The sequence below is a fragment of the Typopeltis vanoorti genome, chromosome 5, assembly GCF_054136105.1.
Source record: "Typopeltis vanoorti isolate ZY-2024b chromosome 5, IOZ_Tvanoo_1.0, whole genome shotgun sequence".
Classification (NCBI taxonomy): Eukaryota; Metazoa; Arthropoda; class Arachnida; order Uropygi; family Thelyphonidae; genus Typopeltis; species Typopeltis vanoorti.
The window spans coordinates 69,826,687-70,324,221 of record NC_143553.1 but is presented as its reverse complement, the minus strand read 5'-3'; the positions used below and the strand labels follow the sequence as shown (position 1 = coordinate 70,324,221).

Below are 497,535 nucleotides of genomic sequence, written 5' to 3'. Positions count from 1 at the left end.
CAAAATTTTACTTCAGTGTTAAAACTCTTAAATTGGAAATACTAATTTCTATAAATTTCCAAAAAAAAAAAAAATTAATTATAGACTTTATATCTATAATGCTTTATTAATTGATATTTGTTAAAATGGATGCAAGTTATTAGAGCTTTGAAGTGTCTTGAAAACGTTCCATGTTTTCTAGAGCAGAGTTTTCGGATTATCTGAATAAATAAATTAAAAAAAAAAAAAAAATCCTAGCCAACCCACGGTACCAATGTACCATAGGTTTATAATCTGTCGTAGGTGGGAGTCACTTAAAAAGTTGTTGTCACTATTTGTTACCAAGCTCTGAACAGTTCAGCATGGAAACTCTAATTTGATTAATCGAGTTTAGAGTTATTATTTAGGCATCAATGGTTGTAAAGACCTCATTGTGTTTTCTGTCAGTTGTGTGTGCGTGCGTGCGGGCTCAAGCTGGTTCAATGTTTTGTGTAGAGCCCGTAGAAGAAGGTTCTGAGTAGAAATTAAAATTAGTTCTAATTTGAAAGAAGAAGATAAATTCTTCTTTACCTTTTTTTAGAAAGGATAGAAAATTCCGCACTTCACAGACAGGATTTTAGCCCGGATCTCTCTCCAGATAAGTTTTAAACTAAGTGAGTTTAAGTGGGATCAGGAAATTAGAAAAATAACTCTATTTTAACCTAAATACTAAACCCATAGGCGTATGCTATACCTCTTCATTTAGAATTGAAAAATAGTACTAGGGGGAAATAACAAGACAGATAAAAAGAAACATTAATCTGGATTATACGGAGGAATTGCCGTGTCACTATCCGTAGCCACTAAATTAGGCTGGAAGAATTAATCGGAAAAGTATGATGTCACAGCCTTATTATATCACCAGGTCTACGTAATAAACGAAAAGATATCGAAAGATTAATTCAGACGTTGTCTCTGACTGCAGCTTTTCCTCGTAGACACGAAGAGTCCTTACGGGAATTGTTATGATAGAGAAATAGCTTATTGCCTCTTGAGCACTTTCTCTGAGGATTTCTTTCATTAACCAAGCAACGTTATGAAAGCACTTGCTCTGTCGCTGTTTTCTCCGACTCCTAATTAGGATTCGAATAACAGCTGCTGCTCATCCATCGTACTACAGGACACTCATTTATGATTTCGGTCTCGTGTCCACTACAACTTTTCCAACTTTGTTAGCAGTTAAGTTTGCCGTGAAGTCACCCTTATGGAATTACTTTTATGTTAGCTTAGTTCCTGTTAATCATGACATACGCATTAGTTCAGTAAATTATTTTAGTTTAGATTATTTCAGCTTACTCTAGATATTGTGCATTATGACCTTTGTTGTCAGTGCTCGATAACTACCCTGAGCTAAATGTTCTTCTAAAGTTATTACATAAGTCTTATCAACTGAAAATCCTCTAGGTTTAACAAGATTCAAGACTTCTTTCTGTGCATTTGTTTATATATATATACAGGGTGTTCGGGATAAATTTGACAGTTTCGTAAGGAAAAAGAAAATCTTCTTTGTATCTATTAAATTTAATGAATTGACAAAAAAACATTACAGGCAGAGTTAATTACAATACTATCAACAAGATTTACTCAAAATAACCACCATTAGCATCGATCACAGCTTCAATTCTGCTTCGGAACCTCGAACAAGCTGATGCTACAGTCTCCCTGGGAAGGGCCGCAAAAATTGTTTTAATTTTATCCATTAACTGGGCTTTTGTATTACTGGAAGTGCGATTGGTGTCTTTTTCAACTGCGCCCCATACAAAATAATCCATGGGGTTAAGGTCTGGGGAGTTTGGAGGCCAAACATTTGGACTGGTGAAGTCGTAGAAATTTTCAGACAACCATTTTTGACTTTTCCCAGAGGTGTGGCAAGGGGCCGAATCCTGCTGCCATACATACGGCCTACCATTGGCTACCCTTGTTATCCAGGGCTTGACTACAGTTAACAACTCCACGAACAAAGCCCGAATTCCAATGCCAGGGTTCTTCAACACCTGTTCCTGCAGATTTGCGAGGAATTCTGCTGTACGAACGCAATCAGATCGTCTGCTAGGGATCTTTCTTCTTGCTACATCCTCGTAGTCACCATTGTAAGTCTCTAGTTCATGCCTGATTGTTTTTACTGTATTCAGGGAGCATTGGGCAGCAGTCGTAATATCCTTATTTTGATGGCGGGCACGAATCATCATGATACAAGTTATTCTCTTCCATGATTCAGGTGGGTTCCAGCTATCCATCCTTTTTGACATCTTGTATATGAATGAAGAAGGGTCCAAAGTTTTAAATGAAGAGAAGTGTGTGTTAATACATGTAACTTACGGAAAAATATAATTAATTATAAATATGTCAAATTTATCCCGAACACCCTGTATATATATATATTACAGCTTTAAAAAATTGTAACTTATATTGATATTTTAGGGAGGAAAGAAAAATAAGGTATTTTGTTGACAGATTTCACTTCTGTCTTGTTAGTTTCTTGTCATGAATTTTATAACTTTTTTCTTTCTATCTGTAATCGCTTTAATGACTTCGTTTGCATTCTATAACTTGCGTTTGATTCTTTTTGAACTCGGCGCTAGAAGCAGATTCATTTATTATTGCCAAACTTTCATGGTGAAGTAGGGAAATATTTCGTAATCTCAAATCTTTGCTTCATATAAACTAAGAAATTCCAAACGCTTTCAATCTCCCCTCAATTTAATAATTGTAAAAAAGCATTTCTAATTCAGTTTTATATTTAATTTTACTATTAAATAAAAGTTTAAGCATAAACATTATGCTTAAATTTCTGATTACAATTTAAAGTTTTGTATGTTATTCAATTATGAACAAAATTATGCGTACAATTAAAAGATGTAAAAATTATAAACCGTCCTCGTAATTGAAACTTACGATTATATACAAGTAGAATAACTATTGATGAAACTGTTTTAGTTTTCAAACGAACATTCTGCTGAGCACAACTAGAATTGAACTGTTTTTCCAAAAACTCCTGTCTTTAAATTTCAGAATGTTTAATATAATGGTAACTCTGTAGCTTGTAAGATCTAATGCTGTCAATTACTGTGCTACTCAAAGCATATCATACACCGGGATAGCTCTTCTTTCAATTACTAAAATGATGAAACTAAGCGGTTCATCGTATTTGTTTTTATTTTTATTTACACTTTTCTCTCTCTCTCTCTCCTCTAGTGTGTGCTGCACTAAACTAAAACACCTATCCAGTAATGTGCGATTAAAAATCTACCAAGAAAAGAAAAGATGGCAGATAATAAAATAAATATATTAAAATTTATACATCTTATAAATATTTATAAAAATTTATAAACCGTAAGGAAGCAGATCTAGGTGCACGCATATAGAAATATAGACGAAAGCGTCAATTATATTTATATTCCGCCCTTCACTTCACCCACAGTCACAAATCGAGAGCACGAGATAACCTGTGGAGCTTGGATTTTTTTTTTTTTTTTTTAATCGAACGTGGTTTTGTAGCCATTTGTTTTTCCTCTAATGGAAAGGCATCGCGCAATTCCGTAGCGCAATTCAAATAATGTAAAACGTGAGATATTTATAAAGGTATTTGCTGAGAGCGAGAATCCCGGTGAGTGGAATTATTTTCTTCCAGAAAGTACATTTTTGACATCGTATCTGGAAGGCGGGGAATCTTTAAGTGTTTTTCGACTGAAGATAAGTTAACTGGTATCATACGGAGATGGCAGGGTTTTCCCTTCTGGAAATTCTGAATTTTCAGTCCCTAAAATAGATAAAACAGCAGTAAGAACACACGCAGCTAATAGATATGGCACACTGGCCTCAGAGCTCCTTCGTTGCTTCGGGGATAATTCCAAACAACTATAGAATCTTTCATGACAATGGAGAAAAACAGTATCCGATCGCGATGCCTTTCATTATGTGATTTTTGCCATTAGCATCTTATGAATATTTACTGAGTTTTGAGAAATGCTAAAAATTTCCATAAATTATTAGTACATTTCTGAATTGCTTCATATTGCAACACTTATTTCTCTTCGCCATCATTTTATTTTCAAGAATAGGAAAAACGTGCTGTCAGGTCCAAGCTACTGTTCACTAAATTGCTCAGGAACTGGATTAAAATATTTTCTTATGATTTCGATGAAATACCTTATAAAGTATCCTCATTTCACATATGCTGTAAAAACCCAGATTTCTTTTTTTTTCCCTTCAAATTTTCTGTTTTGCATTCGTGTGTATTTTGCAAAAGGCATGTGCAGACCTTCTTTTTGTGTGTGTGTGTGTGTGTGTGTGTGTGTGTGTGTGTGTGTGTGTACACACGTAAAGAGAATTTTTTTAGAACAAACAATGTGTTTCAACTAGATAACAATGATTTTTTTATTTATAAATCTGACTGAACATACTATCTGGGATGAGCAACATCTTAAATCATAGATATCAAGACACTGCCGCCATCTAGTTTGCACTTTAAGAACTATATCATGTATTTTAGTATTTAGTTAATGGCCTACTAGTTTCAGTACTGGATGCTTTTTGCTGCATATCAAATAATATACGTTCTTTCTTTAGAAACATGTGTGATGATGGCAGTAGACTATATTTTAAAAATTAGTTAAATACTAGAAATATTGATAATCTACAATTAGTCCTTAATATACATTCCAGAAGCTAGCAACTCTTAAAGCTGAATTAGAATGTTGTTCATTTTTTTTTTTAAATAATATTCTAAAATTGTTTTACGATAATGCTGTGATACTGGAGTTTGTCTTCACTAGTTAAAATACCGTTTCCTTTTAAGTTAAATATTTAAAATGTCACATAAACAAGAATCACAAACTGTATTGTTTGTGATGCTTGTTTAACCTTATTTTAGGACCAAGCATCATATATGCAATGCATCATGCTTGTTTAACCTTATTTTAGGACCAAGCATCATATATGCAATGCATCATGCTCGTTATAATCCTTCTTTCTAGTAGCAGGCCTAGCGACCTGTTGTTGCCAGTAGAGAAAGATAACAACCTTTCACTTCCGTATAAATTAACAAACTAGACTAGAACCTTTCTTCTACCATTTGAATGGTGAATTCTTGAAATGGTAAATGAGTTGTAGCGAAATCACTCAGTCACAGGGGGAAAAAAGGGATTTACGCTTAAAAGGCAAAACTTGGAGCATATAGTTGTCTATTGCATTATATTAAAAAACCTGAAAGTGGGTTAAAATAGTCATATAAGATGTGTCATTTGGATTTGATGCCTGCAGATGGCAGTAGATAACGTCATTACGATTACATCACAAGTTCACTGGCACAACGATGTAATCATATGGACCTTTACAGATCTTACCGAGCACGTTTCCAACTTGCATAATGCGAATTCCTTTCAGGAAACTCAAAACGAAATAATTAGTTTCGTAGTTAGAGGAAGAACAAGAGAAAATCAATAACTCGAAAATATAACTCGAAAAGTGAATAAGAATGGACGTTAACAGGGACATTTGATTTCAGAAATTATTTGGAAATATATTTGGAATTATAAGGAAAAGGATGTCGAAAATAAACATGTTACAAGTCGTTTATTGTTTATGTCTGTTTCAGATAGTAAGAGAAACGAGTTTATGGATTTAATTTTAATACCAATATTTCCAATGGTTGCAACAGCTTTTCGAAACCGTTGTATCTATTATAACTTCATGATAACATGCAACCTAATCTGAAGGGATCGCGTTTGTAATTGTTGTCATCTACTATCCGCAGTCCCTAAACGGATTAGACTTGGTTACCGAGGAGATTAGTCAGATGTGCGGCAATTTCTTTAGCAGCTATCGATTCGTTAATGGAATCTCATCAAATGCATTATCTTATTTTTTTTAAAAAAATAATGAAATGAGCAAACGGCAGATTATTTGCACTTCTGAACATCTACTTTACTGATATCATTTTATTAAATATTAAAACATTTATTTATTATTAGTTTTAATAACTAATTATCGTGGTGCTTGCAAGGAAGCTACCCTACCTCCTCCTCCCTCTCTCCATTAGCAGTGCCCTTCATTTTTGTCCGATTCGGTCGAAATTCTCAGGGATGCGACAACAGAAGAAACAGTATATTCTAAATTTGAAACCGACTGAACAATACGACCTGTAGGAAAAAATATATATATTGATTTGACGCTTCGTATTTCGCAAGCTGTGTCCTATTGAACAGTTGTCGAATAGAAATGACGGACCAATGATATTCAACTTAGAACTGAATTACAATAAAGCGAATTTTGATCGTAATGGCTCTTGTGATTAAAAAAAAAAGTCATTGGATTCCCTACAATAATCGACTTAGAATCACTGCCGTCGTGATTAACATCTGAAAGTGTTGCGTTAAATATTTGTTGTAGACACATCTGCGTTTTGCTTGTTCTAACATCTAGAATCAGTCCCGACAGAAATCCGAAAAAAACACATCTACCAAACAATATGATCACATTGAATTATTTCGGCTCAATTTCATTATTTTATTTTCGATTATTTTCGAATCAGCAATTAAAAGGAAATGAAACATAAGTAGATTAACAGCCATTATTTTATCATTATTAGAATTCAGATGGAATATGTTTAGCTGCAAATTGCGTGGATTCCTTGACTGGTTTATATTGTATCTTTTTCGGAGACGAAATCCGAATTTTGCGAACAAAAGTCCTTATAATTATACGTCCCTCTCAAATGAAAAGACTTTACTTTGAATTCATATAAAAAATATTGTTTCTCATATTGACTGAACAACTTAAAATGCTACGAAAAGCAAACTTAAACTTGATAACCGTAAGTGAATTTGCAGAGCTATTTATCTAAATTTCAACCATCGCCTACTCGCCGATTACCTTTCAATAATTATCCTTCTTCCCAGGCAAACAAACACACTCGCAGTGCTTTGGTACCATCCACCGGTGAAGTTAAAATATTAATGAGTGATACTCAAACTATATATCATAACATTCCTTAGTTATATACTACGTATAATATATACGTATGTCTATCAAAAATTATTTTATATATATTTTTAGTTATGCGTGCTGCATATAACTCGGAAAATGGGAAAATAAATAATGTTTTATAGAAAACAGTTTTACATAATCATTTCTATCTTCAGTGAATTAAAAGGTCAGGTTAGATTTTCAAGTGATTGCTGGTCATAAGTTGCAAGAAGCTAAAGAGCTTGGTACTGTGTCTTGTCAACAGAAGAGTATGAGTTGGAATATTGATGTATGTCAGTAATTAATCTACATAATAGAATCGGTAGTTTATTTATACTACTGGCTCAACATAACTTTCTTTTTCATTTTTTGTGATAGGAACCACTCCTCGGTATTTAATGGTTAAGATGTCGTGACATTTATCCACTGGTTGGAATGATCTGCGTTTGAATCCCATCTATGACGTCGAGGAACATTTTCAAGAGCTTTTCAATGTGAGTTAACCAGCCTCATATAGATGTGTAAAGTTTTCCCTCCCAGAAATTTGGTGTTTCATCTTGCATATGAAGCAAACCAGCCGAGGAACCCAAGTAACTAACAGACATAAAATACTCGCTTTATATGCCTTATGAAGATGTTCACTTCATCCTTGTAATTCAAACCAATGCGAGTTGGTGTGACTGTTTCGTTCTGTTGCTGGAAAATGGTGTGGTGTTTGCATTGACCGCAAACTGTGCTTTCCAAAACTTCGATAAAATTGTTTCTCTTTTACCTGTGGATTATCTGTTATTCACACATAAAAATTATCACATAATTTTGATAAAATCTTAATACTGTTAAAACGGACATTAACAGGGACATATGAATTCGGAAATTATTTGGAATTATAAGGAAAAAGATGTCGAAAATAAACATGTTACAGTTCGTTTATTGTTTACTATCTGTTTCAGATAGTAAGAGAAACGAGTTTATGTATTTAATTTTAATACCAATATTTCCAATGACTGCAACAGCTTTTCGAAACCGTTGTATCTATTATAACTTCATGATAACATGCAACCTAATCTGAAGGGATCGCGTTTGTAATTGTTGTCATCTACCATCCGCAGTCCCTAAACGGACTTGGTTACCGAGGAGATTAGTCAGATGTGCGACAATTTCTTTAGCAGTTATCGATCCGTTAATGGAATCCAGAATCTTTTGTGACTAAATTGAATATGAATTCTATTCTTCATGACATTGGTTGTGAATTACTTTCTTATCGCATAGGTCCAGAAGGAGCCTATTTAAAAAATAAAAAAAAAAAAACACTGTATGAGAAGTTTTAAATAAAATCACATAAGATTTTATATAGTGCCAGTAACGGTCGAAACTGTGTTGTCACAGCAGTGTCACAATTTGAATAAATGAGGCGTGTCATGTTTCGATTGCTGGGCGTGGTCAAAATGTGTAATCTGAGTCACATTTCATGTCTGTACCAGAAATTTGGGATATTTGAGAGCTCTCATAACTCTTAAGTTTTGCCAAGGAAGGGATTCTCTATTTTAAGCAGAAAACCTTAATGAAGATTATGTGGGATCTGAACGAGTATAAAATTATTGTCTATCGGCCATGTTCATGATGTTCCCATTCTCCAAGCCAGAATCGATGTGAATAAGATCACAGATCTGATCTGATCCTGTGGCTTCCTCTCTTGAGAGGGTTGCAGCTGATTACTAGGGAGATAGTGACGCAAGGTGATTCACCGTTGCCTTCCTTGCCGTATTTATGACTGTAACCTGTGTGTGCAACGGTCCGGTTTGCTTGCTTGCGGGATGATGTCATGATTCTTCATGACATTGGTTGTGAATTACTTTCTTATCGCATAGGTCCAGAAAGAGCCTATTAAAAAAAAAAAAAAAAAAAAACTATATGAAAAGTTTTAAATAAAATTACATAAGATTTTATATAGTGCCAGTATGGTCGAATCTGTTTTGCCTGCTTGCGGGATGAAAAACCCCAGATAAACTGGCGGAAAAAACCCTGCTGTCCACGCCAAGACCGGGTATGGCTGAGGAAGATCCTTAAGCTCCTCACGTCGTCGACGGGAATCGAACCTAGGACACTCCTTGGTTGTGATCACTTGGTTGATCACAGAATCAAGCGCAAATCTTGTCCGAGCACCGACAAGATCACAGAATGCTAATAAAAGCGAAAACGTTTTGTTAGAAATTCCACCTTTGTTGAATGTTAGAGTTCTACCCCCCCCCGTTGGAAACGACTCGAAAATGTGCAAAGAAAATGAAGGCGACAGGAAAAAACATGGTGATGACAGGAAATAAACAAAATACAATCGAATGTTAATCACTTGCTGGGTATTTCCATTGTAGTCGCTAGGGTAGGAATAATAATATTGATTCTAAAGTTAATATTTATGAGCATCCAGCGCCCTCTATATCTGATTAAAATAATACCTTTGAAAATCTGTTTACATTATGAGATTTGAATAATTCAACTGTGGAAGATGTTAATGCTGTGCCATTGACTTCTACTAATAATGGTCAGTGAAAATTAGTTCAAGATAAAGTCCAGGTATTCAGCTGCCAATTTGCATTGATAATACCAAAAGTTATCATGCTAAAAGTTGTGAAGAGATTTATTCTCAATGAGTTTGTAGTTGTGTGTTACATATGCGATCGTCTTTCAAAATAGTTCAAAATCTTTCATTTAAATTTACGACTGAAGTCAACTTTAGTTCCTACTCTTACGTAAGCCTATTATCTTATTTGCTTCTATTCTATTAATGATCAAATTTCATACTAGACGGAATTTCCGCAAGTCTGAGGTTCGTCTACGATCCGGACTAATTCATTTTTTAACAGTTATATCTGATTAGAAACGGCTAAGCAATTAAGTGATGCTGTTATAAGCAATTTTGATCATAATTACACTTGAATGTCCCAGTTATTGCAATTCGACAATTAAGTTTTTAATACAAAATAATACATATCCGTCTGGCTACGATGAATTAAAACTCTGTGTGTGTGGGGGGGGGGGGGGGGAGGAATGCTAAACGCAAGCAATACGAGGCATTCCTTGTACTTATGACAACCAGATAAGTTAATGTATGTGGCGGACTCGCAAGCTTAGGGTCTCTAGATGGTCCATGTCTGTTTATGTAAGTCAGACAACCTTTCCTCATGAAAAACAGGTTAAGAAAATTGTGAGGTCATAATGGGTAGTTGCTGGTCTTATTTATTGCTCCTTTCCTCGATAGTTTACAGTGTCTTCTTCCCCCCCCCCCCATCTCTTTCATTTTCCAAAATTATCTGAGTTTATCATATTGGTTGGTTTGGTAGTTTAGATTTAATACATTGAAAGTTATTAGTCCAGAGAGTAGAGTCCTGAATGAAAAACCTAAGATCCTGTTATCTTCATGTGAGAGCAACCAACTCCTTAAGTTGCAAATTCATGTAAATATTTCCATCTTGTTCCGATGAAAATTGAATCCTGATTGTTCCAGGAAAAAGAGAGAAGTCTATGTTCCAGAAGTGAAGCGTATTCACATTATAGTAAGTTCATTTCTTTTTAATAATAAAAAGTTAATATTAGTACGACTTTCATTGCAATATTTTAAACAATACAATAAAAATACCTATTCGAATAGATGATGAAATACATTATTGTCGAATTAATCAAAATATTATCCTTCTAGAAAAGCATTCAAGTGTCATAGCTGTGTTTTGAACAATGAACATGCTTAAAAAATGTCGGCGCAGAACGCTTTTAAAATGAAATGCAATTTTGTTTTATTTTTTTGTTCGGTTTTGGAAATGTAAAATAAAAATACTTTCATGGGACTATGGCATTACCAAACACACGGTGATTCTAATTGTAGTTTTAAAATTTTAATTACATGCACTGACATAATCATCCTAGGTTCAATCATGGTAAACAGGTAGAACGTGTTTATCAAGCGGCGAAGAAAGTTATTACGGTAACTTACAAGGACAGAAACAAGTGATTATATGGAGCACAAAGTAGCTCGGCCTTCACATCTTTCTGCACTGCGATGCATTCTAAATGAAGTTAATCTTGTACTGGGACTAAATAATAAAAATGCAAAGTAAGCTCTAGTGCTTCTCCGGCTTACAAGTTCCTGTAGTCTTTAGTTATCTCAGTTTTATTTGATTTTACTAGCAGGTGTTTTGTCCGTTTAGAATAAGATTAGTCAGCAACCGCTTCTAATTATTTTTAGCCATAATTTGGCCTTGACTGATCAGCCAATAAACTATCTCTATCATGCCATAATGTACAATACTAGTGGAGGGATATTCCAGAATGATTTACTCCACTGGGTAACATACCCGCCCAAAAAATAATGCCCAATTGATATGCATCCACTATCAGCAGTACTTAGAATATGTGCACATTTATTTTTTTCGAGTAGGTCGGTTGACTTTATGAACCTGTCGCCATCTGTTGATGATAGTTGTAATTTAAAAAAAAAAACGAGAGATCAATATTTTATCCATTAATTACTCACGTGTGTCTTACAGACTGTCTACATGCTTGCTAAATGGCATTTATTACTGTAAAGAATAAACAGGCGTGAAGCAGATCCGAAGGCGTTAAGAAACTAGGTCACTGTATTTCAGGATCGATATTTCAATTCTCTGAAACCGTTGGAGTCAAAGCGTGTTATAAATTGCTGCTGACCTCCAAAAAACTCTAGAGTAGACTTCCTAGTGTCGGTGACCTGTCGTCCGCTCTTATACAGATAACGGAACAGTGCAAGATGTATCACTTGCACTGGCTCGAGGCCAAATTTCTCCTTCATGACTCGGCAACTTGTTGGAAGTTAAGGAAGACTTTACTAATCCGTTCAGATATCTATGCCTTTCAAGAAAATTGCATTCTTAAAAGTACCAGTAGGCTATTAATCCCAGAGTTCCATCTTTGTTTAAAGTTATGCATACTGTAACTCGTAATTTTGTTTTACTAGTTTATTTGATGACATTAATAACACTATGCATCCCCATACAACCAATAAAAAAGACCACATTTGGTTTGTGTAATGGAAAGCTTTCGCAGTATTCAATTTCTACAAACTAATTACAATAAATAAGTCTGTACCATATTGGAATTTCCAGAAAAAAAAAAAAATGATGCCTTATTTTATATAAATAAGACATTGTAATAGTCAATTCTGGGAAAGTATTTATGTCGACAAAACCAATAATTTTAATTATCTTTGTTAATTATCCTGAAATGGGTTTGATGCGTGTGTGACGTTGGACAGATAAAAATTGTATTAAAACACAATCAAGTGAAATCATGGTAATGCCATTTAAAAACAAATCTTTCTCTGATAAAATGTCTGACTCATCGTTCCCGTACATGAAACCGCTAGTTGCATTACGGCAAGTGTTGGTAAATTTGCTGCTTTTACAAAACTACTTATACATGAGGTAGAAAATCCTGTCTCTCCAGGAAAGAATAAACGATAAATGTAAAATAGTTATCACCCAACCGCGATAAATTTGTCACGCTCTATTTCTATTTCCCCAGTCCATTCGTTCATGCATTTTTTATTTTTTTTTTATTTTTATTATCACACATTGATCGTCTGTTTTTTTTTCCCCCCCTTGTTTAACTCTTTCCTCTTTTATGATTGGCTTTTCTATGACCTTTCCGAAAGTGTTATTTTGTTTAGTATTTTATTATGATACGCATTTTTCCCTATGCGAGCATACTACTTGATATTTATTTCAAACTTTTTCAAGAATTTTAATATATATATATTAAAAAAAATTTGGCAAAATTTAATTGGAACTTGATGACAGTCGACGATCTTATTTCGCAAAATTGGAAAATAAATTATCTATCAATTTATTTCATACCTAAATATGAATAAAATGGCCTTGATTTGTAAATTTTTGAGGCCGTTTGGCTATCACTATTCAATGCTCTTGCTGTGTATTTTTCAAAAAATCAGATCGTTTTATTTTTCACACAAACGTATGTAATTATTTAAGCCAACCTAGAATGATGCCATTCTGTAGTTTTGTACGGTATTTATACGCAATGTCTATTTGTCTGGTGGATCAGACTGTCATCTAATTGAGTATTTGTTACGGGACTAGGATCAGTAATTTACGATCAAAGATCAAACACATCAACAATAGGGACACCTTCAAGTTATAGTGTTTTGATTATAGACGTTTATTAAAATATTTGCTGAGAACTGACTAAAATTTCTCAGAGAGAACTACTAAAATACAGCAAGTTTTCGGTGAAATATGAAAAGTTTTTTGGAAGTGAAAGACAAACACACATAAGAACACACTGCATTTAAAACAAAGTAGTAAGATATGTATACATTAAAAAAAGGAAAGAACTTGTGCTGGTAACATTGCAAGATTGTCGTACTTTGATTTTGTCTTGATTAGATTTGGATGATAACTGCAGTAATAATCGTGTGTGTGTGTGTTCATTTTATAGATAATAGACGTTATCTTTAGGTCGTGCTTGACTCATTTTTGTCCCATAAATAACATTTTACACTTAAAAATCAAACTTTTGTAGTATTTGAAATATATGTACATGTTCAATGGTAATAAACAATGATATACAAAAACACATCTTAGAAGACTATTCTAAAATAATTATGTCATCTAATTCATCGACATTATCAAAACCATGTCTTAATTTTTTGTTTAATTATAAGTCAAATACTACGAATTAAGACATATCGTTGAAATTTGCCAGCGTAATTTTCCTGATTCATGTAAATAAAAAAAAAATCATAAAATGAAAACGCTAATGGTCTGTTGGTGACAGATAGGTCCCTCATATTGCTTTATGGATTTTTCAAAAACTTATTAAAGTGGATGAAACAAAAGATCAGCAGCATAGAACTAAAGAAAATCTAGCATCAGGTCTGTGAAGTTTGGTTACTTAGGTTCATAGTACGTTCATATATTATCATTTTGGTGGCAAGCAACCTATCGATATGTTTCTGCAATAGATTTCTTAAGATGCCTTTTAATTATTATAATATACATTTCTTAATTTTAATTTCTTATTCTATTCATGCAATTTGGATTAAATTTAAACATTGGCATAGTTTTATGTATTAGTTTTGTAACATTTAAATATGTTAAATTTCATAGTCCTTGTTGGTGCGGTAGTAGATTAATTAGGAGTATGAAATGTAAATATTCAAATATATCTTTAAAAAACAACTTGTTATTGAATGAGTACCATAATATTTAATGAACAGTGCATTCATAGTTAATCACATATTAAACTTGACTTGGTTAACCAGAATCGCATGTTAATATCATACATGCAGACACGTTTAAGTAATTAATGTTTTAGATTTGCATAATGTGCATAAATCGCACTTGCTTAATTTGCATAAATAATGTTATTTCTATTGCATAATGTCAACGGAATATCGACAAGCAAAAAATAAATCACTTACCAATATATCCAATTAAACATTAAAGTACATAAAACGTAGTGTACACATTTTAAGCATATACTCATAATTTTTTATTTATTATTCACAAAACCCCTTTGATCGATAATAGTGATTTTAAATTTCATTTATTTTCGTACTCTTAAATTAATTTTGTTATTACTGCGAACATTTTATTTTTAAGCAGATAATGTATAGATTACAGTTAGTGATAATGAAATAAACATAAAAAAGAGGGGGGGAATAAGTAACTACACACGCTTCTCTCAGGGCGTCTAACAGATAATAATTAATCATTCAGATAAAAGTAAGAAACATCCTTGTGAAAACCGAAACGAACATACTTTCTAGGTAGTATCAAATACGAAAACGGGAGTAAAATTCCGTTATCATAGTCATGAAGTATTACTTGACAAGCTCCTCTTCAGAATGTCCTGTTCATTAATTACGACAACTTCAGTCACTGAACTCAAGAATGATGGTCTCGTGCAGGAACAACTGTAGACCAGAAACACTAACAGATGAAGAAATGATCCTATCCGTCAAACAAGCCTATTATTTCTACGTCTCTGGCCTGGTTACGGTATAATTAGATCTGAACACGCGCCAACCTTCATTCTTGGCGACGTCACGAGGTATAGCCCTGTGGAAGCAAGAAAATGTGTTCAAGGAGTAAATAGTGAGGCATATTGTGTCGTTTCTCCCCGACCTTCTGCTACTGACACTCACTTGAAGCAGCTGCCTGCTGCTGCTACCGTCTTACAAGCAAAGCACATCGAGCTACTTCGGTCGTGAATATAGAACTCGTTCTTGCTTGTGCAATCCTGACACCTATGATCACCATAATGTTTTAATTCATTTCACTAGTGTGCATTGAATCAATATTTCCGATATTTGTCAGTTAAATGTCGATATTAGTTTGGATAATTGCTGATCCAAACTGCATTATAAATTGCTTAGGAATCGATGTTGTCCTATTTTTCATCTCCTTTTCCCTAACCCAATGGAAGAATGCCCTGCAGAATAAAAATCCGTTATCTTGCGAAGCTGGGATTTCTATTTTGAGTTCCAATAAACAATGGATACTATGCATGGTCCTTATATTTCAGAGTTTGATCCTGTCATCTGTGCATCGTACAATCACGAATACCACCCGAATTGTAAGAAGACAGACTCGAGCCCTAAGTTGGGTTCAAAAAAATGGTTTTCTCTTATACATCGTAGAAGTTCCCGTAAGCCATCGTACGCTGGTATGTCTATAAAAAGTTCTTCCCTTTTTTTTTTTTTTAAGTAAAAATGATTTTTTCCAGTACTTCCCTATTATCTGCAACTTTTCCTAAACTGCCCTCTTATCCTTAAAAAAAATTGAATATCACATGTATTCAAAATTATATTACAATAGGCGGCGTATTGATTGAGAATTTTTGATATTTACTGTTTTTTATATATACACCTACTGAATTGGTTCTCCAGATTCCATCGTAGGTCACGTGGTTTAAACAAATTATTTTTATTATTATTTTTTTATTTATATTTATTTAGCCATAAGTAATTGATATTTTCCATTGATTCTTAATATATTATTCTCTTTTTAATGATCATTGCAAACAAAAGTTTGTCATTTCTGTAGTTGTCATAACGACTGAAAAGTCAGAGGAAATAAGGAACTTGGTAGCATTGGGGTATGAATTACGAACTGATGCTTATTTCGGCAATTTTAAAATCATAAACGTCTCTTATAGAGATCATTTGAAGAGAAGGAATCATTGATTAATTATATTCATTTCATGTTCTATTCTAAATAGAGTTCCGCCGTTAATAACAATAACCAAGCTTTAAAAAGAATTCTCTAAATGACCAATTTAAGATATTTGTGAAGACTATAATTATTCAGAAATTGCTTGGAGCAAAATAGTTAACTGTATTTCTTAGTGCTAAGAAAAAAATACGTGTCATGTCTTTTAGCTAAAACATAAGAGTTCAAATTTAAAATTGGTTTAGTAGAGGAAAAAGAAAGGGCAAACGAGAAATAAAACAGCGCCTGAGCTGGAACACGGAAGTTAACTAGGCTGTCTGTGTGAATGGTAATGATGCCGTTCACCATCACTTCACAGAAAACACTGCGGAGATCGTCATATAAAGATCAGTACATAGATATTCTTAGTTTTTTATTTTATTTTATTTCTTTGCAGCGTAGTGTTCAAACATCTGAGAAAGAGGGATTTTTTTGATAATTGTCATGGCGGAATGCATGTTTATATTAAATGTTTTGTAGTTGCAGCATCTATTATTTACAGGGAAAGTACAAGATTTAATTTTCAATAAACTAGTGGACTTTTAAGTAATTGATAAATGAAAGAATTAATTTGATTTATGAATTAAAATCTCAGTTTATATTTATTCCTTATAATCAAATATATCACAAATATTGATGCTTAGAAAAGGATGTTTTGTATTTAAACAAAACCAGGGGTCTCACTAACTTGTTTCTTAAATTAAAAACATTAAAAAATTTAAAGAGTTTAGGAAAAGGAATTATTGTAACCGGGAATTAAGGATGACATTGGATCATAATGATTATTCCTACCCATTTAATAAAACAGTTTGTTTACTTTTGTGACGACCCATTTCTCAAGTTAATATCGACTCTGGAGGTATTTCGGTACTTCTTCGCAGTGACTTAGCATATATTGAACCCCTAGGAACTGTCCATGAGTGTTATAAGAATGCAATGTTTGCATCTGCGAGGCATACTTGGCCAGTTCAAAGTTTTGATAGAGTTGCAAAACAACCCAAGATATGCCCAAAGAAAAAGATGGATGGTAGCATTAAAGAAGATCTGAACATAATTGGAATGTCATCCTAAGCAAGATCGATTATATTTATGTCTTACCGCGTGTAACCCCCTCTGCCGATCTGCCAGCTGAATATCTGCTGGCCTTTGCTTCGATTGGTGCGTCCTCTTTAGTTTTAAAAGTAGAATTCAAAAACTAGCTTCTGTATTCTTTAAAATGTTTGCATTATGTATTTAACTTTATCGATTATAATTTACCTTACCTTTTTAGGTTTAGAGAGGGGGAAAATGTCTGCCACACCCACAAACACACGCACAATTTTTTCAGATACGATGTCAAGATTGTAACGGAATCTGATTGGTTGGCAGGTAAGGGAATGTATTCGAATAAAACTAACAATAAAGACAGGAAATACTACACATTGAATTCATTAAAAGTTTTATTACGACTAAAAATTAGCACTATAGTAATACTCTAATCGTATTTAGAAAAATGCACATATAAATAAGATGTTTGGGGTTGTGTCTGTAATATAATATATATCATTTTTTTTACTGAGATCTCAAAAATGATATGCTAATACGCAATCAACAGTGAAAAAGGTCTGTTGATATCCTATTTATAGGTGCAATAACTATGGTCCCTCTATAGAGAGGCTTTTTTTCTCCCGTCTCTTAAGAGCATTCTATTTAGAATATTTAGAATGAGGTCTCTTTGAAAAGCTTTAATTTGCCTCCCAGTATTTGAGTTTTGCGGTATATTTACGCCGCTGTTGCGAACATTTGGCAGAGGAAAAATCTGGCTACTCGGGTTTATTCTGGGGGTTAGTAGATTCGCAGCAAAGAAAGTAAAAACTCAGCATCAACATCATATAGCACTGTACAAAGAAGGGGAGACGAAGAAAAAAGAGTGTCCTTTACGAAATCTAACCAATAATGTAACGGCGGTGATTTTTTTTTCTTTGAGTCATTCACCTTGGGGTATCTAAACAGGGGAACTCAGTCCTTCACCAAATAGGAGAGGATGGAGATTCTGGTGTGAATTTTTGAGAGTATCTACTACATTTGAGCCAAACCCCTTTGTAAGCTTTTGACTAGATATCAGTTAGTATAAAATGTTTCGGTTCTCAATAAGTCACGCATTTAGGAGCAATGCTTATGGTACAATAGTATTTCCTTAAGCTCATAAAAAATAAACGTATAAAGAAAATTATTGATATATCTCTATTCACTGTTATTGGAGAGATGCAGAAATGAAGGAAAAATCTGCTTGTTTTCATTCTAAGACTATTTTTAGTTTATTTATCGTTAAAATAGTAATGTTCCAGTAATGATATCCTAATAATAAAAGTATCCGTAACTTACAGGTATGCAACCATTTAACAGAATACTATTATTGATCTTTGGTATGACCCTTCTGTGGCAGCATTCTTGAAACAAATAATACCCTTGTAAACAACATCATTCATTTTGCTGCTGTGCTACTAAATACTGGAACTGTCAAATGGCACTGGTCCATGAAGAACGAGAATTCAGAAAATAGTAACTCGGCATTTTGTTGCATGTTGCGGATATAAATAGCATCCATAGAATAGCAAAATTAGCTATAAGTGAATCAGTGTTGGTGATCTCAGTTGAAAGTAGTGAACTTCAAAGCTTACGAAGAAATGGAGTTCCTATAGGAACTCGAGTGAGTAATAGAAACAATACTTGATTGACTAACTGGAAACATGTTTGAATCTGCTTTGCGAAACCGAAACACTTCGTTTCCTAGATAACGCGCTGTCGTCTGTTTAATAGTGTCTCTTGTGACAAGTCTGACAACAGATAATTATTTTAAAAAACGCTCTTACATCACAACATTAATTGCAAAATGTTTACGAGTCCGAAATAACGGAGAGGTAGGACCTCACAACTCTTCACTTAAAAAGATCAAACAGTAGCGTATTATTTCGTAAAAAGTTAATGAGTAAAGACACCTCCCAGCTATACTCCAGTGCAGTGACCAAATGAAATGAATTTTTCTTTTCTAATTCAGTAAAAGAATCCAGATTGCGAAAGGGATATTATACCTATTTTGCAATCTGGTAATAATTTGTATATGTTATGCTGATGACGAATCCCTCTTTCACTATACTATGTGGATCGTCATAAAGCTTTTCTGTTTTGATTATTAGTTATTTGTTTTAAGTGTCGTTCCGATGAAAGCGTTGTGGACAACATCATAGACCTCTTAAATCCATGTTTCGGCCATCTGGAATCACAGACTGGAAGAAACCCATCAGTTATCTACTCAGGTATTGTTTGTAGTTCAGTGTTTCAAACTATTAGTACTGTTAACTCAGTGTTAATATTGTTATGAACTGTACTACAGAGGTGCCTCTTCTATCATGAAAATAAACGGAGATACACTCGGGTTAAATGAGAGAATTAGCCAACAGACGTTCATGTTTGCTTTTAACTTATGTGGATTGCGAATGATTTTTATTTAGCAAGTTGTAGTATATTAAGAATACTGTTAAGCACGCTGATTAACTTCACAATGGGCCGTCCATTCCAAAACCTACCTAAGAATTCTCGATTGTATACAAAAGAGGGCACTCCACCTAATACGATACATCTCACAGATCCAATCACGTTCTGATTAGACATGGGCATTGCTTGCTCCACTTAACTGGCCACTAACATATCTCTTCTTTCCTGCAATCAAGTAAGAACACAAAACAGCTGTTGGTCGACATTCATACACAATTCAGCTCAATTAAACTCAACTTTTCATCTTCTTTCATCCCATCTTCTGCTCTTGATATTCTACATTGTTTTGTGGAGTTCTTTTTTTTTTCAGCGCTGCACTGTGATAAGTGGCCTCCCATGTGTGAGGTTGATATTAAAAAAAAAAAAAAAAACTTTTTTCACTCCGCTTCAGACTTCCAATAAGTAAGACGATGGTGGTATCTCATCGGACACTAAAATTACATGCCACCTTAGACATTCAAAAATATCCATGCCACAGTGGGATTTGAACCTTCCGCTTATACATTGGAAAGCAAATATTCTATCTACATAACCTATCAAACCAGAATGCAATTTTTTAAAATCGTATTATAACTCTAAATTACGCATGTTTTCAGACCGATCTGACTAACGATCTTTTTGTATGGGAAATTTTCAGTTTTGGGGAGACAAGAAAAATATGTAACAACTCAGAATCACTTTCAGAATGATCTAAAATCGTTCAGCGCTGTTCACAGAACTGAACTTTCTCTGAATAATATCTAGTTGACAATGTTCTATATCATAACGAATAGGAAATTACCACCATTAAATTTCGTGTGCTACCTTTTTACTACTAGTAATTACAGTTAAAGAGATAAACGAAACAGGAAAAAAAAATTGGAAAATCTCCTGCCTACAAATTACTGTCAACAGCGGGAGAGACTCACGAAATTGTCAGTTATCACTGTATGCAGAGTCGTAATGATAAAATTGTATTTACAATGTATGGACTGTTGGCAGGAGTTTGTTTTTCTTAAAGAAACAAATCGTATTTATATGCGCCATATTGCTCTCTCTTTACTGAGTTAACCCATACCCTTTTCGACCAATTATGTCACAGCATATACAAAGGTAATGTGCGCACCATTTATTAAATACACAACTGCCAATCAAAGAAACCTGAATGTCTGCCCCGATCGCATTCTTATCACGAACGGACACTCTTTATACAACCCTATCTGCTATTAAGGCGGTTTCAATGGGTGAGGACAACCGCAAGTAAGTTTTACATGTTCATTATAGTGACAAACTGTTTACCCAGAGAATCAAACCAAATGACAGTTTATAAAACGTATCGAGGCTAATCTGGTGACCCAGATATTCGACTATATATCTTCCGTTTGTACGTGAATTAACCTAATAAATATTCGGTTCGCGAAAATAGCTGCCAGTTATTCGGCCACGAGATATCGTAGACTACGGTGCAGCAGTTGGTTTTTATCTTCGCTGTTTTTTTTATCTTACCATTTCGCGAGTTGGGTGATATCAGTAATGAAAAGGAGAAATGTGATCCTAACATCACTTAGCCAGGAGGTCTACAGGACCAGTTCCTTCCTCCCTAAAATCTATACTACCATTTGTACTAATCAATTATTTATTAAAGTATAGTAAACGTATCTCTTTTTTTACTAGCGATAACATCTATGTAAATAAATAAATATGGCTTCCACACTATCTTCGAGAATGGTTTCATTAACCGCAGTAAATGTAATTGCATTAATCCTTCTAGTTCCCCCTCCTCCTCTCTTTATTATCAGATAAACGGATTACAGCGGGAATCTGATCGGAACTTGGGAAAATATTATATTCTTGTTTTGAAGAATAAGCCGACAGGCGATGATTATTTTTAAATTATAATACAAGGTGTGGTGTACAGTACATTCCATGGAGAGTTTGGCTCTCAAATTTTAACGTCTCTGATTTAAAAGAAAAAAATCACGCGATACTTATTGCTCCATTTTCAAGTTTAAAATCCAAATAAATAAATGAATAAACATTCCTATCCAAATAATGGCTGCATATTGTAAATAAGGCTAATGTTACATTTAATTTAATATAATATATTAAATATAAAATAAAATAGTGGTGAGTTCTATAGCTAGACAAGTCGCTTGTGCTGTTACTTTCGAAGTTAAAACTAGGAAACATTTGGATTAGTTCATTATAATCTACTCATTGCTGATGTTTTCTACATTTTTTAGCAACTACTCGGTTTAAACAGTTAAATAATAATATTAATAAAACTACTTTACAGAAATGCTTATGGTGAAAATTCCATGTAAGTTGAAAATCAGAATATAGTAGCACTATTTTGGCATTAATTTCCACAATCAGTTTAATAAACTGCTTACTACCAAACTAGTGTACAGAAAGCCATCTTGTTGAGAAAACAATGTATTCCAATTGCCAGTTTACTGATCTGAAGTTGCAATATTATGTTTCAATGTTTTTAGAAGTAGATCTTAATGACATTGCATTTTAATGTAGTGCACTGATTATAAGCCAATTTTTGATGTTAGATACAGGGTTGCCAGATTGGCCATTTCATGGCCAAATTTCAAACATTTGGCACTTTTTTTTGAACTCTAGGGCCATGAAAAAATCAGTTTGGCCATTTATGCAAATGTGGCCACTAATTTGGCCATTTTTACAAAGATTTCAATAACACTAAGCATGCTTGAGCTTAATTCTGTACTTGTATAAAACAAGTACACAAAGCTTCCGCTCGCTATTGTTGCTATAAACTTGATCCAGTTCTGTTGATAAATACCACTAAACACGATGCAGCTTCGTTTTGTACTCGTATAAAACACGTATGCAACAGCCATACCAGCTTGAGTCCATGTCTGTTTTGATCGTCTCTAGTTAGTTACGGCGTAGACTTTGTGTTTGCAAGTGTTGTTCCGTTGCGTGATATCAGACATTTGGTGCTCTTTGGTGATAGTTCTATCTCATAAGCTTTCATACTGGAATATTTTGCATAAACTTTACCCGCATTGTGACAATATGCAAGTAATATGTTCAATTTCGTAAGAATGATAATTAAGTGATTTTAGTATAATTAATGAATTTTTTATATCGTTTATAAACTCGATCTTTATCTTGCTTATATTTTTGTTATTTTCCCTTTACCAGATTGGTGTTTGCTGTGCCAGATTAGTATTTGTACTACAAATTTTTTAGTACTATTATCCATAATTTGTTTTTTGTTTCTTCATTTTCTGAATTGAGATTTTTTTTCAAGCCCTTTAAAATGCCTAAGTACAAAAGTAATAATAGAGGTGGAAGAAAATATAAAAAAGAGTGGGAAGTAAAATATTTGTGGCTGAAATCTTCTGATGATGGACAACATGTATATTGCACGTATTGCAAAACTAACGTGCTGCCAAAACTTTATAATATATGTGTTCACAAAAAATCAAAGGAACACCAATATAAATCTCCCAGTACATCACAAACAACTCTAGATAAAGTTATCAAATCGTCTATGAATGACCAGGAAAAACAAGCAGAAATAGAACTTAGCTATTGTCATTCCACGAATTGAGGAATGACAATAGCATGTCATTCCTCAATTCGTGCTGTAGATCATATAGGTGAAGTAGTTAAGAAACATTGCCAAAATAGTGTTCTTGGTGGCATTAAACTGCACAGAACCAAATGTATTACGATTATAGAAAATGTAATTGCTGCTTCATTGAAAGAGCAACTGAAGCATGATTTAGAAGGTAAAAAGTATGTATTATTAGTAGATGAATCTACAGATATTGCAATACAACAGCATTTGTGCATAGTTCTTAGATTTTTTTTTTGCAATGAAACAAATAAAATTCACTCGGCTTTCTTGGGTCTTATACCTGTTGTAGAGACAACAGCGGAAGTTTTATTTAATAAAAGTTTAGAAGTGTTAGCTTCATATAATCAAACTGTTAAGAACTGTATTGGGTTTGCTGGTGATGGTGCTGCTGCTATGGTTGGAAGTAACAATTCCCCGTGGACTAGGATTAGAAATGAAAATCCGAAACTGTATTCAAATGAAGTGCATTTGCCACTCTCTGGCAATTTGTATACAGCATGCATTTTCAAAGCTGCCATCCAACGTTGGATTCATTTTGACTGAAATTCCTTCGTGGTTTTCAAATAGCAATATGAGAAGAGAGGATTTAAGGCTCTTTTTAAAGTGATGAATTCAGCAGTTGAAGATGACCAAGAACGAGATGCACCCCCTTCCATTTATGAAATTGTCCAAGACAAGGTGGTTAGTAAGGGGTAAAGTCTTCAATAATATACTGCTAAATGTATCCTGCCTGGAGGTCAGGATACAAGGTATAAGGCATGGTTGATAAACGAGATGTTACAAGATAGGATGAATTATTTTTACTTTGTATTTGCTACTCCCATTGTTAAAGAGTTCGAAAGGCTTAATGTTTTGTTCCAGCAAACCGATGCTGATCCTTACGATCTTGCCAAAGAACTGCGCACACACAGAGATAGTCTTTATCAAAGGCTGTACAACGAAGATGGAACATGCAAAATAGTAGAAAATGTAGACTTTGGAATTAAATTTGATCAAGAAATTAGGACGTACTTGATCAGCTTTAGTCTAATATGGACAGTAGGATTCTAAGCCAAACAGAAAAGGGAAAATTTTCTGATCTGCCATCTTTCCACCTAATAAACGATGTTGATGTAGTCGAAGATCAATACAGAAAAATTAGCCTTGTTGCGTGGAATGAAGAAAAAAACTTCAAACAAGATGGAATACCTAAGGAAGCTTTAGAATTTTGGCAAGCAGTATCCAAACACAATAATTTTAAAGAACTGTCGAATTATGCCTTATCGTGCCAGCAAGTAACGCAATAGTTGAACGAATTTTTTCTTATGTAACATCTATCATAACTAAACCCAGAAAGATGCAAATTGAACTTCTGGATTCAATTGTAAGAATCCGTTCATTCTTAAGTGATATTAATATATGCTGCCAAAACTTGAAATGTACTCCCGAAATGTTACAAATGAACAACAGTGAAACCCTTTACGACCCGATTGCAGAAAAAGAAGAACAAGATATTCAATATCTTGAGGAAGTGCTGTCAAATTAACAGCTGAGTGTCACTGTAAGTATTTTAAGTTTAATTAAAAGTATTTTTGATGATATGTAATCGAATATATAGGGATAATTTATGCACACTTAATTGTTGGTATGTTAATTCATACAATTCAATCATTTTATATCTTTGGCCATATTTTTGGCCTAATACTTTTCCAAAGTGGACATTTTTGGCCATATTTTCTTTAACTTTTGGCCAGAAGCTGTTGTGTTCATCTGGAACCTTGGTTAGATAGACTCATCACTGGATAAGTTTCATACTCTCTTATGAAAAATATTTTTGTATAAGAATTTTATTGCAGAGCATGTAGATGATTTGTTATATATACTCATCTATTGTAGTCTGTTGTTGCTTTGCAGCATTTATTTATTCCGTTTAAGTGAAATCCAGTTTGGAATTAGGTTTCAGGCAGCGGTTGTAAGGATTTTAATTCTTACTAGCAGGTTTAAACTTCTACCTAACCAAGCAACAAAACCCACCTTTAAAATATATGCAAATTGTACACAAACACACACGTATCATACTCGAGTGTCTTTGCGCTATCTAAAATGTGTTCGTAAACATCTTTTTATTTTTATTTTTTAGTTCTTTGAATTTCTATTTCAATGTGTTCTCTTCCTCGGTAACGGTTGTGTAAAATTTAATAAACCCGTTTTGCACGTAAATATCATGCAAGGACATACTTGTTTATTTTTGTATTCAAAAATCTCTCCTTCGTCTCCTCTTGAGATTCTTCGCTTCAACTATGAAAGGAATATAATCTTATTCCACTACCTATGTGCATTTAAAACGCTATATTTCCATTAATAAATTTAATACATAGTATATTTTCCTTTCATTCATTTGTCCAACTTTATTTCCCTCTTCCATAAGATTAAACGACGTCAAGATTGTGGAACTGAAAAGAATGTTTTTAGCATGCTTATATCATTACTGCCTGCAAACCGCACACATTTGCTTTGGAGAATTAAGAATTTCATTTTATGTTGTTTTGTTTGCAAATAGGCGCAACTAATAGCTAAAATCGATTTTTTTTTCTTCTGAGGAGCTAAATCCCCAAAGTGCTTGTGATATTTTAATTAATTTAAAAACACTACCGTTACGCACAAGCCCGCACTCTGCTACGTGTTCTTTCTTAACCAAAATAACAAATCTTAAAAAAATATCAAATAATATTTATTTTGATAGTATCGTAAACGCGTTCCTTTTGGAAAGAGTGAACTAACAATAGGAACTCATGAGTTTTAAAAGAAGCAATGATAAATCTAGATTTATCATCCCCCCTCCCCTCCCTGGAAACTTGTAGAACATGGCAAAAAAGGGTTCGATTAACTTTAGAATTAAAAGAAACAGTTGACTGGCAAATGATTCTGATTCCCGTTGCCCGAAGTTCCAAGATCGAATAATAAATTATTATACTCGAGCATCTTTAGCAAAAGAATAAACGGAAATTTAACCATGTTTTATTCAATTCACGAACAGAAACGATTCCATTGTTATTGAGGAACTCTAATCACTACTAATTTAGATATTTTCTAAGATATCTTCTAATTCTTCAAAGTTCCAACATTAGTTGCTAGAAAACAATCTCCAGTAGCGATCATTAATAGTAACCACCACTCGAATCACAGCAGTTTGTATTGAATTCAAAGTGCAGGTGCCATAATGCATTCTATTGGAAAGATTGGTCAGAATTAAAACATTTTACGTAAAGCCTTATATTATATATATATATAATGGGAATGTATGTTTGTTGATCCTTTTTTTCGGAATAATTTGAAGAATAGAGTGGATAAAAATTGCCATGTGCTATTGTGACTACTGAAATTAGTAGAATGTATATCAGTTGTAAAGTTGGTATAAGAACTAAAGGGAATCTGCAATTTCTGTTACTAATGCAAGAAGCATTCGAAATAAGAGGTAAGAATTTTTGGCATTAGTCAGTACAGTCTCACCAAAAGTTGTAGGCATTAGTGAAACTTGACTGTCAGCAGAAGATGTGGTTACTGGAATTGAATGTGATTGGGTACAGTAATGTCTGGGAGGATAGAGATAGAACGGGGGGTGGAGTACTGTTGATGATAGCTGATGAGTTGCAGCCAGAAAAAGTAGTGTATCAAGAGAATAGACGTGTGAGTGATAGTACATTTGAGGCGGTCTGGTGTGAAATATTGACCAACGCAACCAAATATACAGTTGGTTGCTGCTGTAGGCCGGGGGGGGGGGGGGAGTTCATGCTGATGCATGAATTCAACATTACACGGGTGATGTTGAATTCATGCATCAGCAAATTATCGCAATGAGTGAAGGGTTAGTAATTATTATGAGGGATTTTAATTATGGTGATATCAATTGGAAGAAGGAAATATCACGTGGAAAAAAGAAAATGAAATTCATACACTTTCTAAGAGATGATTACTTGAAACAGCACATAACGGAAGGGACTCGGGGTGTGAAAGTGTTGGATCTGATCATAGGTTCAGAGGACATATGCATAAGTAAGGTGTCCTCGTTACTTCCAATTGGTGAGAGTGATCATGCGGTATTGACCTGGGAGGTTGCAAAATTTGTGGATTTCTCTGTTAAGAACAGATATGGAACAATAGGTTAGGTAATTATAACAAGCTTCGGAGTGAGCTTACCGCTATCCCAAGACAGAAAATATTGCAGTGAAGATGCTAGCAGTGTATGGGATGTAGTCAGCGGGTATCTGAGGGAGGCAATATCAGAATTTATTCTCATGGTCAGGAAGATAAACAATGCAGGCGTTAGATGGGTGAGTAGTAGTATCAGGCTTGATCTGCAAAAGAAAAATGTTATGGAGAATTTACAAGGAGAAAGGTGATCAGTACGCTCATGAACAGTACAAAGCTCAGGCTAGAAGGGTTACCAGCATATAAGAAAAGCTAAATCAGATTATGAGAAGACCTTAGCCAAGGGGATCATGGGTAATCCCAAAAAGTTCTTCCGCTACGTGGCAAGTAAAAGGAAGAATGGCGTTGGAAGGATAACCTTAGTGGGTCCTGATGGTATGGATGTAACCAAATCAGATGTAATAGTAGAGTTACTGAGTGATCAAAATCAAGCTGATGTTGAGAGTTTGCAGGATGATTTAAATAAGCTGGCAAAATGAGCAATAACTGATGTGAGAATGGAAGTTAATCAATCAGAGGTACTTAGTATATTGCAGAATTTAAATACAAACACTGCCGCAGGTTTAGATGGAATATCAGCTCGGGTGTTATGTGAAAGGAATTGTCAACGCCTCTTACTTGGTTATTTAACTTAAGTTTGAACTCTGGTATATAGTCCCTAGGGAGTGGAAGGAAGGCAAAATAGTTCCTTTGCATAAAGCTGATTCTAAGACTGCGGTAGTAAATTACAGACCAATCACCATCTCGGGGTGGTGGTAAAAGTATTGGAAAAGTTTGTTAAGGTCAGAATTCAAGAATGGGTGGATCAGAATACGATACTCCATAGGGGCCAACATGGTTTTGTTAAAGGTCGGTCCTACCTTAGCAACTTATTAACTTTTTATAATAGGGTGACATCTAAGTTGGAAAAGGGGAATGGCTACACAGTGATACTAATGATTTTTCTAAGGCTTTTAACAGGATATCCCATGGAATACTGTTGTGCCAATTAGAACAAATGGGGATGATACTAAACTAGTGATATGGATAAGAGCATGGCTCATGGAGAGATACCATAAGGTGATATACGGAGGGGCAGAGTCCAGGATGAAACAAGTGACCCGTGGTGTGCCTCAGGACTCTGTGCTTGGGCTGTTATTGTTGAATTTGTGCATAAATGATATAGAAAATGACTTGAAGGGAGATATTCAGTTGTTTGTTGATGATGCAAAGTTGGGTAGCGCAATAAAAAATTAAGCTGATGTTGAGAGTTTGCAGGATTATTTAAATAAGCTGGAAAAATGGGCAAAAGGTAATGGATGTCAGTTCAATGTCGAAAAGTGTTAAAGTCATGCATTTTGGGATTAAAAGATTACCAACTGTGTACCACATTGATGGAACGGTACTCCAAGAGATTGATGAGGCTGCGGACTTGGGGGTGTTGGTGGATAGGGAGTTGAAATTCAGAGAGCACATTGCTAAAGTGTCCAAGGTTATTGAAGAACACGCTAACATCCAGAGATAAGGTTATTATTCCTCTTTATAAGGCGTTGATACTTCCTCGCCTGGATTCCTTGGAGATGAGGAATTAGTGGAGAGGGTTCAGAGGAGAGCGACTAAGTAAAAAAATTTTACTAAGTTGTAAAAAAATGCTCCCTACATTGAGAGTTTGTGGATTGCAGAGGTTGGTTGATAGGCGGAGAAGAGGGGATATGAGAGAAACATTTAAATTACTGAAAGTATTTATAAGATTGATGCAGGGGAAATATTTCAGCTATCTGATAGTGATGGAAGAACAAGAGATCCTCCCTGGAAATTAAGGAAGAGTGTGGTTAATACGGATGTGAGAACTAGATTTTTTGCTTAGAGAGTGGTAAATGAAAGGAATGCATTGTCTGGGTTAGTTGTGAGTGCTTCGTCTGTTAATGAATTCAAGTAGAGGTATGATAGATATTGTTTTGATAGTTTAGGTCTCCCACGAAGAGTCTTCTGACTCCATGGAGATATCCGTATAATAATAATCAGGCTTCTGCGATGATCTGACCTGGTATATTTTTAGCTTCTAGAAGTTTCACATAATTATTTACAAAAAGGCATATTTTGATTAAATGATTTTATCGCCTGGTATGAAACCACTAGCCTACTTAGGACTGAACTAGTTTGAAAAAGTGCCATGTTTGGTGTTTAAAATAGAATCCCCGGATTATTTATTCTTAGTCTATATATTACTAATGTGGTGGTTGTTTACAGATTTTCATAAACGAGTTTATAAGGGGGATCCATAGTCTGAAGTAGTGATATAAAAACTCGAACCTCGTCCGAGTAGTTCCATCGATACCCTGTGCGGAAAACCTCATTATGCTCACGAAAGTTCTCATCGTGTAAAATTTAGGCATAATCTGCTATTTCAGTTTCTTTTACGTTCTTTCATTTCCATCTTTCTCGTGATTAATATCAAATGTAAATGTTAAATATAGTATTTTTCCCTCTGTTTTTAGTGCGTTTGTTGGAAATTCTTAAGTACATATAAGTCATTTTGTTCGTCCATAATGCAAGTCATTCCCGGACTCTGGACGGGAAGTTTATACTCAAATTTGATATTTTGAATCAAAAATATGTCGAGAAATTCGAGTTTTCTGTTTAAGTAAGGACATGAAGGAAAAATGTATAGAAATAATATATTCAATAATTTCTCTCGCTCAAAGTTTTTTGGATGGACGGACACGCAATATACTCGTATGCATTTCGATTTTGGCTTCAATCAGCGCATTTTTACTGTTAGAAATTGAGAGTCGGATTCAAACTTATATAAGTCCGTAAATCGGTGGATGGAATTTAATGAAATTTAGTTTCAATGAACCATTTGTAGTGACACAGTTAGACAAAGTAAATTTATTTGTTTAGGGCACAAAAACGGGTCATATGTGATAAGTATCCTGCAACTATTGCCGAATTCGTCATAATTTTTACAAAAATGTGCCATTACCATAGAATCTTTCATAATGTAACTTTGTCACGGATATTACGATAGTTCTTACCAATACAACGATAAAATCGACAATCGAATATTTAGCTCAGAAAACAGTGATATTGCATTGTATGTAAAAGGTTCAAGACTCCCTAATTTTTTTTATAATGACGTTTTTATTGGCAAAAAGATTTAACATGATCATTGATCTTTTTTATTCATTTTTCGGTATAATTAAACATATTTTAATCACAGAATTAGATAAAATTACAGCACATAAAACCAAAGGGAAAAAAAAGTAAGACCGCTTTTGGTTCAAATGTTAGGAAATGAATTACACTATACAAATTTTTACTGTTTGTATAAGATGTTACTTTACTTATTTTAACAGGTGCGTTGCTTGATTATAAAACTTCCAACAGCATTTTGATTACTAATATAAATATACATGTATGAAATTCTATACGTCTCGCCATGAGATCCAAGAAGAGTTAGCTGGTCACACACGAAGACTGTAGGATCACCTAGAAATCTCAGTTTTTACAATTGCAAAACAGAACGCCTTTGCACTTTAGAAATCTATGCCAATAGATAACAGAAACCTATTCAGTACCCCATGGCTGTTTATTGTTCGCCATGGAATTGAGTGGGACAACTTCATTAGACATGGAGTTCAAATATCAAGCATCTTGTCAGGCGCCGTGCTAACTGCCGATAGCACTCGCAGCGACTTGCTTGCGTCTTCTATGGATCACCCTTCTGCAGATTGAAAACTTTTGTTGAACTGCACATATTTTCATAGTGTACAGTTATGCACAACAAAACAGATGTGCATGTTTTTACGCAGACTCGTTGGGTTATTTAAAAAAAAAGAGTAAAATACTTTGCATAATTTAAACATAATTTCCTAGCTCGCACTTTGTTGCTATAGGAATACTTCATTCGATCTTTATCAAGGTCACATTTATCCCATAAATATAGGAGTAAATGGTCTTCGAGCTCTTTAAGAAGAACTTTATACGATGTGAAGCAGGTAACCACAACAATCATACCTTTAGGGTGCATTTAAGTGCTTTTGGATCATTAAATCATAAGCATATGACGTAACGGCTATTAATTCACCTGCCACTTCTTTAGCAATACGATAGCGTAATTATAAGAAAAGACGTATATTAGAATATGAATAATCGAATGTTCATTTTCCCAATATGCAAGTATTTCACATTTGGTCATTATTGCAGAATACGTGACCTTTTGCCTGGAAATATCCTAAAACGAAACGTTTAAATGGCAATGGTTTGTTTTTCTATTGGCTGGTATTTGTCAAAAATATATGAGAATGGTGTCGCCGTTGATGACATCAGCCTGAAGGACGGAGCTGAAACCTATAATTATGGTAAACAAGAGCCATTTATTCCGATGCCTAGAGGACTACTATTAACCCAAGTTTTAACACGCCATATTTCATTAATTCCGTTCATAAAATATTTGACATGAATATTAATTGTAAATGTGTTTTTCTCACTTCCACTAGTAACGAAACTGGATACTTTAAATAAACAAAATAAGTTTTTAATAGTGATTCCAAACATGATAATTATTCGGCTTGTGATACTTCTGTTAATGGTTAGAAGGTTAAGGTAAAAGAAGAATATATTAATCTTAGATTTGAATACATTTTTAAGAATGGCAAGAGAAGGCGAAGAAAGAAGACGGAGAAACGTCGAGTCATTAAGTTTTAATTTCAGTTTTAAATAAATAGTGGCTGGCTGTATTTAGCCAAAGTAGTGAATGGCGATTATACCACTTCTGATGAGCAGTAACTATTTAAATAGCTGTGGAATGTGCAACAGGCAAACCATTTAATCTACATATGATAAGAAGTAGAGCTAGTCATGGGGAAAAGAGAGGATAGAGGCATCAATTATCTAATCGCACTCGACTTCATTTATTAAGAATTTTATGGAGATCCAAATACTGTTTTGACTGTCCAGATGCGAGAAGAGGATTAGAAGGATTTCAGATTTGTACTTGGTTAATAGTTGTTCACGAAGTGCGTCTGTAGCACAGTCTAGTGGATGATGGAATTGGAAAAGACCTCTTCGTCTCTGATTTTTTAACATAAGGTAAGTTTGCCGTTCTTATATGAAAGTGCCAGGGTTTCCTCTGGAATAAGTAGAAGGTTTCATCCTGCAAAGACAAAGCGATCTTAAAACATGCACCGAAACAACAGTTTCAAGAAATATTATGATATTATTTAATTTGAAGACTGAGCGTGCTTTCAAATATGTGAATTAAATTAAATCTTTTCGTAATTCTTAGAGTGGAGCTATAATACTGACATAAGAATTAAGATATCAGTGTCGTCTCTCGTGTAATAACTAACTCCTCTTTGCTTTGGCGAGAACATGAAAGAGATGTTTTTTTGTCTTTTTAACTATTTTACATAAACTTGAAAGGAGTGAAATAATAAATTTTAGTAAATCATAGCATGTGTTACCTCTAAACACGGTAATGGTGTAGCCATCACTAAGTCCAGTGCAGTAATTTGGAGTTGTTGTTTTTTTTTTCCTCTATTTTATATGTACGATCACGTATAGGGCCTTCGGATAAGGCAGAATGTTTCCCATCCATCTACAATGCAGACTATTGATCATCCACCTGTTCTCGTGCAGTTCTGACCATATCGAATATCATGGTTATCCGATATTAATTGGAATGTCATATAACACTGAAATAGGAACTGGGTGGCAGTGCATCCTGCGCGTAATGCCAATGTCGTGTTCCACACCTCACAGTTGAAGGGGTTGAGGACCGTTGGCTCTGAAGCTTCTTACTTCGAGCACACTAAAGTCGGCTATCATTTTATAGCCTGAGTTTATTTGTTTTTTAAGATGGAGGAGGATCAAATATTTGCTCTTAAGTATTGACTAAGATGGATTTTTATAATATTGACTGTATTATAAAAAATAGTTTTAATGTTTTGCTTCGTTAAAATAATAATAAAACTAGAAATTAAAAAAAAAATAAACGTGATTATTATCCCATTTCACTTTGTGAAGTTATCCAGGGTAAAGGAAGAGAAAAATTACCATAAAAACCGATTTTAATAAATCTTGCTATGGTGGATTTCACTGTTCTCAGAAATATACTAATCTTTATGCACGTGACCTGTTGGTGGTATATATACGAGTGCAAGTTGCCAATCAGTTCTCGGGAGTGTTAATTAAACAAAAGCCTTGTCGAAGTTTTTTTTTTTTTTTTTTTTTTTTTTTGAAAACACCTGAGCATTCTCGTGCGAACGATATGCATTTTATCCGATGTTTAATAATGCGTTATTAATTCGCTGTATTGAAGGTATACTTAACGATAACATTTGGGTGGCTAAAAGGAACATCTAAACATTGCCACATTTCGTAGTGGATATCAGTTTATCATACAAAATTTGAGTTCAATGGTTGGTGGCATCCGAAGATATAACGTAGAAACTAAACTTATTTTAAAACAACTGTACTATTGTTATGAATCGTGGTGGAACTATTTGGATCAGGTGTGTGTATGTTGTATGTGAGAGAGAGATTTGAGAAGATAATCTGAAACCTAAGATGTAGATTCGTGTAGATGAGAGTTTCTTAATTCAGCCACCAACAATCGTGTTTTTCGATTTTTAGAGCACCCAGCAACCTCAATCCCAACATGAGATTCACTTGTGAACTACTGCAGTTTGTTCTTTCCCATGCCTCTTCACTGAATTACAAACCCCAGAAATTAGGCATTATCTCGACACAGGGAGTGAGAGCTCGCCGTTATGGTAAAACGATAGGTAGAGTTAACCAGAGAATTCAATTTCTAACAAATATTTTCTTACAAAATGGAAGAGACTTCTTGCCTACCAACGAATTCAACGTACTCCCAGTGGCAAGGAAGGTAAAGATTTTATTTATTTTCCCTTTACTGGCTCTATTTCATTCAGACTAATACAAATACTTAGCCTAAAATAGAGACACTCTTTACCTTTTTCACCAGAATACAATCGTTACTTCGAGCCATAAAATATAGAATTCCGAAAATACCCGGAAGTCTATCGCCTATGATGTAACTACAAGACTTGAGGCATTATTGCAACACAGGGAAATAACTTAACTTATACTACGGAAAGACAGAGAAACCTTCAGCTCATTAAGGAGCATGTCAGACACGTAGAATTCTAGAGCCGTGAAATCACAGTTTTATTAACATTATTTATGTTATCTTCAGCTAATCCGTATGATGCTTCAACGGAAAGATAACTTCCTATGGAATGAATCGGAAAACCTACACTGTTGTCAAGATGGAAATAAACATCTTGGAGTATGTGTAAATCTTATAAGACACTGTATATTTGAATCTAAACACCCGCATTAATCTGTCTGGATTCCTCGCAATGGCTCACCACATACTCGGACAGGAGCACACGAGCGTGCATAACAGTAGGCGCGCACACAACCAATTTGAATTCTTGGAATCCTACATAATACCGTATTTGTTGTTGCCATGCAAACATTTTACTATGTGTAAGTGTGTCTCTTGATATTTTCTATCTCTTTTACACCTGAAGAAGTCCCATCTAATTTAGACGAATCCAATGTAACAATTTCATGCCCACCCCGTTTGCTTTATTGGCTACATCACTCACAAACTAACAAGACAAAGAACAACAAAATATTGGCATATTGCCAAATAACTGAAATAATATAATACTAGAATAAGAATAGGGTATTAGCGCACTGAGGTGGTGGTCTAGTGTCCTGGCATTTATTTTTGCAGGAAGCTCAAGGCATGAACAACGTGTGTGAAAATTTCCCTGTGCATAACATGGATTTATCCCGAAACATGTTGATAGAACTTCTACAGTCTAAATATATTGTAATAGTTTCCCATGATTATTGCTTGCTGTAAATTTTCTCGTTATACTAATTGTGGTTAGACACTCTCACATACGTTTCTTTTAATGATCTAAATGATTGCTTATTTACCGTTTACCTCCTCTCTGTTGGTGACTTGTGTCGAGCTTAACAGCGATCTACCTGCGTAGCAGCACAAAGATTTCGCATAATGATTATTCGTTGAAAGGTCGTTCACATCTTGACCTGGCAAACATTAAAAAAAAAAATAGTATTACCAGAACGCCAGAGGTAAATGTCCTATATCAAATTTGTTTCCACTTCGGCTGGCACATCCGTTATTTGCTTGTCTTACTTTGCTTGGCTCGCGCGCGTTCGTTCGTTTGTGTGTGTGTGTGTTTTACGTACCTCAGCTGGCCTAATCTGACACCGTTGTCATGTGCCAATTTGTTATTAAAGAAGAAGATAACTGTCCCCATCCTTTCGTTTCCCCTTTCTTTCCTCCCCACTCTCCTAGTAAATTTGTCTGATAGGCTGCGAAATAGCTGTCAGGCTCGTTCGCACGTGGCAGACGGCATAAATGTCGAGTAGCGCTAATTTGATGGACAGTGTCACGTGGTCATAGGGTTGTAGTAAAAGGATACGTTGGGATAGAAATGTCGGCATTGCAGCGGAGATCAGACAACAGTCACCAACCGCTAGTCTGGTATATCTTACAAGTAGATGCACAGCTTATTATTGCTTCCTGTCAACACAACTGTGTACCACTGACGCATCCAATGCTTAAACATACTGTGGTAATCATATGTCAAATACGACATGGAGCTACAGATCTAACTTCGTGTGCATACGACGAAAATAGCATCGAAGAGTGGATAAAGAAAAAGACAGTGGGAAGAGAAAATTCACACAAAAAAGCTTTAAAAAAACTTTACATCACCATGAATTCAACTAGTTCAGATTCACTGAAGTGGATTATTGTTCACTGAACAATTTTTGACATAAAGTACTGTCAAACTTTGAAAAATAGTTCATATCACTATGATGAAATTTAAGGTCCTTTTTATATTGGAATCATATTGGTAAAAATTATTCGTCTGTTGAACAATGTTTTAATCATTGTTTTTCAGCGATCAGCAATTAAAAGATCAATTATCTTTTAATTACTGTAGTCGTCCGCATTAACACCCCGAGTTAAGAAATGGTATTCAAATACGATAAGCAGACAAGACCACGCCACGCAAACTGATTTACGTAAACTACATTGAAAACAAACACACTATCACAATGACGAGAGGAATTCTAAATAAAATGTGGATGTTATTTTAAGTCGCTTATTTCTCTCTCTGACTGTTTGTCTGCACGATGTGTATAATACATTAAAATACATTATTTCTGTTATTTTCAGGTTTAGTCCCGGAAAAGGGTAAAGGAGAAACATATTTGAGTCTACCGTCCCCGAGTGTTCATGTGCAAAATGAGGTAAAATTCTTTTTTATTGTGAAACGGTATATTACTAGAGAATGTAGTCTTAAACAACTTTCTGTCTAATTAACATAATTAATCATTTCTGTGTAGAAAACTTGAGACTTTTCTGCAGAGAACTCCATCACTCATTCTCTAAAAACGTTTTGCATATACGAAACCAGAGTTTCAATACTCGTACTACGTGATCTTAATTCAAAACAAGTTGCTAAGTATATTGCACTGTCAAGATCAAAACACGTCTCTCTCCAGTGATAGTTTTAACTTTCCCATCAGAAGGTTCACGCCAAGATGTCCTCGATGGTCACAATAACCATCTCCTTGGAACGGAGGAGGAGGAGTTTCTGTATATTATGTTAAATGTGACTTTTATCTTTTATTTTATGTTCGCTTCCAATCCGAGACAGTTGTCAGAAACGAGCCCGTCAGGATACTGGACTCTTCTTACGTGGATTGGCAAAAAAAAAAAAAAAAAAAAAAAAAAATCCTGTCATGTTCTGAGTTCACAGTGCAACAATGAACAATTCACTGTGAAGCTGAACTAAGTGTCAGATAGCAAGAAATACTTTTGCTCAAGTGCCAACTTTCATTTGCTTTACTAGGAAGTATAAAGGAGTTTTTATCCAGTTTAATTAAGCTATACAGTTTTCTTCCTTGTAAAATTGCATTACAACGTATACCATTAGGTACCAAGTATATTAAATATACTTGGTACCTAATATAGTAATGTATATCGCTGTCAAGTTCATGCGACGAAATTTGTTCAAATGTTTCTACTACAGTTAATTAATATTTTTGTATTTCTGAAGCGCAGGGGCAATTTGGAGGAATTCACACAGGTGTGCTCATTTATGGAATTTACTGTTGCGGACACTTGTTTTTGGCATTTTCAATCGTTGTGTGCGGTATGCCCCTTTCTTTTATGAAACATTGTTTACAAATATTGTCTTAAGCAGTATTTTATTTATTTAAAATATGTTTAGTAAATGAACACATTTATGGCTACATATTTAGCTACACCAAACAAAATTAATGTATAAGCATTTTTACGTCACGTATGTGTTATAAAACGACTAATCACTTTGTCATTTTATTCATTTAATATTTTGTGTGCTTCCAACTCTTAATTTATGGCAAGTAGTTTAAAATTCGTTTTGTTTGAGAATTACGGTATAGATATATTTTCTGGAAAACGAATTTTAACATCTGTTTTATTTTAAATGATATTCATGATTAAATTAAATTTCAGAGAGGCACCATATATGTGATTTATATATATATATATATATATAGCCTGTGTAGCTCAGTGGATGTGGCGTTTGCACCATCGCGCTAGGCCGCACGAAGGAAGTCTTGGTTTCGAGTCTAGTCGGCGACTAGAGGAAGCAGGTTTTTCCTCCCGGAAACTCGGGTTTTTCGTCCTGTAAACTCAAGAAAATCGACCGTAGAACCCACATTATTTCAGACATTAAATATATTGTGTTAGGGTTAGAGACCACGAGATGGCGGCACATTTGAGCCGCCTCTCTTCACTGCGTACCGCTTAATTAGTGATAGCCTTGGGCCATCTGTCTCTGATTGGGTACCAGTGGAGATTGAACTGCCCACTCAGTCTCCAAAAGTTAGATAGGGCTAAATGGCCTCGCCTACTCCTGTATATACGGGAATAAAAAGGCGTTAGCTGATTTTTATATATATATTACCTCTGTACAAGAAAACTTGCAAAATCCCCTAGCACACAGTGTTAGGGGATTTTGCAAATTCTAACACTATGTGCTAGATTTTGCCTAATTTATTATTTTGCAGAATAATAGATTAGGCAAACCAACCAGAATTTTTTTCAACTTACTTTATAGAGTAAGTAGTGGGGAAGTGAGGAATCTATAATGCTCATTCTTGAACGGCGAAGGCTATAGTTCTTTGGATAAAACAGTGTGCAGAGCACCGTTTCAAGGACCGAGGTAGATGGAATAAAAAGAACGATGAGAAGTTGATTTAGTAAGTGTGAAGCTGGACTGTGAATGGATATTGACCAGAATCATGCTAATGTTTTTATAAGGTTTAGAGGAAAGTGAGGAATTATGGTAGCCAGACCAGTAGAGCATGATTATGCAAATTTCCACAGAAAAGAGTTAAGAAAGAAACGGAGCGTTTATGAGAAAGTGATATGGAGTAATTTTGTGAGGAAGGGACTGGTGATAAACTGTTAATCCAGTCGACCTTCTCTGGATAGCTATGAAAATATTTTAGCTAATCTTTTGGTGCACTATTCCAAATGTAAGAACCGTACTCTAAGATTGCGCAGATATGAAATTCATATTAGTTAGCAGCGAGGTGAGAAGTGATGTCTTGAGTCGAAAAGGAATCCATGTGGTTTGGAGACTGAGGAAGCTATGGACGTATCTGTTTGTGGCTTGAACGTTAGAGATGTCGTTCAGCCCAAGAAGAATTTTGCTTGGTGATTTGGGTATTTATAAAAGGAAACAAAAGGAGATGTAAGATCTTTCTTTCGACATATAAGCCAGGACTGTTTTTGTGCCATTTAAGTTTTCCTCTTCCTGCTGAAGAATGTCAAGATCAGTGTTTTTAAGGCCTTGTTACGAAACCTTTTGAAATATGAATCGTTTGAGTACGACAAGATTCATCAAACGAAGAAAATAAATGGAGCGCATCATCAAAAAATCTATGTAAGATTTGAGTTCAGCAGCGAAAGTCATTTACTTATCGGAAACAGAACGTCGGATATGCGGTACGAAGCTGTGGAATATTTGGCATTGGTGCGGGAAATTGGAAGAACGAAACTGGAAATTATTTGCAACGAATTAGTTAGGCAATTATTGAGGGACTTTATTGAGGGAAGATTAGAGGAAACTCCTCTCTTTTGAAATGAAAACTGCCAGAAGACTTTTGAGAATGCCCTATACCGCTCACAAACCAATGAAAATGTCCGAAAACTGATTGATTCAATAGACGGGAGAAAAAGGGAAAATATTCTGACAGTCATGAGAAGAAGACAGATCAAATGGTTCGGACATGTGGAGAGGGTTAATGGCATTCCAAAGTAAGCACTAGAAGGAATCGTTCCCAGACCAAGAGTTAGGGGCCGATCTCGATTAAAATGGACTGATAATATCAAAAATGGACAAATTCCTCCCTTTCTCAACTAACATCAAGAACAAGAGACCGAGATGATTGGAGAAGGCTAACAAAGAATATCACCTACCAGCCATGGACCTAACGGTCCATTTAGGACTACGGGAGAGAAGAGAGTTAGACAATAAGATGATAGTTTGCTAAGTATGCTTCTCCAGACTAATTAAATGTCCTATAAATGTCTGTCTTAAGCGACCACATGAATTTCTTCAAACCTGTGCATGAATGTTTCCAAAGGCTAATAATTTGTTGGTCATCGAGAGTTGTGGAATCCATGTTAGTGGTTACTGAGTAATTAGTTTGCCACCAAGCGGAGAAATCGACTGTTGATAACCTTCTCCATTTGAGAATTGGTTGAAAATGTGAATGGTTTATCTTTCTTTGCCAAATATAGCATTGTTCCATGTTGTAGAATGGAAAGTGTTCACATTCAAGCTTGTCGGGATCTTCTAACATCTTTCTACAAATCTTGCAAAGGTAGATTATCAAGGAGGTAACGATTTTCCTTGATCATCGATCTATATGTATAGAAGTTAACGCGTAAGGTTAACTTCTATACATATACATCCAGGAATAATGCTGGAAGATTACCTTTATTTTGGGGTGATGTTACGAGTACTGTGTGTGTGTGTGTGTGTGTGTGTGAGAGAGAGATACGGATGGAAGAGTTGTAATTGTGCCCAGGTGGCATAACACGAGACAAGTTTCTGCATTTTTTTTCTCTCTTAAAGCTGGAGATTTGTTTGTTTTGGTTTCTCTGCAGTCATGAGCTCTAGTGCATGATTGAGTATGAAGGGGTTTTTGTCTCGAGTCACATGTGATATACTGAATTTTCTTGGACTGCCTTTGCAAACTAATTAAAGAACGTAAAGATATTTAAAGTTATTTGGACATCATTGCGTTCCCTATTGGGCATTGGTGCCTTGCAGTTTGGAAAATAGTGTCATAAGGTTTGATTACCAAAATATTACTGCTTGATGTCAGAAATATTTTCTGTGACTTCAGAAATTGGGAATTCTCAAAAAGATTGTTTTCTCATAAATATAATAAAAAATTTATTTTTTTGAAATCTGAGTTTCAAACATTTCTCGAAACCGCTGCTGATCCACATAATCACTGTTAAACTGTTTTGGAATTAAAAAATATTGTTGGAACAGCAAGAACATTAAGGATGACAAAATTTCCTTGAATTTACTTAAGAAGTGCAGTCTGCTAGTAATGTTTTGGATAGTCTGGAATTCTTGGCAGGCTTTCAATTACAGGAAAATGATCTCAAGGGCTAGGTTAACGTCGACGTACAAACTACAACAACAACTAGTATGTAAGTGACGAAAATATGGCAGCAGTCGACGCGACAAAAATATAACGAGAAGTGATACTAGAAGTGAAGATGAACAATATTGGAAAAGTTTCCAACGTAAATCAAGTTTTAGATAACTTTGACAAAGGCTGTGGTGATGAAGTGGCTGAAGCAATATAGAAATTGTGATTATCTTCCTCGAGCAAGCGTCGAGAACATGTACAGAAAAATGCTGTTTTCAATTACACACACACACCAGCAGATAATAATCGGATTCCTTCAAACTTCTATAATAAAAAAAAAAAAAAAAAGCCGGACTGTGTGTGTGGGGGGGGGAGGGTGCTTTCCTTCGCTCGCTAACAGTTTCGTTTATTTTCATTCACTTTAGCAGCCAATACTCGAAAGACATTTCACTTTGTACACCGCAATACGCATTTATAATCAATTCAAAAAGTGTAGTCATCGATTTTTATACATTTTTATGTAAATATCGCTATATTAATTCATAAGCTGACATTTTTTTTCTTGATTAAATCTTAGCTCAACCAATTAAACTCAGGTCAGTCTGGTTGGCTACCCTCTGAATCTCCCTGGAGGCATGGACGTTTGTGAACGTCTTTGGATGGAAGACGGTTTTTGTCTTCTGTTATGAGATAAGATGAAATACATAGCCTGAAGTGGATTGAAAAAAGTACTAGGTTTGGTCTTTAGAGCTGGAGAATTAGGATTATCTAACTTTAGCTTACCACGGTATTGAAATATACAATCTTTTTGATATTTAAGATTTTAAGTTTATTTCATTGTAATTTTTATACTATATTGTAGGCTTTGACTATGTATCTCATCTTATTTTATGATTATGTAATGCTCTGGATAGGAAAATATCTTTCCCCTCTCCTTCAGAATTCAAATCAGATACTATCATTTAAACTATTGATTGTTATAAGGTGATCATTGTGCTTCTATGTATGATTTGACATTTTAGGCTTAGTTGATTGCTTATATTTACATCTCAGAGTGCGATCTCAAGAATGTGTAATAGCATTATTGTTTTGTATGCTTGTGTTTGTAAGAAAGTTAGGACGTAACTAGTAAAACGCTTCACCTTGCGAGAAATGATTTTTTTCAATAACGTGTACGAAAATTTACTTTTTTTTTATCGTATTTGGCTTTATGTCGCGTCTACCGAATACAGAATTTTTCAAGGAGAAGGAATTCGACTTAAAAATCATGACATACCCTAATGCTTTTAAACAGGGTTTAGTCTTTGGGTATTTTCCATTTTGAAACTCATTAAGAAACGTTTCTTATTTCGTCTTCGTCAAATATGTCTGTGGCTCCGTCTCTCACGTCCTCTCAGTATTGCACCGAAGCCTTGCTTAGTTGCTTACCACCTAAAGCCGGTCCTAGCTTGCATAAAATGATTTAGATCGGCAAATCGAAAGAAAAATCAGTGTGCCGAAGATAAAGTATAATTTCTAATCCCCAAATATGTGTTTATATGCTTCTGATAGTACAGCAATCTTCACTTTGTATTTATTTTGATAACTTTGACAAAGGCTGTGGTGATGAAGCAATATAGAAACTGATGAAATATTGATTTCATATATTTCACTTTTTCACGGGGAAATATTCATACTTTCTAAAGTACTGTTCCTTCTAGAAAAAATGCGAAAATTAGAGAGGAATTTAGAAGTATATTCATATAAAAAAAAACATAATTAAATTTGATTGCGTGTTGACATATTTGCATACCTAGATTTTCTTGCTTTGGAGGGGTAGGGGAGGAGGAAAAGTCGGTGTATCTGAAACTAAAAAGTAAGCAAGACCACCATTACGAATTGAAGAAGTGCACCACCTCCTAGGTGGATACTACTGCACCCGAGAAACAAACGACTGTGATGTGACATCGTTAGATGAACGTGGAAAAATCGTCTTACTCCAGGCCATATTCGCATGCTCCTACCTCAGAAGACGTCACGCGTCTGTTTTTCCCTCTCCTAAAACGACTTTAATACTTAATTCTTTATTTAATCATTTTACATCGAGTAGAGTAGTGTTTACAAATTATGCATCTTCTTTGGACATAGCATGATATTCATGTGCAGGAAGAAAGGAAGTGAAAATCGAACCCTTTCTTCTGCGTACGATTAACGGGTGAGGAAAAATTAATTTTCGATGGTGAGCTACTATCACAAAAATGGGCGCCTCAGCAACTCCGTCTAAGGATTAGCATGCCCTGTCTTAGAAAGTTTAAATGCCATCCCCCCCCCTTCTGCAGTCCAGAATGCGGGGAACATTTTACGAAAAAATATTTCCTTAAAATTCCTTTCGTGTTAATAGTATTTATCTTAACTGGAAGCATTGGTTCATAAAGTGCTTAACCACAACATATTGGGATTATCGTACTCTGACCTTGTATTCTCACACTTAACTAGATCACTTAATTTCCATTTGATATTATCGAATTCTGTCATTTTCTTTTCCTCGTTGCGATGCAACTTTACTAGGGAATAATATTAGAACAGAGTAGTTTCGCGTAACCTTCCCTGCTCAATTATTATTTATTTTATTTATTTATTCATTCATTCATTCATTTTTGTCTGTAGATATGTGTTTACGGGCCGTTTTACCTTTTTGAGGGACGAAAACCTCCAAATGACACTGGCTAACTCGCCTTTAATTGAAAAGTACAGATAAATTTTTTTTCGCATCGCAGAGAGGATTCAAACTAAAGTCTTTCAGCCAAAGGGCCTCATCGAAACTAGTTAAGCTACGGAAGATCTAAGTTGAACCCTGCTGATAAATAAATAAATGATAAAATAAAACCATGCTACCAGTGTCCTTTCTCTGTGTTCCTTTCTTGACTCCTCAGCAAATGAGATCCACAATACTCGCAGGATACTTGGAAGAGTGGGGGGGGGGGATCACCATCATTCTTCTAATTAAAACGCCTACCAGTCTGCATGTGTGTGTGTTTTCTTTGAGATCATTTTCTATTCTGCGAAAGACAGAAAAAAACCTGCAAAAAACACATCGAATTGAGTCACCTTAATTAATTAAATTAAACACCACTGGTGTTTAAAAAATATTAAAAAAAAGACCTGGAGGATTCCTCCGCGTCGTGATTGAATTCACAATTTTCCAGCTATGTGATTAGTTAAATCACTGCGAAAAATTGTAGTAACTATATCCAAGGATTCGCCTTCTTTAAGCGATGTTTCTTTATATCGAACTATGTACCTTACTTAAATTTTAAAAAGTATTTAAAAGTAATTACTTCTTTCGTTTTATTTTTATGATATCACGAAAAAAAAAGTCTAGATGAACAAATCAGTTGAGGATCTCTAGTGCTGCCACATTATTACAGCTACTACAAATTCATCTCGAAAGTGCACTTTTTGTACATGCTAGACGATGAGTACATTCAGTCGTGTGATTGTCTCGAGACCCGATGAACTCGTCACTGAAACATATCGAGTCCACTTCATAGATAATAACTAAAGAATGGTGTATGGAGTATGCATTCATGTGAAGATGTACGAGAAAACACGGACACCATATGAGTAGAAAAACTGAATTGTACAACAAATGTTTTAAAATTATTTCAGTCTTTTTCTGCGGTCGCTGCTTGCCCTCTTATCTCATTCAGAGACATTGCAAGGCTGTATATTGTACTAGTGTTACTTTGACAGATTTACACCAAGTCCACCTGTCGTTTTACGTACCTGTAGCATCATACCTGCCCTTAACTTTGTCGTTAAATTACGGCGTTGCATATACGCCTTCTCAAACCTTCCTCTGTATCATTTTCCCCCTTTCAATTTGTTGCCGTCTGTTTCTTTTTTTTTTACCTTTTGTTCGGCGTCAAAGCTATGTCACTTCTGTTATAATGGTTTCCTGTACAAATAATTCTAGCAAAAGCTACTGATATCACCACCAGCATTCTTACAAATTTATGTCTGCATTATCTTTTTTAGAATTACTTAACAAATGAGCACTTAGGCCTAAATGTAGAGTGAGGCTTATATACTTGCATTGATTGCTAGGGAGCTGAACAGTTCATATTCATTTTGAAGATGTGATACAAAATATCCTTGCTCTTAGTGTAAAGAGAATTTATCAGAAATCTTAGAATCTGTAGTAATCAGTTATGAAGATGATACAAAGCAATAAACATTGCATAAAAATTTTATATCACGCAGTAGAGTACTTCAACGTCCCAGAAGACCATAAAATGGAAAATATGTGACAAGCAACGGATGCTTATGACTGATACCGCCGGACACATCGTCAGTTACTCGTTACAGTTGTCACAAAGTACATAAGCAGCAATCATGGTATATTTTACAACGCCAGTACATCAGAGAGATAGTATTGTCAAAGCATATGCATATATTCAAGCTTCTTGCACTGTATTTCATTTGATTCATATATACAGAATTGAGAGAAAATAATATTGCATATTATTTTCTTTAAAATGATACTCAAGTTTGAAATGCTTAATTTTTTTTCACGTCTTCCATTTAACGATTAATTTGTCAAGTTGTGATTGAGTTATTACTATATATACAGTATATATGAATTGCTGTGTAAAACTTCAATGGCTAAAATTGCAATTGTTTGTCATCGCTTAATGAAAATTGAGTTCCTGGAAGTGTTTTGACAAGGATTTTCGTTTTTTATGTGATCCTCTCCATGAAAGGTTGCATACCTATAGTATATATTTTATTTTTAAAAATCGCGGAACTTTTTCAAGCCTTCTATTAACTAGCAGTGATCTCTACACCGAGAAATGAACTTCATCTTCTCCCTTAAAGGCTGTTCAAAAAACATTCATGCGCACAGCGGAATTCGAACCCACAGCCTGTTGGTTGGAGTTTACTCTCTCCATGCTGCCAATTAAAGACAAGTCGTCACAACAAATCTTTCGATATTACATAATATAATTTACATTTTTTATACATTTTACATAAATGGAAGTGAAAAACGGCTGATGATTATAATAAATGATAAGCACAACAGTCGTGTGTTAATAATTATGAGCGAGAATAATAATAATAATAAAGATCACTAAGATTTAGAATCCAATCATTTTAACGGTCTTGTAAAGAAGTTAATTGAAATCCCCTATGCTTCATTTTCCAGAGAGAACAGACAGCACTTCTTAGCATTACTTTTTTTTTGAAACGTGGTGGTGGAGACGGAGAGTTGTACAGTAGGTGTCCTCCCGATGAGCCTTCAGACTCCTTGGAGGTGTCACTAATAATAATAAATATCCTCGACCGTTTTACACGTTTAGATTTCCGTAGTGTATATGCTATTAGTACCATTTCAGTCTTTGTTCAAGCGTCTTAGAGTTTCTGCCACAATCAACAAACCAGACGGAAAACATACGCAGTTAGCAGAATATTATACACTCGCCCAATTCCCTTTACTTGCCTCAACGAAATTCTAATCAATTTCATTTATAATTTATCGTTTATAAACTAGAACCACTCCAAATATTTTAATTTATCTAGGTTAAATTACCAAACCAGTTTCACAAATTGGATGCCACGTGTCACTTCTTAAAGTGCCATAAATAAACTTTAGAAGACTGCCGTTTTCCTCCTTGTGTATATTATATATTTTTGTATGCTTTTAAGTAAACACTTAAATTTAAAATATAATTACTTATCCCAACCAGTATATACATGTGTATCTAGAATATTAGCATGTATATTATTATATATTAAAAAAGGTATGGGAAATTATAGTGGACTGATTTAGGTCACTTCTGCTTAAAAACTTCGAGAACCACTAATTAAACTTATGATGTTCATAAAATAAATTAAGGTCCAAACTAATGAAGTACTGGTGATTATTAATTAAATTTCAAATTGTAGAACTACGATGAATATTTTTTTATCGAGGGCAATCGGATACACAATATTTGTTTTATTGTTGTTGTGTTTTTTTTCTAAATTTAAACCTCGTGAATTATACGTATGTGGCAGTGTGATAAAATTCGTTTGGATATCTTTCGCGTACTTCGCCAATTTACGACATTAAGGAAGCATCCCGTACTGATAATAAGTCCTAAGACTCATCGTGGAAGGGCACTCGATACCACCAACTGACCTTGTGTATTTAGTTGCTTCTGTCGTAAGACAAGACTCTGAATCTAAAGTCACTCGCTACGCATTCAATCGCTTACCAATGTATTACATAACACGCTGTCCACACACTACGCCCAGGGCCGGCGAAAGCGATCATGCGCGCGCCTCCGCCGGGGCACGGTTCATAAGTTCATTTTTAAGAAACAAAATTTTTATCATAAAAACACAATTTAATATTGATCATTCTTAGAATGATCAATATAAATAAGGCCGGATACACCGAATAAAAATTTTAAAAAATGTATATTGCCGCCTCTTTGATCAGCCGGCTGTTTACAATTTTGCAGCGAGAGCAGGCTAAATGCTTGCCTGCAGAATGTTGTGTCTACTGCAGTCTATCTAAAGTGAAACGCTGAATAGTTTTTATGCACAGAAACGAATTTTCGTACAAAACATTTGTTGCTAGTTAACCAGTCATATGGTACGCACCTCAGTAGGCTACTGACAGTAGCGCAGTGTGGACTATTATTTCGTCTCTGTGTCGTATTGTGTAATAATTTCTTGTGGGTATAAAATGGAATCAAAAATTAAAAAAATTATCCAATGCACAAAATCGTAAGCGTTATGCTGCGAATGAAGCAGATGTTAAGAAACAAACTGGGGCTCTTAATAAATTTATTAAAATATTCTGATGCAGATTGTAACCAACTTGATATATCAGAAATCAGGGTTGAAGAACCGTGCACTTCATCCAATTTGCATGAAAGTACTATTGCAACAATTGAACAAGATAACAAGACGCATGATTTAAGTGAAAAACAGTTAGGAGAAGATTTAGTTGTAGTTGACCATGGAACTAACACATTGTTAGTCTCTGTAAATTTAGAAGATCCAGGTGCATGGGGAAATATTGATGAAAAATTACGAGTTGTTTTAATTGAAATGGGGCCTGTTCAAAAGAAAAATATAATATATCTCAGAGATACATATGGTCGTAAATTTGGCGACACGTATTATAATGGGAAAATGGCTCGTGCCAAGAACATGGCTCATTTATTCCGAAACTTTAAATTCTTTTTAGCGTTTGTTACAAACTTTTCGCACCTACTGAATCAAGTAGTCTTGTAGAAGGTTATAACGATTGGAGAAATGTAAGTACAACTTTGCATAGACATGAGACTAGTTTAACTCACATGAAAAATTTCTTAAAATGGAAGGAACTTGATAAAAATTAAAAAAACAAAACCACTATTGATTGCCAGACTCAAAGCATGTATGAAATGGAAAAGAAACATTGGACGAGTGTTTTAGAATGCTTGCTTGAAATTATAAAATTCGTTGGTAGCCGAAATTTAGCTTTTCGCGGATCTGATAAATTATATGAAAGAAATAACGGCAATTTTTTAAAATTAGTCGAACTGTTTGCGAAGTTTGATCCCGTTATGGAAAATCATGTTGAAAGGGCCCTACAACGAAACAACAGAGTACACCATTTGAGTAAAGACAGTCAAAATGAAATAGTGGAAACTTTACGTAACGCCAATCAAGGATACAATTTTATTATCAAGTAGAAAATATAAATATTATTCCACAATTTTAAACTGCACACCTGATGCAAGTAAAGCAGAACAAATGACCATTATTATTCGCTTTATTTCCTGTGACAATGGAATTGTCAAGATCAGGGAAAACTTTTTTTTAGGTTTTGCAGATATATCAGATTCCACAGGACGTGGTTTATGTGCAACAATAATGGAACAACTGGAAAAACGGAACATTCCCATTGAAGACATGCGAGGTCAAGGGTATGACAATGGGGCAAATATGAAAGGGAAAAAATATAGGCTCCAAAATTTCCTTTTGAACAAAAATCCTCGAGCTTTTTACGTGCCATGTGCTGCTCATACTCTAAATTTAATCATTAACGATGCAGTCAAAGTGAATGCAGATACAATTAGTTTCTTTACAATTATTCAAGAAATATACAATTTCTTTTCATTCTCTTATAAACGTTGGCAATCCTTTTAGAGTTCGTAAAAAATTAACATTGAAACAGCCATCAGAATCGCAATGGGAAAGTAAAATTAATGCAATCCGCATTCTACGATATCAGTTAGGAGAAATTTACGATGCACGTTTTGAAATTTTAAATAATGAAAATTTTAATAAAGAAATTCAGCATGAAGCACAAACAATATGTGCTAAAATAAAGGACTACAAATTTATTTGCTCTCTTATAACTTGGCATGATTACTTAACAGAATAAACCATGTGAGTAAAATGCTTCAAGACAAAAATATGAACATTACACTTGCTTTAAAATCTGTCGAAAACTTAAAAATATTCTTACAAGAGTATCGATCAGATACAAATTTTAAAGAAGTTCTAAAAACGACAAAAGAACTGAGTGAAGAGGTGGATGGAGAGCAATAATTTAAAACTGGTACGGAAGTCCGACGACGAAAGAAGACATGGCAATTTGACCACAAGCATCATGACGAAACGCCACAATCGCCAGAAGATAAATTCAGAGTGAATGTGTTTTATACACTTCTAGACCTTGCAATGACGTTGCAGATGTTCGTTAATAGAACATTTTGAACAACTAAAAACATATTATGATAATTTCAATTTCTTGTATAGATTACTACAAATTAATAACGAAGATTTACGAAAAAATTGTGACGATTTAGAGATTCTCTTGAAGGACCCGACAATAAAGACGTAAATGCAATACGTCTTTATTGTCGAGTTATGTGCTTTCCGGGATATTTTTCGGAAGGATAATTTAAATATTCAAAACGCTTTCGATATTCTTAATTTTATTGTGTCCAATAATTTATCTTTCCCTAACTTTTCAATTGCTTTAAGAATACTATTAACCTTACCTATAGTGTAGCGAGCGGTGAACGTTCCTTTTCCAAGTTGAAATTGATTAAAACCTACTTAAGAACAAGTATGCCAATAAAAACTTGTTAGTTTGTATTGAAAAAGATATATGTGCGGAATTAGACGTTAAGACCATTATTTCTAATTTTGTAAATATATGAAATCAAAAATCCTAAAATTTTATTTTAAAAATTTCAAGTATATTTATGTAATTTAATTTAATTTTCTTTTATTTATATGTAAAGATGTTATTTTTTTGAATACTTATATTAAATGTTCTAATTATTTCTGAATTCTTTTCTTATTTTCTCATCTATCTTGAGTTTCTTTTATTTTCCAAAAAGATAGTTCCACTTATAAAAATTATTAAAAATTTTTTACAAGTTACTAAGAATTTAGTAACTTGTGAAATGCAAGAATTTTTAAACTTTAGTTCAAATAAATTTTAACTTTAATTAAAATTCATCTTAATTTTGTTAGCGATTCGGGTCGGTGAGAAGGCTACAATCCTTGTATCATTATATTCAACGATTAAAGTGAAGTGGCTTTATGAAAATTTGCTTTAACTTTTGAGAATTTTTTGAATCTTCGGGTTTTTAACGATTATCCTGCCAAGTCAACACCCCTGGTTCGTTACATTTAGCGAACCAACGTGTGGCTGTTCTGTCAAAATTTATTTAAGAAATTTCAAATAATTTAAATGTTTATTTTCGTAAAAGAACTACACACACGCCCGAGTCGTTACAGGGGCGCTTAGATAGAAATTGCATGCGGGCGGCAAAGACCCTAGCCGGTTCTGACTACGCCATCTACCTGCCACCCGCTAACAGTATTTTTATATATTAACTGCGTTTTGTTCTCTGACCAATTGCATGTAGGCGGAGTTAAAGACCGTCGTTTCTGGGAGAAAACACGTTGCTGCCTCCGTATGAGATCGGCTAACTCACTTTCAGTTGAAAAGTCCCAGTTACTAAATTCCTGTCAATCTTCTAACTGCGCTATGAAGGCGCTTAAAAATATCTTCGCCGCCGCAAACATGTGACGAACATTCGCATTGAAAATTCGACAGTAAGTACCATTAGTATCATTGTACATGTTACTAACGCCTCCGCCCCATCTATTCAGATAATGTGCTATGGCTCTAACATCTTTCTAGAGCGAGTAATGAGCATCTCATAATGGCCATATCGTTTAGCCTGAAGAGATAATGAAGATCGATATCATAAAAATCGCCATGATTACTTGGTTCAACAGTGATTGCTGAATGTAAATTAATACACTAATGGTAGGGGGTAGAATTTCTACAACATTTTGGTAAATTTTTGGTTGAGATATTACCGATGAATATTCTCTATCAAGTGTCTTGTGGTTAATATCGAAAGCCAAAACACACGCACACATTGCATAAATATTTTTCTTAATAATCGCAATCTGACATAACTCTGATTCTAATTCTTCGTCTTTGTAAAGATTTATATTCCAAGCTGTACATCAGGATTAGGTGTATAAGGCTTCAAAAAGAGAAGCAAAAAATCTTTCGTGTCCATTTGCTGAGAAAAAATTTATTCATTCCCAAGTGAGTGCTCGCAGTAGGAAAAAGCTCCCAGTGAAAATCTTACTTTTCACTTTGTAGACTGAATGCGATTTTTTTTTTTTAAAAAAAAAAACCTTCTTCGCTTTAACTCCAAAAAGGAACTTTTAAAAAATGGATTTCTTTGCGTTCATGCACGAGCCAGTTTCGATAGGAAGTCCAATGTTGGTTTGATTGCTCGAACGATGTCGAAGTGGTCATGACAGGAACTTCAATCTTTTGAATAAAAGTTCTAGTAAGGCGAGTATTGTATAGTACAAGGTACATCCCCTTAGTCTCGTGAAATTTTGATTTCTATTTCTATAAAATTTTCACTGTCCATTTTAGAAGCAGATCTCTCAAATGCTGTCTGAGAAGCATTTCTCTGGACTGCGTATTTGAATTTCTGATATATAGTTATATCTACACCGTGAAACTGTAATGTATAGGACTCTGAAAACTGTAAAAGGGGAACTCATTAAAATCTTGTAACAGTAATACCGAAATAGCGGTTACGCAGCGACACTGTTCATTGCGTTTTATTAAGACAGCGAAAATCGGACAAATTGTAACATATGTCTTTACCCGAATGGAGACAAAGGTAGCAAATCAAATTTAGACTAGATTCATTTGTAATCTAGTCTAAATTTGCTACCTTTTGAACCCTGGTACATTAGTGTAGGGTAATAGTGTAGTAATCAGATGATGTTGCATCTCAAAGAATATCCACTAGTCAGTTCATCTAACCTACTATTGCTGTTCAGAGATTCATATTCAACAGGAATTTATAAAATTACATTATTAGAAAGGGATAAAATAGATCCTCTTATACATTTATTTGTGCTGTAGGTGATTTTATATTCAGATGTATTTCTGTACTGACTCACGTCAACCTGCCGAAAACAGGTGTGCCTACAGTTCTCACAGATTAAAGTACTTTGCATGCTATCCAAACTTTAAGACTCATTATAAGGTGCGAAAGGCAACGTGATTTATTAGTACCAGGAGAAAATAGGACGTAACACACTCACACTATACACATAGTTGGGCCTCGTTGACCTGCATATTGCAACCACAATAGATATCTTAGGGTGCGTTCTTTTCAACATACAATAACGTCATCCCAGTTCCATTTTTTCTTCTTTTTTTTTTCACTATCTTACGAAATATATTCCACATTTTCATCATGTAGTAACACCTTTTAACTATTACATCAAAAAAAGAAATGTTTGTCTAATAATTATTAAATGATAAAACTGGAATAACGAATGTTGAAGTCATTCAAAAAAAAAAAAAAAAAAAGCTGCAAGTTTTGTATTCAAAGAAGATAGCACTACACCGCATTGTTTATCTGTACATCGCGTGAACCTCAAGTGCCCCGAGGTCTTCTCTGCCGCCTCTGATTGTCAGATTATTTGCTTAGATGGAGCTGAACCTTCAGAGAATTGTAAAATAGTTCTATTCTGTTGCTACATAATCCGTCATCTGTCTTACTGATAACTTCACTAAACAGGGATTATGACGTTAACAAATATGAAATGCCTATCTTCGGTATCTTAATAAGCAGATTATTTTGCTGCATTAGATAAATCATTTATTGATCCTCATCTTATGACAGGTCTGGTTATCATATTACAGTAAATCCTTAAATGAGAACTGCTTTAGTAGTCAAAGAAGTTGGACGTGCTTCGTATTTACAATTAAACTAAGTACTAATTTAATAATAAATTAATAAAATTCACTTCCTGAATATTTTATTTAGTGATTTTATCATTAAGAATGATGACTACATATGTGCCAATATACTGTAATTTTTCATTTAGTTTATATTTGTTGTTGTGAAAATCGTTTATAACTTCACTTAGTAACGTGTCCAAGCAGATCAATCAGATACAACTAAAATTGTGGTTTTGATTTAATCTATCAACAAACAATATCAATATTATTTATTTAATTCAAAATTATGAATACTTCTCAATTCAAACTTTTGATTTTCAATAAAATTTAGGCCGATTTATTTAAAAATGTATGGTGTCAGTCCTTTCAGTTTTGATTTCAGTAGGAACATTTTAGTGTCAAAAATGTTTTCCAGTGATGCAAAATAACTCCTGTCTGTTAGTGGAATTAAATGAAGTTTGGAATTTACACTTTCAATAAAAACTGCATTAACTCAGCTTTGATTTCTGTCACATTATTGACTTTTAATTGACAAAATTTCACAAAATGATTCGTAATTATCATAATTTGATTTTAACAAAATCTGGGACTAGGATCTATACTACAATTTATCCAGTCATCCCAAATCCTATAGAGACGATCACGATGCTTATTGGACTCATATACAATAGGTTTGCACCTGTATTGGGTAGGATTTACATAACAAATTCCATCTTCACTGCACTTTTTGTTTTTTACAGTTGCATTCTTCATTTTCCATCGTGTTCTTTTTTTTTGATAATAAAGTAACTTTATTCCAAAGTTAATCATTAGAGTAATAATTAGCACATCATGACGCTTATATCCGTCTTTGTTTTATCGAAAGGTAGGGAGAAGAATAATTTTGTAAATGAAGGTTATTCATGTGAATTCAGTTGCACTGTGGAAAAAATATTAAATCCAGGTATCCTACAGAAACCATTTAAATATTCAAGAATCACGACAGCACACTCTTAAGCCAAATACTGTGGAGAGGTCACTGGTTATTCTTCTTCTTACAGTGATTAGGATTGAAATTTGGCTACTGTATCCAGGTTGAATATTAATTCATTTGACACATTTTTGACAGAAGTGAATGTTAAATCCAGAATTAATGTAAGTACTAAAGTATCTTGAAAATCGCAACGAAAAGAAACCAAAATAGATTTTCCTCAACCTCATCCTCAACAAAACATCTTGAGCACATAATTTAACCAATTTGATACATTTGGAATGCAGTTGTTTCTTAAATCGTTGCTTAGGATTCTCTAAGAATTTCAGCTCAGTCTGGCTTCGTTGACCAAGATAAAATCTTGACACTTATCAAGCCATCAGACTATGGGTTAAAATTTCATTGTAGTGGCATGGATGTTTGCGAATATCTTTCAGAGTAGACTTTTTGATGTGTGTGTGAAACCACTTCCTTGATAGGATGTTTTTAGGAGATATGTTTTTGAAAATCCATAGTGTTTTCACAGTTCTAGAAATCACGCCTCAGTCAACAGTCCTAATACATTACTCTGTCGTTGCCTGGTGCTAACTAACCACATCCAATCAAAGCTTTTGCATGCTATATATAATATATATTCAATTGCTTTCGTATAGCATTCGATATGCATGTAAATACATTTATTTTCCTTTGTTTGATAAAAGGGTAAGAAAATATCTTCGATTTTTTTATACATAATTTTAATTTAATAATATTTTTTCATTTTAAATTAATGTCGCCTCTATGTATATTTTAATGTCGGTCTTGTAACTCCAACGTCACATAAACTGTTCACATTAATTGGGGAATGGGGACAGTCACTAATAGGATAAAAATTTACATTCTTCGGAGCTAAAAGGAAACATCGGGGTCAACACGGAAACCAAACGCCCACTGAGTGCACGAGCACCTTATATGTTTTTTTGAAGGCTGCTTGAACAGAACGCTTGCTTTCGTTCTACGCGAGCAGTAAGAAGTGCAACACCCGAACTTACGACTGTGATTTAATCAACCTTTATCTTAGCAACAGAGAAGTGTAAGGAAGGAGAAACCAACAGTGTGGCTAACGACGATCGACTGTCTTAGTGCGCGAGTCTGCTGGATAACACAAAATTTTTGCATAATTACGCGGGCAGATGTCGACCCGTCGGATGGATAGCAGCGTTGGATCAGCGCTCGACAGCCTTCTCTACATGCTATGGATTTTGAAGACATTCGCAAGTTAAAACTCATATCGGAAGGATCATGTACATTTCATAGGCCTATATCGCCAATCCTAGTCACCGTACCGGTGTGCGATGCTTTCGCCGATTATGTGTATGAACTGTACAGCGACTTCAGACGGTGTTCGGCTGTGTCTGAAGCTGGATATTGTGTAGGTATCTTGAAACGTAAGGATGTGTATGTGTACTTTACAATTCTTTTTTAAAAAATTAAATGGGTTTTACAGTTCTAAAAATATTCATTGCAAGACGATTTTTTTTTCATTGTAGATTATAGTTGATTTAGTTTGTAAAATTAAGAATTTTCATATAAGGTTATAGTGATTACGAACGTAATATTTGTGAAAATCCCGTTTTTAAATATTCTACAATTAATGTATAAGAGTTGAAACACTTTCGTGATATAAGTTGTTTTAATAGTTTTAACATTACCCGTGTTCATGTTAATCGCAATAAAATCTCATATATATATATATATATATATATATATATATATATATATATATATATATATATATATATTCTTATTTATTTATTTATTTCGTATGGTGATACAATACAACGGCCGTGCGCCCCTTTTACGGAGAGGTACGGTACCATCTCAATCCAACCCTATTTTATCCGGGCTCGGGACCAGCATAGCTGACGAATCAGGCCTATGGCTGAGAGGGATCGCTAAAATATTCCTAACTGTAATCCGTGTGTGTGTTTACAGGGACGGTTTGCCTGTTCTGGGGAACGAAAAACCCGAGTTTCCGGATGAAAAAATAAAATAAAATAAAATATAAAATTTTGTGAATATCACAGACGAAGGCGTGTAAAACTATCGGAGATTAGTACAATTAGTGTAAGATAACCCAGGAATCTGTTCTTTAGCGCTGAAGCGAGGACAATGCGACATTTTGCTCTTCGATTTGAAAGACCCAGGTTCTAATCTTCTAGGGCATCGGGAAACTTTTTATAAGGACTTTTCAACTACAGATGAGTTAGGGTCACGTACGGAAGTGGTAGGATTCGCGTGTTTTGCTGATGAAAAATCCTCAGGATAAGAAAACTGATCGGAGACCACATGCAATTATCCGACAATATACTGTCCTTATAGCCTTGGTTACGTTGGCAGTAATTTTAACTACCTACTCTTCTCAAGAGACCAAACATTGTACGTATTTCGACTCCATTCTGTCCTCCAATAAAGATGCTTTGATGGTCCCACACTGGGCGATTAAAATCACGTCCGATTTAAAGACATGTACAAACACCCATACCCAGGAGTTCGAGTTACATGGTGTGACTCGAACCTTTGTCAGGTCGGAGAGGAAGTACAATCAACAAACCGGGCCGACGTGGAATATGCTTAAATACATTTTCTTGAATAAAAATGTTGAGTATTCTATTCTGGCAATTGCATCGAGCGCGCGCGCACACACACACACACACACACGTGATGCAATGCGATGATATATGTGTTGTGTGCGTGTGTATGTATATACATCGAAAAATGAAAAAATCTGTGGGAAAAAAAATTCATTTATTACAAAATAATACATCTTTATATTCGCAAAAGTAACATTTTTGAGTAACATAAAATTCATGATGTTCGAAGGTTTCCCTCAGGAATACCACATGTTATTTGTTTTTAAAACTGTAATCTCTGAAGTTCTTTGCAATTTGATCCAGTCGTTTGCATTGCATAAGAAAATACGGTATTATGATATTCCTTGGATAGGATAATTTAGAGGAAGTAAGGTTTTAATTTTTATATCGAAATGGTTAGCTCGACAGCCTCGAGTGTATACAGCGTTATGTTTTAAACAAGAGGTTATTGATTATACCTGTTTAAGATTGCAAGGAAGATACGTTAGAAAAACTGGAACACACCTCCAAATTATCTTGGCTTCCCCTACTGATTTTCTTTTAAAAAAACTACGAGAAATAACGCCAATTTTTTTTTATATTTCGTAAGTCAAACATGACTGTGATAAATAGAACTATCCATCACACAGATTGAAAGGTCAAAATTAAGTTTACGAAGGGAAAAAGTACAAAAAAAAAAGTTGATTTAGAATATATATATATATATATTTACTATGCGTGTATGTTTTGAGTATGAAAGTTTAGAATTTAAGTCATTTAGACTAAATATGACTTCTTTAGAAAGGGAATTATTGATATAAACCAGGTTGAGTTTTTTTTTTATCACTTTGATTTATTTTATATAATATTAACATTTAGCGCCACATAGAGTAGTTCAGGAAGAATATATTTAGAACAAATACGGTAAATTTTAGAGAAAATATCGGTTCTAAATGAACCGATTTAGAATGCCTATTTGTTTATTATGCCTGCAACAATATGCTGAGAACGTCCGGGAATCTCAAACTCGGATTGGTTTCGAGTTGCATTTCATGTTCAGATACTACTTCATTACCTTTACATGATGTCTGTGGATAGTATCATCCACATTCCTTGATATGTATAGACTTTCGATGAATGATGGTATTTAACTGATCATTTGAAATGAACATTCACTCATAGTAACTGTTAAAGAGTTGCGATCGGTTTTCGGATTACACCCACTTGAATTCTCAAGGTCTGTTTTCAAAACAGAATGCCTGTGAACTAGCAGCAACGTTCACAGGTTTTGCTTTGCGTTGCTTTTGGAGACTGCTTGCAGCCTGCAAAAGCAAAGTTTTGGTGGAAAGGGATCTAGGGAAGCATTAAAAATTAAACCAGCATACCCAATCACTGGCTTACTGTAGGAAGCGACGATGTTATTTGATCGGAAAGTCCTTGGTTTGATTCTTGTCTAAGGTTTAAAGAAACCTTTATAAGCCTGTCAGCTGAAAATAAGTTATTCAGTCCCATACGAAATGGCAAACTTTTTTTTTTACTACTGGTGAATACAGACTAAAGAACGCCGTCGAAAACAATGTAGTTAATGCCGTCATCAGTGTTTGAATTCGGTGCATAAGTCCCAAATGATGGATTTCATTTTTTTTTTTTAATTTGATCCTTTTTCTGATGTTGATTACAATCATCAATTATCTTTTCGACCTATGCAGCGTAAAGTAAATTGTAGTTTTATTTGTAATGTGAGCACTAACCGTTCCGAAGTATAAACCGTGAATGTTCATTTTTCAGAAGACTACGCCTCTAATCCATTCTGAAAAATGTAATGGCATTTCAATGTTAAATGAGAATACGAGAAAGGTAAACGTGACATTTAAATTTGAAAAGTTTAAGACATTTCCACTCGGTAACATTTGGATAAACAGGCTTATTTTCTTTTGTACACTCGAGATTTTTTTCTTAGTTTCGTTACATTTGTAGTAAAAATTAACAAAGCCTTCAGTTTTAAAATATGCAATTTCTTTCAAAGTTAATCTTTGAAATAAACATTTAATAATGGATTAGAAATTAAATAAAAATTACTTGCGCACAAATTAGATGAGAGATGGTGAACTTTTTCAAATGATAATGGTCCAGTTTCCATCCCATTATATATTATTGGGACACACAGTGATAAAAATCTCTTCATTGTGTGTGTGTACAAACATAAATATATATATTTTACATCCAGTCCAAAGTTTCGTTTGAGCAAACAGATGAATGATGTAGTGTTTTCATGACAACGGTTAAGTTTCCCTTTTGTTTGTTGAATGATAAGATGCTTACCCTTCGAATGTCCTGCATTCAAATCTTCCTACTTCGTCGCAGAAATTCTTTTGAGTTGGAAAACAATAATCATTAGCACGATACCTGCGATAAATAAAAATAAATATATTTTTTAATTATTAAAACTGTGTATTAATTTAAATATATATTTTTATATATATTTAAATTAATACAACTGCTAAAAAATTAATATATAAAGGCATTTGGACAGGACAAAAATTTGTCCTTCTGTGGAATAATAAATGGGCGAATTTGACTATCCGAAAACTAACAATGCAAGAATTTGAGATTTCTTGCATTGCTAGTTTTGAATTTATTCTACTTGAGAGATATTTATTGCAAGACAATTGAAGTAAGACGATGACAGAAATTTTTCATGCTAAGCAATTAAAAAAATGGCTCATATAAGAGGAAGGACAGGACTCAAATTTTCGACAGAAAATGTATTAAAAATCATCTAAAAAGGCTTCGGCTTGGTAAATTGTTATATCAACAATAAAAATAATAAAATCAGTTTCTGTGTAAAGATGCTTGTGCCTAGTTTCATCCAAGAAATTTGTACTTTTATCCTTTTTGACCAATACACCAGTGAAATTGCCAAGCTAAAGTATTTTAAGTTTTCTTTTATGATTCCGGTATTATTATACTTGTAAAGAACATTCGCTGAATGTTCGAAACTGTTTGTAATTAAAATAAAAAACTCAGTAATTCCTTTCAATTATAATGATTTGAAATACATATGGAGACACACACACACAGAGTAGTAGCAACGCTAGCAAGTATACGGTCAGAAATCGTATACTTGCTACGACTTCTTGAACTAAACGTTCATTCCTATAGTTTAGGCGCCTCTGTAGATGGGTGGCGACGACGACGACCTTTGGTTGAAAAATAGCTAAGCACTTATCAGGACTTTTAACCTGAAGGGAGTGCAACGGTCTCATGCGATGGGGTGACAGGTTTCATTCCAGAATCTCAGGTTTTTCATCCCATAGGATATCAAAAATGTTCATATACGGTTGCTTTTGTGTTATCTAATTTAATCATCCAGTCTGTAGTTTTTTTTTACAGAAATGTATTTTTTTTACACTTGCTTAAAAATATATACATAATATATACTTAGTAGTTAGTTGAAAGACTTGGGAGCAAAACAGAAGATAATTTTGTTTATAAAACATTTGGCTGGAGGCTGCAAACAAAGAATGACTTTGTTTGCATATTTTGTTGAATGAAATTAACAAATTATTATAGCAAACGTTTGACTTAATTAACCCTGTTTTTCAAATTATGCCAAGTTTCACCTGAGGAAACGTGACTCCCTGTCGTAGAGAACGCGAATCGCTGGTAACTTCAACTCCGATTATGTGAAATATTGCACATCTTCCCTGTTGCGGCGTCTTCCTGACGCTCATAGCTAAGCACAAAGTGTACTTGCAAAATTTCCATTTACTGCAGACAATATTAGTAAAAAAAAGTCCTAAAATGAAACTGGGTTTCTGTAGTTGCTGCTGTGAAAGAGATGGAAATTCTCCTATAACTGAAGATGGTAGTTAATATTGTGTTCAGTTATACCGGATTGTATGGTCTTAAAAAATCCATTATACGCGAAATATTGTTATCCTTGGTGGTACACTCAAATTATGATAAACAATGTTAAATGACAATTTCCCTGTTATTACATATATACCTGATGCATTAGTACAAAAGCACATTGATTTTTGCTCAGTTTCGTTACATCAAAAAAAAATCTTTTTTTTTTTTTTTAATGCAGAACTGCTTTCTTGTTTGGAAGAAGTTCTATGACATCTGATGACAATTAAATCGAATTGTCATCAGATGTTTGTTTTCAGGACGTTTGTTTTCTTGTTCACATTCAATAATTTCAGCTTCTTCGATAAAAAATGTAAAAACGCTAGAGGATATATAAAAGTAATTAACGCTGTGCATAGTGTGATTAATATGTGCAAAAATTTCCCCTCCTATTTTCTTTCAGCTGATAAATAAACTTTATTGTGCATCACCTGTAATCTGATGCAATAAAAGCTGAATAAATGTCAACATCATTTATAACTCCTATTATCTTATCCCAATATTCTCAATATTATATTACTTGAACAATGCCAAGCAAGTGACTCATAAGTAGCAGTTAGTTTTGAAACCCTGAAAACACACATAAATAGTTGTGCGTTTACACAATTTTGACTGTAGCTTAGAAATTCGTTATAACCAAAATGCTTATTACTGAGCGACAACAAAACACTGGAGAAATTTGTTAAAACAGAAAAAGATTCACGACTAGCAAGATATATGAATAGACTCTTAAAAAAAACCATTCCGTCCCAAATTTTTAAATAATATAAATTATAAATATGATTAATGATATATTCTTAATTATTTTAAATATATGATCGTCGTCTGCTCATTACTATAGTTATTTATAAAAAAACGTTTTTACATATTTGCATACAATAAACACAGAAATAATTTTTCATTTTGAATATGTAAAGAAAAATAAAGTGTATTATTTAGTTTTTTCCCTTCAAAGATCTGTTGAAAAAGCGTTAGTTCATGAAAGAAAAAACTTACAGCGAGAATAATTAAAGAAATACTATTTTATGTAGGTTTATTTTATTTTTATTGTTGTTGTGACGACAAACCCAAGTTACCTCAATTAATACGTTAAGCCTGAAAACATTAAAAAAAACGTTTTCAAGCTTAACATGAACCCTTTTAAAAACTTCTAATCCGGGATAAGAGATGAATTGCTGCACCAATCCAATTCAGTATTTTTCTTCCTCGTTCCCTAAACAGCTCTCCTTAACTAAGCCTAATTCTTCGCATGGATGGTTGGATCTGCTAGTAATGTTGCACTACACTTGAAGAAGACTGATTTAAATCTACTATCCAAAGGTGACTTTTTTGTTGTTATTTTTGTTACAGTAGAGTGATTGACCGTGTTATGTGTTGCTTATCGTTTGTGCAGAGCAATGTAAAGTCACTTCTATGGTCAACAAGACAGTTTATTAGCAACGTAAACTATTGCATTATTTAACGAATTAACAGAGCAAAACACGTTTCTTTTCCTACCTGTTATGCTATAATTACCTTATGAAAGCTCATAATTATATATTACCCCTTGTGCTTTTTAAAATTCATGCCACAGTTCTTACTGGTAGCTTTAATTTCAAATATTACTAATTATTGTTAAATTAAGTCCTGTACAGTTAATAAATATTAATATCACTACTTGTTTTCACAGATTAAATGTTGATTAAATATCAGTCCTTTGCTACATCTTATCAACTAGATATGGGATAAAGTAATTTATTATGAAGCATATTGGATAGCTCAAGAGCCTCCGTAGCTCAGCCGGTTTCGACAATGCCCTTTAGTTGGAAAGACCTAGGTTCGAATCCCGTTTAGAACACGAAGAACCTTTATCAGGACTTTTCAGCTGGAGGTGAGTTAACCGGTCTTATAGAGAGAGGTGAAGAATTTTCGCCCCACAGCAGGCAAACCGCCCATAGAACTCACGTAATTTACAAACAAAAGAATGCTTATAGGATTAGCGCTAATCACCTTATCCTGGCTTATTCTCGAATTACGGCTACGAAATCTAAGGATACTTGGAAGGTCGTGAGCGCTTAAGTGCCTGTTAGAACTACTGATGATGATGATGATTGTATGTCTCATCACGGAAAACTGCTGAGTTATCCATTATATATTTTGAGATAATAGTGTATCACAAGTATTATAAAGAACGAGAACTAGTTTAACGATTGCTTTTACTCTGGTGTTTATTGTAACAACCCCAAATATGACAAAATTATTCGAGATTTCTATTTAAAATTTAAATAATGGAATTGCAACTGTTATTCTTCGTTTTATGTGATATTCATAATAAAACATGTTTATTTATTTAGCATATGATGATGCAAGGATGGTGGGACGCATACGGAAGATATAGGAACATCATATTACCGTTGGTTGTAATGTAGTTTTTTCTGTAAATTCTCTGGCCAGTTTGTTTTGAGGGCTGAAAAATCTCGGATTTCAGGGAGAAAAAAAAAACATTATTTTTTGCTAACGCATGCGCTTATGGTTATATTTTCATAAAACGTGCAGCTTTTTGTGATGTGTATCGAAACGTTTTTTTTCTGTTATTCATCCTTTGTAGTCTTCGTTGTGGATAGATGCAGCAGATGAGTGGAGATAATTGCCCGACATCGCCAAGTGGACTGAAGAGGAGGTATATATGGTGTAGTTAATAGCTGCAAGAAGCAGATGGAGGAGGAGGAAAGGCTTGTCATCATACATCTGAAGTATTATGCACATATTTGATTACCTGGATTTCGAGGGGGGGGGATAATCAAAAAACATTAGAGAGCCTTTTTGGATGCTCTTAGATATTTCTTTATTGTCCTTTAAATAATTAAGGTAGCATAGGCATCATATACAGCAGGAGAATAAATTGAAGGAATGTGAATTATAGGAAGGACAATAGATGGCTTGATTTTGGCAAATTATTCAGATGAAGTTACCGAATGGATGGGATAAAATGAATTTCATGAAATTTGGTATTTAGAATCTTAAGTTAAAATTTGGAGTTGTTTCAGTTTTGATTTCAGTTGGACAGTTTGGATTTTAATGGCAAAATGGCTAATTTTGCCATTTTGCTGTTAAAATTGTGGCTACTTTACAGTTTTTGCGATAATGATGTCCAAATACTAGAACACTCTTACGAAATACGTCATTTCATTATAGTCTAGGATTATTTCCTTATTCGTTGGCTTGTTTATTTATTGTCATCCGTAACATATCGTTTCGAATTATTTTGCCATTAAAATAATTGAATTTACACCAAATTCAGATGCATCGCTCGAAAAAAAATTAGCGAGTTGTTGAATACCAAATTTTATTTTATTTTATGCAATCAGAGGAGAAGAATTGCTTTGCAACATTTTGAAAATGTGCTTGCCATGCAAATAGTCAAAATCAAGCTTAAAATAGAAATAGTAGAAAGATATAGTAAATATTCTTAGTACTAAACATCAGTGGATTATGTTCTGCCGGAGAGGAATTATATCTTTGTACCATTTGGAAACGTTTTTTTTTCCCTATCTTTTGCCGTCCTGAAAATGCCTGAGTGAAACCTAACTTGAGTATGCACGACAGTTTTTGTAAAGATATAAACTACATTTCATTAAAGTCTGTTCAAAGTGGAACTATTTTATACATTTATATATATATATATAAAACTAATTTATTCAAAATATATAAAACTAATATATTCAAAACTAATTTCAATACGCATGGTGGTGGTGGTAGTTTCACACCAGGCGGTGAAATTCATCTACTATGCACACACATTCACAAACATCCGTAAAACGGTGAATTTGAACCCACGACATGAATGGCGGAAAGTTGACACACTATCAACTGGGTTAAACGGGCCTATTTATAAGAGTAATAAGAGATCACCAAAAAAAAAATAAGAAAAGTAAATAAACTGCACACGCGGAACAGGTTGCTTCACCACGGCAGTGCATTCTGTGCGAAGTTTTTAGCCAAGAACAATAAGATTGTCGTCCGTGCTTCTCAGACCTGGTTCCCAGTGTCTTATTTTTTTTTTTTTTTGATCCGCAAGTTGTAACTCAAAAAACAGAAGTTTGGAGGAGTCAGTTCAAAGATCTAAAAATATTCGCAGGTAAGGCTGATCCCTCTCAAAAGAATATCAGCCGAAAGGAAACCCTGAACTCGGTGAATAAATTCGCAAGGAGAAAGGCAGCAACGAGCTGTAGCTGAGTTAAGCTTCTGCTTTGTTTTCCTTCGTATTCTACCAGTATGGAACGTTGAAATAGAATTACCTCATGTATCATAAAAATGTTAGGTATTTTTATTTATAACACATGAATATATGTGTGTAAAAAAATGAATAAAAGTAGACAACAGCAATAACACTGATGTTTTGTTGCAAGCAGATATGAATTACAAGCTAATATCAGTTTGTGATATGGATATTGTGAACTATTGGCATCTCAAAGGGTATGGACAGTATGTCTTTTAAACTTATAAGTTTTTAGATGCAGTTTTTTTATATATATACAATTTTTTGTATATAACAGCTTTGCTCCCAATATAGTTAATGCTTGCCGATGAGATCTTTGTTTTCTGCAAAGAGTTGCGCGTCTACTATGTTATGATTCTTCGAGTTAACAGAATTAAAAATTAACCTGCCCAAACCAATTCTTACGCGCTCCGCATGTCTTCAAGTCCATAACTGCGTTATAACTACTACCAACTCATCTTTCAGCAAAATGCACCTTAAGTAATTAATTTCAGTAATTTTTTAACTAACGGTGTTTTAGGCTGCAAAGATCATCTTTTGTGAGCAGAAGCTGAATATTGCTAAAAATTAATGTAGTTTGTCTTTAGAAGAAGAACAATCATCGCAATAACATATCTAGATATATTGCAGCATTAATGAAAAGATCTTTAACCAGATGACAGTATTTTTTCATATTTCTCCCTACGGAGTCATTCTAGATGACTCAGATGAAAATAATGCTAATTCATATGCAGGAAGAGAGCAAGCAATGACCATCTCTCTCTCTCTGATATATTAATTACAGATAGAGAGTGTGTGTGTATTAGATTATATATATTCATGTATAATCTTTAGATAATTATTTAGTTATTATTCACGAATGATTTTAATTCTCAATTTCGTTCTATACTAATATTAGTATGCATACTTCTCCATAACTAAAGGAAATGTAGTACTCATGGTGATATTAAAGTGCCCAACAGTTCCAGCATTCAGTCGAGGCAGAATATTGAATCTATGGAGACTGACTTCAGTTCAGCGTTACTTTTGTTTTTTATTTTTTTTTAAATAATAATTATATAATGTCTTATCAGTTATATGCGTTGAACACTTGTTCAATGCAATTTGTAATCGAGACGAGTTCGGTTCAGCTTTTAATATTTTCTGGTCAAAACTTCCATTATTATGATATATAGCGCGCCATTTTTATCCACAAATCATGAAAATACAATCCTAGATTTCTGTGTTAATCCAAACGATAAGATAACCACTAATTAGTTAGCTTTTTAAGTTCGTTTTTCCTCTTAAAAAAAGAAACTTCAAACCTACCGTTTTAAGAGTATCAATCGTAATTTGAACTGTTTTCTGGCCTTTACATTTTTTCTTTTTTTTAAGGCCGCACATTGTTAAAATAAAAATAGTAACACTGTTAACCGACGTTTTTTTTATATATTATGTCTTATTTTTCACTTGTTTCAATAAGTTATTTCTGCATCTTTTAGAAGAACGTAATTTGTATTTTTGTGTTTCATTTCCTTGAATTTGCACACATGGCATTAGTAACTATTAATGAATGAGAATTAATAGTTACTAATTAGTATATTTCCTGTATGTCATACAAACATCATTACCATCTAACTTACATAATTAATTTAAAAATCATTAACGAAATTTAACGTAATTAATTTAAAAAACATAAACAATCAAGTTGTCAGTAATGTGATAAATTATCAATAATTGGATATTTATGTAGTCTAATGAGTACGTTGGTGTATTAGTTGATCCCAGACTGTTCCTTCCTCGTTCGTCTTTTATCTGTCATTTGAAAATAGTCGATCTTCCTAACCACACGAGGAATTACTGTTGAGATAATTGTGCCAATTGCAGTCCAAAGCTTTCACACGGCATAAGTGATAATTTATTTTTTTATGCAAATCTGTCAATTAATATACTTTAAAGAGCGAAAAAATAGTCAAATCTTATCATTAGACGCTTCGTAATGAGGTTCTCAACTGTTGCTGTATGCAAAAGAGAATGAAGGTTGATGCTATCCATCTCAAGCTTCACTCTGTTGTTATGCCTGGCTTCTTGATACAGTATTTTTAAAAATAGAAAAACGCTCTCATTATATAATGTTTAATAATAATGAGAAAAAAATGGCAAATACTCAATCTTATGCTATGTTTTTTTTATCTATTTATAAATGTCAGAATAACGTTTACCATTAGATTTAAAGTATTTGTTCTATAGCTCTAAATTTCTTTTAACCTGTTTATTTAATGATATCATTGAATCATCTTGTTTTCAGGAGCAAGAAGGTCCAAACGTTTTCAAAAAATTGTCATTTGAAGATGAAGAGAGCGAACCTGAAGAAGTGGAACACGCACCTCCTGCATCAGCACTTCACCGGCGGCGTGCTCTTGTCCCTCCAAAGGTAAGATACCATCGACTCTGAACTATATTAAAGTTAGCCCGAAATTATATATATATATATATATTAAAAAAAGGTGAATGACCTTTTTCTAGTATTTTATCATCCTGTTGACTCTTAAGCTTGGGGCCCCCTCTGAAAGAGTATTCAACGTTATTATAGCAGATTATTATTATTATTATCAATAAGTCCAAATTAAATGTATAAACTATTTGTTACGCACACAAGGTATGAACACATGCATAAATATATGCAGCTACATAATATGTATAATGAAAATTTAGATAAAATTATAAACGTTGTTACGTATTCTATACTAAAGAGCAATAAATATAATTTAAAAAATATAGGGACTAATAATATTTGTGCTGGCTCAGGCGTAACACAGATGAAGATGCATCTTCGTATCTTATCTCAGGACGATACCGGATAGTTTGTTTGGTAATTCTATCTATGCGTCGACAATATATCAAATACGTCTCCTCATTGCATGCCAGGACACAAAGCAAAATACCTGAGAATGTGATGATTCGTTACTGAAATGCAAAGCTTGAGCTCTGTTTAAGAAATCTAATGTTCTTAATGTTGGATAAAGTATATCTTTCTTTTTTGTGGTGATATGTCATCAAGATCATTTCTGGTGCATATTACTGTTTACAAATGGTACTTTGTTTATTCCACTTTGTTTATTCCGTATATTCAAAAGCTTCAGATAGCGTTCCCCGAGTGTGAAATGCTCACCAAAATTTCATGTCAGCATTTTTAGTTATATATCATTTCACAATCGAAATGCAGGCTTTCGAAACCAGGTCCGAGAATAGGATGACTAATTTTATACCCGTAGTGTCATATGCCTGTATATTGCATGTTTCTTCTACTCAGTTACCTGTTTTGGGAAAGAAAAAACCTTGCGACCAATAACTCGCCTTTAAATGAAAAGCCCTTATAAAAGATCCTCTGTCCTAAATAGAATTCAAACCCAGGCCTTGCCAACTAACGAGCATTGCCTAAGCCGCCTGAGCTACGGAAGTTCTCTTCCCTAATATAAATGGGTATCTTAAACTGCGAACTTCGGTTTAACTGGTCTTGGATTAGTGAAATTATTGCTGGAATAAAGTTCTTAATTTTAAAAAACAACTCCTTATTTAAGGAGCAATTTAAGTTTAGAAGGTTCGACTTTTTTGTAGAATATTATTCCTTGGCACGCTGAAATATTGCATTTTTTTAATTGAAAAAATTTTGGATTTTTTACAAGATCATCATTATTCTGTAGTTATCATGGAATACATTGCTTTACTTCCGTCTTTGCAATCAAACGAAAATTGTTTCTTATGATGTATTGTTTGTTATTAGTATAGATATCAGGATCATGCATCTTACGTATAAATATGCATGTATGATACTCCCCTTTTCTTTCTCGAGGGCGTGTACATGAAAATTGTTTCAAATATACAAAGTATTTTCTCAAAAAAAAAAAAAAAATGAATATAAAGAGACGGAGCCAGAAAATCTGAAAAATGCACCGTATGAAATACATAGTTACGTTACTTATATTGCAGTATAATATTATTCCCTATGTTTATTAATAAAAACTGACTAAACATATTTGCAATCGCAATAGGAAATTTTATATAGCGTAGCACTTAAATGAAGACGAGTATAAAAATCTGTTGCTTTTGCTACTCACAACATTCTCTGCAGTTTGCTGTGCAATTCTGCTAGCTCTGTATGATACAGAATCAATATCGTCATTATCCTCATCCGCCTAAGGCGGGTTGAGGCTTCCTTGAACAACAGCCTTTCTGCATAAAACACGATTTTAGTAACAGGCAGCTTTTATGTTAGAAGCGTAGATTGAATGCAGAACAAAGATGGGATCAACGATCTGCATTGAACTGTTATACATCTTTACGAAGGTATTGGAATAATACGTAAAAGTTGATAATATACGTGGCGACTGCTTCGAGTAGTTTCATAATGTATAGACTGACTGTCCAGAGAAGATATGGGGGGGGGGGATTTCAGGGGAAGAGTATAAATTGAACAGCCGCTGATCTTTGGAATGACTAGCAGCGAGATATGTTTGTTAAACTGTTTACTATTCGCTTAATTTTATTCCCACCAATGCTTCAGTTATAGTTCTATCTTATATCACATTAAAAACCAACGGGGATTGATGATAATCATCAAGGAGAATGTAAAATATAAAAGCTTAACAATTCCTGGAATGAATTAACTGTAAAGAAGCTTTCAATACTACTCTGATGTGAAAAGGTGGAACTGTAGGTGAAAAATTAAAACGCGTTTACCTCCTGTGTGGGTGGTCTGCTATGGCATTAGCTTCGTATTTCGATTGCACGTTCGTTGCACGATAGAGCTTAATTGTATAAGAAGTTTGAGAAGTGGACTTTCTGTTAACAAGAAAAAGCTGACATTTATTTTAATTGTATCCGTATGAAATTAAATGCGGTCGACTTCACTAGCTATTTGATGGATATCAAGACTTGACACTGCTTTCTTGTTCTCTACTTGTAACAGATGGTATTATACATCATGAAATATAGAATTCGTCACAGTACGCAGTGTTAAGATTTTTAATAATAATCAGAACTAAAACTGAGTCGCAACTTTATGTAAAAGAAAAAGAAGAGTTTAATTAGTATAGTTAATAGCCTTTCCATCCTTCTTGATTTACTCTCACGCGTAGACCTACACTTTTTTACCGTGTAGGCATTCGGGACCGAATCCTACGGAATAGGTTGGTCACTCCTTATTCCTATGTCTGTAGAAGCGTGTGTTCACGGGGTCGGTTTGCCTGCTTGCAGGAGGAAAAACCCCCAGATAAACCCTGCGGTCCACGCCCAAGACTGGCTATCTTGGCTATGGCTGAGAAAGATCCTAAGCTCCTCACGTCAGCGACGGGAATCGAACGCAGGACACTCCTTTCCCAGGCATATGGTTCCGAAGCGCATAATTACTAATTCAACAATCAAATTTCATTGCACGTTTAGAGATCACCGCCTCACTTACTAGAAACTTGAAGTGGCTTGAAAAGATCCATGTTTGATCTGTAGAGTAGGATTTTCAGATCAGACAAAAGTTATTTAAAAACATATTTTTTTTCCTTACTTCCTATTTTACGCCGATGCGTAGACCATTCGACGGAGTCATAGACCATTCGGGGTATTTTCTCCAGGAAATACTCCGAATTTCCTGGAGGAAGAACCCTGCCACCTTCTTATGAAACTGGCTAACTCACCTTCACTTGAAAAGCAGTGATAAAAATTCTTCATGCCTTGGACGAGGTTCGAACCCATTTTTTTTAACCAAAGAGCATCCTCAAATCCGAGTGAGCTAATAAGGCTCGCGGGTGGGGGGGGGGGTCATAGAAAATATATCCGAATGATACAATACGAGGAAAATTAGATCATTTTAAGCATGGAATGATGAAATATATATCTTCATCTTTTTTTTTTTTTTTTACAATTTATTCCAGCCACATTTTGGAAGTGGGCAGCGCATCTAAATTCATTGTGCAATAAATGCAGTGTATTTTTACCTAGGAAATAGTTATTAGAATAACGAAATATGTCAAACAAGGGTAGTGATACCAGAGAGAGATTCTTTCTAAGAATGTAACTGCTTGAATCCTCCGCCTTCTACATACGACTAATTACTACACATTCCATTTTATCTACTAAGGATTGAAAACTATACTGAACTGACACCATGGATATAAATGAGCATGAGATACAGTGAAACGCCTATTTTTTCAGCATTGAAGCGATCATATTAAATTATTAAAATCGGAAAATTTCAGGTATATAATGTAAAGAAAATGGAAAAATAAAAATGAATTTATACTAGATTATACAGATTTGAACGCGACTTTGTTCACAGTAAGCCTTAGTGTTTACGTTGTTTCAAATAAACAGATGGACTGCTGTGCATGTCAGAAACATGAACAGTAGGACATTAATGTGGTCACATGATGAATGCACAATCATGGGCAACTATGCATTAGCCAATTGAAAGTGGGCATTTTTTAGATCGAAGCACTTGTGATTACTGAGATGGGGAAAGAAGTCCGTTGCTGAATTCGCAGAATTGAACTGCAAAACATAAAATTGGGTAAGTTTTCGTAGCCAGGTTTTAAAAAAAGAAATTGAAAATTCGGAGAAAGCTAAGCGTTCTCCAAATATCCATCTTTTTTTTTTTTTTTGTTTTTAATCCCTTTAAATTTTCTTCCGGCTATTTCACTGGGACCATACAAAAAAAAAGTGCTTAATTAGAGGGAAACGTAAAATTAGATTAAAATCGAAGTTTCACGGTATTTGTTTTAAATGACTGGAAACATTGGAGTCCAATGCGTTAATAATTGGAAAATGGAGTGATGATAACAGTTAGTGAAATAAGACGTAAATTGATCTACAATTTGGCCTTGAATTAATACTTAGGTTGTTTTGAGAATTACCAACCAAGATTTGATTTCCAGATTTTATGAGAAAAATCACATCCATCTAGGAGTGTAACTTAGCTTTGATTACAGTCAATTTCCTTTCTACCTAAAAAAAATGACATTAAAAAAATACCATTCTACATAAAAAAAAAAAAAAGATTATAAAAGAAATATCTGAAAATAACAAAAAACGTCTCCTTCAGCAAGAACCTTCCCGCCCACACAAAGTTTGATCAAGCATGTCAACACCTCATGGTTACATTTGAGTTTTCCAGTTTCTATAGTTAGTTACTACATGTCATATTTTTGATGTTGTTATTATGAGAAATTGGAGTTGCCGCTTCGACACCTGAATTACATTCTTTTATTTTTCATTTTCAGTCAGAATCCGATGTTGTAAAAAAATATCCCAGAAAGGCTAAATGGTATCCTAACAAAAAAAGGCATGCATTGCAAGAGAACATAATCATAATTTTAGTGTAAGTTCACTCCTTCATGCAAAACTAAAGTCAGCAAACTGATACTAGTTAACTATGAATCTGTGTTATCAATCTTTGAATACGAAATAGCTTATTGTGAATGAAATGTAGTTACCGTATTATATTCTTCCACGGTAGTTCTTGTTATTTAGTAGAGTAGACTTTGGTGGGTGGGGTAACATCACCCAGTCTGCATCAAAATAAAAATATTGCTTAAGAAAGTTAAGGTGATTTTCTTCTTCTTTCCAGAAGCAAGTTCAAATATAAGGTTACTGCAGTTGCAAAATTAGTTGGAGGATCCAACTAATTTTGGATCCTCCAACTTTAAGCTATTAACTTGAAAAGTGCAAGTTAATAGCTTAAAGCTATTAACTTGCACTTTAGACAATTATTTGTCTAAAGAAAAATAGAATAGATTCTTCGGAATTTTAAAACATTCCTAACAATATGGTAATTCCTCTTCGAGTAAATTATGAGTAGGATTGTGATTCAAATATATCTTCCTTGGATATTGTTAGAATCAGGATTTATAAAAATATAATATTTTCAAAGTAAATAATTCCCAATTTTTTAAATCCCTGGCCTAAACTATTGGTAAAGAGAAAAAAAAATTAAATCCACACAGTAATAATGCGACCGCCACGAATGCGAACAGATACTAGACAAATATCGAGCTGTAATTTTTTTTAAAAAAAAAACGAATTATTAGTTGAAAACATTTATTAAAAAAGAAAAGTCAATGCTTTCTTGCTGATGTCAGATTCACAGCTCAATGAAATGTTTAACATTACTCTGTCGAACCACAATCAAATAAGAACAACAACTGAGAAATAAAAACTCGAAAATTCCATCATTCTAATTGATGCAATCACGCCATCGTGAAAATTAAGTTTATTTTCACGTACCTTATTTCAGAAATAGGGTTTGCTTCGCTGACATCTATTTCGAACTGTAGCATTAATGGTAACACATCAAGTTGTATTTGTTAGCTTATTCCGATCGAAAAATTATTTCTTTATTCTTTTCTTATCTCCGAGCAAAAAAAGCAATTTAATAACAGAATGTCATGGCGCATTATTTTCCTGCTTTCTTAATATTTTGTTTCGGGGTTTGGACATTTCTCCTAGCATTAAAATTTTGATGCAAAGTTGCGTATTAGCTACAACTACATTTCCTCTATATTGTGTGTTTTAAACTTTTGTTATGAAATGCCTCTAGAAAAGCTACAGAGATACAAATGAAGTAGCTTTCATTGCAGCTCTAGTGATACATGACAGATGGTTTAACTATAACATAAGAAATAAGAATGCTTTGGCTTCTGACATTTATATAGCGTCCTTGAAAAGACACGTAAAACAGAGGATGTTGCCAGCGTTGTAAGAATCCTTGAAACTGCCGGCCTAGTTGGCCGAGTGCTTAGCGTATTCGCTCTCCAACAAACAGAATCGCGGGTTCGAATCTCGCTATGTTTGTGATTGTCTTTAGGTGGGAGATGAATTTCATCGCCTGGTGTGAGACCACCACCTGCTTATTGGAGTCCTGAAGTGTCTTGAAAAAGTTCCATGTTTGATCTCTAGAGCAGGGTTTCTAGCCTATGTAAAAATAAAAAAATAAATATATAATTGATAAAATGGGGGAAAAAATATTCTTAGCCGGTACAAATGTATTATAGCTTTACTAATGATCAGAGCTAGCAGGTCCCATACGAAGGTACAAGATTTTTCTGTCCGAAACTATGGTTGTTTATCCCTCCAGTAAGCGGTGCTATGTTTTCGCACCATACGATGAAAGGGTGACACAACCAGGCTGGGTGAAGAAGGCTTGGTTACCCAGGTGTCCAATATACTCGCTCTACAACTAACAAGCTGCGGATTCTAATCCCACTGTAGATGTGGTGTGAAACCACCACCATTCGCTTATTTGGAGGCCTGAAGTGGCATAAATATGCCATGTTTGGTCTCTAGAGCAGAATATTCGGTATTTGTAAAAATAATAAATAAATAAATAATTTTAAATATCTTTAGCTACCCACTGTACCAATGTGCACTGTAAGTTTACAGTCTTTCGTATGAGTTGCATACTCGTAATAGATATAATACACTGATCTCGTATCCATAATTGTTTTGGTCGTAGTTCCACCCAACCAAACCTACCCGTAATATGGAATATCGTTAAAGTAGACTAAAATCGTAACTGATATCGCTAGTTTTATATTTAGGTCTCTGCTCCAGATATCTGGTGTATTTCATACTGCAACCTTCTGCTGTTTTCTTCCAAACAGCGTGCTATTTTTGAATGATATGACTTGCTTTATTAATACTGTTTGCGGTCAGTTAATATATATCTCTGTGGAGTAATTAGCTTGTTTCAGTAACATAAATGCCATACTGCAATACTCAACAGTGCTGGTACTTTGAGGTTCAATAAACTTGCTAAGGATCTATACCATGCGTTTCAAACTAACTTTTACTGAGCAGGACATAGACTTCGAAAAAATAATAATCGTTGTATTGTGCAAGCAAATACAGATCCATATATTAATATTAAACTCAGAATCTTTCTAGATGAAATTCTAGAGATTGGCTGAACCAGTTTTAATTTGGAAGTGGCCTTACATTAAAGTATTAATCTCATTTCATTGGGTTCACTATTTGATCGCATCCTCTCCCCTATGAACAATGGGATTCCTTTTCCCAGTTATTTTTCTTGTTGGAAACTTCAGGCAAGTACTCTCTATATCTCACAGTCCTCGTAAATTAATTATCAGGAACTGCATAAAACATTAAAGCATTTTTGTTTCAACTAAGGCTAATGTTTCCCTATTTAGTAATTTGAAAACAGTAAATTCCTTGTATAGACATGCGTAAATATAACTGGTAATCAAGAAGCTTTAAATCTCTTTTTGATCACGTAAAAGAAAATGGAAAATACCAAACCTAATGTTAGATGCTTGAAATTATAAAATTGTAAAATAAATAGAAACAGAATTATAGTGAATGCGTTCAACATATAAAATCGTAAACAATCTGAATAAAGAAATTGAATAACAAAGTATTAGAGGTATCAAGTATAAAACATGGAATAATTTTCTGGTAAAAATAATAAAAAAAAAAAAATCAACTAACGCCTTTTTATTCCCGTATACGGGAGTAGGCGAGGCCATTTAGCCCTATCTAACTTTTGGAGACTGAGTGGGCAGTTCAATCTCCACTGGTACCAATCAGAGACAGATGGCCCAAGGCTATCACTAATTAAGCGGTACGCAGTGAAGAGAGACGGCTCAAATGTGCCGCCATCTCGTGGTTTCTAACCCTAACACAATATTTAATGTCTGAAATAATGTGGGTTCTACGGTCGATTTTCTTGAGTTTACAGGACGAAAAACCCGAGTTTCCGGGAGGAAAAACCTGCTTGCCCGTGCCAAAGATCGACTAACTCAGGAACCGGTCGAAAAAAGGCTTAGAAAAATTTCCTCTAGTCGCCGACTAGACTCGAAACCAAGCCTTCCTTCGTGCGGCCAAGCGCGGTGGTGTGCAAACGCCACATCCACTGAGCTACACAGGCTCGGTAAAAATAATAATTATGAATATTTTGTAAAGGTAATAAATACCTAACATACCAACATAAAGAATAACGCTAACGAGGTCGATATTATCACACTAGCTGAAAGCCTTTGAAGCTAAGTGGAAGTGGCTCTTTCATCCTCTGTGCTAGGCCGCCTGCAGATAGACTTAAGTTCAAGTCTAGTCGTCGACTAGAGGAACTTTTTCTTAGCCTCTCTTCGACCGTTTCTCAAGTTAGTCGATCTCTGGCACGGGCGCTTTTACGTGGTTCAAGCTGGTTTTTTCGTCCCGTCAAGGAAATCGACCGTATAACCCATGTTATTTCAGACAGTAACATATCCTGTTAGGTATCAAGAGATGCAGCACTTGTCTGCCGGTCTCCTCATCAGTTACCACTTATAATTAGTGATAGGCAAGGGCCAGATATCTCTGATTGGCAACCGGTGGAGACTGAGCTACCTACTCAGTCTTCAAAAGCTAGATAAGGTTAAAAAGGACTCGTATACTCCCTTATAGGGAGACGAGTCCTTTTTAACTCTGCAACAACTATTAAGTAGATCCTTAGCAAAGTTTATTGAATCCAAAAATATCTATAAGTGAATAAAAGGCGTTAGCTGATTTATATTATTTATTATGAAATAACTGAAATTAAAAAAAAAAAAAGCTGGAAGAAATTATGTGAACTTTTAAAATTATTATTAAAATATTACTTTCTTTTTTATTATTATAATTTTACCAAATTTTATTTTAAAATTTAAATATCAGGAACGTCTCTCAACAATTAGGGAAAAGTCTATTATTGTCTAGGAATTTTGTCTATTTTCAAGAAAGATAAATTGAAATGTTAAGTAAAAGTCTGCTGTAGACCAGGATACAAAATATACGCAACAGGTATAAGCATAAACATTTTAAAAAGACACTTAAACTGTTTAGAATGGATTTGAAAAGGGAAAAAATGGCTGATATCTATTGATTAAGTCTTCACGTTAAAAACAATCGTTGGGGGGGGGGGGTGAAGAAAGAAAATAACTTCAAATTACTCGTGTCGTATTGACTTTGAGAAAGTCTTTAGTGAAATGAAATAAAAATTTGGGACCTTAGTTAAAATTGAATTACTTTCACAATTCCTAAAAGTATTTGATGATGGTTGTGTTGTGGGGGGGGGGGGGTAAAAATAGATGCGTATACGGCACCTCCGTAGTGCAAACGGAGGAATTATAGAACATTGCGCTCTTCAGTTTGAAAAGACCTCAGTTTCATTCTCGTGACGAGAGGATTCTTTATATGGACCTTTTCAGTCGAATGTGAGTTAGCCGATCTCAAACAGAGGTAGGTTTTAATCCCGCATACAGCCAAATCGACCGGATAACACACGCAATTTACGAACAAAAATCCTGTTTGTTAGCGGTATATGATGTGTGCAGATGAAAGATTAGCTATTGGAGGTGGTAGGTTGTGTAGAGTGGAGTGTCCTCCCGGGTAGGTCCTATAATAATAGTATATTCTCGGTAATCAAATATTAAAAAAATAGCAGAGTGTAAATAAAATACAGTTAATCAAATTACGCTGCATACATTGTATGCAGTTGATCAAATATTAATTTCTAATACAGTTGTGAACTACAGTTTATACGTTACAACCTTGACACGATTGTTGCTAAATATGGCAGAAGGGCAACCAACTTCTGAGAAAACGAAAATGATAGTATTTAAAGGAAGAGAGGAGCAAATGTAAAGCCAAATGGTTTTAAATGGCACACTAATAAAACAGATTAATAATTCGCAATATGAGTTACTTTGAAGAAACGGAACTTGCAAAACCTAAAAGTAATAAATTTACAAAAATTATTGGAGTGACTAATGATATTATCAAACTTAATATGGTGCGATGTAACTTTAAAACTTTTCAATGATTTCCTTTCTGTTAGAAAAACACAATACCCCCAACATTAAAGTCGATGACTTTAATATTGGGATGTTGTATTTCTTTCGAATAACTTAAATGTAACAATTAAGTTCTTGGTAAATGAACAAAGTTTATTTACCAAATCTCTGCATTTACTGCATCACCAACTTTAAACCGTTAAACTGAACACCGGCTTCCGTTATCACCATCGCCTAACATCTATTATCTGCCATATTGTCCAAATATTGATATAGTGCGATGTTATTAAGCGGATGATGTATCTCCATGAAGGTTATTTTCAAGCAGTTGATGGTGCCGATCAAATGATTAGTTTAACTAATTCATTACATAGTAGGGGAGATTTAATGAACGAAATACTAGGAGTGAGAAAAAGAAACAAAACTTACTGAGAAATTGACTCAGTTGGTTGCGATGTCCTTCTGTGGGAAAGGCTTGAATTTCGTCTACAAACATTTACAATCTTTTCAAGCGAGGGTGAGTTAGACAAAACCAGAACTTATGTAGGTGGCAGATTATGCAGATAGAATTAATCGCTCTTTGCTTTGATTGTTTAATAAGAGATAACTGACAGTATTCTAACGGCCAGTGTTTCCAAAGAAATGTAATGTATTTCTTACTGCCTATAATAAATAAAAACAACCCGCCTTAGCATTTTGTGCTTTGATGTAAGAATGAGAAAAACGAGATTTCATGTGTAAAATTATGCAATTTTTTGCGTGCTTTCTAGAAACATATAACCGTCTAGAATTCTGTCGTTTATTTCATATTAAGATATCCTCAAACCTGAATAATAATTTAATTTTTAAACAGAAATGTTAGCATGTTGTCATCCCAATAATATTATTTTGTAATTAATTATTTCAAATAGTTCTTTATTTAGTATGAAAGAAGCATAATTGAATACTGAATAATCGAACAGCTTTTTCGAAAGAACATGGAATACGTAATCAGTTCTTCATACTCAAATTCGTGCTTCTGTGATCTGCTATTTTTTTTTAGTAATTTATTCATTAATATCGTTGTCTCTGGCACTTATCCTTCGATTTATTTGTTCTGAATAATAAATTATTCATTACTAATAAATGGCAAATATTAAATAATAAATTAAATAAATGGTAAAATAGCAACATTTGAGTGTTTCTAAGTAAGGTGTAAATTGTTATATTTGGGCAAAGAAATACGAAAATAGTGTAGTATGTATGTTCCAAAAATTTTAGTCCAGCACCACTAAATCTAGTGTAATGTGTATGTTTCTCTTTATTATTAATGGGCAGTTGCTGCATGCTTGGAGGGGTCTTAGATTTCTGTGAAATCATTTCATAAAATTTCAGCGAATGAAATTCATTAATTTTATGCAAGTCTGTGAATTTCTGATGAAATAAAGGAATTGTATTTGTATTGCTGAGTCACTATTATTCCCTCTGTTCGTATATACCGTAAACGCCGCGTACTGATAGTTACGTATACATACTGAAAATAAGTGTTTTGTAACCGTTCCATCCGGCAGTGAATTTGTCTAATAAACGAGAAATTTGAAATGGGGAGGGACTGTCTTGGGTATTACCCTGGAATTGGCATACAGTTATTTCAACAGTACAGTACACTATAGTTTTTGACTAGAACTCTTAAATATCCAGTAAGCACAAATTTCATTTGTCGACAATGTTTTCATGTATGTAGTATCGGACGTTACAAACATGCCATTTTCTAATTTTTTTTTTTTTTAAATCTCCACTATTCGATCATTTTGAAAACAAACATAGAATCCTTGAACGTATGATGTACAGCCTATCCCTTGATCCGTTTTGTTCTAATAATGTAAACTTTTATAACTTCTTTTCAAGTGCTTTATCAGAGTGTTTTTGTTATAAACGTATTGCAACATTAAATACTGCACGACATTTAGAACTTTTTTGTATTTTTAAGGCACGAAATCACGACAGATTTTTGTCGAAAACAACAACAAGCTTGCATATTAAATAACGTGTTTTTGCACTTTAGAAGAATACTATTGGAACGTGTTTTTTTTTAATTTAAAGGGCGGGTAGGGTGGGGAATGGCTGTCCGACACCTATGTAAGTCTGTAAAACTATTCCAGACCACACAAACACTGTGGGAATGGTTCTGTTACACGTATCCGCCGATCAGAAGGCAGTTTCCTGTATAGAACCACACACCTGTTTGGTTCGCTAAGTTCCTGACACAGTGCCATAAAATGCCTCTCATAACGTGCCGTATCCCGACACGCATCGGTCTTATGTGCATGCTGGTTACAAGGCTGCTTTTGCACTCCCCTACTCCCCAGAACAGCTGTTCATGCAGGTACCTGCTGTTTTCTTCCACCCACGTGATCAGTAATAGCACGTGTCGCTTACTGTATTTTCATGTGACGTTGCAATTAAAGTCTGCATACGGAGCTGCTGTTAGATTTGCAATGTAGAGGCTCCTATCTAATTTTAACAGTGCAGAAAAAAACAATATTTATCATTAAAAAGTTTTGTGCTTCTATTCTGAATCCTAACTGGAATATAAGAAAAATGGATAAGTTGTTCATCTTGATTTCGAGCAAAAGATGATTGTAAACCTCAATTTAGAAAAAAAAAGTGAATACGAAAATTGTTACGCTACTGTTCGGAGCTGGTGGAACCATCTCATTGCTCTTCTCTTTTTCTACTATTACAAATGACGGAATATTCAGCGGATATTTTAGATCTGTGGGGTAGCATGGCAAGTATCCATTTACTTCTAAAAATAACCATGTTTAAAGGCAGTGTACTGTAGTGTAGCATTGTAGGACCGTTATACTTATTTGAATATATTAATTACAGTATATGCATTAACTTCACCTTCATGTATCGAATCCATGCATTTCTCACCATAAGGATTTGTTGAGTTTGTATGTGTGTGTGTTATTTTTTATCGTCTTAATACACAGATTTTACACTTAAATGCATTAATCTATCTGAGATTAATCCCAGTATACCCTCCACTTCCAATATTTCTGATTGTTTTATAAATCCATTATAAAAGAAATCATGTCATTTAATGTGTTACTAATGTAACCTCCTGTCAAACGCTGTTACAAGCACCTAAACCTGTACCTTCTCTATCTGACCTGACGCCACCCTGTATAAGAAAATATATATTCTTGTCACGAGTTTTAGCACAGTGCAGCCCAGGTCTTTGTTCTGGTTCTGGAGGCGCCAGTCAAATATCACACATACACAAATAAACATAAGTAACCTATATAATCTGCTCCCATCACTACATAGGTCATCGTATCGAAAAGATGGCGAACATGTGTATCTATTAATGCACTCTTTTTAAAAAACAAATCATGGTGAAGACTCTGGATTTAAATATTAACGTGCCTGTGGCATATTTGAACTTCTGGTAAGAATGAGTTCGTTTCTTTTAAAGTTCGCTATCACACAAGTCTAAGAAAGTCGGAAACTATTAGCTTGATTGGCTGTCACCTCAGGGTGAAAGACTTGGTGGTTATGCAACTCCTGAGAAAGCTATAATTTTGACAACAGCAAAATTAATAACGCGTTTTGTTGAGTTAAGTGTTAACTACTGGGGAAGTTTGACTTAAATTAAGTATAGAGGTCGCTGCGACATCTAGAACAGGATAAGTTTGCCCGAAGGAAGTGATTACTGGATTTCGTGCTTAGCCAGCAAAGCATCATTAGTTTTTAATTTTGTAAAGAGATAAGCAGTGCCGATTTATAGCCATGCTATAATTATGAACATCTATTAAATATATGAACACGCCCAATGAAAGCACTTACATGCAGAGTTTATGGAGAAAAGACAAAGTTCAGGCAAAAATGTCTTATTTACGGATAATGCCTTGTAATAAGTTTTTAGGATTTTATTTGAAATTAAAAACGATCAAAAGTATACTCTTGTCGTATAGAGAGCAATGAGTTGGAGATTGTTTTCTGATATTTACTGAAACAATGTACTCTTTCCGAAACGGTACAACTTGTTTTCATTTTATGGTCACTCGTCAGTGGATGATGACTAGAATCATCAAACGGCCACTTTTATCTTCCTTTTTATTTACGTATTCTTATGTAACTCTCTGATTTTACCTTTCTTCTTCGATACAATAAACTGAATCATCCATTCTTAATGTCTCCTTTTCATAAAGCTTCGCTTGGTTTATTTTGGCGTGCTTAAGATAATGATTAGAATTCTATATGCATGCTGGTAGCAAAGAATTTGACAGAAAGTTCGTCGCACGAAATAAATCATAAAAAGCGATTCCAGAAAAATAAAATATTAATATTCTAACTTCCTTTCTGGAGGAAAAGTGAAGAGAAATTCTTTTGAATCTTCGCCATTTAAAAAAAAAAAAATGTTTTCAAACTGTGGCCTTTAAAATAATGCTGTACAATTATAAAGAAGTTCCACCGCACACTGAACGTTATCCCAAAATTGCAATAACAACACGGTCTTCCATTTTCAAGACAAATACTACGAGCAGAAAGGCCTCGCAATGGACTCGTCACTAGCTCCTCTTTTAACCAATCTGTTTTGTGGAATCGTTTTGAAGACAAGCCTTGTGATACAACCTAAACTTTGACTGTGCTATGTGCTAATCATCTTAGCAACATGACCCCCCCCCCCTCATAAACTTCACTATCCTTTTAGTGCTTTCTCTTGGATCCCTCTTTTTAGACACTCCCTTGGAGGTTCCTGAACAGAATAAACTTAGCTGTTCGGTCTACAGTAAACCATCTCATACAGATACTTCTTGTATGCAACGTCCCACGAACCATCAATCACAAAAAATTGGATTGTGATGTGATTGTCTTTACGTGAGAGACCTAAAGACAATCACATTTCATCGCCCAGTGTGAGACTACCGTCCCGTTGATTGAAGGGGCTTGAAAGTTCCATGTTTGTTCTCCAGAGGAGGAGGATTTCTGAACCACAAAAAAAAAAAAAAAAGAAAGAATAAATAGAAATAATGATAAATTTCTTATCCCGATTAAAAGCAGTTCATGTCTTGCTCTGGTAAGTTTAGGGAGAAGTTATTGTAATAAATAATTATTCATGTGCAGTATGAATTACGTTGAAGTTGAATAGGATGTTCAACTGAAGCAGAGTAAACCCAAGCGACTGTCTCGATTTGCTTGGAAACACTTGAAATGAAACATTCCGTTTCATATCATAGTGATAGCACAGAATTTAAAAATAAAAAATTTAAAAAAACGCAAGTTTAATTTATAAAATGATTCATTGTTAAGCATGTAATGAAATAAAAGAACGATCTACCACCTTCAGAAGCTCATCAGTATATTAGTCGATAAAGATGCACCATTTTGAAATTCTTTAAGGCATGTACTGTCACAATATTCTGAACAGGAAAGTGTTCCAGGATATTATGATGGATAACTTTCCTTAATGACACATTGACAAACTGTCATATGATGCACGCTGTGCGTCATGTCATAAAGGTTCTATTATTGGAATAGCAATCATCTAAGTCTGAACGAGGTAGCATTCGTTGAGAAATAGTTTAATGCAAAACTTGTGTGTGTGTGTGTGTGTGTGTGTGTGTTGATTCAGGTGTTTTGTATTTTCTGTTTTTAAATTTATACACCGTATGATCAGAAATAGCGAAGTTGTAGTATATTATAAGTGGCAGCTAGACGATGTTTATTGTGAAAGCTCCACGTAGAAAAAACTTAATTCTGCATCTGAAATGAATATATGTTCTGAAAGAGGATATGATTGGTTAGTGTTTATAAACAATCTCTTGACATTAGACACCACATGCGGTCAACTGTTGTTTTGTACAATACAATGTGCGCCATACAATTCTTGTTCCTTAAATACAAACACACGTCAGTCTGATGTGTTTTATTTTACATGATCTATTAAGATCATGTCTTTTATTATGTGAGAAAGTGTTTTCATTAACAATGCACAACGGTTTTCCTGACGAATTCGTTATAAATAAGAACTCATTTCCCCAGTGTTCATTGAATTCGCGCTTACTATCACCTTCTGTTTTTCTTTAAATGGGTAACTGAATGTAAAAACAAGGCTTAATTTTCGAAAAAGTACAAAACTGCAAATGTTCACAAAAGACGAACATAGCGCAACTCCATAGCGTACGTTTGTTTAGTGAATATAGGTGATTTTACAGTTTTAAGATTGTGAGATTTTAAATTACCGAGATATTCTGCTATTTTTTTTTTTTTTTAATTATTAGCAGCTATTACTTCAATAGTAAACTGACTGACGAAAACCTGCGACGCACCGCTGTTGCTAAGGTTTGGCTTCAGGATCAAACAAGTGAATGTGCATGAAATAATAAAATCAATAAAAATAATTACTAAGTTCTAGCTTTTTTTTTTCTACAAATCGGTTTTTGGTTAATACTTTTTACATAAATGGGCCTTACTTTTTTATTGTTATCATTGAAGTCCAATGCGCCACAGGTTGGCTATCCCTGTTTTAAAGGATATTCTCTTTTCACTGGTTAGTGGTCAGATCACATTCTTTATTTCCGGGTGAGATTAGAATATTCAGTCTAAAATATATATATTTTTTTACATTTAATAATTATCTCATATACAAATGAAATCCATATACGAATAACATTTCGTTAAAAGTATCCCATGTTTGATATCTAGCTCATTATGTTGTTGCATCCGTGTATAATGCTGCTGTATTGTTACATGAACGGTAATGATGATTTATGATTTTAATGATGCGAGGACAGCAAGGGTTATAGCAGTACACAAGGTAAGATAATCACAAACATCCATGCCCGCAGCGGGATTCGAACCCGCGACTAGTATCATATCATAGTGATATGGGGGGGGGGGGGTACGCTGACCGCTCGGGCAACCAGACCGGCAGTTTCTTAAGGTATTACGATCGCGATTAAATGGTTTGCAGTGTGGTTTGAATGTGGAAAGACAGCGGAAGAAAGGAGGCTTCAAATTTTGTAAAACACGTGGCAAAAAAAAAAGTTTTACAAAAGTTGGTTGAATAAATTTACTTTCATTACTGCATTTATACGTTTTGATATTTTCGTATTTCATCTTCGAAAGAAGAAATTTAGCAAAGGAGTTACGGAAGGAAAACTTTGTACATGCAAGAGCTATACTGTACTGCGTAAATCTCCGTAGCTGTTTAGCTAATGACGATGTCCCTTGGACTGGAAAAACATTACTTCACATCTCATCTAGGACACAAAGAACCGTTATAATAAATCTTCATATGAAGGGGAGTTAGCTGCTCTCATACAGAGATGGAAGGGTGTACACTTAACTGCAGGAATATAGTGAATATGACAATAATATGTACATGTTCTTCCTGGCATATATTAGAACATTCCATTTCCGGTACACCATTGATGCAAGGGATACTTTTTTGTTTTTACTTTCCTACTATTTTGTTCATTAGAGGAGTATTTCATTGATGTTCTTGGAATGTAACAGCAAGAACGACATATATAAGTGTAAGTTGCATTCACGCCTATTCCAGATGTAATCATTGTCTCCAAGACTCCGCTTCTCTCAAACAATTTCAATCATAGCGCGTTAGTAATAAAACATATGTTCATTGTTTTGTTTTGAACGATTAGAGCTCGAATTCGGAATACGGTCGTTTCATATCCCGTATTTCTGCAAGTTTTTAATGCGGTTATTAATGTGTTATACGTTCTATACAGGAACGCTGTAGAAAGTATAGCATATTAACTCACTGTGAGAGAAGGATTACGAGAGAAAGTATCCACAGAATACCTGTAAACAGGCATATGTATGAATCTGCAGTTGTCAGCGAATGGATGTTGAGTAGCTGATGACGATGTTCTTATTTGATTAGAGCTATGTGGAATAACTAAAGGCACTATTTCATTGGAACAGCGCTCGTGATAGTACAGTGGTATCTAGCTAATCCAAACCTCTTTAGTCCGAACCCTCCAGTAATCAGAACTGTGGTTTGAAAGAAAAAAAAAGTTTTATTTATTACGTATTATTATTTTGTTTACTATTATTTTTATTTAATAATTATTATTTTAACTATTATTATTTATTTTATTATTATTACAATACAGTATAACTACGGTGATACACAAAAAGAGGAAATTCAAAACGTGCATAATTTGGTTAAAAATATAAATCCAGATGTTACGGAATGGATTACAGGTAGAACCGAAAGTGAATTTAAAATCAAATCAGATGCTGAAATTATAAATATGACGCTACAGAATGAATTAGAAGATGATGATGACGATAAATAACTCGAAGAAAAAAAAAACATGAAGAGGCAGTTGACAGTTTTAATGTGTATAGAATGAGCTAAGCAGAATGATACGCCATTCCACAAAATTTTATTGCTAATGCAGCTCCGAGAAGAAGCATTCGACAAACGTTTAGCTTCCAAGAAGCAAAAGAAAATCAGTGACTTTTTTTACAAAGAAATAAAAAAAAAACTTTTTTTGTGTTATTTTGTGAAACGTTTTTTGTGTCGTGTACAAGAAAGCGATATTTTTTACGCAAATTAAGTTATGTACTGAACTATGCAATTTTATTAAATCAGAATCCTCAATAATACATACAAACTAAATTTTTTACTAAAATAAACTTGTGTACTGCATTATTTTTTAAGTTTTACATTACAGTGCAGTAGCTTTTTTTCTATCAGTTACTTCATTTATTTACAGAATTAAATTGATGCACCATTAGAATCTGATTATTTTTGCCTTAAAAGCTAGTTATTGTTGTCTCTTTGAGGGAAATTCGCTAATCCGAACGAGCACAGTTGTTATTAGTTCGGATTAGCGAGATACCACTGCACTTGTAAAAAGTCGAGACAGAAAGTATTGTCTATGATGGTCTGATCAGAATGATGAATATGTGAGGGATGTGCCATTAATTAGCAGAATAGATTCTGGATGGCATTAAGGTTTGTGAACCACTCGAAATATAAGAATAGTTTTGGCAGCACATGGGATTTTTAGTAAGCAGGTGGACAGATGAGAAAAAATCTTGAGTGTAAAAGATTACCAAAATTATTTGGAGGCTGAGTAACAATGAATATGATTGTCTCTTACCAAGAATGGTGGTGGTAAATATGTAGCACAAAAAAGAGGAAATGTTGTGTCTGATGTTCTGGTTATTGTCAAAGGCAAAGGGTGCAGTTGAGATCTTTTTTGCTGGAAACAGTCCTTTTGATCATTGGTAGCGAATCTGAATCAATTTTTCAGTCTCTCATATGTAAGGTTGATATTTATTAGTAGTATACCTCCATGGAGTCCGAAGACTCATCGTGGGAGACCCAATCTATCCACACAATCCATCATACTCTCCTTGAACCCATTAACAGACAAAGCACTCACAACTGACTCTGGCAACCCATTCCACTCATTCACAACTCTCCAAGCAAAAAATCTAGTCCTCACACCCCTACTAATCACACCTGTATTCAACTTCCAAGGATGATCCCTTGTTCTGGTCCCTCTAGCCAAGTTCTGAAACATTTCCCCTGCATCTATCCTATAAAACCGTTTAAGCAACTTAAATGTTTCTATCATATCCCCACTTTTTCTCCTATCAACAAATGTCTGCAGTCCACACACCCTCAATCTAACCTCATATGGAGCATTCCACAAGCCACTCACCATCTTGGTCACTTGCCTCTGAATCCTCTCTACCGCTTCCTCATTCCCCGAGAAACCTAGGGGACCAGACTTGAGCACAGTAATCCAGATGTAGATATATCAAGGCCTTATAAAGAGGAATAACTTCTTTATCTCTATTTGTTAGTGTGTTCTTCAATAGCCAAACAATCTTATGAGCAACCTTAGCAATATGTCCTCTAAACTTTAACTTTGTCTACCACCATCCCTAAATCTCTAGCTTCATCTATTTCCTTGAGTACAGTTCCATCAGTGTGATAGACGGCTTGTAATCTATTTATACCAAAATGCATAACTTTATTTTTATTTAAATTATTTTATTTATTTATTTATATAATAAAAAATTATTATATTTATCAGATACGCTTTTTGTGAGGTAATAATACAATAAAAGAAACACGAAATTAATTGATAGTAAATACTAACATAATGCCAAATTACAAGCAAGAAAATAAAAACCTAACGAAAGTTGTAACTCACAGTGAGGTAACACGAAAGTAATATAAAATAAATAAAACTAATGAAATTTATTTAAAATTTGCATGATTTTGTTAAAACAAGTTTCGAATTCTTTTTTTTTTTTGTGTTCTTCGATGGAATTTTAATTCTTCTAATAAATTTTTAATACCCATCTAATTTGTGAACTAGGGCATGAGAACGACCAAATCCGATCAGGTATCTTTTGTTCTACTTCTTAACGGAAGGAGGGGGGGGGAGCTAAAATTACAACGGAATACATAAAACATATTTAGATGAGGATGTTGATATGTGAAATGAGGAAAGCGCATAGAAGCAATATATTTGCCTTCGTAGATATGCCAGATACTGTTTGAGTGAAGAAAACGTCTATGTATGGAAAGTTCCATAAATTACAAACAGCTGTAACTCCTCAATTGCTGTGAAAATAGTAAATAAAATACGTAGTTTAAATTCTTTCGCCATTTTTAATTACCTACCGTAATATTCAGCTGAAAAATACAAAACTATTTCATTTGCTCATCAAACGAAAAGCTTAAAAAACGTAAATTATATATTTTGTCTATGTAAAAAAAGTTCCTGACCTCCCCACTCCTACCACTTAAGTTCCGACCGTATCCATTTAGCTGGTCATGCGTCCCAATTTCACCATTTGGAAAGGATGTCGATAACAGAGATTCTAAAGTAATAGAATTGCAAAATCCCTAGGATATTTTTTGCAGTAACTGCTTTAGTTTAATGCTAGTAATGACTAAGTACTATTTATGTAATACTGTATAATTTGCTATGTAATTTTTACGGTTATGTAATAGTCTAATATGACTCAGTACATTTCTTAATTTGTAAAACAAATATGAAAAACAACGTAGCGATAGACTTTTTTTTTAGGGAATAAGTTTTCGAAAGAAATAAAATCTATTTGTTGACGTGTTACAAATCAAGTATAAGAGCAATTCAATGGCACGCTGTTTTTAAAACCGAACCTAAACAGGCCTGTGCTCACTTGGAAACGATCATAGCGAAATTGTACTTGTTAAGCTAGCTTAATTTTGAACCCTAAGAACTTGAAGCTTCTAAAAGATATAGCTTTTCTAAGCCAAGAAAATTTAATATAATTTACAGACAACTACCCGAGCAATTTAAACATTTTAAAGAATTCTCAGAAAGTAAGTTTTCCTAATAATGTCTGAGAGGAATAATCTGTAGGGCATACCTGTGCACTAAATCCTAAACTATTCGCGTTGGATAATTTGATACACCACTGCGAAAAACCTACCCCAAATCGTCTGGTGTTACACACACGCACATAAAAATATCGGGAGTTATTTAATAATGCCCAGTGAGCAACATCTCGGTAACCTAAATGTTTTTAAGTGCATTTCTCAAAAGTGTAGCAGTTATTACATTTTTCGTGTTTTCCATTCCTATGTATATACACTTTGTTGACAAAAGTATTTAGATACCTACTTATGGTCAAAAAAAAAAAAAATCGTTTTAATTACATTTCTAGTATCAAGTGACCAGTCTTAACTTAAATGACAGCAACTACCCTTCGCAGCATGCTTTCAACCAATTTTTGATACGTTGCAACAGGAATATTCTTCCATTCCTCGCGCAAAGCTACCCCTATTACTTGAGTCTGATGACTGCCGTTGGCCTAGAGTGAATTCGGCATTCTAATTCGTGCCAAAGACGTTCGATGGGGTTGGACACTAAACCGACCAGTCTAACACTTCAACGTTGTTTTGTGAAAACCAGTCTCGGACACGCAGTGCAGTATGGCAGGGAGCATTGTTATTCTGAAACACGTAAGGGTCACTGCCGAAGTACTTCCACAACGGCGGAAGCATTAAGTTGTCCAGGTAGCCATCAGCCGTCATAGTTTTGGGCTCGTCCACAATGGACCAAGCTCCATCTAACTGAAACAACCCCATACCATTGCCGACCCTTCACTAAACTTGACAGTGGGAATGATGTAGTCCTGTCGGAACCGTTTCCCGGGGAATCTCCAGATCCAAACACGACCATATAGTGAAACATTTGGAAACGTGATTCGTCGCTCCACAGAACCCTTTTCCAATCATATACGGTTCAGGAAAGGCATGAAAGCTACCCGATGAGGAGGGGGGGGGGTAAATGTGTGGCTTGTTCGCAGCAGCCCTGCCGTGGTACCCTAAGGTTTGCAACTCTCTGCGGACAGTTTAGTGCTGACAGATGTCCCTGCAGCATTTTCCAGATTGACTGCTAGGTCCGCCGCTGATGACGTGCTGGATGATCGAACACTCTGAGACAGAGCTCGTCGATCTTGGTGAGTGTCGGTGGCCTCCCAGAGTGTTTGCTTGCTATGGTAGTACCATCAATTTTCCACCTACGAATCACATAAGCAACGGTGGATTTCGGTATACTGAAACGAGTAGCGGTATCACGAACAGAAAGACTTCTGTGTGATACACGTTGGATATCAAGATGCCACGTTCAGCTGAATGTCGAACATCCTGACATCGAGTACAGTGTACAACATGCGGTTGTGCACTGTACTTAATGTCACCTTTTATTGCCATACGTAAGCACTCACTCCCTGAATATTTGCATGTGGTAGGATACGAAATTTGCACGGCCCGTAAGGTGTCCAAATACTTTTGTCAACATAGTGTATGTATAATAGCTTCGCCGTTGTGAAAAATTTTATTAAAATTACGATTGCAATTATACATAAAAAAAAACACAAAAATATTTTTTGTTACATATAAGGGGGTAGGTGGGCTGGAAACACCTAGAACAAAAATGATATTAAAGCAACTGATATAACCACAAGAAAGAACATGCTAGTAGCACAATTATGAAGGTAACTTATGTTCTTATATTCTTACTAGGGGGGGAATCAGCCCCCCCCCCGACGCCTACGGCTCCCAACCCCCGAGTTCCGGACTGGTAGGCCGGTTCTCCTTGAATTCTGATGACTCGACACTCAGCGTAGCCCCTGAGTTTCAGAACGTTTCAAATAACTTGACAAAAAACGTGACACAAAAACGTTTCATAAAAAGGCTTATCATTTTATATTATAGAGTAGATATATTTGTATGTTCTTTCTTGTGGTGGTTAGTATCATTTTTGTTCTAGGTGTTTATCAGAACTTTCCAGCCCCTCTTCGTATTGTCCAAAAAACGAGCCCCCCCCCCTCTCTCTCTCTCTCTCTCTTGGCGTACCACAGCGCATGGCTCTCCCTTTGAGTCCTTGGTCACACCACCATCTTTTTATTTTAGTAAAATTCATACTCCTTAGACTTCACCTATTTCTAATAGGATAATATAGACACCTGGAAATATTGCTCTTTTTTTAAAAAATAATAATAATAAGAGTTAAGTACAGAGTCTTTAAGGAACACTTCTCAGTGAAAATTACCCAATGTCATATATAGGGGAGTGACATACAATAATGACATAGGATTTAAGAGAAACAACCGTTCCCTTTGACACACGCTCGATCCAAGATAACCACATTATGCTTAGCAATTTGGTTTACAGGTCCAAACCTGATTGTTTATTTTGGTAAAAGAAAAGGAAGAAAAAAAAAATAGTAATAATGCATTCTACATTGGTATGAAAATTGATCTTACACTGTTGCCTTTTCCAAACAAATTTCAAATTCCTTCGATTAATCATTCAACGAAATATATTTGAAAGCAGACATAATAAATAAATAAAATGAAAGTAAGTATTTAATTATTGAATGTCCGTTTGTTTGGCTAAGCGGATAGCACCTCCACGCGCTTCCAACTAACTGTGTCGCTCGATTCCCACTGTAGTTCCCAAAGACTCGATTCCCAAAGACATTTAAATTATTTAATAAATAATTTAAATGTCTTTAGGTAGCAGATGAATTTTATTACCCTCCAATGGCTTACCCTGATTGCTGAAGGCCTATGGCTTGAGAAAAGTTCCATGATTGGCCTATAGAGCATTTCCTGGATTATTTTGCTCTAAGCTCGTCCAAGGTATTAAATTAATTGTACTAATCTTTCTCAGGTTGAATGCAAGTAATAATAATAAAAAGGGTATTATTTATGAACTACTAGACGGCGTAGTCAACCTATGTGATAAATACATAAGCTGACTTCGCTGCCATCTGCTACACAGAGCCTATTATTGCCATGGGTATACCGACATGTCACACCTTTTCTTAAACAAAATTAATTCATTATACAGAAAGAAATAAAATAGGCTTTATCGCGCATTATTATCACTACACAAATTACGATTTTTCGAGCTATGGGATATAATAAGCATAGTACGAAATTCCTGTCCCTTACTTAAGACGTAGCTTATGCTAATATTTTCTTCAAATATATGAAATATTGAAAGGAATCGTGATGAAAATAAAGAAGTTGAGATAAATTGTAAGTAATCTCCTTTGGTGACCTCCCTGAGTATAAATGATAAATGAACTTAATTTCAGTATCGATTTAATGCAAACAACAAAGCTTTCAGTATTCAAAGCCACCTTTTTGACTTCGTTTTTGAGAAACGATTTGAAATTATAACTTCGTTTTTGAGAAACGAAGTTATAATTTTCATCCCTTCAAAATCCAGTAACTCTTTATAAATTTAAGAATCTGGATGGCTGTTCTTTTGTAGTATGTAAAGAATATAAAGAAACAATTGTATAGGTAATATTCTTTGGAACATAACATTTTACGCAAATATACGGCGTATAAAAAGTCTGTAGATTGATTTATGTATTTCCAAGTGAGGGGAACAGGACAAATAATTCGAGATCTGCTGAGAGAGAGAGAGAGAGAGAAAGTTCTGAAAAAAGCTGAGAAAGAAGGAAGATAGCGAAGAATTTAGAATAGCAGGAGATTCTAATAGTGTGGAGACTGGGTCTTGGATCTCTTCGGATGGTAGGTAGCGTTGTGTTGTTGCCGTTGGTATAGTATGCAAAATACGTGGCAGACTCACATAACTTCAATTATATATCTTTAATTGTGTGTATCCAGAGCGAATTCGAATACTTATTCTTAATGATTATTCTTGTATATCGTTCTACAGTAAGACAGCATTGTTTGTTAACAAGGAGCCAGCTATGACTTAAATCAGAGCTGCTCATCCTAGTTTTCGCTAGCACTATAATTTTGGAAACGCTTTCATGTCTTTTTGTAGAAATGTGGTATTTTTGTGTTTTCTGTTTGTCTATATATCTATCTATGATATACGGGGGGGGGGTACTGAAAAGTTCTGATAAATACCTAGAACACAGGAGCGAATGCTGGTTTTGAAATTCACGCTTGCTCTTGTTATCATTCAGGGAGTGAGAGGTGTGATTGAGGTCTGATTTGCGAAATAATGAATTACTGACCATTTAAAACTATATATTTAGAAATTTATGTACATTTAATCATACAAATACAACATTTATTTTACAAATGATATTCTATCTTTTTCAATTTAGCTACTTGAATACAAATTCTACCCTACGGTTCTTCTTTATGAACTGGTCAATAACATCGTCATAAAAAGTTGGTTGTAACTTAATTTTTCCAAGCAATACGCACACTTGTAAAGGCTGGCTGAAGCTCATTGGCTAGAGCTACTTTGGCTGAGTATGGCCTGTGTTTAAGACGACGTGAAGGGAGCGGAAATGGCTATGCGCTCGCATGAAATCACAGTGTTGCAGCGGGAACCTGGAAGCTCCCACAACCGAGCAAGCCAGTGTAGCTTTGACTAGACGAGCAAACATCAGCCTTCGATACACAACGCAAAGCTCAATTATTATTGCGCAAGCTTAAGACGTCTTCTGTCTACAAAAATAAAACCTTAAATGGAATGCTTATAAATGCATGCATTTATTAACAAATAAATATTACTTCTTTCTCAAGTAATGAGCGCAGCAAGCATGGAAAATTCGCCCCTGCTAGAACAAAACTGATACTAAAGTAACTGATGTAACCACAAGAAAGAACATAGCTTAAAACACTTTGACCCTCATGTTTCATCAAATTGATATGATTTCTTCTTCTTTTTCTTTTAGTATATATATACGAAGACATAAAATTAATTAATTATTTTCTGGGTGTTTATCAGAACAGAACTTTTCAGTCCCCCTCCCTCGTAATGAGAGATTTTTGAACGCAACATATTCTTTATGGTTTCCGTATCCTGTGACAGTATTAGCGATATATTCAACTTATATAAAATTATTTGCAAAGCTTATTTTCTCATGATATTACTTTTATAGCAATTGCATATATTGGTTTATAAGGTAATTTTTCAGATGTTTGAGATATATCTGTAGGCATTACCCCTTGATTTTGAATGTTTTAGTTCCTATAAAATACTATATATTGTTTCTCGAATCATTTCACCAGGTAATAATTTCCCAACATTGAATTAATAATATTAGAAAAACCTTTTAATAAATGTTTATATTATGTAGTCAAATAATGTTTGTCTTTGAAACCATGAAGGTTTCGAATTGATGGAGGGAGGGAAAGATGGCTTACGAAAATCGATCAAGGACGAAAAGTAGCTGTATAAAGACTATTCAACGGAAGGTATATTAACCGATCTCATACAAAGTTGACGTAGTTTTTCATTCCGGAAAACTATCAAATTGGCCGGAAACTGCACTCAGTTAACAGATACATTTACCAGCCTTTTAGCCCTAGTTTATTCTGTTATTAATTCTAACCTCCCTCCCCCCCGTCTCTCTCTCTTTACGAAAAGAATATTTAAAAGATCAAGAATTCTGCTCAGGAGCTCATATATTTTTCTTTTATCGGTTTGATTAAGAGTTTCACTGACCTAACAGCCGTTTCCAATCTTCAGAGGATTAGACAGAAAGCCGGAATGAATGGATATTTATTATTCTTTCTTTTAATCATGTTCATTGCCAAGCTAAAACATTTTGTTTTGAATCACAACACGAGCAATAAAAACTACGAGGTCGATGTGTATTAATTATGCGTGTTCTTCTGGACGGTTTGCTTGTTTACGGAAAGAAAAACCCGAATTTCTGGAAGGAAAAAAAAAATCCAGTTACTGGCATAACAACTGAACTCATTTTCGGTTTGCTTTGTAATTTTTAAGCATTTTCTCTTTAAAAATGCTCTGTTTATACTTCTAAAAATTCACGGCTAAGCATTCTTCTCACTTCATACAATTACTTCGAATCTCTTTATCATAATAATTTAAAAAAAAAAAATTAGAAAAAATCCCTAACGCCATCTAACCAAGATGAACTGTCATAATTTTTCTACTCTTATGTGAGTAAAAAATAAAGAAAATAAAGCAGCTCTCCGGGGTGAAAGCGGGGAGGGAAATCTGTCGATACTAAAATTTGTAGTTGGATATTTATTGCTTATAAATAGCTTGACCTGAAAGCCGATTTAACATTTTTGTCTGTCTCGTGAGAAACTTATTCTTATACATATTCTAACGCAAATATATTTCAGCTCTAGTTACAGTAATGCCTTTAGATGCACATCATTAGCAAGCACTCATTATCATTAAAAAAAAGTAATATTTTAAAATCCTATAACGCTAAACGGCGTGAAAATTACGACGAAAAAGTCACGTGCCTTCCATTTTTAATACTTATGTCAATTTTTTTTAGTTGAAATTGTTACTGCCTTGTAAGTGTTTATTAAAACACCACAGTTGTAAGATTTACGAGTGATATTAATCACTTTTTATTGGTTTTTATCTCCTTACCTTTCACATCGGACATCAGGATTATTAGTGCTTATTAGCGCTTTACAAGTTGTTAATACATCATTATCATCCTTCCATGTGGATGACCGGAAATGATCATCCACATGGAATACCAATCCGGAATCCTAACGCAATTTGACGTTCATCTTGTGTGTGAGAGAGAAGAAAATTTCTGTGTAGATAGAACACTTTAAAAAAAAGAAGAAAAAAAAACAGTTTAGGTTTGCAAACATGCACTTGAAATGAAAATAATAAATTAATAAGTTTTAAAAAATACAAGATGCAATTATATAAGACAAAGATGTGCTAAGAGAGAGAATGGTGATATTAAAGAATTAGGATATCGAGTGAGTGTGCTACCTAGATGTGATAGTGGAAAATCGAGAAGAAAGGCATTGATATAGTATAGAAGGGAAGTGTTTACAAAGACGTTTAATACCAATAAAGAAGTGACATATCAGGGATACGAGGGTTATTTTGATGGGAAGAAGTGTTCTATGCGATTGGAAAACAATAAAATGTTAGAGATAAAGTTCAAAGATACTTTCTTATGCTTATTATACAAATGCAAGAAGTATAAGAAACTAGAGATGAGGTTATGAATTGGGATGTTTCAATCGACCATTTATAATCACGATAACGAAAACATTGTTAACGTATGATGATATCTTGACGAATTGATTATAGTATTTTTTAGAGGACAGGAGTCATAAAATGAGAGAGGGATGTTGCCGTTCTTGGCAAATGTGTTATATCCATTTAAGGTTTAGAAATTAGCAGGTAGTAGCGAGTGTTTTGAAAGTTTGCTGTGAGGTAGAGGCTACTAAAGAGGGATGCAGTTGGCGTTTGCTACAGTTCTAGAACGAGAGTGATGAGAGAAATGTTCAGGCAAATATTTTAGCTAGTACAAAATAGTTATGGTAATGTGAGAATTTACCGAAATCTAAACCAAAAGGAAAAAAATAAGAGAATTTCTTGAGAAATCGCTATTTTATACAGTTTATAATGAAGGGAACACGCGAATTAAGAATATTAAATTTGATAATAATGTCGGTTGATGTGATTGTGGAAGATATCGATTTTCTCATCGTTTAGTGAGAGAGTGATTTTATGAAGTTTTAACCTTAGAGGTGCGCGAGCACGCAGAGACATAAAAAGAAGTAGATTATGAAAAACTAAGAAAAAGAGCTTGAAGCAACACCATGGGAAAAATAATTAAAGAAAAAGATATTAATAATGCATTGGAGATAGTTCAGAAATATTTGATGATAGTAATAACATATTGTGTACCAAAATCTAAAAACGGTAAATAGAGTAAGTGTCAAATCGATGGAAGAGGCAATTAAGCAAGAATTACAGAAATTTATCAAGTATAAAATATGAAGAAGTAAAACGTTTTTATGAAGGGTGTAGAGTTCAAGCCAGTAGAGAGACAGTATAGTAAGATTTCTAATCTTATTATAAGAATATGTTGAAATAATATGAGAGGATGCTAGAGAAATGGGCTAAGAAAAAGCCGAAGAATATTTTCGATGTGCACTAGTTAGAGGCAAATTGACAATATGAGAATCGCAGTGTTGTATATCATTAATGTAGAGTGGCCAAGGAAGAAATTATAGTTGAACTGTCTAACGGGTTTGTTTTTTTTCCAAATAAGGTCATTTTATTCTAAATTTCATGTTACAGTGCCTTGGAGCAGAGCTACTGCAACCAAGCGGGTCCACAGGTGGCGGATAGGGGAATGGCCATCAGAAATGGTGGTTGACTGCGAATACCTAATAGGCAGTCCCGGACCAAAGCGGGCATGTCTTGGAGGCCCTAAGATGGCAACCCCCATCACCAGACTAGGCTGCGGATGGTTGGTAACCAACCCAGCTGACAAATTCTTTTACTCGGAAATTTCAAGGGAATAAAAACCGGACAGTCCAAACGGATAATGAAACGGAAGTGGAAAATAGGACTATGAACTGGATACGGATCGGAACAGTAAACATAAGAGGCATCAATCACAAGATTGAAGAAATACAAAAAAGCTCTAACAGAAATGAAAATAGAAATAGCAGTAATTTCAGAAACAAAGAAAAAATCAAAAGGCTCTACAGAATTTCAGGACTACAGTTTAATATGTAATGGAGTACCCAACGAAAAACGAGCAGCTGCAGGTATAGCCATCATGATCAGCAACAAATTAATATTATTATTATTATTATGTAACACCTCCAGGGAGTCCAAAGACTCATCGAGGGAGAGTGTGTCAACAGCATCGAACGATTGATCCCGTCCAACTACTAACCGCGCTCAAACTTGCTTAACTTTTTGCGTAAGCCATTAATAGCAGAGGCTCTACCAATAGACCAACCTTTGCTGGAAAGACAAAATTGAATCTTATAACTGGATCTCTGAAAGAATAATAACGGCTAGACTTAAATTAAACAAGAAATTTATTACAACCATATGAATATATGCACCCGAAGAAGGAAAAAAAATCTGAAACAGAAGAATTCTATAAAAAAAAAATCTCCAAAACGTATTTCGGAACACAAATAAACAAGATTATTTAATCATTGCAGGTGATTTGTGCTAGAATTGGATCAAATGCATTGAAAGATTTAATAGGTAATCAAGGAGAAAACACCATAAATAACAACGGAAAGGACTCGAGGAATTTGTGGCCTATAATAGTTTGAAAATCACCAACAGCTTCTTTAAACATAAAGATATACATAAAATACATGGAAACCAGAGGATTGACTATATAATAGTGAGTGAAAAACTAAAGAAGTTGGTAAGATATTGCAGAGTATACAGAGGATGCAATACTGACTCAGACCACGATTTATTAATCACTACATTAGGATCCCAAACCAGAGAAATAGAAACAATACAAGAGCACAAAAACAAAAGCAGGATCAATTCAAGATAGAATTGTTACAGTAAGATATTATCAGAGAACTATATCAAAGAAGACTTACAAATCATACAAAGAAAATAAATGAAGATACACATATAGAAAATGAATGGCAAAATATTAAACAAATAATAAAACAAGCAGCATATAAAGGAAAGGACTAAGAACCGAGAAATAGAATCGTTAATAAGAAAGAAAAAGGAAATTTACCTTAAATGGTTAAACGACAGAACCATAGGAAACGAATCATATAGAATATAAAAGAATCAGAGCAATAACAAGAAGAGAAACCAGGAAAATCAGAAGACAAGACTGGGAAAAATTTGTATCAAAATTAGAGCATGACATAAATGGACCTCAACTAAAAAGCTATAAAATCATTTTAAAAAAATGACTCAAGAAACAAAGCATAATCTACAATTAGAAGTCTCCTTCACAAAAAAAATGGACCAATCACTAGACCCAGCTTCTAAACAATAATCGAATTGAAATAAAACAAGTAATAAGTCAAGAAAAAAATGAAGAACCAATATAGTTAAATGATCTAAAGAAAATATTGGAAAAGCTAAAAAATAGAAAAGCTACAGGAGAAGATGGAATAAATGCAGAACCAGTGGCGGCCGGTGAAAATTTTAAGTGGGGGTGCTGCATATACAAAATAAAAAAATTCTTTTTTTCCTAATCAGTAACCAATTTATTAATAAATAAATGTACATATTAAAAAATTGCTTTATTAAAAATATTTCACCCTCACCACGAACAACCACCAATAATAAAAGTTTCGTATCTCACAGAAATAACGCGCGCATGCATACAATTTATCTGTAAGCGATACTGCCCAAACGAGCAGTGTCGAAATCACTTGTAACGTACAATGAGAAGCGCAAACGAATATCGGCGAGTCTGGCTGCAATTAGCCGAATGTGATAATTCCGACACTTGTGTCGTAATCTAAAGCGTTAATCGAGCAATTCCAATTATTAACTATTCAATCAATGTCGAAATATAAGCTGTAACCTTTAACAGGTTCTGTTTCATTTATATAATATTGTAAGCATTGTTATTATTTATAAACGCGAATAAAATTTAATTTTTTCATTTTTTTTTCTTGGGGGTGCTGCAGTGTCGCAGTGCTTATGTACGATCCGCCACTGTTCAGAACTATACAAATACAGCTCTAAACCCATTTCAATTACGAAAATACTAATAAAATTTCTAAACAGAATATGGGAAGAAGGAAACATCTTACAATCAATAGTCATAAACATATTCAAAAAAGGAAACAGTCCGCAGAAACTACAGAGGAATATCCTTATTAAATACATGCTATAAAATATATCTAGACATAATTAAAAGTAAACTAACATCATGGGCCGAGGAAATTGTCGGAGAAGAACAATGCGGCTTTAGGAAAGGAAGATCCTGCACAGATTCCACATTTACACTCGAGAAAAGAATAGAATTTAACCTGCTAATATATATGGCTTTCCTAGATTATGAGAAAGCATATGATCAAATCAACAGAAAAAAATTAATCAATATACTGTATGAATTGAAAGCTGCACCTCAAACGACAAAAGCAATAGCAAATATAATGGAAGAAAGCTAAATTAAAATTAATAATAAAACTACCGAAAAAAATCAAAACCAATAGAGGTCTCAATCAAGGAAGTCGATTCTCACCAATACTCTTCAATATATATATATATATGGAAAAAAATTTCAAGCGAATGGAGCAAAAACAAAATCATAGGAATTAAAAACAGTATGACATGAAAATCTCAATAAATAAAACGAAATCAATATCATTTCAAGGTAAAGAAATTAAAAGATGCAAACTAGTCATCCACAACAAAGTAATAGAACAAGTGAACAAATTTAAATATCTAGTAAATTACATAAGCCCCAATGGAGAAATTGGAACTCTGAATAGATACTTCAGTTAACAGATGTCTAGAACAATCCAAATAAAACTATATAAAATAATAGTCAAACCAATTCTGAAATATGGCAGTGAAACATGGACTTGGGGAGAACGAGATAAAAGACAAGTGGAAGCAGAAATGAAGTTCCCAAGACCGCTCGCATCCTATAAAAGAATAGACAAGAAATGAAGAAATAAGAAAACAGTTATCCATAATTAACATCACAGAAGACATCACAACTATAGAAAGAACTAGAAAAAGCATAGAAAAAATGAATGAGGACAGATGGCCAAATATTGCTTGGAAATATAAATCAAAGGGACACCGATCAAGAGGAAGACCCAGGAGGAGATGGGCAGAAGACTTTTTAAACCCTTGAAAATGTTACAGACAAACAATTGCCTAATACGGGAATCCAAGAAGAAGAAGATATTACAGTGTAAGCATGTGGAACCTAAATTCCACATGTTACAATAGTATGTGTAACTTAAGAGCAATACCTCATCGAGGTTTAAAAAACACGCAGTTATCATTATATACTGGCAAGAAGTGCAACATTCTAGATCTAGAAAAAAAGTTGGAATGTACTTTTCACTATTAAGTACAAGTGCTTGTACACTGTAGTGGTCATCTCTTCCTTGGTCTTCCTCTATTTCTTTTTCTCTCTGGTATCCTGTTCTTTACTTTTTTGCCCATCTGTAATCCTGCATTCTTTCTATATGATTTTTCCATTCTTCTTTCGGTTTTTGGATCCAATCATTTATTGGCTCTATTTTCTTCTTTCTTTTTCTGCATTCCCTGCCAAGTTAGTTTAGGCTTTTTCCTTCCTGGATCCATATCAAAAGTACTCTTGGAATCTGCCCTCTGTCCATTTTTCTTACACGTCTAATCCATTTCCGTCTACATCTTTTTATTTTTTCTCTATCTATATAATTCATCATTTGTTATACGTTGGGGACAAAATATTTTAAATATTTTTCGAAAACTCCATTTGAAAACCATTTAATTTAGCTTCCGGTTTCTTTGTCAATTTTCATGTCCTATCATATGATATGGCCTTTACATTGCTGTTGAAGATATTTATTTTCGTTTTATTATAATATTTGGATGATTTCCTTATATTATTCAATTTTCTGAAAGCAATGTCTGGTTTTGTCACTCTTTCTGTATCCTGTTCCATCTTAAATCAACATTAGTCTCAAGTATATAAAATTATTATTTTCTGTTGGTCAGTCTTCATTTCTTTCTAGCATTTGTTATCCTCATTCAATTTAAGAACTTTTCTTTTATTTATATTTATTTCAAGTCCAACTTTTTCAGCTGTTTTATGCTTCTGATTTAGTGTCTGTTGATGGCATCAGACTTATGTCATCTGCATAAACTAATCTTTCCAGCTGTTTATATATATATATATATATATATATATATATATATATATATATTTTGTTTTATGAAAAAAAATTTGAATGACTAGAACCGAGATTTAATTAAAAAGGTTTTAATATAAACACGCTACTAGTTTCGGCCTGTAACAGCCTTCTTCAGGTGACATTATAAAAGAAAAAACACTAAACATTGAGGGTTAAAAGACTATGAACAACATAGACAGTCTTTATACATAATTAGCATGAAAACGTTGTAGTTGTATTTGAAGCTGTTCTTTCATTTGTTGCATTGTTGGCAGAGTGCGTGCTTGCTCATCACGTGAACGCCAGTACATGATTACAGCTGAATGACTATCTGGGAGGTTGTAGCTTAAGTTGTTATTTAGATGGACAGGATTGAAGATGATTTCTCTCGATTCCACAATTTTTCTCTCTATTTCGTCACTGCAACGGAAGATGTTTGTAGATTTTTCCCAGCAGACTTTGTGACTTTGGTTATCATCATTAGGATTAGCCGAGAAAAGGATATGACTTGATAATGCACTTGCTCGCTGTCTCTTGTAAGTAATGTCTCTCATGTGTTCTTCCATATGCATTTCGACAGATTTGTCTGTCTGCCCGAAATAAGGAATATCGCAGTCACATAATATTTTATATACGCCAGGGTATTTGAGTTGATGATGACAAGGTTTTGGGTGGCTAATTAAGGAACGGATCTTTGGAAGTGGAGTGAACAAGGTTCTGATATTGTATTTTTTTAGAACTTTTGCTAATTTATGTGAAACAGTACTTATATAAGGAATAGATATATTGCTTTTGAATCTATTTGTTTCTTCTGAGTGATGTCTAGGAGGATTAAGAAGGAATTTGTTAATGATTTTCTTGGAATATCCATTAACTTCGAAAGAAGTTTTCAGATGGTTTATTTCTGTAAGCAGTTCATTTGGATCATCAAGAAGAGAACGGGCTCTATGTCCCAAGGTGGAAATTATTCCAAGCTTATGAGGAGGGAAATGATGGGACTGACTGTGCAGATATCTATTTTTTATATATCGATATTTTTAGTTTACCAGAAGAGCGAGTCAGTTTGACATCAAGAAAAGGCAAGGAATTATCCGTTTCAAGCTCAGCAGTAAACTTAATACTTTGATGTCGGCTATTGAGATGTTCGAGGAAAACCATAAGGGATTCATGTCCATGGCTCCAAACAATGAAGACATCATCCACATAACGTTTCCAAACTTTAGGTGTTAAAATAAAGGAAGAGATAGCCTTGGTTTCAAAATCTTCTAAGTAAATATTTGCAAAGATCCGTTCCTTAATTAGCCATCCAAAACCTTGTCATCATCAACTCAAATACCCTGGCGTATATAAAATATTATGTGACTGCGATATTCCTTATTTCGGGCAGACAGACAAATCTGTCGAAATGCGTATGGAAGAACACATGAGAGACATTACTTACAAGAGACAGCGAGCAAGTGCATTATCAAGTCATATCCTTTTCTCGGCTAATCCTAATGATGATAACCAAAGTCACAAAGTCTGCTGGGAAAAATCTACAAACATCTTCCGTTGCAGTGACGAAATAGAGAGAAAAATTGTGGAATCGAGAGAAATCATCTTCAATCCTGTCCATCTAAATAACAACTTAAGCTACAACCTCCCAGATAGTCATTCAGCTGTAATCATGTACTGGCGTTCACGTGATGCAGCAAGCACGCACTCTGCCAACAATGCAACAAATGAAAGAACAGCTTCAAATACAACTACAACGTTTTCATGCTAATTATGTATAAAGACTGTCTATGTTGTTCATAGTCTTTTAACCCTCAATGTTTAGTGTTTTTTCTTTTATAATGTCACCTGAAGAAGGCTGTTACAGGCCGAAACTAGTAGTGTGTTTATATTAAAACCTTTTTAATTAAATCTCGGTTCTAGTCATTCAAATTTTTTTCATAAAACTATGTATGTTAACCGAGTCAATGATCATTCTGCCATATATATATATATATATATATAGATAGATAGATAGATATAGTAGGATTCCATGTTATTCCTCTCCTTATACCTGTAACTTTTTTATAATTCAATTATTGACTGTGTTTAAAAGTTGTCCAGACATTATGCAACTCTGTACAACAGTCCATATTTAAAATTATTCTGATGTTTGCTGCGTAATAACACAACTTTTATTTTCTTTATATATTTGCTTTATTATTCTCGCGCATCTGTCAGGAATTCCATAGCTTCTAATAATTATCTATAATATATCTCTATTAATATTGGTAAAATATTAAATTTAGAGATAAGGAAGTTCCAATTCTATGTTTGTTCAGTACCTGTTGGTGTCTAATTCTTGTTTCACCATTCTTTGTCATTTTTCTGTCTATTGCCAGGTGACTCAAATCCCAAACTCTTTTCACTCCATCTATCCATTCTCTCCGTGGCTGTCCTCTTTTGTTTATACCGTACATTCTGCCAGGCATCAAGGTTTTGATGGCTTTCTACTACCATATATTCAGATATGTCCAAAAAGCTTTGGTTTCCTTCGAATTATTTTCTGCATTGAATTCTCTTTGCACTTTACTTTGCTATACAGTTCATTTGTTATCTTTTGCACCCATCCAATTCGTAGAATATTTCCATAGTATGTTCTTTCGAAAGCTGATATTCTTCTCACAAAGACTTTGACCATTACCCATGTCTCAGAACCATAAAGAACGCATTTAAATATACATGTTGCCAACAGTCTCAGTTTTATAGTTTACTTTTGCTTTTGTTATCCGAGATCTTATCTCTTTTTAGTCTATTATGTCGTGTGTCATATTGCATCCTAGGTACGTGAAGTTCCTAACCTCTTCCAGCTCACGTCCGTTGATCTTTATTTGCCTTTTCATCCTCTTTTCTCCGAGTATGATTTGTTTTAGTTTTTTCAATGTTCATTATCAACACCCATATCTTTCTTCACTTAACTTCTCTACTGTGTTTTCTGGTTCCTCTTCATCTTCTTCAATAACGAAGAAGAGGAAGAAGTCAAAAACTTAAATTGAAATGAATTGAAATTCTCTTTATGTTATTCCTTGATGACATCCACTGTTCTTTTCAAAAGCATGATAAAGATGCTTGAGGATATTGGGTTACTTTGCCTCGTGCCTCTTGTGGTCCAGAACCATCTTTACAAAGCCTCTGCATTGCCATTGATGTTCTACAATAGACATAGCAGGTTCCTGTCCGCGCCATAAAATTCTAGTACAAGTCCTGCCACGTTTTGATCTATATGCTAATGCTTGCTGAACGTCAACAAAACAGGTATAAACATTTTTATTTTTATGTAGAGCTTTCTCCACAGTTAATCTTAATATTAATATTTGGTGCACAGTACTTCTGTCCCTTCTAAATCCTGTTTCTTCATCTTCCAGATTTTCTTCCATTAGTTTCCTTATTCTTTCTATTAATATCATCATAAGCACTTTTTTCACATGACCCGTTAGAGCAATTCTGTAGTTTTTGCAGTTTATTTTGCGTCCTCTTTTTGTGAATGTGTATTAGGATAAGTCTTGTCCATTATTTTAGTGCTTTTCCTTCGTCCCATGCAATGTTACACAACCGGTATAGTTCGTCTATGAGATCATTGCTTAAGCATCCTTCCCGTGATCTCATCATCCCCGGGACTTTTAAGGTTTTTCAGATGTTTTATAACCTGATACCTCAGTATATCTGTTTCTCCCTCTGTGCTTGGTTTCCCTCAGTTCATCAATTAACCTCTTTTGGATCTTAACATCTCCCTGTATGTTATATAATGCTGAGCACTATCTTGTCTTTTTTCTTCTTTGTACACCAGAATTTCACCACCTTTTATGGTCCTCTGCTTTGGGCTCTTTTTCTTGTTGATGTTTCTGATCATGTGTACTTCTATTATTCTGTATTCACCATAGTATTTCATATCATGTCATCGCACTTTTCCTCTAGCCATTTTGATTTGCCTCGTCTAACTGCCTTCACTTCATTATATTTTGCTCTGTACTGTTCTTCCATTTCCATAGCAGTTTCTCTCATCTAAAGAGCACTTCTTTAATGCTTTTTTCTTGAATTATCTTTAATGTCTCCTATGAGATCCACTTCTTCATTGGCTTCTCTGTCTCTGGGACTGTTTATTTCACAGTGCTCTTGATTGCAGACACCACTTTGTTTCTATCCTCAGTTCTTTTTTTTTTCGTAATGTATTCCAGTTCTTCCTCAAGCACTTTCCCTGTGATTTCCTCTCTCAGTGCCCTTATATCTGTGACTCTGAAACTATGCCTTCAATTGTCGCTTGAGTTTCAACTTGACAAATATGATCCGGTTTCATGTCCTTTCCTTGAGATGTTCGACACTACTGAAATGATCTGGCCCATTTCTTGCTTATAAGTATCATGCCTAGCATGTTGTTCGTTCTTCCATCAGGCGACCGCCATGTCCACTTCCTGCTGCCTTTTTGCTGGGATTTCGTGTCGCGAATTCATTCTTTCTGAAGTTAGATAAAGAAGAAAGTATATCTTTCTTCTTACTTTCTGAAGAGAGTTAATAGAACTGGACTACTCTGATGTTAAAAGTGGTCTTGCTGAAAATATTCCTATTATTAGTATTTCATATACTGGTCTGTATTCCCAAAATGCTTCTCTACCTCTTTTACTTGGAAGAAATTCAACTCCTGCCGCATGTTTTATACTGTTGTCATACCAGGTGATTCTTCTACCTCTCCTCTCTCTCTCTCTCTAGAACTCAAATACGAACATTCCACGTATCTACTTATAGCATGTCTTTTACATGTTATAATCTTATTGTACGAGGTACTTCTTTCAGCAGCAGACTTGTCGATCCAACCCAACTTATCCGTTGAGTACGCGGACCTTGTTTATCCAGGAGACCTCCGAGCTGAGCATGTTGTACTTTTCCATTGCACTTCCATATTGCACCAGATTTCAATCATGTTTGTTTTTACAGTCGACGTATCAACACTCATTTGACCAACCTTAATGGTTCTTTCAGCCACCCTAACGTAGGGAACTGGCGCTGTTTGCAGCCGCTTAGTATGAATTAATTACGGTTGTTGCCTGTTGGTCCTTGAAGTATTTCATTTCCCTCCTTCCATTCATATCTGAGAGATGTGCTCCTATCCGCCACCCGGTGACGTGTAGGGGGTTTCAGGCTCCCGGAGAGGTTCAGTGAAACATACTTCCACCTTTGCTAAAACTAACTTGCTCATCCCTTAACATCTGTGCTTTCATTTTTAATCAAATATATCAAAATTTTACAAAACTTTTTTGTGGTTATTGACAATAGAAAAACCTCCCATCAGATTTTCACATTTAGCGAGTTCTTTCTATGGAATTATGGTTACCATTGCTTCTTTCCATTGTCTTAGGTACTTTTCTAGTCTTTATCACATTACTAAGGATTACTTATAATTTATCAACAGATTGTTTTGTCTTAAGCATTTCTATTTTTCTATATTACCATTATCATTTTTTGTCTTCTCTATTACGTTCGTTAGATATTGATTCTAATGTAATATTTAAATATACACTTACAGGAGGTTCCTCTATTATTCATCTTGTACATCATTTATAGTTTTTATACTTAAAATCTCATCAAAATGCTCTTTCCATCTTTTAACAAACTTATAGCAACGTTTAGCAACACACAATTCTTATCCCTTATAACATTTACCATACTTATTTCCTTCTTTCAGAGCACATTTTCCTTGTCTGATATTGCAATCTTCTGTGCTTCTTTTCTTGATCTTTTAACCATCTTGCTCAAATGAATTTCTTTAATTCTCCAAGTCAGCATTTTCAAACAACATTTTAATTTTATGCCTTTCTTCGAGTTTCCAGATCTTGTTGGATAACCAGTTTTTGCGCTCTTTTTTTTCCCTTTCTTAGTATCCAAATATTCTCTGCCAAAAAAATTTCCATCTCTTTTGTATCGTGTTCTCTGGGCGGGCTTCTTTCCTGCTTTCAAGTTTCTTTCTCCAAAATATGAAATCTATTGTTTATCATGAGAGAAAATTTTTCCTTCATCATCATTTTGATTTTTATCATCCTCATCATTTTTAATTTTCTTATTTCTACACACCTTTAACTCCTTAACATACAAAGACGTCTGTGACACGTCTTTTGTTTATTGCACCAAAATTGATTTTGAATTTTGGTTATAAATACAACCGAATATAGACGCTAGACAATCTTGTGCCTATTTCCTTTCAGCCGAGAAAAGTTGCCAACTGCGTGTATCGGCTATTTCGTTTGCGTTTGCACAAATTCATCATTATTTTTCAAATAATGATGAATTTGATCCAGCAAATCATCCTCGCCCAAAAAATTGGCAGAAAAACGACAGCTTTCTGATTTTTAATTGGTATGTTAAGGGGTTAAGTTTAGCTGTCACAAAGTAATGATCAGATCCTACATCAACTCTTCACCTTGCTTTTAACATCTAAGAGCGAGCTTTAAAACTACCCTTAATTACAGTGTGATCATTTGTTCATCTGGTGATATGTAACGTCTTTGTTTAAATAAGCCATCACAAAATTATTCAGTTCGCAAACGCTATCAGTAAATCACCATTCTCATTTCTTTGACCATATGTTTCACTACCCTACCGCTCTCTCATCTTCATTATTTCTTTCTCCAACTTTGGCATTAAGATCACCCATAAGTATGATTTGTCATGCTTTGACAGTTGTTCTAGACATATCTGTAATTTATCATTAAGAAAAAATATTTTCTTCAAGATCCTTAGTTTTCGATTGATAAATATGTATGATAGTTAATTTAATATATCTCGAATATATAATCTAGCCATTACTATTCGATTACTTTACAGATTTCCTGATCACCAAGCTTTTACTTGTATCTTCAAAAAAAAAAAAATCAGCTAACGCCTTTTTATTCCCGTATACGGGAGTAGGCGAGGCCATTTAGCCCTATCTAACTTTTGGAGACTGAGTGGGCAGTTCAATCTCCACTGGTACCCAATCAGAGACAGATGGCCCAAGGCTATCACTAATTAAGCGGTACGCAGTGAAGAGAGACGGCTCAAATGTGCCGCCATCTCGTGGTCCCTAATCCTACCACAATATATTTAATGTCTGAAATAATGTGGGTTCTAAGGTCGATTTTCTTGAGTTTACAGGACGAAAAACCCGAGTTTCCGGGAGGAAATACCTGCTTGCCCGTGCCAGAGATCGACTAACTCGGGAACCGGTCGAAAAAAGGCTTAGAAAAATTTCCTTTAGTCGCCGACTAGACTCGAAACCAAGCCTTCCTTCGTGCGGCCAAGCGCGGTGGTGTGCAAACGCCACATCCACTGAGCTACACAGGCTCCTTGTATCTTCATTGAATGTAAATAAGTGCTACTCTTTCATATTTTTCATCAGATCCTGAATGCAATATTTGACCATCTACAGTTCTCGCTTTTCTAAAGTCTGTCCGTTTTAGTTCATATCCTCATCATCCATTCAAGGATTTAGGCCCAGTGGCCTATTCCTGTCTCATTCCATCTTTTCCTGAGTCGTCACTGACTTCTATGTCCTCCAACTGGGTGGTATTGAAGTATCTTTTTTGAGTACTCTTGAACTTTTTTTCAATATGTTCAATTCACTTCTTTCGATGAACGTCATCTTCTTTTGTATATATGATGTAGTGCATCCGAAGTATTTGAAGCAATTAATTTGTTCTGAAATTTTATTTTCATTCATGATTTTACTTCTGACAAGAAATGGTCCTTTAAAAGCCATGATTTCTGTTTTGTCTGTTAATATTTGGATTCCATTTTAGTTATGTTTAAGAATACAGTACATTAAACTCTGGGGTTCATCTTCACTAATTCGCAAACAAAAGAGTATTAAGTATAATTCCACGATCTAGTTTAAATGGTGGTTTGATAATTTTCTTCCATTTCTTTACTATTTCATCTATATAGTTATTATATAAGAGTGGAGCATCCTTTACGAACACCTATGTTTATTGATTTCCATTCTATGACTCTTTCGTTGATTCATACTGCTCTTTGGTCTTTCTGATACGTGTTAATTATTATACGTGCTATATGTTTCAACAATGATTTTCTATTAGGATTCTTAATGTAGTTGGATAAAAACCTCGTACGTGATCGTCCTTGGATGCGACCATGAATGGAAGCTCCTTGGAAGAAAAAGGCGAATGATCGAAAGGAGAGAGAAGATTCGAGTGTGTTTTGAGTGTTGATTGCGGTCTCGCGATAGTCCTTTAGTGTGATGTATTTTGTGTTTATACGCTATACGGAAGTCCTTGAGATCCAGCTCAGGTAAGCATATATTTGAATATTTTAAATATGAACAGTTTAAGTCCCGATGACTTTATCCAATCATTGGATAAGAAGCTGTCGCTCGACGTCCTCAAAAAACTGTTGATGAAATTTGAGGTAGAGTGGCCAGGGTTTCTAAACCTATATTCAGCGACAGACGACTCCACAGAAGGGGACAACTCAACACCAGGGGAAGAAGGGAAGACGAACCTGATAATCTCTGCTCCCACTCCAAAACATGATACAGAAACCCATGCTCGGAAAAAACGTAAAACAGCGGAGACTCAGATAAACGAGGGGATGGAAGAAGATACCCCCAACACTGACCTCCCCACACCCAACAATGAAAAAGTTCCTCCAATTGTTCTATGGGAAAAAGAACGTTGGATGGCCCTTAGGCCTATTATGCAAAACCATCAAAATTGCCTATTCATGGGCAAAAAACGTAGACGACGGAGTTAAAATCCAGCCTGCCACAGTAGGTGACCACAGACTCCTCATAAAAACCATGGATGAGTCAAATATTAAATATCATACTTACTCATTGAAGTCGGAGAAAAACCTAAAAGTGGTACTCAGGGGAGTAACAGAAAACACCTGCACAGATGAAATTATTGAAGACCTCTGCCTCCATGATCTCCCACCTGTCAAGGTTAGCAGAATGCTATGGGCTGACAAGAGTTCAATGCCCCTAGTACTCATTGAGATACCCAACACACACAAGAATATATACAACATAACAACGATCTGTGGTCTGAAAATCACAACAGAACCACAGTTCTGTTTTGTACTGTCTTATTTCACTAATAGCTTTTGTCTTTCCAGTTTGAAACATAGTTCCAACATTCCATGTTGTAATTAGTGTTTTCTGTATAAGTGACCTTATCTCTTTCAACGGTTCTGGTAGGCTTTTCTCTTGAAAATTCATCCATGCATTATTCTCTTGCTAACTTAAACAGCGGTCCTATGGAACCTTGTGGGTCATTGCACCCGATACTCAGTATATCATGGGTTACTTGATTGGTTTTCATAACCAGAAAAATTTTAATCAGGGAAGGATTACTAGCCCTTCCTCCAACCCTCCCCTTTTTCCAGGCTTGGGATAGTCTACCATGAGATGGAGCTGCTGACTTTTATCAGTGGACTGATAAAATTAACGTTAAACGTAGCAGTATTCCAAAATCAATCGAAATTGTTGCAACCATCTCCAAAGGATGCGGTCCTACCTTGTTTTTGTCTTGTTGGACTGAATTTCTCGTGCGTCTTGTACCAACGTAGGAAATAATTATTCTAAATTAGGTCAATATCGGTTGAACTCTGTGAGAAATTAAATTTAATGGTTCAAATTTGGTATACTGTTGCCATGTTGAATAAAAATGGCAGACTGTTAATATGAAACTTCGAACCTGACTTACCGAAAGTCGAAATTTGGTCCTATTTATTCTTGTAATAACTCTTATTATAAACACTGCCGTGACTTGACAGGGACTACGAACCAAGAAATTTTTCTGACCCAGAGTAATCTTACTTTAGTTCTTGAAGTCATATCGGTTCATACTTTGTATGGGTTGTACATTTAAACAAGCAAACCAAAAATTTTAGCCTTAAATTTCCTGATACTGCTTTTTAAAATTTAACTCTGTATTATATTTCAAACTTACATATTACAACATGACACATTTTCTGCACCCTAATCAGAATAAATTCTACTTAACATATCATGGCATGAGATTAAAAAGCAATATTTGTTCACGCAAATACGAAATTAACAATGATAATAATGTCAAAAGAAATTACATATCACCATATGGTGTGCAATTTACTGGTGAGGATAAGATTTAATGCTAGTCTCTGTAAAACGCTGTAAAGAGTCCCAGAGAATGATGAGTTGTAAGCAAGAGCCATGATAATCAACTTTTGTACTACAGAAATGTCAACCCTCCCCTCAAAAAAAAATAAAAAAAATCAGATTAGCGGAGTTGTCGAGGCTCTTGCATTTGCACGAATATTGCTGTTCAAAGTAGTGTGCGACTCATGAACAAAAATCTTGACATGGCTTAAATAACAAATACCGCTTATCTACGAGAAGGGACTATTATACTGTCATGCATTGATAGATGTAGTTGTAATTGCTACAAATATTGCGTGAGACTTGTGACATCACTTTTCAAAATTCTGTGCGTTTGTGTAACGTGCTTAGGTTAACTCTTAAGTGCATTACTTAGGTTAACTCTTAACAATTTTCATGCAGTATGTGTGCATATAATGTATGGGTACATTTTTCAAAAGTATAATATGATTCTTCGTAATTTCACACGTTTCATGTGAGTGCGCTCTCTCTCTCTGAAAATCGGGTGATGATTATTTACATTAACGAAACTAAGGAAATTGGTTCACATTAACAAAACCAAGTAACATTTTTTTAAAATGTTTCTTGTTATTAATAATCAATTTTTTTAAATTATTATTAAAACATTTTTATTTTATAAATGAAAAAAAACCAATTAAACTCTTATAACTAGAATACAAATATGTATGAATGTAACTATATTCAGGCTTATATATAGGGTGGGTCAAAATTCCATGTGCAAACTTTGAGGGGGAGGTAGAGAACATCAAAATCAACCATATTCACATAGGAAAGCATGACTGGAAAAGCCGTGTGAGAGGTGGCGCTGTTCGCCAGTGCTCCAGGTGAGCAATTGTTGCTTCCTCATTCAAGCTTTCGACATCGTATGAAGAACAAACATGCGTCATTTTACGAACGCTGAGATGCAGACATGCACCTCGTTTACCATATTATGTATCCAACTACTATTGAACTGTTCAGTTACGCCTAATAAAGTTTTTTACGCTACTTACTCCTTGTGTTATTTCTGTATCTTTGTGTCCCTGTTAGTACCTTCCGGTGACGTTTCTGGTCATGCTTTCCTATGTGAATATGGTTGATTTTGATGTTCTCTACCTCCCCTCAAAGTTTGTACATGGAATTTTGAACTGCCCTGTATATATATATATATATATATATATATATATATATATAAAGATAAGCTGAAATTTGAAACGTTTTTTGTCGTACCAGCCCAGATGTGAATTTGAGAAGAACTGCGAGAAGGAGAATGGATCTTGTAATCTTACAAGAGGGCTTGAACAAACTGGATAAATGGGAAAATTAATGGGAATACCAGTTCAATGTTGCAAAGTGTTAAGGTTTCAAAATTCAGGAAGCAAAGATGGAATGTGGAATATAAGATTGATGAGGATATCTTAAATCAGGTGGAGAAGATGAGAAAGGATCTGGGGATGATGGTGAATAGGAACCTGAAATTTTTGGAGCATTTTGCTAAAATTGTGAGGAGAGCACAGTGAATTATGGGATAGAAATAAGGATATTTTGATTCCATAGTAACAGGCTTTGATATTATTATAACGGTGTCTCCATGGAATCAAAAGACTCATCACGGGAGACCCCACGTTGACACACTAACCATTATTACACAATACCTATCTTACTTCTCCTTAAATTCATTCACAGACGAAGCATTCACAACCACCTCTGGCAATGCATTCCACCCCTTCACAACGCCCCAAGTAAAAAATCTAGTCCTAACACCCTTGTTAACCACACTCTTACATAATCTCCAGGGATGGCCCCTCGTTCTCTCCCTTCCTCCACTGGTCTTAAAAATGCCATCAGTATCAATCCTGTAAAATCACTTTAATAATTTTGCCTCAATCATAATCTCCTCTCCTGTGTCTATCAGCTAGTTTTTGGATCCCACAGATCTTCAATCTATCCTTGTAGGGAACATCCCACAGACTTGCAACAATCTTTGTAATTCACCTCTGAATTTCCTCCACCATTTCTTCATCACCAAGAAATCCATAATCCGTAATAGTCCAAATGCGGTCTTATTAATGCCTTATAAAGTGGAACAATAACTTCCTTATCCCTGCTTGTTAATGTGTTCTTCAACAACCATGTAATTTGATGTGATGTTTTGGCAATCTTTGCAATATACCCTTTAAACTTAAGTTCTCTGTCCGCAATAACTCTCAAGTCCCTTGCTTCATCAACTTCTTGCAGTTCAGTTCGGTTAATACAGTAAACAGCATGTGATCTCATCCTCCCGAAGTGCATCACCTTACACTTAGCCACGTTAAACTGACAGCCATTTACCTTAGTTCATACCATCAGCCTATTTAAGTCATCCTGCAAGATATCTACATGATCTGAATTGACTATCGCTCTTCCTAATTTTGCATCATCAACAAACAAGTGGATATTTCCTTTCAAAGTATTCCCAATATCATTGATGTACAAATTAAACAATAGAGGACCAAGCACTGAACCCTGAGGTACACCACTAGTCACTTGCCTTCTCCTGGACTCAGCTCCTCCGTAAACCACTCTCTGATGTCTATCCACCAGTGATTCTCTAATCCAAATCACCAGCTGCGTCCATACCCATTTGCTCTAATTTATGCAACAGAGTTCCATGTGGACTCCTGTCAAATGCCTTTGCAAAGTCCAGCAGTATCACTGAGTAAGGATTTCCTTTATCCAACTCCACTGTTACTTTATTATAGAAAGTAAGCAAGTTACTGAGGCAAGACCTACCCTTCACAAGACCATGTTGCCCCTTATAAAGTATCATATTGCTGTCCACCCAGTCCTGAATTCTAATTTTTACCAATTTCTCCAAAACCTTATCTCCACTCCAGATATATTGATTGGTCTATAATTTGCAACCTCAGTCTTGGAACCTCCCTTGTGCAGTGGAATTATTTTCTACTCTATTGGTACTTTACCAGAACTCAGGCTTAAATTAAACACCCTGGGATTAGAGGAGGTGCTAATTCTCTTGCACATTCTCGTAACACATGGGCCGATATGCCATCTAACCCAATGGCAGTGTTAGCATTAAGGTTCTGTAATATGTTAAGCACCTCTATTTTGTCTATCTCTAGACTCTCATCAGTCAATGACACATTTGACACTGCACTATCACCACTAAGCAACTAAACTATTTGATTTGCTTCTGTAATTTCCCTACAATCAACACTTTTTAAAGTAATCTTTCCATGGTTATTCTTCCTTTTACTTGCCACATAGCAAAAGAACTCTTAGGGTTTCTTTTAGATTCATCAGCTAGCTTCCTCTCATAATTAGCTTTGGCTTTCCTTACCATACAGGTTACTCTCATTGCTGCACCGTGTACTGCTCATGGGAACGCTCATCACCTTTTTCTTTATACTTCCTCCACAACCTCTTCTTTATCTGCAACTTCTACTTAATAATATTCTTCATCCATCTTACTCCTACTTGATTTCTCCTTCTGACTCTGGGAATACAGTCTGATACAGCTTTCTTTAAATACTCCTTGACAATCTCCCACGCACCATCAACATCTCTCCCCTTCAAATTCTCATGCCATAGCACTGCTGAAAGCTGACTTCTCAGCTTGTCATAATCACCAGCCTTGTAATTCCACATATATCCCTTCTTAATAAAATATTCAGCACAGCTTACAATCTCCCAGGTCAAGACCACATGATCACTTTCCCCAAGTGGAGACAGTGTAACTAAATTACTTATTGATATGTTCTCCGATGTTATGACCGGATCTAACACTCTAGAATCTCTTGTTTCTTCCATTACATGCTGTCTCAAGTAGTTATCTCTTAACAACTGTATAAACTCCATTTCCTTTGTTCCTTCTCCCAATCTATGTCCCCAAAGTTAAAATCCCCCATAATAATTACTTGACCTTCACTCATCGTGCTAATTTGCATTGCACTATCTACATTCTCCCTTATACCCCTTGGACAACCGATTACATATTTCGCCTTGTTGATCTCTATCTCACACTAAACAGCCTCGAATGAACTGCCCTCTACACACCTGTCACCTTGAGGCACTTCTACCTTTTTTGCCATTAACGCTTCGTCTATCATTAGTAAAACCCCTCCCCCATTCTGTCCTGCCTGAATATACTACCCCTTACATTCAATCACTATAACTATATCATTCTTAGTTAACCAAGTCTCACTAATTCCTATAATTTTTGGCCAAGTTGTACTAAGTAATGACAAAAATTCTTTGCACTTATTCCGAATACTTCGAGCATTAGTATACATAAACTGCAATACTCCCTTCCTCCCATAATCTTCCTGTGTGTGAATTAGTCCACTCTGTATACTGTTAATTTTCTGTGTACAATTAATCCCAAATTCACAGCGATTAATGACCTTAGTGCTATTTACAGCTGACTCTATCACCTGCCTCCCTAGCAAATTCCATTTCCCTATTTTTGACCATATATTCTATCCTTTATCAATAAATGTTCTAAATGCCAAGCGCCCAATCCATTTAAGTACAAACCATCTCTTAAAATACTCCTTCCCTTTATCAAACTCATCCCAGACATTTATAAAATGAATATTCAGTTTCATTTCTCTGCAAAAGCTTTTACACAATCTTGACATCATTCCATTTACTATAATTGCTCTTCTGTTTAATTCATCACTATCAAATCTTGGTAACACACTCATGATCTTTCCACTCTCGCTCTTTGCATTCATTGCTATCATTAAATCCTTCAAATCCTGTCTCACAGAAAATCATTCGCTACCTAGATCATTCATCCCTATAACTGCAATAATCTCACTTGCTCTATCTTTCTGTAATTTCACAGCCTCAGTTATACCCTTAATCTTTGACCCTGGATAACACTCTTTAATTATTCTACCATCCTTCACACCCTTAATTATAGAATCCACATACAGCACAATATCTTTTTTTGTTTAACTTGACATCCTTTACCCCCACGGATACTTGTTTTTGTCCCTGATCTTCTCTCACATTCATTTGTATATCGCTCAGCAATCTCTGTGTAGGTATTTCTGCACTATTTATTCCATGCACACACTCACTTAATCCGTTACTAAATAATCTGTCATTCTCATTTTGGAAGTTTATTTTCCACTTGGTTAGACTATAATAAATTTAGTTTAATCCTTTACCCAAGTGTAGTTCACCTTAAGTAGTTCAGGACTGAGGCAACTTGTAGCAAAGGTGGACCAAGCTCTCATCACTCCTTGTCTCAGTATCTCCCATAATGCAAAGCACATCTCCTTGCAGACATGTATAGTACTATGCATTAAGGGAAGGGCCACTACCCAGATCGGTTTCGACCTTTATTGAGGTCTCATCAGTCAGAGGCAGACACAGTAGTGATGATACTAAGGCAGAAGCAATGGAGAGGTCATATTTACTTATACGAGTTGCCAAAAGGTGCACCACCTTATTATTAATTTACTCTGGATTTAGAGAAAGATGTTGGAAGTTTATTTTCCACTTGGTTAGACTATTATAAATTTAGTTTAATTCTTTACCCAAGTGTAGGCAAACAAAGTTTGCACCAGAAGTAGTTCAGGACTGAGGCAATTCGTAGCAAAGGTGGACCAAGATCTCATCACTCCTTGTCTCAGTATCTCCCATAATGCAAAGCACATCTCCTTGCAGACACGTATAATGCTATGCATTAGGGAAGGGCCACTACCCAGACCGGTTTCGACCTTTATTGCGGTCTCGTCAGTGGGAGACAGACCCAGAAGTGGTGATACTAAGGCAGAAGCAATGGAGAGGTCATATTTACTTATACGAGTTGCCAAAAGGTGTGTTTGCCTACACTTTGGTAAAGGATTAAACTAAATTTATTATAGTCTAACCAAGTGGAAAATAAACTTCCAACATCTTTCTCTAAATCAAGAGTAAATTAATAATAAGGTGGTACACCTTTTGGCAACTCGTATTAGTAAATATGACCTTTCCATTGCTTCTGCCTTAGTATCACCACTTCTGGGTCTGCCTCCCACTGATGAGACCTCAATAAAGGTCGAAACCAGTCTGGGTAGTGGCTACTCAGACTGGCTTCCCTTAATGCATAGCATTATACATGTCTGCAAGAAGATGTGCTTTGCATTATAGGAGGTACTGAGACAAGGAGTGATGAGAGCTTGGTCCACCTTTGCTACGAGTTGCCTCAGTCCTGAACTACTTCAGGTGCAAACTTTGTTTACCTACACTTGAGTAAAGGATTAAACTAAATTTATTATGTGTTATTCTTAATCCCCCCATACTTTCTGTTCCATAAAAAAACATTATGCACAGATGGTCACCTGATTTTTGAAAGAATGAAGTGTAGGGATTCAGAGACAAGTGAATTAGGTGATTTCTGGTTTCTGGCATGCAATGAATGATTGAAGACATGAATTAATGAATGAGCATGAAGACAGATTAAGGGAATGAAATTTATAGAGTGTGGTAGATAGGAAAAGGGACACATAATTGAGACACAAGTTGATAAGGAGTTATTACCAAATTAATATGGATGAAATTCTTCATAAAATGGATGGAGATGGGGGGGGGGAAACCCATATTCCATTCCTAGAAGCTGTATAAGAAGCAATGGGATGAGGAGTAGGTTTTTTGCATGGAAAGTGTGGGTGAATGCATTGCCTGAATATGTAGTGGATGCAGAGACAGTGAGAACGTTTAAGTCACAGTATGGTGAGCTGCACATGGGTTTCAGACTAAGGCTTCGAATTATAGGCTAATCTATGTCTGCAGTTGTGGTTTAAAAGTCATTGGTGATGTTTCCAAGGGTGATTTGTCATGTTTAATTTGTATATAAATGATATTGGTAAAGGCTTAAATGGTGATATGCAGTTCAAGTAGTGCAAGGATATTATGAAGAGGAGCCATGGAGGAAGAACTATGACGAGGAGAGCAGATGTAACCTTGCAAGATGACTTGAACAGACTGAGTGAATGAGAAAATGAGTGAGATAGGCCCTTCAGTGCTGCAAAGTGTAAGATTTTAAAATTTTGGGAAACAAAAATGGAATGCAGAGTATAAGGTTGGTGAAGATATCTTAATAGGAGGTGGAGGAAATGGTGGATATTGACCTAAAATTTAGGGGATACATTGCTGAAATTGTGAGGACAGCACCATGGATTAACAATGATGTTAATCCATGGTGCTGTTTACTTACTTCTACACTGTTATATAGAAATAGATTATGATTCCACTGTTTAAGGCCTTGATCATGCTGCATATGGATTACTATATATACACAGATTTTGTTTCTTGGTGTTCAAGAATGTCTCAAAAGATATTGGAAAGGATTCAGAGAAAATTTACTAAGGTGGCTTCTGGTCTCTGGAATGTTAGATATGAAGAAAGATTGAGGAAATGCAGTTTACAGAATTTAGTAGAAGGAAGAGAAGAAGGGAATCATTGAGACATACAAGTTGATAAGAGGTTGTACAAAACAATGTGGATGATGTAATAGGTGGGGACAGGGATGAACAGGAGTGTGAGTGGAAGAATGGTAAGTTTTTGCATGGTGTATTACCAGAATACATTACCTGAGAATGTAGTGAATGCAGAGATGGTGAATTTAAGATACAGTAAGATGAGCTATGTGCATGACAATAGGACTTCTCACACAAGTCTTTTGATTCAGTGGAGTGTAATAATGAATAGTAATATTATTCATTAATTCCTTTATCTGCATTCATTAAAGTTATCCTTACATGCTCATTCTTTTACTGGTGGCATAGCAGAAGAACTCTGAGATTTTGTTTTGTTTGACCAGTTTCTCTTATAATCTGATTTTTCTCTTCTTACCATGCCTTTTTTGTTAGCCAGCGTGTCATATATTTCTTTATATTTACTCCACTTTTTTCCCTCCAGTTCCTACTTAATGAGGGTTCTCATCTGTTTAACATTCACCTGATGTGTCTTCCAGACTTGTTCAATAGTCTGATACTGCTTCCATCAAACACAACACTCATGGTTCATTTCCTCATGCATTGCTAATGTCCTTCTGTTGCAGTTTCTAATGCCACAGTACTATTCAAAGGAAAAGCTCTGCATGTTTTTATTCTGGCATGTTTCTTATCTCATTAGAGATATAATCAACCCAGCTTGTTAGATTCTAATCCTCTCCGAGGAGTATTAGGACGTAATATATATAGGATATATTCACCATAAATATATAATACTGGTTTGCCTAATTTTTCCACAGATCATATTCTAAACTGAAACTAAAATTGAGATAAATAGAGAAATTTAGTAACAGTTCCTAATACCAAGTTTTATTAAATTCCATCCAGCCAGCCAGTGAAAAATCATGATAATTTCAAATTGTTTTGCCAATATCTGATTAAAACCAAAATTTAGTTCACCAGACAAATTTTAGTGGCCCTCCTAAATATTGAATTTCAATAAATTTCAAGATGAGCAGTTTTGTCATAGCAAAATATTTTACCCTTGCAAATTGTCTGATTGAAAAACTAAGACTTGAATGACTTGACATATTTTCATCAAGATCCAAAATACTGAATTTCTAAATTTCATCAAGCTAAAGCTGAAGAATAACATGCATGTAGAAAGACAGAAAAAAATAACTTGAACTGATGCTATACATTTTGTGAAACACCGATTTACTAAAATTTAATTTAAAAACGTCAAACTATTATTTTGGCTCCAGGTACTTACCAGAAAGCTTTGCCTATCATTGGTGACAGATGAATTTTGCAACACCTTGGAGGTCCAATTAGAGTATGATACTTTAAGAATACTTTTTCTATAAAGCGATACTTTTGTATCCTCTCAACTTTCTCTGTATATGATCTCATTGGAATGTGAAATTAACTTGAAACATTAATAAAAATTATACAGCGGCAGTCAGAGCTCATTGTATAACAGCTTGTCTCATGTTATTGGCTTTCATTCTACTACTTGTGTGTCTTATGTGATTTATTTTTTTTAGATGATGACAGATGGCTATGAGAGTTCTACTGAGGAAACAGAACATTCCCCTTCTAATCAAGATCAAAACAATTCGTAAGTAAACTTTAAAAATTAACTGTGTGTGTATTTATTTTTGTCTGGATTTCTTTTATGTATGATAAAGTAGCAGTTCGCAGTTTAGGGATTTAGTGCTTATAACAGGGATTATAATCCTCCCTTCTTAAGAACTTAGATAACCAAATCTGAGTACACAGTAGTTCAGATGTGAACAAAGTACAGGTAACCCTCATATAACGCAGTACTTATACAATGCGGTTTCAACATAACGCGGTCTACAAACTGTAGTGACCCTCCTTCAACATGTTACTTATACAACGCGGTTTCGATAAAAATACGTCTACACATTGTAATAACCCTTTATCTTTTTATATATTTTTCACCGTGCGACTTAAAAATCAAATTTTATCTTCTTTAAATTTGTGTCTGCCTGTATTGCGCATGTAATTATAAGTAGTGAATTTATATTAGCATGCATGCTGAAGGGAAATACCCTTCAGCATGCATGTACATCAATTGTTAACCGTATAAAGTGCTTATTGTTGAAAATTGTCTTCGTTTTCTGTCAGGAAAGCGCATTAAAAATCATAAGTGTGTTAATCTCAAGCTGAGCACTTTATTTTCTGGTGGGTTACATACATAATTAATATGTAATGCTTTTTTTTTTTTTTTATGTAAAAAATATTTTTATAGTAATTGCCACAAACTGCAACAAAAGGAAAAACCAACATTGAAAAGAAAATTTATTTCTCTCAAAGAAAAAATGAAAATCTTGGATTGGTTGAAAAATGGAGAAAAACCAGGAGCTGTTGCAAGGACTTTGAATTTAAACAAATCAACAATTCGAACAAACAAAATGAACATAAAATCCAAGAAAGTGTTTATTGCTGGGTCAATGGTAAGTGCAAAGCACGTTGCTTGTGTACTCAATATTCTAATGGGAAAAATAGAGAAATCTATAATGATTTGGATAGAAGATTGCACTCGAAAGAAAATTCCTTTGGATGAAAATCTTATTAACACGTTCGCTGCCAACTACGAGTATACTCGTAGTGGGTAAACCTGCTTCACAAGCCAGCTACGAGTATACTCGTAGGACGCTTACCGCCGGGAACGAGATTATTGTAGTGACCTTGAAGAAGTGAAAATGCTTGGCTTGTGGGGCTAGCTTCAAAACTGTGTATTCTCATAGACCGTATATGCTCTGTACAAGCCAACTACGAGTATACTCGTAGGTCGTTTACCTCCGGTAACGAGATTATCGTACTGACCTTGAAGAAGTAAAACTGCTCGGCGTAGGGGAACAGACCATGCCAAAGTAGCGTGGCAGCGAACGTGTTAAACAAAAAGATCTCACAGTTTATAAACATTTATGATGCAGACCAAGTGTTCAATGTGGATGAATCCGGGTTATATTGGGAGGAAAAAAATTCAAAAACGCACCTCTATTTTGAAAAATGGAAAATCAGCTCCTGGATTCAAAGTTTCCAAAGATAGAATTACTCTGCTGTTTTGTACTCATGCATCAGGTGATTACATGACAAAACCAATGTTTATTAACTGATCCTCAAATCCTTGTGCTATGAAAGATTAAAATATGCACTTTATTTTATTTTGCCTAAAACATTTATGCATTATGTGCAATGAAGTTTATGTACAATTTGTAAATTTATAATTTTATACTATGTATTTGTTTCATAATTTATATATTTTCATAACGTAGCATGAATTACTTGAATTAAATAAAAATATTTTTTTGTTAGATATGTCATTATTGTTTATATAATTTTTAAAAAAAAAATGATTTCGGAACATAACCCTACTTTTTCTATGTGATCTGAGTCTCGCATAACGCAATTTATATAACGTGCCATTTCTATGGAACCTAACATCCGCGTTATATGAGGGTTACCTGTAGGTTCATATCTGAACTATTCCTCTTGCTTAGAGGAATATCTTTGTCATCTTCATCAATTTCCTGATATATACCACAAGTGGGTTCAGTGGAATATTTTTGTTTCCTTTACTATTATTGTCTATCCATCATACTACTTTTTAAAGTCATTTAGTGTTGAGCAGTCTATCATATATTTTTCTAATTATCAAACTTTGTAGTTAAAATTCTGTAATCTGTTCTCAAAGTTAGTCCCAATTATTTTGATTATCCATCTCTTAACATTTTTGACTGTCATATAAGATCCCTCAAAGAATCTAGGCAACCAAATTTGAGTATACAGTAGTTCAGATGTGAACACAGTTGTTACCAAATAATAACATCTTATTCCTTCAAGTTATTCTCCCTTAATAGCATAGTAATCTTGCATCATCTATATAACTTTATATTAACTCTCTCTCTCTCTCTCTCCGTTATTACTTTTAGATCCTGGCCTCATCATTTTTTGTTATAAAGTCCTGTCCACTATCTCTCATCACACTCTAAATCACTACCATCTCCACTTTATCCATTGCATTTAGTAATACTGACCTCAATCATTTACTCATTGCTAATTTGAAAAGTAAGCAATGATCAGTAAACAGCTAGAATATGCTGTCTGCAATCTCATCACTTCCACCATCCTTTATCCATTTTATTTGGTAACACTGATCCCGTATCCATTATCAAGACAGCCACCAGGTGGTGAGTGTATGACAACAGTAGCTGTATGAACTGCAGCAAGGTAAGTTAATTTTATAATTATTATAAAACAATATTGTACAATTTTTCAATTAAGTGTTCATCATCATCATTGTCCATAGCTCCAATGCCTGCTGGTGTCTGATGCTTGTTTCACCATTCTTTTGCCATTTTTTTCTGTCCATTGCCCATTGACTCAAATGCTGCAAACTCTTTTCATTCCACTCTTTCAGATTGTCTATCTACTCTCACCTTGACTGTCCTCTTCTTTTATTCCATCCATTGTATCAAGCATCAAGGTTTGATCTTTCTACTGTTATCGATTCTGCAGATATGTCCAAAAAACTTGAGTTTCCTTTGAATTATTTTCTGCATTAGATTTTCATTGCAGTTTATTTTGTGATATAGTTTTTTCATTTGTTACTTTTTTGCACCCATCCAACTTGTAGAATCTTTCTGTAACATGTTTTAAATTAAGTGTTGGTGTGTGATATTCGTGATTGTAATTCAGTGTTTGGTTAAATTTTTAGACAGTATTATTTTAAATTTTAAATTTCTTGATTGGTGCTCTGGAACAAATCGCCAGTGAGAGAGAGATCATTGCATAGGTTTATGTGAAAGACAAAATGAATGGTGTGAATTTTTCTAGAATTGTACAGTGCCATGAGTATAGTATGTATGCATGGAGAGATGTTGCAGATGTTTATGTGGAGAGGTTGAATAAGAGAGAGGAGTGAGTGTGGGTATGCAAGAAGAGTAATGTGTCGATACCACTAGACTTGTTTGAATCAGAGTAGAGAACATGGCATTATAAGTGAAACATGTTGAGGAAGATTGTCTGAGTGTAAAGAAAGTGTGAAACTGATGGCAAAAATAGTGCAACTAACAGCAAAAAAAAGCATATGAGAATGACAGTGAAAAAATGGAGTGCAATTAAGATGGTGAGCAGGGATGATGGCAGAAAAGCATATGCAACTGATGGTAAGGTAGCTAGAGTGAATGAAAGGAAAAAAATTATGCAAGTTTTGAAAGCCAAGTTGGTGAAGATGATGCAAGTGATAAAGCAGATGCAGAGTGAAATAAAGAGAATTGTAAATGTGTATGGAAGAGTGAGAAAGACTGAAATGAATGATGGCTGTATGGAAGAGATAACAAAAAACTTGCAAGCAGCATTGTATAAGGATGTGATTATAAAAGTGTGGTGAATGAGAAGATGCACAAAGTTTGTTTTCAGGGGTAGAATGAGTAGAGTAATTGAGCCATTGGATATAAGGAGTAAGCAAGCAAAAGAGTTGGTAGTAGTGGCAGTAGGAACAAATTTGTTGTTTTAAGGATATTTGTGACAAAAGACTGAATGATATATGCACGTAAACACAAGAGAGATATTTAATTAACCAAATATTTTGGTCTGGAAATAGCAGACCATCCTCAGTAGTATTACAGAACAGTTTTAAAAACTAATACAAGGCTAGAATACTAACAATAGAAGAAAAAACATAAAAGAATTCTAGCTTGTATTATTTTTTAAAACTGTTCTTGTAATGCCACTGAGGATGGTCTGCTATTTCCAGACCAAAATATTTGGTTAATTAAATATCTTTCTTGTGTTTACGTGCATATATCATTCAGTAGGAACAAATGATTTGAACAAATGCAAGGGAAAATGTAAGACTGGATATCAGGAGGGTGTAAAGAAAAATAAAAAATAATAGCACGAGGAAAGGTAGTCAGTGTGTTTATTATCAGGTATGCTAACGATGAATTCAGGATGAGAACAAAGATTATGAATGGTATGTTAGCAGAACTGTGTGTGAAGAAAAAGATGTGCAGTTTGTGAATGTGTCTGATGGAACTGCGTAAGAGTAATGGGTTGCATTTGAATGGTTTTGGTATTGTGAGTCATCCAAAGAGGCTGCTGGAAGGGAGAGAGTATTGAGTGCAGAGAATGGATCTGAGAAAATAATAGCAATGTGGAAGTGCAGAAGAGTAAGAAAGGAGGAATTGAAGTAGTGCTTATGGATGGGGAAATGCATATCATAATGCATAATGAGAGAATAAGTGTGCAAGAAAGACAGGAAAATGGAAGAAGTTAGGGTGGACAGAAGGACACAGCATGAGAAAGGTTGATGCTCAAAGAGGAAGTAAGTGTGTGAATAGACAAGAAAAGATTGGGATGGCCTGGGATGTGTGGAGAGTAGTTGGATTTGGTGAAGGGTCTGGGATGGGTAATGAGCTTTTCATCCACTTGGTCAAACAGCTGGCCTGGTTGACCAAGTAGTAAGCATATCCACTCTCCAACTAACAGGTCACAGGTTCAAATCCTGCTGTGGGCATGAATGTTTGCGTTTATCTTTAGGTGGAGATGAATTTCATTACCCAGTGTGAGACCACCACTTATTGGAGGTATGAAGTGGCTTGAAAAAGTTCCATGTTTGGTCTCTAGAGTAGGGTTTCTAGATTGTGTAAAAATAAAACTTATAAAAGAATATTTTAAAAAATGGATTAAAATGAAAAAAAAAAAAATCCTTAGCCTACCTATGGTACAAATGTACTATAGGTTTCACTGATATTCACTGATAAGCTTTCATGGGTGTGAACAACATTAAAAAAAAAAAAAAGAGAGAGAGAGAGGAATGGCTTAGGGGAAAGGCATGGAGAAGTCACATCTAATTAGCAGCATCAGTGAAACTTGTTATAGATCCAGAAATCAACTGTAATGTTCATATACAAATGCTAGAAGTATCAGAAACAAGAGGAACAAAATTGTTGCATGATTGAGCTCATTTGTCCAAAAATTGTTGGAATAAGTGAAATGTGGTTAGATGGTTCCTTTTTTTTAGGTTAGATGACATTCTGACAGGAATAGAGATGGAGGGGCATGCTTTTTGTGAAGATAGTAAAGGTATAAAGGGAGGTGGAGTACTTATTTATTTATTCGTATAGGGTTCCCCCCTTTCTCCCCCATCCCTTTAGGGGGAGGGCTGGTGTTTAGCCCTTCTAATGAGAGATTAGATATATGTATTTTATGACTGTAGATCAGTGTGTGTTTACAAGGCCAGTTTTTCCTGTTCTGAGGGACGAAAAAACCAGAATTTCTGGGTGAAAAAAACCGTCTACCTCCATATGAGACTGGCTAAACTCACCTTTAATTGAAAAAGACCAGATAAAAGGTTCCTCACATCATGAATGGGAATCGAACCTGGGTCTTTCCAACCAAAGAGCTTAGTCTATACTGAATGAGCTGCAGAAGCTCTGGTGGAGTACTATTGATGATAGAAAAGAAGTTCTGCCCATGCAAAGTAGAGATGCAAGTGGAAAATAGTGTCAATGATTAAAAAAATAAATTTCTCAAGTTTTTGAAGGACAACTACCTCAGGCAGTATGTAATAGAGGACATGCGAGGATTGAGGGCCTTAAATTTCATCATCTCATCAGAGGATGTCATTATAAATGAGGTGTCAAATCTCCCTCCAGTTGATGAAAGTGACCATGAACTGATTACCTGGATGGTTGTCTGCCATATGAGGACTTCTGTAAGGAAAGGATATATATATATATATATATATATATGGAACAACAAGGCATGATTATGAAAAGCTCAGGAAATAGCACAGAATGAGGAGTTAGAGCAAACGAGATCAATGCTGCTGCTTGGGTGCTATTCAAGAACTATCTAACCGAAGCAATATCTGAATGCATTACAAGTATCAGATTGTTATAGAAGGTAGGCATGAAATGGATAAATGAAGAGATTAAGTACAATACAGAAAGAAGTCATTATGGAGTCAGCATAAGATGAGCAGTAATAATCAATTCCATGAATACAAGGAGCAGGCAAGGAGAGTGAGTTGATTGGTAAGGGTAGCAAAAGTGGAGTATGAGCAGCAGTTAGCTAATAAAGTTTAAAAAAAAAAAAAACTAGGCAGTTCTTTTGATATGTAGTCAGCAGAAGAAAGAATGATAATGGAAGGATGACAGTGATTTGATAAAATGATGAAAAGATAACTGCTGTGGAGGATATACTAGAGTTATTAAATGTGCAGTTCATAAAGGTATTTCATTGTTGTCAGTGTGACATCATGCATGGTTTAAGAGCAATGGAAAGGGAGTAGGACTGTGAGTGAACAAGATATATGAGGTATTAAGTAAACGTTTTTGTTAATCATGCTGTAGAACTGGATGATTTTTTTTTTTTAATTTAAACAACAAATATTTTTTAAAGAACAATTTGACTAGTGATACAGAACAATTCAGATTCTACCCAAGAATCTAAGAATAGTCTGTCAGGTAGCGTCGGAAAATATGGACTGTTTCAAGTAATGCTGTTTTTTGTAGGTCATTTGGGGTCACTTCGTTTATGTTTAATTGCTGTAAATAGTTGGATAGCGTCTTTGAAATTGGGCCAAGTGCACAGATAACTATTGGGATAACTTTAGTGTGTTTAAGCCACAGCCTGCCAACTTCAATTGCCAGATCTCGATATTTAGTAATTTTTTCCAGTACATTGTTGTTAATGTTGTTATCACTGGGTGTTGTGATATTGATAAACCAATATCGATAAAGATATCGATAATCTTTGTTTCCCAAATTTTAAAACCTTACATTTTCCAACATTGAACTTGCATTCCCATTTCCATGCCCATTCACTCAATTTATTCAAGTCTTCTTGTAAGCCACAACATCTTCTCTACTCTTCATAATTCATCCCAACTTTACATCATCTGCAAACAACTGAATATCCCCATCCAAATCTTCACCAATATCATTAATATACAAGTTAAACAGTAATGGTCCTAAAACAGACCCCCGAGGCACACCACTAGTGACTTTCCTTTTTCTGGATATCACTCCCCCATACACAACTTGTTGATGCCTATCAGATAGCTAGTCTCCAATCCAATGCACTAATCTAATATCCAACCCCATCCACTCTAATTTGACTATCACCTTATGTGGTAATCTATCAAAAGCTTTTGCAAAATCTAAGTATACTACTGTGTATCCCTCTCCTCTGTCCAAGAAGCCATTACCTGATTGTAATAAGTAAATAGATTACTAAAACATGACCTCCCTGTAGCAAATCCATGCTGTCCATCAACGATAAATAATTCCATTGTTGTAATCCACTTCTGGATCCTAGTTCTCACCAGCTTCTCCAACAACTTAACCACTACACATGACACACAGATTAGCCTATAATTTAATGCTTGACTTCTGTCACCTCCTTTTATGAAATAGTACAATCTTGCCTTCCATCCACTCCTTTGGAACTTGACCCAGTGCAATACTCATATTAAAAAAATATGTCAAGGCAGATGTCAACTCCCTGGCACATTCCTTCAGAATATGTGGTGATATATTATGAAGTTCCACAGCCTTATTAACATCAAGTTCGCTCAATTCCCCATACACCTCTTGCTCACCTACAGTCAGTCTCTCTAAAGTAGAGAGTACATATTAAGCATACATACATACATCTTCAAGGTCCACCTTTCCTAATTGGGTTGTGGGGACAACAGCTGCAAGAGGAACTTCCAATGGTCACGATCCTCTGCCACCAAGCTCAGGTGTTCTGCTGGGATTCCCAAACATGTCCACCCAAGGTTTTGGATATAATCTATCCAGCGAGTCCTTGGCCTTCCACGTGGCCTCCCACCCTCTGGCTTGGCAAAGAGGGCCTGCTGAGGGAGCCTCTCTTGTGGCATTCTGACTAGGTGCCCGTACCAACGTAACTGTGATCTCTCAACACGGAGAAGCAGTGGTTGAGTATTGAGGATTTCCCAAATTGCAGAGCTTCTGACTCTGTCGAGTCTTGTCAGCCCCACAACCCCTCGAAGGAACCTCATTTCAGCCACTTGGATTCATGTCCGCATTCTTTCGATCATTACGTAACTCTCATGACCATAGGTGAAGATGGGGACATAGACTGTATTGAAGACAGCTAGCTTTGCCTTCTGGCTTAACTCCCGCTTCAATACTACCGAACGGCCAAGCTCCCACACTTGCTAAGCCAATTCAAGTATCTAGCTCTACATCCCATTTTCCATCATTCGTGAATATGGACCCAAGGCATTTAAACTTCTCCACCTGCCTCATTGGGACTCCACTTACATTTAGAGTGCACTGGGATGGTTATCTTGAGACCACAAATGTTTCAGTTTTGGCCACACTGATCTTCATTCCGGCGTCTGCACAAACAGCTACAAACCTATCCAGGGTCCACTGGAGGTCATCTGTGGAAGAGCTAAGCAGAACTAGGTCATCTGCAAAAAGCAGATGTCCAATGCTACATCTTCCAATTCTGACACATTCACTGCCTCAGCTGTGCCTATCAATCCAGTCCATAAATATTATGAAAAGGAGGGGTGACAGAACACACCCTTGGCGGAGGCCAGTGGAGACTGTGAAAGGTTCAGACTTTGTGCTGTTTACCCTGACACAAAACTCTTGGCATTCATACAGGGACTTGATGGCAGCTAATAGTTGGCCATCCACTCCATACTCCTGTACTATTTGCCAAAGCTTATCCCGAGGAACCCGGTCATATGCCTTCTCCAAGTCCACAAAACATGTGTAGACATTCTTGGCATATTCCCAAGATTTCTCAAAGACTTGCCTTAAAGTGAAGATTTGGTCAGTTGTGCTTCTACCAGGACGAAAGCCACATTGTACTTCCTGGAACTTTGACTGAACTATGCTCCTGCACCGTCTTTCCAAGCACTTAGCATTCACTTTCCCAGGCAGGCTGAGCAGACAGATGCCACGATAGTTACTGCAATCCTTCTGGTCTCCCTTCTTAAAGACTGGTATTATTATGCCTGTCTGCCATTGCTTTGGTGCTTGCCCAGATATCCAAGCAGCCTGACACACTCGAGTCAGCCAGAGAACACCGTCTCAATTTAAGGCTTTTAGCATTTCGGGCCTAATTTCATCATCGCCAGCAGTCTTGCCCGATTTTAGCGATTTTATTGCTAAATGGACCTCTTCTGCTGTGAGACTAGTCATTGCCCCAATCTGCACCTCTTGGATGTCCACAACTGCTGGGCCACCCAGGTTAAGAAGGCTCTCAAAGTATTCCCTCCATCTGTGGAGGATATCCTTCTTGGTTGTTAAAAGTGCACCATCAGAGGCCTTAATTGCCTTTGCTGTGCACGATTTCCTCCCTCAAAGGCAGCGGATGGTCTGCCAGAATACTTTGTTTGCATTTGCATAGGATGAGTCTAATCTTTCTCCAAGGGATTCCCAAGCCTTCTGCTTTGCTGTCTTTACTGCCTCAGCAGCAGCTTTTCGTACCTCAGCATACCGTAAATGCATCTCAGGTGACCTGACTCTAAGCCATGTTAGGTAGGACTCCTTTTTTGCCCGGACAGTTTTTTGGACTTCTTGGTTCCACCAAGGTGTCCTTTTCTCACTGCCGTTGCCACGCCGAGCCACTTTCTGCCACACCATGAGAGTGCAGAGGCAGTGACAGCTGTTCTGAACAGCTTCCACTCCTCCTCAACATCTGCAGTATGCTTGGGAATCTCTTTGAACCTGGAGGAAATGTCATCTGCAAAATTCTTCCTCACAGCCTCATTTTCCAATGTCTCCCATTTCACGCAGTATAGCTGCTTAGGCCTACCAGCATTGATGGTAGCATCTGGTTTCTGAAGCTGTAGAGTGCACACAACAAGGTGGTGGTCAGTTGACAGTTCTGCCCCTCTTCTCACACGAACATCCAACACTGAGGAAAATAGGTCTACTGAGACTATAAAGAAGTCAATCAGAGACTTTTGTTCTAGTGTATCCCTGTACCAGGTATACTTATGGACTTCTCGGTGCTGGAAGAAGGTATTCATTATGGACAAGCTGTTAGTACAGCAGAAGTCCAATAATTTCAGCCTATTCGCATTAAGGTCAGGGGCACCATTCCTCCCAACCACACTCCTCCATGTCTGGTCATCTGTTCCAACATGTGCATCAAAGTCACCCATTAGCAGGACTGATTCCATGTCTACCACCCTGTCAAAAGCAGCATCCACTTCCTCTAGGAAGGCAGAGTATTCTGACTCCAGATTAGGTGCATAGGCTTGCACCACAGCTAAATCATGGTTTTTCATCTGAAGCCTTAACACACATACCCGTCCCCCCCCAATGGGATCCACTCAGCAACACAGTCTGACAGCTGGGGGCTTGTGAGTACCCCACACCTGCCTGAGCAGACATTGTCGGGCTCACACCAGAGTAGTAGAGCTTCACCCCTTATCCTGGTTGACAGTTTCAGAGCCTCTCCTCTTGGTTGAAGAAAGCCCGACTAAGTCTAGCCGGTAGCGTTTGGCTTCCTCGACCAGTTCCAACTCCTTCCCTGTCAGAGAGAAGATGTTCCAGTTGCCTAACACCATAGTCTGGTGCTGTTGTCGTTGCCATTTCCATCCTTTTGCAGAACCATTTCTTTGCGCTGCCCAGCGGGCCCATTGATGGAGTTTCCTCTAGCAGAGTGCTGAGGAGTGGTGTCTAAGGGAGACTGTAACATATATTAAGTATATTTATAAAAAAAAAATAGACATATTAAAAGCTATCCTGAGTCATTCATATCCACACACACAGAATTTATTTCATTGAAGTCAGGTATTAATAGTCATAATAATTAGCTAAATGGAAAATGTTGATAATGTAAAATTTTCAACAATAAACAGCAAATAGCACAACCTATGTATTTTATATGTATTATAATCTTTTCACAGACCAGAAGATAATGTGTGCAACAGGAATCGAAGACGAAGTTCCATTGTTGTTATCCCTCCAATGCAAATATGTCCTGGTGATCTTCTTGTTTATAGCAAGGTTCTCACTCAAAGGAATGCACTTTTAGGTGAGCAAGAACATTCTTTGGTTAAGTAATATATAGTAACATACAGTATCTAATTGCATGTCAAGGAGTTAAGATTGTCATCATGCAGATTGGCCTGTATGCTATAAATGCTTCATTGACATAGAAGCAGGACCATTGTAACCCACTAAGTAACTAAGTCAATGCTTAGGAGCAGCCAGCAAAAATTGTATCTCAACCATAAAATACTTTTTTTTTTTAATTTTATTTATTTTCTTGAATTCAGAGGCAGCGAAATAATGCTGCCGCTGAATTCAAATCTGTGCACAGTAGTCCATATGTGGCCTGATCAAAGCCTTATACATGTGAACTATAGCCTCTTTGCTTCTGCATATCAAGATCCTCCTCCTCATCATTGCCATAATCCATTGTGATGTTCTCACAATTTAAGCAGTGCAATCCCTAAACCTCAAGTCTCTGTCCACCATCACTCCCAATCTATTATCTCTTCCACCTCATTCAAAATTTCTCCATTAATTTTACACTCTGTATTCTAACCTTGCTTATCAAATTTCAATAACTTATGCTTTGCATCATTACACTGATAGATCCACTCACATAGTATATTGAGATCCTCTACAAGGTCACATCTTCTCTGCTCCTCATAGTTCTTTCTAACTTTGCATCATCTAAAAACAGCTGCATATCTTTAGTTAAGCCAGTCTCAATATCATTATTCTATAAGTTAAACATAATGGCTCCAAAACAGACTCTGGCAGGACTGCTGGTGACCTTCCTCTTCTAGGATACCCCCCCCCCATACACAATCTACTGATACCTGATGACAGCCAATCACCTGTCCAACTCACTAGTCTTTTATCCAGTCCCATCCATTTCAATTTAGTTAACAGCTTGTCATGTGGCAGTATATGACCTTTAAAAGATCCAATTCTACTATTGTATATGCATCTCCCTTATCCAGTGAATTTGTTACCTTGTTGTAGAAGATTGCTAAAACATGACTGCTCCCTTAACAATCATAGCAAATACTGCTGTTATCAATCCATTTACATAAATTGACCTTTAATTTGTATCTTCATTCTTATCCTCCCCCCCTTTATGAAGTGGAACAAGTTTTCCTACTTTCCACTCCTTCGGGACAGGTGTGTGCCAAGAGTGCCATGGAACGTTCCTTCAAGTGTGATGATGTATTTAACAGTCCTCCTGCAAGTTTAATGCCTTAATAACATCAAGTTTACTTAATTCCTCATATACCTCCAGCTGACTCGCCATCAGTCCCTCCTCCACTATACCTTCTATCCTTCAGCTTCTTATCATTTTGCCTTCATGAGAATGAAATACCCTGATAAATTATCATTGAATACTTCAACTATATCCTTTACATGAGTTGACAATCTACCCCTGTCATCAACTAACAGTATCCACCCCCCCCATAGTCATTATTTCTTCTATTTCTCTGCATTGAATGAACTTGCTAAGATTTTTCTTAGCTTCGTGATAACTAATATTTAAGGAATTGACAGCGTATACTAGAAATATAAATTAAATAAACTTTAATATATACTTTCCGATATTTCGGCAAACGTCACGTTGCCATCTTCTTGGGAACTTAATACAAAGACACGTGCACACAAGTATTACATAACAGCAAATGAGACTGAAGCTAGGAAGCTAACGTTTTCCTAAAGTCCTGATGGTGCCCCCTGGTGGGCTATATTGGTAGTTCTTGGCCTTTGGGCTGAAGTTCTTCTGATAAAAGTTTCCCAAATTTGGGGCAGTCTCATGCATCCAAATTTGTTGAGGTTTGGCATGTTCCTAAGGGCCAAGGCTGATTCCATGAATAGTCTTTCATACTTGAACTTGCTGCGGTGTATTACTGTGGCTTTCTTCCATCTTATTCTGTGGCGAGTATCCAGAGCCTGATCTGCAAGCCCAGAGTGGCTGTACTGGTGAAATTGGATGTAATCCTTGTGTTCTGAGATTCTGATATTTGCTGTCCTGCCTATTTGGCCAAAGTAGGACAATTTACAGCAGCAAGGGACCTGGTATACACCAGGTAGGTCTCGGGGAAGTGGTTGGTCTTTAGTGGAGTGGATAAGGGATGCCAGTTTTCTATGTGGTCTGTAACAAGTGGTGAGGTCATGTTTTTTTAAGATTTTATTGATTTTTTCCAAGGTGCCTCGGATGTAGGGAATGGTGATGGATTTAGAGTAATCTTTTTTGTGAAGGGGAGGGGGTGGTCGGTTGTGGATAACTGGGTTAAGTATTTTTTGGATTCTTTTGGGGGGGAGGGTAGCCATTGGCTGAGAAAGTGTCACGGATGTGATTTAGTTCAGTGGTTAGGGCTTGATCATTTGAACTATATTGGTAGTTCTTGGCCTTTGGGCTGAAGTTCTTCTGATAAAAGTGTGACGTTTGCCGAAATATCGGAAAGTATATATTAAAGTTTATTTAATTTATATTTCTAGTATACGCTGTCAATTCCTTAAATATTAGTTATCATGTTTAACCAGCGTATAAGCCTCTCAACAAGAATAATTTTCTTAGCTTCATTGACTAATTTCGTCTCATACTGCATTTTGCTGTCATTACCAACCAAGTTGTTTTCCTGGCTGTTTTTTGTACTCTTCATGCAACTGATTATCACCAACATTTATCTTTTGTTGCCTCCATAGTGCCTTCTTCCAGATTTCATGCTTAATCTCTTCATCATCAATTTTACTTTTACCTTATTTAGCCTTTTCACTTTTGGAATACACTAAGACATTGCTGCCATTAAATAGCTCTTGATCATGCCCAAAGCAGCATTTGTCTCCTTTCCACTCAACTCCTCTTTCCATGCTAAGTTGTCTCCTAAGCTTTTCATAATCATCAGCCTTGTAGTTCCATATATATATATATATATATATATATATATATATATATATATATATATATATATATATATATATATATATATATATATATATATACCTTCTTCACAGAAGTTCTCATATGATTGGCTACATCCCAGGTGATCATTTCATGGTTACCCTCACTAACTGGAGAAAGATTAGACACACTATTTACAGTCACATTCTCTGATGATATCACCAGATCAGAGACTCTTAACTTATGTACCTTCCATTACATAATGCTTAAGATTGTTGTCCCTTAAGAACTCAAGAAATTCATTCTCTCTGAATTCTATCTGAATTATAATTGAAATCACCCATAACGATCACCCTTTGCTTGCTCACTAAGCCAAGTTACCTATAAATTCCTTTGTCTCCACCCTCCACATTTCTTGGACTATAGCAACACCAAACTAAATATCTCATCCTGTCAACCTTCACCTCTTACTTACTGCTTCAAAAACCATTGCCACCATTCCCCCCCCCCCACCTCATATCTTAAGCTTGTGTCGACATAATTCCTCTACTATCATCAGCATCCCTCTCCCTTCTTGCCCTTCTTATACTCACAAAAACATATCATATCCTTCTGTTTCTGTACCCATCAGCATATCATTCTCATCCAACCATAATTCACTTATTCCAATTATTTTGGGCCACCTATCTTGGCAATATCATCAAAAACAAGGTGTTCCCCACAGCTCTTCTTAAGTGTGACACTTTTTGCTATCAAAGTTAACTAAATCACCAAACATCTTCCTCCCACTGTAGACAATGCTCTATATATTGATGACTTTACAATTTACTGTCACTGTTGTAACATGAGGATAATTGGAAGACAACTTCAGCATGCAGTTGATTGTGTTTCACCATGGACTCTTAGTAATGGGTTCAGGTTTTCAACAGAAAAAACATGTCTGTGCAAACATTTGTTGAAAATGCATTCTTCACTCAGATCCTGAATTAAGAATGAGACGAACTGTTATTCCAGTAGCAACCTTGGGACTCATTTTTGACAGAAAACTTATGAGTACATTCCTTGCACACATTCATCAACTTAGAGAAAAGTGCAAGAGAGCATTGAATTTCCTTTCCTCTAATGAATAGGGTGCAGATTGATTGATCTTCATTGCTTCGTCTTTATTGTGCACGTATATGTTCAGAGCTGGATTATGGGTTTCAAGTCTGTGATTCTGCAAGGCAGAATAACCCAAGGTGGTTGGATCCCATCCTGCATCAGGACATATGGATTGTTACTGGTGCCTTTTACACATTGCCGACTCAGTTGAAGCAAATGAACTGGCTCTATCATTGTCTCTTAATTACGCCCTAAAGATCGTAATTAAGAGACCAGATCATCCTATGTCTCTTTTTTGTAGCATTGGGATTAGTCTCTTTTTTTTCAGCATTGGGAATCTCAATATCTCACACACACACACAAAAGACTGCCATACATCCTTTTAGTATGCGAGTTAAAGAGACTATGCAAGTTGTTGTTATGTATGTTGACTACATTGCCTGCCCCGGACAACACCATCCCTCCATGGTAGGCTTACTCGCCATCCTGCAACCTCTCACTTTGTCAACTATAGAAGTGTTATACTCCATCTGTCCACCTGCAATTGTTTATGCACACAGAGTAGCCCACATTTATTTCTTGCCCATCTATACTGATGATTCAAGAACTGACACTTGTGTTTACTATGCTTCTGTTTTACTCTTGACCTGAGTGCAATAATTATACAGCAGAGTTACATGCCATTCAGCTCACATGATTTATTATTTGTAAAAAATGTATTTCTTTTTACTAAAATAAAGAGCCAAAAGGCTTCACTTTGGCGATGCAAAATTTATAAAAATTAAGTGGATATTAAATCCATCATTATCTCAAAGCTGAATACAGAAACTATAAATTTCAAATTTCATACGAAACTTTTATTGTTTCTTGAGACAGAGAGTTGTAGAGAAGGTGTCCTCCCTCGATGAGTCTTTGGACTCCCTGGAGGTGTCATGTCATAATAATAATATGAATGAAAACCATAGTCAGGAGCAGGAAAACAGGGATGGTCAGAATGAAGACAGAAGTGCACTGTAGCAGAGAGAGATAGTAAAAGTGATTGTGTTGATGGATGGCCTCAAAGAGTGGTGAATTGTTATGCTTGTATACTAATGTATGGAGTATCAGAAATAAAGGGGCTGAGTTTGTAGCATTGATTGAATCAGTATGCCCAAAGATAATTGCATAAGTGAAACTTGGTTGACTGAGGATGATATACTGTCACGACTCTTGAAATGGTAGGATATAAAATTTTCTGAAAGGATAGGAAGAGAGAAGGGGGAGTATTGTTAATGGTAGCAGAGAAATGATATCCTTCAAGAGTGGAAGTGAGAAATAGTAGTATGTGTGAAGATTTTGAAGCTGTTTGGTGTAAAGTTGAGATCAGTAGAGCAGTATCTCTAATAGGATGCTGCTATAGGCCAGGGAATGTGTAGAGTACTGATTGTGAAATGTTAAGACAAATTAGTTGGGCAAGTAAAAGGAAGATGATCCTAATGGGGGATTTTAATTATAAGAATGTGGATTGGAAAGAAGCGATAGCACATAATAACAAGGAGAGTGAATTTGTTGAGTTTTTGCAGGATAACTATCTAAAGCATCATGTGATGGAAGCAACACAAGGTTTATCAGTGTTAGATTTGGTGATATCCTCACAGGATGTGATTGTGAAAATGATCATGAGATATTGGTTTGGAAGAGTCAAACAGGAAAAATTTGTTATGAAGGAGGTCTGTATGTGCAACTATATGGTGAGTGATTATGAAAAGCTCCATAGTCAACTAGCATTGGGTTGTTGAATTGTGCAGAAACGATATTGAGAGAGTGCATTGGAAATGATAAGGCAGTTTCTAACATTTTTAATTCTTTACTCTTGATAAGCATAACTGCATATCAAAAGTTAAATGAAGTAAGAATGAGAGGAATGAACAGTGAAATCAAATCTTACAAAAGAAGTTATGAAGGAGGTAAAAGACAATTTGTAGTGAACAGATGCATGAAGAATATAAACTGCAGGTGCCAATTGTGACAAGTATGGTTAAACAAGAAAAAAGAAAGTAGAATATGAGAGGAGACTGGCCATTCAGATCAAAGCTAATTCAAGGGAATTTTTCTGCTATGTGGCAAGCAAGAGAAAACATAATTATGGCAGGTTGACACTGGTGAATAGTTATGGTAACAGAGCATCCATAGCAAATGATATAGTGGAATTATTTATTGAACACTTCATCAATGTATATCATAGTGGTGTGATGATATTGTACAACATGTAGAAGGGAGGCAAGGATTAAGAGCATTAAAGGTGAAAGAATCAGATGTATCAAGTGCTGCTTAGGTTAAATGGTAATAAGGCTGTGAGAATGGATGGCATATCATCACATAATTTTAAAAAATGTGCAAAACAGTTAGCCATGCTTTTGACCTGGTTATTTAATGAAAGTCTTATAGTGGGGAAGGTTCCTAAGGAACGGAAAGAAGGCAAAATAATCTCTCTCTCTCTTGCCACAAGACTGGTTTGAGAATAGAAGTTTCCAATTATAGACTCGTCTTGTATATATGCAGTTGTGATCAAAGTGTTGTAAAAATTGGTTAGAAATAGAATACAGGATTGGATTGATGGGCATGAGATTCTCTTATGGTCAGCATGGGTTTGTGAAGGGCAGGTCTTGTTTTAACGATCTGCTTATGTTGTTAAGGTGATGAATATGTTGGATAAGAGAGAATCATATACAGTGATATTCTTGCACTTTGCAAAAGTGTTTGATAGATTAACATGTTACACCTATTGTACAAAGGGAAGACCCTTAATTTTGATGTTCAGTTGTGCTGGAGCCATGTTGGAATTAAGAGAAATGAGACTTCAGCTGCTAAATCAGCTCATACTTTGTCCACATGCTGTTTGACAGTACCATATACAGACTGCAGACAGTTTATAAGATCAAAGCTAATTGCTCAGTGGCAGTCATCATGGCAGGAAGCACTGACAAACAAATTACATAATATTAAGTCTGAAATTAAGCATTGGCAGTATAGTTAAGATAGAAAAAGAGAGGAAGTTGTTCTTGCTAGGCTCTACATAGGTCACAGTCATCTTGCACATTCTTATTTACTGAGGGCTGATAACCCACCTATGTGTGAAGAATGCAACACGTCTTACCATTTGTCATATTCTGGTGTAGTACCAGTATTTCACACAAGAGAGGAATGAAATTTTTACCTGTCTAGCCAAGCCATGTACACTCAGGAAGATGTTATCAGACTTGGAAAAATATCATGACATTTTTAAACAACAAATTACACAACAACCTCCATAATTAACTTTAATGAAAGTTTGGATATTTTGTACTAAAAACAATAGTACATCATCAGTGTGTAGAAACAAGCAAATCAAAGAACAGGAATACAAGGTACATACAACAATTGGTTAAATGAGAATCTCCAAAACTTTTGTGTGAGAGACAAAGGGAGACATTGGCCTAACCTGAATCGGAACGATTGTCTCTCTCTCTCTCTCACAAAAGTTTGGGAGATTCTCATTTTATAAATAAATAAAATAAATTAGGTAATGCCTTTTATTCCCTTATAGGAAGGCAAGGCCTTTTTAACCCTATCTTTTGGAGACTGAGTGGGCAGTTCAATCTTCACAGGTAGCCAATCAGAGACAGCTGGCCCATGATTATCACTCATTAAAAGCTGCCACCAATGAAGAGATGGGCAAACAAGTGCTGCCATCCCTTGGTACCTAACCCTAACAGGACATGCTACTGTCTGAAAATAGTGTGGGTTTTACGGCAGATTTTCTTGAGTTTACGAGATGAAAAAACCTGAGTTTCCGAGAGAAAAACCCCACTTACTCATACCAGAGATCGACTAACTTGAGAACCAGTCCAAGATAGGCTTAGAAAAAGTTCCTCCAGTCGATGACTAGTCATGAACTTAAGTCTACCTTCAGGTGGCCTACTGCAGAGGATGCAAGCGCCATTTCCACTAAGCTACACAGGCTCCTGATTCTCATTTTATGTAAACATCAAAAATAGTTTTAACATTATTTATTAATATATTAATTTCTAGCTCACAGCAACTGTTTTTAATTGGTAAACCGATATTGTATATACCTTGTATTCCTGTTCTTTGATTTGCTTGTGTATACACATTGATGTACTGTTATTTTCAGTATGAAATATCTGAACTTTCATTAAAGTTAATTACTGTGGTTATTGCATAATTTGTTGTTTATAGTTATGCTACAGGTACCTTTCAAAGATTGATGTTTTTAATATCTTACAATGAATTAATTTATACAAACACACCTGATTATAAATTTTATTTATATGTAAATACTGCATTACTAAACTTAACTTGATTTTTGACTGTTTATTAATATATTGTGTACTGCTGTAACCTTCGCTATGCCACAGTTTCACCTTTGCTGTCCTTCCATTAAACGAACCAACCAACCATACATGTCAGTCAAAAAAGGGTGCACACACCTTGTAACTGCACACACAAAATTTTTGCTTTTAGAATTTTTAATTTACCTCTGGGTACATCACTGATTTTAGCTCCCCTTTTGCAGGTCTGATCATAACATTATTCTTATTTTCCTTTCTATAGACTGTCCTTCTCTGTCAGTCAGTCTCAGCCTCTTATCCTGTGATGCTATAATGATGCCAATTGAGATGGCTTTCAGATTCTGTGCCTCATTTCTATGATCTGATTATTACTTCTGCTCTTCTGATCCTAGCTGATTTAATACCAAAATTATTCTTGCAAGGTTGAGTACTTTTATTCCCCACCCCACTTAAAAACCTTTTATCCTTATCTAAGCCCCAATTCTCCAACAATTATGCTAAAGCAGTTTAAACAAAAAGTTAAGCATATATGCATTGGCCCATGGAAAAAACTCCAGCCTCTCACTCATCTTATGCTAGTCCATAACAATTGTAAAAAAAAATCAACAAATCCAGACAAACTGCAGACTTTGTAAGTATCAAATACACTAAGCTTACCTGTTCAAATGATAGTTGAACCTTCTGGTCCCTCATGAAGGCTGTGGGACACAACTTCTGCTCTTTTAAATTAGCACCTCTCTCACACGCAATGGTAACATCTAAAAAATAAAAGCATAATCTCCAACAGTTGTTTCAGTGGTCAAGGCATATCTCTTCCCGCTGTTCCATGAGCTACCTACAGTATGCCCATCTGATCTTTTGTCAGAAAGATATCAGAAAAAACTCAGTAGCCTTGAAACTAAGTCTCCTGGTCCTGATAGTATTCCTCAAGCTGTACTAGTTGCTGGTGCTCCAGAACTAATGCTCAATTTGCATCATCTCTGCATGCTGTCATGCTCATCTGGTTGTCCAGTGAGTTGGGGGGGGGGTAGACAAAGGTCAGCCATCTGATTGTCTCCCTGTTACTCTGGCTTCATTACCTTTGGAAATAAAATGGAAATGGTCACCAACAGCAAAGTTCTTCTTTACTTGGAGACTCACCAGTTTACAGAGTATTTGGTTGAGTCTGGCTTCACTACCTCCCTGCCAGGCTGCCATCTTATGGGTGGATCACTAGCTTCCTCTCCAGTTGTTCATTGTGGGGTATGGTGGATAGTTTTCATTCATCAGAATCTTCGATCAGTGCTGATGCTGTAGTATCCCAGAGCTCTGAGCTTTCACCTTCATTCTTTCCTCTTTCAATCAATGATCTTTCTCTTTCTCCCCATCTAATCCTATTCAGGGCATTGCATATTAATATTCTCCATTCCTCTTTTTCATTTACAAAAACCTTATAGTGCTTAAGAGGAATGGAGAACACTAATCTGCAATGACCTGAATTGCAGATTAGTAATGTTTCTCATCCTCCAAACTTTGTGATCTTACTTGTGTAATGCCTTGGGCACCAAGCTCCTTGCCATTATCAAGTAGGATGAGGATAATGTGGTGAGTTTTGGTACCACCAGGAAGTCCCATCTCCCAGATGGGGACCATGCTTCACTCCCTCACTTTTGATAATATTCTTCTTACTAATCTGACATTCATATCTTGCCTGTCCTGGCATGTGGACATCATATCCATGACCTCTTCTGCCTTTGAAAAGCTTGGTATTCTTTTGCATTCTAAACAATAATTCTGCTCAACTTCTGATGCTTTGTGAATCTTGGTTCTGCCAGACCTTGAAATATTGTTCTCTCATTTGAGATGACACACCTAAAGCCTCCCTTAGAATGCTTGATTGCATTCAGAGAACTATTCACTTGGTAGATGGTCCCCTCTTTCAATATCTCCCTTCAGTCACTTCCCACGGATGCTCTGTTGCTACATTATACCTTTTCTATAAGTATTTCCAAGGATGCTGCTTTACTGAACTGGCCACTACCATTCCTCCACTTCAAACATGAGAGCCACTAATTGACTTCACACAGGATCAGCTCCAAACTTCTCAAGCAACTTCTCAGCCTCTTCCTCTATTTCACGCACTTCTGCTCTTTGGAACAATCTTTCCCATACTATTTTCCTTGTGATTACAGTCCTTAGCTTTCCAAGAAATACAGCAACAAATTTTTGTCTTCTCTCTAACCACTTGCCAATGCATGGCACTATCATGTTATAGGTCTCAGGACCTTGTAGGCAGGGCTGATATTTAAATTAAAAAAAAAAAAAAAAGAAGTAAATTACATAATTATTGAATATGCAGAAAGGTAACGTGCTCAAGAATGGGAGTTAGCTCTAGAAGTGGTATAAAGGTGTGGCAAAAAAAAGGAATGAAAACATTTTTTACATGGAGAGTAGTGTTTTCCAGCAATGAATTCCAGCAATGAGTGGAATTCATTGCTGGAATGTACAGTAAATGCTGTGAGTTATGAGCAGAAAGTGATAAGATTCGATATGATATGTTGCTAGTTGAGCAAAACTGCTCACAATGAATTCATTTATTCTGATTGTTATCATGTGTATCAAGGATTTAGGCCTAGCATGGCCTGTTCTGGCCTTAGAAGTCATCGTTGAATCGTTTAAGAGGATGTCCTGGTTTTCTTTTTCCTAATGGCTTGTACTTTAAGGCTTGGTTTGGTAATCTTTCTGTTTTCATTCTTTAGTAATAATAATGAATCACATTTATAATAACACATATACGATATATGAATGAAAAACTTTTAGAGTAAACTGAATTTTTTCTTATTTTGAAACTACAAAGTCTGTGACACTACATTTATCTAATTTAAATACTAATAATAAATAGATAATTGTAATAATTAATTTAATTGTAATTTTATTATTATAATTTAAACTGATATTTGGTGGTCTGACTTCTCATGCATATTTTTATTGGCTTACAGATTTTGATGGTTCCACTCAATGCCTAGCTGTGTCAGAAGGTAGGTTTTCTCATTTCATATAACTATTTCTATAGTATATAGATCAGTATATTGTTGGTTAACCTGACAGTTAACATGTCTACTCTCCAACCAACAAGCTGCAGATTATAATTCCACAATGGTCATTGGATATTTGTGATTGTCTTTAGGTTGGAAATGGATCTCATCACTTGGTGCAATAAGGACACCTGGGTATGACAACTACCCTGCTTATTGGAGGCCTTGAAGCACTTGAAAAAATTCTCTAGAGCAGGGTTTTTGGATTTAGATATAAATAAATAAATAATACAAATATATTTATTTAGTTAATTTCTTATTTTGAACTACAAAGTCTATGACACTACATTTATCTAATTTAAAAAATACTAATAATAAGTAGATAAATTGTAATACTTAATTTATATATACATAATAATATAATCATATATATATATATATATGTATGATTGATTCATTGACTCGGTTGAAATACATATTGTAAAATGAGTTGAATGACTTAAACCGAGAGTTAGGTAAAAAAAAAAGGGGGTTTAATAGTAAAACACGACTAGTTTCGGCTTATAACAGCCTCCATCAGGTGACATTATAAAAGAAAAGAAAAAACACTAAACACTGAAGGTTAAAAAAACTATGAACAACATAGAGAGTCTCAATGCATAATTAGCATGAAAACGTTGTAGTTGTATTTAAAGCTGTTCTTTCATTTGTTGCATTGTTGGGAGAGTGCGTGCATGCAGCATCACATGAATGCCAGTACACGATTACAGCTGAATGACTATCTGGGAGGTTGTAGCTCAAGTTATTATTTAGATGTTCAGGGTTGAGGATGATTTCCTTAGATTCTACGATTTTTCTCTCCAATTCATCATGACAACGAAAGATGTTAGTAGATCTGTCCCAGTGGACTGTATGACTTGTTTTCATCATTAGGATCAGCCGAGAAAAGGATATGGTTTGATAAGGCACTGGCTCGCTGTCTCTTGTAAGCAATGTCCCTCATGTGTTCCTTCATATACAATTCAATAGATTTGTCCATCTGGCCAAAATAAGGAATATCACAATCACACCATATTTTGTACACACTAGGATATTTAAGATGATGACAAGGTTTTGGGTGGCTTATTAAGGAGCAGATTTTTGGAAGTGGAGTGAACAAAGTTCTGATATTGTATTTTTTTAGAACCTTGACTAATTTTTGTGAAACTGAACTTATGTAAGGAATAGATACATTGCCTTTAAATGTATTTATTTCTTCTTTGTGATGACTAGGAGGATTAAGAAGGAATATTTCAATAATTCTTTCAGAATATCCATTAAGTACAAAAGTAGTTTTGAGATAGTTGATTTCTTTTTAAAGTTCATTTGGGTCAACAAGAAGAGAGCAAGCTCTATGTCCCAAGGTAGAAATTATTCCAAGTTTTTGGGGAGGGAAGTGATGGGACTGACTATGAAGATATCTGTTGGTGTGTGTAGGCTTTTTTCATACATCGAAATTTTAAGTTTACCAGAAGAGCGGGTCAGTTTTACATCTAGAAAAGGCAGGGAACTATCAGTTTCAAGCTCTGCTGTGAACTTTATACTTGGATGTCGACTATTGAGATGTTCCAGGAAATCCATTAGGGAATCATGTCCATGGCTCCAAATGAGGAAAATGTCATCCACATAACGTTTCCAAACTTTAGGTGTTAAAGCAAAGGAAGAGATAGCCTTGGCTTCAAAATCCTCCAAGTAAATATTTGCAAGAACAGGGGATAAAGAATTACCCATCACCAGACCATGATTTTGTTTATATATAGTATCTTGGAATCTAAAGTAACTGAACTTGATGCAATGGGTAAGTAATGTGCAAACGTTATGTGGATGACATTTTCCTCATTTGGAGCCATGGACATGATTCCCTAATCGATTTCCTGGATCATCTCAATAGTCGACATTCAAGTATAAAGTTCACAGCAGAGCTTGAAACTGATAGTTCTCTGCCTTTTCTAGATGTAAAACTGACCCGCTCTTCTGTTAAACTTAAAATTTCGATGTATAGAAAGCCTACACATACCAACAGATATCTTCATAGTCAGTCCCATCATGTCCCTCCCTAAAAACTTGGAATAATTTCCACCTTGGGACATAGAGCTCGTGCTCTTCTTGATGACCCAAATGAACTTCAAAAAGAAATCAACTACCTCAAAACTACTTTTGTACTTAATGGATATTCTGAAAGAATTATTGAAAAATTCCTTCTTAATCCTCCTAGTCATCACACAGAAGAAATAAATACATTTAAAGGCAATATATCTATTCCTTACATAAGTTCAGTTTCATAAAAATTAGCCAAGGTTCTAAAAAAATACAATATCAGAACTTTGTTCACTCCACTTCCAAAAATCTGCTCCTTAATAAGCCACCCAAAACCTTGTCATCATCATCTTAAATATTCTGGTGTTTACAAAATATGGTGCGATTGTGATATTCCTTATTTTGGCCAGACGGACAAAACTATTGAATTGCATATGGAGGAACACATGAGGGACATTGCTTACAAGAGACAGCGAGCCAGTGCCTTATCAAGCCATATCCTTTTCTCGGCTGATCCTAATGATGAAAACACAAGTCATACAGTGCGCTGGGACAGATCTACTAACATCTTTCTTTGCCATGATGAATTGGAGAGAAAAATCATAGAATCTAAGGAAATCATCCTCAACCCTGAATATCTAAATAATAACTTGAGCTACAACCTCCCAGATAGTCATTTAGCTATAATCATGTACTGGCGTTCACGTGATGCTGCAAGCACGCACTCTCCCAACAATGCAACAAATGAAAGAACAGCTTTAAATACAACTACAACGTTTTCATGCTAATTATGTATTGAGACTCTCTATGTTGTTCATAGTTTTTTTAACCTTCAGTGTTTAGTGTTCTTTCTTTTCTTTTGTAATGTCATCTGATGAAGGCTGTTATAAGCCAAAACTAGTCGTGTTTTACTATTAAACTCCTTTTTTACCTAACTCTCGGTTTAAGTCATTCAACTCATTTTACAATATATATATATATATATATATATATATATATATATATATTGTAATATATTAATATATTATAGGTTTGCAATCTTTCGAGTGGGAGTCAAAACTGGCAAGGTTGATCTCTATATTTGTCCGATAAGATTCCTTCAGTAATATATATGTTTTTCTCTCATCTGCCATTCTCTGCTTATTTGCGCAACTCTGCGATCTGTATTCTCTTATCAGTTCTCATCAACATAACACAGGTCTGAAGTTATTGTAATGACTTGCCTCTCTAGTTTCTCCAGAGTTTCTTCAGCTTCTGAAACCTGGGTGACCAAATCTGTTTATTGCAGTCTGGATGTAGATAGATAAAGGCCTTACAAAGAGGAATAATGATATTCTTCTAGCCACTCAATACTATCCTCTGTTCTCAACAATGCAGTAGTCCATATTTTCTTTACTGCTTTTGCAATGTATCTCTTGATCTCCAACTTGCATTCCATCATTACTCCTGTATTTCCTTATATACTATTTAATTTTATGAAATAGCGTTCTTCTAGTATATATCACATAGACCTACACACACACACACACACACACACACACACTGAATTTTCTGACCTTCAAATAATCAAACCTTCAGTTAACTAATCCTTGAACAGGTTAGTGTGGTAAATTTCCTCAGTTAACTGATACTCCCATTATCCAACCAGAAAATTGATTTCCTACTGTCATCTCATAATTGAAGGATGATCTCATACTGATCATTCTGGCCAAGAAACTAGGCTTTTAATAAACTTAATTTTCATAACAAAATCCAAGATTTTCTATGAGGGAAAAAGCATTACCACTGCCATGAAGCAGACAACCTCATATTCACTTGTAAACAAATGAGTTGGGGGGGGGGGGTAGATGGAGATGAAGAATTGAAAGTCAATGAGAGATTTTAGGAAATATGAAAGAGTAAGCAGTCAAGGAAGATGGCTGAAGAAATGGTTTTGAATGGAGAAAAAGCAGTGCAAAGATAGACAGCACGAGGCGAGAGAACAGTATACAAGATATTGGACCAGTGAAGAGTATCAGAGGTATATCGAGGGATATAGCATTATAGAGACTGAAACCAGAGTGAATGCATATGAAAGTGGTCAATAAGAAGATGAGGTGGAGATCAGATAGTTCGATCAGAGCAGGTTTTGATGGAAAGAAGGCAACCAACATTGGGCATGGGTTAGGTTACTTACTTTGATAAGGTTTCACTGGCCTGACAGCAGTTTTGAACTGGTTGGTTCTCCTCAGAGACCAGGCACTGTATAAGTAAAGCACCTCTCTAAAAATTAGGCAATCCCCCAGACCACTCCCAACGAGTGACCAATGGATCTTCCAACTCAGCAGTGATTGCACTCAGTGACAGGCTTGCCCTACCCCTAAGCAGAACTGCTCATATTCTGGGGCAAAAGCATCACTGACATGGCCCTGATAGAGGCTATGCTAGAAAACACCTACCCCCCCCCCCCCCCAGAGACTCAACTTGCTCTCTCAAGGCACCCTCAGCGGGAGCCTCGTTCAGTACTCAGAACTTGAAATGTCAGAGAAATGTATTTTTCATAAGTGAAATTTCGGTCGCTGTGCAAAAGTATTTACTAAAATAAAGAGTCAAAAGGCTTCATTTCTGCATTGCAAAATTATATAAGTAAGGTGGACATTAAATCCAGCAATATAATCCATAGATCAACTTACTTTATGAAAGTTGACCAGAGAGCTTATGGAAATGCACTCCCAGGTAGCACGAGTTGCCTTAGCACAGACTAATAGAAGACATAGGTGCCACCCAACCATCTATATATTCGCCTTTTATTAGTCCATTTTGATAAGGTCTCACTGTCCTGACAGCTGTTTTGAACTGGTTGGTTTTCCTCAGAGACCAGGCACTGTTTAATTAAGTCACCTAATTTCTTCCTTCATGCTTCTCAACTCATTTTTCATACCTCCTACTTCTTCTCTCAGTTCCTCTCTCTCTTTCTCTCTCTCTCTTTCTTTCTAAACATCCTATGCTCACCTGATATTCACCTACCCAATGAACATCATCCTCCAAATCTGCTACACTATCCATCTCCACATCACACATGCCTTCCTTACCATTTTATGCAGACATGCAACTCCCCAGGATCTAACCTGTCCCATTTTTAATTGCTGAGATGCAAACACATGTTACAAAGTCTTGCAGGTTATACTATACAAAACATATGCCTTAAATGTTTGCAGGCTGGGTGATAGTATATCAGCTAACTGATGTACCATTGCCATCACTATTGAAATACACAGTATATAATGCACAGACAAAATATTTACTAAAAAAAAAAAAAAAAAGTGAAACTCTAAAAACCTTAAAACATAAACTCTCCACACTAAATAATGACCAGTCTAGGTGTGACTCACCCTATATACCCTAAAATTTATATCAAAACTTTTTTTTGTAGTTATACCTCCAAGCAGGGCTGCCCCTATGAATTTTGCCACCCCTTCCTCCTTATTTTTCATGTAGTTTATGCCAATTTTGCCAACCCCAAAAAAACTGCCGCCCCGTGCAAATGCACGTCTTGCACCATCGGTAGAATTGGCCCTGCCTCCAAGAGGTTGATGGGATTTGTGATTTAGGGGTGATGACCGACAGATCTTTGTAGTTTTTATAATGCATTGCAAGTGTAGTGAAGATTACACATCACACTTCTGTATAATGAGGAGAATGCTAACAATTATGGATAAGGAGGTAGTCATACATTAATAAGGCCTTGCTCAAACCATGTATGGACAATTGTCTACAAATTAAGCCATCTAGTTGATATTGTGATGAACTCTATAGAGAATCCATAGAGAGTAACATATCAGTGTCAGGATTTTGGGATGTCTATTATGGAAAGATCTTGAGGAAATGTAAACCATTAAATTAAATTAAAGGCAGAAACTTTTTTTTTTTTGCATTACTCATTTTTTTTTCTATTTTTTTTTTAATTTTTTTCTCTTTGCATTTCATTAGTATTTCTGATGGTATTCAATGGTTAATTCAATCATTTCCTTTCCATGACACACACCTATGACATACTTTAGGAATTAATATTCCTTTGACCTGAGGTTATCTAAAGTCTCCATATTCCAAGTTGTGTTTTTTTTGTTAATTTGTTTTATATTGTGCTCTGAAGAATCATCCTTCATATTTTGAAGCTCAACTTTTTATTATTTATACTTTTTATTGCTGTCTGTTTCAGTTTTAATTTCATTGTTGTTTGAGAAGAATAGAAATTCATGATCTGCATCTAGATCCAGACTTCATAAAGTTCTAATATTGATTCATGTATGTTGTTCACTTGCTCCTAATGAGTATGTAATCTGTGCAGTTTCTTGTATTACCAGGAAAGGTCAAGTCTATACTTATGGTCTGTAGTAAAACAATGTTAGTATAATTGAGATTTTTCTCTTTTAAAAAAAAAAAATAAATAAGTTTTCTCCAGCATTCTAATCTTATGTGAAATTCTCCCACTGTTTCACTCATCTTATTATATTGTCTCATTTTTGCAGTTAAGTCTCCACAATTGCAATGATTAGATCTCCTCTTGATATAGTGTTACCACTCGTAACATACCAGAATGTGATAGTTAGTATAAAGTGTCAGGACGCTGGTGGGTTTGAAGCAGTATGGTGTGAGATAGTGGTGAATAGAATGAAATACTTTGTTGGATGTTGCTATAAACCTGGTAATGTGGAGGGTAGCAACCAGGAAATGTATAAGCAAATGAGCTATGCAAATGGGAAAAGGGTAATCATTATTAATGATTTTAATTATGGCAATATAGATTGGGATGACATGATAGCAACTGGAAGTAAATTTTATTATTATTATTATTATTCCTGATACCTCCAAGGAGTCCGAAGACTCATCGCGGGAGGACATCTTCAACTGTCTCTACACCTTACCTCTACTACGAATCAACGCCATCTACCGCCCACCTCCAACACCACCACAACTAGTAATTTTTGTCTGTAAATTGCGTGTGTTCTGAAGGGCCGATTTGTATGTATGCGGGATGAAAAACCCGAGTTTCCGGGAGAAAAAACCCTGCTACCTCCGTATGAGATCGGCTAACTCACCATCGATTGAAATCGACCAGATAAAGATTCCTCCCGTCGCGACGAGAATCGAACTTAGGCCTATTCCAATCGAAGGGCGCAATGTACCGTCGTTCTTCCAATTGCGCTACGGAGGCGCTTAAAGAAAATTAGTTTAATGAGTTTTTGAGGGACAACTACCTCAAGCAGTATATAACAGAGAGAACATGAGGATTAAGGGTCTTGGATTTGATCATCTCATTAGAGGATGTAATTATAAATGAGGTGTCAAATCGCCCTCCAGTTAGTGAGAGTGACCATGAATGATTATCTGGATGGTTCCAGTAGTATGAGGACCTCTGAGAGAAAAGGGTATATGTGAAACTATAAGGCTGGTGATTATGAGGAGCTCAGAAGACAACTTGCAGGTGTAGCATGGAATGAGCAGTTGGATGGAAGGGAGATCAATGCTGCTTGAGTGATATTCAAGAACTATCTAGTAGAAGCAATGTCTAACTTTAGCCAAAGTTCAGAAGATTAAATAAGGTAGGTGTGAAATGGGTGAATGAAGAGATTAAGCATGCAATATAGAGAAAAAAAAGGCATTATGGAGGCAACATAAGAGAAGTGTTAATAATCAATTCCATGAGGAATACAAAGAATATGCAAGTTGGGTTACTCAGTTGGTATGGATAGCAAATGTTCAGTATGAGCAGCAGTTATCTAATGAAGGAAAAAAAAAATCCCAGGGAGTTCTTTCGATATGTAGCCAGCAAAAATAAGAATGATTATGGTAGGATGGCATTGAGTGGAGAAAATGGATTTAACAACAGCTGTGGAGGATATATTTGAGATATTTAATGAGCAGTTCATAAATGTCTTTCATCCTTGTGAATGTGGCATCATGGAGAGTTTGAGAGCAGTGTATGGTGAGGAGGAGGAGAGTGACTATGATATGGGGAATTAAGCAAACTTGACATTAATAAGGCTGTGGAAATTGATGATATATCACTGCATATTTTGAAGGAATGTGCCAGGGAGTTCATATCTGCCTTGACATATTTGTTTAATATGAGTCTTACACTGGCTCAAGTTCCAAAGAAGTAGAAGGAAAGCAAGATTGTACTATTTAATAAAGGAGGTGACAGAGGTCAAGCAACAAATTATAGGTCTGTGTGTCAGATGTTGTGGTTAAAGTGTTGGAAAGACTGGTGAGAATCAGGATCCAGGATTGGGTTGACAACAATGGTATTATCTTTGATGGACAGCACAGATTTGCTAAAGGGAAGACTTATTACAATAAGATGACAGAAGCGTTGGATGCAGGAGATGGATACACAGTAGTATAGACTTTGCGAAGGCTTTTGTTTATACTACTAGTTTATAAAAACTAGTCTAATACGATATTAGACTAGTGCATTGGATTGAAGATTGGCAATCTGATAGGTATCAATAAGTTATGTATAGGGGAGCAGCATTCCAAATGAGGAAAGTCACCAGTGGCATGCCTCAGGGGTCTGTTTTAGGGCCACTGCTGTTTAACCTGTATGCTAATGATATTGGGGAAGATTTGAATGGGGATATTCAGTTGTTTGTAGATGCAAAGTTGGGATGAACTATGAGGAGTAGAGCAGATCGTGTGGCTTTACATGAAGACTTGAATAGACTGAGTGAATAGGCACAGGAGTGGCAATGCTAGTTCAATGTTGCAAAATGTATGATTTTAAAATTTGGAAAACAAAAATGGAATATAGAATTTACTCTTGTTGGGGATATATTGTTGGAGGCAGAGGAAATAAGACATCTTGGGATGATGGTGGATAAGGATCTGAAGTTTAGAGGACATATTGCTGAAATTGTGAGGGCAGTGCAACTAATTCTGAGAATGATGCAGAGGACATTGACTTGTAGAAGTAATGAGGTTCTGGTTCCATTGTATAAGGCTCTGATTGGGCCACATATGGACTATTGTGCACAAATTTGGTCACCTGGTTTTCAAAAGGATGAAGAGATGTTGGAGAGGGTCTAGAAGCGATTGACCAAAATAGTTTCTGATCTCTGGAATGTTGAATATGAAGAAAAGTTGAGACAATGCAGTTTGCAGAGTCTAGTGGATAGAAGGAAGAGGGATGATATGATGGAGACATACAAGTTAGTACGGGGTTGTTATAGGATTAACACTGAAGAGGTTTTTCATAAAATGGTGGGAGACTGGGACAGAACAGGAGGTCATCCCTGGAAGTTATGTAAGGAGGGTGTGAGCAGAGGAGTGAGAAGCAGGTTTTTTTGCATGGATAGTTGTGAATGATTGGAATGCATTGCCTGAGAGTGTGGTGTCTGTAGTGAATTTGAATGTGCTTAAGGCATGGTATGATGAGTATAAGTGTATGACAAAAGGGACCTCCTAGATGAGTCTATCCATGGGGTCTTAAGATAATAATAATAATATTGCCACTTCACCTTTTTCCTCTATGAATTGGTGTTCTTTTTTCTCAATAGACTAATCTACTTTCTGTGTGATACAGTTCACCTTTCCCATCAGTTTGCCTTCAGATATGCTCCAACAGCATTCTGTATGAAACCTTTCAGGTTTCCTTGTAAAATTCTTAGTTTTCATGTTTGTAAAGTAATCCCATGTTTATAGTAATATGCTTCTCTAGTTTTGAAGACTACATAGTTGATTTCAAACTGTCTTGTGTTGATGTTAGGCTAATGTTCCAGCTTCTTTATATGATTATATGATATTATATGATACCATTTCAGTACTTGAATCTTTGTTATTGTTCCCACCAGATTACTAATTCTCGTATCACAATTTTAAGTTGCAGCAGTCCTTTGCACTTGACTGCCCTTTTCTACTGGGAGACATGCCTGGTAGGAGGTTTTCTATTGTTATAAAAAACTGTAAATTGTTTTGCACTGGAGATTTTGTATGAATCAAAAAACTTATTTCTGTATACTTATCTCTAATGTTTAATTTTTTTTTTTGTTTTAGAAAATTCTCGAAAAGGCAAAAACTCTTGGTCACTTCTCAAATTGGTAAGTGAATTTTATTGTCACATATTAATCATCCATTGAATCTTTGCTTCAGGGACATTTTCATTTAATATATAAAAGAAAATTTTAAAAGCTGAGTTTATAATATATCCACTCTTAGTATCACAAATGTTTTAGTGAACACTGTGTAATTTGTATACTTAGTGATGTCTACCAGATAGCTCTGTGGTGGTGAAGTTACCAAAAATAAATTGTTTTGGAAATAGATCCACTTTAAATTCCATTTTTTTTCTTTTCAAACACTGTTAAGCAGTCAGTCAATGTTTGAGACTAAAAAGATTTTTCTCATGATTTCTCATAGTGGAGAGAAAACTATCTACTATGACCCATATTGAGCATCTGGCGAGAAAGCTGCAATCTAGTTGCAGAAGGTGGAAGGCAGATCATAGAATGTCGGTTTTCTAAGTATGCTCCTGTGCCAAACTCAATCAAATGCTTTTATTGTTTGATTAGGATTGCCTTTTGAGGTTATGAATACAGGTAGAAATCAAGAAAAGGAATGACAGCTGGTGCAGGTAATATGTAGCCTCTCTCATTGAGTCCCTGACTCCTTGTAGGTCTCTGGTAATAATAAACAGGACATTATATCAATAGTAAATCATATGTCTTTGAATTGTAAGTTGGCAGTTGGAATTGAGAGGTACAGGAAGATGCTTTGATGTAAAATCAGGTGAGATAAGGATGCAAATTATCTTCACTATTATTTATTATCTGTCTGTATCACAATATTATGTAGGAAAGTGATAATAGACTCTGCTTCTTACTTTATATGGATGATGTTATACTCTTAAATAAATGCAGAATAACTCTACAGGATTTTAACTTAATTGAATAACTGCAGTAACAAACACAGCATGGAAAATTAGCAATGAAAAGACAAAGACTGAAAATGGGTAGCCACATCAAAAACATCAGCTGCATCCAGAATGAAATACATAGAGACCAAATAAAATATTTCAGTTATTTAGGCACAATTTTTAGTGAAGATTGAATCAATATGGAAATAGACAGAATAAGGAAAGCAGCTAAACTGAATTTGTATGGAATAACAGAAATATTCCAATCACTAACCTAGTTGTATCCATCAGTGGTAAAAACCAGTTTTAACTTATGGATCTGAGAGTTAGGTTAGAAATAAAACATTTGAATAAAGATTGGAAACAATAGATATGATTTCTGAGAAAATTTAGAGAAATATACTGTGTCATCCAGTAGCAGTATCATATTAATAATTATTATTAGGAAGGAACTTTACATTGTTAGCATTCAGGAATTTGTGAGCAGAGCTAATCTCAGGTGGTATAGCCATTTAAATAGAATGTGAAATAAATTTTAGAAAAACAAGTGTGTGATGGCAAGAAAAGGACTTGTGTGAAGACCCAGATCTTGGTAGATTGATGCAGTTAGAAGTGCATCAATCCACCTAGACCCAGATTTGAATAGACTGATGTAGTTAGAAGTGCCTTACAAGACCAAAATGTAAGATATGACAATATTGGAGTCTAACAGATAACAATTTTTCCCGAAAATTAATCAGTCAGTAGGCAGTAGTAATAATATACACTTTTCATATAGTACTATCATAATATTCTCTGCACCTTTTAAATGTACATATCAGAAATTTGATGAAGACGACTTACAATAAAGTAATAAATGAAAAGTGTGTATATATAGTGGTTTATTTAGAATTTGCAAAGTATCTCATTTAGATTTTTGAAAGGATCTTATTTGTAAAGGTGCTTGATAGATTCCTAAATGACAATTTGGTAATTAAATTGGAACAGTTGGTGTTAGATAACAGATCAATGTATTGGATAAGAGACTGGCTGCCTGATGGGTATCAGCAAGTTGTGTATGAAGCAACAGTAACCTGGAAGAGGGTAGCTATTAGTGGTGTGCATTGTAAGTCTGTTTGGGAACCGTTGCTGTTTAACTCGTATGTTAATGATATCAGAAGAGGTTTAAAAATTGATATGAAGATGATGCAAAGTTGAGAGGAACTGAGGAGAGGGCAGATGTGGCTTCAGTGGTGTGTATATGAGGGAATTTCAATAGACTTAAATGAATGGGTAAGTGAGAAGAGTTCTCAATTCAGTATTGCATAGTGTAATGTTTTAAAATTTGAAAACCAGAGTATACGTTTGGTGTGGATATCTGGTAAGAGTTTGATGGAAGTAAAGGATCTAGGTATGATGACTAACAAGGACCTGAAATTTGGTAACACCACTATAATTCTGGGTTACATCATAGTGATTATGGCAATGATGTGGGCGGACATTGGGATATATAGAAGTCAGTCAGTTATGTTTTCTTTGTATATATGGCCCTTAATCATACTGCATATGGATATGTGCTGATTGATTGCTTTTTTTGGTTTTCAGAGGGATGAGGATATACTGGGGTACATCTCTGGAACATATCCAGAGGTGATTGATTAAAGTTTCTGGAAACTTTCAGTTTCTGAAATGTTAGATGTGAAGAAAGATTGAGGAAATCTTACTGAAGTCTTGCTTTAGTAAGTTACTCAGTTTGTATAATAAAGTGACAGTTGAGTTAAAGGAAATGGAGCTACACTATAATATTGACAGACTTTCTAAAGTTATTTGATAGGATCCCACATAAATCATGTAAATTAGAGCAAATAAGAATGGTATGAAAATAATGGCATGGATGAGAGAGAGAGAGAGAAAGTGACTTATAAACAGATATTGTAGCAGACCCTGTTTGCTAATTATTATTATTATATTAATTGCCAGACTGGTTGGCCAAGTGGTTAGCATATCTGCTCTCCATCCAAAAGGCTATGGGTTCAAATCCTGCGCAGGCATGGATGTTTGTGAAAATCTGTGAAAATACTAGTGGTTGTGGTGGTCAGTAGATGGCTGGTGTAGATGAGGAGGAGGTTCGCTGTAGTTGGTGGATTTGAGGTGGAGATGGAGAGTTGTAGAGTAGGTGCCCTCCCTCGATGAGTCTTTGGACTCCCTGGAGGTGTCATGTAATAATAGTGATAATAATAATAACACCTGATCTCCATGGAATCAAAGAATTCATTGTAGAAGGTCTATACCCTCTCATGCAAAAGATTATCGAACCATGCCTTAAACCCATTCCATTTCTACACTTTCAGGCAATGCATTTCACTCACCAATCTCCATGCAAAGAACCTGCTTCTCACTCCCTTGCTTCTCACTCTCCTTATACAGAGAAGATCTCTAGTTCTACACTTGCCTCCCTCTATTCTATGAAAAATCTCCACGTTAATCTGGTAAAAACTCCTCATCAACTTATATGTTTGAATCATATCTCCTCTTCTTCTATTCACAAGGCTCTGTGTAAATTGCATTTCCTCTCTCTCATCTCATATCTGACATTCCATAGACCTGACACTGACAGTGAATGAACTTTCTCTGAACCCTTCTCCATTACATCCTTCTCGCTCTGCAAACTAAGCGACCAAATCTGTGTGCATTAGTCCATATGTAGCTTGATCAAAGCCTTATAGAAGAGGGCCATAATCTCTTTGCTTTTGCATGTCAGTATCTACTCATTATTGCCATAATCTGTTTGGATGTTCTTACAATTTTAGCAATGTGATCCCTAAACTTCAGGTTTCTGTCCACTACCACTCCCATATCTCTCATTTCCTTCACAATTTCTTTATTAATTATAGACTCTGCATTTCAGCCTTACCTACTATATTTCAAGACCTTGTACTTTCCAGCATTAAAGTGATAGCTCTACTCATTTGCCCACTCACATAGTCTATTCAGCGCCTTTAAGGCCACATCTGCTTTACTTCTCATAGCTCTTCCCAATTTTGCATCATCAACAAAAAACTGCACATCTCCAGTTAAGTTGGTCCCAATATCATTAACATACAAGTTAAACAATAATGGTCCCAAAACAGATCTTGTGGTTGTTTAATGTAATGATAAAAATCCCTGTGTAATGATGTTAAATTGGGGACAGCAATTGTTAAGAAAAGTGTTAAAAATTAATTGCTCAGCCTACACTTTGCTGATCTGCCAATGCCTGGCATCCACATTTTTCTGTGCACCCCCCTCCCCAGTCTGTAGCAACAACCAACAAGATATTATTCTGTTAACTTCACTTCCCACAGATAGCCTCAAATGAACCATCTCCTTCAGGTATGAAAATCCTAAACTTCTACTTTTCCTGGTTGCAGTTTTGCAGCTGTCATCAGTAATATCACTCCTCCAGTTCTATTATCTGTATACTATCAGAAAATGAAATACTCCTTACTTTCTATCCTTATATCATTTTGTGTCAACTAAGTCTTACTAATGCTGATAATTTTTGGCCAGGCGAGCCGACAAATAAAATAAAGATCTGCTCAGAAGTTCTATGAGTATCGAGACAAAGAAAAGAATGATAAGAACATTAGTGTGGCCAATTTTCACATTTGAAGTGAGACCTGGATATTCAAGAAGAGAGTGAGGCAACAGATAATGGCATTTGAAATGTGGTGCTATAGGAGAGCTCTGAAAATTCCATGGACAGAACATGTGACAAATACAGATATCCTACAGAGAATGAGAACACAGAGCTCTTTATTACAGGAAATGATCCAGAGAAAGATGAAATTGGCAATACATGTACTGAGAGGTTCAGCAGGACAGAGGATACTAACAATTTTAGAAGGAAAAATTATGGGAAAAGGATCAAGAGGCAAAAAACAAAGGACACGACTTGAAGATATAAGATCATGACCAGGATCACATGGCTATTTTTTATTTTTTTATTATTATTACGGGTATCTCCATGGAGTCAGTAGACTCATCGCAGGAGACCCAAACTAGCAAAACAATATCTGTCATATCTCTTCTTGAATTCATTTACAGACGAAGAGCTCACAACTAAGTCAGGCAATGAATTCCACTCATTCACCACCCTCCAGGCAAAAAACCTTGTTCTGACACCTTTGTTAACCACACTCTTCTTTAATTTCCAGAGATGACCTCTTGTTCTTCCATCACTTTCACACAGCTGAAACATTTCCCCTGCATCAATCCTATAAAAACCTTTTAGTAATTTGAATGTTTCTATCATATCCCCTCTTCTTCGCCTATCAACCAATCTCTGCAATCCACAAGCTCTCAATCTATCAATGTAGGGAGCATTTTTTATATCACTCACCAACTTGGTCACTCTTCTCTGAACCCTCTCCACAGCCTCCTCATCTCCAAGGAATCCAGGTGACCAGACCTGAGCACAGTAATCCAAATGTGGAAGTATCAATGCTTTATAAAGGGGAATAATAACCTCTTTATCTCTGGATGTCAGTGTGTTCCTCAACAACCTATGCAGAAACAAAAAAGAAAGCCACCAACAGAGAGAACTGGAAGGACATGGTGCTGGACCCTCTCATTGAGGAAGCTACATAAAGAAGAAGAAGCTGACAAACACCAAAATCTTTCCCCCTTTATTTCTGATGCTTCTGGCATTCATGTATGAGCATTTCAACATCCCCTCCTCTTGTGCCCACAATTTAACCTTTTGTAATATAATTACCAACCCATTCAAATTCAAAACCTGAGAAACTGCTCTCAGCATTGCATGATCATTTCTCTGCTCATATTCATTTGGTCCTGTCATCTCTAGTTTCCCTCATTTGTACTTCCAACTGAAAACACTTTCTCCAAACATCTCCAAAACCTTTCAGGCATATGCAAGTCATTTTTCCATCATCGTTCCAGACATGTACAAACTGCACATCATTCTTTCTGTACAGTTTTCTTTAGAAGAGGAGAGAATAGGATAACTGGAAGAAAGAGAATGAGAGAGAGAGAGAGAGATATATCGGAATGATATAAGAGGAGAGAAAAGGAACAGTGGAAGAGAGGGAATGAGAGAGAGAGTTATGGGAATGTTAGAAGAGGAGAGAATGGAAACAGTAGAAGAGAGGGAATGAGAAGAATGTGAGGGAGCACTGGAACCAGGTGAGAGAGGGATATCAGGTAAGTAGGGGAACACAGAGAGAAAGTATTAGAGGAGAGAGAGTGAAGGATGCATGTGAGCAGTCGAGGAACAGGGTGGTAAGAGGTGTAATGTATGGGGACTCAATGATCGGTGGATGAGGAGTGTTTGCCTGGAGGAACGATAGAAAGTGTGGCTATGACAATTAAGAGGGGTGGATGAGATGATTGTGATGGTAGGAACAAATGATTTGAGAGGTAATGTAAATTGGGCAGCTAGAGATATGAGATTCTTGTTTGAGGTAGTACGAAAGACAACACAGAGAGGAAAGAGAGTGTGCATGTTGCCTAGGTATGATAGTGATGAGCTGGGCAGAAGAGCAGTAATATTGAATAATATAATAGCTAGAATGTGTCTGAAGAGAGGATTGGAATATGTGGATACTTGGAAGGCGTTTGAGGACAGAGAGGAATTGTATGCGAGAGACCGATTGCATTTGAATGAGGAAGGACGTAGGCATCTGGAGAGATTGCTGTTCTGGACGACTCAGTACGTCAATGCAGGGAAACTAGAATGCCCAAGATAGATGATAGCAGGTGTGGCCTTTTGTGGGAATGGGTACTTGGGAGAAGGGGGACGACATCAGGTAACGCAGAGCCCAGTGGAGTCCACAGGAGGATATTGCTGGGTATAGAAAAAGTGGCATTTTTATGCTTTATACTAATGCCAGGAGTATCTGGAATAAAGGAGAGGAATTGGTGGCACTGATAGCATCAGCCTGGCCAAAGATTATTGGGATCACTGAGACGTCGTTGACAGAAGAGAATATAATAACAAGAATAGAAGTAGCAGGGTACAGCATTTTTTGGCATGATAGGAAGGGAAAACATGGTGGTGGAGTACTGCTTATGATAAGTGATGACTTATGTTCTCTAAGAGTGGAGGCTTATTATTGACACTGGCTTTGGAAGGCAGTGGCAATAATGAATTTGAAAGCATATGGTGTGAGGTAGAGGTGGGCAAGACAGGATATTTAGTGGGGTGTTGCTACAAATCAAGGAGCACAGAGGGGGTGGGGACCAGGAGATGTTCAGAAGTTGAGCTTGGCAAGTGCAAGAAGAATGAGTGTTATGGGAGATTTTAACTACAGCAGTATAAATTGGGGAGAGAGGAAGATGCATGTAGCAATAAGGGAATGGAATTTCTAGAATTCTTGAGGGACAAATGTCTTAGGCAACATGTAATAGAGGGAACAAGAGATTCAAGAGTTTTGGATTTGGTCATAGCATCAGAAGAGTTGATAATAACCGAGATGACATCTCTCCCACTAGTTAGAGCAAGTGACCATGTGTTTTTGACTTGGAAGATGAATAGACATGCAGGAGTATCAAAGAGACGGGAACGTATGTGGAACTATAAGGCAGGAGATTATAATAGTCTTAGACATCAACTTGGGGAAGTTTCACAGATGGAGGAATTGGAAGGCCGGGATATTATTAGTGTGTGGGAAACTATGAAAGAATATTTGTTAGCAGCAATGGTAAGTTGTATACCACAAGCGAACAAGAAGATACAATTTGGAGTAAAGTGGATGACAAACAATATTAAACAGGAATTGCATTCGAAAAAGAGGTCATGGAAGAGATATAAGGAGACAGGTGAAGAGAAGATGCATGCAGAGTATAAGACACAGGCCAGAAGAGTGACTAGTATGGTAAGGAAGACGAAACTGGAATATCAGAGGAGATTGGCCCTAAGATCCAAAGAAAATCTTAGGGAATTTTTTAGATATGTGGCCAGTAGGAGGAGAAATGACTGTGGAAGAATGATATTTTGAGATAAAAATGGGAATAGAGTGACTGATCCAGAGGACATAGTGGAATTGTTCAATGAACACTTTATTGGAGTATTTCATCCTGGAGGAGTAAATTTTAATACTAGAGGGATAGGGCAGGTTCGAGGTTTAGAGATGCAGGAGGAGCGTGTGTTCCAAATTCTGAGTACTCTGCATGTCAGTAAAGCTGTGAGACTTAATGGTATTTCACCATGAGTTTTGAGAAAATGTGCTAAAGAACTGACAGCTCCTTTGACCTGGCTTTTCAATGAAAGTCTGGCTACAGGAAAGGTGCCTATGGAATGGAAGAAAGGTAAGATAGTGCCATTGCATAAGGGCGGTAGCAGACTGGAAGTGTCTAATTATAGGCCAGTTTGTGTGTCATCAGTAGTTGTTAAGATCTTGGAGAAATTAGTGAGGGATCATATACAGCATTGGGCAGATGAAGGTAATGTTATCTGTGAGAGTCAACATAGATTTGTGAAGGGGCACTCTTTTTTTAGTAATATGCTAGCCTTTTATAATAAAGTTACAAGAGCAGTAGATGAGGGAAAGGTATATACTGCCATTTTCTTGGATTTAGCAAAGGCATCTGACAGGGTGCCACATGATAAACTGATATTTAAGTTGCAGCACATAGGTTTGGATGTCAGATTGGTCAACTGGATTCAGGATTGGCTGTCCGATAGGTATCAGAGAGTTGTGTATGGTGGGGCAGTTTCAAGGAGGCAGAGAATTACAAGTGGGGTCCCACAAGGCTCAGTACTGGGACCTATATTGTTTAACCTTTATATCAATGACATTGTCAGTGGATTGCAGGGGATGTTCAGTTGTTTGCAGATGGTGTGAAGCTGGGAAGGGTTATTAGTAATAGTGCAGATGTGGTGGCCCTACAAGAGGATTTGAATAAGCTAATCATATGGGCAAATGATTGCGTGGGGGGTGGTATCGGTTTAACAGCAAAATGTAAGGTCTTGAGGTTTGAAACACATCGATTGGATGCTGCATACTCTATTAGAGGAGCTATATTGGAGGAAGTAGGGAGGGGACAAGAGATCTGGGGGTTGATGAGTGATAGAAACCTGAAATTCAGGGGACATATTGCGAAGGTGGTGAAGGTAACACAGAGGATTGCTGGAATAATGAGAACGCTGACCCGCAGAGATAAGAGTTATCGTTCCATTGTATAAGCTGATCAGACCACACTTTGACTGTTGTTCTCAGATTTGACCCCAGGATTTGAAGGGGAGAAATTAACTGTGGAAAGGGTACAAAGGCGGATAAAAAACATTTTATTATTATTATTTTATTATTATTATTATTATTATTATTATTATTACAGATATCTCCATGGAGTAAGTAGACTCATTGCTGGAGACCTAAACTATCAAAACAATGTCTATCATATCTCTTCTTGAATTCATTTACAGACGAAGAACTCAGAACTGAGTTAAGCAATGCATTACACTCATTCACCACCCTCCAGGCAAAAAACCTCGTTCTCACAACCTTGTTAACCACACTTTTCCTTAATTTCCAGGGATGACCTCTTGTTCTTCCATCACTATCACATAGCCGAAACATTTCCCCTACATCAATCTTATAAAAACCTTTTAGTAATTTAAATGATTCTATCATATCCCCTCTTCTCTGCCTATCAACCAACCGCCACAATCCACAAGCTCTCAGTCCATCAATGTAGGGAGCATTTTTTACATCACTCACCAACTTAGTCATTCTCCTCTGAACCCTTTCTGCAACTTCCTCATCTCCAAGGAATCCAGGTGACCAGACCTGAGCACAGTAATCCAAATGTGGAAGTATCAATGCTTTATAAAGAGGAATAATAACCTCTTTATCTCTGGATGTTAGTGTGTTCCTCAATAACCAAGTAATCCTATGTGCAATCTTGGACACCTTAACAATGTGTCCCCTGAACTTCATCTCCCCTATCCACTAACACCCCCTAACTCCCTAGTCTCATCAATCTCTTGGAGTACCGTTCCATCAATGTAGTACACAGCTGGTAATCTTTTAATCCCAAAATGCATAGCTTTACACTTTTCCACATTGAACTGACATCCATTACCTTTTGCCCATTTTGTCGGCTTATTTAAATCATCCTGCAAACTCTCAACAACAGCTTGATTTTTTATTGCGCTACCCAACTTTGCATCATCGGCAAACAACTGAATATTTCCCTTTAAGCCATTTCCTATATCATTTATGTACAGATTGAACAACAATGGACCAAGCACAGAGCCCTGAGGCACACCACTGGTCACCTGCCTCATCCTGGCTCTGCTCCTCCATATACCACCTTCTGGTATCTCTCCCTGAGCCATTCTCCTATCCATATCACCAGCAGTTTAGTATCCATCCCCATCTGCTCCAATTTGCATCTATCACCCAAATTTTGCAATATACTAAGTCTTAACTTCAATTCTCACATTAGTTATTGCTACAGGCACAGAGATATCCTCACTTGGGTGATAGATTTTTGAAAAGTGATCACTCACTAACTCTACTATTACATCTAAATTTGTCACCTCAATACCATCAGCATCCACTAAAAGTATCCTTCCGAAGTCATTCTTCCTTTTACTTGCCACATAGCGGAAGAACTCTTTGGGATTTCCTTGATCTCCTTGGCTAAGGTCTTCTCATAATCTGATTTAGCTTTTCTTACTATGCTAGTAACCTTCCTAGCTTGAGCCTTGTACTGCTCATGGGTGTACTGATCACCTTTCTCCTTGTATATTCTCCATAACATTTTCTTTTTTTTGCAGATCAAGCTTGATACTACTACTCATCCATCTAACGCCTACCTTGTTTGTCTTCCTGATATCAGTTTGCCCACAATCTGATATTGCCTTCCTCAGATACCTGCCGATTTTATCCTATGCACTGCTAACATCTTTCCCCTGCAACATGTTCTGCCAATGGACTGCACTGCTGCAAGCTCACTCCAAAGCTTGTTATAATTGCCTAACCTGTAGGTCCATATATACCTCTTCTTAAGAGAGAAATCCACAAATTTTGCAACCTTCCAAGTCAATACCACATGATCACTCTCACCAATTGGAGGTAACGAGGACACCTTACTTATGCATATATCCTTTGAACAAATGACCAGGTCAACACTCTCACACCACGTGTCCCTTCAGTTATGTGCTGTTTCAAGTAATTATCTCGTAGAAGATGTATGAATTCCATTTCCTTTTTGCTACATGATATTTTCTCCTTCCAATTGATATCACCATAATTAAAATCCCCCATAATAATCACTAACCCTGCATTCATTGCACTAATTTGCTGATGCATGAATTCAATATCATCCCCTTTACCCCCCCCTGGCCTATAGCAGCAACCAACTGTATATTTGGTTGTGTTAGTCACTATTTCACACCTGACCGCCTCAAATGAACTATCATTCACATGTCTATCATCTTGATATACTACTTTCTTTGGCTGTAACTCAACAGCTATCATCAACAATACCCCCCCCCCATTCTATCTTCTCTATCCTCCTTGAAAATACTGTATCCATCACATTCAATTCCAGTGACCACATCTTCTGCTGACAGCCAAGTTTCGCTAATGCCTACAACTTTTGGCGAGTTTGCACTGACTAATGCCAAAAGTTCTTCCCTCTTATTTCGAATGCTTCTTGCATTAGTATACAAAAATTGCAGATTCCCTTCAGTTCTTGTACCAGCTTTAGAAATGATATACGTCCTAATTTCAGAAGTCACATGCCCATTTTTATCCACTCTATTCTGCGAATAAGGATCAACAAATATACAATCACTGCTTAAGTTTCTCCCTCTTACACTCAACCTTTTCAATCTTAGTTTCCTGCCCAATTACTTCAACTTGTTCAGAAAACAGTAACTTCTTCATTCGCTTATGACCTTCCATGTTCAGATGCAACCCATCTCTTGCATACAGCTGTCTTTTGCCTTCAAACACACTCCAGACGTCAACAAATTCTAGACCTTTTTTTTCACATTCTTGCAATCATATCATTCATTATCATCGCTCATCTACTTAACTCATAATTGTCAAAACGAGGCAGCACACACACAAGATGGTTTCAAGACTGTACAATGCTAGTTATGAGGATCGGCTGAGGGAATGTGGACTACAGAGTTTGGAGGATAGAAGAAGGAGTAGAGGTGATATGATTGAGATTTTTAAACTGTTGAGAGGTGGTTACAGGGTTGACACTGGAGAGTTCTTTTGCCTGGTTGAACAGCGGGAAAGAGTGATGGCAAGGGGTCATCCCTGGAAGTTATGAAAGGAAACTGTGAGCAAGAGGGTGTGGAGTGGTTTCTTTGCATGGAGGGTAGTTGAACCATGGAATGCATTGCCTGATAGAGTGGTGAGAGTGAGAATGGTCAATGAGTTTAAGGAGTGGTATGATAGACTTTGCATTTCCTAGGAGGGACCTCCCACTATGAGTTTTGATAGACTTTGTGTTTCCTAGGAAGGACCTCCCGCAATAAGTCTTTTGACTCCATTGAGGCCTGAATAATAATAATAATAATTGGCTCATTTGCAATTATGGTTCTTCTTATCAGATCGTCCATATCATACTGTAGCAATAGATTTACAATCTTTACTCTCTCTCTTTCTCCTTTTTTTGCTTCTTCCAGTAACTTTTTCATGTCTTTTCTCATTCGTATTTCTCTCCTTTCAAATGATTTGTGCCTGCCAGATCTTGATTGCTTCCTTGATCTTTGCACCCAGGAAACATGCTTTCATCATGTTTCATCAACCACACTTCTTATAATCAAAACCAAAACTCCATGTAGCTGTCTCTCTCCCCCCCCCCATTCCCTGCTTCTCTCTCTTTCCACTCACTTTTTCATTTATTCTCTTCCCTGCTGTTGTGCCGCATGCCCACATTCATTGTTAAAGTTCATTTGCTTTTCAAATGAACTTTAACTGATGTTTTTCCCTGTGAAAGACTACATAAGCTTACTCTTTCTCTCCTCACTGCCACCTCATCATCAGATTTCCAACATTCTCTCTCTCTCTCTCTCTCTCTCTCTCTACTATCACTTTCATACCATAAGCCATTCCCTCTTAGTAATGAGTACATTGAGCATGCTTGCATGCACACACACACACAACACTGCACAAAATCCCTCATGTTAGACTCTTTGAATAAGGATGCTATAACCATCATTGTTCGTACCTACATTTAGTATCATGTTTATACAATATGCATATAACAAAACTGACAGAACAATCACTACCAATTGCACTATCCTAAAAGAATCAGAATACTACCAATAACAAACAGTGATATCACGAAATATTTTCTAAAATATAATCGCTTATCTCTATGACAACATATTCCTTGTAGTGGTCCACAAAATATTTTCTCCTAATTTTGTAAAATTAAATTACCCTAATGTATTATTACAGTTGGTGTCAGAATAGTGGAGAGATGCTTGACTTATTAATACTGCATTGTTTCCAGTTTGATAGGTCAAATAGAGGTAAATCTGAATCACTGGGTGGACTGGAAGAAGTTTTAAGCAGTTTGCAGCCTTCCGAATTTGTGGATGAACATCTCTCGAAATACAAGGTATATAAATATATTTATGGATTAAGCTAATATATTCATTAAAAGTTTAGTGAATGTAACTATAAATATGAACCAAGAGAGAGAATTTTATATATATATATATATATATATATATATATATATATACACACACACACACACACCATATATTTTCAATGTTGATAGTCATTTCGGATATTATATATTATATATATATATTCGGATATTATATATCACTGGTAAGAGACACTAGTGATACAGGCCAAAAATAGAACAACAAGAAGAAAATTTCTTATCATTACAACACAGTCCTGCAAAGTTTAAGATCTGAAAAGGTTTAACTGTCTTATGATATCTTGATAATTCAGATATATGATTATGAAAATGATAACTATTTTTCTCTTTTATGCACAGATTCTTCATAAAATAGCATATACTCTTTTATATGTTTGAATATTATTGTATAAAAATTGTGTTTATTTTTATAGTGACAAAGTTAAAAACTGTATATTATGGAAATAACTAGTATGAAGACAGTTTTTTGCTAGGATAGTTGGCTGTTTGGAATTACAGCTAACGCAATTAAGACTTGAGGCCATTATATTAGATCTATTAATTGCATGATTCTTCTGCCCAGTTTGATTTGCGAGATAAAACACCATAGTTTCTGAGAGGAAAAAACTCTTTACATTCAGATTAAAAAAAACTAAAGTCTCTTCATGTCCTTCACAGGATTCAAAGCTAGGTCTTTCCAACCAAAGGGCATTGTCTGTCAATAGTGACTGAGGTATGGATGTTTCCTTTCTCTCTCTCTCTCTCTCTCAAGAGTAGTGAATGGGTAGAATGGGTTGCTGGAGGTAGTCATGAGTAGTTGATTGATGAATAAGCTTAAGGAGCGATCTGACAGGTATTGTATGAATAATGGTTAGTGTTAGCCTCTACAGAACCTTGAGCAGGATACATATGGACTACTTTACTGAGTAGTCTATGCATACAAAGCAGTGTAAAGTCTCTGAAATGTTGGTTATAAGAACAGATTGTGGGAAGGCCATCCAAAGAGCCTAGATAGGAGGAGGAAAGAGAGATAATCTGATTAAAAAATATAAGTTGGCAAGAGTTCTGAATCAGATTAATGACATAAGAGAAATAATGAGAAAGAGATCATCCCTGGAAGTTGTATAAGGAAGGTATAAGAAAGTGAGAAGTACTTCTGAACTAATACCTGTTCTTTATCATCTATATACTATATTATACTCAGCTGGTGTCCATTCTATGGCATTGAAGCAATCCTATATATATCCAATTCTAAAAAGAAATGGTGATAAATGTCTGCTATCCAGCTATCAGCCTACTGGTCTCACATCAGTTTTCTCTGAAGACATAAGAGAAATAATGAGAAAGAGATCATCCCTGGAAGTTGTATAAGGAAGGTATAAGAAAGTGAGAAGTACTTCTGAACTAATACCTGTTCTTTATCATCTATATACTATATTATACTCAGCTGGTGTCCATTCTATGGCATTGAAGCAATCCTATATATATCCAATTCTAAAAAGAAATGGTGATAAATGTCTGCTATCCAGCTATCAGCCTACTGGTCTCACATCAGTTTTCTCTGAAGACATAACTTCAACACCTGGAGAACTGTCAGCTAATTAGTGACCCCCAGTATGGATATCATCAATCTAGATCCACAAGAGATATCCTGGTATATATCACCTAACTCTGAAAAGGTTTGGAGAAACCTGTGCTGTTGCACTTGACATTTCCAAGGCATTTGATATGGCACTGAGGGTTTCTCAACAAATTATCATCATATGGACTGCCTTCCTCCCTTTGTAATTGGACTGCCAGTTTTTTCTCAGATCAATTTTTCTCAGATAATCTGATATTTAAGTTACAACACATGGGTCTGGATGTCAGATTGGTCAACTGGATTCAGGATTGGCTGTCCAATAGGTATCGGAGAGTTGTGTATGCTGGGACAGTTTCAAGTAGGCAGAGGGTTACAAGTGGGGTCCCACAGGGCTCACTACTGGGACCTATATTGTTTAACCTTTATATCAATGACATTGTCAGTGGATTGCAAGGGGATATTCAGTTGTTTGCGGATGATGCGAAGCTGGGAAGGATTATTAGTAATTGTGCAGATGTGGTAGCCCTGCAAAAAGATTTGAATAAGCTAGACAGATGGGCAAATGAATGGGGGTTTCGGTTTAATGCAGCAAAATGTGAAGTCTTGAGGTTTGGGAAACATCGATGGGATGCTGCATACTCTATGGGTGGAGTTATACTGGAGGAAGTAGGGGAGACAAGAGATCTGGGGTTGATGATTGATAGAAACCTGAAATTTAGAGGATATATTGCAAAGGTGGTGAAGGTAACACAGAGGATTGCTGCAAAAATGAGAAGGACACTGACCTGCAGAGATAAAAGGTTATCATTCCTTTGAATAAGTCTCTGATCAGACCACACTTAGACTATTGTTCTCAGATTTGGTCCCCAGGATTTGAAAGGAATAAATTAACTGTGGAAAGGGTACAAAGGCGGATAACAAAGATGGTTTCAGGACTGTACCATGTTAGTTATGAGGATCGGCTGAGGGAATGTGGACTGCAGAGTTTGGTGGATAGAAGAAGGAGAGGTGATATGATTGAGACTTTTAAACAGTTGAGAGGCAGTTACAGGGTTGACACTAGGGAGTTCTTTCGCTTGGTTGAACAGCGGGAAGTAGTGATGACAAGAGGCCATCCCTGGAAGTTACGAAAGGAAACTGTTTGCAAGAGGGTGAGGAGTGGTTTCTTTGCATGGAGGGTGGTTGAACCATGGAATGCATTGCCTGATGGACTGGTGAGAGTGAGAACGGTCAACGAGTTTAAGGAGTGGTATGATAGACTTTGTGTTTCTCAGGGGGGGGGGGCTCTCCTCGATGAGTCTTGATAGACTTTGTGTTTCTTAGGAAGGACCTCCCATGATGAGTCTTTTGACAAGTCATTCCTATAAATGACTTGCTCTCATTGACTGCAAACCTAATTCCTAGTTTTGCTAATGATAGCACTCCCCACTCATCTGGCAGGTCTTTAAGCTTCAATAGCATCTGTAATAATTTATCATTTGTAATAAATTTTTGATGCTGTGCAAAAAAGGATAATTAATGACATCTCTCTCTCTCTCTCTCTCTCTTCTGAGAGAGAGAGAGAGAGAGAGATGTCATTATGTCTGTCTCATAGAAGATCAATTTCTGCATTGTATCTCTTCTACGAGTATTTCCATGTCTGCTGTTCAGAAGAACTAGCATCTATTATGCTTCTCAGTTCTTTCAAATCTACAGGAACTCAAGCAACAGCTACCCAAGACTTTGCATCATCTGTATATAATGCATGTACCCAATTAATCTTCTCCCAATAACAGTATCATATAGGTTAAGCAATCTTCTTTTTCTACCTATCCCTTAGGACAGGTAGGGCACTTTTGATTAGGGGTCACGGTGAATTAATGCAGCTGGCACACCACTCTTCTGATGCATTCCCTGAGGGCTAGTATTTATGCCTGTAAATTTGTGTGTTCATGGGGCTGTTTGCCTGTTTTGAGAGATAAAAAAAACTCAAATATCTGGGGAAAAAAATCTACATCTCCATATGAGATTGGCTAACTCACCATTTGATTGAAAAGGCCTGATAAAGGTTTCTCATGACTCAAATGGAATTCAAACCAGGGTCTTTCCAACTAAAGGGCTTGTCTGTACTAACTCAGCTATGGATGCTTCAGATTAAACAAAAATAGACTCAGGTGGCATAAAACTAGGAACATTTCTTTTCTGGGACAAAAATTCTTTCTCACGATTTGTAGATATCACAATCAGACAGCCAGCATGCATTATTTCCAGTCATATTATATCTAATCTATTATGCAACCTCTTCAATCCAATTTAAATATACCAACTTGTCATGTGGTAGGTTTGTTCAAAGACTTTTGTATAATTTAGATATATATCAATATATATGCAATTCTCCATTCAGTACATCCATCAACATGGTGTAATATGTAAGTAAATTGCTAATTTATGATCTATTAACAAACTAACACTAACCCTGGCACCGTCCACTGTTCAGTGGAATGCCAATTTTTTTTCGTTCTTTTAATTTAACAGGAAAGTTAATTTAAGTTTCCTGTTAAATTAAACAATATGTACATAGCTTCCTTTAACATTCTCTTAAAACACACTGTGATGTGTCATCAATACCCCCCCCACACACACACACACCACACACACACACACCTTATGAATATTCAGTTTACTTAATTCCTCATATGCATTGTACTCACTTACATTTAGCCATCATTCATTTCTGGCTAGATGCGAGTGAGTACAATGATAGTTTGTACAGTATCACTCTTACTGGAATGAAATACCTTAATGGACTGTTTATAAAATACTTTAATTATATTCTTTATACTGGTTATCTGGCTACTATTACCATCAACTAATATCATTCTCCATTAATAATTTTTCTATACTCAACATCAAAAGAACTTTTGTTTTTTAATGGTATGAATGGTTTTCCTAAGTGCTGCTCATACAGTATTTCTTGTCTCCTTAGCAAGTATTATTCCATCTTCCTGACTGGCTCATCACATTCTTCATATAATTATTGTTTCCACCTTCTGTTTCCATAATGCTCTCTTCTTCTGGTTTATAGCTTAATCTCACTGGTCATCAATTATACACCTATGCACTTTAATTTTTTTGGTATACATTCATATATTTAAGATTACTAACAAATATTCCTTGATTGGCCTCTCTCCAAGCAGCATATCTTTTTCCATCCAATTCCTCATCCCATGCTGTTACTCCAGTTCTACTATTTGAGTTTTCTGTAATCACCTACCTAGTAGTGGCACATACTACCTTTCTGCACAGAAACTTCCCATAGTTATCATCCAGGTGAATGGTAACTTTCACCAACCAGAAAGCACATTTTGGATAATAACATTCTCTCATATAATAATCTAATTCGAGACTCTCAATCCTTGTATGTTCCATTACACATGAAGTGAAGTAGCTATCCCTTGAAAATTCAAGACATTCATTTCCTTGCTTCCAGATGCTATCTCTTCATTCTAACCAATAGTATTGTATTAAAAATCATCCATAATGATCATGCTCCTCATATCACCAAACCAATTTCCCTAAGCACTTCCTTACCATCAGCCTCCACAACTGCAAATCTGAAACAATGCCTCACTAAATATTGCATCCTGACTTATCCACATTGGATACACATAACTCCTGTGATCAGCAGCCCCTCCTCTTGCCCTTTCTATCCTCAGGTAAATACACCATATATTCTTTGCTATGCCTGTCGATAGATCATTTAATCTGCCTTTGTTTCACTTAAACCCATGATTTTCAGACAAGGGAACTGAATCACTGCCATAACTCCTTCTCTCAAGTATTATCATTCATAAACAAATATAGTAACTCATTTTTGTCTGTAACCAATTCAACCTATACCATCTCTTGTGATTCCTGTTCATCAGACCTTGACTTCCTTTTATAAAAACCTCTTTGCATTCTCCAGAGCCAAATGATCCTAATTTATCCTATGCTATCTGCTCTTTACATTGATCTCAACACACACATGCATGCATGTGTGCTGAGATCAATGAATATCATTGTCATCTTGAACAGATGATGATTGAAAAACTTAGTAGCTGGTTAGCATAAATACCATGGATTGATGAGCTGTGGAGAAAAGAGGTTGCCAGAGTATGGGATTAATTGATCAGAAGTCATCTGACATAAGCACTCTAAAGCTGTATATCCAACAGTTAGGCGTATATTAAAATAACTTTTACAGCTTACACATATAACAAAAATTATATAGAATTTTATTCAATAATACAGCCTTTATACTGTATATATATATATATATATATATATATATATATATATATATATATATGACTACTACTATTAACTCGGGGTTGGGATATGTTCATTTTTAATATAAACTGACTAAAAACCCGAGAATTATAACAAATTGAGATTTATTTGAAAACGCAACATGTTTCGTCGAGATTGAATTCATCAGGCATTAAGAACATAGAAAGATATTAAAAGACACTGAAATAAACATTGAGACACTCTAAAGCTATACGATTATAAAGTTATGATATTCGACTGTAAATTACAGTTATTATGAACTTAAGCTATAGTCCGTGTTAAAGTTCTATTGTTGTACACTTGTGCATGTGTGGAACCACGCGATCTCTAGTATCTGATAGTAGAGCTGAAAGAATCAGGCAAATTATAGCTGAGATTATTGTTCATATGAAGAGGGTCCAAGGTGATTTCTTTTGACTCTACACTGTGGCGTTCTACCTCATCATCGCAAATGTGTAGGTTTGAAGTTGTTGTCCAATTTACTTCATGTTGGCAGCTTTCGTTGTTCGTGTTTATTGAAAACAGGACATGACCTGACAGGGCAGTTGCTCTGGTTCTCTTATAAGCGATGTCTCTCTGGTGCTCCTTGAGACGTAGGAGAATAGATTTCTCTGTTTGGCCATAGTAAGGTTTTCCACACTCGCATGTGACTTTGTATACACCTGGAAATTTTAGAAGGTTGTGAGATTGTTTATAGTTGTTGAAACTTGATCTTATTTTTGGAAGAGTCGAGAAGCACGTTTGTATGTTGAATTTCTTATTAAACATTCTACTCAGTTTTTTGGATAGTGTGCTGATATATGGCAAGGATATATAACCTTTGGAGTCATTCTGTGTCTCTACATTTGCTACATTGACAGTGGGATAACTGTTTGTTGATACTTTTTAAAGAGTAGCCATTGCTTTTAAAGGTCCATTTAAGAAACATGTTGCATTTTCAAATAAATCTCAATTTGTTATAATTCTCAGGTTTTTAGTCAGTTTATATTAAAAATGAATATATATATATATATATATATATATATATATATATATACACACACACACACACATACATTATACTTTTAGCATAATTTCATGCTGGTGGAAATGATTCTGTACAGTACTTTAGAAGAGAAGCAAATGATAGAAAAATTAGAAAATGATAAAAGAGAATCAGATCTGTATGAAGGTTGATTGGGTTTGATGCTAATAAGGCTATGGGAATTATTCTTATTACATATGTTCATCATAGCTAACCACTCGGCCAGCCTGGCTGGCCGAGTGGTTAGCGTATCCCCTCCCCAGCCAAAAGGCTGCGGGTTCGAATCCCACTGTGGGAATGGATGTTTGTGATTGTCTGTGGAAATACTAGTGGTGGCAGTCGGCGATAGATGGCTTTGGTGTAGTTGCAGTCAGTTGGTAGATTGTGAGTGGTGGAGACAGAGCTGTAGAGTAGATGCCCTCCCTCGATGAGTCAGTGGACTCCCTGGAGGTAACAAATAATATTATGAATATGAATATGACCTTAATATGAAGGTTGAAATGTTGGGAAATTAAAATAGTTATTTATAACATGCTGTAGAGTCCATAATTTGTGTAAAATGAAAGAGAAAATAACTCTTCTTTCTGACTTCTCTTTCTTCCCTCCAAAGCTATGAGAGTAATCAAGGGCTAGGAGTGAATATTTCCTATACTGTTGAATTTATTACACTAAACAGTTGGAGTCTGCCTTCTCTACCCAGGTACTTGTCACACTTTAATTATGGACACTGTTACTGGTTCTTGGGACCCAGTTATAGTACTAGCCCCAATGTTTAATTATGGTGGGTCAGAGAGGTAACAAGAATTTGCCATCTGATCTGACTTGCCTTCAGCACTGTCCAGAGAGATCTGTCAGCCTGGAAGTGAGAAATTGATTAGTGCAGAAACCATGGAAGTTAGAAATAAAATTTCTAACTTCCATGGAAATTATTGAAATCATCATCATCATCATCATACGTATCAAGGATTTAGGCCTAGTATGGCCTGTTCCGGCCTTAGAAGTCATCGTTGAATCGTTTAAGAGGACGTCCTGGTTTTCTTTTTCCTAATGGCTTCTACTTTAAGGTACAAGCCATTAGCTGGATCTTGTCCTTTAAACGCTATAGTTTTTGATTTTTCCGTTGATATTATCATACCATAATATCAACTTTTTATCAATCAATTAGGAGAGGTGATATGATTGAGACTTTTAAACTGTTGAGAGGTGGTTACAGGGTTGACACTGGGGAGTTCTTTCGCTTGGTTGATCAGCGGGAAGGAGTGATGACAAGAGGCCATCCCTGGAAGTTACGAAAGGAAACTGTGAGCAAGAGGGTAAGGAGTGGTTTCTTTGTGTGGAGGGTGGTTGAGCCGTGGAATGCATTGCCTGATGGAGTGGTGGGAGTGAGAACGGTCAGTGAGTTTAAAGAGTGGTATGATAGACTTTGTGTTTCTCAGGGGGGGGACCTCCCCTCAGTGAGTCTTGACAGACTTTATGTCTTAGGAAGGACCTCCCTCGTTGAGTCTTTTGACTCCTTGGAGGCTTGAATAATAATAATAATAATAATAATCTTTGGATATCTCATTTAGATTTAAAATAGCTTTCTGTAAGTTATCTTCAGAATTTGTAATTATTATTTGGTCGTCTGCAAAGAGGAGAGTGTTTAAGTTAACTGTAGGTGAAAGTTTAATTCCTTGATGTAAATTTTTACTCCATTTTATTATTATTTCATTTAAGTAGATATTAAAAAGAGTTGCTGAGAGGGACATCCCTGTCGGACCCCTTGGTTTATCTCTCTTGTATATAATAGCTCATGATTTAATCTTATTTGTATTTGATTATTTTCATATATACTTGTGACAGCTTTTAGGATATTATTTGGTATTTGTCTTTCTTTTAATATGTTAAATAATATGTTTCTTTTAACTTTGTCAAATGCTTTTTCAAAGTCAATAAATGCAATATGTGTTTCTAAATTATATTCTCTTCTTTTCTCTATTATTAATTTTAGGCAGAAGGCTGGGTCTATACATGATCGTCCTTTTCTAAATCCATTTTGTACCTCTAGAATAAAGTTTTTTTGTTAGAGGTATCATAATTATTTCATCAGTGATTGAGTTTTTAAGAAAAGATATATATAGATTTTGCAATAATAGTGTAGGTCTCCTTATATTATTATCATACAGGTATCTCTGGAGAATGAAAATTCTCCAGAGATACCTGTATGATAATAATATAATGAAGTAGAATATTTGTCTCAACAGTAGTTGTGTAATTGTCATTGATTCTTTGGATGCTCAGGAGATTGTAATGATTTTGCTTCATCAATGATTGCATAGCAAGGAGCACTCCTGTTGTATGGTAGAATCATTGGTACAAATGGATGAGCTCTGATTAGTGTTTTTACATCATTATGTGATGAGCTGAGTTTTTATTATTAATATTTGGCATCATATGCCACAACTAAGGCTATGTGAAATTAGACTTCTTGTATAAGGAGCTGGCAAGGTTACTTTTCAGAATTTTGGGTAAATAGAATATCATCTCAGAAAAGTAATATTTCTTTTCTTTTTCCATAGTAAATTTAATCTGAGAGGGTAGGTTATTCGTTTTAGTTTGTAAGTGATATTTCTGATATATATCTGTCACTTTTTTCCACTTGAAAGAATTCCACCAACAATAAGGCACGTTATCTCTGGTGTGCTGTACTTGCATTGAACAGTTTCCAGGCTAGCTTATAGTTTTTTATCCCATACAGTAGAATGAGTTATTTATTTATTATGAAATATTTGATTGTTGTTTAAGTTCATCAATAAATAAATAGTTTATATTATGTGTATGTGTTAATTATATGCTGTAGCATTCATTTCACTAGTTTCCTGAAAACATTGATATATTCATTTAAATTCATTTCACTGTGATTAAAATTGCAAAATTATTTTCCTGTTCACTAAAATAAAGAGCCAAAAGGCTTCAGTTTGGTGATGCAAATTTATATAAATCAAGTGGATATTAAATCCAGCTAATTCAAAGCCAAATTTAGAAACTATGAAAGCTTCGTAAAAAAAAAAATAAAAAAAATAAATGACCAGAGAGCTTACGGGAATACACTCGGCAGTATTCATGAGTTGCCCTAGCATGGACCACTTAAAAGAGATGAGTGCTTGCCCAAGCATCCATATATTTGCCTTCTATTGATCCATTTTGATAAGGTTTCACTGGTCTGACAGGTGTTTTGAACTGTTTGGTTCTCCCCAGAGACTAGGCAGAAACCTTAAGAGAGCAAAAACTCTTGTTCAGTAATAAGGAACTTGAAATGTGAAACCTTATCAAAATGGACCAATAGACAGTGAATATATGGATGCTTGGGCGAGCGCTCATGTCTTCTGTCTGAGCTAGAACAACTCGTGAATGCTAGCAAGTGTATTCCCGTAAGCTCTCTGGTCAATTTTTAGTATCTGTTTAGACTTGATTTATATATATTTTCCTGTTCTTTTATATTTTCACAGGGAATGCAATGGACAGAATTTGTTGCCCTTTGGGAAGGAAGGAGAAGGTCCAAATGTGAGGAACAAAAACACCGTCCACAACCTGCCAGGTGGCTTTCATTTGCTGATATTACACAGAATTCAAGGACTGTTAACAACCATGAGTACGGTAATCTTATCGAATCACCTTCATCTACTTCAGGTATATCAAGTGCAGAAGTTACTCCGATCAGAAGTCATTGTGAGCTTCAAGACTTGAGAGAATTTTCTTATCAGAATCAGAGTATTGATTCTGGACAGAGCAATGATGGTTTTACAGTGACATTAGATGAAATTGAACATCAAATCCACCGTTTAGGAACACTAACCCGCTCAAGAAATGAACTGAAGAAGCGTGAAGCACTCTGGGATTTATTTCAGAGTGAATGCATGTTTCTTGATGACCATCTGATGGTTCTGAAAAATGTGAGTAGATCATATTTTAGATAAATTTTAAATAATAATTATTAACATCTGACCTCATGCAGTCAGTCAAAAGACTCAATGCAAGAGATCCACACTCTCACATAAAAATATAATCAAACCTTGCTTTAAACACATTTCCAGATTTTGCACTCACAAAAACTTTGAGGCAATTCATTCCACTCACCAACTTCTTACACACCCTTCTTATGAAACTTCCAGAGGTAACCACTTATTCTACCCTTGTCTCCCTCCTCTATGAAAAATCTCCTCCATATTAATCTGGTAACTATCCTTCAACTTATCTCAGTCATATCCTCATCTCCAAGAAATTATTCACAGGGCTCTGCAAATTGCATTCTCTCATTCTGTCTTCATATTCCACATTCCAAAGATCTGACTCCTGCAGCAATTACCATGAAAAAAACTAGATTTCACATTAGCAGCACCCTTATTCACTTCCAGATGACTTAAGTAACACTAACAAAGTTTGGAGTGTCCTTTTGGATGGACAGGATTTAATAAAGAGGACTGGGTGGCAATATGAGGCAGCAATTAGAATTAGGAATGCAATGTCAGATGGTTGTTTGGCTTATTAGTCTAGACTCTAGAGGTAAGTTACTGTATTTGATTAAAAATATCAGGGATGTTAGAAATAACAGAAAAGAGACATTCATCAGATTTTTTCATCTGAAAATTGTTGTATGATTTTGACTGAAGATGGCATGATGACTACAGCACAATGTGAAGATTATAGTATTTTTCACAGAAAAGAGCAGAGATGAAATTCATAACAGTGCTTCACAGTTAAGCATTGTGAAGTTGCTTAACAACTTCACAGTGTTGTTTTTCTTCTCTGGATAAACAACAGAGAGGAAAATAAATAATTTAGTGAACTTACTAATATTTCACTGGATTTCTAAACAGCATCTTCAGAGCCCAAATTACAAATGGTAAACACACAGCAATTACTTAGATAGCTGTAGAAACACTTCAAATCGTAACTGAAAAAGAACTAATATCCTAACAAGATACCCTCTAGGAGCTGGCTAAAAACAAAATGAATTCAGAAAAAGTTAGTCTAAATATGGTCTCTTGGATTTTTATGCAGGCATATTTATCGAGATTAGGAGGTGTGCTTCATAGTTGATACTAATTCTAAAAATAGTCTCTCAGCACAATGATGGTTTTACAGTGACATTAGATGCAACCTAAGTGCAGCACAGTTATCCTTTTTCATTCACACCTGTGAAAGAATGTCCAGAGCATGGTCTGTCAGTCCTGACTTTGCCATACAGATATAGTTTGTGTGCCAAGTCAGGGCAGAAGTTAACAGATCTTCCACTCTGTGCAAAGTCAGCTAAGTTGCAGGCACAAGGGACTTTATATACTCTGAGATGAGGATGAAGCTGATCCTTAGGAGATTGGAAGAAAGTTGCTTGTGGTGTATGTAGTTTGAAAGTGGCTTGGAGATTATATTTGAATATAAGAGATGAGAATAGTTTTGCTATGGTCTTGTATATTGATCACAGGCGAGATTGGAGGAAGGGGACTTTTTTTATTTTGGATTTATGGATGAAACTTGTCAAGTTATAAGACAAATACACAATTTGCATCTGCAAATTGTGTATTTGTCTGGCCAGTTTGCCTGTTTTGTGAAATGAAAAACCTGAGTTTTTGGGAAGGAAAAGTCCCATCACCTCCATATGAGACTGGCTAACTCACCTTCAATTGGAAAGTCCTGATATAGGCTCTTCACTTCTTAGACAGGATTCCAACCTAGGTCTTTCTGACCAAAGGGCATTGTCAATACCAGCTGAGCTATGGAGGCTCCTGTTTTTTTTTTTTTTTTTTGGGGGGGGGGGGTGGATGATGCAGTATTTTATTTATTTTATAGAGGTTTTAGCAAATGGCTAAAAAATGCTATGAAGGTACCTGAATTCAGTAGAAAATAGAAAAGCTGTGTTATTTGAAAAAAATAGCTCTGACTTTTTTGTGTAAGTGTTTTTAGGATGCCATACTGTTGGAATAGAAGTGATTGCTTATGTAACTTCCAGCATTTCCTATGTATATGTTTTTTCTGTTTATTTGGTGAGAATACTCATGTTTTGATAAAACTAGCAGATAACCATATAACACATTCACTGAGAAAAGCAGATGTGTGGTACTGTAAAGCAGGAGACCATAGCAGGGGAAGTCTTCCAGGTATGTTATTGAAGATTGTTTTGATGTCTTTCTGTGAAAAAAGGCATATGACTCAATGTAGTACATACATTGATCTTGATATGGCTGGAACTGATTTATTATTATTATTATTATATGACAATTCCAATCATGGGGGGGGGGGGGGACTTTACTCTGCTACACACAACTACCATCAACACCGTCTACCACCCATCACCACCACTACCACCAACAGTATTTTTTGCTTGTAAATTGCATGTGTTCTGAAGGCTAATTTGCCTGTACAAGGGATAAAAAACAAAACCAAGTTTCCAGGAGAAAAAAACACCTCCGTATGAGATCAGCTAACCCACCTTCAAATGAACAAAACCCATATAAAAATTTCTCTTATAATGACAAGAATTGAACTTAGACCTTTTCCAATTTAAGGGTGCAATATACTGTCATTCTTCCAATTATGCTATAGAGGTGGATCTGCCTTGGTCCAGAAGAGAAGAATGATTTTTAGCATACTTATTGTTACTATAGTGTCATCTGGATGTGTATGAGAGAGATAATAACACAAACAGAAGTTGCAACTAGTAGTTGTTGCAAGAGACCAAAAAACATGACTACCATTTGTGCAAGTGAGTTTTCTGCATTTAGTTCTTTGAAAGTCAGATTTAGAATTTGTGATGAATATTTTGCAGTTGTTGCAGCTTTCATTTTACTGTAATGTGCTGTCTTTTTTCTTTTTTTTTTTTTTTCAGCTGCCTTAGACACCTGTTGGAAAACAAGTTTTTGTATATCAGGCTGGGATCTTGATTGCAGCAAGGAACAAAGGCTTTCATTCCTGCAAAGATAATTTTTGCAAAATAATCAGAGCACATATTTAGGTTAGGAGAGTGGAAATTGTAGGATGATCATGGAAACAGAAGTTCTGAAAGGTTTTCCACTTCATGCTGTTGTAATGCCAAAAAAAAAAAAAAAAAAAAAGAGAGAGAGAGAGAAATTATAGTCTGAGTGTCTAATGAGCAGAGAAGATTGCCTAGTGTTCTGGTTGGTAGATACTTTGTATTAAGTGATCATGTGTAGCAAATAGCTCATCTTCTCTTCCAGCTTGTCAATAGAATTGAAGAAAGGGAGCCCATTATACATCTGAACATCAATCACCTAGAAAGATGAATTCACTATGTACACTGTGCAGATGATGTCTTTGACATTTGGCTGCATCAATTTCATCATGGAGGAGGGGGGGGAAATATAGTGGGCATCCTTCTACTCCTCCATCTGGCCTGCTGACAACTTCAATTTATCATAAACCTGCCTTTGCAGGCTGTTATGTACAACAAGATTCTGCACATCATCCATCTCAAAATATAGGCATAATCAAACTTATTCTTAATAGAGCATATCATCTGCTCCAACTCCTATGATCTTAACAAGAACCTGATACCATCCAGAACATAACATAGCAAGTGGCTTCATCTCAAGCAATACAGTGCATCTTTAACACAGACAAGCCTGTTCCTAAGAACTCCAACTCTGCACATAGTCCATGTCCCATACGTTGGTGGAACCGATATATCCCATACATTTGAACCAAATTCAAGGATCCTTAAAAAGTATAATTTAATGCCTACTTTTTTTTCCCCCTGACAATACTATCCTCCATATTACCTTCCATTAAGGATAAACAGTGTCCTCTTTCCCTCCAAGGCACTTACCAGATTCTTTATGGTGGTTTTCTCTCTTACTTTGGACAAGCAGAATGTTCAGCTTAGGATCTGAAAAACCTGAAAAAGTCTGATCTTGCACATCACTGAGATGATACAGATCACAGAATCATGCCCTTGTGGAATGTATGACCTGTAGGATTGTTGCAGTCCTCATAATGAAAGGAGATCCTACATCTTATTAAGGTGGGCACCATGCTGTTTGTCATACTGTGGTGTCTGTTGACGTCTTTCGAAACAGTGTATATTCATAGACCCTTTAATAATGGTTCAGTTTACAGCAAAAAAAAAAATGTCTTTGTAGACGTCTGAAATTCTGCCAAAAATGCACTCTTCACTCAGATCCAGAGTTAAAGATTGGAACAAACTTTAACAGAGTTAAAGTTTGTTCCAGTTTCTTGAAACTAATTTTTGCCAAGTTCTTGAGACTATTTTTGACAGAAACCTTACATTCCTTGTGCACATTTGTCAACTAAGAAAAAAAAGAGAGAGCACTGAATGTCCTTCACACTCTATCCTCTACAGAATGGGGTACTGATCAATCTTCCTTGCTTAACCTTTATTTTGTACTTGATCAAAACTTCAGTATCGGTCTCTAGTCTACAATTCTGCAAGGGAGAGTACCCTTTGATGGTTGGATCCTGTCCAATACAAATAGCTATAGGTGCATTTTCCACATGCCCATTCAAAGTCTTTATTATTATTATTATTATTCAGGCCTCCATGGAGTCAAAAGACTCATCGTGGGAGGTCCTTCCTAAGAAACACAAAGTCTATCAAGACTCATCGAGGGGAGGTCCCCCATAAGAAACACAAAGTCTATCATACCACTCCTTAAACTCATTGACTGTTCTAGCTCTCACCACTCCATCAGGCATTGCATTCCATGGTTCAACCATCCTCCATTCAAAGAAACCACTTCTCACCCTATTCCTCACAGTTTCCTTTCATAACTTCCAGGGATGGCCTCTTGTCATCACTCCTTCCTGCTGTTCAACCAAGCGAAAGACCTCCCCAGTGTCAACCCTGTAACCACCTCTCAACAGTTTAAAAGTCTCAATCATATCACCTCTCCTTCTATCCACCAAACTCTGCAGTCCACATTCCCTCAGTCGATCCATTTAACTATCATTGTACAGTCCTAAAACCATCTTTGTTATCCGCTTTTGTACCCTTTCCACAGTTAATTTATCCCTTTCAAATCCTGGGGACCAAATCTGTGAACAATAGTCCAAGTGTGGTCTGATCAGGGTCTTATACAACGGAATGATAACTGTTTTATCTCTGCAGGTCAGTGTCCTTCTCATTATTGCAGCAATCCTCTGTGTTACCTTCACCACCTTTGCAATATGTCCCCTGAATTTCAGGTTTCTATCAATCATCAACCCCAGATCTCTTGTCTCCCCTACTTCTCCGGCATAGCTCCTCTCATAGAGCATGCAGCATCCCATCGATGTGTCCCAGACCTCAAGACCTTACATTTTGCTGCATTAAACCGACACCCCCATTCATTTGTCCATCTATCTAGCTTATTCAAATCCTCTTGCAGGGCTGCCACATCTGCACTATTACTAATAATCCTTCCTAGCTTCGCAAACAATTGAATATCCTCTTGCAATCCACTGACAATGTTATTGCTATAAAGGTTAAACAATACAGGTCCCAGTAGTGAGCCCTGTGGGAACCCACTTGTAATCCTCTGCTTCCTTGAAACTACCCCACCATACACAACTCTCTGATACCTATCGGACAGCCAATCATGAATCCAGTTGACCAATCTGACATCCAGACCCATGTGCTGCAACTTAAATATCAGCTTATCATGTGGCACCCTGTCAAATGCCTTCGCTAAGTCTAAGAAAATTGCAGTATATGCCTTTCCCTCATCTAATGCTCTTGTAACTTTATCATAAAAGGCTAGCATATTGCTAAAACAAGAAAGAGCGCCCCTTCGCAAATCCATGTTGACTCTCACAGATAACATTACCCTCATCTGCCCAATGCTGTATACAGTCCTTCACTACTTTCTCCAAGATCTTACTAACTACTGATAACACACAAACTGGCCTATAATTAGACACTGCCAGTCTGCTACCGCCCTTATGCAATGGCTATCTTACCTTCCTTCCATTCCATGGGCACCTTTCGTGCAGCCAGACTTTCATTGAAAAGCCAGGTCAAAGGCACTGTCAGTTCCCTACAGCTTTACTATAGGAACTGATAGGGCCTTTACAGTTCCACAGCTTTACTGACATCCAGAGTACTCAGTATTAGAAACACACTCTCCTCCTGTACCTCTAAACCACGAACCTGCCCAATCCCTCTAGCATTAAAACTGACTCCTACAGGATGTAATACTTGTTCATTGAATAATTCCACTATGTCCGCTGCATCAGTCACTCTATTCCCATTTTTATCTCAAAATATCATTCTTCCACAGTCATTTCTCCTCCTACTGGCCACATATCTAAAATATTCCCTAAGATTTTCTTTGGATCTTAGGGCCAATCTCCTCTGATATTCCAGTTTCGTCTTCCTTACCATACTAGTTACTCTTCTGGCCTATGTCTTATACTCTGCATGCATCTTCTCTTCACCTGTCTCCTTATATCTCTTCCATGACCTCTTTTTCGAATGCAATTCCTGTTTAATATTGTTTGTCATCCACTTTACTCCAAATTGTATCTTCTTGTTCGCTTGTGGTATACAACTTACCATTGCTGCTAACAAATATTCTTTCATAGTTTCCCACACACTAATGATATCCCAGCCTTCCAATTCCTCCCTCCATGAAACTTCCCCAAGTTGACGTCTTAGACTATTATAATCACCTGCCTTATAATTCAACATATGTTCCCGTCTCTTTGATACTCCTGCATGTCTATTCATTTTCCAAGTAAAAACCATATTGTCACTCTCTCCAAATGGTGGGAGAGATGTCATCTCAGTTATTATCAACTCTTCTGACGCTATAACCAAATCTAAAACTCTTGAACCTCTTGTTCCCTCTATTACATGTTGCCTAAGACATTTGTCCCTCAAAAATTCTAGAAATTCCATTTCCTCATTGCTACATGCATCTTCCTCTCCCCAATTTATACTACAGTAGTTAAAATCTCCCATAACAATCATTCTTCTTGCACTTGCCAAACTCAGCTGTCTAAATATTTCCTGGTCCCCACCCTCTGTGCTCCTGGGTCTGTAGCAACACCCCACTAAATATCCTGTCTTGCCCACCTCTACCTCACACCATATGCTTTCAAAATCATTAGTGCCACTGCCTTCCAAAGTCTCCACTCATAGAGAACATAGGTTGTCACATATCATAAGCAACAATAAGATTACCAATAGACTGAAACCCTATAACTCTAGACCCCCGTGCATGTATGGGCTCCCAAAAATACATAAAGATAATGTGCCATTACGTCCTATAGCGGATGGCATTGATTCCCCCACTTACAAACTAGCCAAGCATTTAGACAAAGCGCTCTCACATTATACTGGCAACACACCATCACACATCAAAAACTCAGCCCACTTCAAAGCCAGTATAGAAAACCTTACTCTCCAACATAATGACATAATGGTCAGTTTTGACGTCTCCTCCTTATTCGTGAATAAGGAGGAGTCAGATAGTGGGGACAGCCATGGGTTCACCACTTTCCCCACCCTTGGCTAACTTCTTTATGGAGACTTTTGAAGAGAAAGCCTTAAACTCAGCCCCACAAAAACCTACCATATGGCTTCGCTACGTATGATGTGTTTGCTATTTGGCCACATGGCCCAGATTAACTCCTCTCCTTCCTAACACATTTAAACAACCAACACCCTAGAATCAAGTTCACCCTGGAAAAAGAGGCAAACAATAACCTCCCCTTCCTAGACGACACACTAGTCACCCGCCAACCTGATGGAACCTTGGTTTTCTCAGTTTATAGAAAACCCACCCATACAGGCAGATACATTCACCAACAATCCCATCACCCCCCCCCCCACAACAATATGGAGTTATTAAGACACTATTCACAGGGCAAAAATAATCTGTTCTAATGATCAAGCCCTAACCACTGAACTAAATCACATCCGTGACACTTTCTCAGCCAATGGCTACCCCCCCCCAAAAAAAAAATACTTAACCCAGTTATCCACAACAACCCACCACCCCCTCCCCTTCACAAAAAAGATTACTCTAGATCCATCACCATTTCCTACATCCGAGGCACCTCGGAAAAAATCAACAAAATCTTAAAAAAACATGACTTGACCACCTATTACAGACCACATAGAAAATTGGCATCCCTTATCCACTCCACTAAAGACCAACCACTTCCACTAGACCTACCTGGTGTATACCAGGTCCCTTGCTGCTGTAAACTGTCCTACTTTGGCCAAACAGGCAGGACAGCAAATATCAGAATCTCAGAACACAAGGATTACATCCGATTTCACAAGTACAGCCACTCTGGGCTTGCAGACCACGCTCTGGATACTCGCCACAGAATAAGATGGAAGAAAGCCACAGTAATACACCGCAGCAAGTTCAAATATGAAAGACTATTCATGGAATCAGCCTCAGCCCTTAGGAATATGCCAAACCTCAGCAAATTTGGATGCATGAGACTACCCCAAATATGGGAAACATTTATCATTAGAACTTCAGCCCAAAGGCCAAGAACTACCAATATAGCCCGCCAGGGGGACCATCAGGACTTTAAGAAAACGTTTACTTTTTAGCTTCGGTTCTCATTTGCTGTTATGTAATACTTGTGTGCACGTGTCTTTGTAATAAGTTCCCAAGAAGATGGCAACGTGATGTTTGCCGAAATATCGGAAAGTATATATTAAAGTTTATTTAATTTATATTTCTAGTGTACACTGTCAATTCCTTAATTATTAGTTATCATTATTATCATATCATAAGCACTACTCCTCCACCATGCTTTCCCTTCCTATCCTGCCAAAAAATGCTGTACTCAGCGACTTCTATTCCTGTTATTATATCCTCTTCTGTCAACCACGTCTCAGTGATCCTGATAATTTTTGGCCAGGCTGATGCTATCTGCACCACCAATTCCTTTCCCTTATTCCGGATACTCCTGGCATTAGTATAAAGCATATAAATGCCGTTGTTTCTATACCCAGCATTATCCCCTCTAGACTCAGTGTTAGCTGATGTCGTCCCCCTTCTCCTAAGTACCCATTCCCACAAGAGGCCACCCCTGCTATCATCCTCCCTGGGACACACTGACTTGTTCAGAACAGCAATCTCTCCAGATGCCTATGTCCTTCCTCATTCACATGTAAACGGTCTCTCGCATACAATTCCTCTCTGTCCTCAAATGCACTCCAAGCATCCACATATTCCAGTCCTCTCTTGTCACACATTCTAGCTATTATTATTTCATGCAATATTACTGCTCTTCTGCTCAGCTCGTCATTATCACACACACTATCTTTCCTCTCTGTGCCTTCTTTCATACCACCTCAAGCAAGAATCTCATATCTCTCGCTGCCCTATTTACACCACCACTCAAGTCATTTGTTCCCACCATCACAATCATCTCATCCACCTTAACTGCCAGAGCCACACTTTCTATCGTTCCTCCTGGCAAACGCTCCTCACACATCCTATCTTGAACACCACAGATCATTGAGTCCCCATACATTATACCTCTTACCATTCCCTCTCTCCTATTGTTTCCATTTTCTCCTCTTCTTTCATTCCCAGACTTCTCTCTCATTCCCTCTCTCCTACTGTTTCCATTTTCTCCTCTTCTGGCACTCCCAAACCTCTCTCTCATTCCGTCTCTCCTACTGTTTCCATTCTTTCCTCTTCTAGCACTCCCATCCCTCTCTCTCTCCTACTGTTTCCATTCTCTCCTCTTCAAGTACTCCCATACCTCTCTCTCATTCCCTCTCTCCTACTGTTTCCATTCTCTCTATTTCCATTTCCACATCCAATTCCATTCTCTCCTCTTCTATCATTCCCAAAACTCTCTCTCTCTCCCCTGCATTTATCTCTTTCATTCTCCTAATCTTATCTTTCATACTTCTCCCAAGACGTTCCACCTCCTCTTTCAGCTCCTTTATCTCCCTCTGCAGGTCAGTCAATCTTAATCGAAATTCACTCTCCCAAACAAAACCATCTCCTAAACTTTCACAGTCACTCACACCTACACTATCAGCTATTATTTTCTCATTCATATTTTTTTCTTCATTCTCTCCTATCACACTACTCATCTTCCAGTATTCATTTTCCTTTCCTGGAGCAACAAGGTCAGTTATTGAGATATCTACTGCATTTATTTCCTCCCACTGCCTGCACTTTACGCACACACGCACCCCCCCCTCTCACAAGCCAGATATCCAATTCCCGAGATGCATACATGCCGCAAGTACTGCATGCCACAAACTCCCTTATTATATTGCTTATAATAGAGTTCTTAAATGGTGGAGAACTTGGCGACACACCATTTGTGACTGCAGCTGAATCCGCCATCATTCGTTGCTGCCGAGGGACTACTAGCATAATTGTTAATTATTCAAAATAGTATCGCTAATTAGTGTCAAAAATAAATGCTAAATAAGTATTAGGGAGTAGTATAAATAAATAAGAAAATTACAAGCAAAACAAAACATTAAGTACACTAAATAAAATGAAATAAAACTAAATACAGTAATGAAAACTTCACTTCGTCTTGTCTTCCACCGTTATGCAACCAACTGCGTCTCACATCAAGGTTAAGTTTATGTTAAAGCAAATGAATGTGCTTTGTTATTTCAGGAAACATTTGTTGTGTCGTCCATCTTGCTAATTGATCCATTTATGTTGGTTAGTTGGATCTATTCTTATTTCTTTAAATTCCATTTTTATTTTGTTAGATGCTGATTGATACTGATCCGAATATAAGGAAATTTATATTATCCTGTGCCACCCTATATTCAGATTAGTCTATATAATGTAGAGGAATCAATCATCAACTAACTTTTGCAATCTCACTTTTCTACAGGCCAAGGTTAATATTATCATTTAAGGCTTCTGCAAGGTCCGATAAACTTTATGAGCAGTGCAATGAAAGAGAATCAGGCAAACACCAAATTGAAATCAATAAAACAAAACATTTAATGCAGGGTTATATAACATATACATTAAGTATAACTTTGAAAACAAGATAATGCAAATCAAATTAGTTCAAATATTCATAACAAACAAACATTAGGCATCAGACATCCAGCTGTCAATTCTACATTCTTCTGAATAATTAAAAATGGTTCACACAGTTCAATTTTACAGAATCTTACAGTAAATATTCTTAAAGTAGAATTCTTTAATTCTCTCGTAGTCAACAAACACTTAATTCAATTATGAGGCAGTTATCACTTCAAGGGGGAAACACTTTTAAGCTCCATACTTCGGCTCTTTTTAGTAGAACACTACAGCTAATGTTAAGATATATCAGGTGGAGCTAACTTTTATTTCTTCATGCTGAAATATAAAAAAATGGACTGCTCTTACTGGGTGGTTAAAAATTTTACACATTGGATTCACTATAGGCACACTTAAAACTAGTTAACTATCACTTTGAAGTAACACTATTCGAAAGAAATCTTCACTATAATAACTGAAATATTAAACATAGAGCTTCACAAGTCTTGACACACTCGTTTTAGGTAATCTACTTATTCCTTGTTTTCTTCTATGCATTAAATTCAGCTTTGCACTATTCTTCCTCAAAACAATTGGAATTCGTCGTAATTTTAGAATTCCGTATAAATATTCCTAATTGCCTATTAATTTCCCAGTTCCTTCTTAATAATCTATTTACAGCATTTTCCAAATCCCCTTACTGCCACCCGTTACTTTACTCCTTGCTGTCCTGAATGCTTCTCCTCTCTCTTTACTTTTGTTTTCCAATTAAAATCATTCATTCTTCCCACCAAAATCCGGTTCTAGCCAGTCCAGCTCATATCAATTCCTTCTCCCTTCGAATACCATAGCTCACACTCCACGCACGCTCTATCTAAAATTAACTCCGTTTCCTTGACAACAGCCAATTGAATCTAATCAGAAGAATTACATAAAATCACTCTTACATACAGAAACAATATAAAAAAGATATAACACAATTCATTTAGGATATATTTACAAGTTATAAAAAGAATTTATACAGAATAAATAACTAAAAAAATTAACAATTATTATATCAATAAAAATTTAACAGTAAGTGTTTAATTTATAATTTACATAGGAGCAAACTTAGCTCAGGAAATATGATACATGTTAAATCATGAATGAAGTATTAATAAATCATAAAATTCTTCATTCACAATTTAACAGAGGCTTATTTTTCCTCTGAAAAATTTTTCACTCTAGACTCATGAGTGGAGAAAATAGACTTCTTATCTCCCTTTCGAGATCTTAAATAATATCTAGTTTGAATAAAATCTAATTTATTACTACAGTTAGTATTTTTGTATCTCTATACATTTTCACTTAGATTCATTCTGCTTTCATTAATGAGAGTAGTTTGTCTCTTATTTTTGTAGTATGGGGGTGTCTCATCAGAGCAGAGTCCCTCATTTCTGTCTCTAGCATTATGTCTTGATTGTCTTATGACTGGGTTTTTCATTTCAATGGTACTTCTTCTGTGATCTGTCATTCCCTGATAATTCCTTTTCCTTCCATATACATTCTCCAAAGAATCTTCTAAGTAGGATAGTCTGTCACACTTGTCCTTTCCTCCGCTTCTTCTTGCCTTATTAGATCTTGGATGTAAACTAATTGCTTTGGCAAAGTTGATTCCAATTATCAGTTGATCTGTCTTGCTAACTTCTAATTCAGGTGTAGATATTTGTAATGTTAAGTCTGTGGTAGGTTTAGCTTGAGGTTGATTAGGTTTACCAGAATTTGAGCCACTGAAATCTTCAATTGACTCATTAGTAGTTGGCTGTACTTCACTTGTAGGTTGTATCACATTCGTCTTGCCATGCCTTTCTGTTTGTTTCTTCCATCCAATATTTGTAGGTGTATTATTTCTCCAGATTTTTCTTCTTCTATTCATTATGGATATCTCACCCTTAGAAAAGTCACATCAGAAACAATAATTTTTCATAAAGTTAGTTCCTAAAATGATGTGAGAACTCGAGTTGGGTATTGATAGAATAATTAGTAGATCTTGCCAAACAAATAACCCAAAATTTGGTAGAAAAATCCTTACACGAGCTTTCTTATACGCCATGAAAGTAGAGTCAGAGAGCGTAGTAATTCTCGCTGGTCTTTTCAATTTAATAATATTTTTCCATATTCTATGCTTGATGTGCATGAGGTAGTCTCTACTGATAGTTGAAGCATTGCAACCTGTATCTAGTAAAATATTACATTGATACCCTTGGATATTTCCTCTTATTTTCATCTTTGATTCATTCATCTTAAAAGAGTTATCAAGATTACTATGTATTTTGTGAGGAATCTGTCCAAAATTCAAATCCCATATATTGTTTGAGTATGTTCCTTTAGCATTGGAACAATTTCTAGCAATATGCCCAGTCCTGTGGCATCAAAAGCATTTTGGAGGATCCTTATAGTTGGAGAAATACTCTTTCTTTGCTTGAGGTTGAAAGGTAATAGGCATCTGTAGATTGAGTCTTTCTAATCCATGCACCACTTTGTCCAGATCTGCTAATATAGGTTGATTCTGTTTTTTTACTTCTTGTTCCACCATTTTGTTGATTCCATCAAGGTAGGGTTGTTGCTTTCATGAAAAGTTGTAGTAATAACTACCAGCTGCTTCATTACTTCATCAAGGCGATCCATTACTGGTTGTTGTAATCCTTTTACTTCATGATGAATTAAGGTTTTTATTTCTTGCATTAAACTGTTCTTATTGGATAGTTCTTCACTCTCATCTATATGATTACCATTTCCTCAATTTTTGGGAGAAGAATCAGATGATGTACTATCTTTTTTTTCCTTCTTTGAAAAGCTTAGAGAATTAGCAAACTGGAATGATTTTCAATTACTAATATTACTACGAAGTAAGTTGACTGGTAAGGCAAGGATGTTTTTATATTCATCTCCAGTGCTTAAGGAAACATTAGAATATCAGAAGTTTAAAGATATCTTAATTTCACAGTTCTCTAGATTGAGAAGTATTGGACCCAACTTGTGGAAAATACAGAGGATCACACAAAAGGATAAAGAAAGTGTTACAGAGTTTAAGGGGATACAAATCCCTTGTTGTTCAACTGCTAGTAAGCAAAACTGTAAGATCGAGAACTACGAATCTATGAGTTTCATATATACCGAAAAACTATCAGCGAATCCAAGTGTAAATGACCACTTGGTAGTAGAACACCAAGGCAACTCGAAGCAAAGGTGGAGCAAGCTCCCTCACTATCCTTGATATTTTCTCATGAGGTAAAGACACAGCCCCTAGGGGATGTAATACTATAATTACATTATGAGGAGAGGTCACTACCCAGACCAGTTTCAACCTTTTTTGAGGTCTCATCAGTGAGTAGGTAGACCTGGAAGATAACAAGGTTTAAGTGAAAAGAACTTACCTACCTTTACTATACAAATGCCATAAAGGTGTGTTTGTATAAATTTAAATTGAAAGCCAAATGGCTATTTTTCTGACATCTTTACAAGGGATTTGTATCCCCTTAATTATTATTAAGGATGCCAGAAAAATAGCCAGATGTGCCAGAAAACTCAGGTTTTTCACCTTGCAAACAGGCAAATCAATCCAGTGAACACACTCATCTACAGACATAAAATACTACTATTGTTAGGCAAAAAAAAAAAAAAAAGCAACAGGAAACCACTACAGCAAATACTATTATTATTCCATAGTCAAGTAGCATTGCTACCTACCAGCCATTAGGTTGAGGAGAAAAGAAAAAATGTATCTATTCTGTCCACAAATGTTCCTAGTGACATGTTCATATTTTACAGGAAAAATTCCACCTGTTATCACAGCCCTCTTTGCTCATGTACTATAGTCTCGATATTTTGTCTGGAAAAATAACTTTTATCTATAAAAAAGAACCTACAGCCATAGAATCACCACACTTTCCTCTTATAGCCAACATTTATATAAACACTTTTGAGCAGTGAGTTCTAGATTTCAAAACTTTAAACACCTTTTACCTCAGCTGCCTTTAAACAACATGCATGTAATTCCCCATGGAAACCAGAAACACTTGGATAAGCAGTTAAACATTAATATAATTTCTTATCAAGTATAATTTACTTTATAACCAAGTAAAAAAAAACTTCCTAGAACTCTGTATTTTCTTATTAAGTACAATATAATGAATCAGATGCAGTGAATATATATATTTTTTATTTATAGGTGTTCATGGAACCATTAAAGAAAATTCAAGTAGAAGGATTTGCTATGTTTGCTGAGCCTGAAGTTTTATTTGGGAATTTGGATGAGCTTTGTTGTGTAAGTATATTTTAATTCCAATATTAAATTTGCTCTGTTCTCACAACCAAATATCAGTTAGTAAATAATTATTCATCAATATTTAGAAAAATATTTAGTAGAGGTTTGATTATAGTTATTGACTAGAGAGACTTTTTTTGTGCTTTTTGTTTTTTCCTTGCTGGTTTCTGCTGCCCTCCAACCAACAAGCTGCAGGCTTGAATCCCAACCATGACATGAATGTTTGTGAATGTCTTTAAATGGGGGAATAAATTTCATTGCCAGTGTGAGACCACTGCCCACTTATTTAAGGCCTGAATATTCAAAGTTTCATGCTTAATTTCTAAATAGCAGGATTTATAAATTATGTAAATAAATAAATTAATAAAACCTTAGTCCATCCAGGACACTAATGTACTGTAGGTTCATAACTTTTTTAGGTGGGAATTGTGTGAAAAAAAAAATTCCAGAGTTAGTCAGTCTTTACACAGGCAAATTAGGTTTATCTAAAATACTGGGAACTAGTATTTTTAACCCAATGCATTCCATGCTCCTACCACTCTCCATGAAAAAAACTTACTTCTTGACCTTTTACTCACTACTCACTATCTTCTTTTGCAACTTCCAGGGATGGCCCCTTGTCCTACCATATGAAAAATCTCCTCAATGTTAATATGATAATAACCTTTCAGCTGCTTAAATGTCTAAATCATATCTCTCCTTTACCTTCTATCCACCAAACTCTGCAGTCTGCATGTCCTCAGTCTATCCTCATAATCAACATTGTTTATTATGTTGATTATGAGGATAGACTGATAGACTCAATGTCCTCCTCAGCATTGCAGCAATTCTCTGAAATGTCTTCACAACCTTTGCGCTTCCTTGGAACTTCAAATCTATATCCACAATCACCCCCAAGATTCCCTGCTTCCTCTTCTTGTCACATATAACTCCACCAAGTAAGTATGAAGCACCCCATCCCATCTATCCATCCCAAATTTTAAAACCTTACATTTAGTTGCATTAAACTTACATTCCCATGACTTTGCCCACCCTTCCAGCTTTGAAAATTCTCTTGAAGAGCCAAAACATTAGCACTGTTACTAATAACCCTCCCAAGCTTCACATCATCTGCAAACAACTGAGCATTTCCCTGTAGTCCTGTGACAATATCATTGCATAAAGTTTGAAGAGTAATGGTCCCAAGACTGAGTCCTGTGGAACTCCACTTGTAACCTTCCTACTCTCTGATGCTGCTCCTCCCATATACAACTCTCTGATATCTATCAGAGAGCTAATCACCAATCCAATATACTAACCTGATATCTAAATACATATGATGCAACTTAAAAATCAACTTGTCATGTGGCACACCCTGTAAATGGTCAATTGCCTTGGAAAAATCCAAAAAAATGACAGTGTATACTTTACCCTCATCCACTGCTCTTTTTACTTTATTGTAAAAGATAACCAGATTACTAAAACAAGAGTGCCCTTTAACAAATCCATGCTGGCCTGAATAAATAATATTACCCTCATCTGCCCCCTTCTGTACACAAGTTCTTACCAATTTCTCCAAAATCTTAACAGCTACAGAAGAAATACAAACAGGCCTACAGTTTGATACTTCCATTCTACCACCACCCTTATGCAGTACTGTCTTACCCTTCTGCTCTCCAGGAACCTGCCCCATTAAAATACTTTAATTACACAGCCAAATTAATGGCACAATCAGTTCTATAGCACATTCCATTAAAAAACATGTGAAATTCCATCTAGTCTCCCCCTGCCTTATTGGCATTTAGTAACAAGCAGCAAGAAATTTGAAGGATCATACTCATATAAACATTCTGATTCTGTTCATAAAGATATGCATTTTTTCTGGTTACCAGAACTTAAGACAGTTTTTCTGTATGTTTCTCACTAGTTACATTTTGGTGGCTGTAAAAATAGAGTGTGGAGATGTTGATATGGCTCTCACTAGTGGAGATGTTGATATGGCTCCCAGTCTGGAATATTTTTCTTCACTGTCCAAAGGGGCATCAACGCTATTAGATCAAACAACCAGATTAATTAATATCTATGTGAACTATGAGGGAGAATGGTCTAATCTTTTCCATGTGTGCTTGGAAACTGTTGCCATAGAGGTAACATATTATTGCTGTTGGGGATTGGAACTCAACAGAAAATACAGCTAGATAATATCGATTCCAATCGCCCTTCAATTGGAAAAGAACTGAGTTCAATTCTCGTCCTGACAAGAGGAATCTTTATATGGGTTTTTTCAACCAAAGGTGAGTTAGCTGATCTCATACAGAAGTATCAGGGGTTTTTTCTCCCAAAAACTCGGATTTTTCATCCTGCATACAGACAAATCAGCCTTAAGAACACACACAATTTACAGACAAAAAATACTAATTTTGGTGGTGGATAGTAGATGGTGTTGTTGATGATGGCAGTGGCGGTTCGCTGTAGTTAGTGGATTAAGTGGTGGAGATGGAGAGTAGTAAAGTAGATGTCCTCCCTTGATTATTCTTTGAACTCCTTGTAGAGGTATCCTGTAATAATAATAATATCAGTGTCATCCCACCCTTAAGAACCAAAAATTGAAGTGCCATGGATGTTCTGCACTGATCATCAACTGTTAGATATCTGGATCCAGGCTCATATGGCATCACAGTCCTTTCACCAAACTAGCACATGATCAAGACTGGTTTTACGTTTCATTTCATCTAAAAGATATAGTGAGTATGAAGCATCAGATATGTGTTCCAGATAAATGGCTAATGTATGATCTAGACTACTGTGTGACCACCAACTACTGCTTCTCAAAATAAACCTGGTAGATGAAACAAATGTAAAGTCACCCTGAAAGCAAAACCTAAACCACCTTCTGCTCTTTCAGAACCAAATTAAAACATCTCTGAACATCTAGAAAGTGATGAATTGGAAAAAATGTTCACTCTTCAAGACATCTTTAATGGACACCTTCAAAATATGGAGAAAGAAAGAGAGAAAAGAAGCATATCAGAGAAACAAAATTATAAAACAAGGCTGATCCAGTTTGGGAAAAACAAATGTCCCTTGGTAGTTTTTTATATGAAACACCTGAATAGTGATACAGAGAATCATCAACAAAATCATCTTAGTAGGTAATAATGTAAAGAAAACTAGAAATAATATGGAGATATGATGACCACTACAAAGAAACACTTTCACATAAATAGGGTTGGAATTTAGGAAAGTGGCACATAAAAGCCTTTCCACCATATTTCTGAAGCATGCACTAACAGCTGCAGAACTCTCACTAGCAGCAGAATAATGCAAGCTGTCAGAATTTAAATGGTCTTAACATCAGGCTGAACAAAGTATCTGGGACTTAATCTAACTCATGTTAGTGACCGTATTTAATAGCTTATTATTGCTGACTGGATTAATTCCACCTGAACTTAGTAATAAAAAAAAAAAAAAAAAGGAATCCTACCATCACAGGGAATTGGTGCACTTTAGACTACAAGCTATTTACAAGAATCATAAACAACAGAATTAAAACTAGCATTCCTCAGATAATCAGGAGTATGCACACCCTAGTAGAAAAATGATCTTCAACCTCTTTGTATTGAGGAATCCTACAGCTTTCTGAAATTGAACAGTATCCTGTTTGGCTGTTAACCAGGATCTCTCTCTCTCTCTCTCTCTCTCTCTCTCAAATTGTACATTAATAGATAGGAGCATGGCAATTTTTGCTATAATATCATGGTAATATTTTTTCAGTTGAATTCTTGTTTTACATGACAAATAAAAATAAACTTTTATATTTATATATAGGTAACTTATTCTTTTTGTAAAGAGTTTCTGAGCCTCATCCTTCAAAAAATGACTGGTGATGGGATTGATATAACAGATGTTTTGGTTCGACTCTTCCAAAAGGTAATTTTCATTTCTCTTTACTTTTCAAATCATTAAAATCAATAAATAATAATAATATTGCTTTTATATAAAGCATTTACAACTTCATTTTAAAGATGAGGAAAACAGAGATGGATAATTGAATGGAAATTTGCGGAGGGCCAGCTGATAGTTATTATCAGATTTCCACGAAGTCAAACAACTCATCATAAGTCACACATACCTCATCAAGCCATGCCTTAAATACTCATTCATCCACACACACTCTCAGTGGTCACCAATCTACCCCCCCCTTTGACACACCTTTCTTATACAGCTTCCAGAGACAGCCTCATTATCAAAGCTAAACACATTGCCTTGATTTATGATTATTATTATTATTTGACACCACCAGGGAGTCCAAGGACTCATCGAAGGAGGGCACCTGCTCTACAACTCTGTCTCCACCATTCAATCACCAACTGACTGTAACTACATTAATGCCATCTACTGCTGACCACCACTGGTATTTCCAGACAATCACAAACACCCATGTCCATCATAGCGAGATTAGAACCCATAGCCTTTTGGCTAGATAGCGTATCCGCTCTCCAGCCAAAAGGTTACGGGTTCGAATCCCACCATTGGCATGGATGTTTGCGATTTTCTGTGAAAATCTCTAGTGGTGGTAGTTGTTGGTAGATGGCATTGATGTAAATGATAATGGTAGTTGCGGTTGGCAGAGACAGAGAGTTGTAGAGTAGGTGCCCTCCTTTAATGAGTCTTTGGACTCCCTGGAGGTGTCATGTAATAATAATAATAATTGATTTAGCATTACACAACCTAGTTTTGCATCTAAGTGTAGAGGAAATGGAAAAAGACTTACTGGTGAGCCAGCAACAGGTATATGAGAAATTAATAAGCTTTATGTCAATAAGGCAATAGGACTTTATTTATTTTTATTTATTTTGTATGATGATACAAAGACCACGAGCCCCGTTTTACAGGGAGTATGACACCATCTCAATCTCCCCCTCCCTTATTTTATCCAGGCACGGGACCGCCATAGCTGATGAATTAGGCCTATGGCTGGGACTTAAGTACTCCTGAATGTAATCCTTGTGTATTTACGAGGCTGGTTTGCCTGTTCTTGGGGATGAAAAACCCGAGTTTCCGGGTTAAAAAAAATCCCCTACTTCCGAATGGATGGCTAACTCACCTTTCGTCAAAAGATAAAGGTTCCTCACATCATGGATGGGAATTGAATCCAGGTCTTTCCAACCAAAGGGCTTTGTCTATACCAACTGAGCTCCGGAAGCTCTATGCAGGACTTGATGACATATCACTCTGTGTCTTATAATAAATTTAGTTTAATCCTTTATCCAAGTGTAAGCAAACAAAGTTTGCGCCTGAAAATACCTTCAGAACTAAGGTAGGATAGTGCAACACCAGGCAACTCTGAGCAAAGGTGGAGCAAGCTACCAACACTCCTATCTCAGTATATCCCATAATGCAAAACACATCTCCTTGTGGATATGTATAATGTTATGCATTATGGGAAGGGCCACTACCCAGACTAATTTCGACCTTTATTGAGGTCTCTTCAGTGGGAGCCAGGCCCAAGTGGAGTTTATTTTTCACTTGGTTAGACTATAATAAATTTAGTTTAATCCTTTATCCAAGTGTAAGCAAACAAAGTTTGCACCTGAAAATATCTTCAGGACTGAGGAAAGGAAGTGCAACACCGAGCAAAGATGGACCAAGCTCTCATCACTCCTTGTCTCAGTATCTCCCATAATGCAAAGCACATCTCTTTGCAGACATGTATACTGCTATGCCTTAAGGGAAGGGCCACTACCCAGACCGGTAACCGGTCTGGGTAGTAGTGTGGAATTTGTGGATGTGTGGAGTGAGTTCGATGGGCAAAAGGATTTATATAAGATAGTTTACATTTGAATGGATTTGGTGTACGGAGACATGAAAAGGTGTTGTTGAATGAAGTGGATGTGCAGAATCAGAGAAACTAGAGTTACTAGGGGGGGGGGGGGGAGTAGATATGCAGACTTTCGGGTGACAGTAAAATGTGTGAATGTGTGTAATATGCCCGAGCTAGTATGAAGCATCAAAATAGGGATGGGACAAATGGGCTTCTGAAATTCATGTATACTAATGCCAGAAGTATTAGGAACAAGAAGGAAGAATTTTTGATCTTAGTTGGCATTTCCAGGCCACAGGTTATTGGCATTAGTGAAACATGGCTGACAGAAGATGATAGAGCTAGTGTGATTGAATGTGAGGGGTATGGTGTGTTCAGGAGTGACAGGGAGAATAAAATGGGGGGGGGGGAGTGTTATTGATGATAGCCGATGAGCTGCAGCCAAGGAGAATAGAAGTGGAACTGCAGGATAGAGAAAAGAGCATGTTTGAGGCTATTTGGATTAAGATTGAGACTAGCAGAATGAAATATACAGTTGGGTGCTGCTATAGACCAGGTGATGGAATAGATGGTGGAGATAGTATGTATAAGCAAATAGAAGAAATGAGTGGAAGGAGGGTAATTATTATGGGAGATTTCAACTATGATAACATTTATTGGAAGGAGGAGAGGACATATGGGAGGAAGGAATTGGATTTTATGCAGTTATTGAGGGATAACTATCTGCAACAGCATGTAATGGAAAACAGTAGGGGTCAGAAAGTGCTTGACCTAGTAACTGAATCTGAGAATTTGGCTGTAATGAATATGACCATGTTGCCATCAATTGGTGAGAGTGATCATAGGGTCTTGACTTTGGAGGTGGCTAAAGGTGTGGAATTTACAATTAAGACAGGGTACATGTGGAATTATCAGGCTGGTAAGTATGACAAGCTTAGGAGTTTGATTGGTTCAGTGCCATGGCATGTAAAACTGCAAGGGCTGGATGTTGATAGTGCATGAGAGGCATTTAAGAAGTGTTTGCAGGAGGCAATGGCTGACTGTATACCTAGAGTCCGAATAATAAATCAAGTAGAGGTTAAATGGATGAATAACACCATTAAGCTTGAGCTGCAAAAAAAAGAAACAACTGTGGAGGGAATTTAAGGAGAAAGGTGGCCGGCAGGCACATGAATGGTATAAAGCGCAGGCCAGAAGGGTAACGAGTGTGGTAAGAAAAGCAAAGGCGGATTATGAAAGAACATTAGCCATGCAGGCTAAAGAGAATCCCAAACAGCTTTTTCGATATGTTGCAAGTGAAAGAAAAAATGTATATGGCAGAATTATTTTAAACAATGTCAATGTTAGGGAGATAACCGAATCAGTTGATATAGTGGAATTACTGAGCGAGCACTTTGCAAGAGTATATCATCCAGGTGGTGACATTGCAGGAATGAATTAACCAATAGCTTATACATGAATTGTGGTGAATGAAGTGGAGGTGAATAGTCTATTACAAAACCTCAATGTCAATGCATCTGTGGGATTGGATGGTATACCAGCTCGTGTCATGCATGAAGCGGCTAAAGAATTGTCAGTGCCCTTGACCATTTTGTTTAATTTGAGTCTTGGGTCTGGGTTAGTCCCGAGGGAGTGGAAAAAGGGGAAAATAGTTCCACTGCATAAAGGAGGTTCCAAGACTGCTGTTGTAAATTACCGACCGATCAGCATATCAGGAATCATTGTCAAGGTCTTGGAGAAATAGTCAAGAGGAAAATACAGGATTGGATAGATGAAAATGAGATACGATATGGGGGACAACATAGTTTTGTGAAGGGTAGATCATGCCTCAGTAACTTGCTCACGTTTTATAACACAGTGACGGCTGAACTGGATAAGGGTAATGGGTTTACAGCGATTCTACTGGACCTTGCTAAGGCCTTTGACAGGATACCGCATGGAATTCTAATCAGTAAACTGCAGCATATGGATGGATATGGGGTTGGTGAGATGGATAGAAGGGTGGTTGATGGAGAGATATCAGAGAGTGGTTTATTCAGGAGTAGAATCCAAAAGATGGCCAGTCACTAGTGGTGTGCTGCAGGGTTCTGTTCTTGGACCACTACTGTTCAATTTGTTCATTAATGATATAGGAAAGGATCTGAGAGGAAGTGTTCATTTGTTTGCTGATGATGCAAAGTTAGGTAGAGCAATAGTGAGTGCACAGGATGTCAAAATTTTGCAGGATGATTTGAATAGTTTGGAGAAGTGGGCTAAGGAGAATGGATGTCAATTTAATGTGGCAAAGTGTCAAGTTATGCATTTTGGAGTGAAAAGATTAGCAGCAGTATATCACATTGGTGGAACCGTACTCCAGGAGATTGACGAGGCCAGGGATTTGGGAGTGTTAGTGGATAGGGAGTTGAAGTTTAGGGGGCAGATAGCAAAAGTGGCTAAATCAGCTCATCAAATCACTTGGTTGCTGAAAAATACTTTAACAAGCAGAGACAAACAGGTTATTGTTCCTCTGTATCGAGCCTTGATAAGACCCCATCTAGACTACTGTGCCCAGGTATGGGCACCAGGGTTTCTTCTTGATGGGGAGAAGGTGGAGAGGATCCAGAGACAAGTGACCAAGATGATAGCAGGTCTATGGAATGAACCTTATGAGAACAGGTTGAAGATTTGTGGGTTGCAGAAATTGGTTGATAGGCAGAAAAGGGGTGATATGATTGAGACATTCAAATTACTGAAGGGTTTCTATAAAATTAATTCAGAAGATATTTTTGAGAATAGGACTGATGGTGGGAGGACTAGGGACCATACATGGAAGCTGGACAAGAGTGTGTTTAGCAAGGGTGTTAGAGCTAGGTTTTTTACTTTTAGAGTGGTGAATGAGTGGAATAAGCTGCCAGAGTCTGTTGTGGGTGCCATGACTGTGAATGGGTTCAAGACGAGGTATGATAGATACCGTGTGAATGTCGAATAGTTGTTCTTGACATGATGTTAGGGTCTCCTTGGAGTTGCCCATAATAATAATAATAATTTTTCCACTTCTTGCAATACATCAGTCTGTCCACCATTGCTTCAAAATCTCCATCCTCGTTAATTTCTTGCAGCGCTATACTATTCAATATAAATACACCGCTTGTAATCTCTTCAATCCAAAATTCATAACCTTACATTTTAACATTAAATTGGTAACCATTACTGTAAGTTACTTAAATTGTGGAAAGATCATACAACAATTCCTTTACTTACTATTGCCTCTTGCTAGTTTTACATTATTATTACAATTAACATTAGGCCTCCACAAAGTCAAGACTCCACTTTTGGTCCCCACTGTTGTATACAAAGTGAGAGGAAAAGAGAGCATTTTTGAATTTGAGGGGTACATGGAACTGTATAAAAGAGACAGACATCATTTAAATGGTTTTGGTATGAGTCAGCTGGAGAGATTGTTGCTGGAAAAGGGGGGGGGGGGGGGGGGAAGTAATGGTTGCAGTGAATAGAAGATCTGAAAAAGTAAAAGGTGATGTGGAAATGCAGTAAAATAGGTAGTCACTAGGGTGTGCCCTAGGGATCTGTTTGGGATTGCTGCTGTTTAACTTGTTGGTTAATGATTGGGAAAGATTTAAATGTTTGCAGATGATACAATGTTGGGAAGAACTGAGTAGCAGAACAACTGCATAAACATCTTCACCTTCTGTGTTCCTTAGCTTATAGCAACAATATGCTTTACCCTTCTATTGCTGTCAGGACATTCTTTTCTGCCAACCATGTTTCAGTGATTCTATCAATCTTTTAACAGGCTGAGGCTATTAATGCCACCAATACATTCCCTTTATTCTCCAACACTCCTTGCATTTCTACAGAGAAGCATCAGTTCTCCCCCCCCCTCCAGACTCCATAAATATCAATTGATTTAAACTATATTTGATACAAATATCAAATATGATGAGGCCTGTGTAGCTCAGTGGAATATGATGCCAATTTTAGAGAATTACTGTTTGAAAATATCAAGAGATCAAAGTATACCTGCCCTACGCCAGTACAGAAGTATGCAATACCGATTATTCTTAACAAGAGAGATCTCATGGCCTGTGCTCAGACTGGTTCTGGAAAAACTGCTGCTTTTCTTCTTCCTATATTACAAACTTTATTTGATGCACCAGATCTTCCCAACATGAATTTCAGAGAGACACAAGAACCTTGGGCAGTTATTATTTCACCTACTCGTGAATTAGCAATTCAGATTTTTCAAGAGGCACGTAAATTTTCTCATGACAGTATAGTGAAGACTGAACTGGTATATGGCGGTACTTCAACTGGACACCAAGCTAGTAGACTTCAGAAAGGTTGCCATGTGCTTGTTGCAACTCCTGGAAGATTAGTGGATTTTGTAAATAAAGGGAAGATTTCGTTTTCCCAACTCAAGTACTTAGTTTTGGATGAAGCAGACAGAATGTTGGATATGGGTTTTGTTCCTGTTGTATGTGAACTAGTGCACAATCCTACTATGCCTGACAAAACTCAGCGACAAACACTTATGTTCAGTGCTACCTTTCCACAAGAAATTCAAAGACTTGCCTCAGAATTTCTGAATAATTATCTGTATCTTACTGTTGGAATTCTTGGTGCTGCTAACAGTGATGTTGAACAAGTATTTTTTCAAGTGCCACAGTTTGAAAAAAGGCAGAAGCTGGTGGATATCGTCAGTGAAACAGGTACTGATCGAACATTGGTTTTTGTTGAAAAGAAAAGAACTGCTGACTTCATAGCATCATTTATGTCACAAAATAACTTCCCAACGACAAGTATTCATGGGGATAGACTTCAGAAGGAACGAGAAGAGGCTTTAATGGATTTCAGGACAGGGCGGATGCCTGTTTTGGTTGCTACAGCAGTAGCTGCTCGTGGGCTTGATATTAAAGATGTCAGACATGTCATTAATTTTGATCTTCCACAAACTATCGATGAATATGTTCATAGAATTGGAAGGACTGGACGTGTCGGAAATGTTGGTAAAGCTACTAGCTTCTATGATTCTTCTTCTGCTACTGATCAACTTTTAGCATGGTCATTGGTTAAGATTTTGCAAGAGGCTAATCAAGTTGTTCCTGATTGGTTGGAAGAGGAAGCACGCAATGCAACAGGAACTACAGTTTCACAGCCTTTCTTTGGTTCAAGAGATATCCGTTCTGATAATTGGCAAAGTGGTGGGGACTTCGCAAGCACTGATTATGCTGCAAGAGGTTCAATTGTTGCAGATGACTCATGGGATTGAGTTTGTTTTAATCCAGAAACAGTGGTTTTTTTTCTGTGTGTGTATATACAAACTTTACAGAGTTAGTGTTTGTTTAGCAAGTAAAAAAAAATTTCTATGGAAAAAACTTGAATAGTAGAATGTAACACAAATGTGAATTTCATTGACCTGTATAGAACTTCACAAGAGGAATAACTTTAAATTAAAAAGCTTTCACACAGGGTTAAAATTTTTATTTTAACCAAAGAGAGTAAAATACGCAAAATAATTTATTTTTGTAATTTACTCTTAAAATTTTAAACTGTATTTTTCTCAGTGGAAGTGGCGCTTGGCCGAACGAAGTTAGACTTATAGTTTGAGTCTAGTCGCTGAGTGGAGGAACTTTTTTTAACACTTTCTTTGACCGCTTCCTGAGTTAGTCATTCTCTGACATGGGCAAGTGGGTTTTTCCTCCTGGAAACTCGGGTTTTTCATCCCCTAAACTCAAGAAAATCGACCGTATAACCCACATTATTTCGGACAGTAACATATCCTGTTAGGGTTAGTACCAAGAGATGGCAGCATTTGTTTGCCGGTCTCTTCATCAGTAGCTGTGTATAATTAGTAATAAACATGGGCCAGCTATCTCTGATTGGCTACTGGTAGAGATTGAACTGCCCACTCAGTCTCCAAAAGTTAGATAGAATTTAAAGGCCTCGCCTACTTTCTATACCGGTATAAAAAGGCAATATGATAATCAAATAACATTGTAAAGTTACTTTATTTTTAACATGGTGTATTTTCATTAAACCTCTCTATATGCAGACTAATGGAAGTTAGATAACAATAACATTAAGAAGACACACACACACACACACACATTTAATATTTTTTGTGGGGGAAGGGGAATTCTCTCTGTCTGTCTTAAAAAACAAATCTGAGATAGTGATGTATAATAATTAAAAACATATCTACTTTACACTTTTGTCTGTAATGAAATACTTTATATTCAAAATAAATAAGTAGATAATAAGACTATGTTATGAAAATTTACTGACTATACATAAACTTTTAGATTTATTTTAAATTCTATTTTACAGGAGAAAAAATGTTAAGCATTAAAATGATAGTGTATAATAAATATGCTTGTTGCTTTAAAATGAAGGAAAAAATTTGCATATTTAATTTAAAGAAAAATATAAATTGTAGATTGTTTCTTTGAATGATTTGTAGAATATAGATTATTCTCTACTATAATTGAATTTACATGTATTTCAGAGTCCCAAAGCTACAGCACTAACCCAGGCCTATCATAGATACACATTAAACTATATCAATGCTCTTAATTACTTGGAGACCCTCAGGAGACAAGTGGAATTTAATGAGTTTGAAAAGGTAGTGTATTTTTCTGTGTTTCATAGCATTCACTATTAATATGTAGTTAATAATAATAATAAAAGACCGAAACAGTTTTGGCACACTTGCAATTGTACCTATTATGATAATAAGATTGCTGTTGGAAAATAACAGCATGTTTTCTGTTTTATGAAATAAATTGGAGGTCCATGAGTGATCATTTGAATCTAGGAGTACTAATTGGTAAACCAGTGATTAGTATAAGTATGTGTTTTGTAGTTCTTATTAAGTGATATTTCAAATAGTATTATTGTTATTATTCAGGACCTCTCATCTTAGACAATATAAAGTCTGTCATGCCATTCTGTAAACTTGTTCACTGTCTGCTCTCTTACCACCTTCTCAGTCCATCCATTCTATGATTCAACCACCTTCCATGCAAAAAAGCCACTTCTCAACCTCTTCCTGACCACCTTCTTTTGCAACATTGGTGAATTGTGCTACATTTTTTCCTCAGTAACACAACTGTTCTTTAGTGGTCTGCCATCGGAGTTTTGTATTATTGTATTATTTTTGGATTACCGAGAAGGCAAGGTCACAGTCGACAGCATTTGCGGTGGAAGAGAAGATAAGTTTTTGCTATCTAGTATAGTTGAATATAGCATTATATTTATACATATCTTTATATTTAGCGTTTATTTATATCTATATCTATGATATAGTGTTCATATATATTTTTAGTGATTAGTTTAGTAGTTACTTGGCAGTAAGGAATGATGGCAGATGCAACTGCAATCACAAATGGCGTGTCACCAAGTCCTCCACTGCCATTTAAGAACTCTATTATAAGTAACATAATAAAGGACTTTGTGGCATGCAGTGTTTGTGGCATGTATGCTTCCCGGGAGTGGATATGTGGCGGGTGAGAGAATGGGTAGTGCGTATATGCGCAAAATGAAGGCAGTAGGAGGAAATCAATGAATTAGATATTTCGATAACTGACTTAGTTGCTTCAGGGACGGGAAATGAATGTCAGGAAATGAGTAGTGTGGTAGGAGAGAATGACGAGCAGAAGACAAGTAGTGTGATAGGAGAGAATGACGAGCAGAAGACAAGTAGTGTGATAGGAGAGAATGACAAGCGAAGTATGAATGAGAAAATAAGAGTCGGGGGTGTAGAAGGCTTGAATGACTGTGAAAGTTACGGAGATGGTTTTGATTGGGTAAATGAATGGCGAGTAGAGTGACTAACTTGCAGAGATGGATAGATGAGCTGAAAGAGGAGGTGGATGTCTTATGAATGAGATGAGAAGTATGAAAGATGAGATTAGGAGAATGGAAGAGATGTATGCAGGTGAATCAGAGTAGTAGTGAGAGAAAGTTTTGGGAATGATAGAAGACGAGAGAATAGAAGCAGTAAGAAAGAGGGATTGAGAGAGAGGTTTGGGAATGATAGAAGAGATGGAATGAGAGAGAGGTATGGGAATGATAGGAGAGAATGGGAACAGTAGAACAGAGGGAATGAGAGAGAGTGATGTGAACGATAGAAGAGGATAGAATGGGAACAGTAGAAGAGAGGGAATGAGAGAGAGATATGCAAATGATAGAAGATGAGAGAGAGTTATGGGAATGATAGAAGAGAAGAGAATAGGAACAGTGGAAGAGAGGGAATGAGAGAGAGATAATGAAATGATAGAAGATGAGAGAGAGTTATGGGAATGATAGAAGAGAAGAGAATAGGAACAGTGGAAGAGAGGGAATGAGAGAGAGTTATGTGATGATAGAAGAGGAAAGAATAGGAACAGTGGAAGAGAGGAAATCAGAGAGAGTTATGGGAATGACAGAAGAGGAGAGAATGGAAAAAGTAGGAGAGAGGGAATGAGAAGATCGCAACGGAGCACTGGAACCAGGGATTACAGTGATGTCAGGAAGGAAGGCAAGTAGGGGAACACAGAGAAAAAGGGTAAGATTAGAAAGAGTGAGAGATGCATGTGAGCAATCGAGGAACAGGGTGGTAAGAGGTGTAATGTATGGGGGACTCAGTGATCTGTGGTGTGCAAGATAGGATGCGTGAGGAGTGTTTGCCTGGAGGAACGATAGAAAGTGTGGCTATGGCAATTAAGAGTGGTGAAAGAGTAGATGAGATGATTGTGATAGTAGATACAAATGACTTGAGAGGTAATGTAAATTGGGCAGGGAGAGATATGAGATTCTTTCTTGAGGTAGTACAAAAGAAGAAGACGCAGAGAGCAAAGATAGTGTGCATGTTGCCTAAGTATGATATTGACGAGCTGAGCAGAAGAGCAGTAATATTGAATAACATAATAGCTAGAATGTGTCAGAAGAGAGGATTGGAATATGTGGATGCTTGGAGGACATTTGAGGACAGAGAGGAATTATACGTGAGAGACCACTTGCATTTGAATGAGGAAGGACATAGGCATCTGGAGAGATTGCTGTTCTGAATGGCTCAGTGTGTCAGTGCAGGGAAACTAGAATGCCCAAGGTGGATGGTAGCAGGGGTGGTCTCTTGTGGGAATGGGTACTTGGGAAAAGGGGGACAACAGGTAACGCTGAGCTCAGTGGAGTCTAGAAGGAATAATACTGGGTATAGAAACAGTGGCATTTTTGTGCTTTATACTAATGCCAGGAGTATCCAGAATAAAGGAGAGGAATTGGTGGTGCTGATAGCATCAGCCTGGCCAAAGATTATTGGGATCACTGAGACGTGGTTGACAGAAGAGGATATAATAACAGGAATAGAAGTAGCAGAGTAAAGCATTTTTCGGCAGGATAGGAAGAGAAAGCATGGTGGTGGAGTACTGCTTATGATAAGTGACGACTTATGTCCTCTAAGAGTGGAGTCTTTGGAAGGCAGTGACAATGATTTTGAAAGCATATGGTATGAAGTAGAGACAGACAAGATGGGATATTTAGTGGGGTGTTGCTACAAACCAAGAAGCACAGAGGGTTAGGACCAGGAGATGTTTAGACAGTTGAGCTTGGCAAGTGCAAGAAGAATCATTGTTAATGAAAATTTTAACTACAGCAGTATAAATTGGAGAGAGGAAGATGCATGTAGCAATAAGGGAATGGAATTTCTAGAATTCTTGAGGGACAAATGTCTTAGGAAACATGTATTAGAGAGCACAAGAGGTTCAAGAGTTTTGGATTTGGTCATAGCATCAGAAGAGTTGATAATAACTGAGATGACATCTCTCCCACCAATTGAAAAGAGAGTGACCATGTGGTTTTGACTTGGAAGATGAATAGACATGCAGGAGTATCAAAGAGATGGGAACATATGTGGAATTATAAGGCAGGTGATTATAATAATCTTAGACATTAACTTGGGGAAGTTTCATGGAGGGAGGAATTGGAAAGCTAGAATATCTGTAGTGCTTGGGAAATTGTGAAGGAATATTTGTTAGCAGCAATAGTAAGATGTATTCCACGAGTGAAGAAGAGAACACAATTTGGTGTAAAGTAAATGACAAACAATATTAAACAGGAATTGCATGTGAAAAAGAGGCTACAGAAGATTCTAGTGGTAAGACTTCTAGCTCCAAACTATGATTCAAATAGAGCGTGGAATTCGCAACCTGCCTATCCATATCGCCAACAACGTGAGACTGGATGTAGTCGGTGTTCTCACTAAAGCCAAACCTCCAAAATCCAACTTATCCAAAAACGAATACACAGCCCTACAAGAATTAAAAAACAACAAAAAAATAGTAATCACCAAAGCTGATAAGGGAAGCGCCACTGTGGTACTCAATCAAAAAGACTACAAAGGTAAGCTAAATTCCTTAATACGAGACCGTACTACTTACCTCCCCATTGAATATAATCCGACCACCTCTCAGATTAGAACTATCCACAGACTCCTTAAGAAAGTCACTTCTTGGCCTGTGGAAGTCACCAACAAGCTTAAACCTTATAACTCTAGACCCCCCCCGATTATATGGACTCCCAAAAATACATAAACAAAATGTGCCATTACGTCCCATAGTGGATGGCATTGATTCCCCCACATATAAATTAGCCAAACATTTAGCCAAAACGCTCACACACTACACTGGCAACACACCATCACACATAAAAAACTCGGCCCACTTTAAAGCCAGTATAGAAAACCTCACACTCCAACACACTGACATAATGGTCAGTTTTGACGTCTCCTCCCTGTTCACTAATGTCCCACTCAAAGAAACCCTTGAGCTCATCCAAGCCAAGTTTCCTCCCGATATCTCAGCCCTATTTCAGTTCACAATGAACTCAGGCTATTTCGTTTGGCAAGGAAAGTTCTACAAACAGATAGAGGGGACAGCCATGGGTTCACCACTTTCCCCACCCTTGGCCAATTTCTTTATGGAGACATTTGAAGAAAAAGCCTTAAACTCCGCCCCACAAAAACCCACTATTTGGCTTCGTTATGTGGATGATGTGTTTGCTATTTGGCCACATGGCTCAGACTCACTCCACTCCTTCCTAACACACTTAAACAACCAACATCCCAGAGTCCAGTTCACCTTAGAAAAAGAGGAAAACAACACCCTCCCCTTCCTAGACACTTTAATCACCCGCCAGCTTGATGGATCTTTGGTTTTCTCTGTTTACAGAAAACCCACCCACACTGGCAGATACATTCACCAGCAATCCCACCACCCCCCCTCACAACAATATGGGGTGATAAAAACACTATATAACAGGGCAAAATTAATCTGCTCAGATGACAAGGCCCTGACTATGGAACTAAACCACATCCTCAACACTTTCTTAGCCAATGGCTACAACCCCAAAAAAATCCAAAAAATACTAAAACCTGAAAACCACAACCCCCCTCCCCCCCTCAACAATAAAGACTACACCAAGTCTATCACTATCCCCTACATCCAGGGCACCTCTGAAAAAATAACTAATATCCTCAAGAAATATGACCTTACTTCCTGTTACAGACCATATAAAAAGTTGGCATCCCTTATCCGCTCTACCAAAGACCAACCACTTCCCCTAGACCTACCTGGTGTATACCAGGTCCCTTGCAGCTGCAAATTGTCCTACTTTGGCCAAACAGGCAGAACAACAAATATCAGGATTTCAGAACACCAAGACTACATCCGGTTTCACCAGTACAGCCGCTCTGGGCTGGCAGACCATGCCTTAGATACCCACCATAAAATTCGTTGGAAGAAGACAAAAATAATCCATCGCAGCAAGTTTAAATACGAAAGATTATTCAAAGAATCTTCAGCAGCTCTAAAAAACGTTCCTAACCTCAACAAATTTGGGTGCATGAAACTGCCCCAAATTTGGGAGACTTTCATTATGAGAACTTCAGCCCAACGGCCAAGACTACCAAATTAGCCCGCAAGAGGGCACCATTAGGACTTTAGGAACAAAATTAGTGTCTTAATTTCTTCCTCATTTGCTTTGTTAGTTCCTGTAGTGCACATACCATATCTTTATGTTCCTGAAGATGACAATGTGACATTGTCGAAATATAGAAGTGATTCATTAAAGTTATCTTTAATTAATTTACTTTATATGCGTTGTTAATTCCGTAAATTAATTACCAGTTAAGGCTACAGAAGAGATATAAGGAGACAGGTGATAAGCAGATGCATGAAGAATATAAGACACATCCCAGAGTGATTAGTATGGTAAGGAAGGCAAAACTGGTATATGAGAAGAGATTGGCCCTAAGATCCAAAGAAATTCTAGGGAATTTTTTAGCTATCTGGCCAGTAGGAGGAGAAATGATTGTGGAAGAATGACATTGTGGGAAAAAAATGGGAATACAGTGACTGAAGCAGAGAACATAGTGGAATTGTTCAATGAACACTTTATTCGTATAATTTTTCTTAGAGGAGTAAATTTTAATACTAGAGGGATAGGGTAGGTTCAAAGTTTAGAGGTGCAGGAGAAGAGCGTGTTCCAAGTACTGAGTACTCTGGATGTCAGTAAAGTGTCAGGATGGGACTGGATGGTATTTCACCACTAAAGAACTGACAGCTCCTTTGACCTGGCTTTTCAATGAAAGTCTGGCTATTGGAAAGATGCCCAGGGAATGGAAGGAAGGTAAGATAGTGCCATTGCATAAGGACGGTAGCAGACTGAAAGTGTAATTATAGGCCATTTTGTGTGTCATTAGTAGTTGTTAAGATCTTGGAGAAATTAGTTTGGGACTGTATACAACATTGGGCAGATGAGGGTAATGTTATCTCTGAGAGTCGACATGGATTTGTGAAGGGATGCTCTTGTTTTAGTAATATGCTAGCCTTTTATAATAAAGTTACAAGAGCAGTAGATGAGGGAAAGGCATATACTGCCATTTTCTTAGACTTAGCAAAGGCATTTGACTGGGTGCCACACAATAAGCTGATATTTAAGTTGCAGCACATGGGACTGGATGTCAGGTTGGTCAACTGGATTCAGGATTGGCTGTCTGATAGGTATTAGAGAGTTGTGTATGGTGGGGCAGTTTCAAGGAGGCAGAGGGTTACAAGTGGGGTCCCACAGGGCTCAGTACTGGGACCTATATTATTTAACCTTTATATCAGTGACATTGTGAATGGATTGAAAGGGGATATTCAGTTGTTTGCAGATGATGGGAAGATGGGAAGGGTTATTAGTAATAGTGCAGATGTGGGTAGTCCTGCAAGAGGATTTGAATTAGCTAGACGGATGGGCAAATGAATGGGGGTGTCGCTTTAATGCAGCAAAATGTAAGGTCTTGAGGTTTGGGACACATCGATGGGATGCTGCATACTTTATTGGAGGAGCTATACTGGAGGAAGGAGGGGAAACAAGAGATCTGGGGGTTGATGATTGATAGAAACCTAAAGTTCAGGGGACATATTGCAAAGGTGGTGAAGGTAACACAGAGGATTGCTGCAATAATGAGAAGGACACTGACCTGCAGAGATAAAAGGGTTTTCATTATGTTGTATAAGACTCTGATCAGACCACACTTAGACTATTGTTCTCAGATTTGGTCCCCAGGATTTGAATGGGATAAATTAACTGTGGAAAGGGTACAAAGGTCGATAAGAAAGTTGGTTTCATGACTGTATAATGTTAGTTATGAGGATCTGTTGAGGGAATGTGGACTGCAGAGTTTGGTGGATAGAAGAAGTAGAGGTGATGTGATTGAGACTTTTAAACTGCTGAGAAGTGGTGACAGGGTTGACACTGGGGAGTTCTTTCACTTGGTCGAACAGCAGGAAGGAGTGATGACAAGGGCTATCCCTGGAAGTTACGAAAAGAAACTGTGAGCAAGAGGGTGTGGAGTGGTTTCTTTGCATGGAGGGTGGTTAAACCATGGAATGCATTGCCTGATAGAGTGGTGAGAGCAAGAACGGTCAATGAGTTTAAGGAGTGGTATGATAGACTGTGTTTCCTAGGAGGGTCCTCCCACCATGAGTTTTGATAGACTTTGTGTTTCCTAGGAAGGACCTCCTGCAATGAGTCTTTTGACTCTTTGGAGGCCTAAATAATAACAACATCCAACATCCTTTGTCTTATAATACAAAAAATCTGAATCCCATTTAAATTCCGGTGACCACATGAGCATAATAATTCACATGTGGATTACAGTAATCCATATCCCAGTGAGCATAATAATCCACATGTGGTCTGATACTTTATATAATGGAATCATGACCTTTTTATCATTGTTTGTCAACATCCTTTCAATACTGTGGCAGTCCTCTGTCTCGCCTTCACCACCTTTGTAATATGTCTCCTAAACTTCGAATTTCTATCAACTCAAGATTTCTATCAACTTGCCTCCTTCACTTTCTCTAGTACGATTCTACACCAATATTATATGCATCCTCCCATCAGTGGATTCTAGTTTCAATACCTTACATTTAGTTGCATTAAAATGACGTCCCCATTCATTTGTCCATCTATTCAGTTTATTCAAATCCTCGTGATGGTCACCACATCAGCACAATTAATAATAACCTTTCCAAGCTTCACATCATCTACAACTGAACATCTCCCTGAAATCCAATGACAGTATCATTGATATAAAGGTTAAACAGCAAAGATCCCACTACCTAGCCCCATGCAAACCTCACTTCTGACTTTTCTTTTCTTTGATATTGCTTCCTCATACACAACTCTCTGAATATCTATCAGACAACCAATTTGCAATCCAATTTGCTAACCTGATGATCTAACTCCCTGTGTTGCAACTTAAATATCAATTCATTATTTGACACCCTGTCAAATGCTTTTTGCAAAAAAAAAAAAAAAAAGTATTATATGTATATATACCATTCCTCATCAACTGCTCCTGTTACTTTGTTATAAAAGGCATACAAATTACTGAAACAAGAGCTCCTTTAACAAATCCATGCTGACCTAACCAGATAATACTGTCAGGTACTTAGTTTTGAATATAATCTCTCAATTATTTCTCCTAAATCTTAAATGCAATGCAGAAAAAATACAAACTGCTGTATGGTTTGACATCTCCATTCTACCACCTCCCTTATGAAATGACATTATCTCAGTTCTTTAGCAAGAACTTTCCTAGTAGCTAGACTTTTGCATGAACAGTCAGGTCAGTGGAGCTGTTAGTTCCTTAGCATGTTTACAGCCAGGGCCAGTGGAACTGTCAGTTCCTTAGCATGTTATTTTAAAATATGGCAAAACCCCATCCAGTTCCACTGCCTTATTGACTTCCAGAGTATTTAGTGTTCAAAATACATTCTCCTCATGCACTTTCTAAACTTTCATGCTCTCCTTCCCTCCAGGAATAAAACTGCTTTTCCAAGATGAAATACCCCCAATAAAGTAATAATTAAACAGCTCCACTTTGCTCATCTGCTTTAGTCACTCACTTTCAATTCCCATCTATCAGTGATTCATCTATAATCACTTCTTCTCCTACTGGGCAAAACAAAAGAATTCCCTCAGGAATTTTCTTGGATTACTGTGCTAGTCTTTTCTCATATTTTAGTTTTCTTTTACTTATTATACAGTACTAGCTACTTTTCTAACTTGAGTCTTATATTCCTAAGCAATTGCTCTTCATCTCTCTATACTTTTTCTGTTGGCTCTTTTTTATGTAGTTGCTGGGTTTTTTTTCTTTCTTTAATCATCCACTTTATAGCATATCATGTAATCCTTTTCACCTGAGGTATTCAATTTGCCATTGCTGCTGACAGATATTTTCTTAACTAACTCTCATTAACTAGTGATATCTCTCCCTTCAATTTCTTCCATCCATGGAAGTGCTCTAAGCTGATTTCTATGATTATTATAATCACCTGCAGTATAATTCCAGATAAATTACCTTCTCCTTGATACTTCTGTATGTTTGTTCATGCAGATGCCCAAGATGATGTCAGATGATGACTGTCATCCTCCATGTCAAGACTATATGGTCACTCTTACCAGCTCAGATCAAAGATAATATCTCACTAGCAATCAGATCCTCTGATGATAGGACCAAATCCACAAATGATTAAGTCTAGTGTTCTTTCTACTACTTACTATCTACTGTGTACTGTTTGCCCTGCCAATTTTTACTGCTATAGTTAACCCCCCCCCCTTAATGATCACTCACTTTGCTCTTGCTACACTAACCTGCGAAAACATTTCCTACTCATCATTCTCTGTGTTTCCCTGACCTACAGCAATATCCTACTAAATATCCTGTCTTGTCTACCCCTTCATACCATACACCCTCAAAACCATCAGTGCCATTTTCTTTCCAATTATTTATTCTGAGGAAACTTATCACTCATCTCAAGTAACTAACTCTTCACTATCCCATTTACTCTCCCTATTCTGCCAAACTATGCTATATCTTTCTTACTTCTATTCCTGTCAGAATATCATCCTCTGTCAAACATGTTTTACAGATTCAAATATTCTCTGGACATCTAGTTTGACAGGCTTAGGTGTTGGGCATTTTTCATAACTTATTTTAATGGTATTACAAGAGCAGTCAAAAACTATATGATAAAAGGATGTTTGTTATTATTATTATTATTATCCTAAGATTCCATGGAGTCAAACACTCATCTAGGAAGTCTCTTTGTCACACACAGCTCATCATACTATGCCTTAAACACATTCAAATTCTCTGCAGACACCATGCTCTCAGGCAATGCATTCCAATCCTTAACAACTTTCCATGCAAAAAAAACTAAAAAACTACTTCTCACTCTTTTGCTCAGCTTCTAGGGATGATCGTTGTTCTCCCCTGATCTCCCACCATTTTATGAAAACCTCATCAACGTTAATCCTATAACAACTCTTTACCAACTTGTACATCTCTATCATATCACTCCCTCTTCCTCCTATTCACTAGACTCTCTAAATTGCATTTCTCAACCTTTCTTCATGTTCATCATTCCAGAGATCTGAAACCACCTTAGTCCATTGCCTCTGGACTCTTTCCAACATCTCTTTATCCTTTAAAAACCAGATGACCAAATCTGTGCAGAATAGTCCATGTGTGGCCTAATCAAGGCTTTATACAATGGAACTAGAATCTCCCTACTTCTACAAGTCGGTGTCCACATCATTATCAGAATTTGCTGTTGTCCTCACAATTTTGGCAATGTTCCTCTAAATTTTAGATCCTTCTCCATCATCATCCCAAGATCTCTTATTTCTTCTACCTCCAACAATATATCCACACCAAGAGTAAATTCTACATTCAAGGTCTTCTTGTAAGGCCATATCTGCTCTGTTCCTCATAATTCATCCCAACTTTGCATCATCTGCAGACAACTGAATATCCCCATTCAAGTCTTCTCCAATATCATTAACATACAGGTTAAACAGCAATGGCCCTAAAACAGATCCCTGAGGCACTTAACTAGTGACTTTTGTCTTCTGGGATATTGCTCCCCCATATACAACTTGTCGATACCTATCAATCTGGCTGCATTAATCTACCAAAAAAATTCACAGACAGTCATCTTAAGATCAAACTCCTACATAACTGTAATACTTCTTTAAGTAGGACAAGAGAGTGCCAAAGTGGGACTTCAGATATTTTGTTCTTTACAATTTGAACTGGTTTGCTCTGATGCTGGTATGAAATAAGCCAAAGAAATATAAGCCAGTTATTTTATAATGAATTTGTAGGGATCTTCCCTTAATAATTATATATTTTTTTTTTTTTTTTTTTTTGGTGTTGTAATAATGTTAAAATAAGTTATGAATTGTTAGACATGCTGAGGTTAGTAGTGCTATCAATTTATTCCTGATACTCCAACATCAATGCATCATCAATATTCTTATGCCTATTATTACCCCCAAACCCTACTTGATTCTTTGATATACCATACATCCTCCTATCTCTCTCAAGCAACTATACCACAAGAGGCAATTCCCTGACTGCTCTCCATCCTTGCAGCTCTAGTTTCATTGCCCAAATATTCTCACTTGCTCCAAGAACAATAATCTCTCTAAATGTCTGCATCCTTCCATGTTCAAACACAACCCATCTCTTGCGTGCAGCTCTCCTCTGTCATCAAATGTAGCTCAAGCATCTGCATGTTTTAGACCTCTCATTTGATACATTCTCACTGTCTTGTCATTCATTATTGATACTCCTATCCTGAACTCTGCATATCTGGGCAGTTCACTTACTAGTGTCCTTCCTTCCTGCACTTTTCTGCTGCACAGTCTCTAACAGTTATCTCCAAGCTCTTACCACCCAATTTACATTACCTCTCAGGTCATTCATGCCAACCATCACTATAATCTCATTTATATTCTCACCTCACTTCTTTGCCATAGTCATGCTCTCTGTTGTTCCTCTAAGGCAGGGGTGGCCAACCTTTTATAGTTCATGCATCAATTTTTTCATTTTTTAGTTAAGATGCACCATACAAACTTATACCACTTTTCAGCCCTTTTAAAATATGGTAATATGGATATATTTAACAGTTATGCATAAAATGATTTATTATATATATGGTAATAGAGACACTTTTAGCAGTTTTAAATAAAAGGATTTAATATAAAGACAAGATAAACATTAATTATTTTATTGAGACTTTTGAAATTGCTTTGCTTTTGCTAAGCTTGTAATGTTTGGAGTTAAATCAGTTACAGAAAACATCAAACAGCTTTTCAAATTTGAATCAGTCAGTCGGGACCATAGTTTGTTCTTAATCATTTTCATTGATGAAAATGCTTGTTTGCATCTGTACATAGTTCCAGAACGACAGATATAACTCTGAGCAAATTTTCTCAGTTCTGGAAAATGTTCACAGGGCAACGATCGCCAGAAATTAATTATATCAGAAGCATCTGGGAGTGATGGAAGTTCATTAAATTTCATTTTCAATAAAGAATTGGTTTTGAGATCAATAAGTTCCATTTGTATGTTACTAGGCATTGTCAAGATTTTTTGTTCAGTAAGTGAAAAGGGATTTATAAATGCAAGTATGCAGTCTTCTTCTTCTTCGGCAAAATTGCTAAAATGACTATTAAAGGACTCTTGCAATAATCTGAGTTTCTCAGTATATTCTGTAAAGTTGCCATTATCTTCAACAGATTCACTATGTTCTTTTAAATGTGGAAATTGGCTTAAATCCCTGTTTTCTAACTGGGAGATGAACAGTTTTAATTTCATTTTGAATGCACTGATGTCATTTACTAAGCTAGGAAACAATTTGTTCTTGCCCTACAGTTTCAAATTTAGATCATTGAGGTAGCTGGTAACATCAACTATAAATGCTAAATCAAATAGCCATTTCTCATCGCACAACAGGATTTTTTCCTCATGCAGCTCATCCTTCTCTTCCAGAAAATTCTTTCAGCTTTCAAAATCTACTGAGAACTTGTCCTTTAGAAAGCCAGTGCATCTCACAATGAAGGATGAGATCACCATGTTCCATATCTAGCAGTTCACAATATTCTCTGAATTGTCTTCTGTTTAACCCTCTTGCTCTAATTTTATTCACACACTTTACAACTGGTATCATAACATGCTTCAAATTTAAAGTTTTTCCACACAGAGATTCTTCATGTATAATTTAGAACACATGCAATTTACAAACAAAAATACTAGCTGTGATGGTGGTGGTTGTGGGCAGTAGATGACATTGATGTAGGTGATTGGTAGTAGAGGTTCGGTGTAGTAGTGGAGACGGAGTGTTGTATAGTAGGTGTCCTCCAACGATGAGTCTTTGGACTCCTTTGAGGTGTCACGAATAATAATAATAATACAGTGATACTTTAGTAGAGAACAATCCAAAAACCTTTCAAGTAAAGTTACAGTCCCAGAAACTCTACCTACCATTGATGGTGCTCCATCAGTGCAAACACTAATGAGCTTACTAGAATCTAGTTGTTGATTTCCTAGACATGACTTTACTTTGTCAAATATGTCTGACCCTCTGGTTTTTACATGAAGTGACTCAAGACCGATAAGTTCTTCAAAGATGTTAAAATTACCATCAATTCCTCTTATAAAAATGCTTAATTGGGCTACATCACATATGTCAGCAGATTCGTCCAAGGCTAAAGAAAAGAAAGAACAAGCATGAACATGGTCTTTCAATTGCTCAGTAACATCATGGGAAAGTTCTTTGATGCATCTTGTAATTGTTTGCTTGGACATAGCAATTTGGTTTACTTTTCTTTCAACATTCTTCTCAACAAGACATTTTGCAAATTTTTCAAGACAGGGCTTAACAACTTCCTCTTCAACAGAGAAAGGCTTGTTTTTTTTAGCCAACAGAAAGGCAATTTCATAAGATGCCTCCAGCATTGCCACACTTTCACAACTTTGTTTCACAAATATATTTTGTCTCTTTTTTATTTCTTTCTTTTTCTTAACCACATATTCTTTCCACAAATCAGATCCAGGAACTAACTTCAGTTTTTCTTCTAATTCAGCTTGATGTTTTCTATAGTATCGGTTAAGATCATGTCTTCTATTATCTGAGAGAGTGCTTTCACAAACAATGCACAACGGTTTTCCTGAAGGACCCGGAATAAATAAGAACTCATTTTCCCACAGTTCATTAAACTGGTGCTTGTTATCACCTTCTGCTTTTCTTCTGCTCATTTTCTTTTGCAAAGTAATTATTATTATGGGCAACTCCAAGGAGTCCTTTGACTCATCCATTTAACCCTACTTGATTTATTATTCGGACTCTAGGTATACATTCAGCCATTGCCTCATGCAAACACTTCTTAACCGCCTCCCATGCACTATCAACATCCAGCCCTTGCAGTTTTACATGCCATGGCACTGAACCAATCAAACTTCTAAGCTTGTCATACTTACCAGCCTGATAATTCCACATGTACCCTGTCTTAATTGTAAATTCCACACCTCTAGCCACCTCCAAAGTCAAGACCCTATGATCACTCTCACCAATTGGTGGCAACGTCATCATATTCGTTACAGCCAAATTCTCAGATGCAATTGCTAGGTCAAGCACTCTCTGACCGCTAGTATTTTCCATTACATGCTGTAGCAGTTAGTTATCCCTTAATAACCGCATAAAATCCAATTCCTTCTTCCCATGTGTCGTCTCTCCCTTCCAATCAATGTTATCATAGTTGAAATCTCCCATAATAATTACCCTCCTTCCACTCATTTCTTCTATTTGCTTATGCATACTATCTCCACCATCTATTCCATCACCTGGTCTACAGCAGCACCCAACTGTATATTTTGTTCTGCTAGCCTCACCCTCACGCCAAATAGCCTCAAATGTGCTCTTTTCTTTATCCTGCAGTTCCACTTCTATTCTCCTTGGCTGTAGCTCATCAGCTATCATCAATAACACTCCTCCCCCATTTTATTCTACCTGTAACTCCTGAACACACCATACCCCCCCCCCTCACATTCAATCCCACTAGCTATATCATCTTCTGTCAGCCATGTTTCACTAATGCCAATAACCTGTGGACTGGAAATGCCAACCAAGGTCAGAAATTCTTCCTTCTTGTTCCTAATACTTCTGGCATTAGTATACATGAATTTCAGAAGCCCATTTGTCCCATCCCTATTTTGATGCCTTGTACTAACTATCCCATTCTGATTTGTTGTCCTCTGTACTCGCTTTGGCATATTACACACATTCATACACTCAACTGTCTCCCTAAAATCTGCATATCTACTCCCCCCCCCCTTAATAACTCTAGTTTCCCTGATTCTGCACATCCACTTCCACTTCATTCAGCAATACCTTTTCAAGTCTCCGTACACCAAATCCATTCAAATGTAAACCATCTATCTTATATAAATACTTTCGCAATTTTGGCCCTCCTTCTATACTCTTCACTGTCATAACGCAGCAACAGACTCACCATCCTAACTCTCTCACTCATCTCTTTTGCTACCTCAAGTAATTCCTTCAAATCCTCTCTCATAGCCATTTTGTCTCATTTCAAATCATTCGTTCCTGAATGGGGACTGTAAAAAAAAATTATTTCAAAAAGTAAAGCTTATTATTAAATAATTTATTTAAATTATTTTATCGTTTTAAACATTATGAACATTCAAAAACAGTTCTACGAGTTTAAGATAAGATTCCTATTTTCATGAAGGCCTAATACAGTTCTATAAGTTTAAAAATAAAAATCATATATATTTTTTTTTCCATAGAGAGTTTTTGTCTCTCTCTCGTAATATATTATGTCCAATGAAATACAAGATCACTTCCTGCCATAAAACATTCGATCAGCTGGCAATCACACACACACACACACACAAACATCCTCATTACGAAAGCTTTGCTGATGATCAGTTAAATTTTAGGAATAAACCTACTATACGTAAATAAAAAGGAAAGATATTGTATAAAAAAACATAAAAACACACACATAAAAATACATCAAATAGTTTCAGTAATCAGCAAATTAGGGGAGCGGACAAGAACTTGACATATGCGTTCAAAATGAAAAAATTTATTTTTAAATTTACAGAACTATATTAAGCCTTAATGAAAACAGAAATCTTATCTTAAACTTAAAGAACTGTTAATTAAAACATATAAGTTTGAAAACACAGAATTGTTCACTCACATCGAATCAAAAGTTCATCGAACGTTATGACACGAGAGTCAGCTGTAAACTGATTGAGTAACTGGTGACGCACGTCAGCATTTGTTGGTGCCTGTTGCTTCAATATCAAACAAGTATAATTAGTGCGCACTCTAGAATTCAGTGGTAGGTTAATTGTGTGTTTATATATATATATATAAATATATATATATATATATAAATCGTATACAAAATTTTTTAAAATTTTTCTCTGGGGTTTGCTGCGCCACTTCTAATCGTGCAATGCGCCACTTTTGATATATGTGCCATAGGTTGGCCACCCCTGCTCTAAGGCAAGCACTCCTCTAACATTCAATTCCAAATGCCACAAAACTCATTTTTCATATCCTCCAGTTTGTATATCTCTATCTAATCATCCTATCCTTACTTGACATTCACCAACACAACAACACTATCCATCAGAAATTCTGAATTGTAGTCATACTACTTAATGCTAAATCTTTCACATCATGTTTGTCTTCCTCAACCTTGATTATGTTACTCATATCTCTCTCTGCTGGCACTTGCTTATTTCCAATGCACTTCTAAAACCAGAAATAATGATATCAAAATCACCCAGCTCTTCCCATTGTCTACATTCCATGCAGATATGAAACCCCCTCCCTCAATTTCTTACCTGCCATATTCTCAATCAATAACATGTGAACATGCTGCCAAGCACAGCATTCTATAGCATCTTTTGTAATACTGTAAAAAATATAATCTTCCATTGCTTGTGGGCTTAGTGACAATGTTAGTGAATCACGGTATAGTTCGCCCACCGTTTGTAGGTCTCTCCTTGGCATTTTGCCAAGAACAGTTCAATTCATGCTAAAGGAGAGAAAGAAATGAAGGATGTATGAATTGGTTGCCAACATGTGAAATCACGTGCTTTCTTGTCTGTCGCTGTACTAGTACTAGTTTGATTTTTGTTGTCACTTTTTTGCATTATTTTTTTATTATTAATTTGTATGATGGATCCAGTACAGTCAACAAGTTCTGTTGTTAAACGTTTCAGTAGCTTTTGCAAAAGAATATTGAATAATGTGCTGACATTCTGCGAAAAAGAATCGTCAGAAGGCCGTCTCCTTGTTCCCCTTTCTCAAGTCATAAAATGTGCAAGTGCAATTGCAGGCATATTGGGGTCAACTGTTAAAAGAATTCGTAGGGAATCAAAAGGTGAAGGTAAGCCAAAATTTAAATCTCCTAAAAAAAAAAAAAGCAGCAGAGAAAGAAAACCATCAAAACCATAGCTTTGATTGATTTTGATGTAGACGTTATAAGAAGAACTAGAAAGTTTTTTACCTTGGGTATAATATACGTTAAAGATACCAAGCTATTTTAAATATAAACCTGGTTTTTTTACTCCATTTCCCAAGTAAGCAAACAGAGAAGTCAGTCAAGTTTCCACCTGCAAGTGTTGCAAATCTAGCTGACCCTGCACATAGTGCAAGTCAAGGCAACTCGTGGTAAAGGTAGAATAAGCTCTGATCACTATTCTTAATATTTACCCTTAATGCAAAGCACATCTCCTGGAGGAGATGTATGATGCCATGTATTAAAGGCAAGGGGCCACTACCCAGACTGGTTTCGACCTTTATTGAGGTCTTGTCAGTGGGAGCCAGGCTAAGAAATACTAAGTTTTAAGTAATACAGAGCTTATAAATATTTTACCAAAACAAGTTATCATAAGGTGCTTTGACCTTATTAAATAAAAATCTCAGGATGAGAGATAGATGTAGAAAGTTTTTTTACCTTGGGTATAATATATGTTAAAGATACCAAGCTATTTTAAATATAAACCTGGTTTTTTTACTCCATTTACATCTATCTCTCATCCTGAGATTTTTGTTTAATAAGGTCAAAGCACCTTATGGTAACTTGTTTTGGTAAAATATTTATAACTCTGTATTACTTAAAACTTGGTATTTCTTAACCTGGCTCCCACTGACGAGACCTCAATAAAGGTTGAAACCGGTCTGGGTAGTGGCCCCTTGCCTGTAATACATAGCATCATACATCTCCTCCAGGAGATGTGCTTTGCATTATGGGTAAATATTAAGAATAGTGATCAGAGCTTAATCTACCTTTACCACGAGTTGCCTTGGACTTGCACTACGTGCAGGGTTTAGCTAGACTTGCAGGCGCAAACTTGACTGACTTGTCTGTTTGCTTACTTGGGAAATGGAGTAAAAAAACCCAGGTTTATATTTAAAATAGCTTGGTATCTTTAATATAAGAAGAACTATTCATGAATTTTACGTGGTCAAGAAAAGAGTGCCAACTGTTCCAAAATTGATTCTTGTGCTTAAGAAAAAATTAATTTTCCTTGGAAAAGAGAGACTTTAAGGAAAATACTTCATGAAATTGGATTTTTACCCAGCAAAGTGACATTGTTTTATCTAGAACGCAGTATTTGAGAGCAATAAGACTTTTCAGGGAGGGGAAAAGACCGATTGTGTATCTAGATGAAACTTGGATTGATAGTAATTTAACTTATGGAAACTGTTGGCAGTCTAAAGAAGAATGTGGAGTGCTATAAACTGGAAATGCCTCGCAGCGCATAATGATTTTGTGTGCAGGTGGAGAAATGAGTTTTTTACCGAATTCAAACTTACTATACAAAGCCAATTCTACTACTGGAGATTACCACGGACAAATGAATTCTATGATCTTCGAAAAGTGGGCAGAAGAAAAACTGATGCCAAACCTTCCTAAAAATGCTGTTGTTATAATTAATAACACTTCATATCACTATTTGATTAAACAAAGTTCCATAAGAACTTGCTTCTTATTAGACCAAATTGGTCTAATAAGAAGCAAGTTCTTATGGATTGGCTCTCTGCAAATAACATTTCTCATTCCCCAGATATGCGAAAAATTGAATTGCTTAATTTGGTCAAAAGAAACTCGCCCACAACTAAACTATTTAAATTCAACACGATGCTCAAAGAGCATGGATTTCTAGCTTTGAGACCACCATCATATCATTGCAATATTAATGCTATCGAGTAAGTTTGGGCAGAAGTGAAAAGTTTCATTCGCCATCGCAACGTAACTGGGGATATCGACGTGTCGAAACTTTTTAAGCTTTCAGAACAGGCGATTGAAAGTATTGACATGAGAGCAATATTTTCCCCAGTTCAAAACTGGGGAAAATATTGCTCTCATGTCACCTCACTGGAAAATATGTATTGAGACAGAGACGGAATTATCGAAGAATTATGCGATCCTTTGGTGATCAGTTTAAGTGAAAGTGATGGCGATTCAGACACCGATTTTAGATGACTCTGAAGATTAAAAGGATTTGATAATGGTATTTTTTTCCAACATTTTTTTTGCATGGGTTTGTTAAAAGAGTCACAACAAGTCATAAATAATTAATCGGTTTAGGACATTAAAGTGTCTCAGTTCTCTCAAATGTAAGTTTAGAATATCTAAGTTCATTTGAAAAAATTTCTGTTTTTCTGTATAATTATTTTTATTTTATAGAAAACTTTCTTAAAAATAAAGTTAGTTAAATTTTTGTTTTATGCTATACCTTTTTTAATTTTGTTAATACTCTATGTACATTTTTCCAACTGTTATACAAGCAAAATAGTTACACTTTAAAAACAGCAATGTTCATAAAAGAAAAGCTAAATTTTTCAACCTGTAATAATAAACAAACTCATCCCAGAAGACAGATTGATTATCCTATATAGGAATGGATTCTCCTTTTTCTGACATGTGCAGAAGTGTCAAGGGATCTCTAATCGGTGGGCGAACTATATGCTAGCTATATAATTGAAATAGAGAAATGGTACAACATACTGGCACAACATATCATAAAAAAATACAAGCTGTAAAAAATTTTCAAAATGCAAACTCTGCACACTCAATTACAATTTACTCTTAATTATAAATTTAGAGTAAATCTGTTCTAAGTTAGCCGAGATTGAGGGCAAATTTAAAGAGAAAGTGACGTGAAAAAAGGACAAATTTAGAGTAATTTATCTTCTCCCCCCCTTTTTATTTTGTTGTGATCAACATTGGCACTCTCTTCACCATCTTTAGCACTTGTAAATAAAAAAAAAAAAACATCATTGTAAGTAACTTGCAGCCTCAATAACTACAGTCCACCTAGAGTATCTAAGATATATGTTACGATACCTTCAGTAACTAAAGAACAAAAAAAATATTAGTTTAACACACATAATAAAACAAGATTTATTGGCTCATATTTTCTTCAGAGAGAGAGAGTACTAAGTAACAGTAGCATTTAAAATGTGACAAGCATTGTACATCTTCTTTTTCTTCTTCTCTTCCGTCTAAGATGGGTTGAGTCTTCTCTTGAGCAGGATCTTCCAGTCTTCTCTGTTCCTTGCTGTTCGAAAAAGTTCCTTATATGTTCTGCATCCCGAAATGTTCTTTATTAATTTCAGCCAGGTAATTCTTGGTCTTCTGGGTCTTCTTTTTTCAGTTGGAAAAGTATTGATTAGGATGTTAGGAAGTCTGTCTGCGTCCATGCATACAGTGTCCAAACCATCTCAGTTGTTGTTTTCTAATTTTTTCTATTATTGTCTTTTTATACAATAGTTCTTGTCTGACTGTGATGTTTGTTTTCTTTTGTATCCAACTTGTTCTATTTATGTTCTTAAGCATTTCATTTCAAATGCCAGCAGTTTTTTCTCCTCTCTTTTTTTTTTAACTGTCCACGCTTCTGCTCCATAGATGACTGTTGGTATAATTATTGCTTCATATAATTTGATTTTGGCTTGCTTAGATATCTTGTTTGTTTTCCAGATTTTTTGTAATTTTCCCATGGTGGTTCATCCTATCGTTATTCTGTGTTTGATTGTTTTGAGTTCATCTATTGTTTCTGTTAGTTTTGATCCAAGGTATATGAAGTTGTTTACTTGTTCTATTTGTTCTCCGTTTAGGGTGGCTGAGATGGTAGTTCTGTTCCTCCCTATTTTCATCACTTTTGTCTTTTGTATATTTATTGTCATGTCATATGTTTTACAGGTTTCGTTTAGCTTGTTGATCAGCTTTTGTAGTTCATTTGGGGTTCTTGCAAGAAGCACGAGATCATCTGCATATTTGATATTATTTATGTTTAAACCATTGATATTGATTCCAGGCTCATTGTCTATTGCCTTCTTTACAACTTCTTCTAGATATATGGGGATAATGGGCATCCTTGCATTACTCCTTTTTGGATCTCTATGGGTTCTGTTGAGGGTGTCCTTTTTAATTATTGCATTTGTCTTAGAAAAATAGTTTATCAGAAACTGTATTATATATTTGTCTATTGCTTTTTCTAGTAGAATTTTAAGAAGGATTTCTCTGTTGATGTTATCGAAAGCTTGTTTAAAGTCCACAAAACAACAATATAGTTCTTTATGGTCTTCCCAGCTGAGCTCTGCTAATTGGTGCAATGTGAAAATTTGGTCTATTGTTGAATAGTTTCCTCGGAAACAAGCTTGTTCTATGCCTATCATTTCTTCATAGGTGTTTTTTAATCTATTTTGTATAATTCTTATGAATATTTTATAGGTGTGAGGAAGTAAATTGATTGGTCTGTAATTTCTGCAGTCTCTTTTGTCTCCTTTCTTGTATATTGGGATGATCTTTCCAGTTCTCCAGTCATCCAGGATCTCTCCTGTTTGTAGTATTTTATTGAATAGGGTTGTTAAATATTCTATTGATATGCTGCCTCCATATGACCACAGTTCAGTAGGGATAGTATCAATGCCTGGTGCTTTATTGTTTTTCATCTGTTTTATTGCGTATCTAACTTCTTCTTGTAAAATTTTTGGGTGATCATTATTTTCTTCTATTGTTGGCATTGTAGTTTTGTTTCCTTGGTGGAAGATAGTGTTAAAATGGTTTGATCAGATTTTTCTTATATATTCAATATTCCCGGTTTCCGTCATCTTGTTGTTTATCATTGTTACTGCTTTTGCTGAGAATTCCTTTGTAATTTCTCTTACAGTATCATGGAAGACTTTTAGGTTGTTTTGTTGGTATGCTTCTTGGCATTTCTTAGCTTTTTCTTCTAACCATTTTTCTTTGGCTTTTTTGCATAGGTTATCAACTTTATTTTTTAGTGCTCTGTATTTTTCTCTATTCTCTTCATTGTTTTGTTGGTTCACAAATATCTTGGCCTCTCTTTTCTCTTCTATGGTAGCTATAATTTCTTGGGTTATCCACTGTTTGTTTATTTTGGGTTTGGAACCTAGAGTGTCTTTTGCAATTAATAACACTATTTCTTTTCCTTTTTCCCAGTATTTTCCGCTGTTCTGGAAGATGGAGGGTTTTAATTTCAAGCACATCTGTTCTAAAAATCGACTTCTGCTTGAGCTATCTTTTAGTTTTGATAGGTTGATGTTTTCTTCTTTTCTGATATTATTTTTCCTATTGATTTTTATCTTCACTTTGGCAGTTAATATTTTGTGGTCAGTGTCAAAATCAAAACTTCTTAATGTTCGTACATTATTTACTGATCTTTTCCATTGTTTATGATATATAGTCTATGCAGTTCTTTATATTACCATCTGGGGATGTCCATGTATATTTATTATTAGGGCGTTGATAGAACAATGTGTTTGTAATCATTAGATCATTTGCTTTACAGAAGTGGAGTAATTGTTCTCCTCTGTCGTTAAGCTCTCCATATCCAAATTTCCCCATCACATCTTTTTTGTCTGCTGTGAACTGTCCTATTTTAGCATTAAAATCTCCCATCACTATCATGAGTTCTCTATTTTTGGGATTATCTATTTCCTGTTGTAGTTCTTCATAGAAATTTTCTATTTCTTCCTCTGAATGGTTACTGTCTGGTGCATATATTTGGATTATTTTAATTGTTTGACCTTTTTCTTTTGCTTGAAGTTTGGCTGTGATTATTCTAGGAGACACTGGGTTTATTTCAATTACTGAGTGTGTAAGTTTCTTTTCAATTAATAATGCAACTCCTCTGTGTATGTTATCTTTTCTTCCTGAGAAGTCCAGTCTTCCTTCTGGTAAATCCATGAATCCATGAATCATTTATCAGAGACGCACCAATCTGTCTCTGATAAACCTAAAATACTCCATTTCAGTCTTTTTAAATTTTCCTTGACTAATTGCAATTTTCCAGGTCGGTATTGTGATCTTATGTTGAGGGTGGCTACATGTTTCACATCCTTGGCTGACCACATTGCTGATTTCTCACCTACTCTATGTGGTCTTCAAGTAGGCGCGTCAGTTGTCCCGTACGCATTGTCCATCATCTGTTTATAACTCAAGTCTCAGTCACAGTTGTATATGCAAGCGAACAGCCTTAAGAGTTAAAAAGAATCAATCTGATACATGGAGATTAAGTGTTATAAAAACATTAAAAAATATATATTTGTGACAATTTATAGTAATCACTTCCAAAGAGTGAATATTAACATACAGTCAAAATGATTCAAATTCAGAGAACGAAGCATTTTCTGACAGGTCTCCATAAAAGAGTCAAATTTGAATTGACTTTTATGAAGTAGCTTCATTTCCAGTGAACTTTGTAGCTGTGTTGATGGCATGGAGCATAGATTGTTATTATTACAGGCTACTCCATGGAGTCCTCAGATGCATCAGGGGTGTTAGATTTAATTGGAAATGCATCTGCAACAGTGTTGCTTTTTAGCTTGAATGAGATTGGATACTGATTTTGATCATTATTAAAGCTACCATATTATCTGTATGGAGCCCAGTGAATCATCATGGAAATACATTCTGCGCATGACTTAAAATGCTTTTACCCCTTCCCCCAACCTAGACTAATCTGCCATGCTGTCCTGGAAAAAGTATTTCATATTTCCTATCACTCATAAAGCTATTAAAAACTACCTTTCACACTGGTTTCTATGCAATTCTTATACATGATCTTTCAATATTACATGCCTTTTACAAAAAAAAAAAAAAATGCAGAGTGTCTCTCTCTCTTTCTTTCTGCAGTAGTCGTGGCTTAATCAGATATCTACTTGTATACTTTCTTGTATTAAAAATAAATGGAAAAAACTATATGCTACAGATGTTAGTCAAATAGGGAGTTCCATAATCAAGTATTATTTTAGGAACATTTCTGCACTTTCATACCTGGATACACTAATCCATAGAGAGAGAGAGAGACAGAGATGATAAGGTTGTTATCATTATGCATAATTTTTAATAATCAGTTAAGTATCTTCTAAGCCAGCTCTCTGTTTGCTACTATTCCTAGATCTTTTGCATCTTATACATGTATACAATGCTGTTCATCTGTATGACTGACCTTATTTTGTTCATTCCAAGAAAAGTACTTTGCCATTAAAAAAAAAAATTTTTTTTTTAAAAGTGCAGTCCTATTTTCCTGCATACAGAATATGAAATATTCAAATAGCATTACACATGAAAGTATAACAGACTCGCTCTTTATGTAATTTTTTAGTCATTGCATTATTTTAAATGGTAGATGATTGGAGATAATTTGAAAAGGTACCATGTTTGGTCTCTCAGCCTTGGTTTTCAGATTATCTGAATCATAGCCCATCCATTCTGCTAATGTGCTATAGATTTACATCCTTTGTGTATAAGAATGTCATTAAACAAAATATTAATGCCTGGAATATTACTATTAATATACTGGGTATTTTGTGGACTCACAAAACTCAGTAGGGGAGATTCACTCTAACCATCACAGTCTCTCACAACTTGTTAAGTTCATTAATTATCAGTATCTATTCTTTGCAGTGATTTTACTCACCCACTATGTAAAGGATTTTCCTTATTCTCTCATTCATAATTGTTTTCAGCTTCCAAGATATTTTCCTGCTTCATTATCATTTTCACTTCTAGCACTCTTTAATAGTACCCTATTAAATACCTCTCCTGTTCACTTTTGTCTCACACCAGATGCCTTTAAATCCACTAGCATTATTTTCTTCCTAGTTCTCTTATGTGAAAAGACATAATTCACTGCCCTTTTATAGTGTATTTGGAATAATGGGGCATTAAGTGCGTTTTGAGTAAAAAATATCTGGATTCAAATCTCATAACTCAATGAACAATTATAAGGGCTTAAAAAAAACACTGAAGATGAGTTGTCTCATACAGAAGCAGCAGAGTTCCTACAACAAAGCAGACAAACTATTCTGAGAGCACATGCAGTTAACAGATAAATATACATTTAAATGATGGGCTGGTGCATATAAAGTTAATAGATGGGATAAAATGACTTTGCAATGATTCTTCGAACTTCGTGGAGGTAGCAGCAAATAATAATAATTCTGCTGTCATTAGCATTGCTTTCTTCCTGTCTGACTTTCCGAGAACTTACTGTACCATTCCAATTTTGTTTATGTCACAATCTCCTTGGTCATCTGTTTGACTATCACCAATATTTTTTGGACAAACTCAATTAACCTTTCTTTGGAATTAGATTTTCTTGCCAACCTTTCATCCATTCGTAGTACTACTTCAACAAACTTTGAAATTACTAGGGGGAAAAAATTAATTCAGTTATGAATATTGGCATATAAACATTTGCTTATTTAATAAATATGTACAAATTTCTTAAGTTTGTTATTTTGAAGAGTATATAGCAGTGGCGGCTCGTACATAAGCACTGTGACACTGCAGCACCCCCAAATAAAAAATGAAAAAATTAAATTTTGTTTGTGTTTATAAATAATAACAATGCTTACAACATTATATAAATGCAATACAACATAGAAATACACTTTTATTAATACAGACCAGTATTTTACAAATAAACATTTATTAAAACCTACCAGTTTCGCCAGCAAACTGTCTGGCTTAATTAAAAGGAACATAAAAAACGTAGACAACGTTTTTTATGTTCCTTTTAATTTGCATTTACTTTCATATCTCCGTAATACCTTGAAAAAGCCAGACAGTTTGCTGGCGAAACTGGTAGGTTTTAATAAATGTTTATTTGTAAAATACTGGTCTGTATTAATAAAAGTGTATTTCTATCTATAAAAACGACCAAAAATGTATACCTTGCAATACAACATGTTAAAGGTTACAGCTTATGTTTTGACATTGACTGAATAGTTAATAATTGGAATTGTTCGATTAACGCTTTAGATTACGAAACAAATGCACTGCGATCTAACACAGTGTCGGAATTATCACATTCGGCCAATTGCAGCTCAACTCGCCGGTATTCATTTGCACTTGTGATTGCACGTTACAAGTGATTCCGACACTGCTCGTTTGGGCAGTGTCACTTACAGATAAATTGTATGCATGCACGCGTTATTTCTGTGAGATACGAAACTTTTATTATTGGTGTTTGTTCGTGGTGACGGTGAAATATTTTTAATAAAGCAATTTTTAATATGTAAATTTATTTATTAATAAATTGGTTACTGATTAGGAAAAAAAGAATTTTTTTTTATATGCAGCATCCCCACTTAAACTTTTCACCGGCCGCCACTGGTATATAGGAAACAATACAAATAGAAAGAATGAAATATAAGAATTATGTCAACAGATATAGGCATTTTTCTTTGTATACAGTGGTGTTCCCGAGATCCCCGCTGCAAAAAATTACAGTTAACTGACCTCTTGGTGTCACCAGTCCAGCATGTAATGAGAGTCCCACTCATTTTAAAGGATATTGAAATGAGAACAGAAATCACACAGGAAAGGCAGGTGATAGCATCAATCTTGGAGTCAGAAGAGGCTTCTCTGAGTGAGTAGCTTTCAGATATTATTGTCTTTATTCAACACCTCCAGGGGTCTAAGACTTACTTTAAGGGATCTCGCATTAACCCATATAAATCTCATCACACTGAATGCATTTACTGGTGGCATCTTCCGCCACTATTTTAGATAACCCATTCCACTCATTCACTATTCTTCAAGCAAAAAATTTAATCCTAGCATCAGAAAAGGCCCTTATTTTCTCATTTCTTGGCATGTAATGAAAAATTTTTCTTGCATTTATTTTATAAAAATCCCTTTAATAAAATATGTTTCTATCATATCCTCTGTTTTTCTGCTTACTTAATAAACTTTATAAGTTACCAATCCTTAATGTAATCCTTAGAGAACATTCCACAGATATGATAACATCTTGGTTACAATCCTATGAAACCTCTCGCCAATTTTGTAAAAAAAACCAGGTGATCAAATATGAATGTGGTAGTACCAATGTGGTACTACCATGTTCATATTGCAATATTTAACTGGTATCCATTATCAATTGCCCTTGGCATCAGTCTGTTCAAATCAAGACATTATGAGAGAAAATTATTTCCTTATTTATGCTTGTTCTTCCTTTCTCAGTGTCCAGTAATCCTTTGTATTGTTTTAACCACTTTCACAAATATGTCCCTGGACTTTATTCTCTGATCACATCATTCTCAGATTCCTAGCATCATTGGTTTCTTTGAACACAGTCTCATCGGTGTAGTGCATAGCTTGTAATCTCTCTCTGATCCAAAATGAATAATTTATGCCACTTTGCAATATTTAACTGGTATCCATTATCAATTGCCCTTGGCATCAGTCTGTTCAAATCATCTATGTCAGTTTCATTTACTGTTACTTTCCCAACTTTGCATCATCAGTAAACAAATGAATATTCAGATTACCCACTGTTCATTTTAGTTTACCTTTTAGATTATTGTCTTGAGTATCATTGACATGCAAACTAAAGATCAATGATTCAAGCATATACATCTGTTTCACACTACCAGTCTTTTTCTAGCATTCTTCTAGACTCTACTCCCCACATTACTCTAATATTCATTCCCAATTGCTCCAATTTATGAAATAATATTCCATATGAAGAACATTGTAAGGACATGCTGTCCCCCATTGAGCACTATTTACCATTATGTCAATGGGGACTAGTTGAGTATTTACTAGTATGTCAATGGGGCCATACTAGTCCCCATCTCACCCAGAATTTTCTATATAAAAAAATATTTCCTCCTCAGCCTGTTGTTCACCACACCCTCATACTACTTCCTCTACTAAGTATATAATCCTGTCAAATTCCCTTAACTAATTTAAACAGCTTTTTTTTTTTTTTCTTTCCACTAAACTCTGCAATTTATATTTTCCCCAACTGCACCCATTAACAAAACATTTCCAGAATCATGATATTGCCTTAGTTACTAGTCTCTTAACCTTTTCCATAGTTTACTTAATCATAGCATTGGATATGTATAATTATTATTATATTATTGTGCAGGCACCTCCATAGTCTTCAGACTCATCATGAGAGATCCAAATTATCCACACAATATCTCTCATACCTTTCTTTGAATTCACTGACAGACAAAATACTCTCAACTGACTTGGCAACCCATTCCATTATTCACCACCCTCCAAGTAAAAAATTAGTCCTCACACCCCTCATAGCAATACTTCTACCCAACTTTCATGGATGAGCTCTTGTCCTGTCCCATCTAGCTAAGTGCTGAAATATTATTATTATTATTATCACGGGCCACTCCAAGGAGTCCTTAGACTCATCAAAGGAGGCCGTAAACAAGCACCATACAACATTTGCACAGTATCTATCATACTTTACTTTTAACTCATTCACAGTCATAGCACCCACAACATAATCTGGAAACCTTTTCCACTCATTCACAACTCACCAAGCAAAAAAAACCTAGTTCTGTTTTATAATACAGCTATGGGGGGGACAAAATGTTGTCCCCCTTACAACTGCCCTCTTTCCCTCCCTTGGTACTAATCCAGAGTACTGACAATTCCGTAGCAGCTCCACGTAAAACTCAAGCTGGTATATCATGCAGTCCCAGAGCTGTATTCACATTATGGTTTTGTAATATGCTATGTACCTCAGTTCCCATATAAGCCTTTGCCTGATTTAGTTACTTCTCTACCATCGGCATTCATTAAAATCATTCTGCTGTAAACATTCTTTCTTTTACTTTCAGCATATTGAAAGAACTGTTTGGAATTATCTTTAGCCTGCATTGCTAATTTCCTTTCATGCTCTGCTTTTGCCTTTCTTACCACACTGGTTATCCTTCTAGCATGTGCTTTGCACTGTTTATGTGCCTGCTGATCACCTTTCTTCTTGAATTCCCTCTACAGTTTTTACTTTTTTTATAGCTCAAGCTTAATGATATTCATCCATTTAACTCCCACTTGATTTACTCTCCTGACTCTAGGTATGCACTTTGCCATTACTTCCCACAGATTACTTCACTCCATTACCACTTTTCATGCACTGTCAATATCCAGACCTTGCAGTTTCACATGCCATGGCACTGATCCAAGCAATCTCCTAAGCTTGTCATACTTACCAGCCCTGTAATTCCACATATACTTCTTAACTGGAAATTCCACACATTTAGCCACCTTGCAGGCCAAGACCATGTGATCACTCTCACTAAGTGGCAGCAACATGGTCATATTCATTATAGACAAATTTTCAGATGCAGTTACTAGATCAAGAAGTCAAACTCCTAGTATATTCACATGTTCTCTTAGGTAATTATCCCTTAGTAGCTGCATAAATTCGACTTTCTTCCTCCCATATGTCCTCTCCTCCTTCCAATCTATGTTTCCATAGTTGAAATTCCCCATAATAATTCCCCCCCCTCCACTCATTGAGCCTATTTGTTGATGCTTAATATCCCTATCATCTTTTCCGCTCTCTGGTCTACAGTAGCATCCAACTGTATATTTCATTCTACTGGCCTCTATCTCACACCAGATAGCCTCAGATGTGCTATTTTCACTGGCTGCAGTTGAATGTCTACTCTCTTTTGTTGCAGTTCATTGGCTATCATCAATAACACTCCCCCGCCCATTCTTGAACACACTATACTCTTCATGACTAAATACAATTAATATGAAGTCACTAGCCTCTATATAAAAGTAGCTTGGTCATGAAGATGTGTTGCTTGCAAATTTTGTTTGCTTACACTTGGATAAAGGATTAAACAGGAATATAGTTTCTTGGCATCTTTAATTTATTTGAATGATAACACCCTTATCTCTGCTTGTTAATATGTTCTTCAGTAATCAAGTAATCCTCTGAGCTACTTAGCAATATGGCCTCCAAACTTCAACTCTCTACTTACTACTACTACTATTACTACTACCCCCCAAATCTCTCACTTCATCAATTTCATGGAGTATAGTTGCTTCAAAATGGTACACGGCTTTCAATGTTTTTATCCCAAAATGCACAAATTCACACTTTTCCACATTAAATTGACATCCACTATGTTTTGCTTGTACTGTTGGCTTATTTTAATCATCCTGCAAATTCTCTACATCACCTTGATTAACTATCACCCTACCCAACTTTGCATCATCAGCAAACAACTAAAGCTGACCTAGTTGGCCGAGTGGTTAGCGTATCCGCTCTCCAGCCAAAAGGCTGTGGGTTCGAATGAACCACAACTACACCAATGACATCTACCGCGGTAGATGTCGTTGGTGTAGTTGCGGTTCATTGGTGGATTGAGTGGTGGAAACAGAGAGATGTAAAGTAGGTGCCCTCCCTCAATGAGTCTTCAGACTCCCTGGAGGTGTCAGTTAATAATAATAATAATATCTCCCTTCAATTTATTTCCTATATCATTTATGTACAAATTAAATTAAACAGGAGTGGTCCAAGCACAGAGCTTTTAGATGGACTACAGTCACTTGCTTTCTCCTGAATTCTTCTTCTCCATATACTATTTTTTTTGGTATCTATTCATCAGCCACTCTTGTATCCATATTACCAGTTTCATATCCTTCCTATTCCAGTTTGCATAACAGAGGTCCATGTGGTATCCTGTCAAATGCCTTTTCAAAATCCAGTACTATTATTGTTTATCCAACTCAGCTGTCACTCTATTATAAAAAGTTAGTAGATTACTAAGACATGACCAACCCTTCACAAAGCTTTGCTGTCCTCATAGAGTACAGGTAACCTTTGTATAACATGGATGTTAGGTTCCATAGAAATGCCGTGTTATATAAATCGTGTTATGCGAGACTTAGATCACATAGAAAAAGTAGGGTTATGTTCCGAAATCATTTTTTTTTTTAAATTATATAAACAGCAATGACATATCCAACAAAAAAATATTTTTAGTTAATTCAGGTAATTCATGTAAGTTAAGAAAACATATAAACTATGAAACAAATACTTAGTATTAGCTTATAAAAATTACAAATTCTACGCAAACTTCATTCTACATAATGCATAAATGTTTTAGGCAAAATTAAATAAAGTGCATATTTTAATCTTCATCACTATCTTCAAAAATAACATTTCGTAGATGTTCTTTATTTACAAGTGTCCAGACGAAGTCATCACTTGAAATCTCTTGGACATCATTTGTATAATTCTCATTGCTTATTCGGCTGGTTTAGTTATCAAGAAGTCAGTAATAAGACCTTGCTTGCTACTATGCTGCAATTTTTTATTAAGTTCATAATATGGAGCTAAAAAATATCCAATTGTCTCGTGAATTTTCCGGAGCGCTTCATTGAGGAATCATTATCCGTAAAATAACTTCCTAACTTTCTTGCCAAGTCCAATCTCTCTGCTAATTTCTTCAAACTGAATTCTTTCAGGGATTCATCACAATCAGAATCTTTAGCAAAACTTTCCCTGCCATTTGGTTCGACATCATCTATTAATTGTACCAGTTCCTCCTCATTTAAATCTATTTTCTAATCAATTAATTCACTAATTTTGTTTTCAACCATATTGCAAAAGCCCTCTAAGTGGCCATTACTATAAAAATAAATTTTTTACATAAAAAAAATCATTACATATTGTATGCAACTCACCAGAAAATAAAGTGCTCAGCTTGAGATTAGCACACTTATGATTTTTAATGCTCTTTCCTGGTAGAAAACAAAGACAACTTTCGACAATAAATGCTTTATAGGTAAATAATTGATGTACATGCATGATAAAGGGTATTTCCCCTAATATAAATTTGCTGCTTATAACTATATGTGCGATATGGGCAGAACAAATTTAATGAAGAAAAAATTTGATTTTTAAGTCACGCCGTGAAAAATATATGAAAAGATAAAGGATAAAGTTACTACAGTTTGTAGACTGTGTTATATTGGAACCGCGTTGTATAAGTACCGCTTTAAACAAGGGTTACTGCAATTTGTAGAGCGCATTATATCCAAACCATGTTGTATAAATACAGCATTGTATGAGGTTACCTGAATTATATTCTTATCCACCCATTCCTCAATTCTCTTTTTGACTTATTTTTCCAGTACTTTTATCATCCCTGCTAAGATACTTATTGGTCTGTAATTTGCTACCACATACTTTAATCCTCCTTTATGCACAGGAATTGTTTTGCCTCCTTCCACTCCCTTGGGACTTTTCCAGAGCTGAGAATTAAATTAAACTGCCTAGTCAAAAGCATCACCATATCCCTTGATTGAGGTAATGTAAACTGCAAAGTCTTGTGAATAAGAGGAGGAAGGGGGGGGGGGGGTATGATTGAGACATATAAGCTAGTTGGGTTGTTATCAGGTTGACATGGAAGAGATTTTTCATAGAACAGGAAAGTGGGGGTAGAACAAGAGGCCATCACTGGAAACTGTATAAGGAGGGTGTGAGCAGAGGAGTGAGGAGAAGGTTCTTCACATATAGAGTGGTTGGTGAGTGGAATGCATTGCCTGAGTGTGTTGTCAATGTAGACACATTGAATCAGTTTAAAGCATGGTTGGATGCGCATTGTGTGCAATAGTGTGTACCTCCCACAATGAGTCTCTGACTCCATGGAGGTCAGATGTTAATAATAATAATAATAATATATGAAGAGCCTTTGAAGTAAACCAGTGTTTTAATTTAACACAGTTCGAGATTATGTTATCCCAGAAGCATTTTAAAAAATGCTAATTTATTCAGCTTCAGCTTACATTATTCACGACCTTGTGTGTGATGGAATCTCTGTGGATAATGGTAATTCTGGTAGAAATGCTTATATGTTGGCTACTCAAAATATTATATATTGTGAGTGAATTAGCTTTAAAGGAAGGAATTTAGAACTAACTTTAAATTAGGAAGAACTGAGAATTCTAATGAAATTGTATATATATGTTAATGTGAATCATACTGTAAATATTCCTTTTTGATAATGTGAACAACACATTAGACTAATTCTGTCAATGCACTATCTTAACAATTTCAAACCTGCTTAAAGTAGAAGTTTGTGATCAATAATTATGCCACGACTACTCATAGCTACTCATAACCATTATTTTTCAGGAAATTACAACGTATTACTCCCCCTAAATATTAATTATAATAATGCTAATTAATCCTTCTGATATTTCAGCAACATTACATTGCCATCATGAAGGATCACAGAACAATGATATTTGCATGCAGGCACTAACACTGGACAAATGAGGCTGAAGAAAGGCCTAAATAGCACTCCCTAATGGGCTAAATTGGTGATCTTGGCCATTGGGCTGAAGATCTGAGGATGAGTGCTTTCCAAATTTGGTGCAGTTTCATGCACCCAAATTTGTTGAGGTTTGGAAAACTTCTAAGTGCTGATGCAGATTCGAGGAATAGCCAAACTCTGGCTCTGGCATTTGGAAAATTCTACAAATAGATAGAGGGGGACAGCCATGGATTCTCCATTTCTTTTTTATCTTTTTACTTCTGACATGCATTAGAGTAAGTAGGATGATCTCCTTGACAGCTGACACATTTAGCTTTTTATTTTCCCCACAAAACAAGATTTGTTATAATGCTGTTTACCACCACGTAAGGCACAGGCAGTTTGGGCATGTCCATATTATCAGATGGTGGAATATACGTCTTTGAGATGCTGTTGACATTTTCTTTGCTGCCACCTTCTCAGCATAAGAGGATCTCAGAATAGTGGTTAACTTCCTTTTTGCATCCTGATATATTTTTTGTATTTCTTTTTCATCTTTCCACTTTTGACATGCATGAGAGTAAGCTGGATGATATCCCCCACAGTTAACACATTTAGCTTTCTTTGCACAACAAGATTTGTTATCATGATCTTTACTACCACATCAGGCACAGGTAGTAGAACAATGACCAGGCAGTTTGGGCATGCCCATATTTCTGACATTTAAAGCTTCTTAGGGGATTAGAAATGTATATTCTAACAGGATAGTTGAGATACCCTGCTTTTACAGTTGTTGGAGGCTCAGGTTATCAAAAGTAAGGATGATGTTGCTGGTTGGAACCAGGTGACCATTCATACATATCAGGATGTGCCTCACATCTGTTACTCCCTGATCTAATCTCTGAACATATCTCCTCATCAGGAACAAGGGAGATCCCATTCTGATATCGCTCCTCTAGAGTTGAGTGTTTTATGAGATGTAATTGATATTCCACACAATGATATCACCAGAATGTAATTTATTAACAATTTTTGGATATCCTGCCAGTCCTTCTAAACCCTTTTGAATAAAGAAGGGTGCCATTTTTCTTACAGGCTTTTCACCTGTTGCATGGATGATCAAAAACACGGGTACATTTATATTAGTATCATATATCTTTTGTTTCTTTACTTCTGTAAGCAGACTCTGTATCTACAATATCAGTACTTGTTTGGGACTTTGTTAGGGCCTCTGAAATGTTTGAGGATGAAGAATTCATGCTCAAGTGGTTTTTGTTTTGGTGCCAGAGTACCCTACCCAATGACTAGCAAGCAATGGTACACTAGGGAGTGGAACGCCAGGACTACCCTGGATGCTATACCAATATCAACACCAATGCAAGCCTTAGATCCTGGGCCATGGGGGCGAGAGATTTACTGCAACACTGTTGACCCTTACAGGCAAGCCCACTAGCCAATCATTCCTGGCCAGACAATCCAGGACTGCCTGTTTTACCGAAGCAGAGATCAAAGTACTGCAAGACTATCAGGATCTCCCTTTTGTGAGATATCCACAGGTCGCATCACACAGCTGCACGGTGTTCTTGGGTCCCAGCGATGGTGGTCTGGAAGAAAGGACAGTAAAAAAGACTTAGGAGAAGTAGAGCAAAGGAATATAGGAAGAAAAGTAAAGAAAAAAACGGAAGAATGAAAAAGGGTCAGTACCATCACTGGAAGAAGTCACTCTATTGCATTGTACCAAATACAATTATGAGAGGCTATTCCTTGAATCTGCTTCAGCCCTAAGAAACTTTCTAAATTTCAACAAATTTGGATGCATGAAACTGCTCCAAATTTGGGAGGTAAAGGCCTAGACCAGTGGTTCCCAAACTTTTTCGGGCCTGCCGCCCCCTCGTATCCATAAACTTATTGTCAGTGCCCCCGTGTCTTACCTGAACCCACCCTAGATTCAGAAAAGCGATTCACACAACTCACAAGGAACGGTAATAACATTTTAAAAACAAATATTAATTTATAATTTAAATTTATTTTAAATAAAAAAAAAAACATTTAACTTTAATAGCAACTTTACATTAAAATCTAATAAAACATTGTATTATAAGGCTATTCAATCAACTATTGACTTGAATGCTTTGAAAATCTTTAATGTGATGGATGGGCTTCTTGGAGTGATGGACTTCATGGAGACATAGTTTTCCTATGTCTGGTTTAATATAACTTAGCAGTAGTCTTAAATCTCCACGTTGAGTTATCTGGAGTCTTATTCAAATTAAGTGGATATTGAATCCAACATCATTTCAAAGCCGAATAGAGAAACTACAAGAGTTTCATACTGAATATAGAAACTATAAAAGTTTCCGCGGATCAAAGCGTAAGCAAACCTTTCATGACAGGAGCAACTCGTAGTAAAAGTGGAGTAATACTGATCACTATCCTTAGTATTTCCCATAATGTAAAAGGATCTCCTAGTGGACATGCATAACATCATATATGTCCACTAGGAGATGTGTTTTATATTATCGGAAATACTAAGGATAGTGATCAGAGCTTAATCCGTCTTTACTACGAGTTGCTCTTGTTATGCAAAGGTTTGCTTACCCTTTGATCTGCCGAAACGTTTATAGTTTCCATATTCGGCATGAAACTCTTGTAGTTTCTCTATTCTGAAATCTCTTTGCAGAAAGAGCAGAGATCTCTTTCTACAACCAAAACTCTTCATAAGATTTCTAAAAATTTTGGCATCAGCTCAAAGTCATTTTGCAGCTCAATTAGTTCTTCCTCCATGGCCCCCACTACCTCAGTTTCGGAAAATGGATTTATTATCTAATCTGGAACTTCCAACGAAAGTAAATCCTTGATCTACTTGCCTTGTCAGGATCTACCTTCTTCAAATGTTCAATTATTCTGGAAGGCTTCATGGCCTCATTTGAAAAGACCCTTTCACAAATTGGCACATTAGCAGCTGCTGGTTTGTTGGTGCTGGTATGCATCCATATTTTAGGTATTCAAAGCTATACTGCCTACATTTTTTCTTTGATGTATCTGCATCTGCCATTTCTATTCTGGAACATGCAGAAATAAGCATACATACATATTTGAAAGCAGTTTTTATAAATAATAATCTTTATTATTTAAATTAAGGGGATATTAAATCCCACATTGTTTTAAAACCGAATAAGAAACTCAAAGATTGGAATCAGAGAGTTTCATGCCGAATATAGTAAACTATAAAGTATCGGCGACCACTAGCGTGAGCTAATGCAAGTGACCCTAGTATGTAGTACAATATCGGAGAACGTACTAGGGTCACTTGCATTAGCTCACGCTAGTGGTCGCCGATACTTTATAGTTTACTATATTCGGCATGAAACTCTCTGATTCCAATCTTTGAGTTTCTTATTCAGTTTTAAAACAATGTGGGATTTAATATCCCCTTAATTTAAATAATGTTTATATCGCCGAAATGAAGCTTATTAGCTCTTTATATTTAAGTAATAATCTTTATCTTTATAGCCTCACAATATAACAGAACCTATAATTTGCCAAGCTGATACACAACACTTACATAGCTAAACGCTTCACATTTTTGTTCAGTAAATAAGAATATGGCAAAATACATTATAACACACTCAATACTATTAAGGTAAAAAAAGGACCACTTCAGAAATTACCAACAAAAAACTCGAAAAATGTCTTGGAAACAGTATATGTCTTGGAAAACAACAAAAAATGTTTTGAAAACAACAATAATAATAATAATCAAACAGCCGCAATTAATTATTGCACATTTCAGCATTTTGCAGCACACCTTCAGCGCCCCCTTAAGTAATCAAACCGCCCATCAGTTGGCGGTACCGCACACTTTGGAAACCACTGGCCTAGACCATCCAATTTAGTCCACTGGGGGGTGCCATTTAAGACTCTAGGCCTGATTTTGGTTGCTTTCCTTCAGCCTCATTGTCCCAGTGTTAGTGCCTCCATGCACATATCATTGTTCTGTGATTCCTGATAATGGCAACGTAACAGTGACGAAATATCTAAAGTATTAATTAAAGTTATTGTAATTAATGTTTAGTACAGAAGACCTCCCTTATCTGTGGGAGATATGTTCCAAGACCCCTAGTGGATACCTGAAATCACAGATAGTTCCAAACTCTATATATACAGGGTGTCCCATAATTCTTAGTGCAGTTTTGATCTTTAACTGCTTCAACAGTATCACAGTTACAGAGCTGCAATAAATATCATTTGAAAGTACAACTATTAGAATTTTTGATGATGCACAAATATTATTATTTCATTACATTTTCCTTATTTTTTTTTCTGGTGTGATTGAAGATGGCAAATGTTGAAGAAAAAATCAATTGCATCCTGTGGCTTGCTAAACTCAAGTCCATAACAGTAAGAAGAAAATTCTCTACCCATTATAACAAGGAGGCTCCCCACAGAAATTTAATAACTGGATCAATTCATGACAAACTCAAATCAGGGAGGCATTCATCAAGGGAAGCGAATGTGGTCGAAATCAAAAGGGAATTTGATAAGTCCCAAGAAATCAGTGTGATGTGCTGCTGCTCAGTTAAATGTACCAAAAACCACAGTGCACAGAATTCTAACCAGACAACTCCATAAACATGCTTACAAAATTATGACTGTTCAAATGCTACAAGAAGAGGATTATCATGCCAGGTTGGATTTCTGTCAACTGACAAAGACACAAATGGAAAATGACACAGATGTTATAGATATGTTGACTTTTTCAGATGAACCAACATTCCACATAAGTGGGAAAGTTAACCATCACAATTGCTGCATTTGGAGTACAGAAAAGCCCCAGGAAATATGGCAACACGAAAAAAAATCACCAAAAGTTAATGTGTGGTGCACGGTTAGGAGGCGTTGCATTATCAGGCCATTCTTTTTTGATGAGCCCACTGTCATGGGTGAATCTTATTTAGCAATGCTTCAGAATTTTTTTATTCCCAAATTAAAGAGATTAAATCTTATGAATAAAACCATTTTTCAACAGGATGGGGCACCCTGTCACTATGCAACACAGGTATGAAAGTTTCTGGATGACACTTTCGCAGACAGGTGGATTGGTAGAGGAGGTGCTCTTGTATGGCCACCTCGGTCACTTGACCTGACTCCGTTAAACTTTATCTTATAGGATCACACCAAAACAGTCGTGTATGCTTCAAAACCTGCTTCTCTTGATGACCTTAAGACTAAAATTACAAATGCAATCAATGCAGTCACTGCTCAGCAACTACTAAACGTTTTCCGGAACTTTGAAAATCACTTAGTTACATGCATTGCACAAGATGGCAGTCATGTTGCACTAATAAGAAGCAAATCATTGTGGATAAAACTTAATTACATACTATTTAAGCTATTATATACTATAAATCTGTAACTTTTATAATGTTGAACCCATTAAAGTTTAAAACTCCATTAAGAATTATAGGACACTGTGTACTATGTTTTTTTTCCCCCTAAATACGTATATATTTATGATTATAAATAGTTCATATATTTGTTCATTTATAATATATACAGTTATAAATAGCGCATACAGTACAGCGTGGATACACTGGACAAAGGAACAATTCATGTCCCAGGTAGGACAGAGCAGGATGGCACGAAAGTTCATCACTGTACTCAGAATGGTGCAAAATTTAAAACTTATGAATTTTTATTTCTGAAATTTTTCATTTTATATTTTTAGACCAGGTAATAATAGTAGTTAATAATTGAAGACTCAGATAAGTGAAATACAAGTGCATGGTGCTTTATCAGAAGTCAGTTAATGTGTGGACATATATGAGTTGCTTAATTTAGGATTCATTGTGTTGAAGGTTGGATGAATAGTAGATGACTGTATTTTGTCTTCTTTTTGCTACTTCAAGCTCTTCATATAGCAGGTCTTCTAACTGCAAGACCGTATGACATCTCATCTACTCAACACCTTTTTTACATCTCTGGTTCATTCGCTTCTATTGCATTATACTGTATCCTTTAATGGTGCAGTATGAACTTTAATAACCAACAAAATACTCATTAAATAATTCAACTGCATCCTCATCAATGGTCACTTTGTCACCATTCATCAGTGTCAGCATCCCATAATTTTGTTGAACAATAGGATATCAAACTATTAAGATATCCTGTTGCCTCTAACATTGTACTTTTCCCTTCCTTGCCATTCTAGTCACATTTCTAGCCTGCATTTTATACTTTTCATACAGCTGATTATTATTTGCCATCATATATCTCCTCCACAATGTTTTCCATACAGCATGCCTAATTTCACCATTCATCCATGTCACTCCTACCTTATTCATTTGCCTGATGCTTGGTATGTGTGTGTGTATGTATGTATATGTGTGTGTGTGTGTGTATATATATATATATATATATATATATATCTCATTGCTTATGCCAAATGTGTTCTATCAACTGCATTTTATATCAAATAAGGATTACCTTCTTTTTAACTTGTCTAAGCATTTTGTGAATCAGACAGGCTGTTAGATTTCCCATTTTATTTAGCTCAACCTTGCACAAAATAGCTTTTAATTATGCGCATTGCCATATTTCACATTCACCCTTACTAGAAAATAAGGATTTCTTATGTTATCTTTAATTGAGAGTAAAAACATGTTGGCCCTAGTACTTAACTTTATTACAATTATCAAAAATATTTTGCGTTGATATTAACACTACATCATCAGCATGATGTGTTGATTAATACCAAGGCCAAGTGCCTCCATAGCATAATGGAAAAATGATGGGACATTGTATCCTTTAACCCGCAGAAACCTCAGTTCGATTCACATTGTGATGAGAGGAATCTGTATATGGACTTTTTCAGTTGAAAGTAGGTTATATGTGGAGCTACAAGAGCAGGTGGCATCTTGGAGTTACAACATGAAACGAGAAGCTAAGTAGAAAGGAGATAATGCTGTTTGGGCACTTATCATTTTTGTCTGTCACACTAATATTCTCTCCATTCATAAGCATTTCAGTTTCACCTGTTCCCCTCTCTCACATCACTCATAACACCTTGTTCTAGCAACAAATAAATAAAATATTTTAATGGTTTCATTCAAATAAAATATTGTGTGAATAATTTTATGTGATAGGAAAAATAAATACTATATTTGCTGCTCAGTATACTTGAATTATTGAATGATAGCTAAACCTTTCTAGACCCTAAACTGTATAGACCTGTACGTTCTTTCTTCCACTTCCTCTGATTTCTTTCTTCTTACAATATTTATCACACTTCAGGCTTGCTCTATATATATAATCTTGTAATTTTTTATTTATAACCTCCATCTCTTTATATTTCTTCCAAAACCTCTTTTCTTGTTCTTGCTTAATTTCATTCATTAATTTCATTCCTGCCCCATTTACTTTGTGGCTTTAAGATAAAAGTTTTTATACACACTATTAATTTATTTCCAGGAGAGCTTGATGACAAGATGAAATGGCTGAAAAATTTTGAACGTCTCTTAGAAATTCAGAGAAATATAGTATGGCCTTCAGTAAGTGAATTAGACCCCAAAGCTTTTGTTCCTGAGGTAAGTATGAAATGAAAAGAATTTTATCATCATTAATGATAATACTATTATTATTATTATTACGAGATTCATTGAGGAAAACTGAATATCACCCACTTTCTTTTACTTCACTGCTCTTGAATTCATTCACACTACCTGCACATTCCAACTCCAAAGAGCCATCCCAGTCACACACTGCTCTATGAGAGAAAAGTCTAGCTCTCACCACTTTCTTGACTGCATTCATTCATTCATTCTAACTTTTCATGAATGTCCTCTCTTCCTCTCCCCACCATCCATAAAATGAAAAATTTCATCCACTGCTGTCCTATATGACCTTTTCAGAAGTTTGTAGGCCACTATCAATAATCTAAATTCTACAGTCTCAATATCATCCTTAACACTCCCTCTGCACTCTGTCTGCTATATCTGCACCACCTTGGATACCAGATCTGCACACAGTAGTCCAGGTGAGGTTGTAGACAAAAATGACTTCCTTGTCATTTAAACTATATTAATAAAACTTTTGTATTAAAGCAATTTATATGATATCCAGTAAGCTTTGGAAAGTAGTCTTGAAGTTACCTGACAAGCTATCTGATATTCACATTTTTTTTAATGGTAATTCCAACAATGATTTATTAAAAATCTAATTGCACCAATTGTACTAATATGCTATTAGTACAGTGAATACAATTAGCTTTTCTGCTCAAGAGACCATATGTGGTACTTTTTTCCCCAGCCATTCAGGCTTCTATTGAGCAGAGTGGGGTTCTCATAACAGGTATTGCATTATTACCCAAAGATTGGCCTAAACATCCATGCCATTGTGAGATTTAGATATTTGGAAAGTGGGTATGCTATCCACTTAATCAACCAGGTTCAGCTTCTAGAATTCCTCACCCCCCATGTCTTGGGACACATTTCACTTCCACCCTTACCAAATAATTCTTTTGCTGTTATCTTTAGCAGCACTTCTCCTTCACTGTTGTCCCCAGAAGTTCGGTATCATTTCATTTCTATTCCCGCATATATATACACATTTAACATAATTTTTCATATGTGAATAATCTCTTAGGCAAACCAACTAAGGTAATGCCCAAACTCATAACCCACAATTACTAGTATCCCTTTATTAGTATAAAATTTAATAGTGTAAGTGTAGACTCCTAAATTTACTCATTTGTGCTTCCACCAGTCCATGATTTCATGATTTTACAATCTTTCCATTCTGTTGGAAGCCATTCCACTTACTCTCTCTTTCTTCACTCTGGTTGTTGCATTATGTGTGCCACACCTCTTGTTCCACTGTAAGCACTCATTCTCTTTCTCCTTTTGTTCATTCACTTACTCATTCTCATGTATTATTTCACTATGATTTCTCATGTATCTCAGCTTGTCATTCACTCTTATTTTTCTGTCTATCCTTCCACTGCATCACTCTCATCCTGCCCTCTCTCTCTCTCTCTCTCTCCCCACACACATGCACTCAACAACACTCATTCTAAATGTGCAACATCATATTTAGCAAAATGTATCCCATCTCTCTCTTAAATCACTCCATATCACTTCATACATCCAAGAATGGCGGTGCTTTTTGAGTCACAGCCAACCAATCTTGTCATTCATAATCTCCCTCCCTCACTTATTATTATAACCTCCCTTTTTCTTAGACTAAGCACTTCCATATACCATTTCTGATAATACCAGTAAATCATTCCCCTTTCTTTTTATCTATGTCATAAGCCTGTTTTTCATACCAATTTTCTTGAGTTTTTGTATAATAACCTTTTATGTGGAATCCTGTCAGTGCCTTGGCAAAGTCTAGCAGTATTGTGGTATAGCCATTCCTTTTTTTATTATTGTTATTATTATTACTATTATTAATAACAAGTCCATAAAGAGAGACTCATTGTGGGAGGTACACTATCGCACATAATTCTCATCCAACTGTGCCTTAAATTGATTTAATGTGTCTACATTTATAACACACTCAGGCAATGCATTTCACTCATCAACCACTTTCCATGCAAAGAACCTGCTCCTCACTTCTCTATTCACACCCTCCTTATACAGTTTCCAGTAAGAGCCTTTGTTCTATCCCCCCCCCTCTCCCATTCTATGAAAAATATCTTCCATGTCAACCTGATGACAACCCCCTGACTATGTGTGTAGAGGCTTAAGTGCTGTGAGGACATCATGTTGGAGGCTTAATGGATTTTTTACAACACTCAAAAAGAATTAAAATAGAATTTAATACTTCCTATATTTCGCCCTAGTCACTAGGACATCTACAGGGATTACAAAAACAATTAATGTAACATATACACAAATAACAAACAATACTAAGCCCAACCACGCGGGTGACACCAAAGTCCTATCTAGGTAGAGCGCCCTCTAAGGGCAGTAGTAGGTGGCCTGGAATGTAAGGTGGGAACTCTGGTGATGAGTGTTTCCCAAATCTTCGGAAGCTTAATGTAACCGTATTTATTGAGATTTGGTTGGTTTTTGAGAGCTGCTGCTGCTTCTAAGAAAAGTCTCTCTTTCTTGAATTTGCTGTGGTGGGGCATAGTGGTTTTCTTCCATGATATCCTATGGGTGGTGTCCAGAACATGGTCAGCAAAGCCTGAATGGCCATAGTTGTGTTTGAAGATGTAAGACTTGTGTTCCCTCTAGACGAATGGATGCTGATCTGCCTGTCTGTCCAAAGTACGCCAGCTTACAGGAACAGGGTACTTTGTAAACTCCAGGCAGAAAGAGAGGAGGGAGCTGATCTTTCGTAGAACGGATAAGGGTAGCAAGTTTGCGGTGGGGCTTATATGCTGTGTGTAGGTTGTACTGTTTTAGTATCTTGGCTATTTTTTCGGATGTGCCACGGATGTAGGGTATGGTGATGGCATTTTTAAAATCTTGTTGATGAGAAGGACAGGGAATGGGGGGGGGGGGAGTTGATTATTTTTTTGATACTGTGATCGCTGTAGCCATTGGAGAGGAAGGTGCTGTGTATGTGGTTAAGCTCAGTAGTGAGGGCGGTTCCACTGGAACAAAGATTGTGGGCTCTCTTGGTAAGAGTTTTAATAATGCCATATTGTTGAGAGGGGTGGTGATGGGAGAGTTTGTGAATGCATCTGCCTGTGTGTGTGGGTTTTCTGTATACGGTGAAGGTAAGTGTATCATTAGGCAGGCGTGTGACTAAGGTGTCTAGGAAGGGTAAACAATTGTTCTTTTCCTTTTCCATAGTGAACTGGATTCTTGGATGTAGACTATTGAGATGACTGAGGAAGGAGTCTAACGTGTCTGGGCCATGAGGCCAAATAGAGAACACATCATCTACATATCTTAGCCAGATAGAAGGTTTGAGTGGGGCTGAGTCTATGGCTCGTTTTTCGAAATCTTCCATATAGAAATTGGCAAGGGGGGTGAGAGGGGGGAACCCATGGTAGTTCCCTCTATCTGCTTGTAGATTTTGTTGTTCCAAGAGAAATACACAGAGTTAATGGCAAAGGAAAAGAGATCTAAGATGTCAGAGGGAAAAACGTTTTCTAAGAGAGATAAGGTGTCAATTAAGGGAATATTGGTAAACAAAGAGGAGATATCAAAGCTTACCAATATGTCTGTCTTATTCAAGGTTAAATTTTCTGTGAGGGCTTTAAAGTGGATCGAGTTTTTTATATAGGAAGGGGACCTTCTGGTGAGGGGGATCAGAGAGTTGGCCAGCTGTTTAGATAGTCTATAGCAAGGTGCATTGGTGGCATCTACTATAGGCCTCAGTGGGGAATTGGATTTGTGGATTTTTGGTAAACCGTATATTAGGGGGGGGACGGGAGCAGAAAGGTTTAAGTTTTTCCGTGACGTCAGGGGGGCCAGGAAGATACTTTTTTGAGTAAGATTTTTAGTTTCTTAGCTTGTGTTTTTGTGGGGTCGTGTTCTAGCAGGATGTAGGTAGCGCAATCGCGGAGGTTAATGTTCGTTTTACGATTGTATTCACTGGTATTAAGAACGACTGTGGCATTACCCTTATCCGCTCTGGTGATGACGATACTTTTTTCTTTACGTAGTTTCAGGAGAGCCGTGCGTTGGGCATATGATAAATTACTTTTTGGCAGTGAAGAATGCACGAGGATGTTGGCTACGTCAAGTCTGATGTTGTTAGCTATCTCCGACAGTAAGCGACCGATTCCCCGTTCGATGTTCACCATTACGTCAAGTACCGGCACTTCCTTCGGAGCGACGGCAAAATTACGGCTGAGGCAAAGGGCGCTGACGGCATCGTCATTGAGCCTTTTGGAAGAGAGGTTTATTACTGTCTGGAGCGGTTGAATTTGTGGTTGTGGTTTGTTTTTCACAAGGTTGCTATATTTCTTGATGTGTTTATTTTTTATTTTTTGGAATTCTCTCTGTGCGGAAGTTTCCGAAATGCCAGAGAGAATCGACCAAAGTTCAGGGTTAAGAACGGTGGAGAGCTCTGAATGTAAGGAGCCAATGGCGGCGTTCGTCACTGCGAGGGTAGCACGTGTAGAGGCGATTTGCTCGCGGAGTAATGCCCGGCTGGCACGGTTATATATACGAAGTGCTTTTTTGGAATGGAAATTGATCTTCATTTTAACACAGTTTGGTATCACTCTTGTATCCCGACATCTTTTTAAAAAGGCCAGCCTATTTAGTTGCCTAGATAGTCGTAGTTTTGATTTACCATATTGCTTGGATTTGCATGCTAATTCTTCTCCATGGATGATTAGAATACATGTGTAGAGGCTTAAGTGCTGTGAGGACATCATGTTGGAGGCTTAATGGATTTTTTACAACACTCAAAAAGAATTAAAATAGAATTTAATACTTCCTATATTTCGTCCTAGTCACTAGGACATCTACGGGGATTACAAAAACAATTAATGTAACATATACACAAATAACAAACAATACTAAGCCCAACCATGTGGGTGACACTAAAGTCCTATCTAGGTAGAGCGCCCTCTAAGGGCAGTAGTAGGTGGCCTGGAATGTAAGGTGGGAACTCTGGTGATGAGTGTTTCCCAAATCTTCGGAAGCTTAATGCAACCGTATTTATTGAGATTTGGTTCTTTCTGCTCTTTCTGCCTGGAGTTTACAAAGTACCCTGTTCCTGTAAGCTGGCGTACTTTGGACAGACAGGCAGATCAGCATCCATCCGTCTAGAGGAACACAAGTCTTACATCTTCAAACACAACTATGGCCATTCAGGCTTGGCTGACCATGTTCTGGACACCACCCACAGGATATCATGGAAGAAAACCACTATGCTCCACCACAGCAAATTCAAGAAAGAGAGACTTTTCTTAGAAGCAGCAGCAGCTCTCAAAAACCAACCAAATCTCAATAAATACGGTTGCATTAAGCTTCCGAAGATTTGGGAAACACTCATCACCAGAGTTCCCACCTTACATTCCAGGCCACCTACTACTGCCCTTAGAGGGCGCTCTACCTAGATAGGACTTTAGTGTCACCCACGTGGTTGGGCTTAGTATTGTTTGTTATTTGTGTATATGTTACATTAATTGTTTTTGTAATCCCCGTAGATGTCCTAGCGACTAGGACGAAATATAGGAAGTATTAAATTCTATTGTAATTCTTTTTGAGTGTTGTAAAAAATCCATTAAGCCTCCAACATGAAACCCCCTGACTAGCTGTTGTCTCAATCATATTCCCCCCACTCCTATTCATGAGGCTTTGCAGTTTACATTATCTCAATCTGTCCTTGTACTCCACATTCCAAAGACCACTGACCATCTTTCTGAATCTTCTCTGGACTCTTTCTAACATATTATTACCATGAAAACCTGGCGACCCAACTATGCACAATAATCCACATGAGGCCTGATCAAGGTCTTATACAATAGCATCATAACCTCTTTATTTCTGCATGTCAAGATCCTCTGCATCATTGCCATTATCCAATGTGATATCTTCATAACTTGTGCAATGTGGCCCCTGAATTTCAGGTCCTTGTCCACCATTCCTCCCAGATCTCTCATCTCTTCTACCTCCTTAAAGTTTCTCCACCAAGTGTATACTTTATATCCCATCACTACTTACCATATTTCAAAACCTTATACTTTGCAACATTGAACAGACAGTTCCACTTACCTGCCCATTCATGCAATCTGTTCAAGTCTTCCTATAAGGCCATAACATTTGCTTGACTCTGTATTTCTCTTCCCAATTTTGCATTATCTGCAAACACTGCTCTCAATCTATTTTAAAATATGAGCAGATTGCTAAAGCAAGACCAACTTTCAACAAAAGGCATGTTGTCCACTATAAAGGATGAGATTGTTGTCTGGAAGCAGGTTCAAACCAGCCTGTTTAGTATCTTGATGACAACCCCAGAGACACTGATTGTCTATGATTGGCATGACCTCCTTCAACTCATTAGGAATTGTGCCTGTGTTGAGACTCATGCTCAACAAGTATTTAAGGACCTTTGCTAATTCTCTTATCATACTGCTGCTGCTGTGCTTGCATCAACCTCTTGCAGTATCTTTAATATCTCTATCTCATCCACTGCTATCTTGTTTTTTTTTTATTTAGCTTCACCTTAGCTTCCAAAGAATTAATGGATCTGTCTGGAATGTGTACCTTATCAAAACAATTACTTAATAATTCAGCATTTTCTGTGCATTCTTAATTTTTCTACCATCTGTACTAATGTTATCCTTCTGTGGTCATTCTTTCTTTTATTCACCACATAGCAAAATAATTCTCTTGTATTTTCTTTAGTTCAGTAAATTATTTTCATAGTCTGATTTCACTTTCCTAACTATGACTGTCACTCTCCTTGCTTGTTCTCTATATTACTTCTGAGTCTGATCATCACATTTCTCCTGATATTATTCCATAACTGGTCCTGGCCATGGCAAAAGCAGGGCCCAATTGTGATTATTTAGGTGAAGCTCCTAAGATAATTAGGTATCAGGAATATATGCTATCAAACAATGCTAAATATTAAATAATATAATTATTGATATTATTAAATACATATATATAATATATTATAATAATATAATAATTATTATATATAAAATATATTATATATAATATATAAATATATATTATATAAATATTAAATAATACTCTTCATATAATTAATAATTTATTAGGACACCTTCTTGGTAATTCTCATAGTAGGGTATGTAAGTTCTGTTTGCTACAAACTTGGTATTACTAAGTCTACCTACTCACTGATGAGACCTCATTAAAGGTTGAAACCGGTCTGGGTAGTGACCTTCTCTCATAATGTAGAACAGTAATACAGCTCCTAGGAGCTGGGTTTCACATTATGGGTAAATACCAAGAATAGTGATCGGAGCTTGCTCCACCCTTACTATGAGTTGCCTCAGTGTCGCATTACCAAATGGGTCAGGTGTTGCACTATCCAGGTATTTGCTTACGCTTGGACTCACCGAACTTTATATAGTTTCTATATTCAGCATGAAACTGTTTGAGTTTCTTATTCGACTATGAAACAATATGGGATGTAATATCCCTTAACTTAAATAAGTTCATGTCACCGAATTGAAGCCTTTGGCTCTTCATATAATTAATAATTATTGTTTATACTTTAAAAAAAGAAATACACTAATTATAAAAAAGTTTTTCTTGCTTTTTTTCCCAGAAAAATCTTCCAAAATTTTATCATATTTTAAATTTCTTTCTTATCACAGCCTGACCAAGCCCATTTAGTCCATTTGGCTAAAGGCAGGCCCTGTTGATAACATCTTTTTATGCAGCTCTTGCTTTATAGCTTTGTTCATCCATTTAACTTCCCTGAGACTTATTCTCTAACTCTCAAGGTGCAGATGGTTATAGCTTCCTTGAGACACCCCTTGATCACTTCCAATGCACTGCTGATTCTTTTATTTTAGTGATACTTCAGTATATTATGTCACCAAAACAATAACATCACAATACTACAAATTCCATTGAGAGTTAAATGCTTCACAGTGGCCACCTACCTAATAACATGTTGGGCCTCCCTTCAGCCAAGATAGCCATGTTAATAATCATGTCAGCTTGAACAGTTCTGTTAAAAATCCTGTCAGTTGTGCCATTTATGTTATATTTCTGTAACGAGACTATTTTTACACCGAGTATTAGGTGAATATACATGAGTTCAATCAAATTGGTGACTCGAGACCAAATAAAAATATATTTAATGAAACTAAATAAAACTATATACATTGTAAATACAACTAAATTAATAACTATAAAACTATATGGGTCCAAGGCCTTTTAAATAAAAACTATACTTAAGAAATCTCCTTTATCTTTAAAGGGTAAAAAAAAAACATTATCTCACTGACTCATTCTGTTGCTGCTTTGTTTAACATGTGCTTAATCAGTTTACCAGACTGAACATTTTGTTTTTCACAACAAATTTCTATAGAACAATAAATGTTCATTAGAGTCAGTTCTTTATCAGGCCTTTTCTCAAAATATAAAACTTCTTATTCACTACGCTGGAGATATTCAGTGTTTCCTTATTTAGCACATATTGTTCCTTCCATCCTCACTGTTTCACTAAGTATAATTATTCTTACTTCAGGCAATTTTTTTTTACAAGAAACACAAATCCTTTACCAGAGAAAAATAGTTTTTTTTGCTACTTTATAAATTACACCATATCAAAGTAGAGCTCTTCATTAAAGGCACTTCACAGTTTCAGATTTCACTAATTTCGTCATTGCTCTGATAACAGAAATAATATCACTGGCATCCTTGAGACACAGATGCAACTTTCCATTTTGCATTTCACATTGAAATAGAAATTCTACTTAATTTCATTTTATTTATTGTTCACTTGTTGACAGTCTCAACTCTGTCTCGGTAAACAAAATTCTCTGGTCTGCATTCTTAAACTTCCATTCTCTCTCTTCTTGTTTTCCCTGTTACCCAGGTACTGAATGCTTTCTTTGTCAGCTGTCAATCCCCCACCAATCTCCTCGGTGAGCATGCTCACTTGTTCCACTAAGCAGCAGTTGAGAAGCTGGTAATGGCTGACACATTATCATTGTTGTCAAAAAAGAGAATGTCTCTACAATGACCGATAGATATCACAACAATTATGAATTACATTAAAGAACCATTAAAATTATTACAGTTATCTGATATCCAGTAAGTACATCAATCTGAAATACTTTACATTTCATTTTAACATACATATTAATTTCAGGCACATTTCAATTGCCAATTATAAATGGTTACATAACCAAAACTAATAAAATTCTAACATAGAGAAGCAATTGTAAAAAGATTCATAATTATAAATTATGACTATTTTTACAGCCACTTGCACTTGTCTCGGCATTGACTCCACTAGATCATGAAAGGCATCCTGAACAGTTCTGGACAAAGTAAACAGAATAAAATTTCAGAGATTAGCTATATATATATATATATATATATAAAAACTAGTGTCAACCATTAGATGCAGTCCACATAATCCCACAAATACACGATCGGATTAAAATAAAGATAATTAGATAGCTAGGGCAAACACATGGAATTCTTGGATATGCTTTTTAAACCATGCTTGCAGAGTGCAAGCCTTGTTAAAAGAAACCTTTTTAAAGTAGTGTAGTACTGTTACTAGGGAGCAAATCCAATCAAATAATACATGTTATTTACCTCACTTATACACCAAGTAAATTCGAAGTTCTTACTGACGTGCATTCAAATACTCTCCATTTCACATAAATTTTAGCATCCACAGATAACAGAAGAAAGCTTCTTCTTCCTTTTATCTTTCCTACTCTCTCTCTCTCTCTCCGAGTGCTAAAACCATTGCACTATACTACGTTCCAGCAAAAGCATCATCTGAAAACCAAATAACACTTAAAACCTATAGTTTCACCCCATCAAGTAGTAGAAACTCTCCTCTCTATTTCTAATTCTTCTTGTGTTTGTATATAGTAAATCTTATTCTGGTATTCATCCTGTTTTTCATGTGAAGATCCATCTTTCTCTTAGTTCTTCCCAAATCTATCTCTAGTTGTTTAAGATTTTTATGTGTTTTTACAAAAAAAAAAAAAAAAAATACTTGTCATGTTTAATTGTTGAAATGTATCAGTTTTAAAAGAAGTTGTCTATTTATTTATTTTTACTAGCAAATTAAATTTTAAAATTATAACAATAGCACCATAACTGATTTAATGTCATGACATAAAGTAATGCATAATCATAAAATTTAAAACAAGAAAGATTTATCTAATAAACTACTATTGTATGATTACAAAAACTATTACAGTAATCGCTGTACTAATTTTTAGTTCCTGAAAGGTCCATTGGCCAAACAACCATGTGAGCGCCTAATTGTTAGCCCTCGAAGGCAGATTATCTTGGAAGGACCACTTCACCTTTTAGGTATGTGCAACTTTGTCTTATCACGTCGTCATATCAAGAAATTACAATAAAAGCTAGTTATTATTATTTTATATGGTGTTGTTAGGCTTGATGTTGGGGAAGAATGTCAAGAACATGAATAATATTAGATGTTATTTATGTTCTTGTACTTATTATTACCGTATTTTTTGATAGATAACGTGTGCGTTATCTATACAAAAAAGTCTAAATTTGTTAAAAATGAACATGTGCGGTATACATTTGAAAGGTATGAGAGGTAAATCAAATGTAATAACAAAACTAAGGTAGAAGTATTACTTAATATTTATTGAACATTACACTATTCAAATCCAAAAAATTCTTCATCAGACTTAATGTTGAAAGAATCGATTACTTTAAAAATTTAGTTTGGTATTTTTCAGCTTCATAATCATTGTCACTGTTTTAATGAAACCATTTCTAACACAGTTTTCACTTACAGCAGCCCAACTTTCTACAATCCACATGACTATATCTTTATATGACATTCTTTTCATCTGCCCTGTTTTGTTATATTCATGGATGCCATTCATCATCCAGTCTTCCCATTTAGCCTGCAAATTGTCTTTGAGTGGTTTATTTACTGCAAGATCAAGGGGTTGGAGTTTTTTTTGTTAAACCAACTGGAATAACGGCCAATTTGGAATACTTACAATTGTTTTAACTTCTGCTGTCGCGTGTGCCCTACACTTTGTTAGTGCCCAACACTAACAAAGATTTTGGGTTGAAAAATGCCATTTTTCTGTTTCACTACACATTCTCTAACCAAAATTTCAAATTTTGTCCAACACTAGTGGAGGAGCGCACACTTAAATTGTTTCTCTTCATAAATCCAAAAACCCAAAATAGGTAGGCCTTGAAATCCTTTATATTATCGTTTTGCGCAATTCTTTGATTCCTGCAACACACAGACAGTAGATAGTCTCATACCTTTAGCTCTTTCACTAACAACCCAATCAAAGTTTTTTTTCTATGGTTGGCCACAAGCTCCTTCTAAACCTCATAGCACGTTTCCTCGTATGTAAACATTTCAGGACTGTTTCAGCCTTTCGCCATTCATGAACACTACTTTCTTCAACACTGAACAATTGACCAGCTTCACGATTCCCTTTTTCCTTTGCTACTTCCAGCACTTCAAGCTTGAACTGCGCTGTGTAGGATTTTCTCCGAGAAGTACTTCTGTCTTCCATGGGTAATTAAGATCTAATAACAAAATATAAACAAATAATGATTTACTTTATGAAATATTTTAAAACAGAATGTACAGAATAATCGACCATTGCTACTAGCAACGCACGTGCTTTTAAAGAATTCCTCTGTCTTCTGTCTGTACTTCCTAATTCTACCGCTAGTTGGCGCATGTGCGTTATCTATACATCAAAAGGAGTGATGAAAATGTTGGGGTGCACGTTATACATTAGGTGCGCATCATCTATTGAAAAATACGATATTACTTTTACCAGTCTCCATGGCGTCACGTAATTAATTGAAATGGATCACTTCACTATATTGTTATTTCAATAGCTGCTATAATGAATGATGCATCTGCAGTTAATTTTGCTAGTGTGCTGATATACCAGGTGATTATAAAATAATGTCAAGTGTTCAGAGCCCTCTAGTGAGTAATGTATTGGACGAAACACACCAATATTCGGTAGATGTACACAATGGAACATGGGAATTCGATTTAACGGGAAAAAAAATCGTACCAAAAGTCGCCAACAGGGGAAAGTTTGGTGCTGCCAAATTAATTTTAGTAGGTGTGACTAATGAATGACTAAATGGCAAATGAGAGACAGCACACATCAATTTCATGACGTTCATTGTTAATTACAAATGAGGTTCAATATGACCACCATTCTGATGTTCCAGGAACTGCATACGGCGCACAACATATTGGAATTGATTTGTCTCACGTGTAACGTTATTTGATCTTTCAAAGTTGGAATATCGGGTACATGTCCTTGATACACAATGCTTTTAAGAAATCCCCACAGCCAAAGGTCACAAGGATTGAGATCAGGTGATCTTGGTGGCCATGGCGTGGGAAATGCACGACTAATGATTCCTCTGTCAGAGAAATGTTGTCGCAAAACACGCTGTACCTGAAGTCCGATGTGAGGGTGGTGCACCATCCTGCATGAAGATGGTCGAATTGAGACATCCTCTTTGCTGCAGTTGTAGAACCACAAATTTCTGTAGCATATTGGCATACCTGTTAGCATTGACGGAACAGGTCACTAGTCCATTTTGGTGATTTTTCTCGTAAAAGTATGGACCGATGATAAAAGATGCCGCAAATCCGCACCACACTGTGACTTTGGGCGAATGGATAGGCATCTGCAGACACGTGCGGATTAGTTGCAGCCCAAATGTGACAGTTGCGTGTGTTAATATCGCCGTTCAAATAAAAGTGCGCTTCGTCACTCCATAAAATCTGCCATGGCCATGCATCATCCACTTCCATGCGTGCTAAGAATCTCAAAGATAAGTCGATTCGTGTGGTTGCATCATCAGGGTGCAATTCTTGAACATGACTGATTTTATAGGGGTAAAACTTCAACATCTGATGTAGGATTTTCTACACCGTTGTGTATACGATATCCGTTTGCCAGGATATTGCTCGTGCACTGCTGGTACCCTGCACGTTCGTCATCTCCTGTTCCACAATAGCAGTTGCAACTTGTTGGTGATTGATTGGTTTGCATCCCCTGCCTACCTGCACTGCTAGAGTTCCAGTAGTTTCAAATTGTCGAATCAATTTTCATAAGTTTGTTATGCTAATCAGTCCTTTTTGTAAATTTTTCATACGCCGAAAATCACAAAGACAGGCACTGGCATTATTCTTCTGCTGATAATAGAGATTAACAAAGCACGCTCATGTAAGGTAAGAGGCATCGAAAAGCAGTTTGTCTACGAATGATAAGAAATCTCACAGGCTTTCCTTTTATTGCATGATCGCTCACAAGAAATGCAATAATGAAATTAATGCATTTTACTCAGTAAACAGCGCTAAAATTTCCCCTGTTGGCGACTTTTGGTACTTTTTTTTTTCATTAAATCAAATCCCCATGTTCCACTGTGTATGTCTACCGAATATTGGTGTGTTTTGTCCAATACATTACTCGCTAGAGGGCTCTGAACACTTGACGTTATTTTATAATCACCCGGTATATAATTAAGCCGATGCATGAGAGGTTGCAAACCTCATAGCATAGCACAAGTGTCACATGTTAGCAAGTGGTTAGGAAGAAGGAACTTATTGATATTTTTCTTGAATGGTTGGAGGTAGTTGTCTTAGTTCTTGGGAAGACTTGTAGAATGCAGTTTGAGAGGGCACAGGTTGTAGAAGGAATGAAAGATGAGGAAAAATTGGTTTAGTAGATTCCAAATGGAGTGTGACTGGTTGGTTTATTGGCACAAGAACAGCAAAGGTCACAACTGCACCATAGTAAAGATTACAGTACACAAAGTCAAAGGTTACAGAAGTACATAAATAGTCAAAGATAAACTAGTAAATAATATGTATGTACAAAAATTAAGCTAAGCAATGCATTATCTATGTATAAATAAAATTACAGTCAAATGTATTTGTATAAATCAATTCTTTGTAAAAGGGGAAAAACATCATGCAATTCGTTTGAGTCTGATAATATTTGCCTGAGTGTAATATAGCTTGAGTAGATAGGTAAAATTTCATTCTTCTCTTGTGTAAAGTGCTGGCACTCCACCAGAATATGACAAATAGTACGATGTGTATTGAATTTTTCACACACAGGTCGAGCATCAGCTTCCAGTAAATAAGAATATGTAAGATGACTGTGACCTATGTGAGCCTAGAAAGAACAACTTCCTCATTTCTCTTTCTAAGATGACTAGAATGCCAATGCTTAATGTCATGTCATTTTTCTGTCAATACTTCCTGCCATTGAGCAATTAGCTTTGGTCTTATAAACTGTCTGTAGGTTGTATATGATACTGTCAAACAGTCATGGAAAAAGTATGGGCTGATCTAGGTACTGCATCTGCAGTCTCATTTCCCTTAATTCCAATGTGGGTGGCAATCCAGCACCACTGAACATCAAAATTAAGGGTTGTCATTTTGCACAACAGGCATAAACACCTCAGACAGCAGTGGATGTGGATTAACATAAAAGAAGAGATAGCCTGTAAAGAGCTCAAAGATACATTAAAAGTTTTTGATAGCAGTTTTCATTTATATGCACAACTGCAAGCTGAATGGCATGCAACTCTGCTGCAATCAGGTGTGATCTGGTTGGAGATAGTAATGTCAGGAAACACAGTAGCATAGCCAACACAGGTGTCAGTTCTTGAGTCATCAGTATAGATGGGCAAAAAATCAGAGTGGGCTACCCTGGATGCATTAAACAATTGCAGGTAGACAAACGATAGAGTATGAAACTTCTGTAGTTGACAAAGTGAGAGGTTGCAGGATTGAGTGCAAAAGTGAGATTTTATGTTTGGGGTAGGCAACATTGTCAACATTCGTGCCAACAGCCTGCATAGTCTCTTTAACATGCATACCAAAAGGACATATGGTAGTCTGATGTGTGTGATATTGAGCTTCCCTTCCCAATGCAGAGAAAAGAGACTAGTCCATGTAGGATGATCTGGAAGAGACTTTATCTATAGGGCATAATTAAGAGACAATTAAGTTTTTTGCCTAAGTGATAGAGCCAGTTCATTTACTTCAACATAAAGACTTTGAGTGGGTGATGTGCGAAAGATGCTAGTAACTATCCATTGATGGATGGGATCCAACCATTGCAGGTTATTCTGCCTTGCAGAACCATAGACTTGAAATTCATAATCCAGCTTTAATGTATAAGTGCACTATAATGATGAAGCAATGAAGATCTGCACCCCATTCAGTAGCAGAAAGGAGATTCAATGTTCTCTTTCACTTTTCTCTTAGTTGATGAATATGTGCAAGAAATGGAAGTTTTCTGTTAAAGATGAATTGCAGGAACTTGGTTTTTATTGCTACTGGAATAACAGTTCATCTATTCTTAATTGAAGATCTGGGTGAAAAGTGCATTTTTGACAGAAGTGTACACAGACACCTTTTGCTACTGAAAACCAGAAGCCATTACTAAAAGCCCATAGAGGGAGATGATCAATTGCTTCCTGAAGTTGTCTTTCCATTATCGTCATATTATGAGATTGACACTAAATTGTGAAAGTTAACTCAATCACTCTTCAGTGATCGAGTTAACTTTGATAGTAAAAAGTATCATACTTAAAACAGACTTGGGGAACACCCTGGATCTTGATGATATGACTGACTGACTGACTGAGATAGTATATTTCCCACTCTGACTTGGAAAGTTTGCCTAGACAGAAAGTTTTTAATAAATACAGGAAGGTGTCCTCTGAGACCAAGGTTATAGAGGTCTTTTAATATGGTACATCTCAAGGCTGGGTCATAAGCTTTATCCATGTCAAAGAAAACTGAAAGCAGATGTTCTTGCTTCAGGAATGTATCTTTTATACAAGTATCTAAACAAGTCAAATGGTCTAAAGTTGAACGATGTTTACAGAACCCACATTGTGTATTGGAGAGAATATCGTTGCTTTCTAAATACCAGAGAAGTCTGGCATTAGCCATTTTCTCTGTCTTACAAATATGGCTGGTCAGAGCAATAGGTCGATAATTATTTCTTGTGTTGGATCCTTTCCTGCTTTTGGGATAGCAATGATAACTGACTTCTGCCAAGAATCCAGAAACTTTTCCTCTGCAAGTATTCTGTTGTATATTAAGAATTATCAACACGTAGCACAAGAATATTTTAATATTTGCCAAATATTTCAGTCTGAAATTAACAGACTATCATCAGTAGCTGGATAGGAACAGTTTTTTTACATGGGGGGAATACAAACAATTGATCATTCAAAAGTGGAACGAACCGCATAATGTTACATTGCTAAGCACTAAAGAGAGGTAAATTTCATCAGTATAGGTATCAATTCACAATTTCATACAACAATCTTAATTTTATAAATTCAATTAAAGATAACATTAGATTAATGTAAGAACTAGAAGATCTCAATTGGGGGTAAAAAAGTGTATTATCTGGATTAAACTTTCCCATATTTGGATGTGCAAATTCAGGGAAACTAGATTTGTTAGGGGGGGTGGGTAGAGATACAGTCCTTATGGAGGCAGTTGAATGTAAGAATGAATATAATATGCCAGAGCAAATAAGGACAAAAAATCAGAGTGGGATAGTTAATATAAGGCATCAAGGTAGGGTTGGGGCTAATGGGGGTCTTAAATTCATGTACACTAATACTAGGAGTATTAGGAACAAGAAGGAAGAGTTTTTGGCCATGGTTGGCACTTCCAGACCACAGGTTATAGGTATTAGTGAAACATGGCTGACTGTAGATGATATAACTAGTGGGATTGAATGTGATGGGTATAGTGTGTTCAGGAATGACAGAGAGAATAAAATGGGGGGAGGAGTATTGTTGATGATAGCTGATGAGCTCCAGCCAAGGAGAATAGAAGTTGAATTGCAGGATAGAGAAAAGAGCACATTTGAGGCCATTTGGTGTGAGATTGTGGCTAGCAGAACTAAATATACAATTGGGTGCTGCTATAGACCAGGTGATGGAAAAGATGGTGGTGACAGTATGCACAAGCAAATAGAAGAAATGGGTGGAAGGAGGGTGATTATTATGGGAGATTTCAACTATGGTCGCATTGATTGGAGTGAGGAGAGGACACACGGGAGGAAGGAACTGGATTTTATGCGGTTATTAAGGGATAACTATCTGCGACAGCATGTAATGGAAAATACTAGGGGTCAGAGAGTGCTTGACCTAGTAATTACATCTGAGGATTTGGCTGTAACAAATATGACCACATTGCCACCAATCGGTGAGAGTGATCATAGGGTCTTAACTTGGGAGGTGGCTAAAGGTGTAGAATTTTCAATTAAGACAGGGTACATGTGGAATTATCGGGCGGGAAAGTACGACAAGCTTAGGAGTTTGATTGGTTCAGTGCCATGGCATGTACAACTGCAAGGACTAGAAGTTGATAGTGCATGGGAGGTAGTTAAGAAGTGCTTGCATGAAGCAATGGCTGACTGTATACCTAGAGTCCGAATAATAAATCAAGTAGGGGTTAAATGGATGAATAACACCATTAAGCTTGAGTTGCAAAAAAAGAAACAACTATGGAGGGAATTTAAGGAGAAGGGTGACCGGCAGGCACATGAACGGTATAAAGCGCAGGCCAGAAGGGTGACGAGTGTGGTAAGAAAAGCAAAAAAGGATTACGAAAGAACATTGGCCATGCAGGCTAAAGAGAATCCTAAACAGTTTTTTAGATATGTAGCAAGTAAAAGGAAAAATGTACATGGCAGATTGATTTTAAAGAATGCCGATGGTAGGGAGGTAACTGAATCAGTTGAGATAGTTGAGTTACTGAGTGAGCACTTTGCAAAAGCATATCATCCAGGTGGTGACATTGCAGAAACGAATAAACCAGTAGATTATACGGGAATTGTGGTTAATGAAGTGGAGGTGAGTAGTCTATTGCATAACCTCAATGTCAATACATCTGTGGGATTGGATGGTATACCAGCTCGTGTTGTACGAGAAGCAGCTAAAGAATTGTCAGTACCCTTGACCATTTTGTTTAATTTGAGTCTCGGGTCTGGGTTAGTCCCGAGCGGGTGGAAAGAGGGGAAAATAGTTCCACTGCATAAAGGTGGTTCCAAGACTGCTGTTGTAAATTACCGACCGATTAGCATATCAGGAATCATTGTCAAGGTCTTAGAGAAAATAGTCAAGAGGAAAATACAAGATTGGATAGAAGAAAATGGGATACTGTATCGGGGACAGCATGGTTTTGTGAAGGGTAGGTCATGCCTCAGTAACTTGCTCACGTATTATAACACAGTGACGGCTGAACTGGATAAGGGTAATGGGTTTACAGTGATTCTACTGGACCTTGTTAAGGCCTTTGACAGGATACCACATGGAATTCTAATCAGTAAATTGCAGCATATGGGGATGGATATAGGATTGGTGAGATGGATAGGAGGGTGGTTGACGGAGAGATATCAGAGAGTGGTCTGTTCAGGAGTAGAGTCCACAAGACGGCCTGTGACTAGTGGTGTGCCACAAGGATCTGTTCTTGGACCACTGCTGTTTAATTTGTTCATAAATGATATAGGAAATGATCTGAGAGGAACAGTTCATTTGTTTGCGGATGATGCGAAGTTGGGTAGGGCAATAGTGAATGCAGATGACGTCAAAATTTTGCAGGATGATTTGGATAGATTGGAGGTCTGGGCTAAGGAGAATGGATGTCAGTTTAATGTGGCAAAATGTAAGGTTATGCATTTTGGGGTGAAAAGATTGGCGGCAGTTTACTGCATTGGTGGAACCCAGCTCCAGGAAATTGATGAGGCACGAGATTTAGGAGTGTTGGTGGATAAGGAATTGAAATTTAGGGGACACATTGCAAAAGTGACCAAAACAGCTCATCAAATCACTTGGTTACTGAAGAATACGTTGACAAGCAGAGACAAGCAGGTTATTGTTCCTCTCTATCGAGCCTTGATAAGACCCCATCTAGACTACTGTGCTCAGATTTGGTCACCTAGGTTTCTTCTTGATGTGGAGGAGGTGGAGAGGATCCAGAGGGGAGTGACCAAGATGATAGCAGGTTTGTGGAATGAACCGTATGAGAACAGGTTGAGGATTTGTGGGTTGCAAAAATTGGTTGATAGGCGGAGGAGGGGAGATATGATTGAGACATTCAAATTACTGAAAGGTTTCTATAAAATTAATTCAGAAGATATTTTTGAGAACAGGGCTGGTTGTGGGAGGACTAGGGGACATCCATGGAAACTGGGCAAAAGTGTGGTTAGTAAAGGTGTTAGAGCTGGGTTCTTTACTTTTAGAGTAGTGAATGAGTGGAATGCGCTCCCTGAGTCTGTAGTGGATGCTGTGACAGTGAATGAGTTTAAGGTGAGGTATGATAGATACTGCATGAATGTCAGATAGTTGTGATGAATATGATTTGGGGCCTCCCTCGATGAGTCTAATGACTCCCTGGAGTTGCCCGTAATAATAGTAATAGTAATATTTTTGACAAGGATAAGCAATCATTTCGATACAAGTTAGGACATCGAAGTAATGCCTCAGCACTCTCTTTGAATAGGTGTTTGGAATTTATAGCGACATCTGTGTACAAGGCTAGTCCTGGACCAGAGAATGTTGTGGCTTGTCTCTATCCCATGTTGCACCAATCCAGACTTATCAGATTTGTTGTGAAGAAGAATGTACGACAGATGTTCTTGTATTCTTTTTTTCTATAGAGCATCCAGTTTGTCCAAAGTACGACAGATTGCAGTCACGCGGAACTTAATATACACACCAGGCAGCGACATAGTTGAGCATTTATCTTTAGAAGAGGGGAAATAGGTGGATATTTTATTAATAGGATATAAGTGACTCTTAAATCATATTTCTTCAGAATTATTGAAATTGGTTCTGAAATTCCTGAAATATATGGAATTGCAACTCGATGTATTGATTCTTTGTTGTTCTGGATTGGATTGTAGGAATCGAACAGATGTTGTGTAGTCTTTTCGGAGAAGCTTTTTAGTTTCATGTAATGTTTGATAGTGGAAAGCTCTTTTTGTAATTCGTGGGGTGTTGAGCAATTAGTTCTAGCTCATCAAATTAAACATTTTATGATTCCTGTTTTTTGATAAGGATGATGAGCAGATTGTTTGAGAATGTAACATCCAGTAAAAGTGGGTTTTCTGTAAACTGTTTTCATTGTCAGAATACCTGAAGGTGAGCAGATGAGAAGGATGTCCAAGAAGGATAACTTGTTGCCTTTTCAATCTCCATGGTAAACTTGATATGAGGGTGTAAAGAATTGATTTTGACTAAAAAGGAAGGTAAGGAATCTCTGTTGTGAGGCCATACTGAAAAAATCGTCTATATATCTAACCCAAAAGGAAGGTTGAGGGTATATAGATGAAATAAGGATGTCTTCTGGATGCTCCAAATAAAAGTTGGCTAGTGCAGGTGAAAGTGGACTTCCCATGGCCGTTCCTTCTACTCGGTTGTAGAATTTTTGACACAGAAATATCCAGAGTGCATCGTGAATTCGAATAATTTTGCGATATCTTGTGGGGAAGATGTCAGCAAGTAAATATAAAGTCTCTTTGAGAAGTACATTCGTGAATAGAGATTCTACATCGAAGCTCACCATAAGGTCAGTAGGTTGCAAGGAGATATTTTTTAATTTGTTTAAGAAATCTGAAGAGTTTTTCAAAAAAGAGCGTGATTTGTCTATTTGTGATTTCAATAATTTCGCTAAATATTTGGCAATGTGGTAAGTAGGTGGGGAATGTCTGTCTTGTGAATTTTTGGTAGACCATAAAACTTAGGAAGTCTTGCAAAATGAGTTTTTAATCTTTCTGTAGTGTCTGCATCTAAACTTATAACCTCATTTAGAAGGGAATTTAATTTCTTCAGTTGCCTGTTAGTGGGGTCCTGATCGATTTTTTTCTATGTTGAGCGATCTCGAAGTAAAAGAGAAATTTTTTCTTATGTAATTTGAAGAATCCATAATTACTATAGCTTTTCCCTTGTCTGCTTTAGTGATAATAAGGTGACTGTTGCTTCTTAAGGAATGTGAGTGCTTTCTTTTCAGAAGGAGATATATTGGAAGGAGGAAGCTTGGCTTTAAGTAGCAGGGAAGAAAGTGCTACATTCCTTAAGAAGCAATAGTCACCTTATTATCACTAAAGCAGACAAGGGAAAAGCGACAGTAATTATGGATTCTTCAAATTACAGAAGAAAAAATTTCTCTTTTACTTCGAGATCGCTCAACATACAAAGAACTCGATCACGACCCGACAAACAGGCAACTGAAGAAATTAAATTCCCTTCTACATGAGGTTATAAGTTTAGATGCAGACACTATAGAAAGGTTAATCGATGTAGAATCTCCATTAATGAATGTACCTCTCAGAGACTTTACATTTACTTGCTGACATCTTCCCACAAGATATCGTAAAATTATTCGAATTTGTGATGCACTCTGGATATTTCTTGTGTCAAAACAAATTCTAAAACCAAGTAGAAGGAACAGCCATGGGAAGTTCACTTTCACCTGCTCTAGCCAACTTTTATTTGGAGCATCTAGAAGACATCTTTTTTTCATCTATATACCTTCAACCTTCCTTTTGGGTTAGATATATAGGCGACATTTTTTCAGTGTGGCCTCACAACAGAGATTCCTTACCTTCCTTTTTAGCCAAAATCAATTCTTTACACCCTTGTATCAAGTTTACCATGGAGATTGAGAAAGACAACAAGTTATCCTTCTAAGACATCTTGCCTCATCCGATCACCTCCAGGTATTCTGACAACAACAACAGTTTACAGAAAACCCACTTTTACTGGACATTACATTCTCAAACAATCTGCTCATCATCCTTATCAAAAAACAGGAATCATAAAATGTTTAATTCATGAGCTAGAACTAATTGCTCAACTGCCCACGAATTGCAGAAAGAACTTTCCACTCTCAAACATTACATGAAACTAAATAGCGTCTCTGAAAAGACTACACAACATCTGTTCGATTCCTACAATCCAATCCAGAACAACAAAGAATCAATACATCGAGTTCCAATTCCATATATTTCAGGAATTTCAGAACCAATTTCAAGAATTCTGAAGAAATATGATTTAACAGTCACTTATATCCCTATTAATAAAATATCCACCTATTTCCCCTCTTCTAAAGATAAACGCTCAACTATGTCACTGCCTGGTGTGTATATTAAGTTCCGCGTGACTATAATCTGTCGTACTTTGGACAAACCGGATGCTCTATAGAAAAACGAATACAAGAACATCTATCATACATTCGTCACAACAAATCCGATTTGGTACAACACGGAATAGAGACAAGCCAAAACATTCTCTGGTCCAGGACTAACCTTGTACACAGATGTCTCTATAAATTCCAAATGCCTATTCAAAGAGAGTGCTGAGGTGTTACTTCGATGCCGTAACTTGAATCGAAATGATTACCTATCCTTCTCAAAAATATGGGAAAGTTTAATCCAGATAATACATTTTTTTTTCCCCCAATCGAGACCTTCTAGTTCTTACATTAATCTAATGTTATCTTTAATTGAATTTATAAATTAAGATTGTTGTATGAAATTGTGAATTGATACCTATAATTTATTCATCACTCTGATGAAATTTACCTCTCTCTAGTGCTTAGTAATGTAACATCATGCAGCTCGTTCTACTTTTAAATGATCAATTGTTTGTATTCCCCCCTTGTAACCTATCAAGCCACTGATGATAGTCTGTTAATTTCAGACTGAAATATTTGGCAAATATTAATATTCTTGTGCTAACGTGTTGGTTATTCTTAATTTCATGTCACAAGTGTCCCTCAAGAATAGAATTCTGTTGTATATTAACAGAAAAAGATCCATAGAAGATGATAGTAGATGTTTTATCATTTCATAATGGATGTCTTAATGACATACTGCACTAAATGAGACAGTAAAAGAGCTCTTTTCCATTCCTCCTTAACAAATGGCTGATTGTATGGCTCAAGCCTTTTGGTAGAAAAATTTAGCCCCTGTTGCTCTTTCAATATTAAAAATTCAGGAAGATATGAAGCTGTTGCTGAGATTTTGGCAAAATTTTCTCCCAAAATGTCTGAAGTAGCTTTGGGATCGACAATAACACATGCATTATGGTCTAAGATAAACAATGTGTTAAACATCTACCTTTCATTTTCTGGCTTTATCCCACACAATTTTTGCAGTGGTCATTTGATTAACTGATGAGGTAAAGTGGATCCAAGATTGTTTTTGACTCTTATGTCTCACATTGCATGCTTTATCCCGAGCACACTTAAATGCTATTAAGTTTGATGTGGTGGGGTATCTACAAAATATATCCCATGCTCTGTGTTTATCTTTTTTGGCTGCCTGCCATTCTGGGTTCTACCAAGGCTTTAGATAGACTGGAAATCAATATGATGTTCTTGGAATTGAAGCTGTTGCTGCCTGGACAATGCAGTCTGTTACATATTTTATTGCTTCGTTGATAGGTGTTTGACTGACTGTATTAGCATTAAATTTTGCAAAATAGGAAAAAAGGTTCCGGTCCACCTAATCCATTTTCCATATAAGTATCCATGTAGGAGAACATGGTTTGTATGAAGACATTGTGCAAATAACAGGTAAATGATCACCTCCATAGATGTTGTTTTCAACATCCCATGTGAGCAGTGGAAAAATGGCACGAGAGCAGACTGTAAGATCAACTGCAGAATATAAGCAGGTAGGCATATGGGAAAAAAGTACTTCATCTATTATTCAAAACAGAGAGGTCATTATTGTCAAGAATTCATTCAATGATAGAACCTCGCCATTTGTTTTGGCACTACACACAGAGTGTTGTGCCCATTAAAATCACCCATAAGAAGTATAAGTTTAGGCAGTTGCAAAATAAAGTTAATAAGATTGATTACAAATACAAACTTATTTATTAATTACTGAACCATTTATGAAAAACTAAACTACATTAGAGCCTACCAGTTTCGCCAGCAAACTGTCTGGCTTTTTCAAGGCGTTTACAGAGACATGAAAACTATTAAATGCAAATTGAAAGGAACATAAAAAACGTTGTAAACCAACTAGATATAATTCAAATACAAACTTATTTATTAATTACTGACCATTTACGAAAAACAAAACTACATTAGAGCCTACCAGTTTCGCCAGCAAACTGTCTGGCTTTTTCATTTGTGTTCCTTTTTTTTTATGTTCCTTTCAATTTGCATTTACTAGTTTTCATGTCTCCGTAAACGCCTTGAAAAAGCCAGACAGTTTGCTGGCGAAACTGGTAGGCTCTAATGTAGTTTTATTTTTCGTAAATGGTCAGTAATTAATAAATAAGTTTGTATTTGAATTATATAAATGACCAAATATGTTTAGTTTAAAGTTTAATGAAAGATTGATTACATTTAATTCAGCACTCAATCTCACAGATCAGCAAATTGCTACTGCTACCAGAACAGTATTAAGCTAAACATGATTGAAAGGAGTATGACTGCCCACTAGGATAGCTACTCCTCCATGAGTAAGACCACCTCCAGTTCTGTCCTTGCATATAACAGCAAAATTCCTTAAGGTATGGTCCTCATTGGATCTTAAGTATGCTTCCTATAGGCAGAAACAGAAAAGTTTGTGTTTCTGCAGCAAAAATCTTGATATCATCAATATTCTGAAGAAACCTACAACAGTTCCATTGTAAAAATTTCCTATTATTTGGTTTTGTGGACTTTTCCAGTTTTCAGAAGATTGAGGGCTTACCTTTGTCAATTTTATATTTATCGATTGTTTTTTGGGGAGTATCAATAGCCACTTCCATCACTTCTTCTGGTAAAATATTCAATACATCTAATTTGTCAGGATCAGTTGGCAAATTTAATTTACATTCAGCGTATAATGAAGTATCCATTTTTTCTGTGGAGGCGTCTGGTTGTTTATGTGATTACCCTGCAATATTTTTTTTTAAATAATGGGTTCTCTTTGAACGGAACCATTTTTGGAGATGTTTCTAGAGCAAGACCATAGGTCATTCAGTTAATGTGCTCAACAGAGAAGCACTCATAATCATAAAGTTCAGGTATGGTGATATTATCAGATGGTGGAATGAGAATATGCGTTTGAGATGCTCTTGACATTTTCTTTGCTGCCACCTTCTCAGCATAAAAGGATCTCAGAATAGGTGTAGGAGTGGTTAACTTCCTTTATGCATCCTGATATATTTTGTTTTAATTTTTTGTATTTCTTTTTCATCTTTCCACTTTTGACATGCACGAGATTAAGCTGGATGATCTCCCTGACAGTTGACACATTTAGCTTCTTTTTTTTTTTTAATTTGCAAAGCAAGATTTGTTATCATGCTCTTAAAATATCATGCACAGGTTGTAGAGCCACGACAAAGGCAAGTTTAAATGTCCATATTTCAGACATTTAAAACATTTTAGTGGATTATGGATGTGTGCCCTAACAGAATAGTTGAAATACCCTGCTTTTACAGTTGTTGGAAGCTAGGTTATCAAAAGTAAGGATGATGCTGCTGGTTAGAACCAGGTGACCATCCCTACATATCAGGATGCACCCCACACCTCTCATTCCCTGATCTTTAAGCTCTGAACATATCTCATCAGGAACAAGGAGCTCCCATTCTGATATCACTCCTCTAGAATTGAGTGTTTTATGAGGTGTTACTGTGATTGATATTGCACAAATTATTTTCCCTATTGGCTTTCACATGTTGTGTGGATGATCAAAAAACTGATACATTTATACTAGTATCATATATCTTTTATTTCTTACTTCTGTTACCAAATGCTGTATCTACAGTATCAGTACTTGTTTCAGACTTTGTTAGGGCCCCTTGAGTATGAATTCTTCATACTCAAGGGGCTTTTAGTTCGCTGCCAGATCTACCCACCCATCATGGAGCCATATATGGATGCCCACTGACTGACAATCAATGACTGCATTCAGGAGTGGAATTCCAGGGCTACCTCAGATGCTATACTAGCACCACAGCAATCCTTGGATCTGAATCCTGGACCATGGAGTGAAAGACTTACTGCAACTCTATTGACCCATGCAGGCAAGCCCACTAGCCTATTGATCCTCACTGAGCCATCCAGGACTGCCCATCTTGCTTAAGCAGAGGTCAAAATAGTGCAAGATTACTAGGATTCCCCTTTCCAGATGTTCATAGGTTGCACTGTGGCAGGGCATTGGATTCCAGTGATGGTGGTCTGAAAGAAATCATAGTAAAAAAAACTCAGGAGAAGTAGAGCAAAAAATATGGGAAGAAAAGCATAGAAAAAGAGCAAGAATGAAAAGGTCCAGTACCATCACTTTTGAGTTCCCCCCCCCTGCACCACAAATAAGTGCCCCACAAGAAGGAGAAAAGGGGAATGGAGTGTGAATAGATGTTTTACAGAATTAGAGAAAAAATGAAGAAATGATAGAAACTGGTTTAATGGAACAGCACCCATGGAAATACCTATAAAAAAACAGGCACGGAGACACAGAGTACAAAACATGGCTATCGGAAAGTGGTTGTGTGAATGTTCATAGAGAAGCTGGCTTCTCACCTTTTGTTTAATAGCTGCTAGCAGATGGTCAGTTGCTTCTTTCAGAGAATGTGTTATGCTGTCTACTGTTGTGTGTCAAAGATAAGTTATATATCATGTCATAGTGATAGAGGGTTCCATGAAAATTCATCGAAAACTGTTCATTGAAAGACAGTTAACTGAATGGGAATTCATCAAACTACAATTCGTCAAAAATGGGTTTGGCAGATGCTAAGAGAATGCTACCTGCTCAAACATGTTGTGCCAACTCTGGGGTTTAGTGGAGGAAGCATCATAATTCTGGGACTGTTTTTTATGGTGGTTCAGGCTGGGGAATCTTAGTTCAGTGTTTGAGAATCTTGACATAGCAGTTTTGTACTTCTAACTTTATGGCAACAGTTCAGCAAAAGCCTTTTCCTGTATCAACATTACAATCCTCATCAATAAAGTGAGGTCTGCAGGAATAGTTTGATATGAATGAGATATGGATAATATGCATTGCTTGCCAAATCAGCTTATTGAGTACAGGGTGAATAATTATTATGGGGTGACTTCGACTATGTGGACTGGAAGAGGGAAGGAAGTGGAATTTATGCATCTACTGTGAGATATTATCTGAAACAGCAAATGATGGAAGACACCAGAAATTTGAGTTTATTGAATCTCATCAGAGAATTTGTCCATAGCCACTTTGTCTCTAGCTGAGGGAGAGTGGTCATGCATTCTTGAGCTGGGAAGTGACTAAACATGTGGAATTTTTAGTTAAGAAGGGGTAAATGCAAAATTGCAAGGAAGCAGCTTGTGAAATTTTAGTATTCATTCTAAGCCTCCATAGAGTCAGAAAAATCATCTCGGGAGGTCAAACACTAACAGAGTACCTTCCTTTGAAAGCATTCAGATACTCTTGGCAAAACACTTCACCCATTCATTACCTGCCATGAAGAAAATCTCCTTTTCACTTCCTTACTATTACTATTATTACGGGCAACTCCAGGGAGTCATTAGACTCATCGAGGGAGGCCCTAAATCATATTCATCACAACTATTCGACATTCATACAGTATCTATCATATCTTGCCTTAAACTCATTCACTGTTGCAGCATCCACCACAGACTCAGGGAGCGCATTCCACTCATTCACTACTCTAAAAGTAAAGAACCCAGCTCTAACACCTTTACTAACCACACTTTTGCCCAGTTTCCATGGATGTCCCCTAGTCCTCCCACAACCAGCCCTGTTCTCAAAAATATCCTCTGAATTAATTTTATAGAAACCCTTCAGTAATTTGAATGTCTCAATCATATCTCCCCTCCTCCGCTATCAACTAATTTTTGCAACCCACAAATCCTCAACCTGTTCTCATAAGGTTCATTCCACAGACCTGCTATCTGCATGGTCACTCGCCTCTGGATCCTCTCCACCTCCTCCCGATCAAGAAGAAACCTAGGTGACCAAATCTGAGCACAGTAGTCGAGATGGGGTCTTATCAAGGCTCGATACAGAGGAACAATAACCTGCTTGTCTCTGCATGTCAACGTATTCTTCAGCAACCAAGTGATTTGATGAGCTGATTTGGCCACTTTTGCAATGTGTCCCCTAAATTTCAATTCCTTATCCACCAACACTCCTAAATCTCGTGCCTCATCAATTTCCTGGAGCTGGGTTCCACCAATGCAGTAAACTGCCGCCAATCTTTTCACCCCAAAATGCATAACCTTACATTTTGCCACATTAAATTGACATCCATTCTCCTTAGCCCAGACCTCCAATCTATCCAAATCATCCTGCAAAATTTTGACATCATCTGCATTCACTATTGCCCTACCCAACTTCGCATCATCTGCAAACAAATGAACTGTTTCTCTCAGATCCTTGTGGCACACCACTAGTCACAGGCCGTCTTGTGGACTCTACTCCTGAGTAAACCACTTTCTGATATCTCTCCGTCAACCACCCTCCTATCCATCTCACCAACCCTATGTCCATCCCCATATGCTGCAATTTACTGATTAGAATTCCATGTGGTATCCTGTCAAAGGCCTTAGCAAGGTCCAGTAGAATCACTGTAAACCCATTACCCTTATCCAGTTCAGCTGTCACTGTGTTATAATACGTGAGCAAGTTACTGAGGCATGACCTACCCTTCACAAAACCATGCTGTCCCCGATACAGTATCCCATTTTCTTCTATCCAATCTTGTATTTTCCTCTTGACTATTTTCTCTAAGACCTTGATAATGATTCCTGTTATGCTGATTGGCCGGTAATATTCAACAGCAGCCTTGGAACCACCTTTGTGCAGCGGAACTATTTTCCCCTCTTTCCACCCCCTTGGGACTGACCCAGTCCTGAGGCTTAAATTAAACAAAATGGTCAAGGGCACTGACAATTCTTTAGCCGCTTCACGTACGACACGAGCTGGTATACCATCCAATCCCACAGATGTATTGACTTTGAGGTTCTGTAATAGACTAGTTACCTCTACTTCATTCATCACAATTCCAGTATAAGCTGTTGGTTCTTCCATTCCTGCAAAGTCACCACCTGGATGATATACTCTTGCAAAATGCTCGCTCATTAATTCCACAATATCGACTGATTCGGTTACCTCCCTACCCTCAGCATTTTTTAAGATCATTCTACCATGAGCATTTTTCCTTTTACTTGCAACATATTGAAAAAACTGTTTGGGATTCTCTTTAGCCTGCGTGGCCAATTTCCTTTCGTAATCTGCTTTTGCTTTTCTTACCACCCTTGTTACCTTCCTGGCCTGAGCTTTATACTGTTCCTGCACCTACTGGTCACCTTTCTCCTTAAATACCCTCCACGATTGTTTCTTATTTTGCAGCTCAAGCTTAATAGTGTTATTCATCCATTTAACCCCTACTTGATTTATTATTCGGACTCTTGATATACAGTCAACCATTGCCTCCTACAAACACTTCTTAACCACCTCCCATGCACTATCAACATCCAGCCCTTGAAGTTTTACATGCCATGGTACTGAGCCAAGCACACTCCTAAGCCGGTCATATTTACCAGCCCGGTAATTCCACATATACCCTGTCTTAATTGTAAATTCCACTCCTTTAGCCACCTCCCAAGTCATGACCTTATGATCACTCTCACCAATTGGTGGAAACATGGTCATGTTTGTTACAGCCACATTCTCAGATGCAATTACTAGGTCAAGCACTCTCTTCCCCATAGTATTTTCCACTAGATGCTGTAGCAGTTAGTTATCCCTTAATAACCGCATAAAATCCAATTCCTTCCTCCCATGTGTCCTCTCTCCCTTCCAATCAATGTTATCATAGTTGAAATCTCCCATAATAATTACCCTCCTTCCACTCATTTCTTCTATTTGCTTATGCATACTATTCCCACCATCTATTCCATCACCTGGTCTATAGCAGTACCCAATTGTATATTTTGTTCTGTTAGATTCTATCTCACACCAAACAGCCTCAAATGTGCTTTTTTCCCCATCCTGCAGTTCAACTTCTATACTCCTTGGCTGAAGCTCATCAGCTATCATCAATAACACTCCCCCCCCCCCTTTTTATTCACCCTGTCACTCCTGAACACGCTATACCCGTCGCATTCAATCCCACTAGCTTTATCATCTTCTGTCAGCCATGTTTCACTAATACCAACAACCTGTGGCCTGGAAGTGCCAACCATGGCCAAAAACTCTTCCTTCTTGTTCCTAATACTCCTGGCATTAGTGTACATGAATCGCAGAAGCCCATTTGTCCCATCCCTACTTTGATGCCTTATACTAACTATCCCATTCTGATTTGTTGCCCGTTGTACTCGCTCGGGCATAATATACTCATTCATACACTTAACTGCCTCCCTAAAGTCTGCATATCTACTAACCCCACCCCTTAATAAATCTAGTTTCCCTGAGTCTGTACATCCACTTCCACATCATTCATCAACACTTTTTCAAGTCTCCGTACACCAACTCCATTCAAATGTAACCCATCCATCTTATATAAGTCCTTTCGCCCATCGAACTCATTCCACACATCCACAAATTCCACACCACTCTCCATGCATAACCCACGCATAAAGTCATTGGCAATTATGGCCCTCCTTCTAAACACTTCGCTGTCATACCGCAGTAAGATACTCACCATCCTAACTCTCTCACTCTTCTCTTTTGCTACCTGAAATAACTCCCTCACATCCTCTATCATTTCCATTTTGTCCTCTTTCAAATCATTCGTTCCTGCCACGATTATCATCTCTTTCACCCTCTGTTTTTGCAGTCGAATAGATTTGCTGACGTTCTTTATGTTCGCACCCGGCTGGTACGACTTCGTTAAACTCTCAATTATTACACCTCTTAATAGCGAATCCCCATACAGCACTCGCTCCTTCATTTTATTTATGTTTACAAACATTCTATTATTTGCCGTCACAGACTTCCGCCGGTTATTTGTCGGTACGTTCAACACACATTTTTCCATACGCTCCAGTTGTCTTTTAGCTCTGTGTATCGCACCGTTCAAACGGGCAATTTCGCTACTCGCATTTATCTCACCATTTTCATTATCGATCAAATCATCCATTCTTTCTGTATTTCTACATTCATTTACACTTTCAGCGACGCTCTCACACCTATCTGGCACTACCACGCAATTCTCTAGCACACCACCATTTTCTACATTCTGACTATCGTTAATGATGTCATCAACACACGAAACATGCTTGAAATCCTCATTCTCTTTACACTTTCTGCAGATATTAACTCCACTATCACTTTCTAATCAGACTCCCACCGCTCTTTGCAAGGCATACATCTCACAGACAGAACATTGCATAAATTCGTTTACATCAAAACTCTTAAACAAACATGGCGACCTGGCCGCCATTTTTTTCTTTATCGGTGCCATGTGTGCGCTATCTTATCTTAAAAATAATAATTAAAATAACAGAAAACACGCAAAAATTTCACAGACACACCAAGAAACAAAAAGCAAACAATACTACTTAAAATTCTAGTAAAATATCTAATGTTAACACAAAATACTACTAATCTTTTCAGGAGCTCTTGACAAGCCGACGATCTAATCAGTGCGACACCAAGCGACCCTATCATCAATGGGTTACATTTGAATGGAGTTGGTGTACTCATTTGATCTTTATACATTTTCTAGGGTTGATCTCTTATGCACCCATCGTGCAGTTATTCCCTTTATCTATCAGATAAGTCCCTCTAACCAAAGATCACATTCCCTTAATCTAACTTCATAGTCAACATTCCAGTCCTGAGACACCTTAGTCACTTGCCTCTGCACTCCGTCTCTTTATCACCCATATAACCAGGTTTGGATTCCAAATCTGTTCACAGAAATAAAGCCAAATGTGGCTTGATTAGTGCCTTATGCAGTGGAATGAGGATCTCCTTATCCCTACTTGTCAAGTTTCTTCACATTATAGTAACAATTTTCTGGGTAACCTTTACTTTTGCAGTGTATTCCCTGAACTTCAGTTCCCTATTTGCTAAGATCCCCAGATCTGTTGCTTCCTCCTCCTGGAGCAAAAATTCTTCTAACCTCATTCCATCTTTGCTAGCCAAAGTGCATAACTTTACACTTAGCAATCCTAAAAGTGGCATCCTATTCTCAAGTACAAAGTCCAGGTTTGTATTCTTCTCTGAGCCTACACAGCTACATATGATATATACACTTGTTTATAGTAGGGTACTACCAACTTGGCGTCTCCATTGTGCTGTGGCATTGTTTTTCCTTCTTTCTGCCTCTGGTACTGTTACTGTTGCTAGACTCCTGTTGAAAAACCAAGTCAAAGGCACTGCTAGCTGTTTTACTCATTCCCTTGATAAACATGGTGATATCCTATGCATTCCAATAGCTTTATTAATGTCAAGATTACTTAAAATTCTGAACATTCCCATTCTTTAGCTATCAATCTTCTGTTCTCATTCCTGTTGTTATTCAACACTACTTCTAACTCGCCTACCCCCACATGAAATATACTAACAAAATACTCATTGAACTTTTCTACTACATCTTCCTCTAATGCACTGTTTCCCAAAGTATGATACAAGTACCTCCAGGAGTATATGAACAATCTTTAGGTGTACAAGGTACTTTTTTTAATGTTTATATTTTTGTCACAGCTAAGTGCAGGTCTATTCTGTAATTATTTCTTCAGTAACAAAAAAAATCTAAAGGAAGTTTAAACAAAATCTCTCTTTTAGCATGTATTGACTCACCTCTGTTAGCATCATGTCTGGCTGACTGTGTGGTTCAAACTATTTGCATTAAAAGTTTAATTCAAACAGTTCGACAGCTAAGAATAACAAATATAGAACTGGATTAACTAACTTCTTCCAACAGAAAGAATTTCAATCATCTCATTAAACATTTTTTATTATTGAAAATGAAAACTTCATTTTATATATATATATATATATATATATATATATATTCTATCTAGAAAAGCTGTCACAGTAATGCAGTCACTTGTGAAGGAGTTGGAAAGACCTGGGTGGGAATTTTTTTTTTCTTTGTAGCAGAAGAGGAATATTTATAGAGGTTTTTCAAAATGTATAACATGTTTGTAATTTATTATAATGCAAATGTTAAAAAATAAATACCTTCATAAATACAAGGGATTCCGATTAATTGGCCAACATTGGGAATAAATTGGGAATACATAATTTGGCCCAATTAAACAAAGTTGATCAAGAGTTTAAAGAGGTGTATGTACATACAACAAAATACAAGTTTAGACAAGTTTTTCATTTACTGCATAGAAAAATTACACACATAAACTTAAACAATTGGTTTTAATTAAAGTAAAATATTTCCCATAAAAATAATTTAATTTATTACATATGAAAGATGCATACAGTTCTTAGTAGCAAATAACATTGTAGGAATAAATCAAGCATAGCCTTTTCTGATTGACTGCAAGTAAACAAAATCAGAGCAGGTATTTAGTGCTGATATAGCACTGCCTCCTTGCATGAAACAGTCATAATCTGGAAATAAATTTTCTAGTGTTGTGGGTAGTCGCTCATTCAAGCTCAGGAGTATCATCCACATCACTTTCTTTTTCTTCTGATGTTCTGTGTTTCATTACAATTTCCTCCTCAAAATCTTCATTTTCATTATAGTATTGAAGACTACTGTCAGTGGCCTCTTCATAGTTTCTGGTGTAGTTCAAATCTAATGGAACATCATTTTCACTCTCAGCACATTCATGATCGAATGCTTAAAACTGCAGTGAGCAACAGTTTTGAATGGCCTTGTTGCTTATTTCTTACCAGCTGTCAGCTAAAAAACTGTATTGTAAAAAATTAACTTTTGCACTGACTTCATTAGCATTAAAATCAAGCAACAGTAAAATTTTTCTAGATTTCCATTGTAATTCCATGTTTCGACTCATAAGCCAATTCTTAAAAAATTTAGATTTAAACAACATTTTTTTTTTTCTCGCATGGTATGAACTGGTAAACTCTCCATTCTAATCCTTTAAAGCATTGAGACCTGGCCCTTTTTCCAAAAACTAACAGCTTTCATTTATCAGTTCCTGACATATTTGAACAACATCACACTGTTATACAATCTGTTGCTTTTGTTGATCCAAACAGTGTAGTGTGTGTTTATAAAACCAGTAACCATGCAATGTGGCATGATAAAATAGCTTAGCTTCATCAGCATTGTAAATGTCATCAGCACTAGATTTTTAAAGCAGGATTACATAATTGTTCAACACTCCATATGACTGGCCAAATTAAACAGCATAGTATCCCAAGTAAATGAAGCAAATTCTTGTTGTATGCTCATTTTGCTTCTGTTCTTCTAGACTTGTCATAATAAAATGGCTTTCCAAATTAACCTGTTGACTAATTAACCATAATCTACTGTATTCATGTTTAAATGAACTATTATTATAACTTCTCCAAAATTGCCTTGCCTGAGAGAGTGTAATAGGGTACTGAAAGTTAGGGAAACACTGCTCTAATGTGAAGTAAGTTCCATCACCAGCAAACTAAAATCACTCTGTGATGTCAATTTTTCATCTGCTAGTTATGTCACTAGCAGATGAAAAATTCTCTAGGGTTTTGCTTTATTACTTCACCCAGTTTTTCCTTCACTATGCTAGCCACATACCTAGCCTGTGTTTTATTCTCTTCATGTTGCTGTTAGCTACTGTATTCTTTTAGAAAGTTTTTTTACCTTGGGTATAATATACGTAAAAGATACCAAGCTATTTTAAATATAAACCTGGTTTTAATCCATTTCCCAAGTCAGCAAAACAGACAAGTCAAGTTTGCACCTGCAAGTAGTGCAAGTCTTAGGCAACTCTTGGTAAAGGTGGAATAAGCTCTGATCACTATTCTTAGTATTTGCTCTTAATGCAAAGCACATCTCCTTGAGGAGATGTATGATGCTATGCATTAAAGGCAAGGGGCCACTACCCAGACTGGTTTCGACATTTATTGAGGTCTCATCAGTGGGAGCCAGGCTTAGAAATACCAAGGTTTAAGTAATACAGAGCTTATAAATATTTTACCAAAACAAGTTACCATAAGGTGCTTTGACCTTATTAAATAAAAATCTAAGGATGAGAGATAGATGTAGAAAGTTTTTTACCTTGGGTATAATATACGTAAAAGATACCAAGCTATTTTAAATATAAACCTGGTTTTAATCCATTTCCCAAGTCAGCAAACAGACAAGTCAGTCAAGTTTGCGCCTGCAAGTAGTGCAAGTCTGGGTGACCAGTGTGCAGGTCACCCACTGCTTGCAGGCACAAACTTGGCTTACTTGTCTGTTTGCTGACTTGGGAAATGGATTAAAACCACGTTTATATTTAAAATAGCTTGGTATCTTTTACGTACTGTATTCTTTTTTGAAAGTTTTTCCGCTTGGTTATACTATAAAGTAAAGATGCCAAGAAGTTATATTCTTGGTTTCATCCTTTATCCAAGTGTAAAGATGACTGATACCCAGGTGATTAGCCTTATCTGGGATTGTTCTCCAGTCATCTCTGCAATTGACCATAAGACCACATTGAACTAGGAGGATGGAACCATTTAAAAAAAACCCTCATAATAAAAATAAACAGAATTTTATCTCGCCCTGGTGGTGGGCTCCACCACCTAGCCAAAAATTCGATATCTCCAAGAATGCTTCTTTTAAAGTACGAAAATCATCTGACTGAACAATAAAATTTCCACAATACAATATTGTAAAAGCATGCATGTGTCATACTGCTGATTTTAAAATCCATGTTTCTTCCTGACCTTCCATTAAATAGTATTTTAATTCATTAATTATAAAAATCAAAATTCTCTTCCCATTGCAAACAGGTGGTGGGTACTGCAAAAAAAAAAAAAATGTTCTGTTGTAAGTAATAGAAGGCCCAACACATTACATAGAATGCATGTTCTACTGCAGGGTTTCTCAAACTGTGTTCCGCAGAAGGTGAATAGGTGTTCCGCGAGAAGTTGTGGAATTTGTCATTTTAGTTTTCTAAGCATTTTTCATGAATAAATATTTTATAGTAAATTCTGAGGAGAATAATATTCGTGAATATGTCGAAAAGCTCAGACCCAGAACACCTAATAACATCTGTGTATCGTTAATTTTCACACATCGAAACCTTTCAACATTTGGGAAAGGGAATGCCACTGTATATGACGGGTCATAAAAATTGCCTGCAAGCCCATTGCAACAATTGGTGTCATATCCTCCGTTCTCAAAACTGAAGGAAATGACATCTGTGTAGTAAATGTCAGTGACCAAGCAGCATATTTTTAAACATGGAAATATTTATGAATTATCGTTAATTTTCACACATTGAAATCTTTCAACAATTGGGAAAGAGAAATCCGCCATTTATGACCGATCATAAAAATTGCCTGCAACCTGATTACAACAATGGGTGGCGTGAACGAAAAACTGAACGAAATAACATCTGTGTTGCAAATGTTAGTGACCAATCAGCAAGGAAGTATAAAGAAAATTTTTCCACTGAAATTGAAGATCAAGGTAGTCTGTATCCGGTTCTCAAATCTATTACTACTGAATACTTTCTTCGTAAGTTCGTATTGTAGTGTGTAAGTGCTTGTTTTGAAACTGGAGTGCCGTGATTTTTTTAAAAGTAATAGGAATACAGAGTTAAAATCTAATATGAATAAGAGACAAGGCACTTTGTTTAATTTTGGTATTAAGAAATCTCTTATTGAAGGTGTTTATGATGGAGCAGATAGTGAGTCGTCCACCTCAAGCCTACGAAGATCTCCAGGATGTACAAAAGGAGGGGAAAACTACTTTTTCTCCAGCACACAGGAAAAAAAGTCTGCATTCACTCTTAAGTACTTATAATATTATAAATATATTTGGTGATCAGAATAGGATATGTCGATGAAAATCAGCACAAATTAATTTAATGATGTTTGCCTGAAGAAACTATGACATGCTACAAGATTTCATTAGTCCAGTGATTGATAACTAATTTAAATGTAATTTATATTTGTCAACATGCCACACCCTATACATAAGTGTACTAATACTCTTTATGATTATGCCATAATTAATTATTAATAATTATGTTAATGTATGAACTTCAAAAAATTTTGGAAAGGTATTTACGAGCAAATTTGTTTGGACTGGGCCCTCGGAAAAAAAGAAATCAGCTAACGCCTTTTTATTCCCGTATATAGGGAGTAGGCGAGGTGGCTTTTTTTAAAAAAAGAATTCTTCTTACTCTTTTAACTAATTTTATAATTAATATCTGATTTATTTCGAACTGTTTAATTTTTGTTACTGAATATTTTATCAAATCATTTTTATTACAATTGCTTTTAGATTAGTTGATACGGTTTAGTACTTTTCTTACAAGTACTGTTACAATTCATATTTACTTTTGTGTGTTGCAGTCTTTTTTTTACTATTTTGCATTATTAATTTACTTTTATATTATTCGACATTTCTTATTTATAATCTTATTGTTTTTCATACTAAAGTTACCTTTACAACACAATTCTATTTGTTTTTATTACAGCTCTGACAAATATTGGAATTTGAATATTATTGAAAAAATACTCATGGATCCTTGTTTAAAGACATGAACTTTAACACAAGGAGGAGCAAGAACTTCTGCTGACACATCTACTCATATGATTGGAGAAGATATGGAATTGCAAACTGTGGTTTCTTCAAAAGCTAATATTAAAGAACAAGAGTCATCTAAGAACAGACCAAAACGGAAGTACCATGAAAGTTATTTAAATTATGAATTTACGTGTATTGGCAATACACATGCTCCTGATGCAATGTGTGTTTTATGTAAAATACTAGTAAACAGTTCTTTGGCTCCAGATAAACTTCATAGGCACTTTGAAATGAAACACACTGATTACAAAGGAAAAGATATAAATTTTTTTAAGAGACGACATGACTCGCTAGAAAAATCTAAACTTCAAATGGCTACAATTGCCACAACTGAAAATGCAACAGAGGTGTCTTTTCATGTGAGTTACTGCATTGCACTTCATGGTGAAGCTCATACAATTGGTGAGACGCTCATTAAGCCTTGTGTGAAAGACATTGTATCATGCATGTTAAACGAGCAGGTTGCTAAAAAAAATAGATGCAGTACAATTATTAAATGATATACTGTTTCACGCCACATCAAAGATCTTTCTGCTGACATAGAAAAAGAGCTAATTCATCGACTTAGACTTTGCAGTGAATATTCATGAAATGGATGAATCTACAGATGTTGCAGGACTCGCTGTATTACTAGTGTTTGTTCGTTACATATTTGATAAAAGTATTGAAGAAGATTTACTCATGTGCGAATATCTACAAGAAAAAAATACCAGAGAAGATATATTCAACTGTATTAATAATTATATTACAAAACAGGAAATCGGTTGGGAGAAGTGTATTGATAATTGTACAGATGGTGCTCAAGCAATGGTAGAAAAGATGAAGGGAGTTGTAACACGTATCCTGCAAGTAGCTACAAGAGCCACCAAAAGTCATTGTGTGTGGCATAGACAAGCACTAGTAACAAAAAGAATTCCTACATATTTAAAAACTATTTTGGATGAAGCTGTAAAAATGATCAACTATGTAAAATCTCAAGCACTTCAATCCAGATTATTTAAAATTTTGTGCAATGAAATGGGTAGTGAACATAATGCACTTTTATTACATACTGAAGTTAGATGGCTATCCAGAGGAAAAGCATTATTGAGGCTTTTTGAACTTCGTAGTGAGTTAATGGTCTTCTTGATGTCACATAATTTAGGACAAAATTTTATTGAATTATTAAGAAATTCTTCATGGCTGATGAGTCTTGCGTATCTGACAGATATTTTTACAAAGTGCAATGAAATTAGCTTATCATTACAAGGAATGAATATTACAATTTTTAATACAGGAGATAAAATTGCATCTTTTGATAGGAAGTTGCAATTCTGGATTTCTAGAGTTGAACAGAATAATTAGTCTAATATTATTTATAAATTAAGATTATTGTATGAAATTATGAATTAATACCTATAATCTAGTCATCACTCTTAAAAAAAAATCATGCGGCTCGTTCTACTTTTGAATGATCAATTGTTGGTATTCCACCTTGTTAAAAACTGTTCCTATTGTTGCGTCGTTACTTTCTCTATATTTTTCTGATTTATATCTTCCTATTTAATCCTTCAATCGCTATTTTACTTCGTCAGATATCGGGCCTAATATGCTTACATCTAGGATTGTTTCCTCTTCAGATACTGGCAAATTTATATTATGCTGCACCAGCCAGTATCCTATAGCAGAAAAGATCCTTGCTCAGGGAGACAATACTAGATTCTAAGGCATTCTTACACAATATCTGTGGTTGGTGGTTGTTCCTTCCCACCAAAATAGGTTCTATTTTTGTAAGTGGTAGTTTGGAATCGTAATCAGGCATGACTCAGGTTTAGGTAAATATGACATGTTTATTGGAATATCAAAACAAAATACGCTAAAAAATTTCATACATTCAATTTGACTCAATACTAAATAAGGAAGCTTGAGTTAAGAGATTAACATACTCTAAATTAAATCAAAGGTTATAAAGCATGCAAAATACAGTAACTGACAATTGGGATAGATAGCAAATGATATGGTATTAAGCTAACATTCCTTTCCGCAAGCAATTCATAAGATAGTATAACAAACATTCTAATGTTATTCAGTTACTATAAATCTACAATCCTAATCTCGTTATGTTAGCTCTATCACATACAACACAAAAGACTTCTTCCACACAATTCTTCTTATTCTCAAAAAGGAGTCTAACGATCTAAATTAGAGTCTGTCCACAAAGTTCTTTAGAATAATGTTCATAATTTACATTCACATATAATCTTCTCTCTTCTAAGGAATTCTAAACACAAAATAGAGTAATTTTACTTTATCGAACTTTTTCCCGCGTCTTTCAGCATCATGTGTATGTCTGGTTACCTCTTGTCTACTGGCTGTCCTTACGCCAGCATAGGGGTTACGCTATCTTCATAATTTCTGCCGAACATGGACTCGAATCTTTGCGTTTCAGGAAACATCTCTATTCCTTTCGATGGGACCTTTCAGCGATGGCTTGATTCTGCTAGAACGTGAAATTTTACCCTCAGCTCTGCGTAGAATCCTACTCCATTCTCAGGAAAGCTCGCTGTCCGACATCTTAGCACAAACGCTTCATCCCCCCTTACTCGAACCACCAGCTAACTACTTCTGAACCAGGAATCAGGAAACGATTCGACAAGAGAGAGCTCCGACACGCCGCTCATCCTCTTATATTCTTCATTCAAGTGCCCTCTTTTTTTCTCAGTCCCCTTTGCACACGACTTATCCTTTCTCCCCTTGGGTTCATCCCTTGCTCTCCCCCCCTTTGCTATTATGCTCTTGTATTCGCGTCGATGTACCTTCCACGTAAGCTACTGCCGTCGGCATTACGCTAGATACGTGTAGTTGTATACCTTCTAAGAATTGTTACTTAATCTCTGTCTGGTGACTCACAGTTATTCTATACAGCTTAAGTGAAGCTTAAAAATAAGTTAAATTATTCCTCTTTTAAGACGTTCTCTAATTTGATCTTAATATGATCACAATAGATAAAATACATGGTACATAAGATTAATGCAATTTCATACATATGTGAAGAAGTTTCACTTTAATTTCAGCTGATGTGCAGGTATTTCTCTTTGTCTGTGTAGTTTAGTATGTTAGATTCTGACTGAATGATTTCTTTGCAAGATTCCTTCATTCAGGATCTAACACTATGTATTCACTGAAGATAGTCTGTCAGTTTCAGACTGAAATATTTGTAAAATATTAAAATATTCTTCTGTTTACGTGTCTATAATTCCTAATGTTTAATGATCACTTTATTGGAGTATTTCATCTTGGAAAAGCAGTTTTATTTCTGGAGGGATGGAGAGGGTGGAAGGTTTAGAAGTGCATGAAGCAAATGTATTTTAAATACTAAATACTCTGGAAATATAAAAAAAAGGCAGGCACTGGGTGGGATTTTGCCAGATTTTAAAAGAGATGTCAAACTATAGAACAAATTGTATTTTTTAGGATTTGGGGGGAAATTAATGAGATTATGTTCAAAATTGGGCACCTGAATATTATCTGGACAGGTCAGCATGGATTTGTTGAAAGGTGCCCTTGTTTCAGTAATTTTCTGCTTTTATAGCAAATTAACATAAAGATGTCAACAAGTGAAAGGCATATACTGCTTTTTTTTATTTTGCAAAGGCATTTGGCAAGGTTCAATATGATAAACTGATATTTAAGTTGCAATGCATGGAGAGTTAGATCATCAGGTTAGTAAAGTGGATTGGAAATTGACTGTCCGATAGATATCAGAATATTGTGTATGTCAGTATCAAAGCAAAAGAAAGGTCACAAGTGGAGTTGCATGGAGCCAGGTAGGATGACCTTTGCTGTTTAACCTTTATCTCAATGATACTGTCACTGGATTTCAGTGAGAGATATTCAGTTGTTTGCAGAGATGTGAAGTTTGGAAAAGTTATTAGTAATAGATGGGCAAATGAAAAGGTTTTGAAATTTGGAATCCACTGATGGGAGGTTGCTGGTCTATTGGTAGAACCGTATAACACAGAGGAAGTGAAGGAAGCAAGTGTGGAGTTGATAGTTGATAAAAATTTGAAGTTTAGAGGACATATTGTGGAGGTGGTGAAGTAATCCAGAGGATTGCTGAAATAATAAGGACTTTGATTAACAGAGATAAGAGTGATGATTCCATTGTATTAAGCCCCGATCAGTGACTACTTGAATTTTAGTATTTGAAGTGTTCAGACCCGGTTACCTGTTCAAATCCTGGTTACTGGGATTTGAAAGGGATGAAATAACTTAGGGGTGAGTACAGAGGCAGATACCACAAATGAAAACAGGGCTGTATATAATGTCCATTATGAGGATAGCCTGAAGGCATGCCAACTGCAAAGTTTAATGTTTAGAAAACAAATGCATGACATGATTCAGAGTTTTAAACTGTTGAGAGGTAATCACAGAATTTATACTGGGGAGATTTTTGCTATAGTAAATGAAGGGCCATCCCTAAAAGTTACAGTAGAAAGTGGCAATTGCCTAAAAAATGGTTTTTTTTTTTGCATGGATGGTGGTTGTTCCATGGAATACATTACCTGACAGGGCAACGAATGTGCAGATGATGAACAGGTTTAAGGGTGGTATAATAGACTGTGTTATATAAGGTGAACCTTCATGATGAGTCTTGTGACTCCCTAGGGATCATGAATAATAATAATAATGGCATTGTGTCAGGTCCTGTGACCCTTCGGCAATGAGTTCTAAACTCCATAGAGGGATGCTGTAATATTAAAAAGAATAATGAAATGTTTATGCATTAATTAGATTTGTTTTGTTTCCAGTTAGAGAAAAAGAAAAAATCTTCATCTTTTCATCACCTTCCATGTGAAATAACAAAATTTACATGCTGATAGTATCAAAATAAAAATGATATGCAAGAAAACATTATAATTACATGTCATACATGGTACTCACAGTCAAGAGGTTTTATAGACATGTATGCATTGTCTGTTTTGGGGTTTCAGAGTATTTGAATAATTTTCATTATTAAAAGCAAATTTAATGATTCAGTTAAATTTGGTGAATTGTTGGCCTATTTATTGTCCGCCACAAAAAAAAAAAAGTCAATTTGAAACAAAAGCAAAACTGTTACATCTAAATAGTTTATACACTTGAATACAAAACTTCATATCATTGTATAAGTTTGAGGGGAGGAGATATGGGGCTGTTTTGCTTGCCAACTTCATATCTTTTATCTTTGCTATATATTTATTATTATTATATTTTGTAAATGCAAAGGATATCTTTTATCTTTGCTATATATTTATTATTATTATTATTTTGTAAATGCAGGGGATAGTTTGTGTTTAATCATTTCATTTTTTACACTCTTCATTTAAATTTTTCAATTTTGTTTTTAATAAAGTATTTTTTATAATGTCATTCCAGACAAAATATCACAAGGCAAAGGCCTATATCAAATAAATGGTGGTAGATGACTAGAGTCAAGAGCAAAGTATTGAAGAACTGCAGGTTGTGGTTTTTGAAGGATACTTCCAAAGTTGAGGAAAGCTGTTTCACAGAGTGGGAGTAGTTTTTTCCCACTTGGTTAGACTATAATAAATTTAGTTTAATCCTTTATCCAAGTGTAAGCAAACAGAGTTTGCACCTGAAGTATCTTCAGGACTGAGGCAACTCGTGGTAAAGGTGGACCAAACTCTCATCACTCCTCATCTTAGTATCTCCCATAATGCAAAGCACATCTCCTTGCAGACATGTATAATGCTATGCATTAAGGAAAGGGTCACTTCCCAGACCAGTTTCGACCTTTATTGAATGTTCGAGTACAGGTCAAACTCCAAAAACTCAGCTTTGTTCCCCTCAGTAACAGGATCACCCCACCACCAAGCAGATGACTCATTTGCTCATGTCATCTGAGGGGTAACAGCAACAGCCGTGCCTCAGTTAACTTCACAGGCTTCACACTGTCGTTCATTACCCCCCCCCCCCCCCCCATACATACCCAAGACCTGGGTGACAGCAACAGCCGAGCCTCAGTTAAAACTTCATGGGCTACAGCATTGCCATTGATCACCAAAGCTTCCAACTGGTTTCGACCTTCATTGAGGTCTCGTCACTGGGAGCCAGACCCAGAAGTGGTGATACCAAGCTGGAAGCAATGGAGAAGTCATATTACCTATACAATTGTCAAAAGGTGTCTCACCTTATTATTAAATTACTCTGGATTTAGAGAAAGATGTTGGAAGTTTTTTCCCACTTGGTTAGACTATAATAAATTTAGTTTAATCCTTTATCCAAGTGTAAGCAAACAAAGTTTGCACCTGAAGTATCTTCAGGACTGAGGCAACTCGTAGTAAAGGTGGACCAAACTCTCATCACTCTTCGTCTTAGTATCTCCGATAATGAGACCCAGAGGTGGTGATACCAAGCTGGAAGCAATGGAGAAGTCATATTTACCTACACCAGTTGCCAAATCTCTATTGATGTCTCATCAGTGGGTCTGGCTCCCACTGATGAGACCTCAATAAAGGTGCAAACCGGTCTGGGTAGTGACCCTTAATGCACAGCATTATACATGTCTGCAAGGAGATGTGCTTTGCATTATCAGAGATACTAAGACAAAGAGTAATGAGAGCTTGGTCCACCTTTACCACAAGTTGCCTCAGTCCTGAAGATACTTCAGGTGCAAACTTTGTTTGCTTACACTTGGATAAAGGATTAAACTAAATTTATTATTACAGTGGGAGTAGATGAAATGAATGATGATTGGGAGTAACAGGTTTGGTAATCAGCACTTCAACCATAAAAAGATGGGCAGCTGCTGTCAGCATTGCTGTAGGTTTAACAGAAATGGGAGGGAAGAAAATAATGGATGCCACTTCTGCTGAACAATGTTCACAGAAATATCAGCATGAGAAAGAGTGCAGACCTGGCCATCTATGAGACAGTGTCTGAAGATAGTTTTTGAGAAAGGGTTCATCAGTCATCCAATCTGCTCTCTTCTGAACAGCATCAAGAATTTTTAGAGAGGTTTTAGGTGCACCACCCTAAAGTGAGAACTGTATTCCAAAGTTGGGTGGATTTGTGATCTGTACACTTATGCTGTACAAGAGAGATCTGGTCTTGACTGTTAAAGTTGAGCATTATTAGTGTAAGGGGAGAAGAACTCAGGTACTTGTGAGAAAATGACAAAACTATGTTTTGGAAGCATGGTATAATAATAGAACAGGTTATGGCCATATTGAAAGAAAGCATGAAGATCAGTATTAAATACTGATGATCTCGAAGCTAGGCATATGTGTGAACTGCAAGGTTTGTCATATAAATAGGATGAATGAAAAGTGCAGTCATCAGCAAAACTGTGGATGGTGGTTGAAGTCGGTGACAGAAAGTCGATGTATATGAGAAACAAGGTGAGTAAAATAACAGAGCCCTGAGGAACACCTTCATTAACTGGAAAATCTGAAAAGAGAATATGCTCTGCCAATTATGCACAGTGAATAATCTAAGAAAAAACTAGCAATTCAATGACAAATGCCATCAGACTACAAGATGGCAATTTGCTGAGAATCCCCCCAATGCCAAGTGCAACAGCACAGGTTTCTTCAAACCTTTCAATGGCATGTGTCCAAAGGGTGTAGGTGAGAACTGCTATGGATCTTGATTAGTGAAATCTGTATTGGTGGTCACTGATTAGTTCACATTTCTCCCGGCGGCAAAGTTGACTGTTGATTACCTTCTCCATTATTTTAGACAATACTGCAGTGAGAATAATAGGTCAATAATTGAATGGTTGATACTTATTGCCTTTTTTATTTATTATTTTTGGAATTGGCTGCATATGAACTTGTTTCCATACTGTGGGACAAATATCTGAGTAAAATATAGTGTATAGATAATAAAGAGCAGGTGTTAGTTCCGAAGCACTTTTGGTACCAGGTTTTTCAAGGTTCTTCTGATGTCTTTTTGGCAGAAGGCTACAAGAGGCATGTGATGCAGTGGTCCAAGTAATGGGGGGGGGATGGATTTGCCTTGGTCATCTAATAGTTGGATGAGAAGAATGATAAGAAGGTCAGCTTTACCTTTAGGTGATGTTGCAATATTACCATTTTGGGAGAAAGAAAAGACAGATGGACAAAAGTTATGTCTCCAACAACTTTTTCAAGAGACCAGAATTGGCACAGGTTGCAAGTTTTCTGCATTTAGCCCTTTCAGAGTCGGACTAAATCCTGTTAATGAGTTTTGCAACTTTAGGCTGTGAATGAAGAGTTTTTGTTTCAAGCCACTAGATGTGATAAGCTGTTTTCTTTACTTGGATCCTCCTTGCACAAGTTTTTGAAGGTTGTGTTTAATTTTACTTTTACATACATATATTTCTTGGAAAAGAAAAGATCATGAGACTGCTGTTACATATTCTTTATTAAATCAGCATCTATATGTTTTTAATTGCAACATTAAACTCATCTCTGCACTATCTCCAGTTCCTCATCATAACAGATACTAGATAATAAAAGTTTTATACAGTAGATCAGGCATGGTCCAGTAAGGCCACACCTGAAGGCATTCTACAGTAGTGCAACCAAGGGCGGCTCGTTCATAGGCACTGCAGAACTGCAGCACCCCCGTTTTTCTTGATATATAAATATATTTATTAATTTATTTATATTTGCTTGTAATAATTTTATCATCAGCAATCCTATACAATTAGGAGGGCGAAGGACACTAGTGGCACTGTGTCATATTGCTATGTGCTCAAGCATATGCACATCATAGTGAGATGCGAGCTATTAGTGTAATGCAGCACTGTCCATCATGCAGTTCCACTGTTGTTTATATGCAGTTTGCACCAGTAGTAGTGTTCGCAGTGCTTATCCTATTTATTCAGTCTCTTTAAATATTTGGACATTACAATTAAAGACATAACATTTGTTATAGCAATTTTTAAGTGATTTTTAATTATACTAAACTGTATAATTTTATTGATAATAAACTATTTTTTCATGAAACAAAACAAGAATATATTTTATTTTTAAGTAATTTTTGAATTATACCAAACTGTATAATTTTATCGATAATAAACAATATTTTTTCATATTTAATTTTTTTTTTTTAAATTTTCACCATAATTTTGATATTTTATCCAAACACGTATACGTGTGTATGTATATTTCGAAAGTTGCAGCACCCCGATTTCAAGCCACCACTGAGGCAACTACAACCTTATCTTTACTTATTGATGATTAAGAGCAGCAATAAACTGTGTAGCCTTCATAATTCCTTTTGACATTTCCTTTGACTTTAGATTTCTGTCAACTGTGACTTCCCACCTCCAGATTTCTAATTCCATTCACCTCCTAGAGCACTGGACACCGATACAATACGGTAAAACTGTACCCATTGTTGTCCATCAAAATGGCAAGTTTGATGTTAAGCCTATTAAAATCTTCCTGAAGGAATGCAACATTAGCATCACCTTATAACTCTTTCTGAAAATTTCTAACAGAAATACAAAAATCAAATAACTTATTACCCCCACGTAGATGTGCCAGGTAAATATCAGGCATTACATTTTTGTTGATGAACTCAAATATTTGTCACTGCTGTATCAATATAAAGTTTTAAACTAATAAAAATAAAGATCTTATTTAGAGCCTGTATTTTAACTAAGCGTGCTTGTGGATTTTAATTAAAAACTTGAAATTTTCAGTCACACTTAAAATAAGCATTTCATATTATATATGCATTCCATTAATATGTTATTAAATGATATATTCACAGATAGCGGAAAAGCCACAGAAATCTATGTCCTTCTTTTTGATGATATGCTGCTCATAACAAGGAGAAAAAAAGGGCTTCATAAAAAAGTATGCTTTTCATTTGACTATTAGCATAATGTAATGATATATAATGATATGTAATGATGTTATTTGATATATATCAAATATTATATATATATATATATAATTTCTCAATTATCCAACCACAGCAAGAGAGCAATTGCTAGTCAGATAACTAAAGGCCTGGTTAATTGAAGGTTCATTTATTTGAAGTTCTGATAATTCAGAGATTACTGTGTGTGTGTGTGTATTACACAATGGAAAGAGAGAAGTATAAATGCATGCACCTTAATTTTTTTTTAATATATTATTCACCTTTTTATTTAATTTAAGATACTGAAGAGAACATATGGATGTGATCACTTTCTATGCTTTCCAATATATCATCATACGAACCATGTTCTCCTTCATAGATGCCCAGATAGAAAGTTGATCATGCTGACCAGAATTTCTTTTAACATCTTGCAAAATTTAGTCCTGAGACATTCAATCAAACACCTGTGAATGATGCAGTGAGACATGCAACAGACTGTATTGTCCAGGCAGTGGCAACTGCAATTCCAAATGCATTATATTGATCTCCGCTCTGTTCAAAATTATATTGGAACCCTGGATGCCAAGCAGGGCAATTGAATCCAGAGCAAAAGTAGTGTGGAATAAAATCTAGAAAATGAATGGTAGTTATAGTAACACTATTCATCTGTTCTGGAACAGAACAATGCATTATAGTTGCTGAATCTAGAGCAATTTCAGCAAGCACATTATATTTAAAATTTGAAGTTTTGATATTCAAGAAATACCAAGAGAAAGGAAACTTCTCTTCAAATGTGCTAAAACTATACAATCAGTTATTTGTTAAGGATGAACTGGAAACAGCACTCTTTTTCACTGCCATAGGGCCTAATGGCAGAAGACGTTTTGTCATCTCTATTATGAGATGATAAAACATCTTCCACCATCTTAAATGGATTTCTTGCTCTTCCTATACAACAGAATGGAGGAATTTCCAGATTCATGGCATAAGGCAATTTTTGACCTCCAAAAGACAGGAATAAGATCCTAAACTGGCAAATAGTTATTTTCCTATTGCTCCGATCATGTTGTCTTTCTAAGATCTTGAAGACCTTAGACTATGGCTTTCATAGACACCGATTGACATTGGATCAGTCTGTTTTGAAACATATGTCAGAGATGCATTCCTGAAATGTGAACATTTGGTTTGTTTTCTTTAACATCGAAAACGTTTATCACGATACATCCTGGAGATATGGCATATTGAGACTTATTTGTAATCTAGGTCTAAGGGAGCATCTTTTTTAGGGACGGGGACCTTTTTCTCTAGCCAAGTGGGAAGTACATTATCCTGGTCATACTGCCAAAAGGAGGGAATTCCCTAAGGCTCTTTTAACACTCTCTGTTGTTAAAGTAAACCCAATCACTGAACATCTTCTTCCTCACTTGATCACTTCACAATTTTCTGTAATTCTTGATACATGACTATTACTGAAAGGCAATTTCAACAATTAACCATGTGTTCAAGGATTCTTAGTAATAGGTTCATGTTTTCAGCTGTCTGTGCACATTTTTGCTGAAAATGCAATCTTTGCCCAGGCCTGGGTGAAGTTTGTCTTGGACAAATTATTATTCCAGAAACCAAGTTCTTAGGACTCATTTTTAACAGAAACCTTACATTTCTTGCACACATTTGTCAACTAAGAGAAAAGTGCAATGAATATCCTCTGCATTCTCTCCTCTACAGAATAGGGTACTAATCAATGCTTGCCACTTTGCCTGTGTTGTGCACTCATTTGTATAAAACTAATTATGGTTTACAAGTCTGTGATTCTGCAAGGAAAATATCCTGGGATGGTTGTATCCTATCCATCATCGAATCTTTTTCCCACAGCTAATAGTCCTGGTTTTAATATTGGTTGACTACAGAACCACCTAATAGTTCCTGCATATCCCTTCTTGACTATCATCTTCCACTGATTGGCAACATCCCAGGTCACTACCTCAATCACTCTCGCCTACCACGGTGGCAGTTGATTTCTCATTCAGAAGTGTATCCCATGAGACTGATACCAAATCCAAAATTCTAAAGCCTGTATATACAGGCAGTTCCCACTTTAAGAGTTCTTTTTTCAAATATCAACAAAAGATCAAAAATATGAACATTAATTGCAATAAATAAATGCTAATCATTCTTAAATACAGCTTTTCAAACCACAACTTTCCATGCATTCAGGCAGACATGAGCATCTCACTGACTCACATAATGTAAAGCAATTACCATGCTGAGAATGGTAATTGAAAATGAACAGTACAACCAGAGTGGTTGTACTGTTCATTTTCAATGTTTCCTTATTTCACATTTATTCCATCTTATTAATACTGTAAAACAAGCCAAAACTAATTAATACTATGGAGAGTGGTGTTAATAAAAAGAAACTGTGAAGATAAACAACCAGTGAGTGTGCATTTAATGATATTTGAGAATGAACATCTATGGCATAAATAATTTCTTTATTATAATTTTCTTGATTTTGAAGACTATTTTTCATTTCTTCAAATAAATCATTTGCTAGGACTGGTAATTGTGGGGGGGAAGGACCATGGAACATCTGTTATAATGCTTGAATAGGATATTCAAGTCTGGCAGAAAACGTTTTTGAAGAATCACTGTTTCATCCCTAGGGACATTTGGGAACAGACTGACATCCAAAACTGGCTAAGATGTCTGAAGGTACTATATTTAAATCCTTTACCCTTCCAATAAAATGCAAGCCATTCCTCACATGTGATTCTGCCTTTCATATGCAGATCTGCCAGGTTTGACAGATACTTCACTAAGTTTTGAGGTCAGGGAATCTCTCCCATCAAGAAATGGAATATCCTGTTTGTGGATTTTTGTAAGAGTTATAACTATTGTATGGAGAGCTAAGTGTGAATAGCTCGCAAAGCCAGTTTCTTTTCATACAGGCAACCCAAAAGAATTCTATCATTGTGTTGCAAATGAAAGAAAGAATAACTCTTGTCAATGCAGAAGGGATCATTCAACTAATTAGTACCCCCACTTTGCTAAAAGCTATAAGAAACCCGGTTGATAAAGAGGAGGTACCAGACCTGTTGCACAAACTGAATAACAGTTTGGCAGTAGGGACTGATGGAATATCAGCATGGCTGCTAAAAGATTCTTTGGCTGAATTGGCTAAACCTTTGACCAGGCTATATATAATTTGAGTCTAAGGGAAGATTCCAACTATTGATCGTCTGTATCTCTGGAATAAGGGGGGGGGGGTAAAGATTTTGGTAAAGTTGGTTAGGACTCGCATACAGAAAAGAGTTGACAAAGAATCTATACTTTGCAATGAACAGCATGGACTTACTAAGATAAGGTCATGTTTGAGCAACTTGCTCATGATCTGTGTGAAAGTCACTGTTGAGTTAGATAAGAAAAATGGATACACATGATACTTTTGGACTTTGCTATGGCTTTTGACAGAATACTTCATGGAAGACTGTTGCATGAATTGGATTATAAAATATTAGCATAGATAAGAGGATGGCTAACTGAAAGATATCAAAAAGTTGTATGTGGGGAAATGTGAGTCTGCAACATTTAAGGTAACCAGTGGTGTACCACAAGGTTCCTTGGTCCAATTGTTATTCAATCTTTACATTAATATCGGGAAAGATTTAACAGGTTACATACAGCTATTTGCTGATGATGCTAAGATGACAAAGTAATGAGGAATCCAACTGACATGCAGAACTTGCAAAATGATTCGAATATATAAATAATCATTAGACCCAAGATTCATTAGGTTATTCAAATCCCCATGTTTGTTGCTAATCTAATTGTTTATAATTATTTTAAATATAAACATTACTCTTATAATAGTTGTGTCTTTAGAATGATATCTGTACACCATGTGAAGCAGCTCTAATTGGGCTTAAACAGTTTGGATGCCTTCAGTCAAGGAAAAGATTTTTACATTTTTTTGGAGAAGAGAGTGGCTGAATCTATTCGATTTTGCAACTTGACCTTGCTTTATAAAAGATGGTTCTTTGGGTTGAATTATGCATTCATAATGCAAAAAGGCTGGTAAAATGATTACCTGATTTTGATATAATACTAGCATATTAAAGTACCAATTTTTCTTAAGAGAAAGTTAAAATACAAATAAAAGTCAAAAGGGGAGAAAGAAACATCAAAAGGATGTAGCTTTCTCCCCTTTCACTTTAACCATTTATTCATGTTTCTAGTATTTTTTTAAATTATGTTAATAATTTTCTGTATTTATTATATCTGCAGAAATCTTCAATAACAGAGAACTGGTCAAGTACTGTTGGCAGACATGGATCTATTCATGAGTCTGGATTCAAATATGTTGTATATAAACAGCCTCTATCTTTAGATAGATTTTTTATCCATGATGTCAGTCCACAGGATGGAGCTGGTAGGTGTTTTAGGTGAATGTTTATGCCAGAATTCACCAACTTAAGCCAAAATTGTTTTTATTCACCTTAGTATCAATTTAATTGTATATTTGTCAATTACAATTTAATGTCACAGGTCACATGTGATGAATTTTTGTTAATTGATATTAATTTTCTTGATAGATTGCACTTTGAATGTATTTCAAATTTGAAATATTTCTCTGGCTGTTCTGTTACTTATTTCCAAAGAAAGTCATCTTCAGAGGAAGAACCATCACAGGTAGCATATAACATATGCTACCTGTGATTCATATATAGTGTATATATGAATTTGCCTGTTGGCAAAGTGACCATAAGGAAATCATCAGGTCATATAACGACTTATGTTAGAAAAGGATATAGAGCAGAAGACATCTAGAAGCAGTAGCATGGAAAATAAGAAGTTAGAAAGGAGATCAATGCTGCTTGTGCAGCGATCTTTAAATATTCAAAAGCCATAACAGAAGAAGTAAAAATAGATCATAACTATTCAAGATGTTAAGGCTTAAGTGCTTGGAGAACATCATATTAGAGGTTTAATGGAGTATTGACAGCACTGAGAAAGGATTAAAAACTTATTTTAATGCCTTGGACAGATAAGATGAACACAAATCTCACATCTGCAATCATGACTATGGTTAATCTGGTCTTGCAGCGCATGTATTGGATACTACTCACAGGATCTTCTGTGAGTAGTATCCATATTTTTTAAAAGAATTAATCCTCTAGCATATGTATTATACATCGTTCATACCTCTTTGTCATTAGGAAAACCCTGGGTGACTCAAGCTTCAAGATTTTCCATGGGAAATGCCTTAAATACCGATCTTTTTGACCATTCTCAAATAACCTGAAGATAATTTAGTAAATTTTAATGCTACCATAACACAATCTTGCCTTATTTCCTAGAACAAAGATCATGCCTCATTCTCCTTCACTTTTAATAACATTCCAGTCACCTTTTCAAGATTCACTTTTCTCTACTCGGGCTGACTTTCACATGTAACTTATCCTGGCATATACACATCACATCCATAGCCTCTTCAGCCTCCATAATGCTAGGTATCATTTTTTTGTTCTAAACATTCTTATCTTCTGCACAACTCCTAACACTTTATAAATTCCAAAACTGTCTAATATTGTATTCAACATCTGGAGTGGAGTACCAAAAACCTCTCTCAGAATGCCTGATCGCATTCATAAGACAGCTATTTGCTTAATAGAATATCCGAACTCTTCCAATCACTTTCCTGTAACTCCACTTCTCTACATTATATCTTCTGTGCTTTCATTGATTCTACTTCACTGGACTGGCTACACCATTTCTCCAATTCCCTCCATTTATGTATGAACATGAGCAGCCACTAGCCAAGATCTATATACTGTTCCTCTACAAATTTACTGAATCAACTACTTATCCTTTTATTTTATTCCACATCACATACTTCTGTCTCCTAGGAAGAGTCTTTCCCCATGCCATTTTCCCCCCAACATAAATGACTTCCAACCCTTAGAAACACATTAACAGATTCTCTCTCTCTCTCTAATCACTTGTGCTAAAGAAATGACACACACACAGCACTGTCATCTTATAGGTCTTGAGATTTCTTGTGTGGAGTTGATATGAAAAAATAAAGACCTTAAACTCATTCATGCTCTTAACATTTACAACACATGCCTGAAGTATATTCCACTCAAGTATATAATAAAAACTTTACTCCTGACTCTTTTGTTCTTTTCTCTCACTTCTATGCATAATTCCTCCTTTTCCCCAACACACACACACATTAATCTGGTAAAATAGCTTCACCAACTTCAGTCTTTATTAATTATCTCTTCCTCATTTATTCACTATATCCTGCATCTTGGAGGATATTCACTATATCCTCCAACTTATTTGGTTTAAATATCTTGATATCTGTAACAGTTCCTGCAGTTATCAACAACCAATATTCCAGAGTCCTGATATTGCTTTAGTTACTCATTTATGGACCCTGTCCAGAGTTTGCTCATCATAATAGAAACCACATGATCAAAGTGCATGATAGCCTAGGTATGCTCTGAGCAAGGCTTGTACAGTGGCATAAGACTATCGTTATCTTTTCTCTGTGATATGTTTTCTTAATATGTATCTACCCACAAAAAGTTCTAAGCTTACTGTAGATTACTGAGTGAGTAATATACTGGGATAAGGATTAGATAATCCACAAATCCTGCTCTAGAGACCAAATATGGGATTATATAACATCGCTGTATGGTGTAGTCTTTATAATTCTTGCATGAGCTCTTTGGACAGTAAGTCTCTGTTAACCAACATCCCCAGATCACAAATCACTTCCACCATACACCCTTAAACATTTGCTCTCTGAAGTGAAAAGTCTTGCATTACTGACATTAAAATAGCAACACCACTGACTATCCAAGCTAAAAGCCTATTTATATCTTCCTGGAGGGATTTGAAAATATCACTCCCTATAATTTTCTCCAACTTTTCATTGCCAGCAAACAGCTGAATATCCCTTGTCAAACAACATGCCTTGGGGCTCAAAGAACAGAACCTCTCCCCCATGGCATGTCACTGGTTATTATCCTTTTCTGTGACATTGTTTCCCCTCCCATATACAACTTTCTGGTATCTTTCAAGAAGCTAATCTCTTACATATCTGACAAATCTATCAGCTATCCTCATGTACCTCAACTTGTTCATCAAATGCCATCCCGATATTCAAAAATGTCTCTTATCCAGCACATTTATCACTTGTGCATTAAATGAAATAATGCAGATTATCTTCCATTTTCAGAACCATGGTGACATCATAAAGAATTCTATACTTATCTCAATCCTGTGTCCTAAACAACCTTTCTGATACTTACTTGCATGTACCAGTGCAGACCAGTGGCATATGGTGGGTGTGCTGTGGTAAGGCAACATTATTAAAAAAAATCATTACATTTGTATATAAAAAAACTTTCTTTATTAAGAAAAAAACATTACATTTATACATCACTTCAGTCCTTTCTTTCCAAGATCTAAATTCTATGTAAATTTAGAAGAGATAGACACTTTTTTACCATCTTTAACTATTTTTAACTTGACCTCATATTCTTGGCTTAAAAAGGGTATACACAAAATATCTTCGCTGTTTCGAGTTGCTGAGAAGTATAAAACTAAATGTCAGTTTAAAAAAAAATATATATATGCATTTATCTAACAGGAAACCACAAGGAAAAACCAATTGTGCTTCCCTTCTCAGTGCAAGTAAGTTACTGAATAGAATTATGCTACTTGTATTGTTGATTCCTATGTAAATTTCAGTCAGTGGGCATACTGCTTACTCTCGGCTCACCTTCAGCTAAAAATGCAATTAAATGCCTTTGCAAACTCTGTGTAAAGAACTGCAATACTCTCTCTCTCTTCATATATGCCTAGTCAAGGCATGTTTGATGGCAATGCTCACCTTATTTGGTTTAAATATCTTGATATCTATAACAGTTCCTGACTATTTCAAATAAATAACTTCTCAAAAAAAAATTATTTCTTCATGAATTTTCAAGGTGTGCAGTGCACATCAGGAATATATGCCCCTGATATAGAAAAGCATGGCTATAATTAAAAAATCTGTCTTACACATCAGTTTTGTGTTGTTAAAGCAAAAATTTCAGTGATGCTATTTTGGCTTTCTTTCACTCATTTTAAACTTATTAAACAACCAGATCATGGGCATAGTTAACTCATTTTCAAAATCTCTAAAAATATCCAGTGGCACACAATCCAGCTCCATGGCCTTATAAAATTCTAGCTACTCAGCACCTCTTCAATTTGCTTTTATCAATCAGAATTTTCTTCTTCTCTATTCAAAAGTTTGGACAGCATCCCTTTGAATAATTCTGCTATTTCTCTCAGTCATTTTGTCACTTTTACTATTTAATAATTCCATCTATCTATAATCGTTTTTCCTCTTGCTTAGCACACCTAGAATATATATATATCACTGATACAGACACACACACATACATATATATATATATATTTGGAAACATCCATCTTAACACCACTTTTGTGGTGGCATTACAAGCAAATATTTCGGTGATGCTATTCTGTCTTTCTTAATAGATTCTCATTAAACAACCAGATCACAGGCATAGTTAACTCATCTGGATGTTTTTAGGGCTTTTGCAATGAACACATCATCCAATTTTGTGGCTTTATAAGGATCTAGTTACTCAGCACCTCTTGTTTTGCTTCTACCAGTATTCATCACCATTCAGAATATTGGACACCATCCCTCTGAACAATAAGAAGGAAATACACTAACAGGGAATACTCTCATTCCATAATTCTGCTATTTCTCTCAGTCATTTTGCCACCTTTACTATGCACTAGTGTCATCTTTCTATGATCATTCTTCTTCACCACATAATGGAAAATCAACTCTCATGCTTTTTTTTTTTTTTTTACTATCTTTGGCACTTTTCTAGCCTGCATCTTAGACTCCTAAGAAGCAGGCTAGAATGCAATCATGCAATGCTAGATGCATTGCATGATTATCATAATACCTTTTCCATAAAAGCTTCTTTTTCCACATTGTGTTCTATTTCTACATTGCTGACTCTTGACATACATTTACAGCATGCAGTACACTGCCTGTGTCAGATGTGTTTTAATCAATTCCCATGCTCTGTTGATGTGAAATGAAAGAAGCTTTTATCATCACCTGTCATATACCCCCCCCCCTCCCCATGAGTCCTCTCTCATTTTAGACACATCCCAAAGTAGTACCTCATGATGGCGGTGTTGATATCTCGTTCACAGCTGCATCCTCAGCGGCTATCACCAAATCCAGCACCATAAATTTGCACTGATTTCATATACTTTACTCTTGTCTTGCTGTAACTTCAATAATTTATTTTATTTAGCATATGACATCAGAATATATAAATATATATTTGTGCAGACAATAAAAATGAGACAAGTATATCAGGTAAAAAAAAAAGTCACTAAAATTTTAAGTCATCTAGTTCAGATAGCCAATCAAGAGCTGAAGGATCTGTCTCAAAAAAGTCTCTCAAGTCACCAGGGTAGGCTCTCATGCTGCAGTCCTCCACAATGTGCCGGATGGTTTGGTTTATGGCCCCACAGTCGCATTGGGGTATAGGTGATCTTCCCCACTTGTGTAAGCTGTCTGCACAGATACCGTATCCCATTTAGGCTTTTCCATAGATGACATGGAAGCTCAATCCCTTTCGGATTTTGGTTGGAAAGGATATACTTGTTTAAGTCTGGTGGCAATTTTTCTTTCCAAGTTTCTAGCCATTTCGAATTAACATTGAAATTGCTATTTATTACTTCTTCAGCCAGTATTAGTGGAAGCCATCGGATTTAAGGCAATTCATATTTATATATAGGCGATCTTCATGTATTGGGAACAGGGGATTGCTGTTTATTTTTTTGTACTCTTTTAGTAGAGCATCTTGTCTACGCAGGTTCGATGGTGCAATATTGCTCAAAGTTTGTTATTGTCCTCATCGCTGCATTTATTTGTGTGTCAATTTTCTTGATATGAGGACTGTTTAGCTATACTGGTGAACAATATTCTGCCACAGAGTAGACTAAGGCCAACGTGGAGTATCGTAATGTAATAGCAAAAGAACCCCATGTAGAACCACAGTTTTTGTATGATATTATTACAGGTTCTGATCTTTAAAGAGAAATTCTCCAGATGTCTTTTGAAAGATAGTGTTCTATCCAAGGTAACACCCAGATGTTGAGGTGAAAGGAGCTAACCTCGGTCTTATTGAGATTTGGTGTTAGTCTCCATTTATGAAAGTATTCCCCAATGTTTCTAAAGTCATTGTGAGAATATCGTTAGTCACTTTGATGCTCTTGTGTTGGGTGGCAAGGGCTATATCATCAGCATAAGCAACTTTTTTGACCTAGTTGTCTGTAGATCAGATGTATATAAGTTGAATAAGATTGGTGATAATACTGAGCCCTGTGGGAACCCATTGTTCAGCTTTCTCAGTTTACTCATTTTGTTTCCCAATACCACATGGAAGAACCTGTCAGAAAGCATGTTACCAATAAGTCATATGATGGATTGTCATGGTATGACTTGTATAGCGTCCCCTCTTTCCATAGGAATACAAATATACATTGCGTATATTTGTATTCCTACTTCTACCAATACTGGGCGATGTTGGCTGTGTGGAAAATCTTCAAGGACCTGTCTTGTTGTGTTTATCGACTGATTTTTCAAATTTTGGGTAACAAAGCAGAGGTCTGGGTTGTATTCAGTCTTCCATGCTGCAGCCTTAAAGGCTCCTTTGCATCAAATATTAAGCTAAGATTGTTTTGCTCAGCCCAGTTTGTTAATACTTCACCATTTCCATCATTATTATTGTAATTCCATATGGTGTGATGGCTTTTAAAATCTCCTATATAAATAGTGGGATGTGGAAATATGGAAATTAATTCAGGTGGCCATTCTACCAAGGGAGGCTTATAGATGTTAACCACTGTGAGGTCTTCAATTTTGGCTATGATAGAGTGTATATTCTGATTAATATGTGCTGATATTAAGTGGGCATTCTCTATACTATTGCGTATATACATTGCACAGCCATGAGCTTGGTGATGTGTAGCTCCTAGTATATCATACCCTGCAATTTCTCCTCTAGATTTCAATTGTTGTTCATTATCTGTGTGTGACTCTTGAATGACAGCTATGTCTATATCATTTTCTCGAAGGATTTTTGAGAGACATTGACTTTTAGCAAAACTGATTCCTTCAATGTTGAGTTGGCAAATCCAGAAATTAGCACCCAGTTTTCTTTCCTTGTGGTCCTGAAAAGGATCGTTTGGTGATTGTATAGCTTGTAATTTCATGTGTCTATAGCCAGAGATCGTTAAGATAGATCTGGCTGCCAGCAGCCGCTCTAGCTCATTTAGCATTACCCAGGGCACACACGTAGAGGCGAATACACCCCAACTTCAGTAATTTTTTTGTTTCTTCCTTACAGTACTCATTTTCAAGTTCGTATTTCCATGATTAAAATCTCCATTATGACATTTACATAGGCAAAGTGGATGCTAGATCTAATGTTATTTCAAAACTGAATGTTTTTATTATTATTATTATTATTATTCAGGCCTCCATGGAGTCAAAAGCCTCATCGCCGGAGGTCCTTCCTAAGAAACAAAGTCAATCAAGACTCGTCATGGGAGGTCCCTCCTAGGAAACAAAGTCTATCATACCACTCCTTAAACTCATTGACTGTTCTCGCTCTCACCACTCAATCAGGCAATGCATTCCATGGTTCAACCACCCTCCATGAAAAGAAACCACTCCTCACCCTCTTGCTGACAGTTTCCTTCTGTTACTTCCAGGGATGGCCCCCTTGTCATCACTCCTTCCTGCTGTTTAACCAAGCGAAAAAACTTCCCCAGCATCAACCCTGTAACCACCTCTCAACAGTTTAAAAGTCTCGATCATATCACCTCTACTTCTTCTATCCACCAAACTCTGCAGTCCACATTTCCTCAGCCGATCCTCATACCTATCATGTCATTAAACCATCTTTATTATCCACCTTTGTACCCTTTCCACAGTTAATTTATCCCATTCAAATCCTGGGGACCAAATCTGAGAACAATAGTCTAAGTGTGGTCTGATCAGAGTCTTATACAACATAATGAAAACCCTTTTATCTCTGCAGGTCAGTGTCCTTCTCATTATTGCAGCAATCCTTTGTGTTACCTTCACCACCTTTGTAATATGTCCCCTAAATTTCAGGTTTCTATCAATCACCAACCCCAGATCTTGTCTCATCTACTTCCTCTGGCATAGCTCCTCCCATAGAGCATGCAGCGTCCCATCGATGTGTCCCAAACCTCAAGACCTTACATTTTGCTGCATTAAACCGACACCCCCTTTCATTTGCTGATCTGTCTAGCTTATTCAAATCCTCTTGCAGGGCTACCACATCTGCACTATTACTAATAACCCTTCCCAGCTTCACATCATCTGCAAACAACTGAATATCCCCCTACAATCCACTAACAATGTCATTGATATAAAGGTTCAACAATATAGGTCCCAGTACTGAGCTCTGTGGGACCCCACTTGTAACCCTCTGCCTCCTTGAAGCTGCCCCACTATACACAACTGTCTGATACCTATCAGACAGCCAATCCTGAATCCAGTTGACCAACCTGACATCCAAACCCATGTGCTGCAACTTAAATATCAGCTTATCATGTGGCACCCTGTCAAATGCCTTTGCTAAGTCCAAGAAAATGGCAGTATATGCCTTTCCTTCATCTACTGCTCTTGTAACTTTATTATAAAAGGCTAGCATATTGCTAAAAAAAGAGCACCCCATCACAAATCCATGTTGACTCTCACAGATAACATTACCCTGTATATACATTGCCCAATGCTGTATACGGTCCCTCACTAATTTCTCCAAGATCTTAACAACTGCTGATGACACACAAACTGGCCTATAATTAAACACTTCCAGTCTGCTACCACCCTTATGCAATGGCACTATCTTACCTTTCTTCCATTCCATAGGCACCTTTATTGTAGCCAGACTTTCATTGAAAAGCCAGGTCAAAGGCACTGTCAGTTCTTTAGTACATTCTCTCAAAACTCATGGTGAAATACCATCCAGTCCCACTGCTTTACTGACATCCAGAGTACACAGTATTTGGAACACTCTCCTCCTGCACCTCTAAACCTCGAACCCGCCATATCCCTCTGGTATTAAAATTTACTCCTCCAGGATGAAACACTCCAATAAAGTGTTCATTGAACAATTCCACTACTGTATCAGTCACTCTATTCCCATTTTTATCCACAATGTCATTCTTCCACAATCATTTCTCCTCCTACTGGCAACATAGCTAAAAAATTCCCTAGGATTTTCTTTGGATCTTAGGGCCAATCTCTTCTCATATTCCAGTTTCGCCTTCCTTACCATACTAGTCACTCTCCTGGCTTGTGTCTTATATTCTTCATGCATCTTCCCTTCGCCTGTCTCCTTATCTCTTCCATAGCCTCATTTTCACATGCAATTCCTGTTTAATATTGTTTTTCATCCACTTTACTCTAAATTGTGTCCTCTTATTCACTCATGGTATACAACTTACCATTGCTGCTAACAAATATTCTTTCATAATTTCCCACGCACGAATGATATCCCAGCCTTCCAATTCCTCCCTCCATGAAACTTCCCCAAGTTGATGTCTTAGACAGTTATAATCACCTGCTTTATAATTCCCCATACATTCCCTTTTCTTTGATACTCCTGCATATCTATTCATTTTCCAAGTCAAAACCATATGGTCACTCTCTCTCCAACTGGTGGGAGAGTTGTCATCTCAGTTATTATCAGCTCTTCTGATGCTATAACCAAATCCAAAACTCTTGAACCTCTTGTTCCCTCTATTATATGTTGCCTAAGACATTTGTCCCTCAAGAATTCTAGAAATTCCATTCCCTTATTGCTACATGCATCTTCTTGCACTTGCCAAACTTAACTGTCTAATCATTTCCTGGTCACCACCCTTTGTATTCCTAGGTCTGTAGCAACACCCCACTAAATATCCTGTCTTGCCCACCTCTACCTCACACCATATGCTTTCAAAATCATTATTTTCACTGCTTTCCAAAGCCTCCTCTTAGAGGACATAAGTCGTCACTTATCATAAGCAGTACTATCATTCCGAAAAATGCTGTATCCTGCTACTTCTATTCCTTTTATTATATTCTCTTCTGTCAACCACGTCTCAGTGATCCCAATAATCTTTGGTCAGGCTGATGCTATCAGCGCCAGCAATTCCTCTCCTTTATTCCGGATACTCCTGGCATTAGTGTAGAGCATAAAAATGTCACTGTTTCTATACCGAACGTTATCCCCTCTAGACTCCACTGGGCTCAGCGTTACCTGATGTCGTCCTCCTTCTCCCAAGTACCCATTCCCACAAGAGGCCACCCCTGCTATCATCTACCTTGGGCATTCTAGTTTCCCTGCATTGACATACTGACTCGTTCAGAACAGTAATCTCTCCAGATGCCTACATCCTTCCTCATTCAAATGCAAGCAGTCTCTCGCATACAATTCCTCTCGGTCCTCAAACGCCCTCCAAGCATCCACATATTCCAATCCTCTCTTCTGACACATTCTAGCTATTATGTTATTCAATATTACTGCTCTTCTGCTCAGCTTGTCACTATCATACCTAGGCAACACGCACACTATCTTTCCTCTCTGCGTCTTCTTTCATACTACCTCAAGCAAGAATCTCATATCTCTCGCTGCGCAATTTACATTACCTCTCAAGTCATTTGTTCCTACCATCATAATCATCTCATTCACCCCTCTTAATTGCCATAGCCTCACTTTCTATTGTTTCTCCAGGCAAACACTCCTCACGCATCCTATCTTGAACACCACGGATCATTGAGTCCCCATACATTACATCTCTTACCACTCTATTCCTTGATTGCTCACATGCATCCCTCTCTCCTCTCTGTGCTCCCCTACTTACCTGACATCACTCTATCCCTGGTTTCGGTGCTTCCTTGCATTCCTCTCTCCTACTGTTTCCATTCTCTCCTCTTCTATCATTCCCATAACTCTCTCTCACTCCTACTCTGATTCGCCTTGCATTAGTCTCTTCCATTCGCCTAATCTCATCTTTCACACTTCTCATCTCATTCCACCTGCTCTTTCAGCTCATCTATCTCTCTCTGCAAGTCAGCCACTCTTATTTGCCATTCATCTTTCCACTTGAGACCATCTCCTAAAACTTCAAAATCATTCAACCTTTCAATACTCCCAACTCCTTTTTTTATTCATATTTCTCTCTCCCTCTATCATACCACTCATCTCTCTACATGGAGAATCTCCCGTCTGACTCAATGAGGTCAGTTATAGTCATCTCTAATTCACCAAGTTCCTCCCATTGCCTGCATTTTGTGCATATACGTTTTCCACCTTCTCTCACCTGCCACATACAACCGCCAGGATGCATGCATTCCGCAAGCTACAAAGTCCTGTATGATATCACACAAAATGGAGTCCTTAAATGGGGGAGGTCTTGGAGATACACCAACTTTAACAATTTTAACTGCCGCTACTGCCATTATTCAAAATAGTGTCGCAACTAAACGCTAAATAAGTATAAGGGAGTAGAACTATATAAGTAAAAGTACAAACAAAACATTTAAGTACAGTAAATATAAATAAAATAAAACTAAATAATGAAAACTTATGCTATCTTAGTCTTGTCTTCCACTGTTATGCATCTGATTACGACTGAGTCTTCTCGGTAACTAAAATACACAACACAGCGACAACAACTGACTTCAAAAAACAACCACTGAAGGACACTCATATTCCAGGAAAAACAACGTAGCACTACAAAAATGTAGAAAAACAGACTGTTCACCGATTAAAAAAAGCACAAAAAAAAAAGCACTTTTTTTTTTTTAGCACAGCTCAAATTCCCCACCACGTTCTCCGGTGACTCAAGATTCTCCAGTTTGTAGAAGCTATGGAAGCTTCGTAAGCTGACCTGAGAGCTTATGAGAATACAATCGAGAATAGTAGTCTCCATTATGACAGCCTCTTTTTACTTATCTAACATGTCTACATCAGCATTCTGAATGGAGACCTGGAGAATTATGTTTACTGACAGTGGAAGTGAAAAATGGGTTCATGAGATGGCTTCAACTTTTTTTCTTTTTTTTAATGTGAATTTCACCTGAAAAGAATAATACTTGGATAAGAAAGCAAACAAAAGTAATGGATGTTGCATTAGTAATAAAAGGCAATGAATGGTGCTGGGCAGGACATGTGATGAGAATGTCTGACAACAGAATGGACACCAAAAATTGGTTGTCAGAAACCAGGTAGTAAGATGAGATGATGAGATAAGATGTTATGAACATTTATGTGGAAAGATGCACAAGATTGGCCAAAATGGAAGAAGCAAGGAGAGGCATTTGTCCAGCAGTGGACTAAAGAAAGCTGATGATCAGCATTCTATTAAATATTCTATTTTGTTTATTACAATCTTACACCTTATTAGCCAATGTGCTTGGTCAAGTAGATAGAATTTCCACTATCCAACCAACAGGTTGCAGGTTTTGAAGTCCAACACGACATGATTGGTGAATGTCTTTGTGTAGTGACAAAAAGCATCTACCAATGTGGGACCACCTTACTTATTGGGAGACCTAAGGTAGTTTGAAAAGTTCCATTTGGTTTCTAGAGAAGCATCTGTGAATAAATCCTTTGCCCATTCCCTTCCAACTGTCCAATAAGTTTAAAACCCTTTCGGCTGTAAGTCGTAGGAAAAAAGTGTCAAAACCATCACATGAATCCATTTTTCACTTCTACTGTTAGTAAACAAACATAATTCTCCAGATCTATAGCTTCAGTGACCACTTATAGCAAATCACCATTGTTGTCAGAGTATTATATTAATGTCCTCAGTCTAAAATGCATAACCTTACACTTAGCACACTGAATGATTCACTGTCATTTGCCCATAGAAGCAATTTCTTCAAATCATCCTAGAAGGCCATATTGGAAATATCCTAAAGAGTGTGGTCAGTAAAGGTGTGAGAACTAGATTTTTTTGCTTGGAAAGTGGCAAATAACAGGAACAGATTGCCAGGGGTATATCATGAGTGCTCTGGTAGTGAATGATTTTAAGGAGAGGTATGATACATATTGTTTAAATAACGGTTGATATGGGCCTCCTGTGATGAGTCTTCTGACTCCATGGAGATGTTAATAATAATGTTGCCACCACTTTTTTTTCCTTTTCTTTGGTTATGAAATCTTGGACAAATTACTATTTTTTTTTTTCAAATGTTCCATTCTATTATCACTCTAATATTCTCATAATGTCTGAATGAAGTGAAAATGGATGTGCAGAACCAGGGAAACTAGAACTACCAAGGAGGGGGGAAGTGGATATCCAGACATCAGTGAGACAGTTGAGTGTAAAAATGTATATAATGTACCTGAGCCAGCAATAAGGACAAAAAATGGGAATGGGATATTTAGAATAACGCATCAAGATAGGGGTGGGACAAAGGGAACACTGCAATTCATATACTAATGCCAGGAGTATTAGGAACAAGAAGGAAGAATTTTTGGCCTTGATTGGCTCTTCCTGGCCACAGGTTATTGGCATTAGTGAAACATGGCTGACGGAAGATGATATAGTTAGTGGGATAGAATGTGTAGGTTATAGTATGTTTAGGAGGGACAGAGAGAATAAAATTGGGGGAGGGGTGTTATTGATGATAGCTGATGAACTGCAGCCAAGGAGAATTGAAGTATTGCAGGATAGTGAAAGGAGCTCATTTGAGGCTATTTGGTGTGAGATTGATACTGGCAGAATAAAATATACAGTTGGGTGCTGCTATAGACCAGGTGATGGAATAGATGGTGGAGATGGTATGCATAAACAAATTGATGAAATGAGTGGAAGGAGGGTAATTATTATGGGGGATTTCAACTATGGTAACATTGATTGGAAGGAGGAGAGGACACATGTGAGGAAGGAAATGGATTTTATTCAATTATTAAGGGATAACTATCTGAAACAGCATGTAATTGAAAATACTAGGGGTGTGAGAGTGCTTGACCTGGTAATAGTATCTGAGAATTTGACTGTAATGAATATGACCATGTTGCCACCTATTGGTGAGAGTGATCATAAGGTCTTGACCTGGGAGGTGGCTAAAGGTGTGAAATTTGTGATTAAGACAGGGTATATGTGGAATTACCGTGCTGGCAAGTATGACAAGCTTAGGAGATTGCTTGGATCAGTGCCATGGCATGTACAACTGCAAGGGCTGGACGTCGATAGAGCATGGGAAGTGATCAAAGAGCATTTACAGGAGGTTATGGCTGATTGTATACCTAAGGTCCGAATAGTGAAACAAGGAGGGGTTAAATGGATGAATAACACCATTAAGCTTGAGCTGCAAAAAAAGAAACAACTATGGAGGGAATTTAAAGAAAGGGGTGACCTGCAGGCACACGAACGGTATAAAGTACAGGCCAGAAGGGTAACGAGTGTGGTAAAAACAGCAAAAGCCGATTATGAAAGGAAACTAGCTATGCAAACAAAAGAGAATCCCAAACAGTTCTTTCAATATGCTGCAAGCAAGAAAAAAACTGTACATGGCAAAATGATTTTAAGGAATGACGATGGTAAAGAGTTCACTGAACCAGTCGATATAGTGGAGTTACTGAGCGTGCACTTTGCAAAAGTATATCATCCAGGTGGTGACGTTGAAAAAATGAAGGAACCATTAGTTTATATGGGAATTGTGATGAATGAAGTGGAGGTGAATAGTCTATTACAGAACCTTAATGTGAATACATCTGTGGGATTGGATGGTATACCGGCACGGGTCTTGCATGAAGCGGCTAATGAATTATCAGTGCCCTTGACCATGTTGTTTAATCTGAGTCTCAGGTCTGGCTTAGTCCCGAAGGCGGGGAAAGAGGGGAAAATAGTTTCACTGCATAAAGGAGGATCCAAGACTATGGTTGCAAATTACCGACCGATCAGCATATCAGAAGTCGTTGTCAAGGTCTTGCAGAAAGTAGTCAAGGGAAAAATACAGGAATGGATTGATGAAAATGAGATACTGTACAGAGGACAGCATGGCTTTGTGAAGGGTAGATCATGCCTCAGTAACTTGCTCAAGTTTTATAACAAGGTGACGGCTGAACTGGATAAGGGAAATGGGTTTACAGTGATACTGCTGGACCTGGCAAAGGCGTTTGACAGGATACCACATGGAATTCTAATCCGTAAACTACAACATATGGGAATGGATATAAGGTTGGTGAGATGGATAGCTGGGTGGTTGATGGAGAGATATCAAAGAATAGTTTATTCAAGAGTAGAGTCCAAAAAATGTCCTGTGACTAGTGGTGTGCCACAGGGTTCTGTTCTTGGACCACTGCTGTTTAATCTGTTCATTAACGATATAGGGAAGGGTCTAAGTGGGACAGTTCATTTGTTCGCTGATGATGCAAAGTTGGGTAGGGCGATAGTGAATGCAGAAGATGTCAAAGTCTTGCAAGATGACTTAGATAGATTGGAGTTCTGGACTAAGGAGAATGGATGTCAATTTAATGTGACAAAATGTAAGGTTATGCATTTCGGAGTGAAAAGATTAGCAGCAGTATACCACATTGGTGGAACTGTACTCCAAGAGATTGATGAGGCCAGGGACTTGGGAGTGTTGGTGGATAGGGAGATGAAGTTTAGGGGGCACATTGCGAAAGTAGCTAAATCAGCTCATCAACTCACTTGGTTGTTGAAAAATACCTTGACGAGCAGAGAAAAACAAGTTATTGTACCTCTGTACCTAGCCCTGATAAGACCTCACCTCGACTACTGTGCCCAGATTTGGTCACCTCGGTTCCTTCTTGATGGGGAGGAGGTTGAGAGGATCCAGAGGCGAGTGACTAAGATGATAGCAGGTCTATGGAATGAACCATATGAGAACAGGTTGAAGATTTGTGGGTTGCAGAAACTAGTTGATAGGTGGAAAAGGGGAGACATGATTGAGACATTTAAATTGCTAAAAGGATTCTATAGGATTAATTCAGATGATATTTTTGAGATCAGGACTGGTGGTGGGAGAACTAGGGGACACCCATGGAAGCTGGGCAAGAGCGTGGTTAGCAGGGGTGTTAGAGCTGGGTTCTTTACTTTTAGAGTGGTAAATGAGTGGAATAAGCTGCCAGAGTCTGTTGTGGGTGCTATGACAGTGAGCGAGTTCAAGGCAAGGTATGATAGTTACTGTGAGAATGTTGAACAGCTGCGTGAACATGATGTTTAGGGCCTCCCTCGATGAGTCTAAGGACTCCTGGAGTAGCCCGTGGTAATAATAATAATTCAAAGTATTGTACATATTTAAATGAATATATAAAGCAAAGTTTGTTGTAGACTCACTGGGAAAAGTATATCTTCATGCAACTTCTGACTTAAAAGTACCATTTTTAAAGTTTTTACTACTAATCGCACATATTTTTTAATGTGAATTCTACTCATGAAAGGCTTCAACCTTATAAATGCATCAGTATTAGTATTGCTGGTGGGCTAAGGGAACCCTGCTGAAATAAACTACACATGGAACTTTTTCAACCACCTTCAGTTAGTAGGGTGGTCTTACACTGAGCAGTGAAATTCATCTGCTACCTAAAGACACATTCATCCATGCCTGTGATAGGATTCAAACTCAATCACTCAGCTTTTGATAATACTTTTTACATGACCCTGCCCAGAAAAGGTTGCAATTCCATAATATGTTCATACTTTGGGTGTGTGCTATGGATTATTTTTTTTTATTATTTTTGTTACTTTTATTAATTTTTTACGTAGTCTGGAAACTCTGCACGAGAGATCAAAGATGGAACTTTTTCAAACCTCCATTAAATGAAGTAATGCTCTCACACCAAGCAATAAAATCCATTTCCCATCTAAAGATAATCACGCTCATGGTGGAATTCAAACCCACAGCCTGTTGGTTGGTATATTAACTACTTGGCCACCTATGTTCTTGATCTTATTAACTTTAATCTAGCAGTATATTAACATAAAACAACTAGAAAACTATTCTTACATGAACAATTAAAATTTTAAACACAAAAATAATATTTAGCACTGTTCGCAACACCTCCATTCACCACAGTTGGATTCTTTGTGATTGCTTACTGATGTAAGATTGTGCCTTTGCTCATAAAGTTTATTGAAAACATTTTTGGAACTGCACTGTAAGAAGTGCAAGATGCAAAAGAGGCAGGAATTCTAGAAATGGTCATAGGAAAGGTGTTGAAGTTTAAGACACACTACTAAATATGGATCCTTATTCCCACTATAAAAAACGAGATGATCAAAAGAGTAAAGAGTACAATAATATAATTGTACTTTTTCGTACCCAGCTATAAAAACATAAAGGGATTTACCAACCCCCTTTCTATTAACATATTCGCCGGTAAAATAGCCTTTTGGCTTATTAAATTAGTGAGTAAAGAGTACATTTTTCACATACTCATAAGCAAAGTTTTTCATATTTCACCTCAAGAGCAAGATTTCTGGATTATATAACCAATCCTGTTATTCAAGTGTCATCCCCTAGGTTGGCAACCATAACCAATACTCTACTCATAATACAGGGTGTTTCAAAAAGAATGACCCGATCCCAAAAAATCAGGACATTCTTTTTGAAACATCCTGTATTAATGTGATATAAGTTTACAAGCTTTTTTTTAGATGGAACTGTCATTAATGAAAGGTTTGCTACTAGTATATAATAAAATACCAATAACAAAACAGTAAAACAATCCGGTTACCAAATAATTTAAGCCAACTAAGTTGATGTGCTTCTTCTTTCTCTACACACTTAAACCAACTGTATTTCAAAAGTATGATACCCCCCCCTTCACGTTTTCTAGTCCTAATAGTATTACATACTCCTGTTTTTTCAAGTACTATAAACTGTTTTCCTGTTTGATGAAAGATAGTGATAAATCATTCAATCTTTAGATAACCAAACCCTCACTTAACCAATCCTTGAATAAGTTTACCATGGAACTGTTTTTCAGTTAACCATGACCTCAATTATCTGATCAACAAATTGGTTTCTCTGCATGATCAGATAATAATTAAGGGGTTACTGTATATAAATATGCATGTAATTTTTTTTTCTTTGCAGCTAACAATCTAAAAAATGCTTTTGTTCTGGTGTGCCTCAACAGATTTCAGCAAATTGTTACAGTCCACACCTTCCAAGCACCAAGTGAATCTACAAAGGTAAATAAATTACTTATGGTATTCAGTTATATAATATTCTCCTGATTTATATTTTCCTCCATAATCAGATAAAATATTTAATTTGTTAAGTAAATCTCCAAAAACTTGTCTCATGGTTATCAAACTAATGCTAGCTGTGTCAGCTACACAACTTAAACAGCTGCTTCATGCTTTCTTAACTGAATGTTTTCAGTGAGCAAAGTGAGGAAGAAATAACATTCAGTGACATTTAATGATATGAGTTTCAAATTCTCTAATATTTCAACATAATGTCTTATCTCCTTCAGGAGGATTCAAATTGCCTAGCATATAAACAGAGCAGAAGGGTTGCTGATTTTACGTTCGCATGTGCAAAATCTAACCTTTTCAAGTGTTGAAGCGTAAAAAAAACTATGTATTTGGTGGAACTATGCTGTAATAGGTGAAAAAGGGAAAAAATGGTATCTAGAGGTGATAGTCAACAATGAATTAAAGTTCACAGGACACGAGAACAGAATTGCTATAGTAATGAAGGAAGACAGTGACAAGATGGAACAAAAACGGATGTGGTTCATTATATATGGTCTTGGTCTGGCTGCACAGATTTTATCCTCTGGTTTCAATGGTAAGAAACTATGAGAATAGTCCAGAGAGAAGTAACTAAGGTGATATAAGGAATTTGAAAGGTCATTTATAAAGATGAATTGAAGGAATATCATTAAACTTCCTTGTTGATAAGGTTTTTTTTTTTTTTTTTTTTTTTTTTTTTAAATGGTTGGTTGGAATTAAGACTGAGGCCAATTATGTTATGCCTCTTAATTTCATGTTCTGTTCTGTTTTGTGAGATGAAAAACCTTAGTTTCTGGAAAACCATGCCACCTCCATAAGAGACTGGCTAAACCACCTGCAGCTGAAAAGTCATCATTGCTCTGTCAGCAAAAAAGAATTAATGAGATAGAGAGATTTAAGTTAGTTAGGGGGATTATCCAAGTTAATATGAAGGAGCTTATACATGTGAAAGGAGCAAAATGGGATGCTAATTCTGAAAGTTACATAAGGATATAGTGAACAGGAGAGTGAGAAGTAGATTTCTTATTTGGAGTGGAAGGGAAAAGGTAAGTGACACACTGCAATATGACAGACATGTTGGTTGAGTTAGACCTCATGCACCAAAGCAAAACCACATTATGTATTCCTTTGCCCATCAATGGTTCTATCATTTCCAAGCAGCTCTACTAAAAATCTCCAGAGCTGAAATGGTTAATGTTTTTTTCCAGTTTTACTACTGGGTCACCAAGAACCTTAACTCTTTCCTTTTTTTCTCATCAACAGAATTTGTATATTTAAGTCTACAGTTCACTTCTGAAAGCTGCTCAACTGATTCTTTTTAAAACGTGTGTGTGTGTGTGTGTACTTTTTAATATGATATCCATCAGTTGCTGGATGGAAAGAATATCAACAATGCATGGAAAGCATTTAAAAAATACTTCGATGATGCAATATCAGAATGTGTACTGAGAGTTCAAAGAATAAATAGGATAGAAGTAAAATGGATATGTAATCTCATCAAGCAAGAGATTCATAAGAAAAGGATGATGTGGAAAGAACCATGCACATAAGCTAGCCTGGTTGGATGAGTGGTCAACGTATCTGCTCTCCAGCCGAAAGGCTGCAGGTTCGAATCCCACCGTGGGTATGGATGTTTGTGATTGTCTGTGAAAATGCTATTGATGAAGATGGGCAGTAAATGGCACTGGTGTAGATGATGGATTGAGCAGAGGAGACAGAGTTGTAGAGTGCCCTCCCTCGATGAGTCATTAGACTTCCTGGAGGTGTTACGTAATAATAACAATAAGGATGATGAAAGAAAAAAATTTCATATCTGACTTTTAGAGATGACATATGGTCACTCCCACACCTCATGCAATTTTGGAAGTGAAGCTTTCCGCTAGAAAGGTTGGAATAATGCACTTTGGGATGAAAGGATTACATAGTTATATCATAATTGATGGTACTAGATTACAGGAAATTAATTAGGCTAGGGAACTAGGGGTGATGGTGGATAGAGATTTGAAATTCACAGGACATATTGCAAAATAGCTCAGAAGATTACTTGAATGTTGAATAACAAGTAAAGATAGGGAGATTATTATCTCTCTTTATAAGGCTATGATTCAGCCACATGTTGACTACTGGGCACAGCTTTCAATCTATCCTCATAGGATTCAAAGATGAGTGACCAAGCTGTAATAGAAACATAAGTTACTAAAGGGATTCTATAAGATTGACACAAAACAAATGATTCAATACATGGGGAGTGGGGGGGGAGACAAGGGATCACACTTGGAAGTTGTTGAGGAGTATTGAATGTGCAGGCTCGGTTCTTTACTTGGAGAGTGGTGAATGAGAATGAAGAAAGGTGGAATGGATTGCCAGAGGTTGTTGTGAAGCACCCTAACAGTGAATAAGTTGAAGTAGATGTATGATAGGTATTGTGTTAATAGATAATATGGGTCTCCTGAGATGAGCCTTTGGACTCCATGCAGTACCCTTATAAATAATAATAATAATACAACCTTCTGTGGGTGTTTCCAGTCTAATTTCCATTTTGAAATCTGTCTGTATCAATCTGCTCGAAACTGGCTGTTATTCCAAAAATTGATCACCATGCTTATTGTTGAATACTATGTTACTCCTTCCTTTTCCTGATCATAATTTCCCACATATAACATCTTAACACCAATTACATCAACATGGTACTGCATTAATTCTTCTCCTAGTTGGAATATTTTCCATTGATGCTTTTTTACACTGATGGTGCTATCTTCAGTTCTAATGAGGGCAAGTTTGTTCCAGAACAAATTTTCCTGGTTCCCTTAAGAAAACAGTGGGAGTCTTTTTTAATCAGGTGATGTCCCCTCCCTCCCCCCCCCACCACCACCACCACGACATTTAGCCATGTAATCCAATGTAATCAATTATTTTAAAGGAACATGATAAGCACATGATTTGCAACTCATTCTTATGATAAATGTTTTGATTGTAGTTAGTGGTATTTCTCTCTGATGATGACCATGTTATAGTAAATGAAATATATCAGAGTTTTTTAATCAAATTCTATATTTTTCTACATGCATAAGCTGCATACGTATAAATATTTTGCCATGCAAATGCATAATTTCTGTTTGTGATCTACACTAATACAGGAAGTTTGCTCAGCAAACTTTCAAATTGCCAGACCATTTTTGTTCCTTTACCTTCCAGGTGGTTACCAAATAACACCCACAAGAAGATAAGCATTGAACATTGTCTCAGAAAAGGAATGCAGAGCCAAATAACACTTTTTTTTTTTTTTGTAAACCTATAGTACATCCATTTTTTCTAGTTTAGATCTTTTTTTTTAATATATTTTTTCAAGTTATTTTTTACATATTCTGGAAATCCCACTCTAGAGACTAAACATGGAACTTTTCCTAAGTCACTTCAGGCCTCCAGTAAGCAGGACAGTAGTCTCACACTGGAAAATGAAATTCACCTCAAGGCAATCACAAACATCCATACTCCTGAGAAGGATTGAAACCCACTGCCTGTTGTTTGGACATCAGATATGCTAGCACTCAGCCAACCAAGCTAGATTACAGATTACACAAGAGCCATTCTCAGTCATCCAGCTTTAATTCTCAAGCAACCAGAAGTTATCCATCATCACCACCACCATATAAAATTCCTGTATCTTCATTAGGTGTATAGGATGTAATAATGGTACTACGTGATTTTTACTATTACTAGCTTGATATCAACAGTTTTTATTATTATTAAGAGCCCTCCAGGAAGGCTACATATTACCAGCTGTCATACCTGTTATTCATTCACACCGCCTGCACTCACCACCTCCAATGGAAGTCCATTCCAATCATGCACCACTCCATGAGAAAAAAATCCAGCTCTCATTCCCCTTTGTGATGGCATTCGTTCTCAACTTCAAAGAATATTCTCTTGTCCTTTCCCCCACCCTCCATAAAATTAAAAATTCTGTCTACTGACTGGAATTTTATACAAAAAGTTCCAATGCACTGTTGATATCTTTCCCGTCCAATAACCAATACCATGGCACAGAACCCAGCATACTCTGCAGTTGGTCATAATTTCCTGCTTTGTATTTCAGCATATAAAATTTTTTGACTGAAATATACATAAACTTAGTCACTTCCCAAAGTCAGTATCATGTGATCACTGTCACGAACCAAATGCAGAATATTTATGTCTGTAACTGAAACTTTCTCTGACACTATAATCAGATCTAGCACTCTGACCTCAAGTTCATTCTGTAATGTACTATGAAACTTTTTCTCAGGGAAGAAACACAATTAGATATAGAGATAAAAATCAACAATTTTACGAGTGCTAAATCCACTGACCATTCACCATGTCTATATATTTGCCAGCCTGGTTGACTGAGTAGTCAATGTGCCCACTCTCCAACCAACAGGCTGGAGGTTCAAATCCCACTGTGAGCATATAGATGTTTGTGATTGTTGTCAGGTGGGAACTGAATTTCATCAGCTGGTATGAGACCACCACCAGTAATTGGGGGCCTGAAGTGGCTTGAAAGAGATCCATGTTTGGTTTCTAGAGCAGGGTTTCTGGACAGTGAAAGAATAAATTAAACAACACAAAAAAATATATAAAATTGATAAAAATAAAAGAAAAAAAAACTCCTTATCCCACCCACACTACATAATGTACAATAGGGATTAGCAAATAACCCCTTTGTGGGTGGGAGCAAAAAAAATCTACAAGACTTATTTTTAATGGTATTAACAACACCAAACTATTTTATAAAAAAAAAATGTTTTATTAGCTTACTTACATTTCGATGAATTACAAATCAGTATCATCAGAGCACAACACAGCATGTATATGCGACAGTGATTAAGTGAAACAATACAATTGTACCGGATAAAAGATCTGAAGTCCTATTTTGGTGCCCTCTAATGTTGTAAAATAAAAATAAAAAAATTACAGCTATGTGGAGTTGCTCTTAAGATAAGTCTCCCAAATCACTTACTCACTGTCGCATATAAATGCTGTGTTGTGCTCTGATGATGCTGATTTGAAATTCAGCAAAATATAAGCAAGTTAATAAAAAATATCTTTTTATAAAATAGTTTGTTTGGTATTTATAATACCATTAAAAAATAAGTCATGAATAACCGTGAACACCTAAGTTTATCTGTTAGGATAATAAATACAGGTAACCCTCGTATAACGTGGTTGTTAGGTTCCATAGAAAGGGCACGTTATACAAGACTTAGATCACATAGAAAAAGTAAGGTTAGGTTCCGAAATCGTTTTTTTTTTTAATTATATAAACAACGACATATCCAACAAAAACAATATTTTTATTTAATTCAGGTAATTCATGTAAGTTAAGAAAAACTATGAGACAAATACATAGTATAAAATTACAAATTGCACAAATGTTTTAGACACAACAAAATAAAGTGCATATTTTAATCATCATCACCGTCTTCAGAAATAACATTTCATAGATGTTCTTTAAGTGGCCGCAGGTTGTCACCACTTGAAATCTCTTGGACATCATTTGTATAATTCTCATTGCATACTTCGGCTGGTTTAGTCATCAAGAAGTCAGTAATAAGACCTTGTTTACCACTAGGCTGCAATTTTTTTATTAAGTTCATGATATGGCACTAAACAAATATCCAATTGTCTCATGAATTTTCCCGAGCGCTCCATTGAGGGATCATTATTCGTAAAATAACTTCCTACTTTCTTGCCAAGTCCAATTCTTCTGCTAATTTCTTTAAATTGAATTCTTTAATGAATTCATCAGAATCTTCAGGAGAACTTTCCCCGCCATCTATTAAATGTACCAGTTCCTTCTCATTTAAATCTGTTTCTCCATCAATCAATTCCCCAATTTCGTTTTCAACCATATCTCAAAAGCCCTCTCCACCAAAAATGTGTGCAACATTTATTATACGACGTAGCTCGGCATGGCATTCACTGGAGGTACGAAATTTTGTTCCAGAACAGCTTCAGGCCATATATTTTTCCAGCATGCGTTCAGTGTAGAGGTTTGTAATTCCTTAATGGACAGAGAAATAATTTTTACACAATTCAATTTCGAAAGCTCTTTCTACGCTTGAGGCAGTGTCATATTTGGATTAGATTCCATTTTTCCCAAAATTAATTGAAATGTTCGCCGAATATAATATGACTTTAATGTTGATATTATTCCTTGGTCAAGTGGTTAAATAAGTGAAGTAGTATTAGGTGGCAAAAAAGTTATTTTAATATTCAGATGGCTTAAATTTGTTGGGTGGCCTGGTGCATTATCTAAAATTAGTAGAATTTTGAAGTCCATATTCTTTTTCTTTGTGTAACTTTCTACATCGGGTGCAAAACACTTGAAAAACCAATTTTCAAACATGCTAGCTGTAATCCATGCCTTTTTGTTGGCCTGCCAATAAACAGGTAGGGTGGACTTGTTGAGCCCTTTCATCGCACGAGGATTTGCAGATCAGTTAATAAACATTGGTCTTGCCATGTAATCACCTGATGCATTACTACAAAACAGTAGAGTAATTCTATCTTTGGAAACTTTGAATCCAGGAGCTGATCTTTCATTTTTTGCAATATAGGTGCGTTTTGGCATTTTTTTCCAATATAACCCAGATTCATCCGCATTGAACACCTGGTCTGCACTGTAACCACCTTCTTTAATGATTTTTAAAAGTTCTGCTGGTATTTCCGTGCAGCTTCAACATCTGCTGATGCTGCTCTCTGGATTTTATGATTATACAAAGAAAACCACTTTTTAAAGTTTTCGAACCAACCCTTACTGGCATAAAATCCATGCTGAGAGATTTCTTCTGAAGAATCTTGATCAAGTTCTTTTAAATGTTTATAAACTTTGAGAGTTTTTTTGCTTAATAAGGTGTCCATCCAAAGGAATTTTCTTTTGAGTGCAATCTTCTATCCAAATCATTAGATTTCTCCATTTTTTTTCATTAGAATATCGCGAACACGAGCAATGCGCTTTGTACTTACCGTTGACCCAGCAATAACACTTTCTCGGATTTTATGTTCATTTTGTTTGATTGTTCGAATTGTTGATTCAGTTAAATTTAGAGTCCTTGCAACAACTCCTTGTTTTTCTCCAATTTTCAACCGATCCGAGATTTTAATTTTTTCTTTGAGAGAAATGAATTTCCTCTTCAATCTTGGTTTTTCCCCTCTCGTTGCAGTTTTAGTGGCCATTACAATAAAAATAAACTTTTACATTAAAAAATGTATCACATATGTATGTAACTCACCAGAAAATAAACTGCTCAGCTTGAGAATAACACACTTATGATTTTAAATGTGCTTTACTGGCAGAAAATGAAGACAATTTTCAACAATAAACACTTTATACAGTAAACCCTAGATGGCAAACCTATGGCACTCGTGCCAGAGGTGGCATGTCTGAGAATTTTGCTGGCATGTCAACGATTTACAGGTGATGTCCTTTTATATGCTTATAAATTATTCAAGTTTTTTTTTTTAATTGCTACAATACGTACAAACTGAATTTTTACACAAGACAGCAGCTATAAAGACGTGCATACGATTGGTGCGGTATTAACAAAAGATTGCGTGCCCCAAAGACAAAAGCAACTGACAAGTGTTGAGTTGAAATGCTAATTCTCTTCAATCGAATTCCATAACATCATTCACTATTAGTTTTAACACATTCACAACAGGGTGTCATTTATTGTTCCGATGGAACTTCTCATTACTGACTGGCTTAACTCGCACAAACATTTCAACCCTTGGTTGAATTTTATGGCTTTTTGGCAGGCAAACTCACACATTCATTATATGGCATGTTTCAATTCTTGGTAGTCTTTTTTTTTAAGTTAGCCTTTATGATCTGTCATAATGACATCGAGAATTTCAAATGCAATAAAACAAACACTTATTTCATAATTGAAAAATTGGACAATAGTTTTTAGTTAGATACTTGTTTCGGTGCAACATATGGTTTTGCTCAAGTCTATACAGCATAGTTTCTGCAAGAGGGGACATGCAATTTATTAGTTAGCGCTGTTTTTATTCCATCTGTCTCTAATTGCACTATTTGTTGAAAATGACACAGACTGCAAAAGCCTCTGTACAGTACCTTATTCAGTGATACAATAAAACTGAATTCGATACTTATAACTATTTGCACGATATGGGCAGACACAAATTTAATGAAGATAAAATTTGATTTTTAAGTCCCGCAGTGAAAAATATGAAAAAATAAATAAAGGGTTACTAGAAATTGTAGACTGCGCTATATCGAAACTGCATTGAACAAGGGACACTACAATTTGTAGACCGTGTTATACGAGGGTTACCTGTATACTAAAAATTCACCTATTAATTTCCAAAAACTCAATAAATCAGAAAAAAAGTAACGAATTTTACAGGAGGAGCTCCCTACTCTAATACTCTTCATTGCGGTCTTTTTCTTGCCATTCTGGTATCCATCACCAGTTTTACTAGCCTTATCTCTGCCATTCTGTTTACGTTACTATACCACCTTAGATTGCCTCTGCTCATACCTCCTTAAATGTTAACAATATCAAGTTACTTTCAGATATCTTAATTTTTTATAATATGATTCCATCTACTCATCCCCTATATTTTTCTCAGGATTCTCATAGCTTTGATCTGAGAGAACTGAACTGAATTTGAACTGAAAGAGTTGATCAAACTCACAGATTCATAACTTAAAATCAGTAAAATATCTTGTAGACCTAAACTAGGTCTACATGACATTTTTAAGCTATATAAATTTATAAATTTATATATAAATTTATATATAAATATATAAATTTTAAGCTATATATAAATTAAATGGATATTAAATCCAACATAATTCCAGAGCCGAATACAGAAACTATAAAAGTTTCGTATTTGAAAGTTGACCAGAGAGCTTGTGGGAATACATTTGCTGCCATATTACGAGTTGCCCTAGCCAAACCTAATAGCAAGCATGCACGACGAAGCACCCGTATATTCGCCTACTATTGGTCCATTTTGGTAAGGTTTCACTGGTCTGACAGCTGTTTCAAACTCATTGGTTTTTGTCAGAGACCAGGCAAAAACTCTCAGTACTAAGGAACTCGAAGCATTAGAGAGATGTATTTTCCATAAGCGAGCTCGCAGTCAGTAAAAAGTATTTGCTAAATAAAGAGTCAAAAGGCTTTCAATTCGGTGATGCAAAATTATACAAGTTAAGTGGATATTAAATCCAATAATTTCAGAGCTGAATACAGAACTTGTGGGAATACATTCGTCACCATACTATGAGTTGCACTAGCCGAAAGAAGTTTTTTGCATTGGTAAGGGTGACTTTGCCAAAAATAATAGACATCAATGAGACCTGTAGAAGGATATGATCACTGGGATAAAATGTATTATTATGTGACACCTGCAGGGAGTCCAAAGACTCATCAAGGGAGGGCATCTACTCTACAACTCTCCATTTCCACCACTCCACCAACCTTCATCATCTACACCACCACTAGTATTTTCACAATCGCAAACATCCATGCCCACAGCAGGATTTGAACCTGCTGCCTTTTGGCTGGAGAGCGGATACACTCACCACTCAACCAACCAGGCCAGCCGAATAATTAATGCCAGCACCCTCCCAAGTACTAACTGGGCTCAGATTTGCTTAACTTCAGTGATCAGACAAGAACTAGTGCTTTCAAACGGATCTGGCCATTGACAATGTAAAGATATTATTTTCAGGAGAGAGCAGAGATAACAGTAAACAGGACTGCCATGAATGGAAGCTTGGTAGGAAGACAGCAGCAGGGTATGGGAGGAAGTGTATTTAACTTATATATATAATCAACCACACACATCTAAATACAAAAGAGGTCACAAAACCTATAACACAACATTGCTGCTTGTCGACAAATGGTTAATGTGTTTCTTGAAGAACTGGAGTCTTATTCATTGCAGAAAATGATGTTGGAGTGGCTGTTAGATAAAATAAAGGAAAAGAATGAGAAGATAAATAAATTTGAAGCTTAACTGTTCAGGGTAATTGACCAGCAGCTACCCATGTTCTTACATGATTAGAGGAAAGTGGATGATTGGTGGTAGCCACCCAATCACTATCAGTTATGTCCATTGACAAATAGGATGGCCTCCATAATTTCTACTTTTTTTTGCTTTTCTAACCCAAATATCTGCTCCAACAGGGTAATTGAAATAGTCCAAACCCAGATTCCCAACAGTCAAAGGAAATTCAGTATGTTGCAAGTGGCTTGAAATCTAACTGTAGTCTATACTGAGTAGTATAGACAGCTGCAAAAAGACCTTCAACAAATCCAAGCCGAGAAAACTTGCTACACCACTGATGCAACTTCTCCCTATCCATGTTTATTAAATCTCTCTCACAGCTGCAAAGATGGAACTGACCTCCTGGCATCATTCTTTTCCTCTAACTCCTGCACTAATAATCAACACGTATCATGTCTTTGCCAAACAAGCATAGATGCCAAAAAGTCTTCTGATGCTGTTGTTATTCACCCCATTTTTCTTGAAACGTGCTTCAAACTAGTACCCATCCTGTATTGTCTCTACGTTTCACACTTATCTGGCATCAATCCCACAGCATGGAAACAAGTCTAATATATTCAACCTATTCCAAAGAAAGGATACAAAGGGGTTGCCATCAAACTATCGCTACACTGCATTCGCATCAGGTCTTTTGAAAAATAATGGAGAAAGTTGTCTCCAAGAAACTCCATCTCAAAGCCCACCAGTTAATTGGTAATACGAATTCCACTACAGATCTCCTTGCAACATCACCCACCAAGAGACACAGGCTATGGAAACGTTTGGAGAAACCCATGTGGTTGCACTGGACATTTCCAAAGTATTTGAACGAATCTGACACAAAGGTAATCTTGCCAGATTATCATTTTATGGCTCCCTTTCTTCAGATTTCCCTCATCACTCTGTACTTTCACCCATTTATGAGATTCCATATCATAAATGATCTCTTATCCTATCCACAGTTTTGCTGGTGACAGTACAGTAGGCCCCCTGTATCCACGGGGTTTGGTTCCATCGTCTTCCGCAGATACCTGAAACCGCGGATAGTAGCAAACCCTATATATACTATGTTTTTTCCTATACATAAATACCTATGACAAAGTTTAATTTATAAATTACGCATAATAAGAGATTAACAACAATAACTAATAATAAAACAGAACAATTATAACAACATACTGTAATAAAGTTATCTGAATGTGAATGGAATCTTAACAACCTTAGATGTGTGTAGCTTTCTCCCCCTTTGCAATGAGTTGCCCTGGTGTCGGACAATCTCTGCGATCAGCTGAACTGTCTATTACTAAAAGAAAGAGCCATACGGCTTCATTTCAGCGATGTCAAATTACATAAGCAAATTGGATATTAGATCCAACATTATTTCAAAGCTGAATGTTTATAGAGATTATGAAAGTTTCGTAAGTTGACCTTTCGTATGTTAATATCTTCAGACCAGGGTTGACAGTGAATACTGGGGTCCTACTGTACTTCCATTCCTCTTTTTGACAAACCTTGCAGTGTGCTATCCCAAGCTACAAGATCTTCCATAATCAGCACCTTAAACCTCAATATAAATCCCAAATCTGCCCTGCTTCAGAATAGTATTCTCATATAGGATGGTACACCAAAAACCTCTTTAAAAATGTTTACTATCCTGAAGAGGGCTGCCTGGTAAATGCAGACATTCCATTTCTGCCTTATGACTTCTGTTTCACAAGTTATCGTGAGTGCTGTTCTGCTGAGCAGGTCCACTCTCCCTTAAACCTATAAACACATGGGTAATATGTGTGTGTGTACAATAAAGTGCTAATCACTTTACAGTCCACTTTACAGGATTAAAAAAATATTAAAGTAATAAAAAAAAAATGGCCAAGTAGTCATTTTTTAATTGTAAAAAAGCCTAGTTCCTGGTGTAATCTAGTTAATACACCCCCAAATTTTAGCCTTTGGCTTTCTTCAGAGAACAATTCTGAATGGAACATGTATTTTGGGAAAGCTCAATGGCCCGATGATGTAATTTATGCATTTAATGGGTTTAATTTTAAGCTTGTATTCTTTCACATGACCTCTAATTACTCATCTGATGTGGATTAATATCACAATTATATATTATCAACATGCATGAACACAAACACACAGCTAATATAAACCAGACAGAATTGAGGCCCATTATCCTTATAAATGATATGACTACATTCTGGAAATCACAGAAGTATTTGCATCCACCCAAACAAAGCCCACTACACATAAAAATCTATGTTCCAGATACTTTGGGCTCACTTCAGTTTGAATAGTGTCCACTTTGTATTCCAAATTATAAAAAATATTTGGTCCCTGTTATATTGAATCTTTCATCCACTCAGTGTGGAAGGAAGATATAGTTCTCAAATCCTTCAGCAGCACCATCAAACCTGCTATTTTTTTTTTTGGTTTTGATAACTCTTCAATTTCATAAAACTCAGTATCCCTCCCAGACCATTTACAGTATTGTTTTATACATAGATTAAATTGCACTAGACACAGAGCAATGTGTTCCACTTGTCTATCCAATCCAATTTATAGTTTAAGCACTAATTGACCATGTGGTAGTCAACGAAATACTCTTACAAAATCCCAAATAACCTTAACATACTGGAGAACAATTCCAATTCACTTGTAATGGTATTATTATATAAATATATAATTTTCATAAACATCTCCATTGCAAACTAAAACTACTTTGGTTACATTCAAGCAGAACTTAACTCTTAAAAACACAAGAATGCATATGACAGGGGTGGGTGTTAAAGAACAACGAAGCATGGCTGGAGCACTGTCAGTAGTAATACCAACAACGTTGTTCTAGTTCAATCCATGTATCTCAACATACACAGATATAAGTTCCAGGACATCGTTTGTTATGGTAGTTGTTTCAAAAGGATTACAGAAAAAACTTTTTTCATTCTGCTCTTTAAGAGATTCTTTAACTTCTTGAAGTCTTTATTTTTTCATGCTTTTGTTACTCAAATCCATACGAAAATGTTAGTAATACTGCTGTTTTTCTTCTTTTGTTGTTTGAAATCTTGAAGGATCAATAATTCTGAACTTAATTTTACTTGGTTAGTTTTTTAATAATAATAGTAAATAAATTACAACAGATATCTTTGAAGGATCAATAATTCTGAATTTTACTTGGTTAGTTTTTTTTAATAATAATAGTAAATAAATTACAAAAGATATCTAACACAATCTATGAGGCAGCTACAGTAACAGTGATTGTTTCTATATCAATTATTACTTTGCATTATGTTTACTAGGAGATAATTGTGCATTATTCATAATTCTGCATAAATTACATGTACACAGTTGAAAAATGATTTAAGATATATTACCTACAAATATTTTGATTCACATAATGTGAATCATCAATATAATACAGTTTGAAATTTAAAAAAAATGAAATGAGAATGGAATCTCTCCTTATGTGCAGTCACAAGACAGCCAGGTAAAAATTAATACTATTAGGATCAAATGAAGTGTGCATGCATGTAATGAAAACTTATATAATTAAACACTATAATTCTTAATAATAATTTCTCAGATTTTTGTCATGGAGAGTGCATCATTACGGTTGAGATTTGAATGCTGCAAGAGGATTTTAAAACTTTCTTTAAAGAGATACTCATATTTATGAAAACATCTATGCAGTAATTTGACATCATGCCAAAGGATCCTGTTGCTAGTATTAGTTATCCAGTGTTCTGCTAGACTCAATTTATTCTGTTTCTTAGAAATAATGTAGAATGGATGTGCAGAAAGGCATATAGAAACAGATCAGCCTGTTTACCCAAGTTAGAATAACTTGCAGTTGCATGGGACTGGATAGACTCCGGGTAGCAGTAGAAGCAGAATTTTATCTTTTGGAAATGGTATCATAGAGCTAACTGGATTAATAGGTTTGAAAGTTGTGGAAATATTAACCTAGAGAATGAGAAATGCACTCTGAAATGCCTTGAACATATGGAATGGCAATTTTGTGCAAGTATTCTCTTCTAATAAAGGATGAGAAAAAATGGTTAATAAGCTTCTCAATTGTTTTGTGATTGTAACCATTGAGAATGGCTATTTCTTTTTGAAGTGGATCAGACAAAGGGCAGATAATATGAACTCTTGAAAGAAGTCGTTTAATTTTTTTTTATTTTCAAACTGCATTACACTGATGTTGATCTATGATATGTGAAGCAAATTATTTGTAGTTAATCTATCTTAATTAAATAATTTTTCAACTAGTAATTGCATTATTTTAATTAAATAAAATTAGAAATCACTTCATGCTAATAGTAAATATGAAATTATACCATATATCTATAATAATTAGTATTAACTACTCTTGTAAAAATCAAAATTTTTATATTGTTTCAATCAGTTTACAATATAACCCTAAAAAAATACACATTATATATTTCTGACATTTTCACAAGTGTAATTAATGAAAATTTTTAGTGTTCTAGATTAGTTTGTACAAAAGACCTCAAGTCCTCTCATTTCTGTCACCTGACATAACTGACAAGTGAATTCTACAATGATAACTGCACAATAACAAGTTGCATGCTATGTATGTATGATTTCCTCTACTTCGTATGGGATCATATCTCACACTATGTTCTTATGTATGAAAATGCTGTTTATCAAATTTCTTTCCTCAGTGACTGCTACAAAAATCCTTTCTTATACCAAAAGTTGCCTTTTCATTACTTCATTTGTGTGCAGTTCCATTGATATGGATGATAAAAATTGTAATCCTAGTGTTTAGGCTTATATGCTGATTCTCCAGCATCATGTTGTTTAAGGAATTTAACAATGTATTTGTTAATAAATAAAATATTTACTTATTTCCTATATTTCACGAAAGTCAAATTTGCATCATCAGGGATTAATACACTTGTATTAGACACATTCATGCACACTTCAGACTCAATGTAAAAGCCTCAACACTAGGATTATAATCATCCATGGAGATATAGTCACATGCAAGGCCCACAAATTTGTTAAGTTAAAATTGAAACTAGTGAGAGAACTCAACATGCTAGCCCTTCCTTAAATGATGTAGGGATAATAAAGTCATCCCCAATTGTGTTAAATTAAAACACCGGTTCCATTCCAACAAGGCACTCCATATTTATAAGCACACTAGTTTCACCCTCCTATGAGAGAAAATTGGCACTTTCCATGACACTGAAATGCAAACCTTTGGACAATCCTTGCACATCTTGAACACATCGGCTGCCAAGAAATTTACAAAAATAAAAAGTCGGCATATCAAAAAGTTCAAAAATTTAACAAAAAAATCACCAATGCCTCCAAGACAACCCAAAAACAACATGATTAATCTATTCGCCACTGTCCTCTGAGCAGATGTCATCAATGCACTCAGCTGTGGCCAAAACTTTGCCATCACATGCAGACACATATCAGCTAAAGATTTCATGATCCAGATTGAGTGTGAAATCTACAACCTTCCCAGCAGTGAAGCCAACAATATTAGGCTTGATGTAACTAATGTGCTAGCACAGGCAAAACCTCCTGAAAGCAACCTACCTAACAGAGAATATAAAGCCCTTCTATATTTAAGAAATAACAAAAAAATAATAATCCTGAAAGTGGACAATGGCAATGCTACTGTCATTTTAAACCATATGGATTATTTTTAAAAAAAATAACCACCCTTCTTAAAGACCGATCCACCTACTAAATTATGACCCCATCGACACAGATTACAACCATCCATAGACTACTAAAAAAATCCTACTTCCTAGCTGCCAGACATAATAAACTAAAACCCTACAATTCCAGACCTCCCCCCCGTATTTATGAACTTCCAAAAATCCATAAGAAGGATGTACCTCTGTACCCAATTTTAGATGTTACAGACTCGCCCACCAACAAACTATGTATAAACGTTTAAGGTAAACCAAAATTCTTTTCCTGTACTATTGGCAATATGTTGTCACTATCAGAAACTCAGCCCATTTTAAGTCCAGTATAGAAGACCTCACACTCTGCCATTCTGACTTAATGGTCAGACAACCAAATAGATCCCTAACCTTCACAGTCCTACAGAAAACCCACATGCACAGGTAGATACATCCATCAACAGTCCCATCACCCCTTCCCCCCAACAATTTGGAACTATAAAAACCTTAGTCTGCCAGGTAAAATTATGCACTCAGCATAGAACTCACCCACATTTAAAAAAAAAAAAAAACCTTTTTTTGGCCAATAGCTACACCTCCCACCAAATACGAAGCATTTTAACATCATGTACCCACACCGTCGTCCCTGCCCCAAACATAGATTACAGCAAATCTATCACCATCCCTTGTATCCATGGCATCTCAGAAAAGGTGGCCAAGATATTAAAAAAAAAAAAGCACAATCTTGAGACCACCTATACACCACACAAAAAGCTAGCAGTCCTGATCTGCTCCCCAAAGACCAGATACATCATCTGTATATCAGAGCACCAGGTTTACATCCGTTTCCACCACTATGGCTGCACAGGATCCAGTGGAAAAAAGCCACCTTACTCCACCAAAGCAAATTCAAGTTTAAGAAGCTTTTCCTTGAATCAGCTGCAGCTCTTACCAACTATCCCAACATAAATACACATGGTTGTATCAGACTCCCCCAAATATGGGAAACCTTCATCCGCAGACAATCAGTCAGCCCAATGACTAAGAACACCCAAATGAAGCCAATAGGTGGAATAAGACCAAGTCTTCCTCTATCTCTCCTGTTTTTTCATCTTTCTTACCGAAGTGTGCCTGCATGCACGTCTGATACAAGCATATTAATCCCTGATGATGCTGATTTGACTTTTGGGAAATATAGGAAATAATTAAATAATTTTACATTAATTTCCTTGAACAAGATATGATGAAGATAGAAATTAAATTATTTTAGTTATTTCCTATATTTTGCCCATGTCACATAAGCATCATTGGGGGAAACAATACACACGTAAAGATGTGTTTGAGACAAGCAATGAAACAAAGCAAGGCCTAAAGTCTTAAACTCTGCCAACTAGTGGATGTGATTGAACCTTCTCTGCTGATGGTCTGAGTGTTTCCCAAATGTGAGGCAGTTTTTATGCATCCAGATTTTTCAAGGTACAATGGTTATTCAAGACAGAATCTTTCATATTCAGTTCTGTGAAGCAGTTTGAACAGTAATTCTATCAATGACTCAGAATGGCAAAGCACAGTCTAAGAAGTGCTGATAAAAATTTATGCATTCAAAGAAACTACATGCTTCTGCAGATTCTTTGTGTACCAGTTTTTTCAATCACTTCCATATTGACTGGATGGTGCTAGCCCTTGTTGTTATCCACGTCCCAAATTGATTAACTTTTTTTTAGTGGTTTAACCTTTAATCCGAATCTTAGTTTAAAGCAATTCTTCAGATACTGAAGATGTTTATTAGAAGACCAGGAAATAATCAAAATGTTGTCTACATAGACAAAACCTGCATAGGCTGTAGACCAGATAATATCACTGATGGCATCTGCATCCACTTGACTCCTCCAAGTCTGGAAGGCTGTCCTCTGAAGATATCTCATAACTATAATGCAGATTGAGAGATGAATAAACTGCACCCCACAAAGTTAGTCAATCACTTCCAGTATCCTTGAGAAAAGTCATTCTTTAGAATTTTTTAAAATTATTATTATGAGCGAATAATAATTAATAAAAGAAAAAGAAGCCTGTGTATATGCAATATGAATCTCTCATAGTTGTGGGGGGGGGGGGGGGAGCCAAACTGGGAAAGAACATGGTGCGTGCTTATATGGAGGATCCCAGAATGCAGCAGGGATCCTCCATAAGACCAAATGCAGACTGATACCAATCCCCAATAATTTGTTTTGCTTTTACCTGATAAATGGTCAAAATAAGTCACCAAGAGTTACAGTAGATTGAGAGAAATCTATCAGAGAAATCTCCCATATTTATAAATACAGTTCTTTGCAATTGCATCTTAATGCAGCTTGTCTGCACGGTTAGCCTAGTAGCTTTGCAACCATATGCCTGGGGAAGGAGTGTCCTGGGTTTGATTCTTGTTGCCGATGTGAGGAGCTTAAGGATCTTCCTCAGCCATAGCCAAGTTAACCGGTCTTGGGCGTGGACAGCAGGATTTTTTCCCCAAGTTTATCTGGGGTTTTTCATCCCGCAAACAGGCCCCATGAACACACGGATCTACAGCCATAAATACTTAACCCCCCATGAGGAGGGCTCAACTCACCCCAATAGGGACGGGGGGAGAAAAGGGAGGAAACTCCATATGAATAAATAAAATAAATGCAGTTTGTAGTAAGAAGAGATATAATTAACTCTATTTTTAACCACATAATTCTTTTTCTACTCAGGTCGAACTCCATCTCAGGTGCTCCACTTTATATTTCTAACTGACGAGGTGTTTAGATCAAAACTTATGTTTAACTTTCCAATTTTCATCTTCCCATATGGCAATGTTATCTGCTAATTGAGAATATGAATAGCAAATGAGAGAGTTTTCACCTACATATAGAATCCTACACCATTATAATCTCAATGCCACTTTTAAACCGCTAATAAAATTAAAAAACATATTCAACTCCTTGAAGGATCCTCTCCTCCTAGTGGCACATCCTGGAGGAGAGGATCCTTCGAGTTTATTGCATCTACTGCACCTGTAACTTACGTTATATTGGTGAAACTGGACGTACAATTCCTATACGTTAAAAAAAAAAAAAAAAAAAAAAAAAAAAAAAAAAAAGACATTAAATATAACAATTTGGGTGAAGCAGGCCTCTCAGATCATGCTCTCAACCCCCTACACCAAACTGATTGGAAAAGTACCTGCTCTTTACATTATACAAAAGCCTGGTATGAAAGAGAATTTAAAGAAGCCTGTGAAATTCTGATTAACCACCCTAATCTTAACAATAATAGTAGCATAAAAATACCAAGAATTTGGTATTTTTATGCTACTATTATTGTTAAGATTACTGTGAATTAAAATTACTGTGAAAAATGGCACATATTCAGGCTGCTTAGTATCTAGCATACTTTAGGACTTAAAGCAATTTTCAGTTTTTATTGGAAACTGTTCCATACCAATTAGTTGAAATTTATATGTATAATCAGTTTTTTTATTTTATTTTATTTTATTTTATTTTATTTATATATATATATATATATATATATATATATATATATATACATACACACACACGTAGGCTGTTCAATAAGTAATAAGACTATATTTATACAGAAAACAGATTACCTTTAATCGTCATCATTTACATGGTATTTTTCGAAGTGACTACTGTGATGATGCATTTGTCCCAACGTTGCATCCACTTCTTAAACACATGTGAGAGTTCTTTCAAACCCGCCTCCGCAGCTTTTACACATGCTTTGTTGCTTTCGAAATGGCGGCCTCTTAGTGGTTTCTTGAGCTGAGGAAACAGCCAGAAATCGCATGGTGCGAGATCAGGACTGTATGAAGAGTGTGGTAGGATATCTGTGTTGTTCTTCTGCAAAATGTCCACTACACAACCAGCAATATGTGGCTATGCATTATCGTGGTGCAATAAGAAGCCATTCTTCAGAAATGGACGCTTCCTTTTGACGTGCTTGATGATAATTGCTGCTGTGTTGATCATTGTCTCTGTGATGGATGTTGAAGGTCTTCCCTCACGTTCAAGATCTTCCACATTTTGCTTTCCTTCCTTAAAAGGTTTATGCCAGCGAAAAACACTTGCCCTCGACATTGCTTCATCGTAGAAGACATTGCTTCGCGTATCATGTTAAAAGTGTCTAATGCCGATTTTTGCAAACGCACAAATTAAATCGCATAACGCTGTTCCAAGGATGCTTCCATTTCGAAGACTGGTCATACCTCATAGGCGCGCCAATGAGCACTTGCGTTTAGTCACGTGACATTCTGGCACATCAGCCCGTATACACCACTATCAACCTCTTTTGTTAATACATACAGTAACATTTCTTTATTCTACAGAAATTAATATTGTGATGAGTGGTTTTGCCACAGTGAAATTAGTCTTATTACTTATTGGACAGCCCATGTATATATATGGGGTGCTTAAGGGTCAAAGTGGTATAACTGAGAAGAGACCAGCAGGACTTTAGGAAAACAGTAGCTTCCACGCTTCGTTTCTCATTTGCTGTTATGTAGTACTTGCGTGCACGTGTCTTTATCTTAAGTTGCCATGAAGATGGCAACGTGACGCCGAAATATCGGAAAGTATATATTAAAGTTCATTTAATTTATATTTCTATTAAGTATTAATTATTATGTTTAACCAGCATATAAGCCTTTCTACAAGAATCAAGCAATACTTAGTCGTTATGAGTGGTAAGTCAGCAGTTAGAATTGAAGGAAGTACCGTGTAGATTGTAGGTTTAATGTTAAATCTAGTATGAGACAAGGATGTACATTATTCCCTCTGTTATTATCTATATGGATCACATTATGAAGGAAAGTGGTATTAAACATCATATCAAAACTGGAGATGTTAATGTCAGCTCTTTGCTATGCGGACGATATTATACTTCTAAATAAATCTGCTACAAGTCTGCAAAATTCCCTGACTAAATTGAATAACTGTTGTAATAGATATGGTATGAAGGTCAACAATAAAAAGACAAAGACAATGAAAATAGGCAGAATTGTTGAAAATGTCAACTGTTAAAAAACGTTTAATTTTCTTGACCAAAAAGCTCTGGAAAGACTTTTAATGGGATTATATTGATCAAGTGCATATAATAAACAACTATGTTATACCAACTAGTTTCACCAACTAAGGCTGTTGGCATCTTCAGGGTACATAACTGATGTAAGGCACTAAAAAGTAGAACTGTTACAAACTATAATCAACCGATTCCAATTATATTAAATTAAACAAAGAACAGAGCACGTACAATACATGCATAGAGCGTGCATGATATCACTTGTTATTTAGGAACATTCTGTAGTTGGCACTGTAATTCAGTTCTGGTGAGTTGAAGGATCTGATAAGGGTCTTCCAGATCACGGGCAAGATTAGTCCTTGGTTCCTGTTAAGGTTTTGTATACAGCGGGCAACTGTTGTGGCCTCCTTAAAAATTCGGGAGCGGAAGTCCTCCTCCATGTAAGGAATTGTGCTTCTATCCCACTCTATGGTATGGTTCGTTCTTGAGAAATGAAAAGCTAACCCCGATTTTTCTTCTGTTATTATTGACGTCACCTATGTGTTCTTTTTGCCTAATTTCAAGGCTCCTTGAAGTTTGGCTGATGTAATTCAAGCTGCACGAGCAGGGTATGTTATAAACTCCAGCATATTTGGAGATAGGAAGGCTATCTTTTGGAGATCTTAAGAATTGTCCAATTGTTTCTGTGGGTTTAAAGGCCACTCTTATTTTATGTGGTCTAAGGAGTCTAGCAATCTTATTGGAAACTGTCCCTAAGTATGGAATGACGATGGTAGAAACATAACATATATCATCTTGTTGTCTTTGTCGGGATTCAGAGAAAAGTATCTTGTGGACAAGTCGTCGAGGAAATCCATTCATGGTTAGTGGATATCAGGGATAGTTCTTCCTGGAGGTCTTGTTGATCTGTTGTAAGGAGAGAGGCACGGTTCTTCAACATGTGTACAATACTAAGTTTCTGAGAAATGTGGTGGCAGGAAGTGAAATGTAAATAACATCCTGTATTGGTCCAATGTCAACTGTGTTGTGAATGGAGAACCTGTGGAACAAGTAAAATATTTCAGCTACTTAGGCACACTTTTTAGTGATGATGGTAAATTAAATATGGAAATAGACAACATAATCAACAAAGCGGGTATGGTAGGAAGTCAATTGAATAAATTCATATGGAATAAGAGAGAAATTAGAAATGAAAAAGATTAAAGCCATGAACAGATGGCATTAATGACAATATATTAAAAATGAGGATATTAGGAAAGAACTTGACATTGTCAGCATCCAGGAATGTATTAGCAGAGCTAATCTCAGGTGGTATGGTCACTTGACATACCACCTGACAGACAGAATGTGCGAGGAAATATTAGCAAAACATGTTCTCTGCTGGGTTGGCAGGAAAACGACCCAGAGGAAGACCAAGATATAGGTGGATTGATACGGTACTGAGTGCCTTAGACGATAGAAATATAAGATCTGATAATGTTGGAGTCTTGACAAGTAATAGACTGATTTGGAGGAAAATTATAAATAGGAAGTTAGTAATGATGTAAATTTTTCATGTAGTAACTATTATATCCTGTACACCCCCTTGAGGATACATGGCAGGAATTTGATAATGATGATATATATATATACAGGGTGTTCGGGATAAATTTGACATATTTATAATTAATTATATTTTTCCGTAAGTTACATGTATTAACACACACTTCTCTTCATTTAAAAGTTTGGACCCTTCTTCATTCATATACAAGATGTCAGAAAGGATGGATAGCTGGAACCCACCTAAATCATGGAAGAGAATAACTTGTATCATGATGATTCGTGCCCGCCATCAAAATAAGGATATTACGACTGCTGCCCAATGCTCCCTGAATACAGTAAAAACAATCAGGCATGAACTAGAGACTTGCAATGGTGACTACGAGGATGTAGCAAGAAGAAAGATCCCTAGCAGACGATCTGATTGCGTTCGTACAGCAGAATTCCTCGCAAATCTGCAGGAACAGGTGTTGAAGAACCCTGGCATTGGAATTCGGGCTTTGTTCGTGGAGTTGCTAACTGTAGTCAAGCCCTGGATAACAAGGGTAGCCAATGGTAGGCCGTATGTATGGCAGCAGGATTCGGCCCCTTGCCACACCTCTGGGAAAAGTCAAAAATGGTTGTCTGAAAATTTCTACGACTTCACCATTCCAAATGTTTGGCCTCCAAACTCCCCAGACCTTAACCCCATGGATTATTTTGTATGGGGCGCAGTTGAAAAAGACACCAATCGCACTTCCAGTAATACAAAAGCCCAGTTAATGGATAAAATTAAAACAGTTTTTGCGGCCCTTCCCAGGGAGACTGTAGCATCAGCTTGTTCGAGGTTCCGAAGCAGAATTGAAGCTGTGATCGATGCTAATGGTGGTTATTTTGAGTAAATCTTGTTGATAGTATTGTAATTAACTCTGCCTGTAATGTTTTTTTGTCAATTCATTAAATTTAATAGATACAAAGAAGATTTTCTTTTTCCTTACGAAACTGTCAAATTTATCCCGAACACCCTGTGTATATATATATATAAACATGTTGCTCTCCAGCCCAATTTAATTTTGTAACCTAGCAGATAATAATAGGACTCCAGCTTTAATGTAATCAAGTTTTTTTTTTTTCACCAGAGGTCAGGCCAATAATTGTAACGGTTGGTCAGTAACTTTAGCAAACCATGTAGATTGTAGTTCAGCTTGTTCCTCTGCATATGTGTGTGTATACTCCAGATGATGACCTTGATATGAAGGTCGAAACATGCAGTGTTCATTTTGGTTTATATTAAACTAAAGTTTTGCACTAGCACAGTAGTTGTCTCCACAATTTTCCATAACGTATTCTGATCTCCGTGTAAGCATGAAAGAAAGGATTGAATGACTTCACTATACTCAACATCATGCAGTAATCCTAGCATTGTCAACAATGCAAATAACATGCCTATTTTTAAAAACAGAATGGACAGCTTCCCCTCTTTATTGCCAGCATGTTAAGGTGCATACTGCTTGAACATTATCTTGTGCAGGGACTACACACACACACACACACACAAAATAAAGACATTTGCACGGGATAAAATACAGGGGGTTTCAAAAGGGTGTATACAACTTTTCAGGAGAACAGAGACTAACTCGCAAGACATACAAAAGCTGAGCAAGTGTCATAATGTAGTGAAACACATCAATTTTGGTCACGTAACTTTATTACCAAATGACAACACTAGATGGTGTAATACGTCACACCATTTGAAAATGGCAACTTTCGATGGTGCAGGGTGAGCACATTGTGTGTTTTGGTTTGAGAAAATGAAGTCTGCAACCCAAGTTCAGAGGAATTTCTGCACACAATACGGCAAAGAACCTCCTAGTAGACACACGATCTACACGTGGCACAAGAATTTTCTGGAAACAGGCTGTTCTGTGTGTCATCCAAGGTCAATGAGAAAGTTGCATGCTGCCAATGCTGTTGTGGAGGAAGTTCGGGAAAGTTTCCAGAGAAGCCCTGGAAAGTCAACCAGATGGGCATCTCATCCAATTGGAATTTCACATGCAACTGTGTGGCATGGTTTACAACAGCATCTACATTTAAGGCCATACAAATTTACTCTCGTAAAACATTTAAAGAAAGATGAAAGATATGCCAGGATTTCTGTATGGAAAAGGTTAGTAGGATAGAACAAAATGAAGACTTTAGGACACTATCGTTTTCAGTGACAAATGCACTTTTTACATAAGTGAGCAAGTAACACAACTGCAGAATTTGTTGAAGCAAAAATCCACATGCCATTGTAGAACATGTTTGTAGCACCCCAAAGGCTAACATTTTTTGCACCATAAGTGTATTGACCCTTCCTTTTTTTTAGTCTACCATCACTGGTGGTGGTGTATATCTCGACATGCTACAAGGGTACCTAATACCACAATTAAGTGATGATGACCACAACTTTCTACAGAGTGATCAGGTGAACATTTAGAAATGTTAAAATATCTAAATGAGTAGATGGCAAGGTGTTCACAGTTTACAGCTGTGTACACCTTGCAGTCTCCTCAATGATTAACCTATAAACAAAAAACGTACTTAATTCCCTTATGACAGAGATGTTGAAATGTGTAATAACTGGTCTTCTGCCTGAATATGTTATACTTAAAATTACCATTTTGTTGCAGTATTGACCATTTTCTTTATTTAGGGCATGTGGCTTTCAAAGCTTCGAGACACAATGGATAGGTGGAAACGAACCCTGCAGAATACAGTCTTTCGTAATCAGAGGACTTCAACAGCCAAATAATGGAGGGAAGACCTCAAATACCATTTGGACCAAACTATACCATTGTGCCATAAGTGCCAAACCAAACCCTAAGACACCCTTGGTTATACAACTGCTAGTAAGAGAGAACGTGAGAAATTCTGTCATGCTTTCGTCTGTATGCAGAACAAGCTTCCATTTCTCCAGCCTGATAAAGAAATAGGAAGAGATAAAGAGTATAAAAGAATATTGGGTGTATAAAAGCATAAACTACTAATAGCTTAAAATGGAGCCTTACTGCTGACAATCCGTCATCACAGACTAACTTGCATCTCAAGTCCAGTAAGACAAATGAATTTTATCTGTCTACATGTGCATTGCATCTTGAAATTTTCTGTGAGTATTCCACAAAATCATTACTCTTACAGCTATGTACAAATATTCTACCATTTGTTCATGTCATAACTGTTTATTCCTATTCCTGTGCATCAGACTACCAATCTTCAGTAACAGTATAAAGAATACACTGGTAAAGGTGTAACCAAATATTTTCGCATGTTGAATTACAGGAGAAAAAAAAATATTCTTAGTAAGGTGACCGGGATTAGCAGAGTAATCACATTGTTGAGAAGCAATGACATAGTAATGATTTAAAAATAAATCCCATGGTAAAAATAAAGAACCTGAATTTGACCAAAATCAGTAAAACTTTCTTAAAAGACTTACTAGTTAATCTGATAGCACTTATAAAATGTACAATTTATAGAAAAGGGGAAATGACTGCATGCTGAATCACCAGAAAAATGTTTTGTTATGTGTGCCTTTATACAGTTTTAGGATGTAAACTATACCTCATACTCACTTAAACTCAGAAATGACATTGTTTAACAATTTATAATATTATGAATATAGCTAGAACATGGAGATAAAATGAGCAAACTATTCAAAAGTAACTTGGCAGTTTAAATGATGTACAACTGGAAAGATATATGGTGCTCAGTAACTTCCTTTCCTCTCTATATATGTGCAATATTTTTTTCTTATCTTTAGATGAATAAGTTTGTTTTGGTAAAACAAATGAAAACTTTAGCTTGCAATATATTTAATTGTTATGATGCTTACATTTTCTTTTTTGATTATTTCAAAAAAGCAACTTTTATTTTGCAGTTGTACTATTGGGCATTTGGAACATGGAACACTTTTTTTATACTGTCCCATGTTATTTAAACCATTTTCCCAAAATAATATACCATCTTGATCATTCCTGAAAGTTCTTTCTGGCTACTTAGACTGGTACATGTTTATATCAAAATATGCAGAAATTGAATAATTCCTTAATTTGTATTAGTTTAGTATTGAATTTTCGAAATTGATAATGTATCTCTGCATTTGAGAAGTGTGCATAACAAAGCCAGCAATTCTTTAAACCCCAAAACAAGCATAGTCTATATTTAGACAATAAGACCTTAAGGTGTGCCCTTATTAGCTTACTATTTTAGATTTCTTACTATAAAATTAAGTTGTTTAGAAAATGCACTGAAATTTCTTTAGTTATCATTCAAAAATATCAGCATCAGACCATGTCATGCATCATGGAAGTAACTAGACACTATTAAATATATCAAATTTTCAATATGCCATGATCATATTAACTTTTCAAACTCTAATTAGTAAAAAAACATCCCAAAATAATAGCTATGAATCAGACAAGACAATTTCATATCCAGCTATGATAGCTCATTACTTAAAATTTACCTTCACAGTTCATAAAATGGGATGTCCAAATTGCAAGAATTACAGCTTTAAATTTCGACATCCCATTTTATGACCTGTGAAGGTAAATTTAAGTAATGAGCTATCATAGCTGGATAGCAGCTGAAATCTAAACAAGTATATTTACATTGGATCGTTATATAGTATAATAAATCAAAAAATAAACAGAAGTGCTGCTATGGCAAGAATTGCTTTTTTTTTTTAATAACATCCATGTGAAAGCAATCAATCCCTCAAAAATATTACAACTCCCCCCCCATATCTTCCAGTTTCTCACAAATGCAGCATTTTCACTTAAAACACCACTCTCTTTCTAATTATTACCTACCTTCAATTCACCCCCCCCCCCCCATTCCAGTGATATGTATGAAATACAATGCTCTACTAATGTTGAAGCAAGTTGCAGGATTCTTTGTTTTAAAATGAACAGTGAAGATCATAATTATACATGACCTACACTATTTGCCAGCCGAGTTAGTGCAATCCATTCTCCAATCAACAGGATGCGGCTTGAAATCCTGCCATGGACATATATACCTGCAGTTGATTTCAGGTGGTAGATGAATTTTATCACCCAGTGTGAGATGCCTGCCCTGCTTATTGTACTACCATCATCTGTTCATTATGTGATAAAAGCTGATATAGCCTACGGAATCCCATTGAATTATGCTATTTATCTTTTAATTATTGATAAATTATATAAATGAAAAACCAAGTCTTTCTTTTCTAACTTAACTTTGGTTTCCCTAGAAAGCAAAACGTAAGAATTTTCCATGTACACAACAGCAAATGAAAGGTAAGACAATGTCCATTCTGCAAGGGCTGAACGATAGTTTATGTCATGCCCAGCCGGAATGTATTAATGGATGCACTTTTACAATTTCCTGAATAGTGAATTTTCTTTGGACCACTGATGCAGTGAAGGTCTAGCTGGGACTTACTGGTAGTTTTAATGAAGGAATTCATCATGTCTGTTTTCTATAGTGAGAGTTGACTGTATGATAGATGAAATTATGGCGTACAAAGCTAGGGAAATAAGTATTCTAAAATGCGAGATTATGTAATTCTAAATGGTAATAATAATGCACTACCAAAATAAGTTTTTAGGAAAGAAACTTTGTGTTTGGTATTGTGGAAGGTTGCAAACATATAGCGCTGTGGATGAGCTAAAAGGATTAGTTAATCTAGAACCCCTGCTCTAGAGACCAAACACAGAACTTTTTTTTTCTTTTCAAAGCATTTCAAGACCTCCAATTTAGAAAGAAGCACAAAGCAATGAAATTCATCTACAACCTGAAGCCACTGACAAATGTTCGTGCCACATGGCATGATGATGAACCCACAATGATCCTATCTCAACATTACAAAAAAAAAAGTTTTTTTTTCCCACTTTTCATTGTGTTTTTACAACTTCATAAGAATATTTTTTACTTTCTCTTCCTGTCATTAAAGTAAACAAAACTTTTAAGAAATTACTAGAATGAGGTACCAAATATTTGAATACAAATGAAGTTCACAAGCAAGGAGGAGAGCAATTCCTGTTTCACTAATTTTTAGATGTGTTTTCTCCATTATACATCACAGGAGTGGTAATCAACATCTAAGCATCCTAATCCTGTGGCCTCCTCTCTTTGAGAGGGTTGCAGCTGATTACTAGGGAGGTATGATGCAAGGTGGTTTCCCGTTGCCTTTCTTGCCATAAGTATATTTATGACTGTAGCCATGTGTGTTCACGGGACCAGTTTGCCTATTTAAGCATTCACACCATACATTTTGCTAATATTAGTATATCATCAATATTTAAAATAAAATAATATATGATAACAGCCTTCCCATTTTCACTTGCGTGTACATACACACACACACACTACTGGAAAAGAGAACTTTTCCAGCAAACAAAAAAACAAAACAAAAATAAAAAATAAATAAAAAGCAATGGACCAAAAATATTCATGCATTGAAACAGTTTGAATTGAAAAATATTAGTCTATTTAACTAAAAATCAAATGATAAAGAGATACTGGGATTATATTAGTCTACTTATATGACAAATTGCAAAGACATGACAAATTATAAAACCAATAGCTGAGTCAAAGTATAGGAAAAATTCCTTTAGAAAGTTGTGATCTTCTAATCCTCTAAATATTTCAGAAAAACTTCAACAGCATATTATAAACATGATGCATACATATAATGGTAAGAAGCTTGACATTTGTCAGAAATACTTTCTTATTTATATCTCTCCATAATGAAAAATGTAGCAATAAAATCATTCATGCAGATTTTTTTTATATAAATTTGTTTACAAAAAACAATTTTTTTTATCAAAAAGCTCCTATACAGCAGCATTGGTATAAAACAAGTAAAGCAGAGATATTTAATTCTTGAGCCTTAGAAATTCAGCTTAAGTTAGCTGCACACTTCTCCATGACAGAAACTAAAAATACAAACCAGAAAAGCCAGTCATTAAGGACTCTTGGATTGTTTCTGTACTAAACAACAGAGAAGCAAAAACATTTTGTAGACAAACTTAATAAATACACTTCATTCTTAAGCATCTAAAATTTAACCCTCCTCTCACAAAAACAAGATTAATATTAATATAATGCATATGATTTTCAGACTTAGTTTCACTTTAAATGTTATACCTGGGGTACATATGAATTTAAAACTAAATGGGGGAGATGGGGAGGGATATAAAATGGCACAACAGTTGAGAAGAAAAGTTAATAAAGCCAAGTAAACTGTGAAAAGGAATAAAATGGTGATTTTTTTTTCCCTCCCACTTTGAACATTTTGTGAACAAGTCTTCCTGTGATTAACCGCAATTTTACAGGAGAACTTTATTTATTGTTATGAAGCTATTGTGATATTTATTTTATGATGTAAATCCACTGTTGTTATACTGGTCTTAGACTAAGTGTCTCTCTCTGTTGAACATGTTGGTTTAGTGATAGATGAATGTGAATCAAATGCATCAAGCCAAAATTCAGATTCTATATTTTTGAAAGCAGCTATCTTCTCTGTTATTTCAATTGGTAATTTTTATAATGTAAATAGATGAAAGTATACTTGTTCCAACTTTGGACAACCTCCTGTTTGTATTATAATGAAGTTTGACTGTTTTGTGATAATGTGCGAAGAGAGTGTTGATTACATGTAAACATATATTCTAATAAAGTGTGATTCTCTAAATATTTGTCTTTTAAATAGCAACAAATGAACTTCAAATAAATACTCTCATTTGTAGCCATACACAAAACATGCACTTTTGGCGACATGATTAATATAACTAATTTAAAAAACTAATTACATCAAGTGAGCTTATTATAAAGACCATAATAAGCCCTCTACAAGTGCTATAGTGAGAGTCTACTGTAAATGTTGTAGGAAAATACTTAGGACCACCAAAGTTTAATTATGCATGAAATCCCATTAACATAACAATTGCTTAAGCTTGCATTTCTACACACACTGTTAATTTAAAAAACTCAATTTGTAAGTCATCAGTCTTCTTTTAAATTCTCATGAGATGTTTATTTTATGTTAATATCAGTCAACTTATGAGTAGGCGAGGATGTATTCTTTGTTTATTCAAATGATTGGGAGAAGAGAGACAATACAAGATCATATTTCAAAATAAATAAAAAAAAGGAAAGATTCAGAAGGAAAATTTATTTCAACACTTTCCCTTCCTATAATATCACAATCGCTCAAGTGGCCATGGTGGATGATATACACTGCTTGCAAAAAAGTTAATGGACACCACAGTATGAAGAACAAACAGCCATGGTGCCCACCTTAATAAGATGTATGACCTCCTTTTGCTGCGATGACTGCAGCAATCCTACAGGGCATATTTTCCCTAAACTTACAATAGCAATCAACAGGAATTTTGGACCATTCATTCCTGTAGGCATGTAATGAGGTCCTGGACTGTTGTCGAGTGGATGTCCCTTGACCTCACCTGATACTCCAGTTCATCCCACAGATGTCCAATAGAGTTGAGATCAGTGCTCTGTGGAGGCCAGTAAAGTGCGGCGATGTTCATGTCCACAAACCATGCAGTTACGGCAGCCTTATGACACAGTGCATTGTCTTGCTGAAAGAGATAATGATTAGTTTTATAGAAATGCCACAAAGTAGGAAGCATTGTATTGTCCAAATGTTCACATACCTCTCAACATTTGATGTTAATGGCACCACAAACAGAGGTCCGAGGCCAAACCAGGAAAAACAGGACCATACTATCACTTCCACCTCCGAATTTTATAGTTGGGGTTACCTACTCTTGCAACACACATTCAACTGGGCATCCACCACACCCATCTATCTGCACAGTACAGGGTGTTGCACGATTCATCACTCCATAACACAGCTTTCACGTCCCATTGTACATGGCGAGACATGGAAGCATTGAAGACAACACTACATGTTGGTTCAGGTAACGTGGAATTTGCATATTGCAGTCCTATCATGGAAACCCATCTTATGAGTCTTACTTCTGAATGTTCTTGTGCAGATTCATGTTCCACTCAATGCCTAGAACTCCACATTCAACAGGTCAGCTAAAGAATAGCAGTTTTACATATTTCCTTCATAGCATACTACAGTCACATTCGATGAGTGTGGTGTGTCAGTATGGTATCACTGATTGTTGACCTGAGATGGCCCAGTTGTCAACAGTCTACTGAACAGATAGGCCTGCAACATGGCATCCTATCACAACATCTCTTTCAAACTCCATCAGTTCTCCTCTCGCTGCCATTTCATTAGGACACAGTTGCACTGACTTGGGAACATCATATTCCTCCACTTTATACTGGCTACAAACGCTCATTGGATGATACAATGCATCTTACCCATAGGGGGGAGGGCATTGACTTCTATCCAAGCAGTGTATATCAACTATCTTAAGCTGCATATCCACATTATTTTAATATCTGTACACTTCACACCCATGTTTTGCAGGATGGTGAAAACATAAACCAATCACTAATTTTTAATGTGAGAAAAGCCATAAAAATAGTACTTATGCTTTAGCTTTCCACAAGCCACCATTTGCAATAATTTATCTTATTTTCCCAGATTGCCACTGCAGAGCATATAAGTGAAGTACAGTAGCAAACAAATTAATCTGAACACACACATTTTAATGAGTGTTCGGATTAAAATTAAAATTTTAATTTTGCAAGAAATGAAGTACAAAAATTAACTTCCAATTTTACCTCATTATTTATATGTGCTGCTCTGTTCCTAGGCATGGACTTTACCAATGTAGAATACATTTTTCTTATTTCTGCATCTCAAAACCATACTTTTATAATGGATTGTATTAAATTATTAAATAATTTATTTGCCAAAAAGTTATCTGCCAACTACAAATTATCTCATATTGCCCCTTCTACTGGATCTAGTTATCGCTGCATATTATTTTGCTGTAGTGGCTTGTGTAAACTAGTTGATTCTTCAGAGTGTAGATTCAGTCTAGATATCATTCAGTTTTATGCAAAGTGCACATGACAGCATACACCATGTCGTGAAAAAGAAATTTATGCGAATAAGCGAATCAGATTGGGAGGACTTTCTACAGGATGCTTCAGATGTTGACAAAAATTATCAGCTGTCAGATACAAGTACACATGGAAATGATGAATATACTTACAAAAGTGAATCTGAAGAAAATGAAGACATTCAGCAGCAACCTACAACTACTAACAAAACAATTTCTTGGTGTCAAACTGAACAAGATCCACCTAAATTAGATTTTCTAGAGGACTGTGACTTGCAATTCAACTCCCAAAATTTGACCATCGAAAATCTTGTGAATCTTTTCTTCACAAAGGATTTTTGAATCTTTTTTGTCACATAGATCTTGTATGCTAATCAAGAAATAAGAAAGGGGGCCACTGACAAGGTCCTCACAATTAACACGTTGGAAATATGTCGACACCACAGAAATGAAGGTTTTCTTGGTTTGTTACTACATATGGGGGACCATGCACACTTCCAAGTATTGAACATTATTGGAATACCGATATTCTATACAAAATGTCATTTTGGAGTTCACTTATGGGCTGTAACCGATTTCAATTGTTTTACATGTTCTACATTTTGCTGATAATTCTCTAAACAGCAATGACAGACTAGAAAATAAGACAGTGTTGAACCACTTCAATACAATTGAAGTGGTTCAACACTGTCTTATTTGTAACACTGTCTTCTGTGTAAGGAAGAGTCGAACGACTCTTCCTTACACAGAAGTTTGTGTAAGGAAGAGTCCATGGTACTTTGGCATGGAAAACTGTTTTTCCAGCAGTATATATATCAAAAACGAAAAACACAAGTATACGGTGTCAAATTTTACGAGTTGTGCGAGTCAAATGGAACAGTGCTGAGAATCAAAATATATCGCAGCAAGACTAAAATATCAACTGAAATAGGCCGTGCCTCAAATGTAGTCTTTGAATTGATGGAAGACTACTTGGACAAGGGCTACATGCTATTCACAGATAACATTTATAGCCGTCTTACTAATCAAGGGGATTCACACTGCTAGGAAAACATATGTCTGCAGGACCATAAGATCCAACAGGAAAGGGAATCCAAAAGATTTGGTAACAGAGAAACTGAAAAAAGATGAAATTTCATGGAGCAGACACGAATCAGTTGTTGTATGCAAGTGGAAAGATAAAAGAGATGTTCTATATCAAATATGCACAAAGTGCAATCTGTTGAAGTTCAAAATAGGAATGGTAAGATATCAATAAAGCCAAACATTATCAAGGACCATAACATCAAGGACCTAGAGGTATTATATAATAATAATGGCATGTCCAGCATTGACAGATCAGATCAAACACTATCGTATTATTCCGCTATGTGAAAAACAATTAGGTGGTCTAAGAAAATATTTCTACAAATTATAGAAATATACATTCATAATGCCCATTTGTTATATCAAAAAGCTACCAACTCAGATAAAGACATTGAAATTCAGGAAAAAATTCATAGCCCATGAATTCAGGAAAAAATAAACTGAAAAACATCAGTACGAAACAAAATATTTTTGCCTAGTTTGTGAAGAAAAACCCACCTTATGTGTGGAAGAATGTTTCAAGAAATATCATGTATAAAAATATTTTATATAGCTTGTTTTTTGCTACTAGAAAACTTTTAGTTGAATATGTGAATGCTTTTTTATTTTCTGAATAAATCCATTTTATTTACGACTTGTTTCATTTCCTGCTGCCATCAAGGCTTTGAATAAACTTACCACAGACACCCAACATGTACAGTTAGCACATATTTGCTATTCCTATCCACCATTATGCCAAGATCCCTAGGTTTCTTTTAGCATACCCTGCATAATATAATATAATATACAATTGGGAATCTCATCACGCCAAAGTACATAACTTTGCACTTACTAACATTAAACTAACAGCCATTTTCATTTGTCCAAATTTCCAGCCTATTCAAATCATTTTTTAAATGCTGGATATTCAGCAGCATCCCTGAGTGTCCTACCTATCTTCGCATCACCAGCACATCTGTTAGACCCTTCTTAATGTCATTAACGTATAGACTGAACAACAATGGCCCAAGGACTGAACCCTAGGATATTGGTCACCTTAAATCAGACAGATTCAGACCCACTGTATACCACTTTTTAATGTCTGTCAACTATCCACTTATCCAAGTCAAGAGGTTATATTCCAAACCCATATTCTCCAGTTTATGCAACAGCCTTTCATGTGGTATCCTATCAAATGTCTTAACAAAATCCAACATCATAGTATATCCATTCCCTTTATCCAATTCAGCCATTGTTATAAAATATAACATTCTTTTGCTGTGTGAGATTGAAAGGCTTCAGAAACAGCAAAAGATTGGTTGAACTTAGAACAAAAATAAGCAAGAGATCCAAAGCAAAAGAGAAACTTTTAAGAATAAATGAGAAAAAGAGCATAAGCAGATAATTTTTTATGGTGATTCTATGATAAGAGGAGTACTTTGCAAAAGCAGTACAAAATTTTGTTTCCCTGGTGAGAAAATTAATATTATTAATAATGCTGTTAGAATGCGGAAAGGGAAAGAATTGATTGTTTTGGCTGAAACCAATGACCCAAAAAGTGAAAAAGCATTGTATAAGGAAGGATGTGAAAGAGTTATTGGAAGAAGCAATAAAGAAGAATGAAATGGTGAAGTCTGAGTCTGCTGCCACACTATGATAGACAAACTGAAAAGGAGAGCAATGATAGCTAATGAATCAATACACAGGTTGTGAGAAGGAATAATGTAGAGTTTGATGGATGTACGTAAAGATTTGTATAATGCTGATGGATTGCACTTAAATGGATTCAAAGTTAGGTGTCTAGAGAGTCCTGTTCACTGAGTGTGAAAGTGCAAAGTCAGAAAACCTAAATAAATTAGGGCAGATGCAGAAGAGCGTGTTGAAGGCACCCATGCAGTGAACAAAAAAATGATGTAAAGTGATTCAGGATGTAAGGTTTGGGATCTAAGGAGATGCCAGAGTTTCTATATGCTAATGCTAGAAGCATCAGGAATAAGAGGGAGGAGTTTTTGGCACTGGTTAGGGACCAAAGATGGTATTCTCCTTTACGATCATAATTTCCAGCTTTGTAGTTCAGCATGTAACCTGCCCTAATTGGATCAATATAAGTAGCTACTTCCCAGGAAAATATTGCATGATCCACTGTCACCAACTAGCAGTACAAATAGTTATATTTGGTGACCTGCCTTCTCCTGTAACAGAAACCCCTTCTGATGCTATGAACAAAGCTAACACTAACTTTGAGTTCCTTCTTTCACATGCTGCTTGAGAAAGTTGTCTTACAACTAAATACATAATTCTTGAGACTTCTCTTCTACCCAATCAAATGTTTAGATCATTAAATTCACTCATGATCACTTGTTTAGAACCTATCAGGGTAAATAGGCAATGCATTTCAACGTACCCCTGCAACTGAACCACCAGGTCTGTAGCAACACTGTTATTTATACCTTGTTAGCCTCCACTTCACACCAAATTGCCTCAAATGCACTGCTACATGAGACATTGCCATTATTGTTTGCATTCTACCTTAACTGGACTCAAGTCGTCTGATAACATTAATAGCACTCCTCTCCTATCCCTTCTGTCATTTCGAAAAAATACTATACTCTTTACACTCGATCCTATTACAAAATCTGATTCTGATAGCCAGGTTTCACTAATGCGAACCATCTTAGGTCACAACGGTTTCAATAAACCAGTGAACTAAACCCCTTTGTTTCTGATACTCCTGGCACTTGTATATAGACATACAATAACAAATTACCACTTGGCCTTTTCTTATAATTACATATGCAATTTGTTTGGCTTTTTTTTTTTTTTTTTTAGTAGAACCTTCTCTTTTCCTTCTTCAGAAACATTCAAAAGGTCTGAACCCAAAGCATTCATTTTCACCCGTTCGTTAAATGTATAACCATGTTCAAAGCCACTGATATCTTTGTTATGTCTGCATAGCCATAGCTGAACTTAAAACGCATTTTCTCCATTCCTATCTTAATAATCCAGTTTCCCTGACTGTGCATTAGGTCTGATACCAGTAAGTAATTTTTCCAGACTCCTGCTGCGAAATCCTTTCAAGTTTTTATATGGAAGATTTTATCTCACTCAGGATACATTGAGCAATAATTAATAATTTGGGTGGTATTAAATTAACATAATGTGATATCTTCATTGTCTTAACAACCCTTTGAGAGTCCTAGCCTTCCTCAGAAGCTTCTGCCACTTCTATTTTTTTGCCTTAGTCATCCAATTATATTCCCCAGTAGTTTTTGGCATCTGTCACATTATCCTCCCATCTAGTTCTTCCAAGCATAGCTCTGAAGCACATTGGTACAATAGGAGAGATGCCATTGAGACTAGACACTAGTGTTCAGGTTATCTAATATTCTTGTGTGTTTTTTTCTGAAAGATCACAGGAGGGGCATATGGTTCTCGGTTGCTGAGATGGAGGCAATTTGCCTTCGTCATCCATTCAGGAGTTAGAGGAAAAGAGTGAGCCAGGAAGTCAGCTTTTTCTTTGGGTGCTATAAGAGTGGTGCCATCTGGATGGGAGAGGTGTGGAAGCACAGGTGAGAGGAAGTTGCATCCAATGGCTTTTGTGAGGGACCAGAAAGCATGGCTTCCATTTGGGAAAGAGGCAAGTTTTCTGCTATTGATCTTTATGAAGTTAGATTTGGATTTTCTGATAGCTGTTTTACATTTATTGCTTGCTTCTGCATAGGCTGAATATTAAGCCAGAGTTCTTGATGCAAGCAACCTAAGGTAAGCTGTTTTTTTTTCTTCACCTGCTTTTATACATATGTTGAAGCAGGTCTTGAAAAAAGTGGATGGAATGAGGGATGAATGCCTTCATGCCAGTGTGGATGATTTCTGTGGCTCTCTTAGAGCAGGTATCTGGGTCATAACTAAGTGGAAGCAACAGTTATACCATGGAAAAGAAGAGCAGTAATTCTGGAGGTCATCCCAATTGCTACCTTTATAGTGCCAAAGGACATGAGGTTGGGTGTGGAGATGGGCATTCTATGAGACTGGAAACTTGAGTGCGATCTAAGTTGCCGACAGGAGAGATAACCTCTACAGTATGTGTGCGCCTGGAAACAGAACTAGTTAAAAAAGATCACATATTGGGAAAGCAGAGGAGATTATTGGGAAGTTGGGTAGGTAGGTGCACATTAGATATTTGCTTATAGCAAAAACTTCTGCATCATGTCCAAATTGATCAACAGTGTTGGAGAGGGAAGCCAGTTGGAATTGTGGACATTCAACTTAAGGAGAGGTGAACATTGGAGTGGTGGATTGGCAAGAACTAAGCAACAAGCACAACCAATAACAGAAGACATAAGGAAGAAGAGAATGAATTATGTCTTACATTATTTTAAATTACAGTCACTCGAAAAAGATCAAAATTCTAAGTCAGAATACTTTCTTAGCTTATGAATAAAGAATCTTTCAGAATTTTTAATTTATAGTTCTAAGAGAACAGTATCAACTTATGCCACCTGTCCAATTAATAATCTAACTTGTACACACCAACTGTACCAATCACTTTTTATCCCTGACCTTTGAGGTGACTAATGCACATTCATTTTCATTACTTGTGTTCCTCTTAATAATTCAGTGACCAATTATAAAGTTGACCGGCTGCTGACGTTTTCAGGGAAGTTATATCAATTTAAATTTTAAAATGTCATGTTAAACGTTAATTCTAGATTTTCAATTTTATAATTTCATGCCAAGGCTTCTTTCTTATGATTCCCATAACTGTTTAAAATTGTACTTTGATGTAATTTTGTAGCGCCTCCGTAGCTCAGTCGGTAGAGACTAAGCCCTTTGATCGGAAAAACCTAGGTTTGTTTCCCGTCAGTGACATGAGGAACCTTTATCTGGTCTCCTTCAACTAAAGGTGAGTTAGCCGGTCTCATACAGTAGGGAGTTTTTTCATCCCCCAGAACAGGCAAACCGGTCCCACGAACACACGCATCTACAGACATAGGGTTAACCACCTTATCCTTGGGACGGGTACGGTTTGGAAGAGCTAAGAACAGCTCTGTAACAGGCTGCTATGCCTAATATGTAAAAAGAACAAGTAGTAATTTTGCATGTGCTTTATGTATGGTTCCTACCAATCTCTTGTGTTCTATCAAGAATGTAAGATTTTCTGCTGTCGTTTGTTTAGTTGGAGTGTGAAGGTGGTGGTGTTTTGGGAGGGGGGGGGTCAATCATTTTGCCCTGAAATCAATATAGCAAACCTAGCACTATAAACTACTCTCGTCCCTAGGAATTTGCTAGAGCAAGCATATATCTGCAAATCATATATTCTGACCAATTCGCAGGGATGAAACCCTGCCACCTCTGTATATGACTGGCTAACTCACCTGCAGCTGAAAAGACCTTATTAAAAAAAAGTTCTTTACATAGACACTAGGCAGAAGGTTCAACTTGTTGACTACTCTGAATATCTATCATTCTTATATAGTTAACCCCCCCCCTTTCTCCCAATAAAAGAGAAGTAACGAAATTTTTTTTTCATACGAAACCATTCCGAAGATAATGCAGGAGTGATTTCACAGGCACTCTTAAATGTTCATTTAATTTTACAAAGTATCTTCATTTTTTCTATAAACAACGTATCAGTCACAGATTATGATTAATTCAAGAAATTTAAAGGTGATATCCAGAGAGGAATGGACAAAAAAAAAAAAAAAAAAAAAAAAAAAAGTTCCATTTGATCCACAATAATTGTTTAATACATATGACTACTGATACATACTTGATACTCCAAATGAATTCCTATGGCATGCTTATTTTCTTGCTGTTATTCTCTGACCCATATATTATCAAAATATGGGTCTTTAGATATATGATCATGAGACATAAAAAATGAAATGTATGAAAGTGTTTCCAGTAACCATGTGATTAAACATTCTCAAATCTGCAAGAATATAGAACGTCATGTAAAATTTTTAAACAGCATTACAGTACTCTGCAGAAAAATAAAATTTATTTAAGTACATGTTTAACATCATAAACATCAACTTTACTTTTAATACATACATGATTCATATAAACTTATTTCTAATTAACTCCTGACGGTAAACAAACTATTCACATAAAATCAGGTGCTTGGTCTCTAATAAAATTATGTACTTTCATATAACAAACGAGTTAACTAATCGTGATTTTAAAAACATAAAATACTCCACTGCCTGCACATTTTTTTTTTAATGTAAACAAAACCCTTAAACTTCATTCTGTTCTGGAATGCTTTAATAAACCATGGCAAAAAAATCTTATAAATACAAATCTTAACTCTTTGATTCAAAGTATAAAAAAAGGGACAGAAAAACTGAAAAGGAAAGGATACAAAATTTGGCACTTAACAATTCATTTCACTTTTGATATATAGGCTACTGCTCATTTTAAAACTTTTGATATAGAATTCAAAAGACCATTTTATAATTATATTTGTAAAGGTTATATAACATGCAAATTTTTATAAAATAAAATAGTCTGTAAAAGGAATGGCTACATAAATATTCTTTTGGAAACATGTAAATATTTCCAAAGTGCTTCCAAAATCAGTTTTCTGGCTGATGACATCCATGTGAAATATTTAAAAAAATATACATGTTCACAACCCATTTAAGTGCAACATAGAAAATTTTCATGAATTCTTTATCGGCACTGAGAATGGTTCGTCATTTGTCCAATGGAGTTTTGCAACTGATGCTTAATTGCTCCCATTAAAAAAAAAAATTAAACATTCCAAGTTCAGAATAATTTCTTTTCGTACCTAAAAAAAAGAAAAAATCTGAAGGATTAAAATTGATTACATATATACAATTTAAGTTAGCTGTGAAAGCTTAGAAAACAGTACTGAAAGAATCACGCATCAAGAATTTTTTCCCCTTCTCATTAGCATATATAATTATTAGTTGTTTTTTCTTATTTCAAGAAAATGATATAGTATAGATAAAATTTTATTTTTTACTGAAGTAAAAAAAAGATTTTAAATAATTTTTTTAAAATTTGATATTCTAAGTGTGTATATATATATATATATATATATATATATATATATATATATATACAGAATTGAAAATATTTACAAATTACTAAGAGAAAATGACTCAAGCTAAACTGAAATGATTGACATGTACCTTCAAGGAGATGCGCAGAATATTAATAACAGTACTACATAATAATAGTGATGTCTTCTACTTACATCTCTATTTTCAAATCGATAGTACATGTTAATTACATCACAACTAACTTCCTATCAACAATTTTCCTCCAAATTTATCAAAACTTCAAGTATTATCAGATCTTATTTTTTTTGTCTTCAAACACTTTTTACTGTGTTAATCCAGTAGATCTTGGTCATCCTCTGATCTTTCTCTTCTCAAAGAACACTTGTTTAGATAACCTTTTTCTCTCCATTCTGTTTAAGTGACCATACCACCTGAGATTAGATCTGCTAACACATTTGTAAATGCTAACAATATCAAGTTCTTTTCTGATATCCTTATTTTCAATATCATACTGCCACTGATGCCATCTGTTCGCTACCCTAATCTTTCTCAGAACTCTCATATCTGTAGTCTCCAGTATTTGATCAAGTGTTTTATTTGATTATACCAGAGAATGTGCAGAATATTAACAATAGTACCACATAATAATGATAGTAATGTCTTCCACTTACGTCTCAATTTTCAAATCGATAGTATCCAACCAGTTTAATGTTTTGACTAATTTCTCTTTTATTTCATATAAATCTATTCAGTTGGCTTTCTACCATATCAACTTAGTTAATTCTATGGTCTACTTCAATATTTAATTTGTCATTTTCAACCAAAAATTATGCCTAAATAGCTGAAATGTTTTACTTGTTCTATAGGTTCAGCATTCAGGGTGCAGATGATGTTTTCAATGTTTCAACACTTGGAAATGTCCATTTTCATTGTCTTTTTAATGCTGATTTTCATACCAAATTTATTACAGCAGTTTTTCAGTTTTGTTAGAAAATCCTGGACACTTGTACTGAATTTTTTTAGGAATATAACATCATCTGCATTTTGATGTCAGGTTTAATGCCCACTTGGCTTCATAATGTGATCAATACAGATGAATAACAATGGAGGTAATGTGTACCATTGTCTCATACCTGATTTAACAAACTATCTTCCTCTACCTGCCTTCAATTTCAACTGCTGACTTACAACTCAAAAATATAGATTAAGTACTGCTCAATAAAATTGTCCTATTCACACCATAACCAGCATTCTGAACAGCTATCTCTATACAAGGATTTGGTATATCCTCATCAGTAATGCCATGTGCAAATGTGGTCCCCTGTTTCGAGGTGATGCAGATACAGCGAAGAAAATGCAAAGGAGTGTTAAATTAAAGATGCCAAGGAATTATATTCTTGGCTTCATCCTTTATCCAAATGTAAGCAAACAAAGCATTCTGAACAGCTCTTCTCTTGGAACCTTGTCATATGCTTTTTCCAGATTTACAAAGCTTAAATATTAGATCCTTGTTATATTCCCATGATTTCTTAACAATATGTCAAGTGAAAATCTGATCTTAACCTCAATTCAGCCTGAACCCAGCTTGTTCTTCTCCAAGCTTCCCTTTACACAATTTTTCTTGGTCTTTTCTCAAATATTATTATTAGTATTATTATTAAATATACTTGCATGAATAAATCTTATCAAGAACACAGAGAAATTCTTCTGTAATTCTCATACTGTTTTATTGGACAATTATTTATAATCTAAGTTTTGCCTATGCTAACCACTATCTTTCACTTAATTTTATATTAACCCAGACATAATGAAAAAAAAAAATATATATATATATATATAATGAATTATGTGAAAATTTCAAATACTTACGAATGTAAACCATGAACTCCACCTTCAGCCTGAGCTGAAAGGGTTCGCCTTTCAAATCTTAATTTTCCAGAATACATTTGTTCCCTGAAAGCAAGCATATCATTAATAACTATAAAGACAAACTAGCACAACAAACATCAACAACTGTGTGCATTCGATGAAATTAAAGAAGCATTTTGAGCTGCATCTTTAATTAAAAAACACACTAACTCTTCAATTTAAATGATACTCTTTGTATAATTATTCTGAGAAAGGAAAAATACACACACACACACAGGAGGGGGGGGGTATGGAAAGTTCTGATAAACATCTAGAACAAAAATGATATTAAAGCAACTGATATAACCACAATGAAAGAAAAAGAACAAATTATTGCAATTTGATGAAACATAGGGGTTAAATGGTTTCAAGATATGTTCTTTCTTGTGGTTATATCAGTTACTTTAGTATCACTTTTGTTTTAAGTGTTTATCAGAACTTTCCAGATTCCCTCGTGTGTGTGTGTGTGGCAATTTGACCTTTGAAATGAATTAGCATTTTTGTATATGCAGAGAACAGTGCTTTTTGTCTACAAAATAGCTAACTTTACTACAAGCTGCAATAAGCATAATATGAATAAAAGCAAGTAATATTTTGTATTTATATGCGTGATTACCACTCATGAAAAGTTATGAACTTATAGCACATTAGTACTGTGAATAGGTTAAAACAGTGGTTCCCAAACTGTGCTCTGCGAAACATTCTAATATTTTCACTGAAATAACTGCACACTGCAACTTGGGTAGGCCTATATTCTGACTTTGGATACTGTGAAAAAATCCTGATACACTAAGGGCACTGTGAACCAAAAAAGTTTGAGAACAACTGGGCTAAAGTTTAGAAATTGTTTAATATATTTTGTTTGTTTATATTTTTTACATTTTTTGCTTTAGAGAACTAATGTGGAACTTTTTTTTGAAGCCATTTCAGGGCTCCAATAAGCAGGACAATGGTGTTGCACTGGGTGAAATCTCCCACCTAAAGATGTTCACAAAACTCCATAACCCACAGTGGTGGGATTTGAACAAGTGGCCTGCTGGTGCAGAGTAGATATATTAAGGATGTGGTTTTGTTTTTATTATTGTTAATAACCCTTCAAAGAGTAACTTTGGTGTTGGGGAGGGAGGAGAGGAATCCTGTAAATAGTCCAATGTTCTCCTCAAAACCATCTTAATACATTTTTGGAGCAATACATTTACTTCAAGTATTTTCCAGAATATGCAACAGTAATTTGCAACTTGTTTAATACTACTGTTGTCCTAGATAGACCAGTATCTCACAGGAAAATTGAAATAGTTGACTAACTAAAGCAAACTTGTAGGGATAAGGAATAGTTTGTCATATTGGATTATCTGCAATAATAAATTTCCTTTGTGTAATGAATAGCACTCAGCTGAGAACTTGTTACAAACCACATAAAAAATTGGCATCTCTTATCTGCTCCACCAAAGACCAGCCACTTCCCCTAGACCTACCTGGAGTATACCAGGTCCCTTGTAGTTGCAACCTGTTCTACTATGGCCAAACAGGCAGGACAGCTAATATCAGGATATCTGAACATAAGGACTATATCCAGTTCCACCAATACAACCACTCAGGACTTGCTGACCATGCTTTGGACACCCACCACAAAATATGCTGGAAGAAAGCTACTTTACACTGCAGCAAGTATAAATATGAGATTATTCCTGGAATCAACCTCAGCTCTTAAAAAACTCTCCAAATCTCAACAAATTTGGATGCATGAGACTGCCCCAAATATGAGAAGCTTGCATTCTAAGAACATCAGCCCAACAGCCAAGACAACCCAATTTAGCCCACTAGGGGCACCAGGACTCTAGGACCAACTTCAGTTGTTTTCTTCAGAAATATTTGCTTAGTGTTATTGCCTGCATGCATATATCATTATTTTGTGATCCCTGAAGATGACAATGTAACATTACCGAAATATAGGAAGTATTAATTAAAGTTTTTAATTAATATTCTAGTGTATGTTGTCTTTCCCTAAAATCTGACAGTTATGTATTACCAAAAGTTTATCTACAAGAAGAAAGAAATATCTGGTATACCTCTCAAACAAAATACAAGTGGATAACGTGGTTTTCAAACTGGATGCTTAAGGATCAATACACCAAGCATACTTGTCTTAGATCTTTTGCTAACGGTACTTAAAAAATGATGTGACTGCACATATTCTTGTGTTTCTTTATTCATAATTTGAATTTAAAAATAACAACCATCATTCTATATTTATCAGTTAAAAGGGAAAAAAAATTTCAAAAAATTAGCTTACTTCAAATCTTGAATGCTACGTGATCCAATATCCTGACAACCATGTTTAATTCCTGATATGAGATACGGGACATATCTATGGATTGATCCCTTGTCTGGAATGGTGCCAGATACTCCTTGAGCTACTCTGACTTTATCCTCATCACTGAAATACAAGTACCAATACTATTTAGTACTTAAAATATGGAAAGAAAAAAACAGAAAAAAAAAACCTACATGACTAAACCTTTAGTATTCTGTTTAGATACCAAATTGAGTCTTCAAGATCAATTATCCTTACCTTGTAAAATACCTATCTCGACTGCCATGACCTTCTCGGGAATCCATTGCATCAAGAGACCCCATACCTCTATATTTCTTTAATCTTACCCCATCAGAGAAAAAGTACTCTCCAGGAGATTCTGTTGTGCCAGCAACCATAGAACCCATCATAACTGAAAATATTTGAACATGTTACTTCATAAAAGGAATGAAGAAAGCAGCGGCTGAAAAAAATTTCTAGAAGAGCATAATTCAACACAAATTAAATATATAACTACAATGACACATCATCTGTCTATCTGTGAAGTTTGTAGGTAACGATTGGAGAGATTCAATATGTCCCTTGTAGAAATTGCTGCAACTCAAAAATGTCAATAAGCATGTCTTGATATTAGATAAAAACTGATTTGAGAGTGAAATTTCTTTACACTCAAGAATTTTGTTTCCATGCATCTCCATTGTGGTCTCTGGACTTGACAAAATCTGCATTTCATCTTTGATTACGCAGAAATTAATCTTTTAGATAATTTTTTGCTTTAAATATGTCTAGTGCTCATGTTTTAGAACATGAGCACTAGACATATTTATATAACTTTCACAGCTTAGACATGTAAAAAAAATTATCCAGAATTTTATTCAAAAACTTCAATATATATTTCATAATCAACATCATCATCAGTCTTGGGACTGATAGCTCAGCAGCAATTTCCTCCATTCTGCTCTGTCATTGTCTTTCTTTTTAACCTCCTGGTAACTCCTCAAACCCATGCTGTCTTTGACTTGGTCAAGAAAGCTCTTCCTTGGTCTGCCTCTTCTTCTTTTCCCCTCTATTTTGCCTTCAGTTATTCTTTTCAGAAGTCCATCATGTCGAAGTAATGTCCAAATATGTCCAAACCACCTATCCCTTCTAATTTTGATCGATTTAATTTAGAGTTCTTGTTGGTTTGATTTTTTTTTGTCCATTTTATTTTGTTCATGCAGCGCCAGCACCATATCTCAAAAGCCTCCAACCTTCTTACATCTTCTCTGCCTAGAATCCAGGTTTCACATCCATACAGTGCAATGCTCCATATCAATGTCTTTACTAATTTTTTTTTCAATTGTAGGTTGAGGTTTCCTGTTAAAATGCTTTTCATCTTAAAGAATTGGGATTTTGTGTTGTTTATTCTTGATCTTATGTCTTCTCTTGTTCTGCCATCTTCTGTTATTAGGCTTCCTAAATATTTAAAGCTTTTCACTTGTTTTATTTGTTCCCTGCTGATGTCTATGCGCTTTGTATTGATAGGGATTTTGCCTGTAACAATGATTTTAGTTGTTGATTTTCATTATATATTTTTCTGTGTTGATTTTCATTATATATTTTTCAAAGTTATTATTTAGTAATTCTAGCATTGTTTATAACGTTCTTCTGTTTTCTGCTACAAGAGCTATGTCATCAGCAAATCTTATACACATGACTTGCTCACCATTTATCTTTACACCACTATTTATTTTATCTTTAGTTTCCTGAATGGCCTTTTCAATACATATAAATTAAATAAAAGTGGTGAACGTATACATCCTTGTCTTACTCCACTCCTTATATTTACTATTTTCTCCTTATCATTGATTTTAATCCGTCCATTTTGATTTTTATAAATTTGATAAATTATTTTCCTATCCCTCAAATCTATGCCGATATTAGTTAGACAATTTAGGAGTATTTGCTGGTTTACTTTATCAAACGCTATTTTGACTAAGGTCTAATCTTCTCTCTATTATTGTTCTTAAACAGAGTATTGCCTCTCTTGTTCCTTTATTTTTCTCTTTATTTTGCCTCTCTTGTTCCTATATTTCATAATAATGAGTCATAAATCATGCATACATTAGCTCGTGTCTCAGTTAGGGCTAAAGAAGTATATGAGTATATGATTACAAATAAGCAGTTTCAAATAAGTGGGAGGAAAAGACCACTATGTCTTGATGTTGGATAAAAATTGTCTGATTGCAAGTGGAATTTCTTTAAACTCAAGAATTCTGATGTTTGACAGTGGTTCAAAAAAGATGTTTCAAAATGATATCTAAAATGGGCGATATTAAAAGTACACTCATGAGCCAAAACATTATGACCACCTACCTAGTAGCATGATGCACCTCCTTTGACCACCTACCTAGTAGCATGATGCACCTCCTTTGGCCAAGATCTTGGCATTGACTCCACCAGACCACAGGAAGTGTCCTAGGTATTCCAGACCAACCAGACAGAATATCATTCCAGAGGTCAGCTAACGAGTAAGGCACTGACATCGAATGAATGATGCTGCATTCCACATGATACCAAAAATGTTCAGTGGTATTCAAATAAGTAGAATTAGGCATCCACCTTGTATATTCTCTTTGAACCATATTAGATTAAAATGCAAGCCTTGTGACACAAAGCATTATCTTGCTGGAAGAGTCCAGATCCATCAGGTCATAATGTCACCATATAGGGCAATACCTGGTCTGAAACAATCCACAGGCAAGAATTAGTAGTTCATATATGTTTAATGGGAATGAGAAGACCCAGTCCTGTGCAATGAGAATAATCCTCATACCAGGATATACTGCCACCACCTATTTTCAGCTAATCATGCAGTTTGTTTGGCTAGAAATAGGCTCAATGGTAATGTTTTAACCTCATGAGTGCAGAATGCAAGGTACATATTAAGTTGATGTATAATATGCCAATACATGTCATCTACATCTTTCCATGCAATTATCCCCCCCACCACCACCATCCAAGAGTAACAGCAAACTGTATATTTTGTCCTGTTGGCCTCTATTGCTCACTAAACTTCCTCAGATGCACTGCCTTTCACATCTTCAGGTGATGCACTCTTTTGGATTCAATTCATCTGCTATCATCAGCAGTAACTCTCATCCTATTCTCTATCCTTCCTGAAAATACTATGCTCCTCAGATTCTATTCCTATAACTGTATCTACTAAACTGTAGTATTCTCTTAGGCCCATATCTATATTTACACCTTGTACTAACTACCCGAACTCAATTCTGTTAACTGAGAAACTAGATTCTGCATTTTTTGTTCGTTTTCACACTCACTTCATGAGTGTCTGCAGAAGCATGATTACGTGCATGTGTGTGTGCGCATGCACACACACACACACACACACACACACACACACACACACACACACACACACACACACACCTGCATCCCAAATAACTAGCTTTCCTGACTTGCCACTTCCACTCAGTGAATTATGCTTTCTTGAAACACCTAACTTCAAATCCATTTAAGTGCAATCTAGCCTTGTATAATTCCTTCTGTCCATTAAATTTTGTGAACAAAAAGGTCTACAAATCTATACATCATTCCTTCTCACTTTTCATTTTGCTTCTTCCAACAACACCAATCACATTCCATATTTTATCAGCCTTTCAAAGTCATCAGCACCTGGCAAAACAACTTTCACACTTTAAATTTTTTGCATTATAAGAGCCTCACTGATATTATTAATCTTCACACCAAGAAAAGAAGTTTTATGCACACTCTTGTTAAGTACTCCTCTAAGCATAAAATCACAATACACACTCTCCTTAGTATACTTCTCTCACTTTCCCATAAGTTTTTTTTTCTTGCCTTACTCTTTTCTCTTCTCAGCTCTACAATTCACCTGATGTTTCTACAGTTGTTTGAGCTCATGTTTTGTCTTTAGAAGGACTTCACATAAGCAAACTATATCTTTTGTGAAATCCTCTTCATTCTCTTGACCTTCTACCACTGCACTTTCATCTGGCAAATGAAAGGAAGAATGACTATGGAAGGATAATTAATGAATGCTGATGATAGGGAGGTGAGAAAAGCAGAGAAAACAGTTGACTAAGTGACCAGTTTACAATTGTGTATCATCCAGTGACTCAGGATATTCTGCATTATCCTGAGTACTTCCTAAGTAAATATGACCATGGGATTAGATGGCATATCAGCCTGCATAAAATAGACTAACTAGGCTGAGTCTCAGATCTGGCAAAGTCTCAAGAGAGTATGAAGGCAAAAGAATTCCACTGCATAAATGGAGCTCCAAGACAAAGGGAACAAATCTCAGAAATGGCAATGGAAGAAGGTACTGTGAAAATGGTCAAAGAGAAAATTAAAAAAACGGTTGGATAAGAAAACAATACATGGGGACAGCATGGCATTGAAGGATAGGTTTTGCTTTAGCAATTTACTTTTTTTTTTTTTTTTTTTTTTTTTTTTTTTTTTTTTTATACAGTAGAGTGACAGCTGAGTTGGATAAGGGAAATAGCTATATGATATACTCCTGGATTTGGCAAAGGCATTTGACAGGATACCACATGGGAAAAGTGAAAAGTTATGGATTTTTTAATGAAAAGATTACAAACTCTATACTCATTGGTAGAATTGTACTTCAAGAAATTGAAGAAGCTAGGAAGTTGAAGTTCAAAGGGCATACTACAAAAAAAGTGAAGGCACAGGATTTGTTATTAAAAAGCAAAGATAAGGAACCGTTATCAATATTCCTTTTTATATGACTGACAGACATATCTGGATTACTGTGCACAGGTAATCCAAGTTTCTTGAGGATATAGTGGAGAGAATCCACAGGTGACCAAGCTTGTTGGCTGAAAAAGAAAGGGTCATGATCAAGATGTTTAAATTACTAAAAAGGTTTTATAAGACTAATATAAAGGAAAGTGCTTGGCTGAGGGGGATGGGGAATAAGGAGTAATTTCTGGAAATTGAATACAGCTGGTAAGGTCTTAGGTCTATTTTTTCGGCTTGAAGTGAATAATGAATGGAATGATTTGCCAGAGCTGCTGTGAGTGCTTTGTCAGTGAATGCATTCAAGTAGATAGTTTCTGAACCTCCCACAATGAGTCTTCAAACTATGGAGATCCTATGCAATAATAATGTAGGCACTGTTTCTCACCTGACAATCTCTAACACTATTAATCCCAAATCTACTAATTTCAATACTGTGCTTGCATTTAGGATGGAGCACCATAAGTCCCCCTAAAAATGCATGATGCTACTCTGAAGAGGAAAATCCAATTAACAGCTGACTCCTCTCATACTTTTGTCTTCTTGTTTCTACCTTTCTATATTTTCATAGGCACTGATTGGTTAATGCCAATCATTCCTTCACATCTTTAAAGTGAAAGCATATAAAAACACTAGCAGCTTCTGGCAAACATAGTACAGCTCAAACTTATCAGGCCAACTTCTTGTTTCAGTCCATCTAATTGTGTCCTTTGAAGTCTTAACACCATTTCCCATAAGTACTACAAACTCCATCTGCTCAGGATTCATAACCGGTTCCTACTTTCTCCCTCCATGTCAATGATGTGCTACAGGTTTTATAATCGCATGTGGATACACACTGCTATATGGGCACTGATTTAAACATTCTTCCTTAATTTTTAACTATTAGGGAAAAGCATAGTAAGCATCACTTTTAATCATTTGAAGAAAGGATAGCAAACATCCATTTTTTCATGGCAACATAAACTAGGTTTGCAGTATCAAGAAGTTTTTTTTTTTGTTCTCATACGATGTAGTCTCATGAGAACAACAGCTTTCAGCAAAGCATTAATTACAAGGCAATAAAAGATAAGCATACAGAATACTGGGCAGTCATTTAAAGTGGCAAGTACATTATCAAAAACAACTAATGGTGAGGATTGTATTCTCTTAAAATAAAAAAAGCAGTTTCAAAAGCAAACTTTATTTGGTTATGAAATAATGGATATTTATTTTACTTTCTCTGAAAATAATTTTTCAAAACCAAACTGCATTTTTTTTTTTTTTTTTTTTTAAATGCTCAATATCTTAAAATCTAAAGTATTGGATAACTGACAAAAGGTCACTCTCACAATTGACCTTTACAATTTTAATTTCAATATTTTATTCGTAACACTTATACACTGAATATTATACAGATTTATAAAACTAATTCTTACCAGCTGATGCACCTAATGAAAGGGCCTTGATTATATGTCCAACTGACTTAACTCCACCATCAGCTACAATAGGAACACCAAACTTCAGGGCATACTGGGCAACTTTGTATACAGCTGTAGCTTGTGGTCGACCACATGCCATCACTATGATAAAAGCACAATTTCAGGAAATTGATTATACACTAGCAAAATTTTAACTATAACAAAACAATTTCTATGCAAGATTTCACTAGGCTTTTTGACAAAACATAGCACACTAAAATACAATTATTACACGATCAAAAACCAAAGGATTATTTGGCAACAGGCTGCTGCCAAAACATTTTCCATGCTAATGCTACCTATTTTTTTTTTTTTTTATATGTAATTTGTGTATTCAAGGCAGCAAACAGTCAATGCATCATCATCATCTTATAACAGGCTGATACAATGACCATACCTTGAACAGACTGTCCATTTTCATAAAAAAAATGGAGTATTCCAATTGCTCCAAATAGGAATCTAGACACTTTCTCAAATATCAATAATAGTTTATATTTGATTATTTCAGCAAATAAGATTATTGTTTAGGTTTGGGTTGTGAATATGCACTTCACAGCTTTCTTTGTACAGTCTTTCCAGAAGAAAATAACCCTTGTGTACATCATACAGCACCATGGATGGTGAATTTTGGTACTCTTTTCCCTCAGATATCGCCTTCCACACGATGCACAATGTATTCCTTGTGTAACACTTTGGCTTTGTTAAACTGAATGCTGTGTTTTGTAGATAATGTGTGGCTTGCTAAACTGGATTTTTTGCATTCTTTAAGTGAAATGTATTCTTGATGTTTTTCAAGACGAATTTGTGCAGAACAGCCAGTTTATCCGTAATAACATAAGCCACAAGAACAGAGGATTCTGTAAACTCCAGAATAAGAAAGAGGAGGTTATTTATCTTTAGGAGAGATAAGGAAGGTATTTAGTTTGTGAACTGGATGGAAAGAGACTTGTAAGTCAATCTGTCAAAGTCATCTTGCTATTTTTTCTGAAAGTCCTTTAACATATGGAATACAAATTCTGGTAATTTCTTCTTGAGGTGGGTTAAGACAACTGCCATAATTACTGATTCTTTTATCGATAGTTTTTGTATTATAATTATTAGAGATAAAAGTAGTTCTAATAATAAAAGTTCTTTGTTTAGAACAGAATCTGTAGAACATGTTTTATGAACTCTGTCAACTAAAGATTTTATTACACCATATTTCTGACAAGGGTGATGATGTGAGTTAGAATCAATGTATTTACCACTCAGTTGGTTTTCTATATACTGAGAACTGAAGACTACCATTTGGTTGATGTAGAATAAGAATAAGAAAAGGAGAACAACAAAGAAGGACTGATGTGCACAACATCAGTCCCAACCAGCTGCGTTCTGCTGTTGAACACACTTTGCAGAGAATGCAGAATTATGCAAAAAGATATAGAAAAATTACTATATCTACATTGATACATCATACAGCAACCATGGATGGTGAATTTTGGAACTACTATTTTTCTCTCAGATATCACTTCCACATGATGCACAATGTATTCCTGCAAAGTTTTACAGCATTTGAATCACTGGAGGCACTCCACACGGTCTTAAACAGGGATACTTTAATTTTTTATCATCCTGTACATTTCACTTAAAGAATCCAACAAATCTGGTTTAGCATTATCTACTGTACTCTAGAGATTATATAAATTTTTGTGAGTATGGAGACTGATGTATGATCCGCATGACATTCCACATAGAATCTTGTTTCTAGGAGGCACTTACTGATTGAGAAACATTTCCCTGTGCTATTCTTATTCTCTTGTCTCTGTGACATGACTGAACTTTCTGTTCAGTCATGTCACAGAGACAAGAGAATAAGAATTTCTGTTGCTTGTGCAGCTACTGAGTGCACCTAGCAACAGGTTTCGACAACAAACTGCCATTTTCCCTCTTTCTGCTATGAGAATTAGTCATCGACTTACACCTGCCGAAGTGAGCACATGCACAAGCAGTTTGTCAGATTAGTTAGTGACAAAGTGAACAATGAAAGAGCTTGAAGAACAACATGTGTATGAAATTTTGCTGCAAACTTGGTAAAAATTTTACAGGGATATTTCAATTGCTTACCCAAGCATACGGGAGAACTGTATGAGCCGAACACAGTGCTATGAGTGGTTTAAGCCTCAATGGATGAGTCAGTCAAAGATCAAGGTGATGTTGGTTGTGTTTTTTGATTTGAAAGGCTGTCCATTATGGTATCTATACATCTGACCACATGGTACAAATTATGAATTTGTACCACGTGGTCAGATGGTAAACAAAGAGTTGTATCAGGATGTTTTAGCATGTTTGAGGGATGCTGTGTGCAGGAAGAGGCCTGAATTGTGGAAAAACCAGACTTGAATGTTGCACCACGACAATGCAGTCATCCGTATGGCAAAACATCAGATATCCATTGTGTCCAATCCACCCTATTCTCCGGACCTAGCCCTAGCAGACTTTTTCCTGTTTCCCAAACTTAACCACTTTGAAAGGACATCGTTTCCAAACCATAGAGGAGATGCATGAAAATGCGATAAGAGAACTGCGCACCATCACATAAAGTGCATTCCAGGAAGAATTCCAACAATGGAAGAAACAGTGTATCACCAGTAGAAGAGACTACTTTGAAAGGGACAGTGCTTAAAATGTTGTAAAATGAGCAATAAAGTCTTTATAGCAAAAGTTCAGTCTTTTTTTTTTTTGAACACGCCTTGTATTTCAATATAAAATTAATTTCATCTGAGATTATTCTTGAGGCATTTTTGTCTTCCATTTGTTCCATTTGGACCGCTTAAGTTCTAAAGATGTGTTTTGGAAAGCAATTTTAAGTCCTGAGTATGTGGTTCACGTTTCTCAACCACACTGCAAAGTCTGGATGACAGCAGTGCTATAAATTGAGAGTTCATAACATGGATGTCCTGGTCAAAGATTCATCTTCTCGAATATCTAAAAGCTGAACCAACCGATTTTAAACATTGCTGAATTTCCATTTCACTGTCAGCATTTGCCAAACAAATGAAGATAAAGGATATAATCAACATTCTCCAGGTTACTCCAACGATCTGAATGATATACCTGGACTGAATTAGCTGGCGCATGATGGTTAAACAGTGAATCACTTCCCTCATTCTAATGGTGCATTCTTTTAGGCTGAAAATGTTAAGTATGAAGCTCAGCTAAGAAACAACAGTTCTATAATGTCCATATTAAATAATCATTTTAATACTATCATTTTTTTTCTCTAATATTTCTTTTCTAATATGTCTATATAAAAATGGTGCCTCTGCTTTGTTTCTGAGAAACATCAGGAAACTAATCAGAATGTGATGGCTGGAAAAAAATATCGTTTACTGTTAGCTTATAAAGCAAATGAGAAAGAAAGAAAGTGGAGTAATGTAAAACAATGCAATATCATCATCAAATTCCTAACATGTACCCTCAAGGGGGTGTGCAGGATATGATAGTACTATATGGAAAACAGCATGACTAACTTCCTATCTACAATTTTCCTCCAAATCAACCTGTTAAGACTCCAACATTATCAGATCTTATCTTTCTGTCTTATAAAGCACTTTTTACTGTATCAATCCACCTATATCTTGGTCTTCATCTGGATCTTTTTCCTGCCAACCCAGCAAAGAACACTTGTTTTGCTAATCTTTCCTCTCCCGGCTCTGAGATCCACGAGTTAAAATTGGCTTGAACACTGTTGTATACAGCTAATTTAGTGTTTTGACTAATTTCTCTCTTATTCCATATAAATTTATTCATTTGAATTCTTACCATACCAGCTTTGTTGATTCTGTTGTCTCTGCAATATCTGCAATGTTGTCAATGCAATATTTATGCTGAATTTTTTTTTTTTTTTTTTTTTTAAGTAATGTGGAAACAGAAATTTCAGTATCACTTGGAAGCCTCCCATACATCTAAAAAAATGTTAAGCCTGCATTAAGCTAACTTAGCACACTTTCAGTGTTGGACAGTGATCCTCAACATACTACACAGAGAGAGAGAGAGAGAGAGAGAGAGAAAGAAGTCAACATTACGTGGCAGATCTATATAAAGAGCATTTGTGAACAGAATATTCTCGACAATTAACTTGTGAAAAATTCATGGCAGAGAAATATCATAAAATAGAGTTAGCTAAACCACAGCATGTAGGCAATCGATACTAACATTATCAAGAGAGAAAAAAGCATCAATTCTAATGGAGCTTTTAAGCACAGTGCAGTATCATATATCACACAATGACATTACTTTTCCTAATATATACAATAATAATAGCTACACTGGCTATCAGACACATCCATCATTTTATCTTTATTAATACCAGAGCATTTATGTTTTCATGCCTGTCTTTCTGATTACATATTTAAAGAAGGAATGAGGATGGCAGTGGTTTGCTCCATTACACCATGCTGTTCTAAGTATTCCATATTTGTGCCTAATATTTAAAGAACAGGAATTTTCATACACAATGCAACATTTCAGTGCATAAAAAACAAAGAAAATTATATTTGTTTACAGGATACAAATTCAACAATAGATCAAATGATCTACAGGTCTTTCTCATCCAGGAGAAAGTAAAGGAATGATTAAATTGATCTTTTTCTATTCGTTTTTTAGAAAAATATGGACCTCAAGGGACTGAAGGGATTAAAAAAAGAAAAAGAAGTCTTTCATTAACACAAATAACAGGTGCAACATTTTTTCTTCCTCTGAACTTGACTTCCAAACCTTTCTCTCACATCAATTTAATATTAATGGTTATCAACAAACAGTATTGTAAAGTTAACTATCAACAATTCTACAAAAAAAAAAGTATTATGAAATAAAACAAATTTGTTGGCACTGTTGCCTAATGAAAACACTGCACAGATTTACAAGGAGAAAATGAAGTTAAAATGAAATATTGCAATAAATCTCTGAATCATAACATTCTGATAGTTCAGCTTGCATACCTTCTTGAGTAATGCAAATAGATCCACTTCCCATTCCAACTCTTAAGCCATCTACTCCTGCATCTATTAAGTTCTTTGCTTGAGCCACAGTTACCACTGAAATAAATAAATGTAATGAGACAATCTTTTATTTTAACGAATTAAAACACATCAGTAAAATATTAAAAATGATTTATCCGAAATCTGATATAAAAGCAATTCCAGCAGTACTAAAAGTAGTCTTTATAGATGGGAATACTAGAGAAATGTTTTGGTAAAAGAGCCTGGACTATAGGATGCAACTAGTGATTACTAATACTAGTAATTTCCAACAGAAAAATGCACACAAATTCACATGGAGAGGAAAAAATAAGAAATAAAGTATCTTCTTCTTGATAGAAGAAGATACTTTACAATGTCTTCACAATGATTCAGGACACGAGTATACAGAGATTTGAAACTGGAAGTAACCACTATTTAGTTTTGGACAAGATAAAATTGAATATCATAGGAAAAAGGAAACTTTTGGAGACTGAGTGGGCAGTTCAATTTTGGACAATCTGACAATGTTGGAGTCCTGGCAAATAACAGATTAATTTGAAGGAAATGAAAACTTTTCATCAGCAACTTGATAATGGGAAAACTGCAAGATAGGTATATAAACTGAAGTTTATACAATTAATAAAATAAGTAACTCATCATAAGAACGCATCCATTCTGCACGCACACACACACACACACACACACACACACATATCATTCAGGAAGTTGTTAGTTTTCCTGAAGTTCCCGATCATTTAAGACTAACAGTCCTCTATTTCATTCCCTTTCATAAATGGGTTTTTATGTCTATCTTTTGTTATTATATTTACCACGAAGTTTGTGTAACTGATTCAACCAAACTGAAGCAATTCGTTACTCAAGGGTTAATTTTTTCCAAAGGGGAATTCTCCAAGGTATGAAAATACAAGTTTCATGTAAATTAGTTAAAAAGTATTATAAAAAGTTCCACAGGTTCAGTTTTCAAATTTTGTCACTTGCTCCACAGTCCACACCGAATCCTGAACAATTTCAACTAGCAAAAATTAGGTTGCACTAATTTTTCCTTTTTTGAAAATACAATCTGTTCAAAATATGTGAACAGATCTAAATTCTACACAGATACATATTCAGCCTTATGAAATAGGATTTGTATCCATAGTGCTAGGACTGCCTGAAGGAAAACCATTATATGCTTGATTCTAGTCACCAAGTAGGGAAACTTTTTCCTTTCTTCCATATTTTGAACAGATTGTATTTTCAGAAAAGGAAAAATTAGTGCAACCTACTTCTTTTTACTAGTTGAAATTGTTCAGGTTTCGGTGTAGACTGTGGAGCAAGTGACAATTTGAAAACCGAAACCAGTTCCCGAGTTACCGGGATTTTTTCCTTCTAGAAACTGTTTTATCCCTTAGAAAAAAATTAAAATAAAATAAAATAAAGCCTCACTATTATAGCTATATGTAAGGGTTTAGGGACATCAGATGGCAGCAGTTTTCTATTTTATTCTCCCTCTTCTGAAAAGCCCAGATTCATTAATAGCATGGGCTTACATCAGTGAAACTAGTCGTCTTCAAAAAAAAATTATGGAAAAAGAGCTCTGTCTACTCTCTTCTGGAGAATTAAAAGGTGTTAAAAGTAAAAAGATTTTCAAAAGCATTTTAACAAGTTATATGCTGCTTTGAAAGAAGTCAATGAACACCCCTATGGGCAAGGTGCATCATACCGTTTAATGAGTCACGTGTTTGTAGCCAGTATAAATTGGAGAAATATGATGCTCCTAAGTTACTGCAACTGTGTCCAGTTAAAAATGGCTGTGAGAAGGGAACTGATGGAGTTTGAAAGGATGCCATATTACTGCCTATTCAACAAACTGTTGACAAATTGGGCCATCCCAGGTCAACAATCACTGATACTCTCTGACTTGCAGTTGACTCTCTGCACTTCCATCTCAGAGAGTCAACTGCAAATGCTGTCCACAGTGAATGACCCATCACAATCACTGAATGCGAGTGTAGGGTGCTACAAAGATATGTAAAAACCAACATTTGTCAGCTGACACATTAAATGTGGAGTTTCAGGCATCGACTGGAACATGAATCTGCACAAAAATGTTAAGAACTAAGGCTCACAACATGGGTTCCATGTTGTGAGCACAATATGAAAGTCCCACATTGTGATGCTGTACATTTTTTTTTGTTTTTTCTTGTAGAATTTCAAACTTTATAAGGATAAACAAATTAGGAAATTCAAAGAACTTTACAAGAAAAAATATCAGACACAAAACAACCTCCCGGATGACAAGTGATTTTCAATTTGTCAAATCATAGCCTCACAAGAAATGAATCTGATATTCTAAAAAAAAGGTTTTAATTTCGCGATTACGCCCAAAAACATTCCTAAAATGGATTTTATGTGTGGAATTGAAAAAGGCCTATATCCACTACCAAAAAACGTTGCCGACACTATTAGATTCAAAAGTACAATAATCCTAGCCAAAGCAAAACAACCTGTTCTCAACACATCTCCTTATGATAGAAAGGCAATTCTCAACTTGAAGAAAAATAAAGATATCATTATTACAAAAACTGATAAAGGAAATTCTACAGTTATCCTCAACTCTAAAGATTATTATGATAAGTTAAACGTATTACTATCAGACACCTCAACTTATAAAATCCTAGACAGAGACCCCACAATTAAAAATCATAATGAAACAAACCAATTAATCAGAAATTGTAACAATTGGCCAGAAGAAGTGAAGAGAACACTAAAATCCTCACATCCTATCACCCCAAGACTATATGGAACACCTAAAATACATAAATAGGATATACCTCTCCGTCCAATTGTTGATGGAAGATCATCACCAACCTACCTTTTGGCAAAGCATCTTGCAAACTTATTAAATAATAAAATAAGATCAACAGAATCCTATATCAAGAATAGTCAACATTTTGTAAATAAACTCCAAGCCATTAAGATTGCACCAACTGACATGCTAGCCAGCCTAGATGTTGTATCCCTTTTCACCAATGTTCCAGTAGAAGAGGTAATAAACATCATCCAAGACCTCTTTCCTCTAGACATCACACAGATGTTTAGACACTGCCTTCAATCTAATTTCTTCAAGGTTAACAACACCATATACCAACAATTAGAAGGCCTAGCAATGGGAAGCCCACTATCACCATCTTGTGCAGACCTTTTCATGGAAAAACTTGAAAAAGAAATTCTCTCTGCAATCTCTCCGAGACCATCTACATGGTGGAGATATGTGGATGATATATTCATCATATGGCAAGACAGCTTAGACAACCTTAAAGTTTGTGGATAAAATCAACTCAATACAAAGCAAGATAAAATTCACTCTGGAAGTAGAAAACAACAACCAACTGCATTTTTTAGATATTTTGATAAAAAAACAACCTAACAGTGTCAAATTATCCATTTACAGAAAGCCCACAGATACTGGAAGATATCTTCACTATACTTCAAACCAAGTCACACAAACTGAGTATTATCCACATGTTGAAACATAGAGCCAAAAAGTTTATATCAGAAGAGGAGGATACACAGAATGAACTCTCACTAATAGCCAACACATTATCACAAAATGGATATCCTCAAAACATCATCAAAAAATATCTATACAATGACAACCCCAGACAAGAAGAATCCCACCGTCAGCACGTTTCTACTGTAGTGATACCTTTCATCAAGTCAATTTCTTATCAAATAGCAAGACTACTAAGAGCCCACAACATCAGAGTGGTCTTCAAACCAACCGCCAACATCAGACAAGTTTTAGGATCTCCAAAAGATAAAGTTCCGTTCTACAAATATCCAGGAGTATATTACATTCCATGCTCCTGTGGTCTTGCCTACATCGGACAAACTTCACGAAGTTTAGAAATTAGACAAAAAGAACATGTTGGTGATGTAAACCACAACAGAAGCATCTCTTCCGGCTTAGCACATCATTTCTGCACGTCTAACCACACGATAGATTGGCAAAACAGCTCCATGCCATATCTCGATGACGACTACAGGCATCGTGTATTTAAGGAAGCCACAATAGTACTAATAACCGGCGGAAACCTCAACAGAAATCACGGTGCAATTCTAAACAGTTCGTGGAAAAACTTGATCCTCTCTCTCAATCAATCTGAACTACAACTAGCCAGTAATCACATTACAAGTCTACAACAAACACGCATGCGTGATAATGAATAAGAACAATAAGCCATCTCTGTCACGCGAAACGTGTAACCATAGATACTAGTTTGGTTTACAACGTTTTTTATGTTCCTTTTAATTTGCATTTACTAACTTTCATATCTCCGTAATGCCTTGAAAAAGCCAGACAGTTTGCTGGCGAAACTGGTAGGTTTTAATAAATGTTTATTGTAAAATACTGGTCTGTATTAATAAAATTGTATTTCTACTGTCAGTTTTATTCAATGATACCTTGTAATGGTAAAATAGCATATAATAAAATGCTCGTATAAAACAGCTTTAAGTCAGAAAGAAAGAAATAAACATGATTTTGTGATGTTGTTGTTGTCTTGTCCTTTGAAGAGTCTTAGATGTTTCCGTGTGCTCCTTGTACTGCTTTGGCTATGTCTGTGATTTTGTTTGTATAGAGCTGTTGTTCAGGATTAGGATCTATTTCTTGCAAGGCTGCTGTAATTGCCGGACAGGTAAAGATGTGAGTGGGTGTCAGTTCAGTATTGGGGCAGTTGTTGCAGTTTCTATATGTTCTCGTATCATCTGTATTGATCTTCATTCCTCTATAATGTCCTGTTCGTAGTCTTGCTATCGTGGTGGAGGTCCTTCTGTCAGCATTGATCTCGGGAATTTGATGTTGTATCACTGATTTCAATGGAATTAGTTTAGCTTTTGCTAGTGCATTGGCATCAGCAAGAGTTATCATACGAGTTTCTTGGTCGAGTTCTCTGGCCTCTTTTGCTAATTTATCAGCTGCTTCGTTGTGATCAATGCCTACATGAGCAGGAATCCATTGTAAAATGCAACTTTTACCTAAACACTTTAGTTGATTTAAGAGTTTATGGATGTCTTGTGTGAGCTTGGTATTGCCATTTTTGATTGCCTCCATAGCTGATCTTGAGTCACTGTAAATTATAATTCCTTCAGATTGTTGAGATGATGATAGATTTAAGTAGGCTTCTAGTGCTTTATTTATTGCGTAGAGTTCGCTGGTAAAATTGGAAGCGATTCTCCCAGATCCAACTTTTATTGAAAGTTTTTCACCTTTCGGGAGTAGAAGGAGAACACCAGCGCCTCCATTAATCATATTGGTGTCTGATGATCCATCGGTATAACAAATAACCTGTCTGGAGGATAAAAGAAGGTTGATGGTATTTAGGCCTTTTTCTTTAAGCATTTCTTTTGGTTCTTTTTTTGTACAGAGTTTGGTAAGGTTTAGATTTATGGAGGTATTTGAAGGTAAAGGACTGGAAAATAGAGGTTCTTTGTTTATGTGGACATTTAGCTGATCAAGACCTATTTCTTTCCTGATAGTGTCATCATATTGTAAAGTTGATGATCTGTGAAGTCTGCAATTTTGGTTCCAACGTTCATAAGTTTTTAGGGAGATATGATCACTTTGGTAGCTTCTGATATTATTTATGAATTTTATGGTGGCAAATTTTCGTCTGTCCTCCAGCAGGTCAAGCCCACATTCCTGTTGGGTTCTGATGTTGTTACCATCATAGTACCATCACAATGATTTTGTGATGGTACTATGGATGGCTCAATTTCTGATGTGATTCAAACAGTTTTAGCCTTCCTGTGGATAAAAGAAGAGGACACAAAGTTTATAGAATTGACAGATGCCAACACCTTAAAGAAAATACAAAGTGATACTTAAGTTTCTCTGTCTTCATCTATTCTTAGGATATATATAATCCAAATGAGAAGTCATGCCATATGACTGAAAGTACTTTCCTTTATAAGCAGTAATCAGGTTTCTAAAATGTCAAGTTGTTAAGCTCACTGGCCGTGACAGGCCAACGAGCCTATGATGGAATAAGAGAAAAAATAATTACTAGATGAAAAATAAAAAAATTCCTTCATGTATTAATATATATATATATAATAAACATTACTAACTGATTACAATATAGATTCTTTAGAACTGCATGAAATGTAGCAAAATCATGAAAAAAAAATTTCAACATGCTCAAAGTACTATAAAACATTGTTATATATATATATTTCTTAAATAATTCAAATTTGTATTTTTTCCACAGTAAGAAAATCAAAATATAAAATTTCAGTATTATGCATTTCCCAAATTGCAAAATATAAGTTATGTTTCACAAAATGCATGTGTATGTCCAATCTATCTATATTACTTCAATCGTGATGAAATTAATATTTGAGATCTTTACTAAAATTTTCCAAATCATCTCAATTTTATAGGAAAAATTAAACAGAAAATTATTTTACCAATGATAAACCATGTACAGTACATATTGGGTATGAGTGAATACACAAACATGCTATTGAAAAACATGCACATTTATGATCGTTTCAAATCATTCCCATATGACAATCTTACCATTGCCTCCTATGATCTGGACTGAAGGATATTTCTTTTTAATATACTTTATCATTTCAATCTGATAAATGGAATTACCTTGAGAGGAATCCTAGAATGCAAAAAAATAAACAGTTACTCATACGTGAAAAATAAAAATAAAATCAGATCTCTTATTATGAGACATCAATGTTAATAAGTTTATTCCCAAAGCAGTTGATATCTGTGCCAGTTTGGGTTTTGCAAATAGCTTTCAACCCATAAAACAGACCATAAGGACTTAGAGACAACTGCCCAAGTCAAATTTGCCTGTAATTATATATGCAAAAGAATCCAATGCAAATAATCTCATTATCAAGAACTAGGAAATGAAAATGCACACACATGTGCATACAATGCACAAATGTAGTTCTATATGATCTTATAATTATTGACTTTGGAATTATAATACAGATACCTTATAAAAAAAATTATAAACATTTTTATTTCATCAATACTTACAGCCCATTTGCTTCTTTTCTAAGGGAGTACCCCTAGAAAATAAACAAATGGGCTATAAGTATTGATGTCTACTTAGAGGAATAGCATGAAAAATTTCAGAAAAATAATATCTAAATATTTTTATTTTCCTATTCATATTTTGTAAGCATCTTCATACTAAAGATGCCTACTATAGAGAATAATGTTAACAACCCAGAGAAAAACATTGTCAACATGACAAAGCAGGCTGATAAAGATGAAGAAAATGCAGTTGAGTAGCTAACTTTACACAAGGAAAAAACTTTCTGGCTCTGGATGAGAGCAGAGGAACTGGAGTTAAGTCCTAAAGAAACTGAATGTACAAAAAAGTAAAAAAAACTCATACCACAGATCACATCTCAAACCTTTTATGATGACCAGCATCACTGGTGCATTTAATGAGGGTGATCTTGACATCATTAAGAATTAAAAGGAAACTAAAATTCCCTGAAACTACAGAGAAGTAAGTGTTTATAAATTGCAGGCATTGTTCTTCTGACTGATTTTTCTGTTTTGCAGGAAGAAGAGAAACAAGAAAACCAGTCAGAAAGAAAACAATTTAGAATACACATCTTGGATCTCTCATAAAGAGGTCCAAAAGGTTCCTTCCTTTCTGGAAAAGACTGGCCAACTCACCTTCAGATGAAAAACCCTTATAAAGGTTATATATACCCTACAGAAGATATGATTCTATCTTTCCAACAAAAGGGCACTGCAGATTAGTATTGATTAGATGGATTATATGTTGGGAGAAAGTGTTGTTTGGTGAAAGATTGTTGGGGTGAAGCAGTTGTCTGTATCTATCCACCCACGGACGAGTGAGAGAACAGAGATGATCAAGCCATGCTCAATGCAGTTTTCCAGGTTTTGAATCTGAATGGGTTGGTGATTGCACTACACAAGACTCCCCTTTACTTCTGATGTCAAAGTCAGAAATAAAGGAGAGGAGTTTTTGGCACCGGTCAGCTCAACCAGGCCAAAAATCATTGGTATCAATGAGACTCAGCTGACAGAAGGTATAGGAATAGAATGCAAGGAATATTATATTTTCAGGGAGGATAGAGGGGAATCAGGTGGCAGGAACAATATTAGTGATGATAGTCAAAGAACTGCAACGAACAAAAGTTAAGGATTTCAGGACAAAGGGAGACAATTCATTTGAGACTATCTAGCATAATATAAAGGCCAACAGCACAAAATATATAATTTGTTGCTACTACAGACTAGGAACAAAGTGCACAGAAAGATGTGGATGACATGCATTAGTATATCAGCAAAATGAGTGTAGCCTGAGCAATTAGAATGGACTTCAAACTATGGGGGCCATAGATTAGACAGAAGAAAGGGTGTATTGCAAAATTAAATGGAATTTAATTTATACAGTTGCTAAGGAATGAATACCCAAATAAACACATGTTATTTATGTTGCGAACAGGTAACCTGTGGAACAAGTAAAACATTTCAACTACTTAGGCAAGATTTTTACTGAAGATGGTACATTAAATATGGAAATAGACAACAGAATCAACAAAGCTGGTATGATAAGAAGTCAATTGAATAAATTCATATGGAATAAGAGAGAAATTAGTCGGAACACTAAATTAGCTGTATACAAGCCAGTGTTCAAACCAGTTTTAACTTATAGATCTGAGAGCTGGGTCAGAAGTAAAACACTTGACCAAAGACTACAGACTGCAGATATGAGAATCCTGAGAAAGATTAGAGGCGTGAACAGATGGCATCAATGGCAATGTCATATTAAAAACGAGGATATTAGGAAAGAACTTGACATTGTCAGCATCCAGGAATGCGTTGGCAGAGCTAATCTCAGGTGGTACGGTCACTTGAACAGAATAGGCGAGGAAAGATTAGCAAAACAAGTGTTCTCTGCCAGGTTGGCAGGAAAACGACCCAGAGGAAGACTAAGATATAGGTGGATTGATACGGTACAATGTGCCTTAGATGACAGAAATATAAGATCTGATAATGATAATATTGAAGTCTTGACAAGTAACAGACTGATTTGGAGGAAAATTGTAGATAGGAAGTTAGTAATGATGTAAATTTTTCATGTAGTACTATCATATCCTGTACACCCCTTGAGGGGACATGTCAGGAATTTGATGATGATGAATTAACACATAATGGTGTGGACCTAGGGGTTTGAGAGTGTTGAATCTGGTAACAGCCAAAAGTGTATTCATTACACAAGACAGCTAACTCCTCTGCTTGCAGATAGTGATCATGCAGTCATGTCTTAGGAGGTTGCTAAACATGGAATTTTCAGTTATTAAAAAGGTGTGTGTGTGTATATATAGAACTACAGAACAGGCAGTTGTGATAACCTTAGGAGGCAAGTTTGCCAAAGCATAAGAAGTTACAAGGAAAGAATGTCAGTGCACTGGGAAACAGTATCAGACTTCCTACACAGGGGTCAGGAGAATAAACCAAGTTGGAATTAAATGGATACGTAGAATCAAAGTAAGAACTGCAAAAAAAAAAAAAAAAATTTTAAAGACTAGCGTGACTAGCATGATAGAGTTGAAATCAGATTATGAGAGGAAATTAGGATTTCCTTTGGTCTGCTGAGTAAACAAAAAACATGTAGCAACTAAGAAAAATCATTATTAAAGTTATCGAAGGATAACTTTAATAATGATGGTAGAAAACTTGCAGAAGCAGAAGAAATAGTTGAGTTACTAAGTGATTGCTCTGCAAAGGTGTATTATCCAGGGTGGAAGTACTGCAGTTGCCGATGTGACAGGTTGATGTAAGAAATGAAGTTGGAAGTGAGCAACATATTGAAAAATATCAATGTGAATACAGCAGTGTGATTGGATGGCATGTCAGCTTGTGTTATGAAAATGTGCAAAAGAACTGGCAGAGGAAGTGAAAAGAGGACAAGATAGTTCCATTATATAAAGAAAACTCCAAGACAGAAGTAGCAAATTACAGACCAATTAGCATATCAGGAGTGGTCCTACCTTAGTAATTTATAAGGATAAATTTATTAATTTATAGTGACAGCTGTGTTAGATAAAGGAAATGGCTACACTGTGATACTGCTGGATTCTGCAAAAGCATTTGGCAGAATACTGTAAGAAAACTGTAACAGAAGTTGTAGCAAATAGGAATAGATATGAAGCTGGCAGCATTGATAAGAGGGGATGGCTGACAGATACCATAAAGTAGTATATGGTGGAGTAGACTCCAGGAGTCTGAAGGTGTGCCTCACAGCACTCTACTTGGGCCACTGCTGTTTATATTAATGACATACAGAATGATTTGAGGGGGGGGGGGGGGGTGCAGATATTCCAGTACTTGGCTAATGATGCAAAAGGCAAAACACAGTGGTAATTAGAACTAAAAACAGCAATAGTTAATAAACGTGATGTAGACCTGCAGGATAATTTAAATAAATTGATGTGTGGGGGTAAAGGTTATGTTGGTAAATGGGTATTATTATAGGTGAAGAAACTAAGGCTATGAGTCCAGTGCACTGTGTTTGTAAATTGCATATGTTTGCCTAGTTTCTCTATTTTGTGGGATATCAAGTTTCTGAGAGACAAAAACTAGTGGGTAAAGGATAATGGTTATTAGTTTAATGTAACAAAATGAAAGGTTACGTACTTTGGGAAGAAAAGATTACATTAATGTTACTGAATTGCAAGAAACTGATGAGACTAGGAATTTTGAAGGGACATTGAATGCACTGCCAAGTAGAGATAGGTAGGTTATTATTCCTCTTTATAAGACCAAAGTAAGACTATGATGACTAGGTGGCGTCAGTGAACAAGCTACTCTAAACTTGTGCTCCCTCATTTTTATAGATATTGCGAGTGTTTTTCATCGAAATCAATCAAACAGAAATCTTAACAGCAGGTACTGAGAAGTGGACTACTTCTGCACAACCCGTAAGTAGTTATAGCGCATTAAATCAGCTATCTTTCCAAGTCTAAATCAGCCATGTGTAAGCGCCACTATGCCTACCATACACAGCAGAGATGGCGGTAACAAAAGCCAATGGCGAATGAGCATCAGTCTAGCCAGCACATTGCCATCGATCGCAGCCAATAAACCCACTATGTGCCACAGCTATAAAACTGGTGTCACAGATTTAAAAAAAGGGTATGTTCTGCGAGTTCTGTTGCCACTGGCTGCATGCTTCCTGCATCCAAATAGACGAATTGGCGCTAAAGCTATTTATCGAACTTAACTAGCCGTTTTTCTATTTGCTGTGCCTCCCTTTGGTAAAACAACTCCTGAACATAGGTAAACATGTTGAAAACCTCGAACAACACATCAGTGCTATGAACGAAACTTTTGCCTCCAAAATACATGCAGAGGAAGCTAAGCTCGAACAAATTGACGACCAGCGAATGCAAGCCCACCTTTGCCCGTGAAAGAACTCCGCGACCTAATTGCATCAATACGACTCTATGGAGGCCAAAAACAAAAAAAAATTCAATGCCGTTATTCTGAACTTTTCGACAGAAAACAGAAAATCATTAAAAGAGGACATCAACAAACTAGCTGATGAATGCAACATCGTCATGTGCCATCAATTCGGTCCCATACATAAAAGAAAGGATGGGACAAACTTTCAATGCCACGTAAAAGTGACACCCCGCAAGCACAGCTAAATTAATATCAGCGATCAACAACAAGTTCAAAAGGCACTTGCCTCCAATTGCGCGCTTATGTTTTTATGTATGAGCGATTAATTTTTGCTCTAGTTTCAAACTAGAGCAAAAATCAAGTGACGCCACTAGTAGCCACCATGGAAACCAGTATATAGGTACTGCATAGGACATGTGCAGGACCCGTGCGGTTAAATATATGCCTCACAGAACCTTGCATATTCACTTGAACATCCGTGGCCTAAACTCCAACCTTAACAGTGTCCACTACCACCTTCAGTCTACCAAACCCTGCCTATTCTTTCTAGCAGAAACTCAAATCTCACCCCCCCCCCCCCAAGAACCATCTATTTCGACTTTCCAAACTACTCACTCTCTTTAACTCCTTTTGTCCCAAGGGTGGTGTCTGCGCATACATCCACTCTGACATACCTTGCCAGAGAGCACCCAATCTGGAAACATCCAACTTTGACCTTCTTTGGTTGAAAATATCCCTTCCCCACTCAGTCAAATTCATTTGCTGTCTCTATCGCTCCCCCAATGCAACCAATCACTTTGAGTTCCTCAATTTCCTCTCCTTAAAAATTGATCCTTTCCAATCCCACTTTCCCAATGCCAAAATTATCTTCCTAGGAGATTTTAATGTCCCCAACACCAGCTAGCTTTCCTCCTCCAGTTGTACAGATCTTGCAGGCTGAGAAGCTAAAGTATTTGTCATCACTAACAACCTTACAACTTGTTCAGATGCCAACCAGAATACCAGATAACCTGAACCACTCCCCAAACACCCTAGATCTCTTCCTCACCAATGATCCCTCCAATTACACAGTGAAAGCAGGGGTCCCTTGGTAATTCTGACCACAATCTAGTGCTCATCTCCTCCTCCATGTAAACATTGCCTGCGTAAACAATGTTTACACAGACACTCCCAGACAATACTAGTTTGGCATTATAACAGTGCCAAGTGGGACAGCCTCCACAACTACTATGCCACATTCCCATGGTTGGACTATTGTTTCCGACCTTACAACCCAAACATATGTACCAAACTTATCACCAAAATAATCTTCACTGGTATGGTAACATACATTCCACACACTACCCTGAACTGCCATTCCATAACTAAACCATAGTTCTCCAAAAGATGTGCAGACGTACCATAACTGGCTGAAATCAAGAACACCATCCTCCTTTAGAGCTTATACTGAAGCCAAAATAGATGCAAAAAAAACCAATGCTTCCAAAACAGAGTTCGAAAGAGAAAAAGCAGGAAACTAGCAGCTTGTCCAAATGGCAGCCGAGCCTTTTGGTCTTTCGCCAAAGCAATCGGCCTTAACCTTTACCCAATGTTATTCCCACCCTTATCATACCCAGATGGCTCTATTGCATCATCACTCATAGAGAAAGCCAATCTTCTGGCTTCACACTTTGCTTCCAATGCATGCATAACTGACAATGGTAAATGTCCCCCAACCATTCCAGACACCCAACACACACAATGCCCCCTATATCCTTTTGCCAGGATGAGATCAGAAAAATACTGTCCAAATTAGACACAAAAAAGTCTCCTGCCCTTATGGCATTCCCCCAATTGTCCTGAAGGTTTGTGCACCACAACTGACTCCTATCCTATGTCACCTATATATACTCTCTTACTCCCTGGAATCTATCCCACAACATGGAAATTGGCCTATATTCAACCCATTCCCAAGAAGGGCAACAAGTCACTGCCATCCTATCTTGCTTACCTCAGTCCTGTCTAAAGTAATGAAAAAAAAATCATAAATTCCCAAATGCTACACTACCTTGAAGGTACCCACCTAATAAACGACTGCCAGTATAGATTCCATCGCTGCTGATCAACATGAGATCTGCTCACATATGTTACCCATCTCTGGACAAATACTATGGAGAAGTTTGGCGAATCTCAAGCGGTTGCACTTGAGATCTCCAAAGCTTTTGAGTGGGTCGGGCACAAAGGTTTAATAAGCAAACTACCATCATTTAGTCTGTCCCAGGACTTCTGTAGTTGGACTGTCAGCTTTCTGTCTGGATGCACACTGCTGTGTGTCATGGTGGATGGTTCCCTATCTTCCCACCATTACTAATGCTGGGGTTTCACAAGGTTCTGTCCCCTCACCAACCCTCTTCCTGCTATATATCAATGACTTACTTCAGTTGACCCCCAACCCAATACACAGTTTTGCAGACAATAGCATGCTACACTCCTCCCTCTCATTTGATAAACCTTACCCTACACAACTCAACCTACAGATCATCAACCACCACCCTCAACTCCGATCTCCAAGCAATCTTCCAATGGGGTTCGGATAACCTCATCAACTTCAATGCTAATAAAACCCAGTTCTGTCCTATCTCTCATAAAAAATAACCATTTTCCCCCAGTATTCTTTTTGACAATACCTAAATTTCCAGACAGTTTGAGTTTTTTCTTCTCAGAATTACCCTGACATCAAACCTCTCCTGGCATAAACACATCACAGCCACTGCATCCTCAGCTTCAAAGAAAAACTAGGATTACCCTTTCGCTCAAGACATTACTTCATCCCTGAACAGCTATTAACATTATACAAATCACAAATCTGCCCAGCTATCGAATACTGCTCCCACATATGGGGGGGGGCCCCTAAAAGCTCCCTCAAAATATTTGACTCAATACAGAGAAGAGCAATTAGACTTATGAATGACCCATCTCTTACCAACTCACTCCCCTCACTTTCGCACAAACGTTTGGTTTCTGCAATATGTATATTCTACAAATATTTCCATGGGAAATGCTCATCTGAAATAACATCAATAATTCCTCCACTCAGTACTAAGCTTGTTGGAACACATGCGGCTGCTACTCAACATCCCTTCAGAGTGCACCTAGAAAAAAACAGAACAAGCTTCTTTTCCTCTATCTCTGCAACTGCTGTATTGTGGAACAGTCTCCCTCCTGTTGTGTTTCCCAAGAAATACAATTTACAGTCATTTAAGTCAAATGTAAACAAGTTCCTCCTTTCCCAACCTATTACCCATACACGGTACTACAGGTTGATCAACCAACCTCTCGTGTATGGGCTCAACATAAAAAAAAAAATTTCGACTACTATGCACAAATCTTTTTGCTGGGTTTCTTATACTGTCTATATAGACATACTTTCAGTATATCTATATATATCTATATTGATATAGATATACTATATATCAGTACCAAGTTCAAATGACAGGCAGAAAAGAGATGAAATGACATAAATTCATATAAGTTAGATGAATAGGAAGAGAACAAAGGATCATTTCTATGGTAAATAAGGGTGAGGACGTTTTTGTGTGTGTGTGTGCTAGGAAAGTGGTGAATGATTGGAATGGATTACCAGAGGTGGTAGTGAGTGCGCTCTAACAATGAATGAGTTTAAAGAATAACAGGCTTTGTGTGAATAATGGCATGTGGACTTCCTGCAATGAATCTTCCAATTCCATGGAGATACTGATGTAAAAAAAAAAGATACCAGCTGAACTCCACAATCAATTTCTACACAGTAACACAAAGAAATTTTATAAAAAGCTTTGTATCGGTTTCCACTTACTAAGGCCTTTCATACTTAAGTGGGAAAGACCCTGTTCTATAGAGGAAATGTCAAGTTCTTCTGTAGCCAACTTGATCTTTGTGTAATCTCTTATTGATATTATTATATGCTGCTTGTAGTGCATTTGTTACATGCAATTTTCAAGAACATAACCTCTGATTACACAAAGCGACTACTGTAATTTAACTGTAATCTCAAGTTCATCTTTTTAATCATTAAGAGTTAATCCCTTAAATCAACAAGAAAGTAAACAAACATCAGATAATATAAGAGAAAAAAGTGGGCTGATCAGGAAAAGAAACAGATCACAGGTAAGTATTTTAGTATATTAGTCACAATTTAAATGAGGATAAATCCATTTTATTTACTGGATAATTTACTATTTACTCCAGCATATCTTCACTATATTTAAACTGTTTCCAATGCATTATAAACATTAAAAATCATGCTAAAATGGGTTGTCATTCAAAGAAGCCTGCAACAAGAGAAATCAAAATTTCTGCACAATAATAAATTAGATGTTTTTGAACATTTTTTTTTTTTTTTTTACTGAATTATTAAGTATGCTAATAAACAGGTTAGTGACAAATTGTGTCAGGATTCTGTGGCAGATGAAAAAGGGCCAAAGATGTTCCTAGCACATATCAAGATGAGATATTTTTCATTCTCTGACTTACTCAAAATATGGGAATGTGTGCTTTGCCTAACAAGCATACCATCCAATGAAAGAATCAAATGCTACTAATTACATAAAAGCAAAAAAACCTCGTCTCTGAATTTATGGTCAAATTAAAGAACTCCAGCAAGTCAATTATTTCAACAATACTCCCAACAACTTGTCAAAACTAGTTTCCCTCCCTCCAAAGGAAATGGTTAAATTCCTTACATGATAATTATGCTTTATGTGTTTCAACATCAGTTGACCATCAGCATATGGCTGAAGCTCAACAAATAAACGTGTTTTGAATTATTCAATTTCAATAGCCCAGAACAATCTCATGCTTGTTATTTTGTAATTGGCATTCAATAAAATATTATGCTTGAATTTTGTAATGATTTAATTTCTTTATTTCTGCTCCTCATTTGAAAATGACATGTTCACTTAATAATCAGCTCCAGGTTTCTCTGCTTCCCTTTATTTTAACAAGCAAAAATAGGTTAATTATTTCTAGATCTCCTTCTGTAAATTTTATACAACTGTGCATGAACATTAAACAATTTTTTCTTCTAGCTTCATTTTTGGCAATGCAATTCCATAATATGCTGATTATTTAACATATCAAAAGTGCAGCAAAGGAAAAGAGGTTGAGTTGGGTTGGAATTATGGTGAAATCTAGTAGAGTCACAAGGTCTGTATATAATGTCTTAACTGCAGGCAAAGTAAAAAAAAAATTATGTTTCTATGGAGTAGAGCCTAACACCTCTGCATGAGACTGGGTAACTCTCTTTCAGTTGAAAAACTAATGTTTCTTGCATCACCAAGGTAAGAAGGGTTTGTTATATTTTCTAATCAGTTTGTCAGTCATATTTTTTTATCTTTATGAAAGAAAATAAAGCATATCGAGAATAAGGAAATGCAGGAAATTCCAGATGAATTTTTATTTAAAGCTGCTCACAGCTGAGCATAATTTAATTGTAATCAAAGTATGTTAACCATTCTTATTTTACTAGTATAGTACACCCACAAATTCGAGACCCTTCGACCCGTGTGCGCATGTCACAAAAAAGAGAATCCATTCCGATAAGGTAATCAATCCATCTTCTGGGATGAGTTGTTTATTATTACACTTGGAAAATTAACTTCTCTTTTATGATCATTGTAGTTTTTAAAGCGGTAACTATTTTGCTTTTATAACAGTTGGAAAATTTTATCCATAAAGCACATGATTTCGCATGTTGGCGAGCAATTTGTACGTCCTTCATTTCTTTCTCCCCTTCAGCATGAACTGACTATTCTTGGCACCAAGCCAAGCGAAGCTCTACAAAATGTGGGCGTACTATAACACAATTTCAAAAAATTGCAATTCATTGTACCATTAGTGTATTTACTGTATGCATAATATCATAAGATCAAAAGAGAGAAAGGAGGAAGAGCAAACAGCAGTGGTATCCTTCCTGTAAAGTTTAATAACAATAGAAGGCATATAAAATTGATAATCTGTTTTTAACAGTTGTCAATTTTATCACTTAATTGTTTGTTTCTAATTAATAATGAGGGGAAAGAAGACAAAAAAATGAGTAAGTTAGCTGGATAATAAGTTTGAGGAGAAAAGTTAAATTGTTTGCTGCAAACTATTCAGTTAGATGTTGAACAGGTATAACTTCAGTTTTTCATTTTCCAAATCTAAAGCACGATTTAATCTTTAAGGCTTCTCACATAATATTTCTGAAGTCAACATCCAGGAAAGCTTAATTTTATCTAGATTGTATCTGCAAATCTTCTGAGTGAAATTTAAAGTAAAATTTCAAATGAAAAGAGTAAAACTTACTAGGACTATAACATCTACACCAGACTGTACTAACAACTCCAATCTTTGTTTGTCATGCTCCCTTGTACCAAGTGCAGCTCCAACTAACAATTGCTTGTTTTCATCTTTAGAAGCATGTGGAAATGACCGACTTTTTTTAAGGTCAGTACGGGCAATGAGAGCAATAAGTTCTCCTTTATCACTAACAATAGGAAGCTTTCCTAATGTAAACAAATAAAATTACCACTTCTTCAATTACTACAAATGTTACAAAGAGAATGTATAAAATTTGTCCATAAAAAAATTTGACTCCACTTAAGAAATATGCGAAAGACTAGCAAACTGACACATATTCCAACTTCTTTCAAGCAATAAAATTGCAGTGTAATGCACATGCACATGAAAATATGTGATGTATTATATGCTATGCAGTTTATAAAAAAACTGCATAACACATACATGTTAGCACATTATAGTACTTATTACAATAATGTAACACTTGCACTGTAGAACTCAACAGTGCCTCTAATAAGGTAAATGAATATAAAATTTTCATTGAATCTAAATATAAATGTTATCCATCCCAGATATTCATGCATATTTTTATAATTGTTGCTATATCATCACACTAGCAACAATATTCAAAAGACACCATATATTATAAGTTATAAAGATATTATGACAATACTTCAGCACAAACATTCTTGCATATAAATGAGTACGTAATCCACACTACTTATGACAGGAGCTATCATGGCAAGTTGCTTGCTCTCTCTCAGAGCATCATAAACATTAACTAATAAACCTAAAAGATGAAATAAATGTTTGCTAAACTATGAGTTGAGTAGTGAAACAAGTATATTTTTTGTCAGTATTAATTTCTAAAAAATAAACTAAATTCACTAATGCCTTTTATTCCCTATAGGGAGTAGGCAAGGCTGTGTTAGTCCTGACTTTTGGAGACTGAATAAACAGTTCAATTTTCACAGTTCAATTTTCATATAAAATTTTCATTGAATCATAATATAAATGTTATTCATCTCAGATATCCATGCATATTTTTTATAACTGCTACTATCATCACACTAGCAACAATATTCAAAAAATACCATATATTGTAAGTTATACAGATGTTATGATAATAACTGACAATACTTCAGCACAAACATTCTTGTATATAAATGAGTGCCGTAATCCACATTGCTCATGATAGGGGCTATCATGGCAAGTTACTTGCTCGCTCTCTCTTTCTCTCAAAGCATCATAAACTAACAAACCTAAAAAATGAAACATCAAATGTTTGCTAAACTATGAATTGAGTAGTGAAACAAGTATATTTTTGTCAGTATTAATTTCTAAAAAAATAAACTAAATCCACTAATGCCTTTTATTCCCAATAGGGAGTAGGCAAGGCTGTTTCAGTCCTAACTTTTAGAGACTGAGTGAATTTCTAACTGGAGAATTTCACTTTTAAATTGTTACTGTTTTGTGAAGCAGTTAATATAAAACAGATTTGTCCTCTTATCTTTCACTATAAAAGGATTAACTGATGGCAGAGTAAATGTGTAAAAAAGGCACAAAACTCGCCAAAAGAGATTTGATTTCAATATGATATTTTAATGGACTGCTTCGTCAATTTTTTGAATCCACAAGGGAATGTATTTTTACATACTATTTTTTTCAGTGCTTTAAGAATTTATTTTAAATTTTGCCATTTGTCCCTAAATAAAATTTTACTTATTTTCGTAGTCTTTTCTGGAAAGGAAATCATGCTACCTCCATATAAGGCCAACTCATCAAGTGAAAAGCCTTGATAAAGTTTTTCACATTCCAGACAGGATTTAAACCTAGTCTTTCCAAATAAAGGACATCAATGAAACAAAATGAGATATGGTGGCTCTTGCTTTGACTGTATGTAAATTGTTCTTTTCAGAATAACACTTTTATCCAACTCAAAACCAGAGATTGCTATACACTATAAAAACCTCTGTGTAGACATAATAAAAGATATTTGAATACAGCCAGTGGATGAAATGCATGCAATAACAACTGAAATCCTTTTGACAGATGCGATCGTGAAATTGCTAAAATACACACTACTGGGAATCAAAAACTTATGACTGCCAATAGAATCATATGATTGCCAATAGATTGCCATAAGATTGCATAGAATCTTATGATTGCCATTAGCATTTATCCTACAATTTCATGACTGCATACAGCAAAAATTTCCATTCCTATTGCATACATTTCCGGTTTAGTAGTATTCACTTTTTATTTAATGTTCTTTCTATGCAAATATCTGTAAATGTTTAATAAATTACTTACTATGGTATTTCTTAGTAAGGAAGTACTTACTATGGAAGTACCACAGGTTTCAATGCATGGTAATTTACTACTTGACCATATATGGCACTAAAGTTTCTGCCCAGAATGGTTTGTAATGCAAAGAGATATGGTCTTGTATGTGTTCTGTATATGTGAATTTATGCAAATATTGTGGTGCTAGTAATAACTAATCTGCGTTAGAGCAGAAATTCAGTGGATACTTGCCATTCTCACTATTAGCTCTACACATGTACTCCAAAGATTTATTCTAACCTCTGCCATTTGCATTTCACTTAGGAATGCAGCTTTTTAGGAATTTGCAGTTCAGATTCCTAACAAGAGCATTGTTCTCTATCATTTATAGCTCAAAGAATTAGGTTTCTTCCTTTTTGCTGGTAGCTTCAATGGAAACCAGAAGGTAAACAAATGTACTTTTAAATCCTCCATTTCTAAATAACACCAATTATGTCAGCATGATATTTTTGGACTTTTAATAATTGAACTCACTTTTCAATTTATGCTTCCAACAATAGTTATGTTAAGTTGTTCTAGTAGCTGGTACCACTTTTCAAGTTTAACCAGGCAAGTCTGCATCCTCATAATGAATGTACAGTTTTAGACAATTTGATTATATTTTGACTGTCAGTCTCCAATTGAAAGAAAATCCACACATTTTTACCAGTAATTTACAATAATTGTAAAATATAGGATGAGTTTACCACAATTTCATTCAACAATGAAAGAGAAGATAAAAGGATTGAAATGAACTTAACTGGCATTTCTAGAAAATCTACCAATTAGCATCATAACTTAATTCTCAGTTTCTAAGAGAATTAAAGTAACAGTTTCAGCTGGACATACTTGAACACATCAGGTTTAACTAGCATTCAATATACCAAGCATCTAAAAACTGCTTCTCTTCTCTTCTCTAATATGCATTAGAAATTGATCAATGCAGGGTTTAGGCAGAACTGAGAAAATGTCAAGAATAGTTGAAAATTGTGAATAAGACTCCTGGTCATCCGAGATTTTTTTTTTTTTTTTATATTAAATTAAAGAGAAGACCCACCCTTGTAATTATTTCCTGTTCTATGAGACAGAACAATTTTTGCAATTTTTCTGCCCAATCACAGTACTACTGTATTGTACATTGACAATCTCATGTACAGGATTATCATTATAAAAAGAGAACTTCAAAATTTTTGTCTAGCACAAAAATGCAAACAAGTTAGCAAGTTACATCAAGATAAGCAAAAACCATAAGAGAAAAGAAGTACAAAGTTCAGTTAAGACTTGGCATCAAAAATAAGAGATAGAAACAATGCTTAGAAGTTTTGGAAAAGATATATAAAAAAAAGCAGACATCTTCATCAATCAAGCATGTGTTTTAGAAAGAGAACTCTGTTCAATACCACTTATGTATTTTCTTATCTTTATTAGTACCTTGCCTGAGGAATCAACCACCATTGCCTCCACTTGAAGCTTGTAAAAACTAAAACTAATGCTGATTATTCATAAAAAGTTAAGCTTCAAACCCACTGAACCAACATATCATCCTCTTTCATTCCATCTACTTCTAATCATCGGAGCAGGTTATTACTTCCTAACCTCTTATCCCCCCTCCCCTCCCACACTTTTGGACTTGTTACACTTTCATCATGCAGGAGCTAAGCTAGTTCTACATGGAAACAGCAAGGTTATTTCCATAATATGGAAACAAATCAGTCCAAGAAGAAATACTGACAACAGGATATCAAAAATAGGTTTGTTAGAATACAGATGACTCAGACAAGATAGTGAAAACATCAGGATAATTGGTGTGGAATAAATGCAAGGCAAAGACATGATAAAAATCACTTGTGATAAAATTATACAATAAAAATTTCAGCCATCCTCAAGGTGAAAAGAGTATTTGCTGCAATGGATGAGAAAAACTAGCAAAAACTATCCAAATCTGAGAGAAATAACAGCAAATCAATTATGCATATCATACATAAAAACTATGAGGAGTAGTTGTCGATAAGAAATTCCCAGCTCAGGAGGAGGTAAAGCAAATGTACTTATTTAGGTTCTGTTTATTCGATAGAGTTTCAGAACTTTGGGAAGTTTGTGGTGTTGAGACCACAAAAAGCTCAGGAAGAGGTAAAGCAATTGTACTTATTTAGGTTCTGTTTATTCAAAAGAGTTTCAGAACTTTAGGAAGTTTGTGGTGTTGAGACCACACCTTATTTATATTACAGTGTGGTAATATAAATAAGGTAATATAAATTTATTAAAAATAAGCAATTAAAACAGCACAAAAATTACCTTTCCTTGAAATAAATGAAGAGGGAAAAAAGGTTATCCTTCCCCATATACAGACAATCTCCCACAACAGGAAGATTTTTAAATGCCACTTCACACCACCATCCGTTGCAAAAGATAGGCATAATTAAAACTTTCCGAGACAGGACATACAATATATCAAGTATGTCAATTAAAAAGAATGAAGAACTGCACTACTAAACAGAACCTCACATATAATGGTTTTGAACCCAAGATGATCAGAAAAATTCTTAATACATCTCCTGCAACTCTTACTTAAACAAGATTTCAAGAATGCAATCACACTGCCTTACACCAAGAACATCACCGACAAAGTGGCTGCGCTGCGCCGCAGAATTTTCTTTGCACAACCTTTCACTTTAGTTTTGTTCTCTGTGACTAGAAAAAGTCAAAGGATGACATCTATTCTGTTCCTTGTTTCTGTAGTTTATCATATGATCAAGTAGGGAAGTTGGCTTTTTTTTGCTTAGAACAACATCAAGATTATATAAGATACAGGAGCCTGAAAAATCAAGGCATACTCATTATGCATATTTTGTTTGTTTCATTGAACTAAAGGTTCAGTGAAACAAACAAAAGCCATTTTCTATTAAAATAATGCAAAAAGCTATGAAAATATTACATAAATCAAAAAACCTAAAAAAAAAATTAACCCTTCCAGTTCTGTGAAATTGCAAAACATCCCACAGTTTACACATACTTGCTCTTTTTTTTTTCATGTGGCTCCCACCAATGAAAGATTTTCAAATCAATAGTACATTTGTACTGTGAATGGGCTAAGTTTTTTTTTTTTTTCCAATTTTATTTATTTATTTATTGTTACCATCTGGAAACCTCATTCAAGAGACCAAACAACTAACTTTTATAAGCCACTTCAGACCTCCAATAAGTGGAGTGGTAGGCACACACTGGATAATGAAATTCATCTATATCACTAACCTTTCTCACGGTGCTCTCACCTGCACTGAAAAACTTAATGTGTACACACTCGCACAAACTTTATGCAAATAAGAGTAACCTTTGCATCACACAAGATGGCCAAAAACTTTCGCTTAGAAAAGCACTTAAATTTTTTATTTAAATAAAGGATCTTTTTTTTTCCTTTTTGCCATATTTTATCAATTTACACAATGAGCTAAATACAACATTAGTGGGGGAACAATCTATTTCCTGTCTTTATTTGTCCTGATATTCCTACAAGCATTATATGCCATTTTAAACAGTGGTGTAGCAAGAGTTGTATATTAAAATAAAGTATACTGTAATATCATAAATGAACAGGATCATAAAACAAAAAATAAAGTTAACACATAATATATTTTGATATCAAAATTAAGTACTCTAAAATTAAAGATAATGCAGACCATGGTGTGTGCACGTGGTTGCAATTGTTTAACATTACACCAAAGCAATTAACTAAAGCTATGAGGCAAGTGTGTTATGTCTCTACACTGCACATTACTCTGGTGTCAGTATGCATACTTTATAGATAACAAAGCCATTTCCTGAAGGTAAAAAACATGCTGCCTCTGTATACGGGAAGTGCACAGTGTATATCTTGCAAGTTCTACTGTCTAGTCTCAAGGAAAAGTCAGGTCATATTATTACTGAGCACCTGTTAATTACATAAGTTTTCTTATCAACTGGAGAAATGAGAAACCCACTAAAATTATTTTTTGACAATATATAATAACTAATAAAAAACAAAAGAAAACAAAAGGTGCAAACACTAATTACCTTTTTTACTCCTTTGAAGAATTTCATTTGCTTCTTTCAAGGTTACTGTAGAAGGTGCCACAACTAAATCTTGTCTTTTTGTCATCACCTAAAAATATAATTAGAAAGCTACATAACCGCTAGAACTTTATATTGATATAAACTTAAGAAAATAATGTCTGTTATAAATAAGGAATACTATCAGACAAGAAGGTAAAAATATGCAAAAATTTCAACTGAATGGCCAAAGTCATTTAGTGTATATGTGTGACATAAGAGTATGAACTATGGATCAGAGCAAGCTATTAAATTAGCTCTGTAAAGTTTAATAGCTTGCTTCTCCAACAAAACTTTAAAGTAGTAAGCAGAGCTTTAAAAATAAAAAATAAAATGAAATAAAATAAAAAAAAAAACAGCCAGAATTTGCCTTTCTTCACAATTGGTAATTGATTGAGCTCATTTCTCGCCCTATGGCAGAACTTATGAGTATAGTAACCAACTACCACCATATCGTGTTTCAATATATCATGATTGCATGAAAATAGTGAGAGTTCTACAATCAATTTTAATGAGTTGTGGAGTTAACATTCCTTTGCCTGCACCAAACCATCATATAACTTGGGGGCAAGCTGAAAAAAAAATGTTCAAGTTAGCAACTAGAATCAAACCTATAGTGACCTTTCTTCTGCAGCATAAAAAAAAAGTTATCAGGCTGAAAGACTTAAATACTTATATTTATCCTCGACCAAGTAGTTTATATATAATATATAAATTAATATGGGTTACAGTCATTTAACCAGGAGGAGACCACATATATTTAAGTAATGTAGAGAACCAAATGAGGCTTTTGACCTAACATCCAAAATTCACCCTTACATGGTGCACCTTAATAGGTATCCACTGGATACTAGATAAATGGATCAGAACAAGCTATTAAACTTCTGTAAAGTGTAATAACTCCTCTAACACTTTAAAGGAGTAAGGATGGGGCCAGGAAATTTGTCACTTAGCCGACAAATTTATATTTTGTGTTGGTTTAAACCAGAAATAAACATGATGGTATGTTAGGAAATTTCATGTCAGTTGAGCCATTGTCCAGTTAAACAAGGTCCCTGCTGTTTGTCAGAGAAACAAGGGTGTGGAAGTCAGCTGCTGGAACAAACACAGAAGAATTGAAGATAGGCACCATCAGCATAATTTGCTGAAGGACTAGAAAAGTACCACTTGGACAAGGTTGTTACTGACACAAAGAAGGTGAAAATAGGCAAGATCCTACTAAATAAATATATAAGGTGTTTTATTTGGGAAATGATAATCAAGTAAAGGAAGGAGTAGCAATAGCATCCCACACCAAGCATGCAGATAAATCTCCTGAATGGAGGGCAACTTCAAGCAAGTTATGTGTGCAAACTTAAACATAAGGAATTGAACAATGACACATTTGTACCTATGTATACCCCAGAAAGCTCGCCTAATGAAGTGGAGGAATTTTTCAAGTCATTATGGCAGGCATGGATGATAAAAACAAACAGACAAAGATTATTAACAGTTGAAATGAAGTTTATGAGAAAAACTGCAAAGTATACTCTATTCAATTACAAAAGAAATTATGAAAGAACTGAACAAGGAATCAGTAACAGAAAAAATAAAGAAATATAAACATAAATGGATGGAACACATTGAAAGAATGAAAACAGAAAGATTATCAAAACAAGCATTAAATTACAAACCATTAGGAAAAAGAAAACCAGGACGTCCTATAAACAGATTCAACGATGACTTCTGAGACAGGAACAGGCCATTCACTGCAGGCCTAAATCCATGAAAAGTATGATGATGATAATGATGATTATGGAAAGCAGCTGGCACACACAGAGATTAAGAAAAGCTGGTCCTTGTTTGAAATATAAACAGCAGGCATACAGAAATGTTTTCATAAAATTTAGAGAAAAGGATGACACTGATAATGATAAATACCTGTTGATTTTCTGTTCAGGACATGGACTAGTGCATAAATTCACACTGAGAGAAGACAAACTCACTAACCATATTATTGTTGATAGCAATTATCTTCATACTGGTTCAGGATATGAAAGTAAATATACAGAGGATTTGAAACTGAAGTCATCAGGTAGTTCCAAGTAGGATAAAAATGAATATCACATTGAAAAGAACAATATGTCAGAAAGTTTTAAAAAGTTCAGCAACTTTTACAAGTGAACTGTAAAAGTAGACTTGACTATACAAACATTATTCAAGAAAAAACATAAACATGTTCAAAATGATAAACCAAAAAAGATGGCAAACACCGAAGAAAATATTGATTAATTCAGCTGTAAAGGCATGTGATGAAGCTGGCTGTCTGCAAAGATAAAAATAGGAACCTCACAGTGGACAAATTTTAAAGAAGCAGTCCTTTTTTGGAAAAAAAAAAAATGTTCCTAAAAAGTAACTCAGCAGATGCCCTAAAAGAATACAGAGAAAAATATAAGATCTAAGCTATGTGCGAAAGTAGCTAAAGAAGTAATAGGAAGACTGGTTAGAATATAGAAGATAAATATCAAGAATGTGGCAAAATGTTCTGGAAGCTATTGAAAGAGCTCAGAAATGGAGGAAAGAGTACAGTAAAAAGAATCGGAGATGATAAAGGGAATAAGAAAGCTGAAACTAATGCTATTCTGGACACCAAAAGTAAATACTTTGAAAGACTTAAATGAAACAAGTCTTAACAGTGTAGTGATAGAAAAAATTCAAGGAATACAAACAGAAGTGCATATCAATACCTGAGGTGTAAAACTATTAAAAGCCTGAAATGTGGAAAGGTAGGTAGAGTAAATGATATTTGACAAGAAATACTCAAATATGAAGGTATAAAAGTTTTATAGTGGCTATACTGCATAATGCAGAAGGTCTGGTGAGACAGTTGAGTTCCATATAACTGGTGTAGAGCTATCATAGTTCCCATCTATACAAAAAGGGAAATAAAACAAATTTCTCTAATAAGTGTTCAGACAAGATTTATGCAAATTTACTTGAGAAAAGACTAAGAAAAACTGTGGAAGAGACACTTTAACAAGATTGGTTTAGGCCAAATAGAGGTTGTAAAGTTCAGATTTTCAGTTTATGACAAATAGTTGACAAATCATAGGAATATAACAAGGATGTGTATTTAAGTTGTGTATATATGGAAAAAAGCATAAAACAAGGTGCAAAGAGAAAGACTTTTCAAATTCCTACAATTATATGGGTAAAATGCAACATTATACAGAGCGATACAAAGTATGAAGTAGAGGAAAATGACTTCATGCAAGATGAGGTGTATGACAAGGATGCACACCACCTCCACTCTTATTTATCATCTATATCAGTGGTTTCCAACCTTTTTTCACTTGTGTACTCCTTTTTAACCCATTTCTATAAATTGTACCCCTTGTTTTTAAAATAGCTAATGATTGGTAGAAGAGTGGTTTGGGAGAGGGATTCATAGCCACATCCTCACCAATCATCATTCGCTAATGTAAGCTAGTTTTGAAGTGTCTCCATTAGCAGTGATTCAAGCTTAACATTTATTGTTCCATAACTAACGTTTTGCATTTTGTTTACTTTACTTGTTTTTCCACCATTACTGATTATTTTTCGTGTACCCCTGAACGCCCAGCACGTAGTCCCGGGAGTACGCGTACCACCGGTTGGGAACCGATGATTTATACGTATCACATTGTGAAAAAAATTGGCATTAAAATTTGAGATATAAAACTTTGTATTTTGCTATACAACGAGTGTTCAAAAAAAAAGATTTTTTAGATAGTGTGCCAACTGGCACAGAGCATGCTGTGGCTACTGAGTGCACCTAGCAACAGGTTTTGACAACAAACTGCCATTTTTCCTGTTCTGCTATGAGCATTAGTCGTCGAGTTACATCCGCTGAAGTGAGCACGTGCACAAGCTGTTTGTTGGATTAGGGACAAAGTGACAATGAAAGAGCTTAAAGAACAACGCATGAGTGTGTGAAATTTTGCTTTAAACTTTAAAAAATTTTACAGAATCATTTTAATTGCTTAACCAAGCATACAGGAAGGACTGTATGAGCCAAACGCAGTGCTATGAGTGGTTTAAGCATTTTAAAAAGGGAAGAACATCAGTCAGTGAAGATCCCAGGCCTGGACAACCTTCCACATCAGCAGACGATGACCATGTCGAGAGAGAGTTCATGCTGTGATTCGTGGAAATTGTCGTTTAACTGCCCGAGAAGTTGCTGACAAAGTGGACATCAGCATAGTATCTTGCCATCAAATTTTGAATGAAAAACTTCAGATGCATCAGTTCAATTTCATGCCACGTTTGTTGACTGATGATCAGAAAGAGAATCATGTTGAAATCAGTCAGGAACTGATTGTCAATGCAAATGAAAACTTTCTTAAGAACATCATAACAGGATATGAGATATGGTTTATGGCTATGATGTTGAAACCAAGATGCAATCGTAGCAGTGGGTGGGGAAAGGGTCCCTTGATGTTGGTTGTATTTTTTTTAATTGGAAAGGCATGGTCCATTACCAAATTAGTAGCACATGGTCAGATGGTAAACAGTTGTACCAGGAAATTTCAGCACGTTTATGGAATGTTGTGTGCAGGAAGAGCCCTGAATTGTGGGAAAACCAGACTTGGATGTTGCACCACAACAATGCTCTGGCTCAAGCATCACTCCTCATCTGCAATTATATGGCAAAACATCAGACATCTGTTGTGTCTCCATCCACCCTATTCTCTGGATTTAACAGCAGCAGACTTTTTCCTGTTTCCCCAAACTTAATCACTTTGAAAGGACATTGTTTCCAAACCATACAGGAGATTCAGGAAAATGCAATAAGAGAACTGCACACCATCACAGAAAGTGCATTCCAGGAAGCATTCCAACAATGGAAGAAACATTGGGAATGGTGTACTGCCACTAGAAGGGACTACTTTGAAGGGGACAGTGCTTAAAATGTTGTAAAATGAGCAATAAAGTCTTCATAGCAAACATTCGGTCTATTTTTGAACATGCTTTGTATTCCTCAATAAGATAATGCTATATTACTAAATAAATTCAGTGCAAGTCTTCAGGATTCTTTAACCAAACTGAATAATATCTAACAAATTTGGCATGAAAACAATAAAAAGCCCAAACTATAAAAATGGCAGAAACATTGAAAACTTCCTAACTGCATTCTCAACAGAGAACATATAGAAGTAATATAATATTTCAGCTACTTAAGCCATGCTTTTAGTGGAAACAGCAAATTGAATATGGAAACGGACAACGGAATAAGTGAAGATGGTATGGTGGAAAAAGTCAGCTAGGTAAATTCATATAAAATAAGAGAAATTAGCCGAAACACTCAACTAGCAATATATAAGACAGTAATCAAATCAGTTTTAACTTATGGATCTGAGAACTAGGTTAGAAATAAATAATAAATCACTTGTTCTGAGAAAAATTAAGTGAGCAGATGGAATCATTAGCAGAATCATATCAACATCAAATTCCTGACATGTACCTCAAGGGATATACAGGATATTATGATAGTACTACATGAAAAACTTACATTATTAACTTCCTATCACCAAATTTTCCTCCAAATCAATCTGTTATCTATGAAGAATCCAACATTATCAGATCTTCTATTTGACTTCTAAGGCACTTTTTACTGTGTCAATGCACTTATACCTTGGTCTTCCTGGCAGAGAACACTTGTTTTGCTAAATTTCCCTTTCTGTTTAAGGATATACAACCTGAGATTAGCTCTGCTAACACATTCCCTGGATGCTAACAATGTCAAGTTCTTTCTTAATATCCTCATTTTTAATATGATAATGCATTGATGCCATCTGTTCATGCCAGTGAACAACTATCACTGTCCAAATTTAGTTCTGAAATTTGCCCATGTCACTAATTTAAGATAATTCATTTCAGAAGTTTATTTTCAAATAAAGAATGATATTTATGATGAACTTTTCATGCCTTGTTTCCTATTAACAACTTTCTTCAAAACTGACCTATTACTTTCAAATCTCTGATTTGATCAACTTAACTTAAAAGAGTTAATGCATTCCTAATTGCATTAACCTACCTGTCTCGATCTAACTCTGGACTTTTATCTGCCAATTTTTGTTGCAAACACCTGTATTACTAATCTTCATTTCGGTTTAACTACAAGGGTACTCAAAAATAACCAGAATTATTTTCTTAAAAAAATTTTGATTAAAGTTTATAATACCATATTCACTGGCCTGGTTGAACGAGTGGTTAGCATATTCGCTCTCCAGCCAAAAGGCTGAAGATTCGAATCCTGCCGTGGACATGGATGTTTGTGATTGTCTTTCACTGTCACACATTCATTTCATACAACTATGTAAACACTCTCCCAAGATGGAGCGGGTCACCATGGGAGAAGTAGATCCAACCGTCCCACAATGGGAGAGGCCTTTACCCAGCAGTGGGGAAGATATATGCTAAAAACGAACAAACACCATGTTGGAAGTTTTCTTCCACTTGGTTAGACTATAATAAATTTAGTTTAATCCTTTATCCAAGTTTATAGTCTTTTTAATTTATAGTCTATTTAAATTTATTTGCTTACACTTGGATAAAGGATTAAACTAAATTTATTATAGTCTAACCAAGTGGAAAAAAACTTCCAACATCTTTCTCTAAATCAAGAGTAATTTAATAATAAAGTGAGAGACACCTTTTGGCAACTCGTATAAGTAAATATGACTTCTCCATTGCTTCTGCCTTAGTATCACCACCTCTGGGTCTGGCTCCCACTAATGAGACCTCAATAAAGGTCGAAACCAGTCTGGGTAGTGGCCCTTCCCTTAATGCATAGCATTATACATGTCTGCAAGGAGATGTGCCTTGCATTATGGGAAATACTAAGACAAGGGGTGATGAGAGCTTGGTCCACCTTTACCATGAGTTGCCTCAGTCTTGAAGATACTTCAGGCACAAACCCTGTTTGCTTACACTTGGATAAAGGATTAAACTAAATTTATTATAAAACAATACCATATTCTAGTCTCCTTCAAAGTACTCTCCATGTGAGTCAATGCACTTGTTCCCAACATTTTTTCCACTGCTCAACTGGAATACTGTTTATGGTCTCCAGCAACTTTTCTTTCGCTTCATCAACATCAGCAAATCACTGCCCTTTCATGGTTTTCTTTATCAGTGGGAATAAACAAAAGCCAAATGGAGAGAGAGGAGGAAAGTAGGGAGGGTGGGGAACAACTACCATTTTTTTTTTTTTTTTTTTTTTTAAATCAAGAACTCTTGGATAGACAAGGCTGTGTGGGCTGGGACATTGTTGTGGTGCAGCAACCAGTCTCTGTTACTCCAGCCATTATCAGACACTATCACACAGTCTTCTCAAAAAATTGAGATAAAAATGTTGATCCACTGTTCAGAAGGAACAAATTCTTTGTGTACAATTCCATTCACATCCAAAAAAAAAAAAAATCAACATTGTCTTAATGTTTGATCGAACTTGACACACTTTCTTGGGTCTCAGTGAATTTGCATGTTTCCTTTGGCTTGATGCTTGTTTTGTTTCTGGATCATAACCATAACAGCAAGACTTATCCCCAATCACAACTTTTAAAAGAAAGTTATGGTCATTAAGAACTTGCTTCCTCAAATTGTGGCAAACGTTCACCCAATTTTTTTTTATCCTCTGTGAGTAAACAGGTCACAAATTTAGCAGACAAGTTTCATTTGCAAATCTTCTGTTGAAATTTGTTGCCATGAACTATGACAAATTCGTCTCTTCAGAAACTTGTTCAATGATCTTTTGACGAGCTTCATTGATTGCCTGTCAAACCTTTGATGTTTTCATCATTTCTGCTTGTCAAAGGTCGGCCAGATCATGATTGGTCTTCAATTGACATGTCCCCATTTTTCAAACTGGAAAACCCCTCATGGATTGCATTTTACCTAGAGCATCATCCTTAATGGCCTTGCCAAAGCATAACAATAGTTTCAGCTGCAGTTTTACTCAAAAGAAAACAAAATTTCATACATACTATTCTTTATGGTCGGCCATCACAAAATTGCCAAACTTGCTTGTAAGCACTAACAAAAAAACCAGTCAGAACAACGAATCATCTGACACAAGATGACGCCACTTGCCAGACTGGTACAGAAAACTGCACACTCACGATTCCTAGCAGCAGCATCTGTAACTAGAAAATAAGCACATGCCAAGTTCAGGTTCTGGTTATTTTTGGGTACCCCCTCGTATACCATTTCAGATTGTTTTTTTGATATTTGTTTGATATTTCAAAGCTTAGCATTTGAAATCTTATTAAAATTTAATCAGAATTCTTGAAAGGATTCATAAGACAAAAGATACAAAGAATCATTCACAAGGCACTATCCTCTTACCAGTAAAACCTAAGCAGATCATGAACTATAAATATTTAGTTCAAAATTTATTTTTAATCAATTCTTGTCTGCCATACTCATGCTCCACTGCCTTAACCACCCACACGGATCAAACATATCAAAAATATGTGCTTCGTATCCATATTATTTTGTCCAGGCTGGATGGTGGTTAATCATCAATAGCCATGAGTTCAGCTTTGATGTGGCTATGGGTGAAAACAGGCAGTAGGTAGGACTCAGTCCTGACTAAATTCCAAAAATTAGTTAAGAGCTCTACCTGCTGCCCTTGGAGAATAAGGCATTAGAGGGTTAATTTATCAAATCTTATACTATCAATACCTTCTAAAAAATAAATCTTCTCCTTACTTGAGATAAAGGAAGATCATACATATCCTCTCCCATGAAATCAATATCCCTTGATGTAACAATCCCAATTAATTTTCCTCCCATCTGTCCATTTTCAGTTATAGGAACACCAGCAAATCCATGTTTTCTTTTAACATCAAAAACATCCCGAACCTTGTGATGAGGTGCTAGAACAAGTGGATCACGAATGAAACCATGTTTATATTTCTGAAAATAATAAATAGATGGTATAATATACATAATTATAACAATATTTATTTAAGATGGTATTCTAATACCATCTTAATTTCAGTGACAAAAATCATGTTTAATATTTTTCACACTCAACTTAAAGTTTTGAATCTTTAAAGCTTAAGGAAAATGGTCTAAGAATCATTTTATTCTTGTAGTACAATGGAAAATTATAATTTGCCACTACAGTGATTTACCATTCCATGCTAAAATTAAAAATCATTAACTTGGAATGAAACCAATACAGATCCCAAACAGCTTGAAATATGAACCCTGCACAGAGGCACTACATATAAATCTATTCATTTGAAGTGTTACAGAAAACTGTACAGTAAGTTAGACTGAAAGGTCTCAGATAATAAAATGGATGCTAAAAAAAAAGTGGGAGATGATAGAATGGTTGGGAATAAGGGAGAGGTATCTTACCAATACAAGTTATTAGAAGAGATGTCAATAATATAAAGTATGGTAAAAAAAAAAAATATGACAAAGAAAAAAAAATTAGTGCTGATAACATTCATTCTAAGATACAAAATGATGGAAAAGATTTAATTTTCTGGTTCCATTCCACCTTGTAAAAAAAAGGCTAGCTTTTTTTAATCTCTCTTTGCTGATGATAGATACGTAGATAGACATAGTGGTTAGTTATTTATTCTAAGTTATTTACGGGACAATCTTAAAATATTAGAACAGTAAATAGGGAAGTGTAGTTTAAATTTCAATGTGAAATTAATGTTTTTTAAAAATCCAAAAGCAACGTGCCAATCTGTATGATAACATCTGACTGAGTGTACAGGATTTAGTCAGATAAGCAAAAATGTTATTTCTCGTGTGAAGTGCTTGCACTCCACTAGAATATAACTAATGGAAAGACAGGTGATGCATTTCCCACACATAGATGGGTCATCAGCCCTCAGTAAATAAGAATGTGTGAGATGACTATGGCCTATGCAGAGAATAGCAAGAACATCCTCTTTTCTGTTCCTGCAGGGAATAGACTTCCAGTGTTTACTGTTAGGCTTAATCTCATGTAATTTGTTCATCAGCGCTTCCTGCACTGAGTATTGCCATTGGGCAATTAACTTTGATTTTTTAACCAGTGTGTAGTCATAAAGGACTGTTTGTTGTAGGCATCATGGACTGTCAAACAGAAGGTGGAGAAAGTATGAGCTGATCCAGTAGCTGCATCTGTGATATCATTTCCCTTAATTCCAATGTGGCTGGAAATCCAACAACCAAACATAGAAATTAAGGGTCTTTATTTTGTGCAAGAGTTGAAACACTTTACTAAGCAGTGGATGTGGATTGTACACCACGGAGGAGATAGCTTGTGAAGAACTCAAAGAATCTGTATATGAGGGTGGCCTGAAAAGTTCTTGGCCTTGACCATAGATGGCAACACTATCGGCAAGATTTTTTTTTTCTAAGTTGGTACATCTGTCATAAGCATCCATGTGAAATTGCAAGTCATTCTATCAAGTAGTTTATTTTATACAGCTGTCTGAAGCAAAAGTGTTGTCTGTATCCCCTGAAATGGATAGAACTGAGTATCGTGCGGTTATAAAATTCTTTGTAAAAAAAGGTTTAACGCCAAAAGAAATTCATTCAAAGTTCATGGGCACTCTTCTCCTTCGTTTTCAACAATTAAAAAATGGGCTGTCGAGTTTAAACATGGCCATACCAGCCTTGAAGATGATCCATATGAAGGATGTCCAAAAAGCGTAACGCCACCAGAAATCATTAATCAAGTGCACAATATGGTATTGGATGACTGGCGAGTCAAAGTGTGTGAAATTGCTGAGAATATAGCTTTTCAAAAGAACATGTAGGATATATTCCTATACGTAAGCCCGTAAACTCACATGAAAATCTCTGAACAGTGCTTTGAGTGTTTTAACAAGAATAAAACTGATTTTGTGCATCGATTTATTACTATGGATGAGACTTGGATCCACCATTACATACCAGAATCCAAACAGCAGTCAAACCAGTGGACAGAAGCTGGTTGTTCAGCACCAAAGAAAACAAAGTCAGTTCCATCAGCAGCAAAGGTTACGGCATTGGTGTTTTGGAATGCTAAAGGCATTTTGTTTATTAATTATCTTGAAAAGGGTAAAACAATAACCGGGGAATATTATTCCGATCTTTTAACCAGACTAGATGAAAAAATTCGTGAGAAAAGACCTGGCTTGCAGAAGGAAAAAAATCATCTTTCATCAGGACAATGCACCTGCCCACAAAGGTGTTTTGACAATGGGAAAATTAGGGGATCTGCACTATGAATTGTTGTAACATCCACTCTATTCCCCAATTTGGCTCCCTCTAACTTCTATCTCTTCCTCGCTGGTCAGCGTTTTTCTTCAAATCAAGAGGTGATTGCAGTTGTAGAGGGATATTTTGCATATCTTACCAAGAACCACTACAGGGTCGGGATAATGGTGCTGGAGCATCATTGGAATAAATGTATTAGTCTTAAGGAAGATTATGTTGAAAAATAAAAATAATTTTGAAATTATAAATTCATTTTTTCATTGTTAGGCTGAGAAAACTTTTCAGACCATCCTCGTAAATTATACACTTCTGTGGGAGTTTTCTTTGATATGCACAAGTGTGAGCTGAATGGCATGCAATTTTGCTGTATAGTTACTGAGATTGGGTGGATCTGGTTAGAGATTGTAATGTTAGGGAACATTAACATAGCCAACAGAAATCTCTGATCTTGAACCATCAGTATAGATGTGGCAAGAAATCTGAACATGCACTGAACAATCAAAAGTAGACAGATGAGAGTGTATGAGACTTCTGTAGTTGACAAAGTGAGAGGTTGCAGGATGGGGGGTAGGCCTGTCATGGAGGAATGCTGTTTTGTTTGGTGCAGTTAATGTCAGCATTCACGCCAATAGTTTCCATAGCCTCTTTAACGCACATATCAAAAGAATGGATGGCAGCCTCGAGTGTATAATAAAGGACCTCACAACATAGAGAAAATAGTCTATGTAGGATGATCTGGAAGGGAGTTTATTTTTATAACATAATTAAGAAACATATTTTCATCTAAAGAAAGAGATAGAAGGGAATCATTTGATTCAACATAAAGGCTTTAAACTGGTGAAATGCAGAAAGCACTGGTAGCTAATTAGATACCTTGATGGGACCCAGCCACGGCAACATGCTCTTTCTTGCAGAACTATAACCCTGGAACACATAATCAAGCTTGGAATGTACAAGTGCATGATAAATGTGGAGCAAGGAACATCAATCAGCACCATTCAGCAGAGGATGTTCAATGCTTTTTTCTGTACTTATCCTGAAGATGACAATGTGTGTGTAAAGAAAGCGAGCGTGTATCAAAGACGTCCCAGAAACTTGACCTCTGGAATTACATGGATACTAGCTTATCCCATTCTTAAATCAGGATCAGGGTGGAGAGTGCATTTCTGGTAGAAGTGTACATAGATATTTTTTCAGCAGATAACTTGAACCCATGACAAAGAGCCAATGATGATATGGTCGAGATAACGTGCTACCCACTCAGACTTGGAACACATAGCTGGATAGAAAGTTCTTAATAAAAACAGGAAGGTTTCCCCCTATCTCCAGGCTGTATCATAGGCTTTTTCCATGTCAAATTTCAGGAAAGCATGTTTTATATTATGTTTCTAAATGGACCAAATGATCCAAGATTGACCGGTGTCTACGAAAACCACGCTGTGTGGTGAAAAAAGTTTGTTGCTTTCTAAGTATCAGAGAAGCCTTGTGTTTACCATTTCTCCAAGACCTTACAAAGTCAGCTAGTTAGAGCAATGGGATGACAACTGTTGGCCTGGATCCTTCTCTGGCTTTGGGATAGCAACGATAATCAACTTATGCCAAGAGACCAGAAACTCTTCCTCTAAATATTCTGATATATAGTAAAGAAAAGAAGAACTACAGAAGATGTGTGCTGTTCATCTCATAATGGATATCATCAGGGCCAACTGTGCTAGGATGAGATAGCAAAAGGGCTCTTTTGAGTTCCCCTTTAACAAATAGCTGGTTGTATGGTTCTATGCTCTTGATACAGAAGCTTAATTGCCGTTTCTCTTGTTGCTCTTTCAATATTAAAAATTCAGGAGAACATGAGGCTGTTGCTGAGATTTTGGAAAAGTTTTTGCCCAAAGTATCTACAACAGTTTTGGGATCAGCAATAATACATCCATTATTTCAAGGTAGACAACTGGTGTGTATGTGTTCTACATCTACCCTTCATCTTCTAGACTTGACCCAAAACAGTTTTTGCATGGGGTGTTTGATTAATTAATGATGTAAATTGATCCAGGACTCGCACAATGTGTTGTAGCCCGAGCACATTTAAATACTATTAAGTTTGTTGTGGGAGGGTATCTACAAAATATACCGCATGCTCTTGATAGAGTGGAAATTGGAATAATGTTTTTTAGAAGTGCTGTGGTATTGGCTGCATGAACAATACAATCAGTTACATGCTTCACTGCTTAGGTGTTTGGCTGACTGCTTCAGTATTAAATTTTGCAAGATGGAAAAATGTATTCCAGTCAGTCTGGTCCATTTCCCACATGGGTCTGGATAAGAGGACATGGTTCCTGTGAAGGCATAGTACTGATAAGATGGAAAATGATCTCTTCCATATGTGAAGGCATAGTACTGATAAGATGGAAAATGATCTCTTCCATATGTTTTCATTAAACATCTCATGTGAGCAGTGAAAAAACGATAGGGGAACATATTGTAAGATCGATTACTGAATAAGAACAGGTAGGCATGTGGAAGAAAGTATTTGCTCCGTTATTAATAAGGGAGAGGTCATGATTGTTAAGCATTTGCTCAATGATGTGACCTTTTCTATTCATGCTGAAACTACCTCACAAAGTGTTATGTTCATTAAAATCACCCATTAGGAGTATGGGCTGAGGCAGTTGCATTGAGATTATCGAGTACGGTTTCATTTAGTTTACAACCTGGTGGTAAATATATTGAACATACTCCGCACTAATAAGGAGATCATCCAGCATACCGAAGTGAATGTCAGAAGTGGAAAGATGAAAAAGAAATTCAAAAAATAAAAACAGAACATATCATATCAGGATTCAAGAAGAAAGTTAGTTATCACCACACCTGCTCTGAGATCATCTTGTGCTGAGAAGGTAACAGTAAAGAAAATGTCAACAGCAACTTAAACTTGCATGTCTATTCACACTATTTGATAATTTCACCATATCTGAACTTCACGATAGTGACCGTTTCTCTGTTGAGTGCATCAATCATACGATGTATGGGCCACCCCTCTGAAAGTGATTCTATTTGGTGAGAACCTACTTGTGAAAAAAATTATGTAAGGTTATTACTTAAAGACAAACCACCAGACCCATCAACAGAAAAATGGATACTTCAGTATCCACTGAAAGCAACTTTAACTTATCTGGTGATCTTGACACATCTGATGATGTATTGGACATGTTTTCAGAGGAAGAGATGGACACTTGTACACCAGACTTCCCAAAATCTAATGAGAAATATAAACCCAATAAGGGCAAGTCCTCAACCTCCTGGAAACCAGACAAATCTACGAAGCCTAAACAATATGAAAATATTTACAATGAGACTGTTGTGGATTTCTCTAGAATATAGATATCAAGCACCTGATGTAGAAATACAAATATTTTTGTTTCAGTCTGTAGGAAACTTATTTAACACCAAGTGAGGATCCTACTATCAAGAATATCACTTGTATGCAAAGATAGAACTGGAGATGGTCCTGCACATGATGGGCAAGATATTCTCTGGGCAGTCCTACCCCATCCCATCATCATGTTCAGATTAACACTGCTAGGGAAAAAGTAGCAATTTGCCTGTCTGTGGGATATGTTTGCAAACGTATTTATAGCTGTTGTTCTCTTGTAATGTATATTTTTGTATTTCTCATGTTATGCACCCGAGGAAGTCTTCTAAGAAGACAACTAGTTTCGCATTCAAATAATAATTTTTTCAATGTTGGTATTTCTCAGTAAATATTCATTAAATTGCTTTAATTACATCATATAGTCAAGTAAATCCATTGCATCAAATGTGCGTGCGTGTGTGTCTGTGTGAGAGAGAAAGAGAGAGAGTTTGACAGAACACAAGAAGGAAGCATTTTTTCCTAGAGACAAACTTTCAAAAAAGAAAAGTTCTATTCATATATTTAGAGTGATTAAAAAGAAAAACCTTTTTCAATGATTAAAGAGAAAGCCTTACTATTTCAATTTCAGCACTATATTGAAGTTTGTTTAAACAGTGAAAGCAATGGTCAAATAGAGCCTAATATTGATTCATAAGGTAATCAAAGTCTACAGAAACTATATATATAAAACAGATTTTTAAACTAAATTTCACTTCTTCAAATGTTTATTTTCATTCCATGATTTTTTAGAGATGCCAATCAAATTATGATGTAAATACATAAAGTTCATAATAATGAAGACAAAACTTATGAGTAATAGTTAATTCTTTCTTTCTTTCTATATTGAATATCTGATAGTCATATTCAGTTATCATAGATGCTGAGCAAGTGCATTTTGAATCAAAAACTAGATTTTTTTTTTTTTTTTTTTTGCTGAAGAGAAAAAATAAAGCAAATGAGGTTTGTTTGTTTGAGGACACAGCTATTTTCTCTAGTTAAAATCTAGATGGAAAATGCCTCGACTAAGATGATTTTTGTTCTTTGATTATATTAAAAAAAAAGTTTCATTTATTCATTATTTTTATTTATATATTTTTTTTTTGTAGATTATTATTATTCTGCGACACCTCCAAGGAGTCATTGCAGGAAAGAACTCCACTGCACACATCTACCCTCTCCTCATGACTTAATTCTCCTAATACGTACAACTACCATCAATACCATCTACCCACCATCACCACTAACAATGTTTTTTGTCTTAAATTCTGTGTGTTCTGAAGGCCAATTTGCCTGTATGTGGGATGAGAAATCAGAGTTTCTGAGAGAAAAACCCTGCTACCTCCATATGGCTTGCCTTCAAATGAAAAAACCCACATAAAGATTCCTCTTGTAACAACAAGCATCAAAGTTAGGCCTTTTGCAATCAGAGGGTGCAATATATACCATCGTTCTTTCAATTGCACTACAAAGGCACTGATGTTTTTCATGATTCAAATAACTCTATTCTAGTTCAAGCTAAATACATATGCACTTCTTAAACATTATATAAACAAAGCATGATTAAGGATTAAAGAATTTTTATTATACAGATGTAGAGTTAGCAAGAAATAAATTTAGTAAGAGAACATATGTACACTGAATATTCTGCTATCAGCTAACGTCTTTTTATTCCCGTATATATAGGGAGTAGGCGAGGCCGTTTTTAGCCCTATCTAACTTTTGGAGACTGAGTGGGCAGTTCAATCTCCAATGGTACCCAATCAGAGATAGCTGGCCCAAGGCTATCACTAATTAAGCGGCATGCAGTGAAGAGTGATGGCTCAACAAGTGCTGCCATCTCGTGGTCCCTAACACTCGTATTTAATGTCTGAAATAATGTGGGTTCTATGGTCGATTTTCTTGAGTTTACGGGAGAAAAAATCCACTTGCTCGTGCCAGAAATCGACTAACTCAGGAACAGGTCGAAAAAAGGCTTAGAAAAATTTCCTCTAGTCTCCGACTAGACTCGAAATCAAGTCTTCTTTTGTGCGGCCAAGCATCGTGGTGTGCAAACGCCGCATCCATTGAGCTATACAGGCTCGTAATATTTATATTATTATATTCAAATTACCATTGATTCTCTCTCTCAAACTGTCACACACAACACATCTGAATATTCTGTTCACTGAAAAAAAAATAAAGATGGAAAATGGTTCAGTCAAGAACTCCAGGTGGACAAAAAAATAACATTTATCATAACCAGGATTTTTGCTCTACCCCAAAAGCTTTTATCAGATTCTCACATGCTGTAAGGTTTTGTGATATAGTTTACAACTGTAGTGTAAATTTGAAGAGTTTAAGGACTTCCTGAAAAGAATGATTAATGTTTTCATTTCAAGCACTAAAATATATCTAAAGGAGATGACATGACAATCACTTATGTTTGAAATTCTTACCTTAACTTTTTGAACTTCATTTGCTTGAAATTCTGGAGAACAGTTGTGATGAATAATACCAATACCTCCTTGAAGCTAAAAAAGAAAGTACCTAAAAATGTATAAATCATTTCTGCAATACCAAAAGGCCACAATAGTAGTGCCTAATTCATGTACAATTAAATTAAGATAGGTCTCAAAAGTTTGCCAATTAAATAAAATTCAATCTGCTCAGGAGTTCACATTACACTAGATGCTTATTTCAATTCTTAGGTGCATCCAAAGCACAGCTGATAATGACTGAATGATCAGGAAGACCTAAGTTTGAATCGTATCAAGAATAAATACAAGGAACATTTTTAGGCCATTTTACAGCTAAGCTGACCTCTGTCTTGGGATCATTAGATTCTTAATTTTTTGAGGAAAATCAGGGTTTTTGCCCCATAAGAGAGAGAGAGAAGAGATCACCTAAGAGTCAAAACTAGTGACTTGGAGACCTCCACACAGCCTTTAGGGAATGCAGAGAACCAACCAGGGCTTCTGATTCAAAATCCAATCCCCAAACTTCTTGTGATACATCTTATTAAGCATCCATCTGAATACGCAATGAATGAGGATGGGCAGGCAATCGGACAGTGTATTTTGTATTGGATTACACCAAACCGGCATGACTTCATTGACAAAATTATGAAGACAACTACTGTGTTAAGAATAATTACTTTAATTTCCCAACATTGCTCTTCACATCAAGGTCATCATCTGGAGAAGCCACATTACAATTCAAACAGTAAGCCAACGTTTGATCAACCATTAGTGAAGAGAAAACCTGCATCAAATCTATATCCTATTTTCACATGGCCAGAGAACAAATTCATATGTTTAATACAGTAATAGTGGTAGCCTAATTAATAACTTAATATAACAAACACTTATGTTAAGTTATTAATTAGGCTACCACTATTACTGTATTAAACATATGCCAAGAACCTAAAGTATTAGCCAGTCCTAGTTACAATTTATGATGATCTCTTAGAACAAAAGGAACGTGGGTAAATTATGTGCCATCCATATTCTTGAGATTTTGAAACCATTATAGTTGAGATTATAGTAGCCGATTAGAATCACACAGACCTCTTTAAAGTGAAGTTTTGCACTCTTCCAACAACTATCTCTAATCAGAGTATTTTAATAATAAGGTGCGACACCTTTTAGCAACTCGTATATGAAAATACGAGTTCTCCATTACTTTAACCTTGATATCACTTCTGGGTCTGGCTCCCACTGATGAGACCTCAATAAAGGTCGAAACCGATTTGGGTAATGACCCCTTCCCATAATGCATAACATTATACATACCCATAAGGTATGTGCTTTGCATTATGGGATACTAAGGCAAGTGATGTGCAATCATAAGCTTCTATATACGAGTTGCCCCAATCCTGAAAATAGTTCAGGTGCAAACTTGTTTGCTTACACTTGGATAAAGGATTAAACCAAGTATATAATTTCTTGGTATCTTTAGTTTACAGTATAACCAGTGCTTTTTTTTTTGGAAAAAAAAGGTGCCGGTACTCACCATGAAGATGTTATTACAGCAACTTCCACACTTTTAACATATCCTCTGATATACCCTCGTTATCTCTAGATCGCTTCTAGCTTTTGGCATCAAATGCAGAATGACGACCTCTGAGCAGCCATGAGTCCACACATTTGCTAGGGTTGAACTGAGTGCGAGGAGGGCCTACTATCCTGATGAATATCAGTGCAGAAGTCCATACAAGCAGAGATGACCCAGATGAAGTTACTATAAGATTCATCTGAGAGAAACCCCTTTCACATTCACTGGAAGATATTGCAATTGTGCCCAAAGTGTGCTTTAGAGAAAGTAGTATGTCTGGGACTTTATTTTCTTGAAGATATTCACGGAAACCACGAACTGTTTCTCTTTCATTTAAGTGAAATTTGCATGCTAACTTTTTAATTTCAGCTTCACCAAATGTCAGATGCCTCCCAGGATTTTCTGGCCAATACTTGGAATCTAAAATCTTAACACATGCAGGCAAATCAGCATCATCTCCTTCAAGCAGACTGTTTCCAACAGCTTCTTCCAGACTTTTATAGAAAGCAGATGAACTTATTGCAGGGGTGTCTTTCATTTTTGTGGAGCTCAATCCCTTTGAACTTCATGTTCTTCTGACTTTGAAGAGAAATACTGTAGTACGGACCAGGATTTTCAATTCTTTCTTCAAAAAGTTGAACTGTATTCTTTATCTTCGTGTCTGCTTTGTACAAGTCAATATTTCTCTTTTGTAAATCTAGACTTAGTTCACTAAGTTGTTAGAGAGCATTCACACATAAGACCTAAATCAAGAACAAACTCGCATGACTTTATTTTTTCTTAAAAGGCCCTCATAAAGAATCTGTTTTGCTTCTTCTACTGTCTTCTTTTGCCTACAAAAAGTGATGGACGAGGGCTTCAAAGTCTTGCCACACTGCAGAAACAGTGCAAAAGCTAGATGCAACCCAGCGAGTGCTTAAAATTCTGCCAATTTTAAGAAGTTGAAGTTCTAGAGTCGCTGCACATTCCTGTAGTTCCCTAGCATTATTAAGTGAAGCATGATAAGTCACATAAAATTTGTCCATGAAACTCTTAAAGCGATTCACTCCTGCCACATTTTCCACTGTGTCACTAACAGACAATTCAGGCCAATCATTATCAGAATCTGCTTCCTTTTGACCACGTGGATCTTCAGTCTTGGTTTCGTGATCCTCTTCACCAAGTGTATTTTCGGTGCTAGTTTTCTGTTTTACAGGATCACAAGTAGATTCAACAATTTCTACTTCTTCAGCCTTCCTTTTTTTACTCATTGGAATAAAGTAACTACTTATTTTACTCATTTTGAACAATGAGTGCACTGATTTAACTTAGATTAATTCAAAACTCACATGAACACCTATCTGTTGCAGAGTGAATATAGAACTGATAAACTGATATTGGAAGCAATCGGAAGTGAACACAACTTCCTGTTTCCGGTTGCATACCAATCAATGAAACAGGAAAGCCGGGTACCAACTTATGAGTAATCAAAGCTGAAAATTCAATTCATAAACACAGTACCATCTACTAGAATATCTATAATACGTTTTGCTGCCAATAAATCACAAATTTTTAAAAACTTAAGAAAAAAAGGTGCCGGTACTGTGTACCATTGCGTACCGCCACAAAAAAAGCACCGAGTATAACCAAGTGCAAAAACTTCCACCAACTATTGTACTCTAGTTTATTTTTTATTATTAGGTGAAGTCTTGTGAAAAATTTTATTGATAGTATTTCAGCTGTAGCCATTTTTTTTTAGGAGAGTATTGCTGAAGTGCTTGCTCATTTGAGCAAATCTTTGAAACCCTGCTTTATAGCATATTAATGATACAGTTTCTTTGCTGGTGGTGGTAAGTGTTTATATATTGGCCAATATGTGTAGGCTCATGATAAACAGTGAAGGAAAGACTGCCAGAAGGAAAATGGGTGACAAGTATACCCAGAAATGGAAATGCATTCTGCCTCTCTATTCAACTGTGAATTGTATGTGTTTGTGCTGTATTTCCATTTCACTTTTTCTGCATTGGTGGCAAAAAATTGTCTAAGACAAAATGAAATAAATTGATGGTGAATGAGTATAATGCTGATGATAATGGAGTGTAGGATACTGATCAAATAAATTAATAATGAATAGGTATAATATTGATGACAAGTAAAATGCAAGGATAAAAACCGAGGGTGGGGGCCTAAAAAAAAAGGTACTTAAAATCCTAAGAAATTTGAAAACTCCAAGTGAGAAAGATAAATTTAAAAGACCTAAGAACTTGAAAACAAAATATATGATTAAAGGAAGCAATAAGGGCAAACAAATCAATTTAAAGAATGAAATAAAAACCATTTCAGAAGAAGTTTTCAGACAGTTTTTCCAAAATGGTTTACTTCTGAAACTAGCACTATTAAAAAAAAGTAAATGCAAGTAAATTGCAAAGGCATGACCTACCCTTCACAAAGCCATGCTTTCCTCAACCTCACCAACAACTGCAAGAGACACTATGAAGATATAATTAAACATTTTATCAGAGCATTAATTTAATCTTTAATCCTTCCTGCACCTCAGTGTGGTATGAGGATAAAAGAGCATGTCAGTAATGTATACTACCAGAAGGCAATTCTATGCATTAAGGCCACATCATTACTGCCAACTAATGGAGGAGGTATCAAAAGACTAAGTTAGCAGCCTGCTCAAAGAAGCAACGAAATTACAACTAGAATGACAGTGTTGAAAGTTTTTCCAAATGGTTATACTATAAATTAAAGATGCCAAGAAATTATATTCTTGGTTTAATCCTTTATCCAAGTGTAAGCAAACAAAGTTTGCATGTGAAGTAACTTCACAACTGGGCAACTAGTATATAGAGGTTAATGACTTCATATCCCTTCCCTTAATGCATAACATTATACATATCCACAAGGAGATGTGTTTTGCATTATGGGAGATACTGAGATAAGAATGATGTTAGCACCTTTGCTACAAGTTGCCCGGTGTTATATTACCTCACCCCAGTCCTGAGGATATTTTCAGGTGCAAACTTTGTTTGCTCGCACTTGGATAAAGTATTAAACTAAATTTGTTATAGTCTAACCAAGTGAAAAATAAACTGTCAACATTGTTCTCTAAATCCAGAATAATTTAATAAAAAGGAGGCACACCTTTTGGCAACAACTCCTATAGGTAAAGATGACCTCGCCATTGTTTCTGCCTGGTATCTCCACTTCTGGGCCTGGCTCCCACTGAAGAGACCTCAATAAACGTGTTGGATGGCAATGCTGTAGCCAATGAAGTTCTAACTGAGGTGCAGCTATTGCTATTATGAGTTTCGCTCTCTTAGGTTTCTTCCAAAACTTTTGCTCCTGCTGAGGAGGGGGCTTGATTTCAAGGGGGTTTGCCCTGAGAGAGAGCATTTTGAGTCTCTGGGGAAGGTGTTCTCTAGCATGGACTGGTGAGGGGCTGTGTCAGTGGATGCTTTCCTCTGGAATATGAGCAGTTCTGCTCAGTGGTGGGGAAGCCCGTCACTGAGTGGAGCCAACGCTGAGACGGACGGTCTTTCAGCCACTATGGAGTGTTCTGGGGATCGTCCGAATTTTTAGAGATGGCATTACTTAGATATAAGGTCAAAACTAGTCTGGGTAGTGGCCCTTCCCTTAATGCATAACATTATACATATCTGCAAGGAGATGTGTTTTGCATTATGGGAGATACTGAGATAGGAGTGATGTTAGCTTGGTCCACCTTTGCCGAGTTGCCTGGTGTTGTACTACCTTACCCCAGTCCTGAAGATATTTTCAGGTGCAAACTTTGTTTGCTCACACTTGGATAAAGGATTAAACTAAATTTATTATAGTCTAACCAAGTGAAAAATAAACTTTCAACATCGACTTCATATCACTTGCCTAAGTATCCCATAATGAAAAGCATATATCCTTATGGACATGTATAATGCTATGCATTATTGGTAGGATCACTACCTAGACCAGTTTCAACCTTTATTGAGGTCTCATCAGTAGAAGCCAGACCTAGAAGTGATACCAAGGTTGAAGTAATGCAGAAGTCAATTTCCATATACAAGTAGTCAAAAGGTGTCACACCTTATTACTAAAATACTCTAGGTAGTGGTCCTTCCCATAATGCATAGCATTATACATGTCTATAAGGATATGTGCATTGCATTATGAGATACTAAGGCAATTTAATAATAAGGTGTCACCTTATTACTAAATTGCCTTAGTATTTAGTAATAAGGTGTGACCTTATTACTAAAATATTCTGGATTAGAGATAGATGTTGAAAGTTTTTCCCACTTGGTTATACTATAAAGATGAAAAAAAAATTATATTCTCGGTTTAATCCTTTATATCCAAGTGTAAGCAAACAAAGTTTGCATGTGAAGTAACTTCACAACTGAGAAACTCTCATATAGAGAGTCTGGCTCCTGCTGATGAGACCTCAATAAAGGTCGAAACCAGACTGGGTAGTGATCATTCCCTTGATGCACAGCATTATACATGTTTGTAAGGATATGTGTTTTGCATTATGGGATACTCTGGCAAGTGACGTGAAGTCATTAGCCTCTATATACGAATTGTCCAGTTGTGAAGTTACTTCATGCACAAACTTTGTTTGCTTATACTTGGATAAATCAAGAATATCATTTCTTGGCATCTTCAATTTAAAAATGACAGTGAAAAGAAAATCAAAGAAATGGACAAAGAAATCTAAAAACTTTGAAACAATATGATTTAAAAATAGTGACTTGGAATCATTAAATCAAAAATGAACTAATTAAAGAAATAAAGTATTAGCATTATCTGAAGGCTAAGAAGACAGGAAAAGAATGTATAAAATGAAACTATATAATAGCATACAATGAAATAAGGAAGAAACAGCATAAGTGGGAGTAGCAACAATATTGTATAAACAATACCAGCTGAATATAAAAGAATATAACTACACATCAGAAAAAAACACTAATAAAATGAAAGATGAAATGGCATGTAATAAATTTCATAGGTGCTTGTTTATAGTCCTGAAGAGTGCAAAATAGAAAAATGCATTATCTCTTATAAACAAAATAGAAAAATGCTTTATCTCTTATAAAGAATTATAAGAGATAAAGATAAAATAAAACCAGAGATTATTTTTATAGCTGGAGATATAAATGAATGAAGCAGGAACCAGATAACATGAAGACTGTCAAAGATTTAATGAGCTGGTACAAAATAAAAATGGAATTACATTATTAGTTTTGTACAGACAAGTCAAGAATAAATAAGACATTCTACCAACCTAAAGAAAATCATAAAATAACATGAAGAAATACGTTATGAACTTATCCACAATAGACTACAAAATAACAAACAAAGCATTTGGCACGAAAGAATAATTGATAGTGATCTAGAATCAACAAATTTATGAACTGACCATGCATTACTTACTGAAAAGTTGTTCTGCAAAAGAAAAAAAATATATATATCAACAAAAATTAAAACAATGTAACAGAGAACTCAATCAATAAGAATATTAAACAAGCAGCATAGGAAGCCTTAGGAAAGAGAACAGTTGGATATAAAGAGATGGATACCATGGAAAAAGTTAAACTATTGGCGCAAATAAAAAATCCTTTTTAACATATCTAAAACAAGATAAATCTTAAAGAATGACAAACAAGTTTAAGGAAACTAGTAAAAAAACCTGGAAAATAAAATGAAAATTCTATACCGTAACATGACTGTCAGTACAAAGAATCAAATATGGAGATGAGAAAGCAAAGAACTAAATTCCTCAAACGTGTGGGAAGACTTGTGTTCGTCATACATGTTGATTAATTTTAAACGGTATAGATGAGAACACAGCCTGATAAGAAAATAACTATTTAATAACTTATTGGTGATATTTCGCTGGTATTCTGTACAGCATCTTCAAAGCACAAACTAGTTTGTCACAGTATGCGAGACAACAACAATCCAGTATAACAATGGGACTAGTTTGAACAATTCTAATGTGCAACACAAAGACTAAAGTCCTAAATAGGCACCATCTATGTTGAAGAAAAAAAATAAATAAAAATAATATTAATAAATAATAATAATAATAAAATTTTAAATTTAAAAAATTGAAAGATAAAGCAGGTATTAATTTGGTCTTAAGATGACTGTCTCCCAAATCTTTGGCAAATTTACACAGCCATACTCGTTGAGGTTTGGAGTATGTTTAAAGGCTTCTGTTGATTCCAGGAACAACTTCTCTGACTTATAAAAGGTTCTGTGCAGCACTTTTGTTTTTTTCCAATTGATCCTGTGTGCAGGGGTATCTAAAGCATGGTCCGCTAGATCTGACTTGCCATAGCAGTAGTGCCAGATGCATTTTTCATATTCACTGAGGTGGATGTCCACAGTTCTTCCTGTCTGTCCATAGTAAGCTCAATCACATGAGCAGGTATACTTCTGGATGTGATAAAGGAGAGATTCTGTCCTTGGGTGAACAGATGCGAGTTGCTAATTTCACATACGGTTTAAATACGGTGCATAGTTGATGTTTGTTAAGCACCCTGGATACCTTTTCAGAAGTGCTTTAATGTATGGGATGGACCCCATCCCCCCCCCCCAGCCAACTTCTACATAGAACACTTGGAAATGCTAGCTATCAATACAGCCACTCTCAAACCAAGAATGACAGTGGCTTCGGCTACTCTATGTTGATGATGTGCTTGCTATTTGGCCACATGGCCCAGACACATTGGATACATTCTTAGTGCATTCAAATAGCTAACACCCAAAAATCCACTTTACAATAGAACTGGAAGCGAATGACTGTCTTCCCTTCCTGTTTCTTATCAGTCATGAATTTTCCAGATGGCTCATTATCATTCTCTGTTTATAGAAAACCCACATACAGAGATATTTACACAAACAATCACACCATCATTCATCTCAACAATATGGTATCCTAAAACACTAGCCCACATAGCTAGAGGAATCTGTTCCAATAATATTGTATTGCTTTCACTGCAGAACTCACTCACGTCACACCTTTTTTTTGTCCAATGGCTATAATCCCCATAAGATGGACAAAATACTAAATGATCCCCAGAAATCTCCACCCCAACTGTCTACCACAGAAGACTATAACAAAACTGTCACAATCCCATTAAAGGCACATCTGAAAAGATACCCAAGGTGCTTAACAAACATCAACTATGCACAGTATTTAAACCGTATGTGAAATTGGCAACTCTCATTTGTTCACCCAAGAACAGAATTTCTCCATTATCACATCCAGGAATCTGTTAAGTGGCCTGCTCACATGATCGAGCTTACTATGGACAGACAGGAAGAACTATGAACATCCACTTCAGTGAACATAAAAAATACATCTTGTATGCTATGGCAAGTCAGATCTAGCTGACCATGCTTTACATACCATTGCAAACAAGATCAATTGGAAAAAAACAAAAGTTCTGCACAGAAGTTTTTACAAATCACAGAAGTTGTTTCTGGAATCAACAGAAGCCTTTAAACATACTCCAAACCTCAACAAGTATGGCTGTATAAATTTGCCAAAAGATTTGGGAGACAGTCATCTTTAAGACCAAGTTAATACTTGCTTTCTCTTTCAATTTTTTAATTTTTTTAAAAATTTTTTATTATTATTTTTTTTTCCTCCCTGAACATAGATGGCGCCAAATTAATGACTTTAGTCTTTGTGTTGTACGTTACAATTGTTCAAACTAGTCCAACTGTTATACCGGGTTGTTGTTAATAAATAGTCATTTTCTTATCAGTCTGTATTCTCATCTATACCATTAAAATTAATCAACAAAAGAACTAAATTAAGTATATAAATTAAATTGAATAAAATTCTGGAGCATATATAAGAAATTCTGGACTTAACTGAATAAAAATCTGTAAAAAACATTTTGCTAAACCATTATTATTATACTGGTACCTCCATGGAGTACGAAGACTCATCACGTGAAACCCAATCTATCATACATCTCCTTGAACCCATTAACAAAGAAAGCACTCAACTGACTCTGCAGCCTATTCCATTCATTTACAACTATCCACTCAAAAAAAAAAATAAAAATCTAGTCCCACACCCTTACTAACCAACGCCTTTATTCAACTTCCAGGGATGACCGCTTGTTCTGGTTCCTCTAGCCAAGTGCTGAAACATTTTCCCTGCATCTATCCTATAAAACCCTTTAATCAACTTCAATGTTTCTATGATATCCCCTTTTTCTCCTATCAACCAACTTCTGCAATCCACACACCTTCAATCTATACTCATAGGGAACATTCCACAGGTCATTCACAATCTTGGTAACTCGCATCTGAATCCTCTCCACAGCTTCCTCATCCCCCCAAGAAACCAGACTTGAGCACAGTAATCCAGATGTGGATGTATCAAGGCCTTATAAAGAGGAATAACAGCTTCCTTATCTCTACTTGCTAATGTGTTCTTCAATAGCAAAGTAATCCTATGGGCTACCTTAGCAACATGCCCTCTAAACTTTAACTATGTCTACCACCATCCCTAAATCTCCAGCATCATCTATTTCCTGGAGTACAGTGCCATCAATGTGATACACAGCTTGTAATCTATTTATCCCAAAATGCACAACTTTACATATCTCGACATTAAATTGACCCCCACTAACTTTTGCCCATACTAACAGCCTATTTAAATCATCCTACAAGCTCTCCACATCACCTTGATTAATGATTACTCTACCTAATTTTGCATCAGCAAACAACTGAATATTTCCTTTCGGCTGTTTCCTATATTATTTATGGTCCCAGCATTGAACCTTGCAGCAAACCACTAGTCACCTGTTTTCACCTTGATTCTGCCTTTCCATATAGCACTTTCTGATATCTGTCCAGCAGCCACCCTCTTATCCACTTGACCAGTATCATATCCTTCCCCATTTGTTCTAATTTGTATAACAGAGTTTCATGTAGTATTCTGTAAAATGCTTATGCAAAATCCAAGAAAATCATTGTGTTGCAATTTCCTTTATCCAACTTAACTGTTACTCTATTATAAAAAGTTAGTAAATTACCAAGGCATGACCAACCCTTCACAAAGTCATGTTGACCCTCATACAGTATCAAATTTTTATCTATCCATTCTTAAATTTTCTTTGATCAATTTTTTGCTTCCTTATGCTAAGGAATTATTTTGCTCTCTTTTCACTCACCTGGAACTCTACCAGAGCTGAGACTTAAAGAACCTAATCAAATGCATTGCCTGTGTTACGTCGTTGTTTTGGTACTTTACTTTATTCTATCTCTAATTAGCCTGCTATCTAATCTACTGTTGTGCCTCTTAAATATTAATTCAGTACTATTTCCTTTTTGGATACTGGCAAAATTTATTTTTATGCTGTGCCAGCCAATATCCTATAACCGAAAAAACTCTTGTTCAGGGAAACAATTCTAAATTCAAAAGAGCTACACACAATAATTAATCTTACGCTAGTGCCAAGCAGATTCAGTTAGCAGTCGTGACCTGAATCTCACTTAAACTACAATATCTAAATTCCTTCCTGCCAAAAAAGGTTCTATTTCATAAGTGGGGGTTTGAATTCGTAATCAGGCATAAACTCAGGTATAAGGTACAAAAGCATATTTATTGGAAAAGCACAAAACATTTTAAAGTTAAGAAAATTGAAATATTCAATAGAACAAAACTCACACTAAGTCAAAATTCATACTAAATCACATCAATGAAGTTGAGTAAGCTAAATCCTTCAATTACGAAAAGATAAGATTAAGCATAACACTACTAGGTTATAATTCCTTTCACAAATTATTCATTGAATACACATTAAACACTTTCATTAATACTCTATCAAAAGCTATCTTAATTCTAAATTTCATTAGTCAAGCCTAGTCATTTTCAATCAAAATACTGCCTCAACAATTCTTTGTTCCACAGAGTTTAACTAATTCAATCAAATTCTCACTTAAAAGTTATCTAGAAAAATGTCCTTAGCTTACAGTATACACAAAATTCACTTTCTTCAAAGCAATCTTAACATAGGATGAAATTCTTTACATTACCGGATCCTTTCAGATCGTCATGACGCTATCACATGTAGATCTGGGTTACCTTGCTGTATAGTTGTCAGCTGTCTCTGCACCTGGCGATTCACTACACTGTCCATGAATCACTTCTGAACTTTGGCGCGTTTTCTACCGCTTCTCAGGAAACTTCCTCCGTTCTCTTTGATGGGACTTTTTTCGAAGGCTCGATTCTGCATAGGCTGTCATATCATGATCAGCTTCGCTTGGAAATCCTCAAGCATTCTCAGGAATAGGCCTCGTTGTCCGACATCGATGTAATTGACCCACCGCTCTCTCACGAATCACCCAACAAAACCTCCCAAGACTGGAATCCAGGAACCGAAGAAGAAAAAGCCCTGTAATATCGCATGCATCGTCCTTTATTCACCCTTTCGTGCGTCCTCTATTCGATGCGTCTTTTACCGCACGAATCTCACAGTTCGTGCCCCTTGGGTGATACCACACTCTCCCTAATCTGTTAGGTTACCGTATTCCAGGTAGTCGTTCTGACGTCACTTTCCACGTAGGTACAGTCTCAGGGCTACGCTTGACTCATACAGATTACATACGATTAATTTGGATTACTACTTATTATCTGTTTGGAAATTTTGTAATGTACTAGACAGCTTAATGGGATTTACAAATAACTTAAAATTTCCTTACACAATTCTCACTATTCTAACACAAAATTCTCTGCTTCTGAGTTCAGTTATACAGGAATAAACTTCAGTATATAGCACATATAGAATACATATTATCACATGACACAAGGAAATTTTCATAATAATGTGCAGGTATCTCCTTAATTAATAATATTTAGTCTGTTAAATCCTGAATAAAGAACTTGCTTATAAAGTTCTCCATTCAGGATCTAACACCAGTTCCCTTGCACATTCTCACAAAACCCTAACTAATATCCCATCTAATCCCAAAGCTGTATTTACACTGAGATACTGCAATATCCAGAAAAAAAAACTTGACTGCAAGCTGTCAAGTTTTTTTTCAACACTATGCACAGTTAGCAGATAACAGTCATATACTGGAGTTACTGCTAAGTGTACTCAATGTAGCACTGCAAATCACAAAGAGGTTCTTATATTACTTTGATGTGAAATTCATTTTAACAAAATTCTCTTAAGGAAATTTTGGGTATGGGAGTCATTTAAAAAAAATTGTACAAATGCAAATAAAGATTACATCAAAAAAGTAGCATTTTATATGGCAATACTTTGACTTATATTTTAATATTTTAAGTACATAGGATTGGATTTAAAATTATTAAATGCTTCCTAATATGAAGAAACAATGTAATTCAAACTTACGGCCATTGCAATGGCCATTTCCGATTCTGTGACTGTATCCATAGGAGATGAGACTAGAGGTGCCTGTAAAGTTATCGTTTTGGTAATAGGAGAAGCCAATTCCTGAAACAAACATCAAAAACAACTTTAAAAACATTCTAATGTATTATATGCTGAGTTAATCATAATGATGTATCCTTAAAATTATGCCTTAAAAACCAAGCATTTTTAAACTAACATTACTTTTTTTTTCCCCAGTCAGCCCATATTCCAAAAAACATTCAATTTGTGATAACAAATGGACAATAAACTAAATAGAGAAATCTCAGCACATATAAACAAATAAAATTACTATAAAGCAATCAATGCCTATCTAACCACCTAAAGCCATCTAATACCTATAGTGAATTCAAATCCATAGCCTAACTTTAGATCCTTCTGGATTATGCATGAGCATTTATGAATTATCATGTAAAAGTTGGTTCAATTCACGAACTAGAGTTTGTATAAAATTTCAAAATATTTTGAGATGTTAAATAATTTAATACTGATTAACGCTTTTTCCCCAAAAACGGTTTACGATAGTCAACATGAAGACAGTTCTCAGACTGGGAGAAAAGACAGTTATAAGAAAATAAATTCATATTACATTTTATAACACAAGCAAGGATGAACAAGATGCAGCCTAGGATTTAGAAAATCTGGGAGGAGTAGGTCAGTTCACTTGTGCTGTTAAGAGATACTAAAAGAAAAGTTATCGTTTTGTAAAGGAAATTTCAAATTAAAATAATTTTGGAATGAGATTCGATAATTCTGCAAATAATGGATAAAACTAGAGCTTAGGCTTATAACATATGGTCTACTGCCCTTACATAATCTGCACCAGTGGTTATTTTCAATTAACTATTAAATCATAAATAATAAAATACTATATTATTATGTAATTTCTTAACACTAAGTATATTTTTCTAACTGATACTGAGTGACATCCTGAAAATGTATTTATTTGAATTATACATATTATCATCATTTATACGTTATATGCTGGTTTCAAGTCTTAACATGAAGAGCCAAAAAATATTAATTCTTTTGTCAAAATTCAAAATAACCAACATGGCCCAGGAACCCTAAATAATTCATTGTGTTCCTTCTCTATATCAAGTACTGATGAAATAATGAGAGAAACGAAAGGAAAAAAAAAAACAGAGACCAACCAAAGCCAATGTACGAAGTAAAAAACACCATCTTGAATATCCTTAAAAGCCAGGTGAAAAGAGATAGATGATAAACTCTTACAATTCAATGTCACCTCTAATTTCTGCTGCACGTTTGCACATGAAAATCATTTTGTGTACAAGTTTCCAGTATGACTCAATGTATGTGTGCACACATGCATGCTAATGTAATATTTCTCATATTAATGTTGTCCTTTTTTACATCTAGCTATAACCTGTAAAAACAGAGTACTAAATTAATTTGCTTAAATCTGTGTGGATACAAAAAATCAATACTTGTTTGTATGAGTTCAAGTAACTGTACTGTCTAGACCAGTGGTTCTTAACCTTTTTACTGGCCTGCACCCCAGTGAACTTCAATTTACATTCTTGCACACCCCCCCCACCCCTTGAAAAATTTGTTTTTTGTCAGAAAATAAAATTTATTGCAAAACAATTTATTGAAAAATACATATATGTCTATCTTTGGTTGGTCTCTGTTTTTTTTTTTTCCTTTCGTTTCTCTCATTATTTCATCAGTACTTGATATAGAGAAGGAACACAATGAATTATTTAGGGTTCCTGGGCCATGTTGGTTATTTTGAATTTTGACAAAAGAATTAATATTTTTTGGCTCTTCATGTTAAGACTTGAAACCAGCATATAACGTATAAATGATGATAATATGTATAATTCAAATAAATACATTTTCAGGATGTCACTCAGTATCAGTTAGAAAAATCTACTTAGTGTTAAGAAATTACATAATAATATAGTATTTTATTATTTATGATTTAATAGTTAATTGAAAATAACCACTGGTGCAGATTATGTAAGGGCAGTAGACCATATGTTATAAGCCTAATGTATCAACATAAAATCAAAATAACATATCAATTTTTAGTGAGTGACTAATTTGTTGCTTTTTCATAATAACATTTTGAAATCGAGGTTCCTTTTTCGAAAGGGCTACACGCATATCATCACATGCATTTAAGCGATTTCGGGTTTTGGTTTTTATGTTCAAAAGTGATGAAAAATCTCATTTCACAAAGATAGGTGGTAGCAAATGGTAGAAGTGTCTGCAATGCTGCCTTTGCCAGTTGTGGAAATGGTTCTAACTGAGTACACCAGAATTGTTCCAAATCCAATTTTCGAATGCCATTTGAATACGTGCACTGGCTAGCATTTCAATAAGATCGTCTTTTATTAAATTACCATCGTTTATAGAATTAAGATAAAAAAGAAATGGATCCAGTATCCACCTCTGCTCTTTGCCAATATCTCCCATGGAAAAATATCCATGAAAAGAATCAATCAATTGTTGCAAATGTATTACAATTTCAGGTAAAATTGCGATTTTTCTTCGTTTTCCAGAACAATTTTATCAAGCAAGGGAAAGTTTGCAAAATTATCATTTTCAACTCAACAAAGCAAATAATTTTTCACTAGATGTTATGTACTTACCACCCTTACATTGATATATTTAATTCATTTGGGTGAGTGAAAATATCTGCTAATAATCGAATTACTTCATCTCTTCTTTCAAAGTCTTGAATTAATTACAATTGTGGTTAGTAAGAAACTGAATAATCTCCTTGCGCATTTCAAAACACCTGCTAAGCATACGTCCCTTGGAGAGCCATCTTATGTCAGTGTGATAAAGAAGCACACTGTGGTTAGCACAGATTTCTTCGCAAAAAGCACGAAAGACACTATGATTAAGCGCCAGTCCTCGAATATAATTTACTATGTTTACTTTTGCAGCTAAATTTTTTTTAAAGTTCTCTGGCAAAGTTTTTGATTCAAGTGCATGGCAGTGCAACGTACAATGTGTTACTGTAACTTGCGGTACTTCTTTTTTGATATAGGCAAAAAAAAAAAAAATTATTGCCTACCATCGCAGGTAACCATCAGTGCATATTGAGCTAATCACATCAATTGGTATTTGATGTTTAAAGAAAAAGTTTTTAATGTGATTAAATGCATCAGTTCCTTTTGCAGTCAGTTCCAGTTGATCACAAAATAAAAATTCTTCCAAAATTTCCTTTATGTATTGCACAAATACTAATAACTCACTGCAATTATCAACATCATGTGACTCGTGCAATTGAATACACACTTTCAGAGGACTGGTTTTAATATCTTGTACTACTTGCAGTAAAATATCCCAACTGTCTTGAATGCGTGATCGAATCACATCGTTTGATAATGGAATCTGCTGAATTTTCTTATTTGCTTCAAATCATGTGCAATTTCCAATGCACATGATTTCACCAATTCTTCAGCTATTGTATGAGGCTTTTTTTTCCTTTATGCACAGATATGCCACCTGATAAGAAGTTTCTAACAAAAGCTTCTGAACTACTGCAGAGTCAAATTTTGTAATCTTACTGCTGCTATCGAATCGTACCTTCTTAGACTTCAAGATGTTAAGTGTATGCCCTGCAGCTTTACCACCATGCTGACTGTTGAAATGTTCTAACAACTTTGACTGTTTAAGATTGGAGTTTGAAAATATTTTGCGACATAAAATGCATTGTGGTCTTTGAGTACCGTCTTTCTCTGTTGCACAAGTAAATCAGTCAGCAACATAATCGTCTTTCCACTGGCGTCTTTTTGACATGGCAAGGATTATTACAAATAGTAAATTAAATTTACATATTATTTAACTACGCATTTGGCCATGGCTCCTTAAGAAAATTATAAAATAACGTGTAAACAAAAATTAATTTTAGTTCTTATTAAACTTTTAAAAATTCGAGAGAAAAAGTTTAATCAATTATTCTTTATTTACTGATTATTGCTGGTTAAACAAAAAAAAAAATAGCATTCGTTTGTCACTTGATCCACTTTGTTGACGTTTGTACACAACGAAATGACGTTTCTCATGACAATGGCGAGTGTATGTGCAGCAAGTATCCATGCGTTCGGCTTGGGCGCATGCATGAGAGGCAGTACATTCGGGATATTTTTTGAATATAGTGGTTTTTAATTTCTTAAAATGTAACAAATAAAAAATATAACTTATATTTAATGGTTCTTGGTGAAATAGAATAATTCTGTATGGGATGAAAGATTATATATCTTAAATATAATTTAGTCTGCATAACATTTTTCCTCTCGAAAGCAAATGCGATTTAAATAAGTAGTCAATATATGATGGAATATTTTCCAGCTCGCACCCCTATGAATGTTTTCTCACACCCCTGGTTAAGAAACACTGGTCTAGAGAGTAGACTCTGAACAAATATGCCCCTGCAACTTGCTCACATAATGCATATTGCATCTGCAAATTGCAGGTTAAAACAACTAATTAGAGCGTATTAAGCTGGAATGGATTAGAGCAATATCAGAGTGCAGACATTGGAGAAATTAATAAATAAAATAAGTTACAAGTATGATTTGTCATAATTTGTTTATAGTACCTTCAAAAATCGACTTACTTTTAGCACAGTTACTAATACTAGGAATGTGCACTCCCTTTTTGACCAATATGCATTTGTACAGATTAGAAGGAATACTGAGTACATGCAATATCTGACTTGACAAATTTATGTGAATTTCACCTGTGAAAGATTAGTCCTATTATATATTAATACCGTGAATAGGCTAAGTTAGAATTTTTTTTTCCACTTGGTTAGACTATAATAAATTTAGTCTAACCAAGTGGAAAGTTTAATCATCCAAGTGTAAGCAAACAAAGTTTGAGCCTTAGGACTGAGGTCTTAGATCTTCAGGACTGAGGAAACTCGTGGTAAAGGTGGACCAAGCTCTCATCACTCCTTGTCTCAGTATCTCCCATAATGCAAAGCACATCTCCTTGAGGAGATGTATAATGCTATGCATTATACATCTCCTCATTAAGTGTCCTCCTCCATATAATGCATCAAGGGAAGGGCCACTACCCAGACCAGTTTCGACCTTTACTGAGGTCTCGTCAAATGAGAGTCAGACCCAGAAGTGGTGATACCAAGGCAGAAGTAATGGAGAAGTCATATTTACCATGTTTACCACCTTTACCATGAGTTACCTCAGTCCTGAAGATACTTCAGGCACAAACTTTGTTTGCTTACACTTCGATAAAGGATTAAACTAAATTTATTATAGGCTAAGAGTTAATCTGGAAACATCACTTAATCAAACATTTGTGCCTGAAGTGGAATTTAAACTCTCATCTTATCGGCTGGAGAACTGATTTCTTGTGTGCTGCCAACCATCATATTTAGTCTTTGTCAATAACATTTGTAAGTTCAACTTTTTTTTTGACTGAACAACCTCACAACCAAATCATAAGTATGGTCTGTATATAAACTGTTTTTCTTTTATGAGTGCTGCTGTCCTAATTCACAAAGCAGACTGATCTCCACTTCCTAAAGCTGGACTCATGGTTTGAGTCCTAATATGGTATCAATATTTTGCTGAAGTCTAAGCAAGTAGACAATTTTCTTGCCTGGTGATAGATAACACCCTACTTATCAAAAACCTAAAGTGACCTGAAAAAAAAATATAAAAACTTACATTGAGAAGTGGTAACAAAAAACTTTAATACTGACTGACACCAGAGAAAAAAAAGTTTTAAGTTCATTATGAAATGAATAGAATTTTATATAAGGGAGAAAGCAGACTACAATGGGTGTGTAGTGTGTGTGTGTGGGGGGGGGGTGATTTTACAAACTTGCCAAACAATTAGCATGAGGGTATACCATGAACTGCTGGATTGGGGGGGGGGGGGAGAATTTTTGAAGTCCTATATAATCTGAGGTAGTTTTGCATGACAAGGCTTTATTATCTTGTTAGTCTATTTGGACCAAGAAGTAATTTCTAAATCATTTTCATTTGTTGCAGCCAAACTCAAACTTTGATCTGACCACACTACACTTGGGTCATTAAGGACTGGTGATTGCACAATATACAGCTTCTCCCGGTTGAGTCATCTCTATCTTCCCATGGTATGTCCTGTTTCCACAAATAAGCTCTGGTAAGGTTAGTATTGTTGCCTTAGAAGCACTTTCCCTGCTGGATGAAGGATATGCCAACTTGACATCTAGGTAGTAAATGTCCTTGTCACCATGTGAAACACCACTACTATACTTATTAACTTACTGGAAGCATGAAGTGGACTTTCCCATGTTTCATCTCTACAGTAAGATTTCTTGTTTCTGTCCCTACCCTACACTTCTTCCTGCAATGAGAAGGCCTATCTGTTCCTCCTCTATACTCCATAATTATTTGACTAGAACCCAGTACCACCTCCATTTGAAGGTACAGCAGCAATAAAGTGATTTCTGCAGGCTGGCTGTCAGACAGTACACGGGACCAAACCTGTTGATAACTCTTCAGGAGGCTTCCCCATCAATTGGTGAATAATCTTGCTGCTTACTTTACCAGGTTGTGCCTGGAGTGAGTCAAAGTATAATTAATACTTTTAATGGGAAAGGTGCACTTCACATTATAAAGTTAACTTTACAACTTACACATGTAGCAAAAATTATATAGAATTTTATTTAAAAACTCTGATATAAACAATGATATACATGATTATGAATCTAATGAAGGAGTAGAAATATATGCTTTGGGTTCAGACTTTCAGTGTGTCTGAGGACAGAAAAGAGAAAGTTGCCCAACCAGACCAAGCAAACTGTAGATGCAAGTATACAAAGAACCACAAGGCAACTTGTATCTATACACAAATGCTAGTAGCATCGGGTACAAGTAGCATTAGGGACAGTTTGTTGCCCTGGTGATTATGTCTTGGCCTAAGATTGACATTAGTGAAACCTGGCTTTCAGAGTTAGAAGTAGTAACAGAAATTGAGTTTGTGAAGGATACAGCATTTTAATGATGACTAAAAGTGCTGTAAACTTTTATATGAAAATTAAGACCAATTAGCTCAAATCTACAGTCCACAGATTTATTTAATACTAAAAAAGTTTGCTAGCATGCAACTGCAAATAAAGAACTGTTCAATAATTGTCAAACCTAAAAAGAACAAAAACAATAAACAGAAACTATGATGATAGTGCTACAACACGTGTACTGTGACACTTCATGTGAATGTACCTAATGCAATCAAAAAAAAAGAAAGTATATTTCTCATACTGAGTTGCAGGAGTTGAAAGATAAGTTGTTTTAGAAAATAATTACCGCTATCTGTTTTTTTCCCTGGATTATTATACGTGTTTACTTGCTTGTAAGAGTCATTTGCTTATTTGTGTGGTTTTGAGAGCTATTTTTAATATGAGTATACTGTATTATATGTCATGACACTGATACATAGAAAAATGGTGGATGATTTCAACATGCATGATTTTGTTTGTTGCAATGTATGCAAAATCTATTCACTTTGTAGAGATTTTGGAAGAAAAGTGAAACAGGTGAGTGGGCATGTCAAGTGTTCAAGAGCTAGTGTTAGTTCAAGGATAAAGTAAAAAGAATAATAGTGGTGAGTTGAATGATGAAAGATGAAAAAATATGAACGTGAATCATGAAGTGGTTGTTGAAAGTAAAGTGGCAGAAGAGAGCAAGGGTGAATACAGTATAAAAGATAGCAAAAATGAAATGGTGGAAAATGAAGATAATGACCAAATGCTAATAAGAGAATAGTGCACTTACGTGAAGTTATCCCCAGAACAAAACATGAGATAGAACGGTTGGAGAAATAACTGGCTAGTGTTATGGTAAACAAAGGAAGTGGGAGGGGGGGAGAGAACAACAGAGTGAAAGAGGGAGAATAAGAACAAATCATGTATGGCAATTCCATGACAAGAGGAGTACTTGAGGAAAGCACAGCAAAATCTTGTTATCCTGGGGCAAGAATTAAGAATGTTAGCAATGCTATAAGGATGCAGAGAGGAAAAGTAAAAGTAATGACCTAGTAGGTGACAAGTGTGGCATATATGAAAATATAAAAGAGTTGCTAATACAAGTGAATAAGAGTGAGAAAGTAAAAATTGCTGCCATAGCATGAGAGAGGCAAGCACAGACGAAGAGCCATGATTGTAAATGAATCAAAACACAGCAGGAAGTGGTGTACAGTTTGTGTATGTATGAAATGAGTTTGATGGACAATGACTTCTAAGGAATTTGCATTTGAAGAGATTCTGAGTTAGGTTTCTTAGGAAAGTAATGTTAAGTGAGAGTTCATAAGTGCAGAGTCGGGGAATATAATTGGGGGGTGGGGGTAGGAATTGTGGATCCAGGCAACCTAGACATAAGTGAGAGAGTGATACATGATGCTGAATATAGTCTTCCAGGTTCTTAATATTAGTGAGTTAATTGATACAAGGTGTTATGGACATGAAGGGTATTACAGTTTATGTATATTAATGCCAGGCACCATTACAATAACTGAAATTTTGGCATTTATGTTCAACTTGATTGAGGAAGGATGATAGTGTCACAGAATAATATACGAGGGCCATAGTATTTTCAAAAGGGACAAAGGGAACAGAATGGAGTAGGGGTTCTGCTAATCACAGCAGAACTGAAGCCAAAAAAAGTAGAGGTACATCATGTGTGAGAATAGAGGGCAACATGATGATATAGTTATTTGCTGCTATAGCACAAGGGGTATAAAGGAGAATGAACAGCACGCATTGACAAATTAGCAAGAGTGCAGGTCAAGTAATTATATGGGAGATGTCAACTATGGGAGGAAGAATGGTTGCAAGGAGGGAAGAAAATTGAATTTATACAGTTATTAAGAGTTAATTACCTAAGATAGCATGTAATAAGGGAACACAAGGTTTGAGAATGTTGGATCTGGTCATAGTATCAGAGTTTAGCAGTAACCAATCTAGTCACACTGCCTCTGCTTGAGAAAAGCAACCATGTGATCATGACCCGAAAGGTTGCCAGACATACAGAATTTCTTTTAAGAAAGGATATACATGAAATTACAAAGAAGGCGATTATGACAAGCTTAGAGTAGTGCCATGGCATAAGATTTAGAAGGGAAGAGAAGGGTGACCTTACTTACTACGCTTGGTCACCCTTCTCTTCCGAAAGCTAATGTGAAAGCTAATTGATGAGGTCAAAAGAAATCCCAAAAAGTTCTTCCACTATGTGGCAAGTAACACTGCTGGATTTTGCAAAGGCATTCAGCAGGATTCCACATAGAACTCTGCTGCATAAATTGGAACAAATGAGTATGGATGTGAGGATGGTGATTTGGATAAGAATGTGGTTAGATAGATATCAAAGAATGGCATATGGAGGGTTCAATACCTGGTCCTCTGCTGTTTATTTTATACATCAACGATACAGGAAATGATTTAAGTGAAATATTCAGTTTGTTGATGATGATGATGATACAGAGCTGGAATGGAGAGATCCTGCAAGATGACAAACAGACTGGCAATACAGGCAAAAGTAAATGGCTGCCAGTTTAACATGGCCAAGTGTAAAGTCATGCAACTCCGGGATGAAGAGATTACAAGATGTGTGCTATATCGATGGTACAGAACTAAAGGAAACTGATGAAGCCAGAGATTTGAAGATTATCATGAATAGTGAGTTGAATTTTAAAGACCATATTGCAAAGGTAGCAAAAAAACAGCACATTAGATTACATGGCTGTTGAACACAGTGATAAGCTTGGATTAAAAAAAAAAATTTTTTTTTAAATTATTATTCCCCTTTATAAGTCTTTAATAAGGTCTGGATTATTGCATGTAGATCTGGTCTCCTGGATTCTATGAGAATGGAGTGGTGGAGATGATCTAGAGGCAAGTGACCAAGATTGTGGCAGAGTTATAGAATGCTCCATGACAATAGATCGAAGGTCGGTAGGCTTCAAAAAAGTAAATGACAGGTGAATAAGAAAGGATATGATAAAAGCATAAAAGTTATTACAGGGGTTTTATACGACTGACATCAAAGTCCTTTGAGAATTGTATGGGTGTGATAGGACCAGATTTTTTGCTTAAAGTGATGAATAGATGGAACTGACTAGTCAGGGGTAGTTGTGAGTGCTGCATTGGTGAAGCAATTCAAGGAGAGGTATACGTGTTGTGCAAAAAATGGTTAGAATGGGTCTTCATGATGAAGAACTCCACAGAGTTCCCCAAGAAATAATACACTGACAGTACACCGATCAAATTTTGCTCAGCCAGCTAGAAGAGTATTACAAAACATTTTGAACAGTTTAGTATAAAATAAGAATGTGAAAAACAGCAACTACATTCTCAATGGAGACACTATAAAACAAGTAAAATTATTATTATAAAAAACCTCCATGGAGTCAAAGACTCATTGTGGAAGATCCACTACTATATACACAGTTCATCATACCATGCCTTAAATATGTTCACTGTCTCTGCACTCACCACGCTCTCAGGCAATGCATTCCAATCACTCGTCACTCTCCATGCAAAAAACCTGCTCCTCACTCCCTTGTTCACATTCTCCTTATACAGCTTCCAGGGATGACTTCTTATTCTCTTCCTATCTTCCCCCATTCTATGCAAAACATCCCTGACATTAATCTGGTAATAACTCTTAACAGCTTATATGTCTTAATCATACCTCTCCTCCTATCCACCAATTTTTGCAAACTGCATTTTGTCAATCTGTCTTCATCCTCAACATTCCAGAGACCAGAAACCACTTTAGTCAGTCATATCTGAAATTTTTCCAATACATATTTCTTTTTGAAAAACCAGGTGACCAAATCTGCACCGAATCTAATCCACACGTGGCCTGATCAAAACCTTACACAAGGGAACTATAATGTTCTTACTTCTACAAGTCAGTGCCTTCCACATCATTCCCATTATTCGCCGTGTTGTCTTAACAATTTTAGTATGTTTTCACATGTCCCCAAAATTTTAGGTCCTTGTCTATAATCACTCCCAGATCTCACATCTCCTCTACCTCCAAGATATTTCCACCAATTGTGTACTCTACATCCCAAATTTCAAATCCTTACACTTTGCAACATTGAACTGACGTCCCCCACTCATATTCTGCTTTACTCCTGATAGCTCTCCCCAAATTTGCATTATCTGCAAACAACTGCATATTTAGCCATAATTTTAGTGAAAGATGGAAAATTAGATTTGAAAATAGTGTAAGCAAAGTTGATATGGTAAGGAGCCTGCTGAATAAATTTATATGGAATAAGAATCAGCTAAAGTAGCACAAGAAAATGTTTAAAGTGATCTGCACTTCATGAATATGGGAGTGAGAAAAACGATCAAAAGGTAGAGACTACAAGTCCTGAGAAAATTCAGGGAGTGAACAGATCATATTAATGGCAGAATCATTAAAAATCTATCATTAGGATTATAGAATATGTGCATAGCACATAGCTAATCAAAGACTTACTTATATAGAAAGAGAGCAGGGTTGCAAAACAAGTATGAAACACCAGAATGATGAAAAAGACCGAAGGAGAAAAAATAACTGATAATCAGCACTTCCCTAAAATGTGAACTGTCAGATACAATACTGGAGTCCTAACAAATAACTTAATGTGAAAGAAAACTTGATAAGAAGCAAAGTAGGAATTTGGTAAGTTTAAATTAGGTTAAAAAATAATTTTATGGGATTTTAAAAAAGGGAGAAAGCATGCATTTGCTTCAATTTTTTTCTAATAAACAAACTGATGAAGTTCTTAAATGATAAGTGGGCGTCTGATAGAAACAATTTAGGAACAAAGATCTTTTTTTTTTCTGATATTATTGTATGCTTGATCATTTTACAGAATATTACTTGGACAGCCATGTGATTAAAGAATTATTTTCTGATTAGTACAAAATTAAAATAAGTTGCAGGATGTTTTATACTCCCTATGTAAAACTAAAAGGAACTACAAACCAGCAAAAAGAAAAATTTATAAGTTTTGATACAACTGAAAAAGTAGGACAAGAGGTTTAGAATGAAATTAAAACTGGTCATGTGCTTGGAAGTTCAATCAAGTAAGGAAACATGGATGAAACTAACTAGCGAAAGAGGTGGGAGAGGAATACAACAGATAAAAAAAGCAAATTTCTCTAAAATATTCCATATTTGAACTGTATTCCACATCACTTAACAGATTAGCAGGAGGTTTTAAAATATATATGTTGCAATATAATCACTGTAGCTGTTAATGCTATAAATTAATGATTTAGTTCTGATGACAGATAAAGCAGAATATACAAGAACATGCTGCATGAATAAAGTTTTGTGGTGTCTAAAAATTGAATATATTTTAAGATGTAATCTGCATATATCTTGCACAGGAAAATATGACCAACAAACTCAAGCCCACTCGAAAAATTCCTGCTAATGAAATATAAACAAGTTGCTGATCTGACTTAGTGAAGTATGCCTTATTCATCACATTGTATAGTAATATTAATAAAATGTTGAAATACACAATTTAATTGCTGCTTAATGAATTAGAAATTCTCTAATAATAATTAAATCTAAAAATATGAGCTCCACTTAATGAAGCTTTAAGTTTCAGAGTTTGAAGAGTCTTTGCTATAAAAGCAAAGCATTTTGCTTAAAATTGTTATTTTAAATCAAATTTCACTGTAACTGGAACTTAAAGAAATTTCAGATTTCTATTATGAATTACTGCAAATGGTAGTGAAATCCAAACATTAAACAGGAAGTTCACAAAATTTTCTTCAGAATATGATATGAAGTGTTTTTCAAAATTGGCAAATATCCTTGAACTGAGAGATCAAGTCCTTTTCAACACATTCTGATAATAAGCACTGTTATCTGTCTTATTTACAGGATATCCTTGAGTTTCTTTTATCATTATCAGTAATGATATTTGGCACATGTTCATTTCACTGTAATAGAATTCTTTTGTGAAATAGTAAATGTTAAAGATGCATGAAATTATCCTATTTACCAATGAATTTGAAACTAAATTAATTCCACTCACAGTACTAATGTAGCATATTCACAACTTTTATGCAAGTGGGAGTCACAAAATAAGTGTTAAACCACAAAATCAAATGCATATTTAAAATGCACAAAATATTCTTTTCTATTTTTGTAATAAACATTCTCTACAAAAAATAGCCAAATCAGGAAGGATCAGAGACAGAGGTAAACCATATTTAAAACCATAGTAATATTTTAATACAAAATCCATTAATAAAAATAAGAGATCATTAAACAGTTTAATGATACCAATATTTCATCTGACACAAAGAAATCTTCCAAGGTTCAACATAAAAACCGACAAACTAAAGCAAGTCCTAGGAAACCTGGAGCATAAAACCAGGTTGTGAAGAAGAACTAGTTTCACACGTCCATGTTTAAGTTATCATTATGGTAAAATTAGAGACTACTACCATGTAGTAGTTTAATTCATTTAAAATGAATTACTCAATGTTTTCAGCTTCATATCAAAGTCATTATCCGGAGTAAATATACACATACGAAAAGACAAGATACATTACAGCACAGCATGACAAAGAATCACTAATGTCAACTGTTAACCCTACTAGGTTAATCTCTAGTGAAGGAAAAAATTACAAAGCTAAAGTTCTGTTTTTATATAAAAGAACAGTTATATAAAAACAGAGCTGATATTGTCGATATCAGTTCAGACTGTTATATATGTTACAAAACTTTGTAATTTCTCTAAATTTCAGTCATATTATTCTCTAATTAAAAAATACTCTTAAATGCTAATGACATTACTAGAAATCTAATCAATTAAAGGCTCAGGTTGTCAAATTATTGTCTAGGATCCTAGATGGGAAGGAGGGGGGGGGGGGGAATTGCTGAAGACTTCTAATCAGTGACCTGTCTGAAACATAAATTATGGGATGAACATGCCAGCTACATTCTTGAGTAATAGGGTTAATGTTGACCCTACTACTCAAGAATGTAGATGGCACATGTTCACCTTATAACTTCTGTTTCAGAAAGTTACACAACAGTGTGCATGCACACTGTGTGCGTGCACTTCAGATTACCTTAATATGAGTCAAAATGTTGGGTAATTATCTTGGTTTATATTAAATAAATTACTCTAACACAGCAATAGTCTCCACAATTTTACCATAATGAGCAATTTTACCATCATGCAACAATGAAAAATAAAAAAAAATCATATTTTATATTAAGTTCTTTTAAAGAGCAGACAAAGATTATAAACAAGATATATTTCTTACAAAATACAGTAGTTTTCTGCCATCTGATTCTGTGAGTGATGTTCAAGGCAAGGCTCACTAGATCCTGATAATTCAGAGGTAAATCTGCATAAGCAAGATGCTTTATTGTTGACATGAAGGAAATAGTGTTTGAGCAGCAAATACAATCAGCCAATTTCAAGTAAGGTTTGAATGCAGTACAGAGATTGCATTTCCTTAAAGTTCCAGCTATTTTTTGCACACATGCATCAAGATAATAGGAAACAGTAATAGCATTGCTATAATTACCCTACAGTACTAAAGGTCGATTAACCAACTTCTCGTGCATGGGCTCAACATAAAATCTAATTATGGAGAAGGTTGTGGACTGTTGGCAGGGAAGTAAGTATTTTTGCTATTTTTATTGGAATTGGAGCGAAGATGGTTTATAAAATTCATCAACCAGTGAGAATTCACTGTCATGTGGCTTGAAAAAGTTTACTTTTCTCTCTAGAAATATAAATCAAAAACTAATTTACAGCAGCTCTTAAAAAGCAACCTAACTTATAAGGGTGATCTGAAAAGTTCTCAGTCTAACAATGAAAAAAAAAAAAAAAAAAAACGAATTTATAATTTCAAAATTATTTTTATTTTTCAACATAATCTCCCTTAAGACTGATACATTTATTCCAGCGATGCTGGAGCATTGCTGGAATAAATGCCATCCCTGCAGTGGTTCTCAGTAAGATCTGAGAAATACTCCTCTACAGCTGCAATCACCTCTTGATTCGAAGAAAAACGCTGACCAGTGAGGAAGAGTTTTAGTTTTGGGAAGAGACAAAAGTCAGACGGAGCCAAAGCTAGGGAATAGGGTGGATGTTCCAACAATTCTTAGTGAATATCCCTTAATTTTCCCATTGCCAAAACACTTTTGTGGGCAGGTGCATTGTCCTGATGAAAGATGATTTTTTAATTCTGCAAACCAGGTCTTTTCTCACGAATTTTTTTACAAAATCAGCTTTATTCTTGTTAAAACGCTCCAAGCACTGTTCTGAGATTTTCATGCAAGTGTGTTTTTGGCCTGCTGTGAGCAAGCGTAGCACCCAACTTGCGCAAAGCTTTTTCATTTGCAATTCTTCATGCAAAATATATCCTACACATTCTTTTGAAATGCCTATAGTCTCAGCAATTTCATGCACTTTGACTCGCCAGTCATCCAATACCATATCATGCACTTGATCAAAGATTTCTGGGGTTGTTAAACTTTTTGAACATCCTTCACATGGATCTTCAAGGCTGTGATAGCTATGTTTAAACTCGACAGCCCATTTCTTAATTGTCAAAAACGAAGGAGAAGAGTGCCCATAAACTTTTATGAACTTTGAATGAATTTCTTTTGGCGTTAAACCTTCTTTTACAAAGAATTTTATAAATGCACAATAGTCAATTTTATCCATTTCAAGAGATACAGACAACACTTTTGCTTCAGACAACTGTATAAAACAAACTACTTGATAGAATGACTTGCAATTTCACATGGATGCTAATGACAGATGTATCAACTTAGAAAAAAAAAAATCTTGCCGATAATGTTGCCATCTATAGTCAAAGCTGGAAACATTTCAGGCCACTCTCATAACTATTTTAATATAAGAAACTAATTCTTAGACCTAGTGTTTTTAACAAATAAAGGTTTCCTATAGAATAAAATAAAATGACAGCAGAAAAGAAAAATTTTTTGTGAACAGAGACTGAAGAAATCCAGAAATACTTTACAATAAATAATTCCAGAAAATTATTCCATAAAACTAAAAATCAAAAAAAAAAGGCCCACATATGAAAGCAAGAGTAATCAACAATAGCAATGGACAAATACTAGCAACTATAGAAAAAATAGCAAACAGGTGGAGAGAGTACTTTAACAAACTTTAAATTGTGATGAACCTACTTTCATCACAATTTAATTCTTTCAAACAGAATACTTATCATACTTGTCACCCAGAAATAAACCTTCATTAGCTGAAGTAGAGTAAAATATAAAGCAGTTCAAAGACAAGGCACCAGATACCATACCGATGGAACAGTAGCCAACTCATTAAATATGGGGAGTAGTGAATTAGTCATATACATAAGCTGGTAAATTTAATATGGAAAAAAGATGATACCCACAGAATGGAAAGAATTGATAATCATTCCAGAATAAAAAAAAGAATATAACAAATTTGAGTACCTGGGATCCATTATTAATGTGAAGAATTGCTGTTCAGAAGAAGATTAGGAATGGCTAAAACAACAGTCAGAGACATGTCTAAAATATGGAACGATGAATCTATCTCCATGGGAACAAAGTTGATCATTTTGGATGCAGTTGTTTTTTGAACAGTGACTTATGGATGCAAGACTTGGAACCTAAAGAAGTCAGATAAGAAAAGGATATGTGCTTTTGAGATGTGGCTATTGAGGACACCATATACTGAAAGGCATACAAATGAATGGGTGTTAAAAAAGCTCTGCTAACACATTTCCAGAAGCTAACAATGTTAAGTTCTTTCCTAATATTCTCATTTTTAATATGATACTGCCACTGATGCCATCTGTTCATGCCTCTAATCTTTCTCAGGACTCTCATATCTGTGATCTCTAGTCTTTGGTCCAGTGTTTTATTTCTAACCCAGCTCTCAGATCCATAAGTTAAATTTGGTTTGAAAACTGTCTTTGTAAAGCTAATTTAGTGTTTTGACTAATTTCTCTCTTATTCCATATAAATTTTTCAGTTGTCTATTTCTATATTTAATTTACCATCTTCACTAAAAATCATGCCTAAGTAGCTGAAATGTTTTACTTGTTCTATAGGTTCTCCATTCACAATGCAGTTGATATTTTCAATGCTTCTGCCTATTTTCATTGTCTTCGTCTTGCTATTGCTGATCTTCATACCAAATCTATTACAACAATTATTCAATTTAGTCAGGGAATCTTGCAGATTTGTACTAGATTTATTTAGAAGTATAACAACGTTTGCATAAAGTAAAGAGCTGGGATTAACATCTCCAATTCTGATATCAGGTTTAACTGAGAGGAGACCTCCACACAATTCCTTTAAAGGCTATTTAAAGGAATGCAGAGAACCGACCCAGGGCTTCTGACCTAATGTCCAATCCACACCTTCTCGTGGTGCACCCTGTTAGGTATCTACTTGGATACTGAATGAACGAGGATGGGCTGGCAATTTGGGATTTATGGACCAAATTGTATTCTTATTGGCTTAAACCAAAATATAAAATGATGGGTATAGGATTAAGAAAATAATATGTCTTTATAATTTATTTGATCAAGCAAAAGAACTTTGTAGTACTACCTCTGATCCAGAATATTTCAAAAATATGGTGATATACCATTTTTCTATTTGCATATGGAAAATATATGGTTTCTACATTGATTTAAGTTCAGCATCTTCTCTAGTTCTAGCTTTTCAATGTAGTCTCAATCACTGCATTCCATTAATTACTTGCTTATGATATAGCTTTTACTGACATAGCTTTTAACAGGGGCTCCACCCCTTCAGTGGATGCTTTCCCCTGGGAGATGATCAGTTATGTTCACTGAATACTCACAAATCCATCACTGAGTATAACCACAGCTAAATATCTTGGAGTGATCCAAAGTTAATGAGTTAAAATGATCCTTCAGGTCACTCACTGATGTCAGAGTGATCTGAAGGATTGCCTAATTTTTGGAGACACTCCTTTACTGATATAAAGGTTGAAACTGTCTAGGTAGTGCCTCTTCACACAATACATTGTAATATCTGAAAATGTTTTGCATTATGTGATACTAAGGCAATTGATATGAAGTCAGCTTGTACTGTATATACAAGTAGCCTAGTCATGAAGATATTTCACATGCAAAATTTTAGTTATTTACACTTGGGTGAAGGATTAAAACAAGAATATAATTTGTCTATTGTAAAAAAATTAAAAATATTGTTTTAGTCTTGTTTCAAAAAAAATAATAAATTAATTAAAACAGTATTTCAAATTAGATATGCCTTGCTATTTTAAAAGGCCAATATACAATAAGCACAGATAAGAAGGCATCAGACTGGAAATAGACAAAAATTTTGAGAGGTAGGGAAGCAGTCATTACTATATTATGATGAAGGCCCTGTGTGGTCTGGTGGTTATGATGGGAAACTTTTTTTTTTTTTTTTTTGTCAGTATAGTTGACAGTGGTTTCCATCTTCCAACAAGCTATGGGTTTGAACCACTGTGGCATGGCTGTTTGTGAAAGTTCTGAGGCAGACAATTTTCTTAGCAGGAGATGACACCCCCACCCTGCTAATAGGCCTGAAGTGGGTTAAAATGAGTTCAGCATGCTTCTAAAACAGAGGAACTATATTTTCTCACCCTTAGCCTGTTGTGATACTAAAAGTATCAATGGGTTTACAGCCTCTTCTTCTTCTTCTACGCGTTATTCCCGCTTCCTATGCAGGGTCCGCGTGTTACTTAGATGCGACTTCTTGTTAGTACTACTCCCAACCGACCTATCGCCTGGTCTGACGCTGGGGTTTTTTTTTTTTTTACTGTAGAGGCGTATGTTCACGGGGCCGGTTTGCCTGCTTGCGGGATGAAAAACACCAGATAAACTGGCGGAAAAAACCCTACTGACCGCACCCAAGACCGGCTAACTTGGCTATGCCTGAGGAAGATCCTCAAATTCCTCACGTCTACAACGGGAATCGAACCTGGGACACTCGTTCCCCAGGCATATGGTTGTGAAGCGCAAAGCCACTAGGCTAACTGCACGGTGGTTTACAGCCTCTCATGAGTGGAATTCACAAAATTAACTCCTGCTTAAGACAGAGCAAAGTAGAAAAGATGGGAATTAATAAAATTCTAATTACTTTTTAAAAAAAAAGAAAAGCAAAAGATTAAAAATTGCCACCACCAGCTGACTTTTAACAAAACCAAAGCAACTACATCTTACAAAAAATATTCTATTTATGCCACCATCCAAAAGATGCAGAAGTAAAAAAAAAATAATAATAAAGTTTTTGATCATACCCACATAAAAAAGTTATTGAAGTTTAATATCAAAAATTCCCTATGCTGTCAGTATGCTGAATTTTAAACAGTAGTATACTTATTAACATAAAAATTCATAGAAAACCCGAATTAAAAAAAAAAAAAAAAAGGTAATTAAGACAAGAACATGTAACAATTGCATAACTTAATATTTCTCAAAAGAAATATTAAAAAATCTGAGCAGTAAAATAAGATATAACAGTGAAATGGAAAAAGGTAAAATCACCAACAATTTGTTAATGGCACTGTCCTTTTAAAAAACTCTGAATATCTTCAAAGAATGATCAATGACCTGAACAAGGCATGAGACTAAACTGATGGATGAAAATTGTTCTGTGGCAAAGGAGACTTGTATCAGGTAAGAGTTACCAAGCAGAGAAGTGACAACCATAGTATACCTGGAAGGCAAGCTTGTTAGGAAGAGGTCAAGTGTGTTGGCAAATTGGAGGGGGTTGTCAGGTATTCTGGTAGGAAGACTGATGATCTGAGATCATTGCATGGAAAGATATAGGCTACCCAAAGAGGTGGATTGATATAGACTAAAGGAAAAGAGAGAAAGACCAGTGGAGCCAGAACAGGCAAATGCCTAATCCTTGAAGAGAAGATGTCACTGATGATGGCAAACACCACAGCATCCCTACCTGCTTGATCAATGAAACTGGAGAAGGGGAGCCAATATGAGTTGTAGACATTGAAGTCCCCAAAAAAGATGACCTCACTATTGGGGTATTTCAACTGCAGAAAGTCAGAGAGCTAGACATTTGGCTGAAGAACTAGATACGTTATCTAGCTCTTCATTTTTGTTTCTAGATCAGACCTTAGAAATTCATAATAGTACTTCATTGAACTTACTAATATTTTGCTGGCTTTTTATCCATTATCTTCACAACACAAATTTTAATTGTTACAAGCACACAACACTGAACTAAATGATTGTGGAAAACAATTCAAATTGTAACTGAAACAGAACTAATGTCCTTACTATGGGTCAGATAACCATTAAGTTCATTTGAAGAAGTCAGATGATCAGGTGTGAAAATGACTGTCTCTCAGATCTTTAGCAAATTAATGCAACCATACTTAAGGTTGGAAGAATGCTACATAATGGTACTGATCCTAATAATTGTATCTCAGGCCTATATCAACTTCTGTGTAACATAAGTGTCTTCTTCCATCTAATTCTATGTTGAAGTAATTCAGAGCATGGTTTGTCAATTCTGTGCCATACATATGATTGTGGATGCAAGTTTTGTGTTCTTCACGGCAGATGTTAACTTATCTACCAGTCTGTGTAAAAATAGGCTAAAACTGCAGGCACAAAGCACTTTAGGATGTGCAAAAGGATGAATTGATCTGTAGGAGAACATATATGAAGGTAACTAGCTGAATGAGAGGTTTCAAAGTGGTGGAGATCACATTTGCAGAGAAGTTTGGGAATTATATTTTCTGATGTACACTTTAATATATGGGACTGAATAGTTTTGCTGTGATCTTGATTGCAGGAGGGATGGAGGTTGCATGCAATATTTTATCTATTTTATAGGGATTGTAGCGATTGGCTAAAAAGGTGTTGTGAAGGTACCTAAGTATGGTTTCAAGGGCTGTGTCATTTGACCAAATAGTTGGCTTGGTGAGTCAGTGGTTTGAGGATGCTATACTGTTCGGAAGGGTGATGGTGTGATTGCCTATGTAAGTACCTTCTTGTATGAATGGAATTTCTATAAATGGAAAAGGATAATGAGCCATTAGAAAGTTATTTCACAAGTGTATCTAAGGGGAGAGAATTTTTACAAGCTTCTTCAATAATGGAGTTTATTTTAGGATGTTGAGTGTTAAGGTAATCATGCAAGGAAGGAAAAATCAGAACTCCATGGTGGACACAGGAAGTTAAAGAGACAGTGAAGGAAAGGAAGAAAGCATATCAAAAGTTCGTGGCAAATAAGTCATCTTTTGCTCTTAGAGAATACAGAGACAAATGCAAGAATGCTAAACACTGTGTAAAACTAGCTAAACAAAAGTCATGGGAAGACTTTGGCAAGAATATAGAAAATAAATATCAAGAAGGTGGTAACATATTCTGGAGGTTGTTGGAGAAGCTTAGGAATGGAGGAAAGAGTGCTGTAAAAGGAGTTAGAGATGATAAAGGTGACATGAAAACAGGAGAAAAAGATATCCTTGAAGTATGGAGTAATTACTTTGAAAAACTGCTAAATGAAACAAGCAGTGATGACAGCACAGTGGTAAAAAACACTGACCAGGCATGAAGTCAGGAATACATATCCATACTTGAAATAGAAAAAAGCCATCAAAGGCTTGAAATGTGGAAAGGCAGCAGGAGTAGATGATATTCGACCAGAAATGCTGAAGTATGGTGGTATTAGAGAGTCTCTCTTACAGTAAGACTCTCTTACAGTGGCTGCACTGCATAGTTCAGAAAGCCTGGACAGAGGGACGAATTCCCGATGATTGGAGTAGAGCTCTAATAGTACCCATATATAAAAAGGGAAATAAAACTGAATGTGAGAATTACAGAGGTATTTCCCTACTGAGTGTTCCTGTTAAGATATATGCAAGTGTACTTGAGGAATGGTTGAGAAGAATTGTGGAAGAAAAGCTTGGTGAAGAACAAGCTGGATTCAGGACAAATAGTGGCTGTCAGGATCAGATCTTCACTTTATGACAAATAGTTGAGAAAGCATGGGAATATAACAAAGATCTGTATTTAAGTTTTGTCGATCTGGAAAAGGCATATGACAAGTTGCCAAGAGAGAAGCTATTCAATACTCTACAGTTATATGGTGTCAATGGGGCATTATATCAAGCAATACTTAGTCTTTATTTGAGTTGTAAGTCAGCAGTTAGAATTGAAAGAAGTACAGGAAGATGGTTTATGTTAAATCTGGTGTGAGACAGGGATGTACATTATCCCCTCTGTTATTCATTATCTATATGGATCACATTATGAAGGAAAGTGGTATGAAACCTGATATTAGAATTGGCGATGTTAATGTCAGCTCTTTGCTTTATGTGGACGGTGTTATATTTCTAAATAAATCTGCTACAAATTTGCAAGATTACCTGACTAAATTGAATAACTGTTGTAATAGATATGGTATGAAGATCAGCATTAAAAAGACAAAAACAATGAAAATAGGTATAATTGTTGAAAATGTCAACTGTTTTGTGAATGGGGAGCCTGTGGAACAAGTAAAGCATTTCAGCTACTTAGGCACGATTTTTAGTGAAGATGGCAATTAAATATGGAAATAGACAACAGAATCAAAGCTGGTATGGTAGGAATTCAAGTGAATAAATTCATATGGAATAAAAGAGAAATTAGTCGGAACACTAAATTAGCTGTTTACAAGACAGTGTTCAAACCAGTTTTAACTTATGGATCTGAGAGCTGGGTCAGAAGTAAAACACTTGACCAAAGACTAGAGACCACAGACATGAGAGTCCTGAGAAAGATTAGAGGCGTGAATAGATGGCATCAATGGCAATATCATATTAAAAACGAGGATATTAGGAAAGAACTTGACATTGTCAGCATCTAGGTTAGCAGAGCTAATCTCAGGTGGTATGGTCACTTAAACAGAATGGGCGAGGAAAGATTAGCAAAACAAGTGTTCTCTGCCAGGTCGGCAGGAAAACGACCCAGAGGAAGACCAAGATATAGGTGGATTGATACGGTAAAAAGTGCCTTAGAAGTAGAATTATAAGATCTGATAATGTTGGAGTCTTGACAAGTAACAGACTGATTTGGAGGAAAATTGTAGATAGGAAGTTAGTAATGATGTAAATTTTTCATGTAGTACTATCATATCCTGTACACCCTTTGAGGGTACATGTCAGGAATTTGATGATGAGTGTTAAGATGTGCTCAAAATATATCCAGTAAGTCTGGATCATGAGGCCAAATAGAAAACATGAACATAGTACAGTCAGCCAAACTATTGGTTTGAGTGTGGCTGTACAGAGTGCTTGGTCAAGATGTTCCATATAGAAATTAAAGAGGAGGGGGAGGAGAGAGGAAAACCCATTGCAGTCCCATCCAGCTGATTGTTTTTTTTCCTTTTCCATAAGAAATAACCTGCATACATGGTGACTGAATAATTCAGGTATGTTAGAGGAGAAATGGCATACGAGGTCAAGGGGTCTCTGTCAAAAAAAAGGTACATGAGTGAATAGTGAAGTAATATTAAAACTGGCAAGGATGTCTGAATATGTCAAGGTTAGTTTTTTTTTTTTTCTTATTAATGTTTTAAAGTATAAAGAATTTTTAATAGATGAAGTTTTTTTGTTCTAACATAAAAATTATGGATTACAACAAAAATGAGTGCTTGTCTTTAAGGATACATTTTAGCCTAACAAGATTATGTGGTATATGTTAGGTCATGCAAATAGGATGTTGAGAAAAGATCAAAAATTAGGTTGACTGGCTGATAGTTACAAAGAATAATATCAGGTAATATGTGAACTAACAAGATGTATATTAAATTTTGTAGATTTCTATGTTCTAGGTGTTGTTAAAGAAGCTTCATGTCCTTATCCAACTCTGGTTGGTCTACAAGAGATGATGTTCACTGAACTATGTTATAATGAATGTTGCACCTCACAAGTAAATGTGATTATCTGAACATGATGTGAACTATCATTTTAATGATTCCATTAATGATAGTCTATTTTAAGAATCATTCTTCTCATAGAAAGGCTTATACACTGGTTACATTACATTAATGGTGATTATTAACAAACTTAAGGAATTCACAGTGTACACTAGAATATAAATTAGAATTAAACTTTAATATATATTTCCAATATATTGCCATCTTCAAAGGAACTTAAAATAAAGACAAGTGCATGCAGGCACTACATAGAGTAAATGATGAAGCGAGGAAGCTATTGTTTCTCCTAAAAGTCCTGATGGTGCCCCCTAGCGGGCTAAGTAAGTATTCTTGGCCATTGAACTGAAGGTCTCCTGATGTACGTCTCCCAAATTTGGGGCAGTCTCATGCAGCCAGATTTGTTGAGGTTTGGCATGCTTCTTAGGGCTGAGGCCGATTCCCTAAAAAAGTCTTTCAAATTTGAACTTGCTACGGTGTATTATTGTGGCCTTCTTCCACCGTATTCTGTGGCGTGTATCCAGAGCATGGTCTGCTCTGGATACATGCCACTGGTAAAAACGGATGTAGTCCTTGTGTTCTGAAATTTGCCGTCCTGCCTGTTTGGCCAAAGTAGGACAGCTTACAGCTGCAAGGGACCTGGTATACATCAGGTAGGTCTAGGATAAGTGGTTGGTCTTTAGTGGAACAGATAAGGGATGCCAATTTTCTATGTGGTCTGTAACAAGAGGTCAAGTCATGTTTTTTTTAAGATTTTGGCAATTTTTTTACGAGGTGCCTCGGATGTAAGAAATAGCGATGGATTTAGAGTAATCCTTGTTGTGAGGGGGAGGGTTAATGGTTTCAATATTTTTGGATTGTTTTATTTTTTTTTTTGGGGGGGGGGGGTAGCCATTGGATGAGAAAGTGATGAGGATGTGATTTAGTTCAGTGGTTAGGGCATTGTCATTTGAACAGATTAGTTTAGCCCTGTTGTGTAATGTCTTAATAACTCCATATTGTTGTGAGAGGGATTGTTGGTGAATGTATCTGCCTGTATGGGTGGGTTTTCTATAAACAGAAAAAACCAAGGTTCCATCAGGCTGGCAGGGTGACTAGTGTGTCTAGGAAAGGGAGATTGTTGTTTTCCTCTTTTTTCCAGGGTGAACTTGATTCTGGGGTGTTGGTTGTTTAAGTGTATTAAGAAGGAGAGGAGTGTATCAGAGCCATGTGGCCAAATAGTGAACACATCATCAACGTAGCGAAGCCATATATGGTTGGTTTTTGTGGGGCAGAGTTTAAGGCTTTCTCTGCAAAAGTCTCCTTATAAAAGTTGGCCAAGGGTGGGGAGAGTGGAGAACCCATGGCTGTCCCCTCTATTTGTTTGTAGAATTTTCCTTGCCAAACGAAATAACCTGAGTTCATTGTGAACTGAAATAGGACCGAGATATTGGGAGGAAATTTAGCTTGGATTAGTTCTAAGGTTTCCTTGAGTGGGACATTTGTGAATAAGGAGGAGACGTCAAAACTGACCATTATGTCTGTATGTTGGAGTGTAAGGTTTTCTATGCTGGCTTTGAAGTGGGCTGAGTTTTTTTTTTTTTTTTTTTTTTTTTATGTGTTATGGTGTGTTGTTGCCAGTATAGTGTGTGAGCGCTTTGGTCAAATGTTTAGCTAATTTGTATGTGATGGGGGGGGGGGGGGGATCAATCCCATCCACAATGGGATGTAATGGCACATTGTCTTTATGTATTTTTGGGAGTTTTTTTGAGAGAGAAAAAAAACGAGAGAGATAACAGGTATTGGAGGTTGAAAGTTTAATTTTTTTTTTTTTTTTTTTTGCACTTGGTTAGACTATAATAAATTTAGTTTAATCCTTTATCCAAGTGTGAACAAAGTTTGCACCTGAAAATATCTTCAGGACTGTAGCAAGGTGGTGCAACTGTCGGCAACTTGGAGCAAAGGTGGACCAAGCTCTCATCACTCCTTGTCTCAGTATCTCCCACCTTGCAAAGCACATGTCCTTGCAGACATGTATAATGCTATGCATTGAGAGAAGGGCCACTACCCAGACTGGTTTCAATTTTTATTGAGGTCTAGTCAGTGGGAGGCAGACCTAGAGGTGATGGCACTAAGGCAGAAGCAATAGAGAGGTCATATTTACCTATATGAGTTGCCAACCGGTAACCAGAGTAATTTAATAATAAGGTGGTACACCGGTTGGCAACTCATATAGGTAAATATGACTTCTCTATTGCTTCTGCCTTAGTGTCACCACCTCTGGGTCTACCTCCCAATGACTAGACCTCAATAAAAATTGAAACCAGTCTGGGTAGTGGCCCTTCTCTCAATGCATAGCATTATACATGTCCTTGCGAACATGTGCTTTGCAAGGTGGGAGATACTGAGACAAGGGGTGATGAGAGCTTGGTCCACCTTTGCTCCGAGTTGCCGACAGTTGCACCACCTTGCTACAGTCCTGAAGATATTTTCTCAGGTGCAAACTTTGTTTGCTCACACTTGGATAAAGGATTAATCTAAATTTATTATAACAGGTATTAGTTATGTCTTCAGATAAATGTCTCCCAAATCTTAGGCAAATTTATACAGCCATACTTGTTGAGGTTCGGAGTATGTTTCAAGGCTTCTGTTGATTCTAAGAACAATCTCTGACTTGTAAAAGCTTCTGTGCAGTACTCGGTTTTCTTCCAGTTGATTCTGTGTGTAGGGGTATCCAAAGCATGGTCTGCTAGACCCGACTTGCCATAGCGATAGTGCCAGATGCATTTTCTATATTCACTGAGGCAGATGCCCACATTTCTTCCTGTTAACCATAGTAAGTTTGATCACACAAACAGGGTACTTCGTAGACTCCTGGATGTGATAAGGGAGAGATGCTGTCCTTGAGTGAACAGATGAGAGTAGCCAATTTGACATAGGGTCTAAATACAGTGCATAGTTGATGTTTAGAATCTGTGTGTTGAGGCTTAAGTGCCATGAAGAATTCATGTTGGAGGTTTAATGGAATATTATCAGCACTGAAAAAGGATTAAAACTAAATTTTAATTAGTTTTAATTAGAGGGCACACCACCTAGAGATCGAATTTTAGTTTCACTCACTTGTTTTACTTATCATTGTAGTTTATTTGTGTGTGTGTTGTTACAAAAAGTTATTTGTAATCCCTGAAGTCCGCGCGGTTAGCCGAGTGGCTATGCGCTTTGTAACCATATGCCTGGGAAAGGAGTGTCCTGGGTTAGATTCCCGTCGCTGACATGAGGAGCTTAAGGATCTTTCACAGACATAGCCAAGTTAGCCGGTCTTGGGCTAACTTGGCTATAGTTAGCCAAGTTAGCCCAAGACCGGCTAACTTGGCTAACTATAGCCAAGTTAGCCAAGACCGGCTAACTTTTTTTAACAAAATATTGTGGTGTGAAACACATTTAATATGCTAATGCAAGAGAACTACTAAAGTAATTCAAAAAAGTTGTATTAAACAATATGGAAGTAAGGTAGACAGTTTAAGTAATACAAGAAAGTTCATTAATATCAAAAATGTACTACTTACAACTTCATCTGCAGAAAAATCTATATAACCAGGTAAGATTAGAAAATCACTGAAATTGAAAAAAACAGGATATAATTGCAACTTTTATTGTTAATATGTTAACCATATTATTGCAATGAAAGTTACTCCTACAATGAATATTACTAGAAAGAAAAGACAGCATTTATTAAATTATTCAAGTTCTGAACTGCTAAGATATAGAAACGTGCCAGTCAAACCTAACTACTAATTTAGTTAGAAAACTGACTATTTCACTAATAAATCCTGCTGGTTTTCATGGCTGTGATAACAACACCTTCAGAAGATGGACTGAAAAAAGAAAATCTAGCACAAGTATGATCACTTATGCAAGCTGATAATGAATCTCTATGATCCTAAGGTTTTGTGTTTGTGAGCATGTGCACATACATATTCACACATTTAATTTTGAAGCAATCAATCTAACTATCATTTTTAATAAATGTAGCCCTGTTAATAAAGATCTCAGTCTCTAAACCATCTTTCATAACCGAAGTATTACTGGCCAATTCAGGGATCTCTCTTTTCAGCTCTGCATGAGTGTCATTCATTATTATCTTTTATAACCAGAATGTCAGTAACCAGTCTGTTCTCAAAAGGTAAACTTAATCTTTAATAACAAATTCAGTTCTGATCATTTGTTTAACATATGAAACATAACATAAATAAGGAAACTGGTGGCTACTGAGAAGTTTGTTTTGTGGAATGAGGGAATACACAGAGCCAATAACCATTTCTGAAACAATTTGACTAATTCAAAAGTTACAAAACCATTACGATGAGTATTGAGGTCCTAGTTATTTAATCTTGTACATCACTGTACTGAGGAAAGTTTTTTCTCAACTTCCACTAACAAAAATACTGATGTTAAAAATTAAAAAAAAAAGTTTATAAAACCAGAATGGACTTGCCTTGGAAAGACAAGTCCATTCTGGTTTTATAAACTTGCAAGGTAAATTATATAAACAAATATAAGATCTAAAAAGTTTTTCATTTCTCTCCTCTGGCTAGTTATTTTGTGAAACATTTAAATATTTCATGTTCATGTATTTTTAAACACCATATGGATATGTCACATTGACAGCTTTGCAATCTGGCTGACAGGTGGTAGATGAATTTCATTACCTGGGGTGAAACAGCCAGCCTGCTTACTGGTCATTTGAAAAAAAAAAAAAAGTTATGTTTTGTCTTAAAAGCAAAGGTTTCTGGATTATCTAAACTCTCAGCCCATCATGATACTAATGTACCCCTGGTTTATAACCTTTCCTAGGTAGGATTCACATAACATAACAAAAGAACTGAACTCACTGTTTAAAATAAACAGACAGTTACTTTTCCTTGATCATCATAATTCAGGAGTCAGCTGGTAAATAAAATTACCTGTTTATAGAAAAGCTGCTCACAAGCAGATATATCCACAAGAACTTACTATCCTTTTCAAAAATCAGGACTGATCAAAACTGTCATACACAAAGTCAAATTCACTTCTAAAGTATTCAGAACAATTCTAAAGCAATTGTAGGAACTAACATTCATAAACAATGATTCATGACTGATTAAAAAGCTAATCTAAAGCCAAACCACAATACTCTTGGATATTTAGAGATTAATTCTAGAAGAACAAGGTTAAGGGTGAATAACTGAAAATTAATACAGAAAAGTTTACTTTAAAAAAAAAAAAATTAATTCTCTATTCATTATTTTTGCTTCATGTAAAAATTGATGACTTTGTGTGCTTATCCTGTTCATTTCTTTTAGCATTCAACATATTAATCCTATGTTCTGCACATGCAACATGGTTGCACTTCACACAGAAAACAGCAAAATGTTTATAAATTAAAATTATCTAAATCTCATCCAGGTCAGTATACTGTTTTTGGCTGAGATTTAGTTGAAATATTTATTCTAAACTGACAAGAGCAAAAGCTAAGCAGGAATTCATTATCATTTTTAGATCTGACCAGTGTGATATGTAATTCCATATCTTACAGTGCTCTCTCAATTAACTGACCTTCAAATAACCAACCTGTCAGTTAATTAAGCAACTCTTGAATAGATTAGCATATCATGTGACTTAAAACACCCATGTAACTACATTTCATATTTATGTAGAGGATTAATAGGAGGGATGAGAGTTTGGGTGTGCAAGAACTGCAGCATGTTTATGGATTATGACATATCATTGAATGTGAGCAGTAATGAGCAAAAGATCATTGATGTAGCTATGGGAGTAAGCAGAGCTCATGATACAGTTCAGTACTTGAATGGTAATGGTACGACAGAGGGCAAAAGTGGTGGCGAGTTAGCAATGTTGAGTGGTAAGGCAATGTGCATAGATGGCAGCAAATTAGCAGCGGTGAGCAGGGTAAGACAGCAAAAAAATACAAGGTAGTGAAAATGTAATTGGCATAAATTGTAGTGAGAAAGTAATTGAAGATTTGAAAGTGTAGTTGGTAAAGATGAGACAAGAGATTAAATATATGAGGAATAACCTGAGGAGAATTACAGATTTGCATGGAAATGAGAAGAAGAATGGGACAAAAGATTTGAAAGAAATATTGAGTGATTTGAGAGTATCAACGTATGGGGGATTCAATGATAAGCACTATGGTGAGTGAAAAGGTCCACAAGGTTTGTTTTTTGGGTGGTAGAATGGACAGAGTGATTGAAGCATTGGATAAAAGGAGTATGTGAGCAAGAGTTGGTAATGTTACACAAATGATTTGACTGGTAACAAGGAGAATGTCAGGATGGATGTGAGGAGACTAAGAGTGAAAGATAACAGTGTGGTAGGTAAGGTAGTCAGTGTGTTGCCCAGATATGATAATGAGGAGTTCAGAAGGCATTATGAATGGTTAAGCAAAGATTATGAATGGTATGCTAGCAGAGTTGTGCAAGGAGAAAGGAGTTCATTTTGTGAATGTGTGGGATCAATTTGAGGAGCACATACAGAGATGTATAAAAAAAGATGGGCTACATTTAAATGGATCAGGTGAGAGAGTCAGTTGGAAAAACCGTTGCTGCAAGAGAAAATAATGACTGATGTGAATGTAGGACCTGAGGAAGAGGTGTTGTGGAAGAGCACAAGAATAAAGTAGGCGAGTTTGCAAATGGAGAGGTGAGTGATACGAGTGAAAAAAATGAGAAGGAACACAGAGAGGACAGGGAGATGCTGCTTGAGAATTGTAAATGATGGTTTCTGGAGTCGACATGTGAGTGTACAAGAAAGGATTAAGGATATGGAGGTAAAATTTAGGTCTGGGGAGGGATGTAATAGTGATGACAGAGAGGAATGGTGGGGGGGGGGGAGGATCATATCTGAGAAGTGAATTCAGTGGTGGTATAAAAACAGAAATAAGCTAGTGTGTACATTTACATGTAGGTTTACAAATGCTAGAAGTATACAAAACAATGGGGATGAAACTGTAGCATGATAGGGTTTATTCTGCCAAAAATTGTTGGAATAAGTGAGACAACATTGAACAAGGATAACATTTTGACATGAATACAGATGGAGGAATATGTAGTCTTTTGTGAAGACAGACAAGGCAAAAAAGGTAGGAGTGCTACTGATGATGGCAGAGGAGTTGTGTCCATCTAGACGGAGATGCAGAGGTCAAATAATAACTGTTTTTGAAGCCATATGGTGTGAAGTGGAGGTGAACAGGATGAAATGTTTAGTAGGGTGTTGCTATAGACCTGGTAGCATGGAAGGCAGTGAGAAGGAAATGTTTAGGCAAATTGGTCTGGTGGTGAAAGTGAACTTGATGTGATCACTTGGGTGATGGCTAGCCATATCAGGGCATTTGTGAGAAAGGATTATATGTGGAACTATAAAGTTGATGATTATGATAAACTCCATAGGCAGACTGCAGCAATATCATGGAATGAGGAATTGGATGGGAAGGAAATTAGTGCTGCTTGGTCATTACTTAGGAATTATTTGGCAGAGGCATTGACTGAGTGTATTCCAAAGGTCAGAAGATTAAGTAGGCATGAAATGGATGAGCGAAGAGGTGAATGCAATCTCAAAGAAAAAGGCTTTGTGGAGGCAGCACAAGATGAGTAGCAATAATCAGTTACATGCAGAGTACTAAGAGCAAGTAAGCAAGAAATATTTGAGGATTTACCCTAGCTGTTTTTTTTTACATTTCAAGGTTTTGATGTCTTTAGATTTGATATATACTTATATCCAGTGCTTTTTTTCTGGAAAAAAAGGTGCCACTATTCACCATGAAGATGTTATTACAGCAACTTCCACACTTAACATATCCTCCGATATACCCTTGTTTTCTCTAGATCGCTTCTTGCTTTTGGTATCAATATCAACTGCAGAATAACAATCTTGGAGCTGCGACGAGTCCACATATTTGCTAGGGTTGAACTGAGTGACAGGAGGTCCTACTATCCTGATGAACATCAGTGCCGAAATTGTCTGTACAAACAGAGATGACCTAGATGAAGTTACTATAAGATTCATCTGAGAGAAACCCCTTTCTCATCACTAAAAGATATTGCAATTTTGTCCAAAGTGTGCTTTACAGGAAGTAGTATGTCCAGAACTTTATTTTCTTGAAGATATTCACGAAAACCACGAACTGCTTCTCTTTCATTTAAGCGAAATTAGTGTGCTAACTTTCTCATTTCAGCTTTACCAAATGTCAGATGCTTCCCAGTATTTTCTGGCCAATACTTGTAAACTAAAATCTTAGCACATTTAAGCAAATCATCATCATCTCCTTCAAGCAGATGCTTTCCAACAGCTTCTTTCAGACTTTTATAGAAACCAGATGAACTTATTGCAGGACTGTGTCTTTCGTTTTTGTGGAGTTCAATCCCTTTGAACTTCATGCTCTTCTGACTTCAAAGAGAAATACTGTAGTACGGACCAGGATTTTCAATTCTTCAAAATGTTGAACTGTATTCTTTATCTTCTTGTCTGCTTTGTACAAGTCAATATTGAGTTCAATTCGTGAACACAGTACCATCTACCAGAATATTTATAATTTCGCTCTTGTAAATCTAGACTTAGTTCACTAAGTTCTTGGAGCATCACACATAAGACCCAAATTAAGAACTCACATGACATTATTTTTCTTAAAAGGTCCTCATAAAGAAAGCAATCTGTTTTGCTTCTTCTGCTGTCTTCATTTCCCTCCAGAAAGTGATGGACGAGAGATTCAAATTCTTGTCAAACTGCAGAAACAGTGCGAAAGCTAGATGCAACCCAGCGAGTGCTTAAAATTCTACCAATTTAAAGAAGTTGAAGTTCTCGAGTCGCTGCACATTCCTGTAGTTCACTATCATTCCTCGGTGAAGCATGATAAGTCACATAGAGTTTGTCCATGAAACTCTTAAAGCAATTTCTGCTTCTTCAGCCTTCCTTTTTTTACTCATTGGCACAAAGTAACTACTTATTTTACTCATTTTGAACAAGGATTGCACTGATTTAACTGAGATTAATTCAAAATTCACGTGAACACCTGCCTGTTGCAGAGTGAATATAGAACTGATAAACTGATATTGGAAGCAATCGAAAGTGAACACAACTTCCTGTTTCTGGTTGCATACCAACCTATGAAACATGTTGTAATAGGTTTCACAGTATAAAAAGAACACAGATGGTTAAGAAAATAACTATTTATTAACTTAAGAGCTAATATTTCGCTGGTATTATATCCAGCATCTTCAGAGCACACAACACAAAGTTTGTTACAAGGGCAAGACAACCACAATCCGGTATAACAGTGGGGACAGTATAAGTGATTGCAGCGTGCAACACAAGACTAAAGTCTTAATATGGCGCCATCTAGGTTAAAAAATTCAAAGTTTTGAAATAGTTCAAATGATAAAAAATAAAAGTAATAAATATTAATTTGGTCTTAGGATGACTGTCTCCCAAATCTTTGGTAGATTTATACAGCCATACTTGTTAAGGTCTGGAGTATGTTTCAAGGCTTCTGTTGATTCCAGGAACAACCTCTCTGACTTGTAGAAGCTTCTATGCAATGCACAGAACACATAAGCCTATCCACGCGTATAACTTATGAAACAGGAAAGCAGGTACCAATTTATGAGTAATCAAAATTGAAAATTCAATTCGTGAACACAGTACCATCTACCAGAATATTTATAATACATTTTGCTGTCACTAAATAGCAAATGTTTAAAAACTTAAGGAAAAAAAAGTGCTGGTACTGCGTACTGCCAGAAAAAAAAAGCACTGCTTATATCAATTCTAAATAGGAATTCAATTATATACTATAATTGCATTCCTCTAACATTTTCTATCCCTGTTCTGCCACTTCTCGCTTCATTTATTATTATTATGTGACACCTCCAGGGAGTCCAAAGACTCATCGAGGGAAAGTATGCCAACAGCATCGAACAATTGGTCACCTTCCAACTACTAACCGGGCTCAAACTTCCTTAACTTTTTGCTGAGCAAAAAGCAATCTAATTTAGTAATCTTCTTTCAAAATACATAGAATACGTACTTTGAAAGAAGCTTTTACAGCACCCTGTCCTCTATTTCTAAATGTTTTTGTTGTTGTTTTTTTTCATTAGCATCCAGAACATTTTGCCACCCTCCTGATATTTGTCTTCTATATTCCCATCAGTCTTCCCTCAGAGTACATGCTGGATTACTCAACGACGTTTTCTAACTTCCTGAGTTGACCATGGTGTTCCAATTTTCATATTCGTGAAGACAACATCATATGCTTCTCTGACTGAATCAATGATTTCAGCGTTTGCCACTGAGTCTTCAAGGTTTCACTATCTTCAAACTCTTGCAGTTTTTCTTGAATGAACTCTCTGAAAGCTACATGACATTCTTTTTAAAACTTTCTTACACACTTTTTTTTTAATATGATATTCAATTTTATCCTACTCAAAACTAAATGATCAGTTCCTATTTCAAATCCTCCATACTTACCATTAGTAAAACTGATATATGAAAACAATGATACCTACCGTCCTACACCTACGTACAACTTCACTATGAAAAAAAAAAAAAAAAAAATGAGAAATTAGGCTTCATGAACATCCTGCTCTTCTGTTCCACATCTGGTTTACCAAAATCTTCCATTAACTGTAAATTTATTTTCATAGGCCATTACAAGATTCAGCCTATCATCCTTCACCAAAAAGGAGTGTAGAATCAACAATATTACACTTTGTTCATTCCAAACACGCTAATCTCAAACTAGAACCTATCAACATCCAAAGCATTGTGCTGAAGATGACCTCAAAGATGTAATGCATCTATCCAAATTCCATATATTGTGGGAATCTAAATCAATTTAAAATATCCTTAAAAGATAATGTAATTCTCATGTTTATTTCCTATTGATAAAATCTTTCTGGTTGTTACCTCCAAGAAAAATAAACAGGCTGCTCTCTACCAACCTGGTGCTTACTAGGTTCAGTACGATTGCCTTCTTTCTTACTATGGACAAACAGGATGCTCTGTTTTAAAACGACTTGAAAAATATGGTCTGGCATAACACAGTGGATACACACTAGAGTATTCTTGGGCCAAAATCCCACTTGTTACACAGTGTCGTTTTAAGCTTGAGCAATTGTTCAAAGAGAAGTGAGATCTATTATACTACCCAAATTTGAACTGGAATAACTGCCTTTCCAGATAAAAAATTTGAAAGCATCTCATGCTAATTAATGGCAAGCAGTAACACCCTCTCTCCTCCTTGGTTATTTTTATTTAATTTTTTTAATTGTTTTTTTATTAATCCATTGTTGTTGCTGCTCTGGTGCCTGGTTTTCCCTTTCAGTCGTTTCCGACGGTAGGTGACTTTGTAGGCATTGCCCACAAAGTATTCTTGGCGAGATTTTTACAGGGTAGTCCACCATTGCTTTCCCCAACACCCCAATTTTATCCAGGCTCGGGAACGGCATATGGCTGGGACGTATTCATGACTGTAATCTGTGTATGTTCACAGGGCAAGTTTGCCTGTTCTGGGGGATGAAAAACCAGAGTTTCCAGGTGAAAAAAAACACTACCTCCATATGAAACTAGCTAATTCACCTTTAATCAAAAGAGACCAGATAAAGTTGCTGCCTCTACCTTTTGAATTATTTGGTCACAGATATCAGCATCAATATAGTATTAAATTTTTTGTGTCTGTTTCCAGCAATCTTTCAAAAAGATAGGAAATTACAGGTCTATGAAGCTGGCTGTTAAAAGCATATATACTATTTATAAAAATACACAATCACCAGTTAGACGAAGCTCAGCATAATGAGCAAGCTGGATTCAGAAAGGAGTGTAGCACAACTAACAGAAAAATGCAGAGTATAATATAACCTTACCATTGTACATAGGTTTTATATACTATAAAACAGGTCTGATTCAGATGAAAAACAAGTAATTATACAACCAGAGTTGTGGAGTCAGAGTCAGAGGCAATTCTTGGTTTACTGGAGTCAGAGTTGGTAAAAATGCACCTACTCCAACTCCTAATGAATTTAAATTGTAATATAAATATGATAAAATTTCCTATTTCACAGATAATAATTTGATTAACCTATTTTTTTTTCAAGTTATATTTTCAGAATATATTTTTATTGCAAGTTCTTTGAAAATTTCTAAATAAAACATTTTATGATAATTTATATATTATATTAGTGAAAGTGGCACCCCGTGAAAAAAATTCACAATGGCAAAAGTGTCAACAAAGTCTGCTGTTTTTGAACACTTCACAATAACATCGGATGGGAAATATGCATGTCAATGTATTACAGAAGATGATTGTGAAAAGCACGCGATTCAAAAAGTAGTTTTGGTGGTTCTGGAAAAAAAAAAAAAAAAAAATGCACCTACAAGAGCATCAAATTTAAAAAGACACTTGTAGCATTTTCATCCTCAAGTGTTAGAAGCTGTGAATGAGAAAGACAGCAATTAAAATGTTCCCTCTATTTCAGGGCTAAAGAAAGACCAGAAATCTACTGGAGGCCAAACATGACTACCAAGATTCTTTACATCTGACAAAGTTACTATAACAATAACACCAGAAAAGTTTAAAAACCACATTGTTGAAATGGCAGTGAAGAATATGTACTTCTTAACTTTTTTCACAACCAGCCTTTATAGCAGGGGTCGGGAACCGACGGCTCCGGAGCTGCATGTGGCTTTTGGCTGAACAAAGTGCAGCTCTTTTATATTGAATCAAAAGATACATAATTAATACAAACAACTAAATATTGTTTTTTGATACGGCCTGTTCGTGGTGCTAGATACTATGAATGTGACGTGTTACGCATAAAATTTGTTAAAGTAACTAGCGCCACAGCAAAAATTTGAACTAATTGATCAGCTGTCCTGTCAAACACCACGGTTTTTAGATACATACGGATTTTAACTGTCAAAATAAATATTCTGTTAGTTAACTTATTGTGGTATTAAACTGGTGTTTAATTATTCAAATGCCAAGCACTTGTATAATAAATTTAGTTTAATCCTTTATCCAAGTGTGAGCACACAAAGTTTGCGCCTGAAAGTATCTTCAGGACTGGGGTAAGGTGATACAACACCAGGGCAACTCGTTGCAAAGGTGGAGCAAGCTACCAACACTCCTGTCTCAGTATCTCCTATAATGCAAAACACATCTCCTTGCGGATATGTCTAATGTTATGCATTAAGGGAAGGGCCACTACCCAGACTAGTTTCGACCTTTATTGAGGTCTCTTCGGTGGGAGCCAGGCCCAAGCTGAGATACCAGGCAGAAGCATTCGCAGGTCATCTCTACCTATAGGAGTTGCCAAATGGTGTGCCACCCTTTTTTAATAAATTACTCTGGATTTAGAGAAAGATGTTGAAAGTTTATTTTTCACTTGGTTAGAGTATAATAAATTTAGTTTAATCCTTTATCCAAGTGTGAGCAAACAAAGTTTGCGCCTGAAAGTATCTTCAGGACTGGGGTAAGGTGATACAACACCAGGGCAACTCGTTGCAAAGGTGGAGCAAGCTACTAAATTTATTATACTCTAACCAAGTGAAAAATAAACTTTCAACATCTTTCTCTAAATCCAGAGTAATTTATTAAAAAAGGGTGGCACACCATTTGGCAACTCCTATAGGTAGAGATGACCTGCGAATGCTTCTGCCTGGTATCTCAGCTTGGGCCTGGCTCCCACTGAAGAGACCTCAATATCGACATCGACAGAACGCAGCGGATTCCAGAGACAGTTCCAGAGGACCCCCGAGAAAGCTCCGGCCGAAGGCAGACGTCTACCTCTCAAGAAGATCCAGTTCCAACGGCCCGAAAAGAGAGCTCCATGCTCAGATTCCACAGTAGTACCCCAGCTTTGGTAAGACCTTTTTTTTTTTCTTTTTATTGCCTGTTTTATTCGTCTATTCTGGTATCGCTTTGTTTGCGGCGAGGAACGCCCAACGTTCCTCAATTTTACCCTCCCTTACATCCCCTTTCTACACCCAGTAGTCAGGAATTTCGGTAACCATGTTGCATTTTTTGCCTAGAACTAGAACGCTCGGTATCGAGCTCACGAAGCCCGTAGATCAGCGGGCGTTAGCGAGAGCTCTAATCGAAACAGTAGGGGCTGAAAATATATACGGTTTTATACCTTATGGGAACAATAGATTCCAAATAGTGGTCAAAAGCGAACAAACAAAAAAGAAATTATTAGAGGGTTTCATTTGTTGTGGGCAAACAATCAGGCCGTTTCTAGTAGGGAGCCTACGCAAAACGCTAAAAATAACCAGGTTTCCACTAGAATACCTAGAGAATGAACCTGAAGTCAAGAAATTCTTCAGTCAATGGGGGGAAATCCATGAGATTAAAGCACTTGAGCACGCCGACTATAAAGGATGGAAAACAGGAGACGTTGAAATCCAGATTGACATGAAAAAAGAAGTCCCCAATTTTGTTTTTTTGGGGGGAACGAGGGTAATGGTGAACTACCCAGGTGTGAAAAAAAGGTGCTTTAGATGTAATTCGGAGGAACACCTTGGGGCATATTGCCCTCGAATACAATGCAGAAATTGCAAATCATCAAAGCATAAAATAGAAAGCTGTACAGAACCCTGTATTAAGTGTGGGCTCTGACCCACAAATTGGACACGTCTGAACAAGACACACTCAGAAGCAACAGGAGGGACCATAACACCGATTAGGGCAACGCCCATCGGGAACCCTGAGAATATATCAAGGAGCGATTTTCCGGAGCTCGGCCAACAGGCTGAAAAGGAAGCAGCAACAGAAACGAAAACCCCAAAGATACCCAAGGCAAGCCGCCACACACAGAACATCACCAGCATCAATGTGGCAAACCATGAAGCTTGCAGGAAAGAGGAAGAGGTCACACCCAGCGCCCCAACAAAGCGCGCAAGAGAAACGGAATCACAGGAAAAGAAAAAAGCGAAACAAAGCAGCATGATGTCATCGGAGGACGAAACAGAGACCACAGGTCAACGTCGAACAATAGGCGCAAAGCCCCTCGACAATGACGTTACAATGTTAGAGAGCCTACCCCCAGTAATGGATCAATTGGCACAACCCCAAGTCCACGAAATGGACTCTGACGAAGACAGGGACTCTACAGACAGGCTCGTCATTGTCTCGGATGCTCAAAGTGCAAGCAGCTCCGACGAGGAACCAGAACCGGCCTTCATAAAACAAACACCAGATAACGTTCCCCCCTCATTCTAACACCACCATGGAAGTTAAAATCGCAACTTTAAACACTAACGGACTACGCAACCCCTTTGCGCAAAGCGCTGTCTGGAGGCTAATGTTAACACACAAAATTAATATCCTCCTGATACAAGAAACCCATTTCTATAAGCACTGGGACGTGGAGAACTTCTCGAGAAGCTATCTGGTCACCAGCTACTGGTGCTTCGGGGACGCTCACTCGCGAGGGGTGGGGATACTAATTCGCCCCCCAATCGCGGGGGGGTTCTTCAACGTCCAAAAAGACGCCACAGGACGCCTAGTAACGGTGGACTGGAAGTACGGTGGCCGTACCATCCGACTGGCTGCAGTTTACGCCCCGAACAATCCATACCACAGAACTGGTCTCTTCTCTGCCCTTGAAAACTATCTCCTGGGAGCAGAACACCTAATAGTTGCAGGAGACTGGAACTGTGTGGAAGACACACGTCTAGACAAAATCGGTGGGAATCCAAACAACGGAACTGGCGGCATTGACGCTTTAAAACGATGCTGTATTAATTTTGATCTCGTCGATATCTGGAGGCGGAATAACCCCTCCAAAGTAGAAACTACGTGGTGCAGCGGCCAGATAGCGACAAGACTACACAGGGTGTACGTGTCCCAAAACTTGGAACAATATGTTCAGAGGATACGTCACACTGCAGTGCACAACATGACAACCGACCACAAAATTGTCATACTCAAAATCACGCTCCCAGAGGTTATGGAAACAGCCAGAGGGCCTTGGAGGCTTCCTCCCACCTTTCCCAGTCTTTTTAGCGACCAGCTACAGAACCTCTGTGAGAGATGGACAAACACCAACTGGGACTGGGAAAACTGGCTGAGCTTCAAGTGGCAGGCTAGGGAACTGTTCCAAAAATGCGGGCACGAAAGGGCCTTCCAACAACGCAAACGGCTGAGGGATCTCTACAGGGAACTCGGCTGGTACCGGACAAACGAATGGAGCGGAGTTCCCTGCGGACATCTTATCAGGCAAGTAGAAATAGAGCTGTAGCAAGAGCGGCAGAATAGAGTCGAAGACCTCGATTTTCGAACGAGACTCTATCTCAGAAATTTGGAAACACCTTCCGCCGCATTCTACAACCAACGGGTGGTGGCTAATGATGAGAAAACGATTCACCAGATCGAGGAGAAGGGCCAGATTTTATGCTCAACCAACGAAATACTCCGTCACTTTCATCAGCAGTATATCGGTATCTTCTCTGACCGGCAGGGCACGGATGACTTCAGTGAGTGGGACGCAACACGTTTTCCCGATAACTGCAGCCGAATTAAAGGCCACGTGCAGAATGATGAAAACAAAGAAGACCCCAGGGCCAGACGAACTGGGGATAGAATTCTATAGATCTATCTGGGAATTTGCATTTGCAGCGTTAATAAACATCTTTAACGAATTCCTCACTTCGGGAAACATCCCCGAGGAATTCGTTAAGAGCCACACCATCTTTATCCCCAAGAAAGACCGAGATCGGACTTTGTCAAATAACTGGCGTCCAATCTCCCTAACTAACGTAGACTACAAGATTTTTGCAAAAATTATCTGCACGCGCCTTAAGGGCGGTATCGAAAATATAATAACAAGCTCACAGGTCTACGGGATCCCCGGTAGATCTATGGAACTCAATCTCTTCTTGTTAAGAGACTTGATCAGACTGGCTAAGAAAAAAAAATACCCCCTGGCACTTCTCTCCACCGACCTGGAGAAAGCGTTTGACAGCGTCAACCACAGGTACTTGCAGAACATCCTACAAAAAACAGGCGTGGGCCCGAGACTTCGGCGTACAATTAAAAACATGTACGCGGAAGCCATGACCCAACTATCTATTAATAGGTTTCTGACAGAACCAATCCGCATAAAGAGAGGGGTTAGGCAGAGCTGCCCGCTAAGCCCCCTCCTCTTCTCCCTAGTATTAGAACCCCTAATCAAAAGAATTGATAACACCCCCGCAATTAACAGTATTCCACTGCCCCAAGGCTCCAGACAATGCAAAATAGTGGCATATGCAGACGATGTAGTGGCTACACTCTATATCTATCTGCACACGCTGCAAAAATTCAGCATAGTCAGTGGTCTTCGCATTAACGCACAAAAAACCAAAATCAAAAGTTTCGGAAATTTCCATAGCACTGGACTTCCCTACGGTTTAACGCTACAGACACAGCCCCTAACTATACTAGGCGTGCCCTTTTCAGACACCCTAGCACTACCAATCCAAAAATTGCAGGAGACAAGCAGGGAAAGGATAAGGCTGTTCAAACCAACCTTCTTCTCCTTTTATGGCAGAGCGACAGTAATAAAAACAATCGTCACCCCAATGCTGATGCACACTGTCAATATCACAGGCATCACACTGGCACGAGAAAATAAGTTATCAAAAGAACTCCTGGATTTCTTCTGGAATGGGAGAAAACGAGAAGTAAGGAAAGAATACCTACAACTCAAACAGGAAGAAGGGGGTTATGCTCTGCCCGATCACAAAAGCTTGCTACAAGCAAACATGTTCAAAACCGTACGGAAGGCCTTAAACTCCAACCACATTTCTGGCCTACTAATTAGATATTTTATAGGAATTTTCCTCCCCCTCTTTGGGATCACGGACTATGCTGGACCCCGCGCAAGGGGGGTGCCCAAGTGGTACCGTACAGTAGTGAAATCTATCACAACACTCAGAGACAGAGGAATAGCAATCCTCACACACAAACCCAAAGCAGTATACTGGGATTTCTTCCAGCTTTCCAGGCGTGATACACCCAATCTTAGTACAAATAATGAAATTCTCTTCAGAAACATCAAAAATAGCTGGGTACAGCCTTTTCATCGGGATCTAGCCTGGAGAATAGCCTACGGGCGGCTCCCGGTGAAACAGGTGAAATCCTGGTATGCACCTAACCCGTGCGACCCATTCTGCGATGTCTGCCGGGACGTGGAAACGGTGGACCACTTCTTTTATTTTTGCCCACCAGCCCAACGCATCTGGCGGAGACTCAGCACAGCATTGGGAATCCCCTTGCTAACAGTAGAAGAGGTCGTACGACTACAATTCCTGCCACCAGTCAAAAAAACCCAAAAGTTCGCTATCTTCCTAATCAATGTACTAAAATATCACATCTGGAAAGTACGGAAAAAATCCCAGGTACGAGACGCAAATTTAATGTATGCAAGAATAAGAAAAGGTTCCTTTTTCTACTTACCCAAATTTCTTGCACAAGAAAGGCACTTACTAGGAGACTTTAAATTTGTGAATCAATACTGCAAACCACCGACAATATGCTTTCTTATACAGGGACGCATCAGGCCCTGTATATCTCTTTAGAACCCAAAAAACCCCACCATCCCCCCCCCACCCCAGGAAAAAGAATAACCACTCTGTCTCCCCTAGCCACAAAGCTTTCGCTGGCACGGTTTCTTTACTCCAAACAAGGGGGGGAGAGCTGAGAACACGGGCGGCGAAGGCTTACTGCAAGGCGGTGCCGCTCCTCGTGAGCGGCATCTCCCGGGCCAGTCTCTTCCCCATTCTAAGTCCCAGTGGTACCAGGTATACACGTTCCTCAGTAAGTTCCTCTTCATTCCTACTTACCGGACCTTAAGTCCTGTTATTTTAGATTTAAAATAAATATTTAAATAAGTCCTATTATTTACATCTTGTCTTTAAAAAAAAAAATTTATTTACCTGGAATAAAAATAAGGATATTATATCTAGTAACATAAAAAGAACCTCCATTAATACTGGAGTAAATCATTACTTTAGATAAAATAATATGTGAACTATAGACAAAAGTCTATGTTTAACCTTTTTCTGAACAGGTAAATTGAGATTATATGTTACAGACCAATTAGCCAATAAGGCTAAACAGGCTGACTGAGGCCTCTTTTTACCTCCTACTATCCTACTCTATCTTATATCATACTCCTCTTTTACTGTCTGCTGATCCTCAGCATTCTTTATTCTCCAAAGGCCAATGATGAGAGACATGAACTCCCATTCTACCTCAATAAAGGTTGAAACTAGTCTGGGTAGTGGCCCTTCCCTTAATGCATAACATTAGACATATCTGCAAGGAGATGTGTTTTGCATTATAGGAGATACTGAGACAGGAGTGTTGGTAGCTTGCTCCACCTTTGCAACGAGTTGCCCTGGTGTTGTATCACCTTACCCCAGTCCTGAAGATACTTTCAGGAGCAAACTTTGTTTGCTCACACTTGGATAAAGGATTAAACTAAATTTATTATACTCTAACCAAGTGAAAAATAAACTTTCAATGCCAAGCACTTGCTTTTGGGGTTTTGATCTTTTCAATGTACAATTGCGAACAATTTTTCTCTTAAATGAATAACATTAAAAATAATGTATAGGAACAAATTGACTGATGAAAGTTTGAAAGTCGAATTACTATTAAAGTGCACGACATACAATCCAGATTTAAGTAAATTGACTGAGAAGATGCAAAATCAAGTCTCATTAGTGAATTTTAAATTAAAACAATCAAATATCTATTAAAATACATAATATTGCATGTTTGTTCGGACTAATTCTTTTTGCAATACAAATTCTGACTTTCTTGCAATATTATACTTAACCATGTTTTGTGAATTAAAAAATTAATCAAACTTAATGTTGTTTTACTGAACATATAAAAAATTTATATGCAAACATAAAAGTGGTATTAGATATCTGGAAGTACTGAATTAAATACAATTTACCTAACTTTGAACTAACTGCAACTTTGGGTCCAGGAAAAATCGAATTGAAGTTGCGACTCCCAAAATTTTGGTTTAATTAATTTTTTTTTTGTGGAATGGCTCTTTGGTTCAAAAAGGTTCCCGACCCCTGCTTTATAGCTTAAATGGAGAAATGGCCAGAAAACTTAGTTTCTTTGGAAAAAGAAAGGAGACTGATGATTGAGGAGTCTAAAGGTAAGAGAGAAGAACTTTGAAAAAGTCTGAAGGGACATTTTGTCTTTGGCTTCAACATTTGTTCATACTAGCAATAAGAGATGAATTGAAAGATCATCATGCAGCTACTCTCATTGGCAAGTTGAAACAAGTAGCTGTTGCAGCAAGACCCCTAAAACGGATGCCATTCTGCAGAAATATGCTGTAAAATGAACCATTTTGAATCAAGCAACACACTGGGGAAGCACTTATTTGATGATAAGGCATTTTGCTTGATCTTGAAGATCTGGACAACATAAATGTTTCACTAATTGAAAGCCAGTGGGTGCAAGTGACAGAGTTAGTCTACTTTCTCACCCTTTGACTATCATCAAGAAGTTGCAATCTGAGGATTTAACACCTGGTAAATTCTTGTTGGAGTGGAAGACCTTGGTGTATCGCCTGAACAAAAGTGGACGATTAATTGCTGATAGCATTGTATCTTCAATGAAGAAAAGACAGGAAAAGAGAGGGTCTCTTGCTGGATAATCAAATCCTGTTAACTGCTATTTATATTGATCCAATGAAACGTATTTGGTTGAGTAATGACGAAATTACTGCGGGAAAACAGGCACTCTATAAAATAGGAGTTCACATAAAATGATTACAAGTACTACCTGAAACAACTGAACTACTGTATGAAGCTAGAAGCATTGGTAACATAGGATCATCTTCAAGTTCAAATGAAGAAGACTTTGAAGCCTACTTGAACAAAATGAAATGTTCAAAAGTAAAGCAATGTCGCTTATGCATGGAAAAAATAGTAAATGTCAAAATAATGGAATTTCAAGAGTTTTTTTATAGGATTAAAAGAAGTGGAAAAGTATAACTGCTTGTCAAAACTGACTATAGAAAAAGACATCCATGTTTATCCCGAGGTTATTGGTGATGTAGCTAGAACTGTAACACAATGCCACCCACCCAAGTCGGTGCTGAAAGACTTGTCTTTGGCATTGATAGTAGTTAAAATCAGATTTAAGGGCTTCCATGAAGGAGGATCTCACAGAAGCAATTCTGTTTCTAAGAACAATCTGCTAGTAAATTTTGGATTTTATTTTTAATGTAACCGCTATTCTGCAGCTTTAAAAAGTTAAGTTTCTTTAAAAATTTTGTAGGGATCAATTTTTCAATCTTCTACAATATAATTTTTATTTCATTTAATGTAATGTTTCATGTTCATTCACTTAAATTTTATATCCAAACAGTACTTTAATCTCAAAAAGGACGGGAACTGGTAGAGAAAGATGTTCCTCATTTTCTTTTACAGTCTCTTTGTTTGGTAGTGGTGGAGACAGAGTTATACAGCAGGTGTCCTCCCACGATGAGTCTTCAGACTCCTTGGAGGTGTCACGAATAATAATAATATCCTATATTCCTATTACTTTATTATTTATAGCATTTTGATAAAAATATAACCTCAACTGACCAATGTTTTTATTTTCTAAGTTTTGTCTTTTGTTTAAAATTTACGAGGGTTGTTCGATAAGACCGTGCAAAAATGAAGAAAACAATTTTTTTTGGGACAAACATTTTTTATTTTTCAACTTAGTCTCCTTTGAGGTCTATACACTTAGTCCAACGATGCTCAAGTTTTTTAATCCTGTCCAACTCTTCAAAATAGGCAGTTATTTAGGCAATCACCTCATCGTTTGATAAAAATCTCTTCCTGCCAGCCATTTTTTCATGTTTGAAAACAGATAATAGTCAGAGGGAGCCAAATCTGGAGAGTAGGGGGAATGTAAAAGGACTTCGTAGCGTAAATCGAACAATTCTGCAACAGCTCACACGTTGACGCTTTTGATCCAGCTGTGAGCAAACGCGGCACCCATCTTGTATGCTGTCGTTTGAGATGCCCACAACCTTAGTAATTTCGCGCACCTTCACTCTTCTATCATCCATCACCATATCATGGATTTTTTCAATAATTTCCAGATATAAACCATTCTAATCGAAGGTGCAGACTTACCATAATGTTTATTAAGCTTAGCTTTGGTTTTTCCTGAACCGTTTTGCCTTTCAAAAAGTAATGTTTAATCACTACACAAAATTCTTTCTCATCCATTTTTCACAAATCACAGTATTTGATCGATTCAAATGAATGCCAAACACAGAGTAATAGATCTATATGACTGAAACTTAGTGTGTGATCCTCCAACAGTTGCCAGCAACTAAAAATAACCTCGATATGTACTGGTGGCACCATCTCTTAGACTTTGCATGAACTTATCGAACAGCCCTTGTAATATTACTGAATGTTTGCAATTTCTTTAATAAATAGAATTAAAAAGCTGCAATGGCATAGCTATAGCCTTTAGACCTAAATTTTAAAAGGTTAGAGCTCTAAGCAAATAGTTGGATGATTCACACTGGCAATGATAAAATGCCTCATATGTGGAGTGCTTTCAATCGATGTATGATATAAATAATTAGTATATTTATTTCCTTTTTATTTATATTGATATATAAATAAAGGAGTCTGAGTCAAAGGTACCATAAATTGGGAGTCGGAATTGGAGTCTAAGGCGGTATCAAAAAGTTTCGAGACTAGCTCTGTTTACGAGAAATTACTTTATTTATCTACATTTATACACTATCATCTTCAAAATAGTCCCCTCGCACAGCAATACAGCGCTGGATCTCCGCAATGATGTCAAAACGGCGACCTTTAAGCTGGATCATCATCTTCAGAAAGAGGGCAAAGTCCGCAGGAGCCAAATCTGGCAAGTAGGATGAGTGCGGAAGTGAGATCATGTTGTTTCCAGTGAGAAACTCATGTGTGAGGAGAGCTCAGTGACAGGGTGCACTGTCGTCACGGAGCATCCAGTTTTTCGCGCGCCACAGATCCAGTTGCTTTCGGCAAATGTCCTCCCTCAGATGCCTTAAAACCTGGTAGTAGAACTCGCAATTGATGGTCTGGCCCTTGGGGATGAATTCTCAATGCACAATGTCACGAATATCAAAAATGACGATGAGCATGCAGTTGGTCGAGCTGTGGACCTGCCTCACCTTTTTCAGTCGTGGAGATGAAGGGCTCTTCCACTGTGAAGACTGTTGCTTCATCTCAGAGTTGTACCCACACACCCAAGTTTCGTCACCGGTAATGATCCTCGACATCAAGAACGGGTCATCCACGGCACGCTGACGGAGTTCTTGGCAGACTTCGACACGGTGTTCCTTCTGCTCCTGGGTCAGCAGCCTGGTGATGAACTTGGCAGCAACACAGTGCATGTTCAAATCGCACGAGGATTGCCTGGACTGTTCCGTATGACATACCGACAATGGCAGCAATGTTGTGGAGTGTTCTCCGACAATCCTCATGCACAAGTTGCCGAATGGTTTCGACATTTTCGGGGGTTGAGCTCGTTGAAGGTCTTCCTAATCTCTTGTCGTCTTCCTGTAAGTTCTTCTGCTCTTGAAGCGTGCATGCCACTCAAAACACCTTGAACAACTCATTGCAGCATCGCCATAAACTTCCCAAATCATGTCAAATGTCTGTGGCAGATTTGCCCAGTTTCACACAGAATTTCACGTTCGCTCTTTGTTCTAACTTGCTGTCCATGATGAAATCACAGACGTGGTAATGCATGTGGTCAGAATAGCACCAGTTTCACAGCTCCTGATGTACACAGGAGGATGTCTTTTGGCACACTGACTTATGAAGGTCGGTGCTCCCTGTGACTGTGCATGCAGCCTTGTGCTGCCATCTGTTGGCGTGTTACAAAACTAGTCTTGAAACTTTTTGATACCACCTCATATGTACTGACTCCACAATCCTGAGAACAACTATGAAACCTCGAGTAAGCCAAAAATTAAACTGGCTAATAAAATATAGGAAAAAGCAACTGATAGTATCCTTATATGAAAAAAGTAGTCTATTCTAAATTAAAAAAAAAAAAAAGTCAAGACAACACTATTTCATCCAAATTATTACTATTATAACGTGCCACTTCAAAGGAGTCCAAAGACTCATTGAGGGAGGGCACCTATTCTGCAATTCTCCGTCTCCACCACTCAATCCACCAATTACAGCAAACCGCATCATCTACATCAATGCCATCTACTGTCCACCACCACTAGAATTGACACAGACAATCACAAACATCCATGCCCATGACAGGATTCAACAGGGGCTAGAGAGCAGATATACTAAACACTCTGCCATTATTCAAAGCAATAGATGTAATTCTTGACTGAGTTAATTAGTTCATAAAGCAGGAATTTACTTCCCATACACATGTTAAAAACAGGGTTACATTCTAAACTACAAAATTTGACCATAGTAATGTTAAAGATCCAATTAGTTTCTGTTTAATGATTTATTTCTCCAAATAAACGAAATCAGCCTTTAAAAAAAGCAAGCTATGATTCATTTGTTTTGAAAACAGTCTTCTCTTTTCTTCATAAATTTTTTAACATGTATAAGCATTTTTTTTTTAATCTGCAACAACTTTCCTAGTGCGCCTAAATTTGAATCTTGCAACTTAAAAAATTCAACTGCTTTTTCCATGATGAAAACCTCGTCAAGCCCCCTTCAGTGAAGGAATGAACAGAGATGTCATCTGTTAAATGAAGGTATGAATAAGAGGAATAAATTTGAAATAAGACAGTGAAAATGAAAAGCAACATAACTTTAGGTAACATTTGGTAACTGCTAAAGCAGTTAAGTGATTCAGCAAGATGCCTTTATATGCCTGAACACACACACATAGAGTATAGAGTACGGTAGTATATATATATATATATATATATATATATATATATGGCTACATGCATGGTTTGAAGGGCTGCATTAATGCATGTTTAACATGCACACTCATGTTCATAGAAACCACATCACCTTACATAAATATAGTTTTTAGTAGTTAAATAGTCATTTTGATTGGTTTTTCATTAGATATTTCATTGTATTGCATCATCTATCATTCCCATGGGTTTCTGTATAATGTAATAGTTGCTGCTATTGCGTCAGAATTTTTTTTATGATATACATAGAACTAGTTTTTGCATTTGTTTGTGCTGAGATCACTATGGCTAGTTATGTGCAGTTAAATCCCCATAGAAAAGTGATTCAAGCTTTGAACAGAGAAGGCTATTTCCTCTCATGAAATAGTTAAAAGGGTGTCCTGTAGTCAATCTACTGTGGTACAGCTGTTGTCGAAAGTGAAGGAAACTAGATCTGGTGAAAGGAAGAAGGAGACAAGAAGAAAGCCACTGTCTACACCAGTGGTTCTCAACCTTTTATGCTTCATGTACCCTCTAGAAATGTGTAACTGGCATACTCCTTGTATAGATAGATAAAACTATAGTTATAGTATAACAATGGTGGAATAAAATAAAACATATATACGTGTTAAATTTTGTATTCATAAATTACATATATCGATAAACACAAAGAGTGACAAACAATTTAACAAATCTTATATACATTTTACTGGGTAATCAGTGAGATGGTTATGCTTGTTGAAGCTTTGCAGAGTTCATCAATGGTTGGGATTAAATTGCTAAAGGTAGAGTTGTTCCTATATTTATTTTGAAAGCAGTTAAAGATGAAAAACCAGTTTCACATAAACAAGTTATTGTGAAAGGTAACGAATAATTGACTGCAATTTTTGACATCCAAAAACTAATCAATGGCTTTTTGGAATGAAACTGGACAATGGAAGTTTACATTTTTCCAAATCAAATGTGAAGGGATCTCTAATCCATTCTTGCATTTCATCAGGGATGGAAAATACTGCCTTATAAGAGTTTCAAGAGTGTTTAAGTGAACGATTATTTGTTGTCTGATGTCTTCAAAGTCTGCAATCGTTTGTTAATTTTCTTTAAAAAATGAATCTAGTTGCTGAATTGATCATTTGATAAGATGTTCTTATCAAAAACAGATTAAGGGCTTATTTTTTAAATGCTCATGTTTTGTTTCAAAGTGTCACCATAAAAGAGACAGTTTTATAGAATTTTGTGACAGGACTTCAGAGCAAACAACACACTGTAGATTTGGTTCTACTAAATTTCCTGTCCATGTAAAGCCAAATTATAAATATGATTCATGATATTTATGGATTTTAATTTGATTACTTGATTGTTTAACATTTAATGTTTTTTAGTTACTGCTGAATCCACCTTATGCACATGGAATGATGACGTAGTCGTAGATGTAGAAGCAATTGGCTCCAGGACATAAAGCCAATTGTAATGTGGACCTGGAGTCCAGATCCCATTACTTTTCTTCTTAATTATCCAGTTATCCATGTTTCAAGGCACTTTAAAATCATTCATTTAACTTCACAGTAAACTGAAGTAAACAAAAAATAACTTTAAACACAGCAAGTGAAATAAATCTCAACAAATACATAGAGCAGTAAGAAGGAACATTCTCTCACTTAGAATGGATGTTTTGACTGGGTGATCAGCTATTCAGGTAGGGAGGATTGACAAACATGTATATACATGAACTACAGTGCCATGCTTCATCACTCAGTTCTCAGAAATTAATCAGTATTAGTGTTGCCAACTTAGCTACTTTTACTTAGATCTAGCAACTTTTGAGCTCTCATGGCATACTCTCAAAAATTTTCAGGATAGGGCAACTCGTATGTAGAAGCTAATGACTTCACATCACTTGCCTTAGTATCCCATAATGCAAAGCACATATCCTTATGGACATGTATACTGCTATGCATTATGGGAAGAGTCACTATCCAGACCGGTTTTGACCTTTATTGAGGTCTCATCAGTGGGAGCCAGACCCAGAGGTGATACCAAGGTTGAAGTAATGTAGAAGTCATATTTCCATATACAAGTAGCCAAAAGGTCAATTCCATTTCACAAAAGATTCAGTGAATACACGAGCTTACCAGAAAATTTTAGAATTGCTGCCTACTATCAGAGGCCACTTCACCAGAACTGCATTTTTCAGAATGACTCTGCCCCGTCATAGGGCAAAAAGTGAAAGTAATGTTATTATAATCCTAAAATGTACCGTATAAATTGAATTTAGTACATAAAGCTTTAGTTTTTGTTGCAGGTTAATAAGTGGCTCAATTTTACCGTGGCAGGAAACAGCCCAGATTTCAACACCCCACTGAGAATTTGTGGTATCAAATAGAGACCGAAATACACAAGAAGTCGAAAACACTTTGGGAGCTCCAAGAAGCCATTATAAGGGCATGTAACCATGAACTGACAGTTGCACCCATCAGGAAATTGATTTTGTCAATGCCCTGCTGAAATAAAAGCATGAGGAGTACCCACGACGTACTAAACAGCGAAAAGTGAATTTTTAGTTTTGAATGTTAATAAAACTGTGAAGTTGAACTACATTCTGATACCAGCATTTGTTTTTCCAGCAAAAATATCACAGTTTACTCCATTTTGAAATATTTACAAACTTGTCAAGTTTGTTATCATTTCCTAATTATGCCACATCTTGTACTAAAGAGTGTCAAATATTAATCAAAATAAAAATGTTATATTATCTGTGACAATTATTGTGTTTTCCCTTTTCAAATAGGCATCAAATTTAATTACAAAAAAAACAAAAAAAAAACATGGTTACAGCAAGTGAGGCAGTTTCTATGAACATGAGTATTTATTACAATTAATGCTCATATTTTTGATTTTGTTGATAGCTGACAAAATCTCTTAAAGCAAGACTGCCTATATCAGAATATGCCATAGATTGGAGTGACAAACATTAATATCAATGGCACGTTGCTGTTTTTTTTTTTTTGTTGTTTGTTTCTTCTAGCACATTGTTTTGTTGTTTACTATCCCTGCAATTGCAATGATAGAAAACAAAACAGAGCTAGAAAAAATTATGAATGAATGAATAATGACAAATAACGAAGAAACTGAAATGATCAAATATTTAAAAAGAGCACCTTGAGACTAAAATTTTCATTAAAAATATCAGGAATTTATTAGGCGTTAAAAGTAATACACCAGCTAGTTTCACCACCTAAAATATAACTAATAGCTTCTTCAGGGTTAAAAACATGGATCAAAGTTCCATGTTTTGTTTTTTTTTTTTTTTTTTTTTAGAGAATTCAGTTAGGCTGGGTGGCTTTTGGCAAACTGAAATTATTCCTTTGTAATAAAATAAAGCCAAACTTTTCAATCAATGTGCCATATCCCAGTTACGACATGCAGACCAGAGAGATGGCCAACAACCAAATGCTGAACAGAATGAGGAAAACAATGCAAAATGGAGAGAGAGAGAGAGAGAGCCATGCTAAATATCAGACAAGAACAAGACAAAATAAAGAACGAAGATATGGAAAAAACAGTTTTATGTTTGATATAGGAATAAGATTTTAAAATTAAAATTGCCCGAAAACCTTTCATAGGATGTGTTGTCCACCAAACACCTTTCAATCACCCAGTTACAACAATATGAAAGACGACAAATGCCTGGATGACCAGAAAGATGGACGGATGAGTTAGTGGAGATGCTTAGAGAATGCTGATATCAGAAAGCCTTCAACAGAGAAATACAGACAAATGGGGAGAGTGTATAACCAAAAATTGGTTATAAAACAGATTTTTTTAAACCATTTGGTTATAATGGTTATAAAAGAAGATGAACAGAATGAAAAATAAGGAGTGATGGAGTAGACAAGCAAGTTCTGCAGGTTAAGTGACATGCAGAGGATCTCCTGACTATTATGAAGAAGACCAGTGCAAGATGGAATCAGTGATGTGTGACGAAGAAAGAAATTAGTGATGAGTTGTTTTGAATTGCAACTGAGGCTATGAAATAAATGTTATGTCTGGTAATTGTGCATATTCTTTGGCCAGTTTGCCTATTTTGCAGGATAAAAAAAAGTCAAGTTTATGGCAGAAAGCTCTTCCATCTCTGTAGAAAAGCAATTTCCCACTTTCACTGAAAAGCAGTGATGCAAGGAGAGGTTTGCAAGATCCTGAAAGGGGAGAACAGTACAAGAAAATAAATGCAATCATAGTTGCTTATAGGTGTTCAATTGTTGTATTATGATTATTTATGTAAGGAGCATTAGAAACAGATGTTACAAGACTCAGTCTGTCATGAACTGAATGTTGGCCCAGGGATTATCAGCATTCGTAAAACTTACTTAACTCAGTGTGATTATGGGAGGATACAATCTTCTCGGAGGCTAGAAAGCCAAAAGGAATTATGCCTACATCACAAGTAATAGTTTTAAAGCTCTTACAGGTAATGTATTTGAAAGAAATAAGATATGTAGAAATGACTATGTTTAAGTTAGTGCTTATGAGAGAAAACAATCTTCCTATTAGCAGTTTAAGTGCATTCTAATCAAGTTATAATATACTGAATAAGGGAAATTAAATAATATTGTTGAATTCAGCAAAGCACTGAAACTGCAAGATGAGTCACTATACAAGTTAATAGTCCTATACAGAAACTGGTTGTGTATAGGACTATTAACCATTATAATGATACAGAAGACATATCTGACTGCCAAAGAACAGGTCGACCATGCCACATCAGGATGCAACAGCTTATGAAGACTGAGGCATGCCTCCACTGTAATCCTGTGAGAACACAGAAAGTGATGCGAGCAAAAAACATTTTGCAGAGAATAATGTCACGTGTACTAACTGATGACCTGGAAGTGAGAGCATATCGTCGTTCTACTGGACACTTCCTAACACCACAACTTATGCAGCAGCAGATGATAAAATCAAAAAGGCACTTTTGCAGAAGTATGCAAACAACAAACACAGAGATATCCTCTGACAGAGGAGAGGATTTTCACCACTGAAGAGTAGTTTAACTGCCAAAACAATCAGGTATATGCCCTGGATGGTTGCACAGCACATGCCATAAGCACCCAGGATTCAGATGCCATCACCCTGTGTCGGTGATGGTTTGGTGGCGATGTATCAGGAAGTATTCAAGTTGCATTTCAGCAAGAAGGTGGGGGGGGGGGGTCAAAACCTCTGCCAAAGTGTATCAAGACACTGTGCTGGAATATATGATACGGTCCCTGAACAACACCTTGCTTCACAGTAGACCTTCCAAACAATAGTTTGAAAGGTCTACTGTGAAGCAACACAAGGACCACACAACAGTAGTTGAAGGATAATGTGCCTGACCACATATCACCATCTGATTGGCTGTATGAAAGTCCCGATCTGAATCAGTTGGACTTCAAATTGTAGTCGAAGTTTGAAATTGAGTAGCCTACAGAAATGACACCCCAACATCACCAGCCTGAAGGTGGATTTGGAGCAAGCAGTGGCAGTGTTTCCTTTGGATGTTGTGCATGCTGCCATCGGTATGTGCACTCAGACTTCAGGCATGCGTGAAGGCAAAAGTGAGAGAGACATTTCCTGTTATATGCATGTTATACATGGGGTTTGTATGTGCTGAAAATTATAAATGATTTACTGATAGATTAAAGTTTATGAACTGTTCAAGTTATAACAGTATTTATGACTAGACTAGGTAGCAGTATGCTACTGGGTTCTATTCTTAAGCCAGTAAAGTTTGGAACAATTATAAAAAATGTCATTGCTAAGTCCTGCATACAAGTTTGAAAGCTAAATATGCATATACTGTACAGTGTATGCTATTTTAATAGCTGAATTTTGCAGTCCTGAGTCCAGATGCTATGTGGCTGTGCAGAGCTCCAGGTAGCGGATGAAACTTATGTTGGTGATGGCTGACAAAAAAAGATGAAGCTCAGGGAACATACAGCATATTGCTGCTACAATAAGGAAGACACTATGAAGGAGCTGTACTAATTTATAAGGTTTTAATCAGATCACACACCAGGACTACTGTCCAGAAATTTAGTCATCTGGTTTTCTCATCAATTTCTGGATATGTATTCTCATGAGATGCACAGGATACTATGACAGTACATGATTAAGTTTACATCATTACACCTGGTTTCTATAGTGAGAAAACTGAAGAGAGCTAAGGCAAGTAACCTAGGGTAATTATTACAAGAAAATGAAGGAATATGAATTGCAAGGCTTAGAAGATAAATAGCAAAAAAGGTGATATGATAACAATGGCAAGTTTTATAACATCAACACTAAATGAAACAAGTTTTCAGATATATTTTCATATGATGTTTCCCCCCCCCCTTCATTTTTATCAATAGTGAAACATAATGACAAAGTCAATATTTCCGGTAAGGAACCACTCATCTTGGAAGGAAAAAAGTTGGAAGTACAAAATGGCTATGTTATTCAATGAGTGGTATTTCTCGTAATGAGTACTAACCTAACTAGGAAGGTCTGTGAATAACAAGTGGGAGGATCATTAGCAGAAACTTCAGGCTCTGCTACTGCGTTCAATGATTACTTAACGTGGAAGAGTATTCACAAAATGGAGAGCAAAGAAACAAGGTGGTGAGCAAGAAAATAAGATTTTCTACACAGCAACTGGAATATGATGGTGATATAAATGGATTTAAGGTACAAAATTAGATTATTGGTTAATGGAGTCTATGGATTCCATGGAGAAAGTTAACATTATTTGTTTTGAGGAATGTGCTAAAAATCTTGCATTACTTTCACTTATTTTGAAGCAGTGTATATACACACATGGCTATATATTATTCTCTGAGTATTCAAATATAATACTATAATATGTTATTATCTATGGTCCTCTACAAAAGCAGACTAATCAAGAGAGGACCTCTTTGTCACTCATAATTAATAAATATCTTTTATATCCCAACTTGAACACATTCACCAAAGATACTTATACAACGTCTAATGGTTAGCCCATTTTATACACTCACTCGAGAAGAATCTGGACTTGAAATACTGCCGAACCACACCTTAGGCAACTTCCAAGGATAACCAAGTTCTACTTCCAAGTCATAAGCTGCAAAATCTCATCTACACACACAATATGACCTTACTAATTTGTATATTTGTATATCTCTTCTCCTACCTCTATTCGTCAAATTTTGAATATCATGTTCTGGGAATTTTTCCTTGTATACACAATTCCATAGGCCAGTTTATCCACCAGATCTTTTTAACTGTTTTCCCCCCCTTTCTCAGAACCAGGTGACCATATCTGTTCATAATGTTGATGTGGTCTTAAAGTTTTGTAAGGTAGGTGAATGATTCCACTTTCTTGTAAGTTAGTGTCTCTTTAACATTGCAGCTATTCAATATGATGACATAACCATTTCAGCAATGCGACCCCTGCAAAGTCAAAAACAATTCCCACTGAAAAAAAGTTATGGACCTGTATCTTCTCACAGTAAAAACCCCATAATCCATTTAAATTACCCAGCCAACCATGGAATACTGTTCTCACAGTTGGGGAAGTGCCCCCTATAAATACTTGACTAAGCACAAAAAAAAAGAGCAATTAGAGTAATCAATGCCCCATCTACCATCAACTCATTTTGCTCACTTTAACATAGGCATCACTGTTGCATGCCTCTTTCTTCTTAACATTAATAATCCCCCCCTCCCACCCTGTGTTAAATTCACTGAAATGCCTGCAGCACCCACTCAACACCTCTTCACAGTTGAACTCCAAACTAATAGAATAAAGATGTCTTCTTTCTAGAGAAGAATTCTACTGCTGCCCTCTAGCAGAAGCAGAAAGAATGAACATTCTCCTCTTATGTTTCCTAAAGAACACAACACAGGGTCTTCAAATGCAAATGAGTTTCTCCTTGCCCATCCACAGTACTAACATACTATAGGTTGACCATTCAACCTCTTCTGTATAGGATCAACATATAAGAGATTATACATTACAAAGATGGGAAATCTGTTGCAGTAATAATTACATACGCAAACTACACAATTTGCTTTAATTCTAAAATTCACCATAAATAGCTATCAAGAGAGTAGAAATGTGTTAAAATCACTGATGAATGAAGTAATTATTATTAAGTTCATCTCTAATGCCTCATCACGGGAGGGTATCTATACTACACATCCCACGTCTATGATACCTAATAACCAACTAACAATGAAATAGTTGAATACAGGCCAATTCATAAATTAGGAACAAGTTACAATTTTTGTTTAACGTTATCCAAAATGAGAATTACAGCTTCATATTTTCTAAGTACATTACTAAGAAATTAGTTATTATATTACACACACGTGGTTAATTTCGACAATGTGCAACAAGCCACCGGCATAAAAGCACACCGTATCAACATTACTTACTTGTAGGTTAACCCATCCCCGACTCCAAACAATTCTTCACCAGAGAGACCATCCACATTTAATTTCTCAGTCATTGTGAACTAATGAATAAACAAAATTTGGAAAACAATTATACAACCCACTTCCCCGCAATTAAATGGTCCCAAAACTCGGAGAACTTCTTAAACACCATCACCGGCTTTTATATTCAGCTCCATGTGATTTGTCACCCACTAGAGGGCGATCACAAACATTTCGTTCTGTTAGTTGTCTTCGAATCCATCAGCACTCGAAATCATTTGACCTACTGATATAGCTCTTGACCTTTTTTCCTTAAAGCCTTACTTGTTTAATATTATCGATATAACTTGATACCTACATAAAAATAAGTGAAAACTTGAGGCATTTAGATATTCATTTAATCAGTTGCAATATAATAGTTACACTTATTGTAATGGGATATTTGGATTGAATAATAAGTATTTGTAATTTATTAATCGTTTGCACTTAGCATTAGACGATTCGATAAAAAAAACATTAAAGAAATAAATCGTTTTGAAATATTTATGGATAAATTATATGCTTTTTTATCATCAATCACCAAAAAATCAACGAGAATTAAATACGATTGCAAAAGACCTTGGCATCGAAATTTTAAAGATGGGCAGCTTGCAGCTTACGAACGGCTATTTGTGGCGAAATTACCCAGCTTTATGCAAGCATTTTGCATCGAATGATAAATATAAGGGCTTTTTAAACCAACTTCTCAATTTGGAATTTTTAAAAGATCTAGCATTAATGATTGATATCCTACAGGAATTATCATATCTGTCAGAAGCTCTACAAAGTCGCAGTGTAGGTATATATTATAAGGGCCTTTAGGCCTTTTTATTTATTTTTTTTATTTTGCTCTTCTTTGTTAAAATTTTCATAGCTCACCACTGCTTAAAATACTTTAATACTTAAAAGATATAAGCCGGTTTACATATTGGATGACATTCATAAAATAAATTTAATATGAACAAGCCAGCAAACTGTACCTTTTAAAAAAAAAAATATTATTGCTTACATAACAAAAAAGATATTTACAGGTCTTTAAGGCCGACAACATTCCCAGCATGGCTTTCGTAACCATAATAATTTTAAAATAAGGTGGTGTTTTGTGTGTGTGTGTGTGTGTGTGTGTGTGTGTGTGTGTGTGTGTGTGTGTGTGTGTGTGTGTAATAGGATATGAACATAAAACTTAGGTGGGGAGGAATATTTTCTGATACTTTTACTTCATAGTGTTAGTGATGGATAGTGTTTTTGGAAAACGAACAGCAAATTAAGTATATTACACAAAGTGTTTAGGCATAAATTTATTGGACAAGTAGATAAAAAAATAAATAAAATGCATGATAAGTTTAATAAACATTTTATATAGTAAATATTAAAAGTTTGATATAGCAAACATCTTAACTGTCATTTATATTTATTGGATGAAATATTCACCGAATGAGAAAAATTAAATTCATTCAATAACTAAGCTCATTTGCATACTACGTAAAAGCATTCAAATAACAATATTACAAATTTCTAAATGTGCGCATATCGCTATTAACAAAGGTACCTGTACTGTTGCATACCTTTCAAAAAAAAAAAATTTGCACAAAGGCATCGGTTGATGTTCCAATTAAAAATTGGAATCCTTTGCCCTTTTCACTGTTTAATTAAATCCAGAATGGAAGTAAATTTAAATTTTTAAATAAAAGAAAAACAAGTTAAAATGATATTATCATTAGCTCAGTTGAGTCTAATCACAAGACAGATGATCAGGTGTTGTTTTCTCCGTCTCTATATTATTATTCTAAATATATTATCTATAATCTCTATACAAATAGTTCAAGATTCATCACAGGAGAACTACTGTTGTTTCTTCTTATTCCTATAATACTTTTCCTTAAATTTAAATTTATAATCATTAGTTTCATGATTGACCATTTCAGGAAATAAATGCCATCAATATCAATATTTGCCTCCCTTTTTTTTTTTTTTTTTTTTTTTTTTTACAAATATCGAACTTTAATTCTTTTATTTTTATTTTATCTAATGTACTCAACTTTCTGATTTATGAAATAATCAGAAGGCCACAACCTTTTGAACTGTTTATCTCTAACTTGTCTTAGAAACACGACTCATGCATATCAGTAAGGATGCCGATTGTAGGGGCTGAGTAGGCTGCAATAATCTGGCTACACCATTTCACTTCTATAGAACGGGAGAATTTATTCTGTATTTTGTCATAGCCAAATTTATATTTGTCTTAGAAAGGGAAGACAGGATAATAATCCTATTATCGATTTCCTTCAACTGTATTTTACCAAAGTGCTAATTATTAGGTTCATTATTTCAGGGATTAAATATTAATTCTGGGAGGAAGTGTGTCTATCCCCATATACACTGCTTGAATAAAAGTCAATGAACACGATAGTGCGGGGAACAAACAACCATGCCGCCCACCTTAATAAGCTGCAGGACCTCCGTTCGCTGAGATGACTGCGGCAATTCTACTGGGCATGCTTTACACGAGCGCACGATGGCGATCAATGGGAATCTTGGACCATTCTTCCTGTAGCCATGTAACGAGGTCGTGGAGCCGACGTCCCTTGATCTCATCCGACGCTCTAGATCAGGGGTGGCCAACCTTTTATAGTTCATGCGTCAATTTTTTCATTTTTAAGTTAAGATGCGCCATGCAAACTTTTACCACTTTTCAGTCCTTTTAAAATATGATAATATGGATATATTTAACAGTTATGCATAAATGATTTATTATATATATGGTAATATAGACACTTTTAGCAGTTTTAAATAAAAGGATTTCATATAAAGTAATCATATGAAATTTCAATTTCATATGATTACTTTATTGATTTATTATTTATTTTATTGAGACTTTTGAAATTGCTTTGCTTTTGCTATGCTTGTAGTGTTTGGAGTTAAATCAGTTACAGAAAGTATCAACAGTTTTTCAAATTTGAATCAGTCAGTCGCGACCGTAGTTTGTTCTTAATCATTTTCATTGATGAAAATGCTTGTTCGCATCTGTATGAGTTCCAAAACGACAGATATAACTCTGAGCAAATTTTCTCAGTTCTAGAAAATGTTCACAGGGCAACGATCACCAGAAATTAATTATATCAGAATCATCTAGGAGTGATGGAAGTTCATTAAATTTCATTTTCAATAAAGAATTGGTTCTGAGATTAGTAAGTTCCATTTGTATGTTACTAAACATCGTCAAGATTTTTTGTTCAGTAAGTGAAAAGGGATTTATAAATGCAAGTATGCAGTCTTCTTCTTCGGAAAAATCGCTAAAACAACTGGTAAAGAACTCTTGCAATAATCTGAGTTTCTCAGTATATTCTGTAAAGTTGCCATTATCTTCAAAAGATTCACTATGTTCTTTTAAATGTGGAAATGGATTTAAATCACCGTTTACCAACTGGGAGATGAACAGTTTTAATTTCATTTTGAATGCACTGATGTCATTTACTAAGCTAGTAAACAATTTGTTCTTGCCCTGCAGTTTCAAATTTAGATCATTGAAATGGCTGGTAACATCAACTAAAATGCTAAATCAAATAGCCATTTCTCATCACATAACAGGGTTTTTCCTCATGCAGCTCATCCTTCTCTTGCAGAAAATTACGAACACTTTCTTTCAACTTCCAAATCTACTGAGAACTTGTCCTTTAGAAAGCCAGTGCACCTCACAATGAAGGATGAGTTCACCATATTCCATATCTAACAGTTCACAATATTCTCTGAATTCTCTTCTCTTTAACACTCTTGCTCTAATTTTATTCACACTTTACAACTGGTATCATAACATGCTTCAAATTTAGAGTTTTCCCACACAGAGATTCTTCATGTATAATACAGTGATACTTTAGTAGAGAACGACCTAAAAACCTTTCAAGTAACGTTAAAGTCCCAGAAACTCTACCTACCATTGACGGTGCTCCATCAGTGCAAACACTAATGAGCTTACTAGAATCTAGTTGTTGATTTTCTAGACATGACTTTACTTTGTCAAATATGTCTGACCCTCTTGTTTTTCCATGAAGTGACTCAAGACCGATAAGTTCTTCAATGATGTTAAAATTACCATCAATTCCTCTTATAAAAATATTGGGCTATATCACATTTATCAGCTGATTCGTCCAAGGCTAAAGAAAAGAAAGAACAAGCATGAATGGACTTTCAATTGCTCATTAACATCATGGGAAAGTTCTTCGATGCGTTTTATAATTGTTTGCTTGAACAGAGCAATTTGGTTTACTTTTCTTTCAACATTCTTATCACCATGACATATTGCAAATTTTTCGAGACAGGGCTTAAAAACTTCTTCTCCATCAGAGAAAGGCTTGTGTATTTTAGCCAACAGAAAGGCAATTTCATAAGACGGCTCCAGCATTGCCACACTTTCACAACTTCGTTTCACAAATATATTTTGTCTCTTTTTTTTATTTCTTCCTTTTTCTTAACCACATATTCTTTCCGCAACTCAGTTTTTCTTCTATTCAGCTTGATGTTTCTATAGTGTCGGTTAAGAACATGTCTTCTATTATCTGAGAGAGTGCTTTCACAAACAATGCACAACGGTTTTCCTGAAGAACCCGCAATAAATAAGAACTCATTTTCCCACAGTTCATTAAACTGGGGCTTGCTATCACCTTCTGCTTTTCTTCTGCTCATTTTATTTTGCAAAGTAATGGGTAACTGACTGTAAAAAAAATTATCCCAAAAAAGTAAAGCTTATTATTAAATAATTTATTTAAATTATTTTATCGTTTTTAACATTATGAACATTCAAAAGCAGTTCTACAAGTTTAAGATAAGATTCCTGTTTTCATGATGGCCAAATACAGTTCTATAAGTTTAAAAATCATATATATATATTTTTTTTCATAGAGAGTTTTCGTTTCTCTCTCGTAATATATTATGTCCAATGAAATACAAGATCGCTTCCTGCCATAAAACAGTCGATCAGCTGGCAATCACACACACACAACCCAAACATCCTCATTACGAAAGCTTTGCTGATGATCAGTTAAATTTTAGGAATAAATATACTATACGTAAATAAAAAGGAAAGATATTGTATAAAAAAACACATAAAAACACACATATACAAATACACTGATTAATTGCAGGTTTCAGTAATCAGCAAATTAGTTGAGCGGGAAAGGACTTGACATACGCGTTCAAAATAAAAAAAAATATTTTTAAATTTACAGAACTATATTAAGCCTCCATGAAAACAGAAATCTTATCTTAAACTTAAAGAACTGTTAATAAAAACATATAATTTCGAAAACACGGGATAGTTCAGTCACATCGAATCAGAAGTTCATCGAACGTTATGACACGAGAGTCAGCTGTAAACTTATTGAGTAACTGGTGACGCATGTCAGCATTTGCCAGTGCCTGTTGCTTCAAGATCAAACAAGTATAATAAATGCACTCTAGAATTCAGCGGTAGGTTAATTGTGTGTTGTTTATATATATATAAATCGTATAGAAATTTTTTTAAAATTTTTTTTAATTTTTTTCTGGGGTTCAGTGCGCCACTTTTGGCGCATGCGGCATAGGTTGGCCACCCCTGCTCTAGATCATCCCACAGATGTTCATTCGGATTGAGATCAGGGTTCTATGGACGCCAGTCAAGTGTGGTGATGTTCATGTATAACAAACAACGTAGTTATAGCAGCAGTCTTATAACTCGGTGAATTGTTCTACTGAAAGTGACCATTGTCTCTTTCATTAGAACAATCCACCGAGTTCTATGTTTCTAACAAAGAATTACTTTGTTAGAAACGTCACAAAGTAGGAAGCATTGCATTGTCCAAAATGTTCAGATACGTTCACTATTCATGGCACCACAAACAGAGGTCCGCGGCCTAATCAGGAAAGACAGGATCATCAGTACCATCGACAGGGTGTAGCATAGAGGCAGCCTACCTCACGGCGTGGCTTAATAAGGGCGCTCGTTCAGCTATATTGCGGTATGCGCCGTCGCTACGCTAACAATTCCTGTTAGCATAGCAAGTGCGTAAAGAAGTTTTTCCAAGCTTAAACTGATTAAAAATTATTTGCGAACAGCAATGACCCATGATAGATTGGTTAGTCTAGCAACTGTATCGATAGAGGCTGACATAGCTTATAATTTAAATTTAGAAGAGCTTGCTTATAAACAGTTTTGTTGTGCGATATCCCCTTAGAGCAAACATTTAATTAATTTTATTATCACGTAATAGTTTTGCATTAATGTTTCTCTTGTAATAAAAACAAAATAGCAATTGGAGATTTTCTTATATTTTTGTCTTATAATCAATCAGGGGCGATATTTAATTGTTTGCCTCAGGGCGCCATCTAATCTGGCGACGGCCCTGAGGATCATGCTACTTGCGATATGCATACTTGTAATGATTCTTCGTATTTCAAAGGAATAAATAATAATAATAATAATAATAATAATAATAATAGTAATGAGGCCAGAATTGGACTCATTTGCCAGTCAAAGATTTCACTGTTCTGTTTTATGTGTCTTGTTACTCTTTGATTGGGAACTCTGTTAACTGAATATGACAATAATAATAAAGAAATGTCAGGACATTTTAGTGATAAATAACGAAAGAAATTCTGTAATGCTTTTCATTACCCAAAGTGAGAAGGCGAGGTTATTTTACTCCTATGTTTTATGGAGATCAGCTGGCAGCCAACACTACCCTTAATCATCATTGCTAGCAAAGACCTATGATTTTATAAGCATCCAGAAGGGGAATATTGAAGACTTCTCCGCTATCTCGCATTCCCTGACCCCAACACAATAATGTGAATTTGGTAAACGGTTTTTTTGAGTTGCATGATTAAAAAGCAGAGTTCGTGGAGAAGAACCTTTTGCCAGTGCCAGACATCAGTAACAGAGGACTGCCTGGAAAATAAAGTCCTGAAACGTTCCTCTAGTTGCCTACTACAATAGAATTGAAAACAATGTTATTTTCACAGGTCTACATAAGCAGTTCGTATTTATTCATTAAAGTCAATGCCATTATAGAATTGCAATTCTAATTTTTTTATAAAATGTCTGTTATATATCGCGAAGTTGTATTAATATAGTAAGCAACACTATTTCTGGATATTACAACCGCAAATTTATACGAATCGGCATGTAGCAATTTGTATAACTGACGATTTCGAGTAGAAAGCGGATACACATTCAAAATTTCTAATTGCGCGCAAAGGGGTCACATGGTAGCATTCAGTATGATAAATAAAAGGCAAAAGGCTGCAAAATGAATTAAGCAAATTGTGTTTGAAGGAAGCTCTTTTCGTAAAGGAATAAAGTTGTAAACTTGGATGTCTTGCTACAGTGTGTCAATATTCTGGAAAGGAATAGATATTGCGGTATTATGGTCATGGTGTGGGGAGGCAATAAGCTTAAGGAATGCACTGAGAGGACTATCACTGGTGAATGATATCGCAAAGAAGTTCGTCAACGTTATGTTCGATTGTTCCATGGTGCTGTAGGCGAACTTTATGGGTGACAATATTATACCATATCGTACACAGAGCAGTAATGATCTTTCAGGAAATCGAATATATTACTCGAATCGAGAGGCCAGCACGCTTCCCAGATCTCAACAGCATAGAACAAATTGGAACGCAATAGGGAGAGTCGAAATTTCCCTCCAGAAAACAAACAAGGCCTTATTCTAGGCACTGAAGGAGGAGTGGACTAGTTTGCTTCAAAAAACTCCTGAATCACTTGGTGCTAAGCATGGTACGACATGGTGAGAGCTGCATCGTAGTTCGAGGTGGACATATTCCATACTGAAATCTCTCCCTATTGTTTTCTGTAAGCAGGCCTTGTATAGCTCAGTGGAAGTGGTGCTTGCATCCTCTGTTCTAGACTGCCTGAAGATAGACTAAAGTTATAGTATAGTCACCGATTGGAGGAACTTTTTCCCATACTTTCTTAACCGGTTCCCAAGTTAGTCAATCTCTGGCACAGACAAGCAGGTTTTTTCTCCAGAAACTCAGGTGTTTTGTCCCTTAAACTCTAGAAAATCGACTGTATAGCCCACATTATTTCATACAATAGTAAGTCCTGTTAGAGTTAGGTACCAAGAGATGGCAGCAATAACATACTTTTTGTGCAATATAATGTATTTGTATGAATGCAATAAATTTATTTGGCTAGTCATGAAATTTTTTTCATATACAGGTAAAAATGGAGTTCATGCTCAGCTTTTGGACACCAGGTTAAATAAGTAGAAAAGAGGTAATTCTAAGAACTTCCTTTTTGGTGGAGTCTTTATATACACTGCTTAGAGAGAAGTCAATGGACACTCGATGGGCGAGGTGCATCGTGCTATGTAACGAATTGTGTGTATGTGTCCAGTATAAATTGAAGAAATATGATGCTTCCAGTCAGTGCAACTGTGTCCGGGTGAAATGGCTGCGACGAGAACTGACTGAATTTGAAAGAAGCATTGTTATAGGTTGTCATGTTACAAGCTTATGTGTTCGTCAAATTGTTGACAAACTGGGCCTTCGCAGGTCAACATTGAGTGATACATAATGAGATGAAAGAGCAGGGAGTCAACTTCAAGTGCAACCCACCACACTTGCCGAACGTGATCGTAAAATGCTACGAGGATAATATGTAAAAAAAAACGCCATTCCTCTGTAGTACATCAAATGATACACAAATCTGTATAAAAAAGCATTCAGAACCGAGGCTCACAAGACGGATTTCCATGGTAGGACAGCAATATGGAAGCCCGATATTACCCGAACAAACACACAGCATCGTCCTCATTAGTGCAAAGAACGTGTATAGTGGGACGTTGAAATGGCTGCAAAAGCTGTGTTATGGAGCGACGAATCACACTACATCCTCTTTGGGGAAGATGGATTGGTGTTGGGGTGGCAGATGCTCCGTGAATGTCTCTAACCAGAGTGAGTAACCCCAACTATGAAATGAGGAGGTGATGGTGGCTAAGGCCTGATAGTCATCTTTCTTCACTCATAATTCAAAGTACGCAAATAGGTTTATTTCATCCATTGTACAGGTAAGAATTACTTTGTTAATTCAAACCTGTACAACTGCTCTCACTCTATAAATTGCGAATCAACACAACCTTAGAATACTGTATTCACATTTTGGATGATGTGCGAAAAATGTTCCTAAAATGCTCAGTTCTGGCCAGTAGAGGGCAATCGTATTTTGTTGTTCTGATTCTGGATTAAGCTTTACAATTACCAGCCATTATTTCTCCACATCCCCTTTGTAATAACATAAGCAGCTACTAGGGATTTTTCATTCATGGTCTATTTACAAATTGTTGAGCCAACTTTTTGTAATCTTGGTTTATATTCCATCCATCTGTGTATAAGTTAGATCAATGTATATTATTGTTGTTGTTGTTGTTATTATCATTATTATTATTATTATTATCATTATTATTATTATTATTAGCATTATTATTATTATTATTATCTGAGACCTCCAGGGAATTAAGGACTCGTCGAGGGAGGCTCTAAATCACCCAAACCATCTGTCATATCTTCCCATAAATTCATTCACACTAGATGCACTCACTACCCCTAAAAAGGCAAGTTTTGAAAGAGAGAAAAAATCTTTCTCTTACCCCTTTCTTGACTGCGTACAAACTTAACTTCCATGAATGCCCCCGGGTTCTCTCTCCGCCTTCCATGTAACGAAAATTTTCATCACACGATATCCTATAACACCCGTTCAGAAGTGTACAGACCTCTGTCATATCACCCCACTTTTTCCTGTTAACCACAGTCTGTAATCCACATACTCACAATCTGTCCTCATAATCTAAATCCTATAATCTGGATATACTCTTAGTAAACTTTTCTTTGCACCGTTCCACAACTTCTTTATTGCCTTAGAACCCGGGAGACCAAATTTAGCCACAATAATCGAGGTGCACAATAATGAAGGCCTTATAAAGAGGTACATTGACCTCCTTATCCTTACATGTCAAGGTACGCTTCAATATCGCAATTATCTTCTGAGTTGTATTTGAAACTTTTGCTAGGAGATAAATAATAACAATTTGACCTGCCATGGTAAGTCGATTACCTTTTGCTGCTATAACCAAGAATCTGTCTTCATGCTCCGTGGTAGAGCGAGGGTGACCTCTTAGCAAACGTCGGGAATATATTCCATTAGTTTGAAAAGTTACCTAGAGTCTGGATACAACGGTATATGAGATTCCAAACTCTCCAACAATATCAGTAATTCTGAGGCCTTCTGCAAGCTTTCTAATAATCCTTTACCACATAAAATTATCTACATGATGTCTTTTAGACATTATATAGGACATTCAAGTTTGTAACTTTATTATTTCACGAAAAGAGCGCCCTACAAACTCAATTCGCCTAGCACAGCCTTTTGCCTTTATCCTGATGAGTGCTACCACTTGAACTCTTTGCGCTCGATTCGAAAATTTTGAATGTGTACCCGCTTTCTACTCGAAATTGTTAGTTATAAAAATTGCCCCAAGCTGATTTGTCTGAATTGCGGTTGCAGTATTCAGAACAATATTCATAACTGGTGTCCAAAACCTATTCCTTAAGTTTTGGACACCAGTGTATATAATTTTTCAGTTTTCTTTATATGTTGCCATTTTTCTTTATATGTTGCCAATGTTTTCTTTATATATTTTTTTCAGTTAAAACGGTGCATTTTAAACGAATATTTAAATTTCGCGAGAAATTTTAGTATTAATTCTGAATACCAAATGTCATTAAATTCCATCCAACCAGAGCGGAATAATTTATTAATTTACCCTTCCAAATGGGATGATTTAAACCAAAGCTGAGATTATGCATTTTGGTAGAGAATCTGAATATTATATTTACAATGATACGTTGATACCAAAATCATACCGAACCAAACATTAAACCAAAAGTGAAAACATTGTGTAAATTTTTGTAAGGATTTCAGATACTAAATTTTAATAAAATCAAGTAATTATATCTGTCCACTGTATGAACTTTATGAACTAATTTATTCGCACACTTTATGAACTAATTCTGTCATTAGACAGAATTAGTTCATAAATTGTGCCATAAGTGTGTGTGTGTGTGTGTTTGTGTGTGTTTGTGTGTGTGTGTAAGTAAACGTAAGAATTGCACCACCAGTTAAACAACCACTTCAACAACCATTTATCATGCAAAACAACGATAAATAAAAGTCTTTCGAACTCCTAAGATAAATAAAGTAGGCGTTTCGGGGGGGGGGGAGATAACAGTAAGTAACAAAGCTCAAGGAGCAGTTATTTTGCTATTTCTTTATTTGTTTATTAATTTTTAAATTTATCTGAATCCAATGGCTTTGAACCTATAGTTCTTGAGTGGGCTAAGGGCAAGGTGTTACGGAAATGTTGATCTAGAGGCCAAATATGAAATTTTCCACGATTCCAGAAAGAAGGGATGATGTGCTTTTTTGAGGGAGGGGAGGGGTTGAACTTAGTATCACGCGCGCGCGCGCGCACGCACACACACACACACACACACACACACACACACACACACACACACACACACACACACACACACACACAAAATATGGCAAACAGTCTAAAACGCATCTTACTTGGAAAATTATAATGAAAATATTATTTGGAATGAGCACTTTTCCTTTCGAAAAGGAAAAGTGCTCATTCCAATACGCAAACATATCTGAAACAAATATTAAGATTAAATCGATTCCACCTCTGAGAACTGGCTTAAAGAGAAAGAGAGAGAGAGAAAGAGAGAGAGAGAGAGAGAGAGATTTAAAACGACTGTATCGATATAAGCACTTCGACTGCCAGCAGATTTCGAAATGTGGTTATATATCTGTCATTGTTTTAAGACAAAAAAAAATAATAAAATAAAATAAATAATCCCCAGTAGGGCCCACAACCTATAAAGACAGCCTAATCACACACACACACACACACACACACACATGCACACGCATATTTGTGTATAAATTGCCTATGTAATCTTCGCTGGTTTCTCTTGTTGCGAAAAATTATGACATTATATTCGGCATATTAATATTCACAATAAAATTTCTTTGCAAATAATATAACAATAAATTTTAATGAATTCATACAAAGAGAAATGTAGATAATTTTTTATTAACATTAGAATGGATTCGTATAAAAGTACAAGTGCGGAAGATTGTGTAGTAATAAAAAATTAAAATCAAGGCTAGAAGCTTTTTTGTTATCGAAATTCACCTAGGAAATCTCAGCCTGAAATTGAAGTTATTTGTCAGGATGGCCGAAATTTGCTCTTCTTTCAGTAACGTTATACGGAACCGATCGTTAAGCGTTTCGAGTACATTTATACTTCATATCAATTTAAAGATAATGTTACAATACTATTTGCATACAACTGCAGAATATAATCATTTTAATATAAATTTTAGTTTCCAGATCGTTTAAACGTCCGCGCGGTTAGCCGCGCCGACTTTTAAACGAGACTATGCGCTTCGCAACGTATGCCTGGGGAAGGATTGTCGTAGGTTCGATTCTCGTCGACGATGTGAGGAGAGATAGTCAAGTTAGCGGTCTTGAGCGTGGACAGCAGGGATTTTTATCCAGTTTAT

At 35.9% G+C, this 497,535-nt stretch overlaps 3 protein-coding genes across 3 annotated transcripts; 2 read left to right on the top strand and 1 right to left on the bottom strand.

The window, feature by feature from the left end:
* Positions 1-67,299: 67,299 nt before the first annotated feature.
* Positions 67,300-347,360, top strand: LOC150106510 (pleckstrin homology domain-containing family G member 7-like). The gene is made up of 18 exons (XM_090393016.1): positions 67,300-67,320; positions 67,609-67,734; positions 121,408-121,481; positions 132,804-132,931; positions 144,192-144,230; positions 154,335-154,378; positions 167,659-167,766; positions 178,205-178,648; positions 193,902-193,997; positions 197,805-197,906; positions 206,303-206,419; positions 232,957-233,131; positions 247,266-247,381; positions 257,665-257,758; positions 294,893-294,978; positions 299,270-299,414; positions 317,202-317,299; positions 342,356-347,360. Exons 1-18 carry the CDS (start codon positions 67,300-67,302, stop codon positions 342,452-342,454), a joined length of 2,112 nt encoding a protein of 703 aa, XP_090249142.1. The 3' UTR covers positions 342,455-347,360.
* Positions 203,775-205,328, top strand: vas (ATP-dependent RNA helicase vasa). Its single transcript, XM_090392509.1, has one exon. The coding sequence runs from the start codon at positions 203,876-203,878 to the stop codon at positions 205,064-205,066; it is 1,191 nt and encodes a 396-aa protein (XP_090248635.1). The 5' UTR covers positions 203,775-203,875; the 3' UTR covers positions 205,067-205,328.
* Positions 347,361-356,744: 9,384 nt separating the features above from the next.
* Positions 356,745-485,030, bottom strand: ras (Inosine-5'-monophosphate dehydrogenase ras). Its single transcript, XM_090392508.1, has 14 exons — positions 484,869-485,030; positions 455,046-455,094; positions 427,511-427,612; positions 414,545-414,619; positions 406,202-406,408; positions 397,433-397,520; positions 391,064-391,263; positions 379,847-379,937; positions 373,243-373,338; positions 368,222-368,365; positions 362,274-362,427; positions 361,995-362,138; positions 359,663-359,746; positions 356,745-357,555 (listed from the first exon to the last, which is right to left on the bottom strand). Exons 1-14 carry the CDS (start codon positions 484,940-484,942, stop codon positions 357,534-357,536), a joined length of 1,530 nt encoding a protein of 509 aa, XP_090248634.1. The 5' UTR covers positions 484,943-485,030; the 3' UTR covers positions 356,745-357,533.
* Positions 485,031-497,535: the final 12,505 nt, after the last annotated feature.

Excerpts from the sequence above, each read along its gene's own strand:
- LOC150106510 (XM_090393016.1), top strand. The coding sequence starts at position 67,300 with ATGAGGTTCTCAACTGTTGCT. Across the intron at positions 247,382-257,664 it reads CCAAAGCTTTTGTTCCTGAG|TTCCTGAAAGGTCCATTGGC; the intron begins GTAAGTATGAAA and ends ACTAATTTTTAG. Across the intron at positions 294,979-299,269 it reads AAAAAGGGCTTCATAAAAAA|AAATCTTCAATAACAGAGAA; the intron begins GTATGCTTTTCA and ends TTATATCTGCAG.
- ras (XM_090392508.1), bottom strand. The coding sequence starts at position 484,942 with ATGACTGAGAAATTAAATGTGGATGGTCTCTCTGGTGAAGAATTGTTT. Across the intron at positions 391,264-397,432 it reads TCTTCAAAGGAGTAAAAAAG|GAAAGCTTCCTATTGTTAGT; the intron begins GTAATTAGTGTT and ends TGTTTACATTAG. Across the intron at positions 357,556-359,662 it reads GGAGTTCATGGTTTACATTC|GTACGAAAAGAAATTATTCT; the intron begins GTAAGTATTTGA and ends TCTTTTTTTTAG.
- vas (XM_090392509.1), top strand. The coding sequence starts at position 203,876 with ATGGCCTGTGCTCAGACTGGTTCTGGAAAAACTGCTGCTTTTCTTCTT.